A 576716-nucleotide genomic window follows, 5' to 3' on the forward strand; every position below is an offset into this window, starting at 1 on the left:
CCTGGGACCTTTCAGCCCACAGGCCAATGCTCTCTCCACTGAGCCAAACCAGTTAGGGCTCCACCTAGTCCTTTTTAATCCCACAATGTGATCCAAGCCTTCACCCTTCCTCACTGGTTTCTCTGCCTCTCGTATCTCCTTTTTCTAAAATATTCCAGAAATCACTGCTAGCCTGATATGTGATCTTTCTAAAATATTCATTTCCCCAGATTAATTGCTAGTTCTAACTTGCCCTTGATTCCCTACAAGCTTACTTCTTTGAACATAGTAGGTTAAAAAAAAAAAAAAATGTTGAATGCCTGATGAACTAATTCATGAACTGGCTTCCAAAATGTGAAATTTTGCTTTTTTTTTTAGCTTAAACATGTGACCCACCAAAGTTGAACTTGTAAGTGTGGCACTATAATTCTTTCAGGTTATTTTCACTTACAATTATTAAATGCATGGTGGCACTGGGAAATAATTGTTGACAGTGGAATCAACTAAAGAGATTACATCTTTAAATACACTTCTATCTTGTGAAATAATTTGGAGTCACAACCTAGCTTGTGCTTCATTAAAACTTGAACCATTCACAATGTGTGTCTTGAAGGTGAAGAAACTGATTTCCATAATCCTCCCTTGCAAAACAGCCTCATTATTTTCTACCTCCCTGTGTATGCTCAACCCTTCTTCCCATTCTTTTATATTTAGACTCAGCCAACCTGTCAGTCATCTGTCTGTGAGTTGCTCATGAGCAAGACCATCCCTAAACAAGACTGTAACGTTAGGGTTTTTGGCTACCACATATATGTTTGTAAATCAATTGAATACATTGAGCTTGTGGAGTTTAATCATCACATATTGAAGAGAAGTTTTACATGAAACATTAAATGTTTGCAGGGCTTAATAAGATCTTTAGATTAATTGTATAGAGCAGCTCAAAATGACACAGATAATCGAAGTGCACAAATTGAACAAAGCCTGTGAGTTGTTTGAAACAGTTCTTAAGCTGATTCTGATGTATTCTCTCTCCTCCACAATCCTAACTGATAGCCATTGCTAGTCTTTACCACACTTAGGTTTTAGAACCCTAAATATTCACTGACAGGAAAGTTTTCTTTTTCTCTCAGCTTAATTTCTATAAGTACGACCTGAAAAATGTATAACTTGCTGATCAGTGACTGCAAATGAGGGAAATAAAGTAGATCAGCCAGATCTAATATTGGATGATTTGGAATCATTAACTCCTGAATAATTGACCAGAATACATGTATGTCTTTGGTTCATAGTCATAGCTCTTTTAGCTCTTCTGTTTGAACGCTCTAAACTTTCTGATTGTAGTTGCCCATGTTCCGAGCAGACTGGGGAGAAATGTGGGAAATTCGCTTATGTTTCAAAGTTATTTAAAACGTGTACAGCTCTTTTAAGCTGCGGTAGACTCTTCTTGCCAATAAGCTAAGTTTAACATCTCTCTCAATGTGCTGGCATGATGTTGCTGCTGTAAATTGTTATTGTGTAGATTGGAACTTTAAAGAGTAGTTATATGTTCAAAGGACTTCAAGCCAAGTGCTACTAGATGTCTCTCGACAACCTTGCCTCCAGCCAGTGTGATGATACTACAAGTTACTCCTTCAGTACAAGACAACACCTGTAGCAGAATCTGAAAACACCTGACAGCGACCTCTGAACAAGCCATTTCCTGCTGAAGTGGAAATCAGCAGGAACATATGATGTGATACATGAAAGGTGCAGGGACTTCCTTTCTATGCCTCAGAGTGGGGATTATGTTGTATATCTTTTAAGAATTATTTTTACACGGGAAGCATTACCTTTTTCAGAGACCTTTTCTAGTTTACTTTAGTATTATCAAAGCTGTTTTGTTACGTGAATTAGAAAATGCCAAAAGAATGTATATTATTGATTTGATTCTGTTTGTACCGAAAACCAAGCTCATTAAGGCAATAATTTGAGGCATGTTTTGCAGACAGATTTTTGGAAGAATTATGTATTATAAGTTTCTTTTTCTTTTCTTTCTTTTTTTTTTTTTTTTTTTTTTTAGCAAATTACAGTTCTGCTATTCATAAACACGGGCTCTAGTTTACTGATAGGCTGTGTTCTATAGTCAGTTTCAAAGTATATTAGTTGACAGAGTGGAAAGACTAAGGGCTGTTAAGTAAGCCAGACCTGTTCAAATCTTGGTTCCGTTGTTTCTTAATTGGATGGGATCCCTTAACCTTTCAGGACCTCTTTTTACCTGTGTGGAAAAGGAATAATATCTTCCCTACTGAGTTGCTAGATAGCTTAAAGAGAATATATATAAAATGCAAAGCATAGGGTTTGGGACATAGGTAAGTATTTAATTAATAACTGTAATAGATTAGAAATAGATGTCGCTACAGTTGTCAGAACTTAGAAATGACACCATTAATACAGGCGCATGGAAATGAGTTTTTGTAGGGCAGCCTGGAAATCCCATCTTATTTAAACGCAAGGTGAACACGATTAAAAACAAAACACTTTTCCATTTGTAAGAGCACTAATCCCTATCACGAGGGCTCCACCCTCATGGTTAAGGACCTCCCAAAGGCCCCACCTCCTAAAACCACCACAGCTGGCATTAAAGTTTCAACATATGGATTTGGGGGGGGGGGGGGGGAGTTGGAGAAAGAGAGGGGGATGCAAATATTCAGACCACAGCACCCCCCTACCAGTGCACATGTATTCTGGAAGGTCTCAGAACTAGAGAGATTTCTTATTACACTGAAGCAGAGTGGTGGTGGAAAAGTTCAGAAAGTCTGCATTACTCAGATTTGGGTATTTTGGTTAATAATGACATAATAGTTGACCACTGACAAACTGTTGGTCGGGTACCTCTCAAAGCACCAGGAGTCAATGTACCTTATTTTGTAAAATTCAGCAACATTCTATGATTATCAGTTTCTTTAAAAAGGTTTTTGAAAAGTGTTTTTAAAAGTTAAAAACAAAACAAAACATGAAAGACATTGCATTTTAGTTCTGAGGAGCTCCATCCAGCCCAAGGCTGAAATACAGACAAATGTCTAGGGTAGATGGTTTAGTTTTTTAAGAGCAGGAAGTATGGTTTTACTTTCCCCCCCTCCTTTTGCATTGTTCACAGCATTTTAATAACAGAGTCCATGACTAAATAAATTGGGGTTTGGAGGTTTTCAGGATTCACATCGTGAGTTGGTTTTTATTACTTTTCTCCAAAGCATAATATATGGCTGGGTTTCTTTCCCAAAATCCAAACAGCTAATAGGTTTGTTGAACTGTGCTCTCCTCCCCAAAAAGGAGATTCTAATTAACTCAAGCACTTTGATTCAACCTCTAAGCAATTTAAAGATGGGGGATGGTGCTACATTTGGTCTTAGTTTCTTCTAACGTCCTTTGTTAGCCTCATAAAAACTCCTATGGATATGAATCTTAATAGATTTCAGTTCTGTTCTATTTTCACATTCCTGCTTGTCCTGAGGGAGTAGTATAGTTTGGTTATTGTTGGTCTGGCGTGCAGCTGGAAGAAGAATGCGGAGTTTATGGGAGTAGGGGGCCTCTCTGCTTGTTGCTGCTGCCAGAAATGTGTGTCTTGAAACTCCTAAGTTTCTGCAAGACATGGTATGAAAGGAGCCATGCACCTTGATGGGTATACGTGAGCCGGCTTAGGTTGGAAATAACTTGTGTGTAACTTAGTCAATGGGGAGATAGAAAGATTTACCCATATTCTGGAATATTTTATCCCCCCCTGCTCTCCTCTCACTCTTTTCAAATGACTTTCCATTCTTAGAGTTACTTGCTTGGGTTAAGACACTGTGCTCTGAGGAGTCCTCTGGACATGTCGGTCAGATAGCTTATTTGTCATCTGAGATAGCAGAGGCTAGAACCTTGGCACAGTTGAGCATGGGATGGGCCCATTTTGAGAGGGATGTTAAGTGACTGGTTCAAGGTCAGCTAGTAAGTGTTACAGCTACAACTATTTTTGGACTTCTTTTTTTTCTCCAAACCTCTCAACCTGCCCATAGTTTTGCTTCCTTCCCCACTAGACTCTGATTGAATTATTTCAGCTTCTGTCTCACACACTCTACCAACCCCCATCTCTCCTCCAGTCTGCTTCCCCCTGAATATCTGGGATTTGTCAGGCTTCTGGTGAAACTCATTGCCTTACAGCCTCTTCCCACTTTGCATGTTCTTCCTGGGCCAGTGTACCTACTTCACTGCTTCACCTAGTAAACCTGTGCTGGCATGTTGCAGACATTTATCTGCATCTCAGCTTCTATCCTGAGACCCATCTCCTCCCAGTGGAGACACTTACTTAATATCCAGATAGACCCTAGCGGGAGCATATGATGAAATAAAGACAGTCTTTTCAATAAATGGTGTTGGGGAAATTGGACAGGTACATGCAAAAAAATAAATAAATGAAGCTAGACCCCCAAGGTACACCATATACAAGAATAAACTCAAAATGGATAAAAGACTTAAATGTAAGTTGTGAAATCATAAAAATCCTAGAAGAAAACATAGGCTGAAAAATCTCAGACATCACACATATCACTGTTTTTGCAGATAAATCTCTGAGGGCAAAGGAAACAAAGGAAAAAATAAACAAATGGGACTACATCCAACTAAAAGAAACCATCAACAAAATTAAAAGGGAACCCACTGTATGGGAGAACATATCTGCCAATGACCCATCTGATAAGGGGTTAATATCCAAAATATACAAAGAACTCATATAATTCAACACCAGGAAGACAAACAATCCAATTAAAAAATGGGCAAAGGATCTGAATAGACACTTCTCCAAAGAGGACATATAGATGGCCAATAGACATGAAAAAATGCTCAACATTACTAATCATCAAAGAGATGCAAATTAAAACTGCAGTGAGGGGCAGAGCTCTTAGTGGTCCCCGGATCTAGCTCTTGTTTCAACAGTGTTTGGAAGGAACAGACCCAGGGACACCCCTTCCAGCCTCCGACCGCCTTCCAACCTCATTTCCAGTCACCACTTTCAGAACCACTTCAGCCAGCCTTAGCCTCCAAGACCAGCCAACACCATTTCTTTTGCCTTAACTCATTATTGCCAAACAACCATGAGCTCTCAAATTCATCAGAATTATTCCACCAAGATGGAGGCTGCCGTCAACCTGCACCTGCGGGTCTCCCACACCTACCTCTCTCTGGGCTTCTATTTTGACCCCAATGATGTGGCTCTGGAGGGTGTGGGCCACTTCTTCCTTGAGTTGGCAGAGAAGAAGTGCAAGGGCACTAAGCATCTCTTGGAGATGCAAAACCAGCATGGTAGTCGCATTCTCTTCCAGGATATGCTGAGGCCTTCCCAGGATCAGTTTTACCTACGCAGAAACTCAACTTCCTGGTGAACTACTTCCTGGGTGAGAAGGTGAAACTCATCAAGAAGATGGGCAACACCTGACTCACCTCTGCAGGCTGGCCGGCCCCCAGGCTGGGCTGGGCGAGTATCCCTTCGAAAGGCTCAACCTCAAGCACCACTAGAAGCCTTTGGAGCCCAGAGGCCTTTGAGGGCCCCTCTTCATTCTCCTGATGTCTGGTTTTTGCCTGAGCCTCTCCCTGAAATCCTAGGCCTTTAACACCCTGGAGCCCTCTCCCATGCATTAGACCAAATGGAAACAATAAAGCTTTTTGCAGCAAAAACAAAACAAAACAAAACAATAAAACGACAATGAGGTATCGCCTCACACCTGTCAGAATGGCTACCATCAATCAATCATCCATCAACAAGTGCTGGTGAGGATGTGGAGAAAAGGGAACCCTGGTACTCTGTTGGTGGGAATGCAGACTGGTGCAGCCATTATGGAAAATAGTATGGAGTTTCCTGAATAAATTAAATATGGAACTGCCATTTGACCCAGGAATTTCAATTCTGGGAATATATCCTAAGACTATCAGTCAGAAAGAATATATGCACCCCTATGTTCATAGCAGCATTATTGACAACTAGAGGCCAGTTGCTTAGGCTTTTATATATAGATAGCTAAGATCTGGAAACCACCTGAGTGCCCATCAGTAGATGAGTGGATAAAAAAGCTGTGATACAATTACCCAATGGAATACTATGCAGCTCTAAAAAAGAAAAACTCTTACCCTTTACAACAGCATGGATGGACCTTGAGATTATTAAGCTAAGTGAAATAAGCCAGTTAGAGAAAGATAAGTATCACATGATGTCACTCATATATGGAATCTAATGAACAAAATAAGCTAACAAATAAATAGGTCCAGAGACTGACAGATGAAAGCATGGAACAGACTGACAGATCGCAGAGGGGAGGGAAGGGGGGTGGAGGGAACAGGAAGAGATTAGCCAAAGAACATATATGCATAACCCATAGACACAGATAATGTGGTGAGGGTCTGCGGGGCGGGGGGGCTGGGGTTGGGAGGAAGGGAAAAGGGGGGATGAGGGAAACCTGTAATAGTGTCAACAATAATAAATAAACAAATAAACAAATAAATAATCCAACCCTGGGGGGTGTGGGAAAGCCAAGAAATCAAGAGCCAGGAACCTGAGTCCTTCGCCTCTTCTTCTCATCCGAAACTAATTAGAGTCTAGTGCATTGAGAATTAGGCTGACATTGTCTCATGCTTTCATCAGTATCATTATGATGTAAGTCATTGTGCACAGAAGTTCAAAGTTTCAGGATGGGACATGTTCACTCATTTATTAGGTATCATTAATGATGCCAGATTTGGGTCTGGGATAAGGAGAGTTATTTAGACAGATAATGCCTGGGTGTGCTGTGTTCTTTATATGCACTGGGGTATGTTAAACATTTCTTGAATAACCAGTCTCCCTAGGATATGCACACTCCTTCTGAACAACTGTACACTGCTCACCCCCACCCTCCCACCGTGGGAGTCATTTGTATGTAAAGCATTACCTTTGGAAAAGAGGCCACAGAGAAAAAGCACCGATTTCCTTTGGATTGATATAAAATAAACGTCATATGGAATGGGGAAAATGCATGTGCTTTAGCCAGCAAAGAACTATAAGATCAGGTGTGATTCAACCTTGCCTGAAGGGCTGAGCTAGATAAGAAAGTTTTGAGTTGTGGGGCAGAGTCCGTGTTGGGACTTGACTACCACAATTGCATAGACTCACACACTTGTCTGAGCGCAGTCCCAAGGGCCTCCTAGCATGCCTCAATCTTGCCTCTGCAATGAACATGTCTTGCCATTGCCTCTAAAAAAGAACACCACGGTGACTTGGTTTTTACTTCTTCAACAAAGACTGTCAGGAAATAAAGGTGCACCTGTTGAGGTTTGGCTTTTGGGCAAGGATATGTTCAAGTGGAAAAAGCAAGGAGCCAGGAGCCAGTTGATGTTCCTCTGAGCTGTGTGATCTGAGCCAGGTCACTCCACTTTGGTTTCCTCTTCTGTTAAACAATGATTTCAGTGCTTTATGGTGCAGTCCTCTCAGGGCTCAAACAGAGCACTCAGGAATTCACTGCTGTGCGATAAATATGTTTTCCCAATACAGAAAGACCGACTCTCTTACTTTAAATCCTCGGTTATTTTGTCTCTAAGCTAATACTTGCATTTTCCTAAAAAACAAAACAAAACAAAAAACAACAACAACAACAGTTGTTAGGTTTGAAGTACTTTTATTACTTGTTGGATTTGGAAAATTAGTGTTAAAACTCTGGTTATGGCATTATAGGCTGTGAGCAATTAGCCACCAGGATCCCTGTGCAGACTACTGGTATATTTTAAACTGGAGTATTTTGTTGGGGGTGGGGGTGTCTATGAATCAGAAAGACAATGGGAACTGAAAGAGTCAAGATGATGGGAGGGACTTTCACTGAGATGGAGAGTGGCCTTTCACAGGGAAGAGCAGGCTGGGGCGGGTGGAGTCTGGGTGGATATGAATCAAGTTGGAACATGCTACTCTCCTCCTCCAACTTCAAGGGGCTCCCATTTCACTAAGTAAAGAGCTGAACTCCTTTCTACAGCCTCCTGGACCCTGTTACCACCTGGTCTCTGCTGCTTCTCCACACTCACCTCCCACCTCCCTCCTTCTCATCCTGTTGCTCCAGCCTGGCCATTCCTGGGACACACCAACACTCTGCTGCCTCCAGCCATTTGTACTTAGTCCCTCATCCTGGAATTCTCACCCTCCCCATCCCCATCATGGCTCATTGCCTCACTTCCTTCAGGTTTCTACTCAAATGCCAGCTTATCAGAGGGGCCTTCCCTGACCCTGACAAACAAAACAACATCCCTTCTCCCATGGCCTTGGCTCCAGCATCCTTTCCTTTCCTTACCTGCCTTTATTTTTCTAACACACTTACCACCACCCAATGTCTGTTTGTTTATAGTCTATATGCTCCTCTTCTATAAACTTCAGATGCAAGGGAGCCGGGATGCTTAATTATGACTGTATCTCCAGGATCTAGAATTGGCTCATGGTAAATGATCAATAAGCAGTTATTGAAGGAACAAATGAACTCAGGACATGCTGAATTACAGTCATCTCCATTACATCTAAGTGAAATCAAACAGTAGAATGATAAACGTTCATGATAGAAGTCTGGGCTATAGATTGGGAATCATCCGCATACGTAGGGCATGAGAGTGGATGAGATCAGGCAGTGAGGAGTGAAAATAGGGAAAAGTCAAAGATATGTCCTGGGAAACACCAATCTTGAGGTACGGGTAAAGGAAAATGGATCTGTGAAGAATACTTAGAAGGAGTGGTGAGAAACTGAAACACAAAACCATGGGGAGAGCTATCCGGTGGAAAAATACAGAGGGGGTCCCAAGGAGAGAAGGACAAACAATGGCAAATGCTGCAGAGTGACATTGGGTCCTGGAGCAGGACCCCTGGAATGGTGAAGGGAGAAGCCAGGCTGCAGTGAGCAGAAGACTGAATCAGGGATGAGATGGTGAGGGTAGAGGCTGGTGATGAAAGAACCGAGTTAGTCGGGTCAGTAACAAAATGTTTAAATGAAGATGGCAGGTTAAATTTGTCTGTGGATGGAGTGAAAGCCGGGAGGTGGAGGGAACAGCCTATCGGACCACAATCCCTGGGAAAGCCACCTCTTCTGTGGTTCAGGAGAGGGGGATGGAGTAGACACAGAGGTAAGCGGTGGAGGACTTCCTGCCTGACGCCTTTCTTGTTTGCAGTAGAGGAAGAGGTAATGCTATTAGCTGACAAGAGGGGAAAAGTAATGGGTGGATTTCCAAAGAGAATACAGTGGTCCCTCTTATCCGGGGTTTCGGGTTCCGTGGTTTCAGTTACCTGAAGTCAAGCACAGTCTGAAAATATTCAAACGTTTAGGGGAGGCCTGAGTAGCATGATGAAAACTTGCAAGCTGTCCCTCATGAGAGCATACGCTCCTTGCCCCTTAGTCTCTTGGTAGCCAGCTCTGTATCAGATCTACTGTCCAGGTATCACAGTGCTTGGGTTCAAGTAACCCTTATTTTAATTAATAATGGCCCCAAAGAGCAAGAGTAGTGGTGTTGGCAATTTGGATATGCCAAAGAGAAGCTGTGAAGTGCTTTCTTTAAATGAAAAGATGAGTACTGTACAATAAGATATTTTGCAAGAGAGAGGGGGGAGAGACCACATTCATATGACTTTTATTAAAGAATCTTTAATAATAAAAGCATAATATACAAATCAACCGAATGGCCGAACAGCAGAACGACCGTTGGAAGACCATGCTGTGACATGCACTGGCGCCAGGCCAGCCAAGGCGGGTGCGATGCAATTGGTCCGGGGCGACATGGCCCCGTGATCAGGCGGGGCTCCTGGACTGCGAGAGGGCGCAGGCCGGGCTGAGGGGACCCCCGCCCCCCCAGTACCAGGCCTCTAGTATTGTTATAATTATTCTATTTTATTACTAGTGATGGTAGTTCATCTCTTAGAGAGCCCAATTTACATATTAAATTTTATTATAGGTAGTTAGGTATAGAAAAAACATAGGGTATATACAGGTGGGTACTATCTGTGGTTTCGGGCATCCAGTGGGCATCTTGGGACATTTTCTCCGTGGATAAGGGGGGACTGCTGTATCAAGTTTGAAATCACAGCTCTGGGGACTGGGGTGACTTGCTGCCTAGGACAATCTGCCTAGGGTGTGCAGAGATGGCCGAAGCAGCTGTGACTGGAGGCCGTGATTCTTGTCGCTGCGCCAGTGTTTTGAGTTGATGCCTGCCAATTTTCATGTGCATGGGAATCACCAGGAAATCTTGTTAAAGTGCAGATTCTGATTCAGTGGACCTGGGGCAGGGCTGAGATCCTGCACTTCCCACAAGCTCCCAGGTGCTGCTGGTGCTGCGGATCTTTGAGCAGAAAGGTGGTTTTGCACACAATAGCCCTGGGGTCAGAGAGGAGCTGGTGGAAAGTGGGAGCCAGGACTGAGTGCTGCCAGGTGGGTTCACTAGAAGGAACACGGGGACAGGGAAGGTGAGGAGGTTAAAAGGAGACGTTGAGGCAAGGAGGGAGCTATTGGTCTGCTGAAGGTGGAGAAGGACTTGACGATGGAAGGAGGCATCTGATGGGGTGGAAGTAAAGAAGGTAGGTCTGAGTTATCAGATATGCTTGGCAAGACATCAACAACAACTGGTGCAGTTTCTAGAGGCTGAGACAGAAATGCAGCTACAATTATACCTAAAACATTGAAGGAAAAATACTGCCCACAATCAGTTTATAATACTTTCTAAACACACAAAAGTTAAACTGAGTGCATTAGAATTCCTATCCTCTCTCATTTTAATTTTAAATCCCCCTTCTGCTCCCTGCTATCTTTGCTCTGGATTTTAAATTTCTACTGGGCAGAGATTTTACTTTGAGATTAGCATTTATACAGTCCTACATTGCACAGGGGGCTTGGCTGATTAATATATTCAGGCACTTTTCTTCTGGGCACGGATATGGACTTAAATGATCCGTGAATCTAATAATTCTCTGTCAGGAAAACCTTTGACCGTCATCTTTCTCAGTACAATAGGGTAATTCTATTATTCCAAAGTTTATTTTCCTTTCGAATAAGGCATCACCCACTTTCTTAGAAACACCATTCTGATCAGTAAATGACTGAAATAATGTGGCAAGCCCACAGTCTTAAGTGTTACACTGTCCAATTATACTGTTTTCATAACAAGGACCTTTTGTATTTGAATAAATCATTATTAGCAATCATTAGGGCGAGGTGCTACGTTGCATGACGGGAACACAAAGAGGCATGAGGATGTAGGGTCCCTTCTCTATGCTCAATTTAGAGACCAAGATACATATGTGTAGAAGTCATACAAACATCACCAGGCAGTATGGTCATTAAGTACTGGAATGAATGAAATAGAGTTCATACTAAAGGCACCTTGAAAGGAAAAGTAAATACAGGTAATTAAAAGCAAAAAGTAGTTACCAGCCAGGGGGGGCGAGGCTTAGTTGGTGTCCTTCTGGGCACCAAGAGGTTGCCAGTTGGATTTCTGGTCAGGGCACATGCCTGGGTTTCAGACTCGATCCCCAGTAGAGGGTGTGCAGGAAGCAGCAGATCAATGTTTCTATCTCTCTCTCCCTCTCCCTTCTTCTCTCTCTAAAAGTCAATGAAAACATATTTCAAAATAAAGTAGTTACCAGATATTTTGGCCTTAGGATTAATTTGAAGGCAGAATTTCCAATTAGTATTAGTCCTACCTCAGCCTTGAGTGCTATTGTTTTTTTCAAAACCTGAAATCAATAATATTAGCAGTTGTTGGTTACCAACCAACACTAAACGTGAACAATTTAATCGCTGCTTCAAAATCATTTGTCATAAGCTATTCAGACATACAAAAAGGCATAAAGAATAATAAAACCAATACAAAATAATGATTCTTTCATACGCGTCAGTCTTCAGCCTCAGCAAATGTTTGTTGAATGAATAAATGATTCTCATTTATTATTAAATGCCTTGTCTCTCCATATTTATAGTACCCTTGGGACCAAGGACAATGTTTTAAATTTGTCTTCCTCTCCATGGTGCCTAAATATTGATGGTTATGTGATTGGCGGTTTGATAGGTACTTGGCCTAGTCTCCCTATGTTTGTAGCTATCTTTAAACTTTAACCCTAACCCATAGGTGTCTTTACCCTAACGGTTAGGGCCTAACCTAACCCAATACACAGCCTCATTGAAATTATTTTAATTGTGACACATGGGTGAAAGCACATCTCTGCAACACTAAATTGAGAGAGACAGAAAATCATTTAAACTATAGCTTTTACTTAACCTTATTACAACCATAACTCATTTTATTTCACTTCCCTTTATTGTGCTTCACAGATGTTGTGTTTTTTACAAATTGAAGGCAACGATTCTTCATCAACAAAAGAATTTCAACTCACTCTATTTCGGTGGTCTGAGGCCGAACCCACAGTATCTTCAAGGTATGGCTCTACATCCTAACATTCTTTATTACGCATTCTATTTTTCATGTCTGGATTAAAAATAGAGACTTGTGGTAAAGCCTGATTTCTAATTGAAGTGAGAATTAGTCCAAAGCTGATATAGCAAAATGGTTAAGCATAGATTATTTTTTTATAAGAACTCAGCTTCAATTGTAAGTCCTTCTGTGACTACCAGAAATTTCACAAAATCCCAGAAATTATTTCCACACCACCGTGTGCATTTATTTTCTGCTTCTTCCTCTAGTTCACAGTTTCAATGTGGAGTTAAAGAAACACTTGCGTTGGAATTGTCTGGGGTGCTTGTTGTAGATTCCTGACCCTCGCGCCTCAGGTCTTGTATCCCAACCAGGGAGGTGGGGGTGGCAGCATGGCACCCCTATCTTTCAGCTCTCCAGAAGCTTCTTAACCCAGTGGGGTGCTCCAGGCGTGCCCGCCCCCCCTCTCCTGTGTGGTCTGTGTGCACCCTCCTGTTGTAGTTGAGCCTTGACTGTTGTTGTTTGGAAAATCAACGGGAGGGATGGACTCTCGGGCTGATTGGCAGGAAGGACAGGCTGCAAGTACAATGGAGGAGCTGCTGTTCACAGGCCCGACCCCACAGTGTCTGCCCCTGGGGTGGTGCTCTGGTGTGGTCTGAAGTTGGCCAATGGGTGTGCTGGCTCTGGAGCCTCCCAGGAGGTACAGACCAAGATCACTTGCTCGTTGTGCCCTGCCCGGGGCCACCCAGCATGAGCTACAAATCTATCCACAGTTGCCTGCTACTTGTGTCCCAGACTCTTCTTAAAGAAGCTAAGTTTGAATAATAGTGACCGCTGTTGTCTTAACTCTGGTTCTCTTGTTCAACTTTCCCTCTCACATTATCTTTATATTTCTGTTCCTATTTTTCGTCTTCCAGTGATCTCTTCCATACCCTAGCCCTGCTCCCAACTCTGGCACTTCCCTAAAAGGTCTTTTCTCTCCTTCACTCCCCCGTGATCCATCGGTCAGTCTGGAAACGGAGTAGACAGATGGAAAATGTCAGTAGAATTTAGGCCCAACAATAAAGTACAACAATGTGGCTGCTAGCTTTGTTGTTACAATCTCCAAGAGGTTTTTTGTACTAGAGATAACAACTCTCCAAACATATCCGTTGACATGAAAATGGTATTATAGCAAGTTCCTGGAGGCTATGGCATTGATTTTTTTTTTTTTTTTACTCTTGATTTTCTTACAATTTAAGTTTATTGGTAAACAATTTTGTGCCTTGTTTTAAGCTGATGATTAAAATGTAACATAAAAATCAGTCAAGGTGTAAAATGGGGAGTTTCAGAAATGAAAACATATCTGTACAGTAAGTGTTCATCCAGCTCATGTGGAGACCTTTAGGGAATAGGGAAAATCCAGACGGCTCTTCCTCAGAAGTGAAATGAATGATTAGCTCACTAGGGGCCCGAACCGCCCTAAGCACTGAGGTATTTCTTTTGCGGGGACTCCAGGCTCAGCTCTCTCCAGTGGAAAGACAAGTTGGATGATGAAATTCGTTTCCCAGAAGCATAACTTTTCCCCACCATGACCTTTGATGAGGACACTCTAATAAAAGAGCAAGATACCAAAATAGTTTTGTTTTTTTTTTTTTTTTTTTTTTTTTTTTTACAGCAAAAGTCATTTCTGACATTACCAAAACCATCCACAAAATGCATCTAGTCACATGTCTCTCTCTCCTAATTTTAAACTGGAATATTTGATTGTTGAGTCCTACTGGTAAACAATAGGGCTCTCATTCAGTGCTGTTGAAGGAAGCCTGGCTGTGTTCATTCTTTCAAAAGCCAACAGTGTGGGCAAAACATGAAATGTTTGGTATCAAGTGACAGAAAAGAAGGTTCCCTGAAGCTGTGAGGGGGAGAAGGCAACTCATTCGTCGTATCCTCAGATTACAACTCTTCCATTTGAATAATAGGAAGAGTTAAACAAAAAATCATAGAACTATTTAGCTAGAAGGGCGTATTGAATCTAAATTCCTTACATTTTAAGATGAAGTAACTAGAGACCCAGAGAAATTATACTTTGAAACGAACGGTTTTACAAAGAAAAGCTGTAAAATTGAGGCCAGGGAGTTAAAAACAGCTGTGAAAGACATCATTCGAGGTTAGTTCCTGCAGACAGTTGAACAAACAAGAAATATAATGTGAAAGAAAGTGAAGGTGGGAGATAGTGCAGTATATACATTTCCTGAGAGAAATTCATGACCAAGGTAATGGCAAAACACTTCTTGATTTTACTACTCTTTATTAGCACGTGTCCATAATCAGGTGAGGCAATCATTGTGTGGTTGTTAGAGACTCTCTGGGATGGGTCAGCTCAGCTATTATGGAGATTACTTCCCCACCAGTAATATAAGAAAGCAGTGAATTTATGGATGATGTGTTCAGGGAGACAGATTTTTAAATGACAGCCTATAAATGGTGGTTGCCTGGGCTGAATATTAGAATCACTGGGAATTTTTTGTTCTTAGAACTCTATTAGCAATCACTCTTTATTCATCCTATTATTCCTCATCAGCATATTTATCAGAAGGAATCGTCTCATTTTACAGGTATGAGAATTAAAGAACAAAATAGAAGCAGAGACTCAATACTAGCATATCCTCTGTTAAGCTTCCCAGGCCTCGGTTCATTGTTTAACCAGAGGTCCCATAATCCCCAATAAATTTAAGGCTAATACTGTAAAGGAGCCATTACTTGTTAGTAAGAGGGAGGCAATAATAACCCTGACTGTCTTTATTTCATTTTTCTAGTAGTGAAATAATTTATTGTAATGAGCAAGTGAGTTTAATGTAGAAGACTTGGTCTCTGATTTCCTTTTCTGTGAGAATGAGATAATAGTAATATGAGAGCAAATAAAATAGGAAACTCCAAATGTAATCATGACGCTTCACTGCTTAAAAATCCTTCATTGGTTTTTCCATGGGCTTTTTAGGACCAAAGATAAAAGTCCCTAACGTGACCCAATATGCCCTGCTTGGCCACAGTTGTCTTTCCTCACTTCCCATGATCCATCCTGCCTGGGTGTTTCATGCAACTTTTGCTAGTCTTGAATGTTAATTCATATTCCACCTCAGAGCTCAACTTATTATTATTTTTTTTTTAGGAAAGCTTTCCCCTAAGTCCCTACCTCATTTTGTTTTCTCCCGACTAATCACAGTTATTTAACTGACTAGTTATTTAATGTTTTTCACAAACTTTCCTAGAGGCATGTTCTATGCCTCTAGTTTACGCCTGTATCTGATGCACCTGGTGTACCATCTGCACATATTAGGTGCTTAAATATTTGTGGGACAAAATCACAGCTGATTTAAATACTTGGTACAGAGTGAGCAATCAGTTTTGACAGCTATATTAAGTTTGAACTTGCTTCACTTTCCCTCTGTTGCTTGATCTGCCTTATCATCAATTGTTCGGGGTTACAAGATGTGTGCCCAGCATTGAGGAAGAAATTTGGAGTATGGAGGACTGGTAGTGTGCTACATTGCATGCAATAGGAGCTTGATACATACCCGTAATCTTTACTGATCATGATAGCAAAGCTGCTTGGCCCATAAAGGTCTAGAACCCTGACCTTGGACCTATTACTAATATAAACTAGGCTAGCTCGCAGGGCACTTCATCATAGTTAAATACATTAACTGCGGTGATACTACATTAGCTATCTGTTTTAGAAATTCATAAAATTTTGTTTAAATGTTTATCGTAAGTGATTTGTTCTGCTATAGACATCTTTAGAAAGCTAAAAATGCTCACTCCTGGTTCTGTCAGAAGAAGCTGGAGGATGTTTGTCAGAGCTAAGATAGCTTTAATAATATTTATTAATTTTACACTCAACAAGTAGTGATGTTCACTGTTCTGACTCTCTCCCTTGGAGTGGTCTCTAAAACAACTTGCTGGGTAGTAAAATTAGAGAATTAAAAAGGAGATTAAGATGACAGGCTCTGGAGGTAAAAACACTGGGTTCACACCTCACTTTTGCTACCTATAGCAATGGGACCTTGGGCAGATCAACCATTTTGACCTCAGCTTTCTCTTCTGGGAAATGCAGTTTAAAATTAATAACACCACGTTGTTCAGTGAATCCCTTTTGCATTATTGAAAATAACAACATAAATATCCTTCTATAGTAGGGTTCTTGGTAGTGGTGGGAGGGAAGGATTTTGTCTTTCTGGGGACAAAATGTCTGGACACATTTTTGTCACAGTGGGGGTGGGTAGGTGAGTGGGTGGGGAGAGGTGGTATGCAAATGGTTTCTCGTAGGGAGGGCCAGGAATGCTGCTAAACATCCCACAATGCATAGGACAGTCTTTAAACAATTACCCAGCCCAAAAAGTCAATAGTGTTTCTGGTTGAGTGCCTATTTACTGGTATAGTAGCATAGTTAAACCATCACTGCAATCATTAAATGAATGAGATGTATCTATGGACAGACACAGAAAGATTTCCAGGCGATAGAGTTAAAGTAAAGCAACTCAGAGATGTAGTAAAATGATCCCATTAATGGCTGACCTCTCTCTCGTGTGTGTGTGTGTGTGTGTGTGTGTGTGTGTGTGTGTGTGTGTGTGTTCCCACATACATATAAAAGGTCTAGAAGAACAAATACCAACCTGTTAATCAGGGACATTTATGGGAAAAAGACATGTTAAAGAATGTTTGCATTTCTTACTAGACACACTTTTTATTGGGTTTTTACAACCAGAAGGTAGTATTACATTTAAAGTTTAGAAAACTTCTGCAAATAAATTCTTAACTCACAGAGTTCTTGTGAGTATTAAAGTAAACAATGCAAGCAAGGTGTTAGCACAGTGCCAATATGTAGTAAGTGCCGCTAAAAAAAAGTTATAGCTATTGCTTGTTATTAGGAAAATTGCATGTTTTTTCTTCTTGAAAGTTGAGGAAGTTAGTTCGGGAAATGAAGGTATGCAGGTAAATGGAATAATTAAAAGTTTTCATTAATGATTTTGCAGAGGTTCAGTATGACAGCATTCTTTTTTTTATCACTTAAGTTTCATGTTGTGCTTTTCACATACTCTCATCCTTATTTCTGTCAAGCGTTACTAATACAGCCTTTTTAAAAGTAAACTTTTAAATTGAAACATAATATTCATGTGGAAAAGTGTAAAAATTCAAAGGTAGAGAGCTGGATGAAGTTTCAAAGCAAATATAACTGTGTATTCACCACCTAGTTCAAAAAAAATAGAAATTATCAGCACCCAGAATCTTCCCCCTAACCACATCCTAACTCCTAGCTTCATAGACTAGTTTTGCCTATTTCTAAATTGTACATAAAGGGAATCATACAGTATATATTCTTTTCTGTTTGACTTTTTCATCTTAACATTATATTTGTGAAATTCATACATGCTGGGTGTAGCAGAACATTCATTTTTTGTTGCTGAACAGTGTTCCACTCTTTGCATATACAATACATTCTATCACTGATGGGCCTTTGGATTGTCTGTGGCCAGACTATGACAATAGTGCTGCCATGTACATGCTAGTGCATGGTCTTTGGTACATGACACTTTGGTTTCTCTATTGTATTCTGTTTTTGATGAGTTGTGACAGCTCTTGAAGTAGTAAATTACTCGTTCATCTCAAACTCTTTTTTGAGAGGCTGAGTACTGGGGATATATATGAGTGACCATGTCTCTTCTATGACGGCTTGTGAAGGGGGTGGTACATTTCTCCAACTGAGAAAGCTACATTGACACATCATAATCATCCAAATCCATAGTTTACATTACAATTCACTCTTTTAAAAAATATATTTTTATTATTGATTTCAGAGAGGAAGGGAGAGAGAAAGAGAGATAGAAACATCAATGATGAGAGAGAATCATTGATCAGCTGCCTCCTGCATGCCCCACACCAGGGACTGAGCCCACAACCTGGGCATGTGCCCTGACCAGGAATCAAACCGTGACCTCCTGGTTCATGGGTTGCCGCTCAACCACTGAGCCACACCAGCGGGGCTATTGTTTCCTTTTAAAAAATATATGTTTTTGCATATTTACGAAAGGAATAGAAAGATATTCACCAAATTGTTAATAGTGAATTACCTGAGTGGTGAAATTGTGGGTCATTTTGTTCTTTGCTTTATATTTATGTATACTTTCTAAACTTGTAAAATAAGCCTGTTGTAATAACAGAAATAATATAAAAAGTGACACTATCTCTCAAAGTCTTTACATTAAAATATAAAGACATTAATAGATATTTCTGAAAATAGTTTTAAAAAATCACAAATTTGACTTGTTTATTGCAGGATTGATCAAAGACTTCAAAATGCTAATGTGTTTTATGAACCCTTTATGCATGGGCACTATGCAATAGTCTGCATGGTTTCTCAAATTTATAATTTCCAAAATACCCATTTATACCTCAAGAAATTAGTATACTAAGAAACATCATCTGCAAAATGGTAGAATGGGAGATGCCAAAATGTAATACATAAAAATAAATCACAAAAAGGCAAATAATCCTTGTAATAGATGTCTATGAACAAGTTCTACCTAAGTGACTGAAAACTTTGAGAACTTTTTATGCTGCTTTAAGTATCTTCTGTGAATATTTAGTTCCCCAAAATGTGAATCCAAAAGTCCAATCCCATGGTACTTCGGTGTTTTTCCTCTTACATTTGAAAGTTGGCTGAGAGTCTTCTGTCATTATAGAAGACTGCACTGGGTTTAGGGTGTAAGGCTTACAAGCATTTGGATAGAGAGATGTCACAGGACCCACAGGATTTTCTTGGTGGGGTTTTACTGAAGATCCATTGTCCCCTAAAAGCAACCTATTTCTTAATGAGGTCAGACAAAGCAGATTCGGGTTGGCTTCAAAGAGAACTTCTTGTTAGTCATACAAATCGTGGATGCATGTCATCATAGTTCAACAATAAAATGTAACCGCCAAAGGTTTTTTGCTGAGGCCCAGAATTATTCACCGTATTTCCAAGTTCCTAGCACATTGCCAAATATGCTATATTGCCAAGTATGTTAGCCAGCTTGTCAGTGTGACAAATGGATGAGGTTTGGAGTAAGAGAAACTTGGGTTTGAATTTCAGTTCCACCAAGCACTGAGCTTGCGACTTTCTGAGTTTTCATTTCCTTCGCTGTGAAATAAGAACGATAATCTCTCTCGTAGGGTTTTTGACAGTTAATTAAGCTAATAGGTATGAAAGTGCCTGCCTGGTAACTGTCACAAACAGGTAGCAGGGCTCTCAGTAAATGAGGATTTTCTTCTTCATGAAATGAAGAGTAAGCATGGGGGAAGGCTACAGCTGATCTACTTCCATAGCAGAAGGTGTTTACTTTCTCCACTCAAGTTTCACAGGCTTGGATGCATTCCTTATCTCTGTCTGCCTATACTTGCCCCCATTCTTTCTCTTGGTACCACAATCTCTCTTCTTCTTTCCCTCCTCATATCATCCTGCTTTTCATTCCTAAAGAGGAAGAGTGCTTCAGCCAATTCTTGATAATCTGTAAACTGATAAAGAATAAGGTACTGCCGAGACCGGTTTGGCTCAGTGGATAGAGGGTCGGCCTGCGAACTCAAGGGTCCCAGGTTCGATTCCGGTCAAGGGCATGTACCTTGGTTGCGGGCACATCCCCAGTAGGGGGTGTGCAAGAGGCAGCTGATCGATGTTTCTCTCTCATCGATGTTTCTAACTTTCTATCCCTCTCTCTTCCTCTGTAAAAAATCAATAAAATATATTAAAAAAAAAAAGAATAAGGTACTTGCTGCTCTCTGGTATTCAACCAAGAACACTTGGAAAAACAAAGTGTCAGTACCATCATGGGCGGAGGGTGAGATGTTTCACTGCGGGGAACTTCTTGATATGCCTCGAATTCATCCCACGAGCAATTATTTATTGAACTCCTACGTGCCAGGTGCTTTCTAGGAACAGTTAACACTATATGGTGCACCACTTACTGAACAGGCTGGTCTTTTTTAAAAAAAATATATTTTATTGATTTTTTACAGAGAGAAAGGGAGGGAGATAGAGTTAGAAACATCGATGAGAGAGAAACATCGATCAGCTGCCTCCTGCACACACTCCACTGGGGATGTGCCTGCAACCAAGGTACATGCCCTTGACCGGAATCAAACCTGGGACCCTTCAGTCTGCAGGCTGACGCTCTATCCACTGAGCCAAACCGGCCAGGGCTGAACAGGCTGGTCTTGTTCTTTTACTTTTCTCAAACACCATTTAAAGTGGAGCTAATGTCCCTTGAAGAGTCAGCATTCCTGGGCCTTCTTCTGGATCTTTTGACAATCAGACAGCACTTTCAAAGTAAAGGAGAAAGGTTATAGACAAAGATCTTGGCTAGTATGATGTAAGGTATCTGGGCTAATCTGGGAGTAACTATTCCGAAAATAGGAACAGTTGCATTTTTGTTGCTGTTAATTGACAACAGTAGAAGATGGTGTCTTTCCAAAGTTCTATTTTTTAATTATCAGCTTAGATAACTTGCAGGTGCCTTTTTGGTTCTGTTCCAAAAACTGCTCTAATCTGAAGGCTTTACATCTTAGATGATTCTTTTAGTAAATATTTTCACACCTCCTTGGCTTCCTCTATCCCCATTAAAATTTTTAATATGCTGCAGAATGAAAATAACTTGGCAACTCAACCTTTAGAGTTCCCAGCTCTTCTGAAATGGAACAGTTTAGTTAGGAAAGTAACCACTATCTTATTTCTTCAGATCTGAGTCTTATAAACCTACTGAGTAACTGAATCAGATCTGGGCAACTAGAAACTTCAAATACAATTTAGCAATCCACATGCTAGAACCTATTGATGAAGGTTAGGTGAATGATGGCATCTAATGTCCCCCAAAGTTGGGTTTTCTTATAACAAAATGCTTCTTCAAAAGAATAATATTAGGCCCTTTCAAAGGTCAAGAACAGCCTTTTTAACTAAGGCATATGCTAATTATATTCTCCAGGATGTGTAATTCAGTATAGTTAAAAGCCCTCCCAGAGAGCATTCTAGCCCTCTGTCTACCGTGTGAGGATACAATAAGAAGTAGGCAGTCTGCAACCTAAAAGAGGGCCCTCACCAGACCTCGGCCACACTGGCACCCTGATGTCAGACGGTGGCCTCTAGAATCATGAGAAATAAATTTCTGTTGTTTATTTTTAAAAAGAGCCCTGAGTTATTGCTGATCTATATAATCTAAAATAAGTGAAATATCCCTTCTATTGGGACAAGTCATTAGAGACATCACCAGAGGTTCACCATAGCTTACCTGGCCATAGCCAATCAAAACAAACTTCTCTAAAAAAAAAAAAAAAAAAGGTAAAACAAAACATCCCACCCTAGCCGGTTTGGCTCAATGGATAGAGTGTCGGCCTGGGAACTGAAGGGTCCCAGGTTCGATTCAGGTCAAGGGCATGTACCTTGGTTGCAGGCACATCCCCAGTAGGGGGTGTGCAGGAGGCAGCTGATCGATGTTTCTCTCTCATTGATGTTTCTAACTCTCTATCCCGCTCCCTACCTCTCTGTAAAAAATCAATAAAATATATATTTTTAAAAAAACACACAAAAAAAAATCCCATCCTATCTAATAAAAGAGTAATATGCAAATTGACCATCACTCCAACATACAAGATGGCTGCCCCCATGTGGACACAAGATGGCCACCACAAAATGGCCAGCAGGGAAGGGCAGTTGGGAGGGACCAGACCTGCAAGGGAGGGCAGTTGGGGGCAATCAAGCCTGCAGGGGAGGGCAGTTAAGGGTGACCAGGCCGGCAGAGGAGGGAAGTTGGGGATGACCGGGCCTGCAGGGTAGGGCAGTTGGGGGGAACCAAGGCCTGCAAGGGAGAGCAGTTGGGGGTGACCAGGCCTGCAGGGGAGGGCAGTTAGGGGCAAACAGGCTGGCAGGAGAGCAGTTAGGCATCAATCAGGCTGGCAGGGGAGTGGTTAGGGGGTGATCAGGCTGGCAGTCAGAAGTGGTTAGGGGCAATCAGGAAAGCAGGCAGACGAGCAGTTGGGAGCCAGCAGTCCTGGGTTGTGAGAGGGATGTCTGACTGCCTGTTTAGGCCCGATCCTATGACCCACAGCTTGAGAACCGCTTCTGTAGAGCCTAAGACCATCAGAAAACTCAGATATTTACATTATAATTCATTAACAGTAGCAAAATTACAGTTATGAAGTAGCAACGAAAATAATTTTATGGTTGGGGGTCACCACAACATGAGGAACTGTATTAAAGGGTTGCAGCATTAGAAAGGTTGAGAACCACTGATTTAGATCTTTTGCCCATTTTTTGATTGGATCATTTATCTCTTCCTTTTGTTAAATTGTATGAGTTCTCTGTAAATTTTGGAGATTAAATCCTTATCTGAAATAGCATTGGCAAATATGTTATCCCATGCAATGGGCTTTCTTGTTGTTTTGTTGGTGGTTTCTTTTGCTGTGCAGAAGCTTTTTGTTTTGATGTAGTCCCATTTGTTCATTTTCTCCTTAGTCTCCATTGCCCTAGGAGCTGTGTCTGTAAAGATATTACTATGACATATGTCTGCTATTTTGCTGCCTATGGAGTCTTGTAGGATTTTTATGGTTTCCTGTCTTACATTTAAGTCCTTTAGCCATTTTGAGTTTGTTTTTGTGTATGGTATAAGTTGGTGATCTAGTTTCATTTTTTTGCTTGTATCTGTCCAAATTTCCCAGCACCATTTATTAAAGAGATTGTTTTGACTCCATTGTATGCTCTTGCCTCCTCTGTCAAATATTAATTGAGCATAATGGCTTGGGTCTGTTTCTGGGTTCTCTGTTCTGTTCCATTGGTCTATACAGGCATTGAATTTTAAATTCAAATGGTATTTTATTTTTAAATGCTCACTAAAGTAAAGATTAGTTCCCTAGGCCCCAAGTGAATCTCAGTGTTGGAACAAAAATATGATTTGACTGAAAACTCTATTGAAACTTTGCTAGGTACCTAGAAGTATAGTTTTGAGATACACTTGTTAGATAATTTCCTTTTATTGATTAAATTACCTGCTTTGTATAAAGTACAATGATAGGAGTGACTCACCAGATAAACTATTTATTAAATAGCAAATGAATAAATATAAACTTGCTTTTTGGCTTAAAAGATTAGCTCAAAACTTTGTAAGTCAAGGTGTGAAGTTAAGGCAGAAACCTAATTTTAATCACTTTTTAAAATTCCTAGGTCTGAGTACCCAACACATAGTAGCACAATAAGTAGTTTTTGTTTTTTGTTTTTTTTGATTGCTAAAATAAGGAAACGTAGATCTAAAAAATAAAAATTCTGAAGTTGTTAGGATAAACTCCCATGAAAGCTACTCAAAAAGCTTAATTAAATTAAGGCCTTTATTTTTACAGTTCATAGAATTGATTTTGATTTTTGTAATTTCCATTTTGGCTGGTGTTGGTGTGGGGTGGAAATTATCTTTAAATATAGTATACACCTATGAATAAAGTAGTGTTCCAAACAAGACAAACCTGATATAGAAGCTTTTTAATGTGGCAATTATTGCTATAATTACTGTGTAAATGAAAATTATTTGACAAAACCCCAGAAGGGAAAGCTGTGCTTAAGATGAGTACATCCAATTTTATCATATACTAGTATATGTTCAGTTTGCTGCATACAGTTGAAAACACTAGCATTTCTTCAGAAACTGAGATACTTTTTTTGGTGGAAATATAATATTTATAGGGGTGATCAAAAGTAGGTTCACAGTTGTAATACAAATAATTAATGCCATAATTACTAATAACACAAGAATAAACTCTGTGTTACAACTGTAAACTTTCTTTTGCCCACCCCTGTTTAGTTGCAAAGAAAAATAATGAGAAACTTGGGAAATTTCACCTTAAGAGTTAGTTTTGATCTAGATTCCTTCTCCCATTTGTCACACATCTCTACTTTAAACTGGTGATCTGGACACACATATAGTCAACAACTTTTATTTGTGACTCTTTAAGTCAGTATTTTAATAAGAATAAAACCAGGTACATTTACTAGCATGTCTTCTATTTAGAAAGCGAATACACTCAATGCCTCACCTATGAGGCAAGTGAAAAGATAACCATGATTTTCATTAATTAACCTTTTGACTTTGAATACTTTTATTCATTTCAAAATCTGAGGCTGAAGAGCTTAGAAAAACGAAGTTTACAAAAATGAGACAGCTATATATTTTATAGCTTAGCTTTTACTTAAGGCATATGTATTAAAAAACTCACAGCCTTTAAAATTACTTACCCCTTCTCAAACTTATAAAATATGTGTACTTTGAAGATCTAAAGTCACAGTAAGTATAAGAGCAAAAATCCTCACTTTAACAAGGCGCAAACAGAGGCTCAGGGAAGTTAAATAACAGGCACAGATATTTAGTTGGTCAGGTTCAGAGCCCTGGTGTGTCTTGATTTACAAGCTTGCACCTCAAGTTCAAGGTAAAGAAAGGTCTCACTGTTCTGAACCTAAGGTCCAAATATGCCAAAATTACATGGCCACTAGAGAGCTAATTAGGAAAAACGGTGTTTAAATTATTCCCATGTTTTAGAGTTCCCCCACTCGTCTGGACTCAGAAGGCAGCTGAAAGATGTGACCCGAGACATTTTTGTTTTCCCTTGAGAGGAAACGCACAGTTGGAAGAGAAGTTCGCAGAAACACCTTTTCACAAAGCAGCAACACGGTTTTCATCTTTTTAAAATTAAGCTCTCTTGTCACAACTAGTTGGTGGCACTTCATGTCCTCAAGGTCTCATTTTGGTGACAGTTCACTCCCTTCTTCGTCCGTCCAACAGGCCAGATTAAAAATTATTTGGCCATCAGGGACCGCTGTGTTTATTCTGAACCCGTCGCAGAGCCTGGCACAGGGTGACCCAATAAATACTTGTTGAAGGGAATTACATCGGGAAGCAGGATGAAGCAAAGCCACCTCCCATCTGCCAAAGATTTTGGCGCGGCGGCAGGGGCCATTTCGGTTCTTAGAAAGCTTTCGTGTGCATGCAATGATCCCTTGGTGTGCATTTAAAATTCCACCGAAAGGAACTTAAAAATAGTAGTAACCCTGCCTGCTAAGAGGGTAGCAGGCACAGGGTGCACAGATGAGAACCAAGTGACAGTGACATTTCCGCATTGTTTCAGAGCAGAGAGAAAGGTCAGCAAAGAGTAAAAACCAGAACCCTCAACGCCACCTGCATTCCTTCCCTGGCACGTTCTCTGTGTGTCTCTTATCATGGAAGTTCTTTAAAAAAAAAAAAAAAAGCCGTTTTCTTGAAACGGACCGTATTGCCTTTTGGGGATGACGGCGAGGAAGGAGATGGAGGAGACGGTCTCTGAGCAAAGCATTCTCTTGGCAGCAGCGTTCACTTGGGGGCCCTGGGGAGGCTGGGGGGTCACAAGGCCGGCCCTCCCGGTACCAGCGATCTGCAACGTCTCGCTGGTGGTTTTACAACTGCTCTTTAAAAATACTTTCCCTTTGGGACAGCCCCGGCTTCTTCCTGCCGCCTCCCCCTCCCCCCCCCCCCCCACCTCCAGTGGCCCGAGGCAAAGACATGCCCTGGCTGCACGCTCGGAGGATTACAATCGACCCAGGCGAATTCGACCCTTTCCCTCGGCCGCCCTCAAATGACCCTTGACGGGAGCCCCCCGATCTCCCTTCCAATGGAAAACCTACACACACACACACACAGACACACAAACAAAAAAACCCAAGTCTTCCCTTCGGTTGCTACCCGCAATGACGTTTCCCCCTCGGGTCCCGCCCCTCAGGGGGCTTGGAATTTTGGGATTGGCCGAGAGGCTGGGCGACGAGGCCCCGATTGGGCGGCGAGGCGCTGATTGACAGCGGGGGCGTCCGCCGCGCCCTCCCTTCCCCGGTGTGCGAGAGTGTGTGTGTGTGTGTGCGGTGTTATGCCGGACAAGAGGGAGGCGACCGCGGCGGCGGCTCTGTTTATTGTCCCTCTCGGCGTGTGGATGTGAGGACTTGGGGGCTGCAGCGCGGGGCCAGGACGCCGGCCTTTGGAGGCAGCGGCTAAGGCGGCGGTGACTCCGGCGCCCGAGCAGCCGGCCTTCGCGGAGCGCGAGGAAGGACAAGGCGCCTCTGCGTCCCCGCCACGTCCGGACGCCCCGGGCTCCCCTGCCGAGCTCCCTGCCTGCACCGCCGCCGCCGCCGGCACCTCGGGACCTCGGCCCCGCTGGCGGAGGCGCCCGCGGGAGGACGAGGAGGTGCCACTTGCCGCTCAGCCGCCGCCGGCTCCTCCCGCTTCCTCCTCTGCCTTCTCCTCAGCGGCGCTAGGCCCGGGCAAGGCGGACGCCGCGCCTCGAGTTTGAGGGCGGCGGGCGGCGCGGCCTCCTCGCTGGGCTCGGCCGGGCGTCCCCCCCGGGTCTGGGCGATGGGGCGCTGGGGGCGCCGCCGCTAGGAGCTGGGCGAGCGGAGCGGTCGGTGCGGGGCAGCGGGGCCGGGCGGCCCGCGGGGAGGCGGGAGCGGCGGCGGCGGCGGCGGCGGCGGGGCCTGGGGCCTGCGAGCGGGAGGACCCGCCATGGCCAAGGCGGGCGGCGCGGGAGCCGGCGGCAACGGGGCGCTGACTTGGGTGGTGAGTGGCGGGGGCGCCCGGGTGGGGGGCCGGCCTCGGCATTGTTCCCAGCCCGCAGCGGGGCAGGAATTCCGCCGGGCGCCCGGGGAGGGGCGGGGGCGCGGGGACGGGGAGAGGGAAATCCGGTCCTCGGAACGGGAACGCGCCGGGTCGGCTTCTTCCCTCTGAAGCCTCAGCTCCCCGCCCCCTTTCTTTCTTCTCTGTTCCTCCCGGAGGCTCCGGCTGCAGGAGCGTCCTGTGCACTTGAAACTTTGGGGGGACAAACCTGGAACGGGACGTGGGGCCCCCCCGCTTCATCCTTTTCCCGCTGCCCTATACTCTGATCTCGGGATGGAGATCACGGGTATGCTTGTGTGTCTGTGTGGGTCAGCACTTTCTCCGAAACCCCGGAGAAGAGTGTGTGTGTGTGTGTGTGTGTGTGTGTGTGTCAGTGCCACCATTTCTGCTGCTTTAAAATCTCCAAGAAGAATGGATTTGGCGGGGAATCTGTCTACAGCCATTTACACTTAAAATGCCGAGTCGGATTCGGTCGAAAGCGCCTTCGGATGGCGGTCTCACTGCAGTGACTGTGCCGTGGGCCGCCCATCTGTCAGGGCGCGATGGTTCCAAGAAGCGCTCACCTGCGCTCAGCCTCGCAGGTGACACCGGGGCGGGGACTGCCTGGAGAGGACTGGGGGAGGAGACCCAAGTGATGTGTCCCCGAGTTCAAGGGTTTCGGCGCTCGGTTCCTGCTGCGAAGTCCTAGCGGAGGGGAAGACCCAGAGATCCAATTCCCACGGCGGATCGATAATTCACTGGCGTTTCACTTGCTCAGCAGAGAGTTCACAGCGGGGTCATTTCCAGCTCAGCCTCCTGACGACTAGGTCCCCAGGAGAACAAGAAAAAAGCGTTACATTTTTTTTCCCCCCCAGGGACTTGTGAGGGACCCTCCCCTTTTTTCAAAGCACTGAAGGCAACTTTCATACTGGCATTTTTTTATTATTTAATTCTTCTTTATTTTCTCTTTGCCTGGGTGAGGTTTAGGTGAGTTGAGTAGCTGTATTGGACAAGTGCTCCCTGTACAAAGCACGTTGCTGTTTGCAGGAAAACATGTTAACCGTCTATGTTTGTGTGCCAAGGTGCTTTGCAAAATAAGTTGCCAGGCCCTGATTGTTGAATCTCTCCGAAATTTGTAAATTACTTCAATAATGTAATATGAATAGACTAGAGGCCAGAGACATAAAATGTCATCTGAGTTAAGAGAATGGCCCATGTGGACATTCGGGTGAGAGAGGGAATGTATAAACACAAAAAGAATGATTTTTTAAAATTGATGGCCCTTACTCCTGTAATTAAAATCAAACGACTAAAAATGGACCTAGTTTGCTAGATGGTTCTCATTCACTATTTGGAAGTGTTGAGGCCTGATCAGTGTTTTCTCTTCGGACCTCTGAGAAATGGTAAACATGTTGTTCCAAGATTGGATTGGTTGGCTTTCACATTTGACAGTAATATTTTAATTTATTGCTATTTAGCTTTGAAGATATTTAAATAACCACCTTTTCTTTCAAACTCAGTAAGAAACTGTCCTTTGTATAAGGAATATTGGACTCTTTCAATATCAGAAAAGTTCATTTGAAACTGAAATTTATTTTTAAAAGATTTTTTTCATTATAAAACGACTAGAGGCCCAGTGCATGAATTCGTGCACTAGTGGGGTCCCTCGGCCTGGCCTGTGGGATCTGGTGGAAACTGGCTTTCCAACATCCGCTGAGGGGTCCTGGATTGTGAGAGGGTGCAGGCCAGGCCGAGGGACCCCACCGGTGCACGATAGGGGCAGGGGAGGGATGCAGGAGGTTGGCCAGCCGGGGAGGGACCGCTGGAGGGCTCCAGGGCATGCCTGGCCTGTCTCGCTCAGTCCTCAGTCCCCGATCAGCCAGACCCCAGCAGCAAGCTAACCTACCAGTCTGAGCGTCAGCCCCCAGGTGGTCAGTGCACGTCATAGCAACTGGTTGACTATCTGTCCCCTGATGGTCAGTGCATGTCATAGCGAATGATTGAGTGGCCTTAGCATATCATTAGCTTTGATTGGTTGAATGGGCCACCAGACACTAAGCATATTAGCCTTTTATTATGTAGAATTAATATAGGAAAATAAGGAGAAGAAAAATAAGTCTTTTATTTATAGATTATATCCTTTTTGTTGAATTTATTTATTAAAAAGATAATTACCCCATATGTCTACTTTAAGATTTGATGCATGCTTTAGATTTAAGTCAGATTATATTATACCTTTATGTCTATACCATTGATGATAGACTTGTTTAATTTTGTGGGAAATGATAGAGTGAGGTGATTAGAAGCAGGGACATTGAGGTCAGATTGATGTAGAGTCAGATCCTGTCTCCAACACATAGTGTGACTTTGCACAAGGAACTTAATCTTTCAAAGCTTCTTTTCTCATCTGTAAAATTGAGATAACATATGTAGCACAGTGCTGGGTGTAATAAATGTTTGTTTTTATTGGTGAAGTTCAAGAAATGCACAATCAGAATGATAGTTATCTTTCATAAAATATGTTTACTCCAGAGTGAAACCAAATAGTTTCTTTGCAAGAGTTCAGGGGTTTGATGCAGTGGTCATCTGTTTCTGAAGAAGGGTAATTTGCTTTGTTGAAACTAGTGATATGTTGTCACCTGCTTGTGGGTAACAGGAAGAAGTAAAATGGAATTAGTCCCTGACATCATTATTTTGGGGATGGGTGGGTAATGCCATGTGTTCCTGGTATTGACTTCCGTTAAGAGGCATGTCAGTGTGTAGTGTTATAACATTGTCACTGCATGAAAGTTTACATTACAATATCTGAAACCACAAAGCAAAGTGGCTTAAGATTGAGATAAACTTCTTAATGTATTTGCTTTGTGTTGAATTTGCCATTATCTAAAATTTAAAATAGTGAAACTATACAATAAAACTATTTTGAGTTAAAATAGCTATGAAGACTTCTCTGAAACAGCAGTTTATTACAGATGCCTTCTCTTCCTCTCCCACTGACACAAGCAGTTTCTTAAATTCAATTTTAGTTTGTAAAGTTTTAATTAGTAGACCCTAAAGTCTATTTCATGCCAGTCTTTTATCATCTTTAAGTGCTTGTAAAAAATAGATTTGTGGAAATATTAGAATACAATTAATCACTATGTGAATATTGACCCCCCCCCCCCAGTAGTACTCGAATTTGGTAGGTTAAAAATATTGTAAAAGAAAATATTAAGCAATTGTGTGGTGAAGGCCTGGGAGGGACGGGTGCAGGATGGAGGGGTCAATGGGAAAAAAACCCCACAAAAATAAAAAACAAAGGGAATATCTGTAATACTTTCAACAATAGGTAAATTTTTAAAAAGAAATAAGAAAATATTAAGCATATAAAAAAGTGGTGGCCAGAAAAGTGTAGATACTTTATCAATCTTCAATAATTATTAGTTCAAGGTTACCCACCTTTCCCCTTCCCATTATTTTGAAACAAAGAATGATGTCACTGTTTGTAAAGATTTCAGTGTTTATTTCTAAAAGTATATCTCTTTTTAAAAAAATACTAAACCACAGTTAACACTGTAGTATTTTTAAAGTAAAATTTAATGAAGTACAAAACAATTTTTTTATTGTATTTCTTATTCAAGATTTGTTTTAAGAATATTACTTTAGCCTTAGCTGGTTTTGCTCAGTGGGTAGAGCGACAGCCTGCAGACTGATGGTCCCAGGTTCCTTTCCAAAGGGCACATGCCTGGGTTGTGAGTACAATCACAGTAGGTGGCATGCAGGAGGCAGCCAATCAGTTATTCCCTCTCATCATTGATGTTTCTATCTTTCCCTTTCCCTTCCTCTCTGAAATCAATTATATTTATATATATATATATATATTTATATATATATATATATATTTATAATATTATTTATTTTTTATTATTATTATTTTTTTAAATATATTTTATTGATTTTTTACAGAGAGGAAGAGAGAGGGATAGAGAGTTAGAAACATCGATGAGAGAGAAACATCGATCAGCTGCCTCCTGCACACCCCCTACTGGGGATGTGCCCGCAACCAAGGTACATGCCCTTGACCGGAATCGAACCCGGGACCCTTGAGTCCGCAGGCCGACGCTCTATCCACTGAGCCAAACCGGTCTCGGCATATTATTTTATTTTTAAAGAACATTGCTTTAGTGGCTCATTATCACAAGTTTAATCTGCTAAAACATTTTCAAAGCCAATTCTTTTATAAATTATGTGCCCTTCAAAATGAAATATATTTCAGATAGTTCTCATAGTTAGATTTATCTCTTCAGTCTCTTGCATGTCATGTTTATTTTGGTCATTTTGCCTTTGCATGCTTACCTTATATCAGGAATGCCTCTTTCTCCTCTCTATCAGTCTAAATATTAATTACTCTTCAAGGCCACTTGAGAGTCTCACCAATCTTTTATCCTCCAGTTTATACTCATCTTTTTCTGTTACTCTTATGGATCATAAAATGTAAATGTCTTTCTTTTTTATGGAGCTTTCATGTGTGATACTTTTGTCTTAACAATCCTATATAATAAAAGCCTAATATGCAAATCGACCGAATGGCGTAATGACCGGTGGAACAACTGGTCCCTATGACGCGCACTGACCACCAGGGGGCAAATGCTCAACGCAGGAGCTTCCCCCAGCCTGCAGGCCCCAGGCCAGCCAAGGTGGGTGCCAGCGGGGGCTCCCAGATCACCCCGCCGGTTGCCCCGTGGAGGAAGGGAACCGGTGGTGGCATTGGGGTGATCAGGAGGTGGGGCCGGCCGGTGAGTGGGCAGCGCTGCCTCCTGCTGCTGCCACTGCTGGTCGCCTCCCCTGGCAGCGGGGTGATTGGGGAGCGGGGCCGGTGAGCAGGCAGCGCCAGGCTGGCCGAGGCGGGTGCCAACGGGGGCCCCCCTGATCGCCCTGCTGGTCATCCCACAGATCGACCCTGATCGCCAGCGAGGCGTAGGGACCCTATCCATGCATGAATTTTGTGCACCGGGCCTCTAGTTAGATTATAAACTCCTGAAGTCAGAGACCATGTATTTTACTAGTTTGTATCCATGTAGTGTTTAGTAACAAAGAGCTGAATCCAACCTCAGTTATTGTTACAAATTGGATAATTAATATGCTTAACTTCCTGAAAATTCTTCTGTCATTATAAGAACAAGTGGTCAAGTAGCAGGGTTTTTTAGATACATTCTCAAATAACATAATAGCAGTATTTAGTAACATTTTTTATAAACTGTGCTAGCTTTTCTGAATAGAAGTGAGTGTGTTCACCTGTATGGTTTCAAATCTGTTCAGTAATTGGGTGGTAGCAGCAGTTGCATTTTTCTAAGTATTTTTTTTAAATAAGCCAATTTTTAAAATACAAATATGACCCAGTTTTTAAAAAATATTTTTATTGATTTTAGAGAGGAATGGAGAGAGAGAGAGAGAGAGAGAGAGAGAGAGAGAGAGAGAGAGAGAGAGAGAGAGAAACATCAAGGAGAGAGAATCATGGATCGGCTGCCTCCTGCATGCCCCACACTGGGAATTGAGCCTGCAACCCAGGCATGTGCCCTGACCTGGAATTGAACTGTGACCTCCTGGTTCATAGGTCAACGCTCAACCACTGAGCCATGCATGCCTATTAAGGTGATTTTTATTTAAAGAAAAGGTATAATTATTTCTATTTTCAGAGAAGGAAACAGGCTTAGAGATTAGGTAACAAACTATTAGGGTGTGGCTAAGGCAAAAGTGGGATTTAAACCAGGTTTATGTTCTTAACCAGTATTTACTCTGCCCCTTCCGTATGAAAACATTAAGAACAAAACAACTCATCTCTTACACCCTGATGTGACAGGATAAACAAAGCCTTCTGGGATATATCTATAACTTTTTTCTACTAACCTTTTTCTTTCACACAAAAAGTTAGGAAGTACAGTTCCCTTACAGGGTATATAACTTTTGTATAGCATAATACTCTTTTAAGAGTATGGGCTATGAAATCACATCATCTGGTTTCATAATTCAGCTTCTTCAAGTAATAGCTTTGTTAGTTTTGGGAAAACACCTAACTTCTTCAGACCTTAGTTTCCTCATCTGTAAAAAGAGGATCATAATAAGTGTCGACTTTATGGAGCTCTTATGTATAAGGAAAATTTGAGGATGAATTGAAATTATTCATATAATTCCCATAATACTTGGCACATAGTAAGCTCCAAAATGGGTTTTCCTCTTTTTTAAATCCAGTGATAAGTTTTTTCATTTATTTTATCTCAGAGAAAGTGTGTTTTTTAACATTAAGCAATAATCACTACAATAACTCTAGGCATATTTCACGTATATAACAACAGCAAGGTTCATGTTTAACATCCAGCATCACACATAGTTAGAATTTTTTTTTATGATGAGAACTTTTAAGATCTACTCTCAGCAACTTTCAGATATACAATAAAGTATTATTAACTATAGTTGCCATACTATACATTATACTTCCAGGAGTTATTTTGACCACCTTTACCCCCCTTCCCTCCACTCCCCACCTCTGGCAACCACCAATCTGTACTCAGTATCTATGAGTTTGTTTTGTTTTAGGTTCTTCATAATTGAAATAATATAGGATCTGCCTTTCTCAGACTTATTTCACTTAACATAATGACTTCCCAAGTTTATTAATATTGTCACAAATGGGAAGATTTCATTTTTTATGGCTGAATACTATTTCAGTGTGTGTGTATGCCACATTTTCTTTATACATTCATCCATTGATGAACACTTTAGGTTGCTTCTATATCTTGGCTATTGTAATTAATGCTGCAGTGAGCATGGGGGTGCGTATATCTTTTTTGTGTCAGTGTTTTCATTTTTTTTTTTTCAGATAAAATACCCAGAGTGAAATTGCTGGATCATATGGTAGTTATATTTTTAATTTTTAGAAGACACTCCATACTGTTTTTCATAGTGGCTATACCAACTTACGTTCCCACCGGCAGTGCACAAGAATTCCATTTTCTCCACATCTTTGCCAGCAATTTATATTTCATGTGTTTTTGGTAATAGCCTTCTAACAGGTGTGAGGTGATATTATGGTTTTGATTTGCATTTCTCTGATGCTTAGTGATACTGAGCGCATTTTCATGTACCTGTTGGCCATCTGTATGTCTTTGGAAAATAACTACTCAGATTCTCTGCCCATTTTTAAAATCAGATTGTTTAGGGTTTTTTGTTTTGTTTTGTTTGTTTGTATGTGGGTTTTTTTTGTTTTGTTTTTTTCTTTTGCTATTGAGTTGTAGGGGTCTTTATATGTTTTAGATATTAACCTTTTGCACTCGGATGTCGAGTGTGACTCGACACGGTTAGCATCGGTAGCAGCTCGAGAAAAAAGCAAGTGCAAAGGGTTAATCCCTTATTAGATATGATTTGCAAATATTTTCTCCCATTTGGTAGGTTGCCTTTCATTTTGTTAATGGTTTCCTTTTCTGTGTAGAAAGAAACGTTTTAGCTTAATGTAGTCCCATTTGTTTGTTTTTGCTTTTGTTGCCTTTGCTTTTGGTCTGAGATCCTAAAAATCATCACCAATACTGATCTCTGGGAGCTTACCATCTGTGTTCTAGGAATTTTATGGTTTCAGGTCTTACATTCAAAGTCTTTATTCCATTTTGAGTTGATTTTTGTTTGATTTCTGTAAAAAATGCTATTGGAATTTTAATAGGGATTGCATTGAATCTGTAGTTTGTAGTTTGCTTTGGGTAGTATGGGCATTCTAACAATATTAATTCTTCCAATCCATGAGCACAGAATATCGTTCCATTAATTTGTGTCTTCTTCAGTTTTATTTATTTTTAATTTTTATTTTTTATCAATGTCTCATAATTTGTAGTGCACAGGTCTTTACCTCCTTGGATAAATTTATTCCTAGGTAGTTTATTCTTTTTTGATGTAGTTGTAAATTGGGTTGTTTTCACTTTCTTTCTGATAGTTTGTTATCAGTGTACAGAAACACAACAGAGTTTTGTATATTGTTTTTGTATCCTGTAACTGTAACTGAATTAGTTCTAATAGTTTTTTGATTAGTTCTAATAGTTTTTTGGTGAAGTCTTTAGGGATATATATATATATATATATATATATATATATATATATATATATATATAAAATGTCATCTGCAAATAGTGATAGCTTTACTTTGTCCTTTCAGATTGGGATGCCTTTTACAGAAAATGTATTTTTATTTTATATTCACAGTGGACATTTTAGCATTTCTTATGATCTCAAGCATCCCTCATCTTCCACATTTCTCCTTGTCCCTGTCTTTGGAAGGACTTCTGGAGGAGCATAGATCGAAGACAAATAGATAATTTTTGTTTTCATTAACTGTGGGTAGATAACATGACCCTTGCTATTGTTATGTAGGTGAAATATGACTAAAATGGATATTAAGCATGTCCGTTTTAAGGGAGAAAAGGGAAGAAGATGATACAGAAAGGTAATGGAAGTCTGCGGGGAGCCTATAGAACAGGGGTGTGGAACCTTTTTTTTTTGCCAAGGGCCATTTGGATATCCTACCTAATAATAGAGTAATATGCAAATTGACCGTACATTTGCTACACCCACCAGCCACGCCCACCACGAAACCGTTGCAGGGACGCTGTGGTGCAGCGGAGCCCAAGGCCGGGAAAGCTTTTGCCGGAGGCTTTCCCAGCCTTGGGCACCAGCGGGGAGCCTGCACGGATCGCAGGCAACCACTGGGGGTCAGCTCCTACGATCCGTAGCAGGGAGGCTGGGGTGGAGCCGAGCCCAAGGCCACCGCCCGGGGCCAAGCCCCGACCCTGAAAGAAGGCAGAAGGCGGTGGCCACAGCCAAGGCCTGGGTCCCCGGTGCTGGCAGAAATCTGATGCAGGCAGCCAGGTGAATGAAGGTCTATTGCAGGAATCTTTGTACAAACAGGCTGCTAGTTTAAACTTAATTTGCTTAATATAATTCACTTAATATAAATGTATGTTGCTATGAAAAAAGCTCCAAGATTTATTGAATTTCTAGTCCCGCCTGCAGTTGCCTTGGAAGGGCCAGACCAAATGATTTCAGGGGCCTTTTACTACCCCTGGGCTGTACCTTCCCCACCCCTGCTAGAAGATACCAGAGACTTGTTGCTAAAGCTTTTGCTGGTCCCACTCTTGTGTGCTTGGGGATGGTAAGATTTCTGTGCTGATTATGTGAATGAACGACTCAGGTTCTTTTTAGCACCGACTGGCAGGCCATCGTCATCTCCTTTCACCTCTTTGGCAGCAATTTATTCTCCTTAGAAAAATAGGAACGGTGGGTGATTGCCCCAAATTGCTATATTTTAGATGACAACTCTGTGCAAGAAAAATCTTTCTTTTTACAAAATGATCTTGGTATATACTCATTCTAAAATAAGAAGTTTGTTTTATTGGAATGTTTTTTCTGGTGGTTGAGAAGTATTCCTAAAAAAGGTTGAGTCGGGTATATATGAAATCTATATTCTTTTACTAGGAGTTAGCAGTATTGCAAAAGTCCTATAAAATAGATTAATATTTAAAAAAATATTTAATATATTATTTTGATGCTTTCGTTATAATTTAAAAGTCCCTGATAATGTATTGTTTAATTTAGCAGCCAGTTTTTGAACTTTAGAAAAAGTCAATTATGGTATCGTCATATGTGTAAATCACAAAGAATAGAATTAAAACAACTATTTTAGCTCTCTGAAGGATACTTATACTATATTAAGATTGCTTAACATTTTATTGTCTTTAATTTACCTGGGAATGAAAATGTGACCCTAATTTCTTAGATTTCAGTGTAATTGGTGCTGGTATTATTTATTACTATAAACAGTTTGGTAATGCAACTACCCAACAAGTAAAATAAATTACAAATAAACTTAAATAATGTTATCAGTTGTTATCAAACTTTGATGAAAGATTATTTGTAATGCTCTTGGTAATTGATTATTTTAAAAGACATATTGTTAATTTTTAGTCAATGTGGAATACTTAAGTGTAATTATGATAGTACAATATATCATTACTATGAATGCATCAAAAAAAGAAAAGGTTAAATTATTTTGAATCCAAAAATCATTCTTTTCAATATTTAAAATAAGTATAAATTATTTTTTAGCTTACAGTATCAAATATGTCACTCTCCTTTATCATCTGTGGGATTGAGCATGCTTTTTATAAACATGTACATAAGAGTTTGCTGGTTTCTTTTTGTTCAGATTAATTTCTTGATTTTTTTTTTTTTTCTGAATATTATCAGTAACAGTGTTAAAATTGAAAAGCTACTCAGGGTGACCTTTTCTTTTTCTTTTTTTAAACATAAAAATAGTAATAATTACATCTGGTGGTGAACATATTTTTTCTCATTTAATTTCTCTGTTCTTAGGCTGATGTTGTTTGTATTCATACATATTCTAGGGATGGGAAGGGAGAGGGAAACTGCCCTCTCTTGCTTTACCCCCAGACTTTGATTTTTAATGGCCAGCCCACTACTTAGGAGGCAACTTTGCCAATAAACAGGAGCTGAAAGAAACCATTATTCTAGGTTTCTGTAAGAAAAACATATAGATTTCTCAGGAGAAAACCCTTTTTTATTGCTCATAAGCCAGTGAGCATTGCAAACTACCATTTGTTGAGAATGGGAAAGTAAGACAAATTTGACGGCACTGTTAATTTCTGCTCTCTACGCTGTTAAGGCTGCCAATCTTGGGTTTCACTTACCTTTTTGCCTAGACTCTAATTCTAGTTAGAAAGTTGGTACAGCAGAAGTAATAAGAAGGGATAAACAGTGCCTTGGGAAAAAGAAACTTTCAGTTTTATTATAGCTTAATTACGTTTTTACGTAGATAGGTTAATAAGATTTAAAATATGTCTATATGTATTCATTGTAGAAAATGAGAAAGTATGTATCAGAAGATGAAAATGGCCAATACTTCTGTTTCTCACATAATATTTATTGATATTCTGTGGATATATTTTATATTTTTTCATATGCATGTACATAATGTAATTTTTCCCCTGATGAATATGGGTTCATTTTAATATACATTTTTGTAACTTTGTTCACTAAACAGTATAGTTTTAATAGACTATAATTTAAAAATACTTGTCATATGATTTTTAACAAAAGTTATAGCAATAGAAGTTTATAATTAACACAGATATTTTTTGGTATGGGTAAACTAAAAATATTTACTCAATGAAATATCCAGGGTAAAGATTTATATGAAGTTTAAGAAATTATTTAATATCATAATTGAGTTGATTTGGAATGTGTACAAAAGACCTCAAAATGTCTGTTTTATTATGATATTCTATAAATATGTATTCCTTAATGCTTTTCATTACTTTAAATAGAATTGTACCTCTGTTTCTTCAACTCTTGTCATGTGATATTTAGGAAAAGATATTTTGGCATAAAAATGTTTTAAATACATTGTCACACTTATTTTCTAACTATGTATATGCAAAGGTGGGCAAAAATAGCTTTCTACTTGTGAATACATGAAACACAGAGTTTATTGTATTATTTATTAACTAAAGGCCCGGTGCACGAAATTTGTGCATGGGGGGGTTGTCCCTCAGCCCAGCCTGCACCCTCTCTAATCTGGGACCCCTCAAGAGATGTCTGACTGCCTGTTTAGGCCCCATCCCGGTAGGATCAGGCCTAAATGGGCAGTCAGACATCCCTCTCACAATCCAGGACTGCTGGCTCCCAACTGCTCGCCTGCCTGCCTTCCTGATTGCCCCTAACCGCTTCTGCTTGCCAGCCTGATCACTCCCTAACCACTCCCCTGCCAGCCTGATGGATGCCTGACTGCTCCCCTGCCAGCCTTTTTGCCCCTAACTGCCCTCCCCTGCAGGCCTGGTCACCCCTAACTGCCCTGCAGACTTGGTCACCCCTAACTGCCCTCCCCTGCAGGCCTGGTCCCCCCCAACTGCTCTCCCCTGCAGGCCTGGGTCCCCCCAACTGCCCTTCCCTGCAGGCCTGGTCACCCTCAACTTCCCTCCTCTGCCAGCCTGGTCACTCCTAACTGCCCTCCCCTGCAGGCTTGATCGCCCCCAACTGCCCTCCCTTGCAGGCCTGGTCCCTCCCAGCTGCCCTCCCCTGTTGGCCATCTTGTGGTGGCCATCTTGTGTCCACATGGGGACAGCCGTCTTGTGTGTTGGAGTGATGGTCAATTTGCATATTACTCTTTTTAAAAAAAATATTTTATTGATTTTTCACAGAGAGGAAGGGAGAGGGATAGAGAGCTAGAAACATCGATGAGAGAGAAACATCGACCAGCTGCCTCCTGCACGCCCCCTACCGGGGATGTGCCCGCAACCAATGTACATGCCCTCGACCGGAATCGAACCTGGGACCTTCCAGTCCACAGACCGACGCTGTATCCACTGAGCCAAACCGGTTTCGACTGCATATTACTCTTTTATTAGATAGGATAGAGGCCTGGTGCATGGGTGGGGGCCGGCTGGTTTGCCCTGAAGGGTGTCCCGGATCAGGGTGGGGGTTCTCTTGGGGTGTGGGGCGGCCTGGGCGAGGGGCCTGTGGTGGTTTGCAGGCCAGCCACGCCCCCTGGCAACCCAAGTGGAGGCCCTGGTATGTTGGATTTATTTATCTTCTATAATTGAAGCTTTGTAGCCTTGAGTGGAATCCACGGCCGGCCAGGGTGTGTGGAAAGCTTGGCTTCCTCCATTGCCGGGGAAACCCAAGGCTCCGCCGCAGCCATCTTGGTTGGGTTAATTTGCATACTTGCTCCTGATTGGCTGGTGGGCGTGGCTTGTGGGTGTAGCATAGTGATGGTCAATTTGCATATTACTCTCTTATTAGATAGGATTATTGTTTTTTCCATACGAACAACTGAAACCTACTTTTGTGAGTCTGAAACACAGAGTTTATTCTTGTATTATTAATTGTATTTTTCACATTCCTCATTTTCATGTATCCATTTGGAAGGTGGTGGTGGCCATTGGTAGTAAAGGGTTGTAGTGAAAGTTGTAAATTCTTTTTTCTTTTAATTTAAAATTTTTATTAATATCTATATATAAAAGTCAAAGTGACCGACTGTACGTCTGTCTGACCATCCGACCAATTGACAGGCTGGTACATATGACGTGCAATGGCAATTTAACCCTTTGCACTCGGATGTCGAGTGTGACTCGACACAGTTAGCAGTAGAATAAAGGAATTGAAAAAAGCAAGCGAGTGCAAAGGGTTAAAAATAAACGTTGGCTCATGCATGCGCGATACATTATAAAGCTCTTGCTGGCACCAATCACACGCATGTGTTTCGATCTATCATTGTAGATTGTGAATTTGGTTGTTTTTATATCATGCTTTTGTTGTTTTTATATCATGTCTTTGTTATATCATGTTATTGTTTATTAATCAATTTATATATTATTTTCATATATATTTTACTAATTTTCTTTCATCTCTGACACTTCTATTATAGAGAAAGGGAGAATAGTAATATTAAAATATTTCTTCTAATTAATTTCTTCTCAATGTGCACGAATCCGTGCACTGGGCCACTAGTTTAAGCTGTAAACCAAATGTTGGCAACCATTATATGGTCATGTTTGCTCAGTGCAAGTTAAGGTGGTATGGTTATACTTTCAAATACAACTTCAGAATTAGTTGCAATAAGTTGTAAATTCTTAAAAAAGCAGTGAGGTTAGGCTTCACTCCTGTTTTCCATACCTGTGTGCCACTCCAGTTCAGTGTCACTCATCAGGGCCAAATGCGGAAGCCCAAATTAGGGAGACGAGTCTCTAGTTGAGTGTAACCTTTAAAATGCTTTCTTTGTGGTGGGATTTGTTTGGGAGGAGTAGCCTCCAATAGGAAAAAACCTTTACAAGTTTCTGACTTTCATGCCAATAATTGCAAAGAATCCTAAGTTAATGATAAGAAGTTACCTACCATCTATTCCATTACCTTTATCATCATTAAGCACTTTGATCAAGAGTGCAATCTTAGTCATTTTGAAAACTTGATGAAACAGAATTATTTTCTTTTGTCCAAAGCTTGTTCAAATGCACAAAATCTCTCTTCCATTGTTGGTCTTCTGATTGTTTCATTTCTACTAAATTTCAAAGACCTGTGAAGATACCTCATTTTTTCGTTGTATCTTATATTTGAGTTATGTTTTGACTCTGAAAAAAAACAACAGGCTTTATAATACTTTTCTTTTAGTGGAATATCTTGTACCAATATTAGGGAATTCCAGGAGGAGAGGGGTGTTCTCTGATGCTGTTAGGGAGATAGGGAAATCTATAGATGTAGGGAATTTGAGTTTGGGATTCTTATCTCCTATAATGGTTAGAATCAGGATCACCAAACTCTGCCTTCTTGGAACTAGAGAGGAACTGGAATCATAGGGTGCCTTAGTAATGGAGCACCTATCACTGAAATGTAAGGAATATGGCATGACCTGCAAAAGTGAGGAATTTAACATTTTGTAAACCATGTTTAGTGTTTATTCTCAGCCATATCAGTGTATAGTAACTATATAGGTTACTATTTTATGTAAGTTACTTTTGCCCACTCTTTACCATAATCTTCAGTAGGTTAATGGCAAGGAACTTAATTTGGAAATTTTTGGGACCTTTGCAGTTAGCCAGGTTCAGTCATTGTAAATTTGTAACCTGATCAGAACTCATATTTCTTGGGTAGTTTTGAGAACTACAAAAATTATGTTGATTATCTTACAGAATTAGGAGATGTTTATATTTCTGGATTGAATATATGTAGGCTGTCCTAGCTATTCTAGTGAATATGTATACGTACTTTTTGGGCTCAGTCAAAACTGCAGTTTCATACTATCCTATATAATAAAGAGCTGATACACTAATTAGGCTGAACAGCAGAACGACCTTCCGGACGACCTTCCGGACGAAGCCAGGAGGGCTGCGAGGGCTGAGCCCCTTGCAAGAATTTCGTGCATCAGGCCTCTAGTTATAAAAAGAACTAGACTGTCAGTAAATACACTCTTCTCTTAGGACTTAAAAATCAGTGAGCCTTGAAAGATAGATTTTCTTTTCAACAGCAAAATTATGTCATGTGTCCATATACATTTTAGTGTACCCCTTGGTAGGTTATTTAAATTTGATTTTTTGGTTAATTTTAGACTCTTTTTGATCAGAACAATGCTGCAAAAAAAGAAGAGTCAGAAACTGCAAACAGAAATGATTCTTCAAAGAAGTTGTCTGTTGAGAGAGTGTATCAGAAAAAGACACAACTTGAACACATTCTCCTTCGTCCTGATACATACATTGGGTCAGTGGAACCATTGACACAGGTAATTATTTTTAAATTTTATTGGAATTAGGAGATGTGTATTTATATCTCCTCTAATAAAATGTTTATGATTATATTCCTTGTAAGTACATAATTTCTTGTTTCTGTGCCATAAGCAAAATAAGGAGAGGGATTTAAGAGAGGTAGAGATGTCCTCATTTCTGGATAGAGATTAAAAAAGAAAACTAGGAGATAAAAACTATCAGAGGTAAGAAGTATAGAGTAAAATGGTACTATATGAACTTTAAAGAAATGTTTAAGTTCACGCATGCTGCAGTTTACAGACACTTTAAGTTCTAGAATTTATACATGCACACTAATGACTTAATGCTTACTATGGACTTGGTTTACACATTATCTTGTTTGATTTTAACAATTTTGGGAAGAAGGTATTGTTATCTCTATTTTATAGACGAGGACACTGAAGTTTAAATAAAGTACCTTTCTCAGATCTACAACTAGTAAGAGCTAGGATTCAAAGCTGGATCTCTTTGATACCAAAGTCATGCTGTGTTCATATTGTTTTACTCGGGGCTCGTTATACAATAGAAAAATATATAGCTTGAAGTAAAAGTGTAAAGTAAATATATTTTCATTTTCTTTCTATTTTATTTAAATACTATTTATAACAATTCGTGGTGCCTAATATTAAAGCTAACTTTTATGGATAAGATACATATCTACAAAATGAATAATTTTTCAATGTTGAGGTTATTAAATTGATTGTGAATAGTGACATTATAACTGATATGTTATTTTGTTGTTCTTGATATTTACTTTGAAGGTCTACGTTTTACAATATAAATGACAAATGTGGATTTATACTATAAAATTGATGGTAAACACTTTTTTACTTCATAAGTCCTTTTGAATTTTTCTCAACACAGTTAATGTGGGTGTATGATGAAGATGTAGGAATGAATTGCAGAGAAGTTACCTTTGTGCCAGGTTTATACAAGATCTTTGATGAAATCTTGGGTGAGTACATGCACCCAGTTTTACTTTTAGGTATTTATTAGGAACACTAGAGGCCCGATGCACGAAGATTCGTGCAAGAATGGGCCTTCCTTCCCCTGGCTGCTGGCACCGCCTTTGCTCTGGCCGGAGCCACCTTTCCGCCTTCCCACGCTGCCCAGAGGCCCGGAGCGGCTGGGGCGGTGCAGAACGCCTGCGTTGTCACCATGGCAACAACTCAAGTGTCCCGCCCCGCCCCGCCCCTGGCTGCTGGGTGCCTGCGTATGCAAATTAACCCACCGTCTTTGTTGGGTTAATTTGCATACTCCAGATTGGCTGGTGGGTGTCGTGAAGGTACAGTCAATTTGCATCTTACTATTTTATTAGTGTAGATATTCCTTCTATAATTGAAGTTTAATTTGACAGCCAGCTTGTGTTCAAATTTACTGAAGCAGTGGTTAATGTATACAAGTATATTATTATTAATTATAGCGCATAGGATTTAGAGATTTCTGAGGATGCTAAAGACTTTGCCCTTGTAATTAAAAAACAACTGATTGGTTTTAGCTCAATCTGTCTATAAAATCACTAGTTTATTGAAGATCAAGAGAAAGCAGTTATTTGATACCAAGATAAAATATAATTAAGTCCAATTTTATGCTGTTAGATGTGGAGTAGGGGATTGTAAACTGCAGATGTTTGCTCTTATTTAATTTGTTTTTATATATTATAAAATTGTCCCCCTTCCTTGTTTTATGATAGAAGACATGACAGTAATTTGGTATGCTATAAAATTTAACAATATTGTTTAGAAAATAAGGTTTTGTATTAGATATTATCAGTAATTATTTTCATTAAATATTACCATATGTAAATGTTTATATTAAGTTCTGATGCACATGCAGTTGTGTCCATGTATTTATTTGTATACTGCATATTTCATTACTCATTGAATATTTAATTTTGTAGTTAATGCAGCTGACAATAAACAGAGGGATAAGAACATGACCTGTATTAAAGTTTCTATTGATCCGTAAGTATATTTCAAGTTTAATTTTTTATGCTAAGTTGTTTTATTCAGACTGTCCGCAACTTACTAGGTATTAATGTTCCTCAAGGAATAATGTATGCAATTAGTATTCCTTAGTTTCCCTATTGCTTGAGACCTTGCTAATTTTGGCTTTTCTTTTTAGCTAGAATGTTTTACTCTTATAGTTTCTTCTCTCATTTATGATTTTTTCCCCCAAAGCACTTTCTTATGTGAGCTCTTGGAGACCATTTTTCTTCTTCCTTGATGTTTTGGTTGCTGTTTCAGCTGCTGGAGTAATTACTCTTTTCTTAACTTTGCTTTGGGACCCAATGCTTGGGCTATTGCCAGTATTATTCCAGTTACAGTATAAATTAAATTTACTTTTCATGACCTGCATTTGGATTTTTTCATTATTTATAACATCATTTGTAAATTGGGAACTGCTGGTATTATAAAATATATGCCAGTTGTTCAGCTAATTAGATCTCACCATGGTGGTATTGTTTTTGAGGACTGAGGGGGAGTGAAAATAATGAAATTTTTTGAGATTCTATATTTTTTTAAAATCCTCACGAGAGGATATATGTATTTTAAATTTTAGTTTAGAGAGAGAAGGAGGAAGAGAAGAGAGAGAGAGAGAGAGAGAGAGAGAGAGAGAGAGAGAGAGAGAGAAACATTGAGGTGAGAAACAGAAATTGGTTGCTTTTCTTTCTTTTTCTTTTTTTAATGTGTTTACTGATTTCAGAGAGGATGGGAGAGGGAGAGAGAGATAGAAACATCAATGATGAGAGAGAATCACTGATCGGCTGCCTCCTGCACGCCCCTTCTGGGGATTGAGCCCGCAACCTGGGCATGTGCCCTGACTGGGTATTGAACCCGGGACCCTTCAATCTGCAGGCTGACACTTGAGCCACTGAGCCATACCAACCAGGGCTTGGTTGCTTTTCATAAGTACCCCGACTGGGGATCAAACTACAGCCCAGTTATGTGCCTTGACTGGGAATCAAATCGGCAATCTTTTGGTGCATGTGATGGCGCTCTAACCAACTAAATGAGTGACTCTGTCAGGCTTTTTTAAAAATTTATTTTCTCTGCTCTTAATTGAAATATACACTGAGTGGCCAGATTATTATGATCTCTGAACACATAATAATCTGGCCACTCAAAATATATCCTATATAATAAAAGGCTAATATGCAAATTGTCCCCTCAACCAGGAGTTCGACCAGCAGGCAGGCTGGCCAACTGCCCATATCCCCCCCCCCCCCCGCCCCCCCGCCAGGCTGGCCGGACCCCACCCATGCATGAGTTCATGCGCTGGGCATACAATTTAAGTAAATAGCCATGGTTATTAAAGGCGCGCACACACACACACACGCGCGCACACACACACACACACACACACACACTGAGTGGCCAGATTATTATGTGTTCAGAGATCATAATAATCTGGCCACTCAGTGTATATATACACATGTTTAAAGGTAATGGTAGACAAGCATTTTGGGAACATTGCTGATCCTTGTATTTCATTATTTATTTTTATTTCATTTTTGAATTTTAATTCTTTTGTCAATTTCATTCTACAAAGGCATTCCTTATTTATTACAGCATTAATCTTATTATTAAAATGAATTTTACTTAAGAGATGTAATTTTTGCTTAAATTAAATTTCTAATTTAAGAAGTCATTTTAAAGCAGAACTAGAACGGGGAAATCAACTAGAACAGGGAAATCAACTGTTAGGCTGTTTATTCCATTGACCCAGTTTTCTCTGCTCTCTATTTTTGGTATCCTTTCACTTCTATTCTTTTTTTAACATTTTTGTATAGAAGATTTTAATTTTTCTTTGTGCATGTGTATACACGAACTCTTTGTAAAGGAGAGGTGACTTTTGGTAGTTAAAGGTTAAGTGTAGAGAGTTTAGCTTTTATTCCTTTTCCATAGTACCCTGTGATATGGGCATACAATTTAAGTAAATAGCCATGGTTATAAAAGGCATAGAAATATAAAAGGTATAGCAAGGGATGTTTGGAATTTGGACAGGTCTTTTAGAAAGCTAGAGAATTTGAAGCAACTTCTTATGTGAATTTCTTAAAAGTTATTAAGTAATATAACATAATGATTAGTATTGAGACAACTTATTTGCTGGTATCTATCTAATTAAAAACTAATATGGAAAGCACATGAACCAGAGTTCTACCTATTCCTCTAGCTTAAGTATTCTTTTTTATTTAGAGTTGGAACTCTTAAAAACTGTTGCTTTAAAAAAAATACACACATACTAACATATATTTTAATGGTATTATATACTATTTTTATCTTTCTATTTTTATTTCACATATTATAGACAGCATTCCTTATTAACTTACAAATATAGTTAATTCTTTTTAACCATTCCTAAGTATTTTATTAGGTTGATATATTATAATTTATTTTACCTCTTTCCAGTTGCTAAATATTGGATATTTTGGATAGTGAACATTTAGACTATTTCAGGTTTCTTTTTAACTTTAAATATTTTGAAATTTTATTTGTAGCTTATTTAAATGCAATATTTTCCCTAATATTTCTGTGAAGCAATTGATGGAGCAAAGAGCACAGTTATAGAGTTCTGAATCATTTCTTAGCGATTACAGAAATAAATACCAGATCTGGGAAGTGATACAGATTAAAATTTTGTAATAGGGAAGTGACTTTGATAGAAAGTTCCAATTTCATACTCATATAGACATACTAATTATAGGAGATATCAAGTTTTATTTTTTTTTGAAATTGTGATGAGGATTATCTTTTTTTTTGTTAGTCCTCACCTGAAGCTGTTTTTCCCATTGACTTTTTTTTTCTTTTCTTTTAGAGAGAGTGGAAAGGAGGGAGTGGAGAGAGGGAGAGGGAGAGCGAGAGAGAGAGGGAGAGCGAGAGCGAGAGCGAGAGCGAGAGCGAGAGCGAGAGCGAGAGCGAGAGCGAGAGCGAGAGAGAGAGCGAGAGAGAGAGAGAGAGATAAAGAGGTATACAGACAGTCAGACATCGATGTGAGCGAGACACATTGATTGATTGCCTCATACACACTCCTGACCAGAGCCAGGGATCCAACCTACAACCCAGGTACATGCCCTTTACCAGGAATTGAACCTGAGGCCCTTTGGTCTGAAGGCCAATCCTCTAACCATTTAGCAACACTGGCCAGGGCAGGATTATCTTAATTATAGTACCATGCATGCTAATAGCATGACAAAATTTTAAGGGTTTTCTCATGAGTATATTGAGTTTTGTTGTCATTGTGAGATGTTTAAGATCTATAATTTTTATTATTCATTGCTTTTCTTAATTTCCTTCAGAATTCTTTATTATTTTAAGTTTCATGAAGTTTATTAAAGAAAATAGGTACTTAATAAATTAATAGATTTTAATCCTAACATGGAACTAAAAAAAGTAGTGCAATACATGGCCCTTGTTTCTAAAGGCCCACCATTTTTACCTCTGGAGATAGGACATACAGTGCAAATACCACTGATAATTTGAAAAATGTTACAGACTTAAATATTTATCTCTTAATTATCTCCTTTATACCTCAATATAATGAGTGTTGGGAAACACTGTTCAAGGTTGGGAAACATTGTTCAAGGCTTAACGGAGAACTAGAGTCATAAAATGACTCAAAGTTGAGGCAAAATTTGTCTAAACCAAGAAAGGAAAAAGACGTTATAATCAAGAGAAGGACCAACAAACAAAGAAATGGAAGAATTGGGAATGAACATGATAAAGTAATAAAACCAACTTGAGGGAAAGATAGGATGCATGTTATAAAGTACTTATAGTTGATTATAAGTGAGGAGATGGATAACAGGCCTTGAACATCCACTTTTAAGCTTGATTTTGTAGAACAGATAGAACTACGTATGTGTTCTGGAGCAAAAAATAGTGTTATAAGTCCATCATGCAGAATATATTTAAGGGGAGTGGCTAGTAAGAAGATTGTTGGAATAATCAATGTTTAAGGTGATATTATTTTATCTAGATTCATATACTAGCATTTGGAATGAAAAATTATAATGATATGAAATTAATCTAATAGGACAAACTAATAAGTCTTGTGGACTAATGAGTCTAGAGAATGATCAGGAGGTATGAATAAAAACAATATCAAGCCCTGGCCAGATGGCTCAGTTGGTCGGAGCGTCTTCTGTACACTAAAAAGTGGCAGGTTAAATTCCCTGTCAGGGCACATATGTAGGTTGCAGGTTCGATCCTCAGTCAGGGTGCATATAGCAGGCAACTGATCAATGTTTCTCTCTCATGTAGCTCTCCCTCTCTCTCCAAAAATCAATTTTAAAAATGATACAAAATTTTGAGTTTACCAGATTCAGAGAGTTGAACCTATATTGGAAAGTGGGAAAAGAAAAGATGGTTGTTGATTTGGGGAAAGAAAATAATGTATTAAAAGTAATTTTTTAGTTTTTTTTATTTACTTATTTATTTAATTAATTAATTTTCTCTTGAATCTTTGATTTTCATTTTGGCTTTTATAACAATACTAGCAGCCTGGTGCACAGATTCGTGCACTATTGTGGGGTCCCTCGGCCTGGCCTGTGCCCTCTCGCAATCCGGGACCCCTTGGGGGATGTCGGACTGCTGGGTTTGGCCTGATCCCCACAGGCCAGGCTGAGGGACCCCACTGGTGCACGTGCACTGGGCAGGTTTTCGGCCCCATCATTGCAGGCCAGGCCGAGGGACCCCACTGGTGCATGAATCCATGGCACTGGGCCTCTAGTATGCATATAAGATCTTTGGTTAATCTCTTCCCTCCCTTTCCCCTCCTCCCTTCCTTCTGAGATTCATCAGTTTGTTCCATGTTTCCATGCCTCTGCGTTGAGCATCTGCCCCTTGGTGGTCAGTGCACATCGTAGCTGCCGGTTGAACAGTCACTTAGGCTTTTATATATACAGGTTTTTTTAAGTTGTAATAATTATTTCTAATAACTATTAAGAGATTAAGTTATGAATATATACATGACACAGTGTCTAAGAATAATTCTGAATCAGATTGGCAAATGGTAGCTTTTTAAACCAATTGTCAGTGTTGATTATGAAGATAATTTTTTTTTGCAAATTTGTATCTTAAATGGGTAAAGGAATCATAGTATATATTACTTAAAGCAACAGCATAGTCTGCCCGGCTGGTGTTGGTCAGTGGTTGAGTGTCAACTCATGAACCAGGAGGTCATGGTTCTATTACAGGTGGGAGCACATGCCAGGTTGTGGGTTTGATCCTCAGTAGGGGGCATACGGGAGGCAACAGTCAGCCAATTGATTGTCATTATTGATGTTTCTCTCTCTCTCTCTCCTCTCCCTTTTTCTCTCTGAAATCAATAAAACATTAAAAAAACACAAGACACAAAAAAACAGGGTGGCAAAATTTTCCATCAGGACTACTGCCTACATGAGTTTCTGTTAGCTATAGGATCCTCTAGTCAATACAATTCAGGGCTAAAATGTTTAGTTTTTTGTGTGATAGAAAAATTTAAAAAGACCTAAAATTGGTAGTATCTACATATTATAAAACCATTAAAATCAGTTTATGACAATGATTGCCACAATACAAACATCTCTCTAATATTTAGCAACAGAATGGAATACAGTTCAAGCTGCCCATCCTATTTTCATCTATACTGCTACAGCAGTTAGGTAAGAAATGAAAATGACTATGGCTGCTGGCTCTTCAGAGCTTGTGGTTTACAGGTGGTATATTGGTAGAATGAAGAGGAAGATCATGGCTAATTTATCCTATATAATAAAAGCATAATATGCAAATTGACTGAACAGTGGAATAACCGGTTGCTATGATGTGCACTGACCACCAGGGGGCAGATGCTCAGCACAGAAGCTACCCCTGGTGGTCAGTGCGCTCCCACCAGGGAATCACTGCTCAGCCAGAAGCTGGGCTCACGGTTGGTGAGCACAGCAGCAGTGGCAGGAGCCTCTCCCACCTCTGCTGCAGGCAGATGGTAAGGAGCCAGGGGTCCCGGACTGCAAGAGGGATGTCCCCTGAGGGGTCTTGGATTGTGAGAGGGCGCAAGTTGGGTTGAGGGGACACACCCCTTTCCCCCCCCCCCCCCCCCCCCCCCCCCCCCCCCGTGCACGAATCTCGTGCACTGGGCCTCTAGTATAAAAAGAAAACGGGATCTCTGGCTGACTTCTTACTGTAAAAGCTTTACTGCTTTATTATTTTCTGGGAAGTTGAGAATAGCTTCTTTTTCTAAGAAATTTTGCACTATTACTTGCAGATCTTAGTGATCCTAATTAGAGTTATAACTTCAGGGATATAAATGTGTGTCCTCAGTATTTTTTGGAAAGATGAGTGAGTGTCTTTCAATTAGTAATGACTGATGATTTGCTCATAATCAAGTTTATTCTGTATTACTTTTTTTTTCTTTTTGTTTTTTTGTTAATCCTCATCTGAGGATATTTTTCCATTGATTTTCAAAGAGAGTGGAAAGGAAGGGGAGAGAGAGAAACATCGATGTGAGAGAGACACATCAATCTGTTGCCTTCCGGGGGCCTTGACCAGGGTCTGGGATCGATCCTGCAGCCGAGGTATGTGCCCTTGACTGCAATCGAACCCGGGACTCTTCAGTCCATGGCCGATGCTCTGTCCACTGAGCCAAACTGGCTAGGGCTATTTGGTATTACTTTACTTTTGATGGAAATAAATGTCTTTGAACTATTTAAGCCTTAAACTCTGCTTGTTTATTTACAGTGAATCTAACATTATAAGCATTTGGAATAATGGGAAAGGCATTCCAGTAGTAGAACATAAAGTAGAGAAGGTTTATGTTCCTGCATTAATTTTTGGACAGCTTTTAACATCCAGTAACTATGACGATGATGAGAAAAAAGTAACAGGTAAAGAAAGTCTAAATGGCTGGCTAGATATTTTGTTAAAAAATATTGCTCTCAACATAAAGCTCTTATTATTCCTATATAAAATATTACAGAAGAGGAAACCTGTGTAGTTTTATTGTGAGAAAAATTCTTTTCAGAATTAATATCTATGAAAAACTATCCTGCATAAGCACTGTCTTGATTATACCCTGACAGATATTTTGAAAGCTTAATTTATAGGTCATTGATTTATCTTAGAACTCCTGGAACTCTAACCAGGATGACAGATTGAGTTTTGAATTACTGATGAAAATAAAATGTGTGATTCCTATATATGTGAGCTTGGTATTTCATTAAACACTATGTCTTTTGGTATCAATTAAATTACTTTTAAACTGTTTTCTTTAAGAGAGTTAAGATTGAAAATCTAGACTCTGTCAATAGAGTTTGCTTTGATCAACCAAATGTTGTCTTATTATGTTAACCAAGTAGGCTGATAGTGTTTTCTTTTGTGTTTTTAAAACCAAAGATGAAAAATTTGTAATAGAGAAGTGACTTCGATAGAAAGTTTAAATTTCATACTCATATATTTACTGGATTATAGGAGATACCAAGCTTAATTTTAAAAAGTGTGATGAAGATAACGAATGTACAAAATACATATTTTAATTATACATATGCTAAATTTTAATTGTAATTTTCTTTAAATGAAAAAGTTTACATTCTGAAATATTCAGTTGATGATAGTTAAGGTAGTGCAGTAATTAGAACTTACTGCAACAGACCTGTCGTATGGTAGGTAAGTAAAAGTTCTTTAACATCATTTTCTTTAAACCTTTCAATTGTTCTTACAGGTGGTCGAAATGGTTATGGTGCAAAACTTTGTAATATTTTCAGTACAAAGTTTACAGTAGAAACTGCTTGCAAAGAATACAAACATAGTTTTAAACAGGTATGACAGATATGTGTCTAATTGCTTTTTAAAAATAATCATGCTTTGTTGCTTTGCTAAGATAATACCTTAGCTAAATTGCAATCACACACACACACACACACACACACACACACACACACACTCTTAAGTGTTAAGCATGTCATCATAGTATAAAAGACTTTAGAATGTCTGGGAGATTTTATATAAGCCTGTCTTTTTCCTATTCCCTTAAAATAAAATGCTTTAACAGACTTTTCTTTGAACCTCGTTAAGCTTTAGTGAAAATGCCCTGAACCTCAAAGATAATTGAAATGTATCTACTTTGGATGTTTGAAAACTTCCTCATCTATAATAATAAAAGCATAATATGCTAATTAGAACGGATGTCCTTCCAGACGACCTTCTAGATGAAGCTGGGGCTGAGAGGGAAGCCTGGGTCCTGGGTGCCAGAGGGAAGCTGGTGCTGGCAGCTGTGGGAAGGAAGGCCTACTCTTGCACGGATTTTGTGCATTGGGCCTCTAGTTGATTCATGAAATTCATATTTTAAAATTTTATTTTACTCTTGTATGCCTTGAAAATAGAGTGAAATTTTACATAAGGTGAAATAATTTTCTCAGTAAAGAATAATACCTACTTATTTTTGTAAAATTCTATATAGTCATGATGAAAAACTTAGGATATTTTGTTAACAATGTATCACATTGTGCAATTTATTTTGCTTATTTTCAATATGAGATTGTTAAAATAATATTTAAAATTTTTTAATATTTAATACCAGGCTCAAAGATTTGTTAGGTTTGTTGTTTGGCTGAAAAATGTATATAGTTGTGGTAAATGTATTTCATGAGCTGAGTCTTTACGTATTATAAAATATGGAAGCATTATAGAAATATTTGAATATATTTTCTTTTAAAGACATGGATGAATAATATGATGAAGACTTCTGAAGCCAAAATTAAACATTTTGATGGTGAAGATTACACATGCATAACATTCCAACCAGATCTGTCCAAATTTAAGATGGAAAAACTTGACAAGGATATTGTGGCCCTCATGACCAGAAGAGCTTATGATTTGGCTGGTTCATGCAAAGGGGTCAAGGTCATGTTTAATGGAAAGAAATTGCCTGTAAGTATCTTCTAAAATAGTTAATGCTTTGTTATTTTGTAGATATTGTTAGATGTTTTAAAATCTAATATCATAACCTTTTTCTTTTAACTGGTATATTTCAGTGATCCAATTTAAAGTGATTATTGATATATTTGGATTAAAACATCTTGCTAGCTGTTTTCTATTCATTGTATTTATTCTTTGTTTCTTATTTCCTTTTACTCAACCTTCTCTGGTTTTAATTGAGCATTTTTTAATGAGTCCATTTTATCACCTCTGTTTAGTTATACCTCTTTTTAAAACTTTTTTAGTGTTTGCCCTAGGTTTTACAATTTCATTTGTAAATACTTTGAATCTACCCTCAAATAATTGATCACTTAATTGATCACTTAGTGAAAGGACTTTATAACAGTGTATCTTCAGAATCTTCCTCCCATTTCTTGTGTCATTACCATCATACATTTCATTTTTACACATGCTATAAACACCAGAAGAAGAATGACAGTGAGGCAGAAGAAACATTTGAGAAAATGATTGCAGAAATTTTTCATAGTTAGTGGCGTTGTTGTTAATGCTTTAAGCATTCAGTTATCTCTTAGAGAAATTAAAAATACAATACCTACATTCACTCCATTTCCAGTGTTCTTAATTTCTTGATGTAGATTTAAGTTTCTGATTTTAATCACATTCCTTTTGCCTAGAGATCTTCCTTTAACATTTTTGTAGGGCATTTTTGCTGGTAATAAATTCTCTCAGTTTATGTTTGTCTGAGAGTCTTTGTTTCCCTTCACTTTCAAAGACAATAGAAATTTCACAGGATACAGAATTTTGGGTTGACATTTCTTTTTCTTTCAATACTTAAAGATGTCACTCTGTTGTCTTCTTGCTTGCATGGTTTCTGATGAGAAGTCTGCTGTAGTTCATATCCTTCTTCCTCTGTTGGTAAGGTGTTTCATTTTCCTCTGGCTGCCTTGAAGATTTTCTCTTTGTCTTTGTTTTCTTTGAGTATGATATGCTTAGGTGTGTTTATGGGTTTTTTTTTTTGTGTGTGTGTGTGTGTTTTTGCATTTATTCAGTTTGGTGTTTATTGTCTGTTACTGATTTTGGAAAATTTTGGCCATTATTTCTTCCAATATTTCTTTTGTGCTGTTTTTTCTTTTTCTTTTGGTATTTCATTTATGCACATGTTATACTATTTGGTATTGTTCTAAGCTCTTGGATGTTTTGCTCTGCTTTCTTCATTCTTATTCTTTGTGTTCCAGTTTGTTTAAGTTCTATTGCCCTATTTTTTTTAGATGAAATGGTATTTTAATTATTTTATGCCCTACTTTTAATTTTAATGATTTTTTTTTCTTTATCGTGTCAACTTTATGATGAGCCTGCTGAAGGCATTCTTTATGTCTTCTGTTTTTGATTCCTGGCATTTCCATTTGATACTTTCTTACAGCATCCATCTCTCTGCTAAAGTTGCATGTTGCCTACTTTCTCCATTAGAGCCTTTAACATATGAATCCATAGTTATTTTAAATGCTCTATCTGGTAGTTAAATTACCTGTGATATAATCTGAGTTTGAATCTGGTGATTGCTTTATCTTTTCAGACTGTTTTTTCTTGCCTTTTGGCATGCCTTGTAAGTTTTTGTAGAAAAACAGCTATGTTGTATAGTGTAGTAGATATGGAGTAAATAAGCGTTAGTATGAGGATTTATGTTAATTTATACAGGAAGTGGGATGTGTTTGTTGTTGTAGTTACTGGTGTTGAGATTTGTTGTTGCTATGAGCAACAGAGACTTCAAATTCTTCCTTGTTCTTGTCTTTTCTATTTGATTTGGGCCTTCCCTTTGAGCTGCCCCTCAAAGAGGCTATGTCTCTTGTAGCTCTTCCAGCCGAAATCCACTATTATTATTGGAGGCCTGTTAGCATAGTAGTAGGTTATGTCTGATAAAGTTTCAGACTTTGGAGTACACAATGGGCCTATGCTTAGTCTTTACAAATATTTCTGTTCCTCTTCTAGAGGCAGAGATTTTTCCTTTGCCCTCTGTTCTTTTCCCTAGTTGCAGTAGGTATCTGCCAGTATTCTCATTCAGTATTCTTGAGTCTTCCTGCCCTGCAGAATGCCTTAAAAAATACTTAAATGATTTAGGGTTGGGATGGGGCAAGACAGGGCAGAATGACTTCATTCCAGCTACAGTGATACTTGCCAATGCTCTCTAGCAATATCCTTCCGCTGGCAAATTAAGGTTTTTATTGGTAAGGGAAATGGTCTGGGTGGAATTCCCAGTGGCTCCTGCTTTCCTCCCCTAGCTAGCACCATTGGGGGAACTTTTTTTTTAGATTCTCTCTTCCCTGTGAGAATTTGTGGGGGTTCCTGGAGGAAAAGCCTGCAAAAGAGTAGGAACCCCTTATAACTATATCCCTCAGGAGATTCACACATGCATACTAGTCCACACTTGTCCTATAGCAATTTGTCAAAATTTCTGGTTTAATGTTCCTGGCTTATATGACATTAGGCAGCTTCTGCCCCAGTTAAGCAAATGTTTAGGTTCTGTATCTACAGACTCCTGACTCTCTCCAAGCTCAGGATGGCCAGATGGTCTGTGATCTCAATTTTTTGAGGGTTCATAAAATATCAATTTGTCTGACCAACTCTTTATAAGGGCGGAAGCTTATTTTTTTCTTTTTTTCCAGCCCTTTTCCATGTCTGAACTCTAAGTGGAAGTCTACTTTGTTATTTAAAAAACGTAAACTTTTGAAGGATTTTATAATAATTTACCAGTTCAGCTATCCATTCATAACCTTTCTTTATCAAGTTCATAGGGAATTAATTGCTTTTAGAGGGTAGGGATTAAGGAGTAGAATAGGGGAAAGTCATGAAGGTTTGGATCTGCCAAATAAGCTGTTGTGAATTAAGGGAAATGAAAGTTTGAGAGTACCTGATGGCATTCACCTAGTTGAGCTACCAATATTAGATTGTTTATTGTTATTGTTTTTCAAATTAATAGGTAAATGGATTTCGCAGTTATGTAGATCTTTATGTGAAAGACAAATTGGATGAAACTGGAGTGGCCCTGAAAGTTATTCATGAACTTGCAAATGAAAGATGGGATGTTTGTCTTACATTGAGTGAAAAAGGATTCCAGCAAATAAGCTTTGTAAATAGCATTGCAACAACAAAAGTAAGTATGTTAATTTCTAAGTAAGTGATAGAACAATGCTTCATTAAAAACAACAAGATCAACAACAATAACAACAAAGAAACCACCCCAAATATGCTTTGGTGAAATAAAAATTGACTTACAAAAATGAAAGTTTATTTTCTGAAAAATAGCTGCTTTATAATTTAACATCCATTGAGAAATAAGTTTCTACTATTAATGTTTAAAGTTGACTACATTTATATTTTATGAAATTTACAATGATAAATTCCTTATTCTGTGTTCTGAGTTTAAAATATAGGAGAAAGACTAATAAGAGATGAATATGTTTAGGATGGTCATTCTATGGAGTTTAAATCCTCTTCTTTAGTTTTTTTTTTTAATTCAAAAATTAATGAAATTCTTACCATTTAAAAGCATCTATCCATGACCATAATAAAGTATTATTATGCAATATAAGTAAGCATGTATCCCTAGAATAATCTAAAGCACTGTTTTATCACTTTGTCACTCTTCTTCAAGTTTTAATATTTTTAATATTCAGTTTTTTAATAATCTAGTATCACTTTCTCTAGTCAACAGAAATCCTGCATCCATTATGATTGCATTTTATTGCATGTAATAGAAACCTAATGTAAACATGTAAAAGTTTTATTTTTCCTCTCATATCTAAGAACGAGGGGTAGGCAGTCTTAGTTCAGTACTGTGACTCCATAGTGTTATTAGGCACCTATGCTCTCCCTGGTTTTCTTTCCTGCCACCTTTAGCATATGGCTTTTATTCTCATGCCTTTTAAGTTGACTGCTGCACTTCCATGCCTCATTTCTAAGTCCTAGTGAGAGAGAATTGGGTTGGGAAAATGCATATGCCAACTAAATTTCTTCCTTTTTACTAGAAATACAATAGTTTTTCTGGAAGCCCCATTCAGTAGACCTCTCCTAACATCTTTGGCTAGAACCGTGTCATGTGGGTACTTCTAGCTGCAAGGGAGTCCAAATTGGAGAATCTTTGTAATTGGGCATGTTGCCAGTTAAAAACAAATTTGGATTTGTCAGTAAAGTAAAAGGGAAGAATGGATATTGCATGGACAACTGGTAAATGTTTGCCACAGTCCCTAAGTTTAACTATTGTGTCATTTATCACCCCCATGCCAGTATTCATTCTCACTTCCATGTCAGTTTTTTTTTTTAATTGTTTTTGCTTTGTATAAAATTGGCTAATTGATTCTATGGCCAAAGAGATCTTCTTTTTTAAATCCCGACTCTGCTATTCTGACACTCATATTACTCCTCTAGAAAATGGGTTTAATAATACTGACTTCACAAAGTTGTTGTAAAGATGAAACACTCACTTTAGAAAAAAATGAATATGTAAGTATTTTGCTACCTTACTATAGAAGATTTTGTTGTTGTTTTTTTCTTTTTAGGGTGGACGGCATGTGGATTATGTAGTAGATCAAGTTGTTGGTAAACTGATTGAAGTAGTCAAGAAAAAGAACAAAGCTGGTGTATCAGTGAAACCATTTCAAGTAAGTGATGCTGTAGTATTCTCTTGAATTATTAAATAATACCAGTTCTGATGTTGACTTTTTTTTTGGTATGTTTTCAACAGGTAAAAAACCATATATGGGTTTTTATTAATTGCCTTATCGAGAACCCAACTTTTGATTCTCAGACTAAGGAAAACATGACTTTGCAACCCAAAAGTTTTGGGTCCAAATGCCAACTGTCAGAAAAATTTTTCAAAGCAGTGAGTAAAACTTGTATTATTTTTCAGTGTGTTTTTTTTGAAAGTTAGTTTTCTTTATTCTATTGTGATTAGTTTCTTATATTAAGTAGGTATAGGCATATTTATACTACAAACTAATACACTTAATTCTGCAAACTTCAAAGGGTAAACTTTATTTTGTTAAATAATTGATTATTTTGCCAAGAATTAAAATAGGTAATCTTGTAACTAATTGTATTTGTAGCTTTGCTTTGGTCATTATAAAACTAGATATTCCCCCAACAGGTGTTCAGGTTCTGTTAGGACTTTTGATTTCAATCTTTTTATTCATTTCAACTTTATGCTTAGATATTTACCATTGTGTAGTTGTTTTTTTTTAAATTGTAGTAACACATGTATAACAGAATTTTTTATATTCTACATATTTTAAAATTTTGTTTTACTTTGCACATAATTATTTAGGCTGCTTTAACCTTTCTGATACAAGGTGAGAATACAAATAAATAATGAATCTTAAATTTATAACCAAGATTTGCAACTGCTAATAGCTTCTTATAATCTGTTGTTTATATGTAAGATTTGCCTCATTTCCCTTATTCAGCAGTACCCTCGAAAACATATTAATAAACATATGTAAAGGCCTGCACTAAGAATGTAAAGATGAATAAATGATAGCCCCTCTTGTTTGGAAATTTATAATTTGGTGTAGGAATAAGTGTGATAGTGGTAACATACTTATCAAATTCCATTATCCGAATTTTAAAGGTAGGGTCTCACAAAAACAAATTTAGATTGTAGCTTAAGGCCTATGAAAATAGTACTTTTAATTCTGTTCATAATCGATTCAGAATACAAATGAACTTACGTTAATGTTTTCCCAAATTTATGCTCTCATAAAAGTTATCATTATGAACTGATTTGATTTTAGATTTTTCTACTTTTTCATTTTTGGAAGATTAAGTTTAAATTTGGCAATATACTTCACCTCTTTTATATCTCAAACATTCCAAAAAACTCTTCTGTACACCTAAAATCAAACTACCAGGATGATGAAAAATAAATAACTCCACTTGGAGCTGCTTCACTTTATTTTCTTTTTGGTAAACATGTAGTCACATGTTGATTAACTGCTGAGTGACACACTATTTACAATGTTGAAATGCTCATTATCAAACTTTTTAAAGAGTAAGAACTATTCATAAGTTCTTGAATTTATCCTAATGTTTCCTTCATGTTAGTATTTTTTATTTGTCATAGTGAATTTAAGATTCACATTTTTGTATTGACAGATATCAGAAATGTCAGTGAATAGAATTTACAAGAAGGTAAATTCCAGGGGGGATCAGCTTAACTGTGTTGATTTTAGCAAAATTAACTTGTGAGAAAAGCTACATATATTTCTCATGGAGTTTATTAGACTATAATTTTTTCATATCTAGTAAAATTTTTTCTTCATGTTTTTATATTTCAGTATAGTAACTATCAGAGTTAGTTTTACTGCAGTTAGAATAAAATTTACTAGTGCATATCATTGTCATAATTGTTATTGTTTTGCCCTATACCTGCATAGGTAACAAGTATTACGTTCATTTTAGGTAAGTGTATGAACTTCTGGCTTGTTTGTATCATTCATTATTCTTTCAATTTTTAGGCCTCTAATTGTGGCATTGTAGAAAGTATCCTGAACTGGGTGAAATTTAAGGCTCAGACTCAGCTGAACAAGAAGTGTTCATCAGTAAAGTATAGTAAAATCAAAGGTATTCCTAAACTGGATGATGCAAACGATGCTGGTAAGATTTAGATTTTTAAAAAAATATTTAAGTTTTTATTTATCCAGTTATAGAAATTTTTCACTTTCCACATACAGTTAGACAATAGGATTTTATGTTCAGAGTATAATTTCACTTCATTAAAATTGCTACATGCAACCACATATTACTAATTTTCAGGGGATAGGAATTCAATAAAGTATACAACATTTAAACTATTCTAAGCATAACATAAGATGATTGTTACAGTCTTTCACTATCATCATGCTATTATTAATTTTTCTGGCTTCATTTTTCTAATTGGTAAAATTGAGGAATGTGGAGTATATGTCTTTCTAAATTTCTCTCAGGTGGCAAACATTCCCTGGAGTGTACACTGATACTAACAGAGGGAGACTCTGCGAAATCACTGGCTGTGTCTGGACTAGGTGTGATTGGGCGAGACAGATATGGAGTCTTTCCACTCAGGGGAAAAATTCTTAACGTACGGGAAGCTTCTCATAAACAGGTATATGTTTGCATATATATGTGTGTGTGTGTGTATGTATACATACACACATACATACACATATATGACATTTTCATACTTTACTAAAATTGTTGATTTTTTAAATGTAAAATACTTTCAACTCCTTTCTGTATAGATCATGGAAAATGCAGAAATAAACAATATTATTAAAATAGTTGGTCTACAATACAAGAAAAGTTATGATGATGCAGAATCTCTGAAAACTTTACGCTATGGAAAGATTATGATTATGACTGATCAGGTTAGTTTAAAAATTGCTACATATTTAAAACTCCTATTTTTTTCAGATTGTCCTTTCAATGTTTGTTTTATGAGACTTGCTCCAAGATAGTACAAGTGAAAGTGATTGTACATCAACTGGGAAGAAAACATTATTTAATGGCACTGTTTGTGTGAAGCACATTTAACATTCTCTAATTTATGGGAAACCATTTTTTTTAGTTAGTTATTATAAAAATGTTGTAAAATATAATAAATGTGAGAAGAGTAGAACACACTGTAGTATTAAGGGGTTGAAGCATACCTGTAAGTAGGAAGGAAATAAAAGAAAGGTTAATCAATAGGATAATGGTTAATATTTCTATATGATGCATAATTTTTGATGCACAAAATCTAGGATGATTGAATAGTAAAATGGCAGTAACTGGGGAAGAACTAGAAAATTGAAAAGTGTGAAATTCATATGCATCCAACTGCTTTTCTCTTACGTCCTCTAATGAAAAGCATTTGTAGAGAAAAATCTGTAAAAATGCTGCTTATAGTGTTAAGCAGTTGTTATGTCAAAAGAAGACTTGTGGATACCTGTTCTCCATGGACATTGCCTAGTTAAGTTGCATTATAACCATGTTGATTGTATTTCAATTCTTAAGTCAGTCTTGTAGTGAAATCTGGTTAAACTATTTCAATAGAATTTTTGCCTCTTTGCTGCATTCAGACATTTTAAACTTTGATAATATAAGTAATTTTATTTCATAAAACTATTATAACTTTCTTTACTAATATTTATTTAGGATCAAGATGGTTCTCACATTAAAGGCCTGCTTATTAATTTCATCCACCACAATTGGCCATCACTTCTGAAGCACGGTTTTCTTGAAGAGTTTATTACTCCAATTGTAAAGGTACTACTTCTATTAATATGTTTTTATACTGTTTGCTTAAAGGGTAGCAGAAAAACTAATTTTCTTTTTTAATTAATTTAAGGCAAGCAAAAATAAGCAAGAACTTTCCTTCTACAGTATTCCTGAATTTGATGAGTGGAAAAAACATATAGAAAACCAGAAAGCCTGGAAAATAAAATACTACAAAGGTTTGTATTTTAAAATATTTAAATTTTTAAAAAATAACTAGTGACATAAATATATATTATTAAAGTATTACAAAATATTTTGAAAGTTTGTCTCCTTTAGACTTTAAAAATAGCTGTTGCTGATTTTTAAATAATTGTTATGGAAAATTTTATAAAGTATAAAGTACAGTATAATGGACTTCCCATGTACTTCAACAATCACCATTTCATGGTCAATCTTGTTTTATCTAATCTCTTCTCATTGCCATCCTATTAGTTTGGAATAATTTCCAGATATGATTTCTATAATATTTTAATATGTATCACCTAAAGAATTTGTTAAAAAGTCCTTAATACCATTTTCATATCTTTCTTTAATAACTTAAAATAGTGTTAAAATCCTCCTGCTTGTATTGCAAATGTTTATAATGTTTTTATTTATTTTTTATTTTTCGAGTCAATGTCCAAACAAAGTTCACACATTACATCTGGTTGATAAGTTTCTAAAATCTTAGTATATTGTTTCTTTTTCTATATTTTTTCTTGTAATTTATTTGTTCAAAAAGTTGGATTTTTTTGTTCTGTATAATTTTACATTCTGTATTTTGCTAGCATCCCTGTAGTTTCATTAAATATGTATCATGTTCCTCTGCCCCTTATCCTATATAATAAAAGGCCAATATGCAAATTGTCCTCTCGGGAGTTTGACTGGGAATTTGACTGCTAGCTATAAATTGTGTGCTGACCACCATGGGGCGGCACGGAATGAAGGAAGGCCCCGATCAGCCCTGATTGCCCACCAGGCCTAGGGACCCTACCCGTGCACAAATTTTGTGTACCGGGCCTCTAGTTAATAATAGGCACCATGATGTTCATTAGTTCTCAGAACTTAACATCTTACAACTGCAAGTTTGTATTCTTTGATAGACATTTCACTTTTCCCCACTTCCCAAGCCTCTGGCAAACACCATCTCTTCCCTCTTTGAGTTCAACTTTTTTGGTTTCCACATTTAAGTGATATTATGCAGTATTTGTCTTTGTCTCTCTTAATTTCATTTTCATTTTTTAAATTGTGCAGGGTTGGGTACCAGTACAGCTAAAGAAGCAAAGGAATATTTTGCTGATATGGAAAGGCATCGCATCTTGTTTAGATATGCTGGGCCCGAGGATGATGCTGCCATTACGTTGGTAATAAAGCAAATTTTAAAAAGTCTGCTCTCATATCCATCCCCCTACCTCCTATACCTTTCTTCCCAGTCTGGGTTTTCTACAATAAGTCTCTTTTGAATTCTAATGCCCAAACTTATCAATTTTAGTGTTTTTCTTGCACCTATGCCCCTGATTATGCTCTGTTTTCAGAGTTCTTTCATTGAAAAACCCCTGTTCAAGTATATTTTTGATTAAAAGCATATTGGAAAAACCAAATTTCTCAGAAATTAATGTTTTTTGCCTTTATAACTTTTAATTTTATAATGAAATTATTTTGTAATATGTGAAATAATTTCCTGGAATCTTTCAGGCATTCAGTAAAAAGAAGATTGATGACAGAAAAGAATGGTTAACAAATTTTATGGAAGATCGGAGACAGCGTAGGTTACATGGATTACCAGAGGTTAGTCATATAGAGTGGTGATCTGGGGGAAGAAAGAGACTAAAACTGATATAGTTATAATGATAATATTGCTATATAATTTTTTTCTTAGCAATTTTTATATGGCACAGCAACAAAGCATTTGACATACAATGATTTCATCAACAAGGAATTGATTCTTTTCTCAAACTCAGACAATGAAAGGTCTATACCATCTCTTGTTGATGGTAAGTAGCTGTCATTTCAAATTTTTTCTCATTTTTGTACATTATTGAGTATAGCTTAATTTCATATGCTTTAAGTCATCCCAATAATAAATCTTAAAATCCATAAATTGTTTTAGAAATATTTTCATAGGACTGAAATATTTTATATTTCTTAATTTGAATCTTTTAAAACCCCTTTTGAATTTTTCAGGAAAATTAACTTATGGCAAATTTTAAAAGCCCTTGACCCAAGTTGATTGCAGACTTCCTAAAATAAATAGTAAAATGGGATTTTGATAAGTTCTAAAATATTTATCAGAGACTGAATTTTAAAAACCCTTCAGAGTTCAAAACTTTAACTTATTTTACTTAACAAAATAAAAGTTTATAAACTACCTCGTGATTAGAGCACATTTTGATCTTCTAGCTAGCACTTTTAAATTTTCATTTTATAACTTTTAGCAAGTTAGTAGATCTTTGTGTTCCTTGGTTTTTCAGCTAATAGCAGATGATTGTACCCGTCCATCAAGTTTTAGCTTTAAGTTATATCCCTTCTATGAAGTCTTCCTTAACAATTTTAGTGTAAATTATCTCAGATGCCTAAACTTTGTCAGTAATTGTGTGCCTATTATTTTATTTGTGTTAATTTTGCCTTCTCAATTAGATTATAAAATTCTGAAGGAAAGGGACCATGTTTATCATCCTCTTGTTTCTGCAATGCTTTGGGCCCACGATGATGATGACGATAGCTAGCATATACTGAAAATTTATTACTGTGCTCATTGGTCTAGAACAAGAAGAATGATAAGGAAGCAGAGTGCTTTGCTTGCATTATCTCAATGTAATCCTTATGATCACCCTATTAGGAAGGTAATTATTTCTAATACACTGATGAGGACACTGAGCTTACTGGTTTAGTAATTTGTGCAAAGGCACATGATAAATGGCCTAGTTAAGAAGAGTATCCAGATTAGTAAGATTCTAAGCCCTGCATTCTTAACTACCACATACATCTCTCATTTGTAAGGGCTATCCTGATTTGGGATACTTGAATAATAGTTTCAGACTTATTGATGGTTTGCTGCTCCTTTAATTACAACTGCCATTTTGGACATGTGGTTGTTTGGCATTTTCTATGAAAGAAGCTTGGTGATACTGAGCAGTTTAAGACCGAAAGATGGTCTTTCAATTGATACTTCATTTTTGGAATAGATTGAAATATCAAAAAATGTTTATACTCACTTTGTTATAGAATCTCAGTTATTTTCAGTCAGTAATTTTTCAAAAATAAACTATATCTTTCCTTTTCTTTCTTGAATATTAGGACATTTTTGACACTAAAAGAAATATTACAACTATATTTTTGGTAATATTTTTAAAAGAGAATTATTCTTTTTTAAAATAGGCTTTAAACCAGGCCAACGAAAAGTTTTATTTACCTGTTTCAAAAGGAATGACAAACGTGAAGTAAAAGTTGCCCAGTTGGCTGGATCTGTTGCTGAGATGTCTGCTTATCATCATGGAGAAGTAAGAATTAAGTTTGGAATCAATTGAGAACTATGCTTACAGACGTGAAGAATGGCAATGAAGCATAATGAAATATTTTTTCTTTTATAAGGTCTTTGAAAATGTAAAAGAATTGAGTTTGGATTTTAATAAAATTAGGGAATACCTACAAGATAATTAAAGTTTAGAATATTAATATTATGTTCTGTTTCTATTCTATAGCAAGCATTGATGATGACTATTGTGAATTTGGCTCAGAACTTTGTGGGAAGTAACAACATTAACTTGCTTCAGCCTATTGGTCAGTTTGGAACTCGGCTACATGGTGGCAAAGATGCTGCAAGCCCTCGTTACATTTTCACAATGTTAAGGTAACAGTTTGCTGATGTAATGGTATCAAGTTCTATTTGAAGTTTATTGGAACTAATTAAATGGTTAATAGAATTGTAATTATGGAGAAGTATCATTGGGGATTCTTTTGAAGATAAATATTTTAAATTATTTGATAGTAAATAGAATGAAGTTTGTTGATATAACTTTTTTATGAATTATTGGTGAAACCAGTCCTAATGAATGTAAGGATTTTTCAGACCTAACTTAACTTTTTAGGCTGAAGATGGGTTTTGTGATTTAGACAGAGTAAGAGGAAATTCTTAAAAAGTTATTTATCAATATTAAGAATTTAGGTAGGTGAGTATGGAAGTAAAATTGGGTTATCTTATTCTAGCTTTATGCCTCAGAGAAATATATTTGGTAATAAGGCTAGGTCAGTTTTACTATGAAGCACATGTAATCAAAATTTTAAAAATGCATTCTTTTAAAAATATTTTTTGAAATGTTTTTAATTATGTATAAAATTTTATTTCCAAAAACCATGACATTTTTTTCCATATATTTTTTCCCTTTTATTAGCTCTTTAGCAAGACGGCTTTTTCCTATTGTAGATGACAACCTGCTTAAATTCCTTTATGATGACAATCAACGGGTAGAGCCTGAGTGGTATATTCCCATAATTCCTATGGTTTTAATAAATGGTGCTGAGGGCATTGGTACTGGATGGGCTTGTAAATTACCCAACTACGATGCTAGGGAAATTGTAAACAATGTCAGAAGAATGCTAGATGGCTTGGATCCTCATCCCATGGTAATTATTTAGAATTTGTTGCTTATATTGTTTATTTAAAAAACAACAATGTGTAAACTGCAAAGTCATGTCATTTAAAAAAAGTAATGGAACCATTTTTATTTTAGAACATATTATAGATAACTGCTTTATTAGTATTCAATTTGATATGTGCTTATTGTAAAAGATACAAACTTTGGAAAAAGCCTGGTCCTAGAGATAAGGCTTATGGGGCAACACTATTGAAATATATAAATACTCAGTATTTCAGGCTTTCATATCTAAAGTATATAGAGAATAATGTTTTTATGACAAAGTTATGTAACTTTAACATGTTTCCAAACTGCTGATCCATGCTTAACAACACCTGATATTTTTTAATTTTGCCCTTTTCTTATACCATTCACTGTGTTTAGTTCTTCCCCAAAACGCCACTTAAGAGAAACCTCTCAAGAAAGTGTCTATCACTCTTCCACATGATTTAAAATCATCTGGAAATTTTTTTTTCTCTCATGATACTTAAAGGTATTTTGTATTTTTTTTTAACAAAATGGTAGTGCTCATTGTAGAAAATATAAATAAGCAAAGAGGAAAATGTACTTAGTAAACCCACCATGTAGAAACAAACTTAATATTTTAATGTATTTCTCACCAAGTTTTATTCATTTTTGTATTCTAAAACAAAACAAAAATTAGATTATGTGTATGATTTACTCATGCTTACTCAAAATGTTTTCCCCCTTAAATACTTTATATTACCAAAAAATATTTATAACAGAAGTCATCAAACTACTTTATGATTATAGTGTTTATTTTCATCCTTTCAGATACATTTTAGGGTATTTTAGTCCATGTATTTGACCAGTGCTTCTTGTGTATCTAATATATCTATTTATTTACCAATATGTTTCTATCTATCCACTAATTTGTCTATCTTTGAGACGATGTGCTAAGTGGTGAGAGAAAAAACTGTAATCTTTGTCTTCAAAAAGATCATCTATTGTCAAGACAAGACATTGAGGCATGAAGTTTGCAGGGACAAAAGATAGTTGCTCAGTGTGCCAGAAGAAATCTCCTGTGCTACATGCCCAACTTCTTAGTGATATAACAAATATCAATTTTAAAAAGAGGGAGAGAGAGCACTTGTAATTAGGCTGAGAAAGATGAGTAACATTTATATAAATGAATGAGATGTGTGGAGCTGAATATGTGTTAGGGCTGCTGGATAGAGTGAGTGAAAGTAAAGAATATTCAAAATATTCAAGCAAAATGTGGAAGAAGAGTAGTGGTCTGGAAGGCAAATCATTGGAGAAAAGGTAGAGTGTTAGATTGGGTAAAGACTGTGGAAGGCTTTCAAAGTTATGTCCAAGCAGTTGGAAATGAAAGGGTTATTAATCTAGGGGAAAAGGAGGCGCGGAGACAATAAGCTGGAGGATAAAAAGTACTATTCGAGGAAGACTAAGAAAGATGATTCTAAGGTTTTGCGATTGGGGGATAGATTATTTTAACGGAAGCTGTGAATTCAAGACTGAGTGATTTTTTTTTTTTTTTAAATTTGGAGAGGGACTTTGGAGGATGAGGAATTGAGTTTCAGTCATGCTCATCTGTCAGAAGCAGTAGACCACAGACTTAGAGGCATTCAAATGTGGTATTGGCACATAGGACAGAAGTCAGAGCTTTAAGTTATTTTTATTTTTCTCTGCAGCTTCCAAACTACAAAAACTTTAAAGGAACCATCCAAGAACTTGGTCAGAACCAATATGCAGTCAGTGGTGAAATTTTTGTGGTGGATAGAAACACAGTAGAGATTACAGAGCTTCCAGTTAGGACTTGGACACAGGTTAGTATAAGTATGTGAGCTGCCTGTGAAGAGGGATTGCATTAAGTAGTTCTTTCTGGTAAGAATATGCATGATTCCATCTTTGTTTGCCCCAAGTCTGTATAGTGTTTTAAAATTCCTGTATACATTTTTGACCCATTCTATTGAATTTGTGCTTTGAAAATTTAAATGTAAGTTAAAAGTTTTTTTAACTTAGCTTAAGTTATTCAACATTTAGATATTAAAAAAAATATTTTTATTGATTTCAGAGAGGAAGGGAGAAGGAGAGAGAGATAGAAACATCAATGAGGAGAGAGAGTCACTGATTGGCTGCCTCCCGCACGCCCCACAATGGGGATTAAGCCTGTAACCCAGGCATATGCCCTTACCCGGGAATCGAACTGCGACCTCCTGGTTCATAGGTCCAAGCTCAACCACTAGGAAAGCTAGGCTTAAGCTACCTTTTAAAGAGACCATTTGTCTATCTTGAAATGAGTAGAAGAGTATGTAAGAAATAGTTGTGAACCCTTATAAATATGGCCAATAAATTCATGTCAGTATCAACTGTTATAAATCTAAAGATATGCATGTCATCTCTTGTCAGTTCTAGTTGATGTCATTGTCTTTATACCCTCAGCCTTTCCCTTGCCCTGTGGAGTATTAGCAGATCAGAACCATTACCTTGCATATCTTCTTTCACTATTGAGATTCCCATATACTGTCTTCTATAGTGACTGGGCATGAGATGACAGTGATGGAGGTTTCCCTCCCTCTCCTTCCCCACAGGAACTGAGAATTGTTTAAAAATTACATGTCTTATGGTATGAGAACATGAGTGTGTCATGAAAAGCATTACTTATTGTTAAATCTTTTATAGGTATACAAAGAACAGGTTTTAGAACCTATGCTAAATGGAACAGATAAAACACCAGCATTAATTTCTGATTATAAAGAATATCATACTGATACAACTGTGAAATTTGTGGTGAAAATGACTGAAGAGAAACTAGCACAAGCAGAAGCTGCTGGATTGCACAAAGTTTTTAAACTCCAAACTACTCTTACTTGTAATTCCATGGTAACTATTAAGATGTACTATTTAACTTTTCTCGCATGCTATATGTTGCATTTTTGTAATTGGTTTCATGATGTGAGTGGCTATAGTTAACTCTGAATACAGTTCCCTCTTCTCCCCCCATACATTTGCTGTACATTTATTTCTTTTCCTCTACTGTTATCTACTACTCTTAATCCCAACTGTGCATTTGTGCATTTGGGCTTGAACATTTAGGATGCACATACTGACTAAAAGTTAGTTATGAGAGTGATTGTTGCAGGCTTTTCCTCTGCCTTATGCTTGTCTCCATTAGCATTTTAATTATGAAGTTCTTACCTCCTCATAACTCCAATCTGCCCTATTAAACTTGTGTATTTGTGTTTTTATATAGTTGCAGAGGAAGATAGGAAGTTAATATGTATGATTACCCTTGTTCCATCCCCATCCATTCCAATTAGCTTTTAGATTTAAAGAAGAGTAAAAGAAAAAATCCAGCAATTGTACAGTGTCTGAGAAAGAGTACCATAAAAAATGTCAAGAAAAGCTGACAGAAAAAAGAAGAAAAAGGATAGAGAAGAAATAAAATTTAAAAAAAAATTGAGGAAATTTGGGTGAATTATATCACAATTATAAAAACAGAGAGGCAAATGAACATCTATTGAGTATATAGGAGAGAGAACTTGTAGATTTAAAAATTTTAAATTTAGAGATAGAATATGTTTATTTTTAGTTGGAAAAAATTTAACAAATTTAAACTTAGAGATAGAATATGTTTACTTGTAGTTGGAAAAATGTTTTTCTTAGGTGGTTTTATAGCCACATTAAGTAAGAACCTTTTTAAAGAACCTATATTTATCTTTCAAAATTATTTCTATTTAAAATATTTTCACAGTTTTGAGAGAATTGAGTTCATCAGTTTCTTAGAGTCACTAAAGGAATATTTACAGAAATGTACTTAATAGTTTTGGCTTTTAGTGGTGGTGTGTGTTTAAATAAGTGTATTATGATTTTAAATACTGTAGATACCACATAAGTTAAAAATACCAGTACAGATTTATGTAATCTTCAAAAATTTTGTGCTTTGCTTATTAGGTACTCTTTGATCATATGGGATGTCTGAAGAAATATGAAACTGTGCAAGACATTTTGAAAGAATTCTTTGATTTACGATTAAGTTATTATGGTTTACGTAAGGAGTGGCTTGTAGGGATGTTGGGAGCAGAATCTACAAAGCTTAACAATCAAGCTCGTTTCATTTTAGAGAAGATACAAGGGAAAATTACTATAGGTAAGAAACAACTTTTAAAAATTTGAACATTAGTTAAAATGGAAAAATTCTTTGTTAAATAGAAGACATTTTTATCAGTAGAATATAAACAAATACAAATTGAATCTCTTTTCTTGATCCTAACTTTATTTTTCCCTCACATAGAGAATAGGTCAAAGAAAGATTTGATTCAAATGTTAGTCCAGAGAGGTTATGAATCTGACCCAGTGAAAGCCTGGAAAGAAGCACAAGAAAAGGTAATCATTTGCAGAACAAGACATTCAGAGAAGCTTTTAAAAGCAAATTCCAAAACAAACAAAAAACCCAACCCTTAAAATTTAAATTTAGTACTGCTTAAGGTGTTAAGTTGTCTGTTTGGAGACTGAAGTCTTCTGTTTATCCACAGAACAGATACAGTACAGGAATTTGCAGTGCACACCCACCACAAAGCACTTTGCCAGTGTGACTCAACCAGGGCCTGGAGAAATGACTCCAGGTGTGAGAAGGTAGCTCAGTCTCCTTGGCCTTTTTTCTGAGCCTGCCATTAAAGGGTGTCAGTTATGGTGGTGGTTTTTGTGAGCTGCATGCATATTATCTGGGAAATATACTGGTAGTACATAAATAAGTTTACACTGGTCATTCTCTGGTCACAGCATCGTTATCCAGTCACCATTCACTTGATCTGGTTTCAATTTTTTCTGGGAAGAGTAGAGACAAAATGTTCGATATTATAGTATTTATCGAGCACCATCTGTATTCTGTCCTGTGCTTAGATCTTTGGCTGGAGATTTAAACTCTGGAACTTGAGATTAAAAGTCTGATGTCTTAATTAAATTGTCCATTTCAGATTATAAAGTACTAATATTAGTTCAGTGAATGGAATATTGAACTTAGAGATTCCCCTCAAGAATTAGTTTCTTGCTGTCTTGCATAATTAAAGGAAAATTTTAGAAAGGCAATACAACATTGTTGTTGAGAACACAAATGTACAAAAGGAAGAAAATTGGAAATGATTAATTTTTTTATACTTAGACTATTGTGTACATATGATATTGATGTTAGCATCTTTAAAATACAGTTATAATTATGTGACGTAACTGGAACTGAAACTTAAAACTTCCCTATACTTATGAGTTCTCAACCATAATGTTTTTCAGATTTTTCATCAAACTGTATTGAAATGCTGCTTTCATTTACACTATTATAGCTTTTTTCAATTTTGAACAGATAATAGAATGCTATATATTAGAATGAGAAAATTTGAATACATTATATATTTTGCAAATCATCATATTAAGATAATAGGCTTATTCATCATTTGAGGAAAAAGGGGTAGGATAAGATGGGGAGCATTCAGAATTAAGATAACCCAACAAGCATTTTGCTTTCCTTTCAATGTGTTTTACTGCATTTGTAACCCCCAAATTACAGTTTATATACTAATTTGCCCTTCTGTATCACTGTTAGTTTAAACTGTGTCATAAAAAAAAATTCAACTAGTGAGCTAATGAGTTTAATGCTTAGTTTTAAAAGATATGTGTTTAGAGTTTGAGAATGCCTTTCTGTTGGAAATAGACTTCATAGATAAAACCTAGTACTTGGTTTTAATAATTCATTGCCACCATCAGAATTTGCTCAGCATCTTGGTCATGGGTTCATTTTGTGGGTTCCATTTGTGGGTTCAGGTAACAAAAGGAGCACCTTTACAAGTCTGTCCTATTGTGTAGAATTTGGATGAGAGAGAATTATAAAACAGACAATTAGAAGATTATAGTATTTTTTTTCAAAATCATAGTACAATTTGGTCATTGAAACTTGAAAAGTTTATTTATATTTTAATTTCTGAAAGTATCCTTAGTCACCTTCATGTTAACAATGATAGATAAACATATTTTAGAGTGCTCGCTAACAAATAATACTCATGTCATCAAAACCTAGAGCAAATATACTTTGTAAAGTATGGGTCTAAACAGGATTTTATGACACTCTGATAGTATTTTTTAGTAGTGTAACAACCTAAATATTCCATAGCAGCACACTGTTTCATGATGAATTTTTTAAACTTATCACAAGTTATCTAGGTACCCATTAATGATCTATCAGCTGAACAACAGTATTCCTTATTTGGCTGCTGTTGCTTAATTTTACAGTTTTGTTTATGTAATGCGGCATCTTGCTTTGCAATTTTTTTCTTTTATCCTTTTGTTTCTAAAGTATATTTACTTAAACTTGACTTTGTTTATATGTATTATTTTACTGAACATTTTAAATTAAATTGTAAAAACTTTTTTTTTTCTCTTTTGGTTACCAAAAGTGAACTTTTTGTTTAATGGATTGTCATGGTTAACTCAGTCATTTTTAATTATCTTGAGTGCCTTAAACAATTTAGATGCAGTTTTATGTAATGGCTGTTATTATTTAAAAAGATTTAAAGATAATGTCACCCACAATTTCTATTAAATTCATTGGATTTTGAAATTTGGTATTAACATGAGGATTTTTTATTGTAATCCTTTCTTGTGAAGAAGACCTTATGAGTCAAACTTTAGAATAGCCCTCATAATTCAGACTCTCACTCAACAGCTCTGAAATTCTTAAGTGAATTTTCTTAGTCCTTACATGACTAGTCTTGCTTTAGAGAATTTTTATAAAGAATTCATCCTTAGAGAGTTGACTATACCTTAGCATATTTAGTATAACTGTAAAACATTTTTCACAAGTGACATTTATTTTGGGTTTCAAATTGTTCATTCACTCACTGATATAAAAATCTGACAAGATGCAGTGATAAAACTTTAGTTCCACGCTATTAATTTTGTGTCTTTTCATTTTGTGAATTATAGTGCATGGGCAATACAGTTAATTTTTTATCATATTCCTGGATGAATAGGGACTGAATATACCACTCCTTTTCAAGACTTTATTATACATTTTTAGAACATTCAGGCTTTTTATAGGGAATATATTTTTAGGTAATTGTGCAGATAATCTAAAATAACTCCACTAACTGAAGATGTAGCACTAAGAATATAGCATTAATGGAATTTTAAATCCGTATTCAATAAAATTCAACAATGATTTGATGCTATAAAGGACTTTAATACAAAGTTTATTATTTTTTACAGGCAACAGAAGAGGAAGAAACACAAAACCAGCATGATGATAGTTCCTCTGATTCAGGAACTCCTTCAGGCCCTGATTTTAATTATATTTTAAATATGTCTCTGTGGTCTCTTACTAAAGAAAAAGTTGAAGAACTGATTAAACAGAGAGATTCAAAAGTATGAACTTTCGTGGGTTAAATAATTTGAAACTATTTCAGTGCTATACATATCTTTGTTTTTCTTTTTTCAAAAAGATATATTTTGGTTTACCGTTTATACATTTTTTTCTATTATCAGATGTTTAAAATCATACTACTTTTTATCATAGGGGCGAGAGGTCAATGATCTTAAAAGAAAATCTCCTTCAGATCTATGGAAAGAAGATTTAGCAGCATTTGTTGAAGAACTGGACGTAGGTTAAGTCTCTATCTATAATAATAAAAGTATAATCTAATTAGACCGGATGTCCTTCCAGACGTCCTTCCTTCCCGAAAAAGCTGCAGCGGGCAGGGGCCATGGTGATGGGCAGGGGCCTCGGTGGTGGTGGTGGGTGGGGGTCGGGGCCAAGGCCCTTGCACGAATTTCGTGCATCAAGCCTCTGGTTAAGACATATTTAGGAAAGTAATATTCATGAAACCAGAATGAAAATTCTTTTTAATTATCTCAATTTCCTTTAACTCTGTGAGGTTAATGTGTGTATAAGCTGCATTAGGATTAAGCTTCTATGAAGTTACAAAGAAAAGTTATGTCTGGTATGAATGAATATATAAAGGTATGGGGTTGAAATTTAGATTAAATTAAATACTAATACTTTCTACCAGTTAAACATTTTATTAACTGACTTCAAATTAGCTTGATTCAGTTTAATGTTTTTCCTCCAAAGAGCAGTTATCATGTATATATGATAGGATATAGATACTTTGATTTTCAGAAAAATAGAATGATGGTCTCTTTGGGCTTATAACAGAAAAAAATTAATAGTTTTTGTTGTAACTTATTATTTTCCAGGTAGAATTCTAATTAAAAAAATAAAAATGTAGAGAAAGATATAAAATTGGCCAATTTGTTTTTAAGCAATTAAGTAATATTTTAGAATCAAATTTATGTAGCAATATGATCATCTGATTTTGAGTAGCACAAGGTAATTACTATTTATTATTATTTATGTGATATATATATATATTAATGAATTCTAATAATTGCTTTAAATTTGGTCACTGACTATTAACATGACACATAGAAAACTTTTTGTGGTTATGCCTATAAATGTCCTTATTATTGAAAAGGCACCACTCAAAACAATCCCAGTGAATAATACTGCTCTTTCACTTTTAATCTGTCACCTTATTTTATTATTTGATAGCAAAGTAGGTCCAAACAATGAATTTATTTTGGATATGGTTTTGTTACATTGAAAATATTTAGAATTAATTTTCATGTTGATTAGTGTCATTTAAGATCTAATGATAAAACTAATTGAATCTCTATTCTATGTTGGCACTGTAATCCTCAGAATGACTCCACCACCAAAACAAATGAGAGAGGTTATTTATTATTAACCTGTTATATAGATGAAGATCCTGAAGCTTAGAGAGGTTAAGTAACTGGCTTAGAGAGGGATTATATCATTATGCTTAAGAGCAATTACTTATCCTCTCAGTGTCCCAGTTTCCTTATCCATAAAATGGGGGTCACATGATTTTTAAAGTCTAGCACATAGTAGGTGCTTTATGAGTTATTTACCAAGGATTTATAGCTAATAAGTGGAAGAGCTAAGATTGAAATCGAGATTTGTCTGATTTCAAAGCTTATGTTATTTCTGTTAAGCTATCATGTTACAAGGATTTCTTAACTCTTCAAAAGATTAAGATGGCCTTTTTAATTTTCATACTTTCTGACTTTATTTATGAACAGTTTTTTTCTGCTATAGTAAAGAATAACTTCATATTTAACATAACTTCCTTTTTGTATGATTTGCTAGAATTCTGATGATAGCACATCATCAGAAGTCTTGATTTCATAATACAACATAGGGTCCTAGAATTGGAGGAGACCATGTAGGTCATTTATTTACTACCCTTTTGTACTACAAATAAGAAGCTAGAGCCAAAACCGGTTTGGCTCAATGGATAGAGCGTCGGTCTGCGGACTCAAGGGTCCCAGGTTCGATTCTGGTCAAGGGCATGTGCCTTGGTTGCGGGCACATCCCCGATGGGAGGTGTGCAGGAGGCGGCTGGTCGATGTTTCTCTCTCATCAATGTTTCTGGCTCTCTGTACCTCTCCCTTCCTCTCTGTAAAAAATCAATAAAATATATTAAAAAAAAAAAAAAAAGAAGCTAGATAGACTTGGGACTACAACCCAGGTCTTCTACTTAGAATTATTACTTTTCCCATTACTTTATCTTAGATCACTTGAAAGGAAAGCTTTTATTCCTACTGAGTGAATAAAATTAGTTTTAATTTTTTATGCAGTAGGTATTATCTTTCCTAATGTAATGTATGCACCTGTTCTCACTCTGCCTCCTTTATAATTATATTTCAGAAAGTGGAAGCGCAAGAACGAGAAGATTTAATGGCCGGAATGGCCGGAAAAGCAATAAAAGGTAAAGTTGGCAAACCTAAGGTGAAGAAACTTCAATTGGAAGAGACAATGCCCTCACCTTATGGCAGGAGGATAGTTCCCGAAATTACTGCTATGAAGGCAGATGCTAGCAAAAAGTTGCTGAAGAAGAAAAAGGTATGACATATCTCTTGTTTTAGCTCATTGGTAGACTCCACCTCCATAATGATGTATATATGTATTTTAATTCACTATTTGCTTAAATAATGCTTTTCTTGTTTCTAATATATTCACTTGTGATGGGAAATCATTTGTTCTAATGATAGCAGTTAACCCAAAGAAGGAAAACATTAGTCAAGGAACCACATATGTAAAGAGTTACCTACTTGATTTCATTTTTTAAAGTGAGAGATAGAAATACTCAGCAGCATTCTAAATGAAAATCATGGAATAACAAAAAATATATATTAAATTTAAAATATAAACTTTATTACTATATCATGACCAATTAAGAAAGTTTTACAGTGGAAAAGGATTTGTTTGGCTATTAAAATAAGCTATCATGTTTTACTATTTATTTGTTTTTACTATTAGTTAAAAAGTCATCAATTACATCTTATGTCATTGGCATTGATTGGTACTATTGAGGATTTAAAAGTATGAGACTTACACCCTCCAACATATGGGCAAGAGTTAGCTAGAAGAAGGAAACATTGAGAATATTGTTCAGAGTGGAGGAAAGAGGAGGGCATGATGTTCTGAAAGAGAGAAGCTAATTTTTCTGGACATATTGATTTTAGAACTCAGGTGATAGATGATAGATAGATAGATAGATAGATAGATAGATAGATGTGCCCAACAGTGTAATTAGAGCTTGGAAAATGAGCCTAAGAGCTGGAGTGAGAGATTGGTGCGTTTTCTGTACAGAGCTAAGATTCGAAGTTTAGAAGCACTGTGATATCAGAGAGATCACTCTCTTCTATTGTTCTAATAAACTGAGGTCTCTACTGCTTCTCTCTTAACCTGGCTCCCTATCACACACAGGTTAATGTAAACATGCACTTGCTTTCTCCTTAGGGAAATGTCTCCTCTCCTCTTTAGTTGGTGTTTGTCAGGTTTAGTTCTCAGCACTGTTCTCTTCACCTTACATAGTTCTCTCGAGTAACATAATCTATGCCCAGAGCTTTTCCCACTCATACAGTGACTCTTAAATCTATGTCCCTAAGCTTCTCAGGAGTGCCAAGCTACTATAGCTATTTGAATGCCCAAAGCCCCTCAAACTCAGCATTTCTGAAACTGGACTTACCCTGATTTCAAAACCACCCTTTCCACCACTGTACTTTATCTCAGTTACTGGCACTATCAGCCATCACTAACATAAGTAAAAAACTTGGGAATTTTTCCATATAATCAGTAACTAAATCACAATGACTTCTTATGAAGCAGTTCTGAAATCTATCTCCTTATCTCGATTCCCATTAGCACTGTCTTAGGATTTGATGTTTTCTCTGAGATAATTTAAAGGGGTCCTCTTCACTAGTCTTCCTATCTGTAGTCATCTAATCAGGACTTCTACCTTTTTCCACTTCGTTTCTGTGGCAGGAGGATTTTGTAATCTCTTACTACTAGAGTAATATTTCCAAAAGTAAGTCTGATTATTATACAAATGCTTAAAAGTTTTCAGTGACTCCCCACTAAATACACACAGACTCCTGTACACAGTGATTTAGCCCCTGCATGCCTCCCTGTGTTTCTGAATGACTAATCTTTCCTCTTGCCTTGCCTTGAATCCTAGCAGACTATTAGTAATTTTCTAAATAATGTGGTGATTCATGCACCTGTGTCTTTTGCCAGGATGCTCTTCCTTCCTTTCTTCTCACCTGGCAAACATGATTACTTCAAAACCCAATCAGAAATGCCCCTCACGGAGTCTTCCCTGACCTTGCCCTAGGCAGAGTTGCTCCTCCTCCCTATGGGTCACTGTTATATCTCCTTGTATATTTATTTGTATTGTAATGACTGTGTCCTCTCTCTCTCAATAATCTTAGAGTCAGAGGACCTTGTCTTACAATGCCTAGCAGTGCATGACTTGTGTTGCTTATTTTCCCTCAATCTGAAGATTATTTTCTAGTATATAGAGACCAGAACTATAGCAACTTACTTTGCAGGTAACTTTTGGTGTACTTAACTATTGGTCTTAATGTCCCATGTATAACCAAAAGCGGCCTTCTTATTTTTTTATGGTTGCTTTTAAGTAGATGTCATATCATGGTGCGTATCAGAAGATTAGCGTGGTAAGCAATACCATAAAGTAAAATATGGTCTGATCAAAGTTATCTGTTAAGACCTCAATGAGTTACATTTTATTTTTTTTACTCACCTAATATGAAGAAGCAATATATTGGCTGGAAATGTATCTCTAAAGTACATAGTATTAATTTAACTTCCATTTTATTCATGGTTTGATTTTTTTTTTTTTTTAATGTGTAGGGTGATCTTGATACTACAGCAGTAAAAGTGGAATGTGATGAAGAATTCAGTGGAACACCAGTAGAAGGCACAGGAGAAGAAGCACTGATCCAGGCAGTGCCTATAAATAAAGGTCCCAAACCCAAAAGGGAGAAAAAGGAGCCTGGTGAGGATTTTTAAAGAATTTTTGTGTGTGAAAAAAATCTGTATATATAAAGTATTACTGGATTCTTTTGATTGTGCTTTTTTTCTAATAGTTTAAGTAATATCTCCAATGTTCATCAACTTTTGTTATTTTATAATGAACTTTTCATTATAACAGTTTTATTTTTGCTAATGACATTTGTATAAGTGTTGAGACATGTATCATTGTAGTTCTTTTGGTTTTAGGTACCAGGGTGAGAAAAAGAAAAGCATCTACATCATCTGGCAAACCTAGTGCAAAGAAAGTGAAGAAACGGAATCCTTGGTCAGATGATGAATCCAAGTCAGAAAGTGACTTGGAAGAAACAGAACCTGTGGTTATTCCAAGAGATTCTTTGCTTAGGAGAGCAGCTGGTATTGTGATACATTTTATATTCATTTTACTGTATATTATAGTTCGACCAAGTTAGTGTTACTCATATAAGTTGGTATTGTTAGTGTTACCAATATAACTAAAGGGCTAAACGATTAGTTTTTCAGAAGTTATAGTTCAAGAAGACAGAAATTTCCTTACATAATGATTTTTCTAGCAAAGTTGGACATAAAACAAATTTCTCTAAAATGAATCATGTTTTCTTTTATAGTTTCTATTAAATTTATTGGGGTGACATTGGTTAATAAGATTATATAGGTTTGAAGTGTACATTTCTATGATATATGATCTGTATATTGCATTGTGTGCCCACCACCCAAAGTCATATTGTTTTCTTACTGATGTTTATTATATTTTATCAATAGTTTGAAGATCTTGGTTAAAAGAAAAAAAGTATTTTGGTAGTATCCCAAGAGTGGTGGGTCAATAGTAGTACTTCATAGTTTTGTTTTTGTTTAGTTGTCTGTTCCTTGTATCTCTAAGGGAGTCTGATTCCAGTCACTTGGCATAATTTAGATAATTGCAGTCATAGTTAGGCTGCAGATTTCCATTTTTTTATTATATATATTGTCGTTAAGCATGTGATTTTATCATGTCTGAATATTCATTAACTTGAAGTTTTCAAATAATTTAAAACTGATACATGTCCTATTTTATAGATTCTTTTCAAAATTTAAGTCCTACCTAATTTATGTAAAATAAATTATAGAGCATTATGGTTGTTATGCCTTTGGGAGATACTTTTTAAATTACATCTCAGGCCTTATATTTTTTGGTTTTCTAATTACAAAGTGATTGAATTTCTTTTCCTAATGTGTATAAGTGCAATATATTTGGATTTTTACAATGTGCAACTTAAATTCCTTGAAAATTAGTTTATTCAAATTATGTTTTTTTCATATATCTGGAATGAAGTAAAAACTTCTACAGTATCCAAATGATTTTAAAATTTTATTTCATAGCATATACTAGAAATTATAATAAAACTTATTTGTAGTATACCAATGTGCCTTTTCCCATAGCAGATACTTTTTAATACATTATATCATTATCTTGCTAATATATTGAGATCTTGCCTCTACTTTTTCTTATTCATCTGAAAAATTATGATCTCTGTTATTTTGTAGTAAAACTACCATGAATAGAAGATAGTTTTGTGAAAACAGTTAAGAGAAAGATTTGTACTTTTAAAGACCTGTAAACATTGTGTTTTATAATTGCAGAAATGGGAAATCTTATATTCATAGTCACTTTTACATTGACCATAATAACTACTTTCCTGTTTTTAAGTAATATTAGTATTATTCTAAAAATTAATCTCATCAGTTTATGCTCTGCTAATATACGCAGCATTATTACTACCCCATAGCCTCCTGAGAATTACAAGATAGATATTAACACTATCAAAACAACTGAGGCAAAATTATTGGCGTTTATTCTCTAAATGCTTATCTCTTTTTTTCTCTCGAGTGTTTTTAGAGATAATTGGAATATTTTTCAAATGTGTTACTCATAATATTTTATGTGGATAAAGCTGGATTTGATTATAACATTAACTTTCACTTTCCTCCTAGCTGAGAGGCCTAAGTACACATTTGATTTCTCAGAAGAAGAGGATGATGATGCTGATGACGACGATGACAATAATGACTTAGAGGAATTAAAAGTTAAAGCATCTCCCATAACAAATGATGAGGAAGATGAATTTGTTCCTTCAGATGGCCTAGATAAAGATGAATATACATTTTCACCAGCCAAATCAAAAGCTACTCCAGAGTAAGTAATGAAGCAACTGCTACTCAGTTGTATGGTACAGTTTGATTAGGCATCCATCAAAGATCTTACAGTAAGCTCTGGCTAAGAAAATGTTATTCTAGGTAAGGTCCTCTTCATGAAGCAGTAAATTTGGTTAATATTGCAGCTGTTGACATAACTTGCTATAGTTTTAGAACATAGATTGGCAAAATTTGTTCCATAAAGGGCTCAATAATAAATATTTTAGGCTTTGCAGACCATATGATCTCTGCCACTACTATTCAGTCTTGCTGTTGTAGGAAGAAAACAGCCATAAACAATATGTAAAAGAACAAGTGTGCTGTGTTCCAGTAAAACTTTATTTACAAAAATTGGCAGCAGGCCTGTGGGACATAGTAGTTAATAAATCTTTAGAGATGGGAAGTTTAGTTTTCTTTCCTAATTTTGACCTTGATTTTTCTTGCTTCTGATGAGTCTCAATACTAACATGACTAACATGTAGGATGTGAAGTGTATGAGCTATTTAAGATTTTTTAAGGAAGTATTTTACCACATGCAGTCTAGGATAAAAAATAGGATTATTGCCTACTCTTGTGAATATTAGAAACAAATGAGAGAACAATCTTTTGTTCTATGATTATAATCTTGCAGCATATACTATATATAATTTATCAAGGTTGAAACCAGATATTAAAATTATATTGTGGTGTTTAATTTTTTTTTCTAACAGAAAATCTTCACATGACAAAAAACCTCAGGATTTTGGGAATCTCTTCTCATTTCCTTCATACTCTCAAAAGTCAGAAGATGGTATGTTCATTTAGTCTTTTCACTGGCTACTTATATTATTGCTGTGATTTAGTGGGGAAGAAAAAGAAACAGTAGATAACTCATTAGGTCATGATTTAATTTCAGGATGTTTTTATGACCAGATATCTTAACATTCTTTTTAACATTTTTCTCAATGTAATAAGGTTTATTTACTTTTCCTGAGGTGATTCCCACCTCTTTGGTCAAAGTAGGCATTATGGAAGCACTTAGGTAGATAGGCAGATGCTAACCGGTGTGAGTGAAATCTTTTCATGGCAACATGAATGTATACATGATAGTTTTGTAAAAAGTTACAAGGGTAGCAATGTACAGATTTGTTTTACTAAACCCTAGAAGCAAATTTAATCAGGGTGTATATTTTTTATGCCCCGTATTTTTGTGTGCGGAATTTTTAAGGTCAAAACAATCTGGTTAGACTGAACTGTCTGTCTTGAATTTTTTAATACACATAGATCTTGTACATGCTCTGTACATATAGATAGATTTGCACTTTTTTGTTGTTGTTAATCCTCACCAGAGGATATATTTTTGCATTGACTTTTAGAGAGAGTAGAAAGGAGAGAGACATGCATCAATTGGTGGCCTCCCAAACATGCCCAGGCCTGGGATTGAACCTGCAATCCAGGAACATGCCCTTGAACTGAATTGAACCCGCAGTCCTTTGGCGCACGGGCCAATGTTCTAATCACTGAGCAGCACTGGTCAGGGCTAGATAGATATACTTACTACTCTCTTAGATTTGATCATTATTACTTTAATTCTTGAAATGGTTAATAGCATTTAAAATAAATCATTAGTATTTATTTTTGAATTGGTCAGTTAACTTTTAAATGATTAGCCTTTGGGGCTATTAAAAAATTCATTATGCATTTCTCTACTGTTTTAAAACAGTTAACATTTTTGAAATATGCTATATTTTTTATTTTCAGCCATTTGTATATTGTGGATTATAAGATCACAGAATAGAAACTTGTAAGATCAATTACCTAGCTAAAGAGAAATCATCAATAAAAAGAATCAAAGTTTAATTATTAAGTGGTCTTTACAGAATCTCTACTGAAAAAAAGCTTTAATTTTTAGATTCAGCTAAATTTGACAGTAATGAAGAAGATTCTGCTTCTGTTTTTTCACCATCATTTGGTCTGAAACAAATAGATAAAGTTCCAAGTAAAACAGCAGCTGCTAAAAAGGGTATGTACTTATATTTGATTTTTGTAAGCATTGCATAACCATGTAGTTGATGTTAAAGGAAATTTAATGTAAATTGAAACTAGTTGCACTAGGACTTCACTAGGCTATAGTTGTCAAGTATAAATGTGTATAAGGAGAATCCCTCTTGTTTTCTAACCATGTGAGGTAATTAGCAATGATTTTAAGACTGTAATTATAATAATTATCTATATATATAAAAGCCTAATATGCAAATTATCCCCATGGGAGATAATTTAAATGTAGTACTGAAAAGTCTTAATAAAGACTTTTGCTATGATGTACGTTGTCCACCAGGGGGCGGTGCAGAACGAAGGAAGACCCTGGCCGGCAGCCAGCAGCTGGGGAAGGGAGGCCCAGGCTGACAGTCAGAAAGAAGGCCTAGGTTGGCAGCTGGAAGGCCCCAACCTAGGCAACCAATCAATGTTTCTCTCTCATATCAATGTTTTTCTCCCTCTCCCTCCCACCTTAATTGCCTGCCAGACCTAGGGACCATACCTGTGCATGAATTTCGTGCACTGGGCCTCTAGTAATAAAATAATCCCATACATTGATACTAAAGATAGTATAGATAGTAAAGAATATTTAAATTTTATTTTGCTAGTAGCCTGTGTTATCTATGCAGGTCATGCCCTAATTCCTCTATGTGGAATATGTTTAGTTCAGTTGGGGTCCTCTTTTTCTTTGAGTCACAGAATGTCTTTCTTTTCCATAGCCTTAAGATTATCTATGAAACACTAAGTTGATTCATGAATCTGTTACTAATACTAAGGTACATACCTTGGTATTTTTAAAAAGGTATTAGTGCTTTGTGTTTAAAAGATAATTGCTACTTCCACAGCAAGTAAACAGTATGGACTGTCCCTTCAGGATCTTAAAAAATACACAATAGACAACACTATTGTAGAAACACATGTATTAGATGTAACAGAACAACAACAAAAGTCCCTACTTATTCTGAATGTACTAGTGAGAAATTGGGTGCCCTTCCCTTCCCACTTCAGTGCATATGAGGCATGTCTATATTTCTTTGCCTCGGGACTGTCTTTTGCTATGCTGGAATATTAACATTTCCCCACGCAGCCACCTCTGTGATTGAGGAAAGCTGGTCTGCAAGTATCTGACTGCTCTTGACCCTCTGGGATATGTTTTTTTACATTGGCTGCAAGAGATTCTTCTGGAGATTAAGCTCCTAGATTGAGGACAGGCTTGAATTAACTTACCCATTACTGGCTGCCCTCTCTTCATTGTCTCACTTTTGTACTCCTTTTCCTTTACCTCCCAAATAAATACTTGTCTTTGTTTTATGATCAGGTGGGGTCTACTTCTGAGGGACTCAAATCCAGACAGGCTCTATAATTTTCCTTTCAGTTTTTTATCTTCATATTAGCATTTTATAACAACCCTGATAACTTGGGAGCCATATCAGTTCTTTCAACATATCAGCCTGTTTCCTTCATCAACCTATTCACTCTTATTTAATCTAAAGAGTTAAAGTTTAGCATTAACTACAAAGATGGCGTATCACACTTGTCCTATTTGGTTGTTTTACCTGTAGTTGAACTAGCCTTGTCAGTTGAATGGGAGATACAGGGACCCCAGCAAGCCCTCAACCTTCCTTCAAAAATACAATTTCCACAACAAACCATTTCAAGGAGAGCATGCTTCATGTCCCTCTTAGGAGGGGACTACATAAATTATTATAAAAGTTAAATTCTGTAGCTCCAGTAAGTTTACAGCAAAAGGCTGCTCACAGTACTCAGATGTCTGACAATTATTTGCCCAGTAGAGTTGAAAGTGCCAATTAACACTTGCAAGCCTGGAAACTCTTCTGAAGAAAAAAGGTGGTCCCTAGAACATGCTGCTAATCCAAGCCTATATTTCTGCTAGCAGCTGCTATGGCTCTTGTGGTATATTTCAGCATGAGGGCTCAAAGGGGGAAAAGTCCCAAAATCTGTGTCTGCCACTGCCACACGAGTGTGGGCTCCTGTTGTTCTAATGAGGGGGCTTATTAGCATCTCAAATTGGAACTGGGAATATATTTTCCATAAAAGCATAGGTTTTGTTTTTTTAATAGAAATATCTATGGTTAATTTAATATGTATTTTTTCAAATTAGATTTTAATCACCAAAGTGATTAGTGGTAATTTTCACATTGACTATAAATGAAGCTGAAAAAATTCATTTGGGGCTTTTGTCTACTTTTCTAGAATTTTCACATTTCTTTCCATGTAAAAGTGCCAAGTCTAAATTCCAACTTAATAGGAGTGAATCGGTTTCTATTCCTATAATATGCTTTAAAAGTTAGAACTTAACATATTAATTATAACCCAAGTATAACCATATGTCAAATAGTTTTTTGTCTTGACTATACTGTATTTTTTACTGCTTTTTAAAAGTTATTGCTTAATTCATTTTAATGGCCCTTATTTAAAACATCTCACTTGAATTATCAAAAGGCAAATTATTCATCATAATTAAATAAAAAGCATTTTATCATCTATGAGAAATTGTTTGCCTCTACATTGGCACCAAGTGGAGAGAAACCATTTTATTACTTAAGGCAACTCAATTTTATATAAGCTGTAAGAAATTCCATTGTTTTAGGACTCACTTCAGCTTGGTTTGTTGGTAAGTATATATTGATCTAAGCAATGGAAATTTGCTTAATAGGAAAACCATCTTCAGATACAACGCCTAAGCCCAAGAGAACTCCGAAACAGAAGAAAGTAGAGACTATAAACTCTGACTCGGATTCAGAATTTGGCATTCCAAAGAAGACTACCACACCAAAAGGTGAGGATTATTTCTGTGTAACCCTCAAACATGCCATGTGGAAAACATTTAGTCTCCTCAAATTAGAAAGACTTGGTGAATCTATTTTATTTTAAATTGCTTTACTCCTCAATAAGTGATTTATCTAAGAATCAGTGCTGAATTAATCCAAAGGGAAGTGTAGCAATTTGCCTACCTAGGTATGGTTCAAAGACCCCCATGCAGTGATCTCATTGGAAGTAGTTATTAAAATGGTAGATGAGAGTGTAACACCCACTGGAGTAGGCTGGAGCTAGGACTCCTAGAGCAGAGCTTTTTGCTGATCTAGGAAGTGAAATAGCTGTGTCAGGTAAGAGATGACTTTCTGTAAGGGTAGCTGTTCAACCTTTGATCCAACTGACTGATCGTGTTTATTTCTAAAAGTGGCAGTTAGGATAAGGATACAGACCTACAGGGAAGCAAGAGAGAATAACAGGGTAGAAAAGAAACATTGTGATTGGGGAGGTCAGTACTTAAGGTGTGCATGGTTTGAAACCTTTATAAATACACTAGTGACCCGGTGCACGGATTCGTGCACATTGAAAGGAAATTAATTAGAAGGTGGTCAGCGTGATGTGCCAGACACGCCTTGGAGCCAGCCTCCTATGGTCCCTCCCTGGCTGTCAGTGCTATGGCTCAAAAGGTGTTTGCAGAATAATTGGGGTCCCTCCGGCAGGTGTGATCCCTCGGCCTGGCCTGCAGGGATTGGGCCAAAACCGGCTCTCCAACATCCCCCGAGGGATCCCAGAGTGCGAGAGGGCACTCTGCAAAGTTGCTGTCGTACAGGGTGTGGAATGCAAATGCAAGTGCGCAGTAAACCAAATTCAGGTCCTACAATGCCCCAGCAACAACATAACCCACCACCAAAGTGGAATCATGTTTTCTCCTCTCTCGTTTTGGGGTGCATCACCTGAGAACCACTGCTGCCAAGTCACGGCAGCTCCTGCGTTGAGTGTCTTCCCCCTGGTGGTCAGTGCGTGTCATAGCGACCAGTTGTTCCACCGTTCGGTCGATTTGCATATTAGCCTTTTATTATATAGGATGTGCCATTTCATTGATTAATTTGATCAAATATGACATCCCAAGTTTATCTAGGCTATCTTTTCTTACTAGTACAATCTAATTGGTCATAGCTGTTAAAGAAATTTTAAAAACTTAGAATTGCAATTTAGTTCCATTTTCTTTTATTCACTGTAATCACTAGACTGGAGAACATTTAAACATTACCTTTTCCTCCTCCAATGATGAGAATAAGAAATTAGGTAGATGAAAGAAAATAGGCTGCATGTGGTAATTCTAGGTCTGAGAATGAATAAACATTTGATAGATTATTTCCTCGTTAACACAGGGTTTTATTCTAAGATTGTACTACGTAAAGTGGGATCTGCAATTGGTTGTTACTAATGTACAGTAAGTTAAATTTAGAGTAAGGATTTAAACCTTTAACATAAATTATAATGTATTACATTTAAAAAAATACTGGTCTATGGCAAATTAGAAACTAAATTGTTTTTCATCACATACAATTTAAAAGCACTTTTTAAAGAGATTTTTTCAGGTGCAAATATTTTCTTTTATGTATTAAAATTTGTCATGAGGACCTTCCAATTAGTTTAAATATATTTGTGAAATAAACTTTAGTCTTGTCAACTCCAGAACTGAAATGATGCTGACGAATTGTTTCTACATCATTTATGTTAAGAGATCAGGGGATGCCAAAGAAGTAATGTTTTTATCCTTTTATATTGTACTTAACCTTGGGTGAAAAAACCTTTTGTATAATTTTAAGGTAAAGGCCGAGGGGCAAGGAAAAGGAAAACATCTGGCTCTGAAAATGAAGGTGATTATAACCCCGGCAGGAAAACAGCCAGACCACCCAGCAAGGTAACCGGGAGCCTCTGTGTAATGCTGCTTTTGTTTAAGATGATCCTAACTGGCTTAGTGTGACTATTAGTAGAATGTCTTAGAATAACTTTAAACCTAGCATATTTATCCTTAGGGGACTTGTATATGGTAAAGAATTATCCAAGTCTAGATTGATATAATCGGGGCTATTTCTTGGATCAAGTGTGGTATAAATTATATACTCTGTCTAAAATATTACTGTTTTCAGACCAAATAAAGGCTATTTCTTTATTTGATCAGGGCTAATTTAATCTTTAACTTAAATTTTCCCAATTAGTCTCACCCTTCTCCAGAAGTACACTGTCTCTATTAGGTAAATGAAAAGCATCAAATGTCCCCATCTTTTTCTCTGTCCATTAAAATTTTTCAATGCAAACATAGGTGATTTTAGCTTTATGTTGCTTTCACACTGACCTCTTCCATCCAGTTTTCTTCTACACCTCTGGTCCATCTCAGTGACTCTTCTCTGCATTTTTATAAACATAGTATGCAGTACATACTGTGCATAAGTCTTGTTTTCCTCTCATGAATTCATAGGTACTTACAAATTAGACAATTTAAATTTTTACTAATCTGGTCATTGTGCATATTTGCTGAGTGATATATAAATTCTGAAAGAAATAAGTAATGGTGATAAGTAATATAAGATTACCAGGGTGGCAAATTATTATACTTAATCCTTTTTTTTCCTTCATGAAAATGATTAGGTAACTGGTCTTACCCTTAAGTTAACATTACAGTTCTAATCTTAAAAGCACCATTATTTATAATTCTCAATTGTAAGTGAAGTGTAAGGAGTGAATTCTTTTTAACAATAGTCTTTTTTTCTTCTTCTTAACTTTGGGGTTTTGAATCTATTGTTTTAGAAACCGAAGAAAACATCTTTTGATCAGGATTCAGATGTGGACATCTTCCCATCAGACTTCGCTTCTGAACCACCTTCTCTGCCACGGACTGGTCGAGCTAGGAAAGAAGTGAAATATTTTGCAGAGTCTGATGAAGAAGATGATGTTGATTTTGCAATGTTTAATTAAGTGCCCAAAGAGCACAGAAACATTTTTCAACAGATAACTTGTGTTGTCTTTTTGTCTTCTCTGTCTCAGACTTTTGTACATCTGGCTTATTTTAATGTGATGATGTAATTGATGGTTTTTTATTGTGGTAGGCCTTTTAACATTTTGTTCTTACACATACAATTTTATGCTCTTTTTTACTCATTGAAATGTCATGTATTGTCTGATTGGCTTGTAGTATTGTTATAGACTGCCGTGCATTAGCACAGATTTTAACTGTCATGATTGCAGACTACAGACCTGCTTTTTGAAATGAAATTTAAACATTAAAAATGGAACAGCTTTCTCTGTCTCTTTACTGAAAATGAAAGTGTAGTGAAAGCTCCCACACACCTTTAAAATAAATATATTTTATTCTTTGCCAGGAGACTCCATGGAAAAAGGTAAACAGTATATGAACATAGAAAGCATTGTTAAACAATCTCAATGTACAAACAGAGCCAGTGAAAATACATCACAGACTTGCTAAAATATAAAAACAAAACAAAACACCCACTAGTGCTTAAATGAAAACTAAGAAACTGACACTTGTATCTGTTAACCACTCTACCACAGCTTTCACTCTGCTTCATAGTGATTGAACAAGGTCAAAGAATGCTTATTCTCTGCCCATGCCACGGGAGTTAGTTTGAGCCCCTGGGCATCAAGAAGTCTGGAAAAACCCCAATATCAGGCATGAGTCAGGAAGGACACTAGTTACATGGTACAGGTGGTAGACCAGCCTGTTAATTATACCAAGAAATTTCCCTAATGGCTTGTGAATAGGTAAACAAAAACTTATTAACACTGAAAAGTGTTTCTGCCTTGGAGGCTATCATTACTGTAAAAATGTATCTTTTTTAAAAATCGTGTAGTTGTCATTAAACAAGTAATAAACCACTTTTAATTTAAAGTGACATTAACAATTGAACAATGACATTTGATTAACTGAACTGGCAGTTACACTGATACAGAATTCTCTTCTGCTAGTACAGTGAATTGTATATTTTTACTGGGCAACATGAAATCAAGAGATGCAGTTTGAAGCATCAGAAAGAGCAAGGACAAGCTTCCATACTAACTAAATTAGAATATCTTTAGCCTTATCTTGTCATACTGTACAATAATCCCATTTCCTTACCTTACCTTGATGTCTTGATTATTCTGTGAAGGCAAGACAGTTACCTTTGAACCTTTCTTAGCTGGACATGTACAGTAGTCTGTTCCATAACCTTGGTGTCTTGGCTATTTTGAGTATGCAAGACAAAAGGAAAGCACCAAACATACAGTATAGAAAGAACAGCCATATTTCTGTATGTACAAAGTCTTTAGAAACTTAACCAGGGCTTAATCATTTTGACGGGGTCTTTGCCATGCAAACTTGAGTGTTCAAAGAAGAAAATAGAAGCTTTTAACTGGTTTCTGGTTGCATGAAATGGCTGATGTTTAGAATTTAAAAAGTTTGTATTTCTAGGTAAGTTAGACAGTGAGGAGTATAGTATATATGGATACATACGAAAACATCTTGGTCCTTCTTGAATTTTAATATATTTTCAGTCCAAAAACTAAGCAGCAGTAAAAAGGTTTTTTTTTCTTTCTTTTTTTTTTTCTTCTTGCATTTTAAATCCCGGAACTGAAGGTACTGGGGAATGTTTGAAGTAGCTGGGAAGTGTCTTATTGCACCAGTGGTGACTGACTGACACCACTGTTTTCCACTGAGCTGGGTGAGATGCTGGGACTGTGCTCTGCTGTGTTCCCACTTGAACTTGGGGTCAAGGGTTCATGTCCTTCAGAATTCTCCAGCATTTCCTGAATGAGAGGTGGCATTGATCCAGGAATTTCCATTTTCAAGGTAATTACACGTTCTGCACCTTTTAAAAAGAGATAATAGGAATCTGGTAGAGATAAGGAGCGAAGCTGAATAACTAGGGATCAACCTTCATCTACTTGAACAAGGCTGAAAATGGTGCTACCAAGGCCTCCTCGAACCTATGCTGATTTCACATTAAAATGTGTTTATCGATACGTTGACACGTTTAAATTTGATAATTCCATGCCTCAGTCAATTACAGGAAACAATATTGGTACGTATTTGCTTAACATAATTTACAACGAGAGTTCCTGATAACAGAAACAGTATATGTTTTGAAAATGAGACAGTTGAAAGGACATCAGTAACCAAAAAATGAAGGAAGTGATTTGAGTGATAAAAGTGGGGTGAGCATCAATTTGATGCAGCACTGCACTGTTAATGCGGCTATTTAAATTTAAATTCGTTAAATACGATGAAGAGAACAGTGCCGCAGCTGCATTAGCCACATTTCAAGTGCTCGAGAGCCACATGTGGCTAGTGGCTACTGTATTGCACGATGCAGAGTACAGGATATTTCCACAATCACAGTAAATTCCATTAGCACTGGCTTAGCTAGATACAGGATATGACCATATTAAGTTAAACAGCCTCACTGTTTAAAAATTAAAAGACATAATTACAAGGTCAAGCACTGTTTGCATCTATCCTTAATCCCAGGCTAGGGATGAGCTTAAGGTCTCATTGAAGAAACCTTAGAAGGAGATCAAGGCTTGAGACTTTATCAAGCAGGTTCACTGTGCTTCGAAGCACTTCCCCGAACGCGTGTTTGTTCCTTGGTTCACCAAGGTCTTCAGGGATAGAGTATGCTAATGGAAAGGAGAATGACAACATTCGGTACTAGGGATGGCTACTGAGTTTCCTCTACCTAGAAAAACCCTATGCTAACACTCAGCTGTTACAGGGCTCTGGGCACAAGCTTCCATACTAAATATAATTGCTCAAATTGCCCCATGAACTGAAAATCACTAGGCCAAGAATACACCTCCCAGGAAGGCAGCAATGCCTTTGCTTAGAAGTGTGCAGGAGTAAATCTGCCCATTCACAAGAGAGCAGTGGCATACTAAAAACTTCACCAACTGAGAAACTTCACCACCAACAACGATCGTAAGTACTATTCATTTTTCTTGAGGTTTGGATGTTCAGGTAAAACGAGTCAAATTTACATACACCAGAGCATGTGTAGAAAGCTGGAATGAAATATATAAAACTAGAAACTTAAAAAGCTTGTCATATCGTACATTCTATTTTCCTAAAATCCTCACCCGAGGATATATTCTACTGACTAGAGAAGGAAAAAGGGATTAAGACAGAGAAACATCGGTCAGTTGCCTCCCATACGCACCTCCACTGGGGATCAAACACACAACCTAGATATGTGCCCTGACCGGAATCAAACCAGCAACCTTTCAGTACATCGGACGACGCTCCAACCAATTGAGCCACACTGGCCATGGCTAGTATATCCATTCTCTTGAAAACAGTTTTTCTAATCCTTAATCACCTGAATTTTAACCTTTTGCACTCGGATGTCGAGTGTGACTCCATACGGTTAGCATCGGTAGCAGGAATCGAGGTTAACCCTTTGCACTCGCTTGCTTTTTTCTCGATTCCTTTATTCTCCTCGGGATTTAATTTTTTAAATACCCCAGATTTTACAAAGCGCGGCAGTAGAATAAAAAACTAAAGTTTCTTTTCATACAAACTTATTTATTTGGATTTTTTTATATTTCAAATTATTGATACATTCAAAGAGTATAAAAAGAGCTGCTACCGATGCTAACCGTGTCGAGTCACACTCGACATCCGAGTGCAAAAGGTTAAAGCTCTCATCATCTAAGTTTGAGTAGGGTAAAATTTCAGATTTTTTTTGTAAGGGTGGGTACTATTTCATTCCTTTCGATTTCAATGAGAAGTACATGCTAAAACAAAACCAACAAAAAGGCAGCTATTATCAAACATCCTGAATTAAAACATGAGGTTTAGAAAAGCAATACAACCTGCTCAGGACCGCAAGCCCCACGTCATATGGACAGCGCAGACTGAGGACCTACCTTTAGCGCTGATGCTGCGGAGATCTGTGATTTTCATTAAGATCTTTGGGAACATGTGAGGCTTGTTGGGTCGTCTCTTTCTTATATAAATTTTTAGGGCTTCCAGCAATGGTTCTTGTAGCTTATCTACTTTTGTTGGTTCCTCAAGGTCCTGGCGGTCTAGATACCAGAAACAAAGTATTACACAATTAGTAGCAGGACAAAAAGAGTGTCGCACTTTCCAGGTTAGAGGGTTCTTCCGTGTTCCGACTACATTATGACTTTATTAATTTGATGGCTCAATCACATATGCAACGTTGAAGATATATGCAACTGCTTTGGGCAGTGATACTTGAAAATGATTGTCCCCCTTGTTGGAGGAAGGCACATTTTGATGGCTGGTTGCTTTTATCCCAGGGAGAAAATTACTTCTCATGACCAGGAGGTGTCACTACTGAACTGAATTAAAGCAAACCTTGAGCAGGATGGTTATGAAGGCAAGGTAAGTCGTCCCCTAATTAAAGCCATTACTTTTTAGCCACTATGATTCAGCCTCCTGCGAGCTGATAGGGGTCACTACAAAGAAGGAAGCTTTATTTTATCCCAGTCCTCTAAGGGCTGGTAGGGGGCCAACCCAATGACTTGTATTCCGGGCCACTAAATTAGCAAACAGCACATGCAAGTCCCTGGGAACATCATCAAAATGTCCCTAGGCAGTTCATTTTGTAGTGTGATGCTACCTTTAAAAAAATACCTGTGGCAACTGGAGAAATAGCATTTTGATATTTCAGAGCAGAAGGACCCCAAACTTAATTTATAACTATGGAAAAATGCAACAAACCCCAAGCATGCATGCCTGGCTTTATGCACATGCCTTCTTCTAAGTAAAATATCTCCAAAATGGAGATGAAGTTTCCCCCATAAATGACAAGTGCAAGTTGTTCCTGGAATCCCCTGAGGGTTTGCTAGGTAGTCGGTACCTCCACAGATTAAGCAGATGGCACTGAGAAGGCCTGTTTCTGTGTCATCCATTTCCAAAGGCAGGAGCTGGTTGGCAAAGGTGAACACAAGGTCAGTCAGAGGACCAAATCCAGCATTGTGCATCTGAGTTCGATTTAGGGTAAGGCCATCTGAAAAAGTCATGGTGTCTTGTTCTGGGGTATACCTGGTGCAAATTCTGAGAATCTGGAAGACAAGACAAACACACAGATTGGATGGATCGTCAACGCCAGCCTGTCCTCACAGCATCAATCAGCTCCAGGCGGGAGGTAGCATGAGGATTTCCAAGGTGCTCCCACATCCCAGGAGGCGCTCGGCCCCCCTTTCTGTTGTTGAGTGTCTCCTCAAGCTCTTTCATTAAAAGAGTCTAGAAGTCACAACACGGGCTAAAGTTATTTTAGAGAATAACAACTAAGACTCAAGAAATCTCTGTCTAAAAGTAATCTATTTGAGTCAAATAAACATTTACCAAGGACCTACTTATGTCCTAGGCACTATGCCAGGTGCTAGGGATAAAAAAAATGAGATTCTTTTTTTAAAACGAGCTTACAGCCTACCAAAGAAGAGGGGTGGGGGCAATATCTACCATGTATTAAATCCTAGTGTATATCAAGTATCACACATGCCCTACATTAAATCTTGCAAATGCGTCGGTGAAGTGAATATTATTTACATATTACAGATGAGGGACTGAAGCTCAGAAGTGTTAAGCCATTTGCCCAGTGTCACACAGTTGACAAGTGGCTGAGTCGGATTCAAGCCCAGGTTAGGCTCCCTCTGGCACGGCCTCTGACACCCTGTCCCACAGACGACTATGACTCAGGAGCAGGAGCAGACCAGCAGGGAGCTGGGAGCTCAGAAGGGAAGCTGGGACACAGCCAGGACGAACCCAGAGCAGACTTAATGGAGAAGAGGCAGCGTTTCAAGAAAGCCACGATGTAGGGGCGGAATTTCCACAGTCAGGAAGCCTGGCTCACCCTGCCACAGTCTCCCAGTCCTACCTGATGAATGGCCCTGCCGGTCACCTGGGCACCTGCTGCCAAGGAGTCGCCTGCTCCCTGCACTGTGCCACCAGAGAGCCTTCCTTCTGTAGACAGACAATCCGGCTCGTGTTCCCACTGCCCTGTGGATGCTAACTGCTGGGCAAAGTCAGGATGCTCAGTATCTATGGGCTCAAAACCTCAGACACTGGTCCGGCTTGGAACCGAATGGGAACTAAGTAAGTCTGCACTTCAGCACGCTGCCAAGATGTGACTGCGTGAGCTGTGTCCCTGCAAGCATGCAAGGAACCGGGGCTTGTCGGGAAGGAACGGGAGGCCAGGATTTAGACATCTGCAAGCTGTCAGTGGCTCCCTGAGGCATCCAAGTCCGAACTGCAGGGCACACACACCTCCGTCATACTCTTCTCCTCAGGAGGGTTTTCCTCCTGAAAAGCTGCAAAGCATTTGGATTCTGATGAAGCATTTAAACTCTGCCCAGTTGCTTCTCTCCCTAGAAAGTCCAAACCAAAGCCAAGGACAAATGGGCCGCCCAGAGCGGAAGGTGCGTGGCCTGAGATGGAAGAATGTCAACGTCTTTGCCAGGGGCCTCCGCCCCAGCCCTGCCCCCGCCAGGCCCCCTGGGCAGCACAGCATCCCCCTCCCGGCGCCGGCCAGGCTGCCTCTGGAGGGAAACCGGGAGCTTCATTTTGTCACAGTAGGTCAAATGCCAGTGGCAAACCCCCAGCGCGTCCCCAGGATTCCAACACCCTTTGTTGAAAGGAGGGTCTCTCCTCTGGGAAGAGGAGCACACGAGCCCCACGCGATGGTGGAAAACAGCCCAGGGGAGGCTGGCAAAGCTGCTGCCGCTGGGCAAAGCCGGTCCTCCTCAGGGCAAGAGGGCCCCTCACTTCCTGCCTTCGGCAAAGAGGCCTGAGCCTTCCCCATGGCTTTCTGGGTGTTTTCCGGGAGCACACCGCTGGGCTGGATCTCTGGGAGGATGGATCTGAGCATCTGACATTCCAGGGGCAGAGCTGGGGACTCATCCGCCTCTCTTCCGGTCCCTGTGGCCACCTAACCCAAGCCACCAGTGCTTCTCGCCCGTTATTTTTTAAAAATATATATTTTATTGATTTTTTACAGAGAGGAAGAGAGAGGGATAGAGAGTTAGAAACATCGATGAGAGAGAAACATCGACCAGCTGCCTCCTGCACACCCCCTACTGGGGATGTGCCCGCAACCAAGGTACATGCTCTTGACCGGAATTGAACCCGGGACCTTTCAGTGCGCAGGCTGACGCTCCATCCACTGAGCCAAACCGGTTTCGGCTCGCCCGTTATTTTCGCTCCTGCGGCCACAGCACGCTGCTCAAAATGTTCATCAGAGGGGACTTCTCCTTCCCTGCCGAAGTCCCCCCGGTGGCTTGTAGTTATCTTACACCCATAACATCCAAGCTCCTTCCTGTGGCCCCCCGGCCTCTGTCCCTCCTTCCCCGCTGCTCACCAACTTCTGGTCACAGCGGTCCCCTTGCTGAATCTCCAACAACTCGTTGCTGCTGCAAAGCACTTGCGCTTGCTGCTCGCTCTGCCTTTGATGCTTTTCTCCTGATCTTCACGTGGCTGACTCCTCCTACTCACAGCAAACACCGCTTCCTAAAACCCACGACCTCCTATCATACAATATGCCCACAAATCCATTGCTACGAGTCCTTTTAAAGAGTGCAGTTCCGTCCCCCTCCCCTTGTGTGTGGGCTGGACCCAGTGCCTTGATTCCACTGAAAGAATACGGGGTCAGTGATGGGTGGGACTTTGGAGACAAAGTCGTCAAAGTCATCCTGGCTTCCTTCTTGTTCCTTCTCTTCCCTCTCCAGTTTCGGGGGAAGCTGGCTGACAAGTCATGAAGACACTCAAGCAGCCCCATGGAGAGGGACATCTGGCAAGGAATGGAGCCCTCACGTTGCTAACCAGCACTAACTCGCTGGGCAAACATCATGAGCTGCCGTGGAAGCAGGCCCGCCAGCCCGCCCAGCCTGCAGCCCATGCAGCCCCAGCCCATGACGTCTGCAACCGCAGGAGAGCCACTGAGCCAGAACCTCCCAGCTAGGCCAGGTCCTCACCCACAGGGACGGTGTGAGCTAATAACAATTCATGTTGTAAGCGGCTACGTTTTGTGGCCACTAGTTTTGCAGCAGTAGATAACGACGACAGCATCCTTGCCTTGAGCTGCGCACACATCTCACGTGTAGCTGAATGCATCTTCCCAAAGTACACGCCTGTGTAACCACCACCCAGATCAAAATATGAACGGTTCCAGCACCTAGAGGCTCCCTCCTGATCAAGCCTCCTTCCCCAAAGTAACCATCACTCCGATGTCTCTTCCTGTAGATTACATTTGCCTGTTCTTGAACTTGACTAGTACATAAATGGAATCACACAGTAGAGTCTCTCTCTCTCTCTCTCTCTCTCTCTCTCTCTCTCTCTCTCTCTCTCTCTCTCTTACCTGCTTTTACTCCATGTTGCATCTGTGAGCTCCCCCAGGTTAGTGCATGTAGTGGTGGTTCTTTTTCACTGCTGTGTAGTATTCCACAGCATGAACCATCACCCAGCACCATCCCTCTCTGAGCTTCCTGAGAAGATGAGCTCTTAGAAAAAGACTGCCCTGCCGCCTCTCTCCCTGCTATTTCGTTGGCAAATAGGGCAGTGCCATCCACACAGCCGGTGGCCAACGGACACCTGTTAAATAAAGGAACTCATCAGACTCTCTCCCACCTTGTAACACCGGAGAGGGGCATCCAGGGATTTCTAAGTTTTTAGGGGCAGGAGAACGCTCAGATTGCTCCCCCAGTTCAGTCTCTGCACTAATTGTGTTTGGCAACTGGTGGGCAGACCCTGATCTGATGTGAGTGTTTATCCTCCAGTGCTTGTGGGAATGTCCAAGTCGTGATAACAACAACAATAACCCCGAGCTGTGCGCGGCCGTCTCCCCTGGCAGCACACAGTACCTATTGTGTGAGCTCCTGGGAATGAAATGCTTTCCCCGTGGGACCTGCCGCCAGCCCGCCGGTCCTGGGAAGGACGCCGGGAAGGACGCTGGCAGGCGCGGGATCTCGGCCCACTTCCAGACCGGCACGCCGGGAGCCGTTCTTTTAAAACGTGAAGCGGATTATGTGGGAATAAATGGAATAGTCTACTTTATTGAACTGACTTAGATCCAAAATATTTTGGTTTCCACGCATAATCAATATAAAAACCATTAAAGAGGTATTTTACATGTGTAAACAAGAAGTCTTTGAAATCAAGTGTGTATTTTTACCATTGCAGCAAGCACTTCCGATGCTCAGCAGCCACAGGTGGCTGGTGGCTCCCGTGTTGGAGAGCACACAGGTCGTGTGTGTGTGTGTGTGTGTGTGTGTGTGTGTGCGCTCAGTACAGCTCACGAGGACAATCTGGGCTAACCCAATATCGATACTCACAGCAGCTCATTTAAAGGAGTATTTTGCCTGTGCCAGGTACTAAATGCTTCACTTGCATTAACCCAACCAACTGTCCCAGCCACCTTATTAAGGAGGAGTTACTATTAGACCCATTTCACTGAAATCATAACTGAGGCTTCGAGCAGTCACATCGCTTCCTGGAATTCACAGCTCCAAGGGGCAGAGCTGGGACTGGAGCCCCGGGAGTCTGGCGCCGAGCCCACCCTCTTAACCACTGCACCGACTGCCTCCCAGTGACTTCTGGTGACGGGGACCTCCCAGGTAACTGCCCCACCCCCAGCTGAGAAAGCCGGGACTCACACACAGGCCCTCCTCACCACGGCCCAGTGGCCAGAGGCGATGCTGAGGCCCGAACACAGGCTGTGGGGCTCCAGCCCAGAGCTCGCTCCTCGCCAGGCTGGGGGCCGGTCTCTGCCGAGTCCGGGAAGGCACGGGGGTCAGGGCCTGTGGGAACGGCCCTGGGTGGCGGTACAGTCACAGGTCCCCGGGACCCCAGGACCACAAATCATGGTTGGCAGGCAGGCAGGGCAGTCACTTTTGCGTCATTGGAAGCAAGGTGCGGCTGTGACTGGCGTGGGAATGTTTTCCTGGCGGGAGCGAGGGCAGCAGGTGGCAGGTCCCAGGGAAGCCCCGTGTCCCACAGGCCAAGACCCCACACTGGAGGCTTCCACACACGCAATCCTCAGACGGCAGCCCGTATCCTGAAATTCCAGTTTTGATCTTAAATTCATTTGCCCACGCACCCATCCATCCATCCATCCATCCACAAATATCCAGCGAATGCCTCACTTGTGCCTGGGATTCTGCCACGTGACCAACCCCAGTGTGGCCCTGCCCTCACTGAGCCAACAGTCCAGTGTAGACACCACCAGGAAACACAGTTCCAGCTACAGTGCCATGGATCTGAAGTGCAACTGCGAGCGTGTTCCCAGCACAGCACCAGCCCGCAGGCAGGCGACCATCAGGACGGACCACACACAGGGCAACGCATTGGTGGCTGAGAAGGGGTGGCACTAGGTCCCGGCTAGTGGTACCACCTCGACTTCCCCTTCCAGGGGCTGAGAATCACCTCAGCCCCTGCCTGTCTGTCCTTCTGGTCTGCCTGTCTGTCCTTCTATCCATACATCAATGGCGTAGATGAGAAGATGCTTCTAAACAGCTCAGCCAGTTGACATTCTCATGCAATGAATGCTCTTTGAAGCTGTGCACTCTCAGGATCTTGGGATTAACTGCCTTTGCTACAAATTCGTGGAAGCGAGCTCTTGTCTGGGGCCAAATTAGCATTTCTTCTGCCTTGTGTCATATGACTGGGGGTCTCTGCCCTTCCCTGGGCTTATGCCAGTTTTGTCCCTGCTTTCAGAATCCCTGACTGGGGACCTACTGCATGTCCCATTATATCCATGACCGCATTTAAGCCCATTTAAGGCACTACCTTAGTTAACGCCTGACTGATTTGTATTCCTATTTTATATATAGGTAAACTGAGGCTTGGAGAGGTTAAATACCTTTACAAAGGTCACAGTATTAGTTCCTGTTCTCCCTGTCTCCACCAAGGGGCTAAGGGCTAAATCTTGGATCCATGAGCAAGCTTGGGGAGTACATGTGAGACGTGGGCAGACGGCTGCTGGTAGTTGGATGGGATTTTAAGAAGGGATCTAAGCACCCTGATCATGAAGCAGGTGGCGTTGTGGAAGGATCTCAAAGCATCCCTCACATCCCTTGCATTCCATCTTTCTTTCCCAAAGGGCTGGAATCGCAGTACTCTCAGACTGTCACCACCTGCAGCTAGACAAGCAGAGAACTAAGAAACGAGCAGAGAGAGGGCCAAAGTCGGAGCCTGAGCATCAGGAAGGCTCTGGGCGCGGCTCCTTGGCCGCTTGATGCAGGGGCCTCAGAATCCCACAGCCTTCCCTAGTGCAGGCTCTGACTGGCTGTGTGTCACCTCACCCATCACTCAGCTGCTCCAGGCCTCTGGGCACCTCTCTCTATTCGTGTGGCAATCACCCAGTCTCCACTAATATATTGGGGGTATTCTGAGGCTTAGGGGAAATTCTACTGAGTGCTACATTTGAAGCACTTGTGAGCCAAGCATTAATAAGTTAAGTATTTTACTAGATCATTACTAATGTCACTAGAGGCCCGGTGCATGAAATTCATGCACAGGTAGGGTCCCTAGGCCTGGCCAGTGATCAGGGCTGAGCGGGGCCTTTTGGCTGCCAGCTGGGGCCTTCCTTTGTTCTGCACTGTCCCCTGGTGGTCAGCGCATGTCATAGCGAGCGATCAGTCTCTTGGTCAAACTCCCATGGGGGCAATTTGCATATTAGGCATATATATAGATAGATAGATATATAGATAGATAGATAACTGATTTGCCCAAGTTGCCTCTCGTAATCTCTGGTGGTCTAGCTAGTTCTCTCTACATGGCCCACACCTCCCATACCACATCCTGTTTATGTTTCTAATCCTCTCATGTCTATACTTCTCATGGCTTTGGAGTCCCAAGACTTGGGGCTTGAGTTTGGGCTCCAGCACTCACTGAGTTGGGTGACTCACCTAGCCTCTAGCTCCTTATCTGTAAAATGGGCTGAATCTCTGTTCCCAGGCTGAGTTGTGTGAGGTGCAAATGAGCTGAGGTTTGCAAACTCTACAGGGTATGGGTATGTGACAGATGGATGTTGCTCGGATGATTCATGGTTTTTTTTTGTTGTTGTTGTTGTTGTTTGTTTTAACATTCTTAGGTTCAGCCCAAACCCTTCGATTTTATGAGAAGAAAAAACTGCCACATATACTCTCAGGATTCCTGGAGCCTGTAGGCTACTGAGTCATCATTACCACTCCCGCAGATCCAACTTACAAGCAGAAAGACACGACATTCAAGCTTCCTGCATGACCGCCCTTCCAGGGCCCTCTCTCCACCTGAGCAGGACTGTGTGTGTGTGTTTAATTACAGTGAGTAACTGTTTGCTTTGCAGAACTGTTTATACCCAAAGCTATGAAAGATGTAATAAAAAGAAAAATCTACGCTTTTAAAGTACCTCAAAAGCTAATTGTCCCTTCCGTATTTTCTGATGCCTTCCCGGGGGCCAACCTCCCATCCATGTCCCCCGAGGCCTGTCAGCATACAGTGTCCCAGGCAGGACATGCCCTTGCCACCTCTAATGGGAGCTGCTTCTCCGCCCAAGAAAACCACCTTAGACAGAACCGATCGCCCCGCCTCTGAAGCCCCCACCAGGGAGAGTGGGCATCCAGCCAGCAGAGACCTGTAGAAGACAAGGTGTGACAGCGCCCTCACCCATCTAGGGCCCTAGAAGTCACAGTGTGAGAACAGCAGGAAGTGCAGGGGCGTCAGGGATCCCCTGTGCACAGTTGGGGAAACTGAGGCCCATGGAATAAAAAGATTTCCCAAGGCCACCAATGGCGATGGTGTGAGATCAGGGGAAGGGACAAGGCTGCTATGGGCCACCTCCAGTCGGTTTAGCCTGGAGGCCTTTCAAAGACACACAGCACTGTCCCATGGGAGGGGTCCCGGGGGAACAAGCTGTCGCTGGAGGTCTGTGAGCAAGACCGGCTGGACCTGTTCCCAAGGTCACGTGGAGGGGGTTCCCCCACCATGTAGAGAGGGTTGGAAGGTTCTGTCCAACTCCAGGGGGTCTCTGAGCCTTTGGCAGCTGAACGGAGGTGCAGGCTGGGAGGATGGGACTTGGTGCCAAGGAGGTGGCAGAGATCAGGGAACCGGAGCCTCTGGAGGTCTTCAAAGCATCTCAGTCTCCGATTCCGCCCGCCCCGAGCCCCTTACTAACAGGTCAGAAGGGCACCTACCAGGATGTCCAGGCAGGCGGCCTTCAGCAGGGTGATCTGGTCTGCGATGGTCAAGCTGGTGAAGCCTGGCAGGCGTTTAGCAAACTCCACGATCTTGATAATGCACTTGGTGGCCAGTTCACTGAATTTGTCCCAGAGGCCCAGGTCCAGTCGGACTCGATGGTCAGCACTGGAATTCTGAGAGGGAGAGAAGACACCACAGTTGCTGGGGAGCCCCGTGGGAGGCAGGAAACTCAGCACATTTCCTGATAATGTGCCTCCATGTCAGTCTTGATCAGGGAGCGTCCTAGTGGTTTGGCCGAGTTTTCAGCTTGGATATACCTTTTAAAAATGCTCAAAATCTTATTCCTTACCATTGGATCACCAAATGATAGGTGAGGTGGATTTCTCTTTGTGCAACTATCCTATATAATAAAAGCCTAACATGCTAAGTGTCTGGTCATCCAGTCGGCCGTTCAACCAATCAAAGCGTAATATGCTAATGATATGCTAAGGCTGCTCAACTGCTCGCTATGACGTGCACTGACCACCAGGGGGCAGACAGTCGACCAGTCGCTATGACAGGCACTGACCACCAGGGGGCAGATGCTCTAACTGGTAGGTTAGCTTGCTGCTGGGGTCTGGCCGATTGGGACTAAGCAAGACAGGCTGGACATGCCCTAGAGCCCTCCTGCGGTCCCTCCTGGCTGGCCAACCTGCCGCGTCCCTCCCCAGCCCCAATTGTGCACTGGTGGGGTCCCTTGGCCTGGCCTGCACCCTCTCGCAATCCAGGACCCCTCGGGGGATGTCTGAGAGTGGGTTCCGCCCCAATCCTGCAGGCCAGGCCGAGGGACCCTACTGGTGCACGAATTTGTGCACTGGGCCTCTAGATCCAGTAATAAATGACAGAATAATGAAATAAGGAGTACCATGCTAGAACTCTGATGAATGACTGGCTCTAGGCACTGCCCATCAGTGGTTGCTATTATCTTAAAAAGAGGCAGCCTGCCAATTGGGTGTCCTAATGGAAACATGAACCACCGCCTTTGAAACGAACGTCAACCCAGAATCACAGCGCACATCTAGCTCTAACTACAGGAAAGCCAGGAGACAGAGGAGCGTGCTGAACTACACCACGCGGGATGTAACTGTCAACACCCAAGAGGCGAGAGACCCCATAAACCCAAAGGACTGCTTTCTTCAACAGATACATTGCAAGGGGAATAAAGAAATGGAAAGGGAAACCTATAGATTAACAACAGCTCCACCCAGATGCTCATTAACTGATGAATGGATAAGCTGTGACACACCAGGAGGCAGAGGGCTAATCAGCAGTGATGACAAAGGAAGCTTATGTTTGACTGCATACGTTTGCCACACTCCTAAGACTACACCTTTAAAAAAGATAAAATTTGCATTGTTCGTTTGACTTGACTTTGAGGTTGACATTTCATAAAGTATAACCTGATAGATTATAAAGAAAAAAGGGAATGAGCGTCTCTTAGTACTATATTTGTAATTTGGACCTCTGAAAAATCTCTCTCTACACATGTAAAATGATTTAGCCCATCTTGCAGAAGAAGAAAATACTGCCCTACATCCTCAATTATATTGCAGGTAGCCTATGCTTGGGGTTTTCAATATATGCTGCTCTGCTGGCATGATGTCTGTATATATTTCCATAATGGGATCTAATAAGTTCTACTCGTCCATAGATACTGGTATTTCCTGTACTGAATATAATGAGGAAAAAAAACATTTCAAGAATTGGAAAAAGTATGCCGAAACCAGTTTGGCTCAGTGGATAGAGCGTCAGCCTGCAGACTGAAAGGTCCCAGGTTCGAATCTGGTCAAGGGCATGTACCTTGGTTGAGGGCACATTCCCAGTAGGGGGTGTGCAGGAGGCAGCTGGTTGATGTTTCTAACTCTCTATCCCTCTCTCTTCCTCTCTGTAAAAAAAAAAATAAAATCAATAAAATATATATTTTTAAAAAGATTCTAAAAAAAAGAATTGGAAAAAGTAAAACATTGCTGGTAAAGAATTAAATATTTAATTAAACAGATTTTACTTTCAGCCCCTCATGACCCAAAACAGAAAAGCCAGGACTCCCCACCCCTGCATTGCAGATGACCGCCCCCCCCCCCCATCCTGCTCGATGTTTATGGCACTGATCTCCTAACACACCCTGCCAGGCACTCATTGTACAGGGCTTCTTGTCTCATTTTTTAAAGCTATATTTTGATTGATTTAAGAGAGGAAGGGAGAGGGAGAGAGAGAAAGAAACATCAATGCTGAGAATCATTGATCGACTGCCTCCTGCTCGACCCCTACTAGGGATCGAGTCTGCAACCCAGGCATGTGCCCTTGATGGAACTGAACCATGACCTCCTGGTTCACAGGTTGACACCCAACCACTGAGCCATACCTGCTGGGCTTGTCTCATTTGTCATTCCTGCCTACAACAGTGCCTGGCACATGGCACTTAAAGAAATATGAGCCGAATGAATCAATGCGTGAATGAAGTTCCCATAAGCCCGTGCTTATTGAAAATGTCTCAGGACAACTAAGGTTTGGAGGCTGAGGCTCTCCTAGGCTGGGGCCTGGGCCCCCTCCCAAGGCCTCCGTTGCCTCTGAAGGTGGGTCTGAGCTATCCAAGGAAAGGCAGGACTCCCAGGCCTGAGTGGGGCCTGACGGAGTATCAGTTAAGGGTACCACGCACCCCCACCCATGTCCTTAGTTCCTCCCCTCAGTGGAAATCAGTTCACGGAGCCGGTAAAACCAGCTCCTGCCCTGAACGCTGGTGAGCAAAGCCAGAAAGAAACGCTGGCATGAGGGATGCCATGCACGCCCTGGGAAGCGGGTGGCCAGCGCTGCCTTCTGCACTGTTCTTTGCGGAAAGCAGGCATGCGCCCTCCAGATTTATTGTCCTCCCTCCTCAAGGACCTTGGCGGAATACAGTGCACTCGGGGGAACATCAGATCAAGATGTGCGCCATTCGGGCTGTAATTAAATTTAATAGGCAGTTTATCCGGTTGGGAGGGAGACGCGATGGAGAGGGGCGGAGAGGCGCGCCTACTGCGGGGAGTCATTTTGCAAAGGAGTACCCATCTGGAAAAAAAGGCATCGGCCCGGCCCGGCCAGTGTGAACGAAATCTTCATCAGCGTCGGATGAGGTTACTTCATCACGCCCGGGCCTGAGAGGGGGCGGCCTGTGGCACCTTCTATTAAAAATAATGCACAGCCGTCTCCGCGGCATGTAAATCTCACTCACCATTATGCAAACTGAAGGGAAGAGGCAGTTAATAAAACACAAAATAACCTGGTGTTTTATTAGACTGCGCGCTGGATTCATGGGCACGAGGTTGAAAATGGCTTATATATTATCTCCCAGCTGCGGCGAGTGGACAGCGCGGCCTGGGGGTGGCTGGGGAGGGAGGTGGTTGCGGGGGGGTGGGGGGTGGTGGCGCGGAGGGGGTGGGTTTTCTGCAGCTTTTCTGAAACCGGGGTGGGGGGGTTGGGAGTGGACAGGGAGAAATGGGGTGGAGAGGCAAAGCAGAAGGGGGCGAGGCAGGCCTCCCCCAAACTCCCCATCCTCCCTTGGCTGCCTTGGACCTGGAGGGAACCCCCTCTCCAGGCAGGAGCCCCAGCCGCCTTCCCAGAATGCTGTGCAGCAGCGGCCCAGAGGGAGGGCACACCCTGGGGCCACCTGTAGCAGCAGAAAAGCCCAACTCCACTCCGAAATCCCACCAACTGGCCGTTTTGTCAGCAGCTGAGTCCCTTTTCTGCAGGCTGGCTCGTCGCTGCTTTTCCGACTGGCCTCACTTTCAGGACAAGACCCAAAAAATGCAGGTGGGGGGGTGGCAGGAGGGATCACCAGTGTCTTCAAAATCCCGTGTGGCAGCTCCCCAGGTGTAATCAGGGCTGCTGCTAGTTCTTTTGAGGAACCTGCATTTCTTCCAAAGGAAGAAGCATTAATTAAGGTTCCCTGGGAATGCTGGGCACCCCGCTGAGGCGGCTCCCTTCACCCTGGGCCTGAAGTCTTTGCCCTCCGACCATGCTGATGCCCTTGCACATTCTGCCCCCCGAAGGTTCCCGACACCCACATTTCATTTCTCTCTGTATAGGTTTCTCATCGAACAGCCCCTTGGTTGGGCTTACCCCAGCCAGGCACTCCCTTTCCTTCCCACCACACCCTCCTGAGTCATCCCTATCCTCATCTCTATCCCTATCCCTATCCCTAGCCCTAGCCCTAGCCCTGACCCTGACCCTGACCCTGACCCTGACCCTAACTCTAACCTCCCCCTCTTCCCTGGGAGGCTGACCGACCTCCGCGTGTCAGGTTCTGATTCTCAGCTGATCACAGTGTTAGTTGCTAAAATGAAAGCCAAGTCCACACGTGGCTGGAACGTCTCACAACATCCTTCTTTTCTAAAGCGCTCACCTCCTGAAAGTCTGTAGGAGTTTAATGATTCTGCTGGTGGTCCTTGTTTCCGAGTAGATTAAGGCTCCTTAAATCTCCATAGCTCACCCTCACGAGCCCCTCGGAGGGCAGCTTATGTCCCATGAAGCTCTGCGAGGTGATGAAGGGCCCCGCAGGGCAGGAGCAGACGCAGCTGAGCTGATGGCCAGGCTGGGGCTGCCACCCGAACCCTCGCCTTCCCACCCACCCCTTTACTTTCCCAGTAACCCCAGGAGGTAGGTACTATTTAAACCCCATTACACAGATAAGGAAGCTGAGGCTCCATGATGCTCCATGGTCATGAAGCTCCTAAGTAGCACAGGCAAGATTTGAACCTGGGTCTAAGAGGCCCCAAAGCCTGAATGACGTAGTGGCTAGGGTTTGTCCTAAGGAAGCAGAGTTAAGTATCCCCAGAGCCGGGAGGTTTCCTCTGGTTCACACCCTCGTTCCATTTTGGAGAGCTCCATACGGTAGCCACAGCCCCACTCCCCATCTTTCTACATGGAATCCTCTTCCGCCCCTTGTGTTTGGAGGGGTCAGGGGTTAGAAATCTTCCCAAGGACACTAGCTCTGAAGCGCCCTCTGCCCGGGCCTGGGCCCAGAAGGTGGGGGGCATATGTTTCTGCCTCCCCTCCCCATGCCTGCTGCCTCCGGGGCCTGATCTGTGGTGGCAAACCTGCCCAAATTAGGGAAGAAGAAGGAAGTACTCTCTCCAGCATCTGTAGGTGGGCGGCTAGCTCCTCTTCAATTCCTCTCTGCCTACGTCTTCCCAAGGCATCCGGCAGAGGCCAGGCTGCTGAAGGTGGCAGGGAGTTTCCTGGCAGTGGGAGCCACCGCCCATCTAAAAAAAGCTCTCGCTTAAAAAAAAAAAAAATGCTCCCTCGAAACTTGCCGAGAATGTGTTATGGCTGCTGTTATTTATTTATACCCCCAGCTACTTCCAGAAAGGATTTGGAGTGGCTTACGATAAAAACAGGCCTAGGTCTGTGTGCAGAGAGCAGAATTTGTGAGACATCCGGAGGAGGGACTGTCTCCGGCAGCCTCGCTCCTGCAAAGGGGACACATGCACCCGGAGGGAGGGTGGCCGCCCGGTGCTGCGGGATCGGCCTGGTGCTGCGGGATCGGCCTCGGAAGATGAAACTTGGTGCTTCCACTTTCCCTGCTGGGCAAGAGGCGCAGAAAGTCCCTGCGAAGTGCTTAGAACAGTGGGTCCCAGCAGGGGACTGACGTGTCTTGTCCCCAAAGCAGGGTGAATGGGAAGGGGCCCTGGGTGCCCTCAGGGAACCCCCTGCCTTAGGCAGAAGCAGACCCTGAGGCTGGGACTTGAATGCAAACAGCTACTTTGGGAAGAGATGCCCGGAAGCTTGGAGGAGGAGTGGGAGGGGGCAGGGGAGGGCAGGCAGGCAGCCTGTGAAGATCATCCCTGTGGGCACCGGGGTGGGGGGAGATGGGGCGCCACTGGAGAGAGGGTTTAGAGGATCCGCAGGAGGTATCCCGCGCCAGGGGCAAGGAGGCTGGGCTGTTCCCCACCAGTTTCCTTTGGTCACTGGTGGGCCTCTCCCAGGAGCATCGGTGCCGCACACGTGAGCCAAGCAGCTCTGGCCGCCAGAGGCGGCCTGGAGGCGGGGCCCTGAGCGATGGGACCCACGTCGGGTCCTGACAGCAGCTGCTGCATCCTCCGAGGAGGCAGGGCAGGCAGCCTCGCTGGCCTGGAAGCAGGGGAGGCGGACCCCTGGCATAATGAGAATCCACAGGAGAGGCAGCCAATTTCAGAGGGAGGCCTGGGGCAGGGAAGGTGGCAGAGGCCCTCCCCCCCCCCCCCTGTGAGGCTTTGGGGTGGGGAGGGGCTGTGCTAATGGAGAGAGGACTGTCCCGAAGGAGCACTGTGGTCCCAGGTCCCGGGGGAGGCCAGGCCACACAGGACATGTGTCCCAGGAGGGCTGAGTGCTGTACTTTGTGTTTGCCCTGCCCTCCTCCAGACCAGATGGGACCATGATGGGACCTGGAAATACCTACACAGCAGGGATGCGACCATATATCTACTTCCTGGGTACGGCACCTGGTTCCCAGGTGAGCCAGGGCCTGGGGGCTGAGGAAGATGTCTCCATACGGGGGCCCTGACACAGCAGCACATGGTCCCAGGGTCAGTCCTAGAATGTCTTCCTCCTTGTGACCTGGCTCAAAGTTTCCACCTCCAGGAAGCCCTCCTGACTCTGTTCTCGTTTGCTCCATCTTTTCTGGACCTAAAAGTTGGACTGATTCCCAGATAACTGCCACCTCCTCCTAACCAGATGCCCAGTGGCTCCTGCTGCCCCCCTGATGTATTCTGTGAATGGTGTAGTGGTTAAAAGGGCTGTCTTTGCAGTCAGCCTGTTCATGTTCATGTTCATGTTCACGTGTTGGCTATGAGACATGGGGAAAGTTACGTCGCCCTTCTACACCTCAGCTTACTCATCTGCCATAAGGGGGCAACAGCACCCACCTCATCGGAGTTCTGTAAAGAGTAAGGGAATTCATAGATTTAGATTACTTAGCATGGTCCCTGGCACACAGGAAGTGCTCAATAAAGACTAGCTGTAATAATGAGGATGATGATAATAACAAAGACTCCTGATCACAAACTGTCCGTTTCTCTCCATTACTGACAGACTAAAATACCAATTCCTCAGTCGGCATTCCAGGCTCTGCAAGGTTTTTTTTTTCTTCTCACTTCCCACTTACTCTCAACACCATCCCACCATTCCAGAGCACCTGTTCTCTCCCTCCGTCTCCTTCTGGCCTCTCCCGTGGCCCATCCTCAGTCAGTTTCCCTAGTTCTTAGGTCAGGACGCACGCACCTTGATGCTCAGCCCAGGACAGTGCCTGGAACAGACTTGGCAACCAATCGCTACTTCTAAAAGGAAGAAATGATAAGCTCCTTGGCCCTGGCTATTACACATGTTACTTCTCTGCAGGGCCGACAAGCACCTGGCATATGAGACCAGGTCCCCCGAAGGCTCGGTTCATACCCAGGAAGTGGGTATGTGGCCGCATCCCTGCTGTGTAGACGCAGCCCAGGTCCCATCCTCGAAGCTTTGCCTGAATTGTTTCATTTCCTCTTCCTAACCCTTTCCTATCACCCCCATTTTACAGATGGGAAAAATGAGGCGGAGGGAAGTTAAGTGGCTGATGGGTGACGGAGCAGGGGTAAACCGCACCCATCTGGTTCCAGCACCCTTGCTTTTGATACATGGCATGACCCTCCACCGCCTCTCCGTTGACTTAAAAAAAAAAAGCTCCCGTGTGGTATCCAGCCACGTCCTGCTCTGGGTCTGCTTGGGGCTAGGACAGAGCTCCCCAAGCTCAGTGAGGGCTTGCCCAGAGTCCAGCGCCTCCCTTGGCCTGGCAGGTAGGTCAGTGCCTTCTCAGATCAAAGAGTAGCGCACCCCAGAGTCTCTCCTCCCTGACACCAAGGGGCTGCGCAGGCCCCGGAAGGTCATCTGGGTCTTGCTACTCGAAGTCGGTTCATGGCCTTGGCTTCACAGAGTGTGGTCTGTGCACTGGCAGCACCAGAACCAGCTGGGAAGAGCTTGTTAGTATGTCTCCCCCCGCCCCCCCCCCAGACCTGCCGATCAGAGCCTGCATCCTTTTTAAAAATATATTTTATTGATTTTTTACAGAGAGGAAGGGAGAGGGATAGAGAGTTAGAAACATCAATCAGCTGCCTCCTGCACACCCCCTACTGGGGATGTGCCCGCCACGAAGGTACATGCCCTTGACCGGAATCGAACCTGGGACCCTTCAGTCCGCAGGCCGACGCTCTATCCACTGAGCCAAACCGGTCAGGGCTAGAGCCTGCATCTTAATGCGGATGCCAGGTGCTTCCTAAGCACGCTGAGGTCTGGGAAGCCCGGCTCCAGGTTCTTCCTCCGCTTCCTGAGCCAGTCTTGGGTTTGGCGAGGGGAACTGCTTAGTCCAATGCCAGCCCTCCAGCAGCTGGTGCCACCCAACCGCACAGCCTCGTGCTCACCTGAGAAGCTGCCCTGGCACGTGCTAGCAACCATTTCCACAGCAAACCTTCTGGGCCTGCTCCTGGCCCCCATTCCTGTTTTAGAGGTGAAACTGTGGTTCCCACATCCAAATGCATGGCTGCGTGCACCCCAAGAATCACTTCGCAACCCCTGCACTCACTGTTCTTTTCTCTACCTGGCAATGCCATTTCATCGTGTGTCGTGGCCTTTCATACTGTTCTTTTCCTAGCACACCAGTCACCAAACCAGCAAATGCTGATATATCTGCATTTAAAAATATATATATTTTTTAATTTATTTCAGAGAAGAAGGGAGGAGAGATAGAAACATCCATGATGAGAGAGAATCATGGATTGGCTACCTCCTGCATGCCCCCTACTGGGGATGGAGTCTGCAACCTGGGCATGTGCCCTTGACTGGAATCAAACCTGGGACCCTTCAGTCCTCAGGCCGACGCTCTATCCACTGAGCCAAACCGGCTAGGGCAGTGGTCGGCAAACTCATTAGTCAACAGAGCCAAATATCAACAGTACAACGATTGAAATTTCTTTTGAGAGCCAAATTTCTTTTGAGAGTCAAAGTTTAAACTTAAACTTCTTCTAACGCCACTTCTTCAAAATAGACTCGCCCAGGCCGTGGTATTTTGTGGAAGAGCCACACTCAAGGGGCCAAAGAGCCTGCATGTGGCTCGCGAGCCGCAGTTTGCCGGCCACTGGCGCTAGGGCTATCCTTGCATTTTTAAAAAAGTATGTTTACTAGCACCTAGGCAAACAACATAAGCCACTTAAAGAGGCCAGAACAACATTCTAGTTATATTCATTCATTCAACAAATATTCATTGAGTGCCACACACTAGGAATATACATCAAGGAACATAATATGTACGAAATACGCTTTAAAAATTCAAGTGCCTCATGACGTCTCTATCAGCTCATCCCAGACCAGGAAACATATGCCTCCTACCTTTGCTCCCACTTCCTCTCCCTCCCTCTTCTCTCTATTTCTAACCTCACTGAGAGCCATTCCCAGCAGAACACTGGGAACAGAGGGGGACCGGCCAGCCACCTCCCTACCTGGGCAAGGGCCACACCCATTTTGCGCTTTTCCAGGCCTTGGTTTACGGGTGATACACAAGCCAGACCCTGGCCCAGGGGAGGGCCCCAATAATCTTGGGGGGATCTTACACGTGGATCGGTGTTTTTAAAAGATTGATCCCTTGCCCCGCTCTGGGTCCCCACTGGGCTCTGTACCGGTGTCCGTTGTGACCCAAGGAACACCTACCTCACCGGTCTCCTTCACCAGACCCCGAGTCCCTGCAAGCAGCAAGCTTACCTTCCTCGTTCATGTCGCCCATGCCTCCCCTCCCGCGCGGCCTGGCGCAGAGGAAACGCTCAATTCGAGTTTCTCGGGGGGATGCGTGCACGTGTGACTGATCGGAGGAAACACCGGCCTCAGAGAGCATCCCAGGGCAACTCCAGGAAGGAGGTGGGTGTCCCTGCGCAGCCCCAGGGCCAACAGGCATGTCCTGGGCCGAGTTTGTGGGGAGGTCCCCTCCAGGCCCCGGGCAGAGCCTGTGTGTGTGTGCATGTGTGTGTGCATGTATGTGTGCATGTGTGTGTGTGTGTGTGTACGCACGTGTGCACAGGGGCCTGTGCCCACCCTGCCAGCAGCCCGGGAGCGGGAAGCGTCTTACCGTGGTGTACTTGCCCAGCTGGCAGAGCGAGGGGAAGGTTTCCTGGTGCGCTTTTCGGATCTTCTCTGTGAGATCGTCCAGCTCTGCCGTCATCTCATAGCTCTCCGTGCATTCCTGCTTCGTCGGCTCCTTCTTCTTCTTGTTCCTGTCATTCCTGACAGCTGGAAAGGAGAGACAAGACACATCAGGGGTCACTGGCGGCCGGGCCCGCACTGCCTGAGCTGGGAGGGCCCGTCTCCCCACGCCTTGGGTTCCTTGGACGCTCGGAACAGGAACGGCGGGAAAAGGCGCTGCAAACACATCTCCCGAGGAAAGAGGCTGGGGCTGGGAGGCGGCAGAGCACGGGGCTTGTCCTTCTGAGTGTGCACATGCAGTCCTGGAGGAGGGCCTGGGCTCGCCCAGAGAGCCGAGCGGCTAACTGTGTGGAGAGAACTGGCTACGTGGACCGGGCCTTACAGAGAGCACGCTCCCCAAGTCCAGGGTGAGGGCTGAGAGGCATCGCAAAGGAACCTGCCTGGGAGACTTGTCCCCAAACAACACGGCGGGGGGGGGGGGGGGGGGCGGGGGGGGGGGGGACATCATATTTGGTGATTCCAAACTAAGCTTTTTGGTTTGACACTTTGCTTTTCAGTTTTCTGAGTTCACTGACTGGCACTTTTGGAGAAATTCCTCTTACAGGTAATGGGATTATGGTTTTTGTCCCTTCATGCTTTTCTGCTTCCTAAATTTTCTGTATCAATTGTATGTCTCATCATTTATAAAGTTATTTAAACAACAATAATCTATGCATTTTGAACTCTCAGCCTGGACAACCATCCATTCATTCATTCATTCATTCATTCACTCATTCACCCACAGCCGCTGCACACCTTGTCTGGCCGCTGGCCCTCAGCAGGTGTGTCTTGGGCCCCACAGGCCCCACTGAGCTCAGCACCGGGCAGAGCCGGCACCCAGGACCCCGGGGCAGTGGAAGCCGGGGCCTCCTCTCCCAGCACAGGCCTCTTCTCAGGTGACTTCAAATCCGAGTGTAACTCAAAGCTCTGGCCTCTGGCCTGGATCTCCCAGGGAAGGAAACTGAAACCCCGGGAGACCAATGGGTAAAACTAGCCCATGCGCCCCCTCTGGGTGTCCGCACTCCCTGGGGACCAGGGTGGCCAGGCTGGACCCCGCCGGGCTGTGTGTGCCACCACCATGACCTGGGAATCTGTGCTGCAGAACGACCCAGGGCACAAGCGATCGCCCAAGAGGATTGGCCCTGGGCTGCCTCCGGGGAGCAGTTCCTGGGTCTACACCAGGAGGACCCGAGGCCCTGCTTGGAGCTGGAGCTGAAGGCAGCATAAAGGAAGGCATGGGAGAGGAGAAAACGGGAAAGGGAAGAGACGGGAATGGGGAGGGAGGGAGGAAAAAAGGGGAGAAAAAAAAGGGACTGAAAAATACCAGTTTGTGTATAAGCTGCTCACACCTGACCAGGAGGCAGGGGGGCTGGGAAAAACCCCCACAGTTCTTGACTATCTTGAACATAACAACTGTCTACAGTATCTCACTTAACCCCTTTATCAGGTAGGTGACTTTAAACCCATTTTATAGAGAAAGAGACTGAGCTTCAGAGAGGATAATGTGCCCAAGTTGATGCAGCTGATCAGTTCTTTCTTCACTTATTCCTAAAGGAGTGGATGCCTGGGAAGAAAAAGCCTCCCAAGATGACTGTCTTCCCCTGGGACTCTGAGAGGACACTGTTCGTTGGCTCAGAACATTTCTGGTCTAGAAAGTGGCGAAAGGCAGTGTGAGGCACCCCAGCCTCAGGTGCAGTCTTTTCCACGTGCCCGGACTGTTCCCAGCAGGTTGGGAACACAGGATGAGGGTAGCGTGGTTTCCAGCAGGGAGAATATACACAAAGAATATACACAAAGAACACACACCGTTAGCAAAAGGGAGACCGTGAGGAGGAAGGGGGAGACGTATGGCAGCAGCGATACCCCTGCATTTTTCTAGGGATGGAGTCTGGGTTTGTGAGTGGGAGCCTGAAGGCTGGAGTGTGAGCACAGGGGCTGTCGGGTGCAGGTTATCGGACCCTCTCCCTTCCCGGGTCCTGCCAATGACCCTTTTTCTTTAGCTAGCACCAGAGTCACAGCGGATCCGCTGCGAGGGAGAGAGTTTGGCAACACCTCAGAAAGTTAAACCTGGAGTTACCATGTGACCTAGCAACTCCACGCTTACATACATACCCAAGAGAACAGAAAATATATGTCCATGCAAAACGTGTACACAAACGTTCATGGCAGCATTATTCATGACAGCCCACAGGTCCCCCGGCTGATGAATGGATACAAAGAAGGTGGTATATTCACACAATGGAATGCTATTCAGCCATAAAAAGGAATGAAATACTGGCACATGCTATAACACGGAGGAACCTTGAAAACATGCTCAAGGAAGGAAGCCAGGCACAAAAGGCCACACGCTGGTTGATTCTATTTCTATAAGATGCTCAGAATAAGCAGATTCACAGATAGAAAGCAGACCAGTGGTCGCCCAGGGCTGGGGTGGAGGGTGGATGGGGAGTGACTGCTAAAGGGGATGGGATTTCTTTTTGGGGAGATGAAATGTTCTAGAGTTGGAGCGTCCTAACAGTTGTACAGCCTCGGGGATATACTACAGGTCACGGAATGCACGTTACACTATGTGAATTACACCTTCAAACAAGAACCACCCAGAGCCCCGAGGGAGGTCCCAAGTCACTGGACACCAGGGACTGCTCTGAACCGGAAGCCAAGATGGCACTCAGGAGCACCTAACAGGGCAGTCACAGCAATGCCCTTACTGGCTACTTAGCAAGGGCCGGCCGCTGCCTTAAGCAACGAGGAATTCCAGCTCATTGCGTTCCACAGCGGCCAGGTGAGGAGCACACTGCCATCCCATTTCTACACTCCAGGAACCTGAGGCCCAAGATCATCCTGTTTGCAAGCAATCAAGTCAGGATTTCAGTGGAATGTACAGAAAAGCCGAGAGAGGAACCACACACCCCAAATTACCCATCACCCAGCCCCCAGGCAGGACTGGGGCCTGCGTCTGCATTCCTAAGCATTCTGTTTCCCACGGCCCCCTAGCCCCGTGGTTGGCAAACTGTGCCTTGCGAGCCACATGCGGCTCTTTGGCCCCTTGAGTGTGGCTCTTCCACAAAGTATCACGGCCTGGGCGAGTCTGTTTTGAAGAAGTGGCATTAGAAGAAGTTTAAGTTTAAAAAATTTGGCTCTCTAAAGAAATTTCAATCGTTGTACTGCTGATATTGGGCTCTGTTGACTAATGAGTTTGCCGACCACTGCCCTAGACAACTCAGATAAGCAAACCCAGTTCTGGGAGGGAGGGTTTCCTAGGAGGGAGGGTGACACTCTGAGTGGCCACCACTGAGCTTGAAGGTGAAGGGTGAGGTCCGGGGGAAGGGGACCTCAGTGAGCTGCAGCAGGTCGCCCCGTGGGGGCACTGGGTTGGGCTGTGCAGTAACAATGCCCACCATTTGCAGAATAACAGCTGCGAAGCCAAACTCCAACTTCTGTGATTTGGGGCCTACATGTGGAGAACTCTTAGCCGCTGACCAGTGAGCGGCCAGGGGACCCGTGTGTGGTAGCCTCCTGCACCCTTCCAGACTGCGCCTGCATTCTCGAAGCAAAATGCCTCGCCACGTCCCCCCTGTCCCCGTGGCCAAAGGACTCCCAGACTCTCGGAAACTGCCCTGCAACTGCAGAATGCAGGAACACCTCTGGTGATCACTCCCCAATTAGGCAAAGGTTCCTAAGTTAATGGACAAATGTTCTGGGCACGTGGCCTCAGCAGCTGCTCTGCTCAATGGCTTCAGACGGCTGTGGAATGCAGACATGGTATCTGGGCCAGGCGTGGGGACGGCTGCCAAGAACCGCAGAATCAGGCGATGGTGCACTGCCTGGAACACCACGCGGGATGCGGGCCTGCGCACGGTGCTCTGTCCAGCTTCCGGGATTCCTGGTCAGCAGGTGCTGGGACCAGGCAGGAGCTCACCTCCTGTGTAGGGCACCCATGCAAGGCAGGGGTGACACAGGTGATGTGGGGGGCAGGGGATCTGGTACACGCACCAGCTCCACTGCTTTCCATCACAGAGGAGTCCAGGCCTCTCTCCCCTAGGACGGCAGCACTTTCCCAGACCCCTACGCGGTGGGAAAGAGTGAGGCTGCGGTAAAGGCCAGTGGAGGCCAGTCATACAGGAAGAGGGGGGTGAGGCCCTTCCACGTGGACATGGGTGGAGCCGAACACAGAGGACTTGTGGGCATTATCGTGGGGTCCGTGCTGTGCGTGGCAATGGTGCTTTGGAAGAAGCCATCTGATAACACCCAATGAGCAGGAGGACTCGTTTTTTCCTTCACTGTTTTGTCTATTCATTCATTCATTCATTCATTCATTCATTCAACAAATACGTTTTGAGCCTCTACTAGGTGCCACCTGCTGTGGGGATAAAATGGCGAGCCACACAGATGGCTGCTCCTGCCACGGAGCTCACTTATGGTGGGAGACAGACATTAATCATATAGTAATGATGATGGTAATAATAATAAGCATAATATTGGCATCACTATTGTTCTATGAACTGTGACTCATATTGGAGTATCATTATAATACTGAAAATGTTCACTACAACTATCATGGCAGCTATGAGGGCACTTGTTGAATCCTGTATTCATATTAGGTTATTCAATCTTCACAAAACCTGACAGGGAAGTATCATTATTACACCCATTTAGCAGATGAGGAAGCTGAGGCACAGAAGGATAAGTTCCCTGCCCATGGCCATGCATCCTGTAGGTGATAGAGCCGGGATTTGAACTCAGAAAACCTGGCTCCATGGCCTTCACTCTTAACCACTGTGCTCTGCCAGGTCTGTCACACACATACATGATTCCACAGCATGGCAAGCGCTATGAAGGATGCGGCAGGAGCTCTGCGTGTGTATGACAGGTATGTGTACTAGTGTGTGTGTGTGTGTGTGTGTGTGTGTGTGTGTGTGTGTGTTTGTGTGTAGGGGGCGGAGGGAGGGTCCGGGTTCAGGGAGCTGATGCTGGGGCACGGGGAGGGTGAACTGACAGGAAGGATGGAGTGGTGGGTGGGAGCCTGTGCTGTGAAACATGCTCACCCAAAGGCCGCCTGTGATGTTGGATGGCTGCTCTTCTCTCACTCCGATGGCAACTGGCGGGCACGTGCACCAGTGTCCCTGTGACAAATCTGGGGTCTGACACACTGCTCTCAGGTGCAGTGTGTCCCAGGGAGGGCTTGGGAGGCAGAGGAGGGCACACACTGTCACCATCACAAGGTGGGCGGGGCTATTACTGTCCACACTCCTCGTCTGTGGGCACCTGGAAGGCAAGGGCTGTGTTTTACTAGTATCTGTGTCCCTAGGATTTAAAACAGCGCCAGAGCCCTGGCCGGTGTGGCTCAGTGGATAGAGCGTCGGCCTGCGGACTGAAGGGTCCCAGGTTCGATTCCGGTCAAGGGCATGTACCTTGGTTGCGGGCACATCCCCAGTAGGGGGTGTGCAGGAGGCAGCTAATCGATGTTTCTCTCTCATCGATGTTTCTAACTCTCTATCCCTCTCCCTTCCTCTCTGTAAAAAAATCAATAAAATATATATTAAAAAAAAACACACAAAAAAAAACAGCGCCAGACCCGCAATGGGGCCCAAAATGAGTTTTGTGAAGGACGAGATGAGCAGGTGACTAATGTGGGATTCTGTCAGCTGTTGGGGCCTCTGTGGGGTGACACAGAGCTCCCCCGAGCCTCTTTCAGACACGAGAGGTCTCGTCATCCCTTCTGGACCTGCAGGGGACTCACTGCCCGCTGTCCACCTACAGGAGGAGCCGGGAGGCTGATAAAGCAGGTGGGGCATCCAAAGGGTCTCGCGTGTGATTTACACACTCGGAAGAAGCTGGCCGATGTCGGCAAAGCGCTTCTCGGACGAAAGGTGCTCCATGAAATATCAAGTATTCTCCTCGTGAGGGCTAAGAGCTACAAATCAGACCTGGTGGCATAAAAGTAACGTATTTATGATCCCACTATCATATTGCAAATGAAATGAACGTAATAAAAGTGTCACTTATACAAATACCTCTGATGTACAGATCTCGACCTAGGAACATGAAAACAGACACCCCAGCACTTTTACTTCAATGTCTCATCATGGAAATAAATGAAGCCATGTTCGTTTTAATGTGCGCACTTGTGCGTGTACCTGGAATATTGATTTCCATGCACACAATAAAAACGTAATGCAGGAAACATGCAAAAGATGTGGATTTCACTTGGATTCAGGAAGAGACAAAAACAACGCTTTACTAAAAATTTCTTCACAGAAAAAAAAAAAAGAGCAAAATACAATGTACAGTGCTTTTGTCCATAAAGTTTTCTATATTCAGTCTAGCAAAGGAAGCATAATGCTCTGTTTATTCCTGCTTGAATATCAAACTCTGGGATCTGTTTGTCTTGTCTCTTCGCCTCCTTGCTAACTGCAGGAATCACCGGCCACAGTTGGGGATTAGAGCTATCTGGCTGCCATGCGTGGGAGAGGGCCTGTCACTAACATACAGACACGCTTAAGAGAAAAACACAAAAATATCTTCATCTGAGTTTAAAAATCATTTTCTAAATGAACTACCCATGGATTTGAAGCCAGGTGGATCTATCATGGACAGAGACAGACTTTCCCTTAATTTTAGGATTTGGGGGTAGGACCTCAAGCACTTAACGTAGCCATTCCCACGGTAAAGTTAGGCCAAGTCGGGTGAGTTAATAGTCCCAAGATCAGCTTCTCCTTAGAGGTGGAGGCCGTGTCTCTCCTAATACAGAACTTGCCATGAATCCACGGGCAGACATTTGAACAAATACACACAGAAAGGAGGTTGGTAAAGGAGGTTGCAGCTACATTTTCTCTGCCACTAACGAGACACACGCCTTTGGGAACAGGCTGAGGGTAGGGTTGCCGGCGTGCCTGTTAAATGAATCCAGTCCTGTGATTGGACTTGATTTCAGGGTTTGTGAAAGGGAGGCTAAAACAGCATCCTCAGTGGACTGCTCCCAGCCTGCAGCATGGCCACACACAGGCAAGGACTTCAGAGGGCCGCGTGATGGCCCACACAGGTGCTGAGTGTGAGGGATGGCCTAGCATTCTCAGTGCCAGTGGCCACTCAGTGTGCATAGTAAGAATTTTTACAGCATATTAAATATGCAAGTCTTGGGGGAAATAGTCCGGACGTGGCATTCTGAGAATTTAACCAGGATCTACCAGCCCAGCCCAGCTTTTAAAGTTATTCAAAGCACTTACAGAAAATGCCTGAAATATCAGAATGTGCAAGTGCCACATAATTCTTTCTAGTGGAAGTAGTATATTATGCTAATAAGACTTTCAAAAACAATTTTCCTAATTTAAAGCATTTATTGATTTGAGAGAGAGAAGGAGAGAGAGAGAGAGAGAGAGAGAGAGAGAGAGAGAGACATTGTTCCACTTATGTATGCATTCATTGGCTGTTTCTTGTATGTGCCCTGATAGGAAATTGAATCATAACCTTGACATATTGGGACAATGCTCTAACCCACTTTGCAACCAGCCAGGAACACAAAACAATTTTCAACACACTTTCCTCTTACTGATTGCTTTTAGAAGTCAAAATTTTATCTCTTCTCAAGTGGACAGTGTCCCCCTGGTCCTATAATTCCAAGTACTTTTTTCCTCCTCTGTCTGGGCTGGTGTGGGCAGCCTGCTGTGGCTGTGTTTATTTTGGGGCAGGCCCAGTGTGGTGGCCATCCTTGCAAGAGAAGAGATTTGGAGTTAAGAGGCTCTGCTATAAGTGACAAATCCTTTTCTTTGGATAAGAGTCTTATATAAACTATTGGAAATACCCTAAGTTCAACTCCAGAGATGAAGGAAAATAAAACACTCCTGTGTGATATATCCAAGCAGGAGGTTGGCAATGAGTAGCTGAGAAACGGCACAGTGTCTCTGAGATGCCTTGTTCATAATCGGCAGGATTACTCGACAGAGACCCTCTGGAAGCCGTGAGCCATCAATGCTGGCTTTTCCTAAATCCTGTCCTCAGGGGGTGGATGTGTCCTTGGCTTTACAGCTATCCAACATGACGAGGGCTGTGATGAAGGTCTTTACTGACGGCATAAAACAGAATTCCAACAACGCAAGTGAGAGACACTGAGGCTGGCCCTCTGCTTTACTCAGGAGTAGACCCGCACATCTTCTGCATGATCAATGTGGTTTATAAAAGCTCCCAGTTTAGAAAAGGAGAGTTCAGTAACCCCTTCTATAAGCCACGTTCAAGGGCAGGAAATTCTGTGTTATATAAAGCTGAAGTTCTCACTGCCAAAGCTCAACCTGCCCTCAAGTATCTGAAAGACTGCATTATGGGTCAATTTAACTTCTCTGTAAAAGTACAGGCAGTGTCATATTCAGGAATCGATAGTCTTAAAATGAGAACACACATATCTAGTAGAGTGATTTTCAACCGGTGTGCCACAGAATTTTTAAAACATGCAATACCTGACTATTCAGTCAGGGGCACTGACCTCTTTCTCTTAGATTGTCAGATAAAATAATGACAACAACAAACACAACACTAGCACATCTGGTGTGAATGAATCAAAATTATACCTATATTTTTTTTTGTCAGATAAGCAAAAAATACATTTTTTTTGGTGTGCCATGAGATAAAAAAAAGGTTGGAAATCACTGGGCTAGGGTAGAAGAATTGAGCAGAGATGCAGGCACATCCCTATATATTTCTTTCATGAAGTAGGCATGGGTAGCCTTTCAGAAATAGTATCTGATTGGAGTCAGTGTGTGTGTGTGGGGGGGGGGGGGGGGGCGCGGGGGCGGGGAGGGGGGAGGATGACAAAAACAAACTTCCCAGCAGCAGACTGCTCCAGATAAACCTATATCCTACTCTGTGCAATATCCATTCTGCACGGCAAGTTATGGGTTTTCAACTACTTAACAACAATCTCTATCATGATGAATTCTAATGGCCAACTTGTTCCATGCCTCCTTTCCTCTAGCCCCAATTAATTTTCAGAAAATGAACTGCAGTTCTCCTTGACATTCTTCTATTTTTCCTCTTAATATTTTTTTTAAAAAAATAGAAATGAGGTACTGCTCTTAGCTTGGAGAAATTTCTGAGAAGCAACCTATGTGATTCCCCATGGGGAGGACACCCCTTGGCCAACCCTGCAAAACCAGAAGGACAGGAGGGGAGTGCCAGGAAGTGGGGACTGTACTTGCATGGTGGCCCTAATCCTCTTGGTCAACTGCAAAGATGGCCCTAATCCTCTTGGTCTTCCTAGATGCAGCTTTCTGCATTGTGACTCCTCCCATCAATAGGTGGACACTCTTCCACACTCCTTCTACCTGGATGGCCTATGGCCCACTTTTACAGCTAGAACGCAGTGGTAGTAACGTTGTACCATTTCCAAGCCTAGAACTCAAGAGATATTGTGCTCTTCTGCTCATCCCCCTTGGAACCTTGCCACTGGTGTGAACAAGCCTGAGCTAGCCTACTGCAGAATGAGAGACGATGTGGAGGACAGCCCAGTTAGCCCAGCTAAGACCATCCTCGATCAACCTAGAGCTACCCTCTCCCTGTACCTGGGGGAACAGTCAGGCAAGATCAGGAGAATTGCCAACCCAATCTGCAGCTAACCACAGCCACATGAGATAGCCTCATAAACCCAGCTGATCCATGGTTTTCTGAACAATAAAAAATGCATATTGTTTCAAAACACTGGACTTTGGGATGATTTGTTATATAGCAGTAGCTAACTGATACAATCTGTTAAAAGAGTAGGTTTACACAACATTGGGCTGTGCCTACATACTCTTTTACCTCATGGCTTATTTGAATCAATGGTTGCCTTTTTTCAGTGATTAAGGCAAGAAAGAAAACAATGGGTCATTCCTTCAACTGAAGGTTTAAGATCCTGCTCACATCTTCTACAACACAGATTATGGACTTGTACCCCTTAGATCTTAAATAACATGAAAGGTACAGTGGACATGTAGGAAGGGCACTGGGGTAAAATCCCAAAGGTCTGCATTTTAGTCCATCATTTATTGCCGTGGAAACTCAGGAGAGGCTCTTAATGTCCCTGAACCTCAGTGTCCTTATCTGAAAAAGTGGGGACATTACTCCCCCCCCACATCATACACAAGATTCCTACATACATTTTGATAAATACATAATAGCAACATGGTATAATATGTAATAAGAGAGTGGAAGTCCTACACCAATTTGTTTATTCACCAAACATTTATCGAGCCCTATAGCTACTAAAGACGTTGACACTCTGATGAATATTAAAGAAACAAGAATGGTATTCAAAAGACTCACATTCCAGTCACCTACACAAATACCGATCATACAGTGAACGAGATACCAGAAAGGAGATATCCATTCACTAATTTAAGCAACAGGAATAAAAGAATCTAAGGAGTATGTTATGAGATAGTACTTAGACCTACAGACAAGGGAGCTGAGAGTCCAGTCTGTGGGAGTCATAAAAAACATGACAGGAGAGAGGAATCTTGAGCTGAATGCCCTATAGGACTGTGCTAGGTCTCATTCCTACAGGCGCCCTCAGTGCGTAGTACAGTATCTTTTCCATAAAGGATGTTCAACAAGTACCTCTTAAATGAATGGGGCTTGGAGGTCTGGGAAACATCTTGGGTCAAGAGAACATTATGTGCAAAGGCCTAAGGATCAGAAGCAATATAGCTACACGAGGGAAGTTAGCTTTGCAATGACCTTTAAATGACCACCCATTGGGGAGGCAGAAAGAGGTGGAAAGAACTTTCTGGATGGGGGGATGTGAGGAAATGCTTTCAGGAATTACTGCATCAAGTGTGTAGGACAGTACGGTGGCCGGTATGCCTAGGAAAAAAACATGGGGTTGTGGGGAGAAAAGATTAGATTGGTATAATGAGGAGAGAAAGAAGAAGGAATGTTAGGGAGGCACTGCAGTGAAAAAATCTATTGGACTTGATAATGAATATGGGGAATGAAAAAGGAAGAATCGGAGGTAGCAATATTATTTTAACACTGGTAATGGGACTGATGAGATCACAACAGAGAAGAAAATTGGGGAAGCTGGTGGGAAATAGGGAAACCAGTTTGGGGCAGAAAAATGAGCTTGGCTTAAGGGGAAGGGAGTCAGAAACCCATGGCACCATGGACTTGGTGAGAGAACAGGTCTGAGTTAGATTATTTAAAAGTCAAAACCTTAGAGATGACTGTTGAAGTCATAAGAGACAGTGAACAATCTAAGGTGAGAAAGAGGAAAGAATAAAAGAGGATCAGAAACCGATCCTTTGGAGTTGCCAGTGGTTGGTGGAGAAGAGAAGAGAATACAGTGATGGAAGCAGATGAATGGTGAGCAGGAACGCTGGGATAATAAAAAAATCACAGAAACCAATAAAAATAGAATTTGAAAGACCAGCAGCAACCTGGCTGAGAGTCCCATGTAGCTGACAGTCAGAAAGAATGAAGAGGGGTCAAAGTTCATAAGTTTTGGCCACGGAGAATGTGGTGAGTTTCATGAGAACATTAATAGCAGAGTGATGAGAATGGAAGTCATGCTGGGGGCTGGGAGGGTTAAGAGGAGGCCAAAGAAAGCCCTTCAAAAGTCAACCTAGGAAATAAACTCGAGTCCAGGCCCTTGAAAACTTGTATTTCTGTAATCAAACCTGTAAGAGGTCAGGGAGACCTCCCATGTTCACAAACACAAAAGGCTGTCTGAGTTTCCGAGGGAATCTGACCTTGTTCATTTGGAGAGGCTCACTGGAAGGTCAACAGGGGCGGTGAGAGTGTGGAAGATGCGCTGGCTTAGGAATTGGCTAACCAAAGGCTGAAAGATGGGAGGGCTTTGCAGGCAGAAGGCACAGCGAGGCTGAGGGCATGCACACAATAACAGGGCAGCTTTGAGCTTCTCCAAAGAACAGGACCAGGGCTCCCAATTCGGAGTTGATGCTGACCCACAGCTCACGTGATCTTGCGGACCTGGCCAAGGAGACTGGGGTTTTAGACTCATTGGGGGAGGCAGTGGCAGTGACATGATCAGAACTGCCTTTCAGAAGGGTCACTCTGTTCATGGTGAAGCAATGGTTGGAGGGGCGGAGAGATCACTGAGGTGGTTGCTGGAAGTCCCCAGGGAGGGACTGTGGGGTAGGGACAGGGGTGCCCGGAAGTGGGGAGGGTCAAGGGTGAGAAGATGTTTTCTGGCTTGGACGATGGTCAGGGAACGTAGGAGGAGAAGGATGAATGAAATCTCAGGTGCATGTGGCGTCCAAGTGGTGGTGTCCAGTGTGTGGTATGCAGTTGGCTATCAGGGCCTCAGGCTCAGGAGAGTGACTGGCTGGAGACTCAGGGAAAATCCACTTGTGACGGGAAAGGGACCCATGGAGAGTGATGGTAAACCCCTTAGTGCCTCTGGCTTTTGTTTCTTCCAGCTCTTGTCTTCTAGATTTTGACTTAATGAGAAGTAGACTCAGCAGTTTGGAACTCGACATTTATTTATTCATTCTACTGATAATTACTGAGCTGTAATTATCAGCTCTGTGTGTCAGGCACTGGGACGCAGCAGGAAACCAAATAAAAAAGTCCCTGCTTTCATGGAAATAGCATGGTGTGTGTGTGTGTGTGTGTGTGTGTGTGTGTGTGTGTGTGTGTGTATGCGCGCGCGCAATACCACATAGAAGCAAAGCATCCAGAAGGGAAACTTCTTTCAAGTGCAGTCTACAAACCCCCCAAATAAGAAATGCCTCATTCAAATTCACGGGATGAATTCATATCATTGTTGGTCTACCTTGAATATCAGAAACGGTCTATGAGAAAATATTGACCACTCTTTGCCCTTGGCTTTGAAATGCCAAGATGTGAGAAACTCGGACCCATTACAGAAATTCATACTTGATCTTTTGCTCATGGATCAGAAGAGATGATACTGTTAAAATGTCTCTACTACCCCCCAAATGACAGATTCAATGCAATCCCTCTCAAAATGCCAATGACATTTTCTCATAAATAGCACAAATAATCCTCAGATTTGTATGGCACCACAAAGGACTCCGAATAGCCAAAGCAATCTGGAGAAAGAAGAACAAAGCTGGAGGCATCACACTCCCTGATTTTAAACTACAGTGATCAAAACATCAGAGTTCGGTCATGGAAAACAGACACATAGATCAATGGAACGGAACAGAGAGCCCCGAAACAAGCCCAGGCATATATGCTCAATTAACTCACAACAAAGGAGCCCAGAGCATCCAATGGGGAAAGGACAGTCTCTTCAGTAGACAGTGTTCAAAAACAACAACAAAACAAAGACGACACTCGACAGCCACGTGCCGAAGAACGACACTGGACCACTATCTTACGCTGCAAACAGGAATCCATTTGCAGTGGATCCAAGACTTGAATTTAAGACCTGAAACCATAAAACCATCAGAAGCACACATAGATGGTCAATCGGAATCTCTCACTGACACAGACCAGGGCTCAGTGTGTGACCTCCGACCTCTCTCACGTCTCTCTCAGCCACAGGTATGATTTGGTGTTAACGGGAAACGTCACCACCATGGCCAAGCCCAGCCCTTCAGGGAAGGGAAGGCTTTCTTCTGGGCGCTGTGCTGCGTGTTCAGCATATATTATCTCATTGAATCCCCACAGCCACCCTAAGTGGAAGGCGGCGCGATTCCTCCCTCCTTTGCACTTGAGAAAACTGAGGCGAAGAGACCTTACATGTCACTAAGCCAGTCACTGAAAGGGCCAGAAGTGGAAGCCAGCTCTAACCCCAACCGATACACTTCTCATAAAATGATTCTTACCAAGGGGGGGCTAGAGAGGGGGGGTAAGGACATATATGTAATACCTTAATCAATAAAGAAAATGGTTCTTATAGCGGTGTGCTTTTTAAAATTTATTTTTAATATATTTTATTGATTTTTTACAGAGAGGAAGGGAGAGGGATAGAGAGTTAGAAACATCGATGAGAGAGAAACATCAATCAGCTGCCTCCTGCACACCCCCCACTGGGGATGTGCCCGCAACCAAGATGCATGCCCTTGACCGGAATCGAACCTGGGACCCTTCAGTCCGAAGGCCGACGCTCTATCCACTGAGCCAAACCGGCAGCGGTGTGCTTTTTAAAAAGATCAGTGTTTATAAGGAGAATGCAGCGAGGGCTGTAAGTAAGGAATTCTCCTCCTTGGCCTTGGCTGCCCTGAATGCGATGGAGGGGTCACTCTCAGGCCACACGTGTGACTGCAAGGACACGTTTAAAACGAAACAGCAGACATACGCCCAAGCCTCCCCGCCGGTCTCAGCATGTGAAGTGTTGGCCAGCGCCGGAGCCAACTTAGCTTTCCCCCGAGTGAACTTATCAGTTTCTCAATATAAATAGATCATCCCAAATCGCCCTCGTCAATGAAGGATTGCTAAAATCCTATTTAGTTCGCAAAAAGGACTCTTTCTGGCCTACGGAACTTTAATTCTCAGGTATTTATTTCTCCGGAGAGTCATCTGGGAAAGAAATAAAGCCATCTCCACCATGCTCTGCATAGCTCCCAGCCACACACTTGGATGTTTGACATGAACGGTTAAGTGAGTTTCTATTCCCGGGAATGCCTCGGCGAAGGAGTCAAAAGCACACAGAAGTTCAAGAAATAACACACGGCGTTCCTGCCAGACCTGCACAACTCACTTCCCTCTGCCCTTCCTTTTCCCTTCCTCTCACACCCACACCCACATCCAGACGTGCTTTTCTCTCCTTTAATCAAAAAGACATCTGTGAGCCCTGGCTGGTTTGGCTCAGTGGATAGAGCATCGGCCTGCGGACTGAAGGGTCCTGGGTTCAATTCTGGTCAAGGGCACGTGCCTGGGTTGTGAGCTTGATCCCCAGTGGGGCGCGTGCAGGAGGCAGCCGATCAACGATTCTCTCTCTTCACTGATGTTTCTATCTCTCTCCCCCCTCTCCCTTCCTCTCTGAAATCAATAAAATATATTAAAAAGAAAGAAAAAAAAAAGACATCTGCGAATGCCTCCTCAGGGAGAGACAGCCTCAGGACTCCGGAGGACAGGAGGTGGTTGAGAACTCCAGCCTCCCCTTGACCTCCTATGTATTAGCAATCCTACCTCGGGGGTGTAAGATAGCGTTTGAGATCTAGTGGGAAATGGCAGTTTTTGAGGCTGCCTTACTACAGTTTTAAAACTGTGGTACGGCTACACGATGGAATACTACACAGCTGTAAAAAATGAAAGAATTCTTACCATTTGCCACAGTATAGACGGACCTGGAGAGCATGATGCTGAGCGAAATAAGCCAGTCAGAGAAAGATAAATATCACATGATCTCATGCATATGTGGAAATGTAATGAACAACATAAACTGACGAACAAAAATAGATCCAGAGACACAGAAGCATTGAACAGACTGTCAAACCTCAGAGGGAAGGCAGGGGAGGGTGGATGGGTGGGAAGAGATCAACCAATGAACTTGTATGCATATATGCATAACCCATGGACACACACAATAGGGGGCTGAAAGCCTGGGGTAGGGGGCAGGGATGGGCTGGGAGAAGTCAATGGGGGAAAAGGGGACATATGTAATACTTTGAACAACAAAGACTTAATAAAATACTACTAATAAAAAATAAATACATAAAAATGAGGTGCTCAGAACAAAAAACAATAATGCTCCAAGTCTGCTCTGAGCAGCCATGGATAGGGAGAGTTAGGGTGGTCTTTCGTGATCTGATTAACAAAGGATCTTAAGAGGGAGGACACGTTACTATGCCGAGTTGGTTCAGAGCCAGCCTGTGGCTCTCAGATCGTCAGCGCTGGTCTTCCCCAGCCTGTCCTTCCACGCCTCACCTGCCTGACTCTTAATCAGGACCAGTATCCACCTCTGTTCACTGGCATCTTATTGGTACTGGCCCATCATTTGCTTTTTGTTAAGACCTTCTGGAAGCTTCTGATCTGATGTCTCATTCCACCAGGGTCATATCTGGGGTCAATTGCAGGAGAGGCCTTTTGAGTCTCTAAAGGTCCAGAGGCTTGAAAGCTCTTCAGCCGCCTTCGCTCTGCCTGCTGCCCTGGGTGCCCCCACCAAAGTGCATAAAAGGGGAACCCCCGGAGTGCTACTGCTTGTTGGGGGACCCGGTTTCCATACCATTTCACACACGCCAGATCGTCCAACTCAGCGGCGAGCCATTACAGAGGAACCCATCATTACTAACCTGGATTTCGACATGACTGGAATTGGTCAGAAGCCACAAATATAAAAAGCACCAGTCACTTCCCAAGGCGAGTCAGGCCCCTTAAAAAAAACCCACCAAAGTAAGCACAGGCAGGTAAGCAATTGGCTCTAAATATAGTCAAACCTCCTCAAAATTAGATATCCCGTGGCTTGCCCTGAAACATCCGTAATGTCAGCTGTTGCTACAATGGATATTGGAAAAATATTTAGAACTAAAATATAGTATTTCTCCGGGGGATGTATATCAAAAACGGGGAACAAGCAGCAATTACTAGAGAAACTCAATACATAACCTGGCAACCTGTCACTTTTCTCCAGGTGCACCAATATCATCTATTAAAGGGTTCAAATCCTGCTGTTTCCTCCCAAGAATTTTTTTTTTTTTGGGGGGGAGGGGCGTGGAGGGTCAAGTCTGGCCAAGTTCTATTCAGATCACCAGCAGGGAAAAGAAATACTCTATAAGATGCAGTCAAATGCTTAGAATGTACTTCACATTTCAAGGAATGGACTTATCTAAGACTTTCCCTTGGCAGTGCCTTAAAAATCAAGGGAATCCGAATGTCGGTCGTCCTGTATTATTCATTACATAATTGCTGTGTTTTATTAGAAATATGATCTATTATAACCTTGAATAGAGTACATTAAATGACATTGAAAATTAGATTATTCTGATTATTAGAGAAGTGAGAAATGTGCTAAACATTTGTAAGACTGATAATCAATCAGGGTATCCATTTGAGTGTAATAAAAATCAATCTGGAGCCAGTGGGTTTAAATCTAATTTTTTAAGCATGACATTTTCCTCAGAGTTTCTTTCTAAAATGTCACCATCTTCTACAACGGTGATTGATTCTGTCTCTAGGGAGAAGCACTCAATCCAATTACTTCATCCACTGCACACAAACCATAGTCCACTTTAAAAAAAAAGCCAAATGAATCACAGCAATAACAATATATTTTATGGGGGGGGGTACAGATTTATGTCACTCAAGCTAGAAAATCACTCATCTTCCTCCCCCCAGCTCAAATAGATAAAATATGCTACTTAGATCAGAATGTGGCTCCTGACTTTCTTGCAACAGAAATGAGGGATTTTCATGTTGGGTTTTCATTTCACATGAGGAAAAAAAGAGGAAAAGACATTGGCTTATGTAGAAACATTATTCCCCTCACCATCTTGATAGACAAAGAAAAAAATAGTACAATGACTATTAATTTACCCTTCCTATCATCTATCTTCTTATCATCCATCTACCTCCTAAACCTTCTCTCTTCCCTTCCTCCTACCCTTCCTTTTTTTCCATCTACCCATTTATCCAATCACCCATCTATCCATCCATCCATCCATCCATCCATCCATCCATCCATCCATCCATCCATTCCTTCACCCATCAATAATCAATTACTGAACACCAATGGAGATCCAGAGAATGGCCAGCTTGGAGCTCTTTTTTCTCTTGAGTATATTTGAATGCCTACAAGGTCAGAAGAATGGCTAATGAAATTACAACCAAAGAAAACTTACTGAATTCATCCTACATGTAGAGGGCTCACTAGGTTGGCACAAATAGGAACCATTGTCCACTAATTCAGCTCGGTCCCTTAGATCGGTGCGTGTGAATATTTCCTTTATGAAATGTTGGTATTTTCCTGGCAACGGTACGGGAAGGGAGAAGCTGACATTGATTGAACATTTCCCATGACCAAGAACTTGACATTCATTATTCATTACATCCTCAATGGTAGGAGGATACCTCTGTGTCCTGGGCCTTGGGTTTCTATGTGCAGGTGAGTCAGTAGAGTGACACTCTTGATCTTCCTCCCCACCTCACTTTCTCATTTCCCCAGGGGTAGGGGGACTTGTCTTGGTGAGACTAAGGGAAGGTACTTCTGTGCTGGGTTCAAGTTTTTCCAGGCCTTCTCCACATCTGCCTGCCTGCAGGAAAGGGCATAAGGCTCAGCTGTAGGAGGAGGTGCTCAGGTGGCAACACGGCCTGTGTGTGACAGGGTGGGCAAGCTTATACAATTTGGGGGTGAAGTTTAGGAAGCCCATGGGGCCACACAGGTAAGCTGCATCTTCCGATAAGCACATGACTATGCAAATTAATTTATACCCATATTTTTTGCCAATATATATAATACTGCAATGAACATCTTTGTATATTATCATTGCATACATTGTTATTTCGTTAAAATAGCTTAGGCTGCATTGAAATAGAGGGCCAAATCGCAGGCAGTTTCTAGTGTTAAGCTGGGGTCTGTCCGCCATAGGCTTGGTTCTTGCTTTTCTTTGCAGATCATGGGATACATTCTCTGGATGGGGGTTCCTTTTGTATTTCCAGCCTCGCTTACCTTTGTGGGGAGCAGACAAATTCCACTCCTGTCAGAATGGCCCACCTGCTACCCCTGTTAGCAAGGCTATTACACAGTGTTTCCAGTCAATCCACTATTCCAAGGAACATTGCTATCGTCCATCTCACTTAGGTCAGTGCTACTGGCTTAATAGCTCCCCATTGGGCCACAGATGGCCAATGATCGGATATAGCAACGTAATCCGATTACGGGACAATGGTGACCCTTTCGGCCAACCTCAGCCTCGCTTTGCAAACAGCCACCGCCCAGAGGGAGTGGATTTGCCAGGCTGCCTCTCCATCTAGAGCGATTGAGACACTCAGAGGGCCCATCCTGAAGCAGAGGGTTTTAATCAGTTTCACGGCCCGAGCAGACCCACTGACCTTTGTCCTTTTTGAAAGATGTGTGTTAAGAGAGTGTAGAAGCTGGGGGGGACTTGGAGCAAGATTTCTTTCTGGCAACTCAGAGTTAAGAAAATATTAACAGCCGGATTCCTACTCACATTGAGCTTCATCTTCTAAGAGCTAACGCATGTGCATGTTCAGATCCCAAAACACTGTGGGCACTTTATGAGCGCACAAACTATGCGTCCATGCGTATATATATCAGGGTCTCTCAACCTGGCATAACCGACATTTGGGGCCAGATCATTCTTTGTCATGGGGGTCTGTCCATGCATCCTGTGCACAGTAGGATGTTTAGCAACATTCCTGGCCTCTACCCACCAGAAACCACCCCAGCTTGATAACCAAATATGTCTCCAGGCCTTGCCAATGTGTCTGGGGGATAAAATCACCTGTGGTTGGGATCCACTGGTGTCTGTGAACGTTACCATCTTGAATGAATGACTAAGAGCACAGCTTAGGAATCAGACCTGTCACAGCACTGACTCTGTGAGCCAACACTTAGCTGTCCCAGCGTCTGAGACTCACCTGCAAGCAGGGACAATAGTACAGAACAAACAGAGGCGTAGGGATGATGCAGGAAAACAGACGGAGAGTGCTGGGGAGAGCCCTGAGGAAGCGCTGCAGACATGGCAGGGCCAGCGTATTACCCAGGGGCTCCTTTGCAGGCGCGCTCAGGGGAATGCCCGTTATACACAGATACAGGCGCGGCAAAGGGATGCTGGCTTTTCCAGAGGCGTCCGCACCCACAGCTGCAAAGTTTCATTACATCCAATTTTGTAATTTGGCCAAATTGCACCTCTCTTGAGCCATTCTTAGATGAATCAAGACCCAACTGAACTGAACAATGTTTCTTGATCCTACAGTAGAAATAAGAGACTTTTGATGGCAACTGGGAGGGGACACTAGGCAGTTTGGGAAGATGGGGGCAGTTCTTAGTATCTCTTTCTTCTCCTTACAATTACTCTCATTTCCTTTGGGGAAGTACCTAGACTCAATCATCCATCCCCCACACCTATGTGCCAGGCAAGCACTGTTCTAGGCACCGGGGAGACAGAAGTGGACAAAGAGGCAAAGATCTGTGCCCTCGTGTATGTTTCTAGTTGAAGTAAGGGTCAGAAAGGAAGACAGAAAGAGAGTGGTCGGAGAGACAGGCGAGAATGACGGGGCGTCGCTGTCACCGGGGATAAGAGAAGACACCGTCACGAATGGTGGTCATGAGAACTAAAGGCAGCGAGAGGCTGAGGGGAGTGAGGCCACTGGAGAGGCTAGATCAATGGATTTGGTAACACAGAACCAAGGTCAGCAAACTGATCTTTGGAAAGGACCAGACAGTCAATATTTCAGGCTCTGTGGGCCTTCCAGGCTCCGTCACAACCACTCAGGTCTGTGGTTGTATTGGGAAAGCAGCCACAGACAATCCAGATAAACAAATGGGCATGGCTGTGTTTCACCGAAACTGTTTACACAAACAGGTGACCCACCGGACTTGGCCCGTGGGCTGTGGGTTGGTGACCTCTGCATTAGGTCATTAGCAGAGTTGGGGAAAGCGACCTCCCCTCTCACCCCCCCTCACCCCCCCCCACCAAGCGTGGTTAGGACAGAGGCTCGAAGCAAGGAGTTAGGGAATGAGTGGGTCACCAGAAAGGCGGGCAGCCACCGAGGGGGAGGGCTCCACTATGTCCTGAACTTGAGCCAATAAGCAAGAAGGGGCGAGTTCATTCTTCTCCCTTTAATCTTTTCTATTATTACTTTTCTTAATTACAGGAGTCCTACATGCTTATTATAACATGTGAACCGATGTTAATGGTCTCCTTCCCACTCCTCCTCCATCCCCGACCCCCCGAGGCAAACCACTTAGCACTGTGTGGTGTGGTCCTAGGACACGGTGGCTGCGCCATCAGAGGCTGGGATGCAAGGTATAATCAGATGTGCAGTCTGCATGTTATGGAAACAGATGCCACGAAGGTCACAGCGCTGAGACCTCCCTGATCAGCAATTCTTAAAGGGAAGGGGGATGAGGGAGGTAGCCAAAACCAATGGAATGTCCACATTGGCGGCTGGCTGATCAACTCCTATTCAGGGTAGTTAGCAGCTAGTTGGGATTTCATTAATTGGCTTACCAACCCCTGAGGTGTGGACCAAAGAGTGGGTGCCCACACAGACACCGAGGCTCCAGAGGAAATTAACTGGGTGGATGAAAAGGACTGAACTGCTTTCCTTCCACTGGGCATGATTTCTTTTTTAAATAAATTATAGGATTAAAATTCTGAAGCAGGTATTACCGAATTCCATTGGTTAGCTGGATGGATGCTTGGCTGGATGGTGGGTGAAGGATGGAATTAATCAATTAATAAATTAGTGGGTCAATAAACAGAGTAAATTGCTCAATGAAGATGTTCACATGGAAGAGAGAGCATTTTTATCTTATTGTGCGACGGCAACATGATGTGGCTGCAAAATGGGTAGCACAATCTTAGGTTGCATTATAAGAAATCTAGTGTGTGGACTGAGGGAGGTGATCCGTTTCCTATATTCTGAACTATATCCTTTGTAATGCCAGGTTCATTTCTGGGGGTCCCTCTCATTTTAGGATGGACATTGACTAAAGAGAATTTAGAGCGTGGCTAGGATGGTGAGAGTGGGGATGGAGCACCGAAGCCATTTGAAAACTTGAGATATTTGGCTTGGGGTGGAGGAAGAAGATTGAAGAAGGGCACATGCCTATGACTAAATATTGGGACTTAAGGAAGTAGATCTAGAGCCAATAGGTAGGAGTTAGAGAAGTAGGGGTGGGCGTGACACAAGGAAGGACTGAAACTGTCTCTACTGTCCCCAAACAAAATTCTGTCTACAGAGTTACATCCCTCCCATGGTACAGGATGTCTGCTAGACAAATCAATGCCAACGGGCTGCATGAACCTCAAGGGCCTCTTCCAAACCTTGAGCATCTAAGCAATTACAATCTTTTAACTTCTCAGGGAAGCACAGAGAATTAGCCAGTCTATTGGGGTCTAAATCATGGTCGCCAACCGGTGGTCCGCGGAGCACTGGTGGTCTGTGAGGTCCAAAAGGTTGGTGACCACTGGTCTAAATGATTCTATGAACTAGGACAGTGGTCGGCAAACTCATTAGTCAACAGAGCCAAATATCAACAGTATGATAGCCATTTCTTTTGAGAGCCAAATTTTTTAAACGTAAACTTCTTCTAACGCCACTTCTTCAAAATAGACTCGCCCAGGCCGTGGTATTTTGTGGAAGAGCCAAAGAGCCACATGTGGCTCTCGAGCTGCAGTTTGCCAACCACGGAACTAGGAGAACGCAAATGTTATCTGTTCGTAGATCATTCAAGGTCAATTGTACAGACAGACCTCCTTTAAAAAGCCTAGGTAAGCTGGTCAGTGTGGCTAATGGTTGAACATTGACTTATACACCAGGAGGTCGCTGGTTCTATTCCCGTCAGGGCACAAGCCGAGGTTGTGAGCTCAATCCCCAGCGGGGGCCGTGCAGGAGGTAGCCGATTGATGTTGATGTTTCCCTTTTTCTCTCCCTCTCCTTCCCTCTCTCTCTCTCTAAAAACATATATATTTTTAAAAGCCCAGGTAAGAGTATTTGCCATGAGCTTGCTTTAGCGTTCTGCGGTTAGCAGAGTAGTAGACAGTGACCCACACATGTGACAGGCTAGCCTTTATTACTTCTCTGTGCCCAGGTTTATCTATCTGTAAAATGGGGCTTCACATGCAACCCCCATCTCCCACACGAAACCGTCGCAGCCTCCAGAGAGATGATGGATGCTGTAACAAGAGTTTTTCTCAACTATCTGTGGGGAAGGACCGGGATTTTTTTTTTCTTTTTGCCCATTTCTAATCCATAGTAGACAAAGACTTTACAAAATACAATAAGGGTGAATTGCTAGAAAGATGAAATACTACTTGGCTGTTAGGGCAATCACAAATTGCTGTGAGTTTCTAAATGTCTCCTCTCAACTTCTGTACCTATGTCATCGGGTCTGGTAACAGTTTAGGGACCATCTCTGGTCTACAGACCCCACCTTGAGTTGCTCAAGTCTAAAATCTTGAAAAGTATTATTATACATCAGCATTACTATAATGTGAAGACACTTAAAAAAAAATCACAATTGTAAGACATCTAAAACCCAAAGGAAAAGATAACTCAAAAGGATATTTAGCCACCAAAAGGACCCCTTTCTCTCTTGATGGCCACTGTGGGTGTAAGGATACTTACTGGGTCACATTACAGGAATCAGAAGGCAAGTCCATAATTAGGAAATGGGCCCCAGCCTCCCGTTCTGTCAGATGCCCGGCAATCTCTCTGGGACCCTGATGTACTGGCCTTGGCAATTTCACTTAAAGTCCTTTCGCAATCGAAAAGACTGAACTGATTTAGAGTCTGACAAAACCATTAAAAAGACAGACACTTGTTACCGGGAAGCAGTCTTTTTTTAAAAAAAAAAAAAAGAAAGAAAGAAAGAAGGGTTTTCCTTGTTGATTTGAAATCTAAGTGATGACTTGGAGGCCTCTGCAAACTTCCAAAGAAAAGAGCCTGGACACAAGGGACTCTGCTTCCATAAAGCATGGAGGCAGCAGTTTGCACAGAGCTAACTCAATAAAATCACACTTTCTACATGGATAAACTGACCTAGATTTTCTGACTTCCATGCAGAAACAGAACAGGCGGGCTGAGAGCTTGGGAGCTGTCTGTGAGGAGAGCAAAGGTAGGAGGTCAGGGTTGGGGCCAGGTCCCCGGATGGAGATCAGCAAGATTCTTCGTTTTGATTCTAGTGAAAACTTCCATCCTCGGTTTTGGGAGCTACAGGGGTCTGTCCCTGGCTTTCTAGGGGGTCCCATGTCCAATGACATCACCATTCAAGGCCGGACCAGTAGAAGAGATCCGCCTGCTAAAACAGTTCAGAAATGCACCCTGGACATGCATTCCTCTCAAGCCAGGGCATTTTCACGATATGGCAACGTGGGGTTAGGAATTAAGTGCCACAGCCAAACAACAGCCCTTCCCTCGGCAGTATGGGAATTACAGTACCTGCCATGTTAAGTAATGAATTGTGAAAATCGCATCCGTCAGTGCACAGTCCTGGGAATAGAGGCTATAATCAATAAACCAGGCGTGCGCACACGCACACACACACACACACACACACACACACACACACACACGGTTCCAGCCCACACAGAGCCTATTCAAACACAACCCATCCTGACCTGCAGGGTGAGGCAACCTCAGGGAAAGCTCGATACACAGTTGCAATAATTTACAAGAACAAGCGCTCCCATTACTCAATTAGCTTGGCGTGAGTTGAAAGCATAAAATGGCCCTTTCCAGATGCTTCTTGTTTTCAGCCACTTTTCCTGTTCGCAGGCCTCTCTTGACCAACCTCCCTCCTTTCCCACTAGGCCAAACCACATGTTCAACTCCCCGGGTCCCTGTGGGTTTGGGGTCTTTTCCTGGCTCCGTTCCAAGCCACCGCCTCCAGCCTGCACCGGCAGCCGGCCCTCCCTCGGCAACCTGCGGACAGGGCCGCACCGCCAGCGCTGTGATGTGGGTGCTCCCCGGGGAAGGCTTGGACCAGTTTTTCTCATGATTCTTGGAATTCAGTCTCTTACTCAATTTCTCTGAACTGGGTCTGCCATCTTGTTTGGCAAAAGATAGGTGGTTTTATTTTTTTTTCCTTTCTCAATCCAAAATTTCACTGGAAAACTCCCCAACTTTCTTTTTTTTTCTGAGGCTTCTAGAGTTCTTGTTTTCATGATTATGCTGCTGCCCTCCACGTAACTCCCCACCACTTACCTCCCAAACCTCACCCCCAGGCCTCCACCCACCATGACATTCTGAGATATTCTTTCTTCCAGAAAAAAAACCTCGCTGCGATTGCTCAGAACAGCAACACATTTTATTTGGTACTGCAGTTTAACTTTAGATGTACTTAACTAAATTTCCCATATTCACCATATGTACATATATATAATACACACACACACACTGTGTGTGTGTGTGTGTGTGTAATTTTTTAAAACTACGAATGTTATGTTGTTTTGCACTCGACTTTGTGATAACTGGTTTGACTTGGAAACTTTTCCATCCTCTAAATGTCTCGTTTCCATCTTGTCCACTGTGCCACCTCCCCCACTCCCCGCTGGGGTGGGCTTTGCTATACGCTTGGCTGTGTGGTTAAAATGAATTGGCATCTTCTAACTTCCATTTAAGCATTGAAGAAACTGAATCTGCTAAGTCTTCTGGGGCATTTACACTTGAAAATTCCTTATTCCCTCATACATGGAATATAAAACAGACACACATGAATGAACAAACAAAACAACACAAAACAAACTCATAGATGCAGACAAAAGATTGGTGGTTACTAGAGTGGAAGGGGAGTGCGGGGAGGGCCAAATGGGTGAAGGGGGTCAAATGTATGGTGACAGATGGAAACTAGACACTTGGTGGTGAGTATCATATAGTGTACTCAGGGTTCTTAAGTTTTTTCTTTTTCTTTTTGTTGTTAATTCTCACTTGAGGATATTTTTCCATTAATGTTTAGGGAGAGTGGAAGAGAGAGAGAAAGAGAGAAACATTGATGTGTGAGAAACACATCGATTGGTTGCCTCCTGCATGAGCCCTGACCAGGGACCGGGCCAGGGAGGAGCCTACAACCAAAGTATGTGCCCTTGACCAGAATCAAACCCGGGACCCTTTGGTCCTCAGGCTGATGCTCTATCCACTGAGCCAAACCGGCTTGGGCTTAAACTTGTTTTTATACATGAATGAAGTGGCAGGTTGGGGAAAAAAAAGTTTTTGGGGGTGGGGAGTGGGTCAAGGGCTTGGCATCACGTCATCACCTTCAGTAGCCCCCTCACCTTGGCTGACATCTGTGAACGGCTCCCTCTGTGCCCAGCACGCCTGCCAGCACTTCTCAATATTAACTCATTTCATACGCACAGCAACCGAATGAGGTAGAATTCTTACCCTCTTCCATTTTAGGGCTAAGGACCCCGAGGCATGGAGGGGTTATTTACACAAGGTCACACAGCCGGTAGGCAGTGGAGCCAGGAGCTCAAGCGAAGGCATGTTCCTAAATAGCAGATGATATAGCTCTGTCTGACATCACCCCGCGCAAGTGACCACTGACCCCCACCAAGAGATTTCCAATTCAGAGCTCATCAACACTCACTGATAAAGAAACAAAGAAGAGAAAGGTGTTCTATAGTTACCGACCCAAAGCCCCGAGAAATTAAGTAACCATCAGAACACTGAGCTGGCCCGGCCAATGGCTAAATTAAACCGAAACCTGGGTCCCTGCTCTTTCTCTTCCACTGGGACACTCAAACCTGATTACTACTTTCGCTTCCCCTCCTTCATGTAGTTAACACGATAAATCCAACCTGGTCTTACTTTGTTTCTCCCGCAGCCACATCAATATTTTGACCCTTTCAGCACCACTATGGGCTGCAGACAGAATATGGTTTGGGCTTCAGAGTAACACAGCTGGGCCCTCCTGATGGGGAGGCTTGGGAGGGACTAAGTGGGCAGCCCTGACCCCAATCCAACAGCCAAGGCAGGAACTGCTCAAGTTTTCAGTGCACCGTCTGTGCTGAATTTCTCTGCTTTTTTTTTTTTTTTTTTAAAGATGACCAACTCTTAGGTGCTAATCACAAAGGGCCCTTTTCATAAATCAAAATGCAAATCTGAAACAAGGTTGGATGTGTTTACAGTCATGCGCTGCACAAGGATGTTTTGGTCAATGATGAATTGCATAGATGATGTTGATCCTATCCTATCCTATATAATAAAAGCCTAATATGCTAAGTGTCCAACTGTTCGTTCAACCATTTGACCAGTCGCTACGATGCGCACTGACCACCAGGGGGCAGATGCTCCGACCAGTAGGTTAGCTTGATGCTGGGGTCTGGCTGATCGGGACTGGGCGAGACAGGGCTGGACATGCCCTGGAGCCCTCCCACAGTCCCTCCCCGGTCCTGATCATGCACCAGTGGGGTCCCTCAGCCTGGCCTGCACCCTCTTGCAATCTGGGACCCCTCGGGGGATGTCAGAGAGCAGTTTCAGCCCGATTCCCAAAGTCCAGGCCGAGGGACCCCATTGGTGCACGAATCCGTGCACCGGGCCTCTAGTAAGATTATAACGGAGCTGAAAAATTCCTAGTAACATCGTAGCAACACATTCCTCACGTGGTTGTGGTGATGCTGGTGTCAACAAACCTACTGCGCTGCCAGTCATATAAAAGTCTAGCACATACAATATGTACAGTATATAATACTTGATAATCATAAAAATGACTATGTTACTGACTTATGTGTTTACTCTACTGTAATGTGTATCATTATTTTAGAGTGTACTCTTTCCACTTAATAAAAGAAAAAGTTTGCTCTAAAACAGTATTCCGTGTGACCCTGGTGGTAGCCTCATACATCTTGCGTTTATCTCATTTCCTGATTACATCATTTTCTCTTGTGCTTGATTGAATCTCGTGTTGTTTTGTACAGTAACATGCTGTACAGACATGTAGCCCAGGAGCAATAGGCTATACCATATAGCCTAGGTGTGTTGTAGGCTATGCCACCTAGGTTTTGTGCACTCTATGATGTTCACACAATGACAGAATCGCCTACTGCATTTCTCAGAATGTATTCCTGTCATTAAGCGACACAACTATATTTATAACTTTTCTCTGAAAAGAAATACGGCCTCTGACAAGAAAAAGGCTGTATCCAAACAGGTGCGCTCAGCAAACACTGTGCCACGGGGGCCCAGGACACTGGCCGTGTGCTTACACCCAGATACTTAACGGAAAGGGGAGTGGGAAAAGCACATGTGATATTCCCATAGGCTTTATGAAGCAGGGGCCCTTCTCTGCTTTCACTTACGGTATAAAATCAAGTTTAGAAACCCCAAGTAGTCTCAGATTCAGAAAAGGTAATTGAATACCCATCCTATATAATAAAAGGCTAATATGCAAATTGACCAAACGGTGAAATGACTGGTTGCTATGATGTGCACTGACCACCAAGGGCAGACGCTCAACGAAGGAGCTGCCCCCTGGTGGTCAGTGTGCTCCCACCGGGGGAGCACCACTCAGCCAGAAGCCCTGAGCTGGACATCCCCCGAGGGCTCCCAGACTGTAAGAGTGCACAGGCAGGGCTGAGTGACCACCGCCTCCCCACCCCCCCCCCGCCCCCGAGTGCATGAATTTTGTGCACCAGGCCTCTAGTTAACAAAAATAATAATAATGATAATAACAATACGTAATGATAATAGCAATAAAAATAACTGACATTTATTGAGTTAAATATTTACCAAGTATCAGGTACACAGAACTTAAGCACTGCACCTAAGTTCCCATCTAACCTTCTCTACCTTTGAGGTATTTACCATTATTACTCTAAAATGACAAATGTTCTTGGCTATTTGCTCAAGGTTTTATGGCCAGGAAATGGTGAGGAAGGGTTTCTAACTCAATGGATTGACTCCCAAGTCTATAATTCTCAGACTTTCCATTTATTTGTTATGAAAGAATAAATTGAACCAGTAAAACTATATGAAGTTAGAGCTGAGTTGACTGAGACATCATCTGGGGGTTTCTTCAAGGGGTACATGGAAAAAGCATTTCTTAAGTTGGGATACATGGAGAGGATGAGGAAGGAATTGACTTGGCTTCTCTAAAGGAACTCTGAGAAACCCCAGAAGAGATTCAGCAGGAGTCAATGTCATTACCGCAAGGGAGAAAACCAGGGTCTAATATAAGATTAATTCAGAAGCGTTGGTGTTAGAAAGTGAGACATTTGATTTTGCCCAGGAGTTCATTTTTCTTTAAATCATGCTCTCAATTATATAACTTAATAACTTTTTATTACAGACAGTCCCTGCTTTACCTTAAACTTTATAGCCGGTTTTCTTCATTCATTTAGGACTGTGTATTTAGAGTCCTATGGGTTACTTTTTGCTCCTTCTATCAGATCACTTTATGATTTCTGCCAATAATTGAGCAGATCAAAGCAACCAAGTAGAAACTTAAATATTTCATTTGCAAAGTACGTACGTACTTTATTTGCTGGCACATAAAATGCAATCTACCCTCTCCTTTCCCACCAATAAAACATTTCCAAACTTATGCGCATTTCATGAGCTTGTACTGCCCATGGAAACCAAAAGCCCAAGATGTAAAATTATAAACAATTCTACCCTCTTGTGAAATAACAAACCACAAGCTGGCAATTCTTTAGATATTAAGCGAGACCCATTATCTTAATGTTTTAGCTTCACGTCTGTAATGTTTTAGATTTACTTACTTTAGTACTATTATAACCTTTCTATATTCTATTATTTCCTGATACCAATATATTTATTTTATCTCTGGGATTTCTTATTCAAGATTAGGAAAACATCACCATATATCCAGAACTTGTTACATCTTGTTGTATAGAGCATATTATGTTTCCATAAACACAATAATAGTCCCCCTATAAAACAATATTATAATCCTTTTCAATAATTGTTGTTAGTATATACACTGACATGGCCTTTACAATGAATCCATTGTGTTTTTAAGTGGAGGAGGTCTCTGTAGTATTTTTTTGCAAGTGTTATTCTTTCATAAAGAACAGAGTGTGGAATCTCAGAGGGAAGGCGGGGGAGGATGGGTGGGAGGTAATCAACCAAAGACCTTGTATGCATATATGCATAACCCATGGACACTGATAATAGGTGCTGAAGGCCTGGGCGAGGGAGGGCAGGGACGGGGCCTGGAGGGGGTCAATGGGGGCAAAAGGGGACATATGTAGTATTTTCAATAATAAAGAATTATTTAAAAAAAAAAAAAGGATTCTCTTTTGAATCCTCAATACTTTTCAACTCAGCCCTAGCTGCATGTAATAGGACATCTGGCATGACCTCGGTACTGCCTGCCACCTGGTGGCAGCACACTAAAATTGCAAGCATAGGACTCAAGTAGGTTCAGGAGTGATAGACTTGGAGAGGCTAGCCTCCACAATGAACTTTAAGCGTCTGGAGAGCAATGCCTCTCTTTCCAAATTACTTAATTGCATTCACTGGGAGGAATCCCCTCATCTTGTGGCTCAGTGCCTGGGCTACTCTCCACAAAGAATGAAGTTAAATTCTCACTTAGAGACAGTTAGAGGAAGCCTCTTCAAGGCTCCAGCCATTTGGACCAGGTTCTTAATTATCCGAGAGCTGGATCTTCAGCTCTTCTACCTGGATCTTCGCCAGAGAGCATTTGCTAACCAAATCAGCTGGTCGAGCACATTCATGTAATATATGGAAGGTTTCAAACCTAATATTGCTCTTGGGAGGCAACGGGCTTCAAAAAGAAAATAAATTGTCTCCAGAGAAACTGCCTAAATTCTCCAAGTACTGTTTCCTCTTTCGCTTTGGGGAAAACAGTATCATAAATAGGAGAGGTTTCTTCTAAAATAAAAAATGCTATTTGTTTTCTAACAGCTCCTCTCATGTCCCGTCCTCCGCGCCCCCCCCCCCGCCCCCGCGACGGTTAATAACATCTGATCTTACATTTAAGCAGGAAGAAAATGCAGTCACATGATTTAAAAAGCATGTGTTTATGACTTGCCATGTTTAAGCACTGCTGAATAAATGTATATTGAAGACATATTTCAAGTGAGAAGCCATAATAAGGGGTTTGGAGATACTCAATATTACTCTACTAATTCATAGCACACCATAATTATGGAATATGTAGACTTTATACACATAAATTATAATCCACGACTCGGTGAAAGCCCTTGCAGCTCCAACACCCCACAACATTACGCTCTTCAGGCAAATTGACACAAAGTAGAATAAATTATGTCAAAAAGCTATAGAGGACCATTATTTCAGCCTTAAACATTTCATTAAAACGAAACAGCTCGAAATCTCCCCTTCCCAACTCCTCCCTCCCAGCTTGTGCTGAAATGAAGTCCAAAGATTCTGAATGATGGAGCTTTTCACATTTTGGGGCTGGAAAGATTATTTTTACCCACAAAACTAAATCCAGATTTCTGTGCTTGTCCCTTCAGCAAAGACCCCGAGGGAAATTAAACTGAGTTCTTCTTTGCCTCCCTCAAATTCCTACCTGGCAGGAAAGATTCCTGACACACAATTTTTATAACTTGTAGACCAAGAAAGTGCTTTTTATCTCTTTCCACCCCCCCCCTTTAAGTATATCTTTTCTTTTTTAAATATATTTTTATTGATTTCAGAGAGGAAGGGAGAGGAAGAGAGAGATAGAAACATCAATAATGAGAATCATTGATTGGCTGCCTCCTGCACGCCCCCTACTGGGGATTGAGACAACACCCGGAATAGAACCGTGACCTGCTGGTTCATAGGTTGGCATTCAACCACGGAACCACACAAGCTGGGCTGTATCTTTTCTTTTTCTCAGATAAAATCTATCAACATAGAAAAGTGAGTGCCCCTGGCTGAAGGAGGGCTTGGCTAGGCACTTTCCTGCAAGGAACCTGAGGTCTTCTCTACAGAATCCTCCAGAAAACAAGTTGGAAAAAACTATTCTTAAAGGACCCAACTTAGTTACTCAGCACCATGATCCTATTTCGGTGATTTTCAACCTTTTTCATCGCATGGCACACATAAACTAATTACTAAGATTCTGCCGCACACCAAAAATATTTTTTACCCATCTGATACAAAAAAAGGTATAATTTTGATTCATTCACACCTGACAGCTATTGTTGTATTGGCTGTTGTCATTTTTTTTATTTTTTTACAATCTAAGGGAAAAGAGGTCAGTGCCCCTGACTAAATAGTTAGATACCGCATGTTTTAAAAAATTTTGTGGCACCCTGGTTGCAAATTGCTGTTCTATTACATTCAGGTTTCCAAGTTCCAATGCAAGTGTAACAGACATTGTTGGTGCTTCACATACATATGCATGTATCCCTTGGCCTTGACTTTCTCAGTGTGTTCTGGCCTGACTTCCAACTGCCAACACTCGTAGCTCTTTGCTTGAGGGCTTTCTTTGGCCCTGGAGTGCAAGTGGTCCACAGGGACCGGGAATTAAGTTCCTCTGTTTCTAAATTTTGTGTTTATCATTTCCTTGGTTTACTTTTGAATGTTAGCACATTTCCATCCATAAAGAAAAGGCTGGCCCTGACCGGTTTGACTCAGTGGATAGAGCATCGGCCTGCGGACTCAAGGGTCCCAGGTTCGATTCCGGTCAAGGGCATGTACCTTGGTTGCGGGCACATCCCCAGTAGGAGGTGTGCAGGAGGCAGCTGATTGACGTTTCTCTCTCTCATCAATGTCTCTAACTCTCTCCTTCTCCCTTCCTCTCTGTAAAAAAAAAAAAAATCAATAAAATATATTTTTTTAAAAAAAGAAAAGGCTGCTTTGTTTGGCATGTTTTGAAATTTATATAGATGAAAACATTCATATTTTTTAATTCTATGTTAGGATGAAACCTAAGATTCATCCATATTCTCTACTATACAATTTCATTAATGTGTCGTTTTTAAGTGTTTGATTTTAATTTATGTATTCTGCTGTTGAAATTTGAATTGTTTCCAGCATTTTGCTATTTTGAATAGTGTCACTGGGAACATTCTTATACACATTTTTTTCTAGGAAGAATATGTGTGTGTGTATATATATATATATATTATATATTCACACACACACACACACACAAAGGGAGACAGACAGACAAGGTTACCACTTTACCAAATAATGCTAAATTGTTTTCCAAGTCTGTTACAGCCATTCACCCTCCAACCAGCTGTGAATAATATTCCAATTACTCCTCATCTCATTGTCCAATTGAACAATTTTCAGCAGAAGAGTCAGAGAGTCATAGTTGTTTGGTTTTTTTTTTTGCTTCGGAAAGACCATTCTGACCAAGAAAAAATGAGAATGACAAGGCTGAAGAATGTGAAGGGTAGAAAATTCTAGCTTGAAAAGACTACATCAGATTTATAGAGGGGTTCCCAGCAAGGTGGGTCTTTATGTTTCTATTTTAAGAAAAAAGGCTGCCTGTTAAAAGTTGGCGGCCTCTTTTGGAAGTGGACAGGGCAGGCTATTGCGTGCAGCGTGGCCTCCTGGAGGCGAGCAGCCACAGGAGTGGGCCCCGCTCTCTGTAGGGCCGCCCGTGCCCGGCTTCCCTCGCTGAAATATGAGGGCCCCTCCACACCAGGTGAGCACTGTCCCTCAGGGCTCCCGGGAGGAGGCCAAGGAGAGACTGCATTGAGCTTCCAGATTACTGGATCTCATCTGATGGACTGAGGTGGCCAGGATTGAATCACAGGGTAGAAAGCGAGCCCTCCCCTATTCCTTCTCGAGATAACACTAAGCTTGAAAGAGGGAAACATCTGAGTGAGTGAATTACCTCAGCTCAACTAAGAAAAGGACTGGCTCGAGACACAGTGTGTGGCAGGTGCTGGAAATGCTCCTGACCCACAACCCTAGCTCAGTGCCTCTAAAATGCTGTAGGGGGTGAAATAAGCCAGTCAATGAAGGAAAAAAATACCACATGATCTCACTCATTTGTGGATAATAAAGAACATTATAAACTGATGAACAAAAAGATAGATACAGAGGCAGTAAAGCATCAAACAGACTGTCAAATTACAGCGGGAAGGTTAGGGAGAGGTGGGGGAGATAAGAGATCAACCGAAGGACTTGTATGCATGCACATAAGCATAACCAATAGACGCAAAACTCTGGGGGATGAGGGCATGTATGGGAGTGGGGTGGGGGGCAATGGTAAGATATGTACACATATAATACCTTAATAAAAAAAATGGGAAAAGAAAATGCTGTAGGGGAGTGGTGGGGGGTGTCTCAGGCCCATGGTGCATGGAGTTGTCTGGCCTCCAGAGGGCGCACCTGAGACTCTGCTCACACTCCTGCCTCAGCCCTCCCACAGTCCAACTGGGCTAGAGCTAGTTAACGCTGGAAACCCAGCACGCTGTCCTTCAGGGGCTTAATTGAGCATTTCAAGACTGTGTGACAAACTTCCTTGGCCTCCATGTTGGCCAGGCCCTTTTCTCCACGATCTCGATGCTTGGCTTCAAGTCTGTCTTCCTTCCTCCAAGTCCACCAGCCTCTTTTCTTCCCTTTCTCCTGGTGCCAGCTCCCCAGACATCACCCATTAGTCAAACATCGGTGTTTGGCAAGCCTTTCCCGAAGGACGGCTCTGGCTCGGCTCCCCTCCTCTGCAGGCCTCCCGCCCGGCTTTGTGAGGGGCCTGGTCGCGGGAGCAAACGCTAGGCTCATTATGCTTTGAATAGGAGAGACTGAGGTACAGAAACAAACAGTGACAAATCTGGGGGGCAAGGCTTTTCTTCTGTGGTTTGCAGAGTAAATTGTTTGTTTGCCTTTTTCTCAAGTTCTATAGAAGCAAAGATAATTACTGCAGTTAATTTTTATCCACTCAAGGAGAAATAATCACATGTAGGTTAGAGGAGTGCCAAGAACATCCACTTACCCTAAAAAAAAAAAAAAAGAAAAAGAAAAATCCCTCCTTGCCTTGAGACATAGGGTAAAATAATTGTCCTTTGTTCCACTTACTGTGGGCTTGGAAGGCTCTGGACTAAATGCTTCCTATATATACAAGCAAATCCTCTCACAGGATACTCCTGAGGCCGGCTTAGCCCCATCCTGTACTTAAGGGAACTCCAGTTCACAGACAGCTTGGGGTGGGTTGGAACTGAACCCACAGCTAAGCAACTCCAAGGCCCGGTCCTCCTGACCTCTATGCTAAAGGGAATTGGTCTCCTTGAAACATACGATTACTTTTTCACTACCACTTCTAGTGCCTCTCCATCGAAGGTCTCCCAGCTAGGTCTCCCTACAGAGGAAACTGAGTCATGAAGGGCCCACCGCTAGGTTGACATCAGCAAGCAGATCGCAAGGAATCCCTGGAGCCTTTGCCTCACTGAGGAACGATGCTTAGAACAGTGAACGCTTAGGCCTGAGGTGCAACATTTTGCTCACTTAATTACACAGCAAACCAGAATTTGGAGGGCTGGCTCGTTAGAGTAGACTTTGAAGGTTCCAATTTGGGTCAGGGAGAGAGTCATTCCTGCCATTGACCTGCTGTGATCTCAAGCAAGTGCTCTGCCTTCTTTAGCTTCAGGTTCCTCATCTATACAAGGGGCTGGCGTCAATCTCATTTGACAGTCCTAAGGATTAAAGGACGGAGCCCATGACACACAGCCACCACATGCCTGGCCCAGTGCAAGGTTCCACAGAAGCTGGTTCTCCACACACCCTGCTCTCAGGAGCATGCACACACACACACACACACACACACACACACACGCGCGCGCGCACAACCAACCAGTTGTATACCTAACCAAAATAAGGCTCTCTCTCAAGATCATTGGTGAATAATATACCTCCACTAGTAGAACTCTATCATTAAAATCCTGAGTCATGGGAATCTAGGGACCCATTTGAGGAAGGGGAACATCTCTTAGGCACTAGCATCCTATTCAAAGTCCTATCACTAAATTCTCTTTAAAGGTTGAGATTGGTCTGCCAGAATTGTACTGAAGGCCAGTAAACTAGCAGCCATCCACCCATCCATCTATCCATCCATCCATCCATCCATCCATCCATCCATCCATCCATCCGTCCGTCTTTCCACCCAGCCACCTACCTATCCATCTAGCCAGCCAGCCCAGTCCAACAGTCCCCATGTGCCTTTTTGTGTGATATAACGTTGGTTCTATCTCCACATTTATTTGGCTGTAAAGACAATGAAGGCAAACTTCCCTACTTCAAGGAGCTTGCTGTTGAGGACAGGAGACGGGCAATTTGGTGTCACATCAATGCCCACCTTGAAAGTCCTCTTGTCTGCACCCAGCCCCTCTCCACTCCTTCCACACCAGCTCCCTCTGCCCCTTCTGTGCTCTGCCTCTCACCTCAAGATGACACCAGCCTTTAACTTTATCTTGTGTTTTTGTTTTTGCCTTTAAGTGAATATTGATTGTTTTACCCCAAAATGGACAGGCCATCCCCGCATCCTAGGAGTTTTGTTTCCATGATAGAAAGATTTTTGAGTGCTTTTCCCCTATCCATTTAACACCACACATATGTGGACTTTTTGAAGAGCTTTGTCAGTACACTGTATGAGGTTAAAACAGAAAATGTTCCACATAAAGTATAATTTCTGATTGTATCCACAGAGCCATCAAAGCAAACCTTTTCAAAACGGAGGGAGAACAATAGCTCCTTTTGAAGGTGGTCTGTTCATCTGAGGTTTTAATTCTTACCTTTATGAGATGAAAAAAGACTTGTACTAAGTTACCTAGGAGACTCATCTTTATTCCAACCAAGATGGAGAAAATGGTGGTCCCAATGAGGCTGCTGATCGCTTTTCAAATCTCACCCTAATTTCTACTGGGAAAAAGTCCTGATTAAATTATCCTTTGATCTTTTCTTGTAGCCAACACCTTGACTAAAGAGACCTTAAAAGGACTAATGCACTTCACCTTTTTTTTTTTTTTGGTTGTTGTTCGATCTGATATTTCAAGGAGTTACTTTAAAATGAACGTTTATGCTGGGTGCCGTGGTAACAGAAGTAGGTCACCCTGATTTGGTTGCGCGTCTTTCTGACTCCATCAGAACTGGCAGGTGAGTACCCAGGCTCAAATTCCTAGGAAAGTGAGTGTTTGCATCAGCCACCCGTGGTGGAGAGGAAAAGGCAGCGTTCCATTTAGCTCTGACTGCAAAATGCTTCTTAGGGAACCTTAAGAGTTCCCTTCACTTTTCAAATAAATTCCCTCCTCGCTGCAAGGAGCCACCTGTATTGTATTGAGGACACAGCAGCGAAACCCCCCAGAAAATTAAATGCATCAGCCTTAGGCATTGCCCATAGGATGTAATGCTATACCTTTTTAAGGAACAGTTTTCTAACTGTATTTTATATGGGAATGGCAATGAGATTTTTTCCCCCCCTCCTCACTTCTATTACTAAAAATGGCCCATTTTAAGAATTATGCCATGGTACTAATAGGTCCTGTGCAAGAGAAAAGGAGTTTGTAAGAATCACTGCATAAGTTTTATGATTATTCTTCCCCTGTTTCAATTCTGAAGGTGTGAATAACGGCTGATTCTTTTTTAAAAATATATTTTTGTTGATTTCAGAGGGGAAGGAGAGGGAGAGAGAGATAGAAATATCAATGAAGAGAGAGAATCATTGACCAGCTGCCTTCTACACGCCCCCTACTTGGGGATCGAGTCAGCAACCTGGGCATGTGCCTTGACCAGGAATCAAACCATGGTCGACGCTCAACCACTGAGCCACGCCAGCTGGGGAGGGCTGACTCTTTATTCAAATAGGAAAGTGATAGGTAGGCTATCTTTCCATCATATTCAAAAAGCATTTTTTTTTTTTTTTGAGGGAATGACATCAAGTACATGGGGCAAACACGGTCCCTGATTTCTAGATGCTTCTAATTTGTAGTTTATTCAGCTCAGCTGGTGGAAATGCACTCCCAAGAGCAAGATGCTATGGTAATACGTGCACTCCCCTCGGAATCAGGACACCCAGTTTCTATTTCTGGCACAACCACCACTAGCCAGTGACATTAGCCATGCCATTTTAGTTCTCAATCTTATATTCCTAGGTCTTTAAATAGGATTTGAAAATAGAATCTCTCTTGCTTGCTTCACATGATACTTGCCAACATCCAACTACCTCAAGGTGACTGCTCATGTTATAAAAGGATCATCCACTTTACAAAAAACGTACCCCACACATCCTTTAAACAGTGATTGCTCCACATGCACCCTATATCTGGGAAAAAACTCCCTATTTTCAAGGAGCGGAATTATCCTGCAAGGGGCCAGAAATGAAGCAACAACAAGGGCAGAAAACCATTCTGCTGGGCAGACATCTCTGAGCTTCTCATACGTGAAGAGAGAATGCTTCTGATTACCTTGGCAGAACTTACTGGAAACCAGTGATATTCTCAGTGCATTCAGGCACATGTTTATTTGGATACTACTATGTATTAGGCACTCGGTTTTTCAGCAAAGTTGTCACCCATCGAAACATTTCTTTGTGTTAAACTTGAGCTCTGGTGACCATGAGAACCTTCTAGATGACACCGTCATCTAGTGTAGAACAGGAACTGGATTCTGATCGTGTGTTCATCTGCCCTTTATCCAAGGCCTATGGGGCCATGCCCTGGTCAGTTCCTTGGAGACCAACCAGCCTGCGTCTCCTGCTCTCTGTACAGAACCCTGAGCCAAGAATCTAGGGCCACAACCCAGGATGCCCCAACACATCTCAGAGTCCATTACAGACACGGACGAGGAGGGCAGGACAGGGACACCGCAGGAATGGAGATGCCGGGGAGGCTCTGAGAAGACCCGCAGGTCTCTCACTTCCCCGGGCTGGGCTTCCAGACGGGAGTTGACTCGAGGGCAGACCTTCCTCGTGTTCTCTATTCTTGCTCCCACAGACCTTCCCAAAGTGCCCCCAGACTTTCCTTCTTCCCCCCTCTTCCACATGTGCTGACCAAATGGAGCCAACACTTAATTTCCTCTGGAGTCCCCCAAAGTGATTGAACCTGCCATCTTTCCCTGGAGAACATCCACTTTCATGGGATTGTAAAGAGAAGCTTCCTGCTAAGTGGAGAACAGTTGACGTTAAGGATGGGAAGCCAGCGATGAGTGGGCTTTGATTGGGACTAGGGCTGTGGGGGTGGGTGTATATGGTCACCCACCCCTAGATATGCCAGGCTCCCCGTGCCTACTGAGGGGCTGTTTACACCCATTCTCTTAGTTTCTCCTTTCCCTCTAGGGACACAGGAAATACAAGTCTCATGATTTTTAAATCTATACATTCATGCTAGATCCCTAGAAATTGTAGAGCGTAAAGTTACAACTGTACTTCTCTTATTCCATCCAAGCATACAGCAACTCCTCCTGACCACTTCCGCTTGAAGTATTTTATATCTTTTCTTGGGCAAGGTAATTAACCTCTTTGTGTCTCAGGCATTTCAGCTCTAAAAGGGTGACACTCTTTTATAGCAGGCCATGACGGGGATGTTCAGAGCTTCCCCGCATAAAAAAGTGACACATGAAGAAGCAGCAGAGAGAAAAGTCAATCCCGGTACATCATTAAGTTAGAAAACTTTGCGAGGAGCAGAGCCCAGCGCGAATTAGGTTTCAGTGCAATTGTGTCCGGGAAGCAAATATGATTGTCAATGAAGAGATCTCACCCACTCTAATGACAGGGATGTTACAGTCTATGGTTTCAGACTGTGCGATGTCTGGAAGGACTCCTACCAATCACTGCCTCAATGCTTGTCTTTCAGGTGTGTAGTACCCAGAGAGGTTAAGTCACTCCCACATGGTCACCCAGCCAGCCTCTAGATCTCACCTTGGGGATTCTGAGTGTAGTGCTTTTTAACAGGCTGCTGTTACATCAAACTACAGAGGACATATTCATGCCTACTGCATAGATCTCTTCTCCACTTTTCAATGAATTACATTCCAGCAGAACCACAGTCCCAGTGGATCTCTCTCTCTCTCTCTCTCTCTCTCTCTCTCTCTCTCTCTCTCTCTCTCTCTCTCTCTCTGTCTAGAAACTGTCACAGGAATCACTCAGAAGACTCTGTCAGCTCCTGCAGCAGCCAAGTACCCATGTTGATTCGCCCTTGAAGCAGGTGCCTCTGTGATGAGATCGGATGTGCTGCGATGTTTGGAGCACCCCCGGATCTATACAATTTGATTCTAGGAGGAAATCCTCCGAAAGATGGTTGCAGCTTTTAGATGAGCCAAGTTTGAAAACTAAGCAGGTGGGGAAGTTCTGCTGGGCCAAGAACATGCACAGAGTACATTTCTCCACTGGAGGTGGGCTCTGCGCTGTGCAGATGGGAAGTAGGTTTCAGGGGGAAATCAGTGCCCTGTCCTCTGTTTGGTGTGTGGGGGGGGGGGGGGAAGGAAGGGGGGAGTCCCAGACAGAGGTTCTTCGGCAGCCTTGGGTCAATAAAATTAACCACAATTCTGTCTTCTGTTTCTCCAGCATTGTCATCTGTCAAAGGTTTCCACTTTTTCATACTTCTGTCCTCACAAACACCCTTAGATGTGAAAAGGATAGGAATGTGTATCTTCATACTACAAGTTACAAAACTTGTAAATGCCTTAGAGTCCATCTTTAAAATGGGCCACGCCACCATGCTAGCCCATTGAAATCTATTTGTTTTAATTTTCTCTCTGGTAGTTTATAACAGGCACCAGTGAAGAGTAATATGTGTATTATGAGTTGATGTAAATGTTAAAGCATTTCACTATATATAACTTACAGGGTTTAATATAACAGGACCATTTACACAAAAAATGTCATCCTGAGACTCCACCCATTCTAACTATGGTGCTGCTGCTCACAAGTTTCTCTCTTTTTCTAAACAGTTTTCACAGCCAAATTCTAGCCAAGAAAATGAAGCTTATTTATTTACAGTCTCTACTTATTTCACCCACATAAGAGCTATTGGTTGGGTGTTTAATTTCTCATCTCTGTGTTTGTTTTAAAAAGTTACATGGCTTGCAATGCCAGTGTGGCTCAGTTGGTTGGGCATCATCCTGTGCACCGAAGGGTTGCTGGTTTGATTCTCAGTGAGGGCACATGCCCAGGTTGTGGGCTTGATCCCTGGTGATGGTGGTGATGGTGGTGGTGGTGGTTGTGGGGAGTGGGGGGAGGAGACAGCCAATGTTTCACTCTCACATCGATGTTTCTCTCCCTCTCCCTCTCTCTCTCTCAAAACCAATTTTAAAATAATCCTATATATTAAAAGGCTAATATGCAAATTGACCAAATGGCAGAATGACCAGTCACTATGACACGCACTGACCACCAGGGGGCAGACACTCCACGCAGGAGCTGCCCCCTGGTGGTCAGTGCGCCAGAAGCCGGGCTCATGGCTGGCGAGTACAGTGGTGGTGGCGGGAGCCTCTCCTGCCTCCAAGGCAGCACTAAGGATGTCCGACTGCTGCCTTAGGCCTGCTTCCCTTGGGAGCCATCAGTTGGACATCCCCTGAGGGCTCTCGGACTGCAAGAGGGTGCAGGCAGGGCTGAGGGACTCCCCCCACACCCGAGTGCATGAATTTCATGCACTGGGCCTCTAGTCTAAAAATAAAATAAAAGTTACATGGTTTTATGATTAGCTGCATTTCTACCCAGAACAAAATCCCTTCATTTTCCTGAATCTAACATGAAAGGATTTGGGGGCTGGTGCTGGGAGATGATTTGTTTGTGAACTTTCAGTCCAAAGTTGAATTACAGTTAGTCCCTACTGAATTATCAAGACATGACTGCAAGGCACATAACCACTGAATAGGTCATATGAACTGGACAGAAATGAAGGTACAGTTACAAACTGCACATATGTTTGACATTGAACCAAATGCTCATAACCAGTGTTTGAATTAAAATGGAAAATTTACAGAGAGTGAATGGCTTATGGCAGGGGTTAGCAAACTCCTTCTGTAAAGAGCCAGATAAAAAGTATTTTCATCTTTGAGGGCTATATGGTCTCTGTCACAACTACTCAACTCTGCTGTTATAGCAGGGAAGCAGCTGTAGATGATATGTAAATGAATGTTTGTGGCTGTGTTCCAATAAAATTTTATTGATAAAAGCAGGCAGCAGGCCAGGTTTGGCTCACAGACTTAAGTTTGTTGACCCCTGGTCTATGGTCTATTAAATTGAGGTTAACATGGATGTCATCCCCAGACATCAAGATGTCTAAATGTATAGGAATGGATTTGTTTCTCCCCGGGGTAACAGGCAAATGCAAAACAGTAGTGGCTTCTATTTTCTCCACCATTTCTATCTAAAGCATTGTCAATACCCAATGTTACTTAGCCTCAAGTGATAGTTAAACAGAGAAACAGAAGTTTAACTTTGCTCAATCTAAGGGGGAACCTATTTTTTAAAAAATAACTTTTCTTCTTTTATTTATCATACAACTAACAGATGTAATTTGAAGTGAAATAATAAAATAAAAATACAGACAAGCTCAAAAAATATAACAAGACGTTTTGAGCTGTATCATCCACACTTGGTGGTTTTTTAAAAAATAAATATGAGATCAAACTATGCATAGTTTTGTTTCATATTTTCTAACAATAGATCCAGTTTTTTGTTAATTTTTTAAAAAATGCAGTATGATCAGTCATCAGGAAAATGCAAACTAAAACCACAATGAAATAACACTTCATCCCTAGTGGAATGTCTAAAACTAAAAGGACTGAAATATTGAGGTTTGACAAGGAAGTGGAGCAACCAAAATTCTCACACACTGCTGATGGAGTATGAAATGGTAGGTAATCCACTTTGGAAAACTGGCCATTTTTAAATAAAATTAAGCACATTTATCCTTATGGCCCAGTGATTCCAATTTTGAGTATATACCCAAGAGAAGTGTCTATGTCCCCTTTGGAAAACTGGCCATTTAAAAAAAATAAAATTAAACACATGTGTCCTTATAGCCCAGTAATTCTACTCTTGAGTATATACCTAAGATAAATGTCTATGTCCCACACAAAGCATGTACAAGGATATTCATGGCAGTTTTATTCACAATGGCCCCAAACAGGAAACAACCCAAACATCCATTCAGGTGAGTCTTGCGTATCTATAAGTGGAATAGCAGTAAGCAAAAGAAGAAGCAAGCAACCAACCAACACATGCACCAATATGGAAAAATGCTACAAACCTAATGATGAATGAAAGACACCAAGTACAAGAGAGTACAGACTGTAGGATTCCAGGAACGTGAAGTTCATCAGCAAAACTAATCTCTGGTGATGGACGTCAGGACAACTGCAACCCGCCCAAATCAAGATCTAGAATATTCCAACCCCAGCAGGTTTCCATAGTCTCTTTCTAACATCTTGACTTGAAAGGTGGTTAGAAGGATGCAGGCATTTATCAAAACTTATAAAACAGTGCATTTAAGATCTGTACCTTTAAGAGATGTAAATTATACCTTAAAAAGATAAGCGTTCTAAAATACAGTTGCTTTTTGCCTTAAAAAGAAAAAAATCAAACCGAAATGGAAGACAGTATTTGAAGGAGCAAGGTGTTAACTAACAAAATCTGAAATGGAATGAGGAGGTGAGCCAGCCCTTGTTTTGACATGACAACCTTTATTGAGCTCTCTTCAATGTCATGTCCAGAGGTATTTCTTTTGGGGTCTAGGGTCATAATGATCGCCATGGTTTTCTATGCTCTTTTTACTCCAATTTGGAAAACAGATGAGATTTACTAGTAACTACCTGGAGGAGTATCCTAAAGAAGAGCATCCAAAAATGTCAAGGACATCCTAAATAACATCTCCCAGTTCTCACTTTATAAGGACCCCTGGGAGACATTCATCCCCGACATCTGGAAAAATCTGCGATCCTCCTGAACAATGACGCTGTTTTCATCTTGTGGACAGAATTCTGCCTCGGACGTCGCTCTCCCAGGGGCACCAGGACCAAACAGAAGCCCTTGTCTGGCATGCTCGGTGCTCAGGTTGGACACCAAGGTTCATTTTCCTATGTTCCTTTAAGTCAATTAGGCTCACACTTTTAAAAAATCCTTTGGTTGTTGTTTTTTTAAATTAAGATGAGCTTTCTATAAATTCAGACTTTTTTTTTTTTCAAATGTTAACAGTCTCACAGAGAAATTCCTCTGATGGCTGTAAAAAGGTATAGGGTGACCTGGGCCAGGTGGCTCAGTGGGTTGCACTGAAAAGGTTGCCATTCGATTCCCAGTCAGGGCACATACCAAGGTTGCAGGTCTGATCCCCAGTGAGGGCGAGTACAGGAGGCAGCTGATTGATGTCTGTCTGTTTCTCTCTCTCTCCCTTCCTCCCTCTCTTTATCTCCCTCTTAAAGAAAATCAATAAACATATCCTTAGGTGAGGATTTAAAAAAAAAAGTTGTCTATTCTACCAAGCTTTCTTGTTAACTTCTCTAAACCAGTCTCCATTCGATCACTTACTAAAGTCCCATTGACTTTAATGAATGAATCAACATGAAAACGCATCTTGTGATGTTTTAAAATTTATGGTAAAAAGGAAGAGTCAACTAATTATTAAACTAGATTCTACACAGGTTCATAAAGCATATTTTGACTACATTACAGCTCTGAGAGGAATTTATTGACACTATTGATCATTCATCATTTAAAAATAACAATTCTTATGTTCTCTCTATTTTTTTTAAAGCTGTTTATTATTTGATGGCTGAAATGGTTTTCCAAAACACAACGTGCTGTAAATGGATCCAGGGGCTATTAATTTGCAGGGCATGGCACCGAAGGCAAAAGCTCCTTAGGTAGGTGGACGCAATTACAGGTATTACATAACCACGCGCAGAGAACTCAGAGTGAATCAGGGGTAACATCCCATCACTGGTGCTCCTTATGAATTCAGAGCTGCCTGTGATAAAGGTCCAAATCAGATGAAAAGGCCAAAGGCAGAGAGGTCAAAACACCTCCTGAATAAATGCTAATGAGTTGAAGGGGAGGATTCTTCCAACGAGAGGATGCTATACTTCTCATCTGTGGTAACACGATTTCTCTAAGCACAGCAGGGAATGGTCACCTATGAACACTACTTCCAAATTCCAATCTATTTTTGCCTTTTGAAATATATAGAAGGCTCTGTTTTATTTTGTGTTCTTTTATGCAACATTATGTCTAAGATTCATCCATGCTGACACATTTACCAGCAATTAGTTCCTTTTTAAAAAAATTGCTATGCACATCCCGTTATTTGAATTTGTCACAATGATTTACACATTTTACTGTTGATGACATATGGGTTGCTTCCAGCTTTGGGCGATGAGGAATAGAGCTGCTGTGAACATTCTTGTCTATGTCTTCGGGTGGGCCGATGTGCTCACTCCTCTTGAGGATGTCCCCAGGAGGGAATTACTGAGCCACATGGGTACATTTAGCTGTAGGAGTTATCGCCCCACAGTTTTCCAAACTTTGGCCCCATTTATACTTCCACCGTCCATGTATGAGTTCTAGCTGCTTCACTGGGGATTGCCAGTGTTCACTGTCAGCACCGCACTTGAATCTGATGGACATGGTTATTATTCAGGAACACAGAGCCAGGCACAAGGCACTCTTTGGGGAAACGGGGCTTTGCACTGTCAGAGCTGGAAACCATCATCACCCTGGGGAACGTGGGGGAAGCCATCTCCCAGGGACTGCACAGCCCAGGGACCCAGCAGGAAAGTCCTGATGTCTCCCTTCCTGAAATAGGTCACTGGGCTGCATCCATTTATGGGGGGGTGTGGGTACCTTCTGAGCCTGCATTTATATTTACATTTTGTTGATTTTTAGAGAGGAAGGAAGAGGAAGAGAGAGAAACATCCATGAGAGAGAGAAACATCGACTGGCTGCCTCCTGCACACCCCCTACTGGGGACCCATCCCACAGTCTGGGCATGTGTCCTGACTGGGAATCGAACTACCAACCTTTTGGTGCATGGGCCAACGCTCAACCTGGCCACACCAGCCAGGGCTGAGCCTGCAAATTTTTACATTTCTGAGAGCTCAAAGTCCAAGGGCACCCCAGCCAAGTTTCCCTTCCGTTGACAATTGCTCAAGCATTTTGTCCGGACGCTTTCGGCACGCAAAGTGGGAATCCTTCACTCATTACATTTTGCGCTGATTCCCTTCCTGTCCTCATTAAACCCCGAGTCGACAGAGTTTACTAGAAGCAACTTCTATCTTTCCCTTTGGAAGGGCCTGTCATGACTGGCCTCTAAGGGGGTCCATTTTGAAACCCCAGTGAAATCCCTTAGTTCTATTTTAATATTTAAACAATGTCGCTGAATCAAAATACTGTTTTATAGGCCTGACCAAGTGATGTTATCAAATGCGCCCCCAGAAGCAAAAACAAACTGGGGGGGGGGGGTGAGGTTTGCTTTCTCCAACATCAAAATAGCATTTTGTCATAAAATCATTTGGAAAACAAAGCAATCAGAAATTTAAAAAAAATCACAGGGATAGTTTATGTTGATGCAATGAGATGTTGGAACAACTAAGTGTGTCTTTGGGACAACATTCTTTCTCTTGGGGAAACAGGGTATTCACTCTACTTGGTCCCAGTCCTAAAATGATGCCTGTCTCCATTAATCTAGCTCATCGGAGAACTGACCAAAAAACTTTGTTGCCCAGTTTTAAAGAGAGAAGGATGAGAGGAATAACTGTGATAGTTACTATTTTGTGAGGGCAGAGGGAGAGGACACGGGTTTAAGTGCTCAACACCACTCCAAGAAGAGCAAATTCCTGACCGTACTCCATGCATGGATTTATTGAGCAATTTAGGGAGCCACCCTCCAGAGAATTGCTGTCACTGGGAGAAGGTACTTAAAGGGCCATGTTCATCGCCCCGGAACACAGGGAGCTGCGACAGAACTTCGGGTTGCTATTTTCATGGGGACATTTGTTTCCAAACAAAGGGCTCTCGACGAGCTCTTTTAGAAGCACTTGCATATTTATTCAGCCAACTCTCTGTGCCGGGGATTGACTTTGGGCACTGAGGTTTTATCAATGTCTATTTCAAGCAGAATGAAAAAATAGCTCAAGATGAAAACATAGGATATCTCCAGCCTAGAATGTGAGATGCTTCCTTTTCTTACTCGGCTGATATTTGGTTTCTCTCTCTCTCTCTCTCTCTCTCTCTCTCTCTCTCTCTCTCTCTCTCTCTCTCTCTCTCCTGCTCTGAAATTGCCACCTGTCTTACAACCTTCAGGGTGTCTCAGTTTAATTGCTGCTGCTTGCTTGTTAGTGGTACATAAACTGATAGTGCGCCTAACAAATTCTGGATTTGATGAACTATGGTGTAAGGTGTGCACAGCTTTGAGAGAAAGCGGATCTTCTCTATTAGGACCTATTGGCAAGCTCCCTCTGCTCACGGCCACCATGGAACAAACAAGGTCAAGACTTCATGTCATCAAAGGGGTAATATGCTAGTATTCATATGGTGCAAATTAGGAAGGAGGCAGGGTGGAAAAGACAAAAACAGACTCATTATACCAATGGGACATAATTCAAGTCTCTAACTCTTAGAAAGATCAAATAGAAGTTCCTGATTTAGAATTTCTATTCCTCAAATATTGTGTTTCCAATCCATTCCAGAAATTTCTATGAAGTACAAGGTATTGGACTTCAGTTGAGGAACCAAATAAGAATAGACTGAGACTATACCTGCCCTTAAGATGCTCACAACCAGTTCAGAGAACACTTGTATATGTCCCCCCCCCCCTCTCTCTCACTCTCTCTCTCTCTCTCTCACACACACACACACACACACACACACACAAACATCTACTTACATCTCTACCTCCTGGACTCAAAAACAAGTTTGACTTTCAAAGTCACCCAACAGTTAGTGGCAACAGAGGTGCCACTGCCATGTCACACTGTAGAGAGTGAGAGTAATGCACACCCGCTCCCTGTTGTTAGAGAGTGTGTTTGTGTGTTTAGGAGTGAGATGGGGATGTGCATCACAGGTAGAGAGAACAGCATGCACACCCTGAGGCCACACAATGCAATGGGCATGCCGAGTGCTAGTTGGTGGCTGGTCTGTAGGGCATTTTGGGGCGCTGACAGGATCCTGGGTAGGCTGGGGCAGGCTGAGCCAGCTGTGCAGGGCTCTGCCCACACTGATATGCTTGGAGCTGATTCTGTAAGGGATGAAGGGCTATGAATCCCCCATACAGGACTGGCTCTGAGCTGATACCTTGCTTTGTGGGTGTTGCATCTGAGACCCCCAAAGACAACTGTCAAAACTGACGGCACCTCTTGTTTTGAGTAAATGGACCATGAGGCCAGAAGGAGCATTAGCTGCACTGTAGTCACTAAGGCCATATCGATAATCAAGTCAGTCATTCCTAGGAGACCAGATGGGGTCATTGTCAGAGAAGAAGAGTAACAAGACCTAACACTTAGCTAAGAAATGTCTTTAGTTTAATTCATTCATTGATTCCCCCCAGTAGCCGGATGAGGTAGACTATTATTAGAGAAGGAACCAGAGGCACAGAGATGCTCGATAACCTGCCCAAGATCACACAGAGCTAAGGGGTGGGCTGGATTCAAATCCAAGATGCCCCCTCAAGTCGGCGTTTTAAGCCACAACACTCCCTTGTTAGTCTTCAGAAGGGGAGTAAACAGTGCAACTGAAGGTCCCCTGGTTCCTCATATTCCCCCCATCAGTTCACTAAATACCTGAATCCCATACTGACAGTTCCACCCATTCATGGACCCTTCATTGTACCAGGACAGGACTGACCCCTGAGGAGCCAAGAAAAGCAAGACCCAGCTGCCCATTCTCCCGTCGTATACAGCTCAGGATGGGGGAAGGGCTGAGGGGCAGGTCAGTGGGATCCCGACCACAACTGAGGAACCGAGAGCGCTGAGGGGGCTGAGACACCCACCCCCTCCCGCCCAGATTCTGCCCTATTCCTGTTAAGATACAAGAGCACATGACCAGCTAACATATAAAAACAGATTTTTTTTCAAACTTCCATTCTTCCAGGACTACCTTCACCATTTTCACAGACTCACAGGCCACGATGCTCTTACGGTTTCTGTCTAAATTGATTTTTTCCCCTTAAATAAAATTTAAAGGATTTTATATTACTACTATAAAAAATTGTATTACTATCCATAAAGAGGAGGGTAAAAACTAACAGGGTTTTCATGTCGACTGCCTGTTTTTGTAAATAAAGTTTTATTGGAACAAAGCCTTATTCATTCACGAAGCTTTCATGATGCAATAGCAGATAGAATCAACTAGTTGCAACCAACACCGAATGGCCTGCCACGCCTAGAATACATACTGCCCGGCCCCTGGAGAAACAGCTTGTGCCATCTCTGAAATAAATACAATTGAGTGTTGACTAGGTATGGTTGTCTGTTCTCTCTCTGTGGAAAAGGGGGATTAGCAAAGATTCAAGAGCTATTAATTAAGGCTGCTCTGGCATCAAACTGAGATTTTCTCACTGGTAATAAAAAGACTGAGTACTGAAAAGGGAATGACTTTATCACTACATGATTTGATATCAGTCCGTGCTAAAATTCAACACTCCCTGAGATTATGTTCCATATCACTGTATGCCGAGTTTGCACTTGGGGAAATACTGCCTTAAACTAGTACATATATCAAATCAAATCATGTATGTAAACGATAGACTATGTGATTTGGGAGCAAAGATGGGTGAAGATACCGAAACGTTTTCAGCACCGAAAGCACACAAGAACTCTGCTTGTCAATACCGGGGACTGGAGTTAGGCAGGACCCAGAGGTCTAAGCCAGCAGTGCGACTTCAGGCAGGTCTCGTGGCCTGAATCTCAGGACACCGAGGATCATAATACTGTGCCTGCCCTCCCTGCCACATCGGATGACCTGCGGTCTTGGCAGGCGGAGATGTTGGTAAAACACTTGGTGACCATCAGCTATCCTATTATCGCCAATGTCATCCCCAGCCTTCCTCCCAAATGGGTGACAAAGGAGGATGCTGGGAGGGAGGGGGACTCTGCCTTCTTGGCGATTCGGTGAGGGCTTGGCACTGCCCAGGAGACCCCACTGGCCTCACTTTGAGCTAACAGATGCAGGAAGGAGGCCAGGCGTCCTTTCTAACACCCCAGTTCGGTTTTCCCCATGGCATTGGGTTCCATGATACCAGGATCCTGTCCCCGCTCTCTGATTACACACGTTTCAGCATCTCCGGGCAAATGAACCATCTGCCTCCCAGTTTTCAGTGGGCGAGGAAGGTGACTATTTATTTTGGAAAGGATGCCTTCAAGCTTTATTTTTAATGCTGTGACTTAATATCGGGGCTGTACACCTACCCTGTGGCGTTATAAACCATTCAGAACAAATCGGGCCTCCACACGTCACTTTTCTCCTGAAAGGGGACTGAGGCTGACATTAAAAACAACAACAAAAAACCCCAAACCAACAACAACGAAAATGTAGCTGTAGCTGCAGCAATGAGAGCAGAGGACAGAGCCTGTGTCCCCACTAGAGGAAGAACCCGAGAGAACAGCTATCATTTATTTAGCACCTACTGTGTGCCAAGCCTGGTGCTAAATGCATTATCCTCATGAAATCCAATGCACAACACAATCCCGCAAGATTTCCATGATAAGCCTCAAGTTGTAGGTTAGCTCGCTCCACCTGAAGCAAAATGACACATCTTGCCTGAGGTGAGACAGCTAGAGGGCAGGGTTGGATTTGAACCCAGCCCAGGCTAACCCCAAAGCCCTCTGTTCCCCCCTCTGCTCTGTCCCATTGTGTAATGGAAACTTCTCCTTTTTCTAAGGTGAGAATGTGCCGAGCATCCCGTTTCAGGGACACAGGCGGCGGGGAGCAATGCGTTAGTAAAGCTGAAGGAATTTTAATACTTCCTTTGCAGTCTGGGTGTTAATGGGCTTCAAGTCCCACAGTGGCAGTGACATCACTGGGCTGCCGGTGCCCAAATGGAATGTGTGTGTGTGTTTTCTAATCTCCTGGGCAGATGCAGGAAAGCATTCACATTTGGCCAGGGGGAAGGGGCAGCAGATTTTTAGTTCCAAGCTCCAATGACATTTAAAAAAATAAAAATATAAAGTTTCTAGCCTTTCATTGACTTTTGGGGGGGGGGCATTAGGGAAAGGAGAAGGCGGGGGGGGGGGTAGGGGTTAAAGCTGCCTCTCTGGTGAGCAGAAGGCAATGAACACAGTGAATCTTGGAAACGCAGTCACAGGCTGGGATGTAACTAGGGAACAAATGAAGAAATAAACTAAAATTAGAAAGACATTAAGTGCCCTGATGATGATTTTTATGTAATTTCCCAAGTACACAGGGCAACCTACAATATGAATTTCCTCATTATTAAGCCAGTAAAATCCAGCCGGAGAACCAATGCGCACATCAATATAATTTGCGCACCCAACAAAAGTGATTTTAACTGAGGTTAAGTGCCTTTAATCCAAAAGGTTTGTTGTAATGTAAGTTTAACACTGAAGGGGAAGTGAGAGAAGCGCAGAACCAACAGAAACCTCCCGTGGAAGTATCTCAGCATCCGGACTGAGCACATTCATCCCATGCAATCGACCCGTGGGGACGTTGCCGTCTAAAGTATAAATCGGAATTTAGAGACTTTACAAAAAGCGATTTTTAAGCTCAATACGCCCCAAATGAGAAGGTGTCAATGAGTGCTTAGGGACTCTTCAATTCAGAGATTATTCAATTGCTCTATTCCACAAACACACTTATGAAACTGTCACAGCGAAAAATGCTGGGAAGTAAACACCACACAGCATTCTCACACCAAATCAAAGACAGGCTGTGCCCACCTCTCAAAGGCACGGGCCACACACCACACATGTAAGTTCAGAGAGCTGAATGAATGGCCGGAGGTTTTCAGAAAGAAAAGAAATCGACTGGGGGTGGCAGCCATGATACCTTGCCTAGCACCTCTGTTATAGACACGGGGTGGGGGGCGCCCCGTCGGAAGGGCAGAGGACCATGGGAACTGGTCACACGCCGGAAGCAGGCAGGGTCCACTACTTTCCCTTCATCAACAGCACACAAGTCTTGAGTCTGGCCTAATTCTTATCTTCCATTTGTTCTGTTGGCTTCCTGACCCCAAAGTCTACCCCATCCCTGGATCCTCTCCTTTTGTCAATGAGCCACTTGATAGCCAAGGTTTAACAAAAGTGGGTGAGCCCTAAACCCCACCATTTGTCCATAATCAATTGTCCATCTGTAAAAAAACAACACACCATTGATTTCAGAGAGAAGGGAGAGGGAGAGAGACAGAAACATCAATGATGGCAGAGAATCACGGATCGGCTGCCTTCTGCATGCCCCACACTGGGGATCGAGCCCACATCCCGGGCATGTGCCCTGACCGGGAATCGAACCGTGACCTCCTGGTTCATAGGTCAACACTCAATCACGGAGCCACTCCGGCTGGGCACCTGTCCACCTTAACTGGGTTTTTGCCACACACAGTTATATAAAAAGCCTGCTCCATGCAACCATTTTCAATAGCAAACACACTGGAGGATCTAATGTCTTCTAGGGGAGGGAACTGGCAAGAGGAGGCAGACTGTAGAAACACTGTTGTCTAAACAGGATTAAAAGCATCGATTCTCACATCACGCCTGGGCTTTTCGTCAAACCTGATGTTCCTCTTCTCCTGGTAGAAAACACAAACCCAAAGAAGCTGAATTACTTGTTCTGGACCCGGATCAAAGAAGCAATGGCTGAGGGCTGAACAGACACACAAACCCAGACTTGTTCTGTGTCTGACAGCTTTTCAGAAACTAAAGCCAGGGAGATGCTGGATTTGGTCGTCTTTTCAAACGGCCACATTTAACCACCTGACCAATCTCACATCACTGAGCAAAGCATCGCGCTAACTGGGGCTACAGCATGAGGAAGACTTGAGGCTTGCCTTTTAGGGGTTTATAATCAAGCCAGGGAGCCTCCCTGGTGTGTGAAGAATCACATTGTAATAGAGTTTGCAGCTCATGGAGGTGTGTTCATTGCACTACAGGGACATGGGGAAGAATGAATAACTCTGCCTGGAGTGTGGGGTCCAATGGAGGCTTCAAAGAGGAGGTGACATTTCAGCAGGTTCCTGGGGCTCAGCTGAAGGAGGAGGAGGTGGAGGCCCAATGCCAGGGAATAGCCTCTGCAAAAATATGGGCCTGGATCATGTGCCAGTGCCTGGGAGACAGCACTGAGCTTGACCTCACCCAAACCACCTGGGGCGGGAGTAGGGGAGCCACACTAAAAGTATGAGGCCTGCCGAAACCGGTTTGGCTCAGTGGATAGAGCGTCGGTCTGCGGACTGGAAGGTCCCAGGTTCGATTCCGGTCAAGGCATGTACATTGGTTGCGGGCACATCCCCCGGTGGGGGGTGTGCAGGAGGCAGCTGGTCGATGTCTCTCTCTCATCGATGTTTCTAGCTCTCTATCCCTCTTCCTTCCTCTCTGTGAAAAATCAATAAAATATATTTTAAAAAAAAGTATGAGGCCTGTGAGTGAGCATGGTCCCGGGGGACTGGGAACTGGGGTGTCTATTGGTAGGAGATGAGTGGATGGGAGTGGGAGCTGGAGATGAGGTCACAGAGCAGCCATAAGTGGCTTACCTGGCCATTAGGTGCAAAAGTAGGCCAACTATAGCCTTCGGGCTAAACCCAGGCCTTCACCTGCTTTTGTAAATAAAGTTTTATTGGAATACAACCACACCACTTTGTGATATATTTCCTGTGTCTACTTTTGTGTTACATCAGAGTTGAGTGATTGAGAGAGATCATAGGGCCCACAAAGCCAAACATATTTTCTATTGAGGCCCTTTTAAAAAGCACTTGCTGAGCCCTGGCTTAAAGGCGCATTAGCATTTCTGTCACCGACTCAAATGCCTCTGTCGGACTCACGACACTCCTACAGTCTCTAAGCGGCATCGTCCTAAACCTTTCTCTTCCCCTTCCCCATCATGGGCAATGAGCTGTTTATCTGCATCATAAGCTTGTCCAGACATCTCGTTCACAATCCCAAATTCTGTCATTCATCTATTGTTTCTTTTTTTTTTTTTTTATTTCTCCTCTTTATTTTAGGGCTGAGCCTCAGACTTGCCTGTGCTGACAGTGGTCTAAGCCTCCCACCCCGCCAGCAGAAGCTCATCACTCACCATTGAGTCATTCTGCTTCCTTTGCCTCCTTCCCAAGTTCTTCATAAATTTTTGTACCACTTTTAGAATGCTGCTGAAAATCGATTTTTTTTTTCCACTTGCTGTTACCGCTTTCAAATTCCATGGTCTGACAAATAGCTGTTCCTCTGGAAAAAGGCTCCCCATAACCTTACAAACCCCTTAGAAAATATAAGTTATACCAACCAGCATTCACAGAAGAATTAAAAAATATTCATGCTATTCTGATGGGCCACACGAAAGGATTTCTTTTACTAATAAAATCCCCCTATACATTTAAAACCAAATTTGATCTATAAAAGTTAAATTTACACATAATTCTCCAGGGGAAAGATCTCTAAGATAGAGCAAGGAGTGTGATTACTGTTCTATTAACCCCTTGAATAAAGTGGCGTTGCAAAGACAACTCAGAATTTTAAAAGCGAATTTTTATAGCATGCAGTGCATATTACTACCTTGGTCCAAATCCCCTTACTGTGTTACCTTGAGTAAGTTAATTAACCTCTCTGTGCCTCAGCCTCCTCATCTGCCAAGAAAAGAGGAGGAAGCAAGAGAAGGATTTTAGCTAACATATCTCATAGGTTGTTGTGAAGGTCAAATGGGATAAAGTATTTAAAGAGGTTAAGCCAGTGCCTGGCACGCAGGAAACACCTTATGTTAGCGATTACTATAATATGATTCTTAGGTTTCTTTCTTTTGGTCCCCCCCTCCCTCCTTCCCTTCCCTTTTTCTCTCCCACTGCCACCAGCATCTACACTAATAAAAGAGAAAGATGCAAACTGACTATACCTTCATGACACCCACCAGCCAATCAGGAGTGAGTATGCAAATTAACCCAACAAAGATGGCAGGTTAATTTGCATATGCAGGCGCCAAGTGGCTGGGGGCAGGAAGCTTGCATCATCACCATGGCAATGATGCAAGTGTTCCGCATCATGACCATGGCGATGATGCAAGTGTTCCACATCGCCCCAGCTGCTCTGGGCCTCAGGGAAGGTGGAAAGGTGGCTCTGGGCTGGAGCGAAGGCAGTGCCAGAAGCCAGGGGAAGGAAGGCCCATTCTTGCAAGAATCTTCATGCATCGGCCTCTAGTAAAGAATAAGAATATGCTGGGAACAGCACAGTGTGACCATCCTGGTTTGCCTCCCGGCTCTCTGACTTCCCACTTGAGGAACACTTCCTCCCCTACTGCCGGCCTATGTGGTTTGGGTGAGGTCAAACTCAATCCTGTCTCCCAAGGACTGGCACATGATCAAGGCCTGGCCTAATCAATCACAGTAGTCTGCCCTCCCCCCCACCCCCCAGCAATGTGCTCCTAGAGGGGCACATGACCTAAGTTAGGCCAATCACAATTGGTCCCTGGGCACAGGTGGAGTCTTTCTCTAGTTGCTGGGTAGACTACAGGCCTGGAGCTGTTGGTAGCTGCTATTGTTATTGGCCCTGGGGAAAATCTTCCCGGAAATGAAACCAACATAGCAAAACCCAGCTGTGACAAATGAAGAGGAACCATGCCCTGAAAGGAACAAGAGCCCTTGGATCCAGCTGTGTTACTCTGAACCGTTCAGTTACATGTGCGGATTTTTATTTTTATTTTTTTAGCTTATGCCAGTTTGAGCTGGATTTTCTGTTACTTGCATCCAAAGAGTTCTGACACATATGAACAAAGTGACCTGACCTATGGCTAGAATTGAATGCAAATCTTGCTAATCTTGGTATTGCAAAGAAAGCTTGGCAAGGAGAGGTGGCAGGCGTGACCGGCAATCTTGGTCTGTCCTTAGCCAGTTGGGGATTGCTGTTTCATCTTTCTGGGTCCTAGTGTACTTGTATGTCAAATGAGAGAGGTGAGTGAAAATCAATCTCTGAGATCCCTTTTCAGCTCTAACATTCCATGAGTCTCTATTATTCTTGGGTTCCTTTCAGTTACGTATACTGTGGTGTAAATGGTTACCGATTCTCATATTGTCCTGCTTCCTTCAGTTTCAACTTAAAAAATATTCTATTAGAGCCTCCGTATCTATATTCCAAGTGTTTATTTCTTTCCCTTCAATTTCCTTCTACAGAAAATATATTTATGTTTGTGTACTTGGGCATAATGACCCCATTTTCTTCCCATTTCTATATTTTTAAATCTAATTAAGGTGATACGTTCCTTGAGGGTTGAAACTAGAGTTTTCCTGTGGGTGTAAACATTATTATTTTTTTTAATTGCTAACCAAGTTGCCAGCTTTTACAGAGCAGCAGGATATGGGTTTTAAGTAATGTAAGCAGGAAATGGGTCTCCAGCCCACACAAAATAAATGCTAAAGTACTGATTTTCCTTGAGTCCACATCTGGCTTACTCATTTATAATTCCAGCCTGCACTGAAATTCTCCCACAGACCTACAGTGCGACATCCGTGTCTACAGAATGCCAGACCCGAAAATGGAGCATTAGGTGATCGTCTTGTGAGCCACACTCGCACCTATAAATAATCTGGCTGTTTCAGATAACAGCATCCTCTCTCTTCAATGAGCTAAGTGAATATTAGCTTCATATCTTCACATTCACTGATTTTAAGTAATTCAATAGCTCTCAAGTTTGGAGGGAGCAAAAGGACCCGGCTGAATGTGGTCAACTAACCCATCATCTAGAGATAGAACTGTCCAGAGGAAAAAGACTCTCCCAAACCGGATGATACATGCAGGAAGCTTTCCTGTCTGATGACCTAGTCCATTCTTGTTCATCAGGACCCTAAGTATAAACAAGTCTCCTACCTCAATTGCCTTAATGGCTACTTCTTGGCAAATAGAACAAAATAACCTGGAGGCAGAGGTTTTCAGGGTTGGTTAGTTTAGCAATTCAATGATGCCATTCAGGGCGTGACTTCCATCTTTCTACTCTTCTATCCACAGTGCCTGCTTTGTCCTACAGTGGACTTCCCTAGGGGGTGGAGGACAGCTTCTTGTGGCTACTTGTTTCCTTATTCATGTGCATTCGAAGGGATGGCCCCTCTTCTGCCCCAATAGTCTAAGCACGAGTCTTTTTGTTTTTGTAATTTTGATAAAATTTCAAATTTGCCGAAAAGTTGCAAGAAAAGTACAAAGAATTCCTGTATATCCTTCTTCCAGATTCACAATTCTAAATATTTTGTCACATTTTCTCTCTTTTTCTCTTGACACACACACACACACACACACACACACACACACACACACTCCTTGAATCATGGAGAGTTAGTTGCAGACACTGAGAACAAGAACATTCTCTTATATAACCACAGTCCAATGATCAAAGTCAGGAAACTTAAAATTGATACAATGCTATATTCTAATTTATAGTCCATATTCAAATTTCACTAATTGGCATAAAAATGTCCTCCAGAGCTATTTTACCTCTGATCCCTGATCCAATCTGGATTATGCATTACCTTTAGTTGTCACATCTCTCTTGGTTTGGGACAGTTCCTCAGCCCTACATAATCTTGGCACTTTTTAAGGGGTCTGGCTATTTTTTTGTAATTGAGCTATTTGCTGTCTTATTATTGAGTTTTTATATGTTTCTACTTTCAAGTCCTTTATCAGATATTTGTAAAGGTTTTCTCCTAGTCTGTTGGCTTATTTTTTCATGAATTTCACAGTGTCCTCTGGAGAGTGGACATTTTTAATTTTGATGAAATCTAATTCATCCTTTATTTCTTGCATGGATCATGAGCATGAATCTTGAATTCATTCCCATTGGATGGGACGAGGTGACATGTTCACACCATGAACCAGTGACTGGCTGGGACACAGAAGGTGTAAATAGGCTTGAGTCAACCGAGTTAGTCCCAACCCTGGAGTTTTCCCTGAAGTGTAGAAATGCAAGACGTAGAAAAGTGAATTGAATAAACCCTCGTCACAGTTAGGATGCTGGGCAGGGTACCAAGAAACATCCCCAAGTAGTGGCTCCCCGCAGAGAGCCCATCAGAGCCATGCTGCCTGGAACTTTCCCTCCCCAGTCAGCCTCCTCCTCCATGGCTGCATTTCCATGTTCCAAAACCAAAGAGCCTATAATGTAAGTCTTCAAACCCCACCATGGGATTGTGGCTAAGATGCCTGGCCTTTGGTCCCACGCTCTTAGGGGGCAGTGGTCATGTCTCAGGCATCTCCAGAGTCCCCTCACAGCACCTAGCCCAGTGCCCCATTCACAGTTCTGCCTTCGCCAAATCCCCAAGTGATGGGATGAATGAAACAACAGCAATCCCATTAAGTGCCTCACCGGCACACATCCCAACATCTTCCTTGGGCCTGCCTAAACCAAGCCATTTGCCTGTCAATTTCTTATTCCCTAGATTTGAAAGCACCAAAGAGAGAATGAAGGTACTTTGTACTCTGCCTGTATCAAAGCACATCTATTACAAACCCCTATGATCTGATGTTTATGGACCACTAATTTCTAATCTACTAAAATGTTCTTCTTCTTTTTTTTTGCATTAATTAAGTATATAATTGTTTGGAAGAGAAGGTGGGTGGGAGGAAAAAAATCAAATTTTTCCTAAATCAAGTTTGGAAAAATGCCAATGTGCCAAATGTTTCCCTTTCTTCCACAACAAAAGTTTTACGCTTTCTTCCCTCTAAAAAATTAGGGCAAATGATCACTACTGTCAATACTCATGCCTCTGGTCTCCCTTCATTCTCACCAATACAAGCCAACCTGTATCCCATTGTCAAGATGGGACAATGAAGTCTCTGAGTGGCTATGTGGTACGTCCAAGATACTAGTGGCTCCGAAACACATACGAGTAACTGCTCTGGACTACAAATCTGCCACCCACGACACCCAACTCCTATCTTTTCACCAACTGCCACTCCAGTTTTATCTGAAAAAATCCCCACAGTTATTCTATTTTCATGCCATCTCTGTTTACACCTGCCCTTGGCAATATATCATTAGTGTCACATCTGAATTCCACATGCTGACGTCCCCCACGACTGGATTTTGGAAGAGGGGCAACTTATATTTATAGATAAGGCAAAGAGGGAAAAAAAATTTTGAGACTCCACTTACATTCTTTGGACATTCCCACTTCAAAGCACTTCTGAAGTCGACAGTACTGGCATCGATTCCTGGTGACTTTATTAATAACACAGTTCTTATCTCGGTGACAAGTGTAAATCATGTTCTTCTGAATACTTCTGCGGAAAAACCCCTGCAAGCAAGCAAAGCGAGAGAAAACTAAGTAAAACCACGGAGCTTTGCGAGGAATCAAAGCCAACCTTATCGATGCATTGATGGCTCGTTCTGAGTAATGAAGTGATGGCAGCAGAAACATTAACTCAGTTAAGCCTTAAAATCCTTGAGAAATATTAATAATCAGTTCTCTTTCTCTCCCTCTCTCTTTTTTTTTTGCAAACCAGAGAGCCCCTTTTAATCAAAACTAGAGCTGATTGTTATTATCTTGCGAAAGGAAATTAATACCAAGCTGATTTGTTTGGAAAACATAATGTAGAGTTGGGTTCTCTCCAAATAGGCTAACTTCATAAGTGGTTCCCTCGTCGGCCAATGATTTCAGAGAAGTCCACTATCAAGAAACCCAATGTCAGAGTCAGCAAATTTACCAAAGAAATTATTTGATTAGTGAAAGAATTAAGTCTTTTCAAAGAACTCTTCTCTGAGTCCTTTTACACGTTTAACTCCTGTTAGAATATTTAAAATATGATTTAAATTTACAAAATGTTTAGGAAAAAAATTACCCAGAAAACAAAACAGAAGAAGGACTGCCTATATAATGGCCTATTCGAGCTGTCCTTCCCAATAGAATAGCTACTAATCACATGTGACTACTGACAACAAACTTAGTGAAAATGACATAAAATTAGAATTTCAATTCCTCATTTTCACTGGCTACATTTCAAATGCTCAATAGCCACATATGGCCCGTGGCTACCACACTGCATGGCACATAATATTTTCTGAACTGTAGAAAGTACTGTTAAAAAATATAGAAAATATTTACTATAGCACTGACTGACACGCTTACCTAAGAGTCATTTAACGCTCTTGAGAATTGAAACTTTGACTATTTACTATTGATTGGACCCAGGCTGTGTAAAGATTGTAGAAGACTGGAAAATTACAAATACTATTTGTCTAGGATAGGTACAAAGGATTTCTGTTTGGTTGAAATATAACCCCTCAAATTACTCTTTTATTGCCTTATAGGACATTAATGAGTTTTATATCTAATTTTGCTATCTTAATCGAGCATTATTTTTTTCCCTTTCATCCCATTCACCCATTCACCCATAAATCCATCCATCCATCCATCCATCCATCCATCCATCCATCAGTCCGTCCATCCTACCTATCCACCTACCCAGATATTTTTCTCATAGCCTCCTTTAAAACAGCTAAGTCACCTTACTGGTTCTCTCATTAATGAGTTAAATAAGTCTTCAATGTGTGCTTACTGAATATTTGGATTAGTTACCATTTTTTAACTCTTGGAAAATTATATTTTGACAACAAAAGCCGTTTATCCTGACTTTTGTGAAACGCTGATGGAATAAAGCAGGCTGTTGGCTCCGTGAACACAGGGGCCTGGCCTTATGTGTCCTCCCCGTTTCTATCACACAGCTTTGCAGACAACAGATAATCTAGTGACGCTTGTTAAACACACAGATGAATGAACAGGGAGTGAAGGGTATACCTGCTGCCTTCTCTCTCTTCTATTGCCCAACAAAACCCTCTGCGTCGCTATGAGCATTAAAAACCAGGAGTTTTACACTCTCACTTGTGATGTGACTTTTACCTACATCAGAACAATTGTCTTGAATGTAAGAAACACACCATCTAAACGTGGTGAACAGCAAATAAGACTCGCCATCTGAGTTCAACTTTCCCTGTAGTACATTAACACTCCAGGAGCCAGAACTAAAAACATTCAAAGCTAAACCACATTAGCAAAAAACGCGCATATAACACATTGTTTAGGATATTTACATGGGCACCCTAGGATTTTAATGTCTAAATAAACATTTTTACTGGCAAGCTTCAACTGTAAACGGCTGGAAATCTTATTTAAAGTTGCTGCTCCTGTCACATCCGAGACGCATACATTTTCCAAGAAAACACAGGTTATTTTTATACCCCTAGAGCTACAAATATGCTCAGAATCTAAAATAACAGGTTGCAAAGACTTTGAAACCCTCACAGAATCTGTGCAAAGTGGTCATCTCCAAACACACCTTTTCCTGCAAAAAATATCTACAGGACACTTTTGGCTGCCAGATGCACACACTCACTTTACAAAAACTTCACTGCCCTCCTGCCAAAAACCACTGACACAAGAGAAGACCCAGTCTTTTCCGTATGTGTGAAGCAAGTGAGCTATGGACAAAGCTGACTTCCACTTATTAAAAACTGAATGTTCTGCTCAGCCAGTGTGGCTCAGTGGTTGAGCATCGACCTATGAACCAGGAGGTCATGGGTTCAATTCCTGGTCAGGACACATGCCCGAGTTGTGGGCTTGATCCCTAGTGTGGGGCATGCAGGAGGCAGCAGATCATGATTCTCTCTCATTATTGATGTTTCTATCTCTCTCTCCCTCTCCCTTCCTCTATGACATCAATAAAAATATATTTTTAAAAAGCACACAAAAAAGCTAAATGTTCAGTTCAGCACATTCTTAGGGAGTATCATGGAGGAGAGAGAGACAACCTCATGAGGCTCGGATGAAAGGTTGACAGACGAAGACAGAATTAAGGAACTTTATATGTCACTAATTACCCAGTCAGTGTGGTCCAGTAACAATGACGGCAGAAACTAAATAGGACTTCTTAGTTTTCCAAATCAGATTTTTGGCTGGATTTCAGGAGAAGGTCTAAGTTTCAGTAAATCATTTCCACCAAGTTAGAATACTTGCTGATGAAACTATATGCTGTGAGGTATTTTTATACACGTTTCGGGTAAACAGAAATGCCCTCTGAGGCCAAAAAGTGGTTTCCGGTATATGAATTCTCCTTCTCCCTCGTAGATACTATGAACTGTTACACAAAACTGGCTTCTTCTCAGACCTCTGCTTTGAAGACCTAATGTGTATATGTGTGTGCACACATGTGTGTACACACATCCGTGTGCATGGCGGTGGGGGTGGGGGCATAGCCCCATGCCACCTAAGTTTAATTTAATAATTTTTTAGGTTGACTCTATAATGTAAAATAGAAACTTTTAAACTCTAGCTTAATTGGAAAACCAGTCCCCAACTGTCAATATTAGAAGGCACTCATAAATAAAAAGGAAGTCAAGCCAAACAATAATCAGATGTTATTTCACTCTCACTGGACACTGGATCTGCCTCACTCCTTGCTGAAAAGGGAGCTGAGCAAATTGTTAGAGACAGATCGGCACTGACCCGACACTTCCTCTTGGAAGAATTCAGAGAAAATGAACAAGTGTCTCACTCTATAATTCCACGTGATTTCAAGCCATGAATCCATCCCACTTAAAACTGGGAGCCTCATACTTTGGGGGGGAAAAAACTGTAACCCCAAACTTGTCCTATGTAAAAATGGGCTTTAGCAGTCCTGCGTTCAAGTGTGATGAGTTTTTGAAGCCAGTAGTTGGGTAGGGACACATCTGGAGGAGAAAGGACTGAAAAGCTAAGCATAGGAGGAGGGAGGATTTGATGCTTATTTGAGGAGCAGCACAAGGGGACAGGGGAGGAGGAGGCAGAAGAGGAAGTGCCCTGGAGGGGAAGTCAAGGTGCTGGGTTGCAGCCTCTTCGTTATCACTGCGTGGCTTTGGGCAGTCACAGGACCTAAGGGGCGAAGCTCTCATCTCCTAAGTGAGGGGCTGGGTGGCTTATTTCTAAGATCCTTTCCAGCTATACATTTCTGGGATTCGAATGTGCAATCACACCAGAGTGTGATGAGTTGGAATGGCTTCAGAGTTGAGAATGAGGGAGTTTCTGTGGACCAAGAAAATGGCCGAGGAGGAGGTGGTGGTGGAAGACTAAGGAAGAAGAGGCCCTCCACCAGTGTGGGCAGAATGGCAATTTCTTGGGACTAACCTTGGGCTTAAGACATTGGTTCTCAACCTTTTTAATGCCACGGCCCTTTAATACAGTTTCTCATGTTGTGGTGACCCCCCAACCATAAAATTATTTTCATTGCTACTTCATAACTATAATTTTGCTACTGTTATGAATCGTAATGTAAATATCTGTGTTTTCCGATGGTCTTAGGTGACCCTGCTAGTGGTCTCGACCCACAGATTGAGAACCGCTGCTGTAGAGCCTAAGGAACTGTATTAAAGGGTTGAGGCATTAAAAAGGTTGAGAACCACTGGCTTAAGAGATACCTATATGAAGGCTTTCCTATAGCTTTCATCTTTATCTGGGAACTGCGTCTTCACACCACCCCTGTGAGGGGTCTCAGGCAGATACACTGGCTGAACTGAAGCTGGAACACTTAAACCACTGGCCTATAAGCTCATGGCTGTAAGTTTTCAGGACTGGTTTTCTGACACCAAGTCTAGGGTTGCTGACACCACAATTTCACTCTCGCACTTGCCTGGGACGTCTTTTTCCGAGTAAATCCAGAAAAATTCTAGCAGGTCTTCAAGATGTATGTCACCTCTGTTCATTAATCACAACTCTTGTTAATTAATCATGACTTTCTACAGTGCATAAACAATCCTAAATCAGAAGGAAAGATAGTCTCTTTTAAAACTAAATATTCTCCGATACCCCCAAATCTAAAACTCATAATTTTCTTGATGAACTCGCCTCAAATCCCAAATCTTCATCGGAGACCATGGAGAAACTATAAGTGGCTTAGGTCACTTCCTTTTATTCTGATATATTAAGTCAGGCCACCGTCCCACTGTTAATACTATCAAATTATTGCTCTAATTCTTGTAATTTCCCTGCCCCGCGGGGGGCCCCCCCCCCAATTCATTCACGGAGCCTGTTTCACTTTCTAGTTTTCAGGTATTATTACACATCCCATTCTCCACCCTCTCCCACAGAGGGTAATTTTATCAGTTTAGATACTGGCCTGGTGATTAAGAATTAGGCTTTAGTTTGGGCATATGTGGTCTTAAACTCTGACTCTTGTCACTTACTACCTGTGTGCTGTTGAGTGAGTCACACTAAAGCCTCAGTTTTTCTCATCTGTAAAATGAGGATAATAAAAATGCCTACCTCATGGGATTACAGAATGTACCCAATTAGGGAACACATGAGAAGTGTTAGCATAATGCCTAACACTTAGCAAGTGCCCTTGAATGGTATCTATGATTATTGATAAAACCTCTTTTTTCAAAGCTTTCTTCTGAATAATTTTCAATATACTTTATGTTTTTAAAATAAAGATTCCCAAATAGGATGGAACACTTTCCTGACTCTCTGAACAATACAGAATCTTGTGAGTAGACAGCTTTATGATTTCAAAAGCCATCTCGATCTCTATTTGCTCATTCATATACTGATTCACTCTTTCAATGCCAACTACCTGGAGTGGGGGCGGTGGGCTCTCTTAGGCCTATTAAGATGTACAGTTGACTCTTTGAACTGCATGGGTCCACGTATACAGATTTTTTTCAAAATTATGTACAGTACCATATACATATTTTCTCTCCCTTACAATATTCTTAATGTTTTTTTTCTCTAGCTTATTTTATTGTAAGAATACAGTATATATAACACATATAACATGAAAACATATGTGTTAATGGATTGTTTATGTTAACAGTAGGCTATTAGAAGTTTTGGAGGAGTTAAAAGTTATACCCAAATTTTCCACAGCATGGGTGGGTTGGTGCCCCAACCCCCATTTGTTCAAGGATTAACTGTATAAAGCACAGTTTTGCCCTCTCTCAACCTACCAGGAGTGATAAGTCAAGGGAACACAATGTCGCCGATGCCACCAAGCAGTGTGATAAGAACTTTACTAGAAGCAGAAAGTGAAAAAGTGCCTAGGATAGTGCCGGATGCATAGTAGGTGCACAAAAAATATTTACTGAGTAAAGGCCATAGGAATCCAAAGGACTTAGTGGGGAATTGGCACTTGATCCCAGCTTTAAAGAAGGGGTAGGATTTGAATGGCAGGCTTTTATTTTTATGGATGAGCAGCAAAGGTCAGGGGTGAGAAAGCACAGGAAAGGGCCAGTGGTCCAGGTTGGCAGAGATGTGAATGATGGGGATGGAGAGATAGAGGCAGAGAAGGGGGGATGAAGGGCGGGAGGGAGGGGGAGAGAGAGACAGACACAGAGTCTAAGACACAGTAGAAGACTGGATTGATATTCGGACTGCGTAAGATCATGAAGACCACACAAAACATTTACTGGAGAGGCATTTACACTTCCACGCAAGAGAAAGCTAGGATCAGAATTGTATTCCGCCAGGCCGTGAATCCCCGATTTCATCATGCTATTATTTTACACATAAGAAAGTAGATAGCGAGCTCTGGGTATCAATACAAACACCTGAAACCCTGAGCCTGCCCTCAGATCTGGCCATAAATGCAGCCCAAGAATCCTTGATTTCTGAAGTAACATCACAATCTGCTGACTCATGCTGAATTATCAAGTTGCTTGTGAGAATTCCCACTGTGGTGTTTTGAGTGGAAGTTGCTTTTTAGTGTCAGAATTATTGATACCAGGTTTTACATGTGCAGGATGCGTCACGATCGTCTGAAAAAGTAAAAACTATTTTCCTTTTTTCTTCTACAAAAAAGGCTACTTGGCACTATATTAGTCATAAGAAAGCATTGGATCAGGAGAAATTCACCCAAAAAAAAAATAGTGTGGGAAGCACATCTGTTTGCCTTGGGCTTTTGCAGAGTTAATTTCTATTCCATTCAAAGTTCAAAAGGGTAATTTCTTCTTCCAGAGCAAAAGAAGAGAAAGAAAGTAGGGAAATCATTGTTTCGTCTTGGTCATTAAAAGATAAAGATGTCAATCCCATCTCAATCAAAAAGTAACCAGGTGGCCACCCCAAGTAGCCTTCACCCCGGCCACAGGACTGGAGCGCGGTGAGGTGCGACCCCGGACCTGCACCGAGCTGCGTGCGATTCCCATTTCCAACCAGAAGCCAAGATGCTGCCAGTAGGAGGTGACTATGGAATTATCCCATCACGGCTACTTTGGGAAACACGGTTTTCAGACCAGGAAACACGTTGCCTTAAACAAACAAAAAACACCCTCCGGAGCGAGTGGAAGTCTAATGCGTGACAATGTCTAAAAAGTTATTAATAGCAAGATTGGGGAGGGAGAAAGAGAAAAGTAAAGACCTTTTCACCCCATTGAAAGACAATGGGTGAGAGGGAGGGAGAAAGTAGAAAAACAGCCTACTGTTCTGATGACAAACCTAGGGTTTCCTCCTAAGCGGGGAGGGTTGGTATGAATGTACCCCAAAGGATGCGGAGCAAGTCCAGTTAGGGAGGGGGTCACACTCTGAGCTACAAAAAAGGAAAACAAGGTAAGATTCAGACTCCAAACAAGAAAGTTGAGTTCTTCCATGGGATAGAGGCTTAGGGTTCTTTCTTTCTTTTCTTTTCTTTTTTTTAAACAAAAAATAAACATCAAAAATCCCCACCAGGACAAGGTCCCACTGTTAAGAATTTAATCAAGATGAATGAGTGACAATAGTCAAGATTGAGTGCTCTGCTGTCTAACAGCTGTGGCTTCTATAAGGCCCTTTATTCTACAGCGCCTGTTGCCTGCTAACTTGGAAAATGTCTCTTCCGTCCTTTCACTTTGAACCTGAACATGTGTTTTATGCCCAACTGTGTCCTTTCACCTTCCTGGGACCAGAAGTTTCCTTAGCACGCTCACTCTTGCCTAGGTTAGAAAAGCAAGCCTTTATTTTGGGAGATGCCTAGACAGATGGCTCTAAAGAAGGCAATGGCTACGGATTTAGCAAAAACATCTCTCTGTGGGAACTAAGCTTTCCGGAAGAGTGTGATCACGGCATTTTCCTGGACGTTGGCAGGTGAACCCCCTGAGAGCTCAACCTCTGCTAGACCCAGAGGCCAATGCTCTCAGTCCTCTTAATCCCCAATTAATTAAAACTCCCTGGGAATCGCAATGAAAAGGCAGCCCATGGGCTTAACTGAGAACCTGAACTCACAACATGAGAGATCAAGGTCTAAACTTCCAGAGGTTAGATGTCCCAGGAAGGGCAGTGAGCCAATGCTTTGGGGTAACAATGCTCTTTACTTTAGAGGAACACGATCCAGGGGAGAAATGCAACCAGGGAATATAAACTGAAAACCAACAGTAAAACCAACTCATCAATTCGATAAAATATCTTTTAATTTAGCTTAAAAATGTCTTTTTTTAATATTTCCAAAACATGACATAGTTTACAATAATAATGTATTAACGTGACCGGTTATCATATAGTTCTGATTATAATAACCCCTAATTGGGAGGCAGCTAATCCATCAGGTTATTTATGGCCAGTAATCTCAACACACAATTTTGGGATAGAGAGTTTCCTAAGGCAAGAAAACACTGTCAGTAAACACGATTACGAAGGAGGACCTCATGCATGATTTATTGCTTTGCTATGACTGTCTTGAAATTTCGAAACTTTAGAACAAGAGACAAGCATTTTCATTTTGCATTGGTTCTTGCAAATTCAGAAGCCAGTCCTGGCTCTAGCATACCATCTGTAGCAAAGGGTTCCATCCTTGTTCCTTTGTGACGATGTGAAGTCTTTGGTAGTCTCGGGTTGACCTTCACGCTAGTGTTAAGACTGTAGATCAGACAGAATCAAGCAAGCCTATCATAATCACATTGTCCCCTGGGACCCCCTGGAAGCTTCTGAGCAATTCCATGACCCCAGCAAGAGCCAGAAATTAAAATAAAAAGCACAACCACTCTGAAGATATTTTATGGTCTTCTATTGGACTTTATTTCCCACATGCATAAGGGACTTTGGAGGGGACTGGAAGGAACAGGGAGAATACAAAGAACTTGTTCAGAATTGGACAACATTTCCTCCCTAATGGCATATGTATATTTAGGTGCAATTTCGAGAGGAGGCCCGGACGCTCATTCTTAGACCTCTTAGCGGCCTCTGACGCCCACTTGGGAGCCATCTAAATAAAGCGTGAATTAGAAATAAGGTGAAGAATAGGAGATTGAGAAGTTAACCTGTTATCCAAAGAATTTCTGTGCAGCAGGTTAAATATTATACATGCAATTTCTTGGGGACCACTTCCCTTGTTCTCAAGAATTAGAGTTGAGATATGGCAGAAAAGAAAAACTTAAGACAAGAAAAAACGAAAATGCATGATTTCACTGGGCTGCAACATAGCTCTCTTTAATTCTGGTCTTGAGAATTCACTTTAAACCAACGAAAGACATCTGTTTTCTAGATTACTTGGGCCAGTTATTTTGTGCCCTTCCACGGCGAAACCCATAGTTACCGATTTATTATCAGGATTCCTCTAAATATAACAGGGCAAGAAGCCAATGCATTTTAAGTTTTTTAATTCTCAATTATTTCACTGAAAAAATGCACCAAAATAGCTCCTAAGCTACAGCCCAGAAGTTCGCAGACCCCAGCTGCTTTGCACATTAATTACTAAATCTCATCTGGACCCAAATGAACGATCCTCATCTGTCCTGAAGAGGGGAAATAAAAGGTAAGCAGAAGGAAACAGAGCCAAAACGTGCTCAAATATATTTAAACTCTGCAGAAGAGCATGACTTTTAAAATCTCTTTTAGAAGTTTGGTATGCAACATTTCGCCACCAACAAAGCCAGGACTTAGCTCTGTCATAACTGCGGGCTGATGACAATGTGCATCACCGTGGCAACTGCATATCACATCACTCAAAGGCCTTTCACAGACACCAATGATTATGATGCATTTGCATTGTTTTATGATGGTAAAAAGGACCTAAATTAGACAAGAAAGATAATCGTGTCCACCATTTGTTGTACTTTTTCCAAGTTAATGTAATTTTCAGTGCCATTCTGGGATCTTCTCGCTGGAGTTTTTCTCACTCATTTTAAATGTGCTTACATCCTGAAGCTGAAGCGAAAAGGAAGGAATCAGAGAGGAAGAATGAGTAGAAGGGAAGCTAGTCAGACATTTACAGTGAAGTCTTCATGAGCCAGATAACTAAAATCACGGGCATTTACTGGATGCAACCTTCCGCTGCTCTTCCGCTAGCAGTTTATGGAGAAAATACTGCTTACGCTCCAGCTTTCAAAATGAATTCTGTCCTTTTATGGAAAATCCATGGCGACGCCAGGCTAAGACCGGATCCAGTGCATGCTCCCAAATCCACAGAATGATGTAGAGCCCGCCAGCCCCTCAAAGTTGCACATGCCCTTTCCCCGGTCATGCTTATCCAGGCCCCCAAACCTAGAGTGTTCTCTCGCTCCTCTGTGCCTTTACACACGCTGCTCCCTATAACTCAGAAATCCTTTTCCTGCCTTATCCTTTGGTTCACACCAACTCATGCTCCAAGATATAGGCCCCAAGGGCAGTCAGGCACCTGTGAATTCCGACCTGCCATCCTTGTATATTCGTTGGAACATTCATTCTACAACACTGCAATGATGGATTTTTGCGTCTCATTTTTCCTCAAAACACAAGGAGTCCTTTGCAGGGAGGGGTGTATCTTAATCATCTTTGTGATGAAACATGAGCAACCTTTAACATTAAAAAAGAACACATCACAAGTTTGGTTGTTTTTTATTTTTTATTTTGCCTTTTAAATATCACATGGAGATTCTGTGTAGAAGCAGAGGGAGGTCATCATAGAAACCTAAATTCAGCAAATATTACCACCAGCAAAATTCCTTCACTTTAAGGAAAAGGAAAAAGGAAGTTATATTTTCAAAAGTGAAATTCCAGTATCATAAATTCAGACAGAAACACTACCTTCATGATTTATCCCAGCCTCCCTCCTTTCCGATTCCAAATTAACAAGAAATAGTCTCAAATTTCACCCACAGCTCCTCTTTCTTGATCTTCAAAATTCAAGTTGCCATATTATGTCAGCACTGTGCCAAGACTGGAAGTTAAATAGGTCCCCAAAGCAAAAGGTAAAGCTCTTTTAAACAACATGAACTTGCTTGTAATTAGCACGTTATGGCTTCCACCTAAGCACCATGTGTATAAAAATACACTCCAGCAGCTACTGCTGTTCTGAGGAACTTAACTTTTCTACTTTCTGTACCTATTTTATAAGAGAAGATCTGGCAGGATACACACCGTCAATTTCGTAAGTGTTACTTCTCTGCTTTTCCATTTCATACCTGACTTTCAGAATGGAAGCCTCTTGATCCCGCCGGAGAGAAGGGGGGGGGGGGTGAGGGAATGGTCCCAGCAATAAAAGAGGTACCTGCCAATTAGTTAGACTGTACTTCAGTTTTCAATTAAAGGCAGCCTAATGGATGGACGGGGACCTATTTTATTTTCCCTGACAGAGCCCTTATTTTTAAACTCAGCTTCATTTTCCAAAATTGCGGGCTTTAGACAGAAGGAGCATCTATCTTGAGTGAAAAGCTGTACGTCCTTCTTGTATTTCCTGTATCAAAATGACATTTTTCTCCTCCGTGGCTACTTCCCGAAGCTTTCTGCTGCCCAGGTGGGGCTTGTTAATGGAGGGCCGTGCCTGGTGTTATACTCGGCGGCAGAAGATGGGGTATCCGATCTGGTCCCCCTCCCTGGGCCAGGAAGCCTCATCCGGGCACTTTGAGGATGCTTTATCCTATTTTTTCTCTTTTCAAACAGTCATTCCATGAAACTTCATTTACCCTTTTAATTTGCTCCAGAAGGGCCAGGAGGATAACGTACGTGGGTGTGTTTATTTTGAACTCATCCAAAAGCACTCCAGTCTCTCTTCAGCATCTGCCTTGTGCCTGGAATTATTTTCCTCAGATCAAACAGGACTGGAAATTTCCTTGGATGTGGTTGGCCTTCTTCCTCGGAACACACACGTTTTCAGGATTGCTCTTCTTACCCCGAGTTTTCTCCGATGAATAATTAAAAGATGTTCGCAGGCAGGTGTAGGGATGAGAGTTGGGGCCCCACAAATCCTCATCGAGCTACAGTTAACCATCAAAGGACTGAATGGCGTTGTGTAAACAGCTTAGCAGTTTTGTTTCTGTGGGACAGCCCTGTCCCTAGACTTTGGGGGTTTCGGGGGGAGTAATTCCCTTTACTGCTAACAGGAGGTGGGTAAATCCTTCAGGACCAGATCAGCGCCCCCCGCCCCCGCCCTGTTCAGGACTGGAAACTAAGTTGTGAATCACATCGCTCTGGTAACCTGAGGCTTAATGCGTCTGTAGGGGAGAGGTATAATGCATCCCACAGTCATTGATATTTGCTTTTAACATCACCTGAAGTTGACTTGGTTCAGAACAAAGGTGGCTGCAAGAGACACATTAGGAGGGAGCGCCACACCGTAGCGAGCATTAGAACAGGCCTCGTGCAAACCCCGGGCCGTGACACCAAAGTAATGCTTTCCTCCTGCCAAGAAAACGGAAAGGGCTTTTAGGAGCCCCTCAGAAGGAGGCTCGGAATTAATTTGTAATTTCAGGTTTCCACATGGCTTTTAGGAGCTTGCTTATCCAGAGACTTTCAGGGCATCATCTCCTTTAATTTTTAATTTTGATCCACGCGCCATGCTCCAAAAATACACCGATCTGAATCCTGGCCCCTCATCTTGTTATCTTAATGGGGGAGGGATAGAGTATCCCGCCCGCCACTCCGCATTAGGTGTCCTCATTTACAGATTGAAAAAAAAAAAAAAAAGTGCCGGACATAAATTATTTAAAATCTATTGTATCAGTGTGTGTTCTGTAAGCATTCACTACCGGCAACGCAGACAGATTATTTTTCACTTTTAATTGTGTTGATACCTTATCTGCTTTGTTGAAAGTGGAGAGTGGTATGTGAAACCACCTCTCGCGCTGAGGAGCTGAGAAGTGATGGGGTCTATTATTTAAAGCCAAAGTAACCCATTTAGTGGACATCCCTTTAACACACTCCGAAGGCAGGGGAAACCTGCAGATGCTATTTATACTGGTAATGTGTCTATTACCGTGTCTAACATGAATGAGGGTCAAACAGAGCCGGGTTCCTTAAAGAAGCTCTTAGCGGAGGGACTCGGTGACAGGAGATACTCTGTGTCACTATCCAGGCACAAAGGCAGCCACTGTGTGGGTGAGGAGGAGGGTCATCCTCCTCCGTCTGCCCGCCAATCTCAGATGTGCTGTAAAGCATAAGAGTGTAGAGCGGATGGGATCCTCTCCAGGTGTGCTTGAAAACCCTGTCCTAAATGAAAGGAAATATCTAGAACAATGAAAATAGTTAGATAAAATTACTAATGTCTGATTGTAATAAAATTGCACATAGGGTACAAGTTCAAAATGAGCCCTAATCATTCCCCTCCCGTTCGACCTCTGAAGACCAGAAGACCATCCTCAAGAAATGCCCGTAGGTATGGGATATGTCCGTATGGTGCCGAAAGTATCTCACCATTATATGAATTTTTAAAAAATTATATTTTTATTGATTTTAGAGAGGGAGGGAGAGAGAGATAGAAACATCAATGATGAGAGAGAATCATTGATTGGCTGCCTCCTGCACACCCCCTACTGGGGATCAAGCCAGCAACCCGGGCATGTGCCCTTGACCAGAATCGAACCTGGGACCCTTCAGTCCGCAGGCTGATGCTCTATCCACTGAGCCAAACCAGCTAGGGCACCAGTATCTGAATTGAAAACATCCCTTCCAAACCCAGAAACTTGGGAATTCATTTTGGTTCATCGACAGATGAGTGGTAGAGTCCATCCAGATAGTGACTGTAGCTTTTTCTGATGTAGGCTTTTTATTAAGTTTGAAGACTTGTCATAACTCTTTTGTAACCTCAGCACCAAGTCCAGTGCCTGATCTGGCTTTCTGTAAACATCTGCCCATGGGAATGGGTGGAGGGCTGCATGGGGGAATGACTCAGTGTGCCCGAGTTCCTCAGCCAGGGTGGTAGGGTGGCCAAAGGAAAAAGCATCCGAGTGAAAGTCCAAAGGGCCACGAGCTGGTTTCACCCTCTGCCTTTAATTGGCCTTGGGACCCCAGGCAAACGGTTGGGCTCCTCTTGCAATTGCACTTCACACATTTAAACTGATCTCTGCACACCTTCTAGGGCTGACATTTGAGATTCCCATCGCTCGAACAAGGAAACACACATTCGCATGTCCCCAGTACGAGCCTCAGTAAATGCGAAGAGATGAAGGGAGCCCAAATACGGGTCCTTCTCGCTCCGAGTCAAAATCCAGCAGACCGGCAACTCCCAGCAAAGTAACCAAGTCACTACTGGGACACACACAAAAGCAACGAAGCGCATCCCACGTGACATGTGTGAGTTTCATTTCCACACTGTCAAATGTAATTGGTGGCGGCCCACTTCAGTGACAAGCCAAAAGTTAGTCCCCACGCTGCTCTTACTCTCCAGACCTCAGCACCCCAATCCAGGGGGAGCTTCAAAGTGAACTCCTGACCTTCCCAGCAATTATCCCCGGAATCTAGACAGCCCCGTCATCACCTCCAGCCAGTGTGGGAGAGAAGCAGCAGCCAGGAATGCTCTGCCTCTGTTCCCGAAGGGGACCGGGGTGAGGGAGAGGCTCCTGCCTTCCTTCCCATCTGGTTTCTCCAATAAAAAGGAAAAAAATAAAATGGAAATGAAAAGTCTACAATTAAAAAAAAATTACATCGAAACTTCCTTTTGCTAATGTCTGTAAGATGATTTCTGGCCTGGCAGGAGATTCCAGATGGGCTGTGTAATGAATATAATTTAATACGAAAAACCAGAGTTCAAAGAAACACATTTTTCCAAGTCAGAAGGTAGTTGGGTTGTCTCACACTGCTTAATGCAAAACACCGGGACAAGCCATGGCGTTTCTTTTTCTCGTTGCCCATTGGCCCTGTCAACCCAATAGCAGTGTGGCCAGACCCGCAGCCAGCAAAACCACAGGCTGTCACTCTCCCAAAGGGGGCCGGCTCTGGTGGGCGCTCACCCGAAGGGCCAGAGACCACTAACCAGGCCATGTGTGCTGCTCTCGGGCCTCAGGATTTATAACACCAATTAAGGCCATAATGAGTGCCCCAAGTTGACCTCCCAGGAGCAAGAATTAATTAAGCACAGTATTTCTTCGTCAAGAATGACATTTTTTTTTTCCAAGCGAGTTCTAGAAGGTAGCCATGCTTTCCCGATACAACTGTGCTTCCGTGGACAATTCTTAATTGTTAACACCAATAGAGCGTTCCAGGAACGTGGCCTAGTTTATGTTTTTAATTTGATAACAAAAGAAAAACAATCTTTACTTTTATCCTTATTTTGGGGGCAAAGAGAATGTGTTGAGTATACGGTGTGTATGAGAAGCACAAAGTTACTTACATCACTTTCATTATCTACATTGCCACAAAAGAAGGAAGCGAGGGCTCATAGTTATTTCCTTCTTTGCTTGCAAAAATCAAGAGTTGTGTTTTGAAGCTATTTGTTCCCCCAAAGTTCTTATGATTCTATACATTTTGTAATAAAATGTGGTGTTTTTGTTGTTGTGTGTGTGTGTGTGTGTGTGTGTGTGTGTGTGTGTTTAAGGCTGACTGAGGCAGCCCAGCCGGGTGTGGCTCACTCGTTGAGCATTGACCCAGGAACCAAGAGGTCATCGGTTCGATTCCTGGTCAGGACATATGCCTGGGTTGCAGGCTCAATCTTCCGTAGGGGGCATGCGGGAGGCAGTTGACTGATGATTCCCTCTCATCATTGATGTTTCTCTCTCTCTTTCCCTTCCTCTCTGAAATCAATAAAAATATATTTAAAAAAAATAAATAAAAAGGCTAAGACTTCCATTTTGTAAACTACCTCGTAGGGCAGTGGTCGGCAAACTCATTAAGTCAACAGAGCCAAATACCAACAGGACAACGATTGAAATTTCTTCTGAGAGCCAAATGTTTTAAACTTAAACTTCTTCTAACGCCACTTCTTCAACATAGACTCGCCCGGGCCGTGGTATTTTGTGGAAGAGCCACACTCAAGGGGCCAAAGAGCCGCATGTGGCTCGAGAGCCCCCATTTGCCGACCACGGCCTTAGGGCATCTAATCCAGGGCGTGGCTGGCTCCTTCCATAAAGGGCCAGATGTAAACCTTTTAGGCAGTGGACCTCATCATCTCTGCCTCAGATCCTCCCCTCTGCCCTGGGGAAAGCAGACCTAGACAATTCCTTAATGAATGGGCCTGGCCGTGTTCTGAAAACCTACTCCATAAACACTGAATGTGACTTTACCCCATTTCCATCTGGCATACTAATATCCTAAGGTTTTCCTTTCAAGTTTTTAAAATGTGAAAAGTATTCCTAGCTGTCGGCTGTATAAAAACAGGTGGCAAGGCCTGCTTTAGCCTGTGGGCCGTTGTTTGGCAACCTGCGGTCTAAAATATGTGTGTATTTTTAAGTAATCAGTGAGGTTGGAGAAAACAGGATATCTGTCCATCTCTTTCTCTTTCTCTCTCTCACACACGCCTAGATGGTTACACACAAATACACCTTCATTACCAACATCATGGTCTCGGACACCGTTGCGGCAGCAGAGAGAAAATGTGGCTTCAAGCGTGTCTCTTTAGTGCCATGAACCGGAACATGAAGAAATCTCAGCCTTGAAGAGGCGCTGTGAGGGAGGTGGAAGAAAGAGACCTCCTTCCCCCCGCACTCGCTCATGGAGAAAATTCCCCTTCTCCTTAGAGATCATGTCCTCTCTCCCTTGAAGGCGTGAAGGCAGCCAGCTCTGACCTGGGAATCCCTGCAGCCTACTTGCCAATTAATGTATTTAACTCTAAAGAGCAGGGGCTTTTTAATGTAGTAGTTCATCCATCACTCACGGCACATTTTGGTAGAAAATATTAGGATTTCCCCATAACTTTATAGCTCTGTAAATTGCCAACATACCATCTGCAATTGAGTTAACATTTATAACCAAACTGAAATAATAAATAAAGCAAATTACGCTGCAAATATTCGCGAGTGCCCAATATGCACTTGAGAACGATAATTAGCGTTTTATAATCACGCTTCATTTTCTTTATCCAACTCCCTGTCACATTAATGATAAAATATTTTAAACTGTGCGCTATCAGCAAATGGCAGAACAATCTCTACATTAGCCATTAACTAACATAGAGAATGCAAACAGTTTGTGCTGCTGACATTACGCATCCTCCAGAGAAGTTTTACTCCTAATCCCATTCTCCAGTCTCCCTAGCTCTTATCTCTGTTTTTTTCTTTTTCCATCCCCCTCTGCCCCCTGAGTAAAAAACAAAATAAAAAAAAAAAAACAAAACAAAACAAAACAAAAACAGGGCCCAGGATGCCCATGTTTTATTTACACCATCTGAACCTGGAACTCCGGAAGAGCTAAGGGTACACATTCTTTCACCAGCAGAAAAAGAGAGAAATGTGATTTAAAATGTATTATGCTCCTCTGGTCTAAAAAACTGAAAGGGTCTAGAGGTCAAGAAGCTTAAGTCACTCAAATGGAGTAACTCTGGTGCTCAAACAATCCCTTCCGAAGCTCCCTCTCTCATTATGACCTGACATCCTGGCTGTGGTTTGTGCAATCTTTGCCTAGCGCCAAACAAAAATTAACTTGACTCAATAAATCAGTAAAGAATACACACACACACACACACACACACACACACACACACACACATTTTTCAACCAGACTTTGCACCAATTAGCAAAATTTCCCCAAAGTTTCCCAGTGTCTTCCTCCAAAACCACGTCTTTAAAACAATTGCATCCAGATGCTTTGTTGATTCTTTTCTGCCCTGGGCTCCTCCCCCATTTGCACTTGACATTTCCATTTTCTCACTGGGTTGCTTGGCTCTGTAATTCCCACATCTCCTTGGTCCAAACTGAGACGTGTTGTGTGTGTAAAAGTAACTTCAGATTCTGAAGACCCAGTAAGAAAAATAATGTCAATCTCTCAATAGTTTGATATCACCTAATTGTTGAGATGGTAATATTTTGGATATTGAGTTAGATGACATACATTATTGAAATTAATGTCACGTGTTTCTTTTTACTTTTTTAAAAAAATGTGGCTACTTGATAATCTTAAGTTACAGGTTTAAACCACATTTTGTGGCTAACGTGATATTTTTACTGGACAGTGCTGGTCTAGTGGGTCCTAAATGCAATGATGGTCGAAATTTTTTGAGAACATGCTCTGTTATTGATCAAAATAATGATCACTAAAAGGACAAGTCAAGTAAAGATGTTGATCAAATAAATCCTTCATGAGTCCCATCAGGCAACTCCAGGCATTTCAAAGAGCAGAAAGCCTGGTCTCAGCCTGCACACGGCATAATCGTATTTTTATTGCGATAAAGGTTCAATGAACCAGATGTTTACTTGGAGATAAAGGCAAAGTAGAAATGATTCTATGGGCTGCCATGTCCTCGGCCTCTTCATTCATCCAGCTCCTATTTTCAGGGGTCAAAAACCTTGCTGTAGAGGCAGTCTAGTGGATATGGGCTTGGCTCCTGCTGCTGGACAGCCTGGGTTCAAATCGCACCGCTGCCTGTTATTCACTGTGTGACCTTGGACATGTCCCTTAACCTCTCTGTGCCTTGTTTCCTCGTCTTTAAAATGGAGAAAGAATCATTTCTATCTCCTGAGGTTGCTATGAAGATTAAAGAAGCTAACACATTAAGACCCTAAAAAAGGTAAATACTCAAAACTATTAGCTATTATTATTGCTTATCTCCCTTGAAAGGTAGACAGCTTGCACAATGCAAATGGAAGTGGTAGAAAGTGCGAGTGAGGCTGAAACAAAAAGTGAGGCAAGACCAGGAAAGCAATGGCAGATGCAGGAGGAGAGAAGAGGGAACAAAGTCTGGGAGGTTAACACAGGTACGGGAAGGTCAAGGTGAAAATAAACGTTGCCCACTGGCTCCTCCCCAAAGCCATGCCTGTCACTAGCTGACAGGCTTAGTCACTGACCACAGCTCACAGGCTGCACATGCCTACGAGAGGGAATTATCTGTTCATTTTAACAGTTCATGCATGCTCATTTCCGGTTAAAAGGAAACTGCATGCTGTGGGTTTCTGTGCTAGCGTTTTCTCTTCTGCTGCTAAAAATTTTCATAATATTCTTAATCACAGGGAAGAAATTTAGAACACTTCATTCTCTCACTCTCATCCATGATATCTTCTTAGCAGCAGAAGTTGCAAACTGCTAATCTGCAAGCTGGACGGAGCCAAAAAGACATGTTTATTTTGGCTCAGGCTGCTGGTGGCCGGCACAGTCTCTTAAAAACGTTTAAATATGTTGCCAACATTTAAAAAGTAGGAGATTTCAATTACAGAAGAGATTGGCTTAATGTTTCTGCCTAATATTTTCTTGATTAATCATCGTATGGTCCGAGTGACTTCCAGTAGTGAAATGTTTGGAGAAGACCTTGAAGAAAAACGATAAACCTCAAGTCACAGAGAGAATCACTTCCCGTATTGGAAAACCTGGCAGGGCTAGTCCGGGTCTATGCTCATTTTCCATAGGGCAGTGGCTCTCAAAATGTGGTCCCCAGACCAGAATCCCACATTTTCTGGAAGCTAATTAGAAATGCAAATTCTCAGGCTCTTCCCTAGAACTCCTGATCTGAAACTCTGGGGTTGGGACACAGAAATCCATAGTTTAACAAGCCATCCTGCTGAGTCTGGCCCATGCTAAAGCTTGAACTCCATCCATACACGGCAGCAATCAATGAGGAGATAGCTGCTGTCTTTGTCCCACTTCCCACCACTCTCTATTGTGCCAAATTACCCTGCATCATTCACTTACCTCCTGGCCTTCCTGATAAGGAACCCATATTCTCAACTCAAAAAAAAAAAAAAAAGAAAAAGTAAATACAATTTCTCAATGAGGCTACTTTTTGCAGAAAATGATCAGGTATCCTTTAAACCTGAAACTCAATTAAATGGAATGACATATGGTGACTTTTACCTTCCGAATGATATGAAACATAACCAAAAATACATCCTTGCCATACTTTCAAGAAGTAATGAATCAAAGATGAAAGTAAGTAACCGCAGTAATTATTTGAAATTAACCTGGCTTACCTGACAGGTGGAGAATCACGTTCGTAAAGGAAAAGAGAAAACGAAGTAAGCTGGGGCCCACTGACGTGGCCCAGGGCCTATACCTCCCCTGGCAAAATGGAGCAGTAACAGCACCTTCCTCATAGAGCTGCAGTGAGGATGAACTGAGTTAAGGTATGTGTCTGGCACACAGTATGCGCTAGATCAGTGCTTTTCTCACTAAAGCAACACTGGGTATACATTAGAGTGTTTCTTTCTCAAAATAATTTGAATGCTCAGATAACTTATTCTCAAAAGCAAAACTAGATTTCAATGGCTTGTCCAAGGAGTAGGGGAGCCAGGATTTGAACCCAGGCTACCCAGTTCCTACAGCACTGCAAGATCCCATCTCACCAAGGCTGAGCCTGCTGTGAAGTACACAGATCTCTCTTTTCCAAAGAAACGCAAGCACTCTTTTGTTATCCTGAGATAATGTTCCGTTTGTGGGTCATTCTAGTTCTTTCCCACGTTCACCACAAGTAATGCATGAACAGGGGAAGGGGGAAGAAGTCAAATCAGTCTCTTTCACTCCATGTGGCTGTTATTCAAAACTTCCAGTAAGGGAGGGGTTGGAACATCCAATGGGATTAATACGACCTGTGGATTCTGTGACCAGTGAGAATCCAACCTCCTTTATAGTAAGTAAGAGTCGAGGTGGTAATCCAATGAAATGTTTGAGACCAGTAAGAGATTTGAAGAATTTCAAGCTCTCACAACTTTGCCTCACCAAGTGACTAGGAAAAGCCACCCAACACACTTCCATTATTCTACAGATCGCCTTACAATCCAAAAAACTCAATACTTTAAAAAGTCACTGCTGCAAGTATTTATAGAGAGAAAATTCAGCACATTTTACTTGGTTTTTGTGTTTAAATTTTAAATAGGAACAAATTAATAAATAGCTGGGTGGAAAAGGTAAAGGGATTAAGCAAAAAAAATAAATAAATAAAAATAAATAAATCCAGACAACAGCATAGTGATCCCCAGAGGGAAAGGGGTGGAGGGATAGAAGAGGATATACAGGGGATCAATGGTGATAAAAGGAGACTTGGGGTGGTAAACACAGATGATGTATTACAGAATTGTACACCTGAAACCTATATAATTTTAGTAACCAATGTCACAGCAATAAAATTAATAAAAAATTTTAACTAATTAATTCATTAACAGCTTGTGGGGTTTTAATTTGAAATGGAAAAAATATATAGTCAGAAGACAACATGAATTGCACAGCAAGGTTAAAATTTTTCTTTTATTATTGAGCTTAGAGAGAGAAGGGAGAGAGAGGGTGGGAGGGAGAGAAAGAGAGAGAGAAACATCGATGTGAAAGAGAAACATCGACTGGTTACCTCCCGCACACACCCCAACCAGAGATTGAACCCGCAACCTGGGTATGTGCCCTGGTTGGGAATTAAATCTGCCACCTCTGGGTGTATGGGACAAGCCACACTAGCCAGGGCACAAGGTTGAGATTTTAAAAGCAGCCATCTAAAATACAATGAAACATCTCTCATTTCCTAGTAATACAGTGTACCACAGTAAAACCAATGAACATACCATGATGGATTCACTGAGTAATTTTTAAGTAAACACCCCTGCATATTTTCTCACTGCCCTTCCCTTGACAGGCTGTACTTTGTAAAAATTCATGTCCAAGTTCAAAGAGAAAAAAAGCAGACAGACAGACAGCATTTTTTAAACAGCCCAGCCTTGGAAATATGTACAGAATTTATGCATGTTTCAAGTGCTCCTTCTCCTTTGCCAGAGGGTATAATTAAGGGCCCATAGACAACTTCCAAACTGAGGCCAAAGAGAATTTCGGTCAAAGTCAATGCGAGTTCAGCACTCTGACCATGCACAAGAATAGCTTGCCCAAAAAGGAATAAATGACTATCTTGGATGGGAGCTCAGGGAAGCACGGAGATGAGAGCATCTCACATTAGAACCCACATTTCATAAAACTAAAAATTCACTCAGTGGCCTAGAATCAATAAGATAATAATCATATGATCTGCTACAAGCCAAGGGAAGGCAGGGGGCCTGAACGCGAGGCTAGCTCCCTGGCAGTCTGGTTCAATAAAGCTGGCAGAGCTGGGTTTCACTTGGGCCTTCTGGCTTACTTTCTCCTCTCTGTTGTCAGAGACATTATGAACACACTAAGTGTATTTTATTTTGTAAATTACCTGTGAAGCAAGAACCCACTCAGAACAGCTTCAAGCTGGATGGTAGGCAAATGCTCCCCCACCATTTGACTCAGTGAGCGCATGCCCAAAAGCAGGGCAAGACAGGTGGTGGGAAGCCATGGTTCCCTCTGTCCCTCTCGGTTCCCACTTCTTTTTCAAAGCGAGCCATGAGTCTTCTATTGCATACAGATGCATATTTCTTCCCTACAGTAGACACCTAGGAATAAGCCACTTACTTCATCTGGCAGCAAACAAGAAAGAGTCTCTGGTGCAAAAAGAACCCAGTTTGAAGCAGACTGGATTTTCCAAAGATTGCCACCACAACTTCTCCCACTTATAGACACTCTTCTAAAGCTAGTCTGGCTCTATCCCAATGCGAAAAGGGTCTATGTTCCTTCCCCTTGAATCTAGGTGGCTTTGTGACTGTTTTAACCAATAGAATTTGACAGAAGGGGCACTATGGGACTTCCAAGAAATAAAAGGCCATGTGGTTTCCACCTTGTCTCCTACAACCTTAGCTTCTGGACCTCGGAACCACCATGTAATAAGTTTGTACTCTGAGACTGCCATTTTGTGAGGAAGCCCAAGCCGCATCGAGAAACTACACGTAGGTGCTCTGATCAATAGGCAATATCAACTACCAGATGCAAAACTTAAGACACCTCCAAATGATTCCACCTCCCAAAGATCAAGACACTGTCAGATGTTGAGTCTTCTTAGCTGAGGCCCCAGATAGAATGGAGCACAGATCAGCCACCCACATTGTGCCCTGTCTAAATTTCTGACCTACAGAATCTGTGAGAAAAAAACAAAAAGTTGTTTTATGTCCCTAAGATTTGTGATGGTTTGTTAAAATGGTAACTGGAACACACTGTTTGGATGATCAAGGGCCATTTTAACTCTAGATAATTTTTTCTCATACACTTACATTAGAAGTTAAACTAAGGAAGAAGGGATTTCCCTCTCTCTGTCCTAATACATAATAGAGTTATTATAAAAAGCAAGATGATACTATATTCATGAACTCTCAGTAAACTGAAGTATACCCTGTACTTGTTAGTAATTATAGGATTTATCATTTCGTGATGAAAAGGCATCTGTTATTTCACTGGTGTATATGACAAATGGGGAAAGACCAATATTTGAAATTCAAAACCAGTTCAGCTTGAGGCTAAGAAGTGACCTTAATAATTGATAAGAAAAGTCACCCTTGGCAGACACCAGCAAGCCATCTCATCAGGTAGCAAAGCGAGCCCAAATGTTGTTCTTGTGTCATCTATTCCACACCCAAGAGCAGCGTGGCACTGGGTGGCAGGGAAGAGACAGAAGACAGATAGAAGCGTACGGGGTGTTCACCCCGAGTGCTCAGAGGAGAACTCACCTCCTAAAAATAAAAACGGAATGACTCATGATGCCTCCTGAAATGGTCATTCCTCATGTCTCTCCTGTCTAAGACACTCTCAGCTAACATTGTTCTAACCATGTTCTCTACCTGCTCCTTCGCCTCTGCCCTGTGATCACTTGAGCCTAACACAATTAATGAGCACAAATGTGGTCTAATCCTGTTTGGCTTTTCCCTATCTCTTCCACATATTATCTATTATAGATTCCTTCAACAAACATTTGTTGAGTGCCCACATCATGCCCAGGTTTGTTGTAGGTGGGGAACATACAGAACAGAATAAGACTTACAAAGCTCCTATTCTCATGCTACGTATATACCAGTGGGAGGGAGCGAAGAAAGGTGAATACATAAACAACTAATCAAATAATTTCAAACAGTAGTCAAGTGCTACAAAGGAAGTTCCACTATGGGGACCCAGGCGCGTCAGGATAGCTGCCAGCACTTTTATTTCCATGAAAACTCAACAGGCCACTTTGGAGAAGTGGTGATGATTCAGAAGAGGACAGCTTGTAGGCCTAGGACTGGGCCTTTCCCATAAAGAGGGGGCGAGAAACTGCACTGTAACTTCTTGGCGATTTCCCTAGAGGGGTAGGGAAGATTATTAAAAAAATAAAATGAGAGATATGTTACGATCAAATTCAGTTCAGAGAGAGGAAATGTGGGGTGTAACATAATATTTTCTCCTGTATCTCTCCTGTGAACTGTGCTTAAGGAACTTGTAAAACAAAATGTTGGCAGAGAAGATTGGTGTAACCAATAGGAGGCACGGACCAATAAGGGTGTTTTTCCCCCAAGGGGTTTTACAGAAACCAACAGAGCTTGGTCCTGATGGGGAGAGAATCCTCCTTCCACAGCACATGCATGCAACCATATGTACAAGACAACCGCATTGCTGATCACAGGAATATGAAAAAAAGAAACAACCGGCAGTGGTTCTTGGGACAGAGGGGGTTAAACACAGAGATGTTTACCAGTGTTTTCCATCCTCCTTCCAGACCCATGGTGTGGTGGAATGTCTCAATTCAATACATAACTGCCTTCCTCTACTGAATATGAATATTGTTACAGTTGATGAGTTGTGTGTGGATGTGACAGAGGCTCCAACAAAGAGAGGGCCTTCGTGACGGGAGTAGAGAGGTGGCTTGTGGTCCATCAAGGCTTCAGAACCAAAGATTGACCCGCTCCATTCTGACTGTGCCCCCGGAAGGCTCGAGGAAAAGCGGCAAGCGCTAAAAAGATATCGTTTCCAAAAACGATCTAAATCGTTTTTTTTCTATCCAACTTAAGTTGTTGGATATGTCCTTGTAGGAATTTCATCATTTTTTAAATTTTAAAATGTTATTAAAATGCTAAAAACTAAAACACTTAAACATATCTTCATTTTCCACCACAAGCCTAGAGCAACTGACCTAATAGAGGCAAAGAATAGTTCCTTGGAGTCACTGTTGTCACCTCTCCTGCAATGCTCTCACTGCTATTAGTGTCCATAGTCGAGAACCGCGATGCTACTTCTGAGGCCCAGAGCTCATAAAAGAGAAGACGGATGAAACAGAATCAAGTCATAAGGGAATATCTGATCTAGACTCACTAATTCAAAATACTCTTTTAGATTTCTTATATTACCAATCCTGTGACCTCTTCTCACAGCAAATCACCCCATCACAGGGATAACAAAAGAAATGGCTTCATTATGAGTTTGGGTTTAAAACCAAGTATATTAGGTGGTGACAACTAGACACATTTAGGCTTTGTTATGTCATTCATAATTTTGTGCAGATGCTATCTGCCACAAATATTTACATAAATAAATTCATTAACTGTATATATATGTGTACCCGGGACTCAAATTTCTGATCAACAGGCAAGGCTTAGTATCAAGTAATCATTTAATTAGAGTGTTATTTCCCACCAAACCCAAAGCAGGAAATAATAATTTAAGACCAAAATATAATATTGGATGAAGAATTTTACATTTAGTTCCATTTTGGAGAAACAAGCAGAATTAGCAGACCCAATCTCTGATGCCCTCTCCCAAAATTTCTGGCATTGGACTGGTAACTTTCAGACTTCTTCTATCACAACTCAACACAACAAATATACTGACAGCTATTCAAGCACGTTAGCATAATATTTTTTTTTGTTAGCGTAATATTTTTTATGGAATCATAAACATGGTATATTATGCATTCAAATGGAAAAGATGCCATCAAAAGATATTACAAAGTACCATGCCTATAAATTCACTAATTTAGGGTACAATGTTGAAGGAACATCTTATGCAGCAGGACATGACTCTGGAAATTGATAAATATATTTAAAAACATATGCCTCCCCACCAAATTTTACTATCCTGTAACTAATTCTTTCTGTTAATAAGGAGTAATATAAAGGACATCATCAGCTTTCAAAAGTCTTTCTGGGTTACTAGTATGGCCACACGCCCAAAGTCCCCAGATATATCACAGCTCATCTACAATTTGAGGACAACATATAGAAATAAGATCCAAACTAAAATTCTCCTTTCCCCGAGGAGCAGTCAGATGATCCCTGCTGGGTTCGACTTACAAGGATAATTTTCCCAACTTGGCGGACTTTCCAGGCTGCATGAATGGTGTTGTTGTATACTTAGCATGCTGCTATTTTCAGATTCAAAAGCACAGAGGAGAACTAACACTGCTGGATCCTTCTAGTTTCTCCAAATCTTTGTAACCACGAAAATCCTTTCTAAAACCAAAGCCTTCTCCCCCTCGCTGACCTACCTTCGAGTTTCCTGCTGCTTCTTACGTGAAGGCTCACAACCTGAGAACTGCATCTGACATGCTCCAGTTCAGAGCTGCAGCTAACGTAAAGGATTGTGTGTGTGTGTTTTTCAGGCACAGAAAAAGCCTCCATAGAAGCCGAACTAAGAGGGTCACTGACGATTTTGCTCTTTCTCATTGGAATATTTACTTTGCAAATCCACCAAACTCTGTTATAAGCGAAGCATTACATGAAATCCCGGGAGGGAGGCGGGTGCCCAGGTTACAACCCCAGAGCTGCCTCCGGAACCCTTGAGAACAAGTTACGAAGTTAAATTTACTGCGTATGCTTCTCACATTTTGACACCAGTGAAGAGGAAGCAGACGCCCTGGCAGACAGGCCACCTTGACTGTCCTGACAAGTTGGATGACAAACTTTAGAAAAACAGCCCTACCTTGTACACTTAAGCAGCCCGGACTTTGCCGCTTTGAAATAGAACAAAACCAATGCAAACAAAAATGCCCCAGGCGACCGCGCCGGCCGCAGAACTGGTGCCAGAAATCCGGGCAGGACATTGCTAGCAAAGGAATGCCATCTTTTCAACAAGGAACAAGGAACAAGGCTCTAATGGGGCAGGGTTGCCAGAACCCCAGCTTTCCCCCATCACCCCAGACAAGGCTAGCATTGTACAGGCGGGAGATGCACACAGGTTTTTATTCCCCTCTCCAGATTTTTTTTTTTTTTTCCAGGGATGAGTTCTAGGGTCCGCAGAACAAAAATTTTCCCCATTCTGGCACTGCTCACCCATATGACACATCTAGCTGACTTTCCGAAGCGGAAAACTACTGAACGACATCAAAAAGACACAGCTCATAAAAGGAACAAGAGAGATTCCACTGTTATGGTAAGAGAAGCCTGGTCACAAGGAAATATCTAGAAAGAGGTGTGGTTTGCGTGACAGGAGCCTTGGGCTAGCATGACTCTTGGGCACCAGGGCAGATGTTTTTGGTCCAACATGAAAACAGAAAAACGACGATTCCATCTGGCATGCTGCAGAATGAACCCCAACCTGTTTCCAAAGCTGAGCCGGCTTTGTGGGTCTTAATAAGAGGCGTATGTCAGTCTCCAACGGTTTGCTTGCCGAAGGGATTTCTGGGGTCATCTGGCTCCAGGCGGTGTTTGCCTTGTGAGACGTCACTGGAATCGAACCCGATCAAGGTCCCCTTCTACTGGGGAAGGCCTGCCCAGCCTCTCCAAATATCAAGCAGAATGATATGAGGAATACGAAGCTGTTTAGAATCACAGGCTTTGAAAAGACAGTTTGAAAAGATTCAGGAGAAATTAAGTGCAGACACGCATCCACGTTAGTTTCCACAATAGCCATTTCAGTAACAGAATCAGATCATACATCAAGGCCGCGGAGGCTAAATGGTAGTCCCTTAAACTCTATCTGAGTTTCCTCATCTGGGAAATGGACGGAGGGAAAAGACGGATTCCTCCTACTTCTGTAGTTCTTCTGAGGGTCAAAGACAAAACCTAAGGCAGACGCTGCTAGCTGTTCACCGAATTCACTGTTTCTTTCTAGAATAATAGGACTGTGCCTGGGCACGTGGCTAGATGACCCCTCGGGCAGTTGGGTTTGGTCCTGCGAGCAGCGGTTGCCAATGACGTCTGCACTCCAGGCCCTGGGCTCTAAGGGGCAGGCACGCCGCCTCCTCCGTGTGCTCCTTCCTATTAGAGACCATGCTAAGGCCCCAGTGGATGCCACGCTGCCACCCAGGAAGGAGCCTGCCTTCCTAATCACTGTGTGTGTTACCAACCAGGCATACACGCCTCGATCTGTTGTGTGAGACAGAAAGAAATTCTGTACGAAATGCCGCACATTTTGGAGGTTCCTATTTTGCACTGCTTAATTTAAGTCCGTATGTGAAAGTGCTCTGGAAACACTAAGAGGCAATAGAAATGTAAGATATTTTTATTGTTTCTATGGTTTTATACAGGTACCCAGGTGGGAAGGGAGGCGGCCAGACAGAGTGGGAAGACGAGGGGCCGTGTTCTCGAGAAGAGAAATACAGGGGCTGATAAAACAGGAAGATCTTCCCAGGCCATTTCACTTCTTATGTCTTCTTTCCAAGAGTTTACCCAGGAAAGGGAAATAGAGAACTGAAAGCTCTCTATCCAACTTCTCTAGGAGAAGGTTTAGAAAGAGAGAAGGCTGAAACACCCATTTCCCAAAAGTAACTAATCATTACCTATGATGGTGTAAATTTTATTTAAACAGAAATGATTCTCAGTCATAATTTACCTCTCTCTCAGGAAACCTCAAAAGTATACTTCTATTTCTCTGGTGAAAATACATTTTTTGTTTTTTGTTTGGTGTAATTTTAATACATGGCCATAATTCATTTTTAGATGATGGCTGGTCCCTAGGAATTTTGTAAAAGCAATTTATTTTACTCTTCACTTGCTTTAAATAAAAACAAAACAAAACACAAAACAACAACTGTTGACTCCTGGTGATATTGTTTAAAAATTGATTAAAACTTCATGAAGTGGACTTGAGACCTCAATTGACAGGTTAACTCTGACTATTGGAAATTATTCCTTTCTGTACATCAAAGGTAAAACATTTACAAAAACAAAAAAAAAAAAATAGAACTTTAGCTTGTTTGATTAAACAAGCCAGTGAAAGTGCTCTTCATATTTTAAAACAATACAGCGTTTGTATAAACATTTATAAACTTTTAATTATTAAAAGATTTATAAACCACTTAAAACCACCAATTTAAACGAACTATTATCACCCGGCCAAGCCAAAAAAATACAGGGTTGCAGGCAAATTCAGAATCCACTCTCCACTTCCTGTTTATTTATGTACCAGAAGAAAAAAAAACAGATTTTCCTGTCTTTTCGACCCAAATGATTTCTCAATTTAGAACATTTGTCCAGAAGAAGAAAAAGAAAAAAAAAGTTTTCTTCTCCTGAAGGAACTATTACTAGGAAAAAGCAGATTGCCATATCAGCTGTTTCGATGTGACTAGCTCTGGAGGTAAATTCTAGATGTTGAGATTTTTATTTCCTTTAAATTACTAAAATCCCATAGCATTCTTGAGTATATCATTCCAGCTGCTAATCCTTAATTAGTTTGCTTAAAGAAAACTCAAGAGAACAAATCTTTTGCAGTGAAGGGTTAATTCTGAGGTAGAAGACAGAAATTGCAAAAAAGGAGCTTGACTTTGACCACTAAAGGCTTGTCCAGTATAGAATATTTCACAAAAGTTTACATGAACATATCATCACAAACCCTATATAATGAGGTGCGATTCATTATACTAATCCTATATAATAAAAGCATAAGCAAATCAACTGAATGGCTGAACAGCAGCACAACCATCCGGAGGACCATCCGGGACCACGCTATGACACCCACTGGCGCCAGGCCAGCCAAGGCAGGTGCGATGCGATTGGTCCCCCGATCGCCTGGCCATATATATAATAAAAGGCTAATATGCAAATTGTCCCCTCGACCAGGAGTTCGACCAGCAGGCAGGCTGGCCATGTCCCCTCCCCCTGGCCAGGCTGGCCAGAACACACCCATGCACGAATTCATGCACCGGGCCTCTAATATATACATATAGGATATACACTGAGTGGCCAGATTATTATGCGTTCAGAGATCATAATAATCTGGCCACTCAGTGTAGTCTGACAGAAGAGGATGATATCAAATGAGTCCATAAATAATAAGTTAGTTACAGTTTAGAGCTACAAAGGAGAACAGGAGAAAATGCTTGGCTGATCTAGTTGCTTGCACAAGGATATGCACAACTCACATTAACAGAGTTTCCATTTTCCACAAAAATTTTTTTAGGATTTTTTTTTAATTGATTTTTTTTCTCTCTGAGAGGGAGGGAGGGAGCCAGAGAAAAACATTGATGTGAGAGCAAAACATCAATCAGCTGCCTCCTTCAAACCCCCTACTGGGGATTCAACCCACAACTAGGGCATGTGTCCTGACTGGGAATCAAACAGCAACCTTTCAGATGACACCCAACCAACTGAGAGTCACACCAGCCAGGGTATTTTTCACAAAAATTTTTTATAGGCTTATTTCAAGTTCCCTTGTTTTCATATTCATCTACAACATTTGCCTGCATTCTTCTTCCCTTCCTCATTGAAAACTCATTCACACCTCTATAAAATCATCTCTTCTATAAAACCTTCCCTAAATGTGTCACAGGGATGTGAGGCTCCTCCTCTGAGCCCTTCAAGCTCCCCAACCGCAAGAATCACAGCACATAGCACATGCGCTGTTTAAATCCTTGCCCCTTCATTCATCCCTACATTCAGTAAATATTTACTATGTACCTACTATGTACTTTCTAGAAACACTGGGAATCAACATTAGGAACAAAATACATAAAAACCTTTCGTTTCCTGCATATACAATTTAATTCTGAGTTCATTCTGATTTTGTTTTTGTAGAATAGGGATTAAACTACAGATCTCCTATTTACCTCAGAGTGATATTGTGAAGACTAAGGAAGAGGTCCATGAAAGGCCTTTAAATATGTTATGAGCTCAAGACATTGTGACCTAAGGTGTTTTTTTCCCCTATTTCTTTTCTTTTCTTTTTTTTTTTTTTTAGATTCATATTTATTTTTTCCTCTTTTTAAAATATTTTATTGATTTTTTACAGAGAGGAAGGGAGAGGGAGAGAGAGTCAGAAACATCGATAAGAGAGAAACATCGATCAGCTGCCTCCTGCACAACCCCCGCTGGGGATGTGCCCACAACCAAGGCACATGCCCTTGACCAGAATCGAACCTGGGACCCTTGAGTCCGCAGGCCGACGCTCTATCCACTGAGCCAAACCAGTTAGGGCTCCCTATTTCTTGTATAAGTTTTAAGGCAGTGGTCAGCAAACTCATTAGTCAACAGAGCCAAATATCAACAGTACAGCGATTGAAATTTCTTTTGAGAGCCAAATTTTTAAACTTAAACTTCTTCTAACGCCACTTCTTCAAAATAGACTCGCCCAGGCCGTGGTATTTTGTGGAAGAGCCACATTCAAAGGGGCCAAAGAGCCGCATGTGCCTCGCGAGCCACAGTTTGCCGACCACGGAGTTAAGGCAACCACAAATTAAAATGCAACACAACAGTTTGCCTGTGTATTTGCTTCACAAGAAGCTGCTCTCTGAGTGGGAGTAGGAGGCTAGGAGACTTGGCCATGAGCACACACCAAAGCACAGTCTACTCAGATTTGACCCTGGGTCACAGTTCAGAAAGTTTTTTCCTTAAATTTAGAAATTGAAAATTTAAGCAATAAAATATCCACACGCCTTAAAAAACCACCTTTAATTCCTATTCCTAGAACCTGTCTCTGGAAGATGTTTAATAAATGTCTGATGAATGAGATAATAAATAAATTCTCCATCGTTGGTGGATTTTAATAAGGAGAATAGCTCATTGGGTCTATAAGGGGACCTACTACTCTGGTTCAGGGACTATAATTATGACCTTGATGGCAGGCCTCATAATTCAGTTTTAGCTACTACACGGGCAGATGTTGTCACGTTTTTGTTGTTGCCTTTCGTATGTGATATTGTTCTTGGGGCCCGATACGGCAGCAAACCTCTAACCAGAAGCAACGAGCGGGGTGGGCAAGGCCAAAAATGTTCTCCAAGCAGAGCATAATGTTCATGTTTATCCAGGCCAATTAAAAACAAAAAAAAGCGATGTCGTTTGAAATGGCCTCGGTCAAATAAAATCACTAAGCACATTTAATAGTCTTTACTCGAAATTCTAAAATTAAGTATAGACATCCATCTTCTTGATTGCAAAACTTTCTGTGCCTGACCACACTCCCTGGCTGCCAGGAAAAAAAACACACAAAAAACCAGCCCAGCAGCCCAACACTACCATGGAGATGAGGGCTCTCCCTTCTTCAGAGGCAAGGAAAACAAAGGCAGATGAGAAACTGGCCAAAATTAGCCCTGAGGGACCGCGGGGTCTAGTGGAGTTGAATCTCTTCAAGGCCGCTTTAAATAGAAGGCTACCAATGTGACCTCGAGCAAGCATTTCCTCTGCGCCCTAGCGGAGAAGGCACGCCATCGTGGCTGCACCCGGCCTCACCCCAGGGGCTCGCATGGGGGCTGGACAGTGGCTCCCAAATGCTGGCTTATGGATGGGAAGTTTCCACCCATCAGTGGCGAAGCAGAGAGAACAAGGACAAAGCACCAGTTGGGAGCGTGCCCATGGGTGGGTCCCATCGGCTAACTGTCCCTTCTTAGGAAAAGACCGACTTGTGAGCTCTTCCTTTTTATTTTTTTTTTAAGTTTTGTTGTAAAAATGTCATTTCTTTTATGAAATGATTAAAAAAATAGGGTTGTTTTTCTTTTAAGCATGCCCCCACCTGTTTTTGTTTTTATTTTGTTGCCCCGTGAAACCCCCCAATCTAGACCACAACACGCCACTCCTGCCTACTTTCTGTCTCAAAGTGGCTGAAGCAATGGGGTGTTCCTCAGAAGGCATAGGATTTCAATCCTAGCCTCGCAAAGGCAGGCTGTGTGACGTTGGCCAAGTTTCTTAACTTCTCTGAGCCTTGGTTTCCTCCTCTGTAAAATGGGGATTATAAAGTTTACCCCCTTGCAGGGCTGCTGTAAGAATTAAATAAAATATGAGCATAAAATGCCCAAGTGCCTGAGTTAGAGTAGGTATCCGACAAGGGCAATTTTTCCTTCCCCCCAGACTTGCAAACACCAGGGACTGCCATGCCATATGAGCCATCCCTAACAAGAAATCCGTTCACTGTTTTAGTGTTCCTATTTGGCAAAGCACTGGATTCAAACTTGTGGATTTGCTTTCATTTTGCAGATTTGCTGAGGCCCAGACAAGGCAATGGATACAGCCCACAGTCGAAGAAATGCCCCCAGGATCCAGTGTTCAGTTTCTGACCTAAAATACTTTCCCTTACTCCTCACACAGATGGTTCCTTCTCAGTCAAGAGACCTCACCTGACCCTCTGTCAAATCAGATCCTCTTCAAGTATTCTTTACCTTACCATTCTGTTCATTTCTTTCCAGCTTTGCATTGTTTATCACCCACCCGCTTGTACAAGACAGTAAGTTCCAGGAGAAACTTGTCTATCGTGTTCACTGTTGTATCTGCAGCACCTTGCACAGGCCCTGAAACTTAGTAGGTGTTTAATAAATATATGCTGAAGGATGACGGAATGGTGACTATACTAGTAAAACGGGGGAATAAGAGAAGACCATATAATCAAATGCTAGCTCACCCCATTGCAAAATGACTCTGGCACTTTTCCTCTTAAGAAATGCAACTATATCTCCACCCACTGGATCTGGACTTGACCGTGTAACTGGTTTGGCCAATGGCAATGGGACATTAGCAAATGTGATGCAACCAGGGGTTTGCACATTGGTGATGTCTTGTCTTACTGATGGGAACCCATCCACTACCATGTGAACAAGTCTAGGCTAGGCTAATGGATGAGGAACAACAACATGGGAGGAGGATATAGTCATCCTGCCAAAGCCACGGTCATATGAGTGAGGCCATCCTAGACCGCCTGGCCCAAGCCAAGCCAGCCCAGACAAAAAGATCTACACAGAATTATAGCAAATAATAAATGTCTATTATTTTAAGCCAACAAGCATTTGGGTTACTTGTTAAGCAGGAAGAGCTAACTGGCACAGCAGCTCATAGAATACATTCCCAAAACCACTCAAAAGTAAGATGCCAGGTGCTTTGGAAAGTAGTTCACTTATAAGAAAACTAGAGGCCCGGTGCATAGATTCGTGCACCTGTGGGGTCCCTCAGCCTGGCCTGCGGGGATCAGGCCAAAACCAGGGATCGGGCCAAAACCAGCTCTCCGACATCCCCCAAGGGGTCCTGGATTGCAAGAGGGTGGTTCTCAAGTGATGCACCCAGGAATCGGGCTCCCTCCTCTCTGGTTCTGGGTGCATCACCCAAGAACCGCAGTTGCCAAGTCACCACAGCTTGGCAGCTCCTGCATTGAGTGTCTGCCCCCTGGTGGTCAATGTGCATCATAGCTACTGGTGAGACGGTCAAACGGTGGGACAGTTGCTTAGGCTTTTATGTATATAGATTAGTAATTTCTCTGATCTTGGGAGATAAGGAAGTGGGAGCTGAGTGAGAACAAAGAGGTGGAGGAATACCAGACAGGGAGAGTGGTTTAAAGCTCCCTCCATGAAGCCCTGGGCAAATGGACAACTCTTGCTTGGCAACTCATCTTAAGCAAGTGGGGGGCGGGAAGGGCAGCAGCCCCAAGCCTGCAGTCCACTGGAACCAGCTGGCCTGCCACCTCTGGCACGGGTGCTTTGCACTATCAGTTGTGAGTTTTAGAAACTGTTAAGAAATGACTCACAACATATACTTTAGCAGATGCCAGGAAACTAGGCCCAAGAGCCAAATGTGACCCACTGCTTGTTTTTGTAAATAAAGTTTTATTGGAACCTAGCCATGCCCATTCCTTAACATATTGTCTATGGCTGCTTTCACGCTGCAGAGTAGAGTAGTTGCAACAGAAACCCTATGGCCTTCAGAGCCTCAACTGTTTACTATCTGGCTCTTTACAGAAACAATTCACCAACCCCTTTACTAGGGTAATGAGGGGAGGTTCCATGGAGTGGTTGGGTTTTAGCTGAGACTTGAAGGAAAGAGTGTTCCTTTTAGTATAAAGAAATGGGAACTTCTGAAAGAACATTACAAGAACAAGTACTAAGATTGTAAGTGATGTTATAGCACAATGTGCAAAAGTCATTATAAGTTAATGCTAATACAAATAATATCTAAGCACATATCCCACTTCATATGTGCCAGGTATTATTATTCTATGTGCTTCATAGTCATTCATATTATCCTCATGGCATTATTATCTTCGTTTTTCCAAACGAGAAAAGAGAGACACCGAATTAAAAATGCTTTCCCAAAGTCACAAAGCCAGCAAGTGCCTAGCTAGGATTCAGACCCTGGCATTCTCACTCAGGCTCCCGACTCTTTGAAAGCTACAAAAATGGAAACGTAAAATATGACCAAGGCCCAAGTTGTGCGTAAATTCTAGCTATGAGCAATGAAACAGCTTCTTACATGAAAATCAGCTTTATTACTATATACCACACACTACATGTTCATTTTATGTAGTCTTTGTCCTCTGCAAAAAATTGTCATTGCTGAGCTGGAAATCCCCCAAAACGGGGCATCTCTATGGCGCATCCAGTGGTGATGTTGCCAGGGTGATGCTGTGTCAACATAGCAGGCACTGGCCATTCCCATAGGCGGACCAGAACCTGCTCATTAAACCTGAGGCTGAGACTGCCACCTACTTCCTAGAAAGAATGTTCTCTTCCCCAAACAATAATCAATAAGCTCATCCTGGTAGCGACAGGCAGAAGCCACTTCTTTAAGAAGGCCATCACTTCTTAAAATTATTAACTGGGTTCTGTTGGGTGGCCTACATTAGAGCAGAGGCCAAAGGATGGGCCGGCTCTTATAGGTCCACCAGGGCCCCAGGTGCTGGGAGCTCAAAATGGTACCAAGCCTGGGACCCATTATGAGCAACCAAATTAAATATAGGCAGAATTCCACATAGAAGTTGTTTCTTGACTCATTACCTTATTATCACAAGGGAGAAATTTCTAACAGACAGTTTCCAATAAGATTAGCCTTTACAGATTAACAGAGCTTAAATTTATATCCCTTTTCTAGAGGGCATTTTGATAATTTTTGTATCAAAAGCCTTAAAATTGTATAAAGCCAATGACCTAGAAATTCTACTTGTACTAACTTACCTCAAGGAAATTACCAGATGAGCCTATACATTAAAGCATTAGGTTATAACAGAAAAACACTGGAAACCCTAATTGCACAACAATAGGTGATTAAATAAATTATGGTATAACCATAAACCACTACATTTATAGTATAACCATAAGAACTATACAGCTTGCCCTAGCCAGTTTGGCTCAGTGGATAAAGTATCGGCCTGCGGACCAAAGGGTCCCAGGTTTGATTCTGGTCATGGGTTGCAGGCTCAATCCCCCGCCCCCTCCCTAGTAAGGGGTGTGCAGGAGGCAGCTGATCAATGATTCTCTCTCATCGTTGATGTTTCTATCTCTCTCTCTCCCTCTCTCTTCCTCTCCGAAATCAATTAAAAAACAACAACTCTACAGCTTAAATTGTGGTCATGAAAGATTATTAAAAACCAGGTTAAAACCAGTGTGCAAGGTAGAATTCTATTTTTGTAAGAAACAAAAATAGCAACATCATATACACATAGAAAAACAGGATTAGTAGGGAATTTCTCCCAGGGTGGAACTATGGTTGTTTTCATTTTGTACTTTTTATACAATAAACTCTGCACTGCATTGGTAATTTAAAACAATGATAATAATTCTTTTCCTTTGGTTATTACATTACACTTTCGCATTCTCCTGTTTTTCAGTTCTGTGAATTTTGTCACTGCCTTTTCCCAGCAAGCAAAAATGCTGACTGACCAGTCTTTTCCAAAGAGAAAAGCAGTCCATGTTTTCAGAGACCCGCCCCCAAGGCAAAAATCCTCAAATTTGACAAGTAACGGGCGAGCTCATCTGACCTTACTGGGCTTATTGCTCTGTTAAAAAGACTTATCAGAATATGACTGGGAACAGCTTAACCAAGTGTATCAAAGTTGTTTGTGCTGATATGGGTTTTGTTTTTATTGGGGGTTTTCCTAAAAAGAGTCAGAATCCTAAATTAAAACAAGAGATTCAGGGAATTAGCTAACGGCTGATTAAAACAGTTTGTACCATGAAGATTGCGGGGCAGCTTGATCTGTAGGGCCTGGAATCTGACATGATGAGAAGAGTCATGCTGGGTAATTTCTTTCCCAGGACATAATGGGAACAGGTAAGCTGAGTTACAACCTCCATAAGATTTCTGGACATGAGATGACTTAAACGTTTTTGAAATTAAGGAGTGCCTTTTCATTTAACTTTCAAATGAGTATCAGAAGAGTATTATTTTGTTGTTGTTGTTAATCCTAATCCAAGGATATTTTTTCATTGATTTTTAGAGAGAGTAGAAGGGAGGGGGAGAGACACACAGAGAGAAACATTGATGTGAGAGAGACACATTGATTGGTTGCCTCCCACATGAGTTCTGATCAGGGCCGGGGATCGAGCCTACAACTGAAGTACGCACCCTTGACTGGAATCAAACCTGGGGCCATTTAGTCCATGACGCTCTGTCTACTGAGCAAAACCGGCTAGGGCTAGAAGATTTTAATATTGCACAACAATTTATATATTGGACAAAGTGAACTGGTATTCTGAAGCCTTCCCAAATCTCAGGACAAATTTAAATTCAGCTAGAGGTTACCAAATAATAAAGCAATAATTAGATGCACAAATACTTTGCTTTTTATCCATCTGCCAACTGGTTGCTGTGTTAACTTTCCTGACCACTATATCCGAGACTACTGAAGGAAAGGGAATTCCTTTAACCCAACCAATCCCAGAGCCAGAGAGATATACCTAAGTCTTTAATGAATGTTCCCTAACTGGCCTTACCCAGTAAAATAATACATGTTTATTCGAGCGATTTGAAAGAAGGGGAAATACATATAGTTTCATTGAGAGGCTGAGTGACATTTATGTGTTTGTTCAACCCCCTCTCTATGACAGGTTGTGTGTGAGATGCTGGGCAATAGAGTGAGAGTCCTATCCACTGTCTATATACATAGGCAGTCAGACATGCAGTGTGGTAGAGTGAATGTAAAAATAACCCGTTTTCCTCCTCCTGTATTCCTGCCTCTTATAATATGACTCTGCAGCTCCTCAAATTGAGAAGTTGAGTTTATGTTCCAACCTCTCGAGTATGGACTGGCCTGATGACTTGCTTGGGCCAAGGGGACATGTCAGAAGTGACCGTGAGCCACTTCTGAGCCTAGGCCTCCAGAGACCTGTGTGCTCCTGTTCTCTCTTCTGGAACCCTGCCTATGTGAATGGCCAGGGCCAGCCCAATGGGAATGAGAGGCTACATGGAGGAGAGCTGAGCTGAGCGGAGGGTCCCCAGCCACTCGCCAATCTGCAGCTGACCAGAGATACGCCATGGCTACACAAAGCACCCAGAGGAGCCTGGCCTAAAGTGCTGACCCAGAGAATTGTAGGCTAAATAAAAAGTTATTGTTTTAAGCCACTCGGTTTTAGGATGGTTTGTTACACAACAGTGCCTAACCAATACACACAGGAACAACAAGTGCTAGCTCCGACAAACCAAATACAAGGTGCCATAAAGCACTTGATGGGAGCACCTGTGAGATTATTCCAACCTGTTTACCATCACCAGTGAATCATGCAAGGTAGGTATATAAACCACAGACCTGAACACCCATCGGAGAGAGCACAAAGAGGCTGTCTGTCTAGGGAAGGGCTGCCTCAAGACAGCCATCGTTCCTTTGAAAAACTGTCTGCGGATGAGTTGGATTTGCCTGTGAAGTCATTCTTTGTTTCTTTTCTCTCTCTCTCTCTCTCAAAAAAAAAAAAAAAAAAAAAAAAAAGCTCTTTCACTCAATTAAGCCTGTTGGATTCGATAACAATTGTCTAGCTTGATTCAAAGCAGCCATATCCTCCCTGACACATGTTCAGCCTCCACCACTCTGGAGGCTGGAATTTTAAATCCAGTCCCCCTGAATTTATGACACACACACAGTAGCAAGTCCCTACAGGCTGGAAATCAAACTGTAATTCAAAGGCCACGGGGCTGAGGAAACAGCCAGAAGATAAATCCCAATTTCAACCTTGGATTCTCTGCAAGTTGATTCAGTGGCCTGTCAGTCATATTTAAAAATAAAATAAAACTACAGAGACACCCGACGGCACGTTTTAAAGAGAAACAGGAGTATGCTTTTCAGAACTCCTTCAAAAGGCTCTTATTACCTGAAAGGGGCTGTTATGTGTTATTGTAAGGGCCCGAGAACACGTGGCCCCCATCCGTCATCTGCAGAAGTTTCTGAATTTTTAACGAATGAGATATAAGTAAGGAATGAGACCATTAAAGGCCGCCGAGGCCATCGTGCTGATGGAAGGTGATGTTACAGATGTCAAAGCAGCCCATTTCTGGAGCTGGGAGGTCACCGCCACGGAGCACGTGGAGAATGAGAGCGCGCCAGGCACAGGGCCCCGGGAACTCACCTTGCAGCCCTCGCACGCGCTGACCCCATAGTGGTACCCCGACGATTTGTCCTGGCAGACGAAGCAGGGTTTGTACACGCGAGGGGGAGGAAGTGGAGACGGTGGGCTCGGGACGAGTTCCTCAGAGCTGGTGCTCTGGGTTTCAATCGCTGCAATGGAGATGGGGTGGGGGGGAGAAAGAGAGAAAATGGATTTCAGTTCATTTCTGTTTCACCAGTGAATTCATAGGCCTCTGCCCCAAATTCAGCACCAACACTCGCAAACAAAGGCCCACGAAACCAGTGGTCCCTGTAGGCACAGCATTGGGATACTGACACTGATGGGGTGCTCAACAGTTTACAGAGTAACCCCGTATGTCTCTCTCTCCCATTGCAAGAGAGACAATTTTATCACCATTTCACCCTGAAGAGAAACAGTCAGAGGCGTGCAGTGACTTGTCCAAGATCAAAAGGGCAGTGGTAGAGCCAAAACAGAGTCAGATCGTGTACTGTAAACCCAGGCTCTTTCTACCCTTCCCTTTCCCCTAGCTTCTCATTGAGATAGAGTCTCAGCAATAAGTCGTTGGAGCCTGTTGTTCACTTAACCAAAAGCAAATTTCCTGAGGACAAATGAAGAAAATGCCCCAAGTTGCCATTCTTCAAGCACATGGGGAGGGCCTCTGGCATGCAGCCATAACCGATCTTCGTTAATAATAATATTGGCAAGACCTTCGCTACTCAAAGAGGGCTCCCTGGACCCACAGCATCCGCATCACTTCAGAACTTAGTAGATAACATAGTATCAGGCCCCAGCTCAAATCTATGGAATCAGAATCTGCATTTTAACAAAACCCCCAGGAGAGCGAATGTACAACTAGTGTTTGAGGACCCCTGCTTTGCACTAATGATGGCACAGAGTCATGTTGATCTTTAGTCCAGATTTAAAAAGACGGAATTCCCCCATTTCATTGTTTAACCACCCAAATTCCATGGGAAATAGAAATTCGTAGAACTTAAGTATTCTGCAATACCTACTCCACATATTTTATGTACAAATAAAGCCCAGCCCTAGTCCTATCATAGGCAAAAATGCTCATAAAGTCTGATGGATATAGGAAAAGTAGTAAAGTGATCAATAAATGTTCTAGAATCTTCTAATCTCCAAATCACTTAACAGACGATTTCTCAGAGAATAAAAATTCAAGTTGTTTCACTGTCCCTAGTCTCCCAGAGTAGACATTCTGCTGCCTGAATTGTCCTATAGCCAAACTTTCAGCAAGTTGAGTCAACTCATCCACTAGACACACTTAATCAAACCTCATCTCACAATCCTGCTGCCACACCAGGCTACGAATTCACCTCAACTACTGCAATAACCTCTTCACTGTATCTACTCCTCTATGCCGGAGTCCATTCTTCAAACAAGCAGTAAGATAACTGTTCAAAAAGTTAAAATCAATCCCTCTCACTTACCTGTCTAAAGCTCTTTGATAATGACCAATTAGGTCAAAGCCCAACTCCTTGTTATGTCCTATGAAGCTCTCCATGATATGGCCATTAGCAGTATCAATGATTCTCCTAACTTATTAACCTCTAAACATTTGGCTTCTGTTCTACCTCTTGAATAGGACAAGCTCTTATACAGACTTAAGGCAAATGAATATTTGCTACATGGAAATTCTCAAACTTTCACGTCTCTAGTGTCTTCCCACCTCTTAGATCTTAGAGCAAATGTCACCTTCTCAGAGAAGACGTCTCTGAGTAAAATGCCCTACCCCATTCCTCACCCCAAGCCATTATTTATTTTAATTTCTATAAAATTCTCTAACTTTAGAAAGTTTGTGTGCACATTTATATTATACCTCTGCCACACCCTCCAGGATGGGTTTCATGAGGCCAAAGCACTTATCTATATTGTTTGCAACTGTATTACAGGCCTAGAAGAGGTCCTGACACATAATAGGTAAATAATCAATAAATATTCGTTGAATTAATAATTCCTTTTCTTTACAAACACTAAGTGCTCCTCTAAGTCATGAAATTATAACACTGGAAATCAAATAGCTTTCATATGCTCATTTGCTTACTTAAAAAATTAAGTATCCCTTTAGAATAGAATCAATTGTTATTTTAGAATTTTTATCATTCAAAAGAATCTTGGAATGAATTCATTAGATTAGCATGGGTCTAGTAGATAACCCTATTAGAGTCTTCAGTGGTTAGAACAGAGGTATCTGGAATGAAGAAAGCCCCTACTCTGCACAGCTTGGCACAATTATATCAAATGTTCTACAGATGGGTTGGCATATGAGATGTCCCTAAAGCTTATCAGATCACTTATTAGGCTGTAAATGCAAAAGCATTCCTCATACTTATCAGCTTCACTGAAAGCAAATGAGTAATAATGACATCAAGAAGAAAAGAGTACTTGTTAAAAGCACAAAATAATATATCACTCTTTGTTCAAATAAACAAAAAAAGTAACAACAAAAACACACACACAAGTTCATCCACAAGTTTTTCACTCAGAGAGAAACCCTGTATCATCTTGGCATACCCCTTCCTGGCCATTTTTCTATACATACAAGTGCTTTGGGTTTGTTTGTTTACTAAAATGGAATTGTACTATCGATTCTATTTGGGACTTAGTCTGCTTAACTTTTTCTGTCAGAAGTTTATTTCCTTGTCAAAAAATATTTCCCCCCCAAAACATTCCATTAGGATGAATATCTTTGCAGCTAATCTCAGCACATCTCTATTTCCTTAGGAGAAATTCTCAGAAGTGGAATTATTCACTCAAAAGTGGTGGTTACTTAACAATTCCCTTGTTAGTTTTCAATTCATGTTGATAAATTGACTTCTAGAAAGGCTGTGTCAGTTAACACTCCTGAAATCGATAACTGAATCTTCCCTGGATGCTTCCCAGTGCTTCTGGATGGAAGGGTTCTCCTTGTGTGCCTTCACTTCTGTCCAAGCCCTTCCCCAACGCCGACAGAGCCATGTGGCCACCACTACGACCAATCCTGCACTGTGTTCTCTACGGAAGCAGTGTGTGTGTTTGTGGTGGAGGGGGCGGGGGGGCGGTGTTTCAATGTCCTACTCACTCATGTAGAACAGCTAATCTAGCTTGACGAGGGAAGTTGTAAATAGAATTGTTAGGGCTGGATTCAGCTGTCAGAGCTATGCCCTGAATTTCAAAAGTGGGTGGTAATTTCCATAAATATGCCACTTCAAATACATGTACTCAAGGGAGTCCAGCATTTCACCCTCCCAAAGAGAGGAGACAGAACTGCGGGCCACTTAATACCCAAGAAACTTGGGACAAAGTACACAAAAAAAGAGGGAGGCCTCAAAAAATCCCAAAACGTTTCACAAAGGTTGGGAAAAGACTTTTTCTAAGGATGAGAGCCATGTATAATAAATGAATGAATCTAGAAGGCTTTTCCTGAATAGCTGCCATGAATGGAAATGTGCTATTGTAAGCCATCAACTGTGAAGGCTCTGGACTTTGATGAAGGCTGGGGTGATTTCACCTGCGCCGCTATGAACTTTCCCATATCTGCACAATGGATGGTCACCTCCTCAATGGTTTATGTTTGCTGAGTGACTATAACATGCCAAGCACTGTGTTACATGCCATGGACAGTGCGTGGTATAATCCCTTAGCCTTGACAAGTTTGGCCTAATAGAGAGTAAATGAACGACTCAAATATAACAGTAGTTCCCAGACTTGGCTATATATCAGAACTATCGGGGGAGTTTTCAACCATCCTGAGGCACAGATTTCATTCAGACCTGTTATGCCAGAATGTCTGGGAGTAGAAACCAAGCATGAGCGTGCTTTTTTTTTTTTTTTTTAAACAAAATATTCCCAGGTGAATCCAAATTGCAGCAGTTTGGGAACTACTGGTATTATAATAACAAAGAAAGTTTCAAGGATAGTCAGCCCAGGAGAAATCAAGGGAGGCTTCCCAGAGGAGAATGACCAGGCTGTGTTTTGACAGATAAATTGGTTTCTTTCTATTGTGGGTTGAATTTGAATCGTATGAATGCCATAAAGGAACCCCACACAAACATCAACAGAAAAGGCATATATATGACAAGAAATAATCATGTTCAGAATTTCCCACTTGTAGTAAAGAAGTAAATATTCTTGTGCCTTCATATACTCAAATATCACCCTCAAAATTGGTAGTCTATAGCTCTTTATTTCCTGCATGTGGCCTATAACATTGAGAATAATGAAAGAAAGAAAGAAAGAAAGGAAAGGAAAGGAAAGGAAAGGAAAGGAAAGGAAAGAAAAAAAAAAGAAAAAGGAAAAAGAAAAAGGAAAAAGGAAAAAGAAAAAGAAAAAGGAAAGGAAAGGAAAGGAAAGGAAAGGAAAGGAAAGAAAGAAAGGAAGGAAGAAGAGAGAGAAAGAGGGAGGGAGGGAGGAAGGGTCACAGTGGTTTAATCAGACTGCTAAAGCTAGTCTTAAACTCTCCATGGCAAGTTCTAGAATTATAGATTACAGCCAGGATATGGCATCTATATAAAAGTAGATTCCTACAAGTGCTGGCGAGGATGTAGAGAAAAGGGAACCCTAGTACACTGCTGGTGGGAATGCAGACTGGTGCAGCCATTATGAAAAACAATATGGAGTTTCCTCAAAAAATTAAATATGGAACTGCCATTTGACCCAGTGATCCCACTTCTAGGAATATATCCTAAGAAACCCAAAGCACCAATCAGAAAGAATGTATGCACCCCTATGTTCATAGCAGCGCAATTTACAATAGCTAAGATCTGGAAACAGCTCAAGTACCTGGATAAACAGCTGTGGTACATTTATACCATGGAATACTATGTAGCAGTGAAAAAGAAGAATCTCTTACCCTTTGAGACAGCTTGGAGGGACCAGGAGAGTATCATGCTAAGTGAAATAAGTCAGTCAGAGAAAGACAAGTATCATATGATCTCACTCATATGTGCAATCTAAGTAACAAAATAAACTGATGAATGGAGTGGATCCAGAGACATGGAAGCATGAAACACAGTGGGGAACCTCAGAGAGAAGGCAGGGGAGGGTGGGTGGGGGTGTAGGGGGGAGTGGAAGGTAATCAATCAGAGACCTTGTGTGCGTAGATGCATAACCCATGGACAGAGACAACAGGGCGCTGAAGGCCTGAGGTGGGGGGTGGGGCAGGAGGGGGATAGAGGGATTAAGAGGGGAAAAAGGGGGACATATATAATACTTTCAACAATAAAGAATAATTAAAAATAAAAAAATAAAAGCAGATTCCTACTTTAATGCAACCTCTGGCCTTTTGATAATATAGCAAAATACTTTGGCAGAGTTTCTGAGTGCTCCTCTTCCCCTGTTGTCCCCCTCACCCCCACCCCACCACTAAGACAGTGGGAAACAAGGGGGGCAGACAGCCTAATGGCTCCCCTTTCACTAGTCACTTCGGTATTTAAGGTAGCTACAGAGTGCTTGGCCATTGATCTGCTCACTGTCATCCTGCTTAAATCAATAATCTATTAGTCCCTTTAAATTAGAGTTAGATTCATCAAATGCCCTTGAGAGGCCTCAAACATTTTGTTCCTTATTCCAGGCAAGCGCCGCCATCAGTCTATGGAATGATAAAATTTTTGCTGGAAAACTCTGCAGGCTCAGCAGACAGTGTGCCCTGTATTAGCTCATTCAGCGATCTCAGGCAGGCCAAAAACGCAGTTTTTAGACTTCCCAGGGGGGGAGAAAGAGGCTTTGTGTCATTCAACCAGACAACTGCACGCCAGCCGTCCTGATGTGATTTCAGTTTGGGGAAGCAGCCTTTGGAGGAATCGCTCGGATCTGCTTTTGGCCTCCTGCTTGTTATTTATTTCCTTGCTTCCTCATTGTCTTCTTCAGTGCTCTTCGATGATGGCATCCCAGACCAGCAGCAGCCTCCGAAGGGGCATCTCAGCGGCTCACCAGATGGGCTGCCTTGCTTCGTCAGGGAATGGCCAAGACAGAGAACTTCTGCTTGGCTCCGGGGGTCCCTCCCTGCCCAGAGCAGAGTCAGCACGGCTGCACGCGTGTGAAAGGAGAGAGTAAGCTGCCCAAAGCTGCATGGGCAGACACGAGCTTCCAGCCCTGATTTCAGACCGCTCCATCCCTGCAACACAGAGATGGCTACAACTAAGGAAAACGAAGCTAGGATCACTTTCCCCGTGTAAACATTCATTACAGGTCTCGTTTGCCTCTAATCCAGAGGTGGGGAACATCTGGCCTGCAGGCCATATAAGACCCCCGAAATCATTTGGTCTGGCCCTGCCAAGGCATTAGGGGTGAGTTCATTAAATGTTTGACCACATATAGCAGGCTCATTTTTAAGTTGATAATTTTGTATGGGCCACGGATGATGTTATAAATATCCAAATGGCCCTTAGCAGAAAAAAGGTTCCCCACCCCTGCATTAGTGCTTCTCAAAATGTGGCCCATCCAGACCAGCAGCCAGCAACAGAATTCTGGGGAAGGTGGGGTGGGCAGGCATTTGCTTAAATTAGTTCTTTTCATTCTATCTATGGTAAAGGACCATTTCTTATCCTTCTACCCCAAATCCATCAAGGATTCATAAAAGTCAACAAAAACAAATCCCTAGGAAGAAATCTATGTAAATACAATGGATCTTTGGAAAAAAGGAATTATGAAAAAAGATGACCACAACACAACCTCCAACTGAGAACACAGGTTAGTAGACGGCAGATTTCTCTGTCCAATTGCTGTACAAGTTTCTAAACACTTGCTCTCGGTGTCTCCACCTGTTGGGGACTGGCCAGGGGCAGGTTAGGGGAGGACGCAGCCGCAGATGGCATTTTGAGAAGCACTGCTCCGAAGGACTTCGAACTCAGAGGGTGTTTGCAGGCAAAACAAAAACAAAGCAGAATCTCCACCGACTGACATGGTGCAAAGTAGAAGGCCAGCATTCCCAGGGACGCAGCTTTCTTAAACACCGCCTCAATTCCGGAGGTTAATTCGTTCCCAAAATTCAAAAGAAAAACAAAATGTAATGCTGTTGTCTGTTAAGAGGACTTGGCACTTACAAACTTAACTCACCTGAGAAAACAGTCTAAATGTCCTTGTTGTTACAACACACCTGAGTGTCATTTAAACACACAGAAAGCCTCCAACAATAGCTCCCTTCACAATTCCTAACATGCTTGGCATTTTTTCTAAAGGTTAGATTAAGTAGCAGATACCATTTTTAAGAGAGCTCAGTATACAATTTTTTTTTTTCCCCCCTTTGTGAGAACTAATTTACTGCTGGCTAAACCACGTTGACAGATTTCAGGATTTAATGTTGGGCCTGATTAGAGGCAGGCTTCTTGCCTTATGAAAACACTGCCTTTTTGCTAGAACCTTCCATGATTAAGACAGTATTATAATGCACTCTCTGGGCAGCTGAGCCTTAAAAGAAGGAAAGAAAAAAAAAAAAAGAGTTGTAAAGCAAAAGGCATTTCCTGCAAGACCCCCAGGGAATGTGAGCCCAGCGCTCCAGACCCGATGGGAGGGAGTCATTTCAGCTAATTAAGAGAGAATAGCAAAGTGTTGCATTTGGTCAAAACATTCAGTTGGGCTTCATTTTTGTTGGCACCAAAGAGAGCCGGTCTGGATATTTTCCCCTCTTTTTCTGTGGATTCACTGCAGGATTGCAAGGCCCACAGCTCACATACATTAGGGAGAAAGTCAAAGGAAACGCCAAAGTTCAACTAAAGTACAAGTAATTAGAACCAGATTTTCCTGTGTGCGCATGCGTGTGTGTGTGTGTGTGTGTGTGTGTGTGTGTGTGTGTGTGTTTTTATTAAAATATAATTTACATGCCTCCAAACGTTAGAGTGGGGGCAAAAGAACTCCATATACTGTCGCTCATTTAACTTTCCTGTCGCCTCTTGGTGAGGGGGGGGGGGGTCTGCTTTTAATCAACTTTCAGGGGAAGTGGTTTGGTTCCACACACGCATGGAAGTTTTGCAAATCTGTGAATCGCGTTCTGAAATTAGGTAATTGCCAAACAAGAAAAGCTCTCCTTTAAAATGGTCTCGCCGCACACCGCTGCTGCTGGCTTTGTTATTATTAAGCAGCTCCAAGATTAGTCCAGGGTTTGGGGCAGGCTAGGGAAGGAGGGGGTGTTGGAAGAAGGAAAACATCATTGTGGGGCTTTGGCAGCCCTGACTCAGTAACCTGCCCATGACCCTGAGGAGTGTGTGTTTGCCCGGGTCACCCGGGATCCTGGCGGAGGGAGGGCTGGAGCTGGGTTATGCGAATCCCTGCTATTCTGACCACACATGCAACAGGTGCGGGACACAGGCAGGGGCCAAACGCAGGGCCGGGGGAGGGAGACTTTGGTTTTTGGCTCCTTAAAGAAAGCCTTCTTGGGCAAAATACAGTCCAGGGCGGGCGGCAATACCATCACCGGGCGATTGGGCCAAAGCAGGTTCTCACCTTCACCCAGAAATGCCTGTCAATCACAATAGGCATCGTAAGAAAATCCTCACTCAATTCCTAGGAACACGAGCAACACTGGAGACACCCTGACGTGTGAAAAGGTCTTGTGACTGCCCTCACCTCCCCAGCATCCCAAGCATTGTGCTGAGTCAATTTGGCATGGGAACTCAGTCGGCTTCCCTGCGCTCAGGTCCTTACGAAATGCCCCACCTTGTTAAGTACTTAATGTATTAAGATCTTCAAGCTGGGTGTGTGTGTATGCTCACCAGAAACCAGAAGCCTTCGTTCTCTCCCACGGAATTTTGGCAGTGGATCTGAGTTGGCAGGGGGTTCAAAGTTGCACCGGAAGAGCCTGAACTAATAGGATCTGCTATTTACTGAGCCCTTACCGTGTGCCTGGGGCTGTGCTCAGTGCTTAATCGGCCTTCACTCATTTACTCCTCCCAAAACCACGGGGAGGGGAGGGACCAGGAACTCTGCCCCTTAGAATTAGGAAATTTAAAAAGATAGCACCCCTCTCGGCCTTTATAGAAGAGATTTAAATGGCTTCCTATGCAGTATACAACTCTTTTTAAAAATATATATATATTTTATTGCTCTTTTACAGAGAGGAAGGGAGAGGGATAGAGAGTTAGAAACATCGATCAGCTGCCTCCTGCACACCTCCTACTGGGGATGTGCCCACAACCAAGGTACATGCCCTTGACCGGAATCGAACCTGGGACCTTTCAGTCCGCAGGCCGATGCTCTATCCACTGAGCCAAACCAGTTAGGGCCAGTATACAACTCTTATTTCACAAAACCCCACATTTTCACTTCTCATTTTCCAGCTCCCTCATTTATTTCCTCTGCTAGAAACATCAATGGGTATGGTCTTATTTACCCAAATTTGAGAACTGCAGAATTGCGTCCCTTCCTTTCTTTTAATTCACGGTTATAATTGTCCAGACATGGTTGTTGTGAACAAGATAGTTTGGGCCTTTAAAAGAGAGAGAGGGAGGCCCAGTGTCCACTAATCACTGTACTGGAGCTACACCTGCCTGGGCTCCGGGCCAGCAGCAGCAATTATTTCTGGGACTGACTTTTACCGTGGGAAGTGCTTGTCATATTTTCATAAGGGACCGTGACACATTCAGCACCTACATTTCATTTTTATAATGTGCTTTCTCGCTTCAAGGAATATAGTCGAAAATTATCTCATAGGTTGTTTTGGGTGACGTTTTTAACATACGAGGCTTTATATCACTATTTTCTAGGGCACGCTAAGATAGCTTTGACAGGATTCAAATAAATTCTCCCTTAAAATCACTTAACAGGCAGCCCCGTCTAAGTACTTATTAATGATCTGAACTGAGAGGCATCAGACATGGAACTGTATTAACTGAACAAATGCCGGAACGGGCCTCGGGAGTCGTGTGTGCATGAAGCTAATTGCACCGCAGGATTAACCTCCCCCTGAAGAGTTTATCTCAACACCAAACGACTCAGCTCCATATTCCACTTCTAATCAGGGTTCCCATCATTTCTAAAAAAAAGCAATTATTGCACTAATAAATGGCATTCTATTATCTGTTCAAATTTCCTGTGCCCAAAGCAGATTAAGATAGGAGCATTAAAATGTATAAGGTCTCAGATACACATTTCTTGGCTTCTGTACTGTAAATACGTGGGTTTTTTTTTTCCAACCACGTTGGTGGCAGCCTCACAGGAAAGCAATGGGGAGAGGCTTTTTGAGATACTTAAGGAAGAGGACAATGAAGTGATGCTTTGTCCCATGGGAATCCTGGCCACTCTTCTGCGGTCTGAGAAAGTTCAAGTGAAATTACACCAGAATTTAGCCAAACCCCTCTTAACAAAACAATGCTCTGCTCACTCGGTTATGTTTGCCGCAAAGGATCTTTTCTGTTTTGTTTTTTATAGGTATACACTCATATTAGTGGCCTCAAAATAACTCTGAGACCAATTTAATCCTCATTGTGTGGATTCTCTTGGTTCCAAAAAAGAACTAAAACACCATGAAGCTGCAGAAAATGGTGTGTAGGGAAGTGATGGGAAGGGCACAGGTTTTGCTGCCAGATGAACTGAATTTGAATCCGTCCTCTGTTACTTTTCTTTACATCTCTGAGCCCCATCGGGAGTCCTGAGTGTATGAAGCCCCAGTGTCTCCTTCCAGAAAATGCAGACACTCCTAAAATTCCTGTTGGTGAGCTGGTGACAGGCAGGCGGTATTTGCAACTTGCCCAGCACACACAGTAAGTGCTTAATAAGTGATAGACAACCCTGACTCCCCCTCTCCCATGCCCTTCCCCCACACACATTTCCCTTGTACTTCCTTAATCTAGGGTGGCTGTTCTTTTTTTTTTTTTATATATATGTATTTTTATTGACTTCAGAGAGAAAGGGAGAGGGGGAGATAGAAACATCAATGATGAGAAAGAATCATTAATCAGCTGCCTCCTGCCCACCCCACACTGGGAATCGAGCCCGCACCCCGGGCATATGTCCTGACTGGGAATCGAACCGTGACCTCCTGGTTCATAGGCTGATGCTCAACCACTGAGCCACACCAGCCAGCTGGGCTAGGGTGGCCATTCTTAACCAATACAGATTCTGTCCCCCAAGAGACATTATGCAGTATCTAGGGAAATTTTGGCTGTCATAATTGGGGGCCTCCACTGGCTTTTAGTGGTTACAGGCCAGGGATGTTACTAGATATCCCACAAGGCACAGGAGAGCTCCCTCCATCCCCAATAACAACAACAACAATGAATTATCAGGCCCAGATGATAAACAGTGCTGAGGTTGAAAAGCCCTGATATAGGGTAAGGATGCTTCTTGTGGGGAGACTTTAGGCAAAGGAGTGGGACAGCAAGTGAAATAATTTCCTGTAGCACCAGAGAAGTGGAAACTGCACTGAAGCGCCCTGGCCAATTGGCTCAGTTGGTTAGAGGACCATCCCATGCACCAAGGGTTTCCAGGTTCGATTCTCAGTCACGGCATATGCCTTGGTTGCAGGTTCAATCCATTGTCTGGGGTGTATGGGAGGCAACGGATTGATGTTTCTCTCTCACATTAATGTTTCTCTTTCACATGATGTTTCTCTCTCTCTCTCTCTCTCTCTCTCTCTCTCTCTCTCTCTCTCTCCCTTCTCTCTTAAATCAATGAATATATGCTTGGGTGAGGATAAAAAAAAAGACAGAATGCATACGCTCAGCTCCTAACTCTGCCTCTAAGCAGTCACCTCTCCTACCTGAGCCTCAGCTTCCTAATCTGAAAAGCAAAGATGACAAGTCTGCATACCACACTGCAAGGTTTACACTTTGTAAACTACAAAACTATAAAACCACATAAAAATGATAGATAACACTTCATTATTAGAGTATTTGAAAGGCAGGTATCCTAACCTAATATTATTACCTTAGAAGATGACAGAAATATCTTTGGAGTCTAGTCTAATAATAACTTAGAGTATTAATAGCTAACAGTTCTGGAGCATAGGCTAGCCACCACCACCACTCTGCTCTGAGCATTTTACACGTATTAATTCATTTGACCCTCATAATGATCCTATGAGATGCCTCCTCTTAGTAGTTCTTTTTTACAAGGAAGAACTGGAGACACAAGGCGGTTAGGTAACTTGCTGAAGGCCACACAGAGCAGAGAATTGAAGGCAAATGGTCTTGGGTTCAAGAGAATGGGTGTGACCAGGTGTTGGGAGAAGACAACAACATTCTCTCTTATGACTACACTAGAGGCCCAGTGCACAAAAATTGTGCACTTGGCAGCGGGGTCCCTCAGCCCGGCCTGCGCCCTCTCACAGTCTGGGAGCCCTCGGGGGATGTCCGACTGACGGCTTAGGCCCGCTCCCCATCAGTTGGACATCCTTAGTGCTGCCTCGGAGGTGGGAGAGGCTCCCGCCACCACCGCTGCGCTCGCCAGCCGTGAGCCTGGCTTCTGGCTGAGCAGCGCTCCCCTTGTGGGAGTGCACTGACCACTAGGAAGCAGCTCCTATGTTGAGCATCTGCCCCCAGTGGTCAGTGCGCATCATAGTGACCGGTGGCTCGGCCATTCGGTCAATTTGCATATTAGCCTTTTATTATATAGGATAGAACTTTTCTGGCAAGAGGTTGGCAAAATCTCTGGCAGCAAATTTGAGAATATACAGTCTAAGTCAAAGACACACAGTTACTTCAAGATAAAGACCAAAAGTTAACCTGGAAAACTAAAAATGAAGCTAAGGGGACATAAATAAAGCCTTTTTCTTTCTTTCTTTCCAGTCAGAGTAATAAAATAGGAAATTCCCCCAGAAGCCAACACTAGAATTAGAAGTCAATCTCTCCTCTCTCCCTCTCTCTCTCTCTCTCTCCCTCTCTCTCTCTCTCTCTCTCTCTCCCACACACACACACATCTTCCCTGCTAAGAAACCAACCCCCAGCAGGCAGAATGGCAGCAGCTAAGACCAAGGTTCCAAGGCCTTTGGCAGTGGTCCAAGGGCGTGTGACTACACACTGTGAGGAGCAGCAACTCAGGCCAAATGTGGTCAGCAGTACTGCCGGCTGCTCCAGGCTCTGCTAAGGGGTGGGGGGCTCTGGACCAACCCCCCTCCCCCCTGCCCCTAAGCATATTTGGCACGAAAATGAAACCAGCATGGAGAATTGTTGCTGCCTGCAGATTTGGAATCCCCGAAAGAGGAGCTGAATTACTCTCTTCCCTGAGGTCCAGGTGTGTAGGAGGAGTGACTACAGCAGAAAGGTAGTAAATAAATATACCTACCAAACCTTCTAGTTGACTAATATGAAGATTTTGTTAGTGCTAGAGTTGAGCAGAACAGATCAGTTCAAAAGTATACACTTGGGGATATTTTTAAAGGTTCTTAAGTTTCTATATGGAATTGTTCAGATTAGAGGAACACTATAAGATTGATTTTTTTCTTTCATAACAGTGGTTTTTCAATATTTCTTGATGTGAGAAGGTGAGAATCTCTAAGTGCTTTACTTTTAGTTCTTATGAAAGAAATTGCTAAGGAAAACTTGAAAATATCAAAGAAATTTTCACCAATCTCCCAGCTATGAGCAGGCCACAAGGCTTAAGTCTTTTGGGATATTGGTTCCTTCAGGGAACTTTCCTTCTTTCTGCAAATTGAGGCATGTAGTTGGAAGTGTGAACTCTGGAGCCAGCCTGCCTGGGTTCAATCTTAACTCTTCTGCTTACTAGCTGTGTGACTTCGGGCAAGTTACTTAACCTCTCTGAGCCTCAATTTCCCCTTATATAAAATGATAGTATATCCCTCCTTAGATCATTGTAAGCATTAAACAATAATGCGCTGTAAAGCACTTGACACATGCCTGTCACGTAGCAGTATTAGACAGTTATCATCTTTACTGTATCAAGGGTCATTATTATGTTGATGAATCTCAATATAGTCACCTTCCCATCTTTCTCCTGCCCATCAATCTCATATCTTGATTTCCTAACCTTCACTTCCATTTCCCTATCAAAATAGTAGTCCCTCCTGTACATGCTAATATGAATAAAGCAAGTTGAGTCATCTTTGCCTCATTATACTCTCAACTGTCTCTTCCCAGCCTCTCGGGCATTAATGTAAAGTATTGCAACGACCACCTCCTCTTGGTTTTCTTAATTCATCCCCACCCCACATGCCTAGAAGCCTCGGAAAGAGCTTCTTTAAACAACTCCTTACCATAGAAATTTGTCATTGGAGAGCCTTCCATAGTTGCTGTAAACCCCAAGTGGCAGACCTTTGGATGGACTGAATGGAAGGCTGGGCAGCACGGGGCAGTGACTACCAGCTGACAACATCCAGCTGCTGACAAATATTTATCGAGCACCTGGCAGGTCCAGAGACTGCGCTACATGCTGGGTTAGAGGGACGTTAGAAGACACTGTTCTTGGCCCACGCAAATGGACAACTAAAAATACCAGATGGTAAAATCGGCCCCAACCTGGAAGAAGGTCTGAAGGGTGCCCAAGGCTGCCCTGACCTGGCACGTTACTTGCACTCACGGAGGCTTCAGCTGTCTCGCCTTTAAACACCCGGTGCTTAAAAGAGTGCTTGGGACATAGCGTGAGCACAATAAATGTGGTTTGAAAAAAACGAAGGAGTGAAAAGAATGAAATCTGCGTAGGAATCCTTCTATGCGGTATCAAAGGAAGGATGACAGTTGCAGCCAATTCAGCGGCATCTGCCAACAGCGCATGTTATATGGTGGTGGGTGACTTGAGGTGTGTGTTTTCACTCACATTACCCTACTTGCTCCCTCGCGATAAAGGTGGGAAGAAGAGCTATCACGATCAGTTTTTAAATCTCCGTTATCGCAGGAGGAAACTGAAGCTTAGAGCAGGTACATGACTTGGCCAAGGTCACACAGTTAGGAAATGGCTTGATCCAAAACTGGCTTCCTGGATCCACACACAAGATTATTGTGGAAAAGAAACAAAGCAAACATTTATAGTCTCTTAAAACATTAATCCACACACAAGATTATTGTGAACAAGAAATAAAGCACTCTTAAAACATTAAAAAATGAATAGGATTATTAAAACATTAAAAAATGAATAGTCCTATTCATTTTTTAATGTTTTAAGACAAGGTTGGCAAACTTTTTCAGTAAAAGGCCAGATAGTAAGTACTTTAGGCTTTGTAAGCCCTATAGTTGGTCTCTGTCACAGCCACTGACTCAGGTCTGCCATTGTCAGAGGAAAGTGATTATAGACAAGATGCAAACGAACAAGTGTGGCATGCTTGAATAAAAAGTTATTTATAAAAACAGGCTACAAGGCTAGATTTGGCTCAGTTTTCGGACCCCTGCTTTAAGATAAAGGATTTGTTTATTTATTGATTGATTTAGAGAGAGAGAGAGAGAGAGAGAGAGAGAGAGAGAGAGAGAAGAGAGAGAAACATTTATTTGTTATTCCACCCATTTATACTTTCATTAGTTGATTCTTCTTTGTGCCCTGGGGATTGAACCTGAAACCTAGAGTATCTGGATAATACTCTAACCAACTGAGCTACTCAGCCAGGGCTAAGATATTAAAACGTTTTCTTCATATAGTAACTGCACATGTTACTATAAAATCCATGCTTTTCTTTGCTTCCAGAGTAAAGGCAGAGCATGATAGCCATATGTCAGAGATGTGGGAAATATTTTAAGGATGTTAACGCTATAGTGTACATAATATTTATGTACACCATAAATGTGTAAGATCTGCACCTTCCCTTCAAAACTAACCTCATGCATGCATTTTTATTAGTTAGGGAGGTCAATATGTCTATCACAAGTTCATTTTAAAATTCCTCCCTACATATTCTGTCTGTTGAGATTATTTATCACACCTTGTTCCCTGGCCTAAAGCCAGGCAGAATATGGGGGTTTTAATACCTTTAATCCATTACATGGATTTTTTAGAGCTCCATAAGACAAAATAAAATGCGCTCTCATGGTCATACATGCAATAAACCTGATATGCCACTTAATATTTCACATCCCATTCTATATTTCAGCTGTGATGGTTTCCAGCTTTCAACGTGCAAAATGGCACTATTTCAGCCATCTTTTTGCTCCAACCTTTGTTGTTGTTTGGTTAGAGAACGCCTGAGAATTCATAAACAATAAATCTCACCATGACTTTGAGGGCTGATTATTATTGCTCCCCAATATTCTGAGGAAGCACTGACATATGCCACCCAGTTGGCCATCTGAATTGGTCATGCTTATTTTTATTAGGCCATGCTACCTTGTTCTGAGTGCATTATTAGCGTGGTAGCTGGTCTCTGAAGACGGCCTGCTCAATGAGCCACACTTCTAGGGATCCACATCATTTACCTTTGAATCTGAGCTGCTACTGTGATTTCCTTTTGATCAATAGAATGCGGAGAGGGTAATGGTGTGTTACACATGAGGCTAGATCATGAGGAGCCTTACAGCTTCCATCTGGGATTCTTTGCAGTGCTTATTCTGGGGGAAGCCATGTAAAGAGCCCAGGGACCACCATGCTGTAAGGAAGCCCACATCCCAAGAGGAGGCCGTAGGGAGACAGAGCTGCTCAGGCAGCCTCCAGCTGTTCCATCGGTCTCAGCTGAGGAACTACACACATGAAAGGAGAAGCCATGCTGCACATCCGGCCTAGTCAAGCTCTCAGAGGAGCCCACCCCCAGCACCAGCTCTCTGCAGCCATTTGAAAGACCCCCAAGTGAGACGGAACCTTGCAAGTTTTAAGCCACTAAGTACTGGGCGGGTCTGCTGTGTAGCAATAGATAACTGAAGCTAGTTCTACAGTTAACTGAAGATTATTTATTGCGGAGCCATGAAGAACTTGTGGTCATGGCCCACCTCAACTCTTCCAGAATCTAGTAGATAGTCATTTGGCATCATATGCACTGATAGTCATTTGGCATCATATGCACTGTGCAAGCTTTACATGCATTCCTGCCAGTTACAAGAGCAATGGAATAATTCCATCTAAAAATAAAAAATTAAGACATTCTGGATTTTTTTTTTAAAAATGTATCATTGCTTGGCTATGAATTCAAAGACGGTAATGATTAGGATATCATGGAATAAGGCTCTTAAAAAATTAAAATATCAACTGTAATCCAATGGTCTCTTTTTCTCAAATTGCTTATAAAACTCATTCATATCCACCTGAGCCCACATGTGAGCACCACCTGCCCATCACCGGCACACACCCTCTTTGATTTTGAGATGCAGCTGTCTCCTTATGGGGTTGTTGTTCTTTATTAGTTCCTCCAGGGGACAGATTGAATCAGCCTCCCCACACTGGACATTGCAATTCAAAATGATAGCAAAAGACCTGCAGGTAATGAGCCATAATACTCACTTGATACCCACTAAGGAGGGTTTAGATCACTTGCTCTCTGCTACCTTTCGGGAAACATCTGTTTCATATGAGCCAGTTAAAAGTGCATACATCTGTAAATAATAAGCCTGTGTGTGCACATAATTTAATGAATCAGGACATAAAAAGGAATTGAACAGTAGGGGCAAAGCAATTAGAGTAACTGCCCATTTTGTTAAAAAAAAAAATGTATTGTTTCCAGCTTTCGCTTGGAAACCCTTTTATTCTTCTGTGGGTTCTGAGACTCCCAGCCTTCCTCACCCACCCTCCCCACAAAGAAAACAGGAGTGGACGTTGCATAGTTGGCCGAGGGAAGGAAACCCACATTATGCAAAGCTGGGTGGGGAGCTTCCAACTCACTTTCTCCTCCTCGAGAGATCTGAAATGGGTACCCGAATGCCTCCGTGCCCGGGAACTCGCCTCCATCAAGTGGAGAAAGCACAGCGCTTCCTCTCAGGCTGCTGTGAGCTTTAGATGACATAAGCCATCCTGCGCCCTTGGCAGGTAATACGCATTTCATATTAGTTACGATGGTGATGATCATTTCATGATGATCATTTCATGAGAAAATCGATCACCATTTGCAATCAGCTAGGGGGAAAAACACAAAATAAAGTTCCTTTCGCCCTGGCCTGTGTGGCTCGGTTGGTTGGGCATCGTCCTGTGCATGGAAGGGTTGCTGGTTAGATACCTGGTCAGGGCCCAGGCCCAGGTTACAGGAGGCAGCCAATCAATGCTCTCGCTCTCCAATGGATGTTTTTCTCTCTCCCTCTTCCTTCCTCTCTCTCTGAAAATCAGTGAAAAAAATATATATTTGTAAAGTTCCTCTCGATTTGGTCCTATTTCTATTTACTTGCTTCCCACTATTTCTAGGGATGTGGAGAAAAAAGAGGTGCGGTGGGGAGGAGCAGCAGCAATGTCTTGGTTAATGGGACGTACCATTAGAAAATCTATACCTAAGCCATCAAAGTAAGTGCCAGAAGCTCAGGGAAATGCCCCATTCTTCTATTTTCAGGCCTGTTTTCCAGCTAGTACACTTACGAGGGCTTGCCACAACAGCCAACTCGAACCTCCCAAGTTTGGACAGCCCCTCAAGTTTGCTTCAGGTATTTCGAGTAATCCCGAAACACACAGATAAATAGAAGCAGACGCCACTTGTGATGTTCTGAACGTCAAGTCTGTTGTCACTGAACTACTCTCAGCATCTTTCTTGAACACCTGTTATGTGCCAGGCTCTGGGTGACAAAGCAAAGCACATAGGTATTAGCAGGAGAAGGCACTTGTGGGAGACAGAGCCTGGGACCTCCTAGAACACAACAGGGAGGCTTCCATAGAGCATGGCTTGTTTTGTCCGCCGTCACGACGTTTAAGCTGAAAGTAGCTGAAAAATGTTGGAAGATACTCTGTCGATTTGAAAAACCAAACGCAGGACTAGAAATGTGTATGCCACCTCGGTATGACTGCTACAAAGAATACAATTAAGTCCAGCCCACCGGGATTCGGTGAAAATCCTGGTTTAGCTCCGCAAAAGAAGTGTTAGCAAAATAAGGGCTAAGTGTGTGCCAGGCCCCAGGAAAAACAGTTCCACCCAGAAGGAAAGCAAGTTAAACAATGACTGAAATCACCGCCCCGCAGTTTTCTGTTTACATTCTCCTACAGTCTGTTTGCCAGCTACATAAAGCGATCATTAGAGCTCCGCAACAGCAATAGGGAAGAAGAATAAAGGCTAATGAGAGAGGGAAGTAAAGAGAGTGAGCAAATATTTAAAAAATATTAATAGCTGGCGTATATGGAGCTGCATTGTTCCATACAGTAGCCACTAGCCACATGTGGCTCCTGAAAGCGAAGAAAATTAAAAATGAAGTAAAATGAAAGATTTGGTTCCTCAGCTATATTAGCCGCATCTCAAGTGCTCAGTCACCACAGGTGGCAACTACCCTACTGGCCAACGCAGAATTATAGATCATTTCCATCACTGTAGAAAGTTCGATTGGACGGTGCTGAGATCTAGCATAGTAAGTAGGGGTTTGCTTGAACATGTCCGTGACTAAGCCATCGTTAACGGAGTACTGACCAGGTAGGTACAAGTACTCTACTAGCCTGGGAGAAGCAGAAGTAAAGGACACACTGTGTGAACTCAAAGACTTCCCAGGGTTAGTAAGGGAACCCAACCAATAAAACAAAGCCACACACACACACACACACACACACACACACACACTCCATCCCCATCATTTTCTCTCTTTTCTGCATTGCCCCCAAACCAGAACATTCGATGGTCCTTTCTTGGTATTACTAGGGCATAAAAATTGGTTCAGGGAGTCTTCACTCAGCTGACAGATGACAGAGGCAAACAGCGGAAGCTGATGACCCCTCGGTGAATCACTGCACGTGGAGGGTGGAGATACCTTCCTGGGACTTAACCCAGCTCCACAACGGTGTGACGTCACGTCACTCACCTTCTCTGAGCCTCAGCTTCCTCTTCTGTAAAATGGGGATAATCATACTTTCCTCGCAGGATTTGTTTGTGAAGATTAACGGATGACAATGTATGTGCAATCACTAGAGTAGAATGTTGTTAAATATTTAACCAGACCAAAAAAAAAACCCCAAGCTAACAAAAATCCCACAGAAGTCCTTCAATTCAGTCTCTCCTGTCAGAAGATAGTAAGTTCTTTGTTATGGGGCACAGATGCGATGATTGTTATTATGGACTCAAGATGGCAGCACATTCTTCCTCCCTCCCCCATTGAGAGGTAGACTCATTCAATCTGGCCCAGCCCTGTGGCTGCTTAGCAACAGAATATGGTGAAAGGGACTCCGTGCCAGCTCTGGATCCAGCCTTTCAGAGGATGGGAGCTTCTGCTTCCTCCCTCTGGGAGTGCTCCCTCTCAGACTGTGGGTGCCCTGCGGAGAGAAGCAAGGCCTATGCAGCTACTGCCCAGCCCCAGCGGAGCTGACTGCCCACAACATCACTGCCAGCCCTGGGAGCGGCCGTCTGGGCCTTCCCGCCCAGGTTAGCCCTGGATGATGCAGCCTCAGCTGACATCGCGTGGAACAGAAGATCTGCCCAGCTGAGCCCAGTCCATCCCCAGGATCCTGAGACAATGGAGTGTTAGGCCGCTAAGCTTTGGGGACGTGTGTGACTCAGCAAAATGCCACAGAAACCATCATAAAGACATACGTGATTGTTTTAACACCTAATCTGATCAGACCCAACCCCACAAGAACATTACTTAACAAACACGCCACAGACATTTACGGGAGAGTCTTCAAGAAGCACGTTTGGAAGGTAGGCACTTGATTCTGTTGCTCAGAATACATTTAAAACGCTGCTCTGTAAACTACATTTAGAAATTACCTGGGAGGCCTGCACACAGGAAGACGTCAAGCCTGCTCCCTGTGACAAAAATGTGTCACCCTCTTGATCCCTCCCCTTATGCACCAGCTGTGGTTCTCTGGTTTTTAATTTTTATCAAAACGAAACTCAGGTCCAAAGTTCTGAGGAGATTCTAGTGTTTGTGTCAGAAGGGGGCTGTCTTACAGGGACTTGCGTGCCCAAGGGTGTCCCATACATTGTGAGTCCAGAGAGAGCAGCGACAGCGTCAGATTCATCCTGGCGTCCCCCACAGAACATACCGGGGAGCCTGGAGCATGGCAGGCACCCAAAGCCCTTTGTTGAATGGAGCGCTGCGCGATCTAATCCATCAGTGAGTAATAAAAACGTACTGTGCCCCTGACAGCATCCTTGGGCAATGTGTATTGTGACAACTTCGAAGGTGACAACGCTCACTTGTAAAAGTCAATCTATTTGTACTAAATCTGGGGGCTTAGCACTGAATCAGGACCACAGGGTTATCCTATCCACTCTGTGACAAACGGGAAGGACTGTCGCCTACATTATGAGCCACAGAGAGAGGCACCATTTCACTGAGGAAAAGGGATACCAGCTACAAAGAAGACTGTTGACTATTCACCAAGACACATAAGCCACAGGTGTCACGGAATCAGAGCAGAAGGTCCGCTCAGTGACGTCCGTACGTGTGTTTTCAGGACAAGCATGGGACCCTCATTTACATGATCTCTAATCTTTCCACCAATCCTGCAAGGTAGACATTATTATTCCCATTTCCTAGCTGTAGACATCGATCCTGTGTTGAGTCGGACTCTTTCCATGATCTCAGACCAGTGGTCGGCAAACTGCGGCTCGCGAGCCACATGCGGCTCTTTGGCCCCTTGAGTTTTTAGCAGAGGCCAGCTTAGGAGTACCCTAATTAAGTTAATAACAATGTACCTACCTATATAGTTTAAGTTTAAAAAATTTGGCTCTCAAAAGAAATTTCAATCGTTGCACTGTTGATATTTGGCTCTGTTGACTAATGAGTTTGCCGACCACCGTCTCAGACCATCAGGCAGTGAGGGGGCTACAGGTGGGGAGATGCAGGGGAGGGTGATGTATGTGAGTGGGAGTGCAGGGGAGAAGCAGTAAAACTCCCAGAGAGTGACAACTTTTCACAGGGCAAGAGAATCATTGGCCCTTCTCTAGAGAGCTCCCGGGAGACAGGTGACAGGGTAGCCTCTGTAAGGGTATTTGCAACTTCTGCCCACTGGAAGCCCAACGAGGGTTTCTGGAAACTCTCGCCCAATGAGCAGAGAGATGCCTTTTCATCAGCATCTTCCAACTTCCTCCGCGAAGCCAAGGCTGGACTTCCTATCTCGACTTCCTATTGTTTCCTCTGATAAGCAGGGCCCCAGTGAACAATTAAAGCTCTCAATAAATAATCTCCAAGCACATTCATTTGATTGACTGTTATTTGATACAGCAGTTAGTTTCAATGGGGCAGTTAATATTGATCACATAAAGTACTCCACACAAACATGAAAGTGTTCCAGAACTCCATGGATTATTACCCTTTATCTGCCAGTCATCTGGGTTACGTGTAATGGTCACGGAATTTAAAATCAATAATAACAATTAGTGTTCTGTACACCAAAAGGGATGAATCATGGGAAATGGGTTTTCATATAAAATCAAAGGGAAAGCGGGCCTGTGCTTGGAGAATGGCTCTCTGCATTTCCAGGACGCATTTGGCAAAGTGCTTTCAGGCAAGTCTCCCAACCAAGAGCAGCAAGAGAGAAAGAAAGGGACTTGGGAGGAGATGAGGCCATAAAAATGCATGTGAAACCCTTGACGGTCTTAATCCTAAAAGATGAGGTGAGAAAGATAAAAGTGATCAAAATAAGTGCGAACAAACGTAGTGAAATGAATGGGACTGGCAATTTACTTCCACTGAGATTCGGTTCTATTACCTTTCTCAGCTTCCAATTCATGGTGATTTTTTTTTTTTTATAATAAAAAGGGCAACAACAGTATTTTAACTCCTGGGCCCCACCACTGTAATGTCTGCATAATTAAAATGCAAAGCAACAGAGAAATGTTTCATCATTAAACTGTAACCAGCGCACTATGTGAAATCATCCATCTCAAAGACTTGTTTTTCATCAATTATTTGTTATTTATCTGATGTAAATATAAGGAGGACTAATTAAAATGTATGCCTTTTTATACAGCTTCTTGTCATTAAAGCCAATGAAAGCATTCTGAGGCCCATAATGAAATAATTATGTTTGCCTTTAAGAATTCTCTTCAATAACACATGGCAGTACGGAGTTAAATTAAAACATCAGGAACTAAATTTCGCTTGCCTCCATTTCCATTTTAGTTAATTATACCCCCAAGCTTTCCAATAGACCAGACCCTAAAAAATCTTTTGAAGCTGAAATGACCTTCAGATCATCAGCCTTTTCATAATTATGGACTTTGATGACCAGACAAAGGTACTGTAGCCCTGAAAGTTTCAATATTTGTGAGAAGAGGGATTAATTCTATGCCGTCTTCATTTGCTCTGCAAATTAGAGAAAAACTGTAATAAATGTGATCACTATCTCTTCCCAGTTAATTGATGCACTGTTCTTATCTACCACAGTATTTTGAATTCAGCTATGTGTTTTTTTCTGACTTGGTAAAACATTCAGTAAGTAACTGATAAAAACAACAACAACAACAACAACAAACATTTCACTAAATCTGAATCAAATTAGGAGACTAACTACTATTCAATACTAAAACTAAAAAAAGAGAGCAATCTTTTAAGAAAGGAGTCAACTGAGGAGAACCTATGAACTTGAAAAAAAATAATAGGACACTTTCATTTGAATTTCTTCTCCAAACTTCCAATGGGATATACTTGCAAAAAAAAAAATCTGAGTTTGAGCGAAAAGGAAGAGGGAAAGAGGGGAGGGGAATTTGCTGGGTGGTTTCTGGGCTGGTGGCTAATGCACTGGCTTGAACAATGCTGTCATATGATGCGGATGGGGGTGGGGACCTGGTACTTAGAAAAGTAAATAGGAGTCCCAGGGATTAACTCTCTGACAATGTGAATTCCCTCCCATTTTGCTCTGTAGGGAGACTTGGCATGATTCATGGGGGATACTATTTGGTGACTGCTGGACAGACCGTGTCACGAGGCACCAGAGGGGAACGGTTGACAGCCAGCGAACAAATACCTATGATATGACAACTGCTATTATAATCTTAAGTCTGTTTGTATTAAAATCACTCCTTGCCCCCTCCCCCCCACCCAAGTTCTTCTATGTTCTGTTTAGAGCAATCTCGTTTTTGGGAATGAGAGACCCCGTCACCCACGATCACCCCTGTTAAAATGAGCTTTCTTCTCCCCATCAGAGCTGGTTCCCTTCAGCAGCCGCTGCGGGAGGCCTGGAGGCCTCTGGGACCCCCGTGCCCTGACCAGAGGAAATGCTTGGCCAGGCTCAGTCATGTCCCTGACGTCAGTTCCTGTTATCCTCGCCTTATCATGCTTTGGACCAAGGGTCTTATCTTACTGAATGGCCCCCTTTCAGCTCCCCACCCTGTAAGGCCAGAGAAAAATCAAGTCAGCAGTTCCACTGCCTGTTTGAATTCCCATCTAAGAAGCTCTGAAGGCTCAGGATAAATAACATAATAACTGCAGACTCATCCTCTACTGCTTCCTAGGTACAGAGAGCTTTAGCAACTTAAAAAATTTTTTTTTCATTTGAAAGGATTTAGGGGGATGGGATGGGACAGGAATCATGCTTCTTGATGATGAAGTAAAGAAGCTGGTTAGGAAGAGGAGATTTCAGGGCAGCGTATTGACTGATGAGGTTGTGTTATTAGACCTTACAGACGGGGCAGGTTATCTCATCTCCTATTTAACAAGAGGTACTTAGGCCAAGACACTTACAGACAGACTACTGATAAATCTGAAACCCGAGTTAACTCTGCGCTCCTCTCTCCATCACCCCCAATTCCAACTTTTTAAGACGAAGCTGGAGAAGAACTGATACAGATTGGTTCATAGTAATGCAATTTAATAATTCTACCCCTTCCCTGACTACACACACACACACACACACACACACACTCACACACACGCACACACATGTGCTGGAGTCAGAACCATGATCACAATGCTTAAATGCATTTTGCAAGGGATGTCTTCTATTCACACAAAAGGAATTGCCACAAAAGGAATGCACGTTCCCAAGAATGACCCTGAAGCACGAGGAGATCTTCAGGAATAATGGAAAAATTAAGCTGTGAACACTCTGGTTACACTGACCATAGAATCCAAACAAAGACTTTCTGTGCCACTCCTGGGTTCAAGGGGCAGCCTAGGAAATGTCCCAATATCGAAATAGCTGGCATATTTCAATGATTTATGTGGGAATTGTGACCGTATATTTGAAGGTGGGTTATTCTAGAGAATCGGAGATATATGATTGCCATAACTGCCCTATAATTTGAAAGGCAAGATTCCACATTAATATCTCTTGGAAAGGATTTTAGCCAAGATTTTTTCTGATTAACCTTCATCAAAACTCCCATTTCCGAAATGGCCTATTTAATTGATAGTTAACTGGATTTATATTAGAACATTTAAAGTATAAAAATGTCATTTAAGGATAAATTTATTGGCAGTTACATGTAACTCAAACTCTATAGAAGATTCTTCATAAGAGGTTCTAAAATGAACACTGCACGTATAGTTTTTAATAAGTCCTGTGCGACTTGAAAAAAGTTTTCTATTTTGCATCTTGGTTTTACATCTCCATCTGCCTCCCAGAGAGTTACTTTCCAAGTAAACACTTCAAGCGTTTAAAAAATGACTTTGCTTTTAAAGATGATAAATTCCTTGAGAGCAGAATTTATCATCTTCATCATCTATTTCCCTTCTGAAATCCTTTATTGATGCGTGTGGAATAGATAAAGAATAAAACGGTAAGGTTTTCTTTTCAGCCAACTCAGGGGCTTACCATGTTGAAAGGAAATTATAAACATCTGATATCCAGAACTTTCTTTTACTTTTATGCTGTAAAGAAAAGTTCATGACAATAGTGACTGGTTATATATGGACGAAGCCAGGCTTTCAGAAACGAGAAGAAAACTTCTGATTCAGGTCAGCTAACCTATCAGAAATTGCCATTCTGATCATTTATCTAGTAAGAGGGGAAAAAAAAAAAAAAAGAGGCCCATTCCAATGCAAAGACTCTGCATTTGGGCTGGAAAATCAAATGCTCACTAGAGCTTCTAAATCAGTTCCATAGGCGAAGCTGAAGCAGACAGATGCCTACCGCTCCTACTGTTTTGTTTTACTTTTGGAATCTACGCTTTTCTGGTGATGAAGTTTAAACTCACACACTTTTTCTCCTAAGTTGCCCATCAATAGCTCCCTACCCAAAGCACCAAGGTATCTGGATACAGGCAACACTTATTTGAGTAAATTTCTTTTTCCTTCAGGGAAGAAAAGTCTGTGAATCTTCCACTTGTTTTCAACCGACCCTGTCCTGCACCCTCTGAGGTTTAAAGCAAAAATCCCCTTTCTTCTCTTCTTTCTGGTGGTATTAGTTACCACCGTCATGTGGCCGAGAAGCAGAAAATTATGTCCTACTTTAGAAAAACAATTGAGCCTTTTCACCGAAATATTTATTCAAAACCCCAATCAATTCATACGGTGGCTGTCAGTCTTTATTTAGTCTCTCTTTCAGAGGGTATCTTTGATTTTGCCACTTTGACCCCAATTTATATCTCAGTAGGGGAGGATTTAGATACTGTTTAATACTTAAAATTCAGGTCCCAGGTTTCTGAGAAGGGGACTTTTTTCGTTCCTTAGTCACACATAACCACAGCTGTTTTTTTAAAAACAACAACCACAGATTATTCTTTCTCATTAATGGGCAAAAGACTATTTCAAAAAGAATTTTTTCCCCCTATTTTTCTTTTGATGTGTTGACTAGGGAAAGGACAGGGAAGGGGGCCAAGAAATTGTCACACTCATTTCACTGAAAGCAACTATATTTAGACCACAAATATTAGGATTTATCCTATGCCCACTGAGCAATTAATGCTGAAAACATCTGGAGCAGCCTAAAACCCAAGATAATCCAAGAGGAATCTGAACAGAAACTTAAGAGACTCCATACCTTCCAGGGGCAGTCTTAAAATCGTATTATTTATACCACATTCCCTTAGTAGCCCACTAATCCTGACTTCGCATTTTTATAACCAGCAATTTAGAGGCCCTACTCCAACAGCAGCTGGTTGACATATCATTTTTCTGCCTTGAAAATTAAAAATTAAGAAAAGGAAAATAATATTCTAACACCTTTCAAGAAAAGCTTCTGGTGTGTTTTGCATTCAAAGGGTTTACTCTTAAGTACTACACACAACACACACACACACACACACACACACACACACACACACACACACCATTAAAAAATCAGTAGGATCTCAAAACAGAAAGGAGTTTTGGTTGGAATTTAGTACTAGTTTTTTCCATCTTGCCCACTGTTTCCTCTGCCTTAAGAGCACAAACAGATCTGCTTCTCGTCAAAACAGTCATTAAGTAAAATGGAAAAGGTTGTGGCTTTTATGTCTTACTTATACAAACGTAGCCCTAATATGCTTTTATTTCAAAAGCCCTAGCTAGCCAGTTATGCCACTCTGAACCAAACACCCCTGGCAGACATTTGTTAGAATTTTTATTTATGCTTAAAAACGGAATCCCTTGAACAGCTACACTGACCAGTCTGAAAAGAGGTTTGTGGGGGGAGAAAGGTGCATAAGCAGTATTTACATTTTATTCATTTAACCTAAAGTTAGGGTGTGGGATTCCAACCCTCGTGAAATTGACCACAGTAAGCTCTAATTGCCCTGCTTACAAAAAATAAGACACTGGAATTTCTGAAATCCCTTTGTCAAATGCCTTTATTTACTTTGCCTAATGCAAGTTTCTTTGATTAGCTGAACTTTGCTGTTATCAACACTTCTTGCTTATCGACCGGCCCTAGGCGAATGACACATTTACCACTCCTCTTCCCAGATAAGAAAAATCCCTTGTTTAACTTGTTCAAGAACAAACAAAGCTTTTCCCCCTACTCCTACAACTTAATGGGCATGTTTGGAGGGTTAATTACAAAAGGGAGAATGTCTGCTTGTAAAAGCTCTATTAGGTCTAATAGCTTTATGCCAGGGTCTTCAGCATTTTCCCCCCCTCCTTAAAAAAAAAATGTTTCATTAGAACTTTCTCCTGCAAGAAGTTTGAGAGAACACCCCCCCCCACCCCCGCCCAGTTCCCTGAGACCCCAGGTGAGATTGTTCACCCTGTTTTAATTGCTGGACAGGACAGGTCTAAAAGATCTGTGAGAGGCTTGGAAAATTACTCTGTAACGCTAAGTTTCTCTGCCTTCTCTGGAAAGAAACTAGGAAGCAGGAAAGAAAAGGCATTTGGGAAGCAGCTCAAGATGAAGCCGCCTTCTGAAAATGATATTGTTTTTGCCCTGGTTAAGGCTCGACGAAATATTAAGTCAGACAGCCAGACTGTTGGCATCAAATGGTTATTGATTTTTCAGCTACAAACCTGTTGATTTCCTGGCCCAAGAAGCAAGTCTTTCTCCCTTAGAGAAGTTTCAGAGAGGGCAATTTAAATCTTGTCACTGTCCCCGCTCCTTTTTCTCCTCTCTCTTTAGATAAGCCACCATGTTATTAGGAAAACTCAATTTCTCCCAGTTAAACTTTGACCTCTCTGAAAACAAAGATTTAAAATGTCATTTTCAGGCTAATGCTCCAATGAATTGTCAAATAAAGTACTAAAAACATTTTGATAGATAGCTCAGCCATTTATCTAAATCACTGTCAGGGCTAAGATGCATCCTGCAGGCTCCCACTACAGCCACCGAAGGTGGGATTTTCTGGGACTTCTGGTCATTTCTCAAGCCAGCAGCCAGGCTACTGTTGACCAGATGCGTGCCTCGGCACCGTGTCAGCATCAGATAACCAAATAGTCAATATTTTTTTTTTTTAAAAGCTGGGCTACCTCGCTTATATTTCCTTCCCTATAACCGATGTCCAGGTTCCTGACTGAATTGCAAGGTATGGAAAATAATGGATGGCTCAGCCCAAGGGGTGTTCATTGCCAGTAGTTTTCTAGCAAAACAGCAACTTCTTAGAGCAACAAAGTGACTCGGAAAGGTGGCAGCAGGGTCAATGCTAAGAAATATGGCTTTTCCTTCGCAAGGAAAACATTGGGGGCTGCAGCTTTAACTGGTGGTTTATGAACTTCAGGAGCCGCAAGCCATCTTAATCAGGCTAAGTTCCTTGCAAGGAAGATGTCACATTTTAATTACTTTGGACTATTGAAACACATGGGGAAGGGTGGGGGGGATATATACACAACCCACAGCTAACCCAAAGAACAGCAAAGTTAAATTCCCCTCTGCATACATCTTAGTTAAAAACTGCACAATGTGTCAAATCGCCTTACTTGAAGAATGTTTCAAAGTCCTGTGGTCACCCTCTACTTTTCCCCCCTCCATGCAGATTTAAAAAAAAAAACAAAACTGTTTTCAAGAGACTTGTAAGGTTGGTAAGGAGAGGAGCGGGGAGTCGGGAGGGGTTGTTTGGGAAGAAAACATCTTACAGGAAAATTTCAGCAGAGGGGATCAATATGCACACGCCAGCATATCACACCCTTTCAGCATTAAATCATTAAACCCTTTGTCTTGCTACCAGTGCAGTTTGTTTCCAATGTCTTTATTGCATGCAAGAGAGACAATTCATTCTCTTTTTTTTTTTCTTTTTTTTTTTTTTTTTTTTGCTTGGTAGAAGAAGGGAAAAAATAAACCTACATTGAGCAGTGTGCCGATGTTGCCATTCGGTTTGGGTCAATCCACTGAAGCATGCTTTGAGAGCTTTCTCCTGGAGCATGCAGGAAGACGGGCTCGCAGTGTAGAAATCCAGGATTTGCCCAGGACTCACTGACAGAACATCCATACAGTCAAACATGATCTCCCCTGCACCGAATGTCTGCAAAAGTGCTTATCCTCTAGGTGTGGAGGCAAATGGCATAGAAAAGTCCACCCAACTCCATCAAACTCTGCCCCTTTTTTGGCACGTAGGCTGTTGGTCTTTTTCCCAGCCCCGAATCATGAATTATGACAGACAAGCCAGCTAAAAGCCTGTAATTGATCCAAATGATCATTTACCATTTTCCAGGCTTGCTCGGCCAATCCAGCCGGGGCGGGGGTTCCCAGCAAGATCCCAAGTTCTCCTTCCGAGCCGAAGCCGGCAGAAAGCCTTCCGAATGCAGTCCGGATCCTACCCCGACGGTGCCCAGGCAAAGCCTGCCCGGCTCGCTCGCGTCCTCGGCATCCCAGTCCTCAAACAGCGCGCATGGGGGAATTCTGGTCCCCCCTTTGGCAAAGAATAGACCCTCCTGCCTCTGAACAGCTCACTTCCTACTACTTCTGTCACACAGAATGAAAGATTGAATTGCCTAATATATGCGAGTGAACTTTCGGTGAACCCTTCCCGGGCTGCTAACCTTCAAATGACCCAACGAGTCTGACATCACCAACTCCCAGGATTCTCACAGAGCTCAGAAACTCCCAGCAGCCCTGCAAACGCAGACAGCCAGAGAGACAGGCAGCGAGCGAGCGAGCGCGCAAAGCCGGCTCTTTCTTTCCCATTTCTCACCTTAAAAACAATGCAAGAAGTGCTTTTAAAACGAGCCGGGGAGGAGCCAGGGCGCCGCTCCCGGCTCACGCTGAGCGCCAACTTCTCTCCCTTTTCGCCTTTTTTCTTTGCAGCCGCTTCGCTGGCAAGCGCCTGTTTCCCCCCCTTACCCTCTCGCCTCCCGCCCACCCTCTAGCCCCCAGCCCACCCTTTAAATTCCTCCGTGCGCCTCTCTGTCTGTTAAATTCCTTGTAACTTATGTATTTTTCCACTCCCGCAAAAGCACAGGCAAGCCCTAAGCTGTAGAATAGGGGAACGGCTACCCCTCGGGGAAGCCTCGAGATGAGAAACTTTCCATTTCATGATGTTTTTCTCCTTATCCCTCTTGCAAGCCTGGGCATTGCATTTGCTCTGGAGTAAAAAAGCTAGCTTTCCGGATTCAGTTACTTTTCAGCGTAGGGAGGAGTCAAGAATTAGTTACTCCTGTCCCAAACACACACACACACACACACACACACACACACACACACACACACACACACACAATCAGTGATATAGAGGACTTCAGGTCCTGCCCTGAGCAAATATATAGCGCTCAAGAGCATGGATGTGGGAGTAAAACTGAACTAGATACCCAAGTCCAATCCAGTTCTATCACTTACCAGCTGTGCGATCTGGGACATGAATTTAAACACGGGGCCTCAGTTTTCTCATCTGTAAAATGGGAATATACCACTACCCACCTCAGTGGGTTGCTGTGAGGACAAAAAGAAATAGTGCTTGTATGACTCTTAGGACATATCCTGGAACAAATATTAGCTGTGATTCTTCCTTTTATTTTTATTTTTTTTAAAATGTATTTATTGATATTTTAGAGAGAGAAAGAGAAAACAATGATTTGTTGTTCCACTTATTTATGCATTCATTGGTTGCTTCTTGTATATGCCCTGACCGGGGATGGATCCCGCAACCTTGGTGTATCCGGACAACGCTCCAACCAACTGAGCTACCCGACCAGGGCCTCTCTTATTTTTCAACTAGGGAAATAAAAGCCCAGGGAAACTGAGACCTGCCTAAGGTAATACAGCTTAGAATCGCAACTAAAACCCAGGTCCTCGGAATCCCTGTCTAATGCAGAAATTACTGTGCTGTTCCCACAGCCTCGCACCCCGATAGCATATTTCGGCGGCCTCTCTCCTCACACAATCACCACCCCCCGCCCCCAAATTAAACACATATTTGAAAACTGGTTAAGTGTGAGGGTTTTGTATTTGCAAGGGCCCATTTTCACCAACACGAGCCCCTGCCCAATCTGGCTATTTATTTAGAATCGTTTTAAGAGAAAAAGAATGATTTCTGTGCCTCCTACACTGACCCTACCGCGAGGAGGGAGAAGCTTTTTAACCAAGTCTTAAAACATTGAGAGGGACAGGTGTAATATTGACAAATAAACTCGGCTGACAGAGAGCTTTGACGGACAGCCAACCCACCCTGCAGCCATTTTGCATAACTTGCTTAAAGGGTGCACCTGTACTTCAAAGAAAGGAAACTCTGGGAGGAATGAAGACACCCTACCTCTTGCCCTGCCTCTCCGATATTTACTCCTAATTCTCCCGCAAAGCAGGGGGGGCAAGTGGACAGCCTGCTTGCCCCTTGCAGGGAGAACGCTGCTCCAGTCTCCTTTCTTGTGGACAGTGCTGGAATGTGCACTGGCATCCAGGCTTTCACACAGCCTGTCAGGGGGCACCCCGCCCCATACCGTCTAGCGGAGTTGCTAAGTGGCACTTGTGGTGTACCATGAAAAGTATGCATCGCACACACTTCCCAAGTCCAAGGTCCTTTTAGGAAGGTACATTAAAACAATTTCCAGCCCAGCAAGCTCAGCTCGTGCTATTGAAAAGTCCAGGGTGATCAAGGTGCGAGAATTTGCTGAATCTATGTACTTATTTCCTCTCTCTCTCTCTCTCTCTCTCTCTCTCTCTCTCTCTCTCTCGTTTTATATCATCCTCATTTTGTAACAGAGCTGTATCACAAGAAACCCTTTAACTACAAAGAAAACACACATTTTGGGCAAGGAGAACAGAGGATTTGACAAAACATTTAACACACTGTCGTTAAGATAGTTGTAAAGATACACAAAGCACCATGATTATGTGGCGATTTCTATGTGGTCCTTGAGACTTATAGCTCCGAATGTTTATTTGAGGCCCTCAGAGTTCCTTGGAAACTGGGCTCATTTTAGACCGGCTACTGGACGTGGGTGAACAGTTGTTCGGGGAGAGGGGAGGACGCGTCTCTATTTAAAGGACAGCAGGAGGAACTACTTGGTGAGACAGGGCAGCGCTGCCAGGCGTGTGTGTACAGGTATGTGCTACCAGGAGAGGCCACTGCACTTCCTCCCTCAACATCCTGCCGAAGGATAGGGCGCACCGGTCCCGGGGGAATGAAGATGGGTTAGCGTCCCCTGAATTCTGATCATTCCCATTTCTTAAGCCAGAGAATCAGCCTCATCTCGGGAGGGCACACCTGCTCCCAAATTTCTTCCCTCAATACCATGTCATAACACAAAAACAATGACAACGTATGCGCAGAGCAGGGGCTGGGAGATTTGGTGTTTTCTCTGTTTTTTTTTTTTTTTTTTTTGCGCAAGAATATTTAAAATTTATAATCGCCTTAAAGTCGTCTTAAGTGTAGAGAAATAAACTTGGGCCTTGAAATGAACGATCAGCGTTTGAATCCTCGTGAACAGAACACTATGGGTGTCTTCTACTGCAACCGTATTCAGTCGGTTAATCTTTTCTCATCATGAATTAATTATGCTGAACGCAATTATGAGAACTATTATTTAAGCCAAGTATTCATTTATAAAGCAGCCCCACAATTTAGCCGCATGCTCCTTATCGTTTCTTCATCAGTAAATCTAATTCTTACCCTTCGTGAAAACTTGATTCCTACTCCAAATTTTCAACTTAAGTAAAGTGAAGGAAAGGACACACAAATAAACCGCAATTCTTTAAATACATACCCGTGTTCTAAAAAAGATGAATGACTAGGTAGAAGGTGACAAATTGGCCTAGTTAATTTCTTGATAACGAAGTTTAAATTATTGATACCTCTTTTAAACATTAATCAGTTGGACAAAACCTTTCCCAAATATCCTCCTGCTACAGCATAAAATAAGATTTGGGTATATGCCATTTCCTGTACAGCAAGCCCTCACTTTTGTTGTCAAAAATTTTCTGCAACTTAGGACAGAAGTGAAACAATGTATAACAAAACCAGTTTTCCCATCGGCTAATTGATAGGAATAAGAGTTTAAGTTCCTGAGACATTTCATCAGCATCATAACGAAATAACACGAACAAAATGACGTTGTTTGAGGACCTGCATTCCCTTCGTGTTTGACCCACGGTAAAGGAAACCCTAATAAACATACTTCCAACCCCAAACAGAAAAGCAAAAGTTTGAGACCGAAAGCCATTGTGTTTCGGAGTAACCGTGGATTTGTCAGTGTGACACAGCACATTTGAAACCCATAATCATAAAACAAAAATTTACAGCCAGGGCTCAGGGTCTACATCTGTTTCCCTGGTTTCCACACGGCAATTACCCCACTGGACAATCCAGAAAGAAACACCATGAATCACGCTTCGCAAGCATGTTGGAACTGGAGAGTTTTGTGAAGAAAATGCAGGCCTCTCGATGCGACAGTGTTGCAGCCGGCCGTGCTCCAAACCGGTCGAAGGCTTTGTGTGATGTGTCTAAATAAAGCGATTCCTACAGGCGCCGACATATCCACCCCAGGCACAAGTCATGCAAAGTGCAGGCGTACGCGGGAGGGGGCAGCGGAGGGAGGTGGGCGCGGATTGTTTTACAAAGACACACCTGTCTCTTTCATGCTTTTGTTTTTTTTTTTTTAAGTATTTATTTATTTTTTTTGCTGTTAATCTCATATAAACCCCTCCCGCCACAATTCTGCCGGGAGAACAAATGGTTAGCACTGAGGGATGTGTGTGTTTCGCAGGGGAGCCAAGGCAGAGACGTGTTGCCCGCACAAGCCAAGTGTTGAGGCGGTTCCCAGGCTCCACACCACCAGGCAGAGCGCCTGGGAGATGTTCTAGCACTCATCGCCCGCGGGGACTGAACACCTGCTAATGCACCAGGACTGCTGGTGTTCGTGGATCTCATACCAGCAGCACCAAACGTGGCCTTGCAAGGTGGCTGTGTGCATCACTGCAGACCGGGTCCTCTTAGGACCCCAGGAAGCATCTGTTTTTCCTCAAACACCTCTCTCCACCTCGAGTGTTGGCCACTGTGTCCTTCCTTCACTGGGCTCCTTTCTCTCCAGCTTCCTGCTTTTTCCAGTTTCCTCCCGGTTACTTAAAAAACACCATTCCCCCAGGACCGGGGTGGGCAAACGGCGGCTCGCGAGCCACATGCGGCTCTTTGGTCCCTTGAGTGTGGCTCTTCCATAAAATACCACGGCCTGGGCGAGTCTATTTTGAAGAAGTGGCGTCAGAAGAAGTTTAAAGTTTAAAACATTTGGCTCTCAAAAGAAATTTCAATCGCTGTACTGTTGATATTTGGCTCTGCTGACTAACTAATGAGTTTGCCGACCACTGGCCCCAGGACAAGGGGCACACTTCTCTCTTTCCACGGTTCTGAGTTATTTTCTTTAGCACCTCTGGCTTTTGCTGTGTGTGACTCACGAAGACACCTATTAAAGACCAACAGTTTCTGTCGATCCCAACTTGAGACTTAAATATATCCCCTCCTGAAGGCCTAGGTACTGAGTAATAAACTCTCAACTATTTCTCAGCTGATGGCCACTGTTTGGGGCACCAGCTCAATGATCAGTTTGGGGGAGACTTATCTTTGGCTATTTCCTCTTACTTACTTTCCCCCTTTTTAATTTAGTTTTTTTTTTTTTAAGTAATCCTATATAATAAAAGGCTAATATGCAAATGGTCCCCTTAGGAATTCAACTGACTGGGAGTTTGACCAGTTGCTATGACATGCGCTGACCACCAGGGGGCGGCGCAGAATGAATGAAGGCCCCAGCCAGCAGCTGGAAGGCCCTGATAGGCCCTGATTGCCAGCCAGGCCTAGGGACCCTACCTGTGCACAAATTTGTGCACTGGGCCTTTAGAACCTTTCATAAAAACTCAGAGAGTTTAGTCTGAAAGATATAAAGTGAGGATATATATATATATATGTTATTCACTCATCAAATGTTGAGTACCTACCATGTGCCAGTCACTGTCATAGGTGCTGGGCATATATCTGTATATCTTTAGGGGGGTATTCTTTACTGCTTTTAACACAAACATAATCAAATAATACATGTTATTCTGCAGCGTTTTTTAATTTAACGATATCTCCTGAACATCTTTTCATAACAAACAGAACTTTCTCATTTAAGAAATGAGTACATAGATATCTATTTTACAAGCTAAATAGCGCCTCTTTACATTAATGTGCTCTAACTCATTCCACCAGTGTCCAGCTACTGGATATTTAGGTTGTTTCCAGTTTTCCAGTGTTCTAAGAAGTCCTGTGGATATGTGTACTAAAACATCTGCTGGATAAAATTCTAGGAGCAGTATTGCCAAGTCAAAGATCATGTGCATTTTAAAATCTGATAGCTACATAAAATTGTACTCCAGGATGGTTGTGCCAATATATATTCCCCTTTTGTTCTAAAACACGGGTCAGTAACCGTTGTGTATATAGTGCCACAGGAAATATGTTAGCCTTTGTAGGTGATAGAGTTTCTGCTATAACTGCTCAGATCTGCAGTTGTAGGATAAAACAGCCATAGACCATGAATCAATGGGCATGGATGTGTTCAAGAAAACCTTATGAGAATTAGCAGTGAACTGGAGCTGAAGTTTGTCCACCTCTATTCTAAACCAACATTTCACCAAATTCTACATTGCTTTGTCTCTATCCCTATGAAACCTACCCATATATACTGGGTTTTGCTTACACTTTAATTTTCCTTCTCCTTTAAAAGCTTCACCCAGTTTTCACTTGTGTACCACATGAGTAATATGGCTCTTTTATTATATTCCTTCTTCCAGAATCACCTCTCCTTCTGTTTTGGCTCAGAATTTCCCACTTTCTTACTTCACTCTCTTCACTTCCTCCTGTAAGAAGGGGCGTGAGATTACATTTCTGCCTTCAAACGGGTCCCCTGTACTTCCTTTTGTCCACCACCAAATCTTCCTTTACCAGTAAAGTCCATTATGTCCATCAACACTCCTCTCCCCTCAATATACGATGGCAGTATTTGAGAGATGGAAACTTTCACAATGATTCCTAAGAATAAATGTCAACGGCACCGCCATGCTACATACAACATGCCCATGACGTCCCTGTATTATTCTGCCTGAATTGTTTTCATGTCTCGTCTCAACACATCTTCCAATGAGCTAAGATTAGATGTGCCCGCCCCGTTGGCAGAGAGCTTAGAAGAACAGCGAGACTTGTTCAAGGATGGAAAGAAGCACAAAGGATTCTAAGAGTGCTTTGCAATTATTTCATGTTAATATTATTAATAAAGGATAATGTCTTTAACTGAGATGCCTAACTTAATTCCTAGTTCAACACTTCATTTTTTGAAGTTCCTACGTATGAACAGAGGCTATTAGTTGGCTCTTAAACTGCTGTTTAAATTAATTAAAATTCAATACAATTAAAAACTTAGTTCCTCAGTCACACTGGCTGCATTTCAAGTGCTCGAAACCCACACGTGGCTGCCATGTTAACAGCACAGATATAGGACATTTCATCCTAGCAGAAAGTTGTGTTAGATCATGGTACTCTCAAAGGTCAGCTTGGTGATCAGAGAGGCAGTAAGGTGGGACCATGGAGCCTAGACATCAACTGACTGTGCTTGAATCCCAGCCTCCCCTCTACTAGTGTGAACCTCGTCAAGTCATTAAACCTCTACGCGACTTAATTCTCTCACCAGCAAAATGGAAATACTAATGGTACCTATGTTAAAAGTCCATAGAAAAGATTAAATGAGGTACCAGTTAAAAGTACGTAGGTCATTGCCTGAGATAGAAGTGATTTTAAAATGTTAGTGGAATGTCTGCAAGGAGAAAATGAAGTCAGGAACACATAGCTCAACTACTCCTCAAATGCTAGTGCCACCAGGTACAGAGACTCTCCTGTCAGGGCAGTCATTTTCCACCAGGATGCACCTTTCAGGGTATGGGATCTGGATACATGCAATTAGGGCAAGTTCCCTAAGGATTTTGCTGTATGTGCCTGGTTATATGCCACTGCATTGAAACGTGCGTGTGTGCACGTATGCTTGTGTGTGTGTGTGTGTGTAGATAAAGGAGGATGGTTTCTTTTATTTTACAAAGCCGACACTGAGTCAGAATGGCAATGAACTATTTGACAAGCCCTACCCTGCTGCTCCTGGGGGAAGCAGGAAATAATACTACATGACTTGGTGTTTTCTGTAGAAGTGGTATTTAGTCTCAGGAACCTAAGACCAATTTTGGCTAATAAAATGGCAAAGGTATTGTACAAGATGGAAGACTTGTGTTATCCTATCCTAGTCTACCTTATCTTATCTTTTCTTCCATCCATCCATTCATCCATCCATCAATCCTACCTACTTACTCATTCATCTACCTGTTATCCATCCCATTCACCCTCTATCCATTTACCCATCTACCCTTCTAGTTATCCACCCACTCACTTGTCCACCTACCCATTTACTCATCTACCTACCCATATATCCATGCTCTGACCCATCATCTACCCATGATCTAACCACCAATAGTGATAGAGAGAGCATGGCTTTTTGCAAGGCAATATGTGGAGTATGGACAGGCACAAAAGTAAAGCTTCTCAGATTATGCACGTGTCTCTCTCTAGAATCCTTGAAAAGGATTTCCTGGTGAGAGGTACTAGCAGAAATAAGGTCAAAGTCACTGACCACTGGAGATTTCAGTTAAACAGGTTTGATAATCAGGTTGTTGCCAGGGCACCCCTCAGATCTAACACTGATCTCTAAGAGCATCCCAGGATTTGAAATGCTAATGAAGCTGAGTTCTATTAGCAACACAAAAGTTTCTGACTCTGAGGGAAAGCTGAAGGCCCTAAAAGAATTTCCATCAGATTCTACTAGCAAAAGGGATGTAAAATTCACAAATACATCAGAGGAGCCATTGGAGAGGGAATGGAGTTTAAATTCACCCTGGTGTCTGACAGAGAAAAAGGCAGATAAAGGAGACCAATGGGACTGAATGGGAAGTGTGAAGGTAACAAAAAGCCAGATAGAAATCTCTGTGAAATTTCTATTGGGGAAAGAATCATCACACACACACACACACACACACACACACACACACACACACACACACACACAATATAAATACAACATAAATATTTTTGATGAAAAAAAAAATCATTTTCTCTCTCCTTTTAAACAGCAGGGTATAAAGCCACCCTCTCAATATCTACCTGAATCAAGGGCTTTGACAACTTCTGTTTGAGAGGGTACCATGGTGGCTTGCAAAATGAGTTTTGGCATTTTGTCATTGTTTGCTTTTTTGTTTTGAGTTAGAGGTGGTTCCAAAGAGAGTAGTAAAGATTTTTCAGAAGCAACAGTTCCAAAATTTAAGGGAACATATAAGCATGGGAGGGCAAGAAAGTGAAATAATAGAACTATGAAACATCTCCCTCTCTAAGTCAAATGCAATGGTAAAATACAAGATCACCGTAATGATTCCCAAAGCACTGCAATTCCAGGGCTTCCCACCCAGAGCTACATAAGAAAATTTCTAGGGTTGGGGAAAGTAATCTGCATGTTAATCAAGGTCCTTGGGTACTTACTCTGCACACTAAAGTGTCAGACCCTCCATTTGGTGAATGCCAAGACACAGTCCTAGAGGAATCGGTGTTAAGAAAAACGAATTGCGCCCTAGCAGGTTTGGCTCAGTAGATAGAGTGTTGGCCTGTGGACTGAAGGGTCCTGGGTTCAATTCTGCTCAAGGGCACATGCCTGGGTTTCGGGCTGGATCCCCAGTAGGGGGGCGTGCAGGAGGCAGCCGATCAATGACTCTCTCTCATCATTGATGTTTCTGTCTCTCTCTCCTTCTCTCTTCCTATCTGAAGTCAATAAAAATATTTTTTAAAATAAAATAAGAAAAAAAGATGATATTAATATTCCTCGGGCAAATGCCCACCCCCGTGAGGTCTAAAGGTTAAAGATCTGCTCTGTTTCCCTAGTTGGGCCAAGGCCTCCTCCCCTTTCTTTTGGGAGGTCTGGTCAGTGGCAGAGAACGCAGTTGATATCTACTCCCCCGCCCCCATTTTCCAGATTCAAAGAAAAATGACAGAGCTCATCTGTGTGTTATAGACAGAATGTGTCAAAACTCTGAAGAAGCCCTCACTTCCTCCTCTGAATGTTAGCAGGAGCTTCCTAGGAAAGGCTTCTGCTGGTTCTAGCCGTGTGGGCTGCCCTTGAAGAGGGTGGCCGCCCTCAAAGCTCTATTTTTGTCATATATGTAATTTGTGGCCAATCTGGAGGGGTAAGGACAGGCTAGTGTACCAAAACTGAGTTGGGAGGCCAGAGGTCTATCTGAACACTAACAGCTTGTGAGAACTTGTCTGGTCTGATCAGTAACATGAGGAGGCTGTTGTGACTCATGGCAGCAAATACATGGCTGGGGTGCCTCATCGGAGCCCACGCCAGAATTACTAATGTGTACCTTCTAAAAGATCTGGGTAAGGCTGCCCAGCAACAGACAAGCCCAGAGGTTGGCAGATTCCAAGGCCAAAACCAGCCCACCACCTGTCGGTGTAAAACAGCTTTATTGGAGAATAGCACATGCGCTTTTATTTGTTTACATATTGTCCATGACTGCTTTCAACCAACAACAGACTTGAGCAATGGCGACAGAAATGGTATGTCCCGCAAAGCTGAAAATATTTTTGATCTGGACCTTTCTTTAAAAAAACAACAACTGCTGACTCCTTACTCGGTAGTCATTCACTACCAATCTGTTTGAATTGGCTTTGAAGATGAAATTGACCAGCAATCCTCAAACTGGGTAATATGGAAGGTTTCTTCAAGATCTAAACTTTTCAATGTTTTTAGGATATGCCAAATACACCCCTTCAGCATCTTTGAGATTCCTTTTACTCTACATAGAATATTCTTTGTTTAGATAGTAACATGAGTTATTAAATCTGTTTCTTTATGAATAGATTGCCTTAATTGAGACACTAATAGTCCTATTTAAAATAGGACTCTAGGTCATGTTCATTACTGTTCCTTGGTCCTACAGTTGAAGATTTATAGTCATTATTACTACCTGGCACACATTTATTTTTTATTGTATGTCTTTGATAATAGAAAGTTATCCCCTTGAGGGCAGCAACTCTATCCAGTTCACTGTGATGGCCCCAATAAAAAACAGTACATGACACATAGTAATCCTTCAATAAATATTTGTTAAATAAATAGCATTCTTGGAAGACAGTGATTAATAGAGCCATGTACAACTCGGTAGAAATTTAAAATTGGCAGAAACTATAATGTATTGTTTCAAGTCAATTAGAATGGCCTCACCGTAAGTAAAATAAAATTAGGACTAATTATTAAAAGACATCATTTAAAAAATAAAATCTATGGCGTAAGCTTTCTACTTTTAGTTCAGTGATAAGGAAGTCATGCAGACCAAGAGAAAGGACAGTCATTTCAAAAAATAGCATTGGGACAACTGGATATCCATCGCAGCAAACAAACAAACAAATGATCCACAGCTCACACCAAATAGAAAAATTAACTCAATATGCATCATGGCCCTAAAATTAAAACAAAAAGCTATCAATTTTTTAGAAGTAAAATAGGAGACAATCTTGTGACCTTGGGTTGGGCACAGGTTTCTTAGATATGACACCAAAGTATGACACATGAATGATTTGGACTTCATCACAATTAAAATGGCTTTCTTTAAAAAAACTCTGCTAAAGGAATGAGAACACAAATAACACACTAAGCGAAGAAGTATATGTTTGAAAAGAAATTTCTATCCACAATACGTAAATAAATTTCAAAATTTAATAATAATAACTGAAGCATCCTACCTTCACCCATAGTGGGTAAATGATTTGAACAGAAATGTCACCAAAGACAAAATACAATGGCAAACAAACACATGAAAAGATGCTCAAAATCAATAGTTACTAGGGAAATGCGAATTAAAACCACAAGGAGATCCCACTACACACCTACTGGAATCACTATGATCAAAAAGGCCACCATACCAAGTGTCGCTGTGGATGTGGAAGAACTGAAACTCTGACACACTACTACTAGTAGTCTATTATTCAGCCATAAAAAAGAAGGAAATCTTGCCATTTGCGACAACATGGATAGACCTTGTGAGCATTATGATAAGTAAAACAAACACTGAGGAAGGTTGGGAAATTTCTTAAAGAGTTAAACATGCACCTACCAAATGACCCAGCCATCCCACTCTTAGTTATTTACTCAGGAAACATTAAAGTATATTTCTAGTGAATGACATGAATGTTCACAGCAACTTTATTTGTAATAGCCCAAACCTGGAAACAATCCAACTATCCATCAACAGGAGGATTGATAAACATAGAATGGACAACTCTTGGCAATACAAAGAAATGAACTAATACCTGCTATGACTGAGATGAATCTCCTAATAATTATGCTGAGTGAAAGAAGACAGACACAAAATAATATTTAAAGTATGGTTCCATTTATATAAGGAAATTCTAGGCAACTTAATATATCGTAGCAGATAGCCAATCAGTGGTTGGCTGAAGATGGGGACTTGAGATGGACAGGTAGACCAGATTACAAAAGCACATGGAGAAAGTTCTGGAGAAGGTGGTGGATATGTTCATGATTATTATTTTTAATTGAGGTACAATTGGCATATAATGTTATATTAGTTTCAGGTGTACAACATTAGGGCTCAATTTATGTAGATATTGTGAAATAATCACTACAATGTCTAGTTAATGCCCATCACCACATATAGTTACAAACATTTTTTCTTGTGTTTAGAACTTTTAAGATTTATTCTCTTAGCAACATTCAAATACAACACAATTTACATTCCCAGAACTTACTTATTTTATGACTGGAAGTTTGCACCTTTTGATGATCTTCACCCATTTCGCTCACCACCCCTACGCCTCCACCTCTGTCTCTGGTAACCATCAGTCAATGTGTTCTCTGTATCTATGAGTGTGTGTGTGTGCGCATGTGTGTTTAGATTCCACCTATAAATGACATATTTGTCTTCTCACTGACTTGTTTTACTTATCATAATGCTCACAAGGTCTATCCATGTTGCCGCAAATGGCAAGATTTCCTTCTTTTTTATGGCTGAATAATATTTCAGTGTATGTGTGTCTATACTGCATCTTCTTTATTCATTCATCTATTAATGGACATTTAGATTGCTTCCATGTCTTGATTATTGTATGGTGCATGAATATGGGAGTACAGATATCTTTTCAAGTTAGTGTTTTTCTTTTCTTTGGATAAATACCCAGAAGTGGAATTGCTGGATCATATAGTCATTCTAATTTTAGTTATTTGAGGAACCTCCATACTGTTTTTTACATTGACTGCCCCAAGTTACATTCCCACCAGAAGTATACAAGGGTTCCCTTTTCTTACATTCCTATCTTTTTTATATCAGCCATCCAATTAGATGTATGGTTTTTATTTTTATTTATCTGAAGATTAGTGATGTTGAGCACCTGTTGGCTTATCTATATGCCTTCTTTGAAAAAAAAATGTCTGTTAAGATCTTCTGCCCATTTTTTAAATTGTTTATTTTTTTCGCTATTGACTTGCATGTGTTCTTTATACTTTTTTGGATATTAACCCCATATCAGATATATCATTTGAAAATATTTTCTTCCATTTGGTAGGTTGCCTTTTCATTTTGTTGATGGTTGTTTTTTTTGTTATATATGTTCATTAGTTTGGTTATAGTAATGGTTACATAGGTGAATACATCTGTCAAAACTTATCAAATTTTACACTTTAAAAATGACAGTTTAATGTATGTCAATCATATCTCAATAAAGCTGCCCCAGACTAAAGTATTTAACAAAATATTTACTAATAACAGCCAGTACAGTAAAGACATTAACCCTTGAGGATAAATGCTGGCCATGCCAATGTACTGCAACTAGGTAAATACTAACCAGGCTTGTTTGCAAAAGTGCTCAACTTCATTGGTTTTCTGGGAAACAAAATTAAGACCACAATGCAATAGCCCTGCATAGGGCCAAAATGAAAACAAACAAACAAGCAGTGATACCAAGGATATGCAAAAATGTGGGGCAATCTGAATTTTCATTCACTGCCAGTTGGAATTGAAATTTGTACAACTTCTTGGAAAACCCTTTGTCAATATCTACTGAAACCTGACATACTCAAAATCCAGGACATGGTAATTCCATTCCTGTATATATATGCCCAATAGAAATGCATACATATGTTCACATAAAAATCATGTACAAAAAACTGACCCTAGCAGCACTAATCATAATAGCTCCAAACAGAAAACTACCCAAATATCCATTAATTGTAGAATGAATAAATAAAATGATATGTTCACCCATTAAAATACTATTCAACAATGAGAACAAATGAACTTTAACTACATTCAATAGCATGGATAAATGCCACAAACATAATGTTGAGTGAAAAAAGCCAGGAACACACAAAAAAGTATAACTCTGTGATTCTATTTATAAAGAGTTCAAAAATAGGTCTAATTAATTTATGCTGCTGGAAGTCAGGATCCCTGTCACCCTTGGGTCAGGATTAGTGACTAGAAGAAGGATAAAGGAACTCTTGGTTTTCTGTTTCTTGATCTGGGTGCTGGTTAAATGAGTATGTTCAGTTATAAAACAAATTTCCAAACTGTGTAAATATCATTTGTGCACTTCTTTCTATGTATATTTCAATAAAATTGTTTACTAAAAAAATAAAGAATGGATGAGTCTGATGACTCACAGATTTTTTTTAACTCCTCTCAATTGGTCCTTGGATTGAAAAAGTTTGAGAACAACTACTCTGGTCAACAATCTTGAGAGGGTGAGAGCTCTTAGCATAAGCAGGTCAAACACTTGGGGGAAGGAGGGCGGGGAGAAGTTTAGAAGTCACTACAGAACTAGCTTTGAATATTTAACTCTAAAGTACAAAGAGCACTTTGATGAAACCTCATGTCAGCCTTTATATAACCAGGTTCCTTGGTTAATAGCAACATCTAATGAAGAAACACCAAAGCCTCAATATACCAAGATATAATTTTTATCTTTTAAATAAATATCTAAGACATTAAATGCAGGAGAAAGAAGAAAATGAGGGGCAACAGACAACAGAAAAATAAAATATGCCTTTTCCTCTAGGTAATTGTTTGCTATCAATTCCCCACCACGAAGCACCTTAACCACAATGTATTAAAAGAAGCCAAGAGTGATTAAATAATTTAGAGTCATTTCGAGTGATAGTCCCTGGCTCTATAATGCCCCATAATGACTGCTCCTCAAGATGACAGACGATTTTTAAACAGAATTGGTGTTTCCACTTGCTATTTCTCCAGTGTCAGCTGCTTCTGCCCTCTTCCTCACCCTGCCGCCCAGTTCCTAGGCTCCTGCTGTACCAACCTGCTGGGAAGGAGCCTTTCTGACATCGTGCCTTTCCCTAAAGCTCCCTGTTGTCTCTCCCCATTATCTCTGCATCCTTCGGACTTGCTGAGAGTTTGGGTAGTTTGGGGGTCTCCTCTCTGGATGCCCAGGTATCCTTTCAGCCAAGAAATTCTCCTCTTTGATACCAACCCATCAAGACAAATGGGGTACATAAAGGCCAGGCCCTCAAGGGCAATTCTTTGGCCTTGATTTAGAGTAGCAGCACTATTCTTAGGCTGCTTGGGTAGATATTTTTGGTTGCCTCTTTGACTGGGGAACTGCTGGTATTTAGTGGGTGGTGCTAGAGATGTCAGTTGTTCTGTAGAATGATGAATAGCCACTCATGTCCCACATGATTTTAGAATGTAGGTAATACTAACCTGAGTCTAGAAGCAAATTCCTTCTTTAAAATATATAAATATTTTAAAATCCTCACCAGAGGACATGCTTGGAGAGGAAGGAAGGGATGGAGAGGAAGGGAAAAAGCATCGATTGGATCAAACCCCAAACCTTTCAGTGCATAGGATGATGGTCCAACCAACTGAGCTACTCTGGCCTGGCACAAATTCCTTCTTATATACATACACACAAACAATTTTTGCATGGTTTTAATATGTACTTGTTCTTCCAAGGTGTATTTTGTATTAAGCAGAATTTTACCAAGAGTTGTTTATCATTCCAAAAAAAAAAAAAAAAAATCATATTGATTCACCCAAACCTCACCTCTGTCAGTCAGTATTGTACCCGTTCTAAAAGGTATGAGCATTTGGCTACCTTATATTGTCTTCCCATGTAGTCATGTCCAAACATTTACATATTAAAATATAAATTAATCTACTGTAACTAACTTTCTTTTCATGTTTCTTTATATTATTATTAAAATATTATGTTGATTTTTTTAGAAGTTTGTAGTAGGTAGGTTATATTATTAATAAATTTCATTTCAGAATTATATTTGATGTTTTGTAAAATGTTTTAAATATTTGTAAGTCTATAATGGAGATACTAGGTATCAAAGGGCTGGGATCCACTGATTTAGAAAAATAGCTCCAATTCCTCTGAAAAACTTTCAAAGGCTTTTGTAAGATCTTGACCTTTTATGCCAACTATAGGCTGACCTTTGCCCAATGGTGTGATGGTAAATATTTAACAACTGGCTCTCTGTGGGGGAGAAGCTCTGATTTGTAGTGCATGCCAATTTCCATGGTGTAAATACTTTGATTATGGCCAAATTTAAGAATCATCTAACATGACATCACTGGACATAGAATTGGGTAGACATACCAAATATTAGCTCCTGTGAGTTTTTTCAGGTAAGGGGACATGAGGACCCATTAGTTACCAAATTTCTGCCTAGACACCACTCCAATTTTTTTCTGACAGGACTTTAGAATAAATTGAGTTTGCCTTAACAGGACTCAGGGGACCATGAAACAAATTAAGCAAAGAATAATAAAGAAAACAAACCAACAAGTCACAGCCATACACAGGTAACACGTGCCGTTAGGCTCAGATAGCTCACTGATCCAAGATTCAAAGGCAATGCAGACAAGCATGAAGTAAATAGTTCCTTATAAAGTCAGCTGATAACAGTTGAAATTCCAGGGTAAAAAGAACTGCCTTGTTCAGATGGGAACTAGAGGACATGGCGATATGTTCTTAGCATTTATTCTGCTGCCACTTGGAGAGAAAACACTGGAGACAGATTTGTGAAACTGTTTAGACTTGAGAAACTATTTAAGGACAACACCTGGAAAGCACCATTTAATTAGCCAGATAATGAGAATTCATGAGTGGCAGACCAGGCACAGTTGCTTGTATCTTAGCTTGTGAATGTGCGCTAAGTCAAAGGAAGAGCAATCGATCTTGAGTGGCACGATAACCCACGCTCAGTCGTTTCGTTACCAGTCATTTTTAGGACCGAGGGATCAGCACAGTGTGTTTTGGCCAGTGTACAAAACCTCACCACGAGAGAATGATGGATGGACTCTGGGCTAAGAGAATGGATGAAAACAAGAACTGGATTGTTGTCAATGGTGCTCCAACGTGAAAAAGTGGCCAAGATCTATAGCAATGAGAAACTGTCTGATGTAAATACATGTCTGATTTAGATTCTGTCCAGGATCAAAATTAGAAATATTTCCATTCTTTTCCAACTCCCTGCTAGAAGAATTCCTGGCATGGGAAAGTAAGACCACTTTGTGTAAAAGGCATGAACGTACTTACTGTTCTTATGGGGACATAAGCAGTAACATTTCTGGAGAGTGAACATAGGGGAACTGCTCAGCTGGCTTGGACACGCACTCCACGTTTGATTGACTACTTAAAATTCTGCATATTTTAAAGGGAACCCCACCAAGAAGTTCTTTGTAATAAAAAAAAAAACAGCAAAATTTTGTACAGTTTACACTCTTGCATACCTCTTTAGTGCTTTCAAATCTTGAGAAATTTCAAGCATAGTGGCACTTTAGAGATTCTAATAGGCGAAAAGATTCTGGGATTTTGCATTCTCTACGAACCCCAAATATTCAAGTTGATTCCAAAAGGTTCTTATCCGCCATGGCACTACGGAGGTAACAGAATTTTGCGTGAGACCTTGAGTTTATGATAAATGTGTTCCAGACATGCAAATTTTACAGTGACGGGCAACCAGGGAAATGTGCAAGCCCAGCAGATACTGGCATATGGCATGTGATCTGAGGAGGGGGAAGAAGGTTCGCAGAACCTTCGCTAGCAGATGCTCAATGACAAAAGCAAAGTCAGTTGTGTGGTCTCTTGGGAAAACAACAAGAAAACAAATGTGGAAAAAGTTGCTGTGTCAGTAGAAGATATTCATGAACTACACCTTTCCTCTGGTAACAAGGAACGGAGAAAACTCACTGCCATAGGCTTTGGCCACTGTGGCCAAAGGTCCTAGGTCATCAGATAGAACCACAAAGAACCTGCTGCACTGGCACACTCATTCTTGGGCATTTCATGGCATCACAATTTTTCTCGCTCTGTTTTATAAGCCATGGTGGCATTTACCATGTTGTGGCTTGCTTTGCTTGCTGCATGGAGCCAGGCACATCTTCCTTGAATAATTCTGGAAGAAAGAACTCTGGTGGCACTGGATACTCTACATGAACCATGCCTTCAGACAGAGAACTGCAGCCTTCGGTGTGCAGAGGGCAAGTGACAGGATGCGAATGGGACAGGGGTGTGTGTGTGTGTGTGTGTGTGTACAGATAATAAGAGATGGGCTTTAAAGAATGGAATTAAGATAGGCATATAGAGGGGGAGGTCACAGCCAGCAGGTGAAATGGTGTGCTCAAAGGTGCCAAGTTGAGTCAGGGATAATAATGATTGCACATTTAACTGAGAACATACCATATTCAAGCAGGCACCTTGTATAGACTATGAATTAATCTCTTTAGGAACATTCAAGATAAGTATCACTATTCTTATAGTATTGACAAGGAAACTGAATTTCAGTTAACAGGTCTCAAATGACAATGAGTAATTTGGAATTTGAATCCATGTCTGTTTTACTTGTACGATTGTTCTCTTGGCTACCATACTACCTGGTCAATCCACATGTTCCGCTGTAGTGAGACCTGTAGCAGATTTTAGAAATTAGGATCTGTTGACAAAAGCCTCAAATATTGGACGATAGGCAGTGGGGAGCCACTGAAGGATTTTTAAAAATATATTTTATTGATATTTTACAGAGAGGAAGGGAGAGGGATAGAGAGTTAGAAACATCGATCAGCTGCCTCCTGCACACCCCCTACTGGGGATGTGCCCGCAACCAAGGTACATGCCCTTGACTGGAATCGAACCTGGGTCCTTTCAGTCTGCAGGCTGACGCTCTATCCACTGAGCCAAACCGGTTTTGGCTCACTGAAGGATTTTAAAGAGCACATGATGTAGCTGGTAAGAAGATAAGGAGACACCAGGGGTGCTCATGCCCAGAGGAATGACCATGTGAAGAGGCAACAAGATGGTGGCCGACTGCAAGTCAAGGACAGATGCTTCAGAGGAATCCAGCCCTGCTGGCCCCTTGATTTTGAACTTCCAGTCTCAAAACTGTGAGACAAGAAATTCATGTTGCCACCCAGCCTGTGGTCTTTAGTTATGGCAGCCCTAGCAAAGCAATACATCCCCCGGGAAGGTCTTCTTTTTTACTCATCAGTGCCCTGCACTTCTACCGAGAGCTGGCTCCTACACCATTTCTGCCCTGAAACCTCCCATGACCAACTCAACGGAAGTGCTTTCTCATCTCTCTGAATTTCTAGAGCAGCACTATCCAACAACACTTTCTGCAATGATGGAAAAACACCTGAGCTCTATAATGCTGTAGTCATTTGCCACACGTGGATACTGAGGATTTGAAATGTAGCGAGTGTGACTGAGGAAGAGGATTTTAAATCTTATCTAATTTAATTGGCCACATTTTGCTAGTGGCTAACACATTTGGCAACCCAGATCTAGAGTGTTTACTATGTCATTTATTTCTTCACCCCACAATGTCTTGGAAGATGGATATTTCTGCACATGTCTCAGTTCTCCAGCCACACAGTGAGCCAGGTGAGAGCAGGGATTCTCTATTAAGTAAGTTTGCATTCCCACAACTCCAACCTCAGTGACTGATGTACGGCCATGCTTATCACATGTTTGTGAGCATATTATTATTGCCATTTTGTCTTGGATCACTGAAACAGATTACTTGTCAATCTTGTGGTGCAAAAGAAACACTTGCCATGACTTTCGGAAGTTCCACTAGATGCCAGGTCTCTGGGGAGCAAGGGATGGTTAAAATACGGCCTGGGCCTCTAAGGGTTCAGATCTTGTGGAGTAAGCAGAGAAATAAAGCTAAGCTCACCTCTTAGATCTGCAAAATATCCTTTAGCCAGACTTACAGTTTGTCTTAGGGGATTTAGGATTATACTCATTGTATTTTTTTCTCTGGTTCTATAGAATCAATTTTCTTTTCCATGGATTAAAAAAATATAATAATAAATGCTGACTGGGCATGAGGCCTATTAAGATTCTTGACAAAATGTAGTAAGCAAATTATGTTTTTCGAGAAGCAACTACTGGAAGGTAGGTGTCAAAGAGGAGTGAGGGGTGATCTTTCAGGACAGAAAGTTTGAAAAACTTCACTTGTTTTATGTGACTGTGACTAGCATTAATGTATCAACCATGAAGGTCTTTCTCTTTGTGGGCAATCTTTGAACTACAGAGGCCATGCCTAATTCATTGCCATCCCCTCCCCCCATCCTATCTTTATCCCCCACTATGGGACCTTGCCAATAACAGGTGCTCAAAAATGTCCACTAGATAATGAAAGGGAGAGAATGTTGATAAATATTTCTGCTTATCTTCTCTACCCTGGGCCAATTCTCTATTCCCTAGAACCATGTCCCTTATAAAAATGGAAGATAGTAAGTCAGCCATCTTATCTTCTTTTGCTCTAGTAAGCAGTATCTCTTGGAGAAAAAAAACCAGTGGCTCCAAGGAGTTAAAGGGGGATCAGCATTAACAAATCAACTTTCTACCAAGGAGCATGTTACTGTTGGCTACACAACACTCCAGGCCGGCTAAGCTAACCCTGCTGGTATGTGAAATGGAGTGCAGCCAACACCTTGTGAGTATGGAAGGAAACCATCAAGACTTTGCCAAGACTACTCATCAGCGAGAAGAGTCCTCTGGAAAAAATGAAGTAACAAAGATTGCTGAAATGTGTGAAACAACCTGAGAATCCATTGACATTTTGACAAATCTCACTCCTCCCTGCTTTCCTCAAATAAGAATCAAGCAGTGAAAGCTTGAGCGATTTTTCAAGTAGAGTTTTCAGAGTCGAGATTGAACTCTTCCTTGCCTTATCAGCAGCCTCTGAAAGGCTCCAGGTGGATCCTGGCCAGGAAAAAAAAAAAAAAAGAAATCTTGAAATAGCCACTTAAAAGTTATTAAGGAAGCTTTGCCCTTTAACTATAAGATTCTGGGGGGAAATTTTAGTTAAAATTTTTTTATTTTATAAAATGGAATTTACAGCTTGTGAAACTTGGCATCTTTTTTTTTTTTTTAAAAATAAAGATGATAGCTGATTTCTTAAAAGAAAAATAAATTGAAATAAAAGTGCTAAATACCAGCACTCAAATACCAAAGAAGACAAGATTTTGAGGGAAAATATCAGAAGTGATCAGAAAAGCTAAAAAAGTTATTAGGATGGCAGTATCATTTGGGACACAGCCTCTTCTTACATCAGAGCAAATTAAAAAAAAACACCACACACAACAACTCACAAAATCACAGAGCTAAATTTTGTATTTTTGTTCTTATTCTAAAGTTAAGGCAGGGTAACTTGATTCTAACCTGATCTTCCTAGATTTACTCAGGGTTAAAGGCAAAGTTGAGGTCAAATTTAACCCTAGTATCTCATTCTCCAGCCAAAATCACATGAACCATGAACTCAATGAAGCTTCACATGGTTTTCCTTCTAAACCACGAACAAATCAATAGTGTTGAATGAAACTGGCTCTGAGTAATTGGGTTTTATGTAGCTTGGGGCTTCAAATTATATTCTTTAAACTGTAGTGATGTCTTCCATCAATTTTGGAAAATTCATGGCCTTTTTCTCCTTAAAATTTCCTCTGTATTATTCTCTCTCTTCTTTCCTTCTGGGAATCCAAATATATATAAACTTTTCAATATGTCTCTTATGTCTATATTTTCTGTATTTTCCATCTATTTAGCTCTACGTAGTGCTTCACTCTGAATACTTTTTCCCCAACCTATCTTACAGGTCTCTTATCCTCTCTTTTGCTATGTCCAATCAGCAATTAAACTGATCTATTGAGATCTTCATTCCAGTAAATATATATATATATATTAATTCCAGAACTTCTACTTGTTTTCTGGTAATATAAAGTCTACTTTGCTGGTGAAAGTCTTCATCTTACCATGTGTTTATTGAATATATTAATCACATTTATTTTAAAGATAAGTACAATATCTGGATCACCTATGGGTCTGTTTCTATTAGCTATTTCTTCTTGGTCCTGTTTCATAGTATTTGGAAAGTTCTGATAGAATGAGGGATACTGAGTATGAAAAATCTTAGAAGCTCTGGATGATGCCCTCTTTAGAGAGGATTTACCCTCTCTTCAGGTAAAAAGTAAATCTAGATATCTAGAGTAGGGGAAGCTTATCTAAAGGCGCAGTTGCCCAGAGACAAAGTTTTACCTTTCTGAGGCCTGGCCTACTTTGGGTTCACCTACTTTTAGGGTGTTACCTTTTAGGGGTCCCATGAGGAGCCTGGGATGTTATATGTCTTTCCAGTACCATGAAACTCGGAAAACTCACTCTGCTTTTTAGCAGATTTTCTTCTGCTTGGCTTTTAAACCTCTTGCCTTATCCAACTATGAATGAGCAAATTACTGAGAGGGAAAGAGTCTGGGGTCTTCCTTTCCCAGTGGGCTTGGTCCCCTCAAGTCCTGGATGCCTTGGCAGAGCTGATGGCTTCAGAAAGATTTTTGTTTTAATTTTCTCTGGCCTTTCTAATTGCTCTTCTTGGGATCATTGGTCTGCTACCAGCTACTTCATCAGAGTCAGAAGTAGGAGTGTTGAATAACTGTGGTTTCTGCAAAAGCAAAATCCCAGAGGCAGAAAACTATAAAAAACCCAACGAGGAAAATTCATTTCTATGCACGGGTACCGGGGTTTGAAAATGAATAAGAGTATCTTTACCCTGGGGCATTCACATCCTATCAGGCTTCTTCGAAGGTGCACCTGATTCCATTCCATTCTGATTCTCCCTTTTGCTCATTTGGAACATTTAGTTCAAGACCCCCAATAAACCTTTACTCAGAGATTCAGGCAAACATTGAGATCTTCTTTCTCTGACACTTTGTGCTACTTATTATTAGCACCTCACAGAACATGTCACAGTGCGTGAGCTGTTTAACACACTGTTCCCTACTCCCTCACCCACCGGATTGTGAGTTTTCTTAAAGACAGGAACTACATTTGATACTTATGCTGGAATCTCCATATCTACCCAATATAGACTTTTTGGGCTTTTTTCTTCATCATGATCACTCCCAAGGCAAACTCCCATGTTTTTAGTATCTTCTGTGCAGTAAAGAATGGGGAGAAGGAAGTGGCACTCTTTATGGGGGTCCTATCTATGGAAAGGGGAGAGTTGCAGGGACTGTATCTCTAAGTATCAGCTCTTCTTGCCTATGTAGAGTAGTTAGTGATTGGCCTTTCTTTTTCCAGATCAGAGGAAGAATGGGTAGTATTTATTTTGTGCTTTTAGGGTGTCTGGCAGTATCCTAAGCATGTTACATACTATGTTATTAAATCTTTAGAGCAATCCTAAGAGATGTGTTTTATTAACATCCCCATTTTGCAAATAAAGAAACAGAGACATAATGTGGCAAATTACAAAACCCAATGGAAAGGCTCACATCTCTGGGAACATCAGCTGAGACCCCAAGGCGTTCTTCAGTGAACCCTCCTCCTAACTCAAGGCATTCCTGGTGATGGGCCGTAGCTCGGGGTGGATAGCTGATGGGAGACTTGCTGATTATATATATTCTCTGCCTGAGAGACAAACCTTGGATTTCCTTCTGGTTCCATCTAACATGTTTTCCTTTCATTTTTAATTTGTTTTACTCTGCCAATCAGGACTGAGTTCCGTCACAGCAGCTACAATGGCCTGATAAGCTAGGGGGCCCATGTTTTCCACAGAATGAGAATTCTGAAGGTAGGCAGTGGGGTCTCACACAATGGCTCCCTACATGCCCTAAGGATCCAAGCTCTTCCCACCTTTCTACTCAGTTAGTTAAATATGTAACTTTCATCATCATGCTTGCAAGCTGGTTGCTATCTCTTCAGCATTCTGTCTGTATTTCAGGTAAGAAGAAAAAGGATCCAAGGGGGATAAGATAAAAAGTAAAGCCAACAATTCTGTTCCCATTTAAATAGCTTTCCCTGAAGCCTCATTAAGGGACTTTCTTTCCATCTAGTTGGCCAGAACTATGTCAGACATGGCTGTACCTAGCCACAAAGGAGTCCAGAGATGGAATATTTTAAATGGGTAGATTCTAAGAAAATAAATATTATTTTAATAAGGAGGAAAGGACAATAGCAACCCAAAGTATCTGCCATAGTTCTTAAAGTATTCATTGAAGTTAGGGAGACAAGTTCATCAAAAATAGGCGGCCCAGTAGACCCTATTTCTCAGTGAGCATCACAGTGATACATGGAGCTAGAATAAGAAACCCACCCTCCTGGGCCATGTCTATGCATGTGCCCATCTGTAAATGATCTCATGTTGTAAAGCCATGATGTTGTAGGGAGAAGCGCCCTGATTTAGCAGCAGAAAAACAGGGATCACATCTTGCTTTTGCCACATGTAACCTGAGTTCTTGGGCAAGATTCTAACTTCACATTCCTTATCAGTGAGATGGGCATAAATGCATGCATCCTACCCATTCACAGAATTGGGAGGATCAACATAATGAATACGGAAAGCTTTGAAATCTACTGATCTTTGCATTTTATTTCTTTCTTATGACATATTTAAAAATTAAAAATGAAGAAGTATAAATGGAACCCAGCTAGCTGGTTATTTAAAAATCCTTTTTATAAGTCCATCTAAAACATGTATATGAATTCGTAACATTTTAACCTTTTGTATATAAAACATATATGCATGTAGATCATTTTAATAAAATTTCGTGATATCTTTGGAATGGAATGTAGCAGAATTTACAATGTGCAATTTTAATACTTCAGTTCCTGGAACCCACCTGGTTGCCTAATTTACTTCTTTAGCTCATCCCCAATAAGGTGGAAAAAAAGGGCTGGAAATTATCAGTGTATCTCAACATTAAAACTGTCATCTCTCTCATCGGAAATATGGCAACTGTGCTGTGTTTTCCAAGATATATGCCAGCAATATTTCAAAATATGATTAACAGTGCCAATACCTTGTAAAGTTGGCACATCTTTTCTCGTTTTGTCTTAGTGATGTCGTCTATCTTTGTGAAAGCTGATATATTAAATAGCTTTTTAAAAGCCTTCTTGTGGCCTTTTTCTCCCCTCGGTATAGTAGTGTAACTTTTATCGATAATAATGGGAGTTATGTTGGGGCACGCGGGGTGGTTATGTGGCTCCTGTAGTTAATGGTGATGGACCAGCCTTGAAACCACGGCCTGGAGTTCAGGAGCCTGTCTCAATTACTTAAACTCTCAGAGGGGAATGGAAGGTGCCTGACCACACTCCTTTCAGCCAGTTCCCCAATCCTGGAGCTTTTCTGCCTTTTTATTTTGACAGAAGCTAGTACATACATGGCCACATAAATCGTGTGAGATGGAATGGTAATAAATTTCATGTAAAATTGTATGATTTCCAAAATCTAAAATTAGGGAAACTTTCACCCAAAAGATTTACCTTGGCACCAGCCTGAATTTCCTTAAAAGCATATATGAAATGTGATAATTTTCAGTTAAAATCTCTATATTTCGGCTCTTGAGACTTATACAAGGAAATGTATTTTTTTTCCTAATTAAAGGAGCCCACTCTTAAAAAAATCACACAGTTTTTTGAGATGGGAAAAAAACTGTGATAATGGGATTACTTTTAGATTAGGAAATGGAGACCTACTCTGGTTCCATGAATTACCTAGAGTCATACAGTTAGTTCTAATCCCTGATCATGGATATAGAAAACATCATAATAATGTGGAATTTGCCACTGAACAAATATACATATATGTATACTTGGGACAGAATGGAAACTCAATAAATACTTTTAAAATAAATCTAGTATTAGGATATTTAAATGCAAAGGACAGAGCTAACCTAGTATAAAACTTTTATCAAAATGACTCAGGTTTTACTGAAAGTACTAGGAAAAGTCAAACTAATATAATAGTCCTATAGGGCTTAGCAGAATGCCCCGAACATAATAAGAGCTGAATAAACATTTGCTGACTGAAGGAAGAGTGTTATAAGTTTATTGTACACGTGATAAAATACCCCAAAAGAGTAATTTTTAAAGCTACATTACTTTTTCCTTTGATGATGACTTTTATTATTGTGAAGCTCAAACTTGATAAATATGACAGGATATGCATTTGCTTATGCTATTCGAAGTAGATTTCCACCACATATTTAAAAACCTGTGCTATTTTTTGAAGAGGAAAAAGGAATGTGTCTACTAATATTCACACAGGCACACCTGGCCCTTTAAATCCCACAGGTTGTCTTTTACCCAATAAATAACTCTGGGCCCTGGCCAAGCCTTCAAACTCATCTCTCACCAGCCTCACTTTACCTCCTGAGTCACAACCGACTCACATTTCTTTGAGCTCCTTCCTATCGGTGCAGGCACCTTTCCTCTTGCGTTACTACCTCTTCAGTCCTCTTCCCACCTAGTTTGCCTTCCTTCAAGTCTCAAATATTTATCGCCTTTTCTTTCAGGCCTTTTCCAGCCCTCTAACGCTCTTCTCTCTGTGCCCCATGCAACCCAAACCTAGCCACTATTATTTCAATTATTTCTATACACAATTTTCTTTTCCATTGGATTGTGAATTCTGAGAGGGCAGATACCCATTCGGTCTATTTACTTCTGTGTTCATAGCATGTAAGCCCTTCTGAAAACAGAGTGACAGAGGGGATGGACAATGAATATTTGTAAGATGAACGAAAGAAAAACGCCCCGCAGTCCCATAGAACAGATACCCAGTTCTCTGCACTGGCCCTCCCCTCTGCAGACTATGTGAGTTAGCTCCCTACGTGTTGCAGAGTGCCAGCTAGCATGCATGGCCACATTTTACCCTCACGGCAACACAATGGAGCTGATTCTCTTACTGGGCACCTTTTTATTGAAGAGCAAATAGACTTACGAGATGTTTAATGATTTTCTCAAAGTTAATCAGCTATGCAGAATGGTGTGCTGTGGAAAAACTAGACCCACGAAACAAAAAAATGGACCTTCCCTGGTGAAAGCCACATCAGTAACAAAAGCAATTCAAACCCAGGATGTCCATAAAGAAGCTACACAATAAAAAATCCTAGCTTCTCACCATGTAAAACAAGAAGGGCAGGACAGCCGGAGAAGGGGCAGGATGCCCAGTCAACTCTAATACCTGGAATTTGATCAGAAAGATCTCCAGTTTGAGAATTTTTGCCGCCTCCCCCAGGAATCCCCTCCAGATTTCCTCCCTGTGGAAATGCATCCTTTAGCTAATGTGAATTGGGCACGCTGCGCTCTGAGCTCAGCGGGCTCCGTGCATTCTGCGAAACTGCTTTTTACCCTCTTCCCTTTCCTTTCTCTTGCAACCAGTCATAGGTTTCTGTCGCCCAGTTTATTCAGAGGGCTCATGCGTTTCGATTCAATGAAACAGCTCAGGGGCATTTACTACCACTAAATCAAAAAAACCTCTCTCCTCTGACAACTTCAAAGAAAAAGCTGGTAATATCCAAAACGGTTTGTAGATTCTTTCCCCCCCCCCCCCCTCTAATGCTAGAAAGTCACATGGCAAAGGAAATAGGAAAAAATTCTTTCCCACCTATGCCATGTGTTGTGGATATTTACAACGCCATCATTGTTTATGCCGAGTTCCATTCATTTTTGTCAGCAGGCTTCCTTTGTACAGTTTAACTACTTTCTCATGCTACGCTCTCTGTGAATTGTCACAATGGTTAATGGGACATTCTGTATCAAATCCTATTTAATTTTAAGGCATTTCTGTCTGCTAATTTATTACCGACAGCAAATTTCATTTTGCCAGGGCCAAAATCAATTTGTTTGTTTCATGTTGAAAATAGTTTTTCAAATAAATTCTGATGGTACACTTATCAAGCCCTCTTATCTTTCATTAAACTAATGCTTTCAAGCATAATTAAGAAGGGACTGGAAACTAAGTATATTGTAATTCTCTGATATTAAAGAAGACATATCAAAATAAATTTGCAATCGTATCATTACATCAATCTCTACTATGGCTGCAATAGTATTATGACCATAATTAATTAGCTAAGGCACAAATTACTAATAAATCTTTAGAAATTAAATGCCTAATTTTTCAAAACCAAGTCTTCGTAAATTGATTATTTAGAATTTAGAGGCTTTTTAATTAGGAAGAAATTTATGCAATGCTGTATGTAATAATTAGGAATCAGCTCTTCTGCAATATTTTTGAACATCAGCAAAAAATTAAATCTTGGGAAAAGAGTCTGGGTTAATTATAGTATTTCACTGTCAAAAATCAACATATAGGTAAAATTTAGAGGTTAATGTGGCCTTTCCATTTCTTTAACTCCCACCTAGCCGTATGTTCTCAGTGCTGGAATCATTAACCGAATCCAAAAATCAATGAGAGGGGGGGAAAAAAAATCTCCCGTGATTTATGCCTCTAGGAAAAGTTTTTATTTTATCCAACAGTTTCAGCAAACCTCATCAATCCAGGTTAAACATTTAACACTCTTTTTTCCCCCCTATTCCCCAGGGATAAAGCAGAGATATTTCTGAGTCTAGCCATCATTTTGGGCAAGTGATTATTTTGACATAAGACACAAAAGCTGCTTTGTCAGGAGGGTGGGAACATCATTTGGGGTCGAACAAAGGCATTGCTGAAGTGCGACCTCATTATGTGTGTGGTCAAAAGCCCCAAAGAGACGGGGGAAGAGGACCTGATGGTGAGCCACTTTACACCCACGGAGGCCTGCTGCGTGTGGATTTCAAAGCCAAGGCCCTCCAGTGTCCAGAAGACTGGCTGGGAGGTACCCCGGGCCATATCTTGTTCCTGTTTACGCTTGGGCCTATAGGGAAATGCTAATGCGATACCACAAACTTCTATAAAAACCAGAATGATTGCCGACACAATCCAGAAACCAATTGTTTTTTTTTTCTTTTTCTTTTTTCTTCTTGCTTCACCTCTGCCTCACTTCAGTTCTCTGGATAGAATCCAGCCAATGTGTTTTGCCTCCACAGGTGCTAGAGGGATAAGGCCAGCTTGGGTGAAAGTCCATGTTGCTCATCTAAGCACTTTCCCGTATGTCTTCCTTTTGAATCCATCTTCCTCAATAAGGAATCAAATCCTGAGTTCTCCCAAAGCCAGCATCCCCTTGTCCGCCCAAGGGAACAGAATTAGTCTTCCCTGCTAGCTCCAAAAGGTGTTAAGCCACTGTTTGCTCTTTTTTGGATTTCCGTAGTGCATCACCAAAGCCATTTATTTCTTCAACTGAAGGTCTTCCGGAAAAACTATTAAAGCTCCTGAGCCCAGGACTCAAGAGGGACAATCGCTAACAGATGCATTTGTACTCGGGCAGAATTGGTCTGTAATTGTTGCTCGTAGGAGAGAGGAAGGGAGACTGTAGAGCCCCGTTCACTGTTGCTGGCAGATAACAAACTGGAGATGAAGCCACATGGACGGCGGGGTGGGGGGGTGGGGGGGTGGGGGGGAATTGCTTACGCCCACAGAATGAAATTTCAGGCTCTGACAGCTGCGAGGTAAGTAAATGAGGATCATTTTATTCTGGGTAAATGCAACACTGCACATCTTGAACAATGGGAAGGAGTTGGTGGCCCCAGGGTGGTGACACCCAGGTTGTACATATTCAGAAGCGTCTCCTAGGAGGAGAAATATGGAACAAGGGGCCAAACAATCATCCCCTTGCCAAAGCATGAAGAGTCCTCAGAATCTTAGGTGGAAGGCACAGCTCCCCTCAAAGGGAGCTTTGAGAAAGTGGCTTAGAGTTCCCTATTTTCAATGCAACTGACAAATACCATAGGCACATGAACTCAGAGGAAGCCCTACTTGAATGCCTAAGGCTCGCCAGAATCCGGGAGACCTACATCTCATGCCTGGATGCTTTTAACAGCCTCACAGTAGGTATCCTGACTTCAATCTCCACTTTGCAGCCGGAAAGAAGCCATCTACAGGGCTATTACTCCCCGGCCTAGTCCTTCAAGGGCGCCCACCTGCCATCAGGAGAAGTCCCACTTTAGCTTGACATACAAGGCCCCCCACACACTGGTCGCTTGTTAACCTTCCCAAACCCATTTCTCACCATAAGCCTCCAGGCATTCAGAGACTGTTCCCTCTTTCTCTCCTCTCTGGTCAACTCCTACTCATCCTTCAGGTGCCAGCTTAATTGCTCATTTCCCCCAGAAGTCTCCTCTGACTCCCCAAGTTGGGTCAGGTGCCCTTATCTCTGTGCTCTGATGCCCCTCCCCCCGCTTTGTGCCCCTAGGATAGCTCTGTCAAGACTGTATTGCTTATTCATATTTTTGTCTCTGAATTTTTTTCTAGATTAAAAAAATATATATTTTTTATTGTCAATACTATTACAGATATTTTCCATTTCCCCCCCTTCCCCCCTCTCAGTCCCTACAGGCAATCCCCACCTCCCCCAAGGTCTCCACTACCCTATTGCCTATGTTCACGGGCTATGCATACAAGTATATAACAGGGTTGCAATGGACAGAAACGCAACTCGAATCAGCTGAAGCTACAAGGACATTTATTGGACTGGGCTAGCTCACAAAACCAAAGGACGTGCTGAACGACCAACCTTCAGAGAAGTAGAAATTAGGGTCCCTCCCCCCCTCCCAGATTTCCAGATTCTGCATCAGGGCCTTGAAGACTGGTCTTGGTGTGTCAACTGTTTCTGCTCCCTGCCTCTGTCTGTCTCCCCTCTCCTTTGTCAACAACATGTTGGCTTTTATCAGAAGGATGGAATCATGTCTACCAGGGGAAGCTCACATTTTTCTTGGTTCTAATATGAAAGGTCTTAGGAAGAATTCTGATTGTTTCTTTTTTGGGCCTTATACTTGCCCTAGACCCATGGTCGGCAAACTGCGGCTCGCGAGCCACAATGCGGCTCTTTGGCCCCTTGAGTGTGGCTCTTCCACAAAATACCACAGCCTGGGCGAGTCTGTTTTGAAGAAGTGGCGTTAGAAGAAGTTTAAGTTTAAAAAATTTGGCTCTCAAAAGAAATTTCAATCATTGTACTGTTGATATTTGGCTCTGTTGACTAATGAGTTTGCCGACCACTGGCCTAGACCAAAAACTGTGACTCTTAGTTAGGGAGGACGTAAGAAGATGGCAATCCTATTCGGAACACATTTCAAGCTCTTGGGTAGAGGGAAGCGCATGGAGGAGGACAGGGCAAGGGTGTGGTCAGCATAGGATCACCTATTGTTGCAAAACCAACAATCACGAAATCCAAGTGGGAAAGTACAATATGCTTTTATTTTTCATGCAGCTGCAGTCTGGTTGAATGTTGGCCAATGTTAGACCGGGGGACTCTGCTTTAAGCTGTAGGCCTGGCTGAGCGAGGCTCCTTGTGGTGGGTTAAACTCGGTCCTATTCCATTAATGTGCCTCATTCTGGTGCCCAGCATAAAGGGTAAGTTTTAAGGCAGTAACAGGGGTACAAGGGAGGAAGCGAAAGCCCACAGTGGATCTCAAGGACTGGGCTCAGAAGTGGCACACTGCCTTCTATACCGTTCTATTGGCTAAAGCAACTCACACAGCTGAGCACCAAGTCAAGAGCTGGGGAAAGGTACTGTCCCCTCAGTGGGAGGGATTGCAAAGTCACAAGGCAATGGGCAGGGATACAGGAGGAGGTGAAGGTCGGGGGCCAATGATTTCAAATACAGGAACAATTGTTCAAAGGAAGGGTGATATCACTTCTGGAAGAAGGAATGGGTCCAAACCGACAGAAATGATGATGCCCATTACACTCTCCCTGCTTATGCCCTAACTTTTGTGCAGGCAGGAAATGTGGTAGATAGGCCCCATGTAATATAGTGCTTGGCACACAGAACACAGTCAACAATTATATGTTGCTTTAATATAAGTAATTCGGGCACTACAGAGAGGGCTGACACTCAAACCATTTCTTCTAAAATCTCAAAATCAAGTCGAGTAGACTGAATTTCATGTAAATAACTGGTACAAAACGGGTAGAAATGTGTTCTCTGTTAGTCCAGGCAACAGGCTATGGGCATGATGCGGAGGGAGAGATGAATTCCAAGCAGGTAAACTTAGGAGGTGTCCTTGAAATAGGAGGGATTTAAGCATAACTTTAAAGGGAAGGAAGCAACTTTGAGTGTGTGCTTCATGCAAGCCATTCCACTACGCCGAGGGCTGCCACCTCCTTCCCCTACTGCTCACCTGAGAGGGAGGCAGTCTTTCAGGCTTTCCCATACGAGGTTTATTAAGTTAAGTGCCCAGAGTTATCCAGCTGGACGGTGACAAGGCCTGATTTGGACACAGGTAACTCCTCTGCCACCTTTTCATTGGGTCTTTTTCAGCAACGGACAGTACAGATGCTCCTTAAATGTGAATTGAATAAATGAGCAAATGGATGGAGCCCTCTTCTCTGTCTTCAAAACTTTGGCAGGTGGAGAAGTCAGGAAAAGGCACTCAAGACAAAGGGAAGAGTTCGAGTCTGCTGTAAGAAGAGAGGGTGCATCTCAGAAATGTCTTATAGATGTGTGTGACTAGAGGGTGTCCCTCCAAAACCTATACAGACTTTGAATGATTATAAACTCAGTGTTTATTTACATATAGTTCACTTAAAAATGTAAAAGAATCTATAGAAATTATTATTATTATTATAATTATTATTATTATTATTGTAAGTGCTTGTTTTCAAATGGATGACTGTTCTGGTCCAGGCACTGCTGATAACGCGAAGCAATGGAACCGCAAACATCAAGAAGCATTTCATTCGGTATTTGTGCGCCCTCCATTCATCAACTGTTGCTGGTTTTGTACCATAAACTTTATCTTTTATGCATCCCCATAAAAAAGTCTAGTGGATACATTTTCTTTGTTCTAAGCTTAGTCTGGTTTCAGCGATTATTTCAAATCAGCTAAACCTGCAAAGGAGTGAAACTTAAGTGAGTCTTCAGCTGTTAAAGTGTGTATACATTTTTGGGGGACACCCTGTATATGGCGTGCATGGCAAACCACAAGGCTATGGCGGTAAATAGGGGACCAGCCTGGAGGGAAGGGTGTGAGCTTTATTCTGCCTGCAGGTATCCATTAGGGCCCTGGTACTACTCAATATATGACCCCAAAGATAAAAGTTTATGATGCATTAAGACAGAACAGATTGTAAATGCTGTGTAGCATGTAATAATTTGGAACCGGTACACCTCGCAATTTTTTACTATCAGCACGCTAATTAGAAAAATAATTTACTTCTCCTCCCCTTTAAGCTTTCTGAATGGACAATTGGCTGGCTGGTCTTCTGCCCTTAAAAACATAACAGAAGGCAGGACTCTCTAAAATGCCTCTCTTTTTGGAGGGTACATAGGCAGCTGAAAAAGCCATAGTTCACTGCTGCTGAATATGCCACACATCAGCCTCCTCCTGTCCCTGCAAGTTCCTAGCAGAGAAAAGAACAGTCTCAGGTGAGAATTCCAGAGAAAGGGGGCCCAGTCCTGTGTGTGGATGGGGCTCCGATGTTTTAAAGAAGACAAAGCTGAGGAACTGTTCCCTGCCCCAATTTCTCACCTTCTGTCACTCAACAACTATGCACGACCATCACCATCAATGCCTTTTCACTTTTATTTATTTATTTTAAAATAGATTTTTATTGATTTCAGAGAAAAAGGGAGAGAGGGATAGAAACATCAGTGATGAGAGAGAATCATTGATTGGCTGCCTCCTGCACGCCCCCTATTGGGGATCAAGCCCGAAACCAGGGCATGTGTCCCTACCAGAATCAAACCATGATTTCCTGGTTCATAGGTCAATGCTTAACCACTGGCCGGGCGATGCCTTTTCACTTTTAAAGGCAGGAGTCAAGAGTCCAGTGTATAATTCTTAATACGAGGCCTCCACCCAACACAGAGGAAAAGTCTGTCCTTGTTAGTCTGTGCACTGACTCTCACCTCACCCTGATGATTTATAGGAAATAACAACAATAAATAAGCTTGCCGAGAGAGAGAGAGAGAGAGAGAGAGAGAGAGAGAGAGAGAGAGAGAGAGACACTACCATGTTGGCTGTTCAGATAACAACCGGACAATTTAACAAGTGCCATGCAGTAATGGGGGCTCTTCTGGGGGCACAGGGACCCCAGGTCATTCTAAATAGATGGACCAGATACTTGGGAGAAAGTAAATTTTGTTTGTTTGTTTGTTTTGAGAGGTTGAGGGGACAGCAGTTAAATTGCGTTTTTGTTTTTTTTCTTCCCAGTAAAACCCATCCTAACACCCAACTAAAAATGACCTTATAGACCTGTGTGGTCTATTTTAATTAACATTAAATAAATGAAAGATTTAATTCCTCATCTAGTGGCCACCATATGGGATGGCACAGATACAGAACATTTTCACAGCAACAAAATTCTATTGGATGGCATGGCTAGATACTAACAGTGGCCATCCTCTATAGCATTACCACACCCCTATTTCTATCAAATTTAAGTCTGGGAAAATTATTGGAGGATAATGGAGACTACCAATATGCGGACTGCCAAATCTAGTGAGGTAATGACCTTTTCATTTCTCAGAATAAAAAAGGGCCTCCCTCTTGAGCAGCCATGCCATGCTCTTTTCATGCCGGAGACCTACAGGCCATTCCATGCTGTGCGCTGGCAGGCAGGAGCCATGAGGTGGCGGGGAAATGCCCTGGGCTGGGATTCAGAGGTCATGGGCTCTCATCTCAGTTCTACGACTGGTTTCGTGACTTTTGTCCTTACCACCTAACCAAGCAGAGGCATTTGTATTTGCATAGTGACCGCATCAGTAGCCTGCATTCAGGAATTACCGCTCTGAGATTGTAAGGTGGTCATAGAGCCTTCTAGCCTATCTGTTCTCACTCTGTTTCTTCTATGAGGACTTCAGGGAAGTCTGCCTATGGGTGAAGGTGCTGGCCTCTGAGCTAATGTCTCTTTGGGGATGTCTCTAGCAGCAGGTGCCAGCTATGTTTTCTTAACAAGAGAGGTACAGGTGACCCTCCCCAACATTCAACAGATAGTTTCACAGGTTCTAGTGGATCACTTGGTGCTTGTAGGAACATAGGCAATGCCACACGGGTGGGGCTACCTAGTCCATGTCCCTGAAAGAGGAACTTCTCTAAGCACCAAGGAGCTTCCTAAGAAGACCAGAGTGATTTTCCCTAAATAGTATCAACTCCAAAAGATCCCAAACATACCCCAAAGTGGACAACTTAGAAACATTAAACAGAGGTCATCCTACACTCATTGCCAGGTGACCTGATTATTTTGAGAGGTGAAAGGCACTAATGTTTAAGTCTTGGTCTGGACTATCTAGTCTTACTTACTCATTTTGAGAATGAAGGTCATCTCTTTGTTTTGATCTGTCTTCACTTATCATACCCTTTCAGACTCCTATTCTTTGGACCCAAAGAACAGGTAATTCACTACCTTGGGAAGAGATGACGATAATGTTCCTCAGTTAGAATATTGCAACCTCACACCCATAGCTTGCTCACTACTCAAGTTGCTCCAAAGAGCATGACCATGGACCATACAAAGGCTCATCATACTGCTGGGGGTGGTTGGGAGAGGTGAGGGTAGCTGGGGAGAGGTGGGTACGGCTATATTCTGTATTCTGGACACACCTTTAGAGTAGAGAGGATATCTACCATCGGGCATGGTCCTCAAACTTCAGCGTCATCTAAATCACTTGAAGAGCTTGTTAAAACTCGAATTGCCTGGCTCTATTCTTGAAGTTTCTGTTCAGTTGGCTGGGGTGTGGGTCAGGGTTAGGGCTTGAGAGTTTGCATTTCTAACAGGTTCTTTGATGCAGCTGCTGCTGGTCCAAGGACTAAACTTTGAAAATCACTACTTTCAAGCCTTCTCAAACTTGATCCCAGGTGGTCACAGGCAAGAGGAAATGTATTTCCCAAAATGTATATTTTCTTATGTTCGATACCCACTTGAGTAAGTTAGACAAGTGATAATAGTTAATCTTATATAGGTTTATAGTGTTACAGGCATAGTTCTAAGTACTTAAATGTATTGACTCATTTAATTTAAGATAAGTATTATATAATCGTCTTTATTTGGCAAAGGTGGCTTGGAAAAATAACTTTCCTAAGGTGAACAGCTAAAGTGTGAAGTAGAATTGGGGTTTGGACAAAGGAAGTCTGGCACTGCCTCTCCTCCCACCCCCATTTCTTTCCCAACTTTGTCCTCTTCCCTGCATAAATGACAACATTCCTTTAAGAGAGTACTCCTTTGGAGTCTCCCCTAAATCCAATGCTAATAGCCTCAAGACTGTAGGATGGCAGTCTTGGTCAAGTTTATTTTTAATACTCAGCAACGATAACAGAGCACAGCTTCTCATTTGCCTACACCCTGACATTTTGGTAGTATCTTGATTCAGTGATTATTTTACAAGGGATGTAGAATGACTCGACAAATAGAAAAACGGAAACCTGAGTGAAGGAAGGGAAATAATAAACAGGAAAGAGAAAATAATAAAGCAATAGGAAGAAGGGTAAAAATAACCAGATGGAAAGGTCGAGAGAGATAAAACGTGGGAAATAAGGACTCCATAGGAGGGAAAAAAATCCAGAAAACTAAACATGCACGATAGAAAAGTTAAACTCTGGGTCGATGTCACACTGAGAAAATAGAAATAGAAAATCTCCGAGTAAAACCAGGCAAGAAGAGGCAATACAGGAAACAGGAGGAGAGGAGAATCAGAGGGGGAGGGAGACAAACGATGCCATTAATTGGATTTTGAGCTGCAGTTGTTATAATTGGGCATTTAAGCTTTATCAACATTCTTTTTCATCATTAGACTATTTTGCAAGCGTTTAAAATCCAGGAAATGCCATTTCATTTCGTCCCAGCTCTTGCCACTCAAGTCCTGGTTGCTTGTTTATTTTTTCTTGAGCTAAAGAAGTTTCACTAAAGGTTGGCATGCAGGATAAATCTTTGAGAGGAAAGGGGGAAATAATTCAACGGGAAGGAAGGATTCATTATGACAAGGGCCAGGTCAGGGAAATGGCCACAGAACTGCATTCCTGAAAGCAAAGGCCTGCAGAAAACTAAACCTGCAGCAAGGCTGTTTGCTCTGCCCTGGGATCGAATTGGGGTCGCCTCAGAGGCCGGCCACAGAGCCTGAGACTCTGAGCGTTCTGTTTTAGATTAAGAGCTGGGTTCATGCAAGGGGTACAGCGTGGGGAAGAGCATGGATGATGTCAGCTCTGGTCTGAGGGCCCGAGTCCTGCGTGGGGCACCGGATCACTCTGGAACCTCCCTGGAAATGAACTGCTCCATCCAGTGGGGCAAAGAATGGTGGGTGGGCAGGAGAGCAGCGTGTCCCTTCTGTTCTACTTCCTTCCCATTACCTGTCAGATCCTTTTCTTTACATTTCTCTTTGGATGTAATAGGAAACGGTTGAATTTTACAATGGAATGTTTGCAAAATTTATCATCTTGCCCCCGGAACTAGTTCCTATCCAGTTCAAGGTTAATTTTCCGGCCATGTAGCTGACAAAGTCTCTTTTCCTGCAAAGTCTTTTAGCATCTTCCCTCCAGGGTTCCATCGCCCTCTGCCCCCAGCCCCCACAGTCCAGAGAATAGTTATCTGCGAGGCCATATGATTATATTTCATTGAATCGAAGACACTACTGAGTATAAGAAAGAGGCATCATTATTTCATGTGCCACCAAGAAAATAAAAAGTCTGCTAATTGAACCATGATAGACCAGAGGTCATCAGGTATATTTCAATTTCGGAAATGTTACAATGTTAAATAAACATAGAGGATCTCCTCTACCGGACTGTAGGCTCTTTGCAAGCATTGACTGTGCCTTAGTTTCTTGTCTCTTAAACCCCCTCCAAGGCAGAAAATAGCTCTGTACATTTCCCAAGCTATCTTGCTAACAACTTTCAATTAAGAGACACAGAGAAACAGAGCAAGAGTTTGTATGTGCGTGTTTGATCATACATTTGTATAGCACGTTTTTTCCGTTTTGCCCTTAAATTTTCCCAGGACATTTAGGAGCTGGGCAGGTACTGATTTCCCCCCTGTTTTACAGCTAACCAGCCTGAGGCTCAGAGATGTGATCTCATGTAATCTACGGTCACATCCGCAGGAAGAGCTGAAATGAAGATCTGAAGCCAGGTCTGGGTGTAGCCTTTTTCTATGCCTTCTATGTTCATGAAAATAGCAGAAAGTGGAAGATGTAGGCTCCTCACTTCCCATTCCAGCTGCTGAGAAAAACCCTGAATTTGGGTGAAAAAAGAGGAAGGTTTTGTGTCCCTGCTACTCTGGCCTCGGGTCCCTTATTTTATCTCTGTGGCAGCTACCTGTCAATGTGTGGTACTTGGAGCTGATGGCAGGGAGTTTGTACACACCAAGACTATCTAAACAGACCATTAAGTGGTAGTAAAGTAACACATGTGAACGACAGGTCAATAAATTCCCAAGAACTTACGTTGCCTGCAAGGAGTCGGCTGTCGCTGAGTGTTTTTGTGTTTGCATAAAATCAATTTTACAAGCGATCCTAAATAATTAGGGAAGACACCATCAGACAGAGAATACTTTACAATCATGATAATAGCTTCGGCGTTCATGTCATTGATCTTTTTGTTTGATATTATGTGGTTTTTCTCTCTCCAAACCGGCTATCTTTCCGGATAGCTTCTTTATGAGGTGCTAAAATGCTGCCTTCTGAGGAACCAAGACACACATTTTTACCAGCATTTTTCAGACCAAAGACCCTGAAGTTATTTATTAGCAGAGTCTTCACGAAACTCAACCTTACAAGTATTATCCTTTCATTCTCTAATCTCCAGTGCTTAAAACATTTGGGGAAGAGAGACTTCACGGGAAGCAGTACATAGATTACATACTAAACACAAACGTTGGGGGAAAAATAAAACTAACTTTGTTGGGTTTAAGATAAAAGCAGAGAACATTTAGACTAAGGTGGGCTTCTTTCAACCAGCTAGCCTTCTGGGTGGTGCTTCGCTATCCTTTGTTAACGTAAAAAAATAGTTCAGACCAGTAAAGAATTTTTGTGAATTTATTTGAGCCCAACTGTCGACATATGCCAGGAAGCAGAACCTCGATGAATTGAGATAATGCTCCGGAGAATGGCAGGTTACATTTGTATTTATACATTGCAATCAAAGGAGGGACATAGGTGGGTTATATGAAATTCATTGGTGACAGATTAAGGAGGTGGGATAAAGCCGAGGGGGAGGGGGAGGGGAAGGAGTGGCGGGGTGTGTGTGTGTGTGTGTAAGAACCTCTGGGATTGGATAAAAATTAAAATGATGGGCACATACTTAGGTGGGTGCAGGAACAATGAACATGATAATGAAGGAATTTGTGGTATCTGTCCTGGCGCCCACCACATCTGGTTGTGCCCCAGGGGCTCCAGAAAAAGGGAAGTTACAAGTTACCCAGACATTTCAAGGGTATGTTATCATAGATGCAAAAAGACAGATAGGCTCAGTTAAGGTAAAGGTTGACCTTGTCAGTGAAGATACTGGCCTAGGATGTAACTGCCCACCATAACTGCTTTTAGTTAAAGTTTAATTTCAGACCATCCTTTGTGGTGACTTGAGGTCTCTGAGTTTGCAAGACTGTCATGCAGGCCTCCCTTGAGCTTGTCAGGTCAGCATGTGGCCCCTTTCATCCACACCTTCATGAAGTTTAAATAAAATGGATCTTTTAATGACATTGGGCAACCATTCATGATGCATTGCAGGGGCACAGGATGAAGCCATAGGTACCACTGTGGACGAAATGTCCTTAAGGGACTTGTATGCCACCGATGCACATACCAGAGCCCTCACGTCACCTCCGCTGCTCCCTCAGGTAGGAGGCAGTGACTCTGGTGATGACCGTGGTGCTGTGAATCCATTTACCACAGAGCGCCACAGGTCCCATATGTTCCCTAAAGTGCCTACATAAACGTATCCTCTGTAAGACATCTGCCAAGTGCCCTTGTGCACACATGCCGGAGTCTTGTGCTAATGCAATGTGGTGATTTTGCAACTTCAAATAACGTTCATTTTAATCGTCATTGTTAAGATCAAATGCTTTGCAGCTGTCTCTCTTTTGCAGAGAAAAAAAAACATAACGTTGATGGCTGACATGATGAACTCTCACATTCTATTTTCTCATCTGAATTGCCACACTTCATTGCCTGTGTGTACTATGTGAATTTTAAAAAGTGTGACTAGGAAGAAGTGGTGGGCAGCAATGTGAAAAAATATGACTCTCAGATAAAAAAAAAAAAAAAGTGGGTTCTGGTTATTGCTAGGCTACTGATGAGCCACAGGACCTTGGCAGTGTGGCCAAACCCTCTTGGGCCTCATTTTCCCCATTTGTAAAATGGGTGCGCTGGATGAAGTGACTCAAAGATTTTTGCCCCTTCTAAAATTTGGATTCTAATTAAAAAAATTTTTAGCATATATTTTTACTCCCAGGCTGTAAATTTTTGTTTCTTCGGTTTCTTCTAGGATATATATATTTTTTTCTGTGCAACCTTTGCTGCTGGTTTAGGAACAATCTGTTCTTTATCAGTAGGATCACCTCAGTGTGGCAGGGAGAGTTCATGTGGGGGTTAATCTACCCATGAGCTCTGTAAGTTCTTCACTGCATCTTGGGAGTTTTGTTCACTGGATATACTCAATGACCGGAGAATCCACATCTAAACCCTTAAGTTCAGCATTACTCTCTGCTTTCTTAGGCATGTGCAGCAAAAAGTCAGTACTCATTTTGGGACACCGACCCTGTGGTGCACCTAGCAACTCCACATTGTAACAATGGAATGGCACCCATTGCTTCTGTAAGGTGACATCCTTCAGATGCTTGGTGGCGTTCGGATATGCATACCCTTGATGGCCTGGGCAGTTTCATGAGTGTTCTTGAAGTGAACACAAAGATTTGAACCTCTTGCTTTGCATGATTTTGTGAGGGTTTTCTGGATCAAGTGAATAGCAAACCATTTTCAGAGGTCACCTCAGGCCACTTACAAGAAAAGCTGGGTTCTAAATTTTAACCATATGCCTCTCCTGGGTAACTCTAACTCGTATGAATTTTCTTATCTAGGGAACATGACTCAGTTGGAAATTATGTCTCCTCCCCTTTCCTTTACTCTAAAATCCCAGTTAAACCTTATATATAAACCAGCACAGAGAGTTCCAGTTATCATTAATCACCTATTTTAAATAAAACTACATACTATAAGAGATGACTTAATTAACTCTGCCTGTTCATTTTTATCTGCGTATGAAGTCCTATTTCCTACTCCCATACTTTATATAAATTGTTATTTTATTTTTACTTAAAGAAATATTTGACCTACTCAATGCCATGCTTAGCATGTAAGAATGTTCCTGTTCTGTTAGGACTGTACATATGACCTCCACATGTGCCTGTCTGCTCAGTTTCCCCCCTCTCTGCCCTGTAGAGGACAAAAGCAATACACAGCTCCGAACACTGTTTTGTTCAGTCCCCTTTGCAATATGGTTGCTATTTAGTCTAACGAGAAAAGCAAAGAAAGGACAATTAGACAAAGTCCAGGAATACCTGTTCTTTCAGTGCTGATAAGCTCAATGGCGTGGGGCATGTCTGAGCGGAATCTGTCATTAACACAATGTACTATTTGTCCAAACATTTGTAGGTCACATTATTTCTCTACAAGCCAGTGAGAGCAAGAGCAAAACCAAGACAGGTTATTAATCACTTACTGAGTATTTCTCAAGCAACACCAAAAAAAAAAAAAAAAAAAAAAAAAGAACTAACATAATGGATTGAAAGAAGATTACACAGAAGAGAAACAAGACATTTTTCATTATTGCGAAATGAGCCCACCCAGGTCCCACCAAGTCCACGTTTTACACATGGTGTGCTGGGTAGGCGCAGGGGGCCATGCGGGGTTGGAAACGGGACCAGTGCCTAATGAAGGACACCCTGGTGGAGTTCTCATTTCCTCCAGAAGGAAACAGAAGTTCATGTTTGCACGTCTTCAATATTTGTGTTGGAATTGCTTCCACGAGGGGTGTGGGAAACCCAAATGAATGCACGGAGCTGCACAATCCTCGGGACAGCCCGATACCATCAGAAACAGGTAGAATTGGGGTGAAAGATTCAAGGGTCCATTAATGCCAAATGGGAAGAAATGGTGTCTTTTCCTGCGACCCACAGCTGTCAAGGTGAGAGGGAATTACACAGGTAGCTTGCATTTTTTACACATCTGTCAGCAAAAGCCTGTTTCCAAATTAAAAATCTACTACTCAGGAACAGCATGTGTATTGTGAACCTGCCCAGAAGGACTTCTGTTTTAGATCAAAGCATGGATTACAAGGTGGCTTAAAGACACGTCTGTATCTGGGGCCATGGGACTAGAATTACTGACCGAGAGAAACCTTTCTTTTTCTTTCAGTGTTCTCTACACGAACAAAGGATAACATGTTGACACTAATTTGAATTGTGTCTTATTGGACTGCATGCATCGCACACACATTAATGGAGTCCTTACGATGTATTATACACCCGGCACTTTTCTGGGGTGGTTGATAATGGACGTACAGGGAGGTTGTATTGTGGTGGGTAGAGACATGGTAAGATGTCCAAAGCCAAGTGAGAAAAATTCTATTTTATGTAGTGGTGTCCACACAATAATAATAGCTTGTCTTTGAGGTTTTCTTAATAAACAATGTAATACACTAGACCTGCAATAAAATAATACTCTCAGAGCTAACATTTACAGGGTACCCCCTATGAGTCAGCCATGGTTTTAAGAGCTTTACATGGATTAACTCATTTACTCCTCATTAATCCTGAAGAGGAAGATGTAATTTTATTCCCATCTCATAGATGAGGAAATTGAACCACAGGGAGGTTCAATAATGCCCCTCAAGGACACATAGCTAGTAAATGGTGGGTGGAAACTTGAATCCTGGAAGTCTGGCTTTGGAGTCCATGCTTTTCATCATTCTCACTCAAAAAAAATAAAAAAAAATAAAAATTATGTAACTAAATGCTTGTAACTTTTCACAAATAGAACAGCAATTTTGATGATGGTACATGGGCCCCAGCATGCATCTATATGTTTATGTATAGTCAGAAGGGATTGTACAGAGTTTCTCATCTGACAGGTGGTGTTCATTTATAAACTAATGGATCACAAAAGGATCCAAGTTTGCTTGAAACAAATGTATTCATTATTTAAACTATTTGTAAGAGCCCCGTTTAGTCCGTTATCCCTCAAAAGTGTAAAATGGTACTTATTCAGTCCTAACCATTAGTCATAAAAGCCAAAGGACTCTCCAAAACTTATCACCTCTGACTCAACTGTCACCATATTATTGCAGAGTTCCTTAGTAAGGCGATAACCATTGGTATTAAAACAACAACCGCATTTAGTACAGGAAACCTAACAGTTGAGAATTGAAGGTCGTGATGTTGACTCCAATACCCATGGTTCTCCAGACATGAAGTAGATCATCATTATGCTCCAGTGACACAGTGATAGAAATGCATCATTACCATTGAGAGTGTGCTGGCTCGCCTACTGTGTGTAGGGTCCTATTTTATTGCCTTGTTTGAAGCTAATGATTTTTCAGAGATGAGATATGCTGATGGAGGATAATTTTCCAGGCTTTATTTTCTTCCTGGCAGATAGCCCTTAACAGTTTTGGTGCCTACCACCTTGGAATAATGATTTTTCATTATTGACAGCCTGGTTTATTTTTCTCTGCTTTAAGTTTTCAGTAAAGGCTATTCTCAGCCTGGAAGATAATCAGTGCTTCCTGCAATAAATAAATACTATGGGTTTTAGAAAAGATACTCAGGAAAAAAGGAAAAACAAAGTAATCTTAAGAGTCTTCCATGTGGAGATTTTCTGGATGTGGTCATGTAGTTCTTTCATAGGCAAAGTCCAGGTTAGCATTGCTTAGTGTAGCTACATTTTTGCTAAAATCATTAACACTTGAAGAGAGACACCTTGTTCACTCTTAAGAGCAAAACATACATGTTAGGCTGAACCCATGCATACCAGAGGGAGCCTGTGGGAGAAGTCTTCTGTTTTCCCCTCTAGATCTACACTCCACCCTTCTTCTCCTAAAGAAGCTAACATTTACTCTGGCTTCTGGTTGATTGGCAGATATCAGGAGACAGCCAACCTGTTTCTTTCTGGGAACTTACCTGATGCAAAGTACTGTCCTGGGATAATTGCTCCTGAGACTTGCTCATCCTTTCTCAATCCTTGGACCCCATTCCTGTTTCCCACTATTTCTTTGTGCACAGTGTAAGCACAGTGTATGAATGTATCTTCATGTCCGTCTGTGCTGTCTAGATGCTGGCCCTAGCCCCTGACTTCCACATCCAGCTATGTCCACTCAAAGCCTTCCTACTCTGACCATTCACCATGCTCATGCCTCTGCTTGGGCTTTTCAAGGTTTAGTATAATTCAAATTTGAACCTGACTTTGTTTGTTAGTGGCATGAAATATTAAACCATACCTGAGGTCTTAATGCAATCATGAACCTCCTTCACTTTTTTTTTTAAAGTTAATATACAATGATGTCCTCACCATGTACTCTCTCCAGCCAGGTATTATTCCAGCTTGTCATCGGTGAGCTATTCTGATTTCTGGCTCACTCCTTTCCTGTCTATTTGTTTCCTATCACCTGAGGTGGGGCATCAAACCAAGACAAAGAAAAATGGCTTCTCCAGTTTGGCATAGTTTGAGTCACTAATGGGTATCAGCACTGATTCACAAAGTTAGAAAGAATTGTGAGAATTTAGATGGTCTATTCCCTGCCATGGTAGTAGAAAGGTGTTTAAAGACCCCTTTCAATTACCAGAAAAGAAAAATACCTGAAAATGCAGAGCATAAGAATATGAAACAATTAGTTCTTTAGGGCTTTAGAACATTGAGCATTTTGTCTACAGACTAAACTTTATAACGAAAATGATTAGAGGAGAAGAAATATTTAGGATCTCCCAAGACTGCTAAGGTTTTTCATTCTGACTTTTGGGAAATGCTTACCATTCCTTGTCTTTCTAACTCAACAATAGCAACATCTAAAAAGCATAAGGCCTTTTATGGGACCTTAGAATACCTTTCATTGTTTTTCTGAACCATCCTTAGTCACTGGACCCTCTCTCTTGATTTCTTATTTTGGCTTCTCCTCTAACTGAACTTGAAGTGTGGTAGACCACAAGCTCAGTCCTGGAACGCCCTTGTTCTCTACCCTACTCCTATACTCTCTCCCTGTCTTCTTCCTCCTTCTTCTTCCCCTCTCCCTCACTCCCTGGAATCTCATCTTGACCATGGCTTTAAAAACCATCTACATGCCAAAGGCTCCAAATTATACTGCTAGTTAAACCTTTCTCCTGAACTCTAGACATGCAGATCTTATAGCCTACTTGCCTTCTTTTCTCCCTTGGATATCTAATAGATGTTGCAAACAAACATGTGAGTTTTAGAAATCTGAACACTGACTTTCCTTCCCACACTGTGCCCTCCACTCAATCTTGGTCCTCTACCATTCTTCCTCATGTCAGTAAGATTCCACTATTCACCCATTACTCAGGCCACAAACTTTTGATTCTTCTCTTTCTCTTATACCCACACTTTTAATCCACCAGTAAATGCACCTCCAGCACATATTCCAAATTTACTTCTTTCTTTCTCTCTCTGCCATTAGAAACCACTATCTTCTCTTGCTGGATCACAGTACAGCCTCGTAATTGGTCTTTTGGCTTCCACTATTACCTCCCCTGCAAATATTGCTCCTCATGGTAGTCAGAGAGTGCTTTATCAATGGTTCGCATCTGGAGGTGATTTTGTCCCCCGGGGGACATTTAGCAATGTCTGGAAATACTTTTGGTCATCATAACTGGGGAAAGTGGGTTTACTGGCATCTACTGGATAGAAGCCAGGGCTGCTACTAAACCTCTTACTTTGTGCAGGAAAGCCCCCCAAACAAAAATTGTCTGACCCAAAATGTCAATAGGATGGAGGCTGAGGGACCATATTTAAATGGTAATAAGATCATGTCATGCTCCTCTTTAAAATCCACCAATGGCTTCAGCTTGTATTTAAGATCCATATTTTTTACTTTCACCACCAAGATACTAAATGATGTGATCCCTCATCACATACTCCTTTTTCTTCCATTCTCACTGTCCCTCAAACTGACTAGGCTTGTTCCTCAAGTTACTGACAGCAGCTGTGAGCCTGAAATGTCCATCACCCAGACTTTTCCAGGGCTCAAAGTCAAATGCCACCTCCTTCACAAGGCCTTCCTTGACCATCCAATCTCATACTATCATATTTTATTTTCTCTTTGCATTTATTACTCTGCCATTTTTTTTCTGGTTTGCATGCTGTTTATTGAATGTTAGCTCATGAGAGCTGAGAACATTCTCACCCTTTATCTACAAAGCTACAGTGAATGCTCTATACATATTTGTTGAATGAATTAATTTTATGTTTGTGCAGTAAGGCTTTACTGGCTTCACGTGTTTTTGAGCAGCCTAATATGGAACACCTACCTACATGCAAGAATAATTTTTGCTCCAGGACCAACATTTGTTCAAAGACATTTAATGAGAATCTCCCACAGAACAAGTACTCTCTTACCTCTAAATATTTACCACTTTTCCTGTACTGGTTTGCTTGCAAATTCATTCACTTGTTTGTTATTTCAATAAGCAGCATGTTAGAAACCATGGAAGGTACTTTGCTCTTAACAATGACCAAAAAACATCTCTAGTCCTTGAGAAACACTCAGGCTTGACTTGCCTGTACTACCTTCCAAGAAATCAAATCTGACAATATTACTTCTCTGCTTATTATTTGCCCCATCAGCACTGTAATGGGTTGAATAGTGTCCCTGTGCCAGCTCCCTCCCTTCACCTCAATAGGATTTGTCCAGATCCTAATCCCAAGAACCTATGAATGTGACCTTATTTGGAAAAAGGGTCTTTATAGATGTAATTAAGTTAATGATCTCTAGATGAAATCATCCTGGATTATCTGGGTGGGCCCTAAATCCAATGACTAGCAGTTTTATAAGACACACAGAACAGAAGACACAGACAGAATGGAAGAGGCCACGTGAAGGAGGAGGCAGAGACTGGAATTATGGAGGGACTAGCCAAGAAATGCCTGGTGCCATCAAAAGCTAGAAGATTCAAGAAAGGACTGTCCCCTAGGACCCCTGGAGAAAGCATGGCCCTGCTGGATTTCAAATTTCTGGTCTTCAGAAATGTGAGAGAGGAAATTGCTATTGTGTTAAGCCACCAAGTTTCTGGTAATCTCCTTTGTAGCCACAGGAAACTAACATAAGTACCTACACACTACACATCTAGTTCCCAAGGATGTCAGTCAAGGCTCTCCTGGCTTTGGCTTCTACTTGTTTTTCCAGTCTCATCTCCAGGCTCTGTCACTGCTGTCCACATGCCACACCTTTTCCCAGGCGCACAAGCCATGAGGCTTGAGGCAGATGGAATTACTTATGTTCATTCTTCTTTTCTGTTTATTAAAGCTGGTCCTTTTGCTTGCCTTGCTTGTCCACCCCTTATGATTCTAGTTAAGCCAGAAAACTCTTTCCCATATTTAAGGCCCAGTTTATATTTTTCTGGCTCCTCACTTTTTCTTAAGTACCTTACTACTCTATTATACCAATTATTTCTCTATGGATTCTCCATAGCTTGGAGTACCCACCTTCACTATAATGTTAATTTTTATGCTACTATATTTTGAAAATTAACATTTATTAATTTTAATTACAAAGTATTCCAGCATACAATCTTTTTATATAAAAAAGAAGATTCTAGAAAAAACAAGTGTCCCTTTAAATACCCCTCCCCTAAACCAGTTGTTCTCCCCAGCGGTATGGTTTATATTTTTCCAAATCTATTTTTATCTGTGTATATAAATATTAGAAAATGTATAGTATTATTTTGTGTGTGTTTTTAAATATATGTCATATGTATGCATGCCTGCATGTGTGTGTGTTTTGTTCTGCTCTGTGCCTTTTCACTCAGTTTCCCTACTAAAAATGAACATTTATCCTATTTTCAATATATCATTATTATATACAACTAGAGGCCCGATGCATGAAATTTGTGCAAGAGTAGGCCTTCCTTCCTCCGGCTGCCAGCACAGGCTTCCTTCTGGCACCCAGGACTCGGGCTTCCCTCTGGCCGCCCTGGAGGTAATAGTGGAAGCACCTGGGACCTGGGCTTCCCTCACAGCCCTGGCTTCATCTGGAAGGTCATCCAGAAGGACATCCGGTCAGATTAGCATATTATGCTTTTATTATTATAGATGAGGAAGTGAACATCTTTGAACTTGCTTGCTTATAGGCCAATGGGATGGCATTTATTTATTTATTTATTTGGGGGGATGGCATTTCTTATAGTAAATACAAAGCAGAATCACTGGAATGAGCACACATTTAAAATTTTAGCAAACACTGCCAAATCTTTCATTATGAGACTGGAACGAGAGGACCCACTTTATAGTTTTTAAATGAGGTAACCACAGAATTTAAGTGCCAGAGTATTCTAGTATCCTTAGAATAGTGCCTGACACTCAATAGGCATTCAACAACCACCTGTAGGATGGGTGACAATTTCTCTATTTTAGTAAAATGTGAGCTTCTTCTAAGAGAAAAAGTAACTCAGTGACTCATTTCTTCCCATATTCCTGATGCCTACAAGTGTCTCATCCAAAATAAGTGCTCAGAACTATTAATTGTTAAGTCAACGAAAACATACTCTCTGTACTATCTATCACTCTGTACCCTGTGTTTCAGTTCTCTGAGATATTTTGGGTGCTAATCAAAATGAGAATAAGCAAAAGAAACTGCTACATAGTTAAAAAATGGAAACTATGTCCTGGACTTACTCCCCTGCCCAACTGAAAACAATTAAAATTGGAGATTTTACAATCTACTCATAAAATGCCACCAGTATTTGAAATATGTAATTAAAAATACAGAAGGAGGGCTTTTTCATGAGCATAGAACTATGATGTGGCTCAGCTTCCTCACCTGCGCTCCTGCCGTGGTGCACATGGACAGTTGATTGCACAGTGGGAATTACTCAAGGGGGTCCATCCAGATCCTTGGTTAGAATTTACAGGTAAGAAATAGAAGCCAGGGATAAAAATAAAAAGGAGCAATGGATCCTGCTGGCTGATCCCTGGGCTAGCACCACATAAAATTGGGCAGACTTTATTTAAATATAATGAACACACCTGGAAATCTGCTTGCAATTAGAAAGGAAGAATGAACTCATCCATCAAGGGCAGGTCTGTATGTCAGCAGATCCATGAATGCCTTGTGATGATGTAGGTTTTCAATGAAAACACAGACAAGTCCTTACAAGCAAATTGCCACCTCTTGTATTTGTGCAGATATGTTTTGGTCTTTAGCTATATGAAAGAGTGTGTGCAATATTTTAATAAGGTCTGACAATGAGCATCTTTGAACTTGTCTGCTGTACACATCTGAATTATAGCATATAAAAGTGATAAATACTATTTTTTTCCCAAATAAGGTGCTATAGCTATTTACTAACTTTGTTGCCAATTGTACTGTTTAAAGAATTCTTTAGTTTCTCTAAAAAATTCACGACAAAAATTCTCAATGACCTGATCTACAAGTTCCCAGATCTTCACATTTCATGGAATGATGAAAAGAGCAAACTAATAAACAAATTTGGGGGCTGCTAGAGCAGCCAACTTCTCAATTTGCCAAAGAAGGACATTCAAAAGGAAAACAACTATCATTTACTGCCATCACCATTTCTTAAAAGGAAATATTTTTATGCCCTCCATCACTCCAAGAGCTCAGAAGGGCATTCTCAGAATAAAGAGAAGTCTTTTAGTCTGAAGGAAATTAAGTTTATAAAAAATTTAGGCATACAAAGAGATTTCTTTATATTTTCTATTTCCCAGAGGAGCTCCATAAACCTGCTCTCCCACAAGCCCTAGTGCAAGAGCAGTGTTGAGAAACCACTTTTCAACCTGGCTGCTTCAATACTCCCCTGATTCTTCTGGAATTCTCCCGTGAAATCCAATACAGTCATGGTTTGGTTAGGCTAGGGGTTGATGCAATTCCACCAGCATTTAGAGTGGCCCTACTCTGTGCTCAGCCCTGAGGTAGGTACTTTGCCAAAGGCTAAAAAGCAGAAATGGTAGCTCATAAGTTAAGACGTGCTCATTCTTGTGCTCACTTTTGCCATTTCAGGCGGAGGAGTTCTTGGCAAACACCAGAACATGGAAAGAAGATTCTGATGACAAAGTGTGACTGATGCCATTACGCTGGGTGTCAAAGGAGACTCAAATGCTTGGAACTGTCTGCCAAAGTGATTCTCCATGGAAAAAGAAAAGATGTTCTATGCCAATGCTGAAACCAATTTTCCAGTAAATGTTAATAAGCATGTTGTCTTTTGCTTTTCCTGGTGGTTTGTCCATCCATTTTAGAACTTTAGTTTCACATGTTTAGGATGACAGGAAGGAAATGATGGAAGATGGGGTGTGGCCTCTTACCTGGTGTAAAGAGGGTACCAGAGAGTCTGCCCATTTAAGAGTCAGCCTCTCCTTGCCCTCTCTCCATTCGCATTTCTTTAGGACATCTGTCTGTTGCTATAATCCCGAGGATCTGCTGCAGAAAAGGCTAAAAGTGACTAAATACAGGCCTATCAGTGTGTTCACCAAACTAGGAATAACCTGCTTACCTCACCCGGTAAAGTGAGGCCTATGAACCACTCCAAATGTGAGGGTAACATTTGGGAAAAGCTCTCACTCAAGACCCATTTTCTCTGTCCCACAGAGAGTTCATTCCCACTCACAGAGACCCAACATGAGCAGAAAATATAACAACTCTTATGATAGATGAATAGGAACAAGTTCCGCTCACAAAGGTAAACTTTGGACAAGAGTAGTTGACAGGTGTTCAGGAACCATGAACTAGAAGTAATTTGACCGTGCCTATAAATTATTGGTATGTATTTTTAATTGTCCAACTCATGTCCCTCCACTGCCCCCAAACCCATCCCCCTGCTGATTTTCAGAGATCTGGTTCCTTAAATTTTCTAGGAATCTTAGTGTTATGCACATAGATGCTACAGCCTCTCAAAACAGGGATTGTTTCTGTTAATCTGATTATTTGTTTCACACAGTTAGGACTTAATTGCATTTTTGTGCAGGCCGTGAATACATGGTGAATCTAGTTGAGTCTCACATGTACAGGGAAAAGGTCCGTAGTACGCAATCTGTCCTATGCTCTAGATAACGATGCTTATATTTGAAAGAGTGCGGTGTTAAAACAAATAAACAAAGAGCCATACTGTTCTTCGACTCCCTTCCCACAGAGAGGTGGGTCTTTGTTCCTCTCCTTGAGTGGAGGCACAGTGCGATTACTTCAGTAGAGCAGAAGTATTGCCGTGTGATTTCCAAGGTTTGGGCATAAAAAGCTATGCTGCTTCCACCTTGTTCATTAGAACAGTCGCAATGTACCCACCATGTAAATTTGATTACCCCGAGGCCTCCATGCTGTGAGGAAGCACAAATCACATGGAAAGTCAGACACTTGAGTCCACAATCCCAGCCTTTGAGCCCCCGAGCCCTGGCCGTCACACATGTAACTGAGTAATCCTCCACGTGATTTCAATCTCTAGCCTGCATGTCACTCCTGCGCTGCAGGTATTTTCAGCTGAGACTAGATAATGTAGAGCAGAGATATGCCATCCCTGTTGTATTCTGTCCAAATTCTTCACTCGGAATTATGTGAGCAGAATAAAACTGGTAGCTTTATGCCACTAGGTTTTGAAGTGGTTTGTTACACAGAAATTGTAACGGGAACATAGAACATATTTCCAATTTGGGGGATAGAAAACACAGATGGTTTATTTACCATCTTTAAGGTACAGAGGCCATTCTGGGAGAGGAGCTAGGGGCCCAGATGGCCTCATTTTATGTATTCCCACATTCAGAGGGGTTTTTAGGGCCTTTGAGGGATGGGACAATTCTTCCAGATATCCCCCAAATAACAATCAAAACATAGCATAAGATGGACAATATCAAATTAAAAACTTAGTTTTCATTGAATCAAATGACAGCAATAATAATTAGTTACTAGTAGAATGATACAACTGAGACATGCTCTCAGAAGCGAAATGGAAGAAGTTGATGAACTAGAATAGTTTCAATAGGGGCATGGGTGCATTTTAATTGTCATAGTGATGAAGTACTTATCCATACCTTTCACAAGAAGAGGGAGCTTGTCTTTAGGAAATTCTATTAATTTCTGAAATTGAAGACAGAAGTAAATCGTGTAAAGTTTCACATTGAATTGGAGGTGACTATAGGGCAAAGTTAGCAGCTCCTCATAGCAGCTCTATCACCTTCCATGATAAACAGAAACAACCCTCACCATGGCACTCCAGGCCCTATATAATATAGCCAAAAGTTGCCTTCTATTACTCTCCTTTATTACACTTTCAAGCCAAATGATTCCTGCTGAGCCTCTTACACAACCGACACATTCCCTCCACTGAGCCTTTGTCTATGCTGTTCTTTCTGCCTAGGACACAGCTCCTTAATCTTGGATGAGTGTCAGGGTGTATGTGAGCCTCCTGGAAGTGCACGCAAAATTTTGTATAAATTTGCATATATATATTATTCTGGGAAGGAGGCACATAGGATTCACTTACAAAGGGGGCTGTGATTCAAGTTTTTTTTTTTTTTTAAATACTCAGTATCTCCTTTTTTTTTTTTTTTAAATAACTCTAATTACTGCATGAGTCAACCTCTTCATTTATCAACAAATGTTTATTGAGTGCCTGCTACGTGCCAGGCCCTGTTCCAGGCACTTGGGATACAGCATGAATAAAACAAATAAGGATATTACCCTTTTGGAACTGATATTCTGGCACAAGGATGTAGCTAATAAAACAGATAATAAACAACAAAAATATAAATTACAGAGTGAGCTAAAAGATATGTTCGGCAGAAAAAATAGAGCCTATAAGGGGAATCCAAGTTGGGGGTGGGAGGGGAGAAATTCCATTTCAAATAGAATGGTTAGGATAGGCCCTATTAAGAACATGCCATTTGAGCAAAGAGTTGAAGATGGTAAAGAAGTGATCCATATGAATGTCTGAGAGAAGAGCATTTCAGATCGCAGGGAAAGCCAGTGCAAAGGCCCTGAGATGAGAGTCTGTCTGGTGTAAGAGGACCAGCAAGAAGGCCAATATGGCTGAAGCGAAGTCAGGGAAGGAGAGAGCAGTGGGAGATGAGGCCGAGAGGCATTGCTGATCATGTAGGGCTTTGAGAAAAATGGAGAGCACAGGAGAATTCAGAAAAATAAATGATGGAATCTGACCTGGGTTGTGTTGAAAAAAAAAAAAGCTATAAGGGCTGGAAAGGGTGGAGGCAAAAAGAGCAGCCAGTAGGTTACTTTAATAATAATCTAGGTGAGAAACAAGGGAGGCGTGGCCCAGGATGACAGCAGTGGAGAAGCTGTCAGAGTCTGGATAGAGTGTACTAAGGAAGAGTCAATAGGATTTCCTCAGAGATCAGATGTGGCCTGAGAGAGAAAGAAAGGAGACAAGGATGATGCCAAGGTTTGCAGTCTGAACAATTAGAAGGATGTTTGCCATCAATCAAGATGAGGAAGACCGTAAGGGAGCAGGTTTCGGGGCAAGGTTGGGAATTCAGCTTTGGATGTGCTGCGTTGGGTATCCCAGTGGAGATGTCTAGTTGGCAGCTCGATGAGTCAGAAGTTCCAGGCAAAGGTTCGGCTGGGGATAAACATTTGGGATTCATCAATTCTTGATATTAAGGAGACCAATATGTCCCCTCTCTGATCCTCTAAAACATTTTGTTGTACTTTCCCAGTGAATATTTTTTTCATTTTTCTTTGTACTATAGTTTTCTAAATACTTTTCTCATTCTTCTTACTGGGCAATAAAGTCCTCAGATTGTGTCCTATCCAACTCTGTATCCCTTGTTTTGCCTCCAAAAATATTGGGTTAAGCTCCTACTCATTAGACTTTCAGATTTCAATTCCCAAAATTTGTAGGTAGATTGAAAGTAATAATTCTTATTCATCAATTGTTTCCATAAAATCCAGATTCTGTCCTCATTTTCTATTTAATGTGAAACACTATTAAGCCATTTTTCTCTTTAAATTAGACTACTTTTAAAACACTAAGAATATTTATTATAAATAAAACAGAAAACAATTTCAAAAGGCAAAAAGTAAATGTAAAAAAAAAATCTCCTCTTATGGTTTCCCTGAAAATTAGCTTTTGTACTCTGCTCACACTTAGCTGGGTGTAATTAGTTCTGTGGTCTCAAATTTCTCATCCAAAAGATAAAGAAACTGGGCTAGAAGAGTCTAAAATTCTACAAACACTTCTTTTGAAAAATGCAGATGGCTCTGTTAAATCACTAACATTGCTGGAGATGCATCATTTATTCTGCTTAAAACTGCATGTGAGCAGAATAAATAACAGTAAGAAATAGATCTTGCAATCAGTAATCTTTACAACAGCTCTTTGCTACTAACTTGCAAATAAGTAATATTCTTTTAAATAAAAGGGAGTTTCCAAGAATGATACTGAGCATTTTCTTTGGAAGAATTAAAAGGAGTCATTTTCTGAGTTTCTGTTTACTACTTTAAAAAAATTAATAATAGCTAAGTCTATTAAACATCCATCTCATAAAAAAATGAGACCCAATCACAAGGCAAACAAAATTATTCTCTGTGTTCTGTCCTAAGTGTATTTCATGAGACTCTAGGCTACAATTTGCATGACTAAACTGAATCTTGTGATTCTTACATTCAAACTATTTAACCTAATTATGAGGTTTTGAAAAGTACTGTGTTCACAATTCTTGCTTTCTTTTTTGTTCAAGTCTGCTAAAAGAGGGTTATATTTAATCAGGAACATCACGGTGACTTACAAATGGCTCTTCTCAAAACCAATTTGCCTGTAGAATGATGATAATTAAAATAAAAAGGTCAGATCAGGTTCAGCGGTCAGGAGTGGAAGTCAACCACAGGTGGGGAGAGGAGGACAAAATCAACCAACCAAACAACCCTTCCCCTCCCCTCCCCCCATCCCACCCCTAGTGGCTAAAGAAACTCATGTCAAGAAAAGGCTAAGTGGCTTTGATTGAAGTGCCTCATTGTGTGACAAAGGGGTTAAAATACAAGGATTCCATCAGATTATCTCAGATCTGAAAGCCCTTGGATAAGGGGAGGCCAGCCAAGGAAAACCTTGCCCTCAGTAGAGATGGATGGAAAAGATTAAAACACAAAACAAAAAACCAAAAGACAGAAAACCCTCTCTACCACCAGCAGGCCCAATGGTGGTAATAAGCTTCTCAGGCTTGATCCTGGGTGAATGTATCCATACAAACTCCCACATTACCTTCTACAATCCAATTTATTTAAAAAGTACATACATTGCACTTTGTGCATGTCAAACAGTACTCGAAGAGCTTAGCAAATATTTAATTTTCCTGTAAACACCATGAGGTAAGCAGTATTAGTATTTCTATTCTCTAGACGAGGACTGTAAACACAGAGAGGTCCCATAACTTGCCCAAAGTTGCATAACTCGTAAGTGGCAGAGCTGGGATTCAAACCCAGACATTCTGGATCCAGAGTGTGTGCTCATGGTCACTAATTAGCTCATGCTGGAGGAGATGGATAAAACATTGCAAATGAATTTATGTGATTCCAAACGTCTACTTTCTCACTTTATGAAATTCTGGGTGAGTGTCTTTTGTCCTTCAACAGTTGAGCAGCAACAAAGCTGTTTTTCTTCTTAAGGATTAGCACCTCCAGTTCCCTAAGTGTGTAAAACTCTGTTACCAATACATCCAATGCAACAAAGGCAATAAAAAAAATTAACTGGGGGCATTCTGTTATTGCATAGTTTAGTTTACATTGAGTGGCTGAAAAGTAGGCATGTGAGTTCAGCTTCCAGTTCTACAACACGTGATGAGGACTAATGAATGATCTGGCTTGCTTATACCATGGAAGATTTTCCATGGCTTATGCTAGCTGCTTTTCTCCATTGTACAAAATACCATAAAATGAAATAAACTAGTAGCTTATACTTCTGGGTCTAAGAGGATGTTGACACAAGTTTTAGAAATGAGAACAGACCACCCCCCAAGAGGAAATTTCAGAGCGAGAGAGAAAAACATAACATCAGGGTACACACGATCTTAACCTGATTTAGCATCCTTTAAAACCACAGTCTCCTCAAGGATTTTCCTGATTACTGTCTTCAGAAGCATGAAAAAGTTACATGGGATTTTCCTGATTATTGAATGTAAAAGCATGAGAAAGTTCCATGAGTCACCCGATAGACTTGTCTGATTTGAAGTCTACCACCAGGCAGTTTTGAGGGCTACATTTTTATGACTGCTACATAGCAGCCCTGGGAAAAAGAAAATATGTTAGTCATAAGAGCTAACATTCTCCAAGTGGACCAGAATCCCTCAATCAATCACTCTCCACATTTTCTTTTTGGTGGTGGGAGTGGGGAGGGTCAGGGATCCCTTTGAGAATCTGAGGAAACCTGGGGAGCATGAATGTACTCCCTAGAAAAATACATGGGTTCACAACTCTATCCTGTCCTTAGAAACCATGTGATATATTTAGGTCCCAATGGAATTCCATAGATGGTTTAAGATGATAGTATCGAACTACTTGAAGGCTGGACTTACTGTTGCAACTGGGTCAAAGACCATTGTGCCTAACTCAAGCAATTTTCTGGTCTCCCCATAATCACCTGGCCAAATAAGAAAAATCTATGAGCAAGACTTATGAAAATACCCAGCGACAGTCGGTCACCTCCAATGATAAGAGTTATAGGAGAGGCAAAGAATAATCTGAATTTTGGTTTCAATTGTATTTTTCACAAATATTTCTGAATCTACTTGGGATAAGACAAAATAATCTCAGCAGTAGTTTCCCCCCAGATAATATTAATCTCACAGTTAAGTTTATCGAGTTAAGAGAGAATCAGTTTCCAGTGAAAACTAACTGGAATCAGGTAAAACAGGGAGACAACAAGACCTTCACAGGAATTCCCATTGATATTTCCAATCACAGGAAGCAAGCTGAAATTGTTCAGGGTAAAATGTCCTCATTCAGTCACTCATTCATGACTTCGCCATAAATTACTTTACGCAATTTTCCATTGAGTGTCTACTATGTGGTAGATTCTATGATGTGGTGATACTCAATTCAACAGATCTTGTCCAGGGGTGACAATAAAGTACTGTGGAGATTCAGAGCCAGGTTTCCTAACTGCTGATGCCAACTGCATCATCCCTGATCAGTGGAAGAGGAGCATGAGCTAAACTGTGGGCTCCACGCTCTCATGCGTCTGAACATTAAAGTAAAGCTGTGTGTTGATGATGATGATGTTTTTCCCTCTAAAGAGCAAGAAGGACCTTCCCTTTATTCCTGTACTAGAGGCCCGGTGCATGAAATTCGTGCACGGAGGGGGGTTGTCCCTCAGCCCAGCCTGTACCCTCACCAATATGGGACCCCTCAAGGGATGTCCGACTGCCCGTTTAGGCCCGATCCCGGGATCGGGTCTAAATGGGCAGTCGGACATCCCTCTCACAATCCAGGACTGCTGGCTCCCAACTGCTTGCCTGCCTGCCTTCCTGATTGCCCCTAACCGCTTTTGCCTGCCAGCCTGATCATCCCCTAATGACTCTGCTGCCAGCCTGTTTGCCCCCAACTTCCCTCCTCTGCTGGCCTGGTCACCCCTAACTGCCCTCTCCTGCAGGGTTGATCACCTCCAACTGCCCTCCCTTGCAGGCCTGTTCCTTCTCAACTGCCCTCCCTTGCAGGCCAGGTGCCTCCCAACTGCCCTCTCCTGCTGGCCATCTTGTGGTGGCCATCTTGTGTCCACATGGGGGCAGGATCTTTGACCACATGGGGGCAGCTATATTGTGTGTTGCAGTGATGATCAATCTGCACATTATTATTTTATTAGATAGGATAGAGGCCTGGTACAGGGGTGGGGGCCAGCTGGTTTTCCCTGAAGGGTGTCCCGGATCAGGTGGGGTTCCCTTGGGGCATGGGGTGGCCTGAGCAAGGGGCCTGTGGTGGTTTGCAGGCAGGCCACGCCCCCTGGCAACCCAAGCAGAGGCCCTGGTATCTGGAATTTATTTTCCTTCTACAATTGAAACTTTGTTGCCTGGAGCGGAGCCAAGCCTGGGGCTCCCTCCGAGGCCGGCAGCCATTTGTGTTGGGGTTATAATTGAAACTTTGTTGCCTTAAGCAGATGGGCCCGGCCAGGGTGTGCGGAAAGCTTTGCTTCCCCTGTTGCCGGCGGCAACCCTGGCCTGCTCTCTCAAGCTCCATTCTGCCGCCATTTGTTTGAATTTGTTTACCTTCTATAATTGAAACTTTGTAGCTTGAGTGGAGGCTTAGGCCTGGCAAGGGCAGGCGGAAAGCTTGGCTTCCTCTGTTACCTAGGAAACCTTGCTCTCTGTGGCTGTAGCCATCTTGGTTTGGGTTAATTTGCATGTTCGCTCTGATTGGATGATGGGCGTGGCTTGTGGGTGTGTCGGAGGTATGGTCAATTTGCATATTTATCTATTATTAGGTAGGATTATTAGGTAGGATTCTAAGTGCCTCATATTACTTGGTACATAGTAAGCGCTTGCTGAGTAGCTGAAAGCTCTTAATTCTCACTTGGTTGTTCAATGACTCCATAGCAGCAGGGTAATCATGGTCATTCCTTTCACACAGATGAGAAAAACTCAGTCTTAAAGAAGGTAAGTGAATGCCCAAAGGTATCATCACACACTGCATATCCACGCTTAGAATTCAGGGCTTTTCAGCTCCCGGTCCAGTGTTCTTCCCACAATACACACAGGCCAACAGGGAAGTGGGGAGTAATGAGTGAATTTTTACATCCCCCTGAAATGGATGCTGTAAATCATGGAAGATGAGGGCTGTAAAGTTGGACTTGATTCTGTTCAGAGCTGCGCAATAATTTTGTGCTGCTGACGTTAAATGGACCAGTTTTGACAGAAATGAGCAATAATCTAATTAGTGACTGAAATGCAAGCAGACAGAAGGAGGGAAAGAAAAAGACAATAAAGAAAAACATTATGTTCCTTAAAAATTGGGACAGGTTAAAGCTGTAAAAATCAGGCAGGACCGATGCGAAACACAGACTTGCTTGCCAAAGGTGAAAAAAATAACAAGGAGTTTTAATCTAGCTTCTGGGACACTTCTGTTATCAGAGGCTTCAAGGCTGTTGCCAAACCCAAGAGGATCTGGGACTGTTTTCTTGTCCTAGTTTTTTTTTTTTTTAAAATAGATTTTTATTGATTTCAGAGAGAAAAGGAGAGGAAGAGAGGGATAGAAACGTTAATGATGAGAGAGAATTACTCACTGATCGGCTGCCTCCTGCACTCTCCCCACTTGGAATCAAGCCCCCAACCCAGGCATGTGCCCTGACTGGGAATCGAACTGTGACCTCTTGGTTCCTAGGTCAATGCTCAACCACTGAGCCATGCCAGCTGGGCTTCTTGTCCTAGTTTTGAAGACAAGGGGCATGTTCTTTTCTGATGTGAATGGGGGACATGTTCACATCAGAAAAGATGGGGACTGAGAGGAGAGAGAGGGAGAGAAAGGAAAGTGGGGTGATTCCAACGGGAACAAACAGAAGGGCGTTCACATTCTATCTTGTTGAGGTCCTGCCATGCCCATGGCCTGGCCTTGGTTTGCTTTCAGGAGCTCAACGGAACTATTTCAATGCAGGAATCCAGATCCACAGACTCAAACTTGTGTCTGGGTTAGGTGGAGTGGAGTGGTGTTTGCAAACTCCACGGGCCATGAAAGGTCTCTTCTTCGGATTTAAAACTCACGTTGTATTCTGGAAACTCGAGGCCTAGCATCTGAAAAGCCTCAGAAAACTCTGACCCGCAGCCATAGCATATTTAGACTGTGGTTAAGGTCATCACAATCAGAAACAACACTCACATTAGTGCCTCTGATCCGGTGGAGAGAGTCGTCCTTCTCTAGTAACACAAGCAGAGCTGGGAATGGGGGTGCGGTGGGGGCTGGAACATGGGAAAACGAAAAGATGTGGAGGAAAATAACCAGGACACAATCCAAGAGAAACATTTACAATGCTTTTTCAAAGCAATTACTTAACCTTGTTTTCAAACACACACAGATGCCTTCTGGGCTGGTAAAATGGTTGGAAACCACAGCACTGAGGGCTGCTTTGCTCTGCGCCAGGATGAATGGGTTTCAGATAAAGAAACTCCTTAAAAGATAATAAATAGACTGGGCATTCAAATGAGAGGCCTCACAAGTGACAGATATAGGTGACCTGTAACCAAATCAGATGCGAGCACATAAAATTCATTAAGGAAATCTGATCTGTTTCCCGGAGATCGATAAACAATCAAAAGAACACATCCACTGGAGAATTGAGCTCCCACGGGGATTCAACCCAAAAAACACCAAATTTCAAGGGGATGCGATAGAAAAGAAGCACGGAAAGAAAACAAAATTGGTAGGAAGCAAAAAAGAGAAAGAAAGGAAGGAAGAAAGCAAGCACCCCCCTCCTTATGACCCAGTGAAAGGCAGAACAGAATGAAAAACTATCTGGTTAAGCCTCTTTTTAGGAATGAATAGCTAAGGCGCACTAACCAGTTTTAGCAAGGATGAGGCTATCCAAGGTTTCCTTGGAACTAACATAGCATCGCACCAGAGGCTGCACCTTAAAACTGAGGCATTAGATAAAGCCAGGTTCATGTTTCCCTCACCTCTGTATTTGGAAACAGGAGCACAAAGCTTAATTGGCCAAATAAAGGAGCTGCCGGCTGCATAGAAAACCCTCTAAACCCATGATGGATGCCCACTGACACCTCTGAACAATGACTCCATGGGAACCGGCAGAAGGTACACACCATACACAACAAGGGGGCGCGCAGCCCCAGCCGGATGGGGAAGACACAAACCCCAGCCATCGCCCTGCATCGGAACAACTTCCTTTGGAGTTTTCCTGTCTGCCTCGTAGGCATATTCTCAGACATGACATTTCGACATTCATTTATTCAACAGATATATATATTTTTTTTTGCAGAGACTTCTAAGTGCCAGGCTCTGTTGTCGGGGCTGGGCATGCAGCAGAGAGCAAAAGGAACTGAGTACCTTCCCCCGGGGAGTTCTACGTTTGATCAGCATTTGCACTGAGGGGAGACAGACAATAACCAAGTAAACAACTACTTAGTAAAGTGTTAGGCGGTGGTGAGTGCTAGGAAGGAAAAATAAGGCAGCAGGATACCGCAGAGTTTGCTAGCAGAGGAAGGTTCCAGGGGGAGGTTACACTGAGATGCCTGTACGGCAGAGATAGATCCTGGCACTCGGAGAATGCTCAGATAAAGTCAAAGCCACTTTTCCCTCTTTAGGCCCTGATGTCCACCCTGAGAGTGACACTCTGCCCTGTGTGTGCTGAAGTGCCTGACAGTGGTGCGGAATGCAAAGCAGCAGGGAGGAGAAGATCCTGACACTCTGCTGGCCCCAATGACCCGCCCTTCCTAGTGTTCATGTCCTGTGTAGACTGTCCTCTCGAGTGTGGGCTGGCCCCTTAACTTCTTTTAACCAAAAGGGTGTGATGGAAGCAAAGTTGTGCCAGATCCAGGCTCAGTTGTTAAGAAGGCCTGGGAGTGTCTGCTCTTGCACACGGTGCCTTAGAAGTTCTTCTACCCTGAGACCAACCTGTGGTGAGAAAACCAACCTAGCCACGTGGTGAGACCACAAGGAGAAAACCCAGGCGCTTGCCAACCGCCCCAGCACCAACTCCCCGATGGCAGTGAGTGAAGCGATCTTGGAAGTGGGCTGTCTTGCCCCCGTTCGAGCACCTTAGCTGACCCCACGTGGAGCAGAGACAAGCTGTTCTAGCAAGCACTGCACAAATTGCAGGAGCACGAGCAAAAGAAATAAAATGGTGGTTGGATTAAGTCATTCAATTTGGGGACAGTTTTGTTATTAGGAAGCCAAAGCAATGACTTTTTTTTTTTTGTTTGTAAATCCTCACCAGAGGATTTTTTTCCCCCATTGATTTCTAGAGAGAATGGAAGGGAGGGGTGGGAGAGAGAGAAAAACATCCTCCTGAGAGAGAGACATCAATTGGTTGCCTTCTGTACATGCCCCTACAAGGGGCTGGGGAACCTGCAACCTTGACCAGGAATTGAAGCTGTGACCCTTCAGTCTGAGGGTCAATCAATGGTCTAACACTGAGCCAAACCGACTAGGGCCAAAGCAATAACTTTTAATTTCAGATACTAAACATAATAATAACTTTTGATGCATGCTTTTCACTTGGAAAAAGGAACGTTTTCTGGTTTTGATTTTCTTTGGTTTTGTTGTCTATGCGTTTGATTTTAAAATACCTCATTTGAGGACACGAATTGCTGGATCTCAAATAAGGGAAAAATATGTTCCAACTTAAGGCTTAGAAACAGGAATGTCTGCTATTAGGAAGACAAGAATACGTTTCTGCTGACCTATTCCTCTCACGCGGGCCAAACTCACGTCCTGCCATAATTCTGTAGGTAGGAAGCTGAACTGGAATTGACCTCAGTTAGCATTTCCCAACTCAAGGGACAGCACCCCGCCCTGGAATTCCTGACAACACTATCAACCTCACACAGCAGCCACTTTCTGGCCATCCTCAGAAAGTGCTGGCAAGAAAGTCTTGTCTAAACAGGGGACAAATCTGCCTGGCTTTATGCAAAGGAAAAGGAAAAGCAAGGCAATTAATTCACCCTGGGGAAACATGCTGAGGTTATGAATTCGCCAGGTAGTGCAAACTGTCAGCTGTATTCCCAGAGAGGATGCACCATCCTTCCCTTGTCCTCCGGGCCCTTTCCGAATCCCTGGGGGGGGGGGGGGGGGGGAGGGGGGGGGGGAGGGGGGAGGGACAATGGGTGATGTGGAGTGGGTGGTAGGGAAATTTAGGACAAAAATGGATAATGTAAACCAGGATATAGTGTGAACATCACTTCTTGATGGCATTGATCTTAACTACATTTGTGTCATATGCATCAAAGTTCCGGGAGAGGATCTAGCCCTGGGGGTCTTCAAGATGATCTTCTGAGTGGTTCTCAAACTGTGGTCCTGCAATCAGTAGCATCAGCATCACCTGGGAACTTGTCAGAAATGCAAATTCTTGGGTCCTAACAAGATGGACTGAATCAGAAACTCTGGGAGCAGGGCCCAGCAATCTATATTCTAACCAGCATCTCTAGTTAACATTGAGGCACACTCAAGTTTGGGAACCACTAATGTATTGAATTTCAGGAAGAACAATTAGAATGTCTATTTATATTTATTTTATTTTTATTATTTTTTAACTTTTTAAAAAAAATCACTCTTTTTATTTTATTTTTTTGCTAATCTTCACCCGAGGATATTTTTCCATTGATTTTTTTTAGAGAGAGTGGAAGAGAGGGGGAGAGATAGAGAGAGAAACATCGATGTGAGAGAGACACATAGATTGGTTGTCTCCTGCATGCACCCCTACCAGGGCCAGGGATTGAGCATGCAACTGAGGTACAGGCCCTTGACTGGAATCAAACCTGGGACCCTTCAGTCCACAGGCCAATACCCTATCCACTGAGCCAAACTAGCTAGGGCTCTATTTATTTTTAATTTAAAAAGGAAAAACATTAAGCTTCACTAACATTGAAATGCAATTGACTTTCCCGTTCTCACTTGATTCTTAAGTCTTGTGTCATATGTGATGTGAAGTTTCCCCAACCCAAAGGATTTGAGATTATTATCCCTACTTGTTCATTCACTTTTATCTTCTTTTAAAACATTACTCTTACTTATGCCCAGTGGTGTATTTACAAATTATAGTATTTAGTTTTAAGTTCATGTACCTGTCTCAAATGGCCAAATCCTGCAAAGAAAGTGCCAAGCTAAAGTAAATAATGGGCAGAATTAACTTTTACAATCTGCTCACACTTTTATAAGACATAACATTGTCTGCCCTATAAATATTACTGAAAAAAATATTTTAGGGAGTGCCAAAATACACTTTTATTCAATATAACAAAATTTAAAATATTTAAGATATTATTGATTTCACCTTGTAACATCCCTTTACATATTTATTTCATATGGTTTGATAATGTAAAATATATTAGCACAGGAGTACATTTATATATATCCTGCACATATCTTGGGAACTCATTCTCAAGTACTTTTTATTGATAGGATATACTGATATACTCCATCGTGCTCTTTTAAATTGAATTTCTTGGTAGCAAGTGTACAGATATACACAATAAATTCTCAAGATTGTACATCCATGTACATTTTTTTTTTATCCAAGGCAAGTGAACGATATCAAATAAAATAATCAGAAACAGTTTGGAAATGGTGGCACTTGGGTACCTTTTGTGGTATATAAATATAAAATATAAAATAGAGTTAAATTTGACAGATTCAATGCCATAAAATTAGCAGATATTGCTACAAAGAAACAATCATGCCTAGGATTTAGGATAGTTTATAAACAAGAAGAGATTTAGCTTTAATCTATTTTAAATCAGTACTCAATCAACCCCATTTGACAGATGAGGAAACTGAGCTCAAAGAGATTACATAAATCTCTCAAAAATTGAAGGGAAATGGACCTTGAGGGCATTATGCTAGGTGAAATAAGTCAGACAGACAAAGACAAATACTATATAATTTCACTTACATGTGAATCTGAAAAACCCCCACAAAACTCAGATACAGAGAAGAGATTGGTGGTTACTGGGATTGGGGGATAGGGTTGGAGGGCTGGGGATAGGTGGTTAAAAGGTACAAACTTCTAGTTATAAAATAAATAAGTCCTAGGGATATAATGTACAGCATGGTGTCTATAGTTAATACTATATTATAAGTTGCTAAGAGAGTAGAACTTAAAAGTTCTCATCACAAGAAAAAAACACTGTAGCTATGTGTGACAATGACTGTTAACCAGACTTCTTGTGCTGATCATTTCACAATATATACAAATATTGAATCAATATGTTATATACCTGAAACTAACATAATGTTATATATCAACTAGAGGCCTGATGCACGAAACTCGTGCAAGGAGCTCAGCCCTCGAAGCCCCAGCTGCCGCCATCCTCTGCGGGGCGATAGATCATGGAGGTCCCGCCCCCCCCCCCCCCCCCCCCCCCGCCCTGCCATTGATTGCCCTGCAGAGGGTGGCGGCAGCCTGGCTTCATCTGGAAGGTCCTCTGGAAGTTCATCCGGATGGTCATTCCACTGTTCAGTCAATTTGCATATTACCCTTTTATTATTTTAGATTATATCTCAATTTAAAGAGAATCTAAGGGAAAGATTTAAATGGTGGGACATCTGTTGGATCCCATAGCCTGTTGAGTCAGGTGACTGACTTCGTAAATATGGCCTTTTTGCCCATGAAGCCCACAGAGATCATGACAGAAGATCCAGGTTGGCCATACAAGATTGGAACCAGGTTGGAGACTTGTGTTAACCAGAGAGTTTGAATGAATTTTGGAAAAACAGGGAAAGTAGTGAATCTACAAAGAATATAAACACATTGACAGTAAAGCCAGAGAAGGTAGAAATTTCCTGAGAAGAGTCGCCCCTAGTATCACCATGGCTGGTTGATAGGATTCACCATGTCTTGCCGGCAATGAATGGGAATGTATGATTGACTGCAGCTGTCATTGTATTAACTTTTTCACAACATAACACAGATTTCTTTCTTCATAAAGTACAAATCCTGAAAATTGGCATGGGTTTAAACAGCCTGGGCTTTCAGGCCTTTCGCTGATTTTACAAAATGTCTAAACACGCCTGAAGTTTCAGTCACTATCATATTTCCCCACTGCGTTTGGACTGCTGACTTTGACTCCCTTGTCATTGTGTTCGGAAAAAAAATTAGAACAAAGTGAACTTTATAAAAAAAATTAATAATCAGTAAGATAGAGGAAAGAAAATGTCACTTAAAAATTTGAGTGTACCTAAAGACAGTATTCTTTGTTACCTATCATTGATGATTTGTTATAACATTATCAAGTGTCATTTTCAGCTGAGTGGCAATGACTCCCTTCAGATGGGATACTCCATTGATCAGGATGGCTAACTGTGTCTCTTCACAGGCTCAAGATCACTGGCCAAGTGGGCCATGAGGAGTGGAAGCCTCACCCATTTTTCACTTACACGATTGAGCTTGCATATCACATTTCATCATTTTAGAACTCTCTTGCCCATGCTTTAAACTACCTTGGACCCTGGCAATTTCCTCAGATCCAGCTTTCATGACCTTGGCCCTGGATATATCTAATTATCTAATTTCTTAGGCTCTGCATTGACACAGCTGAGTCCTGTGGAAAAACTCATGCTGGCTTCATGGCACCAGTTTTACCACCTGATAATCTGTGATGTTTTCCTGGTTGACCTGCTTCTTCATTCTCAACAACCGTAATATTGAACCTTCTTCCCTATCCTCAAATCTATATTTCCAATGCTTTTTCTTCCTAGCACTCACTATAGAGGTTTTGAACGATTGGGAAGATTACTAATAAACAATGTTCTTGCTAACTCAACTTGAACTGCATGAGGGTGGAACTGGCATCAGAGTCTTCTTTTTTGGGTCTAGCACAGGGTAGGTGCTCCAGTACGCATTTGAATAATTACTGTTGGCTGAGAGAGGAGTGGCTGATTTCGAACCTTGACCTTTGGGCCAAGTCCCTCTCCCAAATGCCAGTGAGCCTTGTAGGGGCCCTCAAACATTTTTTGTCTAAATAGCTGCGTCAAAACATCCTGTGTTGCTACAATCAGTCACTTCAAGTTTCCTGATTAATGGGCGAGGGACAACTAGGGCACATTCTGCAGTGGCTGCAGAGTTTGTAAGTGGTATCCCAGGTTAGCCATGGAATCAAGTTTCTAAGGGCAAAATTGCCTGGGACTGGTAAGCTTCTCTGAGACATGCAGGAAATGGGAAGGAGAAATAAAAAGCACTAAATTCAATAGAGATGCTAATTCATTTCACCATTAATTTTTAATCATTTGGCTATCTAATTAATCAGTCAATTAGTTTTGTTTGGACTGTGGCTCCTTCCTGAAAGCATTTAGGGCTGATGGCCATAAAATACATAAATATAATCACCCTAAAAGTTATTAAACATAAGTCAGAAGAAATGTTGGCTCTCTCCACTCCCTGTCTCAAGAAAATCCAGGCAACCAGGTTCAAGGATGTTACCCTTGGGGATGTTCTAACATGACACAGAATAAATAAATTACAAAAGGAATTTAGAGACATGGACAGATGAAAAATAAATGGAAAAGGTATGGAAGTTTTATCTGAATAAGGATCTGGCTGGGAAACCACAAGGAAGAGGCCTTAGCTGTCCTTGCCTTGGTCATCGGAGACCAGATAGTCCACAACTAACCCAGCCACTGAGCACAGATTCATGAGCAAACCCAACTGAGACCAGTCAACCCCAGCCCAGATCTGAAGAACCACTCACCTGAGCCCACCCCAAAAGGCAGACTTGTAGACTCATGAGCTTATGAAATAGTGGCTGATTTAAGCTACAAGTTCTGGAGATGTTCCAGAAACAGCACAAGCTAACTCATATAGTTCATTTCACATGATCACCTTTTGAGAAACAAATACTTATTTGCTTCAGTCTGCAGCTTCAGCACATGGAAAAATCTTTTTAAGTTTTTCCTGAGTCCATTTAAATTTAGTCCTTTGATGAATTTCATGTAGCTTAACCCTATTCTGCTATGGACATCCTATATGGCCATTAGATGTAATATCCAGAGGGGGAAAAATAAAGTGCTATGAATTCCTGCTTGGCAATCTCGGTTGCTTCTTTTTGAAACAAAACTAAAAATACCCCAGAAGTTAAATTGGACTCCTACCGCACCAACAAGCACTTTGGTGAGTTCTGTTTGTTTAGGTTTTTATGCTCCGGGGGTATTAATACTACTGAGTTTGAGTTGGGAACACTTTTTCTTTTTGGAAGCTTAAGTCAGGGGCTAACCTAGCAAATCAACACCCGCATTTATTTTTTACAAGGTGGCAAGTCAAACAATCCAAACTTCAGCATGTCTTCTCTTCCATGTGAAGATGGTCTATATTTGTAAACCAAGCAAACATGCATAAAGGGGGGAACAAAAGAAAATGCTTAAGAACACAAATGTGTACTTTAACTTACAAATACAAACATGCCAAATACTTTTCAGAGAGCATGCATGAGAAGGACAAACAAGTTCAGCTTAAGCCCTAAAAGCCTTCTACTCTCTCTGGCTCCCACATGTATATAAAAGGTTTAAATGAACAAGAAAAACATGTTGGGATTAGGATTTGATTCCAAAAAGCTTTTATAGTCATATAGAATGACCGGGAGTTACACCAGCTTCAAAAGACACACCAAACAAAAACTGATTTTTATCAAATAGCATTAATACTTTATGGAGCGAAGTTGTTTTCACAAAGTATTTACATAATGAGGAGCTTGCCTCACTGTGTAAATGTTTATGGCTTTAGGGTTCTCATCTTAGAGCTTTCAAATTCAGTCAAAAGGAAAAACCGTGTGTTTGTTTATTTGAACTTTACAATTTGTTGCCAGATACCGAACACAATACTTTTGAAACACAAATTCTAGGCCCAGTCCTGACTCAGTTTACCACTTTGACACACTGATCATTCCACCTTCCACCCTCGCGTGTGGCAGATGCATTTTCATAAGTTATTTCAATTTGTTAATTGACCCAACCACTGGCAAGTCTTTCTGACATAAATATTACCCAGAAATTAATTGTTCTTGATTTGTTAATGTGAAAACTTGCCCAAGGTCTTCCCAAGGATCTTAGAAAAAAAAATAAACACAACTGTTTTCACAAAGTACCATTTCTTTACACATATGTTATTTGGCTCTTCTTAACATACGTAACTCAAAAGTCCTCCACCAACATGCGCTTCTAACTCATTTCAATTATGATTTTGTGAAAGAAGGCATGGGGGGCTTAATTACCCCCTTACCCCTGAGGCAATCGGGTTAGAGAAGTGACTCAGTCATTAGTGGAAGTTTCTGGAACACATCACCAGGCTCTTCATTCTTAGCTTAAAACTTCTGCCAAAACACTTTCTTTGGGCTCCACACTAAGCCACACATTTTGAGACTGTCGTAGCAGGCACGAAACTCCAACTTTCCTCTCATAACTCCTGAGTCTGTTGGCTTGACTTTTCCATTTTATGAATTGCCCTCTTCTCTCCTTTGAGTCCTTCTTCCTGTTTGCCCCTTTGTCTCCTCAGTACAAACCTGCTGATGCAAAAAAGCAGCTCCCAAGCTCTACCCAAGTGTGCAAATGACTGGGTAATCATTACTCCATGATTTTTTTGGATCCTGTAACCCTTTTTGAGTTACACAGTTAAATAGGGTTTTGAAGAGCAATAAACCATATTCTTGAAAAGGTGTAGGACACACTAGCATATCAAAGGTAGTAACTGCTTCAGGTTAATTTTCTTTCCTCTCCCTCACAGCCATGCGACAGTGTTTCCTAAAGTAAAGCATTCATTCATTCATTCATTCATTCATTTTAAGAAACTGGGTCCTGAGGAGTATAATTTGGGGGAAATTAAAAAAAAAATTCTTGCCTGGCCGGCATGGCTCAGTGGTTGAGCATCGACCTATGAACCAGGAGGCCCTGGTTCGATTCCCGGTCAGGGAACATGCCCAGGTTGCAGGCTCGATCCCCTGTGGGGGGCATGCAGGAGGCAGCTGATCAATGATTCTCTCTCATCATTGATGTTTCTATCTCTCTCTCCCTCTCCTTTCCTCTGAAATAAATAAAAATATTTTTTTAAAAATTGTTTTTCTTGAATAAAGTTTTTTTCCCCTTAAGGATTTTTCCCTATTTCAGAGTTCCATGTTCTTTTCTATTCAAAACATAGGAACTATATACTGAAATGAAGAAAAAAATAAAACAGAGATGAGGGGAAGAAGTGAAATTAATCTCCTTCTCCAGACTTGAATGATGTCTCTTCACAATTATGCTCTTAAAAGACTAAAAGGAGAAAACCATAAAGTGTTCAATTGGGAAAATCTTGACTGAGAATGTGCTATAGACCTGGCACTCTGCTGGGACCAGGGACACTCTGACAGCGAGAAGACATGGCCCTCATCTCCCAGATGCTCACAGCCTAGTGAGAGAGCCACGAAGGAGGTGCAGCACTCTGGAGTCTGCATCCACCAAATTGTAGGGCAGCCGCTTCATGCGAAGGTCTTTCTCTCCCTGCAGAACCTTGACATCTGCATCTGAAATTCTCATTTTTAACACCCACTCACTACCAACAAAAAGGGGCCTGCAAAATGTAAATGGGCAGTTAGCCAGGTACACTTTGTATCCCAAGTATTTGACTTTTTCCCACCTACACCACAAGCTTTGGCCTCTCTCTTGGTTGTACTCACAATGAACACTGTTCTTCCCCATTTCAATGTCAGAAACTCTCCTGCCTCAGATGATTTTATTTACTTTGTACTTTAGATGAGATTTAAGCCCAGGCCAAGATGCCTCCATTTCTGCCCTTGCATTGTTAAAAGGACCAGGTAGAGCTCTGGCCAGTTCGCTCAGTGGTTAAGAGCATCAGCCCTAGGGGGAAGGGTCATGGGTTTGATTGCCAGTCAAGGGAACGTAGCTTGGTTGCAGGTTCCCCAGAGCCAGTAGGGGTGCATGCAGGAGGCAACCAACCGATGTTGCCTCTCTCTAAAAATCAATGGGAAAAATATCCTTGTGAGAGGATTAAGAGAAATAAAAAGCCATGGAGAAAGCTTAGTTGCCAAGACAGAAGAATGTATCACCAGGGAGGACTGTGTTCAGTTGCAAATAAGAGAAAACCTGACCATAGAGGCTTAAACAAAATGGGCTACTTTTCTTACTGAACCACCAACCCAGGTGTAGGCATTTTGCTGATGTTGTTTCCAACCAGGAGAAAGAAGGTTGGTGCCTATTTTGCCTCTCCCTTTCACGAGGAAAACTAAGGCTTTTTATGAACCCTAGTCTTAGCAGATCTTGTTTTTATCCTATTGACCAGAGTGTGTTGCATGGCTGTGAGGGAGAGAGAGGAAAGAAAATGAACCTGGAGAGGTATTGTGGGAGCCAATAAGTCTTTGCCACAAGGTCAATCCTAGAATTCCAGATATATATATATTTTTTTGTCATGGTTAATATCCAAGCTCTTTTACTGGTAGACTGCTAAAATGCTGAAATAGTGCAATAAGTCTGTAAATTCAAAAGTGTATACACAGAGGAGTTTGAATATTAGTTTTACTTTCCCTTCACACCATGGTTAAATTCATAATTTTCTTGAACTGAAATAGAGGAGAGATCCAAGACCATCTGACACACTTCAGATGATGGCTGAAACTACAGCTCTACTTAACAACCTGAGTATCTATTTTGCTTAGTGTATAGTATTGGTCATTTGTTGATTCATCCATTCATTGAGGTTCTACTATGTGCCAGGCATTATAATAGGTGCTAGGATACAGTGGTGAATGAAATATAATTTATTTTCATATGAGTCTTTGTTTTTAGTGGAAGAAACAAATATAATGTATTTAATTATAATTGTGATAAATGCCATGAAGGGAAAGTATAAAGTGAGATAAGGATTTACAGGAAGTTAGTAAAGTTTGAGATATGTCAGGGAATCCTTCTGTAAGGTATACTGAAACCAGGGTTTCTAAGCCCCCATGCAACCGACACTTGGGGTTGGATAACTCTTTGTTGTGATGGGTTGCCCTGTGAATTGTAGGGTGTTCAGCAGCCTCTCTGGCCTCTACCATTAGATGCCAAGATCTCTCCCCTCCCAGATGTGAGGACCCAAAATAGCCCCAGACATTGACAAATATTCCCTGGAGGCAAAGCTGTCCTCAGTTTAGAATCAGTGATTTAAACAAAGGCTTGAAGGATGAATAGGAGATTCTATTACACCAAGAGGGAGAGCTCAACAATTCAGAGTTCATCTTTCACCCAAACCTGTTCCTTTGGTAAAATGTTGAAACCCTCTTGTTTTATTCAAAGAGCTTTAAAAATCACTTCTTCAAAAAGTGTTTGCGGAATAACTGGGAAATAGGTGCTAAATTCCCTGTGGTTCACATCCCGAATAAATAGTAAATCCTATGACCTTTTCTTCTACTCACGGTTTCACAAACTACAAGGGTGTGCACGAAGTCTGGAGACATAATGCTAATTTACCTCTTCACAGACTGAAGATGTCCTTGATGAGATGATGTAGATTGGCCTATGTTTCTGGACTTCACGGACACCCTGCGTACTTACTCCTTTTCCTTTGACCACTCTGCAGACAGGCCTCCGAGGGCCTGGTTCATGTCAGGCACTGTCCTAGATACTACAGTATAAATATAAGTAAGGAAAGACCTGTAGTCTCCATAAGTGTATTAGTATTCTCTTGTTTCATTCAGGTGCAATGCTGATTGAGTTGCAGAGACAAATATTTAGTGTTCTATCAGTTATTTTTTTGCAATCCACATGTCCTTTTGAATGAAAACAGATTGAGAGATAAGGGTGATGGCTATTTAGCTCATGATTCAGCACTGATAACAATATAAGGAGAATACCAGCAGATTTGATTGATGATAATTCTGATATTAATGACAGTGATTCTGCAACTCAGTCAGACAATCTGCAACTGAAGTGGCAATTCCACTAGGCTTGATTCTTCATAATTATTTGCTGAATCAATTGAGACTTGGTTTCCATTGGCTTCAGGCTCTGTGGATACCTTCCCCAAAGTGAGACTCCCCCTAAAATTCTTTGCTAGGCTTTTGACCTACTTCCTTCTTCTCCCTTCTCTCCGAGACAGACCTTCCCCCAAATGCTCTCCTGATCCTTGCCTGCCTAGCCAAGTCAACTGCCAAGGACAGGAGAGCTGAAAGGAGGCAAAATACTTCTTTCCTACCCTGTGGAGCCAGATATTTAAAGTGAAAAATTTTAAAAAGTACTCTTTTGCTTTCTAATTAATGTTTTCTTTTGATCAGAACCACACAGGGATTCAAAAGTCCAAGCTGTTCATAAACTAAAGTCAGCGGCATAAAGACTGACAAGAATATACATTTCTATTTCCTTTTTCTACAAAAAGGATCTTGATGGTGGTGGCTCATCACTTGTGTACTAAAGAATAAACTAGAAATTTTAAAGAAAACAGGGCTCGGAGTGGAGAGATAGTTACAACTGGGACTCAAGCAATTGGGAGATTGAACTTTAATCTGATGGAGGTGAAAGCAACTCACCAGGGAAGCTCCCCAAGAGAAAGAAAATCACTAGAATGGTGCAACGAGGTAAATGCAGCAGTACAACAGAGCCCCCTTTCCAGCCATTGGCCATTCAGTATCTTTGGGAGTCAACCTCAAATGATAATTGAGATCAGTACCAACACACCTCACTCTTTCTCAGAGGAAGAAAAATACCAGCAGGTCTCTGCCCTTGAATGTCAGTGACTTTTGTCCCACGTGTTCTCCCTTGCTTTACATGTTCCTTCCCAATGGTTAGTAGTCTTCTAATTCAGATGTCCATGCAGGGCCCTTTCAACCTATCCAAGATTCCTGCACATCTGAAGCTCCTGGTCCTCTCCACAGTGGGGCTCTGATCGATGTATTTCTGAGAAATTGTGTAAATCACAACCCAGAAACTGTGGCCAGAGTTCTGTAAGATTCAAGCAGTGTTCCGTGGAATCTGCTGAGGACAAAGTTCTTTTCCAGAAAATGCGCAGGTTGCCAAGCATTGCAATATCTATTATTAGTTGGACCCAGTTCTCAGACCTTCTCTGGAAGCACAATGCGATGGTGCCTGGGAATGTAATACATTGGACTCATATATCCCAGCCGCAGAGGCAATTCGGGACCGGAGGAGGAGATCCCACAGCACTTGTGGGTGTACGTGTTGAAAGCAGAATGTCCTTTCTTTAGAAATGCTCTCAAATTTGGCAGCGGGTCTGAGGTTTGTTTGGGTAGGGCAAGGCCACAGAAATAGATCTTGGAGGACGTCTCTTTTAGGATGTTTCAAAACAGTTCAATATTTTCAGATGATGTGTGTTCCATCTCTGTTAAGATACCTTGGATTTGGCATGAAGGAAGGGACATAAAACTTTCAAATGCAAGTCTCAATGCCATTACAGTCTCGGGTAGGGTGATACTCAAATGTTTATTATATGGAAGGTAATGAGTCCTGCTACTCAGAATGGATCTCAGCTATTCTCTCACAGACCTGTTCCAGAAGGCACGTTGTTGTGCCAGGTAACAACCTTTTAGTGGTGAGGGATTCTTTGGGGAAAACCCAGATGACCCTGTAGGAGGGCGCTCAGGATGGATAATATTTACCATGTGGACACAAGTACTTCAGTATTTTCATAACCAAGTATAGCTACATTGGTGCAAGCTGCTGAACATCAGCCTTAGTTTCCCGGATGAAATTAAATGAATGAATAGATGAATGCCTTTTCCTTTTATGAATTACTAGAAGCCCAGTGCACAGATTCATGCACCAGTGGGGTCCCTCGGCCTGGCCTGCACCCTCTCGCAATCCAGGACCCCTCGGGGGATGTCAGAGAGCTGGTTTTGGCCTGATCCCTGCAGGCCAGGCTGAGGGACCCCACATGCACCAGTGGGGTCCCTCAGCCTGGCCTGCAGGGATCGGGCCAAAATTGGCCCGGTGCATGGATCCATGCACCAGGCCTCTAGTATGCATATAAGATCTTTGGTTAATCTCTTCCCACCCTCCCTCCTCTCCCCTTCCCTCTGAGATTCATCAGTCTGTTCCATGTTTTCATGCCTGTGTATTGAGCGTCTTCCCCTGGTGGTCAGTGCGCATCATAGCTACTGGTCGAATGGTTGGACACTTAGCATATTAGCCTTTATATATATAGATTAGGTTGTCCAGAGATATCTAGAAAACCATAGAAGCTTCTAAGGGTCAGTTCAGCTTGTTAAAGCTTTTCCTAAGAACTTCCCTATGGATGAGAGGTTGTGAAGAACCAAGCAGGCCAGCAGTTGCCTTTTGGCCCTATGTCAAAGTAACTGGAGAGGATAAACGAGTCCAGCCAGAGCTATCAATAATTGACAGTGGGTAATTCAGTACATATACTCCCCAGCCGCCTTTCTGCAAAGGTGGCAAAGAGAATGTCTTTCTGTTTCTCTTCACCCATTCCATTTAGACACTAGCCCACCCTCAAATAGTGTCACACATTCCAATCATGAAAAAACAAACGGTGTAACAATAGCCAGGGACCTTCAGACCAGAGCATTCCCTTGGTAAACAGCCTAGATGCTATCTCTGGATCTCCCATGGGATGCCTGCTGCAAAGAGGCTGAAACTCTAAACTGGGTGGGTTTGGAAATTCGGGATTATATCATCTATGTGACCAAAATGTAGCACCTGGGCCCAAGAAAACATCTTCGTTTTGGTACTTTGTTTAGGGTGTGTGTGTGTGTGTGTGTGTGTGTGTGTGTGTGTGTGTGTTAGGGTGCTCAATAATGGTGATTTCATTCTAAATCCCGTAACTCAATGAAAGATACAGTGTTAATTATTTGTAGAATGAACTTTTACAATTTTTTAAATCAAATTTTCTTGAGCTTTCAACTATTCTCTGTAGATAAACTCAATTCAATTAATTCATTCAACAAATATTTATTGGGTACCCACTGCATCATCTACCCTTTTAATCTCTGGGGATGTAGGAGGGAAGAGGGCAAACAATAAATCTATACTCATGGAAGTTATGTTCTAGGGGGGAAAACAGATAAATAATAAGCAAATACATATTTATCTTATACCTTCAGGTAATAATAAATACTCTAAAGAAAAATTAAACCAGGTAAGGGTGAGTGGAAATATCTTAGCTAGGATGGTCAGCGAAGCCCTTTGTAAGGAGCAGACCTCTGAACAAGGAAGTGAACAGTTTGAGGGAGAGAGACCTGTAACTATTTGCTGGGAAACCATTCCAGGCATAGAGGACAATAAAAGCAAGAGCCATGAGGTAGGATGAGCCTGGTGTATTCCAGTCACATCGAGAAATCCAGCATCTGGAGTGGACTGAATGAGGTATAAGTGTAGGACATGAGGTTATGTGTTGCTCTTGCTATTGCTCCTCAAGTTCCCACCTTCTATCAGGTTGTGGGAACTTTTCATAATAATGCCATTAAGTTCTCCCTGAAGAACAAAATGCTTCCTAAACTACAAAATCTCCACCGAGATTAGGATACTGAATTGGAGAATTATATTCCTAAAAATTTTTTTTATTATTATTGTTGGTACATAGAATGATTTCCCATATGGTTCTATAGTGAACATGTTTTATTTTTTCCTGTGAGGGAAGAGAGGTGAGGATGGTAGTACTAGCGGTTGACAAATCAAGACTTAGAACTAATTACAAAATAGGAAAAAATGTGTATTTCTCATTCCTGCGTCTTCTGATTTACTTAATAGCCCCCAACTCTCTCTCTTTTCACACTCTTTCACTGAACAGACTGGGATCGAAGGAAGTTTCTCCAATAGAATGTAGTTTCTGTGAGGACAAGGGTTTGTTGGTCACGGTATCCATGGTGATTTGAAAATAGTTTTTGAATGCATGTCCACACTCTGCCCAGCTTCATCTCCGTCCCTGTCATTTCCGTTTCCTCCCTTTAGCCTCCCAGACTAGGACACAGCTCTGAGAGGAAGACCATGGGACACTGTGGGTCTTGCCAGCGAGCAGTTCTACGGTGCCAATCACACCCTCTCATCCTGAACATATTGTGCTACAGACCACTTCTTGGAAAAACCCTAATCCTCTTGGTACTGCTCAGCCACATTAACCTTTAGGTAATGGGCACTAAACTTAGGAACAGTTCAGTGGAGTTCCGAGTAATTAGAGAGGTGGCCACCTTCGTCCAAATAGTTCCTGTCATTGTTGAGAGTTTGTTCCAAGTAGCATAAGTGGTGGGCAGAGAGAAACACCCCACGCCCTCCTTCTCCAAAGCTGGGGGATGTGGAAGCACTTCACAGCAGGAGAGGACGGGCAGGCATTTGTGTCGCAGAGAAGTCAACCTCTGGTTCTTGCCTGCAGGAGGTTTAAAATCTACCGAGAAAATAGGACTCATAAGATGCTATGAAACTAAATGCTAAATGAATAAAATCAATTTCATTGCCAAAGTGCACTGAATTCTAAACGTGTCTAACATGACATTAGAAAATAAGTACTCAGGAGATTAAAAATGGTGGTAAAGTGGATGTTGCATGGACATGCTCCCAGGAACGAATGGGAATTACAACTAAAATTCAGAAAAAAATCCTGAATAATCAACTTAAAACTCGCAGGAGAGAACCCTGATACCCAAGCACTGAAAGTGGAGACCGCATAGAGACTGATTTATTTTGTATATTTAAAAAAATAAATAAAACATACAAAGAGAAAAGAAAATTTTATCTATGTTGATTCCTTAAACTCTAATTCAATTATTCTAACTCCTGAATATATAAAAAAAAGAAAAAGAAAAATAAGTACTCACGGATTCATGGAATTAAATTTAATTGTGTTATTTATCTAGAGGTATTACTGCTTATTTTTTAATCATATAGATTTTTATCATGATGAAATAATAGCCTTTCTAAATAAAAACACAAAGAAAAGGAGTAAGGAAGGAAATAAAAACTATTCATAATCTTTGAACCCAGAATGACCTCTCTTAACATTTTGGCTTATTTCCTCCCAGTTGTGTGTTATTTTTTCTTCTTACGGAGATAAGATCAGATGGAATACATAATTTTATTTCCTATTTTCCTCCTAAGATCATGGCATGTTTCACATGTTTTTAAAACCTTAGTTTATTGGCTAAAAATATAATCCAATACAAGGCTTAATAATTAGTCTTTGAAAGTTTACGTATGGCTACAGACTCCACCAAAATTTCCCAGTTTTGGATGCTTCCCACGGTCTCCTCTGCTTTCCTTTGGTCTGTTCCCCGGTCACGTAAGTGAGAAAATATCAAGAGGAGAATTCAGCAGAGAACATATAGGCAGGGTCCTCAGAGGCAGATGCTTAGTGTATGCTTGTCTGCCCTTGCAGACATGTGGATTCTAGCTATTTGGCTGGGGTCTCTGTTCTCCAGCAGGGCTCCTCTCAGGAAGTCAACTCTCAGTGGCCTTTCAGTTGACAGCCAAGAGGTGGGGTGACTGCTGTTAGCAGCGACGCGGGGGTAGAGACCTTCAGGGGCGACGGCACTGATGAAACCAGCGGAGCCAAGAGAAGGCAATGAAGTGACAAACCTGGCCTGACATGTAAAATGCAGGAGACAGAAGCCAAGCAAACACACACCAACGTGCTGGCTCAGGAAGTCTGTCCAACAGTGGATTGCTTTTGCAAAGCTTTTCCGTTCATAATCAGGGCCCTGTAACTAACAATTATTTTGATCAGTGAATTGTTGTTGTTGTTTTAAAACCCAAGCATTGTGGATGGCTTTCTAGCATTGCACTTAACATTTTATGATATGTGTTATGAACTAAAATATAGTGATAACTGCTGCTTTTTGAGCATTTCGTATGTGTTATGAACGGAAGCACTCCCTGGATATGCAGCCACTCATTTTAAGCCTCCCAACAAACCTGCACAATATGCTTGTTCATTCCCATTCCCATATCACAGATGAGAAAACAGAGGTACAGAGAGGTTAGCCACAGTTAGCCAGATCCCATGCTTCTCACTACTCCAGTCTTTCTCCTTCCCTAAGGAACCCCCAAAAGGAACATGATATGTCTTATCATCACATCCTTCACACTCACACTGATTTGAAAAAGGAAAGTGATCAACAAATAGTGTAGGCTTGAGTTGAATCAAGGCATGTTAGATATCCTTCTTCTTGTGTCCTTTCTTTGCCAAAATAATACATATACACAGTTAAAAAAATAGTGAAAAAAAAAATAGAACAATTAAACTTCACCCCCTCCCTATATCCCTGAGCTCCCACCTCTTTCCTTTAAATCTCCTGTGGCGATTTACTCTGGTCTCCAGATTGCCAAATGGCTTATATTGATATTTCTTGGTGTATCAGTTTTATACATTGTATTTGATATCCTTTATGAGACACAATCTTGCTTTTAAACCACTCTTCCATAATAAATTAAGAATATTTATAATTCCTAATAAAGTTTTTGTTAAATCAATAGTGTTTTAAGAACTGTGTATTATTTCCTACAGAGCCAAGTATGAACTAGATTATTTTTTCATTTCTAATACAAATGTGTTTATAATTGCTTCTCTCTTAAAATTTGCTTTGATATATATATATATATATGTATATATATATAGTGTATAATTATATATATATATATATATATATATATATATATATATATATAATTTTCTTTCATTATTAGTATTTTTCTAATAGTCAAAGAGACCAGCTAAAATATCAATTTCCTTTTTTCTCCCCTTTGGAGAACTCCTTCCCAGAGTATTTCATTCTCTCTCTCTCTCTCTCTCTCTCTAATGTTTTTATTGATTTCAGAGAAAGAAAGGGAGAAGGAGAAAGAGAGAGTGAGAAAAACATCCATGATGAGAGAGAATCATTGATCAGCTGCCTCCTGCATTCCCCCCCCCCCCCCCACCCACTGGGGATCAAGCCCACAACTGGAATTAAACCTTGACCTCCTGGTTCATAGGTCGATGTTCAATCACTAAGCCATGCTGGCCAGGCAGTACTTCATTCTATTGATCTAATGTGAATACCTTTCTCTCTAGGCTCATGGTTCAGTTTGTCACCTGGGATTTAACCTTTCTCGTCATCTAGATATTGTTTTACATTTTTGATTTCTTGTGTTGGATACTCTATTTCATTGATCCTTTATATTTAGTTAACTCTCATTTAACTAAAGCTAAACCTGGAGGATCAGATTAGGAAAGCTTGCAAGAGAGAGAGAAAAATTATGAAACCTTGCATATCTGAAGATGTCTTTATTCCAGTGTTTATACTGGATCAAAAATTTAGGCAGGTGTGTAATTCTAGACTGAAACCCTTTTCTCTCTGAATTGTAAAAAAAAAAACGCTTTTATGTTTTCTTCTCTTCTAATGTGGCAAATAGAAAGCCTGATTCTTTCCGATTTCAATTACTTTGAGTATGACTTTCCCCCCTCTTTTTGACTATTTTGAGTCTTCTTATATTTGTTATTTTGAAATATCCCAGTAGCATTCCTTGGTATGTATCTTTTGATCAGTTTTTTAAATCACTTTACATAAGCATTTAGTCTGAAACATCATGTCCTTCAGATCAGGGAAACTTTCCCCTTCAAAAAAAATTCTTCTCATCCATTTTCTCTCGTCTCTCTTTCTGGAATTATTAACAGATGAATCTTAAAAATTCTGGGTTGATCTAAACCTTTTTTTCTCTCTCTCATTTATAATCCCTTTGTGTCTTTTATTCTACAACTAATGGCCCGGTGCATGAATTTGTGCACACTGAAAGGAAATTAATTAGAAGAAATATTTTAATATTGCTATTCGTACTTTTTCTATAATAGAAGTGTCAAACCAAATTCATGATCGACAATGACAGATCAAAACACACGAATGGTGCCAGTGAGAGCTTTATAGGCATTGTGCATGCGAGAGTCAACTTAGCCTTTTATGTATATATATAGAATGAACTTGCTTAATTAGACCTGCTTTCTGATTTAGCTAAACTTTTTCCAGTGAAGCACCCCAACTTCTCTTTCAGGTAATTGTTAGCAACACAGCAGTAAATATCAACACAAAGCAGATGATTATTATTTTAGATCATGCAGGGAGAACAAAGGGTAAAATATTTAACTGCAACAGTGTTTGACTATTCTGCACAGTGAGAAAACCTGAAGTCATTTTCAAGGTCCACCATTTCTTACTTCCTTTCAGTTGGGTCAAGTTTCTAAATCTCCATTTTCTGGCTAATGAAAAGAAAATAGGATTCCACTGAGTCTCCTACCTACCTACTCTAGGACTTTTGTGAGGATCAAATGAGATGAGGCATGAGAAAATACTTCACAGACATTTGGTTAAAGTGTGAAATGTTTCCACCTGGCTATAAAGCAAGTCGTGCTCCTGGGCTGAAGAAACTCCAAGGAGGCTAGTCGCTAGGGAGAGGAAGCCAGGTGTTGCTACATGACATCATTACCCGGTGCCCACAGCCACTGTTTTCGGGCTGGGCTGGGCTGTGAGCTGCATTTTGCGCCATGGGGTCTCGGCAGCATCAGCTGCTATTTGGTGGAGTATCGCTCCAGGGTGGTGGCGGGGCCTGTGTCCCACTTGGGGGAAGCCACGTGTTGCTTTGTGGGTGCCAGGTCCTTGGTGCCATTTCTCTGTAAATGGCCAGTGTGCGTCATGGCAGCTCCTGCATTGAGCGTCTACCCCCTGATGGTCAGTGCATGTCATAGCGACTGGTCGGACACTTAGCATATTAGCCTTTTATATATATAGATTTTTTTTGAGAGTTTCAGGATATCCTCATTTAGCCTACCTATTAAATATTTTCATTTCTATACAAGTATGCTAATTGTGGCTTTACAGGGTGTCTCCAGGTTTCCAGAGAGACTCCAGGGGCTGACAACAGGAGTTACAGATCTGCTAAGGAGATGTTAAAGGGTGATGAAACCACAAGGTAACTAGTTTATTGGGGGAAAAAAGTTGAACTTGTAAGACTGAAATCAGGAAATTATTTATTTTTTAAATACCATAGTCTGTCAACCACATTATTTTTGATATTTTCTTCCTGCCTTTGAAAGAAATCTGAGCCATTTCCAGGTATTAAAAAGTCTCAATTAGACAATTGCCTCAAGAGACAACTGGGGACATCATGCCTGTCTAGAGGTCCTTTCCAGAAGACTCAATTTCTGCTCCTTTCCATAGTTTCCACCTGGAACCTGTGGGAAGCACAAACCTTTGTTCAACACCAGTGGGATTCAGTATACTCTCACGGTATCCTTCCTCCTTGTTCTGCTGTTGGGGCAATTAGGTACCCACTACTCCGTTCCACCCCAAACCCCCAGGAAATTTTAGGGAGATATAGGAAAACATCTTGAGTGTTTCTCTATAAGTTAGTTTCCTTATCCCAGAAGGAAATGAGCAATAATAACACACTGGTAAGTCACTCTAAAGAAATTCTCACAACTGGCCTTTGTCCACAAATCTCACCTTCTCTCATACATAGTTAAGGTGGGTGATGATAAGGGATGCAAAACTATGTGGACTCATAAGAGAATATGAGGTAGTGATCTGGAATCTGTTGCTCTTGGATTTAGCTCAAACTGAGACCACAAGAAAATTTGAATTTAACATCTTGTTTCACTTTAGCATTCTTATTTCCAATAGCTCTGTACTCTTTCAGTTTCTTGCTCTTTATTAACATACAATATCTTCAAAATTATCTGAGACTACAAACTATTAATTTTTATTGTTTTCTTTCATTGCCTTTATTATCTCTGTTTCTTTTAGGTTCCTCTTTTGTTTGTTTACTTTTGCTGTCCATTTTACATCAGAAGCCTTCCTTAAATGCTTGGGGATTCTAGATGGTCTCTTGTCATTTAAGAGTGAGGTACTAGCATCTGAGTGGTGTTTTGGAAGGAAGATAAACTTGTGGTTAAATTTATCACATTTAACTGGAAGGTCTCTTGGACTTTGGGATCATAAATTCACTTTAATTTTTCAATTTTATCACCGCATTAATCCATTTTAGGGCTATGGTTTGCGTTTTTTGTTTTGTTTTTTTCTTTCAATTCTTCCTCTTGGTGTGGGAATAAGAGGTCCAGCAAAAAAATGTGACCCTTAATTATCTAGGACAGCACAGGGATTCTGAAGAGTTTCCAAACCAGAACTTTCCAAGTTATGGGCAAAATATTTTATATCCAAATGAAGGAAATACAATGTATTAGCCCAAGTTATGGCACCCACTTCCCTATTCCATTCATACCGTCATAGTTCTTATTTTGGGGGAATTGGAGTAAAAGTTGGGTATTTAAATTGAATAGATTACTATTAAAGATTATGGTCACACCCAGATTACTTCTGTTGAGGATGAATGCTAGAGCACAAATGGATGAATTCATCTTTTGGGTAAACATGCCACATTTTCAGAATCATACTGTGGTAGATTGTTTTGGAAAATGGCCACAGCAATCCCCACTGTATCTCATGTGTCTTTTCTGCAGTATGGCTATGCCATCCCTTCCACCGAGAGTCTATTTCCCCTCCCCTTGAATCTGGGCTGGCCCTTTAACTTGCTTTGACCAATAGAATGTGGTAAAAGTGACACCGTGAGACTTCCAGGGCCAGGTTGTCAGAGATCCTGTGGCTTCTGTGTTTGCCCTACACCTCCAAGTAGCTAAAGCTCTGTTGGAGAGAGGCCACATGGAAGAGTGGGAGGCACCCCCGCCCACAGATAGGACCCCGGCCCCAACATGTACAAAAGGCCTCCTTGATCCTCCAACCTCAGTAATGCTCAGATGTCACCTGAAACAATGACAAGCTGTACTTGCTGAGTCCTGCCCGAATTTCTGACCCACAGAATCATAAGCAATAAAATGGTTCAGGTTTTAAGCCATTATTTTGGGGGCGGTCACACAGCAATGGATAACTGTGACCAACTCACTTTAAAAGAACCATTTGGAGCAGAGATTCATGGCTCACGCAGCATTTGGGGTGTCGGTACTTATGTGTACTTTTCACAAGATGGAGTCCACACCTCTCATCTGATTCCTACAGGAGTCTTATCTCCGAGAAGACCATCAATATTGATTTATAGGTCATTCAAAGTTAAATACAACATCAATGCCGGTTTTAGTTTTTGTTTATAAAAATAATTAACATGCTCGTACTATTATAAAAATGAGATTACAAAATTAAAGATTGTCTCCAAAGCATGGTAAAAGTCTATGTGTATATCCTCCCAGAGTCCATAAATATTAAGAATCTATTGGGAGAAATTAAAATGGCATATGTGTACCTATATATGTGTGTGTGTTTCTAGGTGTATATGTAGATTCACATATAAATGATTTGCTTTGCTCAGTATGAAAACTAGACTTTTGAACTATGATTTTCTCTCCCAACATTTATTAAATAGAATATCTTTTCATCACTCATTTGAATGTCCATCTAATATACTGATTTTCTATACGTATTGGGGTTACTTCTAGACTCAATGTTGCCCCACTCATCTTGCTACTCCTATACCAGTAACTCTGTTTTGATTGATATTACTTATCAGGCAGTTTATTAGATGGAAATGAGGTCCTTTCTTCTTTGTCTCTTTTTACAAACTTTTTCCCCTTTAACTATTAACATCTTTTCAATTTTCCCAGATGAACTTAAGAATCATTACATCAATTGTGTATCCATCCTGCAACTGCCTGTGTCCACAAATTCTCCCAACATCTTTTATAGTATGGAAGGCATCACAATGAACTCCTCAATCATTCTGGGGAGAAGTTACTTTATAACAGTGAACCCTCTTACCCAAGAACAAGATCTACTTGCATTTATCCAAGAACCACAATGACTTGTGACACAATTTACAATTTTTCTTTTGATCTCTGTTAAATTTATCTCCAGATATTTTAACTTTTTTGGAAAAAGAAAGTTTACAAGACAAATATTCAATTACCCCTGGCTTGGAAGAAGTAGATACCTTACTGTTCTATCCAAGTGAACACCCATGGTTTTCCCCCACATGTTTCAAAGGCATTTCAGTCAAGTTCCCAAAGTCTAAATATGTCACACATAACTTTTAATGAGTCATCTGTCCCGTTTAGCTCAGAGATAATTGCATTTGACAGCCTCGATGGTTTCCAAACTTGTCCCAGGCTTGCTGTGCCCAGTACTAAAAGTTCTGCTTGTTAAAGTGAGGCAGATCTGCACATAGACACTGGAACACTTAGAAAAACTGCTCCTAAAGGGAAGTCCAGAGATCCTTTGATGGGCTTATACAGCTCACAATTAAAAGGAGAATATAAAGGAAAAACACACTTTTAAATATCAATGTTGTGTGGATACCTCAAAATTTCCCAGGTACAAGCCTCTGTTCTGTAAATCAAAGTGTTTTAAAGGGATTAGGTGATGAACATCGAGGCTTTAACTGGAATCTTTATGCTTCAAGACTGAAAAAAGAAAAAAGAAATAGTTTGATGAACTAACTGGGAAAGAAGCCAAATAATCCCTCTGGTGTAAATATGTATGTGAATCTGAGATTTCAGAAAAAGGCCCTTTAGTACTTTTTTGAGAGACATGGTAACATCAGTAATTCTACCCATGGACCCACAAAAAGGAAAACCTGAATTCTAAATAGTACTTTGGCATTAGAAGTAAGACATAAGAATTTAGAAGCAATAAAGTAGATATTTGACATGAATAATTTACAACTCAACGATATGGGGGTGGCACAGTGCAAGGAAATAGCAGAAGGGAAAGGATGTAGGAAACACTGGGTAAGTGGGTTGGTCTATTGGTATGAAGCCAGAGCAAGAAGGCCCCTCAATGGCCAGTCTTTAGATTGTGTGTTTTGGCATTAGTGAGCTTCTTTTCTGGAATCCTAATAGATCAGTTCCCAAAGATGATCAGACAGAAATTCAAACTGAAGCTGGTGTGAGACATAATGCAGAGAAAACAAGGTTGTATGGGTAGTGGTAAGATCTTATGAACCATTTTAATTTACTACAATATTTTGAGAAAAAATAGGGAAGGTATGAGGGAAAAAGAAAACGCCCTAATCATCTTTACAAAAACATCTTGGCAATCTCTGATGACTGCATAGGTGTGTGTGTGTGTGTGTGTGTGTGTGTGTGTGTGTGTAAAGGAACCCTAAAGTTTAGGAACTGGAGGTTAGCAGGTTCCAGAGCTTGGGGGACGAGCAGGTTCAGAGGTATCTCAGGACCCCATGCCTTGGTCTTTTCTAGATTGATGTATCAAGAGATCCAAAAGCAACATACCCATTAGCAAAAAGATAGTCCTTATCACTTTCATTTTCAGTTGCTGATTACAGAGAAAATATCCACACTATTCCGAAATAGGCTGATATGCAACAAGCCTTTGACCTCCCAAATTAAGTTAGGTTATCAAGATATCTCCAGTTACTTTCTGCATGGAATAGTTCCAGGCTATGTCACCTTTTCAAAACAATAATAATTTAAAAAATGGCCTGAGTGTGTATCCTGAATAAATAAATGTCTGAAATCCACACAGTGCAGAATCCACTGTCAACATTATTTTTCTGTTCTGGAATGTAAAACTCCACAAACACAGTGTTCACTTCATCCTCAGATTACATTCTCATCATGACCCGTGCCTTTTCAGGCGGTGCATTGCTCTGCGGTTGAGGAGAAGGAACTCCAGACTGCCCTGGGTGTGTGGCATCACGTTGAACTGAGTTCGTAGGCCTTTGGGGGAAAGACCCTCAATCTCTGGCTTGCATGGTACTTGACCACTCCTCAATCATGGTTGGTCAGAGGAGCTTGTCTGGGCTGAGGGATGGAGAATGGTTGTAAACTCAGAAAGTGATGAGGTGAGAGGTCTAGGTAATGAGACTCCTACCCACAATGCAGCAGTTGGGTTCAAAATATTCAAGTTCTCTCACCCATCGGAACAACATGGCCATTCCACAGGAGGAAAACTAGTATTCCTTCCCATGAATGAGATTAATACTATTAAGAAAATTCCATGATTTACTAATTAGGTGGGAATTGCCTATGTCACCAAACTATACCCCTGAAGGATCCTGGGGCTGTGATGGTAGGAACATAGGCTCACATGGATGAGAGGGTCTGAAAACATTTATGTAAATTTCACTATTCCACATATTTCTTCCTCCCCCCACCCTTTTAGAAGATAAAACAGGACTGGTACCATTAAATTAAACCTTTCATCTGTCATAAAAGAATGTCCTTTCATCTCCCAGGCCTGAGAACACAAATGTAATGGCCCAATATATCATTAAAAAAATCTTTAATATTGTAGTTAATAAGAATAGGGAAATCAGGTCTTCTTAAATCTACCTTATCGTTCAGTAATAGAGCACAAACATGGAGTTCAGGGTAAAGATGTAGGATGAGTTACCATAAATGCTGGGCACTGCAAGAGTTAAAATAAAAGGCTGGTAAGTGGACACAGAGAGAAAAGGACATGAAGGACATTGCCTAAGGACAATGCTGAAAATAATCAAAACCTTCCTGAAATTCCCTCTGTCTTGCAGGTCATGAGAGATAATAATTTTAAACTATGGGGCCACCTACGATTTTGCTAAGAACTGTTATAGTTGCCACATGGTTGAGTGGACATCATCCTTTCGGGAAAACCAGATAACTCTGCATTCCCCACCCCCTAAAGGGTCTCTTCTTTAATAAGGACTTGAGCAGATCCCTGTCATTGTTCTAGATAATAGATTGCCTATACATACATTTTCAAGTGTAATGACACTCTTGCTTATTAAAGACCTCTCAGCTGAAGGGGCAGAATATTATGAACTGGCCGAGCCATTCATTTTCTTGAATATGTTATTCAGTATTTTATGCTAAACCAGCAATACACCATCCATTTTAGTACAATGATCCTTATGTTCAATAAAATTGAAGTGTCGCATCATAAATCATTATAGTTATTTATTTTACATTAGACACATTAGCCACTATATTCCATAATCTATTACAATAAGGTGGATTTAAATGTACCCCAAGGAACTGCAATAATAACTCGAGAACCAAATATAGCAATTTATGGATAAAATATGCTTAACCTAAAACTGCACTAGCTATCACGATGGCTGTGAACTCTGAGTGGAATTTAGTGCTGATGGTGACTGAACTTAGCTATACATAGCAAGAGAAGGAAATGGCAGACTTTCCACAAATTTTCTCTTCATTAGTTTAAAAATGTATAAGATTAAAAATTACACAATTAATCAGTGAGACAGACAAAATTCACTGGGGGGTGAATAAAACTTTTTCTGAGTAACATATGTTCAAGATCTTTAGTTGACTACTCAACAGGATGTCTATTGTTTCTAACAATAGTGGTGTCCTGGAAACTTCATCAAATTAGACTAAAGCCACTAATTCCAAAATTGTGAAAATTCAGACAGAGGCCAGGTGGTGTGAAGAAAAGCGTTTGCACATCTAATTAGTAGTGTAAATGAAATGCCAGGAGAAGGTTTCTATACCAGAGAATTGTATAAAAGCATCCGTACGTTTGTAGGAGGCATCTTTCACTTGTAATTGAGATGGTAATACCAGTCTTATCAACTGATGAAGAGTTTCCTAATGATCTCTTCTAGATAAAATTTTATTGGTCTACCCCATTTTTCTATAGGTATATGAAAGCAATACAATTGTGTTCTATACTCCCAATTCTCCACCAATTCTCCCTAATTTCATATCTATCAGTTTAGTCATAAATAGTGAGGCCCTTTTTTGTTGTTGTTAATCCTCAACCAAGGATATTTTTCCATTGATTTTTAGAGAGAGTGGAAGGCAGGGGGTAGACACGGAGAGAGAAACATTGATTGGTTGGATTGAGCCCGCAACGGAGGTACATATCCTTGATTGGAATCAAACCCAGGACCCTTCAGTCCGAGGGCCGAAGCTCTATCCAATGAGCCAAATTGGCTAGGTCCGTGGTCGGCAAACTGCGGCTCACGAGCCATATGCGGCTCTTTGGCCCCTTGAGTGTGGTTCTTCCACAAAATACCATGGCCTGGGCGAGTCTATTTTGAAGAAGTGGCGTTAGAAGAAGTTTAAGTTTAAAAAATTTGGCTCTCAAAAGAAATTTCAATCGTTGTACTGTTGATATTTGGCTCTGTTGACTAATGAGTTTGCCGACCACTGGGCTAGGGCAATAGTGAGGTCTTGTTTGTAATTTAGGCAAATGATTACTATCCATGCTACTGACACTCTTGGGCACCTCTCTTGGCAATTTCAAGTCTAGTGATCATAAAAATGAGACTGGCTTTATTATATTACCTGATATGAAGTACTTGCTGTTTAGGATTATTAAAAAAATGTATTCATTGCCGCATTCAAAATGAGATAGCATGGCCCAGAACTGCCAAGGTCAGTTCTTCTGCAGGAAGTTAGAGACTAGATTAAATTTCCCCCTTAAATGTCACTCACCTATCCTTCCACCCACCCTCCTACCCTGTCCCTCTCTCCCTTCCTTCCTTTCATCCAACATCTAATAATCAACCAGTGACCCAGCTAATAAATATCCAACATCTATTTAATGCCTTCTCAGTGCCAGACACAAAGTAGGCACTAAGGATACACTGAAGAACAAGACAGAGCAGCTCCCTTTGTAACAAGCTACAGTGAGGGGCCATGACTGTGCAAGCTCATTTAACCTCCCTGAACATTGTGGGTAGGTTCTGTGACTTTAAGCAAAATGACATATAACAAAACCAGTTTTATGACAGGCTAACTGACATAAACAAGAGTTAGGTTTCCACTGCATCTCATCAAACGGAATGGAGCCATTCCATGACCTGCTGTACCTTAGCAATTACATTATTTTTAATCTGTGCAAAAGCATGTTTTTCACACCATTTGTAATTATCAAAAATTTATGGTTAGTTATAAGCATTCCCTCAATCAACAATTATAGAATTGTAAGTTCACACATAACGTAAAATTCTGAGGGGAAAGAGAGAACCTTGTTTGACTAACTGACCTGATGTGAATGATTTATTCTCTTTGCTCCTCATTTCTTCATCTGCACAATAAGGGGGCTAACCAGGGAGTTTCTAGGATCCCTTTTCAAATTATAGAAATGTATAATTTTTGCTGTCCCTTTAATGAAAATGTCTCAACTACAAAAAAAAAAAAAATGGACAAAAAAGAAGTACAGAATTTCATCATTGTCATATTTGCTAGTCTTTAGCAATACAATTTGTACTGTTTTGTCTTTTCTTTTTACCATTTACAACTAATATCCAATTTGTTGTTCTCTGATCCATTTGCAGTCTAGGCTATGCTTTTAAAAATTATCATCTGATTACAGTGCTAACACCAGATTCGTTGTCACTATTTTAATCCTCTTTTAGCATCAGCACCATCCTGGGTTTTCTCTTCTCCTAATATATTTGAATTATGTATTATTTCCCCCAGGCATGCTTTTCCAAATAAAATAAAATTTCATTTTCTGTTCCAGTTCTAATCCACTAGAGTCCTTGGCTTAAAATATTTATAAATAGCACTTTGTATCATTTTTTATAATTTGGCCCTATTACATGTATTATATCTGGTGCTTTCATGGGTTCTAAATTGTGCTCACCCACAATTAAGGCATTCTTCTAATACAATATGTCACCCTTTGTGTGATTGTCAATTATGGAGAAAAATGACACTCCCTATCTCTCAATAAATAGATAGAATAAAAATTATATAAATATATATGCAAAGGACATATGATATAACTAGAGACCCGGTGGACAACATTCATGCACGCTTGGGGGCGGCGAGGGTCCCTCAGCCTGGCCTGCATCCTTTTGCAGTCCGGACCCCTTGGGGGATGTCTGACTAATGGCTTAGCCATTAGTCAGACATCCTTAGCGCTGCCACCACCTCTGTGCTCGCCAGCTGTGAGCCCAACTTCTGGCTGAGCGGTGCTCCCCCTATGGAAATGCACTGACCAACAGGGGGCAGCTCCTGCATTGAGTGTCTGCCCCCTGGTGGTCAGCGCACATCATAGTGACCGGTTGTTCCACTGTTCGGTCGATTTGCATATTACCCTTTTATTATATAGGATGGCCCTCAGATTAACCTGTGGGCTCAAACTTGATGCTACATATAAAATATTTACTGAAGACATTAGGCATCTCTCTATACGAAATCTTTAGGCCAAAGTTGGATATACATAAACATTCCTGAGCATATTCTTTTAAGTAGAAATAGAGTACAGATCAGGGACCAGTTAGGAAAACAATTCCATTCTAGTTGAGCCAGTGGAATGAATTTAATACAGCAACTAGTCACAAATGTTTTGTAAGAGCTAAATGCTGAATGGGATGGTGATAGAGATTAACAAAGGCATGAAGCCACTACCTATCCTGAGGCTGGAGGGATAAAAGGAAGAGATGGTGCTTACAAAGGCCTTCCCATCCCTTGCCAGTGGCTCCTTTAGGCCAAAGCAAGCTGGAAGCAGTAGATCGAGAGGGAAGTTAGTGAGGCCCAGGCTTAAGGAACTCTCCCTATGTAGACTCCTTATACAAGGCCTGGGAAGGAAACTATGCTATTTTAACTCATGGTTAGGACTGCTGTCTCTTTGTACTCTGGCATCCCTACCATCAGACTTTCTCTCAAGTTAGGTGGCCTGGGCACATTTAAGGGTGGAATAAGGTGGTTGATTTTAGGTGGTAGGATCTATCTATGTGGTTCACCCTTATTTCTGTGTAAGCTAAGTCTGACAGTGGTACGAGCAACCCTCAACCCTTACGACAACCACAAAGTATGTAGAGGCTGGAGTTGCTGGACAGTCTACAGACGTCAGACTGTCCCACACTCCTGAGAATTTCCTTACAGCCTGCATGAAAGTAAATGTCCTACCAGACATTCAGATAAGCGAAAGGGTTTTTCAGGGTGTCAGAGTGGCCTGCAGTAAAACATGCCTATGCACTGTGCCTGATTTTCACCTCAAATGTCTCAGCTCGAGGACACCACTGACAAACCAAGGTGGCAGCATAAGGAACTTAGACTGCCTTCAAAATCTCCCAGCTCAGCTCTTGTTTGAAAGGAACTTGATAGAGGTTTGCCCACAATTGACAATGGCCCTAAAAATTTATATAACCACATTAATAATGAATTGATAGTATTACAGATACTATCAACAACAACATACATTTAAAACAAAAAAACAGAACAAAAAATGAATTGAGAATAAAAACTTTGATAAGTTAATGATAAAAACTTATTCCAATCAGCATACTGAAGGATATTTCTGCTTCTTTTCTATATAAATTTATTGTCATAGGGAGAAACAAACAAAGAGTATCAAGGCAAACATTCCAGGAAAAAAGTTAAGAGAGACATATCTCAATAGCTAATAAAAATATTCTCAATTTTCCAGCTTTTTATTTTTGATTTGTTTTGTTTTTTTCCTCATTCTAAGTACATGTGTAAAATTTGTAATTTGCTGTGATATTTTCCTCATTAAAATTTTGTACATAATCCTGTGTTTATAATTTTGAACTATTTTTATATAAGAGAGTCCCCAAACTGCATACATTTCAGGCCCTACAAATCTGCTCTTGGGAAATGTACTTCAGAGCAGTTGCCTTGTGTGACACAATGTAGAACAGGGGAAGGATGGGAATGAATCTGAGAACCAATGGGCAGAAGACAAGCACTCCAGGATCTTAAGGAGCTCATGGTTTCTTTGTGAGGGTAGAGAAAAGACTTAGAAGTTACACAATCAGAGATAATGACTGACATCATACCAGGACATGAAGGAAGCCCAGCTGCTTCCGATATTGGGCACCCGCCCCCCCCAACTCAAAATGCTGATGGTGGGTTTTTAATGGTACCACTGACACATATGCCATAGCTATCTCCAGAGGTGAGGTACAGTGTGGCTGTTGCAAGATGAACCACGCCCATGTGTGTTCCTTTGAGTCACTAGATGTCACATCTGAGTCTAGTTCATCTCCATTTGATTGGAGGAGCCAGAGTCACTCATTCATACCCTTGATGCTAGGGAGGCTTGGAAACAGCATGGGTTTCCTTAACCTCATAAGATGGAAACTTACAAAGAAAACAATAATGTTGAAAGAAAAAAGATCCCAAATATCCACTATAAAGTGGAAATAAAAAGAAAAGCTTAAAGAGTGAAAATAATCTGCTCATGTTCTCATGACTAGAAATGGATGGAACTGGGAGGCTGCCTCCAGACCTTGGGACACAAATTCAAATGCCTGCAGAATCCAATGAGTGAGGAAGCTGAGTAGGAAAAAAAAACAACTAATCTTTGGTCTCCAGGACTGGGTTAATAATAGAGAGTGGTAGCAACTGTGGCAAACTAGAGAGCTCACGTTTACAGGAAGGGGTAGCTGTTCCTAATGAGACAGACATGTTGATTTTTTAAAAAAGAGAACAAAAATCTTCATTTTTCTATGAAATGCCCTTATTTTTAAATGTTGTTAAAATTTTTTTTAACCTTATAAATATTGTTTGGGCCATAATTATGCAAGCTCATTTGCTACTAGATTATGACCTCAGGCTTCTATTTGCAATTTTTGCTCCAGAATGAGCCTTTGCCCACTCATTTACATTGCCACATTGCCTCTCTTAAGTAGATAGCATTTTATACACTCACTGTTATATCCCAGGTTATGCTTTGCCTCTATACTTGGCCAGACCAGAGTTAGGAGGAACTGTTTTTAGTTACCTTTTAGCCACATCATCTTAAGTGAGTCCTTCAACTTCTCATAATATTAGTTTCTCATCTGTAAAATGAAGTTTTTTTTTTTTGTTTTTTTTAAATCCACTCTTCCTACCTCCCAGGGTTGTGATGGAAGTCAAATAAAATCTGAATGTTTTGAAACCCATCATGATCTACAGAAAAGTCAGTCTATTATTTTAATGATAACCTTAATGTTCCAAAAGCTAATTAGCCAAAATTCCCCCTTTCCATTTATAGAAAATACCACATTAATTTTTCTTCTGTCTCTGAGTCTACCCCCATCCTCCTTGGCATTTCAAAAATGATTGCCTTGAATTCACCAAGTTCATTAACGACTTCCCCTTACACTGCAGGAAACATCTCATCTGTCCCAATGTACATCTTGAACACAGCATTTATTTTTTCACACATCTCCTTAATTTGTTTTTCCTTATCCTTCCTTTTTTTTTTTTTTTTTTAACCAAGTACAACCATAATGAGGTTTGTTTTCACTCGAATTTGTCTTTGGAGACTGGAAACTCACTAGCTTGAGCGAGGAGATGGAATTACTGAGGAGGTCAACTGGGAGCCAGGGCGAGGGCAGCTTGAGTGTGTGTATCCATATCCCCACTGTCATTCCTCGCGTTTTTTGAGAGTTTGTGTCATGAACCTGAACTGTCTATGTTCCATGTGTGCCCTGGGGAAAGCCATTCTCGTTGAAAGGCAAAATAAACCCATCACTTATGTGAAGAATAGAACCCATTTGGCAATGGTATTCCTTTCCATGCTTCCCTTCTCCAAATGTTTGGTTGCAGCATAAGCCTCACCCCCAGGTTCCCAGTGGAAGCCCTTGATTGATCCATTTATATTGACATGGCAATATCTGCCACCAACACAAGCAGTGTCCAGGGAGGTTCATCTATAATTTGATACTGTAGCTACTGTTAATTAAATAAAAACTGTAAACAAAGAGAGAATCTGTGATAAAAGGAAAAGACCCATATTGGCAAAGCTCCTTTTTTTTTTTTTTTTTTTAGGTATGGAGGTATTGATTGCAAAGGAAATGAATATACCCGTCATTACACACCTAGATAGTATGGCTGGCTGGTATTTTATCTTTCAAAATCCATGTCAGTGGACTCTTCCAATAACTGTCCACATAGGGCTGGTCAGAATCTGATCCTCACTCCCACTGTCTTGCCAGGTGAGACACCATTCTGTTTTCACAATCACCACATTCACCCACTCTTTGTCTTCCCAGACATTGTTCTCCCATCTGACATGCCCCTCCTTGAATCCCTTCTCTAGAATCTAAAATCCTTCCAAGCTGGGCATAAGTTCAATGACCTTTGTGAAACCTTCCTTGATCATCCTCATCCCTACTACACTCCCTTTCCCTGACTCTGACCCACAGTGTCACACCTTATGTCATGTTCTGGTACCTATCTGCTCATTTCATCTGCCAAATTGAAATTTAAGTTTAGGGCCATTGGGTATACTTCTACTCTAATCTCCAGAGTGCATAGTCCAAGGCAGAGCTTGGCACAGAATAGTAGCTCAGTAAAAAAAAAAAAAAAAAAAAAAAAGATTTATGTGCAAATTCTGACCTTGGGGGTTTCACCACAAAGGGCAATTGCTTACATCTCCAGGCTTCCAGGGCCTGAGAGCTTCTGAGGAAAAAACATCCTAGCAGACACAGGTGCTCATGGATGTAACATTTCCTCAGGAAGTGGTGAGCACACTGTTTCTGAAAGCATTCAAATAGAGGCTGGACTCCATTGGTATAAATGGTATAGAGTGGATTTAAGCACAACTGGAAAGGGGTAAAGGAAATAGTGGCCCAGACAGGTAGAGTGGTCAGCCCAAAGTTATACAGTAGGTAAATGGCAAAACTTGCACTTAACTCCTGGTACTTGTACTCCCAGCCAGGATCCTCTCTGATGTACTCCCTGATAATCACACACCTGGAGAATCTCAGGCTGAACATGTTGCATTCTGTCTGCCATGTTATCTTTGGAGGAGTCCAGGTCTAATGTGGCCTTTACATTAAATGAGCAAACCCTCTATTTTTACAAGGGTAGAGACTGTTGTGTTGTTCACTGTGACAGCCCAAGTGCTTCTGTTAATTAAATAAAAACTGTAAACAAAGAGAGAATAGGTACCAGTGAGCTGCCCAATGCTGAATGAATGAGTGCCTGGAAAATGTGATTAGCAGTCAGATATGCTAGGCTAGTGGTCGGCAAACTCATTAGTCAACAGAGCCAAATATCAACAGTACAACGATTGAAATTTCTTTTGAGAGCCAAATTTTTTAAACTTAAACTTTTTCTAATGCCACTTCTTCAAAATAGACTCGCCCAGGCTGTGGTATTTTGTGGAAGAGCCACACTCAAGGGGCCAAAGAGCCTCATGTGGCTCGCGAGCCGCAGTTTGCCGACCACTGTGCTAGGCTATGTTGCAAAAATAATCCCTAATTCTCAACCACTTGCAAAACCAAAGGGTTATTTCTCACTCAGGTTCTATGTCCATCCTGACTTAGCAGGAGACTGTTTCAACGCTACCTTATTCTGAGACTCAGATTGATAAAAACAGCCACCATCTTCAATGCTGCTGGTTACAATGAGAGAGAGAGAGAGAGCGAGAGAGAGAGAGAGAGAGAGAGAGCGAGAGAGAGAGAGAGAGAGAGAGAGAGAGAGAGAGAGAGGTCTCACTGAAGGCTTTTGAACTGGCATTTAAATGCTTGGCCATGTATCACTTCCAAATTCACAATTCATTGGCCAGATTTCATTACATGGCCCGCCCAACCATAGGGATCCAGTAAGGGTAATTCTACTATGTTGCCAACATCAGTGAACAGCATTTGTGACTCCCATTACTTATCTTTGCTTTTAGTTTCTTTCCTTCAATTTAAAGTAGGTAAAGTAGGTTGGAGAAGAGTAAAGAGTCTAAAAGAAGCCACCCTTTACATGGATAGATGAAGGGAACAAGAATTAGAGACATTTGTCTTAGTCTTTCCCAGTTAAGAAGCAATTCTCAGATGTCAAGGAATCAGGCTTCATTGTAAAAGGATACAGTTCAGGCAGGTAAGGCAGGGAGTAGAAAAAGGACAAAGGAAGAAACAACAGCAAGATGATTTTCTACATGGCAGTTGATGTTATGGACTGAACGTTTGTGTCCCCATCAAATTCATATGGTGAAGCCCAATGTGATGGTAATTGGAGGTGGGGCTTTGGGGAGGTAATTAGGTTTAAATCAGGCCATGAGGATGGGACCCTCATTATGGGATTAGTGCTCTTATAAGAAGAGGAAGACAGAGAGATCTCCCTTTCTCTCTTCCTGTGTACACACCAAGCAAAGGCCATGAAAGGACACAGTGAGAAGGCAGCTACCTACAAACCAGGAAGTGGGCTCTTACCAGGAACCAAATCTGCCAGCACCTTGATCTTAGAATCCCCAGCCTCCAGAACTATGAAAAAAATATGTCTGTTGCTTAAGCTACCCAGTCTGTGCTATTTTATTATAGCAGCCTGAGCTGACCAAGACAGTTGATTTCATGTGTAGTCTGAATCAACAGTGAGATGGGGTCTCCACAAAGGCAAACTAAAGTTTAGTTTACAGTAACAGAAATATAACTGCTAGAATGATGGAGGCTATGATTCTACCTAGCTCCACATTGGGAGAACCACAGCTGGAATATTGCATCAGTGCCTGGTGATGGATTAACACATCCAGAGGAATGTGACTGGGTTGGTAAAGGACTCACTACTCTACATGGAAAGGAACAGAAGAAGCAAAATGGAGTACCCATCGGAGAAGAAAACACTCAGGGAGAAAAATAACAACAGTTTTCCATACCTGAATAATTACTGTGTTGAAGAGGGCTCATACCTGTGTATATATCTGCAAAGCAGAGGAATATAACCAATGAAAAGAATCTATAAGGAGATAGAATTTTACTTGATACAAAGAACAATTCCTAATAGAACTATCAAAATACAGAATGGCATATTTGGGGATTTGATAGTTTTCTCAATACTGGAAATGTTATTGAGGATAATCAAACACCAGTCAACTGGGAAATAGGACTAAGTGATTTCTAAAACTCCACCTCATTCAAGAATCTATGGTTTTAACCCTTTGCACTCGCTTGCTTTTTTCTTCGAGCTGCTACCGATGCTAACCGTGTCGAGTCACACTCGACATCTGAGTGCAAAATGTTAAAACACCAATCAGAAAGAATATATGCTCCCCTATGTTCATAGCAGTGTTATATATAATAGCTAAGATCTGGATCTAGCCCAAGTGCCCATTAGTAGATGAATGGATTAAAAAAACTGTAGTACATTTACACAATGGAATACTATGCAGGTGTAAAAAAGAAGGATTTATTACCCTTTGAGACAGCATGGAGGGACCTGGAGAGTATTATGCTAAGCGAAATAAGCCAGTCAAAGAAAGACAAGTACCTCATTAGGTCACTTACATTTGGAATCTAATGAACAAAATAAACTAATGAACAAAAAAGATCCAGAGACATTGAAGCATGCAACAGATTGACATATTTCAGAAGGAAGGGGTGGGATGGGAAGTGATTAACCAATGAATTTATATGAATATATGCATAGTGCATGGACACAGACAACAGTGCAGGTAGGTCTGGGGAGTGGACGGGAGTGGGGTGGAAGGGGCATAACAGGGGGCATCTGTAATACTTTAACAATAAAGCTAAATTGAAAAAATAAATTCCTGATTTAAGCTTCTCTTACACTCACTGCTCAGGACACAGCTCTGAAAAGCAGCAGCACCTACTTGGGGCCACCATCATGCAGGAGAAGATTCTGAAGGAACACAATACTCTAAGGCATGGACTGGCAAACTTTTTTGCCAAGGGCCAGACAGTAAATACTTTAGACTTTGCTGGCCATACAGTCTCTGTCACAATTAGTTAATTCTGCTGTTATATTTATTACAAAAACAGCCATAGACAGTATGTAAACAAAAGGATGTGGTTGTGTTCCAATAAAACTTTATTTACAAAAGTAGGTGTCAGGTCGGATTTGGTTCATGAATCATAGTTTTCCAACCCCTGCTGGGGATGCAGAGAAGGTGTTTAGCTAGAGAAGCTGCTTATCCGAGACATCTACACTCGCCGAGTGCCTCGTCCTCCTTCTAGTAATAAAGACACTGAAGCCAAAATGTCAGAGGGTCTACTCATTTCTGTCCGAAGCCAAGGAAACTAAATAGCCTCTGGCTTAGCAAGAGGTAGAGAGAGCTCTGAAGAAAGCACAGATATTTGTGATAATGGCTTGAAAACACAAGAGAATATAGTAAAAGGAAATGGGTTTTTAGGAAAGAGATTTTTGCTTGGCTTTCAAACCTGGCTCATGGCACATCATAAGAAAATAAAAACCAGAGATACCATCGGGGCACTCACGAGTTGGCCCAGGGACTTTAGAGATTGGCAATAACTATATAATAAAATCAGGACTAGGCCAGGAACATACGTGCCTATATTATAGTTCTTCACTAACTTGGAAGAACAACTAATAGGTACCATCAATGATTTCTGGATGCAGTAGGACCAGATGTAGGTCTCCAACCCCAGTGGAATGTGAAGGAATGTGCCTTAGCATGGTGAGCTTACACAAGCCAACCTTAACAGGCCAGGACAACCAACGTGTGCACATCCATGCCTCTCACCAAGGATGAAGCCAGGACAAGCAGACAATTAAAACTGATTAATGGCTTTGATTTAAACGAAAAAAAAAAATGTTCAAGCCAGCATGTTTAGCTCATCATCAGGCATTATTCTAATGGCATGCAAATTGTAGAAACGGTAGACATTCCTTCCAACTATGTTTTCATTACAGATTCAGCTTTTTTCTCCCCTCAGAATAATAGTAAATGACATGCGAACTTCATATGAACTATAGGTCATGAAAGGATTCAGTATTGGCATTTTTAATCTAAAAAGTCTGGTGCCAGAAAATCAATATGTTTCAGTTGCCGCATTCGAATGCAATTTTCCTCACGTAACAGGGTTTCTTTCTTTCCTTCTTTCTTTACCTTCGGAGTCTTTTTTTTTTTTTAAAGAATGAATAATTCCTGGTTTTTCTATGAAACAAGCCGCTGTATTATAAGGTAATGACATCAATAACACATTACATGTAAACAGAAAATGAACAAAAAATCATTCAAGGCCCTTTTGAAACTGGAGCGCTTTTCATCAGCACTATTACAGGTTCCATTCACATTATCGGATTGAACCATCCTGCATAACCGAGGTGCTGACAAGTCCTGATTACCCAATAACTCCTGGATCCCTTTCAGGCAGGTTCACGGAGAGGACAGGAATACCAGGCCTTCCTGGGGGGCAGCCGGCCTGCCGCGGAGACCCAATCAATGAAACCCAACGCTCTCTCACTCCCCTTCGCCAAAAAGGGGGTGCTGGACTTCTTGGTGTGTGACTGGCCTTTTCTTCCCATGCTCTGAACTGTTTCATATAACAACTGTTTACAATAGAGTCGAGGAGGGGCCGGGCTAAGCCCTCAAAAGTCTTCCTCCCAAATATTTACAAGGCTCCAGTTGGACCACCTAAGTGTCGCTTAAGTTCAGAGTCAACAGAAAGAGGTGGGACACTCAGGACACAGTGGGTACCAGACAGGTCAAATCACTTTTCCATCGACCAATCACTTGCTTTTTACTCCTCACACTTGAGTGGCACTTCCACCAGGTTCTCCGAAGACCACTGGGAGATAGCAGACTCTTTCTTGGGGAATTCTAGTCAAAGCCCACACTCTTTCTGCCACGCAAATGGGACTTTTCCCTCCTCACTAGGGAGAGTGTGGTGGACACTGTCACTCAGGTGTGGCAACAAGGAAAGCCTGATGTTTGCAGGATGGTCCTTCCTAAAGCAGAAAGTCGGGGCTGGAAGGACCACAGTTCCTTTTTTTCTAGACAACTCTTCAGCCCTCATCCGGGAACTGCAGCCCACTGCTTGTGGTGCAGCTCTGAGCAGCCGCCAAGCCAACCTAAAACGGCCTTTAAAAAAGCAAACTGTGGGCTTGCCTGTTGGGTGGTATATCACCATATATTTGACGTAATCTTCAGCTTGGGAGAGATCATATTTTTAAAACAAATTTCTTGGCTTCCAGCTTGGCTCTGGGACATTGCTGTCTGAGCAACTTGGGCTTCCCTAATTAATTCTGGCTCCAGCCTTTTTATTTTTTTTCCTTCCTTAAAACCTTTCCTCCAACAGCTAAAGTCACCCACGGATACATTTGCAAACATAAAACAACAAATAGATTGCTGGGTTCCTTATGGAAATCTCTGAAATGAAAATGAGGGTTTAACAGTATGGCTTTGAAGCACAGTTTAGTGTATTCTATGCCTAGAGGCCGGGTGGGACAGGGGTCAAGCCTGCGGACTACGTTTAAATCCCAGTTCACCCTTTACTGGCTGTGTACTTTGTCAAAGTCTCCTAACCTCTTTGTGCCTCAGTTTCCAATCATGTAAAACATGTAAAAGGCTTAGAACAGCCATTATTACTAATGTGAATAGTAAAACTCTGTGGAGAAAGTCTGACTTGCTAGGGTGTCTTGGCAGAACTTGGTGGATTTGGGGATTTCATCCTAAGGGTGATGACAGCCATTGGAGAGCTCCGAATAGGGGGGTGACATGATTGGAATTACAATCTAAAGGATTGCTCTATTTCAGTGGTCAGCAAACTCATTAGTCAACAGAGCCAAATATCAAAAGTACAATGATAGAAATTTCTTTTGAGAGCCAAATTTTTTAAACTTAAACTTCTTCTAATGCCACTTCTTCAAAATAGACTCGCCCAGGCTGTGGTATTTTGTGGAAGAGCGACACTCAGGGGGCCAAAGAGCCGCATGTGGCTCACGAGCCGCAGTTTGCCGACCACTGCTATAGCTGATAATGTGGAGCCAGTCTTTAAGCGCAAGAGTGGAAGCGGGAAGAATTATTGGGGGATTATTACAATAACTCAGGTAGGATCAAATGGAGCCTTGGACTTGTGAAGGTGGGTGGGAAGCAGTGGTTAGATTCTGGATAATCTCAAAATGGAGTTCATAGACTTGTGGCAGGATTAGACATTGGGAAGGACAGAGCCAAAGACTCTTCCAAGGGTAGACAGACCAAATGGAATTTATCAAGGTCAATGGAAAAGTGGAAAAGAGTGAAGATGAGAGGCAAGCTGAATAATGAAGAAAGAGACCACTTTAGGTAGCCTAAGGAGATAATACCAGAGCACTGTGGGTTCTGATGAATGGAGCATAGAGGTGGGTATGTTTGAGATTATGGACGAGAGGAGGGGATTTAAAGGACATTCACACCAGAAGGAAAAGCTTGAACAAAGGTGTGGGATAATGGAATAAACATTTAACGTCAAGCAAAGAGGAGACTAGCAGTACTGAATCGAGCAGCTTCTCTAAGAAGCAATAAAGATAAGGCTAAATGAGTCGGGTTTTGATAAGCCTTGACTATCTGCCAGATTTACTCCTGCCCAGTAATAGGCTGGGCATCTGGACACTGGCTTCTAGGCTCAGCCATGATCTGTGCATCAGATAAGAGGCCACCTTATTCTTCAAACCCCTGGATAGTTGTAAATATACTGCCAGAGATATGTTATGAAAACTCTCAGATCTTAGATTGGGTCATTCAAAATTTAAAAAAGAATCATTTACATGAACAGTACTTTGATTCCACATTTGGACAGTGGAACACATCTTCTGCATTTTACTAACTAAATTCAACACAATGTGTGCTTTGGTTATGTAACTAACAGCAAAATTATATTCTGCTCATGTACCATTTACTATATGCATTGCATTTCTGGGTGCATTAAGCACCTACACTTACACTAACCATTCAAGGCTACAGATGCAAAGTCATTTATACTCCAGTTCATGGGCAATTTAAAGGATTTTTCAAGAGCAACTTTTTTTTTCTATTCTCAATTTTTTTGCTTTGGATATTGGAATGTAAATCTTGAATAATGTCAATTTGAAGCACTAGTTCACAGTCTTAGTTGCACATTGGAATCACCTGGGGAATTTTATAAAAGAGTGCCCATGCAGGTTCTGATTTAATTGATGTGGGATGAGGCCCATTCAAATGAAGATTGTTAAAATCTCCTGGGGTGCCCTAGCCAGTTTGGCTCAGTAGTTAGAGTGAAACCCCACAGACTGAAGGGTTGAGGGTTCAATTCTGGTTATGGGCATGTACCTAGGTTGTAGGCTCGATCCCTGGGCATGGGTCAGGGTGCGTGTGGGAGACAACCAATAGATGTGTCTCTCTAACATTGATGTTTCTCTATCTCTGTCTCTCCCCCTCCCTTTCACTCTCTCTAAAAAAATCAATGGAATATATCCTCAGGTGAGGATTAACAACAACAAAAAAATCTCCCGACGTGAGTCTACTGTGCTGTAAAGTTTAAGAATGACTCATGTTTATTTTGCTTTCTTTAAGGATATTTCATTTTTAAGATCATTGAAATGGTGTGCATGTACCCCTACTACTGAGGTCAAAGGGGTTCTGTCTTCTCCCACATCTCCATGTGCCTACGGTAGAGGTGAGATAGGCCTGGGAGGAACTAGCATGCTTTATTTTTCTGGAACTTGGGAACTGTTCTGTGTTGTTGTTTTTTTGTTTGTTTGTTTGTTTGTTTGTTTTTTTCATACCAGGTACCAATAAGTCTCAGGATTGTACTGGCTATGATCTGGCAGTATTCTCAAGCCTAGTTAAATCAGTGGGCCACCCACAGTCCCACTGCATCCTTGAACCCTGGACTCTGTAATCTGCAATTTAGAGGAAAAAAAAACCAAGACCAAACAAAGTAAAATAAAATGCAAACATTCTGCCAGGCTGGCGGTGGCTCTACGGGGTTCAAAAGTAGCCCTATTGAAATTCCGCCAGTGATTGCGGTAAGTTGTTATTGTATCGGAGTTTCACAGCGAAGGAAACCTGAGCATCCCAAACAACCCACGTTATCGAGGGAAGAGAGATGATGAACACCAACCGCCATGCAGAAAAGAAATAACTTTCACTTGATGAGGTCTCAACCTTGTGGTGGGTGCCTGCCCATGTCTGCCCAGCTCAAGATCATGGGGGATTAGAGGGAAAAGCTAAATTAAAGATGGGACGGGGGTCTTCATGTTGGCATTCATTCAGCCTCGGCCTTTTATTTTACATCCTCTTTGGGCTAGCTCACAACTCTTAACTGAAGCTCACTTTGCTATTGTTGTCAAATACTATGTTCTAGCTTAATTGCAGTGCTCACCGAACAGAAAGTCCTATGACCAAGTTTGTCAACAGGGGTTCATTGATGAAAGCACTTGAATCGGATTAAAGGGGCTCGGCAAAGTTGTGAGGATAAAATCAGTGTCAGTTTTCTTTGCTTCTCAGGTCACAGTCTCTGGGCTCGGGTTTTCTCATCTGCAAATGGAGGTCATGATACTTTGCAAAGTCCTGCTAGGCTTCGGGGCTGGAACTGCTGTGCGTGCCATGTGGCTGTTCATGGAAAGGGCCAAGGAGCCTCCTGGGAAAGCAATCAGGGAGTACATTCAGGCTCAGATGGCCGTTGAGGGCTGGAGTCATTCATTCTAAGGAGAGCACAGAGCCTGCCATTCAGATGGTCTTCCAGACCAGCCCCCTTCACACCTGGGAAATGAGGATGTAAAGAAAAATACCGAAAAAGCAATTTCTCTCCCTTCCTCTCCTCTCTCTCTCTCTTTCTCTCAGAAGAGGGATTATTCTCACAGGACCTAGTCTGGTCTCCACCGGGCACAGCCCAGCTTCAATGAGAACTCATTTTTCTTCTCATCGTTTAGTTGAGGCAGAATTCACATAACATAAACTTCACCCTTTTAATGTGTACAATTCAGTGCTTGTAAGTATATTCTTATATATACTAAGGTGTGTGACCATACCACTATCTAATTCCAGAACATTTTCATCAGCATGGAGATCACGCCAGTGGATCAACAGCCACCAGCAGCCTCTGAGACAGCGGAGGCACCAGCCACTGCCATCATTTAAGAGACCAAGCAGAAGAGAAGGAAAATGGCCCACACAGGGGAAGTTGGCAGGCATATGTTAGACACCCACAGGAGATGCCAGGAAATTGTTTTGTGCTTGAGGTTGGGACTCCCGGAAATGTTCAGCATTAAAGGACTAGAATCCTGTAAAGGAATTCCATCAACCCTGGCCCGTGTGGCTCAGTTGGTTGAGTGTTGTCCTATGCACCAAAAGGTTGCCAGTTTGATCCCAGGTCGGGTGTGTGTGGGAGGCAATGGATTGATGTTTCTCTCTCACATCAACGTTTCTTTCTCTCCCTCCCCTTTCCTTTTTCCCCTCAAATCAATAAAACCATATTAAAGCCCTAGGTAGTGTGGCTTAGTGGATAGAATGTCAGCCTTTGGACTGAAGGGTCCCAGGTTCCATTCCAGTCAAGGGCACATGCCTGGGTTGTGGGCCCGATCCCCAATGCGGGGTGGTCAGGAGACAGCCAATCAATGATTCTCTCTCATCATTAATGTTTCTATCTCTCTCACTCTCCTTCCTCTCTGAAATCAATAAAAATATATATTTTAAAAAAATATATTTTATTGATTTTTTACAGAGAGTAAGGGAGAGGGATAGAAAGCTAGAAACATCGATGAGAGAGAAACATTAATCAGCTGCCTCCTGCACATCCCCCACTGGGGATGGGCCCGCAACCAATGTACATGCCCTTGACCGGAATCGAACCTGGGACCCTTCAGTCAGCAGACCGACGCTCTATCCACTGAGCCAAACCGGTTTTGGCAATAAAAATATATTTTTAAAAAACATATTAAAAAAAAAATTCTACCTTACCAGCCTGGTTCAGTGGTTGAGCATCAACCTCTGAACCAGGAGGACAGTTTGATTCCCAGTCAGGGCATATGCCCGGATTGCGGGTTCCATCCCCAGTGTGGGGCGTGCAGGAGGCAGCTGATCAATAATTCTCATCATTGATGTTCTATTTCTCTCTCTCTCTCTCTCTCTCTCTCTCTCTCTCTCTCTCTCTTTTCCTCCCTAAATCAATACCAATATATGTTTTTAAAAATAGAAATTTAATCGGACAAATATTGGCAGGTGTTGCCTGGGGAAACCTGAGGATTAAATGGGACAATGTACATAAAATTTGCCTAACACAGAGTCACTTATGTAAAAGGCCCTCTTATGTTCCCTGAATATATATCTGCAAATGGAAAGGACTGCTATCCTGGTCCTCCTGCTAAGGACTCGGGATCAGGCTGGGCCACCAAAGGGATATACTGTCACCCTTCAGAGGCAGGGATCCATATAGTCCCGTCTTTCCTGAATAACCATTATGGTCCCTCCTTTTTAAGCCTTTATGACTCCCTCCATTCTCAGAGGACTGCCCACCTGCTGGGGTCCCTGCAGGATTTCTTGTACTGTGAGACCTTGTCCCCTTGGCCTCCTGCATTGACCCAGGAGCACATCAGACGTGGACAGTCGCTCTCTTCTGGAATTTGGAATGAATGGTTCAGAAACTAGATCATCTTTGCTAATGGTCTGTCCAGGAGTCCACGTGGGTTGAGGATCTCTGAAGAGACTGTGTTTTGCACCAGAGAATATTGTACGTGCAGCGAAAAAACAGTATTTCCGGCACATGTTTGCCAAAGCACAATCTAGAAGTTGGGCCACATTTTGCAGCATCTTAATAATTTTTCCACATCGAGAAGCATGTGTTTGTGCTGAACAAATTATAATGCGAAGATATTTTGTAGAAAACAGTGTCATCTTTTGTCATATAAGAGTGTTTATCAGACACAATGCAGCAGCCATAATGGAAGCACAGGCTAAATGTAGAGCAGTGATTCTCAAGTGATTTCATGTGATGTCTTCTCTCCAACCATATCTTACTAAGGCATAAACTATGAAACCATAAAGACTGCTGAAATGAACAGTTTGGTGTTGAAATCGAATCAAATGAACTAAAAATCAATTTGATATATATGTAATGCCATGCGTAGCTGTAATTATACTGAATGGCAATTAGACTTAAAGGCAAACTGTTCAGGTGGATTCATACAATTATGATGACTTTTCCACGGTCAGCTGGAGGGAGGTGGAGGGCAAATGATTCTCAAAAAGGAGAGACAAAGGAATTAATATTTCCTAGTCTTTAACTTCCTTTATCAAAATCTCTTAGTTTATCTTTGTGTGCCCAAGACCCTTTAATAGGCTGCTGAGGACTATCAAGCCCCTTTCAGAATAAAGTTTCATGAGATAAAATACATAGGATTACAAAGGATATCAGTTTTATGAAAAGACAGTTAAAATACTTTTTAAATGTGTAATATGTCCCACTTTATTGTCTCATTAGATAATATATTACTGGTAGCTTTTAACAATCAGCATAACTTTGTGATGAGCATGAATAATATTTTGAGATATTGCAACCATTTAAATGTGATATAAAAAGTCATAGATAATGCTAATAATATTGTGTTTGGTTGCTTCCATTTACAATCCTAAATTTCAGTTAGGAGTGATTGATAATGAAGATACAACTTTCTTTTTTCCTATCAAAGCTGACTGATCTTCCAAATTTATGTTAAGAAGCCTGTCCTGAAGGGAGAGGCCAAAAGCAATTAACCACCATTCTCTGGTTCATTCTCACTAATTGTTATTTATCATAAAAATAACAGCTGCACTAATAATAACTGTTTTCATATTACCTAAAACTGAGCCAAAACATTGATATATATATATTTTTAGAACAAGTCACCTTAATGCCATCTGCCAGAAAACTGTTTTAATAACTACACAAGTCCTTGATATCTATGCTTTTAAGAGTGTCCCCTCAGATGTGCCCTGAACATCAATGTAATCAATGCAAGGCCCTGCCCAGCTGCAACAATAGTGACTTGTTTAGATTCTCCAGTTCTCTCCCGACCTGTGGAATCTGAACTGAGTCCTCTTGTCTGAGTAAACCCATAACAGTTCTTAGACAATTTGGGGAGAGTTGAAGAGGACTCTAACCCCCGGAATCAGGTTGTATAAGCATTTATTGGAAAGCCTTTGGAATTCTGTAGTTTTCACTCCCAAGCCCTCCCAGGGAAGATGGGAAGTTTTGCTCCTCCTTAGAATCAGCAGCCCCCATGTATCCAGACTCCTGGTGCACCTGAACCCAAGACAGGTGATGAAACTGGGGACATCCTAATGTCGGTGTCCCACCTGGGGCTGGAAATCAGAGACCAGCCTGAACTCACCACTAGGCCAGTCGCGTTCCTGAGACACAGACACACAATGAGTTGTTGAGTTAAAGGAACATGGGAACAGCCCATGCTGGTTCTTTATCACTGTATCTAAGCCCAATTTTTAAGCCTATACTAGATGAAAAGATCTGGTAGCAACTCTTAATAAAATTATATGAGTGTTTACATAGTCAAAACGGTCCTTTTGTAAGCTGCACAAATAAAGACTATGCACCCTCCTCCCTCTGAACCTCCGCTTTGAAGAAAGAACACACGCTTAGCTGTCCTTTGTCCTATAATACAAAAGAAAAGCCCCTTTCTGCGGAATATCTGAATCATCCACTGGCAGTTGCTCAAGGTAAACAGAGTAAATTAAAAATTAATGTTTCTCATATGTACATACACACACATAAGAGAATGCTTGCCTCACCAGGCATTAAAAGCAGTTGCACCCATCCGTCATTACAAAAAGCCACTAAAAAAGTGGAAATGCTAGGATGACATCAAAAAATTATGAAAACAATCTCCTGGATAAAGATAAATGTTCCTTCAGTGATTCGTCTTGTCTAATTAATCCCATGCGTGAGACTAGACAGAAGGATGAGGAGGAAATATTGGATCGACTCTTGCTTTTAATAGGGAAGAAAACAAAAGAAAAAAATATAATCCTTAATAGTTCTGATATCTGAAAGGAAAGGAGAAAAACAAAACACACACACACACACACACACACACACACACCACAAAGATCTGCTTTTTCCTGCATGATTATCTTCTTCCCGTGAATTAGGTTTCTGATAAAAGCTGTTTCAGATGACAAGAAAACAAACCAACCCTGATTCTTATGAGTTCATATTATATTACATCTTGGTAAAGAAGGCAGGAAAGCCTTTGGCCGGTCTAAATCCAAAGTAAAATTAAAAGTAAACTATAAGTTTTCAAAAGGAAACGTAGCTTCTGGAGCCTCAGTTTTTTGTGTTTTTTTTTTTTAAAAGGAAATGTCAGGGGAAGGGAGGGGGAGATTGCAGGTTTAAATGAGTTGATTATAAGCTCCTTTCTTTCTTCAATGGTCTATGTAGTAGTTCTTGGTTCGTTTATTCTGCAGGTGGAATTCTGGGCCTTACTTCCCTTCATTGTCCTAAGCCATTTTTAACCATTTGAGAATATGAAGAAAGCAAATGGATGCTCTGTTCAGGAAGACGTACACTTACATAGATTCAGACCATTTTGTATCCCATCACAGAGGCATGTGGGTAACCTAAGGTCAGTGTCTGTAGAACTCTTACAAGTCCACAGAGGTCAGCTGAAGGGCCTGCATCTTTATCCATTTAACTTTTATCTAGATCACAGACACGCGGGAAATGGGAGCGCTATACAAAACTCAAAGTCTCCAGGAGCCAACTTGGTCCATGAGCCTCAAAAACCTCCCAGGATATTGGAAGAAATGTCTCCTTGCCTCTCTAAAATATCGTCTCCAGAAGGAATTGGGAAGTAAAGCACTGCTGGGGATGGCATACTCATGAGACATCTGCTTCACTTAAATGTATTACAGATTCAGGCAAGGAAGCAAGAGGAATAGGACTTCCAAATTATAACCAGTAATAATGACACAGACCAGTTCATGGGTCCCTGAGAACCATTGAATGAAACAATAAAACCATTTGGACAGGGAATAATTTGAACCTCCCAGGTGGGATGAGTGCTTTCTCCCTCAGTGATACAGATCATTCCCATCCTACTCATCCTCAAATAATTTACCAGACCTTTACCACCAAATAATTAAAATAATTGAACTAAGAATTTTGATGTTTACTGCCTGCCAGATACCCTGCTGTACACTTTCCTATACAAACTCATTTTAACCTCACATCAGTGTCAACAGATAGATACAGTGCAATCAGCATGTTATAGGTGATGCAACAGACCCAGGGACATAATTTGCCTGAAGTCCTCAAGCTACAAAAAGGTGAATTTACTATCCACCCTCCTAGTCCAATGACCTGGCTATCTCAATGCTCCTTTAAGCAGTAGCTTCCAGCAAAACCCTGATTCCCAGCTTCTTTGGGAGAGAGAGTCTTTTCTGGAATACTCTATGCTGCCTACCTCTTCAGATTTTCTATTGTGGGTGAGAGGATATATTTTTTGCTTTTTTTTTTTTTGAAAAATTTAATCACATGTTTGTCTTCTGATCCTTTTCTAAATTTCTTCTTTCCAGGTTTGCCTCCCTTGGTGTCTGACTGTCCTTAGAGGTTATTATATTATGTTGGATTATGCACCCTTGAATGTATTTTTCTTCGGCAATCCACTCCACTGGACCCTAGGTCCCTGCTACAGAAATCCATGGACATGAACCGAGTTAGTGAACAAGACAACCTTTTGAGAAACACCTTTAGTGTGTGAGGTGAAGCTCCCCCTTTTCTGAATCCTCCACATAATCATGTTGTCCCCCCGTTACCTCTCAATTTTCCTATGGCTGCTGGTGGTGACGGCGTTGAAGGGTCATGGAGCTTGTTCTCAACACGTCCCTTCCTGCGTGATGTCTGCCTCACACTTAGGCTGGTATCTGATTCCTAGAATTCTGGTACCTTAGTCAAATCCGAGGCAGAAACAATCCCATTTCATCATTCTATCACAGCGCTTAACGCAGGACACTGACATGTCCGAACTTCAGGTGGAACCTGAAAAAATGTTGAGTTAATAACTTCGAACTCAGCTCTCACCATGAGGCAGATTTTAAAAATGCCATGAGTTTGGGACTATTCTTAATCCCACATTACAGACGAGGAAGCTGAGGAACAGAGAAGTTAAACTGCTCAACATCACACAGCGGACATAGCCACGATTTGAACCCAAATGCTTAATTAAGCAATCTTGTTCTTAAGCACTACACCATGTTGCTTCTCTAGCATAAGAGAGTTACATGGTAAATGGTAACATATAAGTCTATCACTTAGGGTTATATATGGTCCTTTTGGGAAAATGAACAGATTAAGACTATCTTTACAGAAAACACATGGAAATAGTTTCTGGTATCCCATGAGGTTAGGGTAGAGGACTGATCAAAGAGTGAAGGGTTAACTGGCCCCTGTTATCTACTTATATGTCGTGGAATCCTGTGATAAGGAGCTGAGCAGGGGAAAGGCAGGGAATGGATCTGAGAGCAAATCAGCATTGCTTGGGATTTTTCCTTTTACTTATCCAGGAGCAGGAGGCAGAAAGACTGGGAAAATACTAAGACATTGCCAACTGGTTTCCAGGAAGTTCCCACCAATAGGGGGCAGAAGTGGGGAGAAGCCAGGACATCACTTCCTCCTCCTTCTGCCTTAGGTGGTTTCCCTTATGTTCCTCTGGGGTTCTAGCGCCCACCATCTGCCCAGCTCTTAGGCTCCGGTAGTATCATCTCTTCCTACTATCCCTTCAGCCTCAGGGGTGGGAGCAGCTTCCGGTTGAAGCTAACATCTGGGTTTTCCCAACATCCAAAGTTCTTTTCTCAGCTCTTCCATCAACCAATTCCCAATATTAAATTCCTTCAGCTAGAAATAGCTGAAATGGTGTTTATTTTTCCTTTCTAAATGCCGACTGATGGACAGCTGGGATGAATTCAAGACCAGGACTTGTCTAAGGCCATATAGTAAGTCCTGAAGTTCCTGGGGATCAAATGGTTTTCTTTAAGAGCTAAACCTTTCCAGTTAGAACAGGCTGCTCCTCAGTGAGTACCCAATGTTTAAAATTAAATTCTTAACAACAAAATAACCACAATATATTTTCTTTAAAAAAATCTTAGTCTTCTTCAGTTTTTAAATTCTTTTGATCTTTTCTGCAAGTTCTGATTTGTTCACAGAATTCTTATAGATGTGGGGTCCTTTCCTGGGAAACAGGCTGCATTTTCCTTGGTGACTCCTTTGGTGAGCGTCTCTTCTTACCTCCTCTGAAGTCATTGTCTCCTTGATACTTGGACTGAAGCTGACTAGGCTTATTGAAAGGAACAAAGCCCTTCAAACAAATGAGCAGGGTGAGGGTGAATGAGTCCTGAGGAGCTACTCCTGGCTCCCACGTGCAAAATTGGGCCCCAGTGTTCTCTGCTTAAATTGTAAAAATGCGACTAGATGGTGCCCCTGTGAAAGCAAGGGTAGGTGGGGAGAACTGGCTCTTCATTTTGGTGGCAGAGAACAGACAGGAGGCAGGAAATATGGACACACACAACCACACACACACACACACACACACACACACACACACACGGAGCCAGCACTCCTGAGCCTGAGGTAGTTCCATCACACAGGATTGTAGGAGGGGGTAGAGATACCAGGTCGTGGTGGTTTTAGGCAAACTGGATGAGCTATTGCCATAGACACAGCTGATTCCTATCTCTGGATTTATTTTTAAAACGAGTAACCCCAGCCTTGGGAAATTACTTTGTTTTTTTGGTCCAGTGTTCTGCAAAATGTCACCCGGACTTGGAAAATGTTGTGCTGTGTGTTGCAATGTCATGTGTGTTCTTCCTGTAGGGAACAATATTAACAATACAACAACATCGACTATAACAAAAACATTAACAATATTCATAGGAACTAACCATCCTAAGTTGAGGGCTTATGATGGGCCAGGCTACGTGGTCTATTATAACCCAATGAATTCTCTTAGCAGCTCTGTTAGGTAGGTACTATTAAAACTTTATCTTACAAATGAGGAATCTGAGCACAGGGAGGTGAAGTCACTTTCTGGAAGTGACCGAGTCAGTAAGTGGCAGAGCTGGGATTTGAATGTTGACAATTCAGTGCCTTTGCCCACAGTTTTGACTGGTGCCCCGTACGTCAGAACATGGATACAGGCATGTGGTGGAAAATTACGTGCAAAGTGAGTGACCTGGTAGTGTGACCACACAGTCAGGCTGTAAGTCACTAGCACAACTACCCTTTGGGCTCCACGTGGCCGTGGCCACAGAAAACAAAACCCGATCCCCTTTACTGACGGTCTAGGATTGTTTTCTGCTCTTTAGGGGATCTCTAGCACACTGTACTTATTTTGCTTACATTTTGGGGGGGACTCTTCAGTTTCACAGACCCCAAAGGTCTCTCCAGGCTAGGGCTAATAAGGCCAAAGCTATTTCTGAGTGATCCGCCCTGAACAGCATGAGACAACTTTCTCTGATAACACAGGCTCCGATGAAAATAGAGGGCATGTTCACACACGCACACTTTGAAACCAGGCCTCTTCCCCTCTTGCCAGTGGGGACAGCTGACCATATCAAAGGGAAGGGAGCTCCCGAAGAGTCTGATTTCTGAGGGCTGGTTTCTGAGGATTTAAGAGCGCTAAAGAGGGAGGCATTAATATAAATCTTTTCTAGCCCAACTGCATCTGTGATATGAAGCTACACAGAGCCATGCAAGCTCCCTCTTGTTTCAGAAGGACTTTTTCATCTCATAATCTGCTTTAGAAAAAAACTACAAAGGTTTGTTTCTGTAGGCTTTTTCCCCCCTCTCCTCCCTCTGCCTCAGAGAAGACAGGGCCCAGCCTTGGGCCCCCCCACCCTCGAGAGAAAGCACGCCACTTACTTAGCGCTGTGACCCTGCTCACATGAAAGGGAGCCCTCAGTGTGTGCCCCACTCTGTATTTGTCCTCTAGGACATGGGGAGGACTGGCCGCGCACAGGGCATTTCTTGGATCCATTTCCAAATTACATTGTGGTGCGATGGGGGTGTGAGGGGGCCTACATACCATCTGACGGCCCTTCTCTTGCTTCCTAAGAGGAGTGAGGAGCATCCCTTGTCTTTTTTGTTAATTAGCCCAATTCCCCTCTTGGGGACCAGAGAGCCAACGTCCCTCCGCAGCAATCCCTGAAACAGCCTAGCAAAGGGTGGGGAGGCCGAGAAACAATTCATCTCTATCAGGGCTGGCAAAACAATGGGAGAAAGGCTTCCCCCACTTCCCACGTATTAAAAACAGAGTCCTATTAAATCGGTAAAAATTTTATTGAGAGGAGAGGTTCTGTCGAACCCCAGAAAGTGGGGGGGAAGAGGGGGAGTTAAAGTCCCAAGTTAAAGATTAATATTCCAAGTTCTGAACAAAAGGATGCTCTTTTGTGGCTCTGTGCTTATGCCTCTGAATGTAAACATTGTTCTGAGAGCCATTTTTTCTTCGCTAGATCTTTAAAGGGTAATAAATTAGCCCGTGGACAGCCATACAAGCTGCTACTAGATGTGAATGTGAATGTGTCTGAAGAAAAGGCTGACTTTCAATCAAAGTCTATTGAAAGAATGGTTGGATTTTCTAAAGAAGCATGTTGTGCCTATTAACCAACTTACAAAAGGGGCCATTTCCTTGATTTATGTTTGGTTGCTATAGAGATCCTGCAGCCCAGACTGGCAGGTGAAGCTCCCCTCTAACAATCTCAGAGGTTTTTCTTAGTTATCCTCAGAGGCCAAACTGCAAAAGGTGGTGTGCAAACAAGCTGTGTGTGTTTAAAAAAAAAAAATCAAACATCTGGCTCAAGCATTTTCACCCATCTCTCTTAAATGATGACTTATTATATGCAAGACTAAGGGCAAGCATTTTTTACAGTCCTTACAAACATGAGTACAAAGAAAAGTTAATTGTTCTATTTGGGACCATTAATGACTGGTTTCTGCAAGTGCAGCCTTTTGCTTAAATAATTTTACAGACTACAGAGCGTTTGAATTCAAAGTGATCTTCAAGCATGGGGCTGTGCCTTCATGACCCGAGGGGAGAGATGTATGTGTCCGTATTTTTTATTGAGTAGATGGGTTAGAATCCTTGCATGTTAGAGCTGGAGGGATCTTAAAGACAATTTTACCCCGACCCTCTATTTTTCAGAAGTTAAAAATGAGATCTTACAGAAAGGAGGGAATGTGCCCAAGGTGACATAGGTGATCTGGGGTTTATCAGAAACTCTCCCTTTAACAACACTTGCCACATCCCCCTCCCTACCTCACGAGCAAGCCATACAGAATTCCAGGGTCAGAGGTGAGGAGAGGGCTAAGACATTGATGATGGGGTAATTTTACATATAATTCTCAAAGAAAACATTACCACCAGGTCAAACACAAACCAAAGCTGATGCTCTGGGGGAAAGGGGGCAGGGAGAAGGTAAAGGGAAGAAGCAGAGGAGTGAGCAGAGAGCTGAGTGCATTCTTCACTGTCAAAGGCCCTTAGAAAGGGAACAATGTCCTAGAAAGAGGTCAAGAAAGCCAGAGGCGGGTTATCAACCAATAAAGCACAGTCTCTTCAAGGAGGTGAACTGCATGAGTAGGGTCACTCCTGACTCCTGAACCTTGTTACCATGCACCCTGTTGGAGCTTCCTAGTGTCAGGGATGCTCCTTCCAAAGCCTCTTGAATGTGTTGCGGGAGTCCCTTACCACACAGTGTGTATCAATTTGCCTGGGCTGCCAAAACAAAATACCATTGATGGGATGGTTTAAATACAGTCTGGCAGCTAGAAGTCAGAGATCAAGTATTGGTAGGATTAGTTCTTCAAAGACCTCTCTCTTCTTTGGGTGTCTTCTCATGGCCTGTTCTGTGTATCTATGTCTTAATCTCTCCTCACCAGGATACCAGTTAGAATGGATCAGGACCCATCCTAATCATTTTATTTAACCTTAATTATCTCTTTATACAGTCACATTCTTAGGTCCTGGGGGATAGGAATTAAACAGATGAGTTCTAGGGAGACACAACTCAGTCCATAACACATAGTTATGAGAGATTTCTATTGAAATAGGGCAACACTTCATCAGCCCAAAGAAGGGAAAATTCTCCAGAAGGCTCTTCTAAATCCCCAACTCCAAGCTCCAAAGGGGGGTTTCCACAGCCCCTACCAGTACCTGCCAGAGCCTTTTCCTAATTTCCAGTAAAGCCAGGATTTCTTCACACTCCGAGTTGTGGTGACATCCGTTCAGCCACTAGAAATTCCTGGTAGCCTCATTCCCCACAAGGTCTTGGAGTCTTTTGGCTAAGAACTGTTTGCTAGTGGCTGAAAAATGAACCTTTTGGTTTAATTCCAAAAATAATTTATGGTTTATTCCATTTCTCTCTAGTACTTCCAAGAAACTGAAGGGAATGGCCCAGACAGGAAAAAAAAAAATCTTTTCCCTCCCTCCCACTCTTTTATTATGCTATAAACATTTGTTAATAGAGCAATTATCTTTTGAGTTGTAAAGGCTAAGTAAGTATGAGGAAGAAAGGGGTGAAGGGAAAGTGCAATTCTTCAAGCTTAATGAAGTCAAGTGAAATTATCTCAAGTGGTTGGGAGTTATGGAGAGCAGAATCCTTTTTTCTTTTTCTTTCTTTCTTTTTTTTTTTTTGGTCAAAGTTTAGTAAATGATCACATGCCATTCTGTTGATCTAAACCTCCCTACAGTTCAGTTTTTGTCAGACTTCATACACAACACACAATAAAGATATCTGTGGACAAGCCTGGGTCTTTGGAAAAGTAACCTGTGCTTGAGAGATGGTTGGTAGTAATGGGGAATATGGATACTCTGTCTCTTTGATAGCGTGTGGTCCATAAAGCTATTTTCATGGAGCGCTGGCTAAGTGTCCACTATCAAGCTCAGTGTTTTACACACGTCTCTCATGTCAACCTCACAGCATCCCTAAGAGAGATGTCTGATTTATCATTTTGGCAAAGGAGGAAATAGGGTCAGACACACTAGGGAACCTGCTCAGGGTACCACAGCATATGGGAGACAGAGCTGATATTTGAATTCAACTTCCTTTGGCTCAACCTGAGCTCTAACCTTCCACGTTGCACATCTGAAAAGGTTTCTTTGCTGCTCCAGGCGATGGTGTGCACCTTGACACCATAAAGCCGTGCCTCAACGGTGCAACAGTATAAGTGACTTAATATCATCTTTGGCTCAAGGGATTATTATGCCAAAATTTTAGGCCTCCAAATACAGGTGAAGGAGGAGGGGTGAAGAATAACGGAGGGTTCTGATCCTTGGACTGTTGGAAAATGGCCAATGGATGGGAACTTGCACAAAAAGGAGGGTTATGGAAAAGGGGGCAGGTGGATTATATCAGTGTCTCAAGTTTCTGCAGGGTGAGTTAAAAACAGAAATTTCAATCATTAAGAGATGAGGACAAAAGGAAGAGAGGAGGACAGTTCCAAAGGAGGACACATTCTCTTGGAAGATGGCGGCTCTGGGATGATTTCGCTTGGCTCTCCTTTTTCATTGTTTCTGTTGTAAGGAGTTCTGCTGGTGATCAAGAATGGAAGCATTTCCAGTGGAGAAACACAGTCTGTGGCCAGGTAATCATTCACCAAATGGATACCACCTGGGGTAGAGTCCCTCATACATGCAAATTGGCCCGAATCCTGTCCTGTGCTCATGGGTTATTTGAATGAACACACAGCTGGTATTTAATTTCAAGGGGCAGCAAAAATACTAAGACTATTCTGCACCAAAGATTTGGACCAAAGAAAATAGCACATTGTCTGTATTCTCTCTGACTCAATTAGCTCCAAGTCTTGCAGTAACTCCCACAACCAGCCTGGCATGATTAGGAGGGGAAGAAGTGATCAACTGCTTTATAGTCTGCTTTTGAACTCAGTTCCAAAGTCTCTCTCTACATCATTTATTTTGTGGCTCCGTGTTTATTTATTCTTTATATTCCAGGGCATCTTAGCCATTTCCCTCCTTCCTCCCCAAGCCTGGACTACAGCACAAACGGAATTGATTGCTAAATGCAGTATTGCCTGTAAACCACGGTGGACCATTTCCTGTAAATGCTTTATAGTATTTGCAGCTTAAATTTCTTTGACAATGTGTTGCCATTGTGGCCACTTGCTTTTAATACTAAATGTAATATTTTTAACTGTATGAATGCACAAAATATTCGATTTTTATTAAGTATACATTTTATTTTTAAAAAGTTAATGGTGAAAAATTTCTTTCCCCTCCCTGCTTTGTGAATGTCTCCATTTGTAACCCTACATGCACATCTGCTTTTATCAGACTCTAATGAATATGGCTAACAACGAATGGAAGACAAATGTTTCTATCACAAGCTACAATTATTTCTCAAGATGCCTATTTGCATCCTTCCTGGATTTAGTTTTCAAAAGAAACGAAATAACAAAAAATATGAAATACGTAAGATATTATATTTACAGAGAATATTTTGCAATTTACAAAAGGTTTTGCCATGCATTTCATCAGTTGACAAAGGGGAAGTTCTTTAAAAATTTTCAACTCATACAGGAGGGGCTGGAATTTGCGAGGTGACTCTTGATGCTGGGGAAGTGTGCTGGCCCAATACTAAGGGAGGCTGAGGGTGTCTATCTGTGTGTGGACCAGGATGGATGGAAGCATTTACTATCCACACTTCCTCCTTCTGCCCTGCTAATGACCTCAGTTCTGGCCGGCGGGACCAACATCCCTTAGAATGAGAGGTTATTTAGCTTTGATATGAGTGCAGCCTTGGGACTCTCTGTAGAGAAATTGCTTATTCCAAAAATTTAGCTTCTTTCTCTTTCTTATAAGTAGAAACATAGGGGGGAAATGTGGTTGGAATAAAGAGTACATGGGAAAAACAATGCCAAGTCAGAAATGGAGAAAGAGTGGTATAATCATTGTCTGTAGACAGAAGAGAACACCAGAATCTATACAAGAGCACCAGGGGTGGTTAACTTTGTTCAGGCTGATGGGAATTTCATCAATGCATTCCCCCTCCTGCCCACAAGATGCAAAACCTGCATCACTGATAGGATTTGAATTAATTTATGTGGTACACAAACACAAACGACAAAACTAAATCACACAGTGACAAAAACATTGCTTTTTGAATTGCATCTAGTTATAGTCCAGAGAACGTCTTTATAGTTGCAATGAATCTTGACCATATATCTAGTCTCATAAGTGATAGGGATATTTTCATTTATGGCCATGATATATAAAGTTTCTTGTAAAATACATATATTTTATGTAACAACATAGGTGTATTTAAAGAGAAGTATTGAAAGAGAATTAGCACAGGTGCCACTAACTGTAGGGGACTAACCTCTTTGAGTCTTGATTTGCTCCTCTGTGAAATATGAAAATACTAACCTTGTAGGGCTATTGTGAACACGAGAAAGAACGATGTCAGTTATTAGGTATTATTAAAATGTTCAAATGGCCAACTACACATGGGTAAAGATTAACCCTTTGCACTCACTTGCTTTTTTCTCGATTCCTTTATTCTAATGCTAACCGTGTCGAATCACACTCGACATCCGAGTGCAAAAGGTTAAGCCAATTTGGGGGAACAAAAAAATCAGAGAGAAAAATAATTAAGGGTTTCTGGTCAAGATGGTGGTGGAGGTAAATGCAGTACTCGCACCCTCCCACAATCACATCAGAATTACAACTAAACTCCAGAACAACCATCATTCAGAACCACCCGAAGTCTACCTGAACTGAAGTCCTACAACTAAGGATATAAAGAGGCTGGTAGGAGGGGCAGAGACACAGAATGGGCTGGTCCCACACCCATTTGCGGCAGATAAAAATTGGGAGAGATATCTCAGCTGCAGAGGTACCCCCCAGGAGGGAGGAGTTCCAGCCCTGCACCAGGCCCCCCAACCTAGGGTTCCGGTGACAGGAAGAGAAGTCTCCCCAACTTCTGGCTGTAACACTCAGTGGGAACACACCTGCTTCTTTCTCATCCTCTTCTTCCCCCAGGCACATTACCTTTGCATTTCCTTCTCCTAAGCTTCAAGGGCCCTTCTTTTGCTTCCTGAGCCTACACAGCCCAGCTGGCTCACTTCTATTACTTCTGTAACTTTTAAAATAAACTTTCTCTTATAATTTGAAAATGAAAGAAAACAAAAAAACCCACAGCAGGGATTATGGCCGAGTCAAATGGAGGGCTGCTGAAATCCCAGGCATTCCTCTTAAAGGGCCTGCACATGGGCTTACTTGGACTCACTCACCCTGAGCTCCAGCGCTGTGGCAGGAGCTGAAAGGCACCAAGGACATATGGGGAGACTGAATTGTGTGGCATCAGGGCAAGAGCTGGAGGGGTAGTTTTCTCCTAGACAGAAGTGCTGGCAGAGGCCATTGTTCCTTTTCTGGGCCCTGCCCCCACAGAGCTAGCAGGCTAGTGCCCTATCTGAGTCGCCATCAACCTGGCTATCACTGTTTGCCCAGCCCTGATGATTCCCTGAGACCCTGCCCCACCCAACATGAGGGCCCACCCAAGCTGTTTTCCGGTGGCTTTTCCATACAAACAGCCTGTCTTGGTTCATGCTTCAGACTTTCCTAAAATCTTTCAAACAAGCAGGATTTGACCTTAGTGTGCCCCACCTCTTGCTAGGTGGTTCCAGGACCAGCACTAGCAGCAGCCAGCTTGGTTCACAGTGTGGCCTCTCCTGGGCACCTCTAAACCCAGCATAAGTAGCAGCCATCTGCAGATTGCTTTGCAGCTCATGCCAGATGGCCCAGGCAGAACACAGACAATGGCTGACCTTGGCCAGGCCTGTACCTCCTGGGAGGTCCCAGAGCTAGCACACCTGGTGGACAGCTTCAGATCACATTGAAGCACCACTCAACCACCTCCACAAGCAAAACACTTACGGGGCTGACTCAGTGGGCACCAGAGTCCCCCTGAAGTAAGTTCTACTTCAAGAGGTGGGCTCCTACACAGCTGGTCCTCCATAGTGGTTGCAGTCAGTCTTTGCAGCTGATTGGCCTGGGGGTAAATCTCTTGCACTAACACACCAACAGCAATCAAGGTTCAGCTACAACAGGAGGGTATACCTGGAGTGCCTAGTTCAGGTGAATGGGGAGGCTGTGCCACTGGGCCCTACAAGACACCCTACTACTTAAGGCCATTCCACCAAGCCCAGGCGACAGCAGTTCTACCTAACACATAGAAACAAACTCAGGGAGGCTATTCATATACTTTGTAAAATTCATCTCAGGTTTTAATTATGTATTCATTGTGATCATTGAGGCAATGCTGCTCCCACCTATAAAACTATAAGCTCCATAAGGGCTCCACATTACCTGGAGATGCACAAGTAAATCAATGAGTAAATAAGCGAATAAACATATGAACAAATATTGGGGCACTTATCTCACAGAGTTACTCTCATGACAGTTGGTAAATGTAACTACTATTCAAACATGAGTCAAGATTTTGATTTATTAATTCTGAATATTAATATTCCCGAATGCACATCCAAATGGTTTTACTAAGTATCTTGAGACCCTCTTCTAGTTTTCATCTTATAGGAATTTATGAAGCACTGAGTAGCCACATATTAGAATGCTGCCTCCCTCATTATATTTACTATTGCTGAATAAAGAATTACTCACAGCTTAGTGGCTTAACATTTATGATTTCTCAGTTTCTTTTGATCAGTAATCTGGGAATGACTTAGCTAGGTGCTCTTACTGGCTGCAATCGAGGTGTTGTTTGGGTTGTGGTCATCTTAAGGCCTGATCAGGAAAGGATCAACTTTCAAGTTCATGTGTATCTTTAAAGGATTCAGTTCCTCAGGAGTTTTAGACTGAGAGCCTTAGTTCCACAATGGATATTGGCTGAAGTCTGATTGCCACGTGTACCTCTCCAACATGGTAGCTTGCTTCATCAAAGCAAACATAATGATAAGGGAGGGGGGGCGGGGAGCCAGAGAGAGGGAGCATCGCATCAGCAGGACAGAAGTCAGTCTTTTATGACCTAATCTTGGAAATGACCCCATCACTTTTGCCATCAGCTCTTTATTAGAAAGTCAGTAGGTCCACTCTGCACACAAAAAGGGAGGGGATGGCAAGAGGTGGGGAGTACTGGGCGTCATTTTAGAAGGCTGCCTGCCCCACTCGTACAAATGCCCAGGGTGGAATTTCTTAGCGGTCCTACCCCTAATCCTGTTTCACTGGGCCCTAACCCAGTGCCATCCACAAATGGGCCCCTCAGAGATGCTTGTGAATTCTCTTAATAATGGAATAACCCTGCTCAGTACAGCAGCTCCACAGCAGAGGACCTTATTGATTCACAGCTTAAAATTTGTTTCTTCACAGGGTGTGTCAGGGAGAGAAACAGTCAGTTTGACCCAGCAAGGTCATACTCGCTCCATTTCCATTACATAAATATTCACAGACCCTGGGAGACACCTCGGAGGTGTCAGGTATTATGCGTTAATTTCAGCAATTATGTGGCCTCCTGTCAGACTGATGTGACACCAGGGCTGAGATACAGAGGAACCGAAGCATTGCTGCTTGGGGTCAGGCCCAAAATAGAGAGCGAGGTCTTTGAATGTTCTTTGACCTGAGAAGACTGGGTGTAACAGCAAGGAACCTGCCATGGAAAAGGTCATGCTCCCAGTTGCTATGCTCAAGGTTCAGATTGGTTTCCACAAGCCCAGCTCTGCTTTCTGGTCTGGTCCACATTGGCAAAGGTGAGGGGTCACTGGCATAATTCTAGCAGAGGGCAAAGCCTTCCTGGGGACGCATACTCTTGATGGCGGCCTTATTATGCTCTGAGCAGCCAAAGGAGATGATGTGGAGTGAAACAGTGAATGCAGAGACCAGAGGGTCAGCCTGACTCGGCGAATGACTTGTTGCGAGACTTGACTTGTGCAACGTTATGAAACCCCGAGCCTCAGCTTGCCCATCCAAAAGGGGGCACAGTGGCCCTCCTTCACATGCCCATAAGGTCCTATGCAAATGGTGGGATTGGCTCCCTCAGACCTCATTCTCTTCCGACAAGTTGAAAACATAAATACTGCGTTTGTTAGCTTGTCTTCCTTGAGGTTCAGATGGGGGAAGTGAAGCAGAAGCCATCGTCCTTTGGCCAACAAGATCGATGAGGAGGGTCCTAAGGACACGAGTGGCTGCAGTGGCGAGCTGTCCCAGTGGTGCACTGGCAGGACGTGGGCACAGCTTCCTGATGCTGTGACTTTGAACCCATTATTCTAGTGGCAGCGACCTGGCTTCCTCTCCACCAGCTCTTCCAGTGATGCTATACACAACTAATTCACTCCGCAAATATTTATCTGACACCGTCTATACTCCAGGCATGGATTTGGGCCCTAGGGCTCATCATTAAATAAATAAGAGACACAGAACCTGTCTGCAGAACTTGCATTCTACTATGTATGTAGGAATAAACATATTTAGTAAATATTTTGTATTTTAAAAATTAAGTGCTGTGAAAAACAAAACAATAAAATGGTGTAAGAGGAATCAGAAGTACTGAAAGTGAAAGCGAGCAGCAATTTTAAAGAAGGCAGCTGGGGTAACCCTTGCTGAAAAGGTGACATGTGAGGAAAGGTTTGAAGGAAGCGGGGAGTTGGCCATGGTCTCTGAGGGAAGAACATTCCAAACAAAAGGAACAGTCATTGGGAGTGTGACTGGGGAATTGAAGGAACATTGAGGTGTCCAATGCGGTTGAAGCAGGACAAGGCAAAAGAGGAAGGAGAAGATGAAGTCAGTCAGGTACCAAAAATCCAAATCTGAGAACTAATTCCCTATGTTAAATACCCTTCTGCTTGAAACAACTGGAAGGATCTCTTCTCTACTAAACTGCCATTGACGCATACCCTTTGCACAATTTTGTCCTAGCCTTTATCAAATTGCATTGAAATTATGCTTGTGTGTTTGCACCCACTCCAAACACAGTGCCTCATTTTTCTCTGTACTCCAAACGGCTAGCCCAGGCCTTACAGAACAGGAACGTGACATATAATTATTAACACAACACAAGCATAGTTGTATCCAAACCACTGCCTCTTCCAAAGAGAAGACTTCTATGGGAAGATGTAGCCTCCAATATGGCGGTGTGTGTGTGTGTGCGTGTGCGTGTGTGTGTGTATGTGTGTTGGGGTGGATAAAGATCTTCCTCGCTGAAGTAATACATTTAGTATTCTAATGAAGTAATTATAAAAGTAAGTAATTATTGAAATAACCACATCAACTCCCAGTCATTAAAATCCTCCTAAACAGAGCTGGCATGATGGCTTAGGCTATTAGAAACCTTGGCAATCACCCAACGCCTACAATAGCTTCTAATTAATTGATCTCACCTCTAATCTGCTATTGTTAGCCCAGTGCCGATCATTTGTTTGGCCTACAGATCCTATTGCCCCTTCCTTTTGATTGTATTTGTTACTGTACCCTCTCTATCTCTTTCAATTAAGCACAGGTTAAGTGGTTCACCCGCAAGAGAATAGGAGATAATGGCACCAATCAAAGTAATCTCTTTAATTTGCTAAATGGATTACAGGGAAACCCCAGCCAAAGTGAAGTCATAGCTAGTGGCCTTCACTTGAACTATACACAAAGAGTATCTAATTATTAACCCACCATAAGCCAAGCTTCATTGCGGAGTAAATGTCTACAAAGTTAGCCAGGTATAAGCACTTTTCAATAGCAGAGATGGCTCTCTGTGACTAAATTGTTTTCATGGTAATATGTCCCCCCCTGGCTCCTTTCCCAAATTTCTCGCTTCCCTTAACTTTCAAGTGAAACACACATCCTCATATACCAATCAAAGTACTGCCCAGCACGACAGTCAAGAGAGTGAATTTATAATCTCTTTAAGGACATGCTCTAGCTAAAATTCATTTTTCTTATTTATACTATAAATGCAAATGCAGGTCCATAGGCAGGATGCCTCTAGCTTTTGCTGACTCTGAAAAAATACATGCTTAAGAGTAAACAAGTTTGTCCTTAAGCTGGTAAGTGATCGTCCTTCTCTCTGTGACCCCGATTTTTTCTCTCCCTTAAACACAGATCTGATGCTGAGACCCAGGGTGGGGTAGAGCGCAGAGAGAAGCCACACCACTAGGATTCTGGCTTTGTACAAGTCCTTGGTTTGTCATCCGAGCAGGAAAGAAAGCAAGGAGCAAAGAATGTTAAAGTGAGTCATTTTTCAGTAAGTTAAGAACAATAGTCTACGGCCATACCACCCTGAACGCGCCCGATCTCGTCTGATCTCGGAAGCTAAGCAGGGTCAGGCCTGGTTAGTACTTGGATGGAAGAACAATAGGTAACAGCAAAATAAAACTCATAAACTTTTCAAAGATTGAGGTACCTGCACCCTAATCTGAATAAATAAATATTGATGCAACGGCTATGTCTCCAAGTCTTCCGATTTGCTAGGATCACTGCTATTTCCCCCCAATATCCAAATAAAATGATTTGACCCCCAATCTCCCATGTTCTGCAGTAAGTCTAGTGACCTTTCCAACATTTTGAAGTATTTCTGAGGAGGCTTACGTCCAGGTTATTTCCATTTGGCATTCTTATCTTGACTCATCTCTTAACCTCTACTTCCTGTCTTGCCCCCTGGGATACCTGACCTTCTTATCTTCCCTCTTCAACTCAAAGACTGGCCTAATCCCTCTTCCTTTATTTTTTAACGTATCATTGACACAGGATGTGTAATATAATTTCCTGGAGTTTGGGGCAAAATCATCCAGAGGGGGTTATAACACAGAATGTCATAGGAAATGCTGGCTTTGTTTTTCCTTAGGACTTCCCCAGATTCAGTGCTCACCCCAGCATTTCTATGACCACTCGTTGAAATTAGAGGGACACATCTTCGGACACATTCTCTTTTCTATAAGTAGCTAATAGTCTAGGACCGTGGTCGGCAAACTGCGGCTCGAGAGCCACATGCGGATCTTTGGCCCCTTGAGTGTGGCTCTTGCACAAAATACCATGGCCTGGGCGAGTCTATTTTGAAGAAGTGGTGTTAGAAGAAATATAAGTTTAAAAAATTTGGTTCTCAAAAGAAATTTCAATCGTTGTACTGTTGATACTTGGCTCTGTTGACTAATGAGTTTGCCGACTACTGGTCTAGGACACTAAGACTAGCTCTCTAGTTATTGCGAGAGGAAAAATGAGATGTAGAATGAGCCTCATAAAATTCCTTCTATTATATTTCACTTCATTTGGTTTTCTATATTCCCATTTCGCAATTACCTATTTATTTATCGAGTTTTTGTGATACACATGTATTTTAAGGCTTTTACATCAATTATCTCTTTAATTCTTATACCACCCCCAGAAAGTCATTTTTTATTATAAACCTTACTTTACAGGAGAGGAAACTGAGTAACCTCGGGATGTCCTGGTTTCATATGAGACACTCTCTATGGCTTTCACATTGCTGTTCATTTTATGATCATCTCAATCAATTGAACAAACACATTAGGAACCCATGATGTTCCCGTCACTGAGCTGGGCCCTGGAGATTCACCCATGACCAAAGTGGGCCTAGTTACTGTCCTCATGGGCTTCTAGGCTAGAGGGCATAATAACATTGAACATGTATGATTCTGAGGGTAGTGCATATTATCACAGAGGGCAGAGCACAGAGTCCTCCTGTGGCTGACAGTGTAAAGGGGCAGCTTCAGGATGTTTCAGGCAATGAGTAGGTGATGAAAAATCCAGAACCGGTTGACGTGGGACTCTGAGATCTACTAGTAAAGGGAGCTGCATGGAGAGCCCGGGAGTACGATGTGGTGCCCGCTATGATTGAGAAGCGTGCAGGGTCGCTGAGAGCACAATGGAGAAGCACTTGAGAGCATGGGGTCAAGAGACACTTTAGGACTTATTTTTTTAAAAGACAACATTTCAAAGCTTCTAAGCAAAAGTTGATCAGCTAATTATCTGTAGATGTACATGGGGTTGATTACAGACTCACACCTTTTCCTCCCCTCCTTGCCCTGCCACAGCCTCTGTGGGTCCAGGACCTTCCCCACCCAGGGCTGTTGGTCTTGGTCATTGACTTGCCTTGGCCAATGGACTGTGTGTAGAAGTGACAGTGGGCCAGTCACAAGCCTAGGTCTTCAGATGCCTTAACTGTGTCCTGTCACCCCTCTTGTACTTCTGCCATTATCGTGGGGAGAATATGTAAGGAGGCAATTGCTGGTCCCAGAATAAGGAGACAGGAGGAGCGAAGCTGAACCCAACCTGCAGCCTGGGCTCAGCCCTTACTGTCACCAAGCCCTGCAGGGCCCTGTGGGACCCAGCTGACCTACAGACAACAAAAATGCCTGCTGTATAAAGCCCTGAGATTTGGGGGCTATTTGTTTCACAGCCTTATTATAGCAATACACACAGATGTGCCTCATGTCCCATTTCCATTCAGCTGGGCTCCATTCGTACTAGTTTCATCACTGTCTTAGCAGCCCTGGTGTTCCCTGGCCACCCTATATAAGGCAGCCTCTCTCCATCCCCCCACCTCAGTCAGTCTTTGTGTTTTCTCTGATTTATTTTTCCTTATACTATAGAACAGAGATTTTCAACTGGTGTGCCACAAGAATTTTTTTAAACATGCAATACCTGACTATTTAGCCAGGGGCACTGACATCTTTTCCCTTAGATTGTCAAATAAAAAAATGACAACAGCCAACATAACAATAGCCATCTGGTGTGAATGAATAAAAATTATACCTATTTTTTTTGTCAGATTGACAAAAAAATATATATTTTGTTGTGCTGTCAAATTTTAGTAATTAGTTTATGTGTACCATGAGATGAAAAGGGTTGAAAATCGCTGCTATAGAAAACCATTTTGCATATGATGTATTTATGTACTTCCTGTCTCCTCATCAACCCTCCATTCCACCCAGAATTGCTCAGCTAATATATACTTTGCTGTGTAATTGAGTGACCCAGTCTAGAGTGGTTCCTAGCCATGGCTGCACACTGGAATCAGTTGAGGGAGTTAAATAACCCCCAAACTAGAGCCTGGGTCCCAATAACATTCTGATCAAACTGATCTGCAGAGGCCTGATCTTGGAATTTAAAAACACATCCCGGATGATTCTCATGTGTAGCTAAGGTCGAGAACCATGGAACAATGGGTGTGTTGGAGCTGATGTCAGCGATGTTTTCCTAAAGGCAATGCCTGGATCTGAGTCTTACAAGATGAGCTGGGATAAGCCTGGTGAAGAGGGTGGGGTGGGGCTAGAACTGCAAGTAGGGCAGCCTATAGCCACCAGCCACATGTGAGCACTTGAAATGTGTCTAATCCAAACCAAGATGTGCTGTAAATGTAAAATTCACACTGGATTTTTTAAAAAAGTTATCTTTATACACACTGGATTTTGAAGACTTAGTATGAGAAAGGGAATGTAAACTATTTCATTAATTTTTATATTGGCTACATATTGAGATAGTATTTTGAACATGCCAGGTTAAATGATATATAATGTGAACATTAATTGCACCTGCTTCTTACTTTTCCTTTTCAGGCAGTAATGAGAAAGTTTAAAAATACATAGGTGGCCCAGCTGGCTTGGCTCAGTGGTTGAGTGTCAACCTATGAACCAGGAGGTCATGGTTTGATTACCAGTCAGGGCACATGCCTGGGTTTCGGGCTTGATCTCCAGTGTGGGGCATGCAGGAGGCAGCTGATCAAGGATTCTCTCTCATCATTGATGTTTCTATCTCTCTCTCCCTCTCCCTTTCTCACTGAAATCAATAAAAATATATTAAAAAATACATAGGTGGCTTAGAGTATACGTCTACTGGGCAGCTCTGGGCTGCAGGACTTTTCCATGCCAGTGAAACAACAGGAGCAAAGTCCAGAGTAAGAACCATCACAAGGTGGGGCTTGGCTGGGCCACACAGGGGAAACAGTGCAGGGGGTGGCAGGCCAGGAGGACTCACGGAGGGCAGGCTACTGCCACCTGAACGCCGTGCTTAAGGAGGCAGCCGTATCCTAGGGGTGCTTGGAAAGGATCTTTCTAAAAGCAGGAGGCCAGCCCAGTGGGCGGAGATTCAGTGGTGGACTGTAAGAGGAGACTGGATGATACCGAGGAAGTGAACTATTTGCAATAGTGGAGTCAAGTGCTGGCTAGCAACTGCTCTCCTATTTGAAGGCACTTACAGGTTGATTCATGGGCAATTTGAGACCATAAGCAGTTATGGTGATGAAACATACAGACCAAATGATATCTCATCCCTTATCTTTGCCAGTGAGCACACTTGCCCCTCTGCCTGCTGTCACACACACTGTCACCTTCAAAGGTGTTATCCCATCACTGTCTCTGACAGGCCGAGCAGGGAGATGTCACTTCTAACAGCATCATGAGATATGGGCCCATTCTAAGAAGTAGAAGGCTGCTTGTAAGAAAGTCAGCCTGCTTTGGTAAGAGGCAAGTAGAAAGAAACGCAAGGCATAACCAGATTAGAATGTCATGTAAATAGAACTTCCACCTCAGTGCCCATTAGGTGATGATTTTAAAGGTCAGTTGTAAAAACTTCTGGAGAAGGAAATGAAATGATTGCACAAATGGGCAGCTGGAAAGACTTGTGATATAAAAAGAAACATCAGCTGATCGTGCAATTAACTCAGGCCAGTTAGAGCCCTTTGTTAGATATGCAAACATCCATGATGATTCTACACTAAGTGCAACATGTGGATCCACACAGAAGACACTAAATATACAGCTGGAATCTAAACACAGTGGATGAAGCTACTTAGTATTGGCCACCTCGTTCCCCCTAGTACACTGAGACAGCTGGGATATTTGGGTAAATGCAGGGCGCTACTTGAGGCTTGCAAAGCATCATCTTATGGTGGATATAAAATGCATACGAACTAGTTGGATATCAAAAGATAAAAGATTTCTTCCCATAATTCAGTATGAAGAGTTCTATTTGATTAGATTAAGTAGGAATTGGTATTCCCTAGACCCATAGGGTTTGGATATTAGTTAAGATCAACCCTCTCACCCTGACCCGTTTGGCTCAGTGGATAGAACGTGGGGCTACGGATTAAAAGGTCCCAGGTTCGATTCCGGTCAAGGGAATGTACCTTGGTTGTGGGCACATCCCTGGTAGGAGTTGTGCAAGAAGCAGCTGATGGATGTTTCTCTCTCATCGATGTTTCTGTCTTTCCCTCTCCCTTCCTCTCTGTAAAAAAAAAAAATCAATAAAATATATATATTTTTAAAAAAGATCAACCTTCTCATTGAACAGGGGAAGACACTGAGGCCCAGGAAGGATAGTGACTTATCCACAACACGTCAGTAGAAGGGCTGGATGCCAAGCCCAAGTCTCCTGTGTCCCTCTTCAGTGCTCTTATTTCATTGCTACCTGTGGTTGACCGAGGGGCTGAGATGTCTTAGAACAGAATGACTTGAGATGCTAGGAATAGGTCTTAGTAGTAGTTCTCAACCTTGGCTGCATACCAGAATATCTGGAGGAATTTTAAAAAATGCCGATTGCAAACCAGAGCAATTAATTCAGATCTCTGGAGATGGACCCTAGGCATCTTTATTTAAAAAACAAACAAAACTCTCTAGGTGGTTCTAACCTGTAGTTGAGAATTACTGCCTAAGGAGCTACCTGAGTGATCTTAAAGAAGATTCAGTCTTTAAAGGTGAGGCATTGCCTGCCTGAAGTAACTGCCATGGCCCCGTCCATCTAGAGGCCTCTGCTATAGAGAAGGTGGAGCTCACACCAGCAATATGATATTGACCTCAAAATGTCTTTGTTAGACAGACACTGGTGAGTTGCAAAGTCACCTTACTGATGCACATAGTAGGAGATCATGGTACATCTACCAGTCCACCAGCTGATGCCAGCTTTGTTCTCAGTTGGTACGACAGTATATTTTCCCACCCTGCCCCAAGTCACCAATATGATACAAAACGTAAGTTAAACAAGTTTTTAAAGCAAGCATATAACTGTCCACAGAACTTTTCACTATGATGAAAATGTTCTATATCTGCACTGACTAATACAGTTGGCACCAGCCATATTGCTACTGAGTAATGTCACAAGTATAATTAAGAAGTTGAATTTTAACTCACTTTATTTTAATTATTTTTAAATTTAAATAGCTACATATGGTTAGTGACCTCTGTGGACAATGAAAAGAAGGTCTTAGCATTGTGTCAAGTGATATAGAATTAGTAGACTACAAGAATAAATATTTTAGTTTTAAATTGTGTGGTTGCCTGTTCAATCTACACATGACATTAGCTTGCTCAGTAGGACTGGACATTAAAACAACAACAACAACAACAAACATACAAAAACCTTAACAGACAGAGGTCGGTCTGTGACAATAAAGGCACAGGTAACATTAATTTTTAGAAGGCCATTTGGTTTTCCTTTGTAAACAAGATTATTGTAAACATGAGTTGAGCGAGAAAACTCCTGACTTGGAATATTAAAGTCTATAATGAGAATCAGTTTTAGGAATAACAAGAATCTCATAGCAACTGCCTTGCTCTTAGATGTTTAAGAGTCATATTGCAGTAATGACGGAGCTAATGATAATCTTTCCATGGAAACTCTTCCAAAAGCAAGTTCTTTGAATGCCAATATTAACTTATTCTCCCAGAAAGCACCAAATTCTCCTAAGGCAGAGGCGCTTGGCCAAGGAACATGACTAAACCTTTTTGATCATTTCTTTCAGTCCAAGAAACAGTCTTTTAGGCCCTGCATTAGTGATGAGATTCTTGGGATGTTGGTATGCTTATTCTATATGACATTCCAACAGTTAGTTATTTTTGGTTAGCACTTTATTTTTCACATGAAAAACTGTGTCATGTTGATGGAAATGCAAACCAGCTGCCATTTCTATCTTGGTATTTTATCTCATTTTTATATACTTGACAGTGTTTCTTGATTGACACTAATAAATATTGAGGACTCATAAATGTAAGCCATATTCCATCATTCTTAGTGGTTGTAATAACTGACCTACCTCACTTTGCTATTGTAGAATCCAATGTTATGAGAGACCCCTGACTCTTTGCCAGCAGGGGTTGAGCATTATTTGTATTTACCTGAAAGGCAGAATAAGTGATTCATCTCTGGAAACAAAGAAGATCTGGTGAAGGGATGGTATGCTTTAGAAGCCAGAGCATGGCTGTGTGGGTGCCAGATGGCTGGGGTTGAAGTCCTGACACCAAACTTACCAGTAATGTAACCTGGGAACCTAGTTTTTCTGAGATCCATTTTTCTTATCTACACGAAGTACCTCAAGGGGCTATGAGAATACAAGGTGATGTATGTTTTCATGATTTGTAAATTGAAGATTTTATCCCGGTGTGAATTATCAGTATGGGATAATACAGCCAGCCAATTTCTCTCCCAGTAAGTCCTGTATATCACCTTTGTTTTTTAGGTTTATGGTGGACTTGAGCCAGTATGTACACATTCCATTTGCTTCAAACATGACATTTAAAAAAAATTTTTTGGGGGGTAAAATATACAGAACATACAATTTAATATTTAACTTTTACAAGTGTATACTGCAATGGCATTAAGTACATTCACATTTTTGTGCACCATCGTCCACTATCCATCTCCAGAACTTCTTCATCTTCCCAAACTGAAACTCTGCACCCACTAAAGAAAAAGTCTCCATTCCCACCTACCTTCTCCCACTCTAGCCTCTGGCAGCTACCATTCTACTTTCTGTCTCTATGAACTTGACTATTCTGGGTAATTCATTATAAGTATAATCATATAAGTATTTGTCCTTTTGTGTCTGGCTTATTTCACTTAGTATACAGTTGATACTTGAACAACACGGGATTGATTGTTCATGGGTCAACTTACATATTTTTTCCATAAATATGTACAGTACTATAAATTTACTTTTTTCCTTATGATTTTTTCTAGCTTACTTTATTGTAAGAATACAGAATGTGATACATGTAACATACAAAATATGTGTTAATAGTCATTTGTTATCAGTAAGGCTTCCAGTCAACAGTAGGTTTTTAGTAGGTAATTTTCAGGGGAGTCAAAAGTTATATAATGTGGGGAAGGCCTGAGGAGGGGGTGAGAATGGGGTGGAGAGGGTCAATGGGGGAAAAAGTGGGACATCTGTAATACTTTCAACAATAAAAATAAATTTTATAAAAGTTACATGGAGATTTTCAATTGTGGTATGTGTGTGTGTGTGTGTGTGTGTGTGTGTGTGTGTGGGGGGGGGGAACTGGAGTCCCCACTTGCATTCTATATTGTCTTCAAGTTTCCATGTTATAGCATGTATCAGAATTTCATTCTTTTTTAAGGTTAAATAATACTGAATTGTATGAATATACCATATTTTGTTTATCCATTCATATGTCAATAGACATTTTGGGTTGTTTCTACCTTTTGCTATTGTGACTAGTGTTACTATGAATGTGTGTGTACGAATATCTTTTTGAGTCTCTGATTTCAAATCTTTCGGTTTATATTCAGAAACGGAATTGCTGGATTATTTTGTAATTCTATTTTTAATTTTGTGAGTAACTGCCATAGTTTTCCACAGTGGCTGCACTATTTTACATTCCTACCAGTGATATACAAAGATCCCGATTTCTCCACATCCTCACACACACTTAGTTTCTGTTCCTAATTTAAATAATCATCTTAATGGGCATGAGGTGGTATTTCATTTTGGTTTTGGCTCGCATTTTCCTAATGATGAGTGATGTTGAACAACTTTGCATATGCTTGTTGCTATTTGTATTTCTTCTTTGGAGAAAACTTCATCCAAGTCCTTTGACCATTTATTTATTTTTATTTTTTTTAAAATATATTTTATTGATTTTTTACAGAAAGGAAGGGAGAGGGATAGAGAGTTAGAAACATCGATGAGCTGCTTCCTGCACACCCCCTACTGGGGATGTGCTCACAACCAAGGTACATGCCCTTGACCGGAATCGAACCCGGGACCTTTCAGTCCGCAGGCCGACACTCTATCCACTAAGCCAAACCGGTTTCGGCCCTTTGACCATTTAAACATGACTTTCTTTATGCCCCTGAGAGTATACATATTTTGTTTAAAATATTTTTTTTTAGGATCTAGCTGCAAAATCCTAAAGTCCTTAGTAGTAACTGTTAAGTGAGTAGTTATTAATATGTTATTTAAATAAGCTTTAATTATTAGTTATTTTATCTAAAATGATTGAATACTATCCATGTTCTAGGCACTGTACTAAGTCTTGCCCATGTATTGACTTATTGGATCTTCACACTTGCTCTTCAAAGCAAGTTTTGTTAGTATTCCTATTTCATAGTTAAGGAAACAGGCTTAAAAAAGCTAAGCAACTTGTCCAAGGCCCATGAAACTATTAAGTGGAAAAGTGAGATTTGAACTCAGCCAGTCAGACTCCAAAGTCCTTGTTCCCAACCACCACACATTTCTATGATGGATGCTGCTCAATGATCCACTGACGAACCTTATGGGACATGCATGTTAGAGGAACAATAAATAATAGGTTATTGCTCATGATCTCTCATTTCAGAATACTTAAGGAGATTCATGGACTCATTTCTATGACTATTCTATGTTCCTCTGAAGCGATCCAGCAATATGGCCATCACTTGCTATTATTTAATAGCCCAAAGATGAGATATATTTTGGAACATACCTGAAAAGTTAAAGTCCTCAATACCATTCTGTTTTGGTTTGACAGTTTACTAGAGGGAAATAAAGGTAGGTCATAATTATGTTTAGTATTGAGCATTCTTATATACTGGAAGAGACTATTTAAACCTCATCCACTTGTTCTACTAATCTTTATTGAAGTGATTCATGTGCTGGATATACTACTCCAGGTTCCAGGTATGCAGATGAAAAGCCTTACTCTAAAGGGTGGTGAAGGGGGATATGACAGGCACTGAACACATGATTGTGTAAACAATTTCAATATCAAGTAAATGTGGGAGTAGAAAGGAGAATAAAGAGGTAAGAGGAGAGAGAGTTTCTAAGGTGCCAGGAGGGACTGACAGGGCTGTCAGGGAAGGCTTCTACGATGAGATGATGTTTGAGAGAGACCAGAACAAAATGAGAGAATGAACAATGGGTCAAGAGCATCACAGACAAAGTAAACAACTGGTGCAAAGGCCCTGAGGCAAGAGTCTCCCTAGGAGGTTTGTGTAACAGCATGGAAGCCAGGGTGAGTGGAACAGAGAGAAAAGGGGACTGAAATATATTAACCCTGCTGTTCCTTGAATTCTCTATGGTAACAATGACATTTATCAAAAGTCAGTGACCAGGAGGGGGTCAGTATTGACATATACCATATCTAAGATATGGGGAAATAACGTGGGAAACATAAATTTGCTTTTGTAGAATAGAACCTGGACTATTTTTCTGTTTTCTGGGCAACTATGAATCAGAAATGTTATGCATTAAAAAGAATTATCCATGGGGGTGGGGAAGACACTTCTTACTCTGGGTTAAAAATACTGTGTGTTCACCTGTATGTGCACACACCCGAATGGAGGTTAAGAGCTATTTCTTCTACATCAAATGATGAGCCCTTTCAAAAACCCCCAATGATGGTCACCAAATCCTCTCTAATTGAGAAGGAAAAAAGAAATCTATAGATGAGATTTGTTTAAAAGATTAAAAGAAGAGGATTCATGTGTGAGGATTTGTCTGTGAGCTCAAGTATAAATTGTTTTATTGCAAAATTTTGTTTAAAAAGTTTTACCATTCAATTATATGTTCTAAGAAATTAGACATTGGAAACCACAGATAATTAAACAAAGATATATACCTCTTGTAGCATTTGACAAAAACTTTGAGAAATTATCAAAATTAAGAAAATATATTAGCTTCAGCAGTATGTGTATACATTTGCCAACTTTCCATATTGGATTTCCATAGTTAATTCTGAATATCTCAATCTATAAACACTGGAAAATAAGAGTACTTACTTCTATGCCATTATTACCTATAATGGTCTGATTTTTACTTTATACTTAACCAAATACTGGAGTAACCACAAATTATAGCCCTTCAGCTCATATAAAATGAACTCCCACCTAGATAACTCCCAAATTTGAGCAACTTAAATGACTGTATTTCAGAATAATACCCAGGCATTAAAAATCTCTTTGCAAAAAGAGCCTGTAAAATATTTGCTATAGAATAAAAATACCCTCAGTCAAGTGTGGGAAAGGAAGGGTTCTACAGGATTATAGCTTCCAATCACCACTGGCAAGCATGGAATTTTGTTCTTACAAACAAGAGGACACTGAACAAGATATAACAAAATGAAGACAGATCAAAAAGGTAGGTGGAAGAGAGTTAGGAAAACTGTTTAAACTTGAGAGAGAGGGAGGGAGAGAGAGAGAGAAAGAGAGAGAGAGAGAGAGAGAGAGAGAGAGAGAAAGACTGAAAATAAAGAGGATGAAATCATCTGGAAAGAGAATTTGCAGCAGCAGCGTGAGGTGGAGACTCACTAAAGGCCACGGTGGGACCGATGGCAGTAATTTGGTCTCTAAAGAGAGGCCTTCACTGTGAGAACAATTACAAAAGACTGTATTGCCACCATTTCCCCACAACGCATACTATATTATAGCTGCTCAAAATTAATATTATATAAGCTATAAATAAAGTCTGAGGAAAATGCAGGTGCTAAATCAATACTGAGTGGCAGTCAAACCTGTCCTCCATCTTGAAGTGGGAGCATAGGAGAATGCCAGCTCCCACCATAATTACATGCTTTTTGTAATGTTTCAAGTTTATAAAAATTCATAAACACCTTAATTTTCTATTTTATGAGAGACATTTCCATTGGATTGCACTAAAATAAAATAAAGCAATATGCAAACTTGGTTCCAAAGTAATTAAAGGGAAGTAAAATAAAATGAAGCAATATGTAATTTTGGCTCCAAAGTAATTAAGAGGAAGTTAATTGCTAATAAGCTGTTCAATTAGTTCTCTCAGACTTTTGAAAGATGCCAGCAACAAAAAACTGGGAGAGCCCTGGCTGGTGTGGCTCAGCTGGTTAGGTGTCACCCTACGGAAAAGAGGTTGCTGGTTCAATTTCAGGTCAGTTTTCTGGTCAGTTTCCCAGTCAGGACACATGTCCTGGTTGGGGGCTCCATTCCTGATGGAGGTCGTACAGGTGCAGCCCATCAGTGTGTTGCTCTTGCATCAATGTTTCTCTCTCTCCCTCCCTCTCTCCCTAAATCAGTAACACAAACAAAAAAATGGGAGAAAAGCCGAGTTCACATGGCACCCTTCAGCTTTTTGCAGGAAGTCATGTCTTAGCCTTTCTCCCAAATTAGAGAACAAAATAGTGGCTCCTTCCCACCGTATCCAGAGTGAAGAAGAAAACAGTCCCCTTTCTCCTCAGGGATCTCCAAGGCGCAGAGTCCCATTTCCCCAGATTACAAATCGACCAGGTTACCATTTAGCAAGAGCTTTGAATTCAGTGAAAAATAGTGTCAGCTTTCTAAACAAAGTTGTTTGCAACAAAAGAGAATCAATGTCTTAAAGAATACCCAAACAAACAAATCCATCTTATTAGTTTTCCCTGCCACTAATTGAACGGCTGAAAAAGTGAGGAAGTCGCCTGAAAACTTATGAATTCTGTGGCCGTCGCGCCAAACAACCTCCTAATATCCCCTGCCTTTGATGGCTTCTATTACATTCTAGAGCTCTTAGAGAAATAAGCTTGTCAGTACAAAATGCCTTAAAGGCCTCTCCCCCTTCAGAACTGCTGAGAAGACATAGAATTTGTTGACTGAGAGGAGGCGATCAGTGTGTCCCCAGGAGACAGCATCAAAGGCAGATGCTATAAGCAACCACAGATTTAATGTGCTTCTTCCCTCCGCCTTCCCTCCCCCGCACGCTGGCCTTCCCCTGGGACTGACTCTCATTAAACTGACAAAATGATCATGTGTGGACTCATGGTTAGGCCCAAGGATTTTCCCAAAGACCAAGGTGGCTTTGAAAGATAATACACAGCTCATTTTTACACTTGAGGCCCATAGCCTACATGTCTTAGAAGTTGGCTGGCTGAAAAATGCCAAATGGAGCCAGCTAATTCACTCAGTTCTTTTCCTAAACCCATGAGGCTAAAGGCTATTGAGTTTCATGAGAAATAAACAAAATTTCAAATAGACTACAGTGACCTCCCCTTTATGTAGACTGGTCACGGAAGGGATTGTTTGGGTTGGCAGAATAAAGTGGTTAAAGTGGTTAACTCAGTTACTGTATACTATGCTGCCTGATACCAGGCAAGTTACTTAATCTTTTGTGCCTCAGTTTCCACACTCGTAAAATGGGCAATAGTAATTGTACCTATACCAGAATATTGTTATAAAAACTAAATGAATTAATATGTGGAAAGCACTCAGGACAATGTTTTACATAATGAGATAATGAATGTTAGCTATAATAACAAGAGTAATGCAACTTATTAATATCATATATTGGTTCACCAATTTTCATAGATATGGGATTATTAACATTAATAACTGTAATTACTGAACTCAGATTAATCCCTCTTCTGTGCTGGTCCTTAAAAAGATTTTAGCTTATGTGTAGGTATTTACATTACTACATTGTTTCAAAAATATTTACTGAGAGTCTACTATTTGCTCTTAATATAGGAGTTAAAAAATGAATAAGACCATAAGAAGGTCAAAATTAAGTCAGGGAGATAGACAAATACACAAATGCTGAAATAATATATAAATGTATCAAATCAACAAATATATCAAATCACCTTAAAATTGTACAACATTATATGACAACTAGAGGCTCGATGCATGAAAATCGTGCAAGGGGCTCGGCCCTTGCAGCCCCGGCTTCGTCCAGAAGGTCATCTGGAAGGACATCCGGTCTAATTAGCATTTTATGATTTTATTATTATAGATTACATCTTAATAAAAAAAAAAAACAGAAACAGATACTCTGACAATGTTTATTATGTGGAATGATATAGATAAGCATAAAGATTTATGGGAACATGGAAAAGACACCATGAAAGGCAGAATAACAGCTTGTCCAAAGATGTCCATGTCCTAACCCTCAGAGACTATGAATATGTTACATATCTGTCAAAGAGGAATTAAGGATGCTAAACAAAAGGATGCTAAACAGCTGACCTTGAAATAAGGAAATTATCCTGGATTTTCTGGGTGGGTCCAGTGTAAACAGAAGGGTGCTTAAAAATGGGAGAGGGAAGCAGAAGAATGAGTCAAAGTGAAGCAATGTGAGAAGCACTTAATCACCACCACTGGAATTGAAGCTAGAGGAAGGGGGCCATGTGCCAAGGAATGCAGGTGGCTTGCAGAACCTGAAAAAGGCAAGGACACATCCCATTCAAAGCTAATGAGAGGGACAAGCCCTGAAGATACTCTGATTTTAGTCCAGCGAGACCCATATTAGACTTTACACCAACAGAACTGCAAGATAATATATGTGTGTTGTTTTAAAAGACTACACTTGTGGTAACTTTTACAGCAGACAAAGAAAACTAATACAGATATAGAGTCCGACTTGTAAGTGGAAAGGAGAGAAGTGATGGGGATAAGAAAAGTTTCTGGGAGGGGTCAGGGCTACGCATTAGAGGATGAACAGAAATTATGTATAGTCAGGGCACTCTGGGCAGAGGTTCCAGTTTGAATAAAGATTAAGATGTGAGAGTTTTACTGATTCACTGAACAAAGTTTGACAGGTGGGATGTTTGAGAATGAGACTGGAACCATTTGCAGGGGTCCAGTCATTGGGAGCTTCCCACAATTGGCAGTGTAGTCTTTAACCTATGAAAAGGGGACCTCAGGGGGGTCTTTAATCCATCCAAGGAATAACAGGGTGATCTTTGTGTTTTGGAAAGATTATTAGGGTAGCAAGGTGGAGGATGGGTTTGAAGAGGGCGGGCTAAGAGAAAGGAGGCTACGTAAGAGGTCCAAGTGAGAGGTAGTAGAGTCTGGAATAAGGCAGTGGGAGTCAGAAGAGAAAGGAAGTACCGATTTGGGAAATACTGGCTGGCATTAGTAATGGCTTGGATGTGGGACATAAGGCTGAAGATGGAATCCAGAACGACTTCTTCATTTCTAGCTTAGGTGAGTGGGGAGATGAAAGTGCCTTAAAATGAGATCCAGAATGGAGAAGGAGGAGGAGTTGATTTAGGAGATGATAAGTTTCTTTTTGGATGATTTGGAAAGACCAGATGGAGACACACAGCTGACAGCCAAATAGGTACATCTGGAATCCATGGGAGTCCAGGCTGATGAGATGGATTTGTCATCTCAAATGAGGAGTTGCATCCACATATGAGAGATAATTTGAACAGTAACCTCACTCCAGAATGAGAAGAACAGTGAGCTGAAGGTAGGACCCTGGGTGACAGTACCATGAAAGAGGTGTTGCAAAAAAAGAGATGGAAGTGATTAAGGAGAAATGTGCAGGAAACAGCCTGGAGAACTAGCAAGTGTGGTGTCCCAGGAGCCAAGGAAATAGTTTCAAGAAGAAGAGAAGGAGACATCAGGTCACATGTAGCAGGGTTCAGAAAAATAATAGTGGGATCATCATGGCGACGGTAGTCATGATCATCATCATCCTATAATTATAATCACAATAGCAACTGGCACTTCTTGATCATTCATTATGAGACAATTACTGTGATGTATTTACCAATGCATACCACACACTTCCTACCAGATACTACTCTAAGTGCTTTATGAGTTTTAACTCATTTAATTCCTATAATAATCCAATGAGTTAGATACTATTAGTAGCCCCATTTTTTCAAATAAAGAAATAGAAACACAGAGAAGTTATATGACTTGCCCCAAATTACTCAGTTAGTAAGCAACAGAAACAAGACGCTCCAGAGGCCATTTTCTTCACCTTAATCTCCACTGATCACAACCCATCTCATTTAACTTTTACCATAAGCCAAAGATTAGGTTCCACCATCCTAATGAAACACAGAATGTAACCAAGGATTAGCAACATTAGCCAAGTTGTCCAAAGTCAGCCAGCTCCAGGCAAAGGCCTGGGCAGGTGAGATCAGGGTGAATGAACCAGCCTGCATATTAAAACTAATCAATACCAGCGTAACCAAAAGGAGGAAGCTCCAGATGACATCTCTCACAAGACACAGGTTCCCCTCTCTGTTTATGACACAGGATCTCTCAGTCCTCTTATCTGGCAGATAAGGTGAAAAGCTGATCTAATCCACACAAGGACTGAGCTGGGTTGGGAATGGGTGTCTGTTTGTAAGACATGATTCCATTCTGGCTTGTTATTAACTCTTGGGTACTTGTTATTAGCTCTGGCTCCTGATGGACAGCCTGGTGGGTCTCTGTCTCCTGTAGGATTATGGGAGATTCTGTCCTGCCCGTTGGAGGCTTCTTAGTTTTTTATCCTATCAAGGAATGTGAACAACTCCCAATAAAGTGAACTTTTTGGTCATTTAGTTCATTTATAAACAGTAGGCCAATATCCGGCAGACTTCTTCAGATTAAATCAGAACATAGAGGCTCCAAAAACTCCTATCTATGTATTTCTGATTATACACAAAATACTGTAGCTTTCTTTTCTGGGAACAAAGCCTTGCAAAGCCCTGGTGTTCTTGCATTTGCTGCCTTCCAACCTGACTTAAAAGAATGTAAATGGGGTCCCCTGTTCCAGGGAACTCTGAGCACTGGGTATTAGAGGCTGATCTCAGAACAGAGTCAGTACAAACAACAAACAAAACTGATACTCAGCTGGGCTTTGTGCCCAAGAAAACCAGCCACACACGAACTCACACCATGGGGAAAGGAGAAAGGGAAAAAAAAGTTCCAAAAACAAAATGAGGAGAGAAATAGGCAGGCTGAGAGGCTGGCTCCACACTGACTGGCCTCCACATGAATGTGTGAGACAAAGCCTAAGAAAAGCTTCCCTCCACTTGCCCAGGAAATGGGCTCCAATCTCTTGAGTTATTTGGAAAGTAGTGTCAGAGGCCAAGAGCTCTGATTCTATGGAGAAAGGAGATGGCTTTGGTTCATGTAAAAAATAAAATAGGTGTCGTTTTAAAAATGCTTTAATATCTATATTTTTTATATGTAGAAGTCATCCCAATTGAAGCATTTATTTGGAACTGTGTGGATTAATTAAGATAATGATAGCTGCTATAACAGGTAAACCAGAAATCTCAGTGGCTCAACACAATGCAAGTTTATTTTTTTGCTCATGTAAAGTCTACCAGTTGGAAGGGAGCAGGTGGTACACTGCTCTGCTGCAGGCAGTCATTCAGGGAACAAGGATAAAGATAGTTCTCTCATCTATAACATGTAACTTCTGAGGTTACCCAGGACATGGGCAGAAAAGGTGAGAGAAAGAGTGAAGGATTGTATAGGGGATTTTTATTCATCAGGTCAACAAGTGATATAGGATACTTTTGCCTACATATCACTGCTGGATTGAACTTGGTCACATGGCCATACCTAAACACAGGGTGTGTTGGGAGATGTAGTCTCTGGCAGGTCAATCATTTTGCAGCAAAAACTCCATATGTGGAAAGGGAACACTAATCATTGGTGAAAACAAGATGCCTCTTCCCCAATGGATTTGCTGTTCTTTACCATATATCTTAATTATATTGGTTTGAGAAACAAATAGAGGGAGAGAGGAAGTAAGATAATCAAATTAACACATTTGTTCTGTTTAATTGTTTTTTGAGAGGAGGGAAATTGGCATTTTGGGTGAGTTATTTGGTTGTTGGACTGTTTATCATATTGTAGTAGGGTAACATCCTCGATCCTTGCCCACTAATGCCAGAGCACTCCCAGACACCATGATAACCCAAAATGCTATATATTTCAGGGTTGGCACTGTCATGGCTGAAAACCACTGTCACAGTTTCAAGGTACTGGCTAATTTTTAACTCTTACTGGATCAGGTTATCTGAATGATCTCATAAAGCAAACCTCCCAATAGCTTCCATCCTGATTGACATTCCCCTAGGAAGTCATGCATTCTGCCTGCTTTACCATATCACATGTGACCCTATCCCAATGTGCCTGACAATACTGCAAACATCACAAAAGAACGATGTTCATCCAAAACAGTCACCTTAGGGTGACTAGCTACTTAGTGCCGTGGTCGGCAAACTGCGGCTCGCGAGCCACATGCAGCTCTTTGGCCCCTTGAGTATGGCTCTTCCACAAAATACCATGGCCTGGGAGAGTCTATTTTGAAGAAGTGGTGTTAGAAGAAGTTTAAGTTTAAAAAATTTGGCTCTCAAAAAACATTTCAATCGTTGTACTGTTGATATTTGGCTCTGTTGACTAATGAGTTTGCCGACCATTGACTTAGTGTAATGAGGTTACCATTTTTTAAAATGTGTTTGGAACTCTCCTTTGTGATCTTCTTCAGAGACAGTGCTACATAGAAACATGTAGTTGTTGTACTTGAGAAAACCTCAGAAGTTCCTTAGTTCAATATTCTATCTAATACTCAATCACTTCTATCACCTTTATTCAACAGCATCTGTCCTGAGGCACTGCTTTGAAGCTGAGGACAATGGAATGACGAGTACCAGTTACCGACTTCATAATTTAACAAGGAATACTGCTGTATAGATGGATATTTACAGTATAAGTAGGTAAATGCCATTGCGAAGGCAGGAAGGGACTGCTGTGGAATACAAATAAGGGATGGACTAAATGAGCTTCACATGTAGACTTTGAGTTGTGCTTTGATAGAAAAGGTTGAATTTTCCAGATTGAAAAACGAGGGTGGTAGAAGGGGTATCATAAGAATGGGCTTGAAGGACTCCAGGTATTATAAGGGCTTGGGGGATGGGAGGGGTCTAAAATGAAAGAATAAGGAACCTGGAAAAGATCGAAGGGGAGCAAGATGGATGAATAGAAGTTGGATGGGAAGGGAAGGTCTGGGAGAAGTCCTGTGAAACAAAGGGCATACAGAGCCCAAGAGGGAGTGGAGGCAGCAAGCACACTGTTGGACTTGAAAGGACTGAAACACAGGGCCTTCAGTTTAAACATGTCTAATGATACAGACCTTCTGATGAAAGCCACTTTATATCTGGACAATTTTAGATGTTGTACAGGTCTTCTCCATATTCAGCCAAATCGACCTCACCTTAGTTCCTACTCTTTTGCCCTGATTCTACTCTCCTAGACATGTAGATTGAGCATAACTACTTTCCCACAGATCAGCTCTCCAAGAATAGGAAGATAGTTATGATGTCTCCAAGAGTATCTTCTCTTTTCCAGGCTAAACGCGCTCTTCATATGTTTTTTTTTTTTTTGATGAGGATGTTTTTAATACCCTATTCTTTCTTATCACAGTCGTCTGTGCTGGACGTATTCCAGTCGGGCAACATTTCCTTTAAAACGTGGTACCCAGATGGAACACACTATTCCAAGTGTGGTTCACCAGCACAATCTTTGATCTGCATTCGAGCATCAAATGAAGTTACCAAGCAGACATACCACATTACTAGTCATGCTGAACTTCCTGTCAATCATCATGAGTGATGCTGGTAAGTTCATTCCTTATTCCATTTAGGGGCAGATGGTTTTTGAATGTGAGAGTGTAACTTTATATTGATCCATTTACATTTCCCCCGGTAAAAGTTTTGGTCTATTTTTCCAGGCTGTCAAGAGCTTTTAGAATAGTACTTTGAGTTTTATGATGTCTTGGACAAGCATGACAAAGCCAATGTCCCTTCTAAGGACTTGATAGTGAGACAAGGCTAAGACAGAACTGCAGAAAGTGTCATCCAAGACCTCTCAAGCATAGGTTGTTTGTGCCACTTTTTATCTTCATCCTTGGATAGTCTTATTTCCCCCCATATTTTAATGTCTTTTATTTTCATATCTGGCTTCATAAGGAAACTCCATAAACAGCCAATTTAGTTTCTTGAGTTTTTTTCATCTTGTCTGTTCTATTGACTACATAGTTAGAATTTCATTTCTGACACCATGCTATCCTTTTTGAGAAGGCTGTCTTTTGAGTCATTGTTCACAAATTTCTATTAAAGTTTGCTCAAATACTTAAAAATTCCGAAGTCATGAATATATGTCTGATTATGAGCCATTCTCAACATAGTGGGGGGAGTTGTATGAATTTCAAAAATATGTGGACATCCTTGGAGGGACCTACCTCTTTGATCAATCCCTGTTTAATTCCATTAATTCCTCCTGAATGATTAAACAAGTTTTTCTCATTGTTGCTCTTTCATTCTAGGATATTATGTTAACAGGGTGGCACAATACAAGGAAATGGATTTTCTAGACTGAGAGAACAATATGAGAAAAGACAGCTAAGTAAAGATAGCTGCATATTCTATGGATTCTTCATGATGTATATTTAGTTTGTAACTCTTAAGTAGATTGGCATTTTCTTGATGGCAGGAAGGGACCACATCTTTTCTATAGAATATTGGTTCTTTTGCTTCTATCACAGTGGAGTGGCAAGCACACAATAGGGGCTCAGTGAATATTTTTGAATAGCTAACCACAACTACAACAATATGGCTTAATGTTTAGATACACACATACTATTACTTACTGGTTGAAGCAATTAAGGTCTTGGAGATTAGTCCAATGTGTAACACTATTTCTCACAGAAATATATATATAGAAACATGGAGACAGTTACATGATAGATCAAGAAATAGTCACAAATAAATAAAAGTTTAGAAGGAAAAATTCACCTTTAATTAATCTCTGTGTTGTACACCTGAAACGAATATGTTAACTATGTTAATTTCATTAACACACACACACACACACACACACCACACACAACACACACACACACACACACGTCTATAGCCACAGTGGCTTTTACTGCTAAGTCCAAAGTTATAAAAGTAATCACTTATTTTTTCAAAAACTGTACATTTAAAGGACCAGGTTCTGGTTGTTATTGGACTTCATCAGCTCAGCTAATAAATGGAACTTTACTGCATAAACCACTCTAATATGTTGTAAAATCTTTCTACAACCAGAATCTAAAATTATGTGTTTTTTCACCCATATTATTAGCTATGTAATAGACCAATATGGCACTTATTCATCAGAATAAAATATTAGCTCTTATTTTTTCACTTATAAGTTGCATAATGATTAAGAATTCTTGTTGCCAAGGGTGAAATGCTGCTCCCAGCTCTAAGCTCAATTGTTTCATGAATTTGTAATTGCACCCTTTCTGAGGGATGGGAAAGGCAGAGGAGGAAATTCACAAAAGTGACACAAAGCAGATAATAACAGAGTCCTATGAAGAATTTATAATGGTGTTCAACATGTGAGGGTAAGAAATTGTTTTTTTCACAAAGAATCATCTGTGATCACCACCTCTAGCTAGAGAATTGTAGATATAAGGGCCTATTTTGTGTTCTAACAACAAATTAAATATCAGAGTCCTGATCTCCTGAGAAAATTCACATTTGCCTGTGAAGGTGGGGGTAAGGTGTTTTTTTTTTTTTTTTTTTTTGTTAATCCTCATCCGAGAATATTTTTTCCAGTGATTTTTTAGAGAGAGTGGAAGAGAGGGGGAGAATCATTGATGTGAGAGAGACACATTGATTTGTTGCCTCCTGCACACACCCTACCAGGGCTGGGGATCAAGCCTGCAACTGGGTGCATTCCCTTGACCGGACTTGAACCTAGGGCCCTTCAGTCTACAGGCTGATGCTCTATCCACTGAGTAAAACCAGCCAGGGCAGGGTTAAGGTTTTTTTTTTAGAGGACGTACCAGGCATTCACTTTATTCTCATTCTTGGTGACAGCAATGGGCAGGTGTTAACCCAAAGCTAAATCCAAATTTATACCAGTCAGCAAAGTTGACCTCTTAACCAATTTTGAGGGCAACCCTAAGGTTAGACTGACAGAGAACTAGAAATATGATATTGGTTGAGAATATACCAGGTATCAGGCATAGTGCTGGATGGTCCTTAAAAACTCCATATCAACTAATTAAGTAATGATTATTATACCCAATCTATAGGCAAGATAACCAAACATCCTAGAAACATGTAAGTTGCCCAGTGTTACAAAGTTAGTGGCAGAGCCTAGAATTTCTCTGAATACCATCACACTGTCTTCAGCTTCATTCTGCCGTATTCTTGTATTCATTCTCCCTCCTTTCACCCAGAAGAAGTTCCAAGTACTTTGGTGAGGTGACTCCCTACCACCCAAATTGTCCAGCACCCTCTGCATCTCCTACACATATACCCAAGGCCATGCCTTCATATTAAATATTTTATAAGTACCGCACGCTAACCGATTGCGCCACTGGAGCTCCTAAATGTTTTAAGCATGCTTTCAATGCCTTCTTTTTAGGTCATAAAGTTAAGGAAAGCTGTCAGAGAAGAAAAAAACCAATTGGCTGCCCAGGCTAGCGCTCAATAATGGCATTGTTTCGGTGTGACATCCATCAGTATCTTAGCTTTGCAAGAGCAGAAGTGGGATGCCATTCATTCATTCAGAGATGATCAGGCTATAGGTCATGAACTAATGATCACCAAACTTGCAAAACACTGACAACTAACATAGATACTCATTTACTAAGTTAAGAAGCTACCTATGTCCAGAGATGTCAATCTTGTTCCTCACAGAATTGCTTCTCAGTAAAGGGAACCAGAGAAATCAGAGAGGAAATATTTCTGAAGCCTATTATCCAGGCCTTAGAAAGGCCTGATGAACTATTTCCATTCCACAATAAATGCATCTCTCTCTCTCTCTCTCTCTCTCTCTCTCTCTCTCTCTCTCTCTCTCTCTCTCGATGACCTGTATCAGTTACATACATCTTTCTCCTTTACATAATTTATGCTCAGGAAACACTGACAAATTACATTCCTTTTTCCCCCCTCAGTCATTATATGTCTCATAATATCATGCCAACCAAATAACAGGTTGACATTTTATTTATCATTTCACCATATCTTCTTTAGAATACACTATCTTAGAATACACATGTCTACAGCTCTTCTCTTAGGCTGTTTGGTCTGTATTAAGTTCATCCATTATGAAATGGATGATGGGACAACTGGATATCCACATACAAAAGAAATTAGTTTGAACCACTACTTCACACCATATCCAAAAATTAATTGAAAGTGGATCAGAGACCCAAATGTAAGAGCTAAAACTAGAAATATTGTTAGAAGGAAGCAAAAGCATAATTTTTTTTGACCCTGGATTAGGCAATGATTTCTAAGATATGACACCAAAATCATAAGCAAAAAAGGAAAAAAAAAACTAGATAAATTGGACTTCATTAAAATTAAAAACTTTGTGCTTCAAATGAAACCATCAAAAAAAGTGAAAAGAAAACCCAAAGAATGGAAAGAAGTATTTGAAAAAAATCATATAACCGATAAGTGATTTTTATTCAGGATATATGAAAACCTCTTACAGCACAATTAAAAATGGACAAAGTATTTTAATAGACACTTCTCCAAAAAAGATATGCAAATAGCCAAATAAGCACATGGAAAGATGCTCAGCAATGTAAAAGTTTAAAGCAAATGAAAACTACAATGAGATACCATGGCTTGCCTGCTATGATGGCTACAATCACAGACAGACAAGCATAAGTGCTGGCGGGAAGGTGGAGAAAATGGAACCCTCATACACAGCCAGTGGGAATGCTAAATCGTGCATTTGCTTTGAAATAGTCTGTCCTTCAGACATTAAACACAGAGCTACCATAGGACCCAACAATTCCTACTCCTAGGCATACATCCAGGAAAACTGAAAATATATGTCCACAGAAAAATTCATATATAAATATTTATAGCAGCATTATTCACAATAAGTAGAACCAACCCAAATATCCATTAACTAAAGAAAGGATAAATAAAACATTGTTTCTATACAATGAATAGTATTTGGCTATGAGAAGGTATGAAGTATTGATATATGCTATAACACATTGAATACATTTATTATAGGTAAAAGAAGGCAGTCACAAAAGACCACATATTGTATGAGCCCTTTTTTTTGTTAAAAGTCCAGAATAGGCAAATCCATAGAGACAGAAAGTAGAATACTAGTTGCTAGGAGCAAGGGGAGGTGGAATGAAGAGTGACAGCTAATGGGTATGGGGTGTCTTTTAGGGGTGAAAACAAGTTCTGGAATTAGATAATGGTGATGGTTACACAATTTTGTGAATCTACTAAAACTCACTATATTCTTTACTTTAAAGTGGTGAACTTCATGATATGTGAATTATACCTCAATAAAGTTATTTTTTGTTTAAAGAGTATATTTGAGTGCCTGGGGGAAAGCTTATACATTATCATATTTTTGGACTTTGCTTTTTAAACAAAGATTACCAGCCTATGTAAAAGAAATAACTGTATAGGGTATACATTTCTACCTCTATGTAAGATATAGTAAAATGCCATACAGTATTGAAATGTTTAAGTGGAAAGAGGAAAATAAATGACAATAGGGAAAAGAAATAGAATATTTATTAAAATAATATTCTGGTGGCTTCAAGATCATTTAGTAATGTTGTTTTGGGAAGCCATCCTGAGAAATTGCATAATAAATGGCACTAACTTATTATGAGATCATTTTAGTTCTTTTGTAACCAAATTCTCTAAATGGACTGCCCACAATATACTGAATATTGTTCTATATAGAATTCTTCTGTTGTGAGGTATTAATGCAAGAAAGCTTTTAACTGTTAAAGGAAATCTTTTCAGATACAAAGAGAATTTCAGTAAATGGAAAGATGGCAATTATGATCATAGCATAAGATATTCGCTTTTAAGCAAGACCAAAAGTACAGAAAAAATATTAAATGTGGAAAGGGCACAGTCTAATTAGTTTAGTCCTGGAAACTTATTACCTGAATTTAGAGTTACATAAAGAAATAGAATAATAGCACAGACAAATATCAGAATAAGGTTATTTTCATAATCTCTGAGATAGTAAGTAAAAATCATAATATTAAAATATATTAACCATAAGCATTGATGTGAGATCTTCCAGATGAATAGCATCATCTAAATTAAAAAATGGTGCTAGTACTCTTTATTTATAAAAACTATTATATGAGGAAGAGTTCTACTCTATTTTTCTAATTCCCTCTACCAAATACTAAATTCAATATAAAATGGTAGGTGGTTGAAACAACAGAAGAGTATTGATGTAAACTTCAGCATTTATTTTATCTATGATATATGTTTGTATTAACATTATAGTGTGAAGCACCAGCTCTTTCATATTTCTTAAAGTGCATAGTGAAGGAAAAAAAGAATACTCCTTCCTTTCCTCTTCCTTTTTCTCTACATTCCTTCCTTTCTTCCTCCCTATCTTCCACCCTCCATCCCTCCTTCCTTCTCTTCCTTCCTTTCTTTGTTCTTACACTCCATCCACCTATCCACCACATCTAATGCTTTTATTTACTGTTTAATTCTGACAATCAATATTGTTCTTGGCACAGTTAATATTTGTTGAATGAATGTAGAAGGGCATATAACTATATTTATAAGGGCATCTATTTATATAATGAGATAACCACATCAGAACTTTGAAAATGTCTGTGTAATACAAAAACAAAACAAAATAACACAGAATAAAAAGGATATCTAGAAAGGCCAAAGAAGATAGAATTAAAACTAAGATCCCCAGAAACAATTCACATGTTCTCTTTTCTCAGGTTATGTAGTCTTAGGGTTGATGATCTTATAGGATATCTAGACATTTTTGATTTATATAACTCCAGAGTTGATTTTAATGTAAAAAACAGAGGTGAAGACAGTTTCTTGGATCTGAATAAGTATTGGAGTACCTTTTGACATTGTTTATTCACAGATACAAGTACTGTGAGGAAAATCTTGAGATTTATATTTCTATTTTAATGTACAAGTAAAAGAGTGGATAATAGTCAAAGAAGGACTTTTGTAATAAAACATTTCTACCCCAGGTGTATATCTGCATGTGTGTTTCTTCATTCTGCCCTATGACCTTGTAACCTCACTCAAGGGCTGTAATAAGTAATAGAAGAGTGGTTAACCACATGAAACAGCCGATTTGCTTATTACATCTATGGAATGTTTTGTCTGTGATTTAAGTGAGTAAAAAGCATGATGACTATTACAGACACAGAGGAAAAGACAGTTGAATTTCAACCAGAATGAAGAGTGAACACCTTCCATCTTTGCTGAGACTCTGAAAATAAACCCAATCTCACTTTGGTGAGAAGAAAGATGTTAACGCAACTCAAATGTCTCTCAACCTTTGAATCAATTGTCATTCAAAGTCCAACTTCCAGAAGACTTTTTTTCTCACCGTTCTGAGTTGAAAGTTGCTTATAATATTTGATGGCAAAAATGTACAGTACTGGCCAAGATAGAGTAAGTCTGCAAGAAATTCTCCCTCTACATATTACAACCAAAGTGTTCAAACAGAATACAAAAGGCAATTCGCTGAGAACTCTGGAAAGTAAATATTCAATTGTAGGCAGATGGTGAGAAAAGTCAAAACTTGAAGCTCTTCTGTTTTCTGAGAAGTGCAGGCATTTTCTTGCTGCTCGGTTTACTAATGAACAGTCTTTTAGTTAAACTTTCCAGAAGTACTGAGTTCGTCCTTTCAAATGTCTTTTGGGAAAAACCCTTTAAATGTAACAGTAAGGTATAAATTTATTCTTGGACACTGGGTATTAAATGTTTGTTTGCTTGTTTGTTTTAAGGAGGAGGGAGTATTTCCAGAAGTTGAGAGCCAATAAAACGAACTTATAAGACAACTTGTGTATTTTGATAAGATTTTCTTATTTTCATAAGATTGTAATACAGGGATTTTAGGAATATCATGGTTCTTGTTCAATACATTGATGATCTAGTATTATATAACATAAAGCAAAAATAGAAATTAATCTTATAGAAGACCAACTAGATCTGTGCTGTCTAATATGGTTGTCCTATTCAGTTATAAATTTAAATAAAATAAATGATTCAGCTTCTCCTTACCTTAGCCAGATTTCATGTACGCCGTAGCTACATATGGCTAGTGGCTACCATATTGGATAGCACTATGAAATAGTATAGTATAGAGACAAAGATTGTGGTTTCCATTCTATAATTCTGGGCTAACCTCAGCTTTCTGTAAATGGAAGAAAGAATGCTTCCTTTAAGGGAAGATTAAACCAGGTGATGTGTATAAAATGCCTATCAGGGTGCCTGACACAAAATAAGTACTAAGTACATATTAACTACAATGATAATTATTGTTAGAAATTGACTACTGGGCAAATATAATTCAAGTGAGCAATTTCACTTTTCTTTGAAATAATCTAGTCCAGTTTTAAGTCATAATTTATGTTGGTGAATAAGGCATTATTTTGTTTTCTTTCTGTCAGTTCACCTTCCTGAGATTTGGGGACTAGTGGGGAAGGGGAAAATGTCACATTTTTATTTATAATCCATGAAGTGGGGAGGGACAGGTTGACCGCTATCTCACTTCATTTTCTGTGTACATCTGTTCCCAGTGTGTGAAAAGGTATGATATATGTTGGGTTTTGGGGAAAAATAGCTATACTGTCCATAGTAATTACAAAATCACTCTTCTTCAAGTAATTATTAAGAAACTAAACCATCTAGAATAGAATATGTTTGCACGTAAAAGAGAAGAGCAGTAGGAATGCAGAAGAGAAAAGGGGTACCTTATTAACGAATAGCAGGGATTCCTAGGCTGCAACTTCAGGATAAGCATATTTTATTCATTATTTCTTTTTCGTCCTTCGGTGTCAGTGGGCACCATCATTCATAATATATTGACTGACAACCCTTCCCCACTCCAGAAATATGGTTTGCAATACAAGTCTTTGATGGTCTGAAAGACTAGAGTACACTTTGCAATAGAGTATACTTAAAGAGAGGATGAGCTTCAGTTGGGGTGACCTGTTACACACTGCTCATCCATTACATCTCTTGTCACAACTGTTTACTTTTTCACACTGTGCTGGAACCATTAAGAAGGCACACTAAGGTAGGATTGGCTACATGCTGTTCTCCTTTTGACCTGCCAGAGAATTAATCTTAAATGCTCAATTTAATGCTTTCTAACAATGACTGTTGGGGGTGGGGTGGGGTAGGGGGAGTCAGTTGCCTTTTTAAAAAAAGGCACCTATTTAAAACACAAAACTAAATTTTACTCACATATATGTCTATCATTTTGTCTTTAGTAGAGAAATAGTAGCAAAAAACCTACACATCTCTTTCCCATTACACAATATAGACAGTGATTACGGGGGCAGAATGCTTATTTACATGTTAAGGTGAACAAATATCAGTAAAAGATACCAATTTGTAAGGGTCATTGCAAATGATGGTAATTGATGGAGAATCATGATTGTTTAGCAGTAATTTGAGAGAGGACTTTAAAACTCATGCACGTGGTTGCCATTACACTTCCTTGTCTCCCATCCAAAAAAAAAATTAAAAAGGTACATAAAGAGTAATTAATAAATTTCAGTGGAGTGGAAATAAAGAAGACTACAGGAAAATACTCCTCTATACTTTTAAAAAATTGAAAGAAACATGAAATCTTTGATAGGAGATGAAAGAAGAGATGAGATAATTGAAAGGATGTAAAGCAATCTGGCCATGCTTAGGAAAGAAATGAAAGAAAGCAATAAAACAATTATTAAAGAAGAGAAAACCACATCAGAACAGCTGGGAAGAGAATGGATTCTGCTAAAAATAGAGGCAATGACAGAGAGGAAAGCTTAAGGAAATAGCATAAATGCAAAGGAAAACAAAAAAAATCATTAAATGCTATTTATATCAGGTATGGCAGACATAGAATAAAGTACCCTTAAAATAGAAAATTGGCAACTAACCAACTAACCAACTAACCAACCAAACAACAAGAACTCTCAAAGCCAAAACAGAAGAAAAACTTCTGGCAAAGAAGGAAGTTCTGAATCTGTAGCTCCAAATGACACTGAAGTTTTTATTAAAAAAATAGTCACAGAATAACTAGTAACATACATATTTTGAGGCTTTTAAACTGCAAGGAGAAAGAAATCTCAGGGTATGGAGACAAAAAAGATTAAATCAGCTACAAGATATAAAAATCAGGCTGGCCTTAGACATCCTCATAGCCTCACTAACTCCCAGGAGACACAGAAGCAAAGGTTATTAAAAGAAAAACAAAACTAATACACCCTATGCAGATTTCAGGCACTTTTAAATGGGAGAAAGCGTAAAGGAGCCACTTTCATTACCTTCCATAGCCAGATGTCAAAGATTACTTTCTAAAGGTAGCTTTATGTACCAGCATGGAGGGTACTTGAATTATGAGAAATGAATTAAAATAGTCACAGAAATATATGTGTAATATAATTCTAACTGTGAACTTTGAGGGGGTAGGACTGGTAAAAAAAAAAAAAAAACCACACCTTTTAATTAAAACTTATGAACAGTATGAAATTTCTGCAGTGCTTTTATAATTAACTAGAGGCTCGATGCACAAAATTCATGCAAAGAACTCCGAGGGCTGAGGCAGTAGCCCCTGCCGCCGCCCTGACCCTTGCAGCAGCAGCCCTGGAAGGATGTCTGGAAGGATGTCTGGTCTAATTAGCATATTATGCTTTTATTATTATAGATATCAAAATAAATTCCCCTTTGAAGGGATAAATATTGTATCTTCCACCCTGAGTCACAATGTCAAGCTGATGACGACTTGAGTGATTTTATTGCATAACTTATTCTGCTGAAAACATTTCCTTTGTTTGTACTCAAGGTAAAAAACTCAGACTTCTATTTCTCTCAGGTTTCTTTATTTTCTAAATGTGGTTCCAAGCAGAACTGTTTACCTGATCAATGAGGTCAGAAACCTATCAAATGACCATCTTTTACACGTGCTTCCCCAGGACTGTGAATCTCTTTAAGCAAAATTTTTAGTGTCCATCAGCTTATGGAATTTAAAAACACCCTAAAGTTTGAAATGAATTGGGCTCATCAAGGAAAGCAAAGCATCTAATCAAATCAAAGAACAATAATTACGCTAAGTTTAAATGTTGTGGGCTAGCGTATAATCGTCTTTTATAGTGACATGTTGAATCATGAGAAATATCACAGAGTTAAGTCTTCCTGGGATGCCATGTGGATAATGTAAGTCCTCCTAAAGTCCCTGCCTTCAGCCTTTCTGAACCTGTCACATCTTGATCAGTTTCTAGGGAGTCTCCTTGTGTTTGACTCACAGAGCAGGCTGATCAGGAGGGACAAGGAGGCTGGGAGAATCCGCCAGAAAAGCGAAGAGAGACATTATTTTTGATTGACTACCCACTGGCAATTCATACAGCAGCCAATGTGCTCGAAGACAAGTAGAATGTAAAATCAAATTCATGTTCCTCAGCAGATGTTGTACTTGTTCCCCTGTCATATATGTAGTAGAGATAATATTAAAACATAAGAATTGGCAGGTTTGTGGGTTTTATTTGGAGAAAACAAGAAAAGCTGTATAGAGCGCTCCATAAAATGCTGGAGAAATTCATCATAAAGCTGATTTTAAGTTCCCTTTCAAAAGAGATGGGGGTCATAATACTTGTTTCCTAAGAGAAATAGCGCAATGGGGCTATTTGGGGACAAAATGAAATTATCCTGCTATTTTAAAGTAATTGTAATCTAGCTCCATTGTTTGTGTAATAAAGGTTGTTGTAATACCTACTAAAATAAACTTCAATGATGTCCTGGCTGGGTGGCTCAGTTGGTTGGAGTGTCGTCTAGATGCACCAGGGTTTCGGGTTTGATCCCTGGTCAGGGCACACACAAGAATCAACCAATTAATGTATAAATAATTGGAATAAGAAAATTCATGTCTGTTGGTATCTCTAAAAAAATCAATAAAAAATAAACTTTGATAGTGTAATAGAAGTGTCTAATTCTATAGAGTGACCATGAAGTTTAATTGAGGATATTTATAACTCTATGGATTTACCTAAATGAACAAGGAAAACACAACATCAAAAAATCTAAAGGCAAATAATTTAAAAGAGTGGACTTCCTCCTTTCCTTATGCATCATAGAAAATTGAATGTTCATGTGGGCAGTTTGTCTAAATATGCTACAGTTTTCTTGATCAATTATGGTTATCCATGAACATTTAAAACATCAGAGACTCAAAAATTACTTTATTACATAGATGAAATTACTTTATCTATTTTCTGGTTTTAGGGGCAATAAATACATCCCTATTTGGAAGAAGACCAAATAACTTTGCAACACATAAGTCTGTAATGGGTGCTAGGATGTTCAAATCCAATTTTTATTTTTTTAAAGTCCAATAAAATATATCACACTACTGAAGCAAATTAAAATAACCTATTGATCAGAAATGACTATTGTCAATATTAGTGTGGTTATCTCCATCCAAGTGTGTGTGTGTATCCATGTTTATATTTCTATATCATCTATATCTAGTTGTCAGGTAGCCTGTAAAATTCTTTCTTATTTGTAATTGAACAACCTATATAATAAAGAGGTAATATGCAAATTGACCATCACTCCAACACACAAGATGGCCGCCCCATGTGGACACAAGATGGCCAGCAGGGGAGGGTAGTTGTGGGAAATCAGGCCAGCAGGGGAGGGCAGTTGGGAGAGAACAGGCCTGCAGGGGAGGGCAGTTGGGGGTGACCAGGCCTGCAGGGGAGGACAGTTAGGGGTGACCAGGCTGGCAGGGGAGGGCAGTTAGGGGCAATTGGGGCCAGCAGGGGAGCAGTTAGGCATCAATCAGGCTGGCAGGAGAGTGGTTAGGGGGTGATCAGGCTGGCAGGCAGAAGTGGTTAGGGGCAATCAGGCAGGCAGGCAGGCAGGCAGGCAGGCAAGCGGTTTGGAGCCAGAAGTCCTGGATTGTGAGAGAGATGTCCAACTGCCAGTTTAGGCCTGATCTCACCAGTAGGACATCCGTTGAGGGGTCCCAGATTGGAGAGGTTGCAGGCTGGGCTGAGGGACACCCCCCCCCCCAACCATGCACTAATTTCGTGCACCGGGCCTTTAGTTATAGCATAAAGTTCTAGGTAAAGTTCCATGATTTAAAAAGCCAAATCATGACAGTCTGTTCTATAATATCTCATTTTGAGAGACTTCAATGTTTTAATGGTATATTAATTATTAGAATTTAGGGATTCCAGAAAGTATGGGATCTTAAATCATGCTGAGTCCCATCTGCTTGGTCTTGAAATCAGACCAAATATGATGTATATCTCCCTTTGAAAGCATTTATAATGTTTCCAAAATGAATCCAAGGAAGAGACACTTTGCTTATTGCCCTTTGCATAGAGTTGCTTTGCATCCTCAGGAATCATCTTTATGATGTTAACCTAATGAAATGCTTCCCCTCATACAACACCCAGCTGCCTTTTCTTAAAGTCTTTCTTAATTCCTTTCCCACATTGAACTCTTGTTTTTCCCTTTGCACTATCAGAGAACATTACTTCTTCCTGTATTATAGCACTCAAGCACTTAGCATTTAATAAATAATTTTTGAATTGATGGTTGGATGGAGCAAGCCAGAGTTTTATCTAGTGGCAACAGAACACGAAAGCAATGATTTGGGTATCATCTTACTAGATTTGTAAAACAAACACAATTCAGGTATATCTTTTAAAAATTATATATTTTTATTGATTTCAGAGAGGAAGGGAGAAGGAGAAAGAGATAGAAACATCAATGATGAGAGAGACTCATTGACTGCCTCCTGCATGCACCCCATTGGGAATCAAGCTCACAACCCGGGCATGTGCCCTGACCCAGAATCGAATCATGACCTCCTGGTTCATAGGTAGACACTCAACCACTGAGCCGTACTGGCTGGATCATAGGTAGACACTCAACCACTGAGCCGTCTGGCTGGACTGAATATGTTTTAATTAAATATATCCTCAACTTTATTAAAGAATAAGAGTAAGCCATTATTATAAAGAATACCATTGCATTTTCAGTGATATTACCATTGTAGGGAAAGCCCATTAAATTTTTTGTTTCAATAGATATGGATCCAAACACACATTCTTAGACTATTAGAAAGTAAGTTTTCAAAGAAAAATGGTTTTAATTCTTTTAATCCATTGTCCCTTTTTTATTTTCGTGCCAGGATGCTTAGAGGTAAATATAACACCAGATATATTATCTTTAATCTCATTTTCTAGTAGAGAATATTTTACTTTTTGTGATATAACTAACATATCACACTGTGTAGGTATAAGGTGTACACACATTGATTCGATAGATTTATATTGCAATATGATTGCCATTAATGTTAGCTAACATCGCTATTGGGTCACATAATTATTTCTTCTAGTAGTGGGAACAATTAAGATATTGTTTATTATGCAAATTAAAACCACAAGTGTTGGTGAGAATGTGGAGAAAAGGGAACCTTAGTACACGGCTGGTGGGAATGCAGACTGGTACAGCCACTGTGGAAAACAGTATGGGGTTTCCTCAAAAAATTTAACCCAGGGATCCCACTTCTGGGAATATACCCAAAGAAACTTGAAACACTAATTTGAAAGAATATGTGCACCACTATGTTCATTGCATTGTTACTTACAATAGCTAATATCTGGAAGTAACCCAAGTGCCCATCAGCAGATGAGTGGATAAAAAAGCTGTGGTACATTTACACAATGGAATACTATTTGGCTGTAGAAAGAGAGAAAGAAAGAAAGAGAGGGAGGGAGGGGAGGGGGGAGAGAGAGAGAGAGAGAGAGAGAGAGAGAGAGAGAGAGAGAGAGAGAGAGAGAGAGAGAGAAAGGAAGAAAGGAAGGAAGGAAGGAAGGAAGGAAGGAAGGAAGGAAGGAAGGAAGAAAGGAAGAAAGAAAGAAAGAAAGAAAGAAAGAAAGAAAGAAAGAAAGAAAGAAAGAAAGAAAGAAAGAAAAAAGAAAGAAAGGAAGAAAGAAAGAAAGGAAGAAAGAAAGAAAGAAAGAGAGAGAAGGAGAGAGCGAGGGAGGGAGGGAGGGAGGGAGAGAGAGAGAGAAAGAGAGAGAGGGAGGGAGGGAGAAAGGAAGGAATCTTACCTTTTGGGACATTATGGATGGACCTGTAGATTATTATGCTAAGTGAAATAACTGGCTTATTTTATATATATATATATATGTATATATATATATATATACATACATATATATATATACACACACACACACACACACGCACACATACATATATATAACACATAGACACAGACAACAGTATGGTGATGGGTAGGAAGACGTGGAAGAGGGCTAAGCGGGGGCGGGGGGATAAATGGGGATGGAGAGAGACTTTGCTTGGGGCAATGGGTCCACGATGCAGTGTGCAGATGATGTTTTGTTGAATTGTACACTTGAAACCTATATGATTTTGTGAACCAATATCACCCCAATAAATTCAATTAAAAATCATCATTTGAAAAAAAAGATATAGTCTCTTATTAAGTTTAATGTTTATAATGCAGTTTTATTGTCTGTAATCCCTTTACTATGTATTAGCTCTCCAGGACTTATCTTCCAGTGGCAAGGCCTTGATTTTTAGTATCATTATTTATCTCCTACCTTATTTTTATTGGAGTAGCATCATTGTATGAGTCTTTTTTTTAAAAAAAAAAAATCTTATCCACTTTAGAATCATGTAGGGGAGGAATCAGAATGAATTCCAGAGGTGCTTCAATGGTGTCAGCTATGAAACTAAATATTCTCAAAGTGTAACTCAGGAAACACCCCAGTGACTCAATCTGACACCCAAAAGAATGAAAGTTGGATATCTCTAGACCAGTAAAGAATCCTGGAATTAATCAGAATAGAACAAATTAGAAGAGTGTGGGGATAGATGGGCATTGATCTGAAGAGCTTAAAAATAGCTAAACTTCACAGGGTAAGAAGAAGGGTGGGGAAAATCCATTATACAGAGCTGCTTGGGCCTTAGGTTGTATCATCCTGCCTCGGACCCTGGAGGCTTTCTCTACTGGATCGCCCTGCCTCTGGAATAACACCTTATTAGTGGGATTTGCCCTGTTGATGAATTACACTAATGCATCATTAGAATGACAGGTCACACTGGTGATGTATTGCCAAGTAACTTAATGAGAGCAATAGCTCATTCCGATTACACTCCCATGAAAGGAGGGCTCTGTCTTCAGAAGAACTCATCTACAAGCCGATTCTGCTTAATTACAGGATACAACATACGCTAATAGTAATGTCAAGATGTTCTTTGGCACCAAGTTTTTGGCACTGATAAAAATATAATTTATTGCTCTACTCCACACACTTGGAAACATTCACACAGGACGCACAGTCTCAAGATGAGAAACAAGATATTCTGGAATCTACTTGGTTTTCAGGCTGGAAAAATAAACATATTTCTACTGTGGATCTCTAAATAGGAGCCTGAAAGATATAGGTTTGAGTGCTTGTGTCAATCAAGTTGTTGTGGAAGCTGCATTTGTTTCAAAAGAGAGGGGAGACGGGGGAGAAGAAATACAGTGACTTCCCTTTAAGGCTGGCGGAAACTGTTTATTACACAAATGGTATCTTCACAAAGATAGATTGTTTGCAAATAGATTAGACATAAAAATAAACCCAACAATGACTTAGAATTGTGCGGAATTTTGATAACACCAGTATCAGCCAAAGAAAGCAATAAAAACATAATACTAATGAGGAAAAGGAGGATTACTTATTAAACTGTTAATAAAAAACATTACCATTTATTACTTGTCTATTTTGTGTCAGGCAAGGTAGTAGACATTTTTAATGTGCTACTATTAATCCTTACAGCAACATCACAAAGTTCACATTATGATCTCCATTGTACAGATAGGAGACTGAGGCTTTGAGAGTTTATATAACTTGCCTAAGATCTAATCAATAGATGAATCAGAATTCAAACTGGGTCTGAAACATCCACTGTACAGAACTTCAGTCCCTCTGAAGATACTGGATGGGACAAGAGTAAGATCATGTTGACCATCAATGTTTGAGAACAGAGTTTTTAAGACAAAGACCATAATATTATTGATTGTAAATAGCACATGTTAAGTGGAAAACTGACAAAATAAAGAACAATTAGAAGAGGTCTGGAAATGAGTCAAATAAATGGCTATAGAAGTGAGATTGTTTGTATAAAAGAAGATTTAAAGAAGAGTATAACTTTTTAAAAAAATATTTGGAGGGCAGTCACCTGGAAGAGGGAGCTGGTTTATCCTGTTTTCTCAGCTTCACAGAACAAGGACAAGTAGGAGAATTTAGAGGGAGGCAGATTTCAGTTCAGTGTAAGGAAGAACTTTGCAACCATCAGATTGAGGAACGGGGCTGCTATCAAGGTATCAACCTCCCTCCAAATCAAGGGAGCTCAGAATTTTCATTTTCAGTAAATATTCTGACAAACTAGATATGAAGGAAATTTGTTACCCTGGTGATAAAATAGGTCATCAGTCCCTTATTTGAAACCACTGGGGCCAAATGTGTTTGGGAATTCAGAATTTTTCAGAATTTCAAAAGGTAATTTAGTGTATATGCCGTTTGTTATGCATGATCCCCAACAGGATCTGGGGCAGCACTCCGTAACCTAGTGCATACATATTTCTGCTTGTATGCAGCCATTATGTAAAACAGTATGGAGTTTCTTTAGAAAATTAAATTAGGAACAGGGGGGGCGGTGTGCAGGAGGCAGCTGATCGATGTTTCTCTCTCATCGATGTTTCTAACTCTCTATCCCTCTCCCTTCCTCTCTGTAAAAAAATCAATAAAATATATTTAAATAAAATAAAATAAATTAGGAATAGAGCTACCCTATGACCCATCTTATGGATATCTATCTCCAAAATTTGAAAACACTTATTCATAAAGATATATGTACCCCCATGTTTATTGCAGCATTATTCACAATAGCCAAGATATGGAAACAATCTAAGTGTCCATTGAAGGATGAATAAATAAAGAAGACATGGTTCATATATACAATGGAATACTGCTCAGCTTTAAAAAAGGTAAAATATTGCCATTTGTGACAACATGGATGGATCTTGAAAGTATCATGTGAAGTGAAATAGGCCAGATGGAAAAGGACAAGAACTATATTATTTTACTCATGTGTGGGATATAAAACAGAAAGCAACACATGAAAAAAACAAAACAAGCGAACTCATACATACCAACAACAGAATGGTGGTTAGCAGAGGGAAAGGGCTATGAGTGGAGGACGAAGAGAATAAAGGGGGTCAAATATATGGTATGCTCCATTATGTGCTCACTAAACTCTGGGTGGTGAGGACACAATGGAGTATACAGATGTTGAATTACAAAATTATAAACCTGAAATTTATATAAAGATAACCAATGATATCCCAATAAATCTAATTTAAAATATTTCTGCTTTTTAAAATCATTCCATTTACTAGTAAAAATAAAATAGTCTCACAGTATAGGTTAGGTTATACTTGAGTTTTATGTCAGATTTTGTTGTCAAATGAGTTATAAAAATATTTCTGAATTTTGAAAATTCAGAATTGTAGGTAAGGGCTAATGGAACTAAAATAACTGTTATATGTTAATTGTCATCGATATGGTAGGTACTATACCTCTAATAGAGCAACTCAACAAGTAGCATTTGGTGGTCCCATTGTGCAGGTAGAGAAACTAAGGATCAGATATACCAAGTGACCATCTTAAGGTCACCCAGTAAATGCTGAAGCTTGGAAAGAAACTCCTGTCTATGAGGCTGTAAACCAAAATCTCTGCAATGAAGGATGTAGCCTCTAAGACTTCATGGAACATCGATCAGAACATCAAACCTCAGAGGGAAGGTAGGGGAGGGTGGAGGTAAGGGAGAGAGATCTACCAAAGGACTTGTATGCATGCCTATAAGCCTAACCAATGGACACAGACAACGGGGGGGGGGGGGGGGGGGGCGGGCATGAGTGGAGGGGTTGGGGTGGTAATGGGGGGATAAGGACACATATGTACTACCTTAATAAAGAAATTTTAAAAAATAATATTGCAGAACTTAGGGATTGGAAGAGAGAAAATAAAATTAGTAAACAGGATAGCAGATTTTCTGTAGTCTACTTCCATCATTGACTCTTGGAGGGGGACTTAAAATTTGCTATTTGTGGACTTGCTGGGAAATAATCAGAGTGGTACTACATTTGGACTTTTTTTTGTTATTAAAAGTGGACATTATGCAACATTTTCAATATGTTTATAGTGTATTTTGCAAAACATTTTAAAATTACTTTAATAAAATATTTAACTTAAAAAAAGACTTCATGGGTCTATAAGGTAAACCTTTCTCCTCAACTTAAACCTAAGTATATATTTGAATTTGGTAATAATCTAAAAAAAATTCTTAATGTCCACACAAAGTTCAGATATCACTAAAGGAATCCAAGAAAAAAATATAACTCATGGCTCAGGTCATTTCTGGAGTATACAAATGCAGACATGCCAGGCATATGTGTGCCCCTCATGTGATAGAAAGATCTTATGAAAACACATGACCTAAATTCTTCTAAGGTGATTTTCCATTCATTTAAAGTGTGGGCACATCAGTAGAAAGGTGGCCTTTATTTAACAACATTCTAAAATATATTTGAACAAGACTAATTTACAAACTACTATTCAGTTTCATGAGCAAAACAAAGTTCCTATTTTAAGGAAGATAGAGTGAAGGGACAAAAAGGGTTACTCAATCGTACTGGAAAGACTATGTAAAATGTATTGTCCCTATTGTCTCAACTGTTAGGAAGCTTAGGGAATTTTATGTTTAATGTTGGTAGTTCTAATTTCTCTTGCCTTCATTATCTGGTTGCTGCTCATGCATCGTTTGATTGATTCTATTATATATGTGTCTTGTATCATAAGACACTTCAAAAAAGTTGGAAGTGGAGCATAAATTACAACTAAAAAAAGAGCAGATCTGCAAAGTTGTTGAGTGTTTGTTTGTCTCAGTGTGTGTGAAGTACAAAAACAAAACCTAAAGAATAACTGACATTATTTATTGCTTTACACTTCTGTAAGTGGTATTTATTCATCTCACTTGACCTTCATAAGTGACCCTTTTAGATAGCCAAAACCATGAATGACCATCTCCATTCAATGCATGGCTGTTGAATATCTCATAAGGAATTAGTGGTTATATGTCCCCCCTTGCCATTGGCCCCTTCTAGCCTGCCCCCGTGCCCTACCCCAGGCCTTTACTACTGTATTGTCTATGTCCATGGGTTATGCATATATGCATACAAGTTCTTTGGTTGATCTCTTCCTACCCACCCACCAACCTCTGCAGAACCTGGGTCTTGTAACTTCAAGATCAGTTAGTTCTCTTTCTCATATATAGTGATTTCTCCAAAAGAAGCACAATACTAATCAAAAGATTTTTGATAACTGTTAAAGATTGGTAAGAAATGGAAGAGCTAAGCTAGTGCAAGACAAATTCTCATATGCAGAAAAATTGTTGTTCTGTTTTTCTAAACAGAAGAAAATTGTCTATTAGTTGGTGTCTGCTGAACCATGCAGTTAGGGAAATACAGCTGTCAGAGTGACTGGTTGAGCTAGAGTTATGGTGAAAGAATCCACAGGTAGTTCAATTATGATATTTAATCAATGGTTGTGTATGAGGGTTTTATGAAACATGTTAAACAGTGGATTTTTTTATGTAGGATGGTACAGATGCCTTTTGAGATAATTCTATATTCCTATTCAATAATTATCTATAGAAAAAAATGAATTCAAATCAATACATTTTTTTTCATGATGGGCAAAATTATAGATTAAACAATAGCTAAATGATATTGAAAGATGAAAACAGGCAATGCTAACTCTAGTGTTTGGGGATGTACATTTGGATGATAAAACTATGAAAACAAAATCCAAAAAGTTGATTACCATAAAGTCATGATAGTGGTTCCTCTTGGGGGATGGGTGGGAGGATTGTCTTTGGGAGGAGGCAGGTAGAGGGCTCATGGGGTACTTAGCAAAGTCTAGGTCCTTCCATGGTGGTGGTTATAAGGGTGTCCACCTTTAATAACTAAGCGACACATCTGTATTACTTGAATAATATATAACTGTGTGTGTGTGTGTGTGTGTGTGTGTGTGTGTGATTGCTCCTCTCTGACTTGCTTCAATCACATATTTTCAAGTGGTAGTTGAGGGCTCTGAGTTCTAAAAGAATTAGGTCACGTCCTAGAGTATAAAATGCACATCTGGGAAGAATTACTTTAAAAACCTGGCTTATTTAAAATGAAAATTCTAAGGCTCTGTCTTCTTTACAATCGTCAGTTCTTTATAAATACATCACAGAGCAAGACCATTGGTTGAGCAGTCCAGGGAATCATGCTGATTCTGCTGACCTGGAGACCCAGCGGCCTCTTATTTTTCCACCTTTATGTACCACTGGCTTCACTTCACTCCAAGTTTCCTTTCCAAAGCCTGAAGGCCAGAGGCACTTTGATGGGCCAGTCACGGGAGAGGCTGGCTTCAAACCATCCCATAAACCAAACGCTCCTTAGTAGCCTTCAACATGCCCTGTCTCTCCCCTGCTCATGGACCAGGTGTCCAATTACTTTAATAAATTATGTTCTCCATTTGTCTCATCATTAAAGTGCCATATGTAGAACAGTTCGCCGTTTGTCAAACCCTTCCACATAGATGCTTTCATTTCATTTTCATGCTTTCTTTAAAAAATTACATTCATGATTTAGATTTAATTGCTTAGTCTACAAAGGCATTTCATCTCGATCTGCGGTTCTCAACCCTGGCTTGGAGAATCACCTGGGAAGCGTTTCAAATCCATTGCTGCTGGGCTTTCGTCCTCAACCAAATGAAACAGAAACTCGGGTCCTGGAGTCTGGGGGCCCCTGGTACTCTTTGTGCAGCTGCAATTGACAACCGCTAGCTGGGATCTTTACAAGTGTGGGTGAAATCAATCAGCCCCATTTGACAGGTGTTTATTTCTTCGCATATTTCCCATTTTGTATTCACTGTACCTATGTTCCAACCACCATTCTCTCCTGCCCTAGTCATTCCGACTGTAGCTGTGTGTGGTTTACATCCACCCTCAGAAAGGGCCCCTGCAAATCCTCCCCGAGTTAAGAGTGTGATAATGGGAAGGAAATTGGTGAAGGTCAGGGCTCTATTCCTTGCTAACGACATGACCTTGGGAAGGTGGCTTAGCCTCTGCTTTAGCATATGTAAAATGGGAACAATAATGTTACCCTTTCAGGGTTGCTGTGGTGATAGAAAATGATAGTCAGAAGGAAACTGGTCCCTAATCAGAGCACAGAATATGGGAACGTTGAATCTAATAATTCCCTTGGGAAGCCTGTAGCTTGTATTGGACCCACTCAGGTTCTGAAGTCCTTTCAGGTGCATTTCCTGACACTTGTCAAAATTATGCTCAGGATGCATAATTTTGGAAGAACTTGTGTTGTGACTACTATTCAGTAGTCACATGAATTTAATGTGAAAATACATGACTTACACACAAATATTTATATCATCTATATATATAAAAGCTTAAGTGACCATTTGACCGGTTGCTATGACATGCACTGACCATCAGGGGCAGACACTCAATGCAGGAGCTACCCCTTCGTGGTCAGTGCGCTCCCACATCTGGAGTGCAGCTCAGCTGACCAACAGATTCCAGATGCCCCAGGCTCATGGCTGGCAAGTGCAACCACGGGGGCAGAACCTCTCCCACGGACACTCCCCCTACGCGCCCCTCCCCCATCAGGACTGGGACCAGGACCAGGACCAGCATCGGGACTGACTGGGCACGTGACGGAGTTTGCGGCTGCTTCTTGGTCATGGTCGCGCCAATATGGCCCTAGTACGGGCACATGGAGATCGCAGTGGAGCGGCAGTGAGCCTACTGACCAGCGGCGACAGGCGCAGCAGGGCCGGGATGAGTGGGAGCGGTGTGGCGCACAGCCCGAGCTCGGGCTCCTCCCTGGCTGCCTGCTGCTTTATTCACTACTACATCTCTTGGGGGATGTTGGACTGCCAGTTTTGCCTGATCCCCTGCAGGCCACGCCAAGGGACCCCACCTGTGCACGAATCCATGCACTAGGCCTCTAGTATATTTATATTTAAATTCATGTCTATTTATACATTATTTTAAATGGAAAAAAGCCACTGAACTCCATTAACTCAGATATAGTCTCCCTGTGTGTGGTTGAAATACCTAAGAACTGGAACTCCTCAAAGTTAGCAGGTGCTCTCCGTTAGCAAGGGTCCTTACTGGTGGGAAATGCTCCCACACAGCCCATTGGCTTATCTCACTCCAATCCCTCCACAGTGCTTCTCTTACCTGCCAGAAGCTCTCCTTTTGAAGTCAACACAAGTTCTTCCAGTACAAAGAGGGAGAAATCCACAAAGCCACGGATGGGGCCCCATGAGCAGCTTCCTCCTACAGGCCATGCCTGTGCATTCAGGCCCGAGTTCCAAAATTTTGAACTTCTATGTTGGGAGAACTCACACATTACATTTGACCTCAAAACTTCCATATCTCAAGATCCTCAATCCTGACTATAAAATATAATAGAAATGTTGCAACATTTCAGCAACTTATAAAATGTTGTATATGCATATTTTTGGTGAGTTGGCTTCTCTGGATTCTTAAACCGTCACATTTTTACTAGTACTTCTATGTGCTCTGATAAGCCAACAGTCTAGGAGTATATCACAGAATTCATTAGTTTATTCACCAAAAGAGAGTAAGGCATAGTGGGCAAGCTAGGGTTGCAAAAATGACTTTTTAAGAAGAGAAGTTTATCAATGTAAGGGTGGAGACTTTAAAAATGATGGCTACCTTTCAAAGGCATCCTCCCTTGCCATTTTAAATAGCAGTGATTGACCATGGCTTGACATTTTTGGTAGGTCAAGGTCAATATAGCTAAAATCAATTATTGCCATTCTGCCATGGTGCAGCTCCTATGCTAAACTGACTCGGCTTTAAGCACTATTGAATGCTACTCCAGTTCTCATCACTGTTGCCATCTACATGCCTGCCTTTAACAGGACTGATTTCTAATCTGTTATTTAAAAACTGCTGTGTGCTTCAGAAAACCAATAGAAACTATTAAAGCTGAGCATATTCATACCCTGTGACTCAGCTGTTACACTTGCGGGTGTATAGTCAGTGCTCATGTGCATCCATGGTAACCAAAAGACACATACTACAAGCTCATGGAAGCCATACTGGCAATGGTCCAAAAAGTCCCATTGATAATAGAATGGATAAGTAAAATGCTATGTATTCTTGCAATGAAATACCTATCAGAAATGAAAAAGAACAAACAATAGCCACAAGCAACAATATGGATAATCTCTCAAACATAATATTGAGTCAATGAAAAAGAGCCCAGACTGTGTGACTGCAGTACACAGAGTGCAAGAAAAGCCACACGAATCTATCCTGCTGCAACCAGGACAGGGAAACTCTTGGGGACAGTGATGGAAGAGGGAAGGGGCTTCCGAATGCTGAGAATCTGGTTTTTGACCTGATTCATTGAACGTTTATGCATAATATGTGTATTTTCCTATATGTGTGTTATGCTTCCCTAAAAAAGTTAAAAATAAAGAACTGTAATGAGCAAGAAAACATGCACAACAAGTCTATTTACATTAAGACTATGTGCACTCTAAGGAAAGCTTGAGAGGTTCATTTATGAGCCAAGAACCAAATCTTTAGTTGTCACGATGCTCAGGGACATCCCTTGCTTCCTTTCTGTGCCCTAGTTTGGGTTCCCAAGTAAGTAATCTCTGATAATTAAGATTTCACTATACATAGCTTTACCTAGAGTTTCCTTAGTTGAATTGCCTTGTTCTTTCAGTCCAGGCAGATATGGACTTTAAGCTAGTAATCAGAGGTTTCTAAGCTATTTTCCTTTCACATTCATAAAAATGTGGGAGATAAAATAATTGGCACAATCATAGAAAAATCACCAGACTAAAATGTAAGTTAATAAATGATATGAAGATTTAGTAACAATGATCTGGATAACACACTGTCTCATTTAACAACATACACTATTCCTTTAGAAATGAAATCAGTATCTTAAAGAGATATCCGGACTCCCATATTCATTTCAACATTATTCACAATAGACAGGATATTGACACAATCTGAATGTCAATAGATGGGCGAATGATACAAAAAAGCAATAGCCTATCTAATAAAAGAGAAATATGCAAATTAACCATCACTCCGCTACACCAACCAGCCACGCCCACCAGCCACGCCCACCAGCCAATAAGGAGCACTTATGCAAATTAACCCAACCAAGATGGCTGCAGCCACTGAGCAAGCAGGAGGGAGGCTTGGGTTTCCCCGGCAATAGAGGAAGCCAAGCTTTCTGCACATCCTGGCTGGCCCAGGCCTCCGCTTAAGGCTTCAAAGTTTCAATTATAGAAGATAAATCCTAACAAAAATGGCAGCAGCCACGGAGCTGGAGAGAGCAGGCTAGGGTTGCCCCCAGCGATGGAGGAAGCCAAGCTTTCCACCTGCCCTGGCCGGCCTAGGCCTCCACTCCAGGCTGCAAAGTTTCAATTATAGAAGGTGAATAAACCCCAATAGAAATGGCTGCCACCACAGAGCGAGCAGAAGGCTTGGCTTCGCTCCAGGCTACAAAGTTTCAATTGTAGAAGATAAATATATCCCAGATACCAGGGCCTCCGCTTGGGTCGCCAGGGGGCATGGCCGGCCTGAAAACCACCACAGGCCGCTTGCCCAGGCCGCCCCATGCCCCAAGGGAACCCCCACCCTGATCCGGGACACCCTTCAGGGCAAACCAGCTGGCCCCCTACCCGTGCACCAGGCCTCTATCCTATCTAATAAAAGAGTAATATGCAGATTGACCATCACTCCAACACACAAGATCAAGATAGCTGCCCCCATGTGGTCAAAGATCTTGCCCCCATGTGGACACAAGATGGCCACCACAAGATGGCCTGCAAGGGAGGGCAGTTGGGAGGGATCAAGCCTGCAAGGGAGGGCAGTTAGGGGTGACCAGGCCAGCAGAGGAGGGAAGTTGGGGGCAAACAGGCTGGCAGGGGAGCAGTTAGACATCAATCAGGCTGGCAGGGGAGTGGTTAGGGGGTGATCAGGCTGGCAGGCAGAAGTGGTTAGGGGCAATCAGGAAGGCAGGCAGGTGAGCAGTTGGGAGCCAGCAGTCCTGGATTGTGAAAGGGATGTCCAACTGCCCATTTAGGGCAGTCAGACATCCCTCGAGGGGTCCCAGATTGGAGAGGGTGCAGGCTGGGCTGAGGACCCCCCCGCCCCCCGTGCACGAATTTCATGCACCAGGCCTCTAGTACATGTATAAAATTATTACATATGACTGCACAAAGAAGTTTAATTTCATGATTTCAGGTTCTCATCGCATGTATATAAGCTTAGGAATAAGCTTCAAAATATCTTCAACACCCACCCAAGGAATGACTATGCACCTAAGAAAGCACTCGTGCTTCCAAACAGAGACGTTAAGTGAAGTAACAGTAAGCCAGAAACAACAAAGAGTGAATTAATAACTTTCTTTGGTCCCCAGTGGTCTTTGCATAAATAATTGGACTCAGCCACCTGTGCACAGAGCTCCTGCTGACTGATGAAGGGGTCCAGTGGTTGGGACACAGAAATGTGAAGCCGAGGACAGACTAAGCTGGTTTGTGGACTCACATATATTTGTGGTCACTTGTCACAATGACAGTGAGAAGAGGTGGCGCGTCCTCAGCCTTCTGTTTCCTTTTAACTTAAAGCCCTCGTCTCAACACAGGGAGCCATGATTCATGTTTGTTTTCAAGTGTCAGACTGAACCCAGGGTACTTCATGCTTCCGCATGCTGTGTGGGCCACTTTATTAAGTGAAGAGTTCCTTGATAAGAGAAAAGACCTTTTCATGAACTCCAAGGATAATGAAATAGTTGGCGGCTTCCTAGGAGGACAACGGGCCCTGTGTCCAGGTCACCTTCCCTGGATGGTTAAGAGAAGGTACAAGTTCAGCAGCTTTGGAATTGGCAGCCAAATCTGAGGGGCTCAGGGTGACCCCACTGCATTGTTTAAGAAAGGAAATACATTTCTTCTGTAAAACAAATGAGGGGAAGAAGACAAAAATGTCACGTCAGAGGGCTGGCTCAAATGCATTGCGCAGTGGGATATTTTATGTCATTTGTAAGAAAAAAGAAAAGTAAAACAAATTTCAAAATAGTAGGGGGTAATGTTATATTTTTAAGACAGAAAGGTGCTGTACAGACAGCAAAGGAACCATCGACAAAATGAAAAGTCAACCTAAGAAATGGGAGATAATATTTGCAAATCATCTATGTGATAAGGGGTCAATATCCAAAAATATAAAGAGCTCATACAATTTAAAAGATTGATTTAAAAAATGGGCAGATGATCTGAATAGACATTTCTCCAAAGAGGACACACAGATGGCCAACAGGCTTATGTAAAGATGTTCAACCTTACTAATCATCAGGGAAATGCATATCAAAACCACAGATATTATCTCATATCTATTAGAATGGCTATAATCAAAAGCACAAGAGACAACAGGTGTTGGCAATGATGTGAAGACAAGGGAACCCTTATGCATTATTGGTAGGAATGTAAATTGGTACAGCTATTTTGAAAAACAGTATGGAGGATCCTAAAAAATAAAAATAAAAATGAACCATACAATCCAGCAATTCCACCTCTGGATATTTATCCAAGTGAAACAAAATCACAAAAAGATATCTGAACCCCCATGTTCACTGAAGCATTATTTACAATAGGTAGGACATGGAAACAATCTAAGTGTCTACCAATGGATGAATGGATAAAGAAAATGTGCTATCTGTCATAGATATAGATAGATATAGACATATTTATATATATAATGGAATATTATTCAGCCATATAAAAGGAAATCCTGCCATTTGCGACAACATGAATGAAGCTTGAGGGCATTACACTAAGTGAAATAAATAAAATACAGACAAATGCTGTATGATCTAATTTATATGTGGAATCTAAACACACACACACACACACACACACACACACACACACACCAACTGAAGTCATGGAAACAAATTGGCAGTTGGTAGGAGCATGGGTGGGGAATGGATAAAATAGGTGAGGGCAGTCAAAGGTATTAACTTCTAGTTATAAGATAAATAATCCCTGGTCGTGTATGGCATGGTAGCTATTTTAAAAAAAGGACAGAATAGTGCCAATGTTTAGGATGAGACTCTATCCTAGATTTATGTGGGCCTGCTAAGGTGAGCCTTATTTGCATAATTTTTAAATATAAAAAAAGAAATGTAAAGTGACAGCACATGCCTGAAATGTCAGCAGTAGAAATACTATTGAACCATTGGAAGAAAGCTGAGCAATCAATTATTTAACTGTCAATACCCAGACGAGCCTTTTGATGAACCAAGAGCTTCAAAAAGAATTTATTCTGATAACCTAATTTAATTTTTCAGAATATTAGAATAGGAGCTTCCTCTTATTCTATAATTAGCTTCCTCTGATAGAAACAGGGATCCTTGGATCCTTAGGGTTTAATTCAAAACAATAAAATATTCAGCCCCTATGAAGAGTATGGATTGCATTCATTCACTCATTTGATAAATATTTCCTGAGCACCTTGATGCTATTCTAAGTGCTTGAAGTACCTCAGCAAATAAAATAGGCAAATATCCTTACTTCTTTGGAGTTTTCATTCTATTAGAGAAAGAAAAAATAAGTAGATGAGTTGGTGCAGAAAGGTTTTAGTAGTACAGAGAAAATGAAGTAGGAGGGATTTTAATTTATTTTTGTTTTGTAATTTTATTAGTTATTACTACTTGTCAAAAATGAACAATTGCTTTTTCTATGTGTTTGATATGTGCTTTGCTTTGTGTGATGCAGGATATGTAAGAAGAACATTGGAAAAGAGGAAATAAAAAATATGAGTGCATGTCCCAGCTCAGCTGTGATTCCTTGGGCAAAGATCCACATGACCTTTCTCAATATCATGCTCCTCATCGTGAGAATAAGGGCATTGAACTTGATAATTTGCAGGCTCCTCCTCTTCTTAACCTCTTGATTCTGTGACTCTAAGAATTACTTTAATCAGAGAGAATTAAACAACCATGAAAAGAAAGGCATCGGAGGCAAAATCCCTTCCTTTCATGACATTCATTGTACTCACTCTTCCATGATTGAGTAGCTATGAGAACAAGAACTGTCCCATGCCACATGCCAGGGATGGACTACTACAAAGGTACTAAAAGTTGACTTTAACACTCAGGGTAGCTAGCTGCCAGTCTAGGTAACTGCAAATGTGGGTGAGGAAAAGTAGAGCCAGGGTTTGGGGCATCTCTTGGAAGTTATCAGGTGTGACTGGGGCTCCATAGCACACAAGCACTGTGGCAGTATTCACCTTAACCTATTTTATTTTTTCAATAAGAACTGAGCAAGTTCTAGGGTACCTTCAATCCACAGAATGAATCCCAACATGATTTTTTGTGTGTCTCATTGTGCTACTGTGCTGCATCCAAACACTATTAACTTGGTAATCTGCTCTAAATGGTTCCTCAAGCACACTTGAAGCTAGAATGAAAGTTGGGCATGGGGGATGACCTGAAGGATTTCTTAACTTAAGGCTCAAAATAAAAAACATACTCAGGAGACCTCAGCTGGCACTCTACCCCCAGGCAAGTGACCTCATTATTCCCTGACAACCAGCAAAATTTCCACAGTAAAGCATCAGCGATTTATACATTTTTACCTGAAAGTTAAAATGTGACCTGAATGACTTACGAGTAAAAACTTGAGTGAGCAATAGAGATTTCCTTTTCAGAATTAGAAATTTCACTTGGACAAGCCTTAAAATAACAACTTAGCAAAAAAAAGGATACAGGCAATCCAAATTCCAGAGGTAGGTCTTACACTGCACGGGCAAACAGAACCAGGGATGGGGATCATCCCAGAGGAATATATCCAGTGCTGGTAAGTTGAAGCTGGGCAAACATTTAGCTATATTAGCATCTGTAGTACCTAGACATTTGGGCAATTAGATACACTGGAAAAGGCACCTGAGGGTAGGTGCCCTTTTGAAAAAACATATTTTTATTTATTTCAGAGAGGGGGGAAGAGAGAGAGAGAGAGAGGGATAGAAACATCAATGATAAGAGAGAATCATTGACTGGCTGCCTCCTGTAAGCTGCCTACTGGGGATCGAGTCTGCAACTAGGGCATGTGCCCTGACTGGGAATCGAACTGTGACCTCCTGGTTCATAGACTGTCACTCAACCACTGAGCCGCACCCAGCCAGGCAGGGTAGGTACCTTTTAAAAAATTATTTGTGGTGAGTGGATTGTTCATTTTACAGGGAAATGGCAGTGGGATATTTCTCTGATAGAAAAGGCTAGGTGGCCACGAATTAGTAACTGATATAGCAGATGCCCTCACTGGGGGAGACAGGCCCACGTGGACACTGATCCTTTCAGCGCATCCCCACTGCCAGTACCTGCATCTCTTTGTGGGAGGGTTTCTCTCCTACTGTGGGTGTAGTAGCAGGATGTATTGGGCTCTGAGCATCTTTCCCTGGAATCTCAGTCAGTGGGATGGATGGTGGATAAATAACCAAGTTGCTTAACCCTAGAGTGGGGTAACTCAAAGATGCACGTTCTGCCACATGGTAATTTGCATGATAAACATTCTTCATGGGCTTCCTTCTCTTACCTGTTTTAACTCCCCACACCTCTCATTTCCTTGCACCTCCTAATATAACTACTTGCACTCATATCTTTGTCTCAGAGTCTGTTTCTAAGGGAACCCAGACTAAGAAACTGGCAGAGGCATCTGTAATGCTTAGGTTTTTCTGGCCTGTAATAGCTCCCCTTGAGAGAGATAATAATAGTAAGGCACAAGAATGTCCTGCTCAAAAGTCAGACGCTATGGAGAAAATTTCATCTGCATATAGAAGAGATTTTGAAGATTTAATAAAAATTCTATTACTGGTACACCCAGTAACCTACTTTGCAGGTAGGTGCTGACCATGATAAATAATTTTTTTAAGGACTTGAAGGAAACAGGAGAACAAAGCAAATATAATGACAAACTCCTCAACAACCTTGTCTGCATTAATTCATTAAATGTATAATTGATTTAAATAGAGTCACAAACACTGGTTCTAGAAAATTAACAGATTGCATATATTTCAGATATGTTTAGTTTGGGGTATTTTATGGAAGTTGTTAACATTTTGATATATCACTGCAAATGTTTTAGCAAAACATGTTTTTTCCTTTAAATATGCGATTAGATTCATAAAAATTCTACATGCAATTTTAATTGGACTTAATATCCTTTTTTTAAAAATCCTGGTAATGAAGCTATAATTTCACTATAAGTCAAAAATAATATATAACCCGTTGAACTGAAATTCACTATCAAGTTCAATTTTGAATGTGCCTTTGTTCCATTAAGAGCATTTTAAACTCACTAAACTTTATAAGGTGCTAAGAAAATGCTTGAGAGCTCAGTAAAGATGGAAAGAGGAGTAACAGGAGTGAAATTTGGTAAATTTGTCTGGAATAAATTCAGAAACTGAATACGATATTGTATAAATGAGCTAATGCCACCATTCCTTTTTTAAAAAAATGTCTGAATCATATTAAGGAATGCTACTGTAGCATGATACTACTAAACCTACCAACCAAATCCAATGATGTTAATCATCTATTTCCTTAGCCATGAGTAACTCTAAGAAAGACTTTTATCAATTACAGCATCAGAAGTTGAGTATATAAGACACTGAATATTTTTAAGTGTTCCGATTTCAAGAATAAGGCTTGTGTTGATGAGGAATTAGTAGGCTCTCAAGAAATAAATATCTGCTGGTGAAACCATTTGAAAAAGAACTTCTCATATCAAGACCAATAGGGAGAATAGGCAATGGTTTGTGTGGTGTAATTTTAGTGGTATCACAAAGACCTTTTGTATCAAGAAATACCTCTTGTCTTTCGAATACTGACTGATGTCAAACATCACACTTTTAGAGTCACATCCTAATATTTTTGGTTAAAACTTGTTTTCGTTAAAATAAAATATTCAGGAGTGGTGTATGATAGTAAGCCATTTGTCCTTTAGTATAAATTTGTATCCTTTCCCACCACACTCCTTTGAGCATGCCTTAAAGAGAAGAAGTCAGAAGAAGAGGAGAGCATCACTGAGCATCAAGAGGTTCAGATCAAAACAACTGCCATAACTATTTGGTACTGTGGTTCTCAGACATCAACAAAATCCTACAGTCTTATCTGAATATACGAATGTGTCCATCTCAACTAAATAGCAAAAAATAATCATTTTACTAACTGGTTAATCATATAAGTAATTTTAAATATTTTTGATATATATTTCAAAACCGAGTACAACTATATGGTATGAAAATAAGTCACATAAACATATAAAATGTTCAGAGAGAACATGTATATATAGTCTCCTCCATTTCCCTTCTTCCTTTCCCATCTGATCATTTTCTTTCTTACTCTAAAAAGCAATAATCTACATATAAAACTGAAGGAAAATTAGAAAGGAAATTGTTAAAATGTCTCCCTATAAAACATATCACAGCAGCTGCTACCAAGAGAATATATTCCAAAGTTGCATGAATAGATAAGGGAAATAAACACTAAAATGATGAACAATGAAATTTAATCATTTCTACTCTTTTTTATGACAAATTTATTGCTTAGAATAAAATGCTGACAAGCAATTACAATTGAGTTAATTGAAACATATAAAACAATAAAAAGCACAATCAAAATGCAGTTTGATGGAACAGAGAAGTGATTCCTGAACTTTTTTAGGGTCTTAATGTTTTAATGTTCCTATATTTTCACTCCCATGAAAACAGATTTGTTTTTTGCTTGAAAGTTAATTTTTGAAAGTCTTCTTTCTACATTGGAAAATCCTTGAGATATCTAAATATAGTGGGACGCTGGATTCTATTCCATGGGAATTTACTCTTTTTTTGGATTAGGCAGAATATAAAATCAAGAGTTTGGGAGAAGTTGGGATCAATGGAAAAGGAAGACACAAAACCAAGCCCAAATGGTCAAGATAAAAAAGGTGGGGGGATTGATGGAAGGAGTGATGTAATACTTTTGCATTGCTTGGAATGTTAGCTACTACTTGAAGCACCCAGCCCTGTCACTCAAAGTTTCCTTTTGCTTATTTATTCAGCTACAAGGTGAATGAGGTTTTACATATTGCCTTTTCCATTTACATGATCTGAAGTAATATTAAGATCTTTCTTTCTTCCTTTTTTTTTTTTAAATCTTCACCCGAGGATATTTTTCTATTGATTTTTAGAGAGAGTGGGAAGGAGGGGAAGAGACAAAGAGACAAACACGTCGATGTGAGAGAGACACATCAATTGGTTGCCTCTGCACGCACCCTGACCCTGGCCGGGATGGAGCCTGCAACCGAGGTACGTGTCCTTGACCAGAATCGAACCTGGGGCTTTTCAGTCCATGGGCTGATGCTCTATCCAGTGAGCAAAACTGGCTAGGGCAAGAAAAAAAACTTTCTTGAATGTAAGTTCCATGAGGGACTGACTCTTTGTTTTGTTCCCAGATGTATGTATATTAAAAGTGCCTAGAAGACTGCTAGGCACACAGTAGGTACTTAGTATCAATCTACAATGGACCAGGCTCCAAGTCAATCACCTGTTCCCATAGACACTTGTGTTCCTCAATGTGGGCTACTGGCATTTTGAGCAGAACAATTTCTTTTCTTTTCTTTCTTTCTTTCTTTCTTTCTTTCTTTCTTTCTTTCTTTCTTTCTTTCTTTCTCTCTCTCTCTCTCTCTCTCTCTCTCTCTCTCTCCTCCCTCCCTCCCTCCCTCCCTCCCTCCCTCCCTCCCTCCCTCCCTCCCTCCCTTCCCCTTCCTTCCTTCCTTCCTTCCTTCCTTCCTTCCTTCCTTCCTTCCTTCCTTCCTCTTCTCTTCTCTTCTCTTCTCTTCTCTTCTCTTCTCTTCTCTTCTCTTCTCTTCTCTTCTCTTCTCTTCTCTTCTCTTCTCTCTCTCTCTCTCTCTCTCTCTCTCTCTCTCTCTCTCTCTCTCCCTCTCTCCCTCCTTCCTTCCCCCTCTCCCTTCCCCTCTCCCTCTCCCTCTCCGTATCCCTCTCTTCCTTTCCTTTTCTTTCTTCTTTTTTGTGTGTGGCATAAGCACCAGATTGTCTGGTACAATATAGATCTTGAATATCCTTGGCTGGCATCCATTAGATGCCAGCATCAACCTTCAGCTGTAAAAGACAAACCAAAAATTTCCTACGTATTTCCAAATGCTTTCTGGGGGACAGTTCCACCTCCCAGTTGAGAACCACTGAAGGAAAAAAATAGATGGGTAAAGAGAATTACTAAATGCTAAATTACTAGGTTGAATAATAGGTCTTTATAAAAAGGTTTTCATTCTTATTATATGTGTATTAAAAGTTCAGTTTTAGTCTCTATTATTTTATTGAGTAGATGTATCTTAATTTCAATAATTTTTCTTTCATTAATCAAGGAGAATATTTACATTGTGTCAGACTTTTGAAGCCCACATTGGTTTTGACCCAACTCTGCATAGAAATGATATATTCACTGAGCAGACTGAAATATGAAGGTCCAATTACTTCCTATGACAAGTAAATTTTCAGTAATAATTATATCCTTTAGTCTACGTGTAAATACAGACTTCCCATGGATTAATCTTCCTCTCTACCTTAAAAAAAAAGGCCAAAATTGACATGACTTGTCAGTATTAAAAAGAACAAGTCAGTTCATTCTTGAAAATTTATCCAAAGTAAAATTTTTTTAAGTGGGGAAAATAAAACACTTGGGTGTGAAAGTTATAATTCTCTGCACCGTAGAAAAAATAGAAACCACATAAGTGCAAGTTACATGTAATGGTTTACTTTTACTCCATAAAATATTATAGAAATTAAAATGATATATCATAATAATAAAAGAAACAATTTCTTGTATAAAGGTTTATGTAAGTGCCTTATATAACATACATAAAGCAAAATTTAAAAAAAAAATTAGAAAATTGGTTGAAAAAGTAGAATTGGATGAGGACAAGAAAATGAGATGCATGAAGGAAGGTAAGTCTGAAAAATTGCTCATAAGTCCTGAATTTAAAGCAGACAACAAAGGTAACTCTACACCTTCTAGAAAGTAATGAAAAAAGGGAGAAGTGATCATCAAATTGGTCTCCATGGTCATAAAATTTTTTAAAAATTTTATTTTGTTCACCAGAAACATGATGATTTGTGCTACAGAAATCAGAAAAGATCTTCCTCCTATAAAGGCTCATGAAGAGAACTGTGGAATATATAGCAAGCTATATCCTCAGCAACATCAGCAGAGCAACTGGCAACAGCATGCATTGGCAATAGGAAGAGAAGCAGAAACCATAAGTAAAAATTGTCTTTGCTTCATGACTACAATGATATAAAATTGTGTATGCCTATGAGCCAAGACCAAAATGAAAATAAGGGAAATACAGTTTAATTTTCTAGGGTAATATTTTAGATAAATTACATTCTAATGACTCAGTATTGGGGCATTTATGAGCTATTTCTATTCAATAAATGCATGTGTTGAAATAAACTGCAGGCTATAGTATCTAATAATAAACAGAAAATAATCTAGATTGTACTGACTAATATCTATCTTTATTGTATCATTCCTGAAGATGTAGTTAATTCCACAAAATGATTGACCAATAGTTTTGAAACAATTACATTGATTTGTATCAATCAAAATCTTTTAAAAGGGTAGCACACACACTGGTTGAGCATGGATCTATGAGCCAGGAGGTCACAGTTCCATTCCAGGTCAGAGCACATGCCCGAATTGTAGGCTCGGTCCCCAGTAGGGGGCGTGTGGGAGGTAGCTGATCAATGATTCTCACTAGTCATTGATGTTTCTATCTCTCCCTCTTCCTTTCTCTCTGAAAGCAATAAAAAAAAACATATTTTTTAAAAAGATAGAAAGTCTGGAGAATGATTAGCTTATGAGGGACTCCAAGAGGCTACAGGATTTCACACTATTTAATCTATGTTATTTAACTATCAGACATTATTGAGTTGTACTTAAAGCATCAAAAGGGTTCCTGGTTCCTATTCTGATATTTACAAAGTCTTTGGGTATTAATATTATCTTTATGTCCTATAAGACCCAAATATAAATAATTATGTAAATATTAGATTTTGAACAAAGATTTGTCATTGTTGCACTTGTGCAAAGCTGTTTAAATAAGCCCTCCCAGAATAACTGCTGTGACTCTATAGCATGTCAACACTCAGTCTCTTCCCTTAAGAGACTCCACATTCCCGCCCCCACCCCTTCCTTTTCTCATGTCCCCACCCCATTTTCTTGCCTGCTTACATTAAAGGAAAACCTACACATCAGCAAATTCATAGGATTCCTTGACTATGTAATCAGAGACAACATGAAAAATTTTTCTCGCAAATACTTACTTTGTCATTAAAGCACACTGCTGGCCTTGTTACACTGGCTTGTGGAGATTTTAATCTCCACTGAGAGACAAATAGAATTCCTGGTTTGGGAAGGTACCATTTCAAGTCCTTGCACACATGGTATAAACGAAGTTAAAGTCTTCCCCAATGAACATTACTTCATTACTACTTAGCTCAGTGACTGTAACACAATCTAGCAAACTGGTTTAAAAGCTCAGTAGGATCTTTTCACTTATTCCCCTGTGTGCTTTGGAGCAAAAATCCATAGTCATTCATTTTTGGATTTTTTTTCTTTCATTCAAAAACATTAGTGAGAATCTCCCTGGTGAAAGGCTTCATCCTAAGTGAAGTTGCACATAATGTGGGCCTTACCCTCAAGCTAGATGACCATTTCATGGGTTTAAACCACTGACCACACTATAAGGTGAAATAAGCAAAACTATATATTAGAGATATAGAACTCCCATGGTGACGGTCCAGAGGAAGTAAACATGAATTGTGAGGGGGACTTTTATCCAAAAGGGGAGAATATTATCCCACAGGCAACTTCTGAGTTATTTATGCAATGTTGGCGCCAGCATCGTGAGTGACAGTCTTCTATATGAGAAATATGATTGTCTGGGGCTCTTCAAAATGTGCCCCCTTACCCCTTTCATTAGACTAAAATATCCTTTTAACACATAAGAAAAACACAGAGGTTGTGCTAGGGACTTTAATACACACGAACAACCTTCCAGTAACTTTGCATGTACAGAATTCTATTTGTCTTCTTCATGTGCATAGAGAATAGGAAGAAGATGGGCGCAGCCCCCAACACAAATCCATGCAAAGCAACAAGGTGCCTGTAGGGAATTAGTCGACTTTGACTCGATTTATCACAAGTTTCTGAACCGGATGATATTTTTTGATGGCACATCTGGCAACATCATAAAAACTCCAGGTCCCGAGTGATTAGACAGGAATTACTTTTGTAAATCAGTTATGACTGCTACTGATGTGAGCTTATCCTGAGCAGCAGTGGACAGAAGTAGCCAAGGACAAAGAGAAAATAAAACACACAAAACATCTGGGGGTGGGACGAAGGTCCTTTTGCTTTGAGATACCTTTTAGAAAAGGCCACCATTTATCATCTGAAACTGGAAAATTACCGTCATTAATAGATGGGAATTAATTAAGCATACCTCAAGGAATCACCTGACAGTCTCTTTTTCATTTGCCTGTTAAAGAAAAGCATTCTTTAGTGGAGCAGTTGATGTTTTCCATGAAAAAAAATGTGGCACATTGTGACCTCAGAGAGAACCTGCCAGTTAAGCATATCCTGCTGTGCTCTGTAATGCAAGATTCATAAGATTAGGAAATACTTCATATTTCCCCCAAATAAAAAAACACACACATATTGTCACACATATCTCTCCCCTTACGATCACATAAAAGATGGCATAATCCTTTGGAAACATAAACCATCTCCTCCCATTAGTGTTTTTGTTGAATGTGTGTGGCTGAGGGATGGGGCTGAGAGAGGCAAGGGGGCCTGGGAGTACACTCATTGACTATTTTTTTTCCAGTGTCCAAAGAAATCATCTGATTGAGAAAAATGCACCCTTGAATCTATTTGCTTTTGCTGAGGTAGTTTTCCTTCCATGAGAAAGAGTCTTAGTTCTAGATATTATTATTTTCCATTTCCACTTCATCTTCCTAGTTCTTCATATTCTTCCTCAACTCCTTGCCTCCCTATAATAACCGGACTCATGCAAAGGGATAAATTGGGCCTAAGTGAGGCTCTATGCAAAGTCCCTCTGAAACATCCTTTCATTCAGTCTTCATGCCAGACCTACTTCAGGCAGATAAAATTTGGGGATAGCAATGTCAAGAGGAAAGGTGAGGTAATTTGTCTAATGGTCACACAACTGAGTCACAATGCAGGTGTTTCTGACACCTCTATGTCTTTAAAAAATTCCATTAAAAAACTATAAGAACTGATAAATGAATTCAGTAAAGTAGCACGATACAAAATAAATATCCAGAAATTAGTTGCATTGTTATACACCAATAATGAACTATCAGGAAGGGAAACTAAGAAAACAATACCATTTACAATTGCATCAAAAACAAATGCCTTAGGAATAAATTTAACCAAGGATCTAAAAGACCTGTACTCAGAAAATATAAGACACTGAAGATACAAATAAGTGGAAGCATACATCATGTTCAAGGATCGGAAGAATTAACACCATTAAAATGTCCATATATCCAAAGCAATCTATGGATGCAATACAATTTCTGTCAAGATATTAATGGTGTATTTCACAGAAATACTAGTAGAACAAATATTTCAAAAATTTATATGGAACCAAAAAAGACCTTGAATAGCCACAGCAATCTTGAGAAAGAAGAAAAAGTTGGAGGAATCATGCTACCTAATATAAAATGATACCACAAAGCGACAGTAATCAAAACAGCATGCTACTGGCATAAAAACAGACAAGTAGATCAATGGAACAGAATAGAGAGCCCAGAAATAAACTCACACCTTTACAGTCAATTAATATTTGCCAAAGGAAGGAAGAACATACAATGAGGCAAAGACAATCTATTCAATAAATGGTGTTGGAAAAATTAAATAGATAGGTACAAAGAAAAAAATCTAGACTTTTTTCTTACACCATACACAAGAATAAATTCAAAATGGATTACAGACTCAAATGTAAGACTCAAAACATAAAAGGCCTAGAAGAAAACATGAGCAGTTAAATCTTGGACATTTCTCATAGCAATATTTTTTCTAATATATATCCTCAGGCAAGGGAAACAAAAGAAAAAATAAACAAATGGAACTACATCAAACTAAAAAGGTTTTGCACAGTAAAGGAAGCCATTAACAAATGAAAAGAAACCCACTAACTGGGAGAACATAGTTATCAATGATACATTTGATAAGGAGTTAATAATGAAAATTGACAAAGAACTTCTACAACTCAACATCAAAAAATAAACAAACCAAACAATCCAATTAAAAAATTGGCAAAGGACCTGAATAGCCACCTCTCCAAAAACAACAAACAGAAGGCCAATAGACATAGAAAGATGCTCAAAGTCACTAATCATCAGAGAAATGTAAATTAAAATCACAATGAGATATCACCTTACACCTGTGAGAATGGCTAGCAGATCAACAAACAAGTGATGTGGAGAAAAGGGAACTCTGGTGCACTGTGGGTTGGTGCAATGCAAATTGGTGCAGCCATGTGGAAAACAGTATGGAGTTTTCTCAAAAAATTCAAAATGGAACTGCCTTATGACCCAGCAATTCCACTTCTGGGAATACATAAGAAAAAATGCAAAACACTAGTTTGAAAAAATATATGCAGCCCCATGTTCATTGCAGCATCTATATATATAAAAGCCTAAGCGGATGTCGCAACTGAAACAACCGAATGAATGACCGAACAGGCTGCGTGGGGTGACCAGGCCGGCAGGGGGGTTAGTGAGGGATGATCAAATGACCAAGCAGCAGGCTGCATGGGGCAACCAGGCTGGCAGGGGGTTTAGTGAGGGGCAACCAGGCTGGCAGGGGTGCAGTTGGGGGTGACCAGGCCAGCAGGGGGGGCAGTTAGGGGCAATCAGGCAGGCAGGCAGGCAGGTGAGCAGTTAGGAGCCAGTGGTCCTGGATTGTGAGAGGGATGTCCGACGGCCCCCCAAGGGGTCCCAGATTGGAGAGGGTACAGGCTAGGCTGAGGGGAACCCCCCACCCCATGCACGAATTTTGTGCACCAGGCCTCTGGTTATTTATAATAGCCAAGAGTTGAAGCAGTCCAAGTGTCCACCAGTAGAGAAGTGGATATAAAAGCTATGGTACATTTACACAATGGAAAACTATTCGGTCATAAAAGAGAAGGAAATCTTACCTTTGAGACAACATGGATAAACCTGGAGAGTATTATGCTAAGTGAAATAAGCCAGTCAAAGAAAGACACATGCCATATGATTTCACTTATACATGGAATATAATGAACAAAATAAACAAACAAAATAGAAACACGCTCATAACTACAGGGGACAGACTGACAGCTGTCAGAAGGGAGGGGAACTGCGGGAAAAATGAGAAGGGATAAAGCAAAAAAGCAACAACAAAAAACCCCAAACTCACAGACGCAGACAACAGTATGGTGATAACCAAAGGGAGAGGGGTAGGGGTTTGGGGGTAGGTAGAAGAGGATAAAGAGGGGATAAATGGTGATGAAAGGAGACGACTTTGGGTGGTGAAAACACAATAAAACATACAGATGATATTATAGAATTGTACACTTGAAACCTATATAATTTTATTAACCAATGTCACCCTAATAAATTCAATAAAAATATGCACCCCTATGCTCATAGCAGTGCTATTTACAATTGCTAAGATCTGGAAATAGCCCAAGTGCCCATCAGTAGATGAGTGGATAAAAAAGCTGTGGTACATTTACACAATGAATTACTATGCAGCTATAAAAAAAGAAGGAAATCTTACCCTATGAGACAGCATGGAAGGATCTGGAGGGTATTATGCTAAGCTACATAAGCTAGTCAGAGAAAGACCAGTATCATATGATCTCACATTACATGGACTCTAATGAACAAAAGAAACTGATGAGCAACATAGATCCAGAGTCATGGAAGCATGAAACAGAGTAACTAATCTCAGAGGGAGGGAGGAGGCTGAGAGCAGGAAGAGATTAACCAAAGAACTTATACATAACCCTGGACACAGACAACAGTGCAGTGAAGGCCTGGGGGGAGGTGGGAGTGGAGTGGAGGAGTCAATGGGGTATAAAAAGGGGACATTGTAATACTTTCATCCATAAAGATAAAGTTTCAAAACTAAAAATAAAAAAATTAGCATGCTGCTCAACATTTTCCATGACCTGGTGTCTGTTGGAGTTGATTCAACATTGTTTTGTAAGGGAAATCCCTCTTTCTATGGGTGGGGTAGGCCTTCGGGTCCTCAGATCCTTGTTAAGGGAGTATAAGCTCAACTTCATGGCTTCTCAATGCTCACAAAAATTTTTGGCTGAGGAAAATGGTTTTATGATGTGCCTAAAGGCTATGAAGACCATTTATTTATCTTGACACTCTAATATTTATTTTTGGATTAAGTTCAGATTGTGAGAGAGCTATGTACCTGCAGACATTGTTTGGGACCCCCACAGGGACCTGCTTTCACTGACTGAGCTTTAGAATGATTAATTGGGCCCACATTGAGGGGTGTTATTAAAAACACAAACATACGTAAACAGAGTTGGATTTACAATGTCATTAGGACGTGCTTATCTGGGTGGCTGAGTGACTTCATTTTATGAACCTATCAACTATGTAACTGGTGAATTCTCTTTTTGGGGTAGGCTTTTTTTTTTTAGGTCATCTGAGCAACATTTATTATCTAACTCATAGAATGTATTTTCATGTACCTGCCTCAAATTGGTTTCAATCAATTTTCCCTATACTTACTTTCTCTATCCCCAAATGTACTCCTTTATGATTTTAAAAAGTTTCACATGTAATTTTTAAAAGTTGTTGTAAGACTTTATTCCCAAATAAAATAGGATGAACATAAGTTAATTTTTAAAATACCTCATATATTTGTTGTAGGAATAAACAAGATAATGGATATACTTTCTCATGTAGGTGGTGATTATGAGTTTTATAGGCAGTAATGCTACTAACAACTGTAATCGATCTAGAGCTTATTTAAGCAGAAGAGGACTTGGACATAGATGGATTACATGGGTACCATATGGTACAATCTTTGAAGAAGCTGATAGAATAACTTTCTCATTCCAAAATGATCCCCTTGGAAATTCTACCACTGCAGTCAGCATCTTAACTTAAAAGTTACCATTTCAAAATGCAAATATCTCTCTGAAGGGTTAATTTCTTGGAAATGAAATCAGACATGAATACCGTTAATGTGTTACTTAGCCCTTGGAAGGCAAGAATTCTGATATAGGTATTTGTTTCAATTGAATACACTGAATTAACTCACTAAAACATCTCCTTTCTTTTATTTTAATTAATTCCACAAGTTATTTAAGGCATTCATTCATACAGCAAACATTTAGTGAGTACCTACTATGTGCCAACCACTAAGCAGTGAGGATACCACAGTGAGCAAGATAGTCATGATCACTGAATAAAGGTAAAGAAAACATCATGGGTAATGCCATAACCTAGAACTAAATACTATTACTATGCTCCCCAAACTTTGTCCTAAACCAAAATAAACACCCCCAAACATACACCATATATATCTGTTAAAAAAGACTAATAAGCCTGGCTGGTGTGGCTCAGTGGCTGAGCATCGACTTATGAACCAGGAGGTCACAGTTCGATTCCTGGTCAGGGCACATGGCCTGGGTTGCAGGCTCGATCCCCAGTGTGGAGCGTGCAGGAGGCAGCTGATCAATGATTCTCTCTCATCATTGATGTTTTTATCTCTCTTTCCTTCTCCCTTCTTCTCTGAAATCAATAAAAATATATGTTAAAAAAGAATAATAAGTATTCTTAATACTTAAAATTACATTCTATTAATTCTATAACTTGTTTTTCCTGTTGGACATTTTCATGTCAATATATTCACTTCTCCATCAATATTTCAAACAACTGCTTATTATTTTCATTCACTCTATATTTTATTCAGTCATTTTTCATTAGGCAGGAAGTTTGTCTCCAGGTGTTGTTTTCTTTTAATTATAAACAAGTCTGTGCTATTATGTGTGTTTTCCAAGCACACTAAAACATTTACTTCTTTGGAATAAATTCATGGAGCAAAAATGCAAAGCCATCGTTACAAATATTTTAAGGCCTTTGTCATTTACTGGAAAATTATTCCATAGAAAGAACTTGTCAATTTTCATTCTCACCATCAGGGCTGTATATGAGTATTTATTTCTCCATAGTCTGAAAAACAATGGCAACTTTCTTTTAAAAAATCGGTCTTCTCAAGAGCAAGAAGTAAAATCTTAATATGCGTTTCATTTTAAAATTTGCATTTGTACAATTACTTACTTTTAAGGCTGAAATGTTTCTTGGGCATCTGTCTTTTATTTTTTTAACATGGGTATTTTCTGTTCCGAGCTATTGTTATTTTTTCTCTATTTTTCCTTTCTCTGTCTGTTTCTAACACGTGAAAGATTACCTACAGGAAATCAGGGCAGGGGTCAAGGATGGTGTAAAGGTCACTTCATATCTGAGAGATTTCCATCAGAACTCAAGAAAATCCCTGTTTTATAAAATATTCCATCAACTGAGTCTAACAAAAAAGGTTTACTAAAAAAGGAGGGTAGCTTTCCTTTTAACCACACGATCTTCACCAAAGTGCTATTTACTTGTGTGAAATGTCATTATTATTTTTTTCCCTTTAGGTGTTTTTGTGTGTGGATTGGCCAACATTGTAGCCATTAAGCAGTTAACATTAGAGTAGCTTGGTATTAATAGAAGCAAAACCACATTGTTTGAGAAATGTACCTTATTATAGACATCACTGAATTGACACCAAGCATTAGAGATGGTCTCTACAGACAAAGTGACCTGCAGAGCCTGCAGGTCCTCGGAGGAAAGGCTGGTTCAGTCTTTGCCCAAGTTCCCTGGCCCTGAGGGGGCCTCCTCTTGCCAAAGAAAACCTCAACCTCACATGTATTTCTTGGATGTGAAATCCTGGTGACAAATACACAATCACTCAGCAGCCATGGATACTCATGAAAGAGAGTCCTTTCCAACACCCTAATTCCAAACCACCCCCTGGAGAATTCTGAAGTTTAAAGGAAAGTCTTGGCAGAGTAGAAACTGTGAAGTGAAAACTTCCACATGCCCGATATAGACACTTAAGAAATAGGGAAAGGTACATATGTGTGCAGAACAACCTGTATGTTTGGGAGGCAATCATTAGAATGAACAGTTGACAGAATGACAGTCCTGTGACAACTAAGATTTTTGCTTATGAGTGGATGGGTTCTGACTGCAAAGCACAGTTAAGAATAATAATGACTGCTATCATTTACTGAGTCTTTACTGTTATAGCATTGTTACAAGTAGTTCACATGTATCAATTGGTGACAATTTCCTCACTACCCTTTTGAGGTGCTATTGCTATCCTTATTTTATTGGGGAGGAAGCTGAAGCACATAAGAGGTTAAAAAAAACTCTTGTTTAAGGACATAGATTGGGGTCTGGAAATAGCAATCTCTCTTGCCCCATTTCTAACCTCCTACCTCCTGCACCATCCCCGCCCGCCCCCCCACCCCCCCCCCCACCCCGCTCCATTTAAATGATCCCCATTAACACCATTTTTGGTTTGACAAGATGAACCTTCCCTTATCGGTACTTCTGTCTCTGACTGTTAGCTCCCTGAGGTTAGGGCAGTCCCTGTGCAGTACCAAATTTCAGGATTCACCACAAAGTCATGGCTAAATGACTTATTGCTGTCATCCGTGTCAACAGGGCCACAGGTAACCACTGTCCTTGTTTCCTGAACACCCTAAAACTTTTGTTTAAACATTTGCAAAGCTTATGGGCATTTGGTCAAGTAGCTCAGCACTAAATTAACAATTGATATTCTTATTGGAAAGTGGTCATTTTCATTAGTACAATAGCTTTTTTTGAGGTTTTGGTAACTGGGAATCAAGCTTACAACCCAGGCATGTGCCCCTGATCAGGAATTGAACCATGACCTCTTGATTCATGGGTCCACACTCAAGCATTGAGCAACACCAGCCAGGCCACATCTTTACTTTTTAAGCACTTTACTTGACACTGTTAGTCATTTTCCACTGATTCGGTCATGCATTCATTCATATATTCATTCATTCCAGTAATTAACATTTTGGAATCCATGCTTCTTTTAGTAACATATTTTATAACACCTGCTTTACTATTTCAAAATGAAAGTTATAGATAATAGAGTCCACCTACACATATAATTTCAAAGTGGTTAACATAATTCCCATAACACAATATTGAGGAAGAATTTTTAAAAGTAATTTGTGATAAAATAATTGTTATTTCAATGTGCAAAAGCTAAGCCATAAAGGAGTGTAAGATGCTTGCCTCTATATGCAGAATTATAGGAATGTTCTAGCTACAAATACAGATTGAAAAAATGTATGGTATTGGTGACTCAAATACCAAGAACAGCAGTCCTCAGTGATGTAATTTTCTGAAATGGTGGATGATTCTTAGAAATGTTCCAAAAAAAATAAAGGTCAGGTTATACTTGATTTACACAGTAATTACAGTACTAAAATAATTCAGGGTATAATAAAAGCACACAATATTTTACATTTCAATATAAAATGGAGTTATGGTTTATGTTTTAGTTAATCATAATTTATTCCTGGGGAGCTCTTAACATAAGAGTCTGGTGAGACATTGAGAAGTCACAAGCATATGAGACCATTTTTTATTATTTGCAACTACTGTGCATAGTGCAGGACATTCAGCCTTCTCACTCCTGCCCATTAAATGCCCAGAGGGCTCCCTCATTGTGACATCCAAAAGCCCATCTACAAATTTCCAAAATCCCTGACCAGTGAGAACCACTGAGTCAGTCATTCCACATACCTTCAGTGAGTTTCCGACATGTGTCTGACATCAGGTTAACAGAGGAGCAGAGGAGGAAAGTTATAAAAACAACTAAAGACAGCAGAATAGAATATGCATCGTAAATCAAAGCATGTACAGTGGGTGTGTGGGTGGTAGGGGATGTCACAAGCTTTACAAAATCAAGGCCTTACAGGGCAAAGAGCAATCAGGGTTTTTAGATCTAAATGGTTTTAGGTAATTATGACTTCCCAATAGGATTGCCACATCCTTACCGACAGATACAGTGTTTTAAAAGTATTTTTATTTCCTTATATCCACAGCCAACATAGATTTGTTAAAAAACAAACAAACACTGGCTTTATGAAAAGCAAGAAGAGTTCAAACCCAGTTTCAACATTTTTATCTAAGCAACCTTATGAAAGTTGGTTACATAGGTCATTGTTTCTCTATTTCTCTTTTCCAGTTGGCAGAAAGAGCTAACACCTGTAGCTAAGCAAATGGTAGTAACTACCTTTAATACTTATTCTCATGGCAAAGTTAAAAAACACACACACAAGAGAGTTGTTGGTACCACATAGCCATTGGTTGACCTGATGGCCTCAAGTTCTTAGAGGTGGTCTGGAGCTCAAAGAATAGAATTAACTAGTCTCTCTGTCTTTTTCTTGTCTTTAGTCTGTTTCTCTCTCTTTCCCTCCCTCCCTCTTTGCATCTCTCTCCCACTTCTTCTCTTTCCCCTTCTCTCTTTCCAGTTTAAATTATCAAGAATCATTCAAATACCAGAGGGAGTCAAAATAGAAAAACAGAGAAAGAATAGGAAGCAATTATCACTTTAAAGACCCAGCGTAAGTCTCTACTAGTAGAGTTTCTGTGGGACTGCCTGATGTACATCCTGAAGATGGCCCAGAGCGTGGCACCTGGTGGTGATTCCATCTGTCCTCATGTCCATCTACCTGTACAGAAGTTAATCTCCCATCACTCAAGTTCATCTCAATGGGTTTTTCTTCATTAGGGGAAAAGTAGACCATATGAAATATATAGAAGCTGCAGATTGATGAATTCATCAAGACAGAAATTTGGAACACATTGAAGTTCTCATATATCATAGCCAACTGTTGTGGTAATTCCAATTTTTACAGGTTCAATTTTCATAGAGTCAAAAATGTTTTTTTAAATGTCTCTGCTTAGTTTCATTATCTAATAAGTAGATAACTTTTTGTATATTCTTCCAAACATGCTCTCCCTAGGAATAATCATTGGTAGGATAACTTAGAGATAAATCCATTCCTGTTTTTATGATATGCTCTGTGGACTGAAAGCCTATTTGTCTTTAAGAACACACTTCCAGAGTTGAGATTCTCCTTTGGGCATTCTAGTTAATTTGATAAAATTGAACAATAATCCTTTTGTTTCTAATTCATGTTCACATACTCTTGATCCCTTTGGGGTAAAGTTCAGCAAACAGAATGAGCCCAACTCCTCATTAGAACTATTTAGAGAATTACACACTGTACTCAACCAGAGAGTCTGGGGAAATTGTAGAGATATTAGGAAGACACAAAAATTCTTTTATCTTGGGGGAAGAGAGGCACTGTACACAAATAATCAATACCTTTAACAAATGAACTCATATAACACACATGTAGCTATAGGCCTATGCAAGACCATTAGAAATGTTCAATCATCTCAAATATGTAAACTCTGTTTCTAAAACATTCAGGTAAAAGCATTTACCTCCCTCCCTCAGCCTCAGAACTTCAAAGTAGCCAATGACCAAAGGCAGATGAAATAGGCCAAATAGTTATAATTGGTTGATTCAAATTCCTAACAAATTTATTTTACCTTATTTTTATTTGGTTTAAAAATAAGAAACATACATATATATGACCTATTCATGTATGTGCATATGTACATATATATAAACATATACATGTTATACATAAATACATGTGTGAGTGTGTGTATGTGTATATGTATATATATGTGTATGTGTGTGTGTGTGTGTGTATATATGTGTGTTTTATTTGGTATTCATTAAATAACAATAATATACTAAGCCCCAGACATCTTAAAATGAGATGTGATCCCTGTCCAGGGGGGTCATTGTATATGTTTAAGGACAAATATAACTCACAGCAGAAAGAAGACAAGACTACAGAGAAAGGTTGATGGATAATAAGAATTAATGAGTTGGTTTTAGTTACCAACAATCTGCATGTATTTAAAACAAGATCAACACCTCAGGGACAATTGTCCTTAACATATAGTAAGGAAGTCCAATCAGGCAGCCTACACTGATTTAGACAAGTTGGATAACAAGACTCCTCTTAGTTTAGGACAAGATATAGAAATAAAACTCATTTTATGTCCTGTTGTTGGTAATTCTGAGAATCACAGTCTGTCTCTCCAGAAGGTTGGGCCTTTTTTAAGCATATACCCCATTTTGTGATTTTGACAGGAGAGCACTTTCTGGTCATTAAAGAACCAGGGGAAGAACTCTCACTTTAAGATGCTAAAGTTAAACTGAGATCATTTGAGAGTGGCTCTAAAGCCAAAACTTTTAACAATATTTTCCAGCTTACAACCTATAAAAAAGCACATGTGTGGCAATAAAACAGAATAGGCAGCAATGAAAGGAACATAAAGAGAGACAGACGGACAGTTGTCCAACTTTCACGGAGCTCAGGTACACAAAATTTTAAGTGTTCCCTGGCATAGCATATCAGCTTCGTTCTTGATGGAAATCACCCTTGCCTGAAGGTGACCAGCTCTCTGCTCATAGGACAGAGCTAAACAGAGGCATCTAAAGTGACTCCTTGACTGTGGGGTCCACCCTCATCTCCCCATTTTAATGAAAAATGATAGCTGCTTCCACAGTAGTTGGTGAAAGTAAAGAAGTTGTGAGGTCCTTTCAATGCCCTTCATCTCTAAGGACATCCTGAAGCATCATGGGATACCCATTCACTGCACATGGTACATGCAATTAATCGGAGGCGTTAAAGTTGGCCTCATTGCTCAATCCACAGGGAAAGACATGCACTCTGTGGATTCAATATTTTGGCTTGAAATTTGGTTCCAACATTAACTAGCTGTGTAAGCTCTTTACTTTCTGTAAGCCTCATGTTTTCATCTATAAAATGGGACTGCTGCTCATGACCTGGGATCAAAATTGGGAGACTATTATAAAAAATTAAGAATGGCATACATTACGTGCTTAGTGGATGATCCGGGAAGTGCTTGATACATGGGCAGTGTTTTTTTATTACTTGTTTAAACTCCCTCTTTTCTTATATGTTTCCTGATTTCTAAGCTTACAGAGACTCCATGATACATGAGTTAAGTCAGAATGCAAAGACAAGAATGTGCACACATAGAAGCTGCCTTAAATTCATCTCTCTCCTGAAAGCCTGAACCATTTGTTCCCTGGGATAGAAGGTTTTGGAGAACACAGTTTCTGAAAAGTGGCCACATCTTTCCCTCTGAATTGTGAATGGTGACAAATGGTCAAACCAATAGCAAGAATTTCATGCTGCATAACAGCAGGCACCAAACAAGGAGATATGGGTTGTTTGCATGCAAATGGCTTGGAGACCAGGAAAAAAATCTGACTATACATCACCTGCTAGAGTTGAAAGGGCCTTGGAGATGATCTTATTTCATCCTTTTATAGTACAATTTTTCTTTATCATTTATCATTTATACTCTACTTCATCCTTAAAATACTTGAATATGATAATTAAAGAAGACTGTTCTTCAAATAAAAATAGTTTATAGTTGATGGGAGAGAAACTGAGACAGGTTAAATAGCCATATATTTATATGTGGGAAGGGGGACATCTGTATTATAGGAAAAGAGTGCTTAAACATACTGATTTCAGGTTCTAGTCTAGGAGGACAGGTGACCAGAGAATTGGAAGTGAATGGACAGAAGTGTAGGGAGTGGGTATAACATCAGTAGCCACAATGGAAATTGCTCTCACCTCCCTTTAAGGTGGAAGGTTCTTGAGCCTTTATAATACAGGATGCTAAAAGAACCCTGTTACAGGGCAGGAGAATCTAGATGTGTACAGATTATGAAAGTAACACCATTAAATCCCATAGTTCAATGACAGGACCTTCTTTATGGAGTCATTCCCCAAAATGTTTGTTCCCTTTGCATTCTAGATTAGCCGGCTTTTCCACCCAAGCATGTGTTTTGTTAGTTATTGTGACTTTATAGAATTTGGCTCCCTCCCTAATTAACCTCAGGACATGAATAAAACTCTAAGTTTATTTTTAGCCAAGAGAGCATCTGTGTGCAACTTTTAAGACCTTACCCTTGTTCCCTGCTCTTTTAAACCACAAGCTGTAACAAAGACAGCTCCCTATTCAAGGGCCAACTAACTGACTGCATAGTAACAGGGGCTTCTTTCAATAATTTCAATCTGAGTGGTTTTCATGTGCTTTGTCTGTAGCAAAAACTAACAAAACAATGCATTAGCCAGGGTTTGAAGTAAGCCAACATTAAAGTTTCCAGCCTGAACTTTCTGTACCTTGTTCTCTGTCTGCCCCTTCTCCAGCCACCTTCAAGGTGCAGTTACTCAGCACCCTAAGGCTCTCAGAAAAGAAAAATCATCCATTATATACCCTCCACCCATTTTTTTGAATTGCAAACCCTCTCCTTCTAAAGGTTGAATCATATGAAACTACCAAGGTTTGACCAATTTTGATCTAGAAAAAGCAATTGCCTTATGGATTAACCTGGTAGTGACAGCATCGTGTGCTTTATTAGTAATTAGAGGCCGAGTGCATGAAATTCCTGCACTGGTAGGGTGCCTAGCAGCTGTCAGCTGCCAGCCAGGTACTCCCAGCCGGTCCCACCCCCTGGTTGAACTCCTGGTCAAGGGGACAATTTGCATACTACGCTTTTATTATATAGGATTATGAAATGAAAAGAACAGCCTTGCATTTAGAGATACGGGGAGCCCTAGATATAATAATACAGCCCAACTTATCCAGGGTACAGGCTGAGCCACTGAGACTCTGATTGGGGGAAGAAATTAGAAGAGCTAACATCACCAGTTTGAGACAGAGCCTGATTAGATATAGATGATTTGACTCCTATTTCAATGCTCTTATCTTCATAACAGGGGTCAGCAAACTTTTTTCTGGAAAGAGCAAGACAGTCAAGATTTAAGGTTTTGTGGGCTCTATGATCTCTAACATTGTAGCACGAAAGCAGCCACAGACAATATGTAAACAAATGACTGTGGCTGTGTTCCAATAAAACTTTATTAACAAAAACATGCTGGGCTGGATTTGACTTACAGATTGTGTAGTTTGCCAAGCACTATTCTATAGAATTCTTTGACCTTAGAATATCTGCGAAGAGATGGGTGATGGATTTACATATTGAGAACCTGTTGAAGTGTTCAGGGGTGCTAATCCAGCATAAAGATCTCACCCACCATTAACAATGCTCTGCATTTTTCTTAAAATCAGTAACCAAAGGATCTTAAAGTTGCTGGGATTTGTTGTGAGCACCTAGGGGCTTCAGCTACCTACGAGTTTGCTATCTGTAAGATTAGATATCCCAGAATGGGAATAATACTTATGTCTTGTTTAACTCTTGGCGACACGTACAAAATACACTTCTGATCTTAGGAAAGAAATGCATAGACATGCTATCCATCAGGCTGGCTGAGTTATGGCATTAGATAGAGGTACTTGGGTGAAATTTTAATGGCTTTAATAATAATTTACTCAGACCCCCTTTATGCGTTAGCTGAAAGCAACTTCACTATATCATTTGCATTGGGTGAACAATATTTTGAATACAGGAACTATTTCCATCTCTCCTGATAGCAAAGAAGCTACTTTGGCTATAGCTACTCTCAGTTTGAACTTGAGAAGCATGGGAGAATGTTATTAATCATTTCAAAAAAATTATAGGTCACATGCTCTGGTCAGAAATTCAGAAAAGAAGAATTATAGTCAGGTCATTCCAAGAAGGAAAGTAAGTCTATATATATCAGGCATGATAATACTGTGATTACCAGTGACATCTCTGCAGTGAAAATATGTCCACCCATCTGCTCATCTGTCTATCATGCATCCAGACATGCAGACATCCAAACATCTATCCCCTACTATTGTACCAGGAGCTAAGGGATCCTGGTTAGATGAGGTATTCCCCTGCTCTCAGTGAGCAAAAAATGTAGTGCGAGAGAGAAGACAAAGTACGAAGATCACAATAAAAAAGAAAATAAGGCAGTACTTCAAAATAAAAATGTCTAAGTACCAAGCAAATATTTGGAGGAATTCTTTAAAAAGCAGCAAAATGCAAACTAATCACCAGGAAGAGCTCTGAAGTGCTCCTGTTGAGCTGTGAACCAGGAAGAACCTGGAGTATGTGCTGTGATACCTGGTGTGGCACGTGGAATCAATATGCCTTTTTACCTCCAGATGTCAAACCAGGCAACCCAAGTCTAAGAGGTGCGATTGTTCACTGGCCATCATAGTTTGTCCTTAAACAGGCAAAACTTTTCTTTGTAAATCACATGACATAGGTGCTTTCTATGAATAAGTCATATCAGTTTGAAGAATTCTAACTCTACTTTTGTTCTATCGTACTTTACATCCCACATCTTAGAGAAGATTGGAAGTAAGAAATAGCTTAGTAGAATCAAATGGTCAAGGGCATTTAAAAAGCTTATGTGATATGAATTGGTAGCAAAGGTCTCTGGGAAATTGAGAACAATTATGCATGTTATCAGTACTTGGGAAAGGAGTAAGATAGACAAAGGGAACTTTACGACCAAAATCGATGTGCAATCCAGGATTATCATTAATGATTTTTATGGCACCAACTTCTAATTCACTGTTCACATCATTAAGTGTCTAATTTCTTCAGGTATATTGGCCGCATATGCTGATTATCTTTTATAAACTCTAACAACATATCAGTCTATATATTTTATAAAATATAGCAAAATACCGGTGTGGTTTTGAATGACCCAAATTCTAAAATTCACCATTTATCTGTTTCATATTTCTGCCAATAGCACTCAAGGTACAATTCTACACCAAGAGAAACCAACATCCAGCGGAATAAAAACTCACTCCGGATAGGAACCATCCTGTTTTCTCAGGCCCATTAAGCCAATGAGATAAGAGAGGAAAGTCCAGGGGTACTTACTTGCAGGTGACGGGGTGCTGCATCCACTCGGAGGAGGGTGCCCGTGAAGGCCATGAAGAGGAGGCAGGGAAAGTCCTCCGATGACCGGCGGAAAGAGTAATGGGTAGGGTGCGGCTGGATAGTGAGTCATGTGTCCATTCACGGCCGGGACGGGACATGCGTGGCTACTGGTGGTCATGTTTCAGGCCTCACAAAATGGAAGGTGTTCTGGGGTGGGAACACATCACTCCGGGTCTTGAACCAAAGTTGGAGAGGTAAATTCAGGGCAACACTTGAGTCTGAGCTGTGATCTGGACCAAAGGCAAGATAGTTCAGCAGCTGACCTTATGTCTTCCCAGCATGGTTTATCCACCTCTCATGTTGCTATGCTGATGATGGATATCTTTTCTTTTTCTTTCAGTTTGAGGCTGGGAAAGGCTATCACTCTAAAAGTCCAGAGCTGCTAATCCTGTAAGAAAAAATATATGTATGTATATATTTCGTAAGTCAAAAATAGTCTCCTCTTAATCAAGTTATGAAAAATATCTAATATTAACCTGTCTTTTAATTCCCCATTTAATTTTCTTAAATGTTCACATTCTAATATAGAATGAAACTTACATACAATTTCAAAATAACTCTATCTGATATTAAATATCAGTCTCCACCCACCATCATTTCTATAGTCCTCGCCTTGCTTAATTTTTCTCCATGGCACTTAACGCGATCCATTACACAGTGGGAGTGTTTGTTTTTGTTTGTCCTCCATATCAGAATGTACTCACCAGGAGGGCAAAGTTTTTCTGTTTTGTTAACAGCTCTAGTTTAAGCTCCTCTAAGAGTATCAGACAGGCAGATGCTCAATAAATATTGGTTGAATAAATGAATGAATAAATGATTTTTTGCTTCTTTTATAAACAATTTGATTAATGTTATCCTAACCTTTATGCTTCCAAGATTTTACATATCTCATATGAAGAACTTTGGATTTTAATGCAGCCATCGGGAATGATATACCCAACAAGATAAATAGAATTGTGGGAGAAAACTATAATCTAATAAAAGGTAAGTAAGATATAGTCATCAAAGATCAGAGAAATATTTTATATCAACCCTTATTGTCAACAGTGTACACTTTCATAAGAATACCATCTACCCATCCATCTCTCCAGCAATTTATTCTTACGACCATCATCCATTTGTCCACTCATTCAATCATTCATCAGTCTGTCAAATCCTAACTTACAATTATGTGCCAGGTGCTGATGTAGGTACAAGAGACATACAGAGTGGGGCAACACTAAATGTGGCTTCTGCTCTCATGGAATTTCTAGTTTTAACAGCTCCCAATTGAGGTCATGTTGTTGAGGATGACGAAGCTGCCCTGTCCCCTACAAAGGGCATTTTCAGGATGCTCAGCACTGAGAATTCCTCGAGACAGGGATGGAAGAAGACTGAAATAGATTTGAGGGTGGGCTAGCTGTGAACATCCGAGATTTACCTTGGCCCTGATGACCAATATTCAGTAAAAGTCAAATTCTGGAGCTCACTGAATACCAAGCCCTGGGTGTAAGCCCACGTTGCACGAAGCAGGAACAGTATCTCAACATCAGCATAATGGCCAATTGTTAAGAGCCTGATTCTAGAGTCAGACTGCCTAGGTTCAAATCATGGCTCCACCCCTTTGACAATTACCTCTCAGTATGTTGTGTGTGTGTTGTTTTTTAAATTTTAATTGGGGTAATACAACTTACTTCAGAGGAGTGGTGTGAGGATTAAATGAGGTAATATAAGAAAAGATCAGTATCTGATGCAGAGTAAAGACTAGGTAGATAGTGAACAGTTGGCAAAAGTGCTACAAATACGTGTATTGTCCCATCAGATGACGTTTCTGGAACAAGTTTGCTGGAATGGACAAGAGGCTTTGGGGTTGGGGCAGGAGAGAGAACACATCACAAAAGTCCTCGGAAAAGAGCATTAGGACTAAAACATTTGTCATGGAAGTGAAGAAGAGGTAAATTTAAGAACAAAGACTCATGAGAGCTTACCGATTCCTCAGTTTGTGCAGTTAGCGTTTGGTTATTACTAATCCTAAAATGTTCCAATACATCACAACTTCCACTTATTTGTTTGCCATGTGTCAGGCACTTCACTTATGAGCTGTGTAGATCTGAGAATACTCCCATAAGGCAGGCATTATAATCTCTATTTTTCAGAGGAAAAAAAAACTAAGTCTTAGTGAATTTAAATGACTCATCCCTAACGTCAGAGTCAGCCTGAGGCTAAGCCAGAATGTGCACCTAGATCTGGCTGGTTGCACTATTTATACTGAGCGCCTGCGTTGTCCTGGTTGCGTCCCACAGAGGAAAAAGTCCATGAGCAGTTGTGATGGGAGCGGCTGTCCTCACTTAGATGACATTCCCGGCAGGGCCTCGAATCCCTGGCCTATTAATATTAAAAATGAGCATCCTCAACAGTCAGACCATATGGTCCCAGGCTCCCTGCATCTCCACGAAACCTTACAAAGGAGACTACATCTCTGGTTGGCTTATGTAACACACAAAAGGGATGCCCCACCCCAAATATCAAAGTCCTTTTCAAACTTTCAAACCATGACTTGTTTCTAGAATGAAAAGAAAGCAAATGGACCAGGAGAGGGGAATGTTTCCATTGCTTTCTCTTCTAAAAATCACGCACCATCTAACATATTTAGCACTTGCATTTTGCAGTTTGCAGCAAATTAATTAGAAAATAAACAATACCATTTAGTGTTTGCTGCACTTCCACTCAATTTGATTTTTAAATCACACACACAAAGCCCAGCATTGTTATCAGTGGTCTTTTCTATCTCCATTAGACAAACTGCCTCATTAACTGGTGGAGCTGACAGTTCAGCAAACCCACCCCCGCAGGGCACAATTCTGAGATTTTTAAAGCTGTTTGTTTGTTTGTTTTTACCAACCAGGGACTATTTCTACCCTCAATATCCTTTATTTCTCTTTGCTTTCAAACACTTCAGATTTTTGGCATCCTGCCTGCCTGGTTAAAAGGTCTGCTATCATGCCTAGGATCTTAAAAAAAAAAAAAAAAAAAAAAGACTGATACTGATAATAGGCAAACAAAAAAAAAATCAATGTGTCGGGAAAATCCTGTTATGTTGGTGGAAAACTGTCTGAACGGTCACTGGGTCTGTGTTCACATATGTGACTGATTAAGGCTATTCCTGGAAGCAGAGAGTTTTCTTTGTTCACTGGTATTAGCAGCGGTTTTTTTCCCCCTTCATGTCTGATTTGAGTTTGGGCTCATTCAGGGTTCTTTTCTTCACCCCCTGAGGCAAAGAAAACAGGAGCTGGGGTGCAGGAGGGGAAGGAAGTGGGGACTGGGTCAGGAGGTCTTGGATCTACCACCATCATTCCCTGGGTGTCAGTTTCTTCATCTGTGAGAGGGGTCAAGAGAAGAGGAGTAGGTTTTAAATCAAGTTTCTTCAACTGTGTTGTTCAGAACACAGGTGTCTTACAAGAAGATACTAAATTTTTAAAAATGCTGAAAAAATATTTTAGAGCAGGAAACAGAAAAGATTTTTAAGTAACTGTTTGCATAGTTGGTGTTGTTATATTCAGGATTCTGCCTTTGATAAACGATGGAATGACAGGACGGGGAGTGACAGGTCTGCCCACCAACGGCTTGGATGAAATGTGTCACTGCACGTTAACATCTATGCTTGTATCTGTGAGATCATATTATAGATAAAACACAGTATATTTTCTCCAGTTAAATTTGTTAAGTTTCTTGTTCCAGTACAAGGTTTAAAAACTTACATTTTAATCCCTTCATGTCACATTTAATTCACTGGAGGTTGTTTTTAGCTTGAATTTTCATGCAAGCTTCCAAGCTTATACTTCTAAATATTTATTTTATAAATATGATACTTACATATGATTTTTTAAAAAGGCCAAATAGTTCCTTTAGACCAGTGGTTCTCCAAGCAGAGGACCTGGTCCATCAGCAACGGCATCATCTGGACACTTGTTAGAAATGCAGATTCTTCAAACCCCACCCGAGATCAACAGAGTCAGAAATTCTCGGTGAGCCCAGCAGTCTGTTCTAACAAGCCTCCAGATGGGTCTGATTCAGCTAAAAGCAGAGAACCACTGCTCTAGGCACAAGGTTGGCAAATTTCTTCTTCAAAGACAGTAAATATTTTAGATGGCAGGCCGTACAGTCTCTGTCACAACCACGCCACTCTGCTTTTGCACCAACTTCTTAGGGCAGAAGAGCAACCCCAGCCAATCCATGAATGTGTAGGCATGGCTGTATTCCAATAAAACATTATTTACAGAACCGGCAGCCTGCCAAATTTCGCCCATGGACGACGGCTTCCTGACCCTGCTTTAGATTCATAAAGAAAAACAATAATTTACCTTCCCCATCCTGAAGTTCTCCTCCCTACGAGAAACGACTCTAAAATATTTTAGCTGTTGTTTTTTTTTCCCTGTTATTTATATTTATAGGTCATATACTTAAACAGGTTTTTTCATAATTTTGTAACCAACTACCTGTTGGTTTTTACTGTAAATGGGATTTAGCTCTTTTAGGCTATTGCCCACACAAATAAAACTCTTCCTCCTGTCTTATTCCCAACATAATTTCATCACAACTTGAAAAAATCATTCAATCATCTATATTATTATGCTTACATAACTATGACTAGGTAAATATTGTTACAGCTGAGCCGCATGATGCACTCTATTTACAGTTCTTTTCTTATAAAACTTTTGGGTTTTCCTGGAGTTAATAATTGCTTTGTTTATACAATTTAATTGTTTTTGTATCTATGAATAAGTCTTTCCCAACTCTCTGAAAATTTTGCCAGACATGTCATATGATATATGAGTTCAACAATTGGGGACATTCCTCCCACCCCAGGGCGGACTGGCTTCTTTCCTAGTCTCAGGCATAGCTGTCAAAGTAGAACTTTCTATTATTGTTGTTCTGTTTTTTTGGAACTCTTTTGTAGATCTCCTGTGTTCCATTTTCTTGGTTTATTTCTTCATCTTGGTGGCTCTTCTCCTTAACTTTCTGAGAAATAGTGCATGGGAGAAATAGTGCATGTTTTGAGACTTTTAATATATTAAAATGTTTTTTTTTTTAGATTACACCTCACGTCTGTTTGATAGTCTGGCTGGATTAAAATTGTGGTTTGGAAATAGCCTTTTCAATTAAAATTTTAAAGTACATTGCACCACTTTTCAAGCTTTCTATATCGCTCTGGAAATTCTTAATACTATTATGATTTCAGATCCTTTGTGTGTGACACTTTTCTTTTTCTGTAAGCCTTTGTCATTTTTTCTCTTTATCCCCTACAGATCTTTTCCTACATGTGCTAGGCAACTGGGAGAGATCTTCAATTTAGTAACTCATGATCTTCTGTTAAAGGAACATTTTTTTTCTTGATATTATTTGATAATATCTTATTTAATCTCTCTTTTTGGAAATCTTATTAGATAGTAGACCTTCTACATGAATTTTCTAATTTTATTACATATTTTCTCATCTTCTACTTCTTCATCCATATATTCTGCAATATATTCCCCACTTTTAACTCCCAATTACGCTATTGAATTTTATTTAAAATTTTTTTATATATAGAGAGAGATACGTTGTTCCATTTATTGATGCATTCATTGGATGCTTCTTGTATGTGCCCTGACTGGGGAGTCACCCACAACTGTGGTGTAATGGAATGACACTCCAATCAATTGAGCTACCTGGCCAGGGCCTGACTCTATTGAATTTTATACTTATGCTACCATAATTTTAACATACAAGAGTTTTTATTATTTTCCCCATTTATTTATAATTCTGCTTTTTGTCATGAATGCCTTATCTTTTCTGAATACCATTGAGGATATTAATAATAGTTTTTATTTTAATGTCTTATTCTGCTCTCTACATCAACTCTGTTCCTTTTCACTTCTTTTCTGTTGTTTTATTTCCTTTAGTCCTATATGCATTTCTCAAGTGTATTACTGCATAATTCTAGCCCTATTTATATCTAAATGGGAAAACTTATGGCAAGCACTGTTTTCATAAGCAAAGCTTGTCTAAGGGTGCATTTCCTGAAAAAGTAATCTAACTTAGACATTTCTTTGTTGGAGTTGCACAATGGGAGTTTTAGGTTTTTTTATTTAGGGGTTGAAAGGTAGAAAATGCCACCCCAAAATATGCTGCTGTGGTATATTAATTATTTTGAGAAGAAGGCACTTGAAAAACAAAAACAAAAACAGAAAAAGCAGACTTTCTCTGAACTCTCCTAATGCGCCTAAAGACAGATCCTCCAAAAAGGGGATAAATCTCCTCCCCAGCAGTTTTGTCAACCAGCAAAGACTCACTCTTCTCACCAGAGAAGAGTATCTAGTCAAACCATTTACTCCCTCCTAAGCAACTCCATTCCCCCACCCGCTTCCCTATTAAGAAGCGCTTTAATCCTGAATTCTAAGCCACCTCTGGAATGACTCATTTATCTTTCTCTGGTTATCATCAACGTAAACATGAGGTGTACATGTTAATAAACTTTTCTTGTTCTTCTCCTGTTAATCTGTCTTTTGTTACAGGAGTTTCAGTCAAGAACTCAGAATGGGAGGGGGAGGATTATTTTTCCTCCCCCACAGGTTCCTTGGTAACTTCATTGAGAAATCCTCTAACATGCTGCCCAGGATGGGGAGGAAAGAAAAAGGCGTACTGAAAAGACTTCTGGTATTTGAAAGGAAGAATTAAGCCTGGGGCTGCCAGTGGGCTCATTATTAAATGTGTAGCCTTTCACTTCTTCCTCCTAGTCTAGTACCATCTCCCCACTCCACATTGATGCTGGGTGTCCAGAACACAGTAACCTCTCTAGTTCAGTATCTTCAAAGAATAGACTCACCTTTCCTACCAGGGTTAGGCTGCAGTAACTACCCGAAGGTAATAGGTGGAGGAGCAGCTTTATTGCTCCTTGTTTAGAACTTGACCATTTTTTTCCTAACTCAGTCATCACTTCCCGCTCTCAGGATATCTGGTTCCTCTACACTTTGGGACTGTCTCAAATCCCGCAGCTTGTGTCTCCTTCTTTAGGCACTTAGCAACCTGCTTTCTGCACTTTGCTAATTTATTCATGACTACTGCCCATTTACTTCCCATCTTCAAAAAATGCTGCCATTTCCTGTCTACAATTAGCATTCTCATGTTCTTGTTAACTTGAATGGTTTCTTCTTTTTTTTTCCCCATCTCCTTCTTACCATTTTAGTAAATATTTGGGAGGGGATAAGGAAAAGTGCATGTTGTTCATCCATTATATTTCACTAGAAAGTCACTGAATTTTTTAAAAAGTAACCTGTGGTCAAATAAGTTTGGCATACCTAGACTGAATGATCCCTTAATGCTGTTCAGTTCTAAATTAATTCTTTCTATGAAAAGGGAGTTAAATACTAATCTAAGAGGGAAGGGTTCACTCAAGACCCCAGCTGAGATAAGATTAGTTCAGCATGTCTAAATTGTTATCAGTATATGGAAAAAGAAAGACAGTACAACACTGGTGCCAATCTGAAACTAAACAACCAAAGGTGAGAGTTGACCTGCCTTCATGAACATGCCAGGGGTTTTGTCAAACACCTTCTACTAATAAGCAAATAAAAATGGAATTTGATCTGCCATGCACCTGCAGGCATATTGGATAATTAGAAATGCCACTTAATGCATTGATGATTTCATATGTGCTTTCTTGAAGACTCCAAATTGGAGCGAGGACTCTTATTAGCGTCTGCCTTGGGACACAGGAACCCAACACTTCAACAAGGCAATTAATGTTAATTTTACTGTGCTGGCTTCAATTGTAGTCCAAGCCACAGCCAAGATTGTGGGAGAGAACACTGTATCCATTTCCTCCTCCTAAAATTCAATGACACCATAAAAAACAGGCAGAAGCAAACAAAGGATGGATTTTTAGATTTCTTGTGATGCGGCACAGACAACTCTCCTGGGTTTCTTTAGCTGATTTAGAATTTGTTGTGGGGAAATCTTTGCTTCAACAGACAGTACATGCATTGTCCTCTTTTTCCAGTTTATTTTAGCTCAGACCTCCCCATTTATTTAAGGCATTGGTTCCAGGTAATGCCACTTAAAATTTCTCAAATGCATTCAGCCAAATACCTGTTTTCAGCAAAATTTCCGAACTCAGCACAAATCCTGTCAGTTGCTTTCACTGCTATTCTTGATAGAAAAGAAACATGGCTGTAAGGAAGTCAGTTTTGCATGCCTGGTAGTTTTGCAGCCTTTCTTATATCCACCATCTTCATCATAAATGTTACTGATAAAATTATGTTCAACTTAAACCTAGGGAAACCACATTGAGTAACTTAAATTTGACCAAAAAGAGATATTTCTTATCTCCTATTAATTTAATTTGGGAATGAAAGAGACAGAACAGAGTCATTTAGAGGAAATAACACAGTCCGAGGAATTCCTTTGACTGCCAAATGAGCAGAGAGTGAAATCCGAATCACTCCTCGGCATCAGGAGGAGGTCATTTGGCACATTAAAGTCCTATTTTTAAAAGCATATACAAAATGTCCCTGTATTCCTTTTTAGGCCATTTTTATAAAATTCCATCTGCTAAAGACACCCAAAGTGAAAATATGACTTTCAGAAAATAACCAGCAGGAATATACACACATTAGAATGTACAAGAAAGTCTAAGATTTAACTTCAAAAGTTATGGGAGTAGTAATATAAATATGGGTTCTTAGGGAATCAACATTCAACCCAAAGTTGTTATGTATGCTAGCATGACACCTCCTGAAGAGTCAGCCTTACCTAGAGTTTTTCCAAAACATAATGTATAGATTATGTGTTGGAGCAAATATCTGATGGTACCACTGTTTGTTTTTAAGAAAAGTAGCAGCAGGCAATCTCTTGTACAATGTCTTCCATGCTTTGTGTCATGGAAACCTGCCAAGCCAAGCAAATGACTGGACTAGAGTCTGGTTTTCAAGGGAAAGTCGACCATCTATAGGCTGGTGAGTGGCCTAGAAGTAGTAGTATTCCCAACAGGAATCTCCATGTTGGATGGTAACATAGCTATACTTACTATTAATTGGTTTTGAATGCCTGAGACACCAAGAAAGACACAGAAAGGAGAATGGCATGCACATGGGAAGATCTAGAGAAGTGGGGAGAAGCGAAGAGGCTAGAGAAACCATGACTGAGCAAGAGACATGAGATAGATAGGACAACAGACCCAAGGTCATTATAAAAGTAGGTAAAACAAGTCACAATAGCTAGTATTGCATTGCTAAGGTTGGCTTTAGTGTCAGGAACAGCACTGTTAATTTGGTGAGGCCTGAATCTTTAACTGTTTCATTATGTTGTATTTTGCCTTACTTTTCTCTTTCATACAACAAACTACCAAATTGTATTTCTAAGAGTGGGGAGGCAAAAGGACAGAAGAGAATGATGAGAATTGTACATGTTTGAGCCCATAGAGACCATGAACTAAGTCTGGAGGAGGTTTCTGATTGACAGTCCTACTTTATTGTCTCAGTCTGCTAGGGCTGCTATAACAAAATGCCATAGACTGGGTAGCTTAACAACAGACTTTATTTCTCACAGTCCCGGAAGCTGAAAAGTCCAAGATCAAGGTCCAGCATGGTCATGTTCTAGCAGGGGTCCTCTTCCTGGTTCAGAGCTGGTGCCTTCTTGCTGTGGTTTACATGGTGGTGGTGGTGTGTGTGTGTGTGGGGGGGGCAAACTAGTTCTCTGGGGTCTCTTTTATAAGAGCATTAATCCCAATATTGAGGGCTCTGCCCTCATGACCTATTCACCTATTAGAGGCCTCACCTCCTAATACCATCACCTTTGGGGTTAGGATGTCAACATATAAATCAGACCATAGCATACATGGAATTAGTTCTCTGTGTAAAGCTCCTCTACACCAGCTGTGGTAAACTGAATAATGGCTCCCCAAAGTATCCATATCCTAATTCCTGTAACCTGAGAATATCCTATCTAATAAAGAGGGAATATGCTGCCGAAACCGGTTTGGCTCAGTGGATAGAGCATCGGCCTGCAGACTCAAGGGTCCCAGGTTCGATTCTGGTCAAGGGCATGTACCTTGGTTGCGGGCACATCCCCAGTAGGGGGTGTGCAAGAGGCAGCTGATCGATGTTTCTCATAGATGTTTCTAACTCTCTATCCCTCTCTCTTCCTCTCTGTAAAAAATCAATAAAATATATTTTAAAAAAAAAAAGAGGGAATATGCTAACTGACCCTCATGCTGTTGCAAAAGATGGTGGTGCCCACAGCCAATAAGGAGGGAATATGCTAATTGACTGCCCTGCCCTCAAAGATGGCAGCAACCACATTCACAAGATGGAGGCACCCAGTCCCCTCAGCCCCACCGGGGTGGCAGGTGTGCGGCAAGGCCAGGCCTGCCCCCAGATGGGCCCGGCCACTCCGCGCACCTGCCTCTGGAATCCCCCAGTCCCCTCAGCTCCCCAGCCGCCCAGGGCTGGCCTGAGGTGCAGGCAAGCCTTGGATGGCAGCTGCCCAACTGCCCAGGGCTAGCCCGAGGCACAGACAAGCCTTGGATGGTGGCTTACCAGCCGCCCAGGGCTGGCAGCTTCCCAGCTGCCCAGGGCTGGCCCAAGGCACAGGCAAGCCTCAGATGGTGGCTGCCCGGCTGCCCAGGGTCACCCGAGGCTCAGGTAAGCAGGGCCAGCCAAGGCTTGCACTTCTGGCAGTGGCAGCAGCAGAGGTGTGATGGAGGCGTCGCCTTCCCCTGATCGCTGAATTGCCTCCCACCCCTGAGGGCTCCCGGACTGTGAGAGGGGGCAGGCCTGGCTGCGGGACCTCCCCCCTCTAGTGCATGAATTTTCATGCACCGGGCCTCTAGTTACCTTATAAGTCAAAAGGGATTTCACAGATGTGATGATATGAACTTAAGAATCTTGAAATGGGGAGATTATCCAGGTAGCCCAATATCAAAACAGGGATCCTTGTAAAAGGGAGGCAAAGGGAGATTTGATTAAAGAGGAGAAGGTGATATGATGATGGAAGAAGAACTGGGAGTAGTATGCTCTAACGGGAGAGGAAGGGGCCAACAGCCAAAGAATATAGTCGGCCTTAGAAGTTGGAAAAGGCTAGGAAACAGATTCTCTCCCCAGATCCATAAGGAACCAATTTTGCTGAAACCTTGACTTTAGCTCAGAGCAGCTGATTTTGTTCTTCTGACCTCCAGAGCTATAAGATAATATATTTATGTGGTTTTTAAACAACTGAGTTTGCTGTCATTTGTTATAGAAGCAACAGGAAACTAATACACCAGCCCACTCAGAGGCTTGAAGGATCTAATAAAAAACATGAACCATAAGCACTAACATATTATTCATCCCGGAGCCAAGAGCCAATTTTGCCAAAATAGAATTTTTCTCCCTGGAGGGAAAAACCCACTGTGTGGTATTGGCCAGGGAGAGAAACTTGAAGATGCTCACCACTGCCTATTAAAATTTCCTACAACACTGAAGCACAGATGAAGCCCCATGATGTCAGGTGTAGAGATGTGGGTTTAAAAGGAAGCCAGGGTCAGAGTCATGTCAAGAGAAGAGGCAAGAGTGTGGTACCTTTCCTGAATGAGTGTTTGAAATGTTTATTTGACAATTTTGCCTTTCTGCTATGTCATGTGAAAATTGTACAAGGTCATTTATTTATCTGTAGCCTCAGAGCTTCCTTGAAAATTGCCAGAGTCTGGACCTATGTGATAGGCTGTTTAACCTGAAGTGGATGTGATGGAGGCAGTTAAAGAATAAAAATTAGAGGGTTTGTGCATGCATGCTTGTAAAAAGAGTCTGAAACAAAAATAGCAAATTTCATGTTTTTTTGTTGTTTTACTCTTTTTTTTTTTTTTTTACTGACAGATTTCCTTCACTATCTTAATTACTGTATCTACAGTTTTCAAGAGACTTGAGAGTAGAAGAATGAAAAGTAGCAACCTCTTTCCTACAAATAAGGACTTGTCTGAAATACCTTTTCTTATTCTGTTTGGGAGAAAAAAAAATAGTGCCTAGAAGTAAAATGAAACAATTAACCTCACTTGAACACTAAGCTCGGTAACCTTCATTAGGGAATGGGTTATTTCCTTTTCAGTTATCACAATGCTTTCTTCTCCCTTGGCAGTTTTCGAATATGGCCCCCAGTCACATCACAAGACCTGCTCTCTGTCTCTCTCTGTTTGCCAGAGAGACCCCTAAAAAATGTGACAGATCAAAGATGACAGATCTTGAAACTGCTTTGTCTATCTCTTCTAAATGGAAACACATATGCGATGTGGATAAAATTTAAAACAAATAGAAGAATCTCCCAGAATGTATTTCCAAGGTGTACTTTTACTTGAAAACAGTGATACTAAGTGGCCCAACAATGTATTCAGATTATGCTGCAATTACTGAGACATCTTTGGAGCACCTTTTTGGAAGAGAACATCACTACAGGTAATGTGGCAGAGACATTGCTATGTTCTCACCAAATCACATTTCCTTTTCCTGCTAGACAACATTTCCCAATGTCCCCTGCAATTAGGTAGGGGCACGACTGAGCTCTGGCCAGTGGCATGTGGGTGGATATGATGTGTGCCACCTCTGGGACTGATTCCCCAAACCTCCTGTGGAATTCTTCATGTTCTCTCTTTCCCTCAATAGCTGGCCAGATGCCCACAGTCAAATATAGATCTCTGTCGACCTAGAAGACAGCAAAGCCAGTACACAGAAGGACCCTAGATCCCTGAATGGTTTTATGGAGCAGACTATTGACCTGCATTGGAATGTGACATTAGCAAGAAATAAATGGGCATTGAATAAAGTAACTGAGATTTGGAGGTGTATATTATAGCCAGCCTGACTAACAAAGCCATTGATCACATAAAAATAATTATTAATTCATGACTATGTTTGTGGTTCCATTTTTCATTCCCCAATCTCCACTGCCCCTATTGACTGGACTTCCATCTGAAATTACATTTTCAAAGCAAATCTATACCAAGCATGAAGAGTGCCCACCTTCCTAAATAAACTAATGCTTGCTACAAAGGCAATTAAATAGAAGAATTCCAAAGAAACTTTGAGCATTGGTAGCCCCACTGAAACAGGTCTATAGCTTCCCCAAGGGTCATTTTTGAAACCAATAGCACTCATTTAAATACATAACACAGTTCATCAGAGATTATAACATAGTAAGAATTCAAGCCATCTACCTAATAAAAGAGTAACATGCCAATTGACCGTAACTTCATGACACCCACCAGCCAATCAGGAGTGAGTATGCAAATTAACCCAACAAAGATGGCGGGTTAGTTTGTATACACGGGTGCCCAGCAGCTGGGGGCGGGACGGGATGCAGGCGTTCCACACCACCCCAGCCGCTCCGGGCCTCTGGGCAGCATGGGAAGGTGGAAAGGTGGCTCCGGCCAGAGTGGTGTCAGCAGCCAGGGGAAGGAAGGCACATTCTTGCATGAATCTTTGTGCATCGGGCCTCTAGTTGATTATAAAATAATATTTAAAAACAATTACCATTTTAATAATCACAGCATTCTAATATTATGGCATAGTTTGGTTTTATATATGGTATAAAGTGATGATGTGATCACCAGGTCACATACTGGTAGCCTAGTTTTCAGAATAAAAATAGGAGAAAGGAAGTTCATAAGAAAATACAGCAGTGGTATCTTGATAGTTTGGCTGATAATGCATGAGCTGTAATGTTTCTTATTTGTACATGTGTTCAGGCAGGACATTATATTTAAATTATTTAACTTCACTTGTGCAAATATCATATTATGAGCTAAAATGCCATATATCAACTGTTGCATTCTTTCAGAGTCATGAGACCCACATTCTGGAAAAGCTATTAATTCAGAGTATGTCAGATGATAGGCATTCTGGATAAATAATAGTCTGCTGCATTAGTTCTGGCTGTTGGGTTAAAACTGGTAGGCACATTGCTTTGTGAATTCATACCTTGCAAATAAGGAGGTGACTCTTATTATAGGAAATAAGCGAAGGGTAAAATCTTAAGTTTAATGAATTTCATTTTCCTGATTTGTAAAATGGGATTATATAAAAATAGTACTTTGCTCACCAGTTTGTGACAGGGATCAAATGAGTTAACGTATGCAAATACTTAGAACTGTGCATGGACCTAGAAAACAGTAGTTATTCGTACTATTGTTGAGTCCATGAAAATGCCTGATAACCTTAAGCAAGTTTGATTGATGTTTAAGCCAGTTCACACTAGTGGGTACCCTGATACAGAACAAAATGCTTTTCCCCATATTCATATTTTGCAAATAGTCTATTGTCTCCTATATTATTTACCCACCCATTTATATCAGATGTTTAAATACACACAAAGACATCATATATTCTTTTTCAAAAGCCAAAATTCTTGACTTAAAAATCAATTTAGGAAATTTCTTAAGGAAATGATAAATGTATGAAAATGGTCATTATTTCCTACTCACTGTGATTTTTCAAGCACCCACCACACTCTCTGGCCACACTGGCTCCAGGATTTTTGCCCGCCAGCTAGCCAGGAGTTTAACTGGAAGGCCTGCCACATTCCTAACTATTGTGTCACTACAGCAATCTGCAAGAGACAGCACCTCTTTTACCTCTGCTCTTGTTAAGACTCATCCTGTCTCTCTATTGCTTAAACTGTATTTTCAGGAGGAAAAAAAAATCAGCCTAAAAATTCCTCTTGGCCAAAAATACAGCCTTGGGCATCTTATGCTAAGAGGGACTCAAAAAATCTGGCCGAGGCACTTTTTAAATTTATTGTAGGGAGGAAAGCATCTCATTTTGATTCTGTGCATATTTTTTATAACTGTTTAGCTCTCTCTTTGTCAACACTTAAAAATAAAAATTAAAAAAATAAATGAAAACTCCAAACACCACCTTTTGGTTTTTAAATGGTGCAAGAATTTGTGCAATTGGCATCACTTGAAATGCAGGGAAATTAACAGGGAGAAAGCTCTCACTGGTGATGTGAATGAATGGCCACATTTCCATGACATTTTACTGCATCCACTCAAACAGATGGGATTCCAAGGCTAACTGGCCTCAGTTGAGATGAATGAGATTCCACAACTATTAGCACACTGGCATAGAAATGGGTCAGATTCAGTTGCAGAGGCATTCTTACAGAAACAAAGAAGATGACAAAGCTATCCTGTCCCCAGTGCCCATCAATGCAGACCCATTCGTTATCGAATCCCATTCATTCCAGAGAAAGCTACATTCACTATCAGATGACACCCTTCAGGCTCCTCCACATGGAAATCCCGAGGACTTGATCAGCTATTAACTACGCTTGATGCTGATGTGGCTGTTTCGGCAACAGAAGACCAAACAGCACTCTCACAAGTGGTGGTACAAGTCAAAAAAGCACCGGGCAAAAATCAAACATGCAGAGAAAAAGCAGACTCATGAACAAGCAAATGCACTAAGGCCTCCTGTGTTGGCAAAGGTCATCCAAGACATTGAAATTCAATGAAGGGGGTTTTAAGTTAAGGAAAACAGGCAAGCACCAGGGAACCTATCATGTCAAAAGGCTGGGGACCAATGCCCCCTTTTCTATAGAAAGGAGCCAGCATGGGGTCTGCTTTGCAGATGGACTGGGAGAGCACACAGGCTGCAGCTCACATCTGGCACACAGGTGTATGGCCTGCATCCCTAAGTCAGCCATCAAAAGTCATGTGCAAAGAGCCCTATTGCTATTTTGGGTGGAAAGCAAGAGGAATTATAGCCGAGAGATCATAATGCTTTTCAGAAAAAAAAAAATGTATGGGTGCCTGCCAAAACATTCTTCCTCTAGCAGATTATATTTTTTAATCTACCTACTTAATTAACTAGCTCCTCCATGGATCAAATGATATTACTGAGTGAGAGTAATATTGCCACTGGAGTGGCCATTTAATTCTGGCAACTCTAAAGCAAATTATTTCATAAATGGGTAGTTTATTCAATTCAGTTCAGTTCCAATTCAATTCTGAGCCCCTTCTATGACCAAAGCACAGAGCAAGACCCATGGGGGAGCAGAGTGAAGGAGGAACAATCCCTGCCCACAGTTTAAGAAGGAAATGGTGACTATTCACAAATTATAGCAATCGGATACAAATAAAGTGTATGTGTGCTGGGGGGTGTGGTAGGAGAAGAAAGAACTGTTCAAAGAAAGGAGGGATTATGTGCATGTGTAGGAAAGCAGAAAAGACTTGATGGAGCAGAGAGGGTGGAAGATGAATGGAAATATTCAAAAAGGAATTCTCCAAATAGAGATAAGGGATCACAGATATATTTTGGGGCTAGCATTAGTCCAAGTTAGATGGAATATAAAACATATATAGAGAATGCAGTGATAAAATCTAAACTAGAAGATGAGAGGGGAATGGACGTGAGAATAATATAATGAATTTAACAAGTGATTGAATGACTTGGGCAAGTTTCCTGAACACTTGATTGCTGTATTAGGTTCTATACTGGATGCTGGGACACAAAAACAAAAGACACACTCATGCCGGTTCGCCTCCTCAAGTAGCTCAGAGCCTAGTGGGGGAAAGACAACCTCCACTAGGCTTGGGGCTGCTCCATGCTCTCATGGACTTTTGTGCCCAATATTATGGGGGCACAGAGGATGGGTACCTATGCCAATCCAGGGCTGGTGGGGGAACTGTGACAACCGAACTTGGAAGGGACTTCTACACAGAATAGAGGAAATGCAGGGTATGGGCCAAGGAACAGTGTGAGAGGAGACCAGCAAGGAAGGAACTAGATGGAGGAGAACATGGGGTGCATTGTTATGAAGAGTGAACTGTTTTCCTGAAGGTAAGAGCCAGTGAGTCTTTAATGAGTTAGAAGTAGAAGGGTGTTATCAGATTTACATTTTACAAAGGCCGCTTTTGCAAATGTGTGGCAAAGGAGGGAGGCTGGAAAACCAGACCAGAGATGATTGCACTGGTCCTGCCAAGAGGGCCCGAAACTTTGGTCCATGGTCATGATCAACCAAAAGGATGTTGATGATGAGGTACTAGGGATAGAGTAAGGCATGGATTGGATGCAGGGCATTAAAGGAGAATAAAGAATCAAGGCTCACTCCAGAATTGTGGTTTCAGAACCGAAGCAAGGACGGTGCCTTTCATAGAGACAGAGCACAGAGAAGCAGCAACAGGTTTCATGATGAGCGCGGTTTTGGATGAGTGAATGTGAAGTGCCTGTGGAGCATACTAGCGGAGATGTTCATTAGCACAAATGGATGTTAAAACAAGTCAAAATTTTCCAGAAGAAGGAAAAACAAGATATCTCTAATTAGGCACCCCAACATAACAGGCTCCTTAAAAAATCAGCATGATTACAGAACAGAGTAATTTAGAATGAATATAATAACAGTGGAAAGCAGATAAAGATAAAGCCTCAAATGCAAGAAGCTGCCACATAGATTCTCTGAATTCTTTTATACATCTCTTTAGAGATAATAGTTTTCGGAAGGCTCAGTAAATGTCAACAGGGTCTGAACTCTAACTTGCCCAGCTCTTTGATTTAATAAGCACTTAGAGAGTAGCTGTTATGTGTGATGTACAGTACTGGGTAAATTGAGGAATATCAAAACAGACTGGCTTTGTCCCTAACAGTAAGATGTCATCCATGCGGTTGATAGGACAAGAATGCACATGACCATAACGCACAATGAAGCCTTGGACAGGACCAATGAACAAAATACTTTGGGAGTTTAGAGCTAGGTGGGGGCCAGACAAAGTCAAAGTAAATAATGGGTGACAATAGTAAGCTGGTTCTTATTCAATTATGGTATTTTTGCATCATGGATTTAAATATATTTATTTATATATATATATATTTATATATATATTATTTATTTATTTATTTATTTATTTTTCAGAGAGGAAGGGAAAGGGAGAGAGAGATAGAACATCAATGGTGAGAATCATTGATGGGCTGCCTCATGCATGCCTCACACTGGGGATCGAGCACACAATCTGGGCATTCCCTGATGGGGAATCGAAATGTGACCTCCTGGTTTATAGGTCAGTGTTCAACCACTGAGCCATGCCAACTGGGCTGCATCATGGATTTTTTGCATTAATTTTTATTTTAAAAAATTGAGTTGAAATATTAGCTTAATTGCTGAATTTTTTTGGTGACCTTGTATACCTGCGGTAAGCCCCCTGCATGCCCCATCTCAGGAAAAGTTACCTGTAATTCAGATGAGGCAGAAAAACAACCAATGATTATCAAAGCCCCAGAATGACTTTCCCCTCCTAATATCTGAATTATTCTTCATTCCTCTCATGAACAGAGCTGCCTCCTCAATACAGTTTAACCAATAGCTGCAATAAGAGCTTTCTTTTGGGCAAATCCTCTACAGTGAATTACCAAGAGAAATATTATTAATTAGCTCAGATTTTACACGTTGCTTCTTCTAAGGGTAATTTCCAATTTAACTTAAGTATGTATTTTGATTTTCATTAAGACTATTCTTTCCCTCCATCCCTCAACAGGTCTATGCCTTTCAGAACCCAACACAAATAAGTTGAGCAGACAAAGATGGAGTTTGCTGACTCCTCCACTGGGGACAGAAATTTCTTCCAGCAGATGCTCTGCTGTATCCTCAGTGCACGGGCCTGTGCCCAGACCATAGTGGTATATAACTTGCCTGAGTGTTGAAAATAGAAGGTTCTTTTTTTGTTTTGTTTTTTCAATCCTCACCCAAAGATATTTCTCCATTGATTTTTTTTTTTTTAAGAGAGAGTAGAAGGGAGGGGGAAAGAGAGAAGAGAGAGACACATCGATTGGTTGCCTCCCACATGCTCCTGACCAGGGCCTGGGATCGTGCCTGCAATGAAGGTACGTGCCCTTGACCAGAAATGAAGCCGGGACCCTTCAGTTCGCAGGCCGACACTCTATCCACTGACCCAAACTGGCTAGGGTGAAAATAGAAGACTCTTAACAACTATAGTAGCCACCATTGATAAAAACAAGTTAGAAGTGCCGAAACCTGTTTGGCTCAGTGGATAGACCATCAGCCTGTGGACTGAAAGGTCCCAGGTTTGATCCTGGTCAAGGGCATGTACCTTGGTTGCTGGCACATCCCCAGTGGGAGGTGTGCAGGAGGCAGCTGATCGATGTTTCTCTCTCATCGATGTTTCTGGCTCTCTATCCCTCTCCCTTCTTCTCTGTAAAAAATCAATAAAATATATTAAAAAAAAACAAGTTAGAAGACATTGTTCAATTATAGCTATCTATTCTTATTACAGTTTTATATCATTCCAATGCGCACAATAATTCAAGGCATGACTTCCCAACTCTAACTTCATCAAATTGTCACTTTCTGATCAGTCCTTTGCTAACAGCAAAAATTTTACAAAAAGATTTTATAAAATTTAAAATTTTACAAAATTTGAGTCAAAGTACTTTATAGCAATAACTCAATGAAGAAATTATCTCTGCATGCTCCCAGTAGGGAATAAAATTGTGAGCCACATTTTGGCAGACAGATCATTTATTTGTGGTATTTTGATGACCAACCTAATTTGGAAACTTCTCATAAAGAGGCTGAGAATGATGTGCACCGAACAAAACACTCCACTGTGCTGTGTGTGTAATTGCTGTACACATTTCCTGGTGAGGGATAATTCAGGACACTGCTTCTGAAAACACAGGAGCGTTGTAATGAGCGGCACCCGTCAGTAGATTCCAAGCTCTTCTGTACTTTTCCCCTGAGGAATTTCACTTCTCATCTCCCCTCAAACGTTTGTCATGGTTCCACTCAAAATAAGGTGCCGAGGCCGCTCCGATCCACTGCTGCAGCCCACGTATTTGTAGCGGCTTAGCCTGTTCTCGGGAAGTGTCATCCAGCTCATGGCCCCAGCTGACCTTATTTAGTTTATGAATTCTGGTGAGCAAGTGGGTCAAAGCATTACTATTGTAAGTAGCATTTTAAATGATTTTAATGTATTTCCATAAAAAGTTAGCTGCCAAGACTTAACATTTGTGGACTCCTGGATATAGGGACTATGTAGAATCATTTAATATTACAAGTAGTTTTAATGTACCAGGCTGGTCAGTATTACTGTATGTGTATATCTAGATATCGATATATCTATACATCTAGATATATAGTTTTCTATATCTATATAGTTTTCATGGAATAATGTATTTATTTTCCTTCCCAGATATAGTATATAAATCTATTTAATAGGTTGTAATTTACTTCTCACTTTTAGTTCCATATACTAGTAAGTAAAGGAAGTCAATAATTATTTTCCCGTTGGTTGTTTCAAAATAAGGTTCCTTTGGACCTAAGAAGAACAAAAGGTACCAATGATGAATCTATTTTATAGCATCATATTCTGCACCAATAACATATGTTAGCCAGGGTTACTATGGAAAAGGGTCAGGTCTTTAGCTAAGTGATCCTAAAATAAAAAGACAAGTGGAAAGCACAGCAATTTGAAATCACAAGGAAAGCCAAGTCTATAGATATTCCCATGTCTAGAGAGTATTTAAACTACTTCACTTTAGAAACTCCAACGGGGGATGTGATTTCTGGTGTTCTGGCTTATAGAATCACTTGGGAATGAATAATTCATAGGCTTTTTACCAAGTGTCAAGTGTAAATCAGTCAAATATAGCAACATGATATTCATGCTGAATTTCTAAGTACTTAAAACATTTAGCTGGAAACTTTCTTTTCAAGACAGCGGGAGGAAGAATGTCATTTTCCCCCGGCTCACATTGCCCAGGCATTTTTGCATTAAGTACTACTTAAAAAAAAAAAAAAAGAAAGAAAAAACTATACAAAGGGACTCAATTAAACAATGAACCAGTTAGGTGACAGAAGTGAAGGAAAGAAGAGCAACAAAAACTTTCTCCGTGTTTTTTCTTTATTAACATACTGATGCTAACTAAACAGAAAAAGCTGTCTAATAACAAACATTCCTTTGAGACATGTTCTGGGAGCAAAAGGACATCCACTTATTGTTCCGCCCATCCGATTGGTCCATATATGGCAATAAAGGTACAATAGACGGAAACAGGAAACAGACGGGCACATCTGTAGTATCTTATTAGCAGCTAATGGATATCTGAGAAGAACACGCATAGAATGCCGAATCGTCTGGACCAATCTCCGAAGCAATTACTCTTAATTAGTGGGTTCTGTTTATAGATTCAACTTAGTGTACCCTTATGTATCAAAGAGATGAAAGCAGCTGGAGAAGAAGAAATGAGGCTCTTAAAGGAAAAGTACTACAAGATGTTGGAGGATTTCTTTTTGGCAAAGTGATACTTAATGTCCTTCCCTTTCCCGCCTGACAGGGGCTTTCTCCATTGTGAAAGATTTAAGAAAAGGTAGAAAAAAAAATGTCCAAAGCTGGCTAGGTAGGAAAGGTATTTTAGGTAAAGGAAGTCAGTACAAACAAAGTAATTGTGCAGGACAAAACACGCCCTCAAACTGTAACGCTAAGCATTTCCAGGAGGTGCCATCCTCCCCACTCCAACCAAACACAGCGCTTCGGTTCAGAGACGCAGCACCTGCATGTGCGTCTGCCAAATTGGAAGCCATGGGGCAAAATGGGAGGTGGACCAGCTGTACCTCCATAAAAGACAACAGGCTGAATGTTTTATCTGGGCCAATCCATTCAGGAGAGATCTGAGAATATACACAGAGCCTCTGAGCCAATTGCCCACTGTCTGTAAGTGGAAAAAATATCTAGGTCAGCCTCATCCCCCATCCAACACCTACCACACATCTGCCTTAAAGAAATGAGAAAGGAAGTTCCTTTTGGGTAGTGGATGTTCAATTTGTATATTACTTGTTCCCATGTAAACAGCTGTCTAGGGGTCTGCCTTAGGGGCTTCTCCGAGGCCCTGCCTCTTGTGTTAGTTAATTTTAAGCTACTAGAAGGCATGATTCTTTAAGCATTTCTTATTATTTTTACAACACACTGTTCTACTTGCTTCAAAGTCAGAGAATTTCTTTCCTGGTCTCCCATAATCCTGTTCAGAAAGATCATTTTGAACACACAGCCAGTGCACTAATGTAAAACCTGTGACCATCCTCTCAAATGGCTTCGCTCTGTGTGTAGCAAGAAAGCTGGGCTGGATTTCTCAGGAGGGTGAAGCAGAAAAGTTCTTACTTGTCTGGAGTTTTTCATATGTCAGGAGAGATGTGATTTCTTTGTACCTGTCTTTCTGAATATCTGCCAGTCTATACATGATCCCCTTCCTACCTAAAGCGTCTGAACCAGGAGAAACCCAAGAACTGGCCATTTTCATGGTCCGAGGGAGCAGAGAACAGGCTGAGAAGCACCCGCTCCAGGCTTGGGCTGTAGGAGTCCGTGCTAGAGGCAGCTTCTACAAACAGGCTGTTCTTTCCCGGAGAGCCCCTGCTTCCTGGAACCAGCTCAGGCGGGCACCTCTGCTTGTCACTTGAACCAGCCTCTTTGTTTGGGCTTTTTAGGTCTAAGATTCTGATGCTCATGAATACAGTCAAGGTTTTAAAATTTCATTACCTTTATAAACAGCATTCATGTGCTGACCTATTTAATGTGTGTGTGTGTGTGTGTGTGTATATATATATGCATATATATATACATATATATGTATATATATATATACACATATATATGCATATATATACACATATATATGCATATATATATATACATATATATGCATATATATATATATATATATATATATATATATATACATACACACTGAGTGTCCAGATTATTATGATCTCTGAACGCATAATAATCTGGCCACTCATAATAATCTGGGCCTCCAATATATATATATTAGAGGCCCAGTGCATGAATTCGTGTATGGGTAGGGTCCGGCCAGCCTGGCCAGGGGGAGGGGACATGGGCAGTTGGCCAGCCTGCCTGCTGGTCAAACTCCTGGTCAAGGGGACAATTTGCATATTAGCCTTTTATTATATAGGATATACACTGAGTGGCCAGATTATTATGCATTCAGAGATCATAATAATCTGGACACTCAGTGTGTGTGTGTGTGTGTGTGTGTATATATATATATATATATATGTATATATATATATATATATTGATTGATTGATTTCAGAGAGGAAGGGAGAGGAAGAGATAGAAATATCAATGATGAGAGAGAATCGTTGATCGGCTGCCTCCTGCACACCCCACCCTGGGGATTGAGCCCACAACCCAGACATGTGGCCATGTGGCCTGATGGGGAATCGAACCATGACCTCCTGCTTTATAGGTTGACACTCAACCACTGAGCCACACCAGCTGGCTGACCTACTCTTTTGAGGCATGTGAAAGAATCATTGATAAAGAATGACATATAAATTGAGACTCTCTTCATTGGAAGGAGAGAGGGGTGGGGGGAGAGAGAGAGAGAGAGAGAGAGAGAGAGAGAGAGAGAGAGAGAGACAGCATTATACATGCATTAATTCATGCACAGTGAAACTACATGGACTGTGGATGTAGGAGGTAAGTGGGAGACAGAAACAAGTTAAATACTAGATGGTGACCGTCTTTCCTTTTTTAGAGTTTGTGTTCCAGCCCCAGCATGAAACAGGGGCCATAGATGTGTCTTCAGTTGGCCTGTTTTCCCAGGAAGCTTTCATGGTGTGTGTATGAGCATCAACCCACTTGGCAGATAATGAAAGTGGTTCAGAGGAGTAATTTTTCCACAATCACATTTTCTGGTAAAATTGTGGCCAGCATATGTGCTCTTTATTACATGCTATACATTACTTTATAGGTTGTGCATTTATACACATGCATTACTGCAAAGGATTGTAGATGCCAAACTGCACAGGAATTGTCCTCTTTATGAGTGATTTGATTTTCTAGAGTTATTTTGACAATACTCAATTGTCAACAGAGACATTTTTCAAGAATTTTATAATCTATTCTTGTGGAAGTGTCACCATAATGTCACTATATGTATTTCCTACAGACTAAATCATCCTCTCTGTGCCACCCCCTCCTATTTCTCCCTCCTCGCTCCCAAATGCATACAGGTAGTAATTAATTTTTCTTCCCTGCTCAAGAGTGTTATTTCTGGATGAAGTTCAAAGAGAGGTAATGGGATAGCCATGTCACTAGATGGTTTCAGCCCATCTCCATAGCATTTTGAAATAAAATGAATTCTTTACTCCTATCTTGTATCTTTCTACTACTCAGGGGCTACGAAGACAGACCAGACACAGAGAGAGATGTTTAAAGTGAGCTAAGATGATGAAGAAAATTAAATGGAAAAGGAAGCAGCTCACAGCCCCTCTCTTTCAGAGGCTAAACTGTTCAAGGGTAGACACCTAAGCTGTGGCTTTAAAAAGGAAAAGGAAATATTGGGCAACTACTTACTGGCATTTTTGCACATAATCATTTGGTTCAAACCTTTCAGTAATGCTAAGAGTCAATGAATTATTATCCATACTTCACACGTGAGGAAACTGAGACAAAGAGAAATTAGAGAACATGCTCATGTTCACAAAGGTAGAAACATTTTAAACAGGGTCTGAACTTGGATTTTTCCATTGTATCAGCTGCTTCCAATAAAGAGCAGCCAGAGTTATTGCTTAGTAATCAGTGACCATCTCATTAAATATTGTAGGAATGGCTATTGGAAGTCAAGCTATAAAAAGATCCAGTACAGGGAGCCATCAAAACCTTGGGAAGAGCCTCTCTGACAGATCCAACCTCACTAATTCAATGAGATCTACTGACTCAGTGATTTTGTAACACGTCAAGGTTGTCATTTGTAAGAGCGTTTAAACATTGTTTTTATAAAGCAGTTGCCCTATTATTTGACCATGGCATTTTCTTTTAAAATTTCTGCACACAATTAATGAAAGCGATCCTGCCTCAGGCCAATGGATAGGACAATTTTTTGCTTTTAAAACCTGTCAGAAAAGGGCCTTTCTGGCTGGCTCATTCAGAAGGCTTACATCAACCTATCAGGATATGAATGTCTCTTACCCATTGCACCCTCTGTAATAAAGGTGTAGCTTACATACCCCAGTTAGGAATTCTTTTAGCTGCATGTAGCAGAATTTCTGAGTGGTTTAAGCATAAAAGTGTTTGAGAATGTCACATAAACAGCGGAGTGGAGACATGGCAAATCAGAAAAGGAGTACAGTTCAAAGAAATGATCAATGGCCCCAGATCCCCTCATCTTCTTTCTACCGTCTCAGCATGTTGGCTTTCTGCCTCTGGGTAACAGATGGTCTCTACAGGCAATGCAGGAAGAGTGAGAGGCTGAAAAAGGGTGTGTGTACCTTTTACCAGGACAACCAAGCTTTCTCCAAAGGACTCTGCAGACTTCTGCTTAATTCTCAATGGCCAGAACTATGTCACATGACCAGCCCATGCTACAGGGGGAGCTGGGAAAGTGTGTAGTTTTCTAGCCTCTTTAGTGGAAGTCAGGGTGGAAGAAGAGGGATGATGTGGCTGGTGGCAATGGGCAGCATCAGCCTCTCTGATGTACCAAAGGATTTTGTTTCAGACTGTTAACATCACAACATTATTTTGTAGTATCAGATTTCAACGTACACATTACTCTCTTTATTTGTACTGCACAATAATTTTCAAAGCCTGATATGATTCTCACCTATACTCCCTTTTATTATTTTTTTCAAACTTTGATGAGAGGCAAGAGATAACCAGATTGCATACTAACAGTTATTGCTAATGACTTCCTTTGCCACTCATAGACTTCCCAGGTTGTCTTCACACAAGTTTACATTTACTATCAGTTATAAACCAATGTCAGGCCTTATATTGCCATTGATCCTCCATACCTGATAAAAAAAAGGGAAAACCTTTCTGGCCCAAAACTATCTCCCCACTTGGTACAGTAACCGTTTTCTTTAATAAAAAACTGGGACTCTTATCTCGGAAACAAGACATAATCACTTCAATTCAATCACCCAGGACAGTGGTCGGCAAACTCATTAGTCAACAGAGCCAAATATCAACAGTACAACGATTGAAATTTCTTTTTAGAGCCAAATTTTTTAAACTTAGACTTCTTCTAATGCCACTTCTTCAAAATAGACCCACACAGGCCATGGTATTTTGTGGGAGAGCCACACTCAAGGGGCCAAAGAGCCGCATGTGGCTCGCGAGCTGCGGTTTGCCGACCACTGACCCAGGAAAATCCATCACACATTGGCCATACTCTCTAGACTAGAACAAACCTCAACATCCCTACTCTGGAAGTATCTCCTTTGCCTCATATATGGCTTTCCTAGAAATGTGGCCATAGTTCCTTAGAACAATGGGCTGCCCTGGCCTGGTTCTCCCAGTCTAGGTGTTGAGAAGAATCTACAGGACAAGAAATATTTAACGGAGAGAGTAAGGAAGAGAAGGCGAGTTCCCCAAGTTGCCTAACAATAAGAATCACTTGGAGTGCTTGTTAAAAACACAGATTCCTGGGCCCAAAGACAGAATTGATTCAGAATTTGCAGGCAGAAGTCTGGACATCTGTTTTCTTTTTTTAACAAGTGTCCCAATAAACTTTATCATCAGTGGCTCTTAATCCTCAAAGCTCATTAGAATTATCTGGAGAGCTTGTATAAAACATCAACGACTGGAGCCTCACCCTTAACCAAAATATCAGAGCATACAGCCCAGCATTAGTATTTTTAAAAACATCTCTGGCAGTTCTACTGTGTGACTGTGACACAGGCAGAGACTCTGGCATAGAAGCCCATATGTAAGCACGACAGCTTAGAGAAAGAGTTGAGGCAGCCAAAAGAATTTGGGATCCCAACTATGTCCAATCTTGTGTTCTGCCTGTTTCATAAATAAAGCTTTATTGGAACACAGCCATGCCCATTTCTTTACATATTTTCTATAGCTGCTCTCTGCTCTACCATAGAGGTGAACAGGCATCTTTCAGATCTAGGCATGTAAAGAGAAGTCATATATGGCCCACAAAGCCAAAAATATTAACTAGCTGGCTCCTTACAGAAAAGCCTACCCACCCCTGCACTCACTGAACATCTGGACTGAGAGTAGTTTTTAGACTGTTAACATATTACAGTAATAATAATGAGCTCTGGTTATAAAGAAGACAGTTCTGAGTGTTCTGCATCTATTAACTCTTTTATAAAATATTCTTTTTAAATTGATTTTAGACAGAGAGGAAAGGAGAGGGAGAGAGAGAGAAACATTGATGTGAGGGAGAAACATTGATCGGGTGCCTCCTGCATATCCTCTACTGGGGATCAAGCAACCTGGGCATGTGCCCTGACTGGGAATCGAACTGGCGACCCTTCAGTGCATGGGATAATATTCAACCAACTGAGCCACACTGGCCAGGGCTCTATTAACTTTGATTCTCCTTTTACCAACAAGAAAACATTGAGAGGCTGAGAAACTCATCTAGAGTCACAAAGCTAGCAGGAGACAAGATCAGAACTTGAGTGCAGGCTGTTTGAGTCCAGAGCTCAGAATGTCCCTTTTTAGTTTAATTAGTATGTCTCTCAGTCATGACTTCTCTGACAAGGTGCAAGAAGAGCAATGGTAAGTCAAGAAGACAGATGTCTGAACTATCTAAGCCAGCACTTGTCTTTCCCTCATGCTTAGTGTCCACTGGAGCAGTCAGACTGAAAAGGATTCATTCTTTTATCAAGCTTAAAAAATGGTGAGTGCTGAACTGTACATTTTCTTTTTCTTTTTAAAATTTACAATGTTCAATATGAGTAACTCTGAGAGCTGTAGTTCTAAGAATCATTCACGGCTCCCAGACATAATGGCATTATGATCACTTCCTTGGCTGCATTAAGCCTCACACCCTTAATTTGTTCCGTGATATATTCAATATGTTCCTCATTTTCCACAGGGTCAGCAGGATAGACAGTTTGCTGGTAAAGATTAGACGTTATTCTGGGATCCTCGTGGGCTGTGGCTGTTTGTCAGGGGAACAGCAAAGCAGTGGGAAGAGGAGAGCGTGCGGCCATTAAACGCAGAGGAGCAAAGACCATGTGGTGGCTGGTAAGACAAAAATAGCAATTTTATTGTCGATAGTTTGCTTTACAGGAAGCCAATAAAGCAACCGAACATATAAATTATATACTGAGATAATCTAGCCACAAAAGGGCCTTTGGGGTAGCTTCTGGATCATCCACCGCTAATAGCAGAACTCCCATCATCTTAGGTGCAAGGACAAAAGCCACACAACATCTAATTATTTTGTGTTCCAAAATTGTATATCCCTAGATTAGGCACACTATAAGCCAAAGTGCTAATCAGACAAGGTAAATGAAGGGTGAGCAGAGTCCTGAGTCCTATCACCCCACCAAAATCTCTCCATTGGTTTAATTTATTGTTGATTGACTTATATAGCCTTGAGAGGCCTGACCACATGCTCATATTGACTGGGGACCACATTCTAGGTTTACTGGCTACCAATGCATATGAGATATTTAATATACAAGGCCAGGCTGTTGGTAAGGCTGACAATGGTGTTACTTATCAATGGAAAAGCTGAACCAGGTCTACCTAATGATTACATCAGTTGAGATAAACCTGTTTAGCATCTGGCACCCTGCCAGGAACTCAGATATTATCTGAAGGGTCAACTTAGTCATTGGAACTTGCTATATTATATTGCACCCCCTCCATTTTTAAATGTGTAATGCAGATTTGATCTGAATTCTTTAACCAGAGAACTTTGGTGTCTATTCATTGCTGACCACCTTCTCTTCCCCTGACCACTCTACACTTTGGAAACTGTTTTACTCATCGTACCCATCCTTAGTCCCACTCTAAAACCTCTTCCCAATGCTTTTCTCTCTCAGGATTCTAGGAAAGGATTCTTGGTCTCTTTTCACCCAAAGGTTGGTAACCTCTCCCCTACATTCCAAGGGAGAAGCCATCATTCATCTGCATGGTCTCCAAGTGAGGTCACATGTGTAGATAATAACCAAGAACCTAAGACCTTAGTGCTGATGTTACAATCTAGAGCAGGGGTCCTCAAAATTTTTAAACAGGGGGCCAGTTCACTGTCCCTCAGACCGTTAGAGGGCCGGACTATAGTTAAAAAAAAAAAAAACTATGAATAAATTCCTATGCACACTGCACATACCTTATTTTGAAGTAAAAAAACAAAACAGCAAAAACACCCGCATGTGGCCCGCAGGCCATAGTTTGAGGACGCCTGCTCTAGAGCATCCAGCTTTGACAGTGATGGAGGCTGGAGAGAAAGGGAAGGTGATCCCCTAAGGCTTGATTGCCATTTCTCATAGAACCATAAAGTCTCAGGAAGTTGAAGAAGCAAAGCTGAGGATGCCATCCTTCCAAGGATACATGCAAATCTTTCTCTGTATTTAGTAAACTCCCTTTTCCAGTCAAATGAGGAAATCAAACTAGGCTACTAGATGCCTTCCAAGCATTTTCCTGGCCTTCTTGCCAGCTAAGGCTGGCTTGCCTTCCTTCTTTCATCTAAAACACCCTTCCCAATTGCTGTTGGTTGAAATCCTAATACACCATTCAATTCCCAAGTCAAATACTACTTTCTTTGAAAAGCCACTTTTACTAATTCTGGACCCATATTGTATTTGGTCTGTACCATTTTTAAGTCCCCCACAATATTCTACTTTATATTAACTTTCCAGATATTTAAGTTAAATCATCTCTGCAAATAATCTAATCATTGAGACCAGAAATCTTGCTCAAGTCGTTGCTCAACAAATTTTGCTGAAGGTTGTTAGTGACTGGTGATTCTACCTAGGGAGATAGGTAAAGAGGAGAACAAATTGTTCCTACAGTAATTTTTTTTTTCTGGGACCCTTGGCTAATGTAAAGCTATAAATATCTTCCATAGAATACGTTTAGCACTAGGTAACTGTATACCAGCAGTATAACATCCACTGAGTTATACTGCTGGTATACAGTTAACCTAGTGCTAAACGTGGGAGAGTTCTGCCCTACCTGGTTTGGCTCAGTGGATACAGTGTCGGACTGTGGACCAAAGGCTCCCGGGTTCAATTCCTGTCAAGGGCACGTTCCTCAGTTGTAGGCTCCTCCCTGGCCTGGACCCTGGTGGGATCACATGCAGGAGGCAACCGATCAATGTGTTTCTCTCACATTGACGTTTCTCTCTGTCTTTCCCTCTCTCTTCTACTCTCTCTAAAAAATCCTCGGGTGAGGATTAAAAAAAAATAATAAAATAAAGGTGGGACAGTTTGGGGTTGCTCAGATTATAATGGAGGGAAGGGAAAAGACCTACAGAGCCTAACAAGGCGTTCTGTGAGCATCCTGGGTTAAGCAGACAGGCCACGGAGCACAGTGCCCTGATTAGGATACCCGGGTGATCCAACTCTCACCTGAGCTGGTGTGACACACATCTTTGGGAGCCTCCCCACCCAGGCAGCCTCATTATGGATTGCATCAGGTGGCATTGACCTTCATCTAGGTACTAGGCCAAACTAAATGACACAGCTTGGCAAAATTGTGTACTAGAGGGAATTAGAAATGTTGAAGAAAAATTTCCTTGGGATTTACGTAGGAAATACAATTTTTTAAGTGCCTCAGCAATGCCCCTTTCCTCATCATCTCTCACTGTCAGAGAAGCTTAGTAGCTGCCTCTTTCAATTTGCTTCAATGTGTTAGCAGCTGCTAGCTAAATTATAACCTCTAACAGAGTGCTAGGTGAGTTGGGAGACACGTGTAAGTACAGATTCCACAATGGCACAGTGAGCAAAGAATTCCCTGGCAAGGGACTACTTAGTAAGTATTAGTGGATACTCCAGACTAACTTCTGCTCAGAATAAATGCCCCCCAGCTAAAAGCTCAACTTCTCTGCCTGCCCCAGCATTGAATTGCTCTTACCAAAACCGTCTAGAAGATTCATATCACTGATATGACATTTTTTAAAAGTCATGTATATTTCATATAGATATCATTATCTCTGAGGTTGGATCCACTCATGCCGCAAAGGCCTAGACATGGCGATCGTCTGGATTTGTTTACTAATCAGCCACAGTTCCTCTGTGGACTACAGTTCCTCGTCTGGACTACAGGTCATGAGATAAAGCACACACCAGCCAGCTATGGATTGCAGTCTATTTGCTGACTGTGGTGCTCTGCTCTTGGTTCCTGTAGAGGCTCTCTCTGAGGCAGGATTCCCTCTTAAGAAGGCAGAAACACCATCTGCCTGTTAACCCAAAGTTACCTTTCCTTAAAAAGCTAACGCTGATGGTAAATGGCTATGTAACTCAGACATGCCATTGATGGGCCTATTTAAAAAAAAAAAATTAGTAGCAGGGATTTATTGCATTGGAAGAGGATTCTAGTAAGAGAGAGGAGGGCATAGAGATTGTAGCTTTGCCCCAGAGTATTATTGTGAGGGATAAATGAGCTGTTATTGGGCATAGTTTACAAAGCTACAGGGCAGGACTTCTCAAACTTCAATGTGCATTCCAGCCACTTGGGGATCTTGTTAAAATGCCAATTCTGATCCTGTCCGGGGCAGGAATAGAATATTGGGGACCAGCTATAATCATAAGAAATATTAATCATGCTCTGTTAACCGCGATTGTTTTGTTCTGATGAAAGAAAGCACATTCTAACCTGGCTGGGAGTTGCACACAGGACCTGAAGCTCACCTGGAAATTCGGCCCATCCTCCCCATCTGGGAGCTACCTATTATCATGAAAAGATTAACAACCTTGTTGCAGAAACCAGGGGTGCCAGCCCTTTGCTAACTCCCAGCCAGCATTGCCTGTAAACTGTAACCATTGTATCCCTTTTGCATACCCATTCTGATTCCTTTTGCCTACTTCCCCATCATTGTCCTTCTACCCAATATAAGAAGCTGGTTTATTGGGGGAGGGGGAGTGGAGAGCAGATTTTTGTGGATGATCTGCTGCTCTCCCATACTGCCGGCATTTTTGGAATAAACGCTCATATATGATTGGACCCAGTCTCTGCTGAAGTAGTGACAGGCAGCCCGGACCCATTGGTTGTCCAGTTTCAAGGAGTTCTGTGGCCAATTTGCATTTCAAACAAACTCCCTACCAGGTGAGGCCAATGCTACCGGTCCTCAGACTACACTTGGAGTGGCAAGGCTAAGAGAATTCTGTATGTGGACCTCATCAGAACTGTTAATATTTCCAGTGCCCAATCTTACAACCCAAAAATATGCATACCCCACTCACCTGGCTTTCATGTCACTATGCTACCTGCAGAAAGTGAGGGAGGCATTTCGTTTATTATAAGGGTAACTTTATTTTATAAAAATCTGGATTTATCGATCTGACTTATACCTCTTAGGAAAGAGTTGACTTGAGGATTCCTAGAAGTAGAAAGCTCCCCCACTAGGAAAATACTTATTTTTATAAGTTCTACTTGGAATACAAAAGTATAGGAAATCATTCGTGTTTAAACTGGTAAACATCTAAATTGGGATATGGAGGGGAAAAGTTACACCACAAGATTGAAATGATAGCCCTTTGACTCTGTTTGAGTGGCTAAATCTGTCCTAAGGCTTTTAGCTACTCCCAGACAATGGGAAGCAGATTTCAATGGATAAGAGTCTCTAAAATTGGCAGATCTTTCGACCTGTGAGTGGCCACCTGGGAAGTAAACGAATGGGTCCAAACAAATAGGTTGGGTGCTTCTTCAAAAACCAACAGGCTAAAAACAAGCCCAAAGAACCTAGAATCGATTCTATTCATACCATCTTTACACATCTAGTATATTAAATTCAGAATGTATATTTGTCAGCGTCAACAGTTATCCAGGGAAAAGCAAATATCTTTGAGAACATTTATCAGTTTCCTACCTGATGTTATGGACTTTAGTCCACAGTGTTTTTGAACTAAAGAACCACATCTTATATGATAAAAGAGACAAATGTTTTGAATATAGAACTCTTATTAATTAGTAATTCTAATACTTATTTTCTCAGGGTGTGTGTGTGTGTTTTGGTTTTGTTTTTTTTTGTTTGTTGTTTTTTTTTGCTTATATATGGCCTGAGTTAAAAATAGTGTAATGATTTATGTAGTAACATTATCTATGCTGACAGTTCCTCCAGATAATTGATAATAACTGTAGTGACATAAAATAATTTTGAACAGCCACCTTGATTTCCTTTTCTTAGAAACGAATATTGTTTTTAAATGTCCCCTCATGTTCAAATCTATCAAGAATGAGGACCCACCTTGTTAATTAGAACCTGGGCTGAAAGCTTAAACAGAAAGAGTAAGACAAATGTGCAAGTTAAATATTTGTCTGTTTCACATTATAGTGTACATCTTGGTGTAACAAACCAGGAGAAGGAACTGAATGAGTGATCCTATTTGAATCAATGTTTAACCTAGAAACTGGAAGAATTTCCTTAAACAACAACAACACCACCATCCCACCAACCACGAGGGTGCTGCCTTTTAAAGGATATGTCGTAGCTTGGGACAAGATATAAATAGGTAACTTGTAGCAATTTTTTTCATGAATATGTTTGCTTTCATCTATGCACAACTGTAATCTGAGCATTCCCCAACAGTCTCCAATCACCTCCTGACTCTTGGCCATGCCAGATGTTGGGGAACAGCTTGAAAGACAAGCTTGTAGCTCCCTGAAGACTGGAATTCTCTGTAACCCTAAAGTATATCATCTGAAGTCAAAACAAAGCCTTCTAGACTTGTTCTGCTAGAGTCTTTTATCTCTTCAGTTGCCTGACCAGCGCCCCCCCCCCCCCCCCCCCCCCCCCTCACGCCAATGAGATCTCAAGTTTGATCTCGGTGAAAAGGATGTTTTGAGTACCTTTACTCTTGTGTAGACAATGGCGATTTCAGAGAGCTCTAGTCTTTCAAAAGCAACAGCTTTTTTAAAACTCAACTAACCTTTGCCTTTCAGTCTTACAAAATGGCTCTGCCACTCAGTCATGGCTGAGTGCTGAGAAGACAGGGATAATTGGGATTAGAAGGAAGGATTCTTTGGCCAAATTCTTTAAAAAATGTCAGTGGGACCTTAACATGACTATATGGCGTCTTATTACACAGTCATTTAAATGGCAATAAACAGAACTACAGCTAAGAGGTACTCACAGGTCTAGTAAATCTTACTGTAAGGTATTAATTTCTGCTGGAAATATAGAATCACAGTTACATTCAACATGAATGTATTTATTATAATTCATAAAGCTCTTCAAACTTGAATATCCACATGGAAAATAAAATTTTCTACTGAAAACATTTTTTTTTGTTTCTCCATATCTGACCTAACTGATTTCACAGGGTTGTCTATAAATCACTGTAAAATATTAATAAACAAAACCAAAACACACTGTATACATGACCTAATATTCCTGAATTCCAACATTACCACTCTTTAAAGGTAAGGAGGAGATAGAAATCACATTCTTTACTCATTTCACTACTGAAACAGAAAACATATCTTACAATATCAAGCGATAGCTTATGCAAGAAATAAGAAATTATAAGCATTCCTTGAATTTTAGGTTCTTAAAGCTTGTTTTCTTTGGCTATGGAAGCCCATTCTTTTAAATACTACAGTTATGGTGAAACATCTTTTAAAATGGTAAAAATATTCAGTGTTTGAAGAAAATAATAGAGCTTTTAGCCTACGTTAAAAATCCTGAGACTAATGTACCTTCATCTGAAAGCAATATTTGAGCACCTCAGTGATTACAGTTTGAAAATCTGTCAGCTGCTCCTTGCTTGACACTTTTTTTCTTTTCCAACAATTTAAGTGCAATGAAGTCGCTGGCTCTTTTGTGCTCTCAGCAAATTAGCTTGGTATTCAATGCCATTAGCAATCTCAGCCCAACCTTGCTTGCTGAATATATAGCACTCTATTTCCAAATTGAACTATCCAATAAAAACACCCCTAATGCTTTCCACAGCATTCCCTGAACCCAACCTTCAAGCCAGTGATGGCTCTTCCATGGCACTCACTCTTCATCCCCCAACTCTCTCCAACCTTCAGTACTGAAATCCAGTACCATGACATCTATTAAACCATCTTCTCTTCCTATTTCAGCACACTGCCCATTAGAGGTCCTGTTAATTGGGAAAATGAGGCACATACTATATTCAGCTTTGTGCTGCTGCTTCCATGGTGGTCTTCTATGGCCCTTTAATTAGTCATGCCTTATATTTTAAAGCAATAATCTAATAATCTAGATATTCAGCTACTTATGAAACAAATTGATCCAACAGGCTCTATGAGTTATATTTACCAAAACACAAAATAGATGTTCTACTTATGGTTAAAAGCAAAGGGAAGTTTTCACAGTAAGCCATAAACCCATTCAAACAGGGACCACATATGGATTTTTATACAATCATTTTTAATTTTAAATCTATGATTTTTTTCTTTCTTCTTTTTTAAATAAAAGCAAAAATAAAAAACTAGCTTATCCACAGGTGTCCGTGACTAAGCTTTTGCTAAGTATTGATCATGCAGTTCCAAATGTCAAGACTTTCCTTCAATATTTTTTATAAAACAGTTACAATTTTATACTTTGCTGCCTTCACAACAGGAATTTTTCAAATACAACAATAAGGTTTTTCTTGTTGAACTAGTTTTAACATTATGAACATGGTCTATGATACTGGGACAACTTCTGAAGTTAGCCTTAAATTAAGTTCTTCCCCTTGGAAAATGGCCCCAGATTGATATGTCCTTATGGTTCTACTGTCTCCTTTTTCTATTTTATTTCCAATAATATGTGCTTCATACACTGCTTGTCTAAAAAAAAAATGACTTAATACACTACTTGCTTTTAAAAAAGTATTTGCTCTCCTTTTTCCTACCATTTAGCTTTATCTTCTCACTGAAATCAATGTGTTTCTGGCTTTCCTGGCTGTCTTACTTTATGCCCAATTGTTCAGGTGAGAATCCCAGTGTGGGTCAATCTATCCTTGAAGTGTTGAGTACAACACTTTGACATCAAGAATCATTTGTAGCATTGGCTAATGTTTGTCATTCTAGGCCTTACCTCTGTTTTTTCAGCTAATGAATTATGTTTACACTTCCTAAAATTTAGATGTCTGGATAACAGGGGTTGTTTCTACAATTCCCAAGAGAAGAGAAATGATATGAATAAGAATGTTGAGAATGTTCAATATGGTAGTCACTAGCCAAATGCATCTATTTAAATTAAACTCAATTAAATCTTAAAAATCAGTTACTCCATTGTATTGGCTATCTTTTGAGTGCTTAAATACCACATATAGCTCGTGGCTACTATATCAGATGGTGCAAAAAACATTTGTCCTTTCATAGAAAGTTCTGCTATACAGTGATGCTTTAGAGGACTAAAAAAAATGTGTCTAGGCATATTAAACGTAGACTATTAAAAGGAAAGAGATGATGGGCTCCAAAGATGCCTCTCCCAAGTTCTCACTATCTTATTTTTAGGCAATATCGAGTTTAATCTTCATACAGTATTGATATCGTTAAAATTCACAACGTAAAAATCCATTGTGGAGGAAGCGTCTGTGTATAACCAAGAAAGCTTCACATGTGATGCTCTTTGTATGGTTCAGACTCAGGGAGAGGCAGTGATGGTCACGGTTGAATCCATCCTTAGTTACACTCTGATTCTTTTTTAAATATATATTTTTATTGATTTCAGAGAGGAAGGCAGGGGAGGGGGAGAGAGAGAGAGAAACATCAATGATGAGAGAGAATCATTGATTGGCTGCCTTCTGCATGCCCCACATTGGGGATTGAGCCCACACCCCGGTCATATGCCCTGACTGGGAATCGAAATGTGACCTCCTTGTTCATAGGTCAATGCTCAACCACTGAGCCATACTGGCTGGGATACACTCCTATTCTTCTATGATTTATATGATGACTGGTAACAACCATAAATCCAGTTTTAAAAAACTCACTCAATTCCAATCCAATGTGGATCTTATAGTCTTTCCCCACCCCCCCAAAATAGACTATTTTGTTATTGGGTAAATGCAGAATAAGTTTTAAGGGGAATAAAATATTTTAGTTAACAGTAAGTATTCACATATCACATAATCATATTAGCTAATACCTTTGATTACTATGAGCCAACACTTGATATGTATTAGCTCATTTAATTCTTACAAGAAACTTGTTAGGAGGGTACCTGAATTAGCCTTGAAGAACAGAGGCACAGAAAAGATGAGTAAGTAACCCAGGTGACAGTTAATAATAAGCAGCAGTACCAGACTAAAAACTAGGCAGGCTAACTCTAGTACTTACATCTTCATGATTTTAATCTACTATGGTCTAAATTTTTAACCATTTAAAAGATTTCATAATACAGAGTTCCAAAATTCTACTAAATACCACTTAATATTGCTCCTTTGGCTCAGAAAACAGTTCAGATATTTCCAGATCTCTCAATTTTCATTCCAAGCAAGAATTTCACTAAATTAATGATTTGTAAAGTATTGGAGACCAAAGAAGTTTGGTTAACAAAATGTTAGGCAACTGGTTTACTCCTCTACTTTTTCAAGTAGATTGAAAATACAACGACTAAAAAGCAGGACTGACAGAATTGCTGCAAGAAAAAAATGAAAGAAATGCTCTTTTAAATAATGGCAAAGTGGCTCTTTCAAAACCAAAACCAAAAAGAGTACTCCCCAGGAAACCTCAGTTTTTGTTTTTGTTCAACCAGGACTGTAATATTTAATTAACTTCACAGCTGGATCAACATATTGATGACATTTTATACTCATTTTTCTTAAATGTTTCCGTGAAAATGATCTTTCTACTGTTGCTTCCCGATCCTTCCCGATTTATACACTTTTTAGGTTTTCGTTAGAGCAGAACAACTCTTCTACTTGGAAATGTGTGTGTGTGTGTGTGTGTGTGTGTGTGTGTGTGTGTGTGTGTGTGTGTGTACTTCTTTGCCAAAACTCTGTTTATCATATCTTCATGATGCCTCTCTTTGAATCCTTAAAAGGCTGCTGTGCAGAAAAAATAAGAACCATGTGGATTCTGTGTAGTTACAGAAGACAAAATCCTAAAAAATGGGTATGAGTTGAAAAAGAAAAGGCTAACTTTTGGATGACTTAAGAGACATAATATATCCTTGGAATTTATGCTTAGCTCTGCCGTAAACCAAAGTGACAGTAAACCACATGCCATTGATTCTAAACCACATAATTGTTCCCTTTTAATATTTCTGCTGACAATTCCTGTCTTAGAGTGCTGCTGTGATGTGGCTGTCACTGACTACATGTGGGTCTCCAAACTTGAGGAGTGGGTACCAGAGGTTAGCAAAACTTCTGACAAAAGTAGTGAAGCACTGTGGAACATGAATGGCCAATGTTCTTGATTACATAAAGGATGTCATCAGACAATTATCTTAGAGAGACAATTGGTGATTCTGAGTTAAAAAATGATTGAGAAGAGTCAGTCTCTAAATGTCCAGAAGTTTAGAAACATCACAACCAATATATTTCACTTAACAATATATAAAAGGAAAAAAAATATGAGTCATAGATTATAAAAACCTATGTCTAAATTTAGTCTAAAATAACTATTTCAATAAACTAAAAAAATTCTAAGTGATATTGCCACAGTTTAACTCTCAGTAATTTTTCTTTCTTAGTGGTACATAAAATAATGGTGTGTCTTGTAGGGACACGATCTTAGATTTAACAAAAAACTATAACATAGTAGCTCAGAACATCAGTCAGTTGAACCTGGGATAATTCCTTGACTACCACCTTCACCTCCTTCACCACCTTCACTTTCACCTTCACCTTCACCTTCATCTCCTCCTCCTCCTCCTCCTCCGCCTCCTCTTCCTCCTCCTCCTTTTTCTTCTTCTTCTCCTTTTCCTTCTCCTTCTCCTTCTTCATCTTGAGCCCTCTGATGAATTACTTTACATCCCTACTTTTTAATTTCATTATCTTTTAAATGAGGACCTGAAAGTCCCTATCCTAGTATGTTGAGGAGGATTAAATGGACTAATGCAGGGAAAGCACCTTAGCAAAATGCCTCGCACATAATCAGGACTCTATAAATGCTAGCACATAATCAGGATAATATTCTTGGATGTTGAGTTTTCTTCTCAAGTTGAGTCTAAAATTCCATCTGTGATCTCATAGAGCTGTTGTGATATTTAAACATAATAATATTTATGAAAGTACAAAATGGTAAACTGGGCTAACAAAAATGCTGTTATAATTTGTAATTATAGCAATGATCAATGGTATCAAAAACAAAGATCCTATCCCCCATGGTTATGAGCCACTTGGTACAGAAAGGATTTACTACCTGGGTTCAAGCAGAGATTGAAAGAATGAAGAGATTGAAACCTTTTCTGGGGAGTAGAAAAGGAGAAACTGAGATTAGATCATCTCTAAGCTTCCTTCCACTTGTAAGATTTTTTAAAATCTAGTATCAATAAGGTTGATTGTGTTGAGATAATGTAATGCATCAAGATGGAGAAATGTGTCAAATTGAGGAATGTGTGGCTGGCAAGTACTTGACTCTTGATGGACCCTCAGCTTTAGATCCCTGCATTTTATTTTCTTGGCTTCAACCCCTCCTCTTCTTCAACCTCACTACCTTTTGCACGCTTAATCTCATTTTCTATCCTCTCTCTTGTGAGCCCACAATTTCCTCTGACTTTTTCTATCACAAATGTATCTTGGGCTGGTAATGGTGAGAAACTTCTCAGCTCAGTATTTTGTTTCCCTTAATTTGGGGCAGGGGTGGGGAGTGAGAAGGGGAAGAAATGTTGATCTTGGCATTGATTCTCAAATTAGAATTGTAAAAGTGTTTGGGGCCTTGTCTTCTCCCCCACTGGCTAGTCTGGCAAATGGTTCTACCCTTTATTCCCCCCACCCCTTAAAAATTTCCTATGGTAAACAGGATCCATCATAGACTTTTGATTCCTGAAATCTAAAACCTTTACAAATATATTTTTCTTAGCAGATGAGAAACTGAAAAATTATAGCATGCCAGACGGGTTTAAACAATTCATCTGGTATGTTGAAGCTAATTAGACATGCAACATAAACACTGCCATGAAAAAAACGTATAGAAAAGGCATTTCACAAACAATATGACTATAAAACCCCACATCTGATCAAAAATGTTTAAAAAGAAACAAGGCTGTGCCAAGATTATTTTCCAAAGCCCTTTATTTTTAGTGCAATATCTGCAGAAGGAGCCAAGTCACTGAAGTACTTGATGTTTAAGAGTAAAGGACTCAGGCTAAACACAAAATGATTATGAGCTCAGGGGAAGGCATGGGACTTCACTGGCTTTTCTTGTCCTTGGCTTTAAGCTTATGAATTTAGCTCAAAACTTGGCTTAGTTTGTACACACCTCACCTTGCATTGCTTTGGGGATTAATTTCTGTGCGTGTCCTAAGATCGCATTGACTTTCCATTCAGGCTTGCTTTCATGAAGACAAAGAGGTTGTCTTCACAGAAATAAAAAAGAGAGGTTTGGAAGAATTCATGATAAAGATTTCCAAGTCTGTTGGGACACATGGCTATGTTATATGAGATGAAAGCAGAGATGAACAATTTGTTCACTCAAACTTTCCAGATCATGCATTTTCTATATGCAAAGATGGAAAGATGGGACTGCGGGAAATAAGACGAGCGAGACAGAACTCTGGCCTCTTACAATCACTGCAGGAAAGCCAGGATATTTATAAGAAGAACTATAAAAGCTGACAATGTTCATTGCTGATTTTTAGCAGAAAAAGCACCCCTCCCTTTTTTCCATATACTTAGTAGGCAATGTAATCCCAGGACAGCAAGAATGAGAGAGAAAAAAATGCAGTGATGCAGGAAAGAAAAAGAATAAATACAAAGTGGGATATTACTAATCTGGCCACAATTTTATTTAAAAAAATACCAAAATATGCTCAGTCTTGCTGGCAAAGTTGTGCAGGAACACAGCATCTTAGACCAATGCTTTAGCCCTTAATTGTCAAAGTTAGTCACAGAAGATGTTATTCACCTGACAACACATCCTATCTAATAAAGAGAGAATATGCTAATTGACCCTCATGACATCGCAAAGATGGCGGTGCCCACAGCCAGTAAGGAGGGAATACTGTATTTTCCGGCATATAAGACGACTGGGCATAAAGAAGATTTTCCTGGGTTAAAAAGTCATCTTATATGCTGGAAAATCCGTATTTTCCAGCATATAAGACGACTGGGCATATAGAAGATTTTCCTGGGTTAAAAAGTCATCTTATATGCTGGAAAATATGGTATGCTAATTGACTGCCCTGCCCTCAAAGATGGTGGTGCTCACAGCCAATAAGGAGGGAATATGCTAATTGACTGCCATGCCCTCAAAGATGGCAGCACCCACAGCCACAAGATGGGGCACCCAGTCCCCTCAGCCCCGCTGGGCGGCAGGTGTGTGGCAAGGCCGGGCCTGCCCCCAGTGCCTGCCTCCAGAGTTCCCCAGTCCCCTCAGCTCCCCAGCCACCCAGGGCCGGCCTGAGGCACAGGCAAGCCTCAGATGGCAGCTGCCCAGCCGCCCAGGGTTGGCCCAAGGCACAGGCAAGCCTCAGATGTCAGCTTCTCAGCCACCCAGGGCTGGCCCAAGGCACAGGCAAGCCTTGGATGGTGGCTGTCCAGCTGCCCAGGGCCGCCCAAGGCTCAGGTAACCAGGGCCAGCCGAGGCTTGCACTGCCAACAGTGGCAACAGCAGAGGTGTGATGGGGCATTGCCTTCCCCTGATTGCCAAGTTGCCTCCCACCCCCCGAAGGCTCTTGCACTGTGAGAGGGGGCAGGCTGGGCTGAGGGACCCCCCCTCCAATGCATGAATTTTCATGCACCGGGCCTCTAGTTTTGAAATAAGCGTTCAGCTGAGAACATCAGGGGAAGGCTCCATGTTGTAGGTGGCATTTTAGCTGGTAAGGTCTACTAGGGGAGGGGGAGGGACATTCCAAGACAGTAAAAGTACTCAGCAATGACTGGTGCTAGGGAAGGCACAGCTGTTTTGTTATTCTACCTGGAAAAGAACAAAATAGACTAGACACCCAGAGGCCTGTGATGTATCTTTGTCCTATGCCATAGTCACATCCTGGGTGGAAAGAACATTTTGCCTATAGTTTCCCATAAAGGGCTAGTAAAGTCTCAACAAGGCCTTTAACACGGTGTTCCTGCAGATCTTTCAAGCTGTGTTTACAAATTCACAAATGTGACTAAGAGGAGTGTAGAGGGTTCAGTGACAAAAAGGCCATCTGAAGGAGAAATTCTGAAATAAAATCATGTAAAAATCGTTTTTAATAGGCAGGAAATATTGCCAAACAATTCTAATCACTTTCTTTCTCTATCATGCTGTGCCAAGAGAGTATGAAACTAACACCAAAAATGATCATTATATCATTTAGGGAGATAGCAAATCCAACCAGATGTAAAAACATGCTTTAATTTTTTTCTTTTAATTAATCTTCCTAAGATTTAAAATTAAGTTATAGTAGTCATTAATTCAGTCATTCAATAAGTATTTATTCAATACTAACTATATGCTAAGAATTAATAATGGCTCTGTCTTTTATTTATAATTAAATGTTTTCTAACTTATCATCTAGACAAATTGGAAGGTTAAAGTGAGAGTAAGTTTACATGCAAACACCAGGACTATTAAATCTACTACATCTTAGTACTGAGGTTAGTTATTTTAATATAAACAGAACCTACATAATCTGAGTCTAAATGTGCCTGTTATACATTTATACTCCAGACTTTGTTTTAAACAAATAGAAGCTCAGAAAACCTGAAACCATTTCTCTACAAAGAGACACACTCAACCAAAGCCTTAAAATATCTATGGAGGATGATAAAAGGTAAGTCCATCTTTGTATGAAAATGCAAAAATAGAAATCAAGGTTCCAATATTTACACACAGGAAAAAGTTTGATTAAAAATGTGGAATGATTGGTATCACCCCTTTTCACTAAACTTATCTGCTGTTTTAATAGTTTATCCTTTACAACCAGCAAAACAGCATGAACTACATCTAGTGCAACACTAAAAGGAGAAAACAAATATTTACCAAAACACCAAATTCTAATTCAATGGACTTAATGATGGGTTGAAAACTATTATTATTTTTAAAGTATTGCCTCTTCCTCATTAGAACCTATGCTGAACCTTCTCACACTATCCTCCTTGTCTTTTAATTTCTGTTTTATATTCCATCATTTTACCTTCCTCAGCTAATTATGTCATTTCTTCAGCTCTAGCTTGTCATGAGCTAATTTTCCTTTCAATAGGCTCTAATATGCTGATTACTTCATTTGTTAAGTTTTCATTTTTAATTATTGTAATTTTTAATTTGATTTTTTTTCTAAATCTCTTAAAATTGTCTCAAGTCCCTTATTCCATGCTCATTGATTGGCTTAGAACTCTCCCTGCATAGTTAGTTGCTTTCAGTGAGAGGACTTCTGGTTGTCTGATTCACCAGGGACTACCTCCCTATACAATTCCAGGGCTACCATTTATGTTGCATTCCGTGTATATCTCTGAATTGCTGCTCCTGGAAACCATTTACATAGATTTCAAAAGCCCAGCCAGCATGGCTCAGTGGTTGAGCATTGACCTATGAACCAGGAGATCATGATTCGATTCCCGTTCAGGGCACATGCACGGGTTGTGGGCTTGATCCCCAATGTGGATCATCAATGATGTTTCTATCTCTCTCTCTCCCTTCCTCTCTGCAATCAGTAATAAAAATATATTTTAAAAGATAAAGAGATTGCAAAATAAAGGCTGTCTCCTAGAACTGCATAGTCCCCAGTGTCCCAGAAATATATGCCTAGTTACTTTACATAAATGCCTTCAAAACATCACCACAACAGATTCTTATTTTCATGTCACAGGTGAGAATAAGGAGGCTCAGAAAAGTTCTCCAAGTCCGGTGACTAAGAAGTAAGGAGCCAAGATTTGAATGCTGACTTGACAGACGCCAAAGCGCACATTCTTTGCACCGCCTGACATGGAATTAATTACTCTGAGGTGTGTGATTCTTGCTCTCTCTGCCTTGAGTTGTCAACAGGTGAGAACACTCCACTCCAGAGGCCAAGGGCAGAGATTAAACACAAAAGTGAGCCAGAGCACGTCATTCTGCCCCGTGATCACAGACCATGCTGGCCCTAGTTGGCCATTTACCAATTGTGTTCTCTGTATCCTCACACAGCAGGTCTAGAGCTCTGTCAGCAGAAATGCATTATCCACAGTGGAGAAACTTTATTGGGAGTGTCATTCTACGTAAATTTCCCCAAATGGTGTCTTTTTTCAACTCATTTGAGTTTGTAGAAATAAAAGTTAATGATCTTACTGAAACACAATGCAGAAATGAGTTATTCTTTATAAGAAAACATTTTTAAACCTATAAACTATACACAGTAATTTCTGCCTCTTTCCTAGACTAAGAGAGAAGGCTAATTTCTAATAGTACTTGGTTTCAAACTGAAAATCAGGGAAGTTTTGATCTAAGGTATTAAAATTGTCTTCTTTCCTTCTCTCCTTCCTTCATCCACTTGAATGGGAATTTAGTAGGTGATAGGGTGGAATTTAGTAGGTGATAGGGTTGTATTCTGGGCATGTGCCCTTGACTGGAATTAAACCTGGGACCTTTCAGTCCACAGGCTGATGCTCTATCCACTGGGCCAAACTGGCTAGGGCTAGGAACTAGCTTTAATGTTTTTTGTTTTACCACCAGAATACCACCCTATCACCTACTAAATTCCATGTTCTCAAGGAGTTTAGATTCTAGTTGGATGATGGGAGCCAAAAAATAATCAAGTAAGCAGAGATACAAAAAGATACTTTCGGACAGTGATAAGGGCTAAAAATGAAATAAAGCAGGCAGATGAAATACAGAGAAATGGGCACAGTGACTTGCAAAGGGCCTTGAGGGACTGCCACTCAGGGGAAGTGACCTGAAGAATCAGAAGGCACCAAGAAAAGCCTTTCAGACAGGACGAAATGCCAGGCCAAAGCTCAGAGGTAGGAAGGAGGTTGGTGTGTTGTGTTCAGCGAATAGAGGGAAGGCTGTGCGCTGGAGTGAGGCTCAGTGGGGAGAGGGCCCAGGACAAGGTGAGGGTGGTTTGCAGGGTCCGATCAGGTAGCGCTTTTATGCCATGGTCATGGGCTTGGGTTTTATTCTGAGTATAGGGGAAGCTGTTGGAGGATTTTAAGCAGGGAGTGACATAGTTTGATTTATACTCTTCAAAGATCACCTAGCTGCTGTAGGGCAAGAGTGGAAGCAGGGAGATGAGTTCGGGGACTCTTAGAGCCCAGGTGAGAGATCTTGATGGATCTGACTGGAAAGGTATGGTGGCCATGAAGAGAGGAGGATGGATAGGCGGTGTATTATAAAGGAACAAATGGCAGGGACATGATGATACACTGAACTTGGTGTGTGAAGGAGAAAGAATGACCAAAGATGACAAAAGGTTTGTCTTGCCTTAACTGCCTTCAGGACTAATTCTCAGATGAAATAAGCAACTGCTGATAACTCAAATGAGCGATTCTGGCAGGTCATCCAAAAGACAAGGACATGGAGAAAACTAGTCAGAGTATAAACACAAAGCGAGTGTTTGAATGACCGGTGATATAGTTCACCTCTCCAGAAATGACAGTTACCACTTAGAGCCTTGCTACTTGAAGTGTGGTCTGGGGACAGTGGCACTGAATGGTGGCAAAGGCATAGTCTCAGCCCCCATTCTAGACCCCGTGAATTAGAACCGATTTGTAACAACATTCCCAGGGGAATCCTACACCCAGTAAAGTTGGAGAGGCCGTGGCAAAGGAAGTTCTAGCTAATTGGAGGCCTCATCTTTTAAGAAATATACAGAGGCACCTTGCCTATTTAGCAAAAATAGAAAGCTACTTTAAAAAACAGAAGCTAGCCGAAACTGGTTTGGCTCAGTGGATAGAGCGTCGGCCTGCGGACTGAAAGGTCCCAGATTCGATTCCGGTCAAGGGCATGTACCTTCATTGCGGGCACATCCCCAGTGGGGAGTGTGCAGGAGGCAACTGATCGATGTTTCTAACTCTCTCTTCCTCTCTGTAAAAAATCAATAATATATATATATATATATATATATATATATATATATATATATATAAAAACACAAAAAAAAACAGAAGCTACTTTCATTGGAACACCACCACAAAAAAACGAAAACAAAAAACATTAAAGCTAGCTCCTAGCCATAGCCAGTTTTGCCCAGTGGATAGAGCATCAGCCTGTGGACTGAAAGGTCCCAGGTTTAATTCCAGTCAAGGGCACATGCTCAGGATGCGGGTTCAATCCCCAATAGAGGGGATGCAGAAGGCAGCCGATCAATGATTCTCTCACATCATTGATGTTTCTATCTCTCGCTCCCTCTCCCTTCCTCTCTGAAATCAATAAAACATATATATACACACTAGTGGCCCAGTGCATGAAATTCGTGCACATTAAAAGGGAATTAATTAGAGGAAATATTTTAATATTGCTATTTGCCCTTTCTCTATAATAGCAGTGTTAGAGATGAAAGAAAATTAGTAAAATGTATATGATAATCTCCCTCCTGTCAGAGTCTGGGGCACGCTGCGGGACCCAGAGTCAAGTCCCCGCCCACCCACCTGTGCCTCGAAATCACAGGAGACCCAGACCTGGCTGGCCCCACTCCCATCAAGCCCTGCAGGGTCGGGGGTGCAGCCTCAGGTCCCATGGCTCTGGTGCCCGGCTTGGTCCCCCAGACCCAGTGCTAGAGCAAGGGGCGCGGGCTAAGGTCCCCCAGCCCCAGTGCCAGGGCAGGGGGCATGGCCTCAGGTCACCTGGCCTGGCCTCAGGTCCCACAGCCCTGGTGCGAGGGCCCAAGGGTGTGAGGGCACGAGGGTGCGATGACCATTTGCATATTAGCTCTTTATTATATAGGATTTTTTTAAAAGCTAAATCTATAAGATTGCTTCAAGTCTCCTTACCATATTTCTTTCCCTTTCTGATGGACTCACTTTCCTGTCCTTTTAGTAATTGCACACAAGAGAATGGGAATCTGCACAATCTGGTTAGAAGACTTCAGGCTCTTGTGGTCAGAAATAGTGCTCTCTGGTAATATTTTAAAGAAAACATTGCTTTCTTCAATTATAAATAGAGGTCATAGCAATTTCTGCACAGGCCTCTAAATGTTTTATGACGTATTTAATGAAACAAAGGCAAAGAAGCTAACACTTCAATATATCACACACATAAGAGCTGCAAAAAATTATAATAAAAATCTATGTACTCAACTACATTTTCAACAGGCAGTGAATCTACTGAGATTGGGACCATTTATATGTAGCTCACGGCTTACTTAAGTTCAGGGGGACCTCACTGAGAAGCACACTGCCCTCCAAATCTGGGTTTCCTTCTTGGAGAAGTCACTAAAAGCTGTACGCAAAAGCCATCTGTTTAAAAACGAAATCAAGATGTTTTCCAGGGCTGTGCTGCTGATACCTCTGTATTTGCTTGCACCGGGGTTATTAATCAAAGTTTGAAGACAATCAAAGTTCAATTCAAGTCAACAAGTATTTATTGAACACCTATAACACTTGGGCTTTTTTTGAATTATGTGCATATAGAGCTACTGAAAGTTGCTGATTGAGAAGTTTTCACATTGACAATTTCAAAGACAAAAGAAATGAACTTCCCTTAAAACTTAGAATGCTCACAATTATGGAGATTTAATTCCACTTTTAGAGTGTTAAATGCATTGTGTCTTCTCTTGCCCTTGTTGTTAAATATCTGAACCTAGCAATACTGCCTAAATGTCCCCTCCTCAGAGAGATCTTTCCTGCCCACCCAAGTGAACATCAATTTTTGCTCTTGCTCTTCGCTCATGTAACCTAGTTCTTCCCTTTCACAGCACTTAATAAAGGCTCTAATTTTAGTTCGTGTGTCTTTGTTTCCCTTTGTCTTTCCTTTAGACCCGTGGTTGGCAAACTGCAGCTCGAGAGCCACATGTGGCTCTTTGGCTCCTTGAGTGTGGCTCTTCCACAAAATACCATGGCCTGGGTGAGTCTATTTTGAAGAAGTGGCGTTAGAAGAAGTTAAGTTTAACAAATTTGGCTCTCAAAAGAAATTTCAATCGTTGTCCTGTTGATATTTGGCTCTGTTGACTAATGAGTTTGCCGACCACTGCCTTAGACTACTTCTAAGGGAACCGGTACTGGGCTGGTTTGCACTCCAATCAATACAGGCAACCCAGTGGGGTACTCTTTCAGGCAACTAATAAATATTTCCTCAATGGATACACAAAAGTGTTCAACTCTCCAAATCTCGTTTTCTGCTTCATTCTTCTCATTTCAGATGCCTTGATTAAAACTCATCTTTAAGTTTCTTACTTGTTTACTTATTCACTTAACAACGCTATGTGTGTCTGGGTAAAGTACATTTGTCTAGAAGAGAATAAATATTTTTAAGACCCCTGAACCTACATCTCATCTTTCCTAGTCATTCAACAATCATAGAATATTAGAAACTGTTATGGCTTTATTTAATTTCTGATTTTCTCATTTAAAACTATATAGAACTCAACAGAAAACTACATCATCATCACCAGAGATTTTTATCAGTGACTAAAAGCTAAACAATTAAGTTAACATGCAAGTAATCAGTACCAAAACTCCCATGAAAATCACTTACCTTTTACTAAATTAGCCACATGAGTGGTATAATGCAAAGAAAAAAGCAAAATGACTGATCTATTTAGAAAATACATAAGGAACTTAGAGGTGACCCAATTGAATGGGTTCTAGTTTGCACATGGACTACAGGACAGCTGCAGCTAGTCTGACAACAAATAGGAGGCTAATAAAACTGATGGCCCACAAATAGGGAACGTCAATCAAATGGAAAGAGAAAACAAATACCTCAGTCTAAACTTGTCTCCAGGTCAAAACTTCAAAGCTGCATTTCAGTGGATATGTTTCACAGGTTCACAGGGAACACAGAGAAGTTGGGGAAATATTTAGAAAAATTTCTAAAATAATCAATTTTGCTTCAAAGAGAAAAAAATTCTAGCAGTTCATTTGTGATATTTATTGAGCATTGTCTCTGCCCAAGACAATCCTAAGATCTTTTAATATAGAATATTTGGTTTAATTCTCTCAAGACACTCATGGAGTATATACTATTATATGTCTTATATAGCCATGGCACAAACAGGTAATTCGCCAATTCAAATGGAGGAACATGGATTTGAACCCAGGAAATAGGATTTCAAAGCATATTCTCCCTGACTGCTGAGCCCCACTGCTCCTATTTCACTCTTAGTAGATGACTGTACAGCAGAAGCAAGCCTCTTATCCAAACAAGTTCAAACCCAAGGTATTGCTAGCATTCTCCTAACTCAGCTTTTACACTGAAATCTAACTATAACAATACTGCATTCCAGAACTATCCATATTCTTGTTTAGCATTGAAAAAGATAATACAGATTTACTATATTTAGGCTTAAAGAATCTGGGATAGTGATAAAACTTTAATGGAAACTTGAAAATTTTTCACTGGGTATTTTTTCAGCCTACCCTGGAAGTGGGATTGCTTAATGCTTGATGTTCTCTGGATACTCTATTTATTGAGAATTTTTTTAAATGACCAAAGTGGGCACTTAGTTACAGCTGCTTTTAAATTTTTCCGAGATAACGATTAAAGTTGTACCTTAACACAGGGAGTTCTGGGACCTTCATTTCCCATCTGTCTGTGTGATAATGGACTCAAGATGACTTTCGGGGGAGGATCTTGGGTTTCCTGGGACTACTCCTAGGGCTCAATCCTAAGTAAAACCACTTCTATTGAGGCATATCTCATAGTTAAATACCTCACATTCCACTGGAGAGTATTAATTCTGCTCCTAGCTTGGCTGGAAAAGCACATGGCTTAGCACTTCCAGGCAAACACAGGGCAGCTGTCATTCATAAATTTCTCCAAGAATATAGCCTTCAACTCGTTATTGATCCAGCAATATCTTTTCAAAATTAGGCGGAGAGGAGATGTACTTATGGAGGATTCCCCCAAAGCTACATCTATTCCTCAGAAACAGTGAAGAAATTAAATTCTTCCCAATTTTGACATCCAATAAAATACACAGAATGTACTCATACCCCCAGACACAAGGTAAGGAAAAGATACTCCACGCTCCATCTGGGGATTGATGGCAGACCATCAGAAAGTGACAATATGGACTCCATAAGGTAGGACCTGATGGAAACACTCCTTCTTTCACACGATTGATTTTCAGTTAATTTTGCCATAGCAGATGCACTGGTCCATAAGTGAGGAGAGAGCTGATGAAGGTTATCACTGTGTTTCCAATGAGGATGTCATTCGTGACATTATCCAGTGTCTTTCTTAGAAAGACTTATTGAAGAAATTTCATTTTGGTCTCAGTATCAGGCAGGATGGGACTTCTGCAAGTAACTGGCTTCATTTCACTTATGAACACTATGAATCACGCTCGCCTCCTCTCGTGGGCTGCTGAAATGCTCGGTGTCAAACGTGTGGCCCTTCTCGACAAAGGAGGTCAGACTTCAGGGATGTGTTGGTTCTATTCCCGACTGTCACAACCTTCAATCATCTCTTTCCTTCATCTATTGTGTTGTACTGATCAGGTTTTAGTCATACATTTTAGTACGACTTTCTGAACCAAGAAGGGCGAGGATAAGCCAGTTCTTTTGTGTGTGTGCGTTCTGTCTTCCCAGGTCTAGTTCCACTAATGATCCAGTTACTACCACAAACACCCTGAAAATCATGCTCGACTCTTCCTTCTCCCTTGTGCTCACAGTTCATTCTGCTGCAGATTCATCCACTTATAACTCCACTGCCACTATCTTAGTCCAAGCCAATAGCCGCCTCTCATCTGGGCCACTGCAATAACTTAAGTGCTCTTACATCCTCCTGCCTAAGCTTCCTCCCCAAAGAATTCTCTGAGCTTCAGCTAGGCTGGAAACCCTACAATGGCTCCCCTTTGCCATTAAGATAAGTTCCAAACTCCCTAAAAAGACCTGCAGTCCCTAGAAAATCTGGAATGAGCACTTTTTGATCTAACCCATGCAACATCTTTTTCTTCTTCAAAAGTACAGTACTCTCTCTCCCTCTTTTGAACATTTGCACATGCTGTTCCCTTTGCCTGGAACAGTTCTATTCCACACTGGCTCACTTTTACTCATTTTTCAATTCAAATGTTTCCTTTGGGGGGCAGGTTTTCTGGCATCTTAGATCTGGTTACACATTTCTGTTACATGCCTCCAGGAGCAGTTATTATTTGGGAAGTGAAGACTATTGTATTTAATTGAAGGTGCTGATTGGTTAGTCTGTTTTCCCTGCTGCCCTCTAGCAAAGGGATACAATTTTTTTCACTGCTCTCAAGGCAGTACCTGGAACATTATGGGCACATGGTAAAAACACTGGTTCAATGATTGATAGAATAAGATAAATCAGCATTAAAGCACCAGAAATTGGGAAAGCAACAATACAAAATTCCTGGCTAAGTATAACTTTAATGGACTCATAAAGGTAATGAAACAACCTGCAAAGCTGCTCTTATTTATTTTTATGTAAAAAAAAGTCATTACATTTGCTTACTCCTTTTTTAATCTTTTAATAATTTCACCTTAAAATAGAGGAGAATTCACACAAGCCTATCATTCCTAGGTTAATTCCTTATTCAACTGCCATAACCACCCAGGGTAATGCAACAACAAAGTTAATCTTCAGAGATCTTCCCACTTATCAAGGGAAACTCTTTTATTTAGATTTAAAGGCAGGTTTGGTTGTCTGTGTGAGAGGGAAAACAAAGAAGAAAGATAATCACTAAGTGATTTAGAGATGTCATTTGCATGCCAAAATCACTGGGAGCCTCATTTTCCCCTTGTACAGCCAGTGCAATGCAGCCTACTTATGGCACCAATCGTTCCTACCTTTTCATTCAAATAAATTATGCTGTTGCCTTTTCTGCACATACTACAAGGAAAGACAATATCACAAACTTTTATTCTTGGGTTGAATGTATGTATGTAGACTTAGGATGGACCAATAGGTACTTGGCTTCTCTTCCTTTATTTCCTTCATCCTTGACTCTTGCTCGTTCATAAATTGTAATGAGATGCTTCCTATTTGGTACATGAGAATCATGTAGGTTATGGGTTCCACAAAATTCAGACAAAACGATTACTCTTACCTCTGCTAAAATAAACATTTTACTTTAATAATGCCTATGGAGCATTTCCAAACTAGTTAAAACTCTCAGTTACGTGTGATGAAGAGAGGACTCCCGGGTTGCTGTAGATTTTGATTTATCAGATTCAGCTGCATCTCAGACTCTTTTCTGTGAGATGCCGTGTGTTTTTCTATGGTGACTACTGTTATGTGAAACCAAGAGACTCTGAACTAGTAAAGCAGATAAACTCAGTCCATGGATATCAAACACATGGGTGATCTGAGGTACCAGTGAAACAGAGAAAGTAAAGAGAATCATGTCTTGAAATTATCTTCATGATAGAGAATCAGGACACTTCATGAACAGAAATAAAAATGATTTTAAAAAATAAAACACTGAAGAGTACTAAGCACAATTAGAAATGCTGACTTCTCCAGCATATAGGTTCAGTACAATTCAGTAATCATCTTTTATGCATACACATGTATTATCTGCCTAACTACTGAATTTTGTAGACTTTAAATGTTAATTTTAAGACTATAAAATTCAGTAGTTAGAAGGGGCAGATAATACTTTGGCAAGTGTGTGTATACATGTGTATAACCCATGGACACAGGCAATAGTGTGGTGAAGGCCTGGGGAAGGGGAAGCGGGTGGGCTAGAAGGAGTCAATGGGGGTAAATGGGGTAAATCTGTTTTACTGTCAACAATAAAGATAAAAATAAACAAAATGCCATCAACACTAAAACACACTTTCTAATGTTCTACTAAAAAAGAACAAAACAAAACAAAATGCTGCCAATTAAATGATAGAGGCTTTCTTACCACTTATTTTTTATTTTATACTTCTTGAAATAGCTCTTTTAGATTTAGACAGACAAATTTATAGCACTTATTCTTATGCAAAGAAAGGGAAAGCTGAATTAATATATTGGTTAAGGTACTGGTAAAACATCTTTATACTGAGAGTCCATCCCTTTCAAATCACTTTGATATTCAATCTTTGATAACTATGCATGTCCTAAAAAACTACTCCATTATTCTTTTAGCTTCCAACAAACTTGTGGCAAGTTTTCATGCTAGAGCTTTCTTGATCTTACCAGAAAATGTCTACAGAACATGGTCAGACAATAACCTAATCTTCCTTCCTCAAATGGTCCTTAAATAGCTTTCTTAAGTGTCAAAAAGCTATGGTTGTCTAGTCATGCAACTAGAAATAACAACCATGATCATGCATGCAAAAATGGCAGTTATGTCACGGCTGCTGCCAACACTTGTGAGATGCCATAAACTGTAAGCTACATCCTGCTTTTAGAGATACTAGAATGTGCCTGTGTTTGGGGAAAGTATGTCCTTAAAGCAAGGAAATATTGTGTTAGAGACTCACCCCAAAATACAAAGTAAAATCCCTGTAGGATGGGCTTGATCATTTTTACCTCTGGGAAAATAAATATTTTTTACTCAAGGATACTTTTAGAGCATTCCAAAACCAGTTAAATTTCTTAGCTACTTGCATGTAGAGTAGCTTAGTGGTAGAAAAATCAACACAAAACAATGTATATTCCAACTGACTGGTTTGTGCACCTGGATCTTCTTTAGTAAAAGGAATTTCACCGCAAGCTCTCCTGATCCAGAGGAGGCAGAAGTTTCATGAAGGGTGATATTTCCATTTCTCCCAGCTCACAGAGATGGAGTAGATAGAATAGAACAGAACAGAACAGAAACACACTGGCTTAAATATATCATTGCCCTACCTCACCCCTACCCGTCCTTACAAATAAGAAAGTTTATGCAAGTTATATTCATTTGAAATACTGAAGAAACAAACTGGTTAAGTAGGTGTGTAGGTTAACAAAATAATCTGTATATACCATCTTGGAATCTTTCAAAGCTTTTGGGTTGATTCACAAGCTCCTTCAAACATAAAATCTAGAAATGATAACAATAAATTCTAGGGGAATGGGACGGACCTTTCTATCCTGAAAGGTATACATACTCTTGGCCTCTGCCTTCCTGGGGAGAAAGAGTGTTGCCAACACAACCAAACTTCCCATTCAGTGTCCTTTCTTCTGGCCCTGGTGGCCACTGCTTGTTGTTGGGAACTTTTTGGCCGGTGTTCCACTTATCACTCTCTAATTCAGGATTCCTTCCTAAGTCCATTGTCTACATTCCAGCTGGGTGACAAGACTGTGAAGCTGGGTGACAAGACTGGGTCAGTCTCTACCTGAGAAGGTTCCAAGGACCTGGGAGAGATTAGCAGGATTTGACTTCTAGTAAGCTAATGCAAAGGAAATTAAGTGGCAGCTCAATTACTAGCAGGAAGTTGCATAAAAATGAATAATAATGCAAGTTATTCCCTTTCTACTAAAGAAAGCAATTATCTTTGTCTTAGTTCTTGTATTTGGAAGATGACTTTATTCTTCAAATAAGGAAACAAGCCCAAAATATTGACACTGTACATTTGTTGCTAAATTGGCTTCTAGGGTTGTCAAAATAAATGGAATATGAAAATGTAGACTTTTAGGAAACTTACAGACATGCTGAAATATACCCAGTGGTAATTTAATTTCCTTATCCACCTCTTCCAAGAGAAACTGGGAACAAAATGAGCCAAAATCCGAGAAGAAATCATGAAGAGAATGCAGAAAATAAGCTAACTGCTAATTGTAACAATTGGTATCAGACCACGCTGGTTCAGATGATACAAATATAAAGGGGCAAAAGCAAGGAAATTCTCAGTGAGAAAAAGAAGAAGAAAAAGATCAGAATAAAACTAACCAAAGTGACAGATCACCTTATAATGTGCTGTGTTTTGAAATAAATGACAAGTCAGCACAAAAACTGGCTTTCAGTGATGCCGAATATCTATCAAGAACACCATAAAAATAGATATTTACTAGGTAAAAAGAAAAATACCCTAGTATTCAGAAAAAAATTGAGGATGAATCTAAGAAAGTATAGGAACGACTTTACAGTCCCTATAAATTTTATACCATCAGGCCGACATGTCTCTGCATAAAAAGTAGTATATTCAAAATCAATTTCCTATATACCAGGGTTAGAAAAATGCCTTAGCTTTTATAAAAATTGCTATTTTAAAACACCCTAATATAGTTAAGAAAACTAATATGTAATGCAAGAAATGCCTCTTTTTAATTTTTACATCAAATTTTATTTTATTTTATTATTTTTTTCAGTCCTCACCTGAGGATATTTTTTCCATTGATTTCTAGAGAGAGTGGAAGGGAGGGAGGAAAGGAAAGAGAGAGAGAGAGAGAGAGAGAGAGAGAGAGAGAGAGAGAGACATGGAGGTACGTTCCCTTGACTGGAAATCAAACCCATGACCCTTTGGTCCATGGGCTAAAGCTCTAACCACTAATCAAAACCGGCCAGAGCTTGCATCAAATTTTAAATGAATATTTAAGTTATAGGATTTTGAGAAATTTTGTTAATGCTGTAGCATAATAGTTTAAGTACAAAGTGGATTCTGCTTTATTCTTCTTTTTTAAGTTTTTTAAAATGTGGATTATATTTTAAAATAGAAAGGTTAGTTTTTGCTAATATTAGGAAACCATAAATATTAAAATGCTTCTAGGCCAATATGTCTCTTACATCAATGCTTCTCAGATTTTGTAACGTATCCAAACCACCTGGAGATCATGTAAATGCAGAGTCTGATTCAGTAGGTCTAAAATGAGGCCTGAGGCCGACCTGGTTTGTCTCAGTGGATAGAGCGTCATACTGCGGACTGAAGGGTCCTGGGTTCGATTCTGGTCAAGGGCACATGCCTGGGTTGCAGGCTCATCCCCCCGTGAAGGGCATACAGGAGGCAGCCAATCAATGATTCTCTATCAACATTGATGTTTCTATCTCTCTTTTCCTCTCCCTTCCTCTCTGAAATCAATAAAAATATATTTAAAAAATAAATAAAATGAGGCCTGAGGATCTGCATTTTAACAAACTCTAAGGTAATGCCGAGGCTGTGTTCTGTGGACCATGACTTGAGTAGCAAGGCTCACCATGTGGCCTCTAGTATCGGTGGGGTCTTGCACTAGTGATATGTGGACCAAAAGGAAGATCAACTTCCAGCTCAGAATCATGTCTGTTCTCAATTAGAATTTTTGGTTTAAGATCACCTATGTCCAAATCACTTTGAACTTCTATAAAAACCTGCTCTCTCTTTTATTTAAAAGCATTATCATAATCAAAACACTGAACAGCTGCCTAATGCCTGTGGCGTGGCAGGATGGTTATACACAGAAATACAGACCTCTGCCCCCTGGAGTTTATAATCCAACACAAAACACGGGCGTGCCATATAGGTGACCTTCCAAAGAACAATAGCTACACCAAAGAATGCATATTTTCAAATCATAGCTAAATAAAAGGTTTATTTTGTTTTCATAGTAAAAGAAAAATAAAGATAAAATTTGTAGGAAATTGAGATGATTTGGTTTAGGAAATCAATTGTAACATATATTATAGAGCTGTTAGTTTTCTTTGGGACAATTCCTATGAGAGGGCATGACATCTCAGAAATGATGGAAAAAGCAATGGGTTAAGCTGCAGATGAGAGAACATGTTAAAGTCACAAGAAATAAAGCTGCAGTTGTCAACAGAATTCTTGGTGGTTAAAACAGATACTGATAGTGATCAGGGAAATGCAAATCAAAACCACAATGAGATATCACCTCACACCTGTTCAGATGGCTATTATAAAAAAGGACAATAAAAAGAACATAACAAGCATTGCCAAGGATGTGGCAAAAAGCGAACCTTTGAGCCCTAGATCGTCTGGCTCAGTGGATAGTTTGAAGGGTCCCAGGTTTGATTCCAGTCAAGGGAACATACTCAACTGCAGGCCCGATCCCTGGCCCTGGTAGGAGTACATGCAGGAGGCAACTAACTAATCGATGTGTCTCTCTCTCACATCGATGTTTCTCTCCCTTTGTTTCTCCCCCTTTCTTCCACTCTCTAAAAATCAATGGAAAAAATATTCTCATGTGAGGGGTAACAAAAACAAAACAAACAGGGAAGCCTCGTATGCTGTCGGTGGAAATGTAAATTGGTATAGGCATTATGGAAGACAACATGGAGGATCCTCAAAAACCTAAAAATACAGCTTCCATATGATCCACAATCCTGCTTCTGGGTATACATTCAAAGGAAATGAAATCAGCACCTGGAGCAGGTATCTGTGCTCCATCCTCATTGGTGTTATTCACAACAGCTAAAATGTAGAAATAGCCTGTCTGTTGCCAGATAGATGGCTAAATAAGGTGATATATTCTATACAATTCACAAACAATGGAATATTATTCAGCCTTAAAAAAGGAGACCCTGCCATTTACAACAACATGGATGTAGCTTTAGAACATTGTGCTAAGTGAAATAAACAGACACAGAAAGAAGAAAAAAAATTGCATGCTATCACTCACAAGTGGAATAAAAAAAAATCAAATATAGGGAGGCAGAGAGTGGAATGGTGGTTACCATGGGCAGGAAGATGAAGGACATGGAGAGATGTTGCTCAAAGGGTACAAAGTTATAGTTATGTAGGATGAGTAAGTCTAGAGATCTAATGTACAGTATGATGATTACAGTTAATAATCTAATTGAATATTGGAAATTTGATAAGAACAGATTTCAGGTGCTCTCAATATACACAACTATGCCAAGAGATGACGTTAATTAGCTTGACTGTGGTAATCATTTCACTATGTATATGTATATCACATCATCATGCTGTACACCTTAAACCTACACAACTGTTATTTTTAAAAGATGGCAGAGAACTTAATAGGGAGTACAATTAAATATAGCTTGATTCTCGAATATAATTCAAGCGCTTCCTAAAATTATACCACTCACTTTTCCTCCAAAAGCTTTGTAAAAATATATCTCTCAGTAAATGAAATCAAAACAGTATTAGGATTGATTACTTGCATCTGAAAAAACACCGTGGATTTGGGGTGAATTCTAGACGTCCTTGCAGCCACGGCCATACAAGTGTTTAACTGGTATGAAAATAATCCTGCCAAGCTTTAGAAAGCCGAGAGGCTGGAAGGAGGGCCAAAATGTGAGAAATATCTCCCCAGTCTCCCTGTTCCCCTTTCTGTCAAACTCATAAAGATGTACATAATACCTCCACATTTGTAAAAATACACTCTACTGATGTCAAAGTAAACTTAAATTTGGAGCTGTATGTGTCTTGCACATAATGCAGCTCATTGTTTCCCTGAGAACGAAGGATGAGAGATTTTGATACCTGGGGCAATGCTGAGGTTATTCCATTTGAGTTGGGTAATTAAGAACAGATTCTTACTCCTAGTGCTTGATCAGCTTAAACTGTTACAATACACAAAGTATCCCTCCTTCCTGAGATTTTGAAATTGAATATCTTTTAAAATGGGAAAAGCCAAAAATTATTTCACTTCCAGAATAAGACATGATTACAGCGTCCGGAGGCTGCAGCTTCGTGACTAAACTAAGCCGATTTATGGCATTATCTTTCTGCTTTAGGATGTCAACGGGCATTTCATCCTCTCGTGGTAAGAAGTCTAAATATTTAAGACAAAGTTTGCTCTACATGAAGCAATTGGTACTTTTAAAACATTTCTAACAGGTGGCTTTAGTGTAGAGGAAAAGTATGGAATTAAAATATCTGAATTTGAACCCCTTAGCTCTTTCATTTAATAAATAAGTGATTTCAAGCATCACAGAGGTGGAGTTTCCTCATTTGTCAAGTTCCTCAAAGAGGTAAAGAATGGATTAAATAAGATAAGACATGTGAATGCCCTTTGAAAACTATAGAATGCTGTTAGTTTGACCTTATTTTGGGTAACAACAGTAGCAGCAACCTTAAAAATAATCTCAAAGTAAGGTATGTTCCTATATTAAAAAAATACTATATCAGAAACTGATATCAATCCATCAAAATCCATTCTCTCGCCCTTGTTGGTGTGGCTCGGTTGGGCATCAGTAAAGATTGCTGGTTCGATTCCCTTCAGGACACATGCCTGGGTTGCAGGCTCCATTGATCCCTGGTAGGGGGCATGCAGAAGGCAGCCTATTGATGTCACATTAATGTGCTGCTTCTCTCTCTCTCTCCTGCTCCCTCTCCCACCCCCCCCCTCTCTAAAAATCAATAAAAATATTTTTAAAAAAGTTCATTCTCCCTCTCTTCTGATTTGGCCCATAAAACCTCTTGCTTTCATCTTCTCTTCTCTCTCTTTGGGTAGACATAGATATTATTAAGAATCTAGGAGATAGAAGAACCTCAAGTTGGAGGATGCCTGGATAGATGTTTCATGTCATGGAAGGTAACTACTTAATGACTTCCACCCCTATCCTGGGCTTTTCTGTATGTGGGAAATTAACTTCCATTATGACTGGGCCATTTCATGTTTGAGTGTATTTGTTCCTACTCTTTAATATATCCTTAATTGATATACTCATGACTTTAAATAATTACATTGATAACACTAAAATAATAATGTCAGCTAATATTTACTAAACTCTTATAAAGTGTTAGAAATTGGTTTCAGCATCACACACATACCTATTTTTGAAAGACCTTTTCAGAACCCCTCTGTACTTTGCAGATGGCATAAATGAGCCTAGTTAGATATTCTTCCAGTTCAAATTCGACTAGAAGGAGAAAACTAGAAAACAAAGAGAAAGATTTATCTGTTAATAAGATCACTGATAGCAGCAAGAACTGGCAGCTGACAGCTTGGTGGCAAAGCAACACATGGACCATATAAGAAAAAAATGCATTCTGGGGCCATTTGGTACAGGGCCTTAGCTCCATCCACCCTTAAAGCCTTTGAGGGAATAGCAGGATCATTTCTCCTTTCAATAGTTAATATCTGTAATGATGACTTACGTTATCAAAAAGTTAAGTCATGTTCCCTAAGCTCTGTGTAAGAAAGCAGAAAAGTGCTACAATATGCCTATGAATATTTTCCAGCTGACATGGTCAACAGTAAAAAAAAAAAAAAAAAAAAAAAAAATCCTGCTGCCTCAGGGATGTGCTTTAGTTAACTGGAAAATGTACTTATGTGAAACGGCAAATCTCTACATGGTGGTACATCACTGTGCATTTGTTTATCTAAGAAACCATTCTTTGAAAAATCACGACTATAAATCCTATAGGAGACTCCAGCGGCGGTTAGATGTGATAATGCAGACTCTCAGAAGCAGTCTCCATTTTTAATGTATTCCCATTTACTGGAACAAACCACCTCTTCTGATGTGAATCACAAGAGCTCTTCCTCACAAGTTCTTGCCTTGCCCACACTCTGAGTGGTAGTTATCTTTCCACTGTTGTCATTCTGGGGCACATAGTGTAAACTGTGGAACTCATCGGTGCTGCCTTCCTGCTGGGATCAGTAACCGCCATGCTAATATTGCTATGTAATCCACCTCGGGGTTGCATTGAGATTGCATTTGATTTCTATACTTGAGAAATGTGTGCTTTACCTTTTTTCTTATGTTAAAAGTATAGTGTGTAGAAAAGAAGATATCATCTGTTCATGACACTGACTTTAGAAAGTGGGTATGATTTGCTTTGTAATAGCAACGCCATATCACCCAATGTTCATTTATGGTTTAGACCAGCCAGCCTATAGAAAAGAGAGACTGATGAATAAAAACCCCCGGAATGGGGAACAATTCTGACGGCAAGGCAGGCAACAGGAGTCTCTACCCGCTACACAGCAGGGAAATTTCAGGAGAGAGCAAATTTGGTGATCATATTTTTCCAATCCCTTCTTCCCAATGCACTGAGGCCTATAAAGAGCCAATTCCATTATTCACAAGAAAAAGGCCAGGGGAAGAACTAAGACTATTATTTTGGAAGAAGCAGTACAGTCTTACTTGGCAAAAAATATGACTGATGCTCTTTATGGCACCACAAATCTTTTTTTGTGTGTGTTGTTTTTTTGCACATGTATACACTAAACAGCTGTCACTTCTTTTTATACCTGTTATGAATTTTTAAAAAGTGCTATCAAAGCACTTGTTTTACTGTCTTTTTACTGTCTTTTCCTTTTTCTTTTCCCCCTTTTACAGTAGGTCTCAGAGCAGCCTGGGTGCGCATCCTAAAGCTCATTAGGTAGGGGAGGAATAACGTCTCGCCCCGTGCGGATTCTCTGCGGGGACTCAGGATATTTGTATGTGGTATAAACTGCGGGGAGCCAAATAAAAATTCTCTAACACTGAAAATTGTAGTTATGAAAATATTTTACCTTTAGGGTAAGCATGCTTGAATTCAAAGAACTATTTCTTCATCATTAAGAATTTGAAAAACATTTTAACTTTTTATGAAACTATACATGTTTCTGGAAAAGTTCACAAATTCTAAGTGTACAGCTAAATGAATTTTCACCAGACACTCATGTGACCACCATTAAAAAATAGAAGATGGCCCAGCTGGCATTACTCAGTAGTTGAGCATCGACCTATAAACCAGAAGGTCATGTTCGATTCCCGGCCAGGGCACATGCCCGGGTTGTGGGCTGGATCCCCAGTGTGGGGTGTGCAGGAGGCAGCCGATCAATGATTCTCTCTCATCAATGATGCTTCTGTCTATCTCTCCCTCTTCCTTCCTCTCTGAAATCAGTAACAAAATATTTAAAACAAAAAATAGAAGATGACCAATAAACTGAAGCTACCCATGCAGTCATTACCTCCACTTTTCCAGGAAAATCTCCCCCACCTTCTAACATTGGAGATTAGTTTAGCATATATGTATCTACACACTAGAACCAAACAGTATGTACTGTTATAAAAGGTGATGTTCATCCATAATGTTGTATGTGGTTGTACCTCATTCATTCTCAGTGATATCTATACAATAAAAGCCTAAGTGACTGTTAGGGTAGAACAACCAGAACGGCCAGTAGCTATGATGTGCACTGACCACCAGGGGGGCAGACGCTCAATGCAGGAGCTGTCCCCTGGTGGTCAGTGCGCTCCCATGGGGGAGTGCCACGCCACTCAGTCAGAAGGTGGGTTCACGGCTGGTGAGCGCAGCAGCGGTGATGGGAGCCTCTCCTGCCTCCACAGCAGTGCTAAGGAGCAGCAAGCTGAGCAGTAAGGAGCAGCGAGCAGGTGGGCAGTAAGTAGCAAGGAGTCCTGGACTGTGAAAGGGTGCAGGCCGGGCTGAGGGACCCTGTCCCCTCCCCATGAATTTCATGCACCGGGCCTCTAGTACTAGTATATTATTCCATTGTGTTGACATACCCACATTTATGTATCTATTCTAATACTGATAGACCTTTGGGTATTTTCTAGTACTAGGAATAGTATTAGTATAAACTTTTTTAAAAAATATATTTCTTTATTGATTTCAGAGAGGAAGGGAGAAGGAGAGAGAGATAGAAACATCAATGATGAGAGAGAATCATTGATCGGCTGCCTCCTGCACGACCCCCACTGGGGACTGAGCCCGCAACCCAGGCATGTGCCCTTGGCCGGAATCGAACCTGGGTCCCTTGAGTCGGCAGGCTGACGCTCTATCCACTGAGCCAAGCCGGCTAGGGCAGTATAAACTTTTTATACATGTGTTTTGGTGAACATATGCTAGTGCTTTTTCTTAGGTTTATACTTGGGCATAGAACCAATAGATCATAAGATATGTGCATATTCAGATTTAGTTGATACTGACAGTTTTTCAAAGTGATTGTACCAGTTTATACTCCCACCTGCAATGTATGGGAGTTCTGGTAGCTACATAGCTTCACTGAAACTTGGTATTATGTGTATTTTTCATTTTAGCCACTCAGGTGTGTGATATCATCACACTATGATTTTAATGTGAATTTCCTTGTCGACTAATAATGTTATACAGAATAAGACTTCTTGATTTATTTTCATATAAATGTGCATTTTACAGAATCATGAGACAGTAAAGGATCTCCAAGATGACACACATCATGGATGGAAGGTGTATGATACATGTGCCCCATGAACCCCTGCACCATCCCTTCCTGTACCTTCAGAATATACAGCTAATTGATCACTGAGCCTTGATCAGATTCCTTCCCAATACAATGCATTACATAGTCATTTCCAAACAAAATCGAGAGAGAAATCACATTGATCAGATGAAGTTTATCAAAAGAAGAAAGGGAGGAAGAATGGAAAAGGCTAGACTGCTCTGAGTTTAAATGTCAGATCTGCCATTTACCATGGAAGCAAAAGGAGATCCCAGTTTATGACCTTGACTTTGTCAAGTGCATGTGACTTGCTTTATGATAGCAATGTTCAATTCACTGTGCTGAGTGACACTGACAAGCTACTTCATCTCTAGGAAGCATTATTGCGAGGATTAACTAAAAATATTGTATTGTTTTTTAGTTCTATTCTCCTTTCTCTTGCTCAAGGACAGCTTTCTTTCTCCTGAGGACAAATCTTTCATGATTTCTGTGAATCTGCCTGTTCTTAAAAGCCTACTGAAGATGACAAGAGATTAGGCAATGACTATTAGTCATCAAGAAAGTAAGTTATTTTTTTTAAAGTTTTTAAAATAGCAAGGCAAATTTAAAGAGAGAGAAATCCAAAATTTGACCAAACTTAACTTTAACTCAGTTTACTGCCACAGCACTGTGTCTCTGCAGGTCTGGTTTCCCTGGTACCTCAAAGTGATAGAAGTATTGAGGGGCAACACAAGAGCCCCTTATCCCAGTTTTCCAGATTCAGCAGGACCTGGAGGGAAGAGCTCCAACCTCAGGGACACAATAAAGTTTGTTTCGGAAAAAAAAAAAAAAAAAGATCAAGGAAAGCATTTTAAGTAAAAGTCATACTTGATACTCAGCCCTAAATCTCATGTTTTATACACTTGGAAATAATAAAGTTCTTGACTCTAGTTATTTTTTTTTTAGTTCTTTTATATTATTAATTATCTTGTCCTTAACAAAAAACTTAAAAAAAAAAGAGAGAGAGAGAAGAAGGTCTTTCCCAATTTTTGTCTAAAGTAAGACACTTACTTTTGGGTCATTTAAGTCATCACCTTATAAGCATGAAAAAGGAGTCAGGGTTCAATGATGAAATTAGAAGAAAGAGCAGGGAATTTCCCTGACACTAACAATGATGCACATCACTTCTGATGTACTCATGAACTCACCCTCTGCTTAGCAAATCTCTTCAAACTGTTTCATGACCAACAACGAGGTTAACCATTGCCCAACGGTGGAAAAGTGCTCTTGCCCAAAGAAAATGATAAAAACAAGGGGAAACAATCAGACTCTCTTAGCAACTCTTTTGAGCTACCTTTGCATGGTTCCAATTTCCTCAGCCCACCCTCACAGGCAGGTAGAGGATTCTACCTCGGTGCTATCCACTCACCCTAGAAGGGCCTCCCTCCCTTTACATGAGCTCATGGCATCTTAATCAAAATTCCAAAGCAAGTCTCTTTACGTAAGTTCCCAACATCTTCATGGCAATTCTGAAACCCAAATAGCTCTGAATCTCAAAATTTCCCTTTTATAAGTCACTTGGAGGCGAGACCTCATCTGATCCAACCTTATTTCATGGCAAAAACCTTTCCTGAGCTGATGTGAGCATACTTATCATCTATATATTTTGTGGGGTCATCTATATATTTTGCTACAGAAGTATCAGTGTGCTTACTTAGGGGCCACTGGTCCAGACTGGGTAAGGATTGGTACTAACTCATGGCATCTATTTCATATTATCTTTCGAAGTGTGAACAATTTTAAATCTTGAAGTGACTCAGGCTCCAAGAGAATTGAATAAAGAAATGCAGACCTGTACCAGGCTCACAACAGATCTTACTCTCAAACTCTATGTCCTGGTTTACCCTTAATCTGAATTATTTTAAAGAAATGCAAATCATAACAAAGAGATATTGGCTTTCACCTAATAGTGCAGCAAAAAAAAAAAAAAAAAAAAAAGTGCCCAGGGTAGAAGAGGACATGGGAAGCAGAGACCCTCATATACTATTGGTGGGAATATATATTGGGGCAAACTTTTTAAGAGGCTTATTTATTTATTTTTTTTAGAATTTAAAATCATATGTACTTTGACTCAGTAACCCTACTGCTAACTAACCTCATGGAAAGAGTCAAAAGAGCATGCCAAGAATATCCATATTGAATATAATAGAAAAATATAAAATAAAAATCAAGGTTTATTAATAAAAGACTGGTTACATAAATTTTGGTTTAACTGCACAAAATCATACAATGAAGCCTAAAAGAAATGGAAAGGAGCTGGACTCTTATGTAATAATATGGAAAGGTCTCCAAGATAAATTTCTAAGTAAAACAAGTGATTTGCAGAACAATATGTATAATATATAAAACACATGTTGAAAAATGGTCCAACTAAAAATAATAATTTACTAAATGATAGGGGAATATTTTGCATAGATTATAAAGCATCTTAGAATTGGTGAGTAATGACTAATATCAAACAGCTGGATTTTTTAAATTTGTGCAATAAATTTAGATATAATTTCCCCCAACTTCTCCCATAAACTCTCAAATGGTATCCAGCCTTGCATAAATATTTCCCTTCCCTGTCCTCACTCCTCAAACAAATTCTCAGTCTTAATAATTATATGCCATTAATGCCTCCCCCACCCCAACATGCTGTACTTTTAATTCTTTCACCAACCATTGTCAAAGAAGTAATAATCCCAACCCAAGCATTAATGAGTGAAGTCCAGTGGGGAATTACTTGGAAATTATGACAAAAACCAGCCAAATTGAATGAACATGCAACAAAGGGCATTATGGAAATTGGTTAATATACTGATTTACTTAAAATTATAATGTTGAAAAAATAATTACAGTGTCAGGGAAATGATGCCAATTAGGTAGCCTAGTAATGGGAAGGAGGCAGGGGAGAAGTCACTTTGCCATCCATAACCCAGGCCTTCCCTTCTCAGGCAGCCAGCGCCTGCTTTCTGCCATAAACATGGAACTATTTGGAAGATGGAGATTTCAACCACATTGAGATTCTCAGGAGAAAACAAAAGGTGCCAGTTAAGAAGAAAGACATCACCATTAACTTCAAAGCACAGGAAGGAAGGACCGTAAATGACTAAAGTAAAGTCAGATGACAATAATATTGCTTTTATTTTTCTCCAGGGGCTGATTTCTTCCTTTTCCTTTTTTTTTTTTTTTTTTTTTTTTTTTTTTGCTTTTTGATGGTGCGGTACTCTGGCCACCCCCAGAAAGATTCCAAAATCCTCCCTCAGTTTCTTAGCCCTGCAGTTGGCAACCAACACTACCAGGAAATCCATCTTTAATACAAATCTGAGTGCCTTGAACTGTCCTTTGAGTTTAAATATATTTCCCCTGAGCTCTGGCCTCAGTAAAAATAGCAGACAGCTGGTCACCATGTTCCACACCATAAACATGTTGGGAGGAAGTATGGCCAAGGGGGTTGGCTTGCATCAGAATTACTTGGAAAGCTTGTTCAAACACAGATTTCTGGACTCCACCCCCAGAGTTTCTGATACATAGGTCTGGTATGGAATCCAAAAAAGTTGCATTTCTAGTAAGTTCCCTTAGGTACTGATGCTGCTGTTCCAGAGACCCTACAACAAGGACCACTGATCTCAATCCATCCCAAACCTGCTATCTAAAAAGTGATGGGCAGTGATTCCCAAACTCTGTGGCATCTCAGAATCACTTGAAGGTCTTTGAAAATTCCAATGCATTTTATACCAAGTAAATCAGAATATCTATGCAGGCATATGCTTTTTTGCCAAGCCAAGAATCAGTACTTTTCAAAGATCTCCAGGCAGCTGCAATACACAGCAGAGTTTGGGAACCACTGAACCTTGGGATGAGGCCTAGAGATGAAGGGAAAGAGCATTAGACCAGAGGCCAGAAGGAAGAAGAACAGCTCTTATTAATTGTGACCTTGGGACAATCATGTTATTTCCCTAGTCTCTTTCTTTCTCATCCATCAAACAAGATGACTATCCCTTTCCTTTTCTCTCAAGAATCAATAGCAAGAAAAATATATAAAACAAGTAAGCTGTTTTTGAAAATTAGGAAGTGGCCTAAAGATGTAGCACATGCCTAGGGAGGCAGTGTTGCCAAGAGTGAGATGCAAAGGCTTAGACATCAGAAGACCTGGGTCAGCACCCTGATTCTGACTAGCTCTGTGACCTAAGCCAGTGGTCTGCAAACTGCGGCTCTCGAGCCACCTGCAGCTTGCGAGCCGCGGTTTGCCGCTCTGTTGACTAATGAGTTTGCCGACCACTGACTAAGCAATTTAATTTAACTGCTCTGCATTGACGTTTCCTCCCCTTTAAAAAGAGAATGGTGTTCGTTGTCTTCCACATGGGGTTCTTCAAAGGCAATTTTGCCATCTGCCCAAGACATTGTGGATGCTCAAGTGATGACTCTTATGGCATATTTGATGAATGATACTACTAGTACACGTGCCATCATTCCTTGATATGGAGAAGGCACCCCCTTGAGAAATATTTCAAAGAGAGGTTTAGTGAAATTAACAGTGGAAAGTCTAGAAAACAGCATTAGGTAGACCTCCTGTAAGAGACAATAGACAATTGTGGGGAGTGAAGATGCAATTCCGTTTAAGCAGCTCAATGGCTGGGTCCTAAAGCAGCAGGGTCCTTAGAATTACAGTCTTATCATCCTTTCCTCCAGTGGCTGGATAATACCCATGTATAACCTGGTCCGCTCCTTGGACACTGCATGCATTTACTGGTGGTTAGTCTGAATGTGGGGGTACCTTCAGATTTTCTATCTGATAATTTGTTTTGTGTTTTCTTCTGTACTAGCCAGCAAACTCCTTGAATATCACAATGTTCATATTTTCTTAGCACACTCATGAGCTGACAATTCTGGGTGCTTGATAGTCATTTTTTCACAATGCCCCCTTTGAATTTACCCTTCACCCAGCTCCCAGAACAATTTTTTTTTTTTAATCCAAATCACATCTCTCTACTTAAAAGTCTTCCAAGGTTTCACATGGTGCATGATAAGGTCCAGCTTAACTTCCTTAGAGCAGTTTATAAGGTTCCTTGTGCTTTGGCTCCTGCGGACCTCCCTAAGCTTGGCAGAAGGGCAATAGCCATATCTTTGGTGTCACTGAGATTTGGGCTTGAAATCCAGCTCAACCTCTGACAAGCTATGTACCTACCAACGAGTTCCATAATCTCCCTGAACTTCAGTTTATTTATCTGAAAAATGGGGAGAAATACTATCTCCTTTCAGATTTGTTGTGAGACTAGAACTAATCAATGAGAAATGCCTAGTATATTACATATTTCCCTGGCCCAGGAATTGTGGGCTCCCTCAAACACTCTATGTGATCTTTGTGCCTCGTTACCTTTGAACAGGCACATTCCTACCTCATCAGCTTGGAAACCTCTCATCTTTTTTTTTTTTTTTTTAAATATATTTTATTGATTTTTCACAGAGAGGAAGGGAGAGGGATAGAGAGCTAGAAACATCGATGAGGGAGAGACATCGACCAGCTGCCTCCTGCACACCCCCCACCGGGGGATGTGCCCGCAACCAATGTACATGCCCTTGACCGGAATCGAACCTGGGACCTTCCAGTCCGCAGACCGACGCTCTATCCACTGAGCCAAACCGGTTTCGGCACCTCTCATCTTTTAAGACCCAGATGAACAAGGTCACTCACTTCTGTGATGGCTCCTTGACTTACACATGCAAAGCTACTACCTCCCTTTGGTGCCACTGCCATCTTGGAACAAAGTTTTATCTGTCTCACTCCAGTGCAATTAATGGTTTGTATGCCTATCTCTCAAACCAGCTAGAGGGTATAATAAAGATCAGGGACCATCTCATGATCATTTAGCATAGCATGTGACTCATGTAATAGGTGATCAATGTTAGCTAAATGTCTCCCTCCTCACAGTTTGTCTTTTGCTATTTGTGCAAGTTCACATATAGCCTGTAAATTCATAGAGAGTGTCCTATACCCTTGCTACCCATAGACCAGGAGTCCTGACATTACCTGGGTCCTGAAATATCATTCCTTCCTTTTACCAATAAAAATTAAAGTAGAAACAAAACAAAACAAAATCTATTCCAGTCCAGATACTTGCATAAAAGGAGAAAAATCTGAGCTTTCAGTAGCGCTAAATCACAGAACTAAAACTGAAACAAATAAAACCTAATCTTCCAGTGGAGAAGGTAGCAAAAAAAATTATGTAGAATAACATGTTTACTATGAGCAAGGGAATTCTAATTTACCACCTGTTTAGAGCAAGGAATGACCATGACAGGAGACGAATCCAAAGTCAATACCATTGTGAGCCACACATGTGCTAGAAGTGAGGACCAAATGCCATTTAATTGAACACGTCAATTGGAATATTGTAATTTAAAATCCCTTTCCTCCCACTTCTCTGCAATGCTATAAAGAACGTCACGTAGCTGTTCTAAGTTGTAGGCACAGTCCTCTCTTCCTACCTCCTAACATTAGAGTCTGAACAAGGGCACAAGGAAAAATGACCTGTGCTTCAAACATCTTCCCTCAACACCTAGAACTCAGGTTCAGGTGACACCGTGATTTGGGATTCCATTCAGTGGAAAAATGTCCCTACAACCAATCGCAATTACATAGCACAACAACACACTTCTCAGAGACATATTTTATTGCAAATAAGGAATTCATAAAACTACTGCAAAATTGTCAATATTGTCTTACATTCTTTTCTGGGGGGAAAAAAATAAGGAGCAAGCATGTAATGAGTCAAGATTACAATTTCCAGGGACCGGCCTGGCCTAGTGGTGGCATGGGGCTGGGGCTGGAGGTGACAGAGATGACAACCCTTCTCACACACCAGGAAAGGTGGTGTTTGTTAGAAACAACAGCAAACATGAAAGTCAGAGACAACTCCTCTTTACTTCCATTTTCCCTAAATTCTGGAGGAATGCCTGCCTACAAATTAGCAGAATAGAGACACTTTATTCAGAAACAGAGCCTCCTTTTTTTCTTTCTTTTTAAAGAACTTGGGCAAACACATGAACAAAGAGTCCTAACTGAAACTAAGAGAAAAAAGGCATTTGGAGTATTTGCTTTGCTATCTGGTTCTCAGAAAAGCTCAAACACCACAATAGTTTGCAACCTTTTTGGTTGGTTACTTTTTTGCCTTCTCTTAACAGATGGGATGAAGATTTTGTGAACTTTTCTAAGCAACTGACAGGACCGCCTCCTCTCTCCTAAGTGCCTCGTCAGCAGATTCCTGGAGCCTGGGCTGTAAAAGCGCTTGTTTCTCCTTTCCACCCCAATCGCGAAAAGATGCCTCTTAAGCTATAGTGAGGCAGAGCATAGCCATTCAATTATTCAAATACTAGAAGTCTATAAAAGAACATTGTGCCGCAATTGGTTTCTTAATTTGAGTGAAACGGCATGCCCAAACACATCCCCAGATCCTGAAGATAAATCTCCATCCAGCATCTTCTGGTTCAACCACGTCGCAGGATGCATTTTTATCAATTTCGAGATAGCTTGCAGAATACTCAGACCACAACAACATGATCACAGCATCACACAGGGACAAATAAACCTCAAATTAAACCTTTTTTTTAACATGGCTATGGATAGTAGCAACAACAGATTTTATTGTTTGCCTTTTTTACTATATACAGATGTTCAGATTTCAATTTCCAGAATGGTTTTAAATGGATCCAACTGTTTTAATGTGACAAATGCACTTTTAGCGCCCACTCCACAAATATTCCAGTCATACTTAGCTGCGTGCATTTATGTCTACAGCCGCTCAGAGGATAAGTGGGGGGGAACCTAACCAAACTACAACCAAACGAGGAGATAATTGTGAAGTCTATAAAATCTGCATCTAGCCCATGCGAAACAGATGGTGGATTTTGTCGAAGGCATAAAGCAATGAACTGTCCAGTGTAAGCTCTTTCCTAGAAAAGAAAGGCAAGTCACAGAGTCTGCGCACTTCTCCTCTTCGACAAGCACTCACCTGTGCTTAGAAAGAGGGCAGGAGCTTGAGAATTCATTTTTTCCTAAAGAAATCACAAAAATCCCCGGGACAGGCTGAGTTCAGCTTCCAAGCTTTGCCATCAGGAGACAGCGCACCCTCACACCTCAGAAAGCAGTCCGGATAGCCCAGTGCTCACATTCGATTCTCCCTACATCTTGGAAAAAAAAAAAAAATCCTTTCACTCGCTTGTGCGGATCTCTTTATTGTAGTTGACATGGGCTTGCCCAGGGGACCGACTTGTTGTTCCATAAAGATCCTTAAATAGGCACTACCGATGAAACATTTAATCCAAGCCTTGGGATCAAATGGCTGCTACTGCCAGGGACACGGAGAGAAAAATCTATTCCCCAATTAAATAATTGCATGCAAAGCTAGTATGGTTCATTATGTCATTTAACCTAGTTCAGTTTTCCTGGAACACGGCCAATAGGCTTCATATTTTACTTTAATAATACGTATGTAATACTTTGGAGATCATGGATTATTTTAAACATTTCTTGAAGGAAACCATCTCTTTCCCCCACATGAAAAATGGAGTGTGAGCTTGAACAAGCGATGCTGGTGATGATACACCGCACAGCAATTATTCATTTCAGCACATATTGGCTGTTTCTGAAATTTTTCTCTGCTTACGATAAAAATGTTCCACATCATTGCGGGGGGCGGGGATATTTTTGTCTCCTTAGTACCATGAATATTTTATTTTTGCCTAATATGAACTGTTTATACAGGAAGTGAGAGTAGATTTATGGACTCTATATTAAAGGGCTATATCCCAAAAGTCTAATAAAAAATCTTGTCCCCTAAGGCAAAAGCATTCACATTTAGATGACAGCATCAGACAATGGGTAGGTGGTTCAAAGAAGAACTTCCAGAATGATGTTTTGTTCTGAAGCTTCAACTTAAGAGCACAGGGGATTATGAGTAAAGTGATGGGATTTTATTTTTTAAAGAGAGGAAGTTACACACTGAACATAGGTAGTGAAATAGTTCTTAAGATTAGAACATGTGTGCAAAATAAGTTAAATACTGGTATGTTTTTTTATTGTTTTTTTCTTTTTAATACTGGTATAGAAATGCAAAGCTGTTAGAACTAAGAACAAATATCTGAAGGTTGGAGAGGCTTAAAAATACCCTACACATGTTAGAATCTTTCCTCCAATTCTTATTTTTCCCAATAAAGAACTAAAACCCACTTAAGTGCATGCTTCTCATCTCTATAAGGTTGATTTTGAATGAAGTTCTCTTTGATGACATGCAAAGGTGCCAAGTTCTTTCTGATGAGAAGTGAGATCAGTTTGTCTCTCACCCCTTTCAAGGAAATGGATTTTTAATTCTTTAAAGTTGTTCCTTGTCCCTGTTATTTTGTGCTTTCATTCAGATTAACTATGGATTTTAATTACTGCTTTCTGTCGTTTGGTTAATGAATACTTTTCTGATAAGTCACATCAGTAGGCCTGCATTGAAGTTACAGCCCACTTAGGTCAATGCTAAGGGACTGTTCTCCAAGGTCTATTGATTCTTGTGTCATTAAGTGGGCACGCTGAGTGCTAATGTACCAACATCTGGGAACTGTCCTTCTCCTAATTTCAAAAGATTCTGATCTAACAAGGAATACAATCTGTGAAAAATACTCCTTCCATTCTGACGTTAGCATCATTCACATGGGAACTATTTATCAGTTCAAACTCCTTTAAAGAGGAGGAAATGAATTCAAAATGTTCTTGGCTTGCTATTGCTGAATCTCACTGAGATAAAACAATGCAAAATAAAACAAATACCTTTAACTAATGCCTACATCAGTATGTGAATAAAAAAAAATGACTACAGCATGCTTGCCTCAGACCACTTTAGTACCACTTCAATGGTAAGAGTTGTTTATTTAGCGAATAGAGTTAACTGATATTAAGCAGCATTTCAACATAATTTGAGATATTTTTGTGGGATATGATCCAGTCCCCACCAAGTGCTTAAACTCCCTTTGATTTTCTTTGTTACTTCCTTTATTTATCCCTGCTGGATCAACATTCTCAATCACTAAAATACTTTGTGTAAATAAACCACCTAAAATCTCCTCTATTTAGTGATATATTACTCCGATTTGGCATTATAATTTATTTACAGATATAATACTTAATTTTTTTTCTGATTAGGCTATTGAAATATCACAAAACAGCTTTAGCTGGCAGGGTAATTTTTATGGAGGAAACCCAAAATAAACCAAAGATAAATTATAAAGTCTGATATCTTCACAATGAATATGACAGAAAAAAAAAATTGGCTCACTCTAGTCTTTTCCAACCCTTGAGAAGAATCTCTAATTACTTTCAGAACCTTACCATCAATCTTTGCACCTTGAAGAAATGCACAACTGAGAATTTCACTGACTGTTTTTGGACAAGTAGCACCTAACTGGGGGCTGAATGAGCAGAGAGAATGGCCTTACATTCAGCAAATACTAGAATGACAGGTATCACAAGCTACATTGTGATGAAGCTGCCAAAAAGAAAAAAAAAATGTATTTTCTTTCTTTTTTCATTATTAGAAAAAAAAAAAAAAGACGCGTGCTATTTAAAAAGAGCTTTCAACTGCTCCCCAGTCAGCAACTGAGCCACTTGTCTCTCAACAGCTTTTCAATGTTAATAATTTGAAGTACTAATGTCAAACTTTGCTTTTGGGGGAGCAAATATATCTGGCTCACCAAATAGCTCAACTCTTTTTTTTTTTTTTTTTAATAAATGAATCACAATGAATACATTTGCTTTAACATCTATTCTTTTGATAAGCCATCTTGAGGTGGTCTGACTTTTGCTTTCTTTACTTTCACAAACACACTCCTCACCATGATTAATGGCCTCCCATTGGGTATATGGGAAATTTCCCAGCCCGGTTCCCTTGAGAATGCTCCACTACATGGATTTCTAGGCAAAGCTAGATTAAAAGAGGAGGAGCATGAGCTATAGTCCTCCTACCCCACAGCCATCAATTATATACAGTTATAAATCAAAGTTTTCAGCCGAAACAAAGACCAGTGTGGCAAGCAAACAAGGGTGCTCATGGCAAATTGTTTTGAAGCCGAATAAAACTCTTGACAGAAAACAATGGAGTCGGCAAAGCCACCGTCAATATCTCTCTAAAGTTGAGCTGATTTATGAAGAATTAGACATGGTATATCAAGTCACTGGAGGATTGATTGAGAAAACAGCAAGGAGAAATGTGAATAACCTAATATAAAACCAAATGAAACTCTTCCCTGATCACCAAAAGTTTAGCCAAATAATGTTTTTATTCATATGAATTTGAACCCTCCCTTTAGATCCCTACTGTGAAATCTCTAATTATCAAAAGCTCTGTCCCTCCCTCCCTAGTGAGTTTTGGTTTCTTTGCTAGCAAATTTCAGCCTCCCTGTGAACCATGGTATCAGGCTCATACCTTTCTTTCTATTTTGATCCTACACTTTGCAGAATTTAATTTCACTTGTCTCAGATACTGTTCACATGCCCTCCATTAAACTTTATATTATAAGGAGAAACAGGAAAATATTGACTTTTGTAAAAACAACTAGAAATACCATCAGGAGGCAAATCAAGCGCAGAAGGCATGAAATTAAATAAATGATGCTATAGTTTTCTAGGGCTTTTTTTATCCCGGAGCTCCAACATTTTTCAAGAGCTTTCTCTCTTAGAGCCAGAAATTGCTCACACCTGTAAAACATGTATGTACTTAGGTGAGAGAATAAAAAATAATTCTAATAACAATGGCCATTACCGTTATAATTTTTATTGAGCATTTTATGTGTATTATTTATTTATCAGAACAAAACTATGAAGTTTTACTATTATCCTCTCCATTTTATGGTAGAAGAACCTGATGCATAAAGAGGCTAACGTGCCTGCAGTTGCATGGTTTAGAAATTACGCAAGACAGTGGATCCTGCCTTTGAGCCAGGAAGTATGATTTCTTGAGTTCATGATCTTTTGAAAAATTTACATTTTTATTTATTTCAGAGAGAAAAAGGGAAAGGGAGAGAGGGATAGTAACATCAATGATGAGAGAGAATCATTGATCAACTGCCTCCTGCATGCCCCCTACTGGGGATCAAGCCCACAACCAGGGCATGTGCCCTGACCGTGAATTGAACCATAACTTCCTGGTTCATGAGTTGATGCTCAACCACAGAGCCACACTGGCCAGGCTTGAGTATATGATCTTAATCCCTACAACTAACCTCATGTTTGGGGTAAAATTTTTTTTTTAAATCTTCCTTAAATCACTCAAAAGTGATTCAAAATCTTCATAAGTTGAACAAATTTCCTAAGGAAAGATATCCTCACTTGCCCCACTCATCTTCTTACCTTAGCAACTTGTGAGAATAAAATCAGTTGATATAGTATATGAACATGGAAGGGAAATCTTTTAAGGTATATAAGACATCTGCAGTTATCTTGCCCATTATTGCTTCCTTTGCCTTAATAACAGAATTGGTTTTCCTTTTTTTTTTTTTTTCATCTGGAAAGCCCATTCCATGTTCTTCTGGTAGGAACTGGACAAGCAGTGGGCATATTATTCAAGCCTAATCAGAATTAATCACTCACACAGCCAAAGTGTAATATGAGTGAATATGATGTGGGCCCCTTCTGGGTCCAGACCATTAAGAGGTGAGTGACCCTCGGTTATGTTCTTTTCTCTTCTGCCAAGAGACCTGGATGGGTCAACCTGCATTGACCATGCTGACTTATCAAGGTTGTAGGGTATGGCAAAGTCACAGGATGGAAGGAGCCTGCATCTCTGAATCATTACATGGAAGAGAGATACCTCCAACCTAAACAGCCACAAGAAATAAACTTCCATCAGGTTAAAGCTTGGTATAGTTCCGTCTATTTTTTACAGCTGTTTAGCCTGCCCTAGTTAGTACAATAACAATGCAATAAAATTGAGCTATATTTTAAGTTTATATTATTTCATTAGTCAGAATTAAGATCATGAAAATAAATTTGGGACAAATATGAATAATTATGGAGGGGCGGGTCAGGAACAAGTAAGATAGAAAAAAGATAACAAAGCCAAGAATTTCTAATTTCATTATTGAAAGGAAGCAGGCCTTTATCAAGACTAAGAAATTAAATGTTTTATATTGGAGATGTTTATCTTCAGTTTTGTGCTCTGGAAATAAAAAAACAACAACATGAATTAAATGGTTAGGGTATAAAAAAAAAAATGGCAGGGGCCAGGTAAGAAGCTGGAAAAAAGAAAATGTATAGGAAAGAAGAAGGGAAGAAGAGGAGAGAAATGTGAGAGCGGTTAAATAAAATTAAACCAATAATATCAACAAATATAGTTCTTACTAAAATCTAGAAGCTCTTTTGTAAATAATTTATTTTGATTTTTCCCATCAACGACAATGGATAAAAACAGATTCATTACTAAAAAAGAAGAAAAACTGAAAACAAGCTAAATTTATTTAACTTTAAATTTCTCGATATGATGCCTAATCATCCTGTTGTTTTTTGTTGTCATTGTTAATTTTTTTGGCGTTTCCCACATTTCTTAAATTCTGCTGTATTTTCATACTTCAAATAGATGACACTGTTGCTTGCTAAAGGATAAATCCCAATTGATGTAGTAATCCAGTATTTTTTAACTTCAGGTGGCACAACTATAGTCATTGCCTTTGGTATTCTGCTTTTGAAATAATGCATGCTTTATGCCATCTTCAAAATAATGGAACCTCTTAATCTGTACGTTTAATTGAAAAGGCTGCAAACTCAAAATTTTATAATGAAAGGACAGTACCCAAATTATTTCTTATTTGTCATGGTTCTTACATAAAAATGTATTGCAGCATTTAGTGAAGTGGGGGCAAAAATGAGGATATTTAGGAAATTCAATTGATGGATGGGGACAAATACAAGTTGGCAAAAGCTCTTTTTAAAAGGTACTCAAAACAAATTGACTTCAAAATCCAATAAAAATTTCAGATGAAGATAAATATGCACATTAAATATAAAAATAATCTAAAGAATGTGAAACAAATGTTCAAAACCCCAAACAGATGGAATATAAAAAAGGGAAAAGTACAAGAGCTATATAATTAAAGTCAGAGAAATAATAGAAAATATATCCTCTTTCATTTTCTGATGAATCCTAAAAGAACAGCTTATATATCCCATTTTAAATAGTATTTCAAAAGCCCCTCCACAAATTCCAATAATTTATCTAGCCATAAAAAATATCTGAGAATAGTTTGTTCTATAAAGAAAGATTAGTTATTTAATCATTAGTCAAATACTATTCTCATCCAAAGAGTGAAAATCACTGAGATCTAGCAGAGAATACCTACTGGTAGTGGAGAAATAAATGAAGATTTCAAAGGTCACACAGTACTTTGAAATTTTTCAATTTTGTTCAAAGTGGGTAGACTTCCTTGAGTATCAAGATCATCCAGGGGAAACTTTATAAAGGCCATGCTTTAGAAGAATGGCAACTGTGGCCTATAATATGAGCTACTTAAGATTTGTCCCAACAAAGCCCGAAACCAAACTGAAAGTCCAGCTCCTTAATGGCCTACTGGAACACAACCCAGCCATCTTTAAAGGGTGGTAATATAACCCAGATTCCCAATAACACAGCATTTACCATGTCTAGTACACATTCAGAAATTAATAGACAATAAAAGAAGCAGGGAAATAAATAACCATGAGAAATAAAACAAAATGGAGAATGCAGACATGACACAGATGTTAGAATTAGCAAGTAATAATTTAAAAGGTTATTATAAAGAATTTCAATAATTTAATAAAATATGGACATAATGAGTGAACAAATAGCAAACCCCAAGAAACAAATACAAACTATAAAAGAAACAAATAGAAATTCCAGAATGGAAATACAGTGTCTGAAAGGAAAAACTCACTGGATGAGATCAATAGCAGATTAAAAAATTGCAAAACAAACAAACAAACACCAGTAGACTTGAAGAAAGATACATAGAAACTGTCTAAAAGTGAAGCATAGAGAAAATTAAAAGAAAAAAGAATAAATAGAGCCTTAGCAATCTATGGGACAACATAAAATGACATATCAGACATGTAACTGAAATCTCCAAAAGAGAGAAGAGACAGATTAGGGCAGTAGAAACATATTTGAACAAAATAGGTAATAATATTCCAAATTATTATTTCAAAATACTTTATCAAGATATGAGGAGCTAAATAAAACAAAAATAACTACAAGAAAAACTAAACCTTAAGCACATCATATTAAATACTGAAAACAAAGGTAAAGAGAAAAAAAGCAGCCAAAGCCCTAACCGGTTTGGCTCAGTGGATAGAGCATCGGCTTGTGGACTGAAGGGTCCCAGGTTCGATTCCAGTCAAGGGCATGCACCTTGGTTGCATGCACATACCCAGTAGGGAGTGTGTAGGAGGCAGCTGAACAATGTTTCTAACTCTCTATCCTTCTCCCTTCCTCTCTGTAAAAAATCAATAAAATATATATATTTTTTAAAAAAGCAGCCACAGAGGAAAAGATATATTACATGGTGAGGAACAATAGTGAGAATAATAGCTCTGTCTATCAGAAATAATGCAAGCCAGAAGACAATGGAACAACATCTGTAAAATACTGAAATTAAAAAAAGAAAAGAAAAACAAAACTAGACAACTTACAAGCTTGAATTCTATATCCAATAAAAATATTCTTCAAAACAAAGGTGATACAAAGACACCTTCAGATTAACAAAAGTTTCAATACTTGGAAGCTGAGGATGGGCATTATAATAAATGTCACAGAAACTTCTGAGCTGACTATGCCCCCTGGGTTCAGTGAAGAGGAAGCGGACAGAAATGCCCATCTTTCAGTCTTCCCATAAAAGAGATATGCTCACCTTGAAAGCTGCTGCCTGATGGATGATTCAGCTTCCAATCAGCTTGCATCTAGTTGCTTACTGAGACCCTCCTTTTTGGGACACTGACAAGTCAATTACTGGGAGCCATAAGGACAAAGAAGACTGCCTAAATAATCAAAAAGCTTTGATAGATATCCAAGATTTAGAGCAGGGTTGAACTATAAGTTCCATCTCTTATGTGAGACCACTCGTTCAAGACTGAGAGAAGAGGCAATCTTACCGGTTGCGTGAAAACCAACACAGAGTGTCAAGGAAAATGAAGAAACATAGGCACCTGTTTTCAAACCAAAGAATAAGATAAAAACCTCAGAAAAAAAAAAAAAAACTTCAGTGAAATGGAGATGAACGACTTACCTGACAAAGAGTTGAAAATAACAGTAATAAAGATACCACAGTCAGAAGAACATGCCTGAATAAAGTGAGAATTTTTACAAAGAGATAGAAAACATAAGAAAGTACCAAACAGGTATCACAGACCTTAACAATATTATAACTGTACTAAAATATTCAATAGAGGGATTCAACAGCTAACTATGTGAAGCAAAAGAATGAATCAGCCAATTTGAAGAATGACAAAAAGCAAAACAGAACAACAAAAAAGGAAAAACAAAAAGGGTGGAGATAGCATAAGAGACTTATGGAACAACATCAAGAAGACCAACTTAAAATAGACTATTGTATAACTGAGATGTGTTATGCAAGCTTCATGGAAACCACAAAGCAAACACCTATGGCAGATATACGAAAGATAAAGAAAAAAAAGGAATTTAAGTATACCACTAAAGAAAGTCATCAAATTACAAAGGAAGAGATCAAGAGAAAAAGCAAGAAATTATTAAACAACCCCCCCAAAAAAACCCCACACAATTAACAAAATGACATTAAATATTTGCCTGTTAATAATTACATGTAAATGGACTAACTTCTCCAAAAGACAGAGTGACTGGATGTATAAAAATCAAGACTTAACTATATACTATCTATAGGTGATTCACTTCAGCTTTAAGAGCACACAGAGACTGAAAATGAAGGGATGGAAATGATATTTCATGCAATATTAAATAATTAATTTAATTAAAATAAACCCTGAACTAGTTATATTTCTTAAAGTCAATTTTGTCTTTTATTTAGACAAAATTGACTTTAAGAAAAGACTGTAATATGAAACAAAGAAGATCACTACATGTAAAGATAAAGGGGACAATCCAACAAGAGCATATAACATTTGTGAATATTTATGTACTCTACATACAAGCACCTAAATATATAAAGTAAATATTAATAGAAATAAAAGGAGAAATAGATAGCAATATATTAATAGTAGAGAACTTTAATATCCCACTTTCAACAATGGATAGATCATTCAGACATAAAATCAATAATGAAACATTGGACTTAAGTGACACATTAGTTCAGATGAACTTAACAGACATTTACAGGACATTTCATCCAAAAGCAAAGAAATTCACATTCTTCTCCAGCATACACATAACACTCCCCAGGATAGATTATATGTTAAGCCACAAGACAAGTCTTAATAAAATCAAGAAGATTTAAATCATATTTTCTGACCACAATCGTATGAAACTAGAAATCAACCCTGCCAGTGAACCTCAGAGGTTGAGCCACGACCTATGAACCAGGAGATCAAGGTTCAAATCCCATCCAGGGCATAGCCTAGGTTGTGGGCTCCAATCCCAACAGGGGGCATGCAGGGGGAAGTTGATCAATGATTCTCTCTCATCATTGGTGTTTCTATCTCTTTCTTCCTCTCTGAAATCAATAAAATATATTTTTTAAAACAGAAATTAGAAATAAATTATGAGAGGTAAACTGGAAAAAACACACAAATATATGTATATTAAACATGTTACTGAATGATCAAAAAGAAATAAACATAAAAATAAAAAAATACCTCGACATAAATGAAAATGGAAACACAACATGCCAAAATTTATGGGACCCAGCAAAGCAGGTCTAAAAGGGCAGTTCACATCAATAAATGCCTAAATTAAGAATAAAAAGTAGTACAAAAACAAAATAACAAAAATGGAGACTAAGAAATAAATAAAATGAAGACTAAAAATAGAAATAAATAAAATGGAGACTAAGATAACAATAGAAAAGCTTAATAGAACTAAGAGCTGGTTTACTGAAAAGATAAACAAAACAGACAAATTTTAGATAGACTCACCAAGAAAAAAAGAGAAAGGACTCAAATAAAATCAGAAATGAAAGAGGAAATGTTATAACTGATAACCACAGAAGTATAAAAAGCATGAGACTGAGGGAGAATTGTGTGCCAACAAATTAGACATCCTAGGAGAAACACATGAATGCCTACTACCATACAACCTACTAAGACTGCGTCATGAAGAAATATAAAATCTGAATAGACCAAGTTCTGGTAAGAAGAGGGACTCCGTAATGAAAAATTTCCCCCCAAAAAAGATATACCAGATTATTTCACTGAGTAACTCTCCCAAATATTTAAATTCTTAAAAAAAACACACACACACACACACACACAATAAAAACAACAGAAGGGAATATTTCCAAACTCATAAGGCCACCTTTACACTAACACCCTCACCAGACAAGAATGTCATAAAAAAAGAAAATTACAAGGCCAATATTCCTAATTAAAATAAATATAGAAATCCTCAACAAAATGTTATCAAACCAAACTCAACAACACATTGAAAGAATAATACACAATGGTCAAGTGGGATTTATTTCAAGGATGCAAGGATAGTTCAATATACACAAATCAATCAATGTGATATACTGCCTTAACAAAATTAAGGATAAAATTATATAATAATCTCAACAGATGCAGAAAAAGCATTTGGAAAAATGCAGCATCTATTTATGATAAAAACTCTCAACAAAGTGGGTTTAGAGGGAATGTACCTCAACATGATAAAGGCAATATATGTCAAGCCTACAGCTAACATGCTCATCAGTGAAAAACAAACCTTCTCCTCTAAGATCAGGAAAAATACAAGAATGCCCACTCTCAACACTTTCATTCAACACAATATTGGAGCAACTAGACAAGAAAATAAATAAACACAAGGCATCCAAATTGGGGGGAAAAAAGAAGTACAACTGAGTCTGCTTGCAGGTGACTGATTACTAGAATATATAGAAAACTCTAAAGAGTACCAAAAACTTAGAATAAACAAATTCAATAAAGTGTCAAGATCCATAGCAATATACAAAAACCAATGACATTTCTAGACACTAAAAAAACTATTGAAAAGAGAAATTAGAAAAATATCACAATTGCATTGAAAATAATAAAATACTTAGGAATAAAATTTTCCCAGGAGGTGAAAGACTTGTATACTAAAAACTATAAGACATTGATGAAAGAAACTGAAAAAGACAAAGATAAATGGAAGGATATTTCATGCTCATGGATTATAAAAATTAACATTGTTAAAATATCCATACTTACTACCCTAAGCAATCTATGGATTCAATGCTATCTCCCTCATAATTCTAATGGAATTTTTTTCACAGAAATAGAACAAACAATTCTAAAGATTTATATAGAATCATGAAAGACCCTAAATAGGTAAAGCAATCTTGAGAAAGAAGAACAAAGCTGGATCCATCACATTTCCTGATTTTAAAATATGTTTCAAAGCTACAGTAATTAAAACAGTGTAGTATTGACATATAAACAGACACAGACCAGTCAAACAGAATAGTCCACAAAATAAAACCCACTGATATATGGCCAAATTGAGGCATATTCATACAGCAGTAAATGTATACTCCTCAGCAGTAAAAAGGAACTACTGGAACATACATCATAGATAAAACATACCAAGGTAGATACAAAGTGATAGAATCATTTATATAACATTTTAGAACAAAATTAACCTATGATAATAGAAACCATAACAGTGGTTGACTTGGAACGGGGTGGGAAAAAGATTTACCAAATTGAGAGAACTTTCTGGAAGGATAAGGATAAAAATATATCTTGATAGGAACATTGTTTACATGCATGTATGTATGGGTCAAAACTCACTGAACTATGTATGTAAGATCTGTGTATTTTACTATGTGTACATGATAAATAGAAGTATAAAATTTTTTTCAGCACATTTGATTTATAAAAAATTATTTAAGGAAACAGAAAAACATGCCATTTGAAGAGCATATTAGTTATTAATATTTCATTTCAGCATATAGGGAAGACCAATATAATTCTTCTCAGGCCCAAGGCAGAGTTGGCTTATTGTAGATGACACACATTAAATGAGCAGCAGAAATCCCTCTTTTTCCACACAAAGATCTAAAAGTCTGGGAAAAGCAAAAAAGAGAGAGATGATGTGCTTGATTGCCATGATGTCCATCCGTAGCTCCCATCATACTAGATTTGTTTTAGAAATTTCACTCTCAGAACCTCTGCCTCATGAGAAGCATTATAGTTCATAAGGAAAGTCCCTATTTCTCAAGGTAGACTAAGGGTCTCTAGTTTTCCCACATGTTAATTGGTTTGGCTTGATTAAAGACTTCAGTGGCTTAATAGGTTCTGGGAACTCTTGGTTTAAAAACAAAATAAAACAAACAAACAAAAAATCACCTGAAAAGATTTAATTTACTGCATGACTTTCACAAAATTAATATGAAAATGTTCAGGGTGACCCCTCAAAAATGGGAATATATGGTCCAAGCTGGTTTGGCTCAGTGGATGCAACATCAGCCCCTGAATGAAGGGTCCTGGGCTCAATTCCAGTCAAGGGCACACACCTCAGTTGCAGTCTTGATCCCGGCCCTGGTTGGGGTGCGTGTTGGAGGCAACCAATTGATGTGTCTCTCTTACATTGATGTTTCTCTCTCTGTCTCTCCCCATCCCTTCAACTCTCTCTAAAAATCAATGGAAAAATATCCTCAGGTGAGGATTAACAAACAGCAACAACAACAAAAAAGGAAATATATTAAGAAAACTTTTCAAACCTACTTGAGCATAGAGTCATTTGTGCACTAAAAATCTCAGCAATGAGTTGCTTTGTGGAAAGCACACTTGGGGGCATTTTAGGACAGAGTATTTGGTGTGCACCTGAGGCCTCAAGGAAAGAAAACTAAAAATGGGCAAATTCAGATCCAAAAAAGACACAGAACTCTAGTAATTGGCATTATAAATATAAGGCATATGCAATGCTCCCAAATTTAAAAAATAAATGCTTCTGTAGATACTACTGAGTGTTCAATTTATGGGCTTGTTAACTTAATGGAGGGCTTAAGTCCTTGAATAGAGTATTGATTTGTCTTAACAAAGTTTGTTGAGAATACAAAGCAATAACCTATATCTGAATTAATTTTTAAAAATTGACTTTGATGACCAGATGCTGACTGTGGGTTTTCCAGCACACTCTTTTAGACATCTAAGGGCACAACCCAATACATAACTTGTTGTTCTATAAACCAAATTAAGAGAGGTAATTTACCAATTTGTTGATTGTTCATGGTCATCAGTCAGTGGATGGAACTGGAATCATTATTATTTTGCATGCTAGCTCCCAAGTTTCTCTCCTGTCAAATAATTCCAAAACAGCGAGCTGATAAAATACTGTATCAGGGAATTAATTATACGACAAATACCACTGTGATTTGATTTTCTAGTTACTTTAATTTGCGGTCAATTCTCTCACGAAATCATCTCCACCCTTTATTCCCACCCTCTACACAGATAATAAAAGGGCTCTTAGCAATTATCAGAGTTCCAGTAAAGATATTTCCCCCTCAATATAATGTAGTAATGGCCAAGAGAAATTGGGGCAAACATTTTTCCTATCTATTTTAATAAGTGCACATCCAAGCACGGACATGCAGGTTATATGCTCAGGCCTGCTCCAGGCTCAGCATCCATCTTTCTGCTGCTTTACCACTTCCAAACTGACAGCTAAATTACTGCACAGAAAAGATTTCTATGGGCTGTAACCATAATGCTGCCACGGAAACCAGTTTGTTGGCTACAGGATAAACAGAGATTGAAGGACGGTTTTCATTAACAGAGAAAGATGGGGTGTAGGAGGGGAGAGCAGGATCTTCACGGGAGAACAAACAAGCCTCGCAAACTGGAGGACAAAACCCGAGTCAACACACTCTAATTGAGTTGTAGTTTTCTGGTCCAGGGGCATGCCCTTACTGACTCCTTGGGAGAACCCCACACCTGCATCTTGGCCTGTGTGATACTTTTTTCGTGCCTGATGGTTAAGAACAGAGGAGGTTTTGACCTATAAATGGAGTTTCCATGAGAGCAATGAAGAGAGGGAGTCAACAGTGTTTCCAAACAGAATGGACATAGGTTCAGGAAAATGAACCTTGTCTGCTGAAGCATTATCAGACTATAGGACTGAAACTAAGATCGAGGAATGTGGGAGAAATCAAGCCCGTATCTAGTAAACGAGCTGGCAGATATATACAAATCACTGCACTCCATGTATATGAGATGGGATCCTAGACTCAAGGATCCTATAGCTTAGATTAGGCAGAGGGAAGACATGTTCAAATATATACTAGGTTACAAGAGCCAGGTTGGCAATCATCAGATTTACCTTGGTGTCTACTTCATCTCCAATTGTCAGTGGTTCTTTAGACATAATAGGCCCTTCATATACACGTGCTGAATAAATTACTGAATTAAATTTTTTAAATAAGAGAGAAAGTAGGAACAACCATAAGAAAATTACAGATATGAGAGGTGGGTTTCAAAGGGTGAAGGATTTCAGATAGAAAGATCAAAGATGACTTTAGAGAGATATGACATGTGATTTGAGCTTTAATATTTATAAATAGAGGCCCAGTGCATGAAAATTCATGCACTGGAGCAGGCACGGGGGGGTGTGGGGTCCCCTCAGCCTGGCCTGCCCCTTCTCACAGTCCAGGAGCCCTCAGGGGTGGGAGGCGACCTGGTGATCAGGGGAAGGCAACGCCCCCAACACACCTCTGCTGCTACCACTGCTGGCAGTGCAAGCCTTAGCTGGCCTTGGTTACCTGAGCCTCGGGTGGTCCTGGGCGGCTGGGCAGCCGACATCCGAGGCTTGCCTGTGCCTCAGGCCAGCCCTGGGAAGCTGGGGTGTTGAGGGGACTGGGGGACACCAGAGGCAGGCACACAGAGCCGCCGCACCTGCCTGGGGGCAGGCCCTGCCGCCCCAGCGGGGCTGAGGGGACTGGGTGCCACCATCTTGTGGCTGTGGGCGCTTCCATCTTTGTGAGGGCATGATGGTCAATTAGCATATTCCCTCTTTATTCGATAGGCTATTTGGATGTTCCAAATAACACTGAGGAAGAACAAAACAGTATGACAGAGATGTGGAGACTTTCTAGAGATTAACAGAAAATAGCAGTGGTATTCTTAATTCTCAGGAGTAATTGTCCAGGTTGAAATGAACACATTCCTATTGTTCTGATTTGCAGCATCTGATGAGGAAGCAAATGTTGTTTGTAGTTACTTATGTAACTACAAGGCAAGTCAGGTAAGTGGTGGTGGATCAAGCTATTCTTTTGAAAAGAAAACACCATTCTTTGTTTTTCCTTGTTTGCTGTTAGCAGTTTTCCATTCTGATAAATTATGAACTAAAATGTACATTTTAATTTGATCCCTGGCTTTCGGTTAGAACTGGAATTAGCTGTACCAGTAACTTAATTCCAGACTCTATTCAGTACCTGACATGTTGCCTGGCACATAGTAGGTGTGTGAGAAATATTTGTTGCATGAATTTTAGAAGTCATGTTTTTGTCATGTACTGAGGAATAAATTGTTCTATAGAATAGGCTTCCCTTGTCATCTCTGGTCTCACTCTCAATTTAAAACTCAAAAATACAAACACTCCATGAGTTATAAGAATGTCTAATTCACAAGGTAGCTGATTGGGGGGAAAAAAATCACAATTGTTTCCCACTTCTACTTCATACATTGAAATCCTGGGCTCTAAGCTGTCAAGGTCACTTACAAGCATTCTTATTTTAGCTAGGCTACTTGTTTGTTTTCAACATCTGTTCCCCTTGGATTTTCACTCATATTATTTACTGCTAAGTGAATTACTACATGACCATCCACAGATAAGGTATCCACAGAAAGGGGTCAGGCGAGTTTGGAAATTCACTTTGTAAGTAACACATTTAAGGTTCTGAATAGCCCTGCATTCAAGAAACCGAGAGACCTCTGTTTAACCTGTTGTTGTTTTTTAAATGGTTCTGACCATGGAACCTATTCTGAATGGCTTTTACTCTCTTTCAGTGCAAGTGTTCTGAGGTGGATCCTGGGAACAACATTCGAAGATAAAGATTAAAAACTGATGAGCTGAATTGTATGTTAAGCTTGAGTGATCACACACACTGAGAGAGGGGAGAGAAATGTCAGCACATTCTGGCAACAATGGGCCCCCCCATTCTCACCTAGCAGCAGTCCTGCTCCCCCTTTATAATGCACATACCTTTTCTGATTCGTTTTGGCTGTGGCATTCCCTTTCTGTTATTCCCGGGTAAGTTCAGATATGTACATCATTTGCCTGGTTCCTATAGATGTGTGACTTTGGAATTCTTGTCCTGGAGTATCTTAGTTATTCAGGTGTTCCTACCACTCTTTTAGGAGAAAGGAACAGCGATATTCAAAAGGCAGGAAAAAAAGACAGGTCGTTATAGTATAAGGTTCAGTACTTATAGTATAAGGTTCAGTACTTATAAGTCGTTATAGTATAAGGTTCAGTACTTATCCCCCTTATCCTTGGGGGATACATTCCAAGACCTCCACTAGATGTCTAACACTGCAGATAGTACTGAACCTTATATATTCACAGACAACAGAATGGTAGTTGCCAGAGGGAATGGGAGTGGGAGGACAGTAAGTGGCAAAGGGAATCAGATAAATGGTGACAAAAAGAAGATTTGACTTCGGGTGGTAGGCACACAATACAATATACAGATAATGTATCATAGAATGATACACTTGAAATCTATATAATCTTATTAGCCAATGTCATCCCAATAAATTTAATTTAAAAAAAAGATGAACCCCCTTATTAGCTACTAGAAGTCATTTCTATACCTGCTGAACTGGGCCCCTAAAAAAGAAGGTGCCTATGTCAGCATGTTGGCCACCAAATGATATTTGCCCCAGCCCCGTTCTTTGCATTTGCAAATCCATAATCCTCTTAAAATAATACAGGAATCTTGGGATGTTACAAAACATTATCACCATGAAGAGGTTCAAGTACGCTCCACAGAAATGAATGCTTACTTCTGAATGGGAACATTCCTTATTTCATACTTCAGATCTTTTTAGGCTCACACACCAAAGACTGGCTGTTCTGCAGGTCTATGGGGCTCCAGGCTGAACTCTGTCATTTACCAACACACAGCACTGGGTCTTTACAACATATAGTCTTCACAGGAAGCCCTTGGCTCTCCAGAATGGGTCCTTGGCTCCTTTTTTTTGTTTTAAATATGTTTTTAATGATTTTTAGAGAGAGAGAAAGACAGAGAGATAGAAACTTCAACAAGAGAAACATCATGGATTGGCTGCCTTCTGCACACCCCCTATTGGGGATCAAACCAGCAACCCTGGCATGTGCCCTGACCAGGAATCGAACCAGTGACCTCTTGGCTCATGGGTTGATGCTCAACCACTGAACCACACTGGCTGGGCCTTACCTCCTCTTTTAAAAAATATTTTTATTCTTCTGAGGTGATATGATAAACTGGACACTTTAGTGTCTCAGTTACTAAAATAACTTATTTTTCCAGATTTTATAATTAAACATATTTAAATTTGCAAACTTTTGAGTCAATGGGGGCACTGGGAAAGATCAGAAAACCACAAGGGATATTTGGCACAAAACCATCATTTTCCTTCTACTAGGAAAGGTCAACACACAAACCAGACTTTTTCAAGAGGAGAGCAGCTATAGGGCAAAGGTAGCAGACACAGCTTCTCCTGTCTGTGCTCCACATGTATTCCCCAAATAGTGCATGCCACTCATAGCATGATTTGTCTTGAAAATAGCATATTACAAAAGCATTTATGACATCCTGTTGATAGTGCCCAAGCATCTTTGGAAAAAAAATTTTAACCAAAATGTCCCACCATTTATTTTTCACCACTTTAGGCTAAAAAGTGAATTTCAGCAATGCCTCTCCTTATACTGCAAGATCAAAGTTTCTTCCCTAATATATTTTCTAATTTGAAACTTTTACCTTTTTAAATCATGTCAGACATTAGCATTTCATAATTTATTATTATTATCCCTCGAAGTCCATGGGTTATATTGTCACCAAAAAGGATGCAAGCTTATAGTCTGAAAAGAAATTGAAATAACTAACGTTGCAATGAAGCATTTTCCTGTTTATGTTTTCCTCATTTGGCATGAAGGAGTTTCAAGCAGAAATGCCACACACCAACCACGTAGGTCAGACAGGGCATTTGGATTAGTAAGTGTTGGGTTGGGAGTAGAGGAAAAGGCATATTGCTTCACTTTCTCGTGTGGCTTTGCTTCAGCAAAGTCTCAGATCAGTATATCCAAAGTAACATAATACATATTCTAAATTTTATAGCCCAAATAGAGTGTTTGTAACAACCAAAAGCCAGTAACACCTTCTGTTCTCCCTGCCTTGATTCAGCTTTGGGTTGAGACTGTCTGCTATTGGTCTCATCCATTCATTCTATGAATATTTATCTCCTAATGGGCCAGCTACTCTTTTTGGTACTAGCAGTGAACAGATAACAATTCTAGGTGGCATGGAACTTACTTTTTAATGGTCATAATACTTATATTTTAGTGACTCTATTTTATACTCATCCCTGTCAACGGCACACAAGATTTTAAACAAACATGGTGGACTCAGTCTGGCAAATGTCAACTGAGGGCAAAGAAGATCCTGAATGAAATCTATTCCAGCTATGTTTTAAATGCTAAAACCGTCCAGTTCTTACTTCTTCCCAAAACAGCAGCAACAAGGCAATGAAAACAATTCTAGGACATTGGATATGATGGAGTAGGAGACAACCATGGAGCTCACTTTTAAAAAAAATACATATTTTATTGACTTTTTACAAAAACAAGGGAGAGGGAGAGAATTAGATATATCGATGAGAGAGAGAAACATCGATCAGCTGCCTCGTGCACACTCCCTACTGGGGATGTGCCCACAACCAAGGTACATGCCCTTGACCGGAATCGAACCTGGGACCCTTGTGTCCGCAGGCCGACACTCTATCCACTGAGCCAAACCAGTTAGGGCCATGGAGCTCACTTTTATCTCAGTCTACCGATGAAGTGCTTCAAGCCCACTGGGACTGAAAACAAACCTTGAGGATGTAAGTTCTACAAGGAAAGGGCTTGACCTGCCTTGTGCTCTACATAGGATAGTTGTGAGGGTTAAATAAACATAAAGCACTTAGAGTTGTGCTGGCAAATATTTTATGCTCTGTAAATATTAGCTATACTGATTATTAACCACTGTTATATCCTCTGTGTCCTGTATGTTGTATGTATAAAATGTTTATATAATTATATCTTCATCTGAGAGGTCTTTAATAATGGGATACTGCTATACACAGGTACATAGAGGTTCTTGGAAGTTTGGTGGGAATGGGGTGAGGGGCTCTTATTCTGATCATCTTAACTCAGAAAGCATCTAGCACAGACTTTGATACCAATGATTTCTAGTTAAGTGCGTATTGTATCAAATTAGAAATATTTCTTTAAGACTACTCAATTAAGACTTCAGACCAACATCACTTGGAGTCATTGTTACATGTTTAATTGTTTCCCTACCCTTCAAGAAAAGAAAAAGAGGCTAATCTCCAAATGTGACCTTACTTAGAACTAAGGTCATTGCAGATGTAATTCATTAAGTTGAGACTATAGTGGAGTAGGGTAGGCCCCTAATCTAAAATGACTGATGTTTTATAAGAAGACACCCATGTGAAAACAGAGAGATACAAAGAATGCCATGGTATGGTCAAGGCAGAGATTGCAGTTATGTGGCAGCAGGCCAAAGATGGCCAGCAAACAGTCAGAATAGGAAGAGTCCAAGAAAGGATTGGCCTTTATACGTCTCAGCATGGTCCTACTGACATCTTAATTTTAGACTTCTAGCCTCCAGAACTGTGAGATGGTACAGTTCTGTTGTTTTAAGCCACCCACTTGGTAAAACTTTGTTCCAGCATCCCTAAGAAACTATAGTCACACTCTGCCTCACTGAGCCATTACCAGGAGTTGAGTGACACGGGCTTCCTAAATGGAAGCCACATCACAAAATGTTCTATTCATTTTGTGACTCAACATTCATGTATGAAATATTTGCCCCTAAAGGGTCAAAACAGACTCAGTTGTTCCAGCAAAATGATGCCACATCACTCACCTAACTTTCCCTCTTTACACCTTTTTCTAAATATTTCAGATGTTTTTGACATCAGCCAGATAAAATATTATGTCAATATATACATAATATAAAATATTATAACAATTATAGCAGTATATATACTACATATACATATATACATTAATATATATATAAACATACACACACACACACACACACACACACACACACAGCCTCAGGGGACAGATCTAGGGTGTCACAAAAAATCCCACTAGATTTAGCATGTCCTCACCATTTTATATCCAGGCAGATAGGGAGTGAGCCATGGGGGAATTTGAGGCAGACAGGCAGACTTCAGAAGTAAGATCACTCTGGGAAGTTTCCAGAGTTCTCTTGGTGCCCTAAGAACTCTATTCAATATAACATCATTCCTTGCTTGGATGGAAAGATACAGCCGATAAATTTGGTACAATATATACCAGTTAATTCAACAAAATGTCAAACTGTCTGGGAAAGCCCTTAGAAAAGGTTTACTTTCTGTGTCACTGGGGAAAAGAGTGATAGAAAAGAAAGCTCATGAAAATGAGATTTTCTCTAACTTCTGCCTACAGTGGATAAATCAATGGGATTTTTCAAGACCCCTCAATATCAACGAGTTTATCTCATAAGCAGGCAAGTCTTTACAGATTCCAAAAAACCTCTCTCCAGTCTTCTTTCTTTTCTCCTCCCCACTCAGGGCCCATTGCTTCTCTTCTTTTCTTTTTCTACCATTTCTTTCCTTCTTCCTTGCCCTTCTAATTATTCATTTCTTTGCGTAGCCATAGGAGGAAAGATTTGTCTGACAACTGTTATCTCCTATCTCTTAGCTTCTAAAAGCCATGATGAGTGTAGAAGTCTTCACTTTTTTTTTTTTTTTAAAGAAGATTTAGTCTCCCTGCCCTGAACTGGGTTTAGGGTAATTGTGTATCTGCTTGAGGGCTGAATGCAATCTCTAGCCTTTTTCATAAAGTTTATGGCCCTGGTGCCCCTTTAAAAGTCTCATGTGGCTGATTGATAGGCTCATTTCTGATACTAACCATAAAGAATTGGCCATCCTGAAGATAAGCCGCTCCTCCCCAGAGCATCGCAGGAGGTAAAGGCGCACCATCACTATAGATGAGGCCTCCATTATGGATGGCGTTTCCTGCCTCAATCAGATCCATCCTTCAGCAGCCCAGCCGGCGCTCTGTGCTGAGGGACTGCACCACAGGACATATAAACTCAGTCGCGTCCTTTTAGTTCATGGGTATCTAAGGATTCAAACATCATCCTGGATACAACAATGAAAGCAATAGCTAATTCCCCACTTCCCATCTTCTGTGAATTTACTCTTGATGTCATTCATCAAAGGAGAAGTTGGCAGACTCATAGGATTTTCTTCCTTCAGTCAGCTGAGTTTTTGTGTTTCATCTTAAGTATTTCTCAAATTTTACCTCTTTAATATGTGTTCTTAGTTATCATTGTGAATATATATTTTTTCCCCTCCTCAAGCTATCTTTTAAATATCACTTTGTAGGACAAGTGAGGTGATTAGTGGTTTTTTTGTACTTCTACAACTTACATGTTTTTGTTCCAAATGGTGCTTGAATTCTTAGGAAGACGCAGAGATGGGGGAGAGAGATGGAGAGGGAAGAAGTAGAGTTAAGAAGGAAGAATGAGGTAGAGGAGAAGGCTGGGGACACACACACAGAGGAAGAGGGGGGCGGGAAGAAGGAGGGGTTTTACATATGTTAAACTTTAATTAATTGAAGATTTAATTTCATGAAGAAAGGAGAGTTCATTTGTCCCTAGCCAAAAATTGTAACATAGAGAGATGTTGCAGAAGAATTGATATCACCTGACAACCCATCAAATGCAGAAAGTCAAGGAGAAGGAAGGAATCAAAGACTAGAAGGAAATGGCAGAGGAAGTATAGGAGGCGTAGGTTTATGACAGATTTATTCATCATTCAAATATTTATTAAGCACTTTTTAGAGAATAGGTACGGTACTATGACTAGGGTTATCAGAGTTAAAGCATAGTCAATACACATGAGAAACACACATTTTAAATAATAAAAACACCAGAGCTGCACATCAAATAATTACATTAAATGTGATACAAGGCATTTAAAAATATTGCTAAAACCTCTGAATCCACTTCTGTCTGTTCTTTCTTACCTATATCATGTCATAAACAGCTCTCATCAGTGTCACCAATAACATTTGTGGTGGTGAACCCAATAAGTATCTTTCAGACATTATTATCAACAAATAGCATTTGACCCAAAGAGCAGCTTCCTCCAACTTGCAACATTCTCTTTGTGTGCCTACTACATACCATACACTCTGATTTTCCAACAAGCTTTCTAGTGGCTTCTTTCAATCTCTTCTGCAAGCCAATCTCCTTTTGCCAACCACTAAATGTTATGATTTCTCCAAGATTCTGTTCTGTGCTTACTTCTCTTCTCCATATTCTCTTAGGGGCAATTCCATTCAACCTCTGGCTTCAACTACCTATAATAAACTAAGAAGATTTAAATTTTGTTCTACAGGTGGACTTCTTCCTGTTCAACCCATGTGGAGTGCCTGCCTCTTGCAGGTACCCATTCATGGTCAACCACACCCTTGCTGGGGTGCTTACTCAGTGAGTACGTGTCTGTCTATACCTGTCAGTAAGGACCTGTACATTATTCATCTGTGTGTCTTTAGTTTAACATGGCATGTACTATGGGTTCACCATTTGCTCAGCTGTTGACTGAAATTGGGGCAGGGCTTGTGGGCAGCATGTACAGCAGCATCCCATATACAGGGGTGCTGGTCACTCTGTATGGGCATGGTGAATACATGACCAAACCGCTGAGCAAAGATACTAATAGAACTACTTCTCACATGTAATTAAGCCCTCAAGCAGATACACATAATCTCTTTTTTTTAAAAAAATAAATTTTTATTGATTTCAGAGAAAGAAGGGAGAGGGAGAGAGAGATAGGAACATCAATGATAGAGAACGATTGATCAGCTGCCTCCTGCATGCCCCACAATGGGGATCAAGCCTACAACCCAGGTATGTGCCCTGACCATGAACCATGACCTCCTGGTTCATAAGTTGATGCTCAACCACTGAGCCACACTGGCCAGGCTCAGATGATAATCTCTTAATTATGAGAGGTTTAAATAAGATTAAAAAAAAGAAGTACACATGTGATTTAACAGACAATTTTAATTTTTTTCTGTTTTTTCTATATTATCAGAATTTTCTACACTGGATATATGCTACCTTTAGAACTGAGAATTTAAAAAAAAATAAAGTGTTTTTTTGAAGTCTGCTTTGTGTTTTTATAGGGCAAGAGGGAGGAAGGTATGTGTATGAACACATGAACACACACACACACACACACACACACACACACACACACACACACACGGTAGTGAAATTAAAAGGGAATAGAAACTACTAGCAGGAATTCTAGGAGTTGGAATTCCAGGAGTTAGAACACACCGTTCTTCAATAAACAGTATTGCTCAAATTCTTCAATAAACAGATGCCCAAATTGCTTGTTTCTAAGTGACTTTTAGGGAAAAATAGAGCAAAGAGAAGTTATTTCCTCAAATGGCTTGTCACTCCTGATTTTCAAGAATGAGCATAGAGAAGTATTTGGAGATAATAAATGTGATAGTAACATATGCCCTTCTGAATTATAACTCATACTATAAGCTTTACTGATGAGTGCTAGGCACTGACATCCTAGGCAACCAATTCAAGCCATTAAAGTAACCCCTTATGAAAATGAAAATTGAATATTACATTGGAGAAATTGAAAGCGTGTTTTATCAAAGGCAATTTGTCTATTATCTGACAGCCTTGGAAAACAACAGGGAAATTACATCTCTCACATTAAAATTAAAAGGCAGCAGCTTCTTTGGATACCACAGTAATATGGCAACCATGCGGTCATTCAGAAAAAAACCCTGCTTATTCCATATGCAGGCACTGTCTGATTTCCTGACTGTTGTATTCTGTTGGGAATGGGGGTAGGGCACATTTCTGCACTAGTTAATGGATCACAGAGGAAAACAGTACCAAATTCTTCCTTTCATGGTAAAAGAGTGATTCTACAGAACAATCTCAAGGGCCATCAAAGTGTTAAAATCATGGTAACCTTGAGTTGTTCCTTTTTTAGGAACGAAGTAGCCGATGCCACCCATCCATTAAGTAGCCCACTGATTTATTTTTCTTATGTTTGGCTGGGTTATGTAAGGCATTAAGATCTTAGGTTCTCAGATATGGTACCTAATACGATCTACACAATTTGATAACTACACATTTACTTAAGAGACCTTTGTGATAAGGAAGGTAGCCATGGATTCCGGTCATGCTCATGTCTGTATCTTGGTCATAGTTGGTACTTTATTATGAGTACTAGAGGCCCGGTGCACAAATTTGTGCACAGGTGGGGTCCAGCCAGCCTGCCCCATTTGGCCCTGATTGGGCCAGGCTGGCCAGGGGGAGGGGCTGCGGGTGGTTGGTGGGCTGGCCCCAACCCTGATCAGAGGAGGTGATCAGTGACAGGGCCAGCCACGGGGAGAGGCCCCAGGTGGTTGGCAGGCCTGCCCCGCCCTCTGGTCAAACCCTGGTTGAACTCCTGGTCAAGGGGACAATTTGCATATTACCCTTTAATTATATAAGATAGCAACAGAAAACTTCACTAGAAGATGTGGCACATCTAGTGAAAATACTTCTATAATGTTTGACTTAGTATAACACTATCAATACTATTTATACCTACTATTGCTTGTATACTTCAGAGATTCGCTGCTTATTTTATTACATTAGTTTAACATCATTCTTTGAATATAAAAATACATTTATTTCTTTTTAAATGGATTGTCTAGAGGAAAAGCATAATTACTAAGCCTATAACTAATTCTTTAATGCCAATATTTCAGAGTTCAAGTTTTACTAAAGCACTATTTGACATAGAAAGGAATTATATGCAAACCAGGTGAATTTTAGATTCTTTGCAAGGGATTTTAATAACTAAAATAATAACTTAAAGAGACTTCACAGTAATGTAGGCTTGAACTCTAGAAATGGGAAAAAGAGAAAAGTGCTAGAATATTAGTTAAAATCAAGTGTACCTAACCAATTTATGCTTTCCTATGTTCTTCAACTAATGAACCTCATTGATCATGACATTTGATCACTATCTTTGTAGCTAACAGCCTCACTGGGTAAAATATTCATGTCTGAGGCCTGGGAAGGCTGGCCCACTTGAACGTGGTCTGAAGTTCAGTTTGTGGACCTGGGAGTGTAGAGGGTTAGAGAGATGCAGAGCTCTGTCACTTTCTACCTATGTGGCCTGAGAACCTCAGTTTCCTAAAATATAATTTGGAAAAACACTTTCTCCTAGTGTAAGATATATTAATAGGTAAAGGTACTAGTTTCCTTCCCTGTGTTCATTTTACCCAGCAGCACTAGGTAAAGTTGCCTCTTTTCATGGATACTACTTCCCCCGTCTTGGAAAAATTAGCTACATGAGCCATAAACTCCCTTACTAACAGTAGGGAGATGTTTCAGTGAGTGAGCACAAAGCAGGAGTCCCCCCACTTTTTCTGATAACCTACAACTATATGTAAAAATAAAACAACTCTAAAAATAATGCCATTTTCGATTGCTGATGTCATGGACATTGGCAAGAATATTGAAGCTGTACATCAAAAAGATATTTTGGAGATAAATCAGCATAGGATAAAATAGAGCTCGCGAGCTCTTGCGAAATTGAGAGATCTCCTTTGTATCTAAGGATATTTATGAGACTGTTTCAACAGAAATGGAGAAAAAAATGAAAATCCATTGCCATCATATTACTATTTTGTTGAAATGGCAATCTTATAATGAAATCTAAAATTTCAGCTCTCATATCCTAAAGTGGGTGCTTGCTTGCTTTAATCTTGGTTATCGTTATACCACTAAAGCAATCATTGAAATTAGGTTTGGCATTTTACAAAAAGGCAGGATAGGTCTGCCCTTCCTCCCCCTCCTGCCTTTTCCTAATCCCTTCTCTCTACTCTCTGTCTGTCCCTGACAACAAAAGTTCAAGAACACTCAACTGCAACCAGAAATGGGGAGATTGTAACTTGGCATTTGGTGATCACAGTCTTCCCTAATTGAGTCTCCCTAAATCGCAGAGGAATAAATTCTGGATCAGCTGAGCTAAACCACACCTCCTGGGATTCCCTGTTAGTGATGTGGGGTAAAAGGAGTTACCAGTGCTTCTCTTACCTTAAAACTGGGTCTGAAAATGTGACTCTGTTCAAGGCCCCAAACTTCTATGGTCTATGTTACCTCATTTGTCGAACAAATGTCTTGAACCAAATGGTCTACAGGTCCCTGAAGTGCCAAAATTGTATGACTGCTATAGTCTGTAAGTTCTTCTTAAATTTCAGTTATTCACATTCCACCAGCATGAATTTTGCCTAACTAGACAAACAACTTTCATTCTTATTATTTTTATTTAGGTCAGCACATTTAAAACGTGTTGTTCTTGAATAAATGTGTTTATATTGGGCAAGTTATAATGCTCTAAAAGTGATAAGTCAGCTTCACTTAACTCAAATAAATGACAAATTATAAAAATATAAAGAATGAAAACAAACAATGTGAATGAGCCCTGTTAGATGGAGTGGCCTAAGGATAGTGCTGAGTCTCAGGACTGGTCTCTTAAATAAAAAAAAAAAAAAAACTATAGACAATGGGAAACCATCAAATACCCTCTGTTACCAAGATAATTCAAAGTTGTAAGGGGAATAAAAGAATTTCCTCACTATATAATTTAATATGATTTAAATCATCACTGGTACCACCATTGGTGTAGATCCCATTTGCTAGGAAAACTTCCGTAACTACTAAAAGGGTGTGTTACATTTTCAGACTCAACTCCAGACTACTAAAGTACTCATAATCTTTATTACTCCCTATCTCTAAGAAGCCATCTCAGAAATTGTCCTAATTTACACTGCTCTTGTTTTGTTGTCTGAAAATCCAAAGGAAAGTTCCATGGACTCTATGAGTTGCATATCCTAGTCTCCTTATTTCTAGTGTTGAAAGTGTGTACTTTTAAGAATCTTTATTGAGATACTAGAGGCCCGATGCACGAAATTCATGCAAGAGTAGGCCTTCCTTCCCCTGGCTGCCAGCACTGGCTTCCCTCCAGCCACCAGCAGGCACCCGGGACCTTGGCTTCCCTCGCAGTCCTGGCTTCATCTGGAAGGACATCTGGTATAATTAGCATATTATACTTTTATTATTATAGATAATTCATATACCATAAAATTCATCTATTTAAAGTGTATAATTCAATGGTTATAGTATATTCACAGAGTTGTACAACCATCAGCATGACCTAATTTTAGAAAATTTTCATTTCCCCAAAAGAAATCCCAATAGCAATAATTCTTTATCTTATCTTTCCCAGCCCGCCCTAGGCAACCAATAATCTATTTTCTCTCTCTCTATGTACATATCTTAAACATTTGATATCAGTGGAGTAACATATGTTCTTTGGGAATGGCTACTTTCATTTAACAGTGTTTTCAAGATTTAGCCAGGTTATAGTGTGCATTGGTACATTATTTCTTTTTACTACAGTAATATTTCATTATATGGATATACCACATTTTATTTATCTATTCATCAGTTGGTAAAAATCTGGGTTGTTTCCACACTTTGGATATTATGAGTAATACAAATTCTGTGCAGACATCTATTTTCATTTTTCTTGTGTATATACCTAGGAATGTAATTTCTTGAAGATATGCACTTTTGATGAATACTTCATTTCGAGTTTATATAACAAAATAATTTTGTAGTCAGGTAGCACAAGAATAAAATAGATTCCTTGTCTACTATTTTTATTGTTCTACTTTCACTTTTCTATTTTTTCCATGTTTATATGCTAATTATATATTTCAAAATCAAATAACAAGTAAAAAGCACCTATAATCAGAATACATTAAGATAATAGAGGATAAAATAGATAACCTTACCCACTCTTCTAATTCTAAACCCAGAGACAAGTGTGTGTGTGTGTGTGTGTGTGTGTGTGTGTGTATATATATAGTAGCTATATGCAAAGTGTCCCCTCAGGAGTTCGACCAGGATACCGGGAGTTCGACCACTCACTATGACATGCACTGACCAGCAGGGGGCGGTGCGGAATGAAGGAAGGCCTTGGCGGCAGCCAGCATCCAGGAAATGAGGGTTCTGGCCAGCAGCCAGGAAATGAAGGCTCCAGCTGGCAGCCAGAAGACCCCAATCAGCCCTGATCACTGGCCAGGCCTAGGGACCCTACCCGTGCACAAATTTCGTGCACCGGGCCTCTAGTTTTTTATAATTATAGTGTTATTTTTAACAAAAACATATAACTTGCATTTCTCAATCACCAATGACATATTTTCATGTTATCTGACATAGATTTACTGCATTTTAATAAAACCTATAGATTTCCTTATAATGAATTCCCATGAATTATTTAACCAGTTTTCTATTTTATTATTATTTTTCTGTCATAAACAAAGCACAATGAACATCTTGAACATATAGCTTATGAACTTCAATAACCTCATAAAATATTTTCTGAGAAGTTAGGCAATTGGGTCATACAGTGCTTATAATTGGAATTTTAGTAAAAATTGGTCAATTTTACTCCAAGAAAAGTTATTTCACTCATATCCCCACCTATAATGAAGAGAGTGCACATGTCCCTATGGCCTCGCAATTGTTCGATATTATCAATTCTAAAACACAAAATCCATTTTTAACCTGTATTTAAGTATTAGTACACTTGAACAATTTTTAAATTTTATTTACTGGTCATTGATTTTTCTTGTAAAAATACCATTTGTCTATTTCTCCACTAAATTATTTACTCTATTCTTATGGATGGGTCTATATGTATATGTTCCTTATTTGCTGGGGAAAAAAGATTTAATTTTGTCTTTTCCATAAAGACATTTTATGTTGTCTTTTTTTCTCTTTACTACTTCTTGACTGTACCATTATTTTGATATTATGTTGAAATGCTATTTCTATCCAATATTAAATCCCTATACTTAGATTTCTTTCTAGAACCTATTCTGTTTCACTGATCTCTTTATTCCTAAACTAGTGCCAAGATGTTTTAGTTACTTAAGCTTTATTTAAATATGCACTGCATATCAGATTCAACAAGGTTTTCATTTTCAAAAAATCTTGCCCATATTCATATACTTATTCCCACAAATGAACAAAACAACACGAATCACTTTTTTCTCTAATGTGTATGCCATAGTCATTATTAGCAACATTTAATTAGTATGAAATGCTTTGATTTCTGGAATATAAAATTAAGTGAATCAATATATTGTTGTTAAACTATAACAATAAGTTAATTAAATTATTTCACTTTATATTTAAATTTGGATGAAAAGCTAGCTAATAATTAAGAAAAGCCACTAAGCAAAACCAAATAGAAGGAAGCTGTGTTCAAATATTAAAATTTCCAGCTGAATGTATAACCACACCAAGTAGAGTAGAAAATAAAGTTATCAAGTCATTAATAAATACATTAAATTCCAAATGAATTAGAAAAAGCAATAAAGTTATTTGGAACTGCTATAGGAATTCTGTTTTAAAATAACCAATTTAACTTACCCAATAGGTTCACTTGCAGGTTAAATTAAAATATGATTATAATATGAGAAATTTATAGTTAAGTAGCATTACATTAATTCCTTATTTTTTCCTAGTACACTTTAAAATGTTTTTGCTACTCTTTGTACACACTTATCTTCCCAATAAAAAGTATAATGAATAATGGAGAAAATTATGGGTAAATGAAATTTTATTTTCATTATAATTAGATTTCCTATCTCAAAAAATTTCCCATCTTCTTAAATCACTATGAATTAAACTATAGTGTTTCCTTTATTGCAAAAGTTCCATGCCAAGCATGTTAATCTTTTCTCAGAAAATCTCAGGACTACTTTGGTATAGTCATGTCTACCCAATCTCTGCAAACAATATGAAAACATGACTTTCAAGGGAATCTACATGATATAAGTCTGTCTTGCTGAGGTAACAAATTTGATCAAATATTCCTTGCTCAAGTGCTTCACCTATGCAAGTACAAAAAATTCTGCATTTGTCCCCAAAGCTATCATGGAAACTTAAACCCAGCTCTTTTCTATCTCCATTCAGGATATTCATTATGTTAATTTTTCAAATTTGTTTACTTCTTCTTTCTTTACTCACCAAGTATGGATCCTTGGACAAATCACTTCATCTCTGCAGTACTCTCTTTTACCTGTAAAATGATGAGCTGTGTTAGACAATCTTCCAAATTTCTTTTAATTCTACATTCTGTTACTGTATTTAATACAGCCACTAAATTTTCTTAGTATTATTTAATTTGGTAACTAACAATCATAGGGGTAAATGTTTGCAGGGGACCTACAAATTAAAATTTTCCATTTATCATTTCTATTGAAATGCAGTCTTCATAGACAACCTATTTTTCTCATTGGTTCACTATAATCTCTTTCAAAAGAATAAGCTCGGGAATTCTAACATACTACCAATTTTCATAATTCAATTTGAAAATAAATTGCTCATCAGAAATTTCAGCAAACTGATTCATGGGACAAAAATTCCTGATCCTAATTCCAAGTTTGTTTTCACTACACAGTACATTTTTTTTGTTGTTGTTGTTCCCATTCTATTACTTATGTTCTTATTTGTACCTTGTTGACTTGCTTTTGTAAAGAGGATCACCTTCAATTTTGTCTTCAGAATGCTCATATTCTAGAAGTTCCCAATTACTCTACATTTTATTTTGTTCCTAGTTTTACTTTAAAAGCAATTGAAAATCTTAAAACATTACTAGATGTATATTCAAATTTCACATAAAATAAAAAAATAGAATAGTTATTGTTGTCATTTGGTAACTACTAAAATGACAAAAGTTAAAAATTAAAAAGTAACCTAATAAAAGTGACATATGGAGAGAGAGGACATGTTTCTAGCTAGTGAAAGTATTCAGTATTTTTGTTTTGTTTTGTTTTTTGTTTTTTTGTTTTTGATGGATACTACTTCTATAATTCAAAGCCTCAGGAGTTAAACCAAGCAATTCCACTTTTAGGAGTGTTTCCTGAGGAAATAATTAAAAATAAGAAGAAGGATAGACATCCCACTCTTTATATAAGTGAAAAACTGTAAACAACTGAAATGTACACAAATGGTGGATTGGTAAAGACATAACTGTAATTATATGCAGCCATTAAAATTATAATGTAAAACAATTTAAAATGTCCTGGGAGAAATGTTCATTCTAAAAAGTAGAAAATAGCTGTATAATAATGTGTGGAGTAAGATTTTATTTATTGTAAAAATGCATATGTATAAATATTCATATAAATGTCAGAAAGTGGGCAATGTTTGCCAAAATGTTAATACTGGTTACCTCTTGATGAAAAAAAATTATAGGTAGATTTTTTGGTAATTTTCAAGTTTTCTGCATTGCTCACATATTATATTATCATGAGAATTATTTAGGAGCAGTAAATTATAGTTCTAAGTGTCCAGAATAACTTAAATATAGTTCTAAAATAAATTAAGTCATCTATCACTTTACACTCTCTCATTCTCTGGCTTAGGACACTAGGTCTTTAATTTCCAAACATTTTTTAAAACAACTTGTAATAATTGTATTCATTAACTTCTTATTTGGTTTGGATTTGCTCACCCACTCAACTTGTATACACCATGAGAGAAAGAGTTTTACCTTTGTGCTTCACTTAGCATAGAACACATTAAATAGTTCAATAGACTAGATGAAAGAAAAAACTAGTGAAGTCTTATAACATCTTAAAATCAAAAGTCATTAGACCAGTAAGTTTATTCCTGTAAGCTATAATGACCCAAGGTTAGCATAATATTCCCTGAACCTAACCACTTGGAGTTTACACAGACTACCCAACACAAAAGCCAAGTGTACTATAGCAACATCCAGTATACTTATGAAAAACAAGACAATCCTGATGATTTAGGGAAAGTTAATCTTCTTTACCTGCATTGCCCATTATTTAATTTTATGCCTTTAAGAGATTACCTCTGATAAATCAACCATAATCAAAATTTTGAACTCCAAATGTAATTAACCAAATGGCACCCCAGTGTCATTTAGGTGAATGCTAATGGGCAGGAAGTTCATGCTGTAAAGACATTTTTTACCACCTGAGCAAAGTGGAAGTGCATAATTAAACACTGGTTGGAATGGTGTCAAAGAGGAATAGTTTAATTCAGAAAAACACACACATATAACTATAATGCTAATTGTTCAGAAGTGTATCTTTGTATCACTGAAAAAGACAGGCTTCCAGAGCAAATTAATAGTGTAAGAAACACATTAAAAAATAAAGACAAAACAACTTTTTATAAATCATTCTTATCTAAGCAATCATTCAATTTCTCTAAGAGCCCTTCTAAAAGGACTTTAATGATCAAGCTCCATAGTAAAAATATTACCTGTAGCTAAGATATTGTTCATAGTAAAAAAAAATATTCTATTTCTTTTAAAATAATTGATAGTTTAGCTTTCTCCATCATTTGGATAGTCTTCCTCTAGTGAGTCTGAATGAACAAAAGGTCATCATCTTCTTAAAATATAAAAGCAAGCACAAATATAATTCCAAGGTCAAGAAACTGAAACAAAAGAAGTCCTTATTTTTACTTTGAAGCTGCTTTCATCCCATAGGATCTAGGAATGAGTAAGCCCTTCCTATGCCAAGTCTTCAAAGCAAAAAGTGAAGTGGAAAGTTACTCAACTACCTGGCAAATTCAGTCAGTGTAGCAAGCCAACCTAGATTAATTGAAGTTTTATTTTAAGTACTTATTTTTGCTTATAATTTTTCAAAGAGATTAAGTATTTAAAATTCAGTCTTTGGGTAAGTATTTTTGTTTTAAACCTTAAGAGGGGGAAAATAAGTGGGATATCAAAACCCAACTCCCATTCTCCAACATAATTTGAAAAGTTGTGGAGATAACCATAAGTTCCTTAACAATGGAACATCTTAAGTCATAGTCAGTACACAAGAGTCCTTATTGCAAAAGGTTCCTAAAATGTCTATTCCCTGCTGGTTTATAACTGCCAATAGGACCTAGTTTGCATGTTGAATGCAAAAAGCATGGAAATTTCCAGCAGAAAGATTTGTAATGTTTAAATGTAGCCCTGGGACCATTCATAGTTAGTCCAAAGGTTAGAAACTAGCATTTCAATTATCTGCCTGATCATCGATGGTGAATCACTGTGAAAACCCCAAAGATGTCATGGCACCTGGGATTAATACAGGAGAGTACCACTATAAAATATAACTTTGTAAAGATCTAACAATGAAGGCTCATACACTCATGGTATGGTTTACTTCAAGGCTTGTAGATTAGTGCTATGTTCAATAAATTTACATGGACATTAGTTGGGTATTGGTCATTAAAGAGATTTTCCCCCTCTAATGATTCTGAGGAGGGGCAAAGGAAAGATTGCATTGAGACAGCATTTTATTTCATATTTAAAGGCAGACAACAAATATTCAATTATGTTTTATTGAATATTTAAGAGAATTATTTCCTCCCAAAATGCTGATGGCAAACTCTCATTCAAAATAAGGGTTTAATTTATCTTCCCTGGGATACATATATGTATTAAAGAAATCATCAGGTATAGGCTATATATTACAAGCACCTATTTCTCTGAGGCAGAGTCCCAACCATTAAAAAGATGGCAGAAATCTAGAGAATTTAACATTATTCTCCCTTTCTATATTCTGGAAAGTTTTCAATCAATGCCCAAACCATATTTATGTTAATATGAAGGTCATTTATTTTAGACATTCAATGTTGTAAACAGGTCAGTCAAATTTGTGCACTCTAACGTATTTTTGAGCCAGTACTCTTTCAGATGGATGTATCTCTGGCTCTTCAGAGACCCCCTCTTCCCTGCTGCCTTACGCCCAGCGGTTTGGAAGCTTTCTCACAATGACATTATCTACCGTGTCTCTCCTACTTTGTTTTCTTAACTTAGTAGAGTGCCTAGCATGTGTCACCAGCCTGGGACCACTAGGAAATTGACTTCTTGGCCCCTCTGAAAGCTCTCCATGCATGTCAACCTCTGAATGGAGATTGCCAAAAATTAGGCATATTTCCCAGGATGATGATAGTAAATTCTTTGCTATCACCATGGTCTGGTAAGATTAAACTATCTTTCCACATTTAATGATAACAACAGAATATCTGATATGGCTGATGTGGCAGATGCTGCCAGGGCACTGTCCACATCCCCTCAGACCCCTTTCCCATTTTCCCACACATTAGCACCCAACGTGCTTTCACTCCTAATAGTCAAACTCTGATTCTTCGTGGGTGAAGCATCAGATCTTAGAGGATTAAGTACACCAGCTCCTTCACTCCTGGTTGCAATGCTCCTGGCATGTCCTATACTAATTCCAGAGCTCTACAGCATGAGAGGACCTACGTTACTCTCCAGGATACTTTTCTTGATATTGTCACTTTGCTAGCCTCCTTTTCTTTCCAGTCTCACCCTCCCAACTGTTCCTAATTACTTTCTTCCAATCCTCATCATAAGCTCTACATTGGTTCCCTACTTAAAGACAGCTCACTTCCCAAAATGGGAAGAAATAAGTATAATGGGTGACCAACCCTTCTACAGACCCTGTAGTGTTTTCATAAAACAAAGTGATGTAAGTCGGGACTTGAGTGGGTTACAAGATATGCAACATCTCTCAGTACATAAATCAGTTACACCAGGATGCTTGAGGTTGAGGGCAGACTCATTCATCAAATGCATGCATGGTACCTGGCAACAGGTGCTCAAATTTTCAATGTCAAATTTTCAATAAAATGCAAAAGTTCCTGTTGCTGTCAATGAACTATGGAACACATTACAAGCTGAGCTTTTTAAAATATGTTACCAAATGAAATAATTAATTTACAAGCTGAAATCCCAAACCTCCACATGGTTGTGAATTTTATATTTGGAATTATATTTCTGAACCCTTGGTTTTTAATTTACTACTCTCGAGAATCCCCTTCTGGCCAAAGCAGAATGAATAAATGCTAATGATGTAGAGGACCCTGGTTCACAGACTGGTGTTATGATTTTCTAATACACGAAGTATTTAAAGACTGATGAGACAGTACATTATATCTGCATGGTAATTTAGTTCAGAAGTTCACAATTATTTTATTTTCAATATTAATTGCTTTTGTGTCTCAATAAATGACTCTGTAGGAAGTGGAATTCAATTTCATTCATTTTCAATAATCGAGATTGCTTTGAACTAGCTCAATAACTCTCAGCTCCTCTTGGCCTCGGATGTATTGCTCGTGGTAGAACATAAATAATCTCAGTTTTCTCTTCAGATTCTTAAGCAGAGCTGGCCTGTGGCAAACTGGCTAAGTAGACACAGTTTGCTCTCCATGCTCCCAGCCCTTTTGTCACGGCCTCTTCAACATCCACAGTCCCTCTGCTTCGCATGCCGTCATTTCCTCTGTCTCCTTCTCCTCCCAGGGACAAATGATAGGAGAAAGTTATTCACATACCTGAGATTTCTAGCCTCCTTGCCTTTGCTCATCTTTGTATCCTCTGCTTGAAGTAGCTTCCTGTCTACATTTCCAAATACACCAAGAAGTGAGCCCGGAGTTCATGTCAAAGACCACCATCTCTACAGAGCCTCTGCAGACCTCCCCAGGTAGAAGAGCACACAGCTGCTCCCTGGATGCCTCTGTGTCTCTCCCATGCTCCTTCATCTCTCCATGCTGATTTAGATAAAAGTGTTCACATGCCTTTCTCCCCTACTAGACAATCAGCTTCTCAAGGTCCCGACTGACAAGCCATTCATTCATATATTTCATGTAGTGCTTAGCTGTGTTCCTTGTGAAATAAAAGTCTGCAGGAATAAATAAACCATTGGATCAATTAATGAATGGCATTAGGTTAAGAGAGGTTGGTCTAGGTTTTAGTCACATGAGGTTACTTTAGTTCCTCCAATACAAGTTTCACCCGCTCACCTCAGAGTCTGTGTCAATCCACAGATTCTAGCGCTGAACAAGTACTGGTACTGTATTCGTGTGCCCTCCCACCCCCCTTCCCCTCACTCTACCCATCCCCACTAGCCTGTGAACTCCTCAAGGACAATGACAATGGTGTGTGGCAGGCCCAGAGCAGAGCTTGAGCCATTTCTGTGGCGTGAACGGGATCATGGCACTCTGTGATTTCAGCAGTTTTCCTTCCCAAAGTTTATGTTTCCAAAGAGGATCACAGGCAGGGTGCTTCATGGACCACTGTGTTAGAGGCCACGTTGTAAGGCCAGTGAGGGAGAGAGACAGTGGCCGTACCCACAAACTCTAACCCAGCCCCAGTGTCCTACTTGATTTAGGGACTCCACAGAAGCTTTGAAAGTTTTTAGCTAACGTCCAAAGTGAAGTGATTTCCAAACTCACCTATCAGCACTCCATCAACATTTATGGAACACATGGGCTGTATTTATTGACACGGGATTTCTTTTCATCTGTTGGCAAGTCATGTTCAAGACCATTGTGAGCGCTTCCCCACATAGATCACAGGTTCCTGGAGGAAAGGCGATCTGACTTTTCTGAAGCTGGCTCCCAGCTGGAATGGCAGCAAAATGCTCTGCATCTGGATCTTAGGGACTGCTGCCAAGGACCCAGCTGAATTCAGAAGCATTTACTGTGGAACCGCTAAGCAAAGGAAGCTGCTTGTGGATTAGGAACAAATATAAACACAGCCTCATCCTTACCCCCAGAAAGCTTGCAATCTTGTCAGGGGGAAAGACAGATAAGTAACTATGTTTAAAACAAGGGGAGTTGTAACAGTTTTTCTTAAGAACGAGATGCTCCATGTGATAGTGTAAAGGGATTGAGTTTAATTTCATAACATTGTATATTCAAAGAGTTGGGAAGAGCTTTGATAGGTGTCTGGTCTCTTTCCCTGTAACCAATGGAATGTCCAGGAACCAGGCCCAAAAATGTGTTATCTGACCTGGTCCTTATGTTCTTAATTGTGTATGTCTGTGTGTGTGTGTGGTAGGAGTCTATCTGTAATGTTTACCCAATAAATTAGTCACCATTATGTCCTGTCATGAGCCACACTCCCACGTGGCCCAGGGGTGGTGTTGTTTACTAAATTAGATGTGCCTTCATTTGCATAAAAACTACAATCTCTCCTTTCAACCTATTTCAGTTCTTTTTGCCTTTCCTTATTAGGAATACTTCCCAATTTTAATTACTTTTGATGATCTGCTCTGAACTCAGTCTAATCAAGTAGGAATGCCCCCAAACTATGAACAGTGAACAAACTAATGAGGGCAGGCATCCTAAAGAGAGGACAATCTCATTGCTTCTGCCTAGTCTTTTCCATCAGCAGCGCCAAGTCCTAAAATCCCTTGTCGTTTTCTAGAACAAAACAAAACAGACTGTTTCACATCTTACCTGTGGCCCCATCCTTACTACTCCTGGCTTCTTTTTTCTTGTTATGCCCAAGAAGCCACTGAGTTCTATGGTTTTCTACAGGAGAGCATGGAACTACCTTTGGTGTGAGGGAAAGATACTTTAGGGAAAAGGCATATTGTTACTTTGCAATCATCTTCGCTATTTTTCCCAGAAGGAACTTCCTGCTAACCTTCAGGACAATACTTGCAATTATAATCTAACCCACTTATCTCTGTTATTGTATGGTTGTCCGTCCAAAAGAGTTCAGGTATTTCCTACCAGATTTTAGATCTGTAAAGCTCTTCTGTAGGATTGCCACAAAACAGGAAAGAGCATCCTGTTAAATTCGAATTCCAGATAAATAACAAGTGACTGGGTATAAATGTGTCTCAATGATTGCATGGGAATATTCTTATACTAAAAAAAATATTCATCTGAAATCTAAAATTTACCTTGATGTTCTATTTGCTAACTCTGGCAACTGTACTTCTTTGTATCTCAAAATTATAACAGAATTTGGGAGGCAGTTTCATATGATGATCAAGAGTGGAGGTTTTGGAATCATACATAAAATAGTTTGCATCCTGTGTGTTTGTCCATAGTTGGATCATAATTAGGGCTCCTTACAAATATTCTGACACTCCTCTCCTGTGGATTAAAGGTACAAATTCACATCCTCTGTCTAGTTTAAGTTAGGTATGGCCAATTAGCTTTGGCCAATGAAATGGGGACAGAAGCCCCTCCCTTTTTCCTCCCTTAATGATCAGGGAGGCATATACTATGGTGGAGTCTCCATTCGTTTGGATCCCGAGTATCTGCGATAAGCAGGGAATCTTACAGTGGGCAGGTAGCATGAATGACAAATACATTTTGGGGACTAAATTAGCAAAATTTATAGAATAACCTAGTTATTTGTGGGAAAGGACAATGAATCTGAAATCACAAGACCTACACTTAAAGCTTAACTTTCTCCTGATTCACTTTGTGATGTGTGGCAAAATGCTCCAAGTAGGAAAATGGCACTGATAATTCTTTGTCAACCTAAGATTCACTACAGTGAGCATTGACCACCAAATGTGATAATACTGCGAGGGTTACAGAAATATGTATGACACATCACCTCATCAATGACAAAAGTGAAACAAAAACGCAAAAGAGCCATAATACCATGTTTTAAGCACTTTACAAATATTAACTCATTTAATTCTTACAACAACCTATTGGGATAAGTGCTGTTACTATTCTCATTTTATTGTGAGGAGATAGGTACAAGGAAATTAAGTATCTTACCTCAGTTAAGTGATAGTCTCCATTATAATGGTTTGGTAATGGTATCAGAGCTACTAAAAGGGATAGGTGATGTTGAGATAAGGAGCAATAACCACAATGTAAAGCAACACCACTTTTTTTCATTGATGTGGTTTTAGTTTGGGGGGTGGGGTCACTTGAGTTAAAAAGGGGGCTTAGTGATTTACTGACACTCCTTATTTTTATTGCAGGCCCTCTCTCTTTTTTAACCCTGATGTTTTTTCTTAAATTAAATCCACATTTCCAATATTCTCTTGGATATTTTCCTATGGTTTGAGAACTCAAATTTATTATATTCACAAACAACTCATTTCCTCTCTAGTTTCTGCTTCTAATAACTTCTCCATTTCTGTGAATGGAACCATCACTAATGTAGTTATCCAAATTTGAATGACTGACCTTTGAGTACTTCTGCTCCCTCTTCCAACTGTTCTAGAGTATGTGTGTTTTAAAATTTTTTCCAATTACAGCTAACATAAAATATTATATTAGTTTCAGGTGTTAAACATAGTAATTAGACACTTTTAAAAATATGTTTTAATTGATTTCAGAGAGAGAGAGAGAGAGGATAGAAACATCAATGATGAAAGAGAATCATTGATCAGCTGCCTCCTGCACACCCCCCTATTGGGGATCGAGCCTGCAACCCGGGCAGATGCCCTGACTGGGAATCAAACTGTGATCTCCTGGTTCATAGGTTGATGGTCAACCACTGAGCAACACCAGCTGGGCAGTGATTAGACATTTATATAACTTAAGAAGCGGTCACCTTGATAAATCTAGTACCCATCTGATACCATATACAGTTATTACAATATTACTGACTATATTATCTGTGCTATACTTTACACCCGTTACTGTTTTTGTATTTGGAAATTAGTAGAGTATATTTTTCTATCCCCTTCCTCACATTTGCCTCGTCTTTCCACACCAACTGTCAGTAAGCTGCTTTACATTTTCCTTTATTGTATTTCTACTCTTGCTATCACAGCATCCTACCTTCTCATCCTACCTCTATGACCATTCTGTTCTAAATATATTTTACCTATAGCTTTCTGATTGTTCTTCCAAAGAGTAGCTCTACCCTAGTATCCTACTCCAAAGATTTACAAGTTGATTTTTGCAAATACCTTTATCCTCCTTTCTTGGTTCTCATATTTCTATGCACTTAAGTTTCAAAGAGGCTGGACTCTACTTTGGTTGTTAGGCATGAATCACCTTTAGATAATTCTTTGAAAGTATTTGCAAGCTTCCTTTTAACCCCCAGGCCAAGACCTGTCTTTTTACTGTAAACACTCCTTCTCTCCCACTTTTACAAATAGAATGTCCACAAAGACAATGACACCTTTTTATTCCTCCTCCATACATGTACTTTATCTGTGTTACTTACTATCTCTGACAAGTAGTTTAAACTCTGCTCTGCCTCAACACCTGCTTTTCCTCTGAGACGAAACATTTCATTTAAAATTCCACTCCTTCCATTTCAGTGGCCCCACATGCAAAACCCTATCCTACTTTTGTTAAACATAGCATATCAAAGATGCCCCTTTATCTCTATTTCCTCCCCCAAGCAAAAATTCTCAAGGTTAAAAAGAATGGGAGAGGAGACAACAGCAGATGACAGGAGTCAACAAAATTTTAGTAGTCTGAAAGCATATGGAAATTTTAGCAGACCAGAGAGAATTAAAACATTAAATTGTGAGTTGTGTCAAAGAGAAGTTGTGTCAACAAGAACCAATCCAAATTATATGCTGGAAGGAAGTGTAATCACAGTATATGGCATATTCAACTATAAGTGATATTTGCACAATCATATGTGTAATATTGAATATTGATTAAGTTAAAATTGTGATTGAACTATGTTGGAAAATGGGTGTGGGAACTGAGCACATGAATATAATATGAAAAAAAATCTTTGTCTTCTATTATTGGATGCCAGTAAATGATTTCTACAATTGAACAATAAAACAAGTTTGAATAAATAAATTAGAATAGAATAAAAGAAAATTGCTGAAAACTTGAAGAGGATTACCTTGACAGAGCAGGAGTAACTGCTGGAAAATGGTAGGGCATGGAATTGCTCTAAGTCATGTAGAACCACTTCCCTTCTTGAACTAAATGTGTGTGAAAGTTCTCTAAAACAAAACTACTTGACTCAAGTGTGGCAGAACCTAATTTAGTATTTCTGAAACCACAAGCCTTTTGAGAAGTAAATAATCATTTTAAAAGTATGAGTTTATGGGTCTCATCTTCAGGGTTAAACCTGGTATAAAAATATTAATCATTTAATGTGGCTTTAGTTGTGAAGGTCATGAAATATGTGCCATGTGCTCTAAGAAGGTGAACCCTGTGGCAGTTGACATGCCACCTGCTAGACCCCATCCATAGTCTCAGGCTGGGAATGGGAAGTGGGGCGGAGCTTTCTAAGCGTGATCTTCTGGTCATGCCAACACACCACCTAAGTGTTGTCAGATGAAACTCTGTGAGTCTAGAAACTTGCCATACTTGCTTATTCAGTCTTTAAAATCTGGAGCAAATGCTCCTTTTTCTAGGAAGTTTTCCCTCCCCAAATAGTAAATGATGTCCTTTTCCTATTTGCTTGATTTTAGTACTCATGATATCACTCAACCAATTAGGGTCTTTGAGAGAGAGGGGGGGGGGAGACTGTATCTAACTTATTTTCTATTCAGTGTCAAAAATATTTATCCAATAAGTAAATGGATTTAGGAAATTACGTATGCAGCTCCTATCAAATACCTGAAACGTTCATTAATTTCACAAGAAATTATTCAGAGTCCACCATTGGTTGGTATTTAAAAGTCCAACCAAAGTGAAGATGTTCAGCTAAAATGATATTCTTCAATTCTTGACACTACATAAGAAGCATGTTACACAGACAAATACATCAACAGAGCTAAAATGTTCACAGTAACCACTATCACCTTTATGAATCTCTCAGCCTGTCCCAGAAAGTCTCCTAACTTTTTCATGGCAAGCATCTCAAGGAAAAAGAAGGGTCAGCGTGGTGGAAATTAGAAAGGACAAGTTGCCAGTCCAAATTGTCCATATTTCACCAAATTCAATGCTGAAATTCTTGAAACTCTAAATCATTATTTGGTGGACCTTTGACAATTCTGAATTAAATCAATCACATGAATGTTAGAGTCTGTGGTAGAAGACACATTTGTCTAGAGTTGGCAGAGAGGCATGTTTCTTGATGAGCCTTTGCCTGCTCTTCCAAACCTATTTCCTTTCTCACAGTTTCTGGTATCTCAGTTCTTCCACAGATAAAAAGTGGTCATAAGGAGTCCTGCTGCTTATTTGAAGTGACTTCAACCTGGCTTCACCCACCAAGACTTCTCCAAGTCAGGTGAAAACTATGCTTAGTTGTATTCCCATACCAGAAACAATTATATTTAACCTAAGGAGAAAAGACATGGCCTTAGCCCAGTCAGCATGGCTCAGTGGTTGAGCATCAACCTATGATCCAGGAGATCAGAGTTCAATTCCCAGTCAGGGCAAATGCCTGGGTTGCAGGCTCAATCCCCAGTAGGCATGCAGGAGGCAGCCAATCAATGATTCTCTCTCATCATTGACATCTCTCTCTCTCTCTCTCTCCTCTCTAAAATCAATAAAAATGTATTTAAAAAAAGAAATGGCCTTAATTCATTTCTCTAAAGATGTATATTTTTTTATCCCCTGAAATGAAAAAAAAAACATGGCTGGATGAAATACATCCATCAGGTAAAGAGTAAAGAAATATAAGATGAAGAGACTTTGGCCATTTAATCTGCCGGTTTTCTGCCACAAAGATTGATCAACATATACAGAATGTCTCAGAAACACAGACACAATTATAAGCACTTTTTAAGAACTTGAGTGAATATGTTGAAGCAGAACTTGTACAATGAAATAAGGCATTTAATATCATAACAATACATCCCCTCAAAATATCAACATTCTGCTTTTACTAACATGTGTTAACCTGAGAAAGTTGAATGCATTCAAGTACAATATTATATATTGGGTGAGGGGAGGTGGAGCTAGTTTGTACTAAGTATTCTGCAAGGTATAGCTCTTCAGATCAACAATGTAGGAAATCCAGACCGATCATTTAAATGGCCCAAATCAGCAAGTTAACTATTTTTCAATCTTGTGTTTTTCACTGTGTAGACAATATGTATACAAAGTGAAGAGATGAAATGGATAATGATCCTACTGATTTATACAAGCAGAACAACCAGCATAATTCAGTCCAGAAATGCTGGTAGGTATCATTGTGCAGTGAGGGAGAGCAGGTGTTGAACCTTAAAAGGACTTGGTTCAAATCCTTTGAGCCTCTCAGTTTACTTAGCTGCAGAAATAGTACAAACACAGCAAGAGCCACTATATCGAGCTATTGAAAGAGAGAAACTAGCATAGGCTTAATAAATAGTGGTGATTACTCCAAAATATACACAGCTCTTCTTTGTATTTTACCTATTTACACACAGACTCAAGTTACTATGGAACACCATGTTCCTTAATGTTTGCTACAACATCTTACATGGTATGTGTGGAGGCTGGATGAATCTTTTAAGAGCTCCTTTTTCTTCTTCCACCAGGTTCTTTTACATAAACATTTTTTAAAAACAAATCCCTCCTCCCCAGCCTTTCCTCTATGGATTGCGCCCCTGACCTAATTACATAAGTACCTGATGGGCTGGAACACTTCCAAAAGGGCCTCTTAGGAAAAACAATCTGAAGGGTTTTCTTCCCCTTCTTTTGTAATTACATAATTACTCAGCTGACTAATATGAGTCACTGTGTGCCATTCTAATCTCCCAGGCACAAAATAGTTTTATTATTTTCCTTGGAACTACCTAATTACCCAATGGATAGCAATAACTCCCGAGCTCTTTTCAGTAAGTAATCTGTAAAGCTCAAGGCTGAAATTCCCCCCAGAAGTCTTTGAAAATAGAGGAGGACTTAGAATAACGTTATCTTTCACCACATGGTACACTGGATTTCTTGGTGACATGGGTGGTACAATTATACATCACGAATAAATTTGGAAAAAATTGTTAAGACTCTGGGCATGAGATAAGTTAATGAGGCAGATTCTCCCTGCTGAGTCTTAATACATGAGTGTTCTTGAGGCAGAACAGCAATGGTTGAGTGCACATCTCATCTGTTAAAAAAAAAAAAAAGTAGCAAGAATTCCCAGTGTATGTGTATTTACTTATAAAATATATGCATCTGCTATGGTTGACCCATATATTAACTATTAGCAAAGCATAGTATATTTTGATAAAACCTAAATTCTAATAGAAATTATAATATTTTCCATATCCCAATGGAAGTCTAGTGTACCCTGTTTTGGACAATGTTGTCTTCCAGAATACCAGAGTCTCCAATATGTTCTAAATTGGCCTATGATTGACCTGTAGTTGCTTAGTGTCTATTCACTCAGGGAATAGATTAGGACACTGCCTATTGTGAGTCTTTTTTAAAAAAAAAGATTTTTTATTAATTTTTAGAGAGAAAGGAAGGGAGAGGGACAGAAACACCACCAATTGGCTGCCTCCTGCATGCCCCCTAGTGGGAATTGAGCCTGCAACTCAGGCATGTGCCCTGAAAGAGAATCTAACCAGCAACCTTTTTGGTGCATGGGCCGACACCCAACCAACTGAGCCACACTGGCCAGGGCCTATTTTGAATATTTTCTTCCTTTTTTAAATGGATGTGCAAGAAAAATCACACAAGCCTGTGAATACATCAGTCTACCCCAGGATATTTTCTAGGGAATTCTCAGAAATCAACAGACACAACAGTCTTCTCTGCATGCCTTTCCAGACTTCCTTCTTTCTTTAACTTCCCAAGTGGTCCCAGCAATGGTGTGCCTAGATTCTAAAGGGTTGGGCAGACTACATAATTTACAAAGCCAACATGTTGGCCTACGCCCAGGGCACGATGGATTCCTAATAAAAAGAAATGCATATTTAGCCAAGCTATTGAACAGCTAGGTCTAATCGATGTTAAATCTGATCAAGTCACTTTGCAATGTATAACAAAATATTAAGTCAGGTTCATAAATTCAACTGTATTTAGAAGGATTCTATATAGTTCATATTCATTAAGACATTCTTAGATAAAGCCTACATTAAATTTTATTTTAGAACTAATAAAAGTATGAACCTAAAGAACTTCTGAAGCTTCATTAGGGCACCTGAACCAGTAATATGGCTTATAATTTACTGATGTAATTATTGATTCAAGTCTGTGACAATGAATTTTATATTCCAGAGAATCACAGCTCACATTAAAAAATAAAACAAACTTTCATTGGTGTGATGTAAAATTGAATCTGAAACATAGTTCAGTCAAGTCTGATTCTTCTGGTACATAAGCCAAATCATATAATGTAGTAGACGCAGCAAGACTGAAGTCGTTTTGACCGTGGGACACAAGCAGAGACACCAAACAATGAACGCACAGCAACAGTACACTGCTCTGGAGGGAGGCAGCTCTGGCTCTGAAAGTGTGGAAGCGGGCCAACAGGTTATCCATCAACTCAAACCTCTCAGATACCGACAGTTACTGCACTTTCTCTCTTGGAAGGGCCTCCTGATCAACATTCTCCTACTCCATCTTGGACTCACAATCGTTCTCAACTCTGTGAATCAGGGGAGAGAAGAAAAGGAGAGGAAAGCCAGAAAGCTTCCTGACACATTTATACATACATGTGTAGCACCTCATTCCGTCTTCCCACCTCGGAAGTGTAAGACTCTCTCTTCTCCATTCAATAGCTGGGCAAGTTGCTTCTGCAAGGAGGCACTCCACCTGTGCTTGTCTCAACTTCTAGACCAGGGATGTCCTAGAAACAGACCTGACATCTTTCTTCCTCTCGCCTCAAACCTGTTGGGACCACCAAACGATACTTGATAGATGTTTGAACTTTGTCTTTCAGAAGTCATTGGTGATAGTCCATTCCTCCAAGTAGAACCAAAATGCTAGAAGAATTTTGATGATCCAAGTTGATGACCCTCCTTGAAGTTATAAATGGTCACATGCAAAAAGGGAATTCACGGAGAATAATGGAGATGAATAAAGAGAAATAGGACTGCTGTGCGGGTGAAAGAATGGTTCAAAGTTTCCAGGACTGCCTTAGATAGTTGGTTGACTGTTGCTTCCTCCAGATCCCATTGTGACTAGAAAGAAGTTTAATATAGCTGTAGAATATTTTAGTAACATTGGAAAGACACTTACTTTCATTACTATTCATTCATTTGGCAAAAAGTTGATTACCTACTCCAGGCGTCCTCAAACTACGACCCACGGGCCACATGCGGGTGTTTTTGCCGTTTTGTTTTTTTTACTTCAAAATAAGATATGTGCAGTGTGCATAGGAATTTGTTCATAGTTTTTTTTAAACTATAGTCCGGCCCTCCAACGGTCTGAGGGACAGTGAACTGGCCCCCTGTTTAAAAAGTTTGAGGACCCCTGACCTACTCTTTTCCAGACACTACTTACAGGGAACAAGAGAGACACAATTTATTCACTTCCACAATATAGTTCGAGGATAAGCCAGGCATGTGCTGGCCACACACCAAGGGCGCTAGCACACGAACATTGATGTACAAATTCTAGGCTCTGATTACTATTTTATGGCCGGAGAAGGGAGAACTTAGGGATTATTTGGAGCCTTAGAATCTACAAAAATAACCTGTTTTCTTTCCATCTTTCTAAAATATATTAATAAAGCGTCCATATGAGTTTGGTGGAACGCTGGGCACTGAGGATACAACACTGGGGAGACCTAGGCGTGGTTCCTGCTTGACCCTTAGACAAGTTGGCACAAGCCACATTTCTCATGTTTTCCCCAGTTGGGGAAGAAGATATTAATGTGAGGATCACACAAACATCTAAAGTTTTAACTACCTTTTGTCCTTGGTATATCTTCTTCCCCCCCCCCCGAGCTTTATTGAAGTCTGATTAATCAAAATATTGCCTATATTTACATGATATAATGTGATTTTTTAAAGGTGCATAAAGTGAAGATTGACTATACATATATATTATGAAATGATTAATACAATTAACTTACTCCATTACCTCACAGTTACCTTTTTCAAATGGTGAGAACATGTAAGACCTACTTTCTTAGAAAATTTTATGGTATATAATACAGTTTTTTACTTCTTTTTGACAATACAGTATTATTCAGTATAATCACCATGCTATATGTTAGATCCCCAGAACTTGCTCATTGAACCATCTGAACATCTCCCCATTGCCCTGCCTCCTAGCCTCTGGCAACCACTGTTCTACTCTCTGGTTCTATGAGTTTGACTTCTTTATATTTCACATATAAGTGAGATCATAACTATCATTCATCCTTGAAGGTGAGGCAGAGAGGGTTGTGAGGCATTATACAGAAGAACTGGGATCAAAGAAAAGGGAAGAATTTATTAAGAACTGACTGAAAGGGGGTTGTTGTTTCAAATTCTTCACTGAACTCATTTACCTTCTGTTGATTCATTTTCATTAACTTTGGAGGATTTCACTGGACTGAAATCTTAATTAAAACAAAGAAAATGGAGAGCCTAAGAGGTCTGCAGAGCATCAGCTGCCCAGCCGGGATGGTTTGTGCTCCAACTCCTTACACAGGCACATGGTTTCTATTAGAACATTGAGTACTTCTGAACAGCATCAACCACACGTTTCCTCAGTGAGCCACAAAATAAAGTGCTATTAATTCTCACCAATATTCATGAAATGATTGCCTTTTATTGAATGTGTCTAACTTCCTACCATGGGCTTGAGGTTTCCTACACTTTCTGACCCATGGGCGAACCTCTTTGCATCTTTGGGAGCATGCTGAGTGGCCATAAAAACATGCAAGGCTGCCTGCCTTTCATTACAAAGCCTAATGTGCTACTCAGATAGAAATCATCTTGAGGTCATAGATTGTATTTTTGTTTAAGGAAAAATCTGTAACATATAATTTTCCTTCCCTCTCCTTGGACTCATTCGTAGGAATAAGCTTTCTTTCTGGAGAAAGATATTCTTTTGAATCTAGTAATGCAACGCTCCAAATTTTTCCCTCCCTCCCTCCCTCCCTCCCTCCCTCCCTCCCTCCCTTCCTTCCTTCCTCCCTTCCTTCCTTCCTTCCTTTCCTTCCTTCCTTCTTTCCTTCCTTCCTTCCTTCCTTCCTTCCTTTCCCTTCCTTCCTTTTTTCCTTCCTTCCTTCCTTCCTTCCTTCCTTCCTTCCTTCCTTCCTTCCTTCCTTCTTTCCTTCCTTCCTTCCTTTCCCTTCCTTCCTTTTTTCCTTCCTTCCTTCCTTTCCCTTCCCTTCCTTTCCTTCCTTCCTTTCTTCCTTCCTTCCTTCCTTCCTTCCTTCCTTCCTTCCTTCCTTCCTTCCTTCCTTCCTTCCTTCTTTCCTCCCTCCCTCCCTCCCTTCCTTTCTTCCTTTCCTTCTTTCCTTTTTTTCCCTTCTTTCCTTTCTCCTTCCTTCCCTCCCTCCCTCTCCTTATTTCTGATTCACTTCCAAATCCTGTTGAAAGCATTTTTTAAAAATATTGTTTAAAAAAAAACCACATTACCTTTAACATCTACTGTGACCATTTTCAGGTTACAAGCCTCTGAAGTGTGCTTAGACTATTGCTGGGCGTATTTATTACCATTAATAAATGAGTCGCTGGTGTAAGAATGCAAATTTTATGTGGCCCATGTATAAATGAGCCTGTTAAGAATGACCAGATACACATTTTATGTGACTGCTAAATAACTATGTTATACAAGTATAGCTTGTGAATTCAACATTAAAGAGAGAAATGGATTTGAGTAAACTTAGAAGGAGTATTTGTCAAAACATGGTTTTGGTGAGTTAAGGCCATAAAAAAAGGACAAATGAAAATGATTGGGCTAAAGAAAGAAATGTAGAAGCTTAAGCTTACCACAAGAACCTCTTACCCCAGTGGCCTCTGATGGCCACTCCCCTACCATCATGTTGTTACCTTATGAAGGCACATCCAATTGATAAAACTGCTTTTATGTTTCAATGTTTTCATCTGTGAAGACAGGTATTTGATGACAGACATCTGAAGCTGGTGATGTACAAGCGACACAGCAACATCAGAATTGAGCAAAAAGTATCGAGAGGTGGGGACATGGTAGTGAAGAAGATAGATGTAATCTTGGAGCTCACATGCTAGGCAGGTGTGGGCATTTAACAACTAATCATAGTGTGGATTATCTATATACTAGAGGTGAAATTTGTGCACGGGTAGGGTCCCTAGGCTTGACCGGCGATCAGGGCCTATCTGTGGGGCAACCTGTGGGGTGATTACCCCGCCCCCTGCTCACACCCGCCTTGGCTGGCCTGGGGCCTGCGGGCTGGAAGCAGCTCCTGAGTTGAGCATCTGCCCCCTGGTGGTCAGTGTGCATCATAGTGACCGGTCGTTCTGCAGTTTGGTCGATTTACATATTAGGCTTTTATTATATAGGACTAGAGGCCCGGTGCACGAAATTTGTGCATGGGGGGAGTGTGTCCCTCAGCCCAGCCTGCACCCTCTCCAATCTGGGACTCCTGGAGGGATGTCTGACTGCCTGTTTAGGCCCGATCCTACCGGGACTGCTGGCTCCCAACTGCTCGCCTGCCTGCCTTCCTGATTGCCCCTAATCACTTCTGCCAGCCAGCCTGATCACCCCCTAAGCACTCCCCTGCCAGCCTGATTGATGACTAACTGCTCCCCTGCCAGCCTGATTGCCCCTAACTGCCCTCCCCTGCAGGCCTGGTCACCCCTAACTGCCATTCCCTGCAGGCCTGGTCCCCCCCAACTGCCTTCCCCTGCAGGCCCGGGCACCCCCAACTTCCCTCCTCTGCCGGCCTGATCATCCCTGACTGCCCTCCCCTGCAGACTTGATCGCCCCCAACAGCCCTCCCTTATAGGCCTGGTCCCTCCCAAATGCCCTCCCCTGCTGGCCATCTTGTGGCGGCCATCTTGTGTCCACATGGGGGCAGCCATCTTGTGTGTTGGAGTGATGGTCAATATATTACTCTTTTATTAGCTAGGATATTAAAGCCTAAGTGACTGAACGACAGGTCACTATGACGTGCACTAACCACCAGGGGGAAGATGATCAATGCAGGAGCTGCCCCCCTGGTGGTCAGTGTGCTCCCACAGCCAACATCCCGCATCTGGCCAATCTCCCGCAGTCCCTCCCTCCCCCCACTCCCCCAGGACAGCCGGCCCCGATAGGCCCCATCACCAGCCAGGCCTAGGGACCCCACCCGTGCACAAATTCGTACACCAGGCCTCTAGTATTGTTATAATTGCTTTAAGTATTATTTGGTGTCTGTCAAGTGGCACAAACCAGAGTTCTTCAAAGTCACATCTTCTCTAATAATAGACAAATATGCAAATTGACCATACCTCCAACACACCCACAAGCCACGCCCACAAGCCACGCCCACCATCCAATCAGAGCGAGTATGCAAATTAACCCAAACCAAGATGGCTACAGACACAGAGAGCAAGGTTTCCTAGGTAACAGAGGAAGCCAAGCTTTCCGCCTGCCCTAGCCAGGCCTAAGCCTCCACTCAAGCTACAAAGTTTCAATTATAGAAGGTAAACAAATTCAAACAAATGGTGGCAGAATGGAGCTTGAGAGAGCAGGCCAGGGTTGCTGCAGGCAACAGGGGAAGCAAAACTTTTCGCACACCCTGGCCAGGCCCACCCGCTTAAGGCAACAAAGTTTCAATTATAACCCCAACACAAATGGCTGCCGGCCGGCCTCGGAGGGAGCCCCAGGCTTGGCTCCGCTCCAGGCTACAAAGTTTCAATTGTAGAAGGAAAATAAATTCCAGATACCAGGGCCTCTGCTTGGGTCGCCAGGGGGCGTGGCTGGCCTGCAAACCACCAGAGGCCCCTCGCTCAGGCTGCCCCACACCCTAAGGGAAACCCCACCTGATCCGGGACGCCCTTCAGGGCAAACCAGCTGGCCCCCACCCCTGTACCAGGCCTCTATCCTATCTAATAAAAAAGTAATATGCAGATTGATCATCATTGCAACACACAATATAGCTGCCCCCATGTGGTCAAAGATCCTGCCCCCATGTGGACACAAGATGGCCACCACAAGATGGCCAGCAGGAGAGGGCAGTTGGGAGGCACCTGGCCTGCAAGGGAGGGCAGTTGAGAGGGACCAAGCCTGCAAGGAAGGGCAGTTGGAACTGATCAACCCTGCAGGAGAGGGCAGTTAGGGGTGACCAGGCCGGCAGAGGAGGGAAGTTGGGGTCAAACAGGCTGGCAGCAGAGTGGTTTAGGAGGTAATCAGGCTAACAGGCAGAAGCGGTTAGGGGTAATCAGGAAGGCAGGCAGGCAAGCAGTTGGAAGCCAGCAGTCCTGGATTGTGAGAGGGATGTCCGACTGCCCATTTAGGCCCGATCCCACCCTCGTGGGGTCCCATATTGGAGAGGGTACAGGCTGGGCTGAGGGACAACCCCCCCTCCGTGCACGAATTTCGTGCACCGGGCCTCTAGTTTCTATATAAAGATACCTCATTGAATCAGAAGTCTGGATGTTAATTTGATGTCATTTGTCTAGGCTGAGCATGAAGTGGCGCCTTCAAATAATAAGGGCTCAGATCAACTGGCCATGGGGAGAGTCAAGAGCAGACAAGACACTAAGGCAGTGGTCGGCAAACCGCAGCTCGCAAGCCACATGCGGCTCTTTGGCCCCTTGAGTGTGGCTCTTCCACAAAATACGACATGCGGGTGCGCACATACAGTGTGATTGAAACTTCGTGGCCCATGCGCAGAAGTCGGTTTTCAGTTCTCAAAAGAAATTTCAATCATTGTACTGTTGATATTTGGCTCTGTTGACTAATGAGTTTGCCGACCACTGCACTAAGGCATGTTGAAAAGCAAAGGGCTATGGAACTTAGTCTTGGTCTGAACACAGCTTCAGTACCTAATCTACATTCCCAATGCCTCCACTAAATATCATAGTATCATCTCTCTTTAACTAGTAGATCTGTTGGCAAATGAGTAGAGCCTGGAAGGGTTCCTTTGGCCATACAAAGCTTTAACAATATAATATATCACTGCCAAAGCTTAAAAATAAAATAAAATTTTACATAAGCAACTACATACCCAATCTTTTTTCTTTTAAAAAAAAAGGAAGGTCTGGCAAGATTCTCATATTAGCATCCATAGGCAGGTACAGAGTGGCATTCAGCTTCCTTTTAATATGGAGGTGTGCCATCCACTTTACTATGGCCTCTTTCACTCCTGGTGTTATTATACCTTGGGGGTGGCTTTAGTGAGTGAAACTTCATTCACTGACTTTACATGCTCCGCTTTTAGAGGCAGCTGCTTTGTAAATGTCAAGCTTTCATTGCATCATTAATTCAGACAGTCCAGGCTTTTCAGTACTTTGCCTTCCTCTGTTCTGTGGATGCTCTATTATTACCTCTACTCTCCTGAACACCTTTACTCATTAATGCCTGCATTTTCTGCTACAGTTCCAACTGCACCCTTAGCTATTTATATATTTATTTATTATTTCATAACTAATGGGGGGTTGGGGTGGGCAAATAGATGAGTAAGGCACAGTCTGTGTCCTCAAGAACTCCGTAATCTAAGAGAAAACTAGAGTGGAGGAGAGTGGCAGAGATGTAGAGATTTCTTAGCTGGAGAGGCATGTGTCAGACTATAAATTCTGATCTACATTTTGTAGGAGGACAAGTGTAAAGACCTTTTATTTTGTCATGACTTCCCTCTCTTATCTATGTTTTCTGTCTTCTTCTCCCCTCTTTAAGGATGCGAGGCAAGTTATTTGGGCTAGGAGGTAAAGAACAGAATATATATTTGAGAGCCAAATCCAAAAACTTTGCTCTACAAACTTTTCAAATGCAAGCTCTTAATGATAATGTCAAATAATTGAAATATTTAAATACTAAATGTTAACTTTGAAAAAATACTTAAGGAGAAAATGTATCAGCAGAAAAATAAATTCATCATTAAGTATTTATAGATGGGAAACTTAGAACAGAGTAAGTGACATTTCTCAAACCTTGGAGATAATCAGTAATTTACAGAACTCAATCTCAGATTTAAGCATCTCCAGACACTTGTTTTGTTTTTGAACACTGAATAACAATACAGACCATCTGATAACCCCATTGCCCACCACCACTCACTTTTTAACTTCTAATAGGCAATCAAATTTTATAGTAAAATTTTAATTCTTTCACAAACTCAAAATACATTTTTTTGAGTTTCTTCTCTATGCCAGGCACTGTTCTGGGTGCTGGTGATACACCATGAGCTAAAGAGTCAAACATTCCTGCCCTCAAATAGCTCACATTCCAACCCACCCCAAGCTTCCAGGACACTAGACAGACCTCAGACCCATAGCCCAGTTACCACTTGGGACTATCATAACTATCCTGTGAGACAATGGCCAGAAAAAAATTCTTTGTAACATCAAAGTGTTTTGCAAAGTGTTGTTGCAAAGTCTAACATGTCAATGACTGATCCAGCACATTTGGCCAGTCACAATGCAAAAGACATGATAGTAATAGACTCTATCCTCCTAAGAACCACAAAATATTTCCATTGGCTTCACCTTAACCCAATTTGATGCAAATCTGTTGGAAAAAAATGGTGCCTCCACTGACTATATTTAAATAAAGGCCACGCAGAGACCTGGATATCATGTCTCAATTCCATCACCACAGAAACATCCAAACTGAATAATTTGCTCCCTAAAGAGCTCCACTTTTTTTCCATTTCATTTTGTCTCTGTTGACAGAATTTTTTTCACTGCTTCCACAACACTTCAGACCGGAAAATAAAAATGAGCTTGCTCCTCACATTACCATAAATGCCCCTGGCGTGGCCTTCAGGGTTTACCCTCAGGACATTGGGAGAATGTCATCATTACGTTAACTTTCTCCAGTTAACATCTATTTCTCTGTTATGAGCCAAGTAAAACCCTCCTGTGAGCAGTTGCATCTCTACTTTCTATTCCAATCTACAAGACTATTTTGTCTTCCATCCAGCAAAAATGATGCATAATGAACTCACCCAGCGGCAGCATCTGATTTTCCTCAAAAAAGTTTGCAGCGATTCTCCACTTTCCCTACATTTCTCCAGAGACATCCCTGCGTCTATACTTGACACTTCTTCAGACTGGGGAACTTGGACAAGACTCAGGAAGCCAAAATCACCTATGCAAATTAACTATAATAAAGGAGGCAAACAAAACAGTTTCTTTGCCTTTAGGTCACAGCTCTCATCCCCAAATGGTTTGTTATGTTTCCGTAACTTTCAATAATGCCTAAAACAATGATAGCAACATAATCCAATGTGTGCTTAGTTAGTTAATGTCCACGTCCACCTAGAATGTGAGCGCCAAGATCACATCTGCCTCCTCACCACTATGTCCCCATCCCCTGATATAATTCTTGCCACATTGGAGGCGCTTAGTAAGTATTTGTTGAATTAAGACAATCAGGAAATTAGGAAATGCATCATTTGAACTATAAACTCCCTTTGATCCAGTTGACACAGAACAACATCTTTTTTTCATCAACAGAATAAAAAGGCTTTACTGATCTGCCTCACCACTGCCTTATTTAATTCATAGCCCATTTTCCACTGAGGTTTGGTCCCAGCTCCAACCATTTCCTGCTACTACAACAGGACTCAACATTCTCAGCCTCTTGCTTCTCCCCTGCCTTACCCTGCTTTGTCTCGTATCAATACAGAGCGCGTGAAATATGATATGTGACCACATTAGCCCAGCTCAGTTTTGATGTATTTTGGTCAAACCTGTACAGACAAGTGGAAAGGGAATTGAAACAGAAGCTGGGAAAATAGTGTCAGAAATTATGTCAACAAATAACTCCAGAGTTTACCTTCCTCTTAGTTCTAAACCTTTTAAGCAAAGTAGCTCCTCTTTTGTCTGTAGGTGAAAGCCTGAACCTGAATTGGGGGGTTGGTGGGGGGGAGGGGAGGAGGGAGGAAGGCAAAGCAAATCCCTAATAGAACATTTTTCATCCTATGGTCTCAGAGATTAGATTTCTTTCTATTTTTACTTAAAACAACAGAGGTTTATACCTCCTTGTCTTTCCAAATCATACCCAGAGGTGGGCAATAAGGCTCCAGTTGGTAGTTAATAAATCTCCAGTAATGTATCGATCACTCTTCATGCTTTTTTCTATTGTTCTTAAAACATAAGAACTGTCTCATTATGTTAAGGAAAAAAGGACAAGTTTCCACACTTAAATGCCAACCAAGGAAAGAAATCCCTGGGAAGCTAATAATGAAACAAAGGTGGTTTTCTTCAGCAGAACTGTGTGCGCTAAATTGCACTTTTATGTGATTTTTAGGGCAATTTGCCACTTTCTTGGCACCACTTCATCACTTTCCTTCAGCAACAGAAAGAGAAAGAAGGGCCACAATGACCTATATATCATCGCTCTAACGATGTGTGGGGGTCGGACTCTCCAAGCCTATGAGTCTGATTTAATAATGGATATTTCATTTTCTTACCTAAGGTAGGGAAATTTGGGGGTACATTCTCGTTTTCTCCAAGGCTTTTACTGCTCCTCCAAGTCTGTCCATCTGAAAATTTTTATCTTTAAAATTCAGAACAGCAGCGTTATATGTAATGATTTATATGTCACACACAACTTCATTTTTACGTAGATGCCTCGACTTCCCAGGGGACGCCAACTCATAAAACATCTATCAAATTCCCTCATCAAAAAGTGGAGAAACTGAGGCCGAGAGAAGTAACGTGACTTGCTTGCACCTGTGCAGACCATCAGTGCGAACAGATTAAAGGGCCTTAAGGGAGATTAAGCTTTAAGGGAAGGACAGTTAATAGCTGAGTAACATTGAAGATATTACCAATTTGAGCTTCTTTTTTCTCATGTCTAAATGGGAAAATACCTATGTTGTTGGGTTGTTCCTTCCCATATTTTGGGGTATGAAAATGGCAACTATGCCCTTGCCTGGCATGTTATTCCTTTTCTCTCCCTTCACTTGCTTTCCTAGTTAAGTACTATTTAAAACATATATATATATATATATACATATATATATATATATATATTTATTGATTTGAGAGAAAAGGGAGAGGGCGAGAAACATCAATGATGAGAGAATCATTGATCGCCTGCCTCCTGCATGCTCCCTACTGGGGATTAAGCCAGCAACCTGGGCATGTGCCCTTGACCCGGAAACGAACTGGGTCTTCCTGGTTCATAGGTTGATGCCGAGCCACTCTGGCCATGGCACGTACTACCTTTTCTATCTTGTGTCAAATTTTGTATCTTTCCAGGAAGCTTTCCCTGATCTTCTAAGTCAGTTCCTCAGGCACCCAGGACACCCTGTATTTCTCCCCTGTACTTTAATCACAAAGGTAATGAAAGCATATGTGGGGCATGCGTGTAATGTCTTTCTGCTTCACTAGAACCTAAGCTCCATGAGGGTGGCAAGCCCATCTTCATCTCTGCCCCTTCCCGTGTGCTCTCTCTTGCGCCGAGCCCATAGTAGGTGCTCCATAAGTAGGTGCTGAATGAATAGCACAGTAGGCACTTACTCAAGAAATAAAAGTCAGTGCTTGTGTTTCTGCTCAGCCTTTCTGGTTGTTGAGCCAAGTGACACATACTTAGCTCTTTCGACCTCTCCCAGGTCACTTCGCGCCTCTCTTTAGAAATGACTTAGTTCAGGGTTTCTGTGCAGTGATACCAGCTTCCCGGGGCCTGATGGTTTCTCTCTCCTTTCAGTGTGAACAAAACCATTGAGGAAAAGTCACTTCTGTGTTTAGCTCTTTTGGCAAAACAAAGCTCCCTCTTCCTTTCTCCCCCCACCCTGCATTTGCCCTGAATTTGACTTCACCACAGTCTACATTAAGAACAGCAGCTAAACCTTCTTTGAAACTTTATTCACCATGGCCAACAGGAAAAAAAAAAAGAAAGAAAAGAGCTGGTGAAATTCCTTTAAAATGCGCTTTAATCTAGCTGGAATGCCATAAATTGCTTCCAGATGTGCACGATACAAAAGTCAATCAAAGCTATTTATACTGACACTCTACAGTCCAAACAATCCGAAGCCAAATGCCATGTCTCCGCTTCAACGGAGCTATAAATGTCAGTTTTGTTGAATTTGGAGAGGTGTTGAAGAGTTCATGCAAGTTGGAGTTCTTGACTCTTTTAGAGCCAGCAATAATTTTGAAAGGGGGGGGAAATAAAAACCATGACACTCACCGACTTTTGTAAAGCCCCATTTTCACGGAGCATACCTGACACCTAGCATATGACCTTGAGAGGTTTGAAGACAATACGCAGTTTTATGAGACAGAAAAATGCAGAGCTTGGACGAAGCGCCAAAGAAACCCAAAGAATCTGGCCAGATCCCCTGAACACAAACACACACACACTTGGGAATCAGTTGGCTGCGTGACGCCTCGTGATGCCTTTTTGACATCCTAGCAATCCCAATGCTCTCCAAGCAGCCCTCCACACAGACAGGCATGCTGGTGGCCCACACTCAGGTACTGGTGTGAGCATAGAGCCTGAAGTCCAGGAGGCAGGCTGGCACAGCTCGTCACTTAGAGACATCTGCTATCTCCCCCCCACTGAAATGTATATTCCAGGCTTGTGTTTCTGCCATATCCAGCATCACATTCCCAGTGCCCTGCACACAGTAGGCCCCTCATAAATAATAATGCAAGTGCATATTTAAAGGAAAAGGTGAAGGTGGATGGGTGGGAGGGGAGAGATCAACCAAAGAACTTGTATGCGTATATGCATAACCCATGGACACAGAGGATAGAGTGGTGAAGGCCTAGAGCGAAGGGGTAGGGGAGGGATAGAAGGGGTCAATGGGGGAGGGAGGAAGGCATATGTAATACTTTCAACAGTAAATACGTTTTAAAAAATAAAGGAAAAGGTGACCGATGGGTCTAGTTGTTTCTCTCCAGGGAGGTAGGTAAATTCAGAATAGAAACCCCAGATATGTACACAATACAATGGAGACAGCTTTGGGGCTACAGACACATGCTTCACATTCTACCTTGTGGACTGGGGTGTGATTTGGTACGTGTTTCATCATGTGTGTGAATCTCAGTTCCCTCACGGTCCAGGGAACTAACAACGTCTATCTCGTGTAATGATGCCGTTCTTGTTCATAGCAGCCTTCGGTGTTCACTCCTTTCCTTTTGTTCCCATGGGGGCATGTCAAGTGTTTGAAAAGGAGCCAGAAACAATTCAACTTTGGAACCAGAAATAATCAAGAATTTTAAAGTAAACACTAGTCGATTTTCATCCACAGATTGGCGTCGCACTCAGGTTGAACTCTGTGAATTTGCCAATATTTGCAAACAGCAATTTCACATGGTTACACCTCCTATGAGGATCACGTGAAGGACCATGCTCTGCTACCCACTGTCCTCTGCGGCAGTTCACCATTCAGTTACTGAATGTACAAGCACCGTGGTTGGTGTTGCAGCCACTGAGGCTCACAGGCTCTGGGTAGAGACCAGTGGTCCACCAACTACAGCCTCTAGGCCAAATCCAGCCACTGCCTGCTTTGCTAAATAACATTTTATTGGAACATAGTCACACCCATTCCCTTAGGTATTATCCGTGGCTACTTTTACTCTATCAGGGTGGAGCTGAGTGGCTGCAACAGAAACTGGAGAGCCAACAAAGCAGAATTAAATTATGTATTAACTATTTGGTCCTTTCGAGAAAAGTCTGCTGACTGTGAACCTAGGCTCTTGAATTAGATTCTATTTTTCTGTACTAGCTGCTGTGTCATTTCCTTTGATTTAACTCAGGGGAGGTCTTTAACTCCCTTAATCTCAGCTTTTTATCCAGAAGATGGACATAATAGCTACCTTGTAAGGCTGAGAGAATGAGATAAAAAATTAGGTGTTAAAGTACTTAGCACAGCGCCTTGCATGTGGTAAAGGTTAAATAAATTGTGGTAGCATTATTACTATCAACTGTCAATATTTCTTTACATAATATCAGACAGACATATTAGGTCACATGTGGGATGATAAATGGCAAAGGACATGCAGCCTGTGTGCCAAGTGACGATTCAAAGTGGTGGGGGCTATGACAATCAGGAGGGTGCTTGGTCTAAAGGGGGCAGCCCCACTGGATTTCCCAGAGACACTGGACATCTGGATACTTATGCGATATCTCCACTTTTAAGTGCTGGTACCTGACTAAAAATGTATACAATCCCTCTATGAGTCAGACACAATACATGTAGTCTCCTTCCTGTTTGCCTGAGTAAAAGAAACAGTGGAAGGAGGAAAGGGGAGGAACTTTTTTGTACCTGGCATGGAAGATGGCAGATGATGGTGTTGACCTAGAATACCTTCTTTCAGCCATGCATACCTATTTTGGTGAAGATTTTTATCTTTGCACATGTATTTTTGTGATATTGAACAAATATTTGTATCTATCTTCCTCTGCCAAAGAAAGGACAGCCCATACACATTTTTCTTTTCTTTTTTAAAAATATGTTTTTATTGATTTCAGAGAGAAAAGGGGTGCGAGATAGACACATCAATGATGAGAATCATTGATTGGTTGCCTCCTGCATGCCCCCTACTGGGGATCAAGCCCTCAACCCCGAATGTGCCCTCACCAGGAATCAAACCCTGACCTCCTGGTTTATGGATCACTGCTCAACCACTGAGTGACACTGGCCAGGCACACGTTTTCATTTACCCACAGGCATTCATTCAAGCTTTTATTTTGCACCTACTCCATGAAAGACATTGCATTTTTTAAGCTAAGGTGCAAAACACCCTCCAAACCACAACACTCTTCACCTTAGACACCTGAGCTACATCCAAGCCATCCACCCTTGGACCCCCTGGGTAACAAGAAGGCAAGAGAGGCTCAAACACACCCTCAGAGCAATACAAGTTGTTCTGATGGTGTCTGCATCCCACCGCCTCAGCATTACTCCAAGATTAGAAGAATTAATAATCTCGAGACATAGATTTAGCAACATATAAATGGTCTACTCTTCACTTACCCATGAGATCAAGTTGAGGAAAGACCTCCTGTACTTTGGCTGGACATAAACGTTTCAGCAATGTAAGACAGAAGGCTTAAGCAAACAAATACATATTGTGGGATTTTGTATTAAGCCAACTTGACTAAGCTGAAATGTGTTTCCCAGAACCCCCTTCTCTGGATGGGTTCAAGTTATAGTTGGTCAAGAACAATTTGGTTGAGATGGGCAGTGCAGAAACAAAGCAGCAGCCATTACTTTGTGAAGTCCTTGTGTTTGATGTGGTTCTGGCTTGACCTTCCTCTCCTCAACGTCTAGCTTTTCTTCTTGACTATTGACCTTCATCTGACAATGTCTGCAGGCTCCTTTCTGACACTTGGCAGTGGACCCACAAGGTGGTAGCTGCATAGACACAGCTGCCCTTCATCCTCCCACACACGTGTCCGTGCAGTCCCATTTTGGGGACTGGAGATGCTCCAGTCTTAGGTTTACTGGTCAATATAGTCTCTGATTCACCATCTCTCCCTTTCAGATGTTTACTTCCTAAGCTCCTCCCACAACTGAGTAAGATCTAATTCCTGCGATAAATCCCTTATCCCGAGACTCATGTGGGCTGTGCTTCTCTGACGGAACCCTTTTACAATAGTAAATGATTGATGCTTTGTCTCCCCCACTGCCTGCACATTCTTGGGGGCCAGGACTCCTTTGCTTCTCCAGAGCAATGGTTTTTGTGATTGTTTTCGCTCACTAAATATTGACTGGATAAAAGAAATACAATTAAAATTATCTGTACCATTCTACCATCTCTCTATTTTAAAAACAAAAGCACAGCCCTAGCTAGTTCGGCTCAGTGGATGAGCGTCAGTCAGTAGACTGAAGGGCCCCGGGTTCAATTCTGGTCAAGAGCTCGTACCTCGGTTGCAGGCTCCTCCCGGGCCCAGGCACTGGTCCAGGCTCATGCAGGAGGCAACCAATCGATCTGTTTCTCTCACATCAATATTTTTCTCAGTCTTTCTCTCTCTCTTGCACTCTCTCTAAAAACCAATGGGAAAAATATCCTTGGGTGAGGATTTTAATTGTATTTCTTTTATCCAGTCAATATTTAGTGACGATTTAAAAAAAATAATTTTTTAAAAAATAAAAACAAAAGCACAAATTTTATCAGTAGCAAAAACCTAGGTGAATACCTGGCAATCCTAAGACATTTACTATACATTTGAGTAAATGAGTTGAAGAATGACTTAAGCTGAGATAGGATATGTGACTTTTCAATTCAGCTTCAGAGGCTTCTTTGCGTATCTGGTTGCAAAAATACTGTATTCATGGCAAAAGCTAAGGCGTTCTTCGATTGACAATTGAGATGTTTTCTTTTGTATGCTTGGAAACAATGCAACTGCAATATAACCTTGCACTTTCGTCATTCTGAAATTTTGTGAGCAGATCTGTAAGATAAATTCTCAGAAGTGGAGTTGCTGAAACAAAGGGTGGGTTCATTTGTAATTCCTGTACCTGGTATTCCACCTCCCTTCCCCCGCCCCACTCTGCTAAAACACCCTCCATCTATGTTCTACCAACCTAGACTTCCACCTGTTTCCCAACATCCTGACCAAAGCTTTAGAACTTTTCTACCTCTGCCAATCTGATGGGAACCAATGGCATATCAACGGTGTTTAAAGTGAACATTGCTTTTGAATACTCAGTAGTGCCTGGACTTCTCACCTCTACTTCACTTCAGATCCACATAACCAATCAATAAACCAGCCTCATCCTGGGATGGGATTAACTTTATAAACCAACAAGGGATACTTAGCATTTATGTAGCACTTCAACTAATGACTGGAACTGGCTCTGAGAAAAAAAGTGTTGCTGCTAATTATCATAGCCCATAGGGACATTAGCTTTTACTGTCTTTGTTTTACCAGCTCTTATTAGGTAAGTGGAAGGCGTGGAAAGGCAGGCTCTATTATGCAGACTATGGGTTAATTAAGATAAATAGGACAGTTCACTGATTTTGGATATGTCTTTTACAATGCAATCTCAATGGTGGCTATTGTCGCCAACACCGGCTCCTGTTAGTAACAGAGAAAAACAATTAGCAAGTTTGTGAATTATGGGCCCATTAATGGCTTTTGGGGGAAAGAAAATAATTTTAGTTTAATTGACACTCTACCCTGATTACCAGGTTAGTAGATGGGTGTGGATGTTTAGGGGAAAACTCCTTCTAATGGCTTGAAGCAGGACAAAATCTCCCAGGAATAATCCATTATTAACTATAACAATAGAAATGTTCAAAAAAGTCAAATTTATTAATTTTCTTACTGTATATGTTTCCTGATGTGGATTCTTTTCAGGCCAGCCTTGGGCTTCTTGGTTTATTTTTACGTTGTTTTGTTTTGCTTTAGCATTTATATTCATCTCTCAAACTGGAATCAGAGCTTGAAATAAGTATATAAAAACATGGGGTTATTTACAACTGCCCTTTTTGGTAATTCTTACTTCATATGATGGTAAGGCAAAAAAGCTGATGTGTTCAGGTGTGCTCGATGAAAACAAGTACATATGCGTAGAGTTCTCTTCTGAGTCACTACCCCAAGTGCTCGCTACATAGTGAAGGCAGGTGCGGGAGTGCCCATCAGGTAAGAGAAAGCAGGTCCACAGAGTATGGGAACACCAATAAGCCTATTTCGTTTCTACTGCATTCTCTTTTCCATAGGATACTCTTCCCAACTCCCACCCTTCTCTTCAAACTCCCTACTCCAAATATCTGCAAAATGTCTTTATTACAAGGTGGTTGGAGGAGGGGCGCTTATAACATATCTTTTCATTAAAATAACCAAGCTTTCCCCTTGGGAATCTGTAGGAAAAGCTTATAGAGGAGGAAGACAATGAACCCGGCTCAGGGCATGCCCCATTGCTCCTGTTTCCTAAGAGTTTCACAGCGTGAGAGCTGACCTGTGTGTGTTAAGTAGCATTGCGCCTTTCCAGGGGTTCAAACATGAGGTGGGGGCGAGAAGTAATTCTGCCCCCCTAGGGGACATCAGGCAATGTCTGGGCATGTTTTGTGGTCCTCACTTAGTGGGAGAGGGTGCTACTGGCACTTGGTGAGTAGAGGTCAGGATGTCTGCTGCTAAAAATCCTACAATACACAGGACAGCCCTGAACAACAGAAATGATCATGCCCTAAATGTTGAAAGTGCTGACTCAAGAAACCTTATGACTATATCCCATCTAAACAGAGGGTTAATATTCCTGTGATAGAAGGTGACTGGGAAGAAGCCTCCAGAATAATATCTTAGAATAAGGATATTCAGAAATTGATTTTCTGATGCATATCCTGGTTGAAGGGGGGGAAAGGTATTTTTGTTCACTTGTTTCCAAGTTAAGCAACCTCTATTTTAGTATCTAAAATGCATTGGCAAACTAGGAAAAAAATACCTCAGAGCCCTAGCTCTTAAAGAACTTACATTTAGGGTTATAGGAACCAGACAGACACATTTAGTAAATGCAAGAGAGCGCCAGAACATGACAAGTAAAAACCAGCTCTCAGCAGGGCCCGACATTGTCCACAGCTTTTCCAGAAAGCTGCAGAATGCTTTCAAAGTTATGTGACAAAACACGTTTCCTACTGCAAAAAACATGGAACTTTCCTAGGCCCAATTCATTTATTTTGAAAGTTGCAAGGAGGGGACATAATATAATACAAATTATAAACTTTACTAACTTAAGCCTCAAGACTGTTTTCTTCACTCAAAACTTTGTGAAACATCTTTGACATTGTTGGGATTAAAAGCCAATAGATATCAAGTTTTTAACCAAAACCCAAATCTGTGAAAGAATAGGGAATTAAATGTTGTTATGCTCAATACTCTTTCTGTGATTATAAATTTCAGAATCACATTCCCAGCCCAGCTAAATGATAATAAAGGAAGGCAGAAGAAATTGCTGCAGGGTGATGATTTAAAAAAATAATACAATGTAATCTTCAGCTAGCATTGCTGGCTCTAACACGGCTCGGGGCCGATACAAAATTCAAGTTGAACAATGCAGTATTTTTCCTCTCCCTGATCTTCCTCAATCTCACACAGGCTCCAGCAGAAGATAATAATTATCTCCAGTAACATAATAATAGAAAAGGTATTGACCAGCAATGCAATCTACTTGATCACTCTGCAGGACTCCATTCTTAGCACTGAAAGCTCAATTTGATGGCATGAGATATCTGCCTCTCAAAGGAATACAGAGCTTTCCAACTGCAATATAAGTGAAGGATGTGATTTGTCTCTCCTGACACCATATTCCACGAGTCCCCAAATTCAGTAGCCCTGCCTCATACATCATCAAGCAGATATTTTCACTCTGGTATGATTTCTTGGACCTAGTGTTCCATGGCAGCTAAATGCAACTAAAGGATTTCTGCCTTCTACTATGTCCCATGTTAATTTCCTCTTCCCATTTGGATGAAATAGTAGCATGACCCTTATTGCCCATTCCTGAGATGAAAAGCAGCACTGCTGTGCCACACGTGACTTATTCACTGGTTTATGGACCCTGATCTCTCAAAGGATTATCTTTAATACGCAAGGTCTCCTGGAGTGCTAAATGGTGCTTCAGGGTGTTGGGGAAGTGGTTGAGAAATGGGTCGGAATCACATGGAGAAAAGGCAACTCCCCACCGGCCACACATTTTAAAGAGCTAAGAAGGCTCATCAGTGAAGACCAACGAAAAGGCTCCCATGGGCCATTGATCCATAAACGGACTTGGAAATACCTTCCACTTGGAATTTATCTCCAGGTCACTAGTTTTGAAGCAGTTATGCAAATCAGAGTTGGGCCAACCTCAAGACCGATTCATTTCATTTATTTCTTATCCTTGGAGTTTATTTATGCATTGATGTCTTATTTATTTGCTAGCCAGGGGCTTCTGCTTACTAGGAAGAGGAAACATATCAGTCATGTGCTTCCTTGGTTCTTCAACACTGACCTATAGTTTTATGAGAATTGGCAGGATACTGGTGGGGGAAAGTCCTGGGCAACAGAAGGATTGTGCTTTAGATATTGCTTTCAGATTGTGAGTGGGTCTTCCCCGGGACACCTCCCTGTTCTGTAAAATGTCCTCTTTGTAAGTACAGAACCTCTCTGTGCCCAAGCCAGCTTCATCCGATTTAAAAAGGTCCTAAAGTTAAAGTTAGACTACTCTGCAGGGCAGTGAGGATTGTGTAAGGAGACCTGTCCAAGGATGTGCCCTTCTGTGCTTTACTTTGGAGAATGGAAAGTAACCTGACCCTAGGAAGGTGATGAGAGCATGGCTGGGCTCTTCTGTGCCTGTGATATGCAGTGGGCCAGAGCTGGAAGAGAGCAGGAGCAGGGCAGGGTGGAGAGAGTGGGGGTTCGTATGGTCAGAAGGAAGAGGACAGCCAAACCTTTCATTTCCACATAAATGAGACAGATTCCTCCTAAACTAGGTTTCCTCTCTCCCAACAACGCTTTATCCCAATATACCTGAAACCACAGAGTCATTCTTTCTCACTGCTCCTTCTTCCTCTTCTCCATCTGCTCTTTCTCCAAAATGGATGTATTTTTGCCCAGCTAATATTTTGTTTTACACAACCCCAGCAGAACTACCCAAATCCATTACTTTTCATTATGCTTTGGCCATAACTCTTTCTCTTGCTGAACCCCACAATCCCCAAATTCTTAATGGACCCAGTCCAGGAATTTGCTGCGTTCTTCTCAAGTCCCCAAGTGATGCTGAGATGCTATTTCAGGGACCGCACTTCAAGAACCACTGGCCTAAAATGTGATGAAAAGAGATGAAAAATGTGATGAACAAATGAGAGAAAGCCTGACTCCCTGCAGTTTTCTATAGAATGACCCATCAATTAGCCTGCATCAGTCACTCCGAGGGATTATGAAAACACAAATGCTGCACAAGGGTTCCCTTTTCTCCCCATTCTCACTGACACTGGTTGTTGATTTATTGATGATAACCATTCTGACATGTGAGGTGATATCTCACTGTGGTTTTAATTTGCATCTCTCTGACGATTAGGGACATTGAGGATCTTTTTATATATATTTGGCCTATCTGTATGTCCTCTTTGGAGAAGTGTCTATTCAGGTCTTTTGCCCATTTTTTAAATTGGATTGTTTATTTTGTGTGTGTGTATGTGTGTGTGTGTGTGTGTGTGTGTGTGTGTGTGTGTGTTGAGTGGGACATTTACACAATGGAATACTACTCGGCCATAAAAATAAAAAGAAGGAAATCTTATCATTTGTGCCAGCATGGATGACCTGGAGAGTATTATGCTAAGTGAAATAAGCCAGTCAGAGAAAGACAATACCATGTGATTTTACTTATATGTGGTACCTAATGAAAAAGATAAACTAACAAAATAGAAACCGACTCGGAGATACAGAAAAGAGGGTGACATCTGTTAGAGAAGAGGGGATTGAGGGCTAGGTGAAAAAAGTAAACAGATTAAGAAAAAAAGAAAGAAAGAAAGAAAGAAAGAAAGAAAGAAAGAAAGAAAGAAAGAAAGAAAGAGAGAGAGAGAGAGAGGGAGGGAAGGGAGGAGGGAGGGAAAGGAGGGAGGGAGGGAGGAAGAAAACACAAACAACAAAAACACAAATGCTGGGCTCCATTCTCAGAGATTCTCCCTTACCAGGTCTGAGAGGGGGGTCTAGGGAATCTGCATTTCTAACAAGTTGCCAGGTGATACTGCTGCCAGTGGCCCAGGGAACACATTTTGAAAAGCACCAGGGTAAGAATCATGTCACAAAATAAAGTAGGTGGGGTGATCAACATATTGTAAGTTGATTATTTTTATTTCTAGCCAAAATGCAGTTACTTACAAAACCGTTTTGTAAGGTTATGAAAGAATATTTGCAGAAGAATAAAAAATCCATGAGCCAATAAAGACCTCTATGTTTTTTCAGGGAGGGTCTTAAGTGCAGGAAACTCTCATTTTTCTCTTAAAAGAACCTTTTTAAGAGAACAGCCAGAAGGCTCCCTACCATGATACAGTCAAAACATGAAGCATACACTTGAGCTTAACTACTGAACTGAAAGTAGAATTCCTCTGGGGTCGCCTGTGTTTCTGATATAGTTCACACATATACCTATTCTTCTAAGCCAGATGCACATGTAAATGGGTTGCTTCCAAGGCTCATAAGGAAAAAAAAATTGTTTTAAAAAAATATCTTTTTTTATAAAAATCATACAAACTGTTAGAGATAACAGAATTGTATTTTTTCTCCATTGAATATATCTTCTCAGGTGACTGTAAAATATGTAAGGAACAGGCACATATCTGACCTTTACATTGTTGTTGTTTTTTTTTAAATGAACTTATAGAGACAGAAATAAAAAGGACTTGGCAATTATATAGTAAATGATAGGATCCCAGAATTTCAGAGCTGAGAGGCTCCTGAGAAATTATGCAGAGGGGGATGCATTTTGGAGAGTGGGAAACTGAGGATCAGAGAGGCTGTTCTTGCCCAAATCACCTAGCTTGTTGGGTTAAGAGGAGGACAGGAATTCAGGTCACCTGACCCCAGGGCTTGCTCTTCCCATCATGCTCCACTAATTCACCACCCCATCTAAAACTAGCTCTCCTTGCCAAACTCTATTTCTGGTCTCATTCATTCATCTTGACTTGCTCCCATTGATTTCTGCTCATATCCTGTCTCTCCACATGTCCAATAGATTCTCTCCTGATAATTTCACAGGAAGTTGTCCTACTTTTCCATTCCTAATGACAGAATTCTACCTATATGACTCAGTAGTATGCTGGAGCTGGTTTGTACTGGCTCTTGAGCATCCATTGTTAAGTTTTCAACAATTTTGCTAGCTGATGGTTAAACCAACACAGCCAGTAGAAAAGACTTAATTATATAAACTTACAAAGACAAATGGTATTAATAGCAAAGATAATAAAGACTAAAACTCATCTCCTAATTATTTTACCACATTTTACTATAATCTGTGCTTTTGAGGCTATTTTTGTCCATTGAATGGGGATGGTGGAATTGGTGTGAAACAGCATGCTACTGCACATACTCCCAAGTCTGTGCATAGTGATAACATATTGATAATATGAAATCAGCCATGGTGGGAGTACTTACACCACAGAAA

The 576716-nt window shown here is 40.7% G+C and overlaps 2 protein-coding genes across 5 annotated transcripts; one reads left to right on the plus strand and one right to left on the minus strand.

Annotated features, from left to right (window-relative positions):
- Window positions 1-26319: 26319 nt before the first annotated feature.
- On the plus strand, window positions 26320-88891 carry TOP2B (DNA topoisomerase II beta). 2 transcript variants are annotated; one of them, XM_028130051.2, is made up of 36 exons: window positions 26320-27026; window positions 42196-42366; window positions 43253-43343; window positions 44289-44352; window positions 51106-51251; window positions 52085-52182; window positions 53080-53292; window positions 56276-56449; window positions 57855-57956; window positions 58040-58177; window positions 59808-59946; window positions 60276-60433; window positions 60570-60695; window positions 61465-61575; window positions 61658-61763; window positions 62821-62930; window positions 63262-63354; window positions 63446-63560; window positions 64945-65066; window positions 65268-65416; window positions 65958-66189; window positions 67874-68008; window positions 68865-69065; window positions 70137-70332; window positions 70477-70568; window positions 73437-73592; window positions 73744-73827; window positions 75958-76152; window positions 78466-78610; window positions 78835-79002; window positions 80596-80797; window positions 81507-81586; window positions 82688-82798; window positions 85490-85612; window positions 87420-87514; window positions 88402-88891. In XM_028130051.2, the coding sequence occupies exons 1-36, from the start codon at window positions 26973-26975 to the stop codon at window positions 88567-88569; spliced, it is 4863 nt and encodes a 1620-aa protein (XP_027985852.2). In that variant the 5' UTR covers window positions 26320-26972; the 3' UTR covers window positions 88570-88891. The 2 variants fall into 2 exon arrangements, with proteins under 2 accessions (XP_027985852.2, XP_008151839.2); XM_008153617.3 differs by having other exon boundaries at window positions 42211-42366.
- Window positions 88892-90009: 1118 nt separating this feature from the next.
- On the minus strand, window positions 90010-437516 carry RARB (retinoic acid receptor beta). Of its 3 annotated transcripts, none has more exons than XM_008153628.3 (8): window positions 437194-437516; window positions 210416-210564; window positions 170778-170919; window positions 111921-112081; window positions 101779-101955; window positions 93471-93675; window positions 92512-92670; window positions 90010-90458 (listed from the first exon to the last, which is right to left on the minus strand). In XM_008153628.3, the coding sequence occupies exons 1-8, from the start codon at window positions 437369-437371 to the stop codon at window positions 90262-90264; spliced, it is 1368 nt and encodes a 455-aa protein (XP_008151850.1). In that variant the 5' UTR covers window positions 437372-437516; the 3' UTR covers window positions 90010-90261. The 3 variants fall into 3 exon arrangements, with proteins under 3 accessions (XP_008151850.1, XP_054585409.1, XP_008151860.1); XM_054729434.1 differs by lacking the exon at window positions 437194-437516 and adding an exon at window positions 239963-240537 and having other exon boundaries at window positions 93471-93537; XM_008153638.3 differs by lacking the exon at window positions 437194-437516 and adding an exon at window positions 239963-240537.
- Window positions 437517-576716: the final 139200 nt, after the last annotated feature.

The sequence above is a fragment of the Eptesicus fuscus genome, chromosome 18 (genome assembly GCF_027574615.1).
Source record: "Eptesicus fuscus isolate TK198812 chromosome 18, DD_ASM_mEF_20220401, whole genome shotgun sequence".
NCBI classification, from domain to species: Eukaryota; Metazoa; Chordata; class Mammalia; order Chiroptera; family Vespertilionidae; genus Eptesicus; species Eptesicus fuscus.

Bases quoted from the DNA above. Each gene is read 5' to 3' on its own strand.
- TOP2B (XM_028130051.2), top strand. From the start codon at position 26,973: ATGGCCAAGGCGGGCGGCGCGGGAGCCGGCGGCAACGGGGCGCTGACT. The intron at 27,027-42,195 runs GTGAGTGGCGGG...GGTTAATTTTAG, and splicing joins ACGGGGCGCTGACTTGGGTG to ACTCTTTTTGATCAGAACAA. The intron at 59,947-60,275 runs GTAAGATTTAGA...AATTTCTCTCAG, and splicing joins GGATGATGCAAACGATGCTG to GTGGCAAACATTCCCTGGAG.
- RARB (XM_008153628.3), bottom strand. From the start codon at position 437,371: ATGACCACCAGTAGCCACGCATGTCCCGTCCCGGCCGTGAATGGACAC. The intron at 101,956-111,920 runs GTAAGACGCTTC...TCTCCCTCTCAG, and splicing joins AGCTGGGCAAGTACACCACG to AATTCCAGTGCTGACCATCG. The intron at 92,671-93,470 runs GTACCGACTACC...TCTGGTATCTAG, and splicing joins CATCTGCTTAATCTGTGGAG to ACCGCCAGGACCTTGAGGAA.